Genomic DNA, 487,587 nt, shown 5'->3' with positions numbered 1-487,587 from the left:
AAAACTAAGACCCGTAGGTCCTATGTGCTGACGTCAGGCAGGAAGGCACCTACACCACAGCACTTGCATGCTACGGGCACTGTCTTTAAAAAATTTAAAGTGACAGTGCACTTGGTAGTTTACATACCGAATCCTATGGATGTGTTCACCCATATGTGAGAATATTATTGTTATTTATATTTAATAAGCGGAGCTCTCTACAATCATATACCATATCAGCTTCATTCTGGCAAAGTGGATTGTAGGAAACAGTGCTACTTTTAAAAAATAAATATTTCGGGTATGAGATAGCACACATGTTCACATTTGCGGGCTAACTGTGCTCTTTTCGATTTAAATTGCAGTTAACTTTATCTCTTCCTGCCCGGGGAACGGTCACGGGTCTCTTGAAAGCGAACGTGTTACCCGTCTTCTACCCGTAATTCTCTCCCCTCCCCCCTCGCAGAACGCAGCGGAGTTGGATGAACTTGTTGTCCTGGTGAAGACACTCCCCGGCTGTATTTTTTTTTTTTTTATGCCAATGGGAAGAGGCCACACAACAGAAAGCTCCCAAATAACCCACCAATCGCAACTTTTTCACCGTGTGTATAGTATTGGAAAAGAGAAGGGGAGCCGCCGCGTCCCAGCGTCGAAGCTTCTTTAACGGACACGAGCGAGGGGGGGGGGATTGGTGAAGCGGGGCGTCGCGAGACGGACCCTTCTGGCCCGCCCCTTTCCCCCGCGCCGACTGACTAAGGCTTAAGATGGCGGCGCATTCTGCAGCGCCGTTCTCCAGCTGCTGCCCCGAAGCGGCCCCCGACGAGGAAAAGCAAGCTCCGTCGCCCCCGGAAAACCTCGACGAACAGCCGCCGCCGCCGCCTGCGACAGAGGGGGACGAGACGGGCCACCGTGGCTCTAACGAGCTGGACCCTATGGAAATCGCCCGCAGGCTGGAAAAGACGCGGTGGGAGTTGAGCAACAGGCGGAAAATCCTGATCAAAAACCTGCCGCAGGATAGCAGTAGCCAGGTAAGAACCGCATGCTTCCTGGTGGCAACCCAGGCAAGAGGGCTTGCAGATAGTAAAGATACGGAGGAGGAGAGGGGGGTTAATGAAAGATACCGTGAGGGTGGTGGAGGGCGGGAGGAAAAAAAGTCGGAGAGAGGAAGCGGGACTCAGCGCGGGGGTAGCGGAGAGGAGTATAGGGAAGGCTGACGCACAGTTGCAGTGCAACTTTATCAAGACGCTCGATGCAGTGGGAAAATCCCGTTCCTACGGAGTTTAGTGTTCGCGCAGGTTCTGCTTAGTTACGTTTTAAGAAGTCGGTTCTTTTGGAGGAGGGGAGAACAGAGCGTGCGACGTAGAGCGCACCACTTGCCGAGTTCCAAGGTGACGTCCTTGCTGGTCTGTGACGTCACACGGCGTAGCAAGATGTGGCCTTTGCGAGCTGTTGCTGCCTGTTAACCTGTTGCTGCCGTTGCGCTCTTAGGTGACACTTTTGTAATATCGCACGGGCGGATGTTGTAGTAGTATTAATGCTCCTGGAATAGCGATATCTCGGGTCTGTGACCCCCCCCCCCCCCCCAGCCCAACAAATTCTTCTAAGGCTGTGGTGCCCAATCACTTTTTTTTTTCTCCTTTCTTTTATTTTTCTTGACGGTAGCTTTTTTTTCCCTCGTCTTCTTTTGGTGAATATAATAACCAACCACGCTTAATTTTTCCTAATGTTTTAAATTTGGAATATTTCCAGCATAAGAAAACAAAGTAATGTTTTTTTAATGTATTTACAACTTTGTTTATTAAATAGTTCATCTTATTATGGACTTGGTGAATATTCTATGTTCTTCCTCGGGGGGATGAGCATTGGCTCTTTGAAAGCAACTATCTTAACATCTTCTACCCTGATCTCCTTGTAAGGAGCAACACAGATTTGGATGAACTTGTTGTTTTGGTATAGACACCCCCCTCCCCCAAGTGGGCAAATATTTAGTAACAGATCTTCATGTTATCTTGCAGCAGAGCCCATAGGCAACATGGGATGGGATTTAATGTACCACCTTTTTGTGGCTACAAATTACAGGCAGTTCCTGTTTTACGAACATCCGACTTACGTCGGACTCATACTTACGAACAGGGGTCCTATTCTACCTTTGGTGTCTCAACATTCCCCTCCTAGCTGAGTTCCCAACATGTCCCTCTCCCTCCCTCCATTCTGTTCTCCCTTCTGTGTTTACCTTCTGGCTGGCTCCTTCAAGCTCCTCCTTCCAGCTCTTTCCGCACAAAGCTGCGGGCAGCGGCTCATACGCATGTTCTACAGCTGAGCTGGAAGCTTTCCTTCTGACGTGGGATGAGCTTCCTCCGATGTCAGAGGGAAGACTTCCAGCTCAGCCGCTGCCCGCAGCTTTGTTTAGAGAAATGATTGTGGCTGGAAGGAAGATGGAGCTGGCTAGAAGATAAACACCCGTTGGAGGGAGGCACATACTTGGGGCACAGAATGGAGGGAGAGAGAGAGGGGCGTGTTGGGACGGGAGAGAGGGAGTACAAACTTTGGACGAAGGAAGGACTTTGGACAAAGGAAGGAAGGAAGAAGCATGAATTTGGGACATAGAATGGAGGGAGGGGAACATGAGTAAAAAATGGAGGGAGTGAGGGAAAGAGATGCTGAGGTGAGAGAGAATAGGGTAAATTGGGTGTCGGAGGGAAAGAAATGGTGCACATGGGGAAATGAAGAAAACAAATTGAGCATTGGGAGGGAGAGAGAATTATTGGACATAGTGGTGGGAGAGGAGTGAGGTAGAGATTAATTGGGATGAGAGGGAGTAATGTTGGATATGGCGGTGGAGAGGTAACAGTGGCATGGATGGAAAGGGATGCAAGAGGGGCCTCAAGGAGGTGAAGAAGTTGGGAAGAATACTAGGATCTGATTTACATACAAATGCAACTTTAAAACAGTTAAAAAAATGGAACTTGTTCTTAACCCGGGGACTACTGGTACCTGTAGTTTATATCTTATATACAGGTGAGGTACTTATTTTGTACCTGAGACGATAGAGCAGTGATTCTTAACCTTTTTGAGTCATGGACCTCTTTAAGAATCTGATGAAAGCTATGGACCCCTTCCCCAGAAATATTCACATAAGCACAACTTTGCATATAATGAATATAATGTACTTTACAAAAATGTTTTATTTATAACCTTTTCCAATTTTCAAGCACTACAATCTTGAAAGAGGAAAAAAAAAGAAACATGTAATTACATAAAAGTGCATACGTGGAAATACAATCAGCTATTTAGTCCACCAATATTGGAATCTAGAAAGGAAAATAAATTCCAATAAACTAAACGCAACTAGTCAAATTAGAGTGACAGCAACGGTTATCCATCCTACAGCCGGTTAACTGGTCATTTATCAAATGAATATAATGTACTTTATTTATAGAGATTTGATTGTCTCATACATATGACAAATACAAAGTAGTATTAAACTTTAAACAATCAAAAAAACCTTCCTTTTTTTGCAAAAAGTAATGGCTGCTCATTATAATTATGAAATACAATCCTCTTGTGCAAAGAAAAACAGATCGACTACATTTTCTACTATTATATCTACTCTCTCGTTATCTGCGAGAAAAAATTAATACCCTGTTTCCCCGAAAATAAGACCTATCCCGAAAATAAGCCCTAGCATGATTTTTAAAGATGTTCCTAATATAAGCCCTATCCCAAAAATAAGCCCTAGCTAAGATTGACCCATGAAGCCTGTCCCCAACACTCCCTGACTCCATCCTTGACGCTAGTGCTGCCTGATTTGCTGAAAAAATCGGACTCATCAATTCAGCAACCCCTGCTGCTTTAGGGGGCCTCGGAGCGGAGGTATGTCAGTCTCACGGTGAGAGGGTCAGTGGGGTTGTGCTGCACAAGGGTATGGGAAGGAAGGAGAGATAGAAAGATGCTGCACAAAGGGATGGGTGAGAGGGGAGGAAAGATGCTGCACAGGGGTGGGGGAGAAAGGAAAGAGGAAGAATTGGGGTGGAGGAGAGAAAGGGAGAGATGATTGTTGCATGAAAAAAATAAGATATCCCTGAAAGTAAGCCCTAATGTGTTTTTTGGACCCAAAATTAATATGACACTGTCTTATTTTCGGGGAAACGTAATACGGGGCTGTATAACGAATATCAGTGTTAACTTTTATCTGACCCTCATGGACCCCAGATTAAGAACCCCTGCAATAGAGGGTTAAATGACTTGGCCAGAATCATATGGACTTGAAGTGCCTGGTTCTCAGGGCACTGCACTAATTAGGCTACGCCTCCACACAACATGCACTAATCTTCAGTAAAAGACCACTTAAAAGGAAGATTGATATTAATGTAATCTGATTTTCTTTTTTTTTTCTTTAGAGTAAACATAACAATAAAACAGATCTAAAGCAAATACAATTAACAAAATAATATATTAAGGGCCCTCTTACAAAGCCACTGCGACTTTGTAAAAAGTGGCCCTAAATTAGAATATCAGAAGTCATCAGTAAGAGCCAATTAAAAGGCTGAATTAAGAAATATTTCAACAATTTAGAAAATCTCAAATAATCCTTTACTAAATTGCATTCACACTCATTGTTCTCATTTACAAATTGTTTTCTAGCAATCATTAAAGCCTCTAGTCTGCAAAATTTAGAGTGCAACAATTTGTTTCTGACCCTATACTTATTTCTGTATAGTTTTTGCAGAATTGGCAAAACTGAAAATGATTTCTATTGTGTGGTTGTGTAGTGCTGCATCTTCTAGTGAAGAAATAAATTATTTTCACTCTAGTTTCAGATATTTTTTTTTTTTTTTTTTTTTTACATCTGGCAGCCCTTTAAGGCCTTGGGGCACTTTACTCCTGCAGAGCAGCACGTACTTGGTAGTCTGTAGGTTTTCTTGGCATGCTAAGCATTGACTCGTGCAGAAAATGACTGGGCTTTCTTTCCGAGTTTACACAGTATCATTATTCAACACTATTGAGGATCGTTTTAAATTTGTTAATCTTTTTTTTTCTTTTCTTTTCTTTTATTTAATAATTTAAGTTGAGATGCTTCAAGATACCCATTTAGTTACAATTGACTTTTATGAAGAAACATTTTAAATTTCAAGGTTCAGGTTTATTGGTACTTGATATACTGCCCATTGAGCCTTTCAGAGCGGTTAATGATAATAATATAGTTAATAGAGAACAGAAAAGAAATATATAGGAAAGGGGAGTTTGAGAAATGTTATCTGGCCTTGTTCACAATATGAGGTTATTTTGCATTTCATCTGTTGTCTGAGTTCTGAGCCTGGGAAAAATTACAATTTGATATAGAAATGTTATGGATTTTAGCATTGGGGTACTGGCATCAGGGCCGGTCTAGCCATTATGCAAGACTAGGTGGTCACCTAGGGCAGCAGCTTCTGGGAATCGGTAAAGAGCAACTGCTGTCAAAATAAAGCAATAGATTTGACAGTCAGATAGACACAAAGAGCCATCGGGTAGGGCTGTAAATAATCCATGATTATACTCGCCTAGCTTTAGAAGGACATTTTCTGGATGCCGTGTTTTCTTTAATCATTGGCATATGTATAATGTAATACAGAAATACATTTTTAAAGACTTTGCTCATACCATCGCGACACAAGTTCAGACTCCTGATGCAGGCCCGTTTAGGGCGAAACATAATCATGTCGAGTCTTTCTATTCAATAAATGAGATTGAACACCACTCAGTCACCTTTGTTGTTTTTTCTACACTTACCTAGGGGGTCATTCCATGTGAAGAAGGATATGGAGTTACTCGAGAGAGTTCAGAGGAGAGCGACACATCTGATTAAAGGGATGGAAAACCTTTCATACGCTGAGAGATTGGAGAAACTGGGTCTCTTTTCCCTGGAGAAGAGGAGTCTTAGAGGAGATATGATAGAGACTTTCAAGATCATGAAGGACATAGAGAGAGTAGAGAGGGACAGATTCTTCAAACTTTCAAATAATAAAAGAACAAGAGGGTATTCAGAAAAGTTGAAAGGGGACAGATTCTGATATTGACGAAACCTCTTTCCGCCTGCTAGTACAATCCTCCATCCTTAGCATCCTGGACTACTGCAATATCATTTACCTGAGTTCCACAAAGAAAACCATAAGGAGACTTAAAACGATCCAGAACACCGCTGTCCGCCTCATTTTCGGCCTGAATAAATGGGAACATGTAACCCCTTTTTACCACAAACTTGATTGGTTACCATTAGAATCCAGAGTCCTATTCAAATTCGCCTGCTTCTGTTACAAAACAGTATTTGGCTTATCCCCTAACTACATCAACCCTCACTTCTATCTGAACCATAACAACAAGCACTCCCGCAGAATCCATCTGTTCGCCTTCCCCTCACTAAAACTATGTCACTCCAAAAGATTCCTTGACAAAACCTTCGCCTTCCAGGCCGCCAAACTGAACACATGGCTAGCCCAAATGGTCCTCGAGGCCCCCACCTACCTCGGATTTAGAAAATTACTTAAAACTCATCTATTCAATGGACGCGACCCTTAAATCGCTCCCTCAACGAACCGAAACCTACAACTCCCCCTCTTCTGTACTCACCCAACCTACATTCCCCTTTTTCCCCCTCCTTGACCTACTCCTTCCCTCTCTAGCCAACCTCAACTACTTCGTTGCTTGCAACTCTGTTTAATTGTCATGAACCACTTGTAACTTGACTAACAAATGTGAACCGCCTAGAACTCCCTGGGTATGGCGGTATACAAAAATAAAGTTATTATTATTATTATTAGATTCAAAATGAATGCTAGGAAATTTTTCTTTACCCAACGTGTGGTGGACAGGGGCAGAGTAATAGGGCAGAGTACGGTACTAGGGTTTAAGAAAGGATTGGACAATTTCCTGCTGGAAAAGAGGATAGAAGGGTATAGATAGAGGATTACTGCACAGGTCCTGGACCTGTTGGGCAACTGCATGAGCGGGCTGCTGGGCATGATGGACCCCAGGTCTGACCCAGCGGAGGCATTGCTTATGTTCTTATGTTCAAGTGGACCAATACTGAAAACTGCCCACGCTCGACCCCCTTGAAATCCAACCAAATTTTACAGGGGTGTTGTCTAAGGTCTCAAATGAAACTCTGCAAAATTTTTTGGATTTACTGTATCTCAATTTGGTCAGGAGCTAGGGGTAGTTGAACAAAAGCAATTGATCCACTCCCATGCATTGTGTGACCTAAAACGCCAACTTTGCTTAAGCACTGCAGCAGAAGGAAACTACCTAGGAGTCTGAAATTTTGCATTTTGGTACAACACCTTGGGGCAAGTTTCTGTGCCAAGTTTGAAATTTTTGCGAATGTGCTTTCATTTCTACAAGTCAGCAAATACCGTATTTTTCACTCCATTAGACGCTCCTGACCATAAGACGCACCCTAGATTTAGAGGAGGAAAACAAGAAAAAAACCATTCTGAACCAAATTCTCTTTGCCAAGCTCTGCACCCTGTCCCCTCTCCCTGCCAGGCTCTGTACCTTGTCCCCCCCCCCTCTGGTGGTCTAGTGGTAGGCCGGGACAGGGTAGGCAGGAACAGGGCAAGTAGGCAGGTAGAGACGGGACAGGGCAGGTAGGTAGGTAGGCAGGCAGGCAGGCCTCCCCCAGGCAGGCAGGCCTCCCCCCCCCCCTCAGGCAGGAAGCAGGAAAGCCCCAGCCTCTCCCTCCTCCCTATTTTTAATAAGGCAGGCAGGTCCCAGCCTCTCCCTCCTCTCTCCCTACCCCCCAGGCAGCAGGCAGGCCCCAGCCTCTTCTTCCTCACCCCCCCAGGCAGGCCCTTGCCATCTTCCTCTTCCCTGATGCCTCCCTTGCATTTTGGTGTTTTTTAACTTCTGGACATGGCGCCTCGCTGAGAGCGCCGCACAAGGCTGGCTGCCTGGTTTCCGCTGCTTCCTCCAAGAACTGCCAGCTGCCTCCTCTTCCATTCTCTCGCATAGTGGCGCACCAGGTTGACTGCCTGGTCCCGTGCTGCTTCCCGCGAGAACTGGGTGAGAATGTCTATCTAAAAAGGTGGATGAATAATCTTGAAAGATCTTAATAGACACAGTTTCATAAAGCACATCTGTTGTACGGGCTCTATACACTCATCAAATCCACTTTGTGCATATAATTAAAGATCTTGGCAATAACCATGCAGGGCCAGACTGATCCTTCCTGTTTGCGGCCGAAATGATGGGTCTGCTCGATTTTGAAACAGTTCCGAGCGATTCTTTACGGGCTACGCCAACATTCCAAAACTCGAGAAAGTTGCTGATTTGGCATCGTTTCAGGAAAACCAACAAAGCGCAGATTGTTGCATCTCAACCTGTTCTCCAGGTCATCTGCATAGAAGGCACGGTGAGCCAGCATATCTGCATGCTGTTTCTCTACCGAAGGAACTGAGGCTTCCAGGGCAGACACCCTCCCTTCAAGTGTTGTGATTCTCTGAGGTTTCAAGACTCCAATGTGGTGAGTTGTCCAGAAAGCTTGTCCAATCTCGGTTTCAAGGCCTGAACCACAGCACCGGTAAGTTGAACAATGTGTGCCACAGCCAAAGGCATCATAGACTGTATGGCTTCCTCTGCGACAGAATCCTAATGCAGCCTCATCTTCTGTTTATCTTTTTTCTGTTTGGAAGCCATCCCAGCTACCGATTTTGTAAGAAATCTGTCCATATAGGTGTGCCCAAGAGCACCAAAGTTACAAATGCTGCTGATGGAAGAATTAAAAGAAGAAATTCAATAGATGGGGCAGGGAGCCCAGGAGACAGACAGAAAGCAACCTGCCTTGCTCAGCTTATCACATTAGCTCCCGCAACTGAATAATTATCATAGTTTGGAAATTAACTACTTCTACCTCTCCTGCTTTAGTTTTTTTTCTCGGCTAGTTCTTTTGTATTTTTCCTTTTCTTTATGTTAACTGAGTCGAGCTCCAAATTGGCTGATGACCGACCCGGCTTATAAAACTAAGTTTTAGTTTAGTTTATATAGGGAAGACGCATCTTTAATCTGTGATAAGGTGGATGCATTATGTAACATTACCTAGAGATTACCTATCTTTTTGGTTGCATGGGAAAGGGTCACCAAATGAGGTCTTCCTGCTGGATGACAGTGAAATTTAAATTCAAAGTAAAGTTCATATATTACTCATTTAGTTAAGCTTTTTATCCTTAGAATATGAACTGTCTTAAGCAGCAGCAAAACCCTGCAGGTTAGGGACAGTTTTAGCTGTAGTTCCTAATGCAGAAAAAATATCTCTAGTAGTATTCTTTACATTAGCCATCTGATTGTTTACAGAGCTGTGAACCTGTTTAAACCTCTAGGGAATATTTGCCTGTAAAGACCTATTGTAAAGAATGGTATTGCATTTTTATTCACTTGATATGTGATAGCTGTGTAACAAGAGAATGGCATGCTAACTAGGAATACACCTGGGCCTGCATAGAGAATGACACGGGGCCACATTTTCCCCTGTCACACGGGAACTAATTTTCCCGTCCCGTTTCCGCGAGTTCTTTTTCTGTCCCTGCTACATTCTTGCAAGCTCCATCCTCATCTGCACAAGTCTCAAACATTTTATGTTCAAATATGTTTTATTAAATTTCCAACAAAGTACTAGAAAAATATACAGAAATGTACATCAAAATCTCCCACATGTGCACAAATTATTCCCCCCCTAAGCCCCCTCCCCCACCTGTAGTGAAATAAAGTCCAGTAACATCTCAGGAAGCATGCGATCATCGTCACACGTTCAATAATCTACTTCGAGCATGGGGAGTAAAGTCCATCCAGAAACGTTCCCAAGTCTGACAGAAGCGGCGGCCCGGACCATGGTCCAGATCCCCAACCGGTCTCCTCTCTAAAGTGGTGTGTGTATGATCATCAAGGATCTCCATTGAGTATAAGAGGGCGGGTCCCGGGACAATCAGTTAGTCAATATAGCTTTTTTTCCCATAAAGGCTGTCATCCCTTTAGGTTTTGTCGACGCTATGTTATAATAGCCAAATAGTGCTCTTGGCATAGGAGACTATCGCCTACCCCAGATGGTTGTGGTATATTGTCCAAGTCTATGCCAGAACTGCAGAATATGGGGGCAAGTCCAGAGCATGTGTCCCAAGGAGGCATGTGCTTGATCACATTTCGGACAATTATGGTGAGGAGTGATTCCCATCCGGGATGCTCGCTCAGGTGATATATATAGTCTCAAAACAATCTTCAATTGTAATTCCCAGTGGGTAACATTAGAGGATATCGTCTTGATATTTTTTTAACACTCGTTACACCTGCTGTGCTGTCAAAGAGCATTGCAAATCTTCTGCCCAGGACGCTGCCAAAATGTCCAAATTTGGCCCCGGTTGGCAATCCCTGAGGCTGAGAAGGTGAAAGCGAAGCGGTATCCTCTGTTGCGCTGAGAGACTAAAAAGTTCAGAAAGTGTTTCAGTCTCTAAAATCATAAGTGTTTGAGACTTTTACAGTTAAGGCAGAGCTTAAGAGAATGGGGCAGGGACAGCGACTAAACTCGTGGGGATAGGATGGGAAAATTGAATTCCTGCAGGGACGGGGGCAAATTTGTTTCCGTGTCATTCTCTAGCCCAGCACATACACAGGCAGGAGGGAATTTTGCTCGCAAAGTTCTGAAAAGCTTCCCTCATAATCGGGAAGGGGGAAGGTTAAAGTATACCCTATGCAACCATTTATATTTTCTTTCTTGCTGCATGAGATTAAGGTTAAATCCCATTTGGGTCTTTATCTGCCGTCATCTACTATGTTACTTTGTATCCAGTTATTCTAATTTGGATTTACGTTGCCCAAGATTGTAGAGGCTACATTTTCCTGCTATACCACTGAACATGCTGCAAATAAAATGCATTACTTTTCTCACTGCTGGTAATCAAATGCAAGTAAGTATTTAGCCGCTATTGTAATGTTTGTTTTTTTTCAGGAGGTCCATGATCTGTTGAAGGACTATGAATTAAAATACTGTTATGTGGACAGAAATAAAAGAACAGGTAAGAATTTCTAAATTCTAATAGCTCTGACTAAAGTGAATTTTGATAGAGAAGTTATTTATGATTAGATTTTTATGAAAGGGCTCTTATGATTTTACACCAGCTAAGCAGTTAACTTAATTTTTTTTACATATTCTACTAGAGTATAGGAGATATGATTTCTGATTTAAGGCGTTAAACAATAAAGGCTGATACTACTATTAATTATTTCTTTAGCGCTACCAGAGGTACGCAGCACTGCAGAGTCGCAAAGAATAAGAAAATACACCGATACAAAAAAAAGTGTTTATTAAACACTGGAAAAGTACTATTCTGTAGTATTCTCTCACCAGACCTCCACTGGTTTATCTTGTATTCACTCAATCTGTGTTTCTTTTTCTAAGCTAACTCTTCATGAGTGACATGCATGTACATATTTTGGTGACGAGATAATCGCGCGCCAGACACCAAGCCAGCGCTGACAATTCGGCGCAAGAAAGAAGTGCGCCGCAGGAAAACTTCATTTTTAAAGAGCTCCGATGGGGTGTGAGTGGGGAACTCCCCCAACTTTACTGCATCGTGTTCGCATTGGGAGGGGGTGTGGGGGGTAAAACCCCCCACATTATAGAGAAAACTGAACTTTTCCCGAAAAAAATTGGAAAAAGTTCAGTTTTCTCTATAATGGAGGGTTCCAACCCCCCCAACAGCAACGCGAACACTATGCAGTAAAGTGTGTGTGTGTGTTTATACTAGTCCAAGCAAGTGGGTCGTGTCCATTCCCAGCCAGTACAGGATGGTAGAGAGGGGATTTAATCCCCCTTCCCCCACTGGTGAGCTTGCTGCAGTGTGCAAAGAAAAGGGTGATTAGCCTCTGTTCTTTTCCCTTTTGATTGGAGCTAGGAAATAGCTAACAATAAAATATAGATGTTCGCAGGGTGCCCTTGTGATACCTGGAGGTGACTAACTCCTTTAGATGGTTGGATCACCTTTTTGTCTTTGGCACAAAGGTCTGCAGAGGGTAGGCAGTTGGCCACTGCCTTCAAGGGAAGGATTTAAGTTATTGTAGAAGGCGCCTCCATTTTGTGGGATAAGTTTGTGTCAAGAGTTGCTTCCTGCACCTCTGTGGAGTAAGGTCTCATTTTAGGCAGCGGGCCAATTAGTTACTCTGGAGGGCATTTGCCAGGCAGTGAAGCAGTCCAGGTTACATTCCTTTCAGTGCTTTTCTAGAGTTGAAAGTGGTACTGGAGGACTGGAGAAGGACAGATGAGGTCCCTTGTCACAAAAGTGGAAGTAAGGGAGAAGTAAGTCTGACTTCTGTGGTAATAAAATTAATGGAAACACTTTTAAAATGGAGAATAATGCAGTTTCTGGAATCCAGTGGATTACTACTACTATTTCTTATAGGACCTAAGGTAACATGGATTCACTAGAGGCAGGTCTTGCCCAAATCTGATCAGTTTCTTAGACTGGATAACCACAAAACTGGACAGAAGGAGTGTGCTAGATGTGGTGTATTTAGCTTTTAGCAAAGCCTTTGACAGTGTTCCACACAAGCATTTAATAAATTGAGTGCCCTGGGTATGGACTCCAAAGTGAAAGACTGGATGAAAAACTGAATAAGTGGAAGGTGACAGAGGGTCGTGGTCAGTGAAGATTCCTCTGAGGAAAGGGATGTTACCAGTGGTGTGCCTCGAGGTTCAGTTTTTGTGCCTGTTCTTCTTTACATTTTTTGTTAGCGATATTTCTGAGGGACTGTCGTGGAAAATTTGCCTTTTTTGGATGATACCAAAATCCTCTAGAGTAGACACCCCTGATGGTGTGGATAACATGAGGATTTATCTAGTGAAGCTTGAAGTATGGTTTGAAATTTGGCAGCTAAAATTTAATGCTAAGAAATGTAAGGTCATGCATTTGGTCTGCAAAAACCCCAGGGAACAGTACAGTTAGGGGGTGAAGAACCTTTGGGCATGAAAGAGGAGTGGAACTTGGATGTGATGATCTTAAGGTGGGCAAACAGGTTGAAAACTCAATTGTGGAAGCTAGGGATACTTGGATGCATAGGGAAAGGTATGGCCAGTAGGAAAAAGGAGATATTAATGCCCCTGTGTAAGACTCTGAGACTTCATTTAGAATATTGTGTACAATTCTGAAGACCACACCTTCAAAAAGATATAAATAGGATGCAACTGATCCAGAAGAAGGCTACTAAAATGGTTGGTGGCCTTCATAAGGTGTATAGGGACAGACTTAAAGATCTCACTATGTATACTTTGGAGGAAACGCAGGAGAGGGGAATATGATAGACGCGAAAATACCTATGGGCATAAATAGGCATGGCCAGTCTCGGTTGAAAGGAAATTCCAGGGTGAGGGGGCATGGAATGAAGTTAGGTGATAAGCTCAGGTGTAATCCAAGGAAATACTTTTTATGTTTTAAATGATTTATTTATTGAGCCAACAGAAAGCACAGATACACATAGTCAGCTCAAAGAGAACAAATTTTCAATTATACAAACCTCCTTTCTTCTCCCCTTCTGGAGTCTCTCCCCCCCCCAATCATAAAGGCAAGTACACTGGAAGATGATAAAGGAACAGGAATAGCAGTACCATACAATCAGCAATTCAAGATGCGACTTCTGGCGAGGGCATCATAGTAGTCCAGAAAGGTTCCCATGTAGTGAACTTCAATCCCCGCAGAGTAAAGAGGTCAGACGTCCCGACGTTCCTAGGTCAGCAAAATAATCATCTGAGTCCTCCATCCTGCTCCAGCCATTTAAGTAAGATACATTTTAAACCAGTCAAAATGGACATGTGAATAAGAAAGCTGGGCACGATCATAAAAACGTTGAATTAGTCAAATATATTTAATCTCATCCCAACGTAGTAAGTACAAAGGAAGAACTTGAAACATAAAGCCAGGAGGGTATCACAAACATGTTAACGCAACTCTACCCAATAAAGAAAGAGGATAGACATGCCACAACCGCAATTTAGTTGACAAGGAACGTAGCAGCGAATCCACATTTAGAGCGTATAAGGTGGAAAGATCAAAGGAAATAACCACACCTAAATATTTAAAGGATGCCATCAACCCACTGGTGACAGATAGAAGGATGAGACAGCAAGGCAACTGATTTATCCAAGTTGATAGATAGATCTGAGTAAAACCCATATTCAGCGGTAAGATCCAGAGCTGTCGCAAGAGAGTGAGCCAGGTTAGTTAAGAAAAGCATTAAGTCATCTGCAAAAGCCAATGTTTTGAGTTCCTGACCTGCTATTCTCAACCCTGCCGAAGAGTGCACAGCAAGAGCTCTAAAGTCAGAATGAAAAGCTAAGGGGAACTGGCGCGTACCACGTCTAATTGGAAAGGTATCTGAAAGGCTCCCATTAACCAAAAGGGAGGCCATTGGATTGGCATAGAGAGTGCTAATGGCAGCACGATAAAATCCAGAAACACCGATATAATCCAATGTATGAAAGGCCACAAAACATTGTCAAATGACTTGGCCGCATCAAAGCTTGCCAACAAAGTCGGGATGTCGGCATATTGAACATGAGCAAAGTACAGTAATATTTTATGGACATTTAATACCGATTTCCTCCCACCTGATCCCCCATGGAGTAAAAAAGCTTGAGATCAACATTGATCAGTGAAATTGGGCGATAGGAGCCAGGTAAATCAGCCGGTTTACTTGGTTTAAGAAGCAAAGCTATTGAATCGTCGTTGACAAAATGCGGAAAGGCACCCTTCTACACAGCGATATTATAGTAGGCAAGCAGGGGACTGCACAATTGAGTATCTAGTAAATGGTAAAATTCCCCGGAAAACCCATCCGGGCCGGGAGCCTTGCCAGCCTTACTGGCTTTAATGGCCCTCTGCAGCTCAACCGCCTGTAAAGGCCTATTTAGGTGACAAATTTTATCAACCTCCTGCAAATGTGTCATCCCCGACAGAGCCAAATAATCATTTACCATAGCAGATGGGAAGTCAGGGGTATCACCATACTGAGAAGTAAAGTGATTTTTTAAAACATGAGCTATGTCTTCTGTTTTAGAGACCACCACACCCCCAAATGAGCATATGGCCAAAATAGTTTTCTTGCCTGCATGAGTATCTACCAATTTGGCTAACAGCCTACCTGGCTTATTGCCATAGCACTGATATTGATACTTGCGGTAAGAGGACCACCTTTGATTACGAGAATGCAGCAGTGAATTAAGTGCTGTCTGAGCAGATAAATACTGTTCCCTAGTAGCCGCCAATAGGCAGGCCATGTGCGCCCTCTTAGCTAACTTCAATGCCCGTTCTAAAGTAATAATTGCTTTATTAAGTTTCCGAATTCAGGTGCAGGTGTATGCTAATATATGGCCCCGTAGGATGGATTTGGCAGAACAGAAGTGGGTCATTCTGATACTGCGCATGGTGATGAACATAGTTTTCCCTCTGATCTAACAGGAATTTTTTAAAATCGGGATCCTGACTTAAATAAGCAGGAAAATGCCAATGACTTGAACAAACATAGCGGGCATCTAATTGAATATCAACCTACACAGGAGCATAGTCTGATATATGAACAGAACCCACCTGAGCTGCCTAACCTGCAAAAACCGTGAGGAAGACAAAAGCACCTAAGATGAGCCCATGAGCCTGGGACAAATGTGTATAATCTCATGCTTTGGGTTGTAGCAGCCGCCAAGGATCTATTGGATCTAGTGTAGAGCAGAAATTTTGAAGCAGAAGACCCTTGAGACCTAGGGAAGTCTTCAGGCATGAGGATTTATCAATGTCCAGGTACATGACCAAGTTAACATCCCCCAACAGTAGCAAGGGATCATTAGGATGTTGAGATCGAAGTGCAATCAAGCTTTGATAAAAGGGCAGTTCAGCCGAATTGGGCCCATACACCACTAAAAGTAAATAGCGCAAATCCCCCACCTGTAAACACAATAGCAAGTATCTGCCAGCTGTATCTTTATCCAAGATCTGAACTCTAATGGTTGGAAGACATACTAATGAGAGCCACAACTCCATCATGGCCACCTGTGGAGGACGAGAAAAAGACCTCTCCCACCCACGATCTCTGCAACTTAAGGTGCTCATCATCTGTCAGCCTGGTCTCCTAGAGACACGGAATATCGGCTTTGGTGTGCTGCAGTGCTATAAGAATTTTCTGCCTCTTTATAGGAGAGGTAATACCTCTCACATTCCAGGAGACCAACCTAAAGAAGGTGCCCAGCATTTGACCAAAGGAATGTACTCAGAAAAAGCAAAACAAGAACATGCCTTGGAAGCCCAGCCTCCCCCAGGGCAAAACAGTGACAAGTAACACAGAATACACAATACACCTTCCAGTAGTACAGAAAATACAAAGTAAATCTTTCCAGATTGACTATCCCAGCGCCTAGTAGGGACTCCGGAAGACCCATCCTCCTACACCCAAGAACCTCCCAACATTCCACCGGCAACAACAGATACGCTTCCCACCCAACTCCCCCACACCCCTCAACCAGTCCCTAATATCCCCTCAACAACTACACCCATCAGTAGGTCCCACATCCCATTGGATCCCATGGATCCACCCAACTCAAACTCCCCCCAGTTTCTATATCCACAAAGAGATACCACATCTTCGTGGAATCTTAGGAAATGGGCCCACACTAGTAACAGCAATGTGAATTCAAAAGATTAGTCAAAAAAAAAAAGAACAAAAGTTCAAAATATCACGAGAACACAGGAAATAATAGCAGATTAAGAAACCAGCAGCTCCAAGACTAGCACATGGGAGCTACTAAAAACCACCAGAGTCCAGCATTATTCAAACCAGGGATTATTCCCAACAAGCATGGCAGAGGTCACTTCATCAGGTAAGTTGCACCATAAAGGCCTGGGCAGTGTCCACCGTGTCAAAGGACTGTCATACCTCATTGGAAGGAAATACCGGTTTGTCCATAAATCAGTCCAAAACTGTGCAATGGTTGGACAAGTTAACCAACAATGCAGATATATTTTTTCCTCGGCACCATACTTCAAACAGGCTGTGTACCCACCCAGGTGCATATCTGTATAGCATCTTATAGTTTAGTTCACACATCATCCGCTTTCTTCCAAATCCTCTCCACCCCTCCCCCTCTCTAGAAATTCTCTTGGTTTATAAACTGATGCTAAACTGCAGTGAAAGAATGGAACCAAATAAACTTAGCTTTGCTAGGTACTTGGGATCTGGATGGTCTGGAGTGAGATTCTGAAAATGGCAAGGATCAAGTACATCATACCTTATGCTATGAGTGTATCTTGTTGGGCAGACTTGATGGATCATATGGATCTTTATCTGCCATCATCTACTATGTCTCTTCTCTTTAGCGGGTTAAAAAGGGGCCTTTTCTTACTTTTTTTTCTCCCTAATTTTTCATAATTCCATCCAATTAATCCCTTAAGTAGTTCATCTTGTGGCCAGTATTGAGCAGATTCTGATGTCAAATTTGTAGTTACTGCTCTAAATATGAAGAAGGTTATGGGATAATGTTAAGTCTCTTATGTTAGACATGATAGGAGACTGGAAGTCGGTGGTAGTTAAACAGAAATGGAGAAACGGGTCAAAACATTTTGTGTGTGAGAAGTCCTGAACTATTTGTAGTCTTTTCAGATGAGAAGTGGTAATGCCTTTGTAAGCAACACTATAATAGTTGATGCGAGTAACGCTGTATGAGCATCATCATCTTTGTAGTTTTTAACAATGGCTGGAACCCAGAACGGAGAACTCCCCTGCACACGACTGTCAGCTGTGCCAGTCCCCCAATCACGGAAAAGGAAGTTGACGTCAGAGGAGGCATTGCCAACTGAGCCAGTAGCTGGTCACAGGTGGACTGCAGACCACTCCAGCATCCCTGAGCTCCCTGTACTTGAGGTAGACCGCTACTGAGGGATGGAATGGACTAAGTACTTTATTGACTAGAAATGCTTATTTAGGGCAGTGGTAGGCAAATTCATTAGTCAAGAGCCAAAGATCAGCAGTACAACGATTAAAGATTTCTTTTGTGAGCCATATCCCGTACCTGCTTGTGCTACGATGGCTACGTCAACCCAATTGACACTCCACTCCCCCACACGTAATCAATCGATTCGTGGCAGAGCCTAGAGAATGACAATGGGGAAAAAATTTGGCTTAGTCCACATTCTGTCCCCGCGAGCTCAGTCTGCCTCCCCGCAATCCATCTGATCCCATCCACACAAGCCTCGAATAGTTTTATACTGAACTTATTATATTAAAATATAAAAAGATATAAAAAGAAACAATATTCTGTATAATTGTCAATTTATAAATCAGTGTCTTCTCCCCACTCTCTCTTCCCCATTTCCCTTCAGCGTCCTCAGCCCACTCTCTCTCCACTTCCCTTCAGTGCACACACATAAAAACAAGCAAGCAATTTTATATCCTTTTCATTCATAGAAATTAAAGTCTAAATAATGCCAGTCACATAACAAAACATGATTTTACAAAAATAATTCCCTGCACAGTCAAGCCTGCAAGGATTACTAGATGTCTTTCAGCATCTCTCTTCCCTCCTGTCCCCTTACCTTCGTGGCCAAGTCAAAATGATCTACCAACAATAAAATTTTAAAAAACACAAAGCACACTGTACGCAAAGAAAATGTTAATTATCATTTATATTCCGTGGGTTTTCAAAGAGGTCAAGGCAGATGACTTTATGCAATGTCACCTCAGTAACAATTATACAAAAATAGACAAATACACCCCCTACCTTTTTTATTAAACTGTGATAGCAGTTTTTAGCGCAGGGAGCTGTGCTGAATGCCCTGTGCTGCTCTTGATGCTCATAGGCTCCCTGTGCTAAAAGCCGCTATTGCGGTTTAGTAAAAGGGGGCCATAGTGCAAAATATAGACAGCAGATATAAATTCTCAAAACGGACATATTTTGATCACTAAATTGATGAAATTACCAGACAACAAAAGGTAGGAAAAATGATTTTATTTTCAGTCTCTGGTTGCACTTTATTCTTCTGACTGTGCATCCAATATTTCTTCCCTTCTTTCAGCCTCCTATATGCTTCCTCTCCTCCAGACCTCATTTCCTCCACCAACTTTTTCTTTCTTTCACCCTGCCCCTTTCCTTCTTTCTTCCTCTCTCCATGACCATGCCCCCTTTCTTTCTGTATGTCTGTCTTTCTGTCCCGTCTCCTTCCTTTCTTTCTTTCTCCCCCAAGCCACTGCCGAGTTCTGAGTTCTCCCTGCTTCCCTTCCCCGTAAAGAGGACGCTGAAGCGCCAGGCCGACCAACCTTTGCCACCCGACGTCAATTCTAACGTCGGAGAGGAAGTTCCAGGCCAGCCAGGCAACGATTGGCTGGCCCAGAACTTCCTCTCAGACGTCAAAATTGACGTTGTGTGGTGAAAGTTGGTTGGCCCGGCGCTTCAGCGTCCTCTTTACTGGGAAGGGAAGCAGGTTGGGCACCCCTGCTCTAGGCGAGCCACACTCAAGTGGCTAAAGAGCTGCGGTTTGCTGACCACTGTTCTAGGGCATAGGTGTCATTCTGGATGAACGGGTAATATCCCCTTGCTTGCAAACTGTGCAGAAAGAATCCACTCCAGATTTTGAATCCCTCCTTCACTAGAAGGCTCTGCCTTCAGATTTTCCTTCTACTTGCGAGCCAGAAGGAGTCTTTCTGATATGCTCTCTGTACTTATTTTTGGTGTTTTTCAATGGCTTTTTTGTGGTTTTCAGTGCTCCAGAGCGCCCCAGGTCGAGGGGAAAGTGCTGCCTCAGTGGAGAAGAAGCAGATTTGAGATCTGCAGTTGTTGGGCCAATCCCTCTGTAGTACCTGTTAGCTTGCCTGCAGAAACTGTTGTGGAGCTCGGGGTCTGAACCCCTAGAAGCTTTGCTTGCCTACTGGGTCGCAGGGGCTTAAATGCAGGATGTTGGTCACCTGCAGGGGGCTCAGCAGGGCTCTTCAGGGTGCTGGCTATGTTTTGCCCCTCCCCACACACTTTTGAATACATGGGTCTGACTGGCAGCCCAAAGATTTCAGCGCTGAAGGACAGTTCCAGTGAGGCAGTAATTTCTTCTACAGATCCAGCTGTTTAGGAGAGCTGAGGCAGACTGTAGCAGACCCCTATCTACAAAATTGGGGGTGGGGGGGCGTTGTCTCCAAATCTTGATTTTACAGGTTTCTGCCACTTCCTGTAGGATTCCCTGTCTCTAAAATCCTATTTTTGTTGTTTTTTAATTTTCTGCTAAGCCATTTTAGGGCCGTTTTTCTCCAAAGTTCTCCAGAACTTTCACATCACCTTTTTTTTGCCTCAGGCTCTGTTACCCCTAATTCATACCACATCTTTGCTCCTTGGATGCTGGTAGAGCGCCCTTGTGCCGTGTGTTGCGAGGCATGTGAAGAGTGTTGGAGCTTCTGGTTTAGCCTCCCCTCGGATCTGTGGGGCTGAGGAAGCATTGTAGGGCCTGTCTGCTGGGAGAAATTCCAGATACCCAGAACATTGGTTTACCTAAATTTAGGAGTGTGGAAGCCCTATAGCCAAAGAGACTTAAAATAGTCACCTAGAGAGGACTCTGCACTGCTCAGTACAGCAGTCTCTCTTGAATTTTTTAACTTGATGTGGCAAGCTTATTTGGAAGGACTAGATTCCTAGGGGAAGTCTGGCAGCACACCAGGGAGTGCTTGGGCTCCTAGGGTGCACCTAGCTCAGTTTCAGAGACTGGCCAGGATCCTGTGGGCCTTTCCGATGAAGACTCTGAGAAAGAGGGGTCAATCTGCATATCTTTACTTGACCAAAGCACAAGCCTCCGTGGCCCATGTTAGGTTGGACACAGACTTTGCAGGTCATCTGGGAAAAGTCATTCTCTTGGCACCAGGTTGGCCATGTGAATCTAGTGTGTCTTCAGAGGGTCTCAGGTCTTAGACTGACAGAGCAGCCGGACATTCTTTCTCGGGGGCCAGTGGTCATAGAAGATCCAGATTGCTTTGCTCTTATGATATGTCTTTTGACCACATGGTGTTAGCGCACAAAGGATACTCAGAAGTAGTGATTGCTACTCTAGAGAGGCAAAAAGCCTACAATGCTCTCTGCTTATACTAAGGCATGGGAAACTTTCCAGCACTTCTGCAATAGGGAGGAGGCAAAGCCTTTCTCTGTTCTGATCTCGGTGGTGGTAGCCTTCTTCCAGGTGGGCATTGATGAGGGTCTTACAGTAGCATCTCTGAGTCCAAGTAGTGGGACTCTTGTGCATCAGGGCCCAAAAGTGTAAAGTTTCCTTAGCGTCTCATCCAGACATAGCCAGATTTCTGAAGGGGGTGCTGCGGCTCAGGCCCCTGATAAAACCTGTTATTCCATCATTGAACCTCAATATAGTTTTACATGGACGCAGGCTCCATTCAAGTCGCTGTCTCTTTCCTGTAGAGTACCCTTCCTCAAGATCAGGGAGGCTGGAGCTTCTGTGCACACTGTTTATGCCTTTGCTGAAGATTGTTTTGGCTTTCCATGTCAATCAAGAGGTCAGATTGCTGGTGTTCCAGTCCACAGGTTCTAAGAAGGACTGGATTCTAAAAAAGTTGGATCGAGGAGAGTGTTTCTACGCTATCTTGCAATTACCAATGAGTTCTGACCATGTTTTTGTGCTTTCCACTAAGTCCCGACATGGAACACAGGTATCCAAGGCCATGATTTCCAGATGGATCTGCAGAACCATTTAGTCAGTGTACATATATTGCCTGTGGAAAACAGTCACCAGTCTTCATAAAGGTGCATTGAACTAAAAGTGTGGCTTCTTTTTGAATGGAAGCTCAGGTAGTCTCCCCCAAGGAGATTTGTAGGACAGTGACCTAGTCCAGTGGTTCCCAACCCTGATACCCTCACAGTGTGTCATTCTAGAGCCCCACCCTGTTAGTTATCTCCTGCATCTGCCTACTGTCTTAATAGATGGTTCGAGTCCAGATTGAAATTTGGGTGTCAGTCTGATTTGAAGGGTATAATCTTTTGCTATGAATGATCTATTGCTCCATAAATATTTCTGTTTGGCATGATTGTTTCGCTGTATAAATTGTTCAATGGCAATGTTTAATATGCATGTTTTATAATTTTGGAGCAGAACAGAGTTATAGTTCAGGGAGTTTCCCCATACCCCTCCTTCACATGTTTCTACACTGTGAACCGAAAAAAAAAAATCCACACAAATGTTTTTTGTTGTATCTTTCACAGAACTCAGCCAATTCTTATGAAATTTAGTGCATTGTGTCCTGAGTGAAATTGATGACTTTTGTACTAGAAGGGATGATTAGATTCTTACCTCAATAATTTTCTTTCTAGTAGAAAAGCATATGAGTCTTGAAGTCCTGTCAGATTTAAAATAGTCTGTTTACTGTCTCAGACATGCATGTATTGCATGATGTTTGCTTTTCACTGTCAAGCAGGTTTGAAGTGTAAGATGAAATTAAGCTACTAAGAAGCAAATGAGAGAGTGTAGAATCTCCATAGTTATTAGGGCAAGTTGTGCTTAGCTAGGTGGCTTGTTTGTGCCACCTTGGTTTCTGTTTCCACCTTGTTTTACCAATCATTTTTACATTGATGTATGCTTGTTCACTAATCTTTGCAAAGCAGATCAGAGTTGATTTAGATAGGGATATTCCCCATACCCCTCCTTATGTTCTTATAGAGTTTGGTATTGCTTTGGTATGAACTGAAGAGCTGGGATACAGCCCTCTGAGGAAGGAGGTACAGCTGAGAAAAGAATGTGGCTGATGCCTTCTGCAGGGTTTTGCGACCAGTGGAGGATAAAATCCAGTTGTTCAAAACTTGTATGCTTTTCTACTAGAAAGAAGGTTATCGAGGTAAGAACCTAATCTTCCCTTATGTTGGTGTTGACATATTTTATTTTTACTTGTGGAGATTTCCAGTACAGTTGCATAGTTTGGTTTTGAATTTGGTCAATGGAAGTTGAGAAATGGGTTGTCTCTTTCTCATTGTTTTCTCAGTTCCTGCCCTTATCATATTATCCTGTACTGGATTATTTTAGACTACCAAACATATCCCCCCTATTTTTTTTTAAACAAAGTCTCACGGCAACAGCCCCAAAGCTCTTTAAATCTCTATGGGCTTCAGGGCAGTTGCCACAGTGGCCTGTGCTAAACAGCTTTGTAAAAGAGGCCCATAGTGATTTAATACAAATTAGCCTTTTTGATGGACCAGTAATACAGTACTCTATAGTAATAAAAGCCATTCCCTCCTACTGATGTGAGGATGTAAGAAATGCTTCTGTTAGGAGTTTTGGTTTATAGTGGCGAGTAATGCAACATGATGTGCCTTTTGCAGCTTTTGTTACCCTGCTGGATGGAGAGCAGGCTCAAGATGCCATTCAAAAATTACACCAGTATTCACTTCGAGAAAAAGAAATTACCATCCAGCTGCAGCCAACAGATGCTTTGCTGTGCATCACCAACTTGGACCCCTCCTTCACGTTTGAAGAGTTTGAGGATCTTGTTCGTACTTATGGAAACATTGAGCGATGTTTTCTGGTTTACAGTGAAATCACTGGCCATTCAAAGGGCTATGGGTATGTAGAATACATGAAGAAAGACTCTGCGGCCAAGGCTAGACTAGAATTGCTGGGTCGCCCACTTGGAGAATCCACTCTGTTTGCACAGTGGATGGATGTTAATCAGTTGACCGCAGATCTTATTCATTCCAAGTGCCTTTGTGTGGATAAAATTCCCAAGGACTGTAATGATTCTGAAGAATTATTGCAATTATTTTCTTCTCTGCATAAACCAATTTTCTGTCAGGTAAGTGTTAGCATAATGCAAACATTTTATAGACATGGGAATCTACTATATCTGCATAATGCCTATTTAAGCTCTTATGTTGTGAGGTGGTAATGCTTCATCTTTTTGTTAGCATATTTGGAGTCTCATGATTATGCTTGATGATGCTAAATGAAATGGTTATTCCAGAGTTTTTGGAACAGTATCAAAAATCTTTTACTGTCCATGTTCTGCATTCCTGTGACTGCCCTCAGTTCATTTTGTCTGCTAAGACTGTTCAAAGAAATTTTTCTTAATTTTACTGTAGAGCACAGAAGAAGCTTTTCGGGCTCATTGCCTAAAATTATTCCTGGATCATCCTAATTATGATAGTGGTGTGCACCACATAAAATTTTTAAGGTGCCAAGGTAAAATTGTTGTTTTCCCCAGTAACTATTAATTTGTTTTGCCTTTAACTCTTTGCTATTTTCTTTTGTCTAATTTTATGGCCTGTTTTATTTTAAAATTGATATTTATCTTGCTTGTAGAAAGCAGGCAAAAAGTAAACTGTTTTATTTACCTTCCCTAGCATTTTCTTCTCCCTTGCTGCACTCTCAGGACTCCGAAGTTTATTCTTTAGTCTGAGCTGATGATGGTAGCAGGTACATAAGAATAACCTTACTGGGTCAGACCAATGGTCTATCAAGCCCAGTAGCCCGTTCTCATGGTGGCCAATCCAGGTCACTAGTACCTGGCCAAAACCCAAGGAGTAGCAATATTCCATGCTACCAATCTAGGGCAAGCAGTGGCTTCCCCCATTTCTTAATAACAGACTATGGACTTTTCCTACAGGAACTTGTCCAAATCTTTCTTAAAACCAGCTATTCTATCTGCTCTTACCACAACCCCTGGCAATGTATTCCAGAACTTAACTAAAAAACATAGAAACATGAGGGCAGATAAAGGCTAAATGGCCCATCCATTCTGCCCATCCACAGTAACCATTATCTCTTTCTCTCTGAGAGATCCCACATGCCTTCATCCCAGGCCCTCTTGAATTCAAACATAGTCTCTGTTTCCACTACCACCTCCGGGAGACTGTTCCAAGGGAGGAGCCTGAGGTGTATGAGCCAATCGGGGCCTTGGGCCCCTCCCCGTGCATCACATGATGCACCGGGGTGAGGCATAAGGCCTCAGAAGCGTCACGGGAGGCATTGGAGCAGGAGGGACTGAGCACCCCTCCTGCTCCTTTATGGGTGGGGGTGGGACCGGAATGGGGAGTTGGTGTCCCTTGGGTGGCAGGAAGGAGTTGGCATCCCTCCTGTTGTTTTTTTTGGGGGGGGGAATTCGGGTGTTTTACAGATGGCAGGAGGGAGTGGGAATCTTTCCGCCATAGAGGCAGACCGCGGCAGGCATTGGCGCGGGGGTGGGTGGGTTAAAACCATGGGCTGGCAATGCGTTTTGCAGAATATATTCTGCAAAAGCTTATTGCCAGCCCATGGTTTTAAAGGGCAGGAGAGTCGGTAAGAAGTCTAGCGACTGGTCCTCAGCAGTTGCTTCATTTCGGATCAGCAAGCCCAATCGGTCTTCCTTCTTCTGTTTAGTGAATCGCTGCCTTCCTACTTTGCATGCGGTTTCCCCTCATTTGCATGTGCGGATCGGGTCAGAGGATGATTGGCCAGGAGGTTAGTGAATCAGGTTGGGGAACGATCGGAAGCGTTAGTGAATCTAGCCCTTAATCCAGTATGGCCCATTCTCACGTGAGTTCCATTACCAACTGCTGGAACAGCTCTCCTTGTAGAGAATCCAATATCTCCTTACTTTTAGGAGACCCCAATCAACATCTAGCATATTAAAATTAACTATTAGTAATACTTTTCCTTTTACAGCTATATTTTGACTTCTGCATTGTCTAAATATAGCCCCCTGGTGGGATAGGTTTTGACTGTCCATGTTTCATAGCTTCTTTGAGAGCCTCATACATGTCTTCTAGTGTCCTTTTAATATTTATTTATTTTTTTTTTGTTTAAACAATGTTAAAGGAGTTTTCCTTACCAAAAACATCTCTCTAGTTTAGCTCTGTGGTTTTCATCTTTGAAGACACCCCTTTATTTAAGGACCCCTGTGTATGCGATGCGATGGTGGTGAATTGCTTGACTTCAGGAGAGGCTCCTTGCCTCCTTTCATCTTTTCTCCTCTTTGGCATGATCCCCACCAGCCCAGGATGTTATATGGAACTGAGAAGAAATGAAATGTCTCTGAAGTGTAGGAACTCTTTCTCTGCATGAACCTGAAAGGCTTGCATTTTTCTATAAAGCTCTGGAAGAATGTTTATTTGGCATCAAGTGTTGCTCATGACCCCATGTGTATGACTGAACTGCTGTCTTTGGAGAATTCTATTCACCATGTATTTCCATTTGGTACAGATTTCTTTTAATGATACTTTGATACACGATAAAGCTGGCATCTCCCAAGTACAGAAAGCATATGATATAGCATAGAGTAATATTACAATATAATGTGTTAAAAATAAAGTTTTGATCTATTCATATTAGTCCAATGACAGTTGTATGCTACAGTAAATCAGGTTGGTTAAATGCCACAGACGGCATCTCTAGCTCAGCCAGTCAGCAAGAGGGTATTGAATCCTGATAACACACGTACAACATGGGAGGTACCACTATGAATTGTGGCTTTAAATGGTAATAAGTAATGCTTAGTGTTTTTTTATGAATTTAAAGTAAGCTTTAGAGTACCTGTCTGCTCTGTAATGTTTTGTGAAATCTATCATTCCAGTTTGCTCAGGATGAAGGCAGTTATTTTGGTGGTTTTGCAGTGATTGAGTATGAAACGGCAGAACAAGCTGAAGCAGTAAAGGATAGCAGCAATGGAATATTGCTGAAGGACAATCCTTTACAGGTATCCTTCTGTGCACCTGGAGCATCGGGGCGAAGCACACTAGCTGCACTCATAGCAGCACAAGGAATGGTAAGAATTGCGTCACGCTCTTAACAGAAAATGCCTGAGGGTTTTTGGGTTTTTGTTTTTTTTTTTTTAAGTCCCCTGGTTCATTTGATGCATTATTGTTATCTATACCACGTGCACTTGACAGTCACAATGCACTTAGTATGTACTCATACTGTTCTTCCACAGTTGATTTATTTACCATATTTTTCATTCCATAAGACGCAGAAAAACCAAGAAAAAAAATTCAGAACCAAATGGGGTGCCGTGTCCCCTATCCCCCCTCTTGTGGTCTAGTGATAGGCCGGGACAGGGTACAGGGCACATCTAGTGGTGGGCACGTCTAATGGTAGGCAGCCCAGGCCAGCCAACCCCAAAGATAAGCCCCCCCATACCTTTTTTAATTCTGTCATCTGGCTTCGCTCCCTCCCTGCCTGCCGCGGCAACCTTCACTCTTCCGAGCTCCTCATTTCCTGGCCAGCGAAGAAATAAAGCAGCAGCGCGGCCGTCAGGAGCAAGCTTTACGCTCTCTTGCTTGTCCCCGCGCTGCTTTCCAAATGGCTGCCGTAAGTTCTCACTAGTCCCGTGAGAACCTACGGCAGCCATTCGGAAAGCAGCGTGGGACTGAGCGGGAGAGCATAAAGCTTGTTTCTGACGGCCGCGCAGCTGCTTTGTTTTGCTGCTGGTTGGGAAATGAGGAGCTGGCTGGACCACCAGGTGAAAAAGGGGGAACGGCGACAGCAGACAGACCCAGGGGAGGGTGGTGGTTAAAAAAGAGGTGTTGTGGCGGCAGCAGGTGAGTGGGTTTAAAAAGGAGGTGCGGTGGGTGGGTGGGTTTTGAAAAGGGGTGCGGGGGCAGGTTTTACAATGGTACGGGGGGAGGGGTAACAATTTGTACCTTCGCTTTATAAGATGCATCGAGATTTCCACCCACTTTTGAGTGGAAAAACAGTGCGTCTTATGGAGCGAAAAATATGGTGGTAGTTTCCCATTTCCATGTGTGGGTTTGTTACATGCAATATTCAGAAATAAACCTTAATGAACAAAACATACCAGCCGATATTCAAACCTACTTAACTGGATAGTAGTGCTGTTGCCTGGATAAGTGGCACTGACTGAGGCCATTCCTAGATTTTCAATAATACTATCCTGATTTTTGCTACCCTGGCACTACCTGTGGGCAGAGCAAGGGCAGCCCTATCAGTTATCTGGTTAGTGGCAATATTCATCCCATTAGTTGGAAAACTGTCTGAAAAAAATTAGATCAACAACAAAGTTTGTCTGGTTAACTATCCTGGTATGAGCCTGAGTATTGCTGATATGAAGACAGTACCAACGATCGGTGCTGAATCCAAATATTTAGCGCCGATCACTGTTCTAACAGCAACATTGAATATCTGGATTTAATTTTTCTTAGTGGCTGCTACATAATTCTGAACCAATGAGTGATTTCCCCTCTTTCTAGCAGGTGGAGGTAGAAAAAAATCTGAATTCTGCCAGTAACATCACCAGCATAAGCTATGATGTTCTCTAGAGCAGTGTTCTTCAACCTTTTTACACCTATGGACCGGCGGAAATAAAATTAATTATTTTGTGGACCGGCAAACTACTAAGACTGAAATTTTTTTTAAAAAACCATCGCCGCTCGGTCCCACAAACCATCTGATCCCATCCGCACAAGCCTCAAATAGTTATGATTTTATATTGAACATATTTTATTAAAGTATAAAAAGAAACAATATTCTATACAATTGTCATTTTATAAATACAAATAATATAGGGCAAAGATCAACAAAACCCCTGTCTCCCCTCCCCCTTCACATATATCCCCTCTACTATCAAGAAAACTGAATAAGCCAAATTATTACAGAATGCTACACAAATACCATGTAACAGAATACCACAGTCACACATGACAGGAATGGTGTTAGGGGAGTGGAACTAGGGCAACTGCCTCCTGGTCAGAGAGAGCCTTAAGCCAGCTGGAAGCTAAAGAAGCACTGGCTGGGCTTTGCACTCCCCAGTTATGTCTAGCAAGATACATATTTCAAATCTGATATATTTGAATCACGAGATAGAAATAAAATTATTTTTTTCTACTTTTTCTCGTCTCTGGTTTCTGCTTTCATTACCTTTTCACTCTCTTCCATCCAGCGTCTGCCCTAAGAACATAAGAATTGCCACTGCTGGGTCAGACCAGTGGTCCATCATGCCCAGCAGTCCGCTCACACGGCGGCCCTCTGGTCTAAGACCAGCACCCTAACTGAGACTAGCCCTACCAGCGCACGTTCTTGTTCAGCAGGAACTTGTCTAACTTTGTCTTGAATCCTTGGAGGGTGTTTTCCCCTATAACAGCCTCTGGAAGAGCGTTCCAGATTTCTACCACTCTCTGGGTGAAGAAAAACTTCCTTACGTTTGTACGGAATCTATCCCCTTTCAACTTTAGAGAGTGTCCTCTCGTTCTCCCTACCTTGGAGAGGGTGAATAGTGTCTTTCTCTACTAAGTCTATTCCCTTCAGTATCTTGAATGTTTCAATCATGTCCCCTCTTAATCTCCTTTGTTCGAGGGAGAAGAGGCCCAGTTTCTCTAATCTTTCACTGTACGGCAGCTTCTCCAACCCCTTAACCATCTTAGGCGCTCTTCTCTGGACCCTTTTGAGTAGTACCGTGTCCAGGTGAGGACGTACCATGGCCTGGTACAGCGGCATGATAACCTTCTCTGTCTCTTCAGTCCAGCATCTGCCCCTTCCATTCACTGTCTGTCTTTCCCTGCCATCTCTCATCCTACCCCCCCCCCCCCCAATTTGGTCTGGCATCCATCATCTTCCTTCTGTTCCCCTCATGGTCTGGCATCTCTGTCCTTCCCCCCCCCCCCCCCCTGTGGTTTTTAGCATCTCTCTCTTCTCATTTCCTCCACTCTGATATGATATCGTTCTCTGCTCTCTCTTCCCTTTTCTTCTCTGGTCTTCCTTCTCTATTTTCTGCCTCCATCTAAATTAAATTCTTTCTTACTATTTAGTCCTGTTTCCCTCTTTTCACTGTGTCTACCCACAGCTTGTCACCCCTTTCCCTCACCCCTCCATTATCTTACTATTTTCTTCCCCCTTTATTTATATCCTCCTTCCATCCAGTATGTGTTCTTTCCCAACTTCCATTCAGTATCTGCTCTCCTCTCTCAACTGACATCCATCTGCCTTCTGCTCTCTCTCCCTTCTCCTCTCTTCACTTCCATCATCGGTCCCCTTCTCTCTCTCATCTCCTCCATTCCATCATCTGTCCCCTTCTCTCTCTCCTCCCCCAACTTCCATCATCTGCCCCATTCCCCTCACCTTTGTGGGTCACTTTCTTTCCCCTGAGGGTGGCTCATGTCAGAGGGGAAGCTTTGGCCGAGCAGAACCGCTTGCAAGGAACAGTGGAACTTACTTGATGTCGATGCTGGGGCCCATTGCAGTTTTGAAGAAAAAAAAAAAAAGGGTGGAAAAAAGAGACCTGCAAAGGTGAGAGGAAGGGAAACCTCCAGGACAGCTGCTCTTTGCCCTCCTTCAGTGGCCCAAGAGTCTTTAGGCAAGCGGCAGCTCTGTGTGCTTTTAACTTCGGCATAGAGCTGCCCCCTAAGCAGTAGTTTAGCGCGGTTTCATGAGGCAGTCTCGGGACCTTTGCTAGGCTGGCCCACATCGCATCATCGAAGCGGGCCGGTCTAGCAAAGGCCCCGAGGCTGCCTCATGAAACCGCGCTAAACTACTGCTTAGGGGCAGCTCTGTGCCGAAGTTAAAAGCACACGGAGCTGGAGGTGCGGAGACAAGGCAGGAAGCATAAGCGGCAGTAGTCCCGGCACAGCGACAGCAACAGGAAGTTGCAAGTCAGCTGATGCCGGCACCATTCGTTGCAGCGGGGACCCGAATCCTTCGCGAACCGGCAAGATATTTTTGCGGACCGGCACCGATCCGGTTGAAGAACTGTGCTCTAGAGCAATCCAGTGTTTTTCTCTGCCTTCAGCAGGTGGTAGGTTGTGCTAATGTTGCTCCTGTCCTTGACCTAGCTCTCTGCTCTGCTGACCACAGCTGTTCGGTTGTCGGGGCCTAATGCTACGATAAATAAATGAGCAGGGAATTTCCCTTTAGGCATACCCAGAGAGAACCAGGGACAATAGAGATGCTGCTGAGGCAGGCCAGGGTAGTCGTAGGTCAGGGCAGTCGCAGGCCTGCATGTGTGCGCCATGTGGTAGGACATTCTGGTTGGCACACACTATGGCCTTCAGAACCAGCATTTGAGCGGGGATGACAAGATTATTTTTTTAGTGTTTAATATTGGACTCGTTTGGTCTGTCTGGGTGTTTTTTTTTTTCCTTTTAGTACAAGCAGTCCCCTGGTTAAGAATGAGTTGTGTTTTTAAAGCTGTTCTGAAGTCAGATTTGTATGTAACTCAGAACTTGTAGATTTTAAGATTCTTGCTGCTTACCTCTGCTCCCAGCTGATAAAAGGGCCAATTGACCCTACCAGTGTTTCCTCTAAGGTACACCACACACTGTTCTTAATGTGGCCATGCATCATTCCTGAATCTGCTACAGAAGTGTAGGAGTCTATGCCACTGAAAATACTGCTCAGTGAAGTGAAATGAAATGAAGCCACAACCGTGTGCTTAAGTTGAGCATCTGTAACTTGGGGACTGCCTGTATTTGACATATGCTGTTCCTTCCCCCCCCCCCCCCCCTTCCTTAGCTCAGATAGATACATTTCTCTTTCTGTGTGCCTACTAAGGCACATTGGCAGTTAGAGTTGCTTCTTCTTAATTTGCTCAGACTGGGAGGACAAATCCCTGGTCATTTGATGGGCTTTTTCATTCTTGTCCAGTGGGTCCATTGGAGCCATGGTGGGGTTTTTTTGGTGCCAGAGCTTGACCAGATGGTTAAGCAAGCTCTGTACAGATCTCTTGGGACTAATCCTAGCCCTTACCCTAACACAGGGGTAGGCAATTCCGGTCCTCGAGATCTGGAGCCAGGTATGAGATGGATTTGCGTGCACTGCCTCCTTGAGATGCAAATCTATCTCATGCATATTTATTGTGGATATCCTGAAAACATGACCTGCCTGTGGCTCTCGAGGCTGGAATTGCCTACCCCTGCCCTATCACATTCTCATGGAGTCCCCTGTTTTGGGGTCTCAGTGCTGTAGGACATATTTGGTTTGATTTATTTGGAGGGACCAGAGAAGGGCTCAGAGGTCCTCTTGGGCTCCCAAGACTCGTGGACTCCAATTCTGGGGACCCTCCCTATTGGTAGACTATGAAGTAGTGATCCCATGAGTTCTGGCCCTTTTGTGATGAGGAACTGTCTCATTTCTTAGACAGTCACATGAGGTCTTGGCTATGTATAAGCCTACCACAGGGGTCCCTTGGGGTTCCAAAGCATTTTCTGTTCCATAAAGCCCTCATCCGCTTGATGGCAGAGTGTGAGTCCCTCCCTAGATGGTCCCTCAAGGCTTACTGCGGTTCTTGTTCATCTCTTTTAAAACAGAAAATAATAAACCTGTAGATTACAGGACTCAAGGCAATATGGATTCACTAGAGGCAGGTCTTGTCAGACAAATCTAATCAATTTCTTTGACTGAGTGACCAGAGAATTGGATAGAGGGACATGGTGTATTTAGATTTTAGCAAAGCCTTTGACAGTGTTTCAGACAGGCGTCTAATAAATAAACTGGATGCCCTCAGGTACTTTTTTTTTTTAAAGAAAGTGTGGTAGATGTGTGGAATAGGTAGAGGTGTTGGAGACAGACTATGTCTGAATTCAAAGAAGCGTGGGACAGGCATATGGGAGCTCTTAGGGAGAGGAAGAGATAGTGTTTGCTGTGAAAGGGCAGACTGGATGAGCCATTTGTCCTTTATTTCTATGCCTTTGCTGAGGAGGTGAAGTGTTTGGCCTTCCTAAAGGTGGGCACTCTGGTTACAGTGATCATGAAGATGATCATTGAACCTGCTCAAGGGGGCTTGGCAATTAGAGAGCTCCATGAAAAGTATGTAGAGCAGCAGTTCCACCTGGCCTTTTCTGTTGGACCTGAGCTATTTGGGCAGTTACATAAGAACATAGAAAGTTGTCATACTGGGACAGACTGAAGGTCCATAAAGCCCAGTATCTTGTTTCCAACAGTGGCCAACCCAGGTCACAAGTACCTGGCAAGAGCCCATAGAGTAAAACAGATTTTTATGCTGCTTATTCTAGGAATGAGCAATGAATTTTCCTGAGTCCATTTTAATGGTTTATGGGCTTTTCTGCATCATGTAGATAATTTGGGTTCCTCTTTCCCACATGTATTACTTTGCACTTGCTCACATTAAATGTCATCTGCCATTTTGATGCCCAGTCTGGTATGGTTCTCTTGTAATTTTACAACTTTAATTATCTCACTAGTTATTCCAATCTCTAGATCATTGATAAATGTGTTTAAAAGCAGTGGTCCCAGTACAGACCCTTGGGCAACCCCACTATTTTACTCTTCTCCATTGAGAATACTGACCATTTAACCCTACTCAGTTTTTAATCTACAAAAGGACATCACCTCATATCCCATGACTTTCTAATTACCTCAGGAGTTGTCATGACCACAGCTGCAAAAGAAAACCCCTGTGGAGAGCAGTGTCATTGATCCATGCATGCTGATGGGATGCTGTAATTCATCCTTTGCAAGCTTGATGGGAGATGAAGCATGCAGTAGTGTTGTCAGATATCGCTGGCATGGAAAAAGGCCTGGGTGGAAAGAGATAAGGACGAGGTCATATGAATTTTTTACACTATTGGTGGCGATATGCAGCTCCCCTCTCATTCAAACTTTGCTGAAGTTAATGTATGCTTTATAAAATAGAGACTTTATACTGAGATTTATAAGATAAAATATGGAATCTTAAAGAACCGATGACAATTACAAGATGAATCAAGTTCCCCTTAAGAAGGGGTGGATAGTTCACCTCTGAAGGTCCTGTACCTGAGAAGAATTTGTATATGGAATAATGTTGCTAACAGTGGTGGTGTATTAAGAGACTATAAGGTTGAAGAGGAGATAAGATTGGGGGAGGGGGGAAGAGAGAGAGAAACATAACCAATCCTTCAAAAAATTAGCTAGTTTACTTATGTTGGATAAGTCAGATTTGTAGCATCCACTTTAACTTCTGTACACAGGTTAAAGAGCTTTCCAAAGAGTGACTGGTTTCTTGTTTCATACGCTTTACAAGAAGAAGTAAGGGGTGTGCTTCGAAACTTAGCCTGACGCTTCTAGTGGGGAAATTCCAGATTAAATGCTCTTCCAGTATATTAGTGCAGTGCCCCATAAAATATCTGAAAACAAATTAATTGACTAATAACTAAGGGTTTATTTATTTTTTTAAAGACCTGAGATGCTCTGTGTTCTGCTTTTGTTGAATCAAATTCTGAATATTTTTCTTTTCAGAAGACCTAGGTAAATAGCATTGCGTTGACGTAATCTAAATGTGTGGAATCCAAGGATTTCATAACTCTCTTAATTTCTTGGATAAAATTCTGTTCTCTTTCCTTTTCATTGGTAGTTCAAGATAGGTTACTTTGGTACAGTGGGTTTTTCCTTGTCTGCAGTGGGCTTACAATGTAAGTTTGTACCCAGAGCAGTGGAAGGTGAAGTGACTTGCAAAGGTCACAAGGAATATCTCCGGATTTCCTTCTCTACTATTAGGGTACCCTTCAACTCCAAATTTCAAAACCAAATTAATGATGGAGATGTAGAAGGTGAGAATACTGTACATAGTGAGTACATTTTTGTTCCAGGCATGTACGTTTTAGAGATGTTTTAGAAATCCCCGTTTATTTAGTATCTCTAAAAGTATAAAGTTCAATTGGAATTTACTTTTCTTTCAAATAAATTGAAATTATTTTAATATACCTCATTGGGTTGTTTTTTTTTTAGTCATTTTACAGCCAAGAGATCTTCTAAATCCTTATTTTTGACAACTCTTCCAATAACTTTAAATGTTTTTATACATTTATACTTTATTGTCTCCAAAAATAAATATCCTTTTTTTTTTTTTTTGCAAAAAAATAGTATACTATGTATTTGGAGAGAAATCTTAGATATTTTTAAATTACCGGTAGTCAAGTCTTCATAAAAGTTGTTCAACACAGCACAGATTTTATGCTTTTATGCAGATACGTTCATCTCTGTATTTAAAGCTGCAACTTATAATGGCAGTACAGCACAGGAGTTACCTCCACTGGCTGTGATTGGAATTATGTGGCAAGATGATCTTCCACTGGACAGGAGTTAGGGATGTGCAAGTAAAGGGGTGTATGAGTGAATCTACAGAGAGAGATGATGGGGGGAAAAAAGAATTGCTGGGGTAAGGTGAAGACGTTTAGTTGGGAAAGTAAGATGGGAAAAGAGAGGCGAAGCTTTGAAATGAGAGGGCAAAGAAAGGACATTGTCTCATAAACTTTTTTTTTAGCTCTGACACACCAAACTCGGGGCCTCTAAACACTAAAACATGTCTAGAGGGCCTTCGAGCATGCATGTGAATGCTAAAAACTCAATTGTATGTAGATGCCTTCCTATGATGCTATGTGGAAGAGAGATGCTTAAAGTGGAATCTGAACTATGAAACAATGCTCTTGAGTCATTAACGACTGATATGTAATCCTACTATAGTTCCCTGCTATTTTTAGTGGGTTAAATGTGTGTACTGAAAGTATCATTATGTTCTTTGAATCATTGTGAATGTTTTACGCTGTAAACCGCTTAGTTATAGGTGGTTAAGAAATTTTAGAAATAAGCAAATGTCGCACACATGTGCGTGACATTGCATGCTCAGAGGCCCTCCCAGATGCAGCCGTGAGCTCTGGGATCCTTCCAAAACCCAGACATATTGCTGGGTTTTGTAAATTCCTCCATCTGGTAACCCCCACGTACGCCAGGGGGCAGAGAGGAGGAGAGCGACACTCTCGTACACAACGTGTATCTTGGCAGTACACCCAGAATTTCTTCACAGCACTCAAGTTTGTGAGACACTGACTTAGGATGAAGTTAAGAGGTGATACTTTTGTATAGAAAGGGTGGTAGATGTGTAGAATAGTCTCGCGGTAGAGGTGGTGGAGACGGAAGAAAGCCTGGGACAGGCACATGATCTCTTTTGGAGAGGAGGAGATAGTGGATGTTGCGGATGGACAATGAGAAGGATTGGGTTGGTTTTGTTTGTCTACAATGTAGGTGGATGTGATGCACACACTTTTCCTCTTTAGTCCGAGAGCAGACCATTCAAGAAGCTGTTAGCAGGATGGAAAGCACCAAACATGTAAGGGCCACCAAAACTAGAGACCAGAGACATAAAGAGGTAATGGAGGAGGATTAATTCAGGCCCGGGGTTAGAGGATTAGCAGCTGGTGTGAGGGTATTTATTTATTTACAAGATTTGTATATCGCACTCTCTCTCTCTCAACCATTCTAGGCAATTCACATACATAATTCAGTACATAATACTAACACAACATAACATTACATAATTAGTAAAATCATTACGTGTACTGTCTGTATTAAAACTCTTGCTGCCACTCATTATCAGGAGTAAAATAAGTATATTCTTCAATGAGCAATATTTTTTACTCACTAGCTGCCAATATAACTTCCATGCTTGCTATTTCTGAGGGCAGAGTTGAGCAGTTAGGTTATCCATATAATGGCTGAATATACATTATTTTACAAGTAACTTTAAGCCCTGTCTCCAGCAATATTCTCGTAACTACATATGTCATTAGTAGAATTCTGGGCTGGGATTTTTTTTAAAACAGTTTGTGGCCAGAAGCTGATGTTAGTCACATAATCTTTTTAAATATCAGGTCCTGTGTTTAAGTTATGATCTCACAGATAATGCAACAGGCACAAGGGTATTTAACGTTTCTTTTTTTGTTGTTGTTGCATTAATTTCAACTTTAAAATTTGCTGCATTAGGGAAGGCAATAAATGTAAATAGAAAAGCAACCTTAAAAAAATGCCTTCCTTTCCATTTCTGTGCTTTTAGCAATGTATTACATATATATATTTTTTGATTCAAGATGCAGAACTGTAAGAAAGGCTTGCTTCCTGAGCCAAACGCAGTCCAGATCATGAAAAGCTTTAGTAATCCTGCCATGCTACAGATGTTGTTACAGACACAACTTCATATGCAAGGGGGGAAACCAGGTAAGGCTTGAAACCTCAAGAAACCCATTCAGTGGTTGAATGGCCTCTCACTCTTTCAGCTTCAATCTTTCAATATGAAAACTGCTTTTTTGGGGCAGTTTTCAGTTGCCCTGAGGGTCTCCCTCCTCCAGAAACCCCTTTCTAGCATTTTTGGAGTTTGGGCGTTTTCAGCTGTTTTTTGGCACCAACATGCTGCCGTGCTGGCTATCTTGGATTTCCCGATTTTATTTTAAAGTCCTCCATCTACCTCAAAAGCCATCACTTGGCCTTTAAAATCAATGGTAATGGACTTCTTGGACCTATTTTACACCCATATCATGCTAGTTTTGGCTGGATGGTCAACTGAGGAGTGTCCATGCGCCACGGAACATGTGAGGAGGTGTGGGAGCTTTGGGCTTAGCCCCCTTTGAGGTCTCTAGGGCTCAGGAGCTGCCTGGGGTCTCACGTCTTTGGGGAAAACCTCCCTCAGAACCTTGAGACTTGCAGCTTGGTGAATCGCAGGGGCATAGATGCCACAGAGCCCAAAAGAAGGAAGATGGAGTCCCCTAAGGGGGTCTTAGGACTGACTCGTCAGGGTTTCACTCCTGATTTTGTGAGTCTCATGTGGAAAGGTTATCTAAGCTGCCAAGATTCTCCTATGCTGCCTGGAGATTCCCTAGAGGCCACAGAAGAGGGTTTTTCCCTTGCTGAGCATGATCCCCATGAAATAGGATACTGTTCAGGATGGGATGGGCTTTCCAAAATTAGATTATTCTGTATCGCTTGGTAGACTGGTATAGTCCTTACAAATGGGTAATATGCCTCACTGCTACCAGCAGGTGGAGACTGAGATCAAACTTGTATATCAGTTTAACATGCCCCTCTTGCTATTCCAGTTTTCCTCAGTTTCCGGTAGCAGGTGGTAAGGCTTTTCAGCTCCCCTCTTAGCACTGTTGGAACTTTGTGGACTCCTGGTTCTTCTTTTTGTGCCAGATAGAGCTTGGGCGCCTTCTGTTTGGGGATCTGTCCAACCTTGGAGGTGTTAATCCGGTGGGTCTTGTGCTGGGTCCCTCCTCCCACCTCCCCATATTTTTGTAGTACACCTCAGCAGGTGGCCTGGCCCTTTGGTTGGTCAGCCCTTCAGCTTTGAGAGCCGTGGAGTCTGTTCTGACTAAGTAAAAAGAAATAACAAAAAAATCTTGAGGTATGCTTTTCTAAAGGGGTCATTTCCCTTTATGACTGCCTCTTTTTTTTTCTGTTTTTTCTCAACTAACCGACACTTTCTTTACAGCTAGGGCGGTTTTCAACACAATGAGCTCTTATAAAGGGAAAAAGAGCTCCTTGTGCTCCAAGCGCGAGGTATTCATGATCAGCCTGTGCAAGCGTTGTGCAGGCTGGAGTGGTGGGGAAGCCTCGTCGGCAGCGGATGCTGGCAACCATGGCATCCTGCCACATGTGCCTAGCGGTTCGGCTTCGGATCGTGGGGAAGCCCGGGCTTCCCCCGACGCCCATGCAGGGGGTTCCCCAGCCGCCAACATTCAGGGAGCACAGGATTCCCTTACCGCCGGTTCGACTGGGTGATTCCCTTTTCGCGTCAGTCGGTTCCTCGGCCTCAGCGTTGGAAAGTCCCTGGCTTTTCAGACACGACAGGCTTCAGGAGCTCAGATTTTGGCGAGAACCTCCTTATTTATTTCAGCTACCTCAGGTGACCTTTCCCCTGTTTTGGAAATTCAGGGTCAAGGTATGTTGGGGTCCCCTGCTGAGGCAAGGAGTCCCTTGGGGCCGCCGGGGGTCTTTCCCCCTGAATTATGTTAGCACTTTGTGAAGCTTATGTGCTGGCGGCAGAAGGTTCCGTGTCCACTCGGGTTGGGGGGGGGGGGGGGGGAGTGTTTCTCCTCGACATCTTCCCCCCTCGACGTCTTCCCCGGTGCGGCCCCACACAGCGGCGGTTTTGCCCTCTTCTGCTACTCTCTCATCCAAACCTCTGAGGGTCTCTTGGGATGAGGATTTTTTTTCCCCAGAGGAGTACAAGGTGATTGATAAGGACATGGACCCTTGGGGAGAATCCCAGGATCTTCTTGGGAGGCCGGATTCTGCTGGTGAGGGGTTCAAGCACCCCCCAGCCAGCGAAGATGCGTCTGTGGTGCGCATTTTTCAGCGGGAAGAGCTCCATGAGTTAATCCCTCGGGTCTCCTCGATTTTGTACTTTGAGGACCCCTTGTCAGAGCCCCTGCGTACGGTAGACCCTTTGCTTAAGAGGATTTGCTCTGCTTCCCGCTCTTTTACTATGCTTCAGGATATTTGGGACATCATTCTCACACAGTGGCAGGTGCCGGAAGCCCCTATTCACTTTGCGCGCTCAATGGCCCGCCTGTATCCCATTCCGGCATGGGATATGGATGCTCTGAAGTCACCTGTAGTGGATGTGGTGGTCTCGGCCATCTCTAAGCAGCATACCGTGCCTGTTGAGGGTGGTGCAGCCTTGAAGAACCCAGAAGAGCTTAAGTTGGAGTCCCTCCTTAAACAGAGTTTTGATGCGACGGCTCTATCAGTCCAGGCAGCTATGTGTGGCGGGCTGGTAGCTCGGGCATGTTTTCATTGGGCCCAGCATGTACTTGATGATAAATCTGAGAATTGGGACTTGCTAAGGCAAGCAGTTGCCAAAACTGAATTGGGTGCTTCTTATCTCTCGGATGCCATGTATGACCTCTTGCGAGCTTCTGCCAAGTCTCTGGCCTTAGGAGTGGCAGCATGCCGTACCTTGTGGCTTAGTGCTTGGTCGGTGGATTCGGCTAAGTTGCCGAAGTTTCCTTTTAAAGGATCTTTCTTGTTTGGTGAGGATCTGGACAAGTTGGTTCAGACTCACTGATTCTAAAGTGCCTCTTTGAAAACCTGCAGAATATAAATGATAATTAACATTTTCTCTGCGTACAGTGTACTTTGTGTTTTTAAAATTTTATTGTTGGTAGATCATTTTGACTTGGCCACGAAGGTAAGGGGGAGGGAGGGAGGGAGGGGAGCTGCTGAAAGACATCTAGTAATCCTTGCAGGCTTGACTGTGCAGGGAGTTATTTTTATAAAATCATATTTTCTTATCTGACTGGCATTATTTAGACTTTAATTTCTATGAATGAAAAGGATATAAAATTGCTTGCTTGTTTTTATGTGTGTGCGCTGAAAGACAGTGGAGAGAGAGTGGGCTGAGGACGCTGAAGGGAAATGGGGAAGAGAGTGGGGAGAAGACGCTGATTTATAAATTGACAATTGTACAGAATATTGTTTCTTTTTATACTTTAATAAGTTCAAGATAAAACAATTCAAGGCTTGTGTGGTTTGGAATCAGGTGGCTTGCGGGGATGGGGACCGAGCTTATGGGGATTAGTCCAATAAAATGGTATTTTCTTATTTCTCATTTGTTTTATTTTTATTAATTTGTAAAGTGGTGATTGTTATGTATCAGTTTTTTCAAATTTACATCTACTGTCTTTATATTTTGCACAGTATTAGAGGACAGGTATTACTGTTTTTGTGGTGTTGTAGTGCTGCATTGTATGCAGAGTCTGGTTTCTTGGCAGTTCAGTTTAACTTTTGTCTACACATTTCTATTTTTAGTTTGTGATTATTCCATATTGGGCGAGGGTGTATCTGTCTGTGTGTATGAAAGGGACATGGCTTTCTGATAGCATCGACTGTACAGGATCAATTGACTGTAAAGGATCTGGCTTGTTTAGTTTTACAATGTATGTATTGGTGTTCTAGTGCTCACTGAAGTGTTTAAGATGCTGCCTTTTTGTAGGTACACTCTCTTGTTGTGCGATATGTGGATTATTACTAAAAATCATATTTTTCATATAGATGGGCCCCGGGTGTCGCATATGCTAGGTACACCACTGGCTCAGGCCTCCCGTATGACCCTCTGTTCCATCTTGGGATCTGAATCTGGTTGTGTCTGTTCTGGTGCGCTCTCCTTTTGACCCATTGGGCAATTGCTCTTTAAAGGACATTACTCTTAAGGCGTTTTTCTTGGTGGCCATTACTTCATCTAGATGTGTTTCTAAGCTGCAGGCTTTCTCTTGTAGGGCTCCCTTCTTGGAATTTTCTAGGGAGAGGGTTGTCTTGAGGCCTATTCCTTCCTTTCTGCTAAGTGGCTTCTCCTTTTCATGCCAATCAATCTGTAGTCCTCCTGGTGTCGGGTTGTTGGGAGGGCTCTTCTGAGCAGAGACAGCTGCACAAGTTGGATGTCAGTCGGGTCCTTTGCTCTTATGTGCAGAGGACCCAGGAGATGAGGAAATCAGATCATCTCTTTGTCCTTCTAGCGGGTCCTCGTAAGGGGGATGGCGCTTCTAAGGCTACTATTGCACACTGGATCAAGGAGACTATTACTTCCACTTATCTTCTGAAGAAGAAGCCTGTTCCCGACTTTCTCAAGGCTCATTCCACTAGGGGTCAGGCAGCTTCTTGGGCTGAGTCTTCTCTAGTGCCTCCAGTGGATATTTGCAAGGCTGCAGTTTGGTCTTCTCTGCATTCCTTTGTCAGACACTACCGTTTGGATGTTCATGCGCATCGAGACGCGGTATTTGGTGAGTGAATGTGTTCTGGTGTCAGCCCTTCAAGGGTTCCACCCTTGCTGGGTACTGCTTTGGTACGTCCCATTCATAAGGACTATATCAGTCTATCAAGCGACACAGAAGGAGAAATTAGGTTCTTACCTGCTAATTTTCTTTCTGTTAGCTTGTAGACTGGTATAGTCTCCCACCCTGTCTGTCTTTGTGCGGTGTTTGCAGGTTCTAGCTCGCTTGCAGATTTCTAATTTTTCTGCAGGTTCTGCTGTTAGGGATGTTTTACTTCTAGGATCAAGTTAAATACATGTTCCAACAGTTGTTTACAGATGCTTGTTGTTTTCTTACACTCTGTTTGGAGTGTCATTTACTGTTTTTTTTTTGGTATGTGTGTTTTGTTTTGTTTTCCATTTAAGAAATTTCATAGGTTCTGCTTGGCTATTCGGCAAACTGGAGTAGCAAGAGGGGCATGCTATACTGATATAAAAGTTTGATCTCAGTCTTCACCTGCTGGTAGCAGTGAGGCATATTACCCATTCGTAAGGACTATACCAGTCTACAAGCTAACAGAAAGAAAATTAGCAGGTAAGAACCTAATTTCTCCTTTAGTAGTAAGCTATTGCATAGCTTAGGTTTACTTGGGAAGAATATGTCACAAATCTTTTTTTATTTTTTTATTTTTTTTTTTTTTAGAAAGTAGCAAACAAAATTGCAAACCCATAGAGTTGAAACTGTTCAGCCATGAACTCTAATATTTCATTTTTCTGGTTGTTTTCTGAGCATTAGGAAACAAGAGAGTTGTTAGTGTGTTCCTTAAAATAATAATGAAAAACAATTACCGCATTGCCTATGAAAATAATTATAATTGCACAATAAATGCATTATGTTTGTTTGGTGTTTAGCGAAAAGTGCTGTTTGTAACCCTCTGTTTCAGAAATCTTTGTTAGGAATTTAGTCTGATTTTTGATTTTGCATTGTATGTTTATTTTTGTGTGGTGATAATTCTATTTGTAACGCGCCTCAAACTCCACTTTCTGAGGATTTTGCGGGATAAAAGATTACATATAACTAATTTCTTGTTTGGCCCATTTCTAGCAGTGCCCCCGGGGATACCTCGCTTTTTAAATCCAGCTCTCAACCCTGCCATTTTACAACTGAATGATGTCCACCAGGTAAACAAGTGATTATTTGGAATTAATGGTGACTGATAGAAACATTGTATAGTACTTTTAATTCTGTATTCAACATTTTTTTTGGTTTTAAGAAATATATAGTTAAGCAGCTCACTAAAATCTTGCTTGTACCATGATCAAGGCATTGGGTCCTTTTTAAGTGCTTCATCCATGCAACTCCCCATTTAGAGCTGATCTCTTTTGAATGATGTGTGCAGAGTGCCTTGAGCTTGGTTATAGCCTTTTATTGGAGTAGGGTGCTGTGAACCACCTGCCTATAGTTCCTATAGAACCTTCATTCTTTCTTAAGCAGGTGACTGAGGAGGTGGGTCACAGCACCAAGATCTGTAAAGGCTACTGATTGTCCCAAAAGCAGCAAAGCCCAGGATCAGAGAATGATGTGGTGGGGGGGGGGGGGGGGGGTGAAAATTTGACCCCCCATCCCTGCAAACTGTCTGATCCTATCCGCACAAGCCTTGAATACAGTTCCCATCTCTAATTGACCAGACTAGGATGGCACCCAGCTAGGATCCATATATCAACGAAGTAATATCTTATAATGCATTTCCCTGAATTACACACACTCAGCCAAATGAGTTCCTTTTTAAAGCCCACTCCAAGGAATTATCTTGAGTATCATCCAGTATACCATCTTGCACCCTTTTTGGTTTAACTTGTGAGAAAAGAGCTTATCTGTATTTCTTCATAAAAGCAGCATAATATTTCCAAATGAGCCCTTTGTGAGGTTTTTTTTGTTGTTGTTTTTTTTTAATGTCGCCTTTACTGTCTGCATGAGCCAGTCAACACTAGGTCACTGACAGGAAAGGCTGCATTTTAGCACTGAGCTGCAGATTGCTGCTGAGATTTTAACTAAGCAGTAATGAACATGCTTCTTGCTTACAGCATGCCATGGTATTTTTGTAGCAGATTAGGCTCTACCATGAGGTTTTCTGCATGAGCCCTGAGTGAAGTAGGAGATAGTCCCATTATGTCTGTCTTAGTCTAAAGCGGGGATCTCAAAGTCCCTCCTTGAGGGCCGTAATCCAACCAGGTTTTCAGGATTTCCCCAATGAATATGCATTGAAAGCAGTGCATGCACATAGATCTCATGCATATTCATTGGGGAAATCCGACTGGATTGCGGCCCTCAAGGAAGGGACTTTGAGACCTCTGGTCTAAAGCAACTAAAGGTTAGAATAAATTACAGTACCAAAGGGAATAGAGTGAGAAAAGGGTGTGGAGCAAGGGATTATAAGCATAGTTAAAAATGACCTGTGTGTGTGTGTTTAGATAGGCTTTCCTGAAACTGAGATTCATGCTCTACTCTTGATCTAACAGGATTGTAGCAGTGGCATTCCTATGTAGGGAGCAATTCTTGGTCTCCCCCAACCCCTGTAGCAGTGGCTTCCCTATGTAGGGAGGGATTCGTGGTCTCCCACAATCCCCTATTTGGTCAACTATTTGCAGGGCAAATATGAATAGAAAAATTGTTAGCTGTATTCAACACTTTTCAGGCACGGGAACTGCAAGGATGATTTTGCTATATTTTTAGTAGAGTAATTTTTACATCTTCACTCTGTGGAGTATATGGGGAGTTCTTTTGTTTCCAGAAGGAAAAAAGGTTCTGCACTATTGAAGGAAAAGAAACATTCTGTACGACACAGATAGCAGTGTGGAATTCATATGGATAGAAATTCCTTGTGTGAAGGGAAATAATATAAAGGTCAGAATGAGCAGATAGATGAAGAAATGTTTTCAGAGATTAGGAAAGTTGGCAGATTGGGCAACAGTATAATAATGTGTGATTTCAACTACCCCAACATTGACTGGATTAATGTTACATCAGGGAGTGCTAGGGAGGTAAAATTCCTAGACATTATAAAAGACTGCTTCTTGCCTTTTTTTTGGTCAATTTGAGGAGGACGGCCTGTCTGTTTAGGCCAGGGGTAGGCAATTCTGGTCCTCGAGAGCCGGAGCCAGGTCAGGTTTTTAGGATATCCACAATGAATATGTATGAGATGGATTTGCGTGCACTCTCTCCTTGAGATGCAAATCTATCTCATGCATATTTATTGTGGGTATCCTGAAAACCTGACCTGGCTCCGGCTCTTGACGACTGAAATTGCCTACCACTGGTTTAGGCGTTGAATCAGGTGCTGTGCTTTCTCGCTCTGCCCAGGTCGTGGGAGCCATTATGTGCTCAATGGGCTCCGGAGTTGGGCCTGTGGCCAGTTGATTTAGATATGGTATGTCTTATTAAACTTATCCCGACCCTTTCTGTCTCGGGAGTGTCTGTTTCGGGTGCTACATCACGCATATCTTACACGGGTTCAATCATTTCACTCTGGTCTCGCAGAGTCAGCACAGTGTGAGAAATGTACTGGTGCTCCTAAGTCCTAATTCCATGCTTTTTGGAGTTGTCCAGCAGTCGGGGCTTTCTGGAGACGAGTGGTCCGCTATTTGGAGCTTCAGTTAGGCCGTTTTATACCTCTCACTCTGGTGGGGTTTCTTTTAGATAAATATGAGGCTTTTCGTGTTCCCCCTGGTGTTAGCCGGCTTTTTTTATTTATTTATTTTTGCAAAAGGCAGGGTTGGTGGCTAAGAGAATTATTTTGGGGGAGTGGGTTTCGCATCGCGCTCCTTATTGGGCTTGGCGTAACCATTTGCATGCTTTGATGTTGCTTGAGAGGGGTCGGGTGCATCGTTCCTTGTGACAGTCTAAGGTGTGTGTTTTGGTTTTTGTTTTTTTGCAGGTATGGGGTCTTTATATATACTCCTTGTCTCATAGAACCTGTAGTATGATCCATAACACCTGTTTAATTTGCCTTGAGCGGTGAGGGGTTGGTGGCCTTTGGATGGCCTTTCCCCAGCTTGGTATTTTATTTGTTTGCCTTGATTTGAGTCTTTGGCCATGCGAATTTTTTTTTTTTTTTTTTTGGGGGGGTGGGGGGAAGGTCCTATGCATTGTCTTATGGAGTCCAGGGCTTGCTCTTTAATGGCTACCTTATTGCTAGTTACTCCTTTTCATTGTGCCTGCAGCATGTTTCTTAATGTCATCTCTTCTGCTGGGTTCTTCTGGCAGCTACTTCCTTATTTGTATATTCTGGTTCATTGTTGTGAGGGGCAGGATATAGGGGTGGGGTGGGGGTGGGTTATTGGGACAGGGGTATCATTGCTGTATAGTGTGGTTTGTTTGTTTTTTGTTTTTGTTTTTGAACCAATGTATCTTCTATTGTATTCATTGTCTTCTTTTTGGCTTGTTCAATAAAAAATTGGTTCAACTAAATGACTGCTTCTTGGAGCAACTGGTCCAGGAACTGACAAGAGGGGGATCTATTTTAGATTTGGGCCTTAGTTACCTTCCATACTATATCCTGCATTCCATTGTGTTGGGTCTACTGGGAGACAGTGATCATAACATGATCAAATTTGAGTTGATAGTTGGAGTGACGTTACTAAAGAAATCTACTGTATTGGTATTTAATTTTCACAAGGGCAACTACGATAAAATGAGGAAAATGGTTAAAAGAAACAAAAAGGGTCTATGGCAAAGGTCAGAAGTGTAAACCAGGCATAGATGTTGTTTAAAAATACTATCATGGAAGCCCAGACCAGATGTGCTCCACATATTAAAAAAAAGTGGAAAAAGGAGAAAACGAGAGCTGATGTGGTTAAAATATGAAGTGAAAGAGGCTATTAACAGCCAAGAAAACATCCTTTAAAAAATGGAAAAAGGATCCCAATGAAGAAAATAAGAAGACATAAGCACTGGCAAATTAGATGCAAAACATTGATAAAGAAAGCTAAACAAGAATATGAAGAACTTGGCCAAAGGGGCAAAAAGCTCATAGTAACAATTTTTTTTAAGTATATCAAAAGCAGAAAACCTGCTAGGGAATCCGTGGGACTGTTGGATGGTCAAGGAGTAAAATGTGCCCTCAGAGAGGATAAGGCCATAGCAGAGAGACTGAATGAATTCTTTGCTTCAGTCTTTATTGAAGAAGGTGCAAGAAATCTTTTAGAACTGGAAATGGTTTTCAAGGGTGAAAAATCTTGGTGAACCTGGAAGATGTACTAAGCTAAGTCGACAAGTTAGAGTGATAAATCACTTGGACCGGATGGTATATATCCCAGGTTACTAAAGGATCTCAAACATGAAATTGCTGATTTGTTGTTGTTAAAATAGTCTGTCATACCTGAAGATTGAGGGTGGCCAGTGTTATGTTGATTTTTAGAAATTGTTCCAGGGGAGATCCAGGGACCAGCCTGACCTTAGTGCTGGGCAAAATAGTGGAAACAATTATAAAAAATAAAATTGTGGAACATGTAGACAAACATTATTTAATAACAGTCAGCATGGGTTCAGCTGAGGGAGGTCTTGCCTTACAAATTTGCTTGACTTCTTTGAAGGTGTGAATAAACATGTGGATAAAGGCGAGCCGGTTGATTTGTTTTTAGATTTCCAGAAAGCTTTTGATAAGTTCCTGAGAAAATTAGAGTCGTGGGTTAAGAGGCAATGTTCAATTGTGCATTAAGAATTGTTTGTCGTTAGGGTTAGATAATTTGGTACAATCCTGTGCGTTTAAGGATAAATGGCAGATTCTTCATTTTAATGATCAGGAATTTTCCTTCTGCTCCCAGGTTCACAAATCATTTTCGCAAATTTTGTATCGGATAAGTTAGTACAGCAGATAACAAAAGCCGTCATAGATCCAATTATTTTGTCAGATCATGGTGGAGTTTGGATTGAATTTAAGTTTGCTGATCAAGATTCCAGTAGACCTGTGTGGAGATTTAATAATACATTGCTTGCAGAGTCAAACGTTCTTGAAGAATTCCAATTAAAAATAAATGAATATTTTTTTCAAATTAATACCTCGGAGGAAATCTCATTAGAGACCTTGTGGGATGCTTTCAAAGCTGTCTGAGCCAAAAATCACCTCTAGAACTAGCCACCGAAGTGGTATATGTTTAACTATCAACTATCTAGAGGTGATTTTTGGCTCAGACATTTTTCAGCACACCTTTTTTGTATTTGATGCTTTCAAAGCTACCATGAGGGAGCAAATAATTTCCTATTTGGTACATATTAGGAAGCATCTTAAAAAGGAATTTATTGATCTGGAACAAAATATTAAAGACTTGGAGTCACAATTGGCCTCAAAATGGGAACAATCTACTTTATAGGCTCTTTTTTTAAAACTAAATATAAATACAGTGAGATTTCCTCTAGAGTTGCACGGGGACAGAAATCCCACCTGTCCCTGTGAGGAATCCCCTCCGTCCCTCCTGTCCCTATAAACTTCAGAAATAGTTATTTCATTTAATTATGCTACTGAATTAAAGGCTCTGGTAGAGACCCATTTACAAATAAGCAAAGAGACTTTATTAATGTGGAAATATTAATTGAGAAGAATACATACTTTGTAAATGGGTTTCTACCAGAGCCTCTAATGTAAATCTAAAATATAAATATTCAGCTGATGAGAACCCCCAAGCTGTCAGCTGAGGACTTCATTTGCAGTTGGCCGGGGGTCCCTTTTGCCAAGCTTGGCAGACAGCAGTAGCATCCCTGAGTCACAGATGCTGGCACCTCAGTTGCTCATGGATGCTGCCAGCGTCTGCTGCTTTTTGTGTAGGGGAGTTCTGGCCATCTCTGGAGGAGGTCCTCTGCTGGCGGTGCTTGGGGATCCCTACCAATCACAGCAAGGGTCAGCAAGTACTTCAATACTGTAGAAATAAAACCAGAAATGCATTTCCTTTTCTTTTGAAAACAATACAAAGACATGTTAACAGATGTTCCAGTAGAGAAATCCACTTAGCAATCCTTATGGCTAAACTCCAAGGTTCAAATAGGAGATCTGGGATCTTTTGGAAGCATTGGATGCAGGCAGGCATTTGTACATTAGATGAAGATATATCTAATGGGAAACTGCTGGATTTTTCACGACTGCAACAATCATTCAGTATTGTAAAGTCTCAAAATTATAAGTGGTTGCAGTTGAAGCAAGCCATTCAGAGTGGGTTCCCTTATTGGCAGAACCTCAAAAATCATTATGGCTTGCAGGTCCTGTGCTTCCAAACAGATTTGTTAGGGCATCAGGCTGCCCGGTGGTATCCCATCCAAGGGAGGAGTCCGAGGCGTCTGAGCCAATCGGGACCTTAAGACCCTACCCGTGCATCATATGATGCACCGGGGAGTGATCTAAGGCTCAGTGTCGTTGCAGAGGAGCAAGAGATGTTTTTCAGTACCTCCTGCTCCCAACGTCAAGGTACAGGGTCACAGGGGCCTAGACGGGGGGGGGGGGGGGAGGGCTCCAGTGGCAGGAGGGAGCAGGTGGGCGCCTTCGGGACAGGAGGGAGTGGGCATCCCTCCTGCCATCTTTTGGTGCCATCTTTTGGGAGTTCTAGCACGCTGGGGAGGGATTTTTAATTGGACAGATGGCACGCAAAACATCTATTCCATAAAAAACAAAGCAGAAACCCTAACATTAGTGACAGGGAAAGCAGCCTCCTGTCACTGCTGTTAGGGCTCTGTATTGTTAATCGCTCACTGAGCAATTGAGTTGGTGGGTTTGCATGCAAATGATTTGCACCTCTGTTCAAATCATTTGCATGCAAACTTACTAGTGAATAGATCGCTGTTGGTTAATCGGCCAGAGAATCGGCCAACAGCGTGAGTCGCTATCGTTAGTGAATCTAGCCCTTAGTTCTTGGAGACAAACTGTCTGATTTCTTTTGTTGTTCTTAAGCACTGATCTTAAAAAATGTAAACTAAGCCCAAAAGGTAAGAGTCATTCAGTCTTATCTACACTGATATCTACAATTATTCAAGGAGCAAACCGTATACTACAAAACAAAAATAAACCAAGCTAAAATGCAATATTATTCTGATAAAATATTTAAAGCCAAAAACCCATCGGTATTATACACAATATTAAATAGAATAACAATCTCAAATGACAAAGAGAAATTAAATGCGATTAGTAATACCATCACCGCCCAAGAACTAGCAGATCATTTCTCTGAGAAAATCAAAACTATTAGAAAAACTTTTATAGTAAATCAGCAAGTCACCTTTGATCAGGGGCAGACCAATTCAGATTCTTTAACTTCCAGATGCTCTAAATTTAAACTTCCAAGCCTAAAAGATATTGAGATGATTTTCAAATCCATTAATACTAAGAGTTCAAAAGCGGATTTAATTCCTCCCTTCATTTTAAAACACTATTTTCATATTTTTGGACCATTCATTCATACATTAATTACTGAGAGCCTGACCCAAAGTATAGTCCCAAAAGATTGGAAAAAATCAATAGTTCGTCCCATCATAAAAGATAAAAACACTAGTTATAATGATCCAACTAATTACAGACCTATAGCCAATATTCCCTTCTTGGCAAAATTAACTGAAAAGATAGTCTTTAATCAAATTTCTGATTTTGTGGAAAAAACCAATGTTCTTCATCCCAATCAAACGGGTTTCAGAGAACACCACAGTACTGAACTAGCATTGATAGGTATGACTACTTCCATCCAATATTTCCTTGACCACCATCAAACAACTTTACTAATCTCACTTGATCTCTCTACGGCTTTTGACACAATCGACTATCAACTTCTTATAGACAGACTTCAATCTATTGGGATCACTGATCAAATTCTTTCATGGTTTATTTCTTATTTTACAGATCGTTCTTCCTCTGTCCTCTTTAAGGACTCAAAATCTAAATTTACATCAACTACTTTCGGGGTTCCTCAAGGGTCTATTCTCTCTCCATTATTATTTAATATTTTTCTTGCTCCTTTAATTACCTTGTGTCAGTCTGTAGGTTTTCAAGTTTTCGCATACGCAGATGATATTCAACTCCTGCATCCAATAGACACTAACAAAATATCTGACATTCATGTGATCAGTGAGAAACTTGACCAGGTTCATCAATGGCTAAATACAAATAAATTGGCTCTTAATATTAAAAAAACAAACGTGATGCTATTTCCATGGAAAGAAACTCCCACACTCATTGCTCCTCTCACCATAAAAAATGTTCCATTACAAATAGTTAATAATACAAAAATTTTAGGGGTAATTTTCGATTCCAAACTGAATTTCCACGATCACATTAGTAATACCGTCAAAGGTGGCTTGGAGCGCGCACGATATGGCAGCTTAACCGCAGAGCTCCCGAGTCCCAGGCAACAACTGAATAAAATAAAACTATTTATTTACTTGTCCGACTTAAAAATAATAAAAATCAACGGCGGAAATGGCAGCGATAAGGCAAGGAAAAAATGAAAAACCTTGTACTTCGGGAGTGTCGGCAAAAAGGTCAAAGGTAACCCCTGTATCGCCGTCCAGCGTACCAATCCCGCTGGAAGCAGATGAAATTAATGAAAAAGCTGACATCATGGCGGAATTATTTAAAATCAAAATAATGCTGACTGATAATGCCAACAAATTATCAGAAGTGAAGGAAGAGTTGATTAACCTGAAACAAGAAATCCAAACTGACAGACAAAGAATGTCTGTGATGGAGGAAAGAATCTGTCAGTTGGAAACTTTCACACAAAAGTGTGAAGAGGAAAAGAAAAATGTAACAGCCTTAAAAAATCAACTAATTGATATGGAGAATCGAGGAAAAAGAAAGAATATTAGAATCCTTGGCTTAGCTGAAAATATTGAAGGAGAAAACCCTATACAGTTCTTGGAAAATCTTTTGCCTAAACTGCTGCAGCTGAATTCTAAATGGCCGTTGGAGATAGAACGTGCCCACAGAATCCCCACAAGAAAACAAACAAACCAGACAGCTCCTAGACCTCTGATCTTCAAAGTATTAAGATACCAACAAGCATTTGAGATCTTAAAAGTGGCAAAAGCAAATAAAAACCTAAACTATAAAGGATCTAAACTGATTTTTGTTCTTGACTTTGCTAAAGATACTGCAAATATAAGGAAACAATTCCTTACATTCAGACAACAATTAAAAGAAAAGGGCTACATGTATGGTCTTTACTATCCGTCTACAATGAGAATTTCTACAGGAAATAAATCTATGTATTTTCAAGATCCTGCTAAACTGAAAGAATTTTTGACACAAGAAGAACCAATGTCTACATAATAAAGCAGAATAAAGCAAATTTATCTAATGAAAATAGATGGAAATAAAGAAAGAAAAAAGAAGAGGAACTAATGTCTACATATAATCAGAATAAAATGGAAGTTTCATCTGAAGAAAGGATATAGAAAATGCAAGATAAAATAAGAATGACAATTTTTGATTCAAATTTTATTACAATATATTGAATTTTATGACTTAAATTAATTGATTTTATTCCATCCATTTAAAAAAAAAATATTTTATAATTTTTGATTCAATTATTATTAATATATTGGATGTTATGATAAATTTACATTATAATTGAATTGAATACTATTATAGAATTATTGCATATATATTTAATACTGCTATTATTAATTGGAAAAAAAAATTATTTTAGATTTGATTAAATGAGTGTGGAAATTATTATAACATAGATATTTAATTCCTATACATATTAGGTTATTATAAATGATGATGTTTAAAAATGTTATTATTACAATATGATATATGGAATTAGAATTATATTTTACATATATTAAATTTATTGTAGGGAGAATATATTATTTTTATCTAAGACTTGAAAATATTAAGATGATTTATCCAATTATAATTTATATGAATTACTACATCTATATTTAATTCTGCTAATATTAATGGAAAAATTTTTTTGGATTCGGTTAAATGAATGGGAAATTATTATAACATAGGTATTAATTATAAAATCTTTTTGATATAAATATTTATCTATACATATTACGATACTATAAATGATGATTTTCAAATATATAAAATGATTTACTAAAATATTTATTATTATATATATTATATATATAGGAATAGATATATCTAATTTGAATATATGAAATTAGAACTATATATGAAATATATTTAATTTATTGAAGGGGTAATATATTATTTATATCTAAGACTTGAAAAGATTAATATGATTTATCAAATTAAATTTGATATGAACTATAATATACAAGGGGATTTAATGAAGGTTTAAATGAATAATAAGGTGGATAAAGAAATATGAAATGTATTGAATTAGAGAATATTTTTATGAATGATTAGTTGCCTGGGGGAGGGGATTTAGGTTTTGCATGACCAATGTGTGTTCCAGGACAAACATTGATAGTGGGAGGGTCGGGAGGGAAAATAGAGGGTGGGAATGGGAATCAATATATATTAATTGTGCTGAGATCTAATCATGTATATTATCATAGAATATTGGTTAAAATTTAATGATAAATAAGATGGATATAAAAATTTATTCTATGAATGTCAATGGTTTAAATCATCCTATTAAGAAAAAGAAAATATTATCGTTCCTTAAAAATCAAAATGCGGATATCTACTTCATACAAGAGACCCATCTTTCTGAAACTGAATCTAAAAAATTATCTGGGGGTTGGATTTCTAAATGTTTATTTGCACCGGCTTTAAAGAAAAAAGCTGGAGTGGCTATTCTGATAAACAAAAAATGCAATGCGAATTTCAAATTAATAAATTATGACCCCTTAGGTAGATGGGTGCATGTCGAAATGGATCTGGGAAATACAACCATGAATTTATTCAATTTATATGCTCCTAATACGAATCAAATGGAGTTTTTCAAACAAATTCAACAATTACTTTTACCACTGGCTACATCTAATTTAATAGTAGCAGGAGATTTCAATGCTGTAATGGATCCAATTTTGGATAAAAAACCAAGTAGAATTATGAAATCATTAGGCTTAGATAATTTGATTCAATCTTGTGATTTAGTAGATATATGGCGTATTCTTCATTTTAATGATCAGGAATTTTCTTTTTGTTCTCAGGTCCACAAATCCTTTTCACGAATTGATTATATATTTGTTTCTAATAACCTAGCGCAGCGTGTGATAAAAGCAGTTATAGATCCTATTATAATTTCGGATCATGCTGGTGTGTGGATTAATCTTCAAAATTATGATATTGAACATTTAAATTCAATTTAGAGATTTAATAATATTTTTTTAGCGGATTCAAATTTTCTCGAAGAATTTAAATTAAAAATACAAGAATTTTTTCAAATTAATGATTCAGATAATATTAATGCTGAGATTTTATGGGACGCTTTTAAAGCAACAATGAGAGGGAATATTATTTCATACTCAGCATATATTAATAAACAACATAAAAAACAATTTTTTGAATTAGGAAAACAAATTAAATTATTAGAAAATAAATTAATTGAAAAATGGGAAAATAAAACATTACAAGATTTATTAAAATTAAAAGTTAAATATAATGAGATTTCTTCTCAATTTGTGAGAAAAGATTTATTTAATAGACAAGTTCAATTTTACGGAAATTCAAATAAAGCTGGAAAATTATTGGCAAATTTCCTTAAAGCAAAAAAAAGAAAATCCAAGATTATTGCAATTAAAGATATACAAGGTAATACACACACTAACAATAAAGACATTTTAAGACAATTTCTTGATTTTTATAAAGATTTATATTCTTCTGAATCTTATAAAAATAAAGAACAAGATGGACAAAAATTTTTAAATTCATTTATTGGACCAAATGTTCCAGATCATATAAAAAGAAGTTTAGAAGAACCTATATCTTTAAAAGAAATAGAATCAGCATTGAAGTCTCTTAGAGTTGGATCCGCTCCGGGTGGTGATGGTTATACGGTTGAATTTTATAAATCATTTCAAAACATTATTTTACCATATCTATTAAAATTGTATCAATATCAAATGAATAATGGAAATATATCAGGTACTATGGCTGATTCATTAATTATTGTCTTACCAAAACCAAACAAAGATCCTACCTTGGTTTCAAATTACAGGCCTATTTCCTTATTAAATGTAGATGGTAAATTAATTTCTAAAGTACTAGCAATAAGATTGGCAAAAGCTCTTCCTTTCATTATTGATGTACATCAAACAGGATTTATTGCTAAAAGACACTCATCACATAACACCAGATTAGCATTTCACTCTTTAAATTTAGCAAAAAATATGAATGATCCAACTTTTATGCTATCTTTGGATGCAGAAAAAGCATTTGATAGAGTAGAATGGAAATTTATGTATCAATCTCTAGAATGGTTTGGAATAGGACCCGGTTTTATTAAAATGATTCAGACATTGTATAGCTCTCCTGGTGCAAGATTATATATAAATAACAAATTATCAGATAAATTTAATTTGCAAAGGGGAGTTAGACAAGGATGTCCTTTGTCTCCCTTACTTTTTGATATTGTTCTAGAACCCTTGTTAATTGCAATTAATCAAACTAAGGAGATAAGGGGAATCCCATTTTCTTACTGGGAATATAAACTTTCTGCATATGCAGATGATATCTTATTATATTTGAGAGAACCGGGGATTACTATTCCAAATTTACTTAATCTTCTAGAGGAATTTGGAAAATTCTCTGGATATAAAATTAATTGGAGTAAATCAGAAATTCTTCCAATTAATGTTCACTGCACCAAAGGATTATTTGATTCATATTCATTTATTTGGAAAGAGGAAGGATTAAAATATTTAGGAATTATGATCAAAAATACAATTGATGATACAGTCAAAGAAAATGAAAAACTTTTATTGAAAAAAATTACAGAAATGTGTGAACAATGGAATCCTTTACATCTTTCATGGTGGGGAAGAATTCAAACAATTAAAATGATGATATTGCCTGTAGTTTGTTATCAAATGAGTATGATACCAATATTTTTTCAGGGGTCCTTTTATAAAAAATTAAACAATATTATTACAAAATTTGTTTGGTTTGGGAAAAGACCCAGAATTGCTTTAGTATCTTTACAAAGACCAATTATGGAGGGAGGGGTAAATTTTCCAAATTTTTATAGGTACCATCAAGCCTATATTCTAAGACAGGGTATGTATTGGATCCTCCCAGATCTCATGGAGAATGTACCAGATTGGCTATATTTAGAATGGCGGCTCCTGTTCCCATTACATTTAGATCATTTAATTAGTATAACAATGCCCAGAAGATACAAAGAAAACAGAATACTATTAGACACTTGGAAAACATTAAGATATATAAATAACCTATCACCAGATCCAATTTGTAAATCACTAAATCAATCTATTTGGGTAAACTCCAGGATCAAAATTGGCGGATTTAAGATCGTCTGGAAACAATGGATAAGTGCAGGTATACGAACATTAAATGATGTCATTTCAGAAGGTTCACTGCTTAGTTTTTCACAATTGCAAAATAAATTTGGTTTAAATAAATCACAATATTTTAAATGGATGCAATTGAAGCAGGCCATTCAGGTAGGGTTCCCTGAATGGAAAAATCTTAATACTCAATATAGTCTGCAGGTTTTATGTTTCCAGGCGGATTTCTTGGGTCACCAAGCCGCAAAATGGTACAAATTGATATATGGATTTTTAAATAAAAAAAAGAAAACTGGTCTTAAGGATATTTGGAGTATTGAGATTGGACAGACAATTTCTGCGTCTCAATGGCCATGATTTTGGTCCTGGAGATTAAGATCTACAAAGTCAGCATCTATGAGTCAAACATGGATGTTTTTATTACATAGAGTGTTATGGACCCCTACGCGCTTGCAAAAGATAGATAATACTAGATCCAATAGATGCTGGCATTGTAAAATAGAAATAGGGACGTTAGATCATCTAATTTTTTTTTGTCCCTGTGTAAATGCCTTTTGGAATATGATTTGGCCCCAAATTAACAAATTACTAGAAAATCATGTAGGACTCTCATATGACACTGTATTATTTGGAACTGCAATGAGAACTCAGAGTCCGATCTCAGTAAACAATAATAAACTACTATTAATATTGACAGGAGTCGCCATGCAACAAATAACTCAGAATTGGAAAGACTATACCAAATTAAATTATACGTTCTGGTGGAACTCTGTCTGTCATATATACAAAATGGAAAAAGTAATAGCATTACAACACGGGAACATTCATAATTTCAATAAAATTTGGCAACCATTGACTAATTATTCTAATGATTAGATTTCTTAGCACAATTATAATACTTATATAGAAAAGGGGAGGGACATGTATAATTTTTAGAATCATTAATTGGAAAAAGGGGAGGGATGTATAACTTTTGATTATATATAATATATACTGTTTATAAATTAAGTTGTATTAATGATAGATACAATGATATATAGTAATTAATTATATCACTTGAATTTCAAACATTGTAAAAATTGAAAAATTCAATAAATAAAATTAAAAAAAAAAAAGTAATACCGTCAAAACTACTTTCTACAGATTACGTAGGATTAGGTCAATTTCAAAATTTCTATGCCCAAAATCATTAAATATTCTCATTCATTCCTTAGTAATATCCAAATTAGATTACTGTAATGCTCTTTTTAAAGGCATATCATTAACTGAACTCAAACGTTTACAAATAATCCAAAATGTTTCCATAAAACTCATTACCAAATCCAGAAAATTCGACCATGTTACGCCTCTCTTAAAAAACGCACATTGGCTTCCTGTTATCCATAGGATAACATACAAACTTTGTTTGCTTACTTTCAAGTCTCTACTGTATAAGACTCCTGCATTCATATATAAATTACTAATACCATATCACCCAACCAGAACCTTAAGATCTATTGATCAGAACTTACTGACTGTTCCATCACTGAAAATTATAAACACCAGACGGCAGTTTATATTTTCAGTAACAGCACCACAGACCTGGAATGCTCTTCCAATTTTTTTACGAAACGAGCAAGACTTGGTAAAATTTAAAAGTAATTTAAAAACATTTCTTTTTAATGATGCTTTTAATACTTAATTTAATTATTACTTAATCAGTAATTTTAAAAGTTTACACCTTACTATTTAAATGTTTTCCCTATTATGTTTTTCCTTTGTGTCGCTTTTCCTTAACAAATGTATTTCAATACCCTTCTTACCTTATGTAATGCAAATATGTATTTCCCAACATAATTATTTATAGTTTGTACTGTTTGTTTTTTATTGACTATTGTTTTAATATGTACATCGCTTTGAATTTGATTAAGCGATTAATTAAGAAAAATAATAAACTTGAAACTTGTAATGGACCCTGAAACGTCAGCTAGGCTGTCTTTCAGGTTAGGCCCTGAACAGCACAATGTCTTGCTGACAGAAAACCTTACTGCAATTTAGTTTAAAAAAAAAAAAAAATGCCCCTTAGATTGTAAGCCCTCCAGGGACAGGGAAATGTACTTGAATATAATTCACATTGAGCTACTAGTGAAAAGGTATGAGCTAAATGATATAAATAACGAGCATTTATACACTTGCCCAGATATGCCATGTCAACGGCAGGCGTAAGTCGGAGTGCCTAAATGTAGGTGCATTGATGCAATTTGTGCTAGTATTCTGTAATAGAAATTTGGCACCCAAATGCTATTGTAGAACTAGTGCTCGGCTTGTAGAATCTAGGCACCTAATTTATGGCGCCCAGTTACAGAATGTCCTCCATAGTTTTATATTCCAGTTGTGGTGTTTTCGAAAACTGATGAAAACAAAATAATAAAATTTCACTACAAAATTTTTTTTTGAATTCTTTATTTATAATTTTAATAATTGACAATAATTACAAGTCAATAAAAGAAAACATGCAGTGCAAATTGAAATTAAATCAAAATTCCAAACAGCTAAGGAATATCAAAATATACATCGCATTATTAGTCCACAATTTTGGAGACGAGGCTAATGAAAAAGACTGAAATAAGTCATCAAGGCAATTAGTATAAGGCAAAAAGATAGGCGTTTTGAGTGCTCTTGAACCAATATGTTGAGCTTAACAAGAGAACAAGGCAGCTCATAAAGACTCTCTATCAGAAATAAATTTACATAAATGCTGTGGATCATAAAATACATATCTATTCCCCCCATATGTCAAAACGCATTTACAGGGATATCTTAGGACAAAGGTCGCCCCTAGCTGAACAGCCTGTGGTCTCAATATTAAGAATTGTTTTCTTCTTTTCTGGGTCGAGCGAGATACATCAGGGTACATCCTAATTATATTTGTCATGAATGGAACATCTCTATGCTTAAAAAACATTTTAAGCAGCCAATCCCTGTCTGAGTCAATTGCAAACTGTACTATTAAGGTAGCAGGGACCTGATTTTCCGTATCCGACCTCTCTAGAAAATGTGTTAAATCCAAACTATCAACAGATAAATTCTGTTGATTTGGATTTTGAGATTTAACTCTTGTTGGCAGGTAATATATTTTTGTGAGAGGTGGGTATGAAGTTTCTGGTACCTTCAAAATTTCTAACAAATATTTTTTAAACATAGCTAGGGCAGTTATTGTTTGTACTTTAGGAAAATTAATAATCCGAAGATTACATCTTCTAACAGAATTTTCCAACATTTCTTGTTTAAAGTGCAAACTAGCACTGTCCTTAATCCAAGTCTGGGCTTGTACTTCCAAAGTTTTTACTTTAGGTTCAATGTCACTCATTTTATTTTCCAGGCTTGTAACTTTATCCTTTAGTTCCAAATTTTCCGATATAACAGTATTGCAGCTCAAAGATAATTGCTGAATTTGACTCCCCAGTAAAGTTTGCATACTAGATATGGCCTCCCATATGGATTCCATCGTAATCACCTTGGGCCTTTGCAAGGGAACAATCTCAGTTCCAGGAATCCCTGCAATGCCCATTGAACTAGATACCACTTCATTTATCAAAAGAGTTTCTTGGGCTACTGAAATACCTGTAGCCATCAGTGAACTTGAAGAGTCTCCTCGGGCTTGCTGTGAACTCCTCACCGCTTGCTGTGATCTTGGAAGCTCCTCCTCCCCCCCTCCAGGGTTAGTCCTCCCAAACAGAGAGGACAGCAAGAGGGCATCTCGAGCCGGTGAGTCAACAATCGACTCCTCCGTCGCAGCGGGACAGCAAGGCGGTCTTCGCTCATCCGGGGACAGAATGACAGCCTCAAAGGAGAGATCCCACACCTCAGCCTGTGCAGTCTCTCCAGCCGTGGCACCCTCCGGTTGTAACGTTCGTGAGCCGCGTTCTACAAAGACATCCATCGGACCCAATGGTGCTGCTGCCTCAACGGGGAACACCCGAAGTTTAGACTTTCTTTTTACCATAACTCTAGGAAATCCACACGATGAGCACGACGGCGTCTCCGCAGCTACTCCCAATCCGCCATCTTAGGTAAGCTCCGCCTCCGGGTTCTTCACTACAAAATTTCACCACCTCCATATTCTAGAAAAAACAGGTCTTAAAGTTTCCTGACTACTAAATAAGCATAGTGCATTTGATTCCTGTAGATAAAACGTGCCAGAAAGGGGATCCTGCCACTGAAAAAAACAGTATTCCGGACAGTCAAAAGCTTGGTTGGCTTACAGGAGAGACAAACTAGTCTCCTGGTTTCCAAAGAATGAGATGTAAACAAAGGAACATTCATTTTCAACAAATATTCATTCATTCAGTTTTCTATACCGTTCTCCCGGGAGAGCTCAGAATGGTTTATGTGAATTTATTCAGGTATTAAAGCATTTTAACTTGTCTGTCCCAGCAGGCTCACAATCTATCTAATGTACCTGGGGCAATAGGGGGGGGATTAAGTGAACTGCCCGGAGTCGCAAGGAGCAGCGTGGATTTGAACCTCCGGGTGCTGGCCTAATGTACTGGTGCCCACCATTAGGACGCCTAAGTCAAGTTAGGTGCTGCTAGGTATGATTCTGTAAATCAAAGTTTATACTTAAAATTAGCATGTAGTCATAAATAAAGTCAAACATTTAATAACAAAACACAGCAAATGACTTACTAGAAACAGTTGGGTAAGCAGGGAGAACTACAATATTGCTTAGAAAAGAAACAATTAGGACAAAAACAATAGGTAGGATTTAAAAAAAAAAAAATGGCGCCTAGCAGTTGATTGACAACCATGCCCAACATGATACCATTTATAGAATCAGGCCTTAAATGCTAAACGACCTACACAGTGATTAAATTATAACTAAGAATGATGCCTAAAAAGGGGCAGATGAACATTTTTCTTGCCAAACCCTTCCAATTTGCTATTTTCGAAACCTGTTTTCTAAACTGATATGCATGCTGTTTATCCACAGTTTGTCTAAATCCCAAGGGGGTGTGTTAAGAGGTGAGGTGTGGTGTGGGCAGGACTGGGACAGACTTATGACCTGGACATTTTACTGCCATATTTGAACATTTAAGAGTACGGCCAGGGTACCTTTTTAACAATGAATAAGTGCCAAAAAGGTGCCCAAACTGATAAGATGACCACCACTGGAGAGATTTGGTTACTGACCTCCTTCCACCCCCCAAAGATGTGAATGAAACGGTATATATTTGCCTATATGCCAGCTTCAGATGTTATGGCCAGTCCTAGTAGAGCAGCCTGATAAGTGATGCAGTCCACCATAGAGGTAGGGACTCGGGCTCATACTCTACTCTAACCACTACCCTTATAGTGGAATATGTGAGCCTTCCAAACCCCATCCTAATTCCACTGTACCCATGTATAAGTGTCACCTGCAGATATAAGGGTTATTGTTGTGTGTACTGTGGATTTTGGGTGGGGTTTGGAGGACTCATCATAAGGGGGCTATAATGAAATGTGTACCTGTAATGTAGTTGCTTCCAGGGGCAGAGTGGAAGCATACATGTGAACGTTTACACGGTTTTATACCGATTTCGCAACATATAAATATGCGTAGGCATGCTATTGGGACTAGTTCTGGTACCAAGGCAACTGTTTTGCTTTCATAAAATAGGCACCTTTTCAAAAACCTTGAGCTCATAAGCTGACTGCTCCTTTGTCAGTTTGTCATTCCCTTTTCTTTGCATGTGAATGTTTTGATCTTTGGCAATGTTGTCCACCCTAGATTTAGAAAATGGTACGTAAAATTGTGCTGTCTTTTGAGTAACAGTTTAAAGACCATGCAGGATACTGCTTTCCTCTTTCTTATGCTCCTTAATGAAACATTTCTTCCTCTGAATTTTACAGAAGTTGGATCTGGGCAATGCATGTAACCACTTGCTGCAAAGTGTCACCCAGTTATATATGGCACAACAGCAGCTTCTGAAGATAAAGAGCAACCAGACCAACAGTGTAAGAAGAGCCAAGCAGCTTTTTTTTTTTTCCAGTTTTTATGAGAAATCAAGATAAACTGTTGAGAAATGCGAGGATGTAAGCACTCACGCACACTCTTCTTACTCTTCATTAGAAACCTGGCTTACTTGGGGAAGCCCCAGCAACCTTATTGGGATTAGCCGGTTCAGCACCTGCAGTGAATGCAGAGATGGCACACTGGACAGAGGCACAACAAGGTATTGGTGAAAATAGAATATCTTGGGGGGGCTTAAACATTTTGGCACCTAGTGCCCACTGCTGTGATTCAAGCTGCACCAAAGAAAAGATGGGATGACCAGTGTAAAGCATGACAAGGAAACGATTTGAGAGAGTAAACAAAAGCAAAGAAAAAAAATGTAGAAGGGGGAAGATTATAAGAAGTGAAATATCATTTCTTCAAGGACAAGCAGGCCTTGGTAATCTTACATGTGGGGTGACACATCCACTGAGCCCCGAGTGCCGATGCTTAGAAGCATACGTATAGCTTTAAATCTTGAAGTCAAGGAGTTCCACTGTGCATGCATGGATGCCTTTCCATTGCACTCACATGCACAATACCAGCAGTCTATTTTTATCCGCAACTGAGAGGCAGATTTTCATTGTGGGGTACCTTCCCTAAATATTGTTTTCTTCATTTCGTCTTCAGGCATTTCTTGTTTAACTCTTTCCTTCAAGGTTTGGGTGTTTTTTTGTTTTTGTTTTTTTTTTGTGGGGTGGTTGGTTTTTTTTGTTTGTTTGTTTTGTTTTCCTCAGCTCACAGGCCCTGTTAGGCCTAAGCGTCAGTCGGGACCTTCCCTTTTCTTCATTTTTACAATGTGTCCCTTTTTTCACCATCAAGTCGTTTGATTTAGCCACAGCTGATTTTCCTTCCATGTCATTGAAAGTTCCCAGTGGCTTCAAACATGCCCAATACAATCAGACCATCTCTGCTTCTGACACACATTCCTGGCATATTCAGTGTCGGGGGTCAAATCACAACCATTTAAACTGTCTTATTTGCTTGTGTATGCAGAAAAGAACACAGAAATCCAGTGAGACTCGGAAACAGAAAATTTTTGGAGCCATGTCTCGCTAGTTGATGTCTGCATCAGTAACGGCATCAGAGTTGCTCCTGCATTGACATCGATGTTTGCACCTAAATCATCGATGTTTGCACCTAAATCATCAGCAAGACCCTCATGGTGTAGAGACATATCTTCCACTGGGCTGCGCTGTGCATCAAGTGAGCTGCTGGCCCACAATATCATTGGCAGTCTCTTTCCACCCCCACCCCACCCCCCTCCAGCCCCTCCCCCCAGGTACCTTTTTTAAATTGCGCTTTATAGACAGAAGCTTTCTGTGCTCCTGCCCTTCCCTCCGTAAACCGCTGCCTCCTGATGTCTTCCTTCCTGCAGAGCGGTGCAGAAGGCAGGCACGAGCTTTTTGCGGCCTGCCTGGTCCCGCACTGTACTCTGAATAGCTTCTCATCCCGCGAGAACTGACAGAAGCTATTCTGAGAGCAGCGCGGGACCAGGCAGGCCACAAAAAGCTCGCACCTGCCTTCTGCACCACTCTGCAGCTGAAGAAAGCCATCAGGAGGCAGCGGTTTATGGCGGGAAGGACAGGAGAAAGGTAAGCTCCTGCTGATAAAGCGCAATTAAAAAAGGTACCGGGGGGAGGGGGGGTATATTTGCTCCATAAGACACACCCTAGATCTCGAGGAGGAAAACAAGAAGAAAAAATTCTGAACCAAATTCTCCCTGCCAGGCTCTGCACCCTGTCCCTCCTCTGGTTAGTACCAGCCGACTAACAATTTTTTACACCCCCTATATTTTTTTAATCCCTCTCCCCAAACTTTCATTTGTATTTATACATGCACAAACCGCAGTAGCCCAGTACTGCTCTCGCCCTTCATTTTACAAAACCCAGAACTCTGGGGTACTGGGAAACTCTGGCCTTGTGGAGCTATGCCTTTGCGTATGTGCTTCTTTTTTTTTTTTTTTTTTCATCTTTCCTCCTGCTCATGACTCTTGACACGGCAAATGAGGGGGAGGGGAGGTGGTAACTTGGGCGAGGGTCCCGAAGCAGAACAAGACACCTGCTGCTCATGCACCGGTGACTAAAGCTTTACTGCGCCTCGCGCTCGCAGAAGGCTGGCACGCAACATGCGCGGACTAGGACACAGCTCAAGGGTTGGGACGGCAACGCCATGACCCAGCACCTCAGGAACAGTTCACTTCTACCCGCCTCCATTGGCTGCAGAGACGAAAGGCACAGAGATGGGAGGTGGCTGAGCCTCCTCTATTTACCAAGCTTCTGGTCTGGAAAATGGTGATGCGAGGGGAGCCTGGTGCGAGGAGTGCAGATCAGGAAGGAAGAGAGCCGGGGGAAGCAGTGTACGAGCAGAAAGTGAAAAAGGAGTTTAGTAATGCAGTGTAGGCTGCCAGGGTAAGGGTGAAGAGTAGGTATTGGTCCTTTTGGGTTTATTACTAATATCGGCATAGTTTGCTTATTTTTCTTTGGGGGGGTGTTTTAAAAAGGTACAGGAGTGGTAAAAATTTGTATTTTCGCTGCATAAGACATTGTGACATTTCCACCCACTTTTTGGGGGAAAAAAATACATCTTATGGAACAAAAAATACAGTAACACTCCGTTGCGCCATGTAAACTGCTTTGATTGTGTAAACCACCTAGAAAAAGCTGTTTGAAGTCACATCCCCTCCACCCCTTTACCCTTCAGCTCAGAGTCGGTGAGCTTCAGGCCTTAGTAGTGGATCCACCTTACATTAATTCATCACAATAAACTACGCCTGCTTCAAGTAATTACCATTTTATTTTTTCCCTGGCTCCTAAAAATTAGGCTGCTGCTTAACAGTTCTATTAATAATTTTATTTTCCTGTTTATTTGAGCAAGCTGAGTATATTCTTTTTTTTTTGCCAAAACATAAACTGAATTGCAGTAGAGTTTACATAACCAGTTAGTTGGAAGAGTTCTTGCAGAAGTGGCCTGTTACTTGTCGGGAGTGGAGGACACATGGACTCTGCACAGCATTTTAGAAGCTAGCTGGGCTCTTGATAATACTGAGACCTGAGTAGGAGGATTTGCACTGCTGGAATAATTTCTCAACTTGGTCCTGGAGTACCCCCTTGCCTGTTGGGTTTTTAGGCTGTCCACAATGAATATGCATGGAAGAAATTTGCATATAATGGAGGCAGTGTATGCAAATCAAGTTTATACATATTCATTATAGATATCCTAAAAACCTGACAGGCAAGGGGGTACTCCAGGACCGAGTTGAGAAAAACACTGCTTTAAAGGGTCCAGTTTAAACAGAACACCTTCCTTTCTATACCTCAGTGAGTGGGTGGAGCAGAGAAGATTGAAGGATTGGACAAAATAAACATCTTCACATCCTCTGGTTTTCATTCTAGTGGATATTGACAAAATAATCATGTTCATTACATGCACTAAACAGACCTGTTGTACTGATACGTATTACAGTTATGTATTAGCTGGCCCATTGGTCAAAAGTGCAATTAGAGTATCAACAGCTGTTTTTATTGAGTAAATAGCTTATTTTTTCATCCTCTCATCTTAAAAAAACAATCCCTGCAACATTGTTCTGTACAGGTATGAGCATCTAGAGAAATCTTTTTTTTTTTTTTTTTTTCCAAATCTTTATTCATTTTAACATATTGTCTTTTGATTTTGCCAAGTGTGAAAAAGATCTACAAACCAGCTTGTAGGTAATAATACGGACTAGCGTTTGAGTTAACTTTTTCTTCAGGTCAGTAAACTCTCCCCCCCCCAAAAAAAAAAAAAAAGCAGTGCAGTTAAAAACTAGTGGGTTTAAATAGTACAGACATGGAGGCTAATGTATTTAACACATGAAAAATTTCACAGGTTGGTGACTATTTCTTACAAAATGTTGTTTTGGATGCAAGCGAAACCTGAATGACATCTTTAATTTGACACAGCTGAGAACTTTATGCATTCTCAGTTATGGCAATACATAAAGTGCCTTCTGTGTGGCAGTAGCTTTCACTTAAAGGGCTCCTGTCGTGGCGCTTTCAACATAAAATAGTGCAGAACTCCTTGGTGACTGGTGTTTTCACTCATTTACTCTGTCACTCTCACACGCTCGCTCACTCACTCATAAGATACAGTAGTATGTATAAGAAGGCATGGCTGAGGTTTGCTGCTACAGTATAATCTGTATATATAACGGAACCTCGCCTATAGCGGACGAGGCCCGCTGATCCCGGCCGTGCGCCATTATAAACATACAGAAAATCATCGCATATAACGGACTTTCGGATATAACGGACAACCAATTTGGTCCCCAGAGCCGCTTTTAGCTATAGTTTTCTTCGGCTGTAACGGAAATGCAGGCTCCGCCTACAAGACGCGTGGCATACCAGTGATATAGTATCAAAATACAACCCAGAAGAAAATGACAAGAGTATTTTTCTTTCCAGTACAGTATGACATAATACTTTAGAACATATTTTAGTTTTCTGGTTTTGTAATCATTTCGTGCCATACCAATGTTTTGCTGAGTTTTGTTCTTGATGTTGCTGATATGTTTGTGCAGTGACTGTTGTTCATTGATTGAGCGTTGTTTCAAGTTGACTGGAAGAGTGTCACCAGTGGGGTGCTGCAGGGCTCGGTGCTTGGACCCGTGCTCTTCAACATCTTTATAAACGATCTGGACATTGGTACGACGAGTGAGGTGATTAAATTTGCGGACAATACGAAGTTATTCAGAGTAGTGAAGACACAGGGGGATTGCGAAGAGCTACAAAGTGACATAAGCTCGAGAAATGGGCATCGACATGACAAATGAGGTTCAATGTGGATAAGTGTCTAATGCATGAATACAGGATGTCCAGGGCGATACTTGGAGAGACCTCCCAGGAAAGAGACTTGGGAGTTCTGATCGACAAGTCGATGAAGCCGTCTGCACAATGCGCTGTGGTGGCAAAAAGGGCAAACAGAATGCTAGGAATGATAAAGAAGGGGATGACGAACAGATCGGAGAAGGTTATCATGCTGCTGTACCAGGCCATGGTGCACTCTCACCTGGAGTGCTGCATCCTGCACTGGTCGCCGTACATAAAGAAGGACACAGTACTACTCGAAAGGGTCCAGAGAAGAGCGACTAAAATGGTTAAGGGGCTGGAGGAGTTGCCGTACAGTGAGATTAGAAAATCTGGGCTTGTTCTCTCTTGAAAAGAAGAGATTGAGAGGGGACATGATCGAAACATTCAAGGTACTGAAGGGAATAGACTTGGTAGATAAGGACATGTTGTTCACTCTCTCCAAGGTGGGGAGAACGAGAGAGCACTCTCTAAAGTTGAAAGGGGATAGATTCCGTGCAAATGTAAGGAAGTTCTTCTTCACCCAGAGAGTGGTGGAGAGCTGGAACGCTCTTCCGGAATCTGTTGTAGGGGAAAAAACCCTTCAGGGTTGCAAGACTAAGCTGGACAAGTTCCTGCTAAACTGGGATGTACGCAGGTGAGGCTGGACTCATTAAGAGCACTGGTCTTTGACTTGGGGGCCGCCGCGTGAGTGTACTGCTGGGCAGGATGGACCACTGGTCTGACCCAGTAGCGGCAATTCTTGTTCTTTAAAAAAATGCAGCTCTGGATATAACGGACTGTTTTTCCAGGTCCCTTGAAGTCCGTTATAACGAGATTAATACTGTACCTTATGCAGTCCTATACTTTGTATTAGGATGAGAGAAAGAAGGAACAGTTCCAATAAACTATAAGGCAGTTTTGGGTGTGGTTTAAAAAATATATATTTGTGAAAATTTGCCCTCTGATAGGAATTTACCATGAATGTCCAGGACACTGTACTACTACTACTACTGCTGCTGCTGCCGCCACTGTATTTTATGTACTTTATTTAGAAGTTTAAATGGAAATGTCTCCATAAAAAAATGTATTAAGAATTTACCACAGCAAACATACAGGCACTTGCACAACTTAAAACCAAATCATAATATCTGCTAGACCCTCTCTGATGTGAGCTGCAGCTTTAAACAGCAACTCCTAACTTGTGTCTTTGTATAGTAAGCTCGCAGTGTGTCTTTAAATAGATAATTTCCAGTTAACAGTTAAAATACTTCAAGTAAACTTTTCCAAGTACAATTTCCAGACAGACCTTACAATTTCCTTCATGGGATTCTTATCTTAGTTTATATGCCTTAACTTGTACAGCACTAAGGCACAATTTTGACTACGGTATTGCTTCACCTGGGTCCTCTGGTCTGCAATACATACCCAACCTTCTTACAGCTCTCTGGCAACACTGTAAACAAGTCATTTTCTTGTGGAGTTTTTATTTTTTTTTATGCCTGTGATATAGAAGTGAGCAGCTAAAAATCTGTGGTGTTTGCTGTCTCTTTGAAAGTTGTTATGAGGCTTTTTTTTTTTCTCTACTGTTTGTTAAATATTGCTCTCTATATAGTGAACCCACCTCTGGCTAGTAAGATTTTTGGTTAATTGGAAGATTGTACTGTTACTAAATATTTATTTCTCGTGTGACTTCTCTCTGGGACAGATGTTTAGATATAACCATAGTAATAGCTTCTGCCTGAGATAGTTTGATACTAGCTTATAAGAGGGTGAAATAATTTCTAAAACAGTGATTTAACAATTTTATGAATTATTTAGGGCAGGGTGGAACTATTAAGTTTTTGTTTCTTTCTATGCTGCACAAAGATACAGCTCTCTTTCTAAGATTATATGACTAATGTTGAATTAAAAGTAAATCCAGATGAGATTAATGAATTGTTTTTCTGCAAACCCATTACTGGCATTAGCAGCAAAACTCATTTTTACCAGTCCTGCTTTACTGGAAACCAGATCAAGAAAGACTAACCCTCTCTTCCACAAAGCCACGCTAGTGGTTGCCACATGGCAACATCCCCGAAGCCCTTTAAATCTCTATGGGCTTTGGGGCCATTACCACACGGCTTTGTAGAAGAGGGGAGTAAATCAGTGTCTTGCAAACTTTTCCAAGCTGCGGCACACTAAAGTCTGGGCCGATTCTGGAAGGCCTCCGGGTATGCATGGACATTGACGTGATGATGTCACATGCATATATGACATCACATCGATGCCTACGCATGTGCTGAGGCCCTCTAGATGGGGCCCTGCTATTACAAGAGGAGAAGAGATGCTGGTGCTGGCTGACTGCCTACAGGACGTGGCTCTTGCTGCGAGAGGCATGTCCTGTAGACGGTCAGCCTGCACCAGCCCCTCTCTTCACTGGCATCTCACAGCACACCCAGAATCTCACCACAGCACACAGTTTGTGATATACTGGATTAAATATTGTTTAACAGAAGGAATTTTTTCTTTTATGGTTTATTGTAGCAACTAGTCTGACATCTGCTTCAAATCCAGCAGCAGCAATGGATATGATGAACTTTTATCCCAGCCAGCCTGTGCCAGGACTGTCGCAGAATAAGCCATCAACAGCAGCAGAGGAAACTGTTCCAGGGTCACTGACTTACTTCCAGAGTTTCTCAAATTTTCCTGCTGGAGCCTTACCCTCTGGGCTTCCTCAGCCTCCAAGTCCGCCCAAAAGCGACAGCTTGAGTTCAGAGGTAAGGAAGAACTGGATATGCTGTTTCACCTGGAAATAAATAACTTCATAGAAACATGATAAAGGCCAAATGGTTCATCTAGTCTGCCCATCCGCAGTAACCATTATCTCTTTCTCTCCAAGAGATCCCATGTGCCTATCCCAGGCCCTTTTGAATTCAGACATAGTCTCTGTCTCCACCACCTCTTCACCATGCATCTACTACCCTTTCTGTAAAAAGTATTTCCTTAGATTACTCCAGAGCCTATCGCTTCTTAACTTCATCCTATGCCCTCTCATTGCAGAGTTTCTTTTCAAATGAGACTCGACTGATGAGCATTTACATTACGTAGGTATTTTTAAAACATCTTTATTATATCTCCCCTCTCCCGCCTTTCCTCCAAAGTATACAGATTGAGATCTTTTAAGTCTATTCCTATACGCCTTATGACAGTGGTCTCAAATTCAAATCCTTTGCAGGGCTACATTTTGGATTTGTAGGTACTTGGAGGGCCTCAGAAAAAATAGTTAATGTCTTATTTAAGAAATGACAGTTTTGCATGAGGTAAAACTCTGTCCTATATAATAAAACCCTAGCCGCGCATGCGCACTCAACCTGCGTGCTTCTGTGATCAGTAGGTCTGTGGCGGCAGAAGTGTGCATGCGCGCATACATCGCTCCTCTCTCCATGGCCGCCAGCGCTGGACTTTCTGCTCTCCACCTCCTCAAACAAGATTAAAAGCCATGGTGTGGGCTCCTCTCACGAGCCGCACCAGCGTCGGGGATCGTGAGAGGCAGGCGGCACTTTTAAACTTAAAAGAAAAACTGTGTGCTTGAATATCAGGTGGTCTGATTATATGGGAGCTGTGGGCAACTTGCATTCCAGTGGCAGCAACTGAGAATTTGTTGTAGTGGTGGAGAGCAGCCCCGCTCCACCCGTTGACCCTCCACAAACCTCGCAGCGTAGGCAGCACTTTAAACACGCTGCTTCGTGCCCTTCTATTGCCGATTTCCTCTGCCGCGTCTCTGATGACATCATCGGAGACAGACGCGGCAGAGGAAATTGGCAGTAGAAGGCCGCGAAGCAGCGTGTTTAAAGTGCTGCCTATGTTGCTGGAGCCGGGCGGTTTGTTGGCGGTGGGAGGGTTAGATGGGAGGGTCAGGAGCAGGCCAGATCGAGCAGGACAATGCAGTAAAAGAAGGGGGAGGGGCCGAAAGGGCAGGCCAGATTGCGGTAAGAGAAGGGAAAGGGGGGTGGGGGAAAATGTTGTTACTGCTGCACAGGGACCTGGAGGGGAAGGGAAATACCGCTGCTGCTTCTGCACAGGAAAGGGGGGGTGGGGATAAGAGGGAAATGCTGTTGCTGCTGCACAGGGAAGTGGGATGGAAATGCTGCTGCACAGGGAAATGGGAAAAGATGACAGACAGACACGGGAGGGAGGGAGACAGAAAGAAAGAAAGACACAGGGGCAGGGAGAGGGGCAGAAAGACAGACAGAGAAAGGGGGCCAGGGAGAGAGAGAGAGTCAGCGGGAGGGAGACAGACAGACATATATTCTAGCACCCGTTAATGTAACGGGTTTAATGACTAGTAGTTCATAAATCTTTCCTTTTGGCTAAATCTTAATAATATTGTAATTTATAGCTAAAGAGACATATGATCAAGAAACTGTTTATTTTACTTTTGTGGTTATGATAAACATACTGAGGGCCTCAAAATAGTACCTGGCAGGTTGCATGTGGCCCCTGGACCGCGAGTTTGAGACCACTGCCTTATGATGATCACATGCCATTTTAGTAGCCTTCCTCTGGACCGACTCCATCCTTTTTATATCTTTTTGAAGGTGCAGCCTCCAGAATTGTGCACAATATTCTAAATGAGGTCTGAGCAAAGTCTTATACAGGGGCATCAATACCACCTTTTTCCTACTGGCCATACTTCTCCCTATGCACCCTAGCATCCTTCTAGCTTTTGCCATTGCCTTTTCGACCTATTTAGCCACCTTTAGATCATAACATACTTTCACACTACAGTTACGCTCCTCTTTTGAGCACAAAAGTTTTCCACCCACTAAACTATACTGTTCCCTCGGGTTTTTGCAGCCAAATGCATGACCTTGCATTTCTTAGTATTCAATTTTAGCTGCCAAATTTCAGACCATTCTTCAAGCTTCGCTAGATCTTTCTTCATGTTGTTCACACCATCTGGGATGTTTACTGTATTGCTGATTTTTGGTATCATCCGCAAAAAGGCAAATCTTTCCCGACAGACCTTCAGCTATAAGATAAGGTTAAAAGAAGGAGGAGCAAAAGGAAAAGATCTGTTTTTGAAGTGAAAGTAGAGCATAAACTAAGAAACCCTGTTAAGCATACTATCATTCCTGTATTTGTCTTTTACCAGGGTAGTGGTCATGGAGAGAGATACAAATGCTGCTGATTGTTATAGAGCAGGGGTCTCAAAGTCCCTCCTTGAGGGCCGCAATCCAGTCAGGTTTTCAGGATTTCCCCAATGAATATGCATGAGATCTATGTGCATGCACTGGTTTCAATGCATATTCATTGGGGAAAACCCGATTGGATTGCGGCCCTCAAGGAGGGACTTTGATATCCCTATTATAGAGTAACTATTTTAATGGTAGCGAAAAAGGGACTGATAACTTTTTTTTTTTATTTTTTTTATTTTTTGCAGGCTATAGTTAATAACCAGACTTCACTTTTGGGAGAACCACCCAGAGATATCCAGCTTAGTACCAATCCGTACTTGAATCTGGCCAGTGTGCTGCCTGGTGCTTGTCTTCCAGGTAAGCAGTAGATTGGGGGATATTTCTGCTAAGCATTTTTATGCATGCTTTTGTCAGAGCAATGAAGTAGAAACAATGGTGTTATTTCCCTCCCTCCCTCCCCCAGCAGGATTCAGCCTTACTCTAAGTTGGACAAGAAGATGTACTATACAGTAAGGGTGTTGAACCACCAGCATTTTTTGTTTTAACATAGTTCGGGGTGAATCTCTTTTTATAAAGGTGGTTAATAAATCCAAATAAAATAAATAAACTAATTAACTGAAGTGATGTGAAGAGCTGCATTTCTCTCTCATTCTTGCAGATGAGATACTTCTGAAGAAGCCACTAAAGTACAACTTTGTGTAAAACAAACCCAGCCCTAGTGATTAGCTCCCTTATTATAAGATTTTTCTTCAAGCACTGCTGAAGTTGCTACTCTTCCTGGTTAGGTTAAAGATTTTGGTAATACTGGCCACAAGATTGTGGCTTTGCATATGGGATGCTGTGCGCCTAATGGTCATTCCTTAGACCTTCAGATCAGCCCAGACGAATGGGCACATACATATACATACCTACCAGCAAATGGAGAAAGAGAGCTAATGATCTGTGACATCATCATATAGGTATCCCATGCAATCATGTGCCAGGCAGTATTTCTTGGTCTCCAGCAGGTAATAGAAAGTGTATCCCATCCAGCCCAGTTGGTCTGGTAGGAGGGGAAAAAACCTACAATCCTGGGCCCACACTGTGCAAATGAAATTGAATGAGTCCAAAACAAGACTTCTTTGGCTTGGTCCAAAACTAGATCACCTACCCACCTCCATCCCACTACCCTCTGGCTCCTCTCTGCAGCTTGAGTTCTCGAGCAAGGTCTTGGGCATCATCATTGATTCCACATTGTCCTTCAATGACCACCTCCAATCCTTGGTAAAAAAATGCTTTTTCAGCCTTCACATGCTGAGGAAAGTTAGATCCTGCTTCCATCAAAAACATTTTTACCCTCCTTGTCCAATCCATCATCCTCTCCAGATTGGACTATTGCAACTCTCTCTACTTAAGCCTAACTAAGAAAAACCTCCACAGACTCCAACGGATTCAGAATGCCGCGGCCAAGCTCATCTTCGCTAAAAGTAAATTTGACCATGTCTCCCCGCTCCTGGCCAAGCTCCACTGGCTTCCGATAACCGCCAGGGTCCATTATAAATGCGCCTGTTTAACTTTCAAAATCCTATATGGTATCCTCCCTCCCTTTATCCCTCTTTCTTGGAATTCCTCAAACCCTAATACCACCAGATCCTCCCACAAATTAAAACTATCCTTCCCCTCGCTAAAAGGCATTTCCCACACAGGAAATCTAGGGACCTCCTTCCAATTCAAAATCACTGAGCTCTGGAACAACCTTACCTCCCCTCTTCGGAACTTGAGCTCTTTTCAAGTTTTCCGCAAACATCTGAAAACCTGGCTTTTCTCAAAAAATGTAAGTCTCCCTCCAATTTAGGAATCAAGGAAACTCTTATATCTTGGCATCCCAAGTCCTCTAAATTTTCTTCACACTTCTACCTCTAACCCTCTGTTGTAGTTCCTTCCTATTTCTCCTACTGTAAACCGCGTCGAGCTCTACGAACGTGGAGATGATGCGGTATACAAACCTAAGGATTAGATTAGATTAGATTAGATTAGATTGAGCAGCTCATCCTTATGAAATATCTGGATAATAGATGCATCCTCACCTGGAGGTGCTTCTTCCTTTGGAAAACCATCCTCAAATCCTCCTGAGACTTAGTACGTCCTTATGTGTCCCAAAATTCTGTAAAAGGAATATCTTCCTCTTCCCAATAAACTGGGATATTTTGCAGAAAACTTAGCATTTCCAGAAGAACTGGCAGCAACAGCAAGAGGATCAGGCACTGCTGCAGCATCACATTTCATAAGAACATAGGAATAGCCTTACTGGGTCAGACCGATAGTCCATCTAACACAGTATCCCACTTTGCGGAGGCCAAACCAAATCACAAATACCTGGCAACAATCCAAATAGTAGCAGCATTCCATGGACTTTTCCTCCAGGAACTTGTCCAAACCTTTTTTTAAAACCAGTAACATTAACAGCTCTAGCCACATCCTCTGGCAACACGTTCCAGGAAGATAGAGTAAATCATATTAAAGTAATCTCAAGTAACAGAACGATAAGGGAAGTAAAACCTATCGGAACCACTACATCTACCAAACCTATCACATCTGCTTCTGTTCCCTGTGCATATCTTAATACTAGATCTGTTAGGAATAAAGCTTTTTTCATTAAACATCGGATCATCAGGAAGCAAATAGCCTGTTTCTAACGGAAACATGACTATTGTCTGAAGAAGATCCAATAATAATCTTCTGCCAGATAGTTTTAAAATTCACATGCTAAATCGTGATGGAAGAAGAGGGGGAGGATTAGCAATTGTTTGTAAGGAAGGATTTGAATTTGAACTATTGGATTCCAAAATGACCAATCAGTTAGAAATATTAGCCTGTAAAATTAGCAATAAGGAACTAGAAGAATCCCTTTCTTGCATATTATCCACAATATCTCTAAGATCTGAATGCATGGGAAAGGAATGGGAAGCCGTCCAAATCCCCTTAAGGAGAGGATCCACCACCTGCAGAATCTCTTCAAAGTCCTCCTTAAAACGCAAGACAGAGGACACCTGAAGAATAAGCTCTTGGAGCTGTTCCTGGTGAAAAATTTGCACCACAGACGAATCTTCCCCTGTGGGCTGCTCCACCTGCTGGAGACTGAGAACAGACTGATTCTTTGAAGGACTGCACAGCCCACTTGTACTGTGAGAAATCATTGTGTTCTCAGTCTCCACCTGCTGGCAGAGGAGCGTAAACCCATCCGACTGTGGCGGTCTGGAGGGACGATAAAGAATAGAAAGTAGTCGGACATCACACAAAATTATATGAATACATGCATACTAATTTAAAACTGAGCGTTATTTTGATTTGATTTTGGATGTCAATGAAAAATATGGGACCCATATGTGGTATTTTCTAAAGGGCACCCTAGGGTGCTATCATGCGCGAAGAGACCCTAGAGAACACTTACAATTTTTTTTTTTATATAATTCTTTATTCATTTTCATATTTTACATGAAGTGTACAAAATATTGAGTTACAACTAATGAATACACAATATCACTTTTATATCTATTACATAATATTCTGAACAAATTTTTTTTATCCCCTCTCCCACCCCCCACCCTTCAAGTACTTTACAATCACCTTATACATATTGTATACCATATTATAACATGTTATGTAAAATTATTCCACTACCCCCCCTCCATGTGTGCCATAAAGAAGACAAAAAAAAGAAGAAAAGAAGATAAATCCTATTATTCATTCAGTACAATACTTTGTCAATGGCCCCCATATTTTTATAAATTTAGGATATGTCCCTCTTTGTATTGCTATTACTCTTTCCATTTTGAATATATGACAAATTGTATTCCACCAAAATGTATAATTAAGGTTACTATGATTCTTCCAGTTATTGGTTATATGCTGAATGGCAACCCCTGTCATGACTAGTAAAAGCTTGTTATTTTCTGGTGAAATTTGACTTTTTTTTCTCATCATCATTCCAAATAACACTGTATCATATGATATTGCTACATGATTTTCCATCAATTTATTAATTTGTGGCCAAATTGCATTCCAAAAACTTTTAATGTAGGGACAATGATATAGTAAATGATCCAACGTCCCAGGTTCCAGATTACAGTGCCAGCATTTATTGGACTTAGAACTATCTAATTTTTGCAAACGTGTAGGGGTCCAAAAAGCTCTATGTAATAAAAAGAACCAAGTTTGTCTCATAGATGCTGACACTGTACATCTCATTTTCCAAGACCAAATTAGTGGCCATTGAGATGCAGTAATTTGATGCTTAATCTCAATGCTCCAAATGTCTCTTAGACCATTTTTTGGTTTTTTATTCAAATATCCAGATATTAATTTATACCACAATGCGGCTTGATGCCCTAGGAAGTCTGCTTGGAAGCATAAGAACTCTAAACTATATTGATTATTCAATGTTTTCCATTCAGGGAACCCAACCTGAATGGCCTGCTTCAATTGCAACCATTTAAAACTTTGTGTTTTACTAAGACCAAATCTATGTTGCAATTGTGAAAATTCCAGCAGTTTACCTTCCGAAATAACATCATTCAGAGATCTAATGCCTGCAATAATCCATTCCTTCCAAAGGATTTGTGCTCTGCCAATTTTAATCTTGGAGTTTATCCATAAAGACCGATTAGTTGACTTGTTTATTGGGACAGGTGTTAATTTACTAATAAACCTCAACGTTTTCCAAGTATCCATTAATATCTTATTTTCTCTGTATCTTCTAGGCATGTTGATACTTGGAAGATGAACTAAATTTAGGGGAAACATAAGGCGCCATTCCAAATATAACCAATCCGGTGCATTACCTATCAGTTCTGGGAGGATCCAATACATACCCTGACGTAAAATATAGGCTTGATGGTACCTATAAAAATTTGGAAAATTTACCCCTCCCTCCTTAATTGATTTTTGCAAAGATACCAAAGCTATTCTATGCGTTTTACCAAGCCAAAGAAATTTCGTTAAAATGCTATTAAGCTTTTTATAAAAGGACCCCTGAAAATAAATAGGCATCATACTCATTTGGTAGCAAACTACAGGCAAGATCATCATTTTAATAGTTTGAACTCTCCCCCACCAAGAAAGATGTAACGGATTCCATTGCTCACATAACTCTAATTATCCCAGGACAAGCAGGCAGATATTCTTGACTGATGGGTGACTGATGGGTGACGGCACCGACGGAGCCCCGGTACGGACACTTTTAGAGTGATTGCACTCTAAGAACTTGGAAAGTTCTAGAGACCGCACCGCGCATGCGCGAGTGCCTTCCCGCCCGACCCCGACGCGCGGTCCCTCAGTTTCTTAGTTTCCGCGGAGCTAAGAAGTCGCATTTTCAACGGCTGTTGAAATATTTTTTCATTCGCCTTCCCGCTCGCGTAAACTTTTTCGGGTTCTTTTTGCCCTTCCGTTTTTCTTTCTTTTAAAAAAAAAAAAAAAAAATTTCTCTTGTTTTTGTCAAGTTTCTTTATTTGACCCGGCGGGGCCTACTGCCATCATCGAGGCCGAGGCCTTCGATTTGGCAGAAGCCGTTTTTACGTTCATGCCCCCCCAGCCCGGGTTCAAGAAGTGCCAGCGGTGTGCACGGCCTATTTCCCTTACAGACCCGCACAACTGGTGCCTTCAGTGTCTGGGTCCGGAACATCAGGCCTCTACCTGCACCCGCTGTGCCACTTTGAAAAAGCGGACTCTCAAAAATCGAGAGATACAGCAGAGACTGCTTTTCGGCACCGACATGTCCGACCCCGCGTCTTCGGCGCCGGTCTCGGTACCTGTTTCGTCGGCACCCACCTCATCGACGCCACGCGATACCGCGTCGGCGTCGCAGCATGCAGGTAAGCCGGCTAAGAAGCCTTCCCCGCTGGAACGTCCTCCGGTCTCCTTTGCAGAGAGTCCAATCCTGCCGACCGTGAGGCGCCAGCGGAAGCGCTCCGCCCCTATTGAGGTGAGTCCCTCGACATCGGGCTCCTCATCTCCGGGGCGTCGAGCGGCACCGCAGGTACCGCAGAAGAAAAAAGCGGTACCGGTGCCCTCCCTTGATGATCGCATTGCGGCCATCTTGCAGGTACAGCTGAAGGAACAGCTCAAACAACTCCTTCCAGCTCTCCTGACACCGAGCCCTCCGGTATCGGTCCCCACTGAGCATCCGGTACCGATCGTGGAACAGCCAGTATTGTCACCATCCACTCCTTCGGTACCGGTACACTTGACCTCATCGGCATCGATGCCTGTCCTCGCACCGGAGCCTAGGTCTCATCACCAATCGGTACAGACATCGGCTCCGGTGCGACCGATAACATCGCCCGGTACCGCGTCGGTGAGGTCGGGTAAGTCGGTACAGAAATCCCGACACCGAGAACCATCCACCCCTGAGTCTCGGGACCGTGGTCCCCATGTTCGAGACCCTGATCTGTGGGGCGACTCTGAAGAACCTCTTCAGTCAGAAGGGGAGTGTTCATCAGAGGAGGACGAGCCTGTTCTGCAGGATATTTCCTCCAAACCTGATTCCACCTCTTTCTCTTCTTTTTTAAGAGATATGTGTGAATCTCTTTCCATTCCATTGGAGGCTGAGTCTAAAAAGTCCAAAGCTTTCTTGGACGCTCTTGATTTTGACCAGCCTCCAAAGGAATTCTTGAAACTCCCTTTACATGACATCCTGAGGGAGACCTTTTACAAGAATCTGGAGACTCCTCTTACCATCCCGGGAGCCCCTCGCAAATTGGATTCCCTTTATAAAGTAATCCCTATTCCTGGTTTTGATAAACCACAGCTCTCTCATGAGTCTCTTCTTGTAGAATCCACCCTCAAGAAGTCCTTAGGAGCTAGTGTCTATGCTTCTGTCCCTCCTGGCAGAGAGGGTAAAGCCATGGACAAATTTGGTAAGCGACTTTACCAGAATGCGATGCTTGCTAATCGTTCTGGTAACTATGCTTTTCATTTTTCATTTTATTTAAAGCATCTCCTTACCACCATGGCTTCCTTTGAGCAGTACCTTCCTGTGGGGAATCGTGAGGCTTTCCATCAGTGCTCTTCAGCTCTTTTCCAGCTTCGGAAATTCATGGTAAGGTCTATATACGACACCTTTGAGCTTACCTCCAGAGCAACAGCCATTTCTGTGGCCATGCGCCGCTTGGCTTGGCTCAGAGTCTCTGAGCTTGATGTTAATCATCAAGACCGGTTGGCTAATGCCCCATGTTTAGGGGATGAGCTGTTCGGAGATTCTATGGACTCAACGACCCAGAAGCTCTCGGCTCATGAAACCCGCTGGGATACCCTTCTTAAGACCAAGAAGAAACCTCCACCTTCACGGCCATTCAGACAGCAAACGGCCTATCAGCGGCGTTTTGTGGCTCGCCCCTTGCAGCCTTCCACTCAGCAACCTAGGAGGCAGCGTCAACAGCAGCGGCAAACACCTAGACCTCAGCAGCAACAACCAGCTAAGCAGCCTCCTCCACAAAAATCGACTCAGCCCTTTTGACTTGATCCTAGAGGGCATAGCCAGCGTTCAACCATCTCCTCTCCTCCCTCAACCGATAGGAGGACGACTGTCTTTCTTTCTCAGCCGGTGGGAAGTTATCACTTCGGACCAGTGGGTCCTCAACATCATCCGCCACGGCTACTCTCTCAACTTTCACACCCTTCCGGGCCAAAGTCTACCAAAAGAGTCTGCTTTGCACACTCCTCAATCTGCCCTCCTTTGTCAGGAGGTTCAGTCCCTCCTACTTCTAAACGCTATAGAGGAAGTTCCTCTGGACCAAAGAGGGCAAGGATTCTACTCCCGGTATTTTCTAGTCCCCAAGAAAACAGGAGACCTCAGACCAATTCTAGATCTGCGAGATCTCAACAAATGTTTGGTCAAAGAAAAATTCAAGATGCTATCTCTAGCTACGCTTTATCCTCTCCTCGATCACAACGACTGGCTATGCTCTCTCGATCTCAAAGAGGCCTACACTCACATTCCAATTCATCCGGCCTCCAGACAGTACCTTCGCTTCATGATAAATCACTGTCATTACCAATACAGAGTGCTCCCCTTCGGTCTTGCCTCCTCTCCAAGAGTGTTCACAAAATGTCTGGTAGTGGTGGCAGCATTTCTACGCTCCCACCACCTTCAGGTTTTTCCCTACCTGGACGATTGGTTAATCAAGGCCATTTCATCTCAGACTGTTCTTCTGGCCACCAACCAGACCATCTTTTTTCTACAACTCCTGGGGTTCGAAATCAATCTACCCAAGTCTCACCTTCTTCCTACGCGGAGACTTCAATTCATTGGAGCGGTACTGGACACGGTCCAGATGAGAGCCTTCTTGCCGGACAACCGTCTTCACAACCTCCAATCGCTCTGTCAGCAGGTGCTGTCCCAGCACTCCATTTCTGCAAAGCAGATGATGATTCTCTTGGGTCACATGGCCTCCACAGTTCATGTCACACCCCTGGCACGGCTTCACCTGCGCACTCCTCAATGGACCCTGGCTCTCCAGTGGTCTCAAGCGACAGACTCTTGCTCACGACACATATCTGTGACATCGTCTCTTCGTCAGTCTCTGCAATGGTGGTTGATATCCTCAAATCTCTCCAGGGGCCTTCTGTTCCATCTGCCTCCTCATCATCTGGTCATCACCACCGACGCCTCCCCTTATGCATGGGGAGCCCATCTGAACGAGTTCCAAACTCAGGGCCTTTGGACTCCTCGGGAAAAGAAGCATCACATCAATTTCCTGGAAATCAGGGCAATGTTCTATGCCCTCAAGGCCTTCCAACACCTTCTATTTCCTCAAGTCCTTCTAATTTGCACAGACAACCAGGTGGCTATGTACTACATCAACAAGCAAGGGGGAACGGGCTCTCGCCTCTTATGCCAGGAAGCCCAGAGAATCTGGTCTTGGGCATCCTCGCGCCGCTTATTCCTGAAAGCAATTTATATTCAAGGGGAACAGAACTACTTAGCGGACAAGCTCAGCAGAGTTCTCCAACCCCACGAATGGACTCTCGACCCATCGACTCTACAGTCCATATTTGCACAATGGGGCACTCCTCAGGTGGACCTTTTTGCAGCTCCTCACAATCATCAGTTGCCCCAATTCTGCTCCAGACTTTACTCTCCTCACCGTCTGGCAGCGGATGCATTTCTTCTGGATTGGTCCAATCTGTTCCTTTATGCTTTCCCTCCTCTGCCTCTCATGCTTCGGACCTTGTTCAAACTGAAGAGGGAACGAGCCACCATGATCCTGATTGCACCACGGTGGCCCAGACAGCATTGGTTCTCCCTTCTACTTCAACTCAGTTCCAGGGATCCATTTCTACTTCCACTGTTTCCATCTCTGCTTACACAAGATCAGGAAACCCTCCTCCATCCCAACCTGCAATCTCTGCACCTGACAGCTTGGTATCTCTCGGGCTGACTTCAGCTGATTCTTTGTTATCTCAGCCTGTTCGCTCCATCCTGGACGCCTCCAGGAAACCAGCCACTCTACAATGTTACCATCAAAAGTGGACGAGGTTTTCTTCTTGGTGTCTCCTACATCATCATGACCCCAGGTCTCTTGCTGTGGAACCTCTATTGGATTATCTGCTTTCTCTGTCTACTTCTGGTCTCAAGTCTACTTCCATCAGAGTTCATCTCAGTGCCATTACGGCTTTTCATGAGCCAGTCCAGGGGAAACTCCTTTCAGCTCATCCCCTGGTCTCCAGATTCATGCGAGGTCTTTTCAATCTGAAACTCACTTGGAAGGTACTTTTTCTTATTGCTCTCACCTCTGCCAGGAGGGTCAGTGAGCTACATGCACTAGTTTCTGATCCACCTTTCACTGTCTTTCATCACGACAAGGTGGTTCTACGTACACATCCAAAGTTTCTCCCTAAGGTTGTTTCTGAGTTCCATCTCAACCAATCTATTGTACTACCTGTTTTTTTCCCTAAACCTCACTCTCATTCCGGGGAACAGGCTCTTCATACTTTGGACTGTAAGCGGGCTTTAGCTTACTATTTAGACCGTACTAAGCCCCACAGATCATCTCCCCAACTTTTTCTGTCCTTTGACCCGAATAAATTGGGACGTCCTGTTTCTAAGCGCACACTATCTAATTGGCTTGCTGCGTGCATTTCATTCTGCTATGCTCAGTCCGGACTGACACTGGAAGGTTCTGTCACGGCACATAGAATTAGAGCTATGGCAGCATCTGTAGCTTTCCTCCGTTCCACGCCCATTGAGGAAATCTGCAAAGCTGCTACGTGGTCCTCAGTCCATACTTTTACATCTCATTATTGTCTGGATGCTTTCTCCAGACGGGATGGACATTTCGGCCAATCTGTTTTACAAAATTTGTTTTCCTAATGGCCAACCTTCCCTCCATCCCTCTTTTTGTTAGCTTGGAGGTCACCCATCAGTCAAGAATATGCTGCCTGCTTGTCCTGGGATAAAGCACAGTTACTTACCGTAACAGGTGTTATCCAGGGACAGCAGGCAGATATTCTTGCGTCCCACCCACCTCCCCGGGTTGGCTTCTTAGCTGGCTTATCTTAACTGAGGGACCGCGCGTCGGGGTCGGGCGGGAAGGCACTCGCGCATGCGCGGTGCGGTCTCTAGAACTTTCCAAGTTCTTAGAGTGCAATCACTCTAAAAGTGTCCGTACCGGGGCTCCGTCGGTGCCGTCACCCATCAGTCACCCATCAGTCAAGAATATCTGCCTGCTGTCCCTGGATAACACCTGTTACGGTAAGTAACTGTGCTCTCTTTTCAATACAAATTTTTCATTTTCTTTTACTGTATCTTCAATTGTATTTTTAACTTGAATGCCAAGATATTTAAATCCTTCTTCTTTCCATATGGACGGAAAAGCGTCAAATAATCCTTTTACACAATGAACATTTAAAGGTATAAGTTCAGACTTACTCCAATTAATTTTATAACCTGAAAATTTGCCAAACATATCAATTAATTCCAATAGACAAGATAAGGTAGACTCTGGATTCCTCAAATAAAGTAAAATATCATCCGCATAAGCGGAAATTTTATATTCCATATCAGAATATAGAATACCCTGTATCCCCCTTGCTTGCTGTATTGCTAACAATAAGGGTTCTAATACAACATCAAATAACAAAGGAGATAAAGGACAACCTTGTCTAACTCCCCTCTGCAATTGAAAACCATCAGATATCATATTATTAATATTTAATCTTGCAATCGGGAAGCTATACAATGTTTTTACCATTTGTATAAATCCAGAACCTATACCAAACCATTCTAAAGCCTGATACATAAAATTCTATTTTACCCTATCAAACGCTTTTTCTGCATCCAAGGAAACTGTAAAAGCCGGTTCATCCATTTTTTTAAATAAATTTAACATATGAAACAATCTAGAGTTATTAGAGGAATGTCTTTTAGCAACGAAACCCGTCTGATGCGTGTCTATAATATGTGGGAGAGCTTTGGCTAATCTCAAAGCCAAAATTTTCGCCAAAAGTTTATTATCCACATTTATTAAAGATATAGGCCTGTAGTCTGAAACCAAAGTAGGATCTTTATTTGGCTTAGGCAAAACAATTACTATTGATTCAGCCATAGTACCTTTAATATCACCTTTTATAAGTTGTGTCTGATATAAATTTAGTAAATATGGGGAAAGGACATTTTGAAATGTTTTATAAAATTCTACTGTATAACCATCACCACCTGGAGCGGATCCAACTCTAAGAGATCTCAACGCTGTTTCTAATTCTTTTAATGATATAGGTTCATCTAAACTCCGTTTTATATGATCAGGAACCTTGGGTCCAATAATTAAATCTAAAAAATTTTTACCATCTTTTTGCCTCTCCAAATAAGGCTCGGAAGAATACAGGTCCTTATAAAATTTTAGAAATTGCTTTAAAATTATATCCGTTTGATTGGTTATTATACCATTATCATCTTTTATCCCATTAATGTTAGTTCTTCTTTTTTTTGCTTTAAGATAATTTGCCAATAATCTTCCCGCCTTATTAGAATTTCCATAATACATTGTCTGTTTGGAAAACAAGTCTCTTCTTATCATTTTTGAAGCTAATTCGTTATATTTACCTTTTGCTTTCAAAAGAGCTTGTAATACATCATGTTCCCATTTGCTTACCAATTTAGTTTCTAGTATTTTAATTTCTTTTTCTAACTCTATATACTGTTTTTTAATCTGTTTCCTAACAAAAGCCGAATATGATATAATATGACCTCTCATAGTCGCTTTAAAAGCGTCCCATACATTTTCAATAGATGTATCTTCCACTAAATTAATTTGAAAGAAATCACTAATTTGTGTTTTAAAATTTTCCAAAAATTTTTCATCCACAAGCAATGCATTATCAAATCTCCAAAGAGGTCTTCTATTTTCTAATTGATCTAATTGTAAATCTATCCATACTCCCGCATGATCCGAAATGATAATGGGATCAATGGAAGCCTTAATCACTTGCTACACCTTATGTGATAAAATAAAAATATAATCTATTCTTGAAAATGATTTATGAACCTGTGAACAAAATGAAAATTCCTGATCATTAAAATGAAGAATACGCCATATATCCTTCAAATCACATGATTGAACCAAATTATCTAAACCTAAAGATTTTATACTTTTACCTGGTTTTTTATCCATTAATGGATCCATTACAGCATTAAAATCTCCAGCCACCACTAAATTAGAAGCAGCCAGTGGTAACAACATACTCTGCAATTTTTTAAAGAATTCTGATTGATTCGAATTAGGGGCATATATATTGAACAACGTCAGGGCATTATTTCCCATACTTATATCAACATGTAGCCATCTTCCATGTGGGTCCGAATTTACTATCTTAAAATTGGCCATACACTTTTTATTTATAAGAACTGCTACTCCTGCTTTTTTACCCTCTGCTGGAACAAAAAAAACATTCTTTCACCCACCCACCCGTTAGTTTCTGTGATTCCTTTATATTAAGATGGGTCTCCTGCAGACAATAAACATCCGCGTTTTGCTTCTTTAAAAATGATAATACCTTTTTCCTTTTGATTACATGATTCAGGCCATTGACATTAATAGAAAATATCTTAAAAGACATAATATATTTTATACTCCTTATCGTAATCTTCCTCTTCCCTTCTTCCATAACTAAGATCTAAAAAACTTCTCCCCATGGCACACATTCTTACCTCCAAATTACCCAATCCCTTATTAATCTTTTCCTTAATCATCCTAGTAATATCTTTAATACCCACCTTCTTCCCACCCCTCCCCCCCAATATAATGACTGCTTAAGGACACACATTGGACAGTAATCCCAACTTCCCCCCTCCCCCCCAGGCAACCAATATTTATTAATAACCCCTTTATCCTTTATTGAGACAAACTCACTACCTCTCCACAATATATCTAATTATATCTCTCTTCTTTTTCCATTTTAAAGTAATTAATTTCTCTATCTATTATTTAACCTTTAGTCACATAACCATATTTATTTCCTAACATTCCATTAATGCATTTTTATCATTTCACCAATCTCTAATTCATTCCCCCAACATTTTATTTCATTCAAGAAAATTCTATCATAGTCATATATTTAATAAAAAGTATCATTTTCCTATATCTTATATTATCTAATCCATCTTCTCCTATCCTCCTTTAAATATCCAACAACAAATATCCATCTCTTCATATATTTCTGTTAAAAAAAAAACAAAACTTCAATTTTATAAGTTTTTATCCTCTATTTGTATTTAAACATTTGTATTTCATTTTCAAAATAATTTTTTTTCCCCCTTTTTATATTTCCTCTTCTCCAAATTAAATCCAATCTTTTTAAAACTATATTATTACAACATCAATCTTTACATTCCTTCAGCTACCAATAAATTTTTATGTATCTTTCTTTTATATTATTCATTTTCCTTTCCTTTACTTGCATTTAAATATCATATAACTTGTCCTTTCTATCATTAGTCCATTCTGCAGTCTTTTCCTTATTGTCCTTTCATTCTTTACTTTCTCCTTTTCTGACTTATTAAATAAACTGAACTTTCATATTTATTTCTTATCTCCATCCATCCACTCTTAAAGACTTTTGACTGCCAATTGTCATTCTTTTTTTTTTTTTATAATATCCTTTTAGTCTATCAGTCCTGCTTTCTTCTTCTTCACATCTATTTATTTTCCTATTCAGTCTTCACTTTTCCTTTTGTGTTAATTTGTCCAGTCCTTTAATCCTTCTTGTTCATTCTTTACTCCAACCATCCATCTTTCAGTCTCCTAAAAGTTCAGTCTAATATCTTCACTTTAATGTCTTTCCAGTCTATCCTTCTTTCTTCTTTACATTCTTTTATTTTCTTTTTCACTTGTCCATTTTTATTTCCTGTTCTTTGTTGCATATTCTTCTTTTTCCAACAAACAAAAGTCCCATAGTTCTTTATATTTAATTTTTTGTTCAATATCCACCAATCCAGTCTTAGTATTTATCCCTTCATTTCAACACCCATTGTGCTAAAATGACATAGGTTCTGATTTTGAAAGAAAGGTCTTTAGTTTTTCCGGATCAACAAAATTCAAAGATTTATCCCCACAAGATACCCTCATTTTTGCTGGGTAATATAACCCATACTTATATCCTTTTTCCTTTAATTGAGATCTCAGATCAAGGAATTTCTTCCTAATATTTGCTGTATTTTTAGCAAAGTCTGGTAAAAAACCATTTTGGATCCTTTATAGTTTAAGTTTTTATCTTTTTTGGCAGCATTTAAAATTTCTATTGCTTGCTGGTATCTTAACATCTTGAATATTAATGGTCTTGGTCTCCCTTGATTTTCCAGACTCTTTATTGGAATCCTGTGTGCCCGTTCTATTTCCAAAGGCTGTTTGAAATCCAACTGCAATAATCTGGAATTAAATTTTCTAAAAACTGTATTGCATTTTTCCCTTCCAAATTTTCCTGTATTCCAAAAAGTTTTATATTCTTTCTTCTTCCACGGTTTTCGTAATCTTCCAGCTGACTTTTCAATTGAATTATTTCCAAACTGTCATTTTTGCATCTTTTTCCTTCACATTCTAAGCTCTCCATTTTAACTTCTAACTCTGTTGTTCTTTTATTAGCTACTTCCATTTGTCTGTGTATATTCAGGATTTCTTCCTTCAGTTCTGCCATATTACTCACAGTCTCTGTCAGCATTTGTTTGATTTGCCTCAGTTCCCCCATAACTTCAGCTTTGCTTAACTCCTCTGATACATCAGCAGGAAGCGGAACCTTATTCGGGGTAATTTGATCCTGCTTCTGCCTTTTCACAGCCCCTCCGGTTTCACTCTTACTCTGTCGGGTGCTCGCCATGCTCCCGCTGTCCTCTCCAATGTTTTCAGCCGAAAACAGTTTAAAAGGAAATCTTTATTTATTCAACGATTGCCCAGGTAAGAGGAGCGCTGAGATCACACGACCATTTTGTGTGCACGCTAAGCCACGCCCCTCAACACTTACAATTTTTGAGAAGTTCCCATACACTGATTGAACAGCCCTAAGTAAAAGAATTTCAATCAAGGTTTTTTAAGAAACAACCTGAAAGCAACCCACAGTCCCAATTGCTCTGTTGAGAGTTGAGAGCTGGTCTTTTCTTACAGCATTTTGGTTCACTCTCTGGTTCTTCTAGTCCATAAAATGAAGTGAAAATACTTTGTCCTCTCATCCATTTTTAATCTCTGTGGTGTTCTTATTTGTATCTTGTGATTGATTAAAATATGGGCCTATCCTCCTTTCTCAGCAACAGTTGCCTGGGAGAGCCTGAAATTTAGATCTCAAAACTATGCATTGTCAGACCTGATTACTACCTCAGTGGGAATCACTTGGGAAGGCCTGGTTCTATGGGATGTAGTATTGTGTCAAGAAAAAAAGGTAATAGAACACTCCCCCCCCCCCCCCCCCGGAACAAAAGCTGTTTTGGGTTGTTGTTTTTTTTTCAAACTAAGCTAATGCATTTTTTTATAAGCTTTGTAAGACAGAGTGCTCTTTGGGTTGAATATGAGCAAATAATGGCAATATCAGAATATACATAGTGAAACATAAAAACATTTTGATGAGTCTCAAGGGAAAGGTAAGAACCTAATAACTGCTATACTGGGACAGACCAAAGGTCTATCGAGCCCAGTATCCTGTTTCCAACAATGGCCAACCCAGGTTACAAGTCCCTAGCAAGATCCCAAAGAGTAAAACATATTGTATGCTGCTTATTGTAGTTACAAGTCTATCTTAATAATGGCTTATGAACTTTTCTTTTAGGAAATTATTCAAATTTTATACTTTGCTAAGCTAACTGCTTTTACCATATTCTCTGGCAATGAATTCCAGAGTTTAATTATACATTGAGTGAAGAGAGATTTTCTCTGGTTTGTTTTAAATATACTACTTAGTAGCTTCATTGCATGCCCCTCCCTAGTCCTAATATTTTTGGAAAGAGTAAACAAGTGATTCACATCTACCCATTCTATTCCATTCAGCCTTTTATAGACTTCCATGGATGGGGGTGGGGGGATAGGGAAGGAGTGACGAGGAGAAACAGAGGTGGATGGGTAACGGAAGATGACAAGGTAGTATAAATTTATAGTTTGTAATGTGATAGGACACCCATATCCTTGTTAAGAAATCCTGTCTGCTGACTATCAAAATATTTCACCATTCCAAAGGATTCTGGATTGTTTTAAAGTTATTCAGACCATAAATAAATTTATGCAGTGTCCAGGTTATGAGAATTATTCACTAACAGAAGTGCCTTTAAAACAATCCAGAAACGAATAGCAGAGGAAAAATCAATAAAGTTAAGAACTGGTTTAGATGGGATGCCCCATCTGCTACAGCTACACTACTATGTTATGGGTTTTGCCCCAGACCAACCTACGGGGTCTTTTTACTAAGGCATCCTAACGAATTAGCATGTGTTAAGTACTATGCAACCTATAGGTTTACAATGGGCTGCGTGACATTTAGCGGTCCTTAGTTCAAAGACCCCTATAATTTTATGTTTTGGGCTTTGAGTTACAGAGCAAATGGCAGCTCTTCCATCCTGTATTTAAAAAAAAATTATTAAAAATAATTACAATGTCTTCAGAATTTATGAATACTGTATTTGGTACTGGGCTGTATTTCAGTATAATGTTCATATTTGAATGTGTAAATGAAATACCTCAACTTTGCTTTGCCAGCAGTCCCCCAGACTGGTGTTATAATGGACACTGCAGTCTCTCAGGAATCCTCATTGCAGCCCATGCTGGAAAACTATTTTAACTGGTTTCAGCAATATGGAGACTACACACAGGTACAGTACCCTATAGTATTCTGTTTAGTAGTTCTTTGTATGATTTGGAAATGAAAATATTATGCAGTACACCTGATTGCGAGGAAGTGCTGACACTGAATTAACAATCCAATCATATAAAAAGTGAAGGAAGAAAAACTCAGTAAAAAAAAAAAAAAAAGCTAGCCACCTGATTTTAGTCATGTATACTAGCTATATTTCCATCATATAGGAATGGGGAAAGGGCTTGGGACTTGTATATCACCTCTTTATAGTTTTAAAACCACACTCAAAGTGGTACTTCATGCATTTTCCCTATCTGTCCCAGTGGGCTCACAGAGTACCTGGGGCAGTGGAGGATTAAGTGACTTGCTCAGGGTCACAAGGAGCAACATGGGGTTTGAACCCATAACCTCAGGAGACTGTAGCTTTAACCACTACACCATACTCTCATCCGTAGGTTAAAAAAAAATCCACTACATATCAAATTACTGTATTATATTGTATGTTCAAAAAAACAAACAAAAGGAAAAAGAACATTGTTATCTCAATATTGAGCACACAAGTCTTATGGATGAAAATTAATCAGTCCAGTGACCAGCTATTAGCACAACTTTGACTGGTGAAAAGCTTTTCAGATGATATTGAGATGATTTTGGTCTGAGCAAATGTGTTAGTGACTGTCTTTCAGGGAAAGTTGAGCAACACTAAAAACGTCTGACTGATGACGGTGTGATAAAAGAACTTGAATAGGAAGGTGTATATAAATATCTAAGAGTGAAGAAACAACTGTCGAGCAGAAATTGCTGAGAGAAAAAAATAATAAAGAATATTATAGAAGACTAAAACAGGAATAAGCTAGATATTGCAGTACTGAGGCTTGTATGGATGCTGCGGGGATGGGGCAGGGACAGTGGTCACAGGGATAGGGCGGTGACGAGGACAAATTTTTTCCCCCGTGTCATTCTCTACCTGTGTGGAGTAACAAACAGATAAAACGAATACAATGGAGGGTAAGAAAAGGAGGATACTACATTTGAAATGTGAGCATGGAAAGATAAGGCATTATCCAACAATACTCCTAGAATCTTAGTTGATGTTTTACTCGTTGTAAAACAGAGTGGATTCTGGGGGTGGTGGGGGTACTGAAAGAAAAGATCATGACTTCTGTTTTCGATAGATTGATAATTAATCTGTTTTTATCTAGTTGGCAATTTTGTCTAATTTTTCTGAAATAGATGAGTAACTGGAGGGGTTATGTGAGTCAAGCACAAGAAGAAGCTTACTATCATCGGCATAAATGAAAAAAGTAAACACGAGGGATTGTAACAGAAAGTATGGGACCAAGGACTGATCCTTGGGGGACACCTTGGTTGAAGTGACTGAACCGGAATGATAGCATAGGAACATTCGGACATATAAGAATGGAACCATTGAAGAGCTGTCCCTGTGACTTGTAAATCCTTTAGAGGGGTTAGGAGAATAGCATGGCAGCAGATGTATTGAGTAGGAGTGGGGGATGATGTCTGTAGCATGGTGGAGTCGAGGTGAGACTGTAATTTGTCTACTTTGTCAGCGAAGTAGTATGAGCGTTTCGCTGTCAAGTTCAGTGTTAGGAACTGGTTGTCTCCTTGTGATGATGAATCTTTTTTGCTAGTTTATTTTCAATAAAAATATTTTTTTTTTAAAAAAAAAAAGCTTATCCTTGGACAAGTAGGCAGCAAATTCTCACATGTGGGGTGACGCCTTTTGAAAATGATGAGATAAATAGCCGGTTTTGAAAACTTCCTAATTGCCTGTAAATGAAGACTTGCAGTGACTGGACCGAAGGAATTGGGTGTGGATATAAAAAGGGGGGTAAGCTGTGCATATGAAGGTTCATGGTAGTATAGCCCAACAAAAGCCTGGCATCTGATGACATACATATCTATTGAAAAAATGCATGATAGTTCTGTTTAAACATTTTTTTCAGATTTTTGTTTGTGTATTTATTCAGACTGGAGATGCATTATGGTGTACCATTCACTGATTTGCGTTTTATATTTTATACTAGATACCAAACTAGGCAGCTAAAATAAGTAAAACTAAACTGGATTTTTACAGTAACGTAGAGCTTGTCTATAAAAACATGTAGTGCTATAGAAATAAGTAGTATGTATTCTACAAGTGTATTAAAAGGAAATCATTACCTTCTAGGAAGCAATCAGACAATGGTATGCATATTACAGTCAGGCATACAGCACAACTGAAGCTGGAAAACAAGGTGGCGGTGCTGAGGTAAGAAGCAGAATTATGATCATTTAATAGTTCCATGTACTGGGCATCTGTATTTTATATGGGTCTTGATTTTACTTTCTACTTTGGGCTGCTTACATCTGTATCTGGAATGGTATGTAATATGGTTTATTATGTATATTCTCCAAGGACAAGCACCTTGGGTCTATTCTCACATGTGGGTGATGTCATCCATGGAACCCAGTATGGACAGATACCAAGTATACTGTCACTTTAAATTTTAAGGTTATGCCTGTGCCTTCCTGCCGGATGTCAGCTCGTGGGGCCTTCATTTCTTCTTTTTTTTGCAGAGCTGAGAAGCTGTTTTCCTTAGTGAGTCAAACTTTTTTTTTATTTTTAGTGCTAACCTGTCAATTTTTCCTTTGGGGTTTTTTTGGGTCATTTGTTTTCTTCAAGTTTCTTCTTTTCTTTCAATTTTAGTTATTTGTAAATTTTCTCAAGTTTTCATTTTTGGACCTTTAGGCCAGTTTATTCCCTCTTCTCTTGTTGCAAGCATTGAGTCCATTCTACTTAAGCTCCCCAGGTAATTGAGCCCTTTGATTTAGCGTGGGCCATTTTCCCTCTGTCCAAAGTGGCACTGAGAGGTTTCAAGAAATACTCTTAATTCAATAGGACTGTCTCTGGTACTGACCACCCAACTGGTGTATTCAGTGCCTTGGTCCTGAGCATCGGGACATTGACTGTGTTCTCTGTTATCATACACAAAAGGATGTCACGCAAGCTTCAGTTTCAAAAACTTTTCTGTTATATGTACACAGGAGTCTGTATGATAGGTGATCAATCCCAAGCGCAAACTGGCTTTGCAGATGTGTCGCTCATAGCTTTCCGTACCTCGCTCATTCCCAGAGGAGTGTAGTGCACCCTTCTTCAGTTTTTCCCCATGTAAGCAAACTATGCAGAGTGTTCTAATCTGCTGTGTTTAATTTTTCTTATTTCGAGTTTTAAGTTTAGCTTTTGAGGAATGAATGGAAACTCGCTTTGATTCGTTCCATCCCCCCCACCCGAGGCTCCAATCCCCCCCTTGAGGCCACGGCCGCTGCTCCATACCCCCCTCTCGAGTCGTTTCCCCCCCCCCCCCTCTGGTGATCTTACATGCTCCCCCGAGCACCAAAACTATATCCCTTACCCCGATTGGGCACCAGCACCAACGCACAGGACATGCCGGTGCCTGAAGATCCTCCCTCTTCTGTGCTGGGCTGGGCAGTGCATCGGCGATCCTTCCTCTTGCTTGTGCTGGGCTGGACTGGGCCTTGAGCATTTGCGCATGCTCAAGGCCTTCTGGTCTCGCTCTCTCTGAGATTCTCCTAATCTGAGAATCTCAGAGAGAGTGAGATATTCTCACAACCTTCCCACCTCTCCTAATTGGCATCTTAGCTTTGTTACTGAACTGACAGTCCTGTGAGGTGGCCTTCAAGTTTAAAAACGACTATACATTTTTTGATTGTCTGTGCCAGGATGACATTACCCACGTGAGAATATCTGCCTGCTGTCCTCTGATAACACCTGCTACAGATAAGTAACTTTATCCCAGGTCCATTTCAGTGGCCCAGAAATGCTAGACAGTTAACCTTTGAAAGGGACTTTTTGTGTAGTTGCTTTATGAAATAACAAATAGGGGGTTTTCCGGATAGCAACACCAAAAGTGCTTTTTCATTTGGATTTTTTCAGCTCTGTAATACAAATCTTACTTTGTCTTGATATTTGTAATTCTCATTTCTTTTCCCTTTTTTTAAATATAGAAAATGGGCTTGGCAGAAGTCTATCAATCACTTCCCCCTGAGGATTACTACAACCAGGTAAGAATCGCAATTCAGAATGCCACATTAAGAGGCTCATTTCCAAAGCACTTAGACTTAGAGTTCCATAGGTTACTGTGTAACTTTAAGTGCTTTAAAAATATGCCTCTCAACCTGTTTCTTTGCTTTTTAAATAATTCTGTTTCACTCTGGTTGCTTCTGTTTAGGCTTCTGCTGTTGCGTATGGAGACTTTAATAGTTATCTACATGTAATGCCTTCATATTACACTGCTGCCGAAGGAGCACAACAGAGTCATATTAACAAGGTAAGGAGAAGTAAACATTTGTTCTCTATCGCTTGGTAGACTGGTATAGTGCTTACGAATGGGTAATATGCCTCACTGCTACCAGCAGGTGGAGACTGAGCTCAAACTTGTATATCAGTATAGCATGCCCCTCTTGCTATGCAAGTTTTCCTCAGTCTCCGATAGCAGGTGGTAAGGCTTTTCAGCTCCCCTCTTAGCACTGTTGGAACTTTGTGGACTCCGGGTTCCCCTTTTTGTGCCGGATAGAGCTTGGGCAGGGTTCTATTTGGGGGATCCATCCGACCTCGGGAGTGTTAAACCCAGCGGGTCTCGTGCTGGGTCCCTCCCTCCACCTCCCCATATTTTTGTAGTGGGCCTCAGCAGGCAGCCCTCCAGCTTTGAGAGCCATGGAGTCTGTTCTGACTAAGTAAAAAGAAATAACAAAAAGTTCCTGAGGTGTGCTGGTCTAAAGGGCTTATTTCCCTTTATAACTGCTTTTTTTTTTTTTTCTGTGTTTTTTCTCAACTAACCGGCACTTTCTTTACAGCTAGGGCAGTTTTCAGCTGGGCTCTTAACACGGGTTACCAGATTTTATGCTAGTAAAATCCAGACTCATGGTCACACGTTCTGCCCCTCAAGTGCTCAAAGCCATGACAGGAGGGCATCTGCACATGCGCAGGTGTTATATGATGACATATGCATGCGCAGATGCTCTCCTGACAATGTCCCAAGCTGGAAGCTTTTCAAAAACCGGACAAAGTGCCAGGTCTTGAAAAGCCATCTGGATGCCCAGACATGTCATCTAAAAAGAGGACATTTAGAGGTAAATCTGGATGGATGTCTGATTACCCTATCTACTAACCATTAGTAAATGTTGGTCCTAATTGCCTAACAGTTACAGTATTTCCTTCTATCCTTTTGTAGGGGCACTAGGAAGAGTTGCTGGTATAGATCTCAAATGTTAGCATTGTTTGTCAGATTCTTTACATATGTTTAAATGAAACTATTTTCTTTAAGATTATAATTGTTAAAGTATCACAGGCAGTGGCATTTGATGGTCTGTGAGATTTCCAGAGCCTGTGGTCTTTGTTTCATGCTCATATGTTTTGTTTTAGAGTCCCTGGAATAATGAGAAGCGAGGATCTTCATATCTTCTGTCTTCCCCAGAAACAAACTTGGTGGACTCTGGCAACCAGAATTCTCAGGATCCTGGAGAACATTATACTGATTCCTGTTTTAAAAGGAAACGTGTTTACTGAGATGTAATCAATGTGTCCAGTTTGGAAGCCTATGTTTTTGTACTACTGTTGTTTATTTCTACCTTAGATTAAACAACACAATCTATCTTTCAATAAGACAAAAACAAATGATGTATCATAGATATGCCAAATAATAAAAGATTATAAATACACCCATCCACCCACATACAGTGGTACCTTGGTTTACGAGCATAATTTGTTCCAGAAGCATGTTCGTAACCAAAGTACTCTTATATCAAAGCAACTTTCCCCATAGGCCATAATGGCAATGCTGACAATTCGTTCCAGAACCCAAAAGGTGGCGAGGGGTGGCCCAGGGATCTGTACCTGTCGGGTGCCGGGTCTCTAGTTAATGCCTCCTCTATCTGTCAGCTGCTGAAAAACCCCTGAGCCCACACATCGCCGCTTCAGGGGGATTCCTCTTCCGTCTGCCAGCCAGCCTTCCATGCTGGGTGCCTTCTGCATGATGGAGAGCCTATGAGAGCCCACACAGCCGAGTGCCATCCCACCTACACGTTGCATATGATCACGCACAACGTCGATGTGCGTGATCATATGCAGTGTGCAGGTGGGACGGCGCTCAGATAGAGGCTCTCACAACATGCGGAAGGCACCCAGCGTGGAAGGCTGGCCGGCGGACAAAAGAGGAATCCCCCTGAAGTGGCGCTTCCTGCAGCTATAAGTGCTCATTTATCAGGGCAGTGCTCGGTTTGCGAGACAAAAGTCTGCTGAGTGTTTTGCTTGTCTTGCAAAACGCTCGCAAACCGAGGTTCCACTGTACATATATATATACACACATACAAGGGCTAATTAAAAAGTAATGAGGCTGCCTCTCTTTTTCTTTCCAAAAAGTACATGTGGCAACTGCTGGTTCCTGTGAAGTTCATACATCAGTGTTTCTGAACCTATAGTTGGACTGCTGTAGTCTTCATTGTTTTGGGTCACAGCAAGAGGAAGAACTTCATGCTTTTCATCATGGCAGCTGAGGAAGACTTGTCTGAGAGTACACCACAGGTATGTGATTAAGCTTTTTGTTAAACTTAGAGCAGTAATGAAACTTCTTGAAATGTTACAGCAAGCATACGGTGGTAAAACAATTAGCTGTGCTGTGTACTCACAGACATGTCTTTATCTGCTATAATGAAATGTATGAAGTTCTTCCTCTCGCTGTGACCCAACAATGAAGACTACAGCAGTCCAACTGCAGTTTTAGAAATATCGATGAATGAGCTTTGCAAGAACCAGCACAGTATTGCCACGTCTATTTCTTTGAAAAGTAATGAAATGCCATTGTTTTTTGTTTTTCTTTCCATCAGCCCTCATAGGTATGTATATTATAAATATAGCAAAAAAAAAAAAGACATGGAAATTTTTCTATGTATGTCTTGCTATATGTCAACAGAGAAAACCCTTTAAAATTAGCAGACCTGTGTACAAATATAATTTTGTACTTCATTTGTAAATACATAAAGCAATAAATATGGCACTTGTACTTATTACAGTATTTTCTAATTCTTAGACAAAAATTGAAAGATATCATTGAATCAAAGTTTTTTTTAAAAAAATCTGTCCTACCTTCATACATATTTTCAGTATAATGTTCTAGTTTTTAGTAAATTGTGTGGCCATTTTGTGTACAAGTTTTTGTCAATTATAACACTCTTAAAATACAAATTTGTCCTTTTCTTTGGCCCTCGGTTTTAGGAATTTGGGACAGGCTCAAGATTTAGAAAGAGAATACCAACAGTGCTTTTTTTATCACCTTAGCATGCTTTTCTGTTGATCCCAGATTAAGATTTAAGTACAGAAAAATGTTGGTAAGCAAAATTGTTTCTCCAAGGATAAAAGATTGCCACAGATGGGGGATGTTACCGATGAAGCCCAGGCTCAGATGCTACCTAGTGTTTAGAAGCTTCTTGAAATCTTTGGCAGACTTGACTGAGCAGGCCTGCCTGCTTGATTCACACAGGACTCTGTTTCTTGTTTTCCACAGCACTACACATTTATTGTCAGGTCTCTTGACACATGATTTTTGTTGTCTGATTCTATTCTGAGAGTAGCGGAACCCTTAATGTATTTTGGGTTTTTTCAATACCCCTTAATACCTTTTATAAAAAATTTTGTGAGGAATGGGAGCAGTGCTCTCCATTCTCCCTTGGTTCAATCTCTAACCCATAGCTCCTCTTAATATAGTTTATATTTTATTATTTATATTCCACCTTTGTATAAAATAGAAACATAATGGACCATCCAGTCTGCCACTCCACAACATCCATTATCTCCATTTCTCCCTAAGAGATCCCATGTGCCTGTCTCATGCCTTCTTGAACTCAGACACAGTCTTTGTCTCCACCACCTCTACTGGGAGACTATTCCACACATCTACCACCCTTCTGTAAAAAAATTATTTCCTTAGATTTCTCTTAACTTCATCCTATGCCCTCTCATTTTGGAGCTTCCTTTCAAATAAAGATTTGCCTCATGCACATTATGCCATGTAGGTATTTAAATGTCTCTTATTTCCCCTCTCCCACCTTTCCTTCAAAGTATAATATTGAGATCTTTGTCTGTCCATATAGGCCTTATGATGTAGACCCACAACCATTTTAGTAGCCTTCCTTTGAACTGACTCCATCCTATTTATATCTTTTTGAAGGTACGGTCTCTGGAGTCTTATACAAGTGCATCAGTACCTCCTTTTTCCTATTGGACATACCTCTCTCTGCACCCAAGCATCCTTCTAGCTTTTGCCCTTGCCTTTTCAACCTGTTTGGCCAATTTATGATCATCACACCCAAGTCCCGTTCCTCTTTCATGCAAAACAGTTTTACACCCCTTAAAACTTACCATTCCCTCAGGCTTTTGCAGCACAAATGTATTTTGCATTAAATCTTAGCTGCTAAATTTCAGACCATTCTTCAAATTTCAGGCCAGTCTTTCTTGAGGTTGTTCACACCATCAGGGGTATCTACTCTTGCAGATTTTAGTACCATCCGCAAAGAGGCAAATCTTACCTGATAGCCCTTCAGTAATATTGCTTACAAAAATGTTAAAAAGAAAAGGCCCAAGAACTAAACCTTGAGGCACACCACTGGTAACATCCTTTTCCTCTGAGAGATCTCTATTGACCACTACCCTCGGTTGTCTTCCACTCAACCAGTTCCTGACCCAATCTCACTTTGGGCCCATCCTGAGGGCACTCAGTTTATTTGATGTCTGTATGGAACACTATCAAAGGCTTTGCTAAAATCTAAGTACACTGCATCTAGCATACTCCCTCTATCCAATTCTCTGGTTGCCTAGTCAAATAACTTGATCAGATTTGTCTGACAAGACCTGCCTCTAGTGAATCCATGTTGCCTCAGGTCCTGTAATCCACTGAATTCCAGAAACAACATAATCTGTTTTAATTGTTTTTATTAATTTACTTACCACAGAAGTCAGACCAGCCTGTAGTTTCTTACTTCTTCCTTACTTCCACTTTTGTGGAGATGGACCACATCTCCCCTTCGGGCACAACTCCCAATTGTAGAGAAGCATTGAAAAGGTCAGCTGATGGAGCAGCCATAACAAATCCTTCATTACCCTTGGATGTACATCATCCGCCCCCACTGCTTTATCTACCGTTAGTTTCACTAGCTCCTCAATGAACACAATCCTCTGAAAATCGATCAGGGTCTACCCCTATATGTGTTTGTCTTCTGCGGTCCCACTCCTAGTGCTTCAGCTCTGAACACAGAACAGAAATATTTGTTAAGCAATTCAGCCTTATCTTTATCAGCTTCTACATATTTCTCCCCTTAGCTTTGAATCTCACAATGCCACTTTTTCCTATCGCTAATATACCTAAAAATGTCTTGTCCCTCCGTTTTACTCTGTCAGCTGTTTTCTCTTCCATTTGCATCTTTGCTTTCTTGACTACTCAACCAGCTTCTCTTAACTTTTCCAGATATTTGAGCCTGTCTTCCTTGTTCTGCGATCTTAGGTAGTTTATGAAAGCTAATCTTTTTCCTTACCTTTTCAGCTACTACTTTTGAGAACCAAAACGGCCTTCTCCTACTTATACTTACTTTCCTTATAAAAGCTCTTTTCAGTTTGCCCACTACTTTTCATACTTTTTCCAGATGTTTGACGTAATCCTCCATCTGAACAAAGTTAGAACCTTTACTTTTGAATGAGCCCTCTTTACACCTGTCTAAATATTAAACTACATAGAAACCAATACAAAAGAAGTTAGAAATATACTATAATAACTAAACCACTTCTACTTATCAAAAACAAAACAGCTAGATACAAGCATCACAAACAACTAATATAGGTGGAATCCCCCCCATGGGAGTGAGTTTCTTACAGAGCTTAGTAAGAAGTGTTTGCTGGTTTCAAATCAACTGTACACAATTATCTGTTTATGTTAAAACTGAGAAGGGGTTTCTGTCTGCCAGTTAGCTGACTGGAGGAGGATTAAATCCAATTTATGTAAGTTACATGACTGAGTGTACAGAGGGGGTGGGTAACTATATGCAAATCATGCACTGAGGGAGGAACACTCAGATACTTGGGTGAAATGTTATACATTTTAAGAGGTTCTCTAATGAATGGGAATAAAACTTTTACACTCAAATGTGGGGGATGTGAGCTGAGCAGAGGTGGATATTTACTCCTCACAAGGGAGAAGGAATGGTGGGGGTCAACAGAACCAGCATGCTAAAAGAGAGAGTCTAGACTTGGAGTAAGCACTGCAGTCATATTTGTGCATTATTCTAAGCGCCCTAGATCGGAAACTCTGTCACTGGCTAACATAGTGCACCTTTTACAGCTGGAATGCTGTGTACCGGTGTACATGTACCACATGGCACTCTTGAAGAAACAGAGCAGCAGGGAGCTCAGGGCAGAAGCCTAGCAGCCCTTTGGAGCTGGGATCAATATAAGTACCCTTTGGGAACAGCTCAGCGCAGAAGGGCCTGCGGCAGCATTGTTAGAGGCTGAGAAAAGCAGAGATAGCTCTAGAGGGAGTCCTTTTTATTGACAGTCACTAAACCCTGTTGAGGGCTGGTAACCAGTACTCCAGCAATGAGCTACCCCCGAGGGTTCATCGCAAAGGAGAGGGGAAGGCTAACAGAGATGCCAGGCCACTGGGGTATAATCAGCACCAGCAGTCCACCAAGGGAGAAGGTTCCCTGGAGACTAGCAGTAGAGGTGGAGCCCTTGGAGCTAAGAGATAACCATAAGGAGGTGGCCACAGGGCCAGGCCCAACAGCCAGAAAGGATAGAACCCACCTACCCCCTAAGAGCTTCCATGTACTGGGTGAGGGTGGATTGGAAAAGAGAGATCTAGGTACACAGCCATGCCCACCTAGTGACTAAGCTAAAAAGCTTGGGAGAAGCCTAGAACTACAGTGTTGGCAGTCAACTGAAAGAGGCTCAAAGGTTTTTGGAACTGTTGAATTTAAATTGAGACTTAAAAGCTCAAGAGACTACAAACAGGATTTGAATATCTGAATAGCATATTAATGCTGTTGAATTAATTGCACTAGTATTGGTCTAAGTGTGGAGTATTGGAGTTGTTAAACTATTCTTGACAATTTGTTTCATGATTAGGCCTACATAGTTCAAATAAATCAGTTCAATTTATTCACCAACTTTGTTCACAGAAGCTTTTTTGGATTTTTCCTGGGTGGAGAAGAGGGTAAATCCACTTGGAGGAGATAACAAGTGCTTACTTAGTGACAGACCAGTCAGGTTGGTCCCTGGAACCAGAAATGCCCAGAAGGGGGAGTCACACAGGGGCACTTACAAATGCTTAGAGAAACAGAACAACCAATCAAATGAAAAATGAGGTGGGTTTTGAAGCAGCAAAAACAAACTGCAGCGAGTAAAATGTTTTCCAAAAGCTGGCTCTCATGTGCATGGGGACCAGACCATGTTCACATTGAGCATCAGCTACCCAGCAGTGTTTACACATTTTATTCTACATCATTGCAGTCCATATGGTTCTTAACTAGTGCAGCATAGGACAACTTCGACCCCTGAGGAAGGAGGGTTTCTCTGAAACACAGACAGTGTTGGGAATCTGGTCCCATGCACATAAGAGCCATCCTTTGGGAAACATTTTACTGACTTTTACTAAAGTTCCTGCAACTTGTACATTCCTCTCTGCAACTTGTTTTTGCTTTTGATTCTATCTGTTCACTGCAGATTTGCTGGATTTTTCCTTGTTTTTGCTTTGTGAAGCAGCAAGACATCACCTTGACAACACAGGTCAATGCAGCATGAATGTGAAATGCTGGCCATTGTCTGTGTGACAGACCTTTACCAAGTCAGACAAGCCTTTTATTTGTTAATTTTTGAAATTTCATTGCACAGGGCACTGATTTAATTTGTATATGAGGAGGTTTTTTTTACCCTGCTGTACCTGTGCTGTAGGGGGGATCTGAGGCACTTGCTGTAGTGTCCCTGTCTTAGTGTTTGTGGTACCTGTTTTGTTTTTTTGATGACTAGTTGAAGTGTGTTTAGTTAATATTAAACTACACCATGCAGTGATCACTGGATGTCAGATGATCACCCACTGTACCCTCAAACACTTTCTGCATTTGTAAGTACTAAGCCCAGTATGGCCCCCATGCTGTATGGATTCCATTACAAGCTGCTGAAACAGTTCTTGAAGAGAATCCAGGATCTTACTTCTAGAAGACCCTGCAATAGGGATACACTAATCAATGTCTGGCATGTTAAAATGACTTAGTAATATTTCCCCTTTTACATCTGCAATATATTCTGAATGTCTAATTTCTGTCCACTTCTGCCGGTGAAGGATCACACCAATATAAATACAGTTTCCATTCCCTCTTTCCTGACTGACCCAGAGTGCCTCTTCCTTACCTTGCAGATCCTGCAAATGTTTGGCCTTAATATGATCTTTAACAAATAATTCCACTCCCCACTTTTTTTCTTTCTACCCTGTCTTTCCTGAACAGATTATAGTCTAGTATAACTAGGCATTTACCTGTCATAAGTAGGTGCACCAATGTGACTTAGGTGTGTCAAGCCATTACAGAATTGGCACTAAGCACATTCCTTTGTGATACCTTAAAATAAGGCTCCAATTTATAGAACCATTGCCATAACTTTTAAAAATATACAGATAGCACAATTATGGACTGCTGCTGTTATACTTGCCAATTGTAAGTGCATCATTGTCCTATGGTGTGAATTTAGTTTCCACTGCTACTGTGATACTATTCAGACTGTCTTTGTACACGGCAGAAAGAGTAGCTGTGCTGTGCTTATGTGAGTCAGGGCTGCTGTCATCCACTTTGAAAAGGTTTCTGCAACAGACCTGACTTCTATAAGAATGAATGCATCCTTAGAAAAGTAAAATTACGTTTTATCTGACAATTTTCTTTCTTTTAGTTCTACCAGACCAGTCCAGAACCAGTGGATTTCTAAAGTGGTCCAGTATAGACAAAAGGGAAAATTATATAGACTTACTACACTCTATTGTACAATTAAATGAAAGAGTAGATTGTAGGTGCACACTAATAGAACAACTTTCATTACAATATTTATTTGTAAAAAGATTAACAAAATGCCAATAATGTAACATTTTAAAAAGGCACGAATTGCAGGATTAATTCAAATTTCAGGTTTAAAAAAACCTAAGATACTCTTCATAGCGGCACTCTTAATTCCCCAGAACCTCATTTCTTTTACTAAAAAATGAGTTCAGGAAGATATACTGTACAGTATGTTGATGTTGGGAAGGAACTAAATTGAAGGGGACAGACTGAAAACCAAAATAATGTATCTATACTTTAATATAAACAGTAACATATACAAAGCTGGCAGCAGTAAGCTATAATTGCAGGTTAGCAATCTGCTATCCCAAGCTTCAAGCTTTGAGATCAAAACTGCACACAGCATTTAGAGTCTCATTCAGGAATATTGGGAATTTCTATGCAGAAAGAAAACTTTCGGCTCAGTTTATGTTCCAATCTCCACTTAATGCACAGCTGTGGGGCTAGCTGACAAGTAATTTGTCTCTCCAGGTCTTGGCATTATACTTACTCTTCTTACAAGAGTTCACTGGTATAGTCTGCACAAAATAAAAAGTCTCAAGCACACACAATGCATAATGAAATGCTAGTCAAGAAATACAAAATATTTGATTCCATAATATTTACAGTTTAACAACTGGAAATGGACATAAGTGCAACATCCATATCCCCACTTCACTCAGCAAACACTGAGTGACTAAAGGGACAATTTCCAAGCTGTGCATTTTGGGGCAAACATTCAGTATTATACATCTGCATCTTGTTTCTCTATAGTTAGTATTTTCTTTCCCTGACCAAAATATGGAGGGGGTCCTTTTATTAAGGCACACTAGTCGTTTTAGCGCGTGCTAAATGCTAACGTGTCCATAGACTGTAACGGACACGTTAGTGTTTACATGCGCTAAAATGACTAGAGTGCCTTAATAAAAGGACCCCTATGTTAGCTACATTGAGGGAAACCACGTTGCAGATTGCTGATCCATGTGGTAACTTTTTATTTTTTTTTTTAACCTTTTAAAAGACTTGAAAAAATTGGCTTCTAAATTGAGTACTTTGGAATTTGGTAAACTTAAGTTTATTTCTTTATTCATATAATAATCAGACTTGCTGAATGTCTTCTCAGGAGGTAAGGTCCTACTGTTCATTTAAGAAAAACCACAACCGTGTGCAACTGAATTAGATGCTGAAAGTTCAGTAAAAAAATATATTCAACAGAAAAGGGCAGAAATTTTGGATTTAGCTCATGCCTTTTTCTCAAGACAAGTCACTTTTAGGTACAGCAGGTAATTTTCTGTCCCCAGAGGACTTACAATCTAAGTTTTATCTGAAGTAAAGGAGGGTTAAGTGACTTGCTTAAGATGAAAAGCAGCTGCAGGGATCGTTAGTTCTCAGCCTGCTACTCTAACCGTTCGGCTACTCCTCTAGTGTGTTCGGGGGGGGGGGGGGGGGGGGATGTCTCATCAGACATAGCTAAGGACATTGGCTGGGATTCACTAACCTGCCCAATCCAGGTCTGATCCAGGCAGGTCCGATGAATTCAGGAACAAAAAATATGCAGATGGGGGGCAATTGGAGGAACGGCCCCATCTGCCTACACAGATTGCTCTATAGCGATCCCCACGCATGCGCAGACCAGCTGTAGATGGTTTGTGCAAGCCCATCTGAGATGCAACTTTTTTTTTTTTTTTTTAACTTGAGAACTTTTTTTTGTTAGTTATTAGCCCTGCGAGCCAATGGTTTTAAACCGCTTTAAACCTGTGGGTTAAAACCACGGGCTCGCTGGGTGGGGAAAGGCAGAACGGCAATGCAGCAGGAGAGATTGCAGGGTAGAGAGCAGGGCTTCCAGTCGGAAAGACGTTTTCGACTGATCCCCAGCAGTCGCTTCTTCAGGTGATTGGCCAGCCCAGTCGGATTGGAAATTTGGTGTTGTGAATTGCGTCCCAGCCTACTTTGCATGCATTTTACCTCATTTACATGCATGGATTTGAAGCAGATTGCAGGAGAGGTAAGTGAATCAGGCCGGTTGGAAATTTGATAGTAAAGGGGGTCGCAAACCATTTGGTACACAATCGGTTTGCTTTCTGAATCTAGCCCTTAATCAAATTTAACACTAGGGCTGGTCTACTGCCATACTAGAGAGAGTTTAAAACTCATTATTGTCTCATCCCAACATGCTGATCATCATTAATGCCTACTATGGACATTCTGAAACCTTTGTTAACTCTTCTTTCAATGCTAATGAACAGTTAAGAGGATAAAAAAAATCCATAGCAAATGCAGCACCAGAACATAACAGCTTCATCCTTCTATTTTTAGCTGCATTTCATAGAACCATGTAAAAGTACTGACAGTCTATAAAACAAATATCTACAGTTTATTTATAAGGGTTTCAAATTGTGGAATAAGATTTTGGAAAGTGGTCCGGCTGCTCTGATTTTGTTCCCAACACTTTCTCATCAGCTGATAAACCTGTTAACATAAAAAGATCAAATAATTTTATCAGTATATTTTCAAAAAAACTTCCTCATCCTTATGCTGTTTATGTAAAGTTCAGTCATTCACAGTAAATGAGAATGTGCAAAAGAAAACAAAAAAGCAAGATAGACTAAAAAAAAAAAAAAGCCCATAAGAATTCGTATAGACCAGGTTATGCATTTATTAATGTGCATTCAAAATTATTTTAGTTGAAACAATTTTTATTGATTACAAAAACATACAATAAGAAAGGAAAACATGAAAACAAAGAATCAACCATTTTTTTACATCTGTATATCCAACTTCTCACATGACAAGATGATAAACAAGGAAATTGCCCCCCCCCACCCCCACCCCAACACTCATCCATCCCCCAAGGCCCTTGCCCCACCAGGCCTAATAGTTCCTATCCTACGTGTGGTATAAAGAAGGAAATGGCAGCCGAGGAGCAGTTAATATTGCATTGTAGAGTTTCCAAGCGTATTTAAGAAATAACTTTGTGTACGTATGGGCAGCAAGTGGATGTAAGGCCTCCAAATGGAGTGGAAATGTTTTGAACGTTTAATGGTAAGTCTCAAATCCCAAAATTCAAGGAGCAATAATCCATGTAAATGATTTTGCCAATACCAGAATGAAGGTACTACACCTCCATCCAAAACTGTAAAATACACTTTTTATCCAGAATACAAACTTTCAGAACCCAAAGCCCCTAACATTTGAATGCCGCAGTCTGACCCAAAAGTACACTACCCATTATGTAAGGGTATGTATGTTGTTGTAAAATAGCCCCAAGATACCCCAGGATCTCCTGCCAAATCTCTACAATCCTAGGCTAACTCCACAATCCAAAATTATTTTATGTGAAATCTGTTTTTATTAAGCAACAACCAAATCACAACGACACAGCAGGGCAAAAACATTTCAAACATAGAAAACAGAGCTCCCTACCCCCAAGAGGACTGGACTCTGATGTCCTCTTAGGTTACATAGTAGCCCAACCCCCCCCTACCCCCCCAAAAAACCCTGCCCATCACCCCCCCCCCAACCCCACCCCCCCACATCAGACAGGCGGAATAGAATATGCATGTAGGCTATTCAAGATACGACTGCGCATCCGGGGAGACAAACTGTCCAAATAAGGAGTCCAAATGTGCACAAAGTCTCTGCTCCGGCGGCGAGAGGAAGAAGCCAGGAGGGCCTCCCATCCAAAAAGGGCATGTAATTTATTCCGCCAATACCAAAAGGAGGGAGGAACCTCCGCCAGCCAAAAATTCAAGATACATTTTTTCCCCAAAATATAACATTTGCTCAAAAACAATTTCTCTGCAGATGTGTACACAGAAAACAAGGAAAAATGAGCAAATAACATATGATTAACAGAAACAGGAACAGAAACTCGCAAGAGACCCTGAAGAAAGGAAGCCAGGGCCCCCCAAAAGCTCTGAACACTCTCACATCCCCAAAGACCATGAAAATAAGAATTCACCTCCGAATGGCAGGTGAGACAATAAGGAGTATGGACACATCCCATATGGTAGGCCCGGCTCTGGGAAGCATAGGCTCTCAGCAAGGTCCGAAAATGGCATTCACGAAGTTCCGCACTGTGCACCAAAGCAGGGACCCCGCGAAGAGCCCGGAGCAAGAAGCCCGCTCCGAGTTCCCGCCCCAAATCCCTCTGCCAAGCCAACAGCACCAAGGAAAACTCCCGCGGTGGACCAAGCGCCCCAAGTTGTCTATGATACAAGGAAACCGAGATCCCAGATGCGGAATCCTCTCCCCCTTCCAAAAAATCTCGAAACCGAATCCCAAACTCCAAAGAAAGAGAGCTCCTAGGGAGAGACCGCACGTAATGGCTCAATTGACAATGAGCAAATGAAAGACCCAAGGGAGGCAGACCCCTACCCAACAATTCATCGCACGAAAAAAGCGTGCCGTCCTCCCGCATTAACTGAAAAAGATACTCAAACCCTTTAGCTCGCCAACGCCCAAAGAGAGAGGGGAAGAGACCCGGAGGGAAGGAGATATTGCCGGTCAAAGGCAGTAACACACTAACATGTGGATCCTGCCGCCAAAACGGTAGCAGCCGTCGCCAGACCTCCCAAAGGGGGTGAAACAAAATACTCCGCCGACAGAACACGGGCAGCAGCGCCAGCCTAGCATGCAATAATGAGAGAAGATGAAAAGGATAGTAATAATCGCGCTCCAGACCGAGATCAGTGTACAGATCCGTACCCATAACCCAGTCTCGGACGTGGCGCAACAAACACGCCTGGTTATAAAGAGCCATATCAGGCACCCCCAAGCCTCCCCGCCTCTAGGATCCCACCAAAAACTGCCACCGCAACTTAGGTCGCCGATCACCCCAAAAGAACTTGGATAATAAAGAAGACAGGGCCCGAATATCCTTACGCAAGAGATACAAAGGCAACGTTTGAAGTACATAAAGCCACTTAGGGAATAAAACCATCCGAAAAAGTTGCACCCTCCCCATCAAAGAAAGAGGCAAATTACGCCAGGCGGCCAACACAGAACCTGTAGTGGAAAGCAGACGAGCGATATTCAACCTATAAAGCTCCCGAACATCCATGGACAATTGAATTCCCAAATAGCGGAAGGAGGAATCCGCCCAATGCAGTGGAAAAGTCCCCCTCCAAGATTGCCGAAGATCCCCCGATGAAGCCAGGGCCTCCGATTTCCGCAAATTTAAGGTGAACCCGGAAAAATCCCCATATTCCCTAATACTCTCCAAAAGGGTGGACAGAGAGCGTTGTGGGTTGGTCAAAAAAACCAAAAGATCATCAGCAAAGGCCGCAATTTTAAAATGTGAAGCTCCCAACTGAAGGCCACTGATGTCCGCGTTGGCCTGAATCTCCCGAATCAGGGGATCTAAGGAAAGCACAAACAGCAGAGGCGACAGGGGACAGCCCTGACGGGTCCCCCTACAAATAGAAAAGGAGTCAGATGAGCCACCATTCACCGAAATCCGTGCCACCGGGTCACTATAGAGGGCCCAAAGAGCACCACGAAAAAAGGGGCCAAACCCGTATGCCCTCAGCGTATCAAAGAGGAACCCCCACCGTACCCGGTCAAAGGCCTTTTCGGCATCAAAGCTCACCAGCACCGCGGGGGTTCCATCCACTCCAGATTTCTCCAGAGCCAGCAAGATACGGCGAAGGTTCTTAGAAACAGGCCGATCCCGTACAAACCCCACCTGCTGTTCTGAGATTAGGGAAGGTAGCACACGGGCCAACCGATTCGCCAGCACCTTAGCCATTAGTTTAGTCTCAAAATTGAGCAGGGATATGGGTCTATAGGAGTCCGGCAAGGTCGGGTCCCGACCCGGCTTAGGAAGAACAACGATCTGCGCCGAGTTCAAATATCGGGGCAAAAACCCCTTAGCCACATTCAAATTAAAGATTTCCGACAACAACGGAGCTATCTCAGCCACCAACAACTTATAAAATTCGCCCCGGTAGCCATCCGGCCCCGGAGATTTGCCCAACGGGCTGGCATGGATCGCCCATTCCACCTCCTCCGCTCGCACAGGGCACTCCAACAGGTCGGAGTCAGCCGCACTGAGTTGAGGTAAATCCAAGCTATCCAAATAGACCCCCCCCTGCTAGAAAATCCGGGCCAGGCGAAGCATACAAGTCAGCGAAAAAGTCCTTCAGAATTCGACCAATGTCCTCAGTCTTATGGTGAAGCACTCCCCTCGCATCTCGCAGAGCGGTTACACCCGCGGATCCCCGATACGAGCGAGCTAAACTCGCCAACATCCTGCTACTCTTGTTGGCGAACCGAAAAAGTTGAAATTGATAATGCTCCCTATGCCGTTGAGCCCCCCTGTGCAGGAGCTCATTCAAAACCTGTTGTGCTTCCAAAAGCCGCTTTTTAAGCGTCAACGTAGCGGCACTGGCGAAGCGCCGCCGCAAAGCCTGAACCCTCGCTTCCCAAGTAAGAATCTCTCTCTGACGCGCCTTAGCCTCAAAAGAGACAAACGACATGATTTCTCCCCTCAGCACGGCCTTCGCAGCCTCCCAATAAAGAATCGGATCCTCCCTATGTTGCTTGTTGGCAGTCTGGAAATCCCCCCATTTAGCCAACAAAAAGTCATGAAAGCGAACATTACGATATAAATGACAGGGAAACCGCCAGGAGGCACCCCCCACCCTCGGTGAACCCCAAAGCCAACGCAGGCCCACCCAAGCGTGGTCCGAGATCTCAATGGGGCCCAACATGGCTTCCTGAACCGCCGGGAGAAGGTCCCTGGACAAAAGAATATAATCAATGCGAGAAAGCGTCCCATGGGCACGAGACAGATGGGAATAGTCCCGCTCCACCGGATGAAGAACCCTCCAAACATCCAACAAATTCAAAGAGGAAATCAGCATGCCAGCCCCCGTGCAAGCCCGCAGAGACTCTCGTCCCACGGAAGAAGACCGATCCAACCGCGGATCCGGGACCTCATTGAAGTCGCCCCCAAGGAGCACCGGAATATCACCAAACCGTAACAAAAGGTTACGCAACTTCCGAAAAAACCTGGCAGAGGGATTGTTAGGAGCATATAGATTACAAAGCAATAAGGGTTTATTGTTAAGAGAGACCGAGGCAATAAGATACCGCCCCTCAGGGTCCCGAAGTACCTTGTGAGTTTGTAGGCGCAGACCCTTGCGAAAAAGTATCACCACCCCACCCTTACCCCCCAGAGCCGGAGCCTCCAAATGCGTGCCCACCCACCAAGAGCAGAGCTTAGCATGCTCCACAGATGTCAACCGGGTCTCCTGGAGAAAAGCAATGGATGCCCTCCTGCGATTCAAGGCTTGCAATATTTTATACCGTTTAATCGGTGAATGTATCCCCCCCACATTCCAAGATATCAAATTATGTTCCAGGAAAGACTAGAAAAAGAGCCAAAAGCAGATACAGAATATCCCATCTAAAAAGGCCAGAGGAGCGTCCCAGCCACCACCCCTCTAACCACTCACTCAAAATGCACCACCTATCACCCACCTGTCCAACCCAAAAGAGATCCCCAGCTCCACCCAAACCCCCCACCCCCCCTGTTCCCTCCCCAACAGCCCCCTTCCCCCCCCAAAACCCACACCAAACCAAGTACCGCACCCCAATTGGTGCTACTTCCAGGAAGCAGGCACGCCCACTGCAGGTCCCACACTAATCCCTTCAGCCCCCATACCCACCCTGAAACTAACAAACCAAGGGCTGCCACCGAAGAAGAGCCAGAGTAGATAAACCCCCCTGACAAGGAATACCGCAGCCAGCACCCCAACCATCCAACAAGTAAACAGAACCCCCGACAACCCCCCCTCCAGACAAGCATCCATACTCACATCATCCACACCGCCATGACCAACCCAGACCCTCAGTCATACAAAGGAACCTCCCAAAGACGCCCCTTAGACAGACCCCCCACAATCCAAACCACAGCCACTCCAACCCCCCGCCTCTGCCTCAGGTCACAAAGCACGCAGACCTCCCCACACACACACACTCACACTCATAGCAAAGATGAACACACTCCGAGTGCAGGAAACCCAACACATGAAATAAAGGAAAAACAATAACAATGTTCAGGCCGAGGAGCAAAATCAGCAGAAGCCCTCCACATCCCTGGGGGAAGGCCCTCGATGAAATCTCCGCAGCTCTCTCCAAATCGAGATCCGCAGCATCCAGCTCCCAACCGGGACAGCTCCACCACAGACGCCCAGCCGCAGATCACGACGCCACCTCCGGGAACTTCTCCTCCACAAACTGCCGAGCCGCCTCTGGAGTATCAAAATGGTGCGGTCTACCGGAATGCAGCACCCGCAACCGAGCAGGATATTGAAGAGAGAAAGGAATACTGCGCCGGACTAGACTGGAACACAAAGGAGAAAACTTGCGTCGAGCCTGTGAAACCTCCGCCGAGTAGTCCTGGAAACAGAGGACCGGCTTGTTGTTATAGAGCAGCTTCTTCCCCTGTCGCAGGGCCCGGAGAACCGCAAGTTTAAGTCGATAGTTGAGCAGGCGGCAGATAACCACCCGCGGGCGCTCCACTCCATCTCGCCGGGATCCCAAACGATGCGCCCGCTCAATATAGAGGGGACCCAATTGCTGCGGAAGGGCCAAGGACTCCATCAGCCACTTCTCCAGGAAATCCCCCAGATCCGCGTCCCCCAGCGACTCCGGCAAGCCCACGAACCTCAAATTATTGCGGCGGGACCGGTTCTCAAGATCCTCCACCTTGGCCCGGAGCGCTGCCAGAGAGGTAGACTGACCCTCCTGTTCCTGGGAGATCCTCTGCACCGCGTCCTCAGTAGCACTGACTCTCTGCTGGGTCTCCCGAACCTCTGAAGTCAGTGCTGCAAATTTCTGATCCAGCGTATCCAGCTTGTCTAAAATGCGCTGGAGCTTAGCTCCCAGCGTGCCCTCCAGCGCGGCCTGCACCTCGGCAGTTACCTCCGCGACCCATAGAGAGCTGGGGGTCTCAGGCGCCTCCGGCGATGTAGGTGCTACGTGCGCCGCCATCTTAAGCTCCGGCGGCTTTCGGCGCTCACGGTCCGCCTTGCCCGAACGCGCGGCCATCCCACGGACCGCCTCCAGATCACACCCGAGACGCCCGATCTCACTCTCCTGCACGCCGACCCCGGGGCTGAGATTTTCAACGCCGTTTATTAAGTTTTCTGCAGCGGGCGCGCCGGAGCCACGAGCTTGTCCTGCTCACAGCCCCATGCTTCCGCCGGAAGTCCCCCAAAATTATTTTAATGCATGTTAACATACAAATGAATGTGCATTAAGTCAATCTGCATACATTACAAATTCCAATGCACATGAAATTTTTTAATAAAAAGTGTAAATCCTTTAACTCCTATTGTAAGCAAACCTGTTAACTAAAGGCTACATTCAGGAAATGGTAAAACTCTAAAACTACTCTCTATGTAAAGATCAATATCCAAGCAACCGAAATGCAAGGGACCTGGGGAGAGGAAGAAGCGATATGGATCGCTCTGAAAAGAGAAGATGGAACTTCTATCTACGTGGGTGTAGTCTACAGACCTCCGACTCAATCACAGCAAATTGATAAGGATCTGATTGTGGATGTCCAAACGTTTGGAAGGAAAGAGGAGGTTCTGCTGTTGGGAGATTTCAACCTGCCGGATGCGGACTGGAATGTTCCCGTCTGCGGAATTGGAAAGAAGTAGGGAGATTGTGGATGCCTTTCAAGAGGCTCTGCTCAGACAAATGGTGTCGGAACCCACAAGGGAAAAAGCGATATTGGATCTGGTCCTCACAAATGGAGAGAGTATCTCTAATGTTCGAGTGGGTGCTCACCTGGGAAGTGGCGATCATCAAACGGTTTGGTTTGATATAACGGCTAAAGTGGAGAGCGGCCGCACGATACTTAAAGTCCTAGATTTCAAACATACGGACTTTAATGCAATGGGAGAGTACCTGAAGAAAGAGCTGTTAGGATGGGAGGACATAAAAGAAATGGAAAGACAGTGGTCTAAGCTGAAAGGAGCGATAAAAATGGCAACAGACCTTTATGTAAAGAAAATTAATAAAAACAAGAGAAAAAGGAAGCCGATATGGTTTTCCAAACTAGTGGCGGAGAAAATAAAGGCAAAAGAGTTGGCGTTCGTTAAATATTTAAAAAAAACCCAAGAAGAGGAGTGCAGAAAGGACTACAGGGAGAAAATGAAAGAAGCCAAGAGGGAGATACGTCTGGTGAAAGCACAGGCGGAAGAACAAATGGCTAAAAATGTAAAAAAGGGAGACAAAAAATGTTTTCAGATATATTAGTGAAAGGAGGAAGATGAAAAATGGAATTGCTAAACTAAAAGATGCTGGGAACCAATATGTGGAGAGTGATGAGGAAAAAGCAAATGTGCTAAACAAATACTTCTGTTCTGTGTTCACAGAAGAAAATCCTGGAGAAGGACCGAGATTGTCTGGCAAAGTTACACGAGAAAATGGAGTAGATTCTTCGCTGTTCACGAAGGAGAGTGTTTATGAGCAAGTTGAAAAACTGAAGGTGGACAAAGCAATGAGACCAGACAGGATCCATCCCAGGATACTATGGGAGCTCAGAGAGGTTCTGGCGAGTCCTATTAAAGACTTGTTCAACAAATCTCTGGAGATGGGAGTGGTTCCTGGGGATTGGAGGAGAGCGGATGTGGTCCCTATTCACAAAAGTAGTCACAGGGATGAAGCAGGAAACTACAGGCCGGTGAGCCTCACTTTAGTTGTTGGAAAAATAATGGAAGTGTTGCTGAAAGAAAGGATAGTGTACTTCCTTGAATCTAATGGGTTACAGGATCCGAGGCAACATGGCTTTACAAAAGGTAAATCATGCCAAACGAACCTGATTGAACTTTTTGATTGGGTGACCATAGAGCTGGATCGAGGACATATGCTAGATGTAATTTACTTAGATTTCAGGAAAGCCTTTGACACAGTTCCTCATAAGAGGCTTTTGAACAAACTTGATGGGCTGACGTTAGGACCCAAAGTGGAGAACTGGATTAGAAACTGGTTAATGGATATATGCCAGAGGGTGGTGGTTAATGGAAGTCGCTTGGAGGAAGAAAAGGTGAGTAGTGGAGTCCCTCAGGGTTCGGTGCTGGGGCCGATCCTGTTCAATATTTTTTTTGAGTGACATTGCTGAAGGGTTAGAAGGAAAAGTGTGCCTTTTTGCAGATGATACCAAGATTTGTAACAGAGTAGACACCGAAGAGGGAGTGGAAAATATGAAAAAGGATCTGCAAAAGTTAGAGGAATGGTCTAATGCCTGGCAACTAAAATTCAATTCAAAGAAATGAAGAGTAATGCATTTGGGGATTAATAATCGAAAGGAACCGTATGTGCTGGGAGGTGAGAAGCTGATATGCACAGACGGGGAGAGGGACCTTGGGGTGATAGTGTCCGAAGATCTAAAGGTGAAAAAACAGTGTGATAAGGCAGTGGCTGCTGCCAGAAGGATGCTGGGCTGTATAAAGAGAGGCGTAGCCAGTAGAAAGAAGAAGGTGTTGATGCCCCTGTACAGGTCATTGGTAAGGCCCCACTTGGAGTATTGTGTTCAGTTTTGGAGACCGTATCTGGCGAAGGACGTAAGACGACTTGAAGTGGTCCAGAGGAGGGCGACGAAAATGATAGGAGGCTTGTGCCAGAAGACGTATGAGGAGAGACTGGAAGCCCTGAATATGTATGCCCTAGAGGAAAGGAGGGACAGGGGAGATATGATTCAGACGTTCAAATACTTGAAGGGTATTAACGTAGAACAAAATCTTTTCCAGAGAAAGGAAAATGGTAAAACCAGAGAACATAATTTGAAGTTGAGGGGTGGTAGATTCAAAGGCAATGTTAGGAAATTCTACTTTATGGCGAGGGTAGTGGATGCCTGGAATGCGCTTCCGAGAGAGGTGGTGGAGAGTAAAACTGTGACTGAGTTCAAAGAAGCGTGGGATGAACACAGTGGATCTAGAATCAGAAAATAATATTAAATATTGAACTAAGGCCAGTACTGGGCAGACTTGCACGGTCTGTGTCTGTGTATGGCCATTTGGTGGGGGATGGGCTGGGGAGGGCTTCAGTGGCTGGGAGGGTGTAGATGGGCTGGATTAGGTTTTAATGGAGATTTTGGCAGTTGGAACCCAAGCACAGTACCGGGTAGAGCTTTGTATTCTTGCCCAGAAATAGCTAAGAAAAAAAAAATTTAAAATTTAAATTGAATCAGGTTGGGCAGACTGGATGGACCATTCGGGTCTTTATCTGCTGTCATCTACTATGTTACTCCATCAATGTCTCGTGAACTTTGCGAGCTGGCAGCACACCAAATTGGGGGCCACAGCTCAAGGGCATCTGGAAGTATGTGAAGTTATCACAACATCCACGCACGCACGGAGGCCCTCCAGATGGGGCCAAGACGCTAGGGGGGGGTGGTGCTGAAAAAGAAAAGGCAGAGAAGAGGAGACACGCTGGCTGACTGCCTACAGGATGTGCCTCTCACTGCGGAACCCAAGCACAGTACCGGGTAAAGCTTTGGATTCTCGCCCAGAAATAGCTAAGAAGAAAAAAAAAAAAAAATTTAAATTGAATCAGGTTGGGCAGACTGGATGGACCATTCGGGTCTTTATCTGCCGTCATCTACTATGTTACTATGTTACTATGTTACTATGTCACATCTTATAGGCAGGCAGGCAGGTAGCCAGCGCTGGCGCCTCTCCTCCCTAGTGTCAGGCGGCACACAGTTTGCAATACTGTTCTAACTCAACAGATTCACTAATGTTTTCATACTTTTTTCATTCAAAACTGTATGCACAGATTTTAAAGCAGTCTTACACTTAAACACTATCTCAATCTATGTTTCTAAAACATCTTCAGTATTTCAATACATCCTCCTTTTGAGATACCAATAACTAACGGAACTATAGCTGTATTGCTAATCTGTTGAGTGTAACATTTGGCAAGAACTGATTACATCTTGGCAGGAAATAGGTTTTTTTTTCTCATTAAAATATTAAATGATGCTATGCCTGCTCTCTCAAATTAATCTTCTAAATCCATAGAAAATCATCACACCTCTTCAATTGTAGTTCAGCCAACTTCACTAGCATTTAGGCCTGGATGCACTAAAGATACCCAATGGATCGCTGTTGGCCGATTCTCCAGGAACGATCAATTTGCCATCAAGTTTGCATGCAAATGATTTGCATGTAAACCCGACATGACAATCGCTGAGTGAGCAATTTGACACATGCGCAGAGCTCTTTTAGGGCTTCTTTTTTTTTTTAATGGCACAGTTGTTGTGCATGTGTTATGCACACACAAACTGCCCCATTAAAAAAAGAAAGTCCCCTCCTGTGCTGATAGCCCTCCCCAACGACCCTTCCACAGCAGTGAAAATGGCAGCAGGGATGCCTACCATGCCCCCACCCTGTTCTGGCTCCCCCAGAACCAATCGACTCCCCCAAACCAATCCCTTCCCCCAAAATGGGCAAGAGGAATGCACTCCCTCCTACCATGCAGAACATCCCCGCGACATCACCCTCCACCCCGCCAGGCACCGCCGAGCTACTGCTCCCCAACCCCTACTCCAAAATGGCAGGTGGGATTGCCCACTGCCACCAGACACCTCCCCTACCCCCCAGTACCTTTTTTAAAAGTTAGAAGCAGAAGCCCACTCTGAGGCTCCTGCTTCACACTTCCCAGTCATAAATGATGGGCCTTCCCCTCCCCAGTGCATCATGTAATGCACGGGGAGGGGCCAAAGGCCCTGATTGGTTCCGTCGCCTAAGGCCAAGGGGAAGGGGCCTTAGGCATATGAATCAATCAGGCCTTAGGCACCTCCCTCTGTATCCAGGATACTGAGGGAGGAGCCTAAAGCTCTGAATAATCAAGCCAATTGGCTGTCTAATCACTAAAACCCCTTTTTTTTTATAATAGCCAAGCAATGTTAGTGCATCAATTGCTAGGCTACTTTGCAAGGGGTTTTAACTAATTTGCATATTCAGATTGGAAAATGGGTCATCGATGGGAAAAACACTCTGTGGGGGGGGGGGGGGCGTTTTGCAAATCAGATCGGTAAAAGCGATCATTGCTACAACTGTGAAAACAGGTTTAGGGACGATCGCTGACTTTAGTGCATCTAGCCCTTAGTGATTACGCTTCTAAATACATTAACACAGAGAAGTGAAAGGAATCTTCTTTAACCTGAGATATATCTCTCCTCCAGTAAAACTACCACATAAAGAGTATTTTCTTACCATTCTATATACAGTAAATTCGACTCTACTTAAGTGCACGTCGGATAAGCGCACGCTCCAGTTATTCGCACCTGACTACCACAGTCCCATTTTTTTTACATTATAGTCAATGGATATAAACTCCAGATATTTGCACTTCTGATAAGCACACAATCCACTTATGCGCACTGAAGTCGTAGGTCCCACCTCTATTCTTTTACGTTACATTGACTTCAGTTAAGTGCAATTATGGGTCCTATGTATTTATTGCACTGCATTTACTATCCCCCCCCATCCCCGGAACATCACAGCATCACGAGCCGTCCTAGGCAGCAAGTAGACGGGAGACTTACGCCAGCGCACAGAGCACTCACCAACTCCTTCCTCGCAGCACTGCTTGCTGTTGCCGCCATCACCCCAGGTAGCTACTGATACTGGCTAAACGACCGCCTGACTAAAAAGTGGTACTCCTATTAAGCACACACTCCGCTTAAGCACACATGGCATTCCGGTCCAGAGGCCTTGCACTTGAGCAGAGTCAACTGTATTCCCAATAAGGAACTAACTAATAATTTACTGAATTGGACTTCTACAGGTATTGGGGGTTGGAAAATGTATAATATACTGACTGTCTATTTTTAAAGGCAGTATATGGATAGTGTCAATGACTACTACCATAACCACTTTCTGTATAGTGACTTAGCAAAGTAATGCTTTTCAGCTATATGGTTTATTATAGGCCTGCTAATCTGAGGAAAAGAAGGTCGCTTTGGTTCTCAAAATAATAGCTGAAAAGGTAAGGAAAAAGAGATTAGCTTTCATAAACTACAAAAGATTGCAGAAAAAGGAAGACAGGCTAAAATATCTGAAAAAGTTAAGAGAGGCTGGTCGAGTAGTCAGGAAAGCAAAGATGCAAATGGAAGAAAAACAGCTGATATGGTAAAACAAGACATTATTTTAGGTATATTAACAATAGGAAGAAGGGCAAAAGTGGCATTGTGAGACTCAAAGGTGAAGGGAAGAAATATGTAGAAGCCAATAAAGATAAGGCTGAATTGCTTACAAATATTTCTGTTCTGTGTGCACAGCTGAAACGCTGGGTGTGGGACCATAGAAGACAAATGAATCCAATATTTGTGGACTAAATAGCTGATTGTATTTCTAATATACACTCAGGTGTATTTATATGTTAATTTTTTTTATTTTTGTATATTATGATCCTTTGTCAAGATTGTTATGCTTGATGAAAATATAAAAGGATATAAATTAAAAAGATTCACTAGAGGCATATTGAATCAGACAAATATGATCAAATGATATGACTGGGTGACCATAGAATTGGATAAAGGGACAGCGCTAGATGTGGTGAATTTCGATTTTAGCAAAGCCTTTGATAGTGTTTCACACAGACGTCTAATAAATCAAGTTTCATCTTCCTTTTTCACTTTTAGGTAGGGTTCATCTTTATAACATGCTGATTGTCCCCTGTTGGCTCTATGTGTTCCAGGTTCTTCCTCTTTATTTGACCTCTCGAGATGAATGTCGCCTCACGAGCTTGGTTCAGCGATTTCTTTGGGCTGGGAAGCGACCTCGCTTGCCCTATAAATGGGCGGCAGCACCGTGGTACAAGGGGGGCTTGGGGTTATTGAACATTCGATACCTGACTATTGGATGTGGCATGCGCCATGTTAATGACTTCTTCAGGGGTACTTCAATGTTTACTAATACTTCTTTGGAGCTTTCCTGTTTCCGCTCTATTCATTTTAGTGCATATCTTCATTCTCTTCCTTCTCTCTTGCCTGAATCTCTCCCTATGAAGGTGCTTCACTGTCCTTTGCGGAAGGTTTGGCGCAGGGTCTGTAAATACTATGCTCTATCTGCTTGTTACTCCTTTTCTGCCTATCCATTTTAATAGTTCCTTTTTGCCTGGGATTGATGGCCTCAGTTTTGCTCAGTGGGAAGCAAGGGGTATTCATTATATATTTCAAGTGGTCGCTGATTATGGTGCCCTGAAGCTTTTTGCACAGTTGCGTGATGAGTTTGATCTCCCCTCCACTGACTATTTTGCTTATATGCAACTTCATCATTATATTTCCTCTTTACCCTCTTCTTCTTTGCAAGCCTCGTGTCATGAAATGCTGTCTACAGCTTTTACCATCGGCTCCTAACTTCCTGTTCCCCTCAAATTCCATCATCACCACTTGAAGGATGAATCCCCCTTGTTTGAACATTCTAAACTGCGAGATGCTTGGGCTTGTGATCTTGCTGTGGAATTGTCTGATGATGTGCTTTTACAGGCAGTACATAGGCTGCCTACATTTCGCAAATATACTACTTTTTGGGAGCAACACTATAAGTTGGTCTTCCGTTTGTACATCTCTCCTAGGAGGGCTTATTTGTCAGGATTGCATGAGACTGCTGCCTGTCCTCGCTGTCAAGCTCCGGAAGCGGGCTTGGGACATATGTTTTGGACTTGCCCTAATGTTCAAGCTTTTTGGACTGCTGTCTGTTTTTGTGGAGAGCATTTGGAAAATTACCATTCGTCGCTCCCCTTTGCTCTTATTTGGAGTCGTTCCTCACTATTTCCCTCGTACAAAGGGAGTAGCAGCTTTCCTCAAGTGGACTGTCCTCGTTGCCCTGAAATGCATCTTGTTGCAATGGCTTGAAGCTGATGCTCCGGACTATTCCCTTTGGCTCAGTAGAATGATTACTCTCCTGATGTGGGAAAGGAGAGATGTGACGGACCTTTCTTCTCTCTCAGGCCGCATCTTTCAGCGCACTTGGGAACCGTTTTGGACAACCATGACTCCACTGGCTCGCAGTCGTTTGCTTAACTGTTGAATCCTTGTTTCTATTCCATTTTGTTGCACTTGGCATAACTGTCTATTTTTGTGTTTTTCATTGGTAATTTTATGCTTGGAAGGAGGACCCGGGGGATGGGTTTTTTTGGGGGGAGGGTTGGTTTGGGGATGGGGAGGTTATTGGGTTTTGTAATTTGAAAATGTTGAGCTTGTCTGCTCTTTTGTTATCCTGTTGGTGTTTTTATTAGCTCAATAAAATACATTTGACTAAAAATCAAGTTTCAAGTTTTATTAAAATTTGATAAAACGCTAATCATAAATACTAAGTGTTTGACAATTAAAATTAAAATGGGGAACAATCAATGGACTTACTAAGACACATAAGCACATAAGCATTGCCTCTGCCGAGTCAGACCATCGGTCCATCATGCCCAGCAGTCCGCTCCCGCGGTGGCCCCCCAGGTCAATGACCTGTAGTGATCTATTACTCTAGAGCAGGGGTCTCAAAGTCCCTCCTTGAGGGCCACAATCCAGTCGGGTTTTCAGGATTTCCCCAATGAATATGCATGAGATCTATGTAAGATCCCTGCTCTAGAGCATTTTGTACTGTATAGTAACCCTCTAATTGTATCCCTGGATCCCCTTTTCCTTCAGGAACTCGTCCAGTCCCTATTTGAAACCCAAAGTTGTACTCTGCTCTACCACCTCCTCTGGAAGCGCATTCCAGGTGTCCACCACCCTCTGAGTGAAGAAGAACTTCCTTCTGAACCTATCTCCCTTCAATTTTTTAGAGTGCCCTCTAGTTCTTGTTGCCCCCGCCAGTCTGAAGAATCTGTCCCTCTCTACCTTCGCTATACCCTTCATGATCTTATAAGTTTCTATCATATCCCCTCTAAGTCTCCGCTTTTCCAGGGAAAAGAGCACCAGCTTCTTCAGCCTCTCAGCATATGAGAGGTTTTCCATGCCCTTTATCATTTTTGTTGCTCTTCTCTGGACCCTCTCGAGTATCGCCATATCCTTCTTAAGGTATGGCGACCAGTACTGAACGCAGTATTCCAGATGTGGTCGCACCATCGCCCTATACAGCGGGAGGATAACTTCCTTGGTTCTGGTAGTGATACCTTTTTTGATAATGCCCAACATTCTGTTTGCCTTTTTTGAGGCCGCAGCACATTGTGCCACCAGTTTCATTGTTTTATCCACCAAAACCCCCAAGTCCTTTTTTAGGTTGCCTTTCCCCAATATTATCCCCCCCCATCATGTAACTGTACATTGGGTTCCCTTTCCCTATGTGTATAACTTTACATTTCTCTAGCTCATCTGTCATTTATTTGCCCACTCACTCAGTTTGTTCAGGTCCCTTTGAAGTTCTTTGCATTCTTCTACAGATCTAACCTTGCCAGAGAGTTTTGTGTCATCCGCGAATTTTATAACTTCGCACGTTATCCCTGTTTCCAAGTCATTAATAAATATATTGAATAGCAGTGGTCCCAGCACTGACCCTTGTGGGATGCCACTCGTGACCTCTTTACAGTCAGAATAGTGTCCCTTTATTCCTACCCTCTGTTTCCTGTTTGCCAGCCAGTTTCTGATCCATCGGTGTATGTCCCCTTCCACCCCGTGGTTCCACAGTTTCCTTAGTAGGCGCTCGTGAGGTACCTTGTCGAAGGCTTTCTGGAAGTCCAAGTATACTATGTCTATGGGGTCACCTTTGTCCAAATGTTCGCTTATCCCTTCGAAGAAGTGCAGCAGATTCGTTTGGCAAGATCTTCCAGTACAGAAACCATGTTGGCTTGTTCTCATCAGCTTATTTTTTTCTATATGCTCATTGATACTTTCCTTAATTAATGATTCGGCCATCTTCCCCGGAACTGAGGTTAAGCTGACCAGTCTATAATTCCCCGGGTCGCCTTTGGATCCCTTCTTGAAGATAGGTGTAACATTTGCTATCCTCCAGTCTTCCGGTATTACCCCTGTTTTCAAGGATAGGTTGCAAATATGCTGCAGTAATTCCGCTATTTCGTCTCTAAGTTCTTTTAGTATTCTTGGGTGGATTCTGTCCGGGCCCGGAGATTTGTCAGTTTTTAGCCTATCTATCTGCTTGAGTACGTCTTCGTGGCTTACCTCCATGCATGATAATTTTTCCTCTTGGTCCCCCTTGAAGAATTTTTCTGGTTCCGGAACACTGGATGTGTTCTCTTTCGTGAAGACCGATGAGAACGTGTTTAATCTGTCCGCTACTTCCTTTTCCTCCGTTACCACTCCTTTCTTGTCACCCTCATCCAGGGGTCCCACCTCCTCCCTCGCCGGCTGCTTTCCCTTCACATATCGAAAGAAGGGTTTAAAGTTCCGTGCCTCCTTCGCAAGTCTCTCTTCATACTCTCTCTTTGCTGTTCTGACCACGCGGTGACATTCTTTTTGGTGCTTCCTGTGCTCTTTCCAATTTTCTTCGGTTTTATCCTTCTTCCACGTCCTGAAGGATTTTTTCTTATCCCTTACCACATTCTTTACTTCTTTGGTTAACTTATTTTGCTTGATTCTTTCTGCACCCTTTTCTAAATCTGGGTATATACCGGTTTTGCGCCTCGTTCACTGTGTCCTTGAATAAGGTCCAGGCTTGGTTCACCATCTGTGCCTTTCTGGAGCTGTTCTTGAGTTTTCTCTTTACCATTTGTCTCATGGCATCATAGTTCCCTTTCCTGAAGTTGAACGTTGTTACAATGGTTCTCCTCCCCTTTGACATACTTAGTTCCACTTTGAATTGGATCGTGTTGTGGTCACTGTTCCCTAAAGGTCCCATTACTTCCACTTCTTGGGCAGGTCCTCTCAGCCCGTTGAGGATTAAATCCAGAATAGCTGTCCCTCTCGTTGGTTCCTTGACAAGCTGTTCCAAGTAGCAGTCCCATACAGCCTCTAGGAACTCCGATTCCTTTGAAAATTTTGAGACTCCATGGTTCCAATCTATCCCTGGGTAGTTGAAATCTTCTATAACTATGGTGTTTGCGTTTTTACATTCTCGCCTCAACTCGGCTCTCAGTTCTTCATCCATTGCTTCTGTTTGCCCGGGTGGGCGGTAGTACAGTCCCATCTTTATCTCGGTCCCCTTTCTTCCTGGAATTTTAACCCATATTGATTCCAGTTGGCCATTTGTTGTTGCTGTGTCCAAACCGGTCAATGGAATGGTATCCCTTACGTAAAGTGCTATTCCTCCTCCTTTCTGATGTGTCCTGTCTCTTCGGTAAAGCTTGTACCCTGGTAGTGCTGTGTCCCATTTGTTATCCTCATTCCACCAAGTTTCCGTGATTGCTATGATGTCTAGATTCTCATCTTTGGCCCTGATTTCCAGTTCCGAATCATCAACACCTGGTCGACTGTCGGCTTTCCCCTTCCTGTCAGTTTAAAGCTTGCTCTATTCCTCTCCTGACGTTGTTTGCTAGTATTCTAGTTCCCGCCGTGCTCAGGTGAAGTCCATCTCTCCTGTAGAGCTTGTTCTTGCCCCAGAACGTTGTCCAGTTCCTCACGAAGAGAAATCCCTCTTTTTCACACCATCTCCTCAGCCACGCATTTATTGATTGTAGTTCCGTCTGCCTCTTCACATCAGCCCTCGGTACTGGTAGGATCTCCGAGAATGCTATCCTCCGAGTCCTCATCTTCAGCTTCCTTCCCAAGATTTTGAACTGTTCGGTGAGTGCCTTCCTGCTGTAGTCTCTCCTGGCGACATTATTTGTCCCGACGTGGACTATCACTGCCGTCTCTTCCGTCTCTGCTCCTTCCAGGATCCTTTCAATTCTGTTGATGATGTCCTTGGTTCTTGCTCCTGGGAGATAGGTCACCAGCCGATCCTCTCTCCCTCCTGCTATGTGACTGTCCACCTGTCTCAAGATGGAGTCTCCCACCAGGATTGCAGATTTCCCTTCTTTCAGTCTCCGCTGCGGTCGCAGATCAGTGTCCTTGGTGGTTCTCATTTCTTCTCCCTCTAGGTGCTGGTAGGATCCTGCCTCTTCCTCCTGCGAGTACCCTCCATGGGATCCTTCTTCCTTGGTGTCAGTCCGTGTCCTCCGCTCAGTGCATCCTCCTTGTACGTGTGCTGCTCGGGTTCTTGTTCTTCTACTCTCCTATAGGCGTCCTCGATGAACTTCTCAAGTTCCCTGACCTGTTCCTCGACGTGTCTCTCTCTTGTGGGGTAATCAGCTGTCAGGAATGGGTCTTCTGAGATGAAGAGTCCCTCTAGTTCCTGGATCCTGTGCTTCAGATGACTGACTTCACTCTTCAAGCTCTTCAGTTCCTGACATCGTCCGCACATATACAGGAAAGTGGGGAGAAATACAATTTTTAAAAGGAAAGAATACAATTAAGGTTAAAACAAAAGGGAAATAAACTGAGGGCCCCAAAGTGACAGACTGGATCAGGAATAGTTGAGTGGAAGGGGACAGAGGGTAGTGGTCAATGGAGATTTCTGAGGAAAGGGATGTTGCCAGTGGTATGCCTCAAGGTTCTGTTCTTGGGCCTGTTCTTTTTAACATTTTTGTAAGCAATATTGCTAAAAGGCTGTCAGGTGAGATTTCCCTCTTTGCGGATGATACCAAAATCTGCAATAAAGTAGACACCCCTGATGGTGTGAACAACATGAGGAAGGACCTAGTGAAGCTTGAAAAATGGTCTGAAGTTGGCAGCTAAGATTTAATGCTAAAAAATGAAGGTCATACATTTGGGGTGCAAAAACCCAGGGAACAAAACAGTTTAGGAGGTGAAAAACTTTTGTGCTCAAAAGAGGAGCGTAACTGTAGTGTGAAAGTATGTTATGATCTAAAGGTGGCTAAACAGGTCGAAAAGGCAATGGCGAAAGCTAGAAGGATGCTAGGGTGCATAGGGAGAGGTATGGCCAGTAGGAAAAAGTAGGTATTGCTACCCCTGTATAAGATTCTGGAGACTGCACCTTCAAAAAGATATAAACAGCATGGAGTCAGTCCATAGGAAGGCTACTAAAACGGTCGGTGGTCTTCATCATAAGACATATGGGGACAGACCTAAAGATCTCAATATGTATACTTGGAGGATAGGCAGGAGAGGGGAGATATGAAACAAATGTTTAATTACCTACATGGTATAAATGCACATGAGGCAAAGCTCTTCCATTTGAAAGAAGCTCTGGAATGAGAGTGCATAGGATGAAGTTAAGATGTGATAGGGTCAGGAATAATCTAAGGAAATACTTTTTATAGAAAGGGTAGTAGATGCATGGAATAGTCTCCCGATAGAGATGGTGGAAACAAAGACTGTGTTTGAATTCATGAAAGCTTTGAGAAGGCTCGTGGAATCTCTTTGGCAGAGGATGAAATAGTGGATGCTGGGAATGGGCAGACTGGATGGGTCATTTGGCTTTTATCTGCCTTCATGTTTCTATGTGTCTATTACTAGTACTCGCATAAACATCCCCATTTTATCCTGCTTTGCATCTATTTTATTACAATATCCATCTAGCATAAATTGTTTCCAAATGTTACCAGGTTCTTGAAGCATACTAAAAATGTGAAATAGATTATTCATATAGGACGGTAAGCACTAGTGCATTCTTACTGTATGTTAATCATGGAACGTGTACTGGCATCCTGTGGTAAATTTGCCATTTTTTAATTTTCTTCTAAAGGGGCAAGTTAAAGGTGGAAAGTGGGCATGACAGCACTAATCAGTGTGCGACGCATTGCCACATGCTAATTAATTAGTGCATGGGCCCTTAATTAGTGGGAGGGGCTCATGCAGTAAGTTTTTTGTTGGTTTTTTTTAATAGCTGTGAGCTAATGGCAAAATTAGCACATAGCCATTTCCCGGCTCTGGCACCAGTGGCCTTAGTGTGCTGGAAAGACCTGCATAAGGGGGTGCACTAAGGATACTTTTGCTATGACTTTAGAAAAAGTTCCCATGGAGAATGACAGATTTGCAGGCATTTAGATTCTCATATATAGCCAAATGAAAGAAAACCAACATCACACCATGACTTTCTTCCATAACCAAACTCTTAACATGAATGAAATTCCTCAGCTACTTTACATGCGACAGTTACTATTTTTTGCATTTTGTACCTCATCTGGGCAATTTGCAGGACATGGTAAACGATTCCCATCTTCTAGCACTCTTATCAGCCGTGTTACTGTCATCTGGCCTTGGGTTGGGCCAATCATTTTCAAAAACATCTAGTAACAAAACAAAATAGTACTCTTAATTCTTATGCAGAAACTATACAAAAATGAACAATTTAGTTGAGGGTAGGCACAAATGAAACACTATTGGAAGATTAGGTTCTTACATGAGCCCTGAACCTGTGGGTAATGCATCTTCACCCGCGAGGGATGCAGATGGTATCATTTTACATTTTCAGCTCTGCATCCCTGCTCACTAGGCACTGCCTTCTCTCCTTGGTTTGTACCTAAGCAGAGAGAAACCCTGAAAGAGGAGAAACAACAAGGAAGGGCATGCGGAAACTCCCCAATAACATACTTTTGATCTACTCTGCAAGAAAACAGAGCTCATTAGCAAATGCAACATAGCATTAACAAGACAGAACAAAGAAAACCACCTGAGTGCAACCAGCACTAACACTTGTTCTGCTGTGATCTTACCCAGGGTAAACCTGTATAGACACTCCTGTCTCTCTGAAGTTGGAGCTTCATATTGCTTCATCTTGCTTGAGTGTCATTAGACAAGCCTCTGCAGCAACTTACCCAAACACGAAGTCCTTTTGTGCTGCTACATCCACTCTATAAAACTTAGTAAAGGTATTTAGAGTGGGCCATGTAGCTGCTCTAGAAACCTTGTCGGGCGGTACCATTTTGCACTCTGCCCATGAAGCTGCTACACTGCTGGTGGAATGTGCTTTTAAGAAAATGGGATGACATTTGCCACATCTGATGTAAGCAGAAGAAATAGCCACCTGTATACATCTGGAAATCAAGGCCTTAGAGGCCAGTCTTCCTCTTCAATTTGGACTCGTTAGGACAGAGATATCTGAAAGTCAGAAGTCATTTGTTGCTTCCAGGTAAAGGAGTACCCTTCTGATATCTAGCTGTGCTAGTATTTTGTCCTGCTTCTTTATGCTTGTGGTCTGAAATGCGGTAGTCGGATTTCCTGATTCACATGGAATGCCAACACCACCTTCAAGGGGAAGGAGAGAACCGGACATACGAACACTCTCGCGTCCATGATTACGAGGAATGGCTCCCTGCAAGACAAGACATAGAGTTTCGAGATCCTTTCTGCTGAAACTTTGGCCACCTGAAAAAACATCTTTACAGTGAGATCCGACAGTGTAGTCTCCTGTAATGGCTTGTATGGGGCTTTAGGGCCCTCAACACGACATTAAGGTTCCAAGAAAGGACAAATTTAATGCACAGGCGGATGCAACCGCACTGCTCCCTTCATAAACCTGAAAATATCCATGTGAGAGGCCATGAGACCTCTCTCCACCTGGACATGGACCTTTAAGGAACTAACTGCCAAGTCCTTCTCCAGACATTCCTGAAGGAATGAAAGGATTGCCTCTATTGGGGCCCTCACTGGCTATATCTGTTGTTCCAAACACAAGTGCTGAAATACTTTCCAGACTTTCACATAAACTGCATCTGTCGCTGGTTTCTCGGAGCGAAGGAGTATGGCTCTGACCACCTCTCTGAGTACCCTTTTTGAACTAAAGCCGTGTGCTCAACAGCCATGCCGCAAGCCCAAAGTGTTCTGGATTCTCTAGGGTAATTGGACCCTGCAAAAGCAGAATTGGATGGAAAGGGAGTCTCAGACTCTGATCTCTTTGTAGCTGGACTAGATCCACATACCACAAGTGACACAGCCCATCTGTAGCCATGAGGATCACTAACCCTCAATGCGTCGCTATTCTTCAAATGACTTGGTCTATCATTGGCTAGGAGATCCCCGGCAGGCCAAGGTTCTACTAGAGCATCTATACCAACACTTTCCTGCTTGCTCTTTCAACTGAAGTATCATGCGGTATTGCGACTGTGGGCTCACGCCATCAGGTTGAATGTCCGATGCCCCCAGTGCTGAACAATCCTATCAAATGCTACTTGGGATAAAGACCAATCCCCTGAATTCAGCGTCTGCTGTCAAAGCCAGCCTGGACACTATTCACTGCTGCTACATGCGCTACTGAGATGGCTATTAGATGGTTCTCTGACCAGTGAAACAACAGCTGAGCCTCTAGTTTTAATGACGCACTCTTGGTGCCTTCCGTGCCTGTTGATATAAGCCACTGCTGTGGCATTGTTTGAGAAGACTCTGACCACTTTCCCTTCCAAGGTCTCCTGGAAGGCCCTTAACACCATTCAAATGGCTCTCACCTCTAGTCTATTGATGGACCATGATCTCTTTAAAGGATCCCAGTGGCCCTGGGCCAGATGGCCGTTGCAATGATCTCTCAGCCATAAAGGCTGGCATGTGTGGTCAGGATCATCCATGTTGCTATGTGGAGAGGCAATCCTTTGGACAGTGTCTTTGCCCTTACCACCATCGCAAACTGATAGGCTTCACTCCAAAGGCATCTGAAGGGAGCCTGTCTGCAGCAACCAATGTCAGAGATAAGCTTTTGCCTATTGTGCCACCTCTACTGTTGCCACCATAGACCTCAATAACTCTAGATAATGTCACACCATGGGGGCTGGCATTGCCAGAATCTCTAGTATCTGCCATCTCAACTTTTGTTTGCGCATCTCTGGAAGAAAGACACTGTCCTCTGCCATATTGAATACAATCCCCAAGTAATCCAGGATTGCGAGAGAACCAGATGACTCTTGAAAATTGATGATCCACCCCAGTTCTTGTAAGAGGTGGACTATTTGTGTCACTATCTTGCAGTCCTCTTCCAGGGATGCAGCCCTGATGAGTCAGTCATCAAGTATGAATGAACCTGAATCCCAGCTCTGCGTAAATAGTCTGCCGCCGCCATCATTACCTTGGTAAACATGTGTGGCCCCACTGCCAGTCCAAATGGGAGTGCTAAGAACTGAAAATGTTTCTCCAGCACATGGAATCTGAGAAACCTTCTGTGGGCTGGAAAAATGGGGATATGCAAGTAAGCATCTGTTAGATCCAGAGAAGCTAGATAGTCCACCAGAGCAACTGAGGCAATAACTTACTCATATGAAACTTGGGTATTTTTAAAGCTGCATCAACCGCTTTTAGATCCAAAAATTGGTCTCCAGTCGTCTGAATCTTTCTTTGGCATACATATATAGAGTATCTGCCCAAGCCTGATTCGGTTTCCAGGACTTCTTCCACCGCCTGGATCTGCAGCAGCCACCGCACTGTTGCTCATACTCTGGCTGCTTTCTTTGACCTTCCCACTGGAAAGTCTATGAAAAAAATCTCAAGGTGGTTGAAAAAATTTGAGCTTGTATCCCTCTCAAATGAGGTCCAGCACCCACTGGTCTGTGCAAATTCATTTCTAGGCCTCCCAATACTCTGCAAGTCTCTCCCCTATACAGTAAAGATTGGAGAGGAATCTGGCATCATTGGCACTATTTGGGATTGGATGCCGAAAGTGTGCCTAGACTCTTGAAATGACCTCTGTGAACAGAAGTTCATCGAAGGCTGTCGAGGCCTCCTGTAGCCTCAAAAGGAGCCATGACTTGACCTTCTAGGTGCTATCCAGGAGAGTGGATGGACAGGAATGACAGGAATAGTCAAGTGGACATTCTATGGAGTTTGGTTCGATCCAGGTAGCAAGCAAAAGTATGTTTACAGTCCAATGTGTGGAGTGCAGCTTCATCAGGATAGGTATGTGGTTTTGGGAAGAAGTAGAAAAAAACTAAACAAATTGCCGCATATAAAAATAATCCTCAAAAGAATCGGCAAAAATGCGGGGAACTGCAGTGAAATTAGGTGCCCTGTAGCAGTATCCCCCCTGGCCAAATGATTCATGGAGGCTATAAAAGCCCAAGTTGATTCACCCGATACATCATATTATCTCTTGAGTGCTCAAATAATACTTCCAAAAAAAAAAAAAAATACACCACTTAATAGAGAAAAAAGTGAAAAAAGAAAAACTGTTTGTGACTCATTTATTCCCTCTTTCGACAAGTCCTCAAAGTTCAAAATTATCTAATAATAAAGGGAGTGCCATCAATGAGAACTACAACTATAATGAAGATTCAGTAGAAAAAGTCCAACTTATCTGAGTTCATAAAAGCTGTATCTGGCTGAGGTAAGTCTGAAATATACTCGACAGAGCTCTGTTTCGCTGTCTTCTTCAGGAGCTGAACTTGCTTCAAATGGAATCTTTCACAAAAAACATTTGCACTCTAAGTTATTCCTAGTGTGAAGTAGGAGATAAACGCTCAAAAATATTTATTATCTCCACAGCCCGCCCACTGAAAAGCATTTAATGGCGACTGAACAAGGAGGCTCAGTTATAAAGCCCCACGAAAAGGCAGCGCACTCTTTGTGGCATAATGACATCATCAATACAATTTTATTGAACCAAACGTGATTCAAAAAACAACATAAGAAAAAGGGCGACATAAAAAAGGAAGGGGAATTGAGAAAAAGTAAAATAGCCACAAAAAATTAAGTTACAAAGCACCGATCTACATTTTCGTTGTGCCCCAAAGGGAAAAATGCTTTTAAGTGAAAAAACCAAAAGTTTTCATGTAAAAGTAGGCGGGAGTGCTTGTCCCCGTTAAAATTGACAGGGATTTGTTCTAACACACACCATTGAAGTTGAGAAAAGGAATGATTATGAGAAACATTATGAGATACCTTAGGAGCTGACATTTTCTGAGTGTTAAGGCAACTTCGATGTTCAATCATTCTTTTTCTGATGTGTCTGGTGGTACATCCTACTTATATTTGACTGCAGGGGCATATGATAACAAACTACAAAGGTAGAAGAACATGAAGTATTGGATTTCAATTTATAAGTATTGCCTGTATTAGGATGCATCCATTGGTTCCCCTCATATGAGCAATGGTCACACGGTCCATGGTGGCCTGAATAAATAGAATGAATGTCAGTATTTTCCGGGAATTCAGTACTGGTCCTGTAATCAGAAGTGACTAAATCTGATAAATTTCTCCCTCGGGTATATGCAATGCACAGATTGTCCTGAAAAATTTGATGGAGTTGTAAGATGTGCCAATGTCTGTGGATACTATTGGCTATCTGGAAGGACTGGGTAGAATGAGTAAGTACACAAACTTGACCCCCCCTTAGTTTCCTTGGGGCGATCACATAATAACAACTCCCGATTTGCATAGAGAGCTCTGTGGTACACTTGACGTATTACTTTTTTTGGATAATCTCTGAGGAGAAATTTATCCTGAAGACGTCTTGCTTCTTTCTTAAACTCCACCAAAGTCGAACATATTGTCCTAGCCCTCAAAAATTGGCCTATAGGAATAGCTGGTATATGTCAAATAAATGTTTTTTTCTGTGGGTTTATGATGTACCGTAGTCTGTAAAATTCCCCCTTGAAGGGTGACAGTAGTGTCCATAAATGCAATCTGATAATTATGCCAGGTAGCAGTAAATTTCAAACATGATGTAAGAGAGTTAATCCATCTAATGAAGTCCTCCAAATGCTGTTCAGAGGTTGTCCAAATCAAAAAGATGTAATCTATGAAGCGGAACTAGCATCGCATGGATTGATAATGGAAAGCAGGATATATATGTTGATCTTCAAATTTGGTCATAACCTTTTGTTATTAAGGCAAGATCTTATATTAAAGACACCACTGATTTTCTTAGACATTTACAAACCATTTTTGCCTATGACAATGACATTCAACTTTTACATCCTTTAAACTTCAATGTTCCTGGAGAAATTCAAGAAATAAATCTCAAACTTGAACAAATTAGCCAATGGCTAAATGACAATATGCTTGTATTAAACATCTCAAAAACCAAAGGTGTTCTTTTTCCATGCAATAAGGAAGATTTAATCATTCCTATCTGAATAAGATCTTCACCAATATATATGAACACCAGTATAAAACTATTGGGTGTAATTCTAAATAATAAACTTAATTACCATGAACAAATAAATTCAGTAGTCCAAAAATGTTTCTACAAATTAAAGATGATACAATTCATTTCAACTCTCCTAGAACCTACTTCTCAACATTCTTATGCATTCTCTAGTCATTTCTCAGCTTGGTTACTGTAACTCTATATCAAGGTATAACAGAAGGAAATCAGAAGACTACAAATTCTACAAAACACAGCAGTAAAAATCATATATAAAGCGAAAAATTTCTCATCGCACAATTAAAATCTTACTTCTCACTCTTGAAACAAGACTAGAACATTCTTCAGCTTTCATTGATAAAATACTTGTTCCATATACCACACCGAGATCATACGATCCAACAACCAAAATCTCCTGTCAATCCCCTCAATACATCAAATCATTTATGACAACACCTAAATCAATTTTTTCTGTTACTGCCCCCTCCTTATGTAATGCTACGCCTCAACATCTTAGACACAAATTCTCTATAACAAAGTTCAAATCAAATCTTAAAATCATTCTTGTTTAAAGACACATTCAACATGAGAAAAATGTCTCAACTGAATAAAATCTTCACTTTCCCCTACCATTTGTATTTTCCATTTTCCTCTTCTTTTTTTTTCTAAATACAATGTATATCCCTCCCTTTTACCCTCATGGTCTTGTGACAGTTGAATAGTATTTTCCCTGTAACTTTTATTGTTTTGTTATCTTGTTTTTATATAACTAATTTTACTGTAAACCGTTTAGATGTTTCTGATAGACGGTATATCAAGAAATAAATAAAGTTGAAAGGGTAGCTTTAGGTAATCCTTTGGTGTCTGTTCATAGTCAAGGTATTGAAGAGTTCTGCTCTGGGTTCAGACTCCGATTCCATTTTTATTGGAAGATCTTGACCCATTTGTCATATGAATTTTGTGAATGACAGACTTTCAGGAGGTAATCTGCATGGTGGTGGTGGAGATGGGTCAGAGAAAAGGCCATAGAATTATTTTGCCAAGAGGTCTGGTAGAATAGATCTGTTATAGTCTTCGATACCACATGGAAGCGATGAAAACTTTCTGGATGGTCTGTGCTGGGATGAGCACTGATGTGAAGAAGAACACTGGCTATGACGATGGTCTCAGCTCCTAGAAGCACTCTTGAAATGTCAAGCTCCGATGAGCTTCAAAGCCTCAATGCTCTAGTTCTTGATTAGCGGTGGGGAGTGTGTGAACTAGTTCTCAAGGCCCTAGATAAGCGATGCTCAGGCTGGGCAAGTACTGGTGGTGTCACAGTGGTGGCATGAGCTGCCTGTGTCTGCAGCATAGAAGCCAACTCCCTCTGCACTAACTCTTGAATATGGTCCTGGATCGACGGTACCAGTACCGTTGTGGACATCAGTACAGTAGGTGCTGAAGAGTGTTCTAGGCACTGGTGACCTTGATGAAGAGGCATAGTTTTGCAGGGACACCACTTGTAGGGAAGGAAAGTGAATCTCTTAGCATTGCTGTGTAAAATGCGAAGTAATGGATGCCTGAGAAGATTCTGATGCTCGTCAGGGAGGGGCAGCATGCTTATGCTTCTTAGCTTTCTTACTAGGCATCCACAAAGTAGGCAAAGGAGATGTGGGGTGTCAGTGCTGGCTTTGATGCCAATGTAAGTCCAGCCTCAGTATCAAAAATGGCGGACATCCTCAATGCTGATGACGAACCAAAGAGTTTTTCATACTGGAGCTGTCGAGCCTTTAGGGATCGTTTCTGTAACTGGTGGCAGTACTTGCAAAACTCCATCCAGTGGTCAGGGCCTAGACACTGAAGGCTAGTGCCAGAAATGGTCCTGTTGCACTGAGTGCAGCACTTAAAACCCTTGGAAGGCTTGGACATCGAGGGAAAACTGCTGATGTGAAGTTGAAGTACTCAACAGTCCAGCAGGGGTTGAGTAGAATGTATATTGAAAAAGACTCGATGCCTCTGTCCTGAAATCAGGCTCTAAAGGGCCAGAAGGCCCAAAAACCACAAAGGGAAAAATTTTAAATTAAAATTTAATATTAAAAGTGAGAAAAACGAAATACTGAAGAAAATAAACTTGGGAAGGCACAAAAAGTAAACAGTTTGACGTACTGTGGAGAGAATTAAAAAACATGGCTTCTCAAGCTCCACAGAAAACTGTGAACTGATGGTCCTGTAAGCAGACGTCAGGGGGGAAGGCACAGTACATGTGTGATATGGGAAGTCTCAAGACTTTTGAGGAAGTTTAATGTCACCTATCTGTGAGAATATACTGCCTACTTCTCCTGGGATAAATGTAAAGAAATATAAATTAAGATATGCAAATTAAGATGGGATAAAATAAAGAAATACAAATTAAGAACTTATCTAAAAAAATGTTGTTCATCAAAAACAAAAATGAAAAAGCAAGTCCAATTCACTCAGTGGCCAGCATTTCCCTCTGATGCATCAGGGAATATCTGATCTCATTGTTAGTATTTTATATGCAGTCTAGTGGTTAGAGCACTTGGTTGACAATCATAGAAATTCAGTTCAAAACCCACTGCCACTCCTTGTGATCTTTGGTAAGTCACTTAACCCTCATATATTGTAAGCTGAGACAGGGGAATACCCCATGTATCTAAAAGTAACTCACTTTGAACTACTACTGAAAAAGATGTCAGTCAAATAAATCAAGGACAATGAGCTCAGGACCTTGCATATGGTCCGAACAACAAAACTATCCCCAAATCCAATCTTCCAGGGGATAAATATTCCAGTGCCTTTCTAAAGGAAATTGTCCAAACCTTTCTTAAAACCAGTTATATTATCTGCTCTTACCACAACCTCTGGCAATATGTTCCAGAGCTTAACTAATCCCTGAGTGAAAAAATATTTCCTCCTATTGGTTTTAAAAGTATTTCCCTGCAACTGCATTGAGTGTCCCTTAGTCTTTGTAATTTTTGACAGAATAAAAAAAACAATCCACTTGTACCCATTGTACTTCACTCAGGAGTTTATAGACTTCAATCATATCTCCCCTCAGTCATCTCTTTTCCAAGCTGAAGAGCCCTAAACTTTTTAGTCTTTCCTCATACAAAAGGAGTTTCATCCCCTTTATCATCTTGGTCGATCTTCTTTGAACCTTTTCTAATTCTGCTATATCTTTCTTGAGATAAGGTGACCAGAATTGAACACAATATTCCAGATGAGGTCGCACCATGGCGGGATACAGAGGCATTATAATATTCTTAGTCTTGTTAACCATCCCTTTTTTAATAATTTCTAGCACAGTGTTCTCCCCAGAAATTTTTTCCAGCCGGGTTGCATGAAAAAGTAGCTGGGCGGGGTGAGGAAATTTGGTAGTGGGGAAAATTAAGGGCTCCTTTTACCAAGGTGTGTTAGGGCCTTAACGTGCGGAATAGCATGCGCTACAATTCCCCGTGTGCTAGCCGCTACTGCCTCCTCTTGAGCAGGTGGTAGTTTTTCAGGTAGCGCACGCTAATCCGGTGCGTGTTTTCCAATGCTCAATATGACTTCCTTTTTTAAGGTTTGACAGTTGTGCCAGAATATTTTTACTAAATTTAAGAAGTATCCAATTCTAGAAATGAATAATTAGATATGCGCCCTCTTTCAAATGGTATAGAGGTTTAAAAAAGGGAAATGCGTTAATGAAGTCATTGGGTTCAATCTAGTCATTTATTTCTGCATGAATTTAAACAACTAAGAAAAAAAGATAAATATAGCTCATCCAGTCATACAAGAAACGGCTCTACAGCAACTCTAATAATGTTTTGATCACTAGGTTCCTTCCTGAAGTCTCACTGAGGATATGAAATAGATGCAATCCCTACTTCCAGACCTCTTCCACATAATTTATGGAGAGGTGTTACTAAGCCTTGAAGGAGACCTGTGTGATTGCACTACAGCAAAATAATAAAGTAGCAGATTAAGATCAAAGTGAAAGCTAGGGCAAAACAGTTTAGGTAAAGATGCAGGTAATAATTAGCAATGTATTAAAAATATTTTATTTTTATTTGTTTATAAAGTCATTTGAAAGTTGCTTGATGTTAATACAACTTTAATTTAATTCTTTATAGTGGGTGTGTGTGTTGTGGTAGTGGGGGGACAACGCCTACGTCAACAGTAAAGTAAGAATAGGGTCATTAAATCCTGTGGCGTACCTAGTATATATGACAGCCAGTGCTGATCATTTTTTTAAAACCCTCCTCTATATAAAAAATATATTTTTAGTAATAATCCATGAGTCGCACAACAAGGGTGCACCTAGGAAAAGGTAGCATCTTAAACACTGCAGTGAGCACTAGAACACCAACACATGCATTGTAAAACTAAAGCCAGATCCTGCACAGTCAATTGATCCTGTACAGTCATTGCTAACAGAAAGCCATGTCCTTTTTATACACACAGAACCACAGATACACCCTCGCCCAATATGAAATAATCACAAACTAAAAATAGAAATATGTAGACAAAAGTTAAATTGAACCAAGAAACCAGACTGCATACAATGCAACACCACAGAAACTCTATTACTATGCAAAATATAAAGACAGTAGATGTAAATTTGAAAAAAACCTGATATATAACAATCACCACTTTACAAATTAACAAATAGAAATAAAACAAATAATGAGAAATAAGAAAATACCATTTTATTGGACTAACCCATTTTTCAATTAGCTTCCAGAGGCCAAATCTTTCTTCAAGGCTGTACAATATACAGCTGTTATGGTATCCTGTGCTGACCTGAGAAAAGGGGTTTAGTCCAAAAAAATTGCCTTATTTCCATTTCCTATGTATAAACTTTAATCAATAGTTACAATACTACTTGATTCTATGTAAAGCAACAACATTTTTTGTCATTTCTGCTTTAATCATCTCTTCTTTCTATTCAGTGTTTGTCCTCACTCCCTTCCATGCAACATCTATCATCTCTTTTTGCCCCTTCCACCCTGCCTCTGCCCTTTCGTTCTCTACCCCTTCCATCTACTGTCCACCCTCTCTCTGACCCTTGCATCCACTGTCCACCCTCTCTCTGACCCTTGCATCCACTGTCCACCCTCTCTCTGACCCTTGCATCCACTGTCCACCCTCTCTGCCCTTCCTTTCCTATGACAGTCCATCCCTGGTGTTTCCATCTAGGGCAAGAACATGTACAGGAAAAAGATCCTTAAGGAACAACTTTGTTTGATACCAAAAAAAGACCCAAGAAAAATATAATTAGTCACTTGTGTCCCCCAAAACACCACAAAAAATATGTATTTTGTGCATGACATGCATAGTGACAACACACAAACCTAGAGGACTGGGTAAAACGAGGATCTTGCAGGCCCCATGAACCTCGCGGATCTCTACCTCACATCCTTAAAAATTTGCTTACCTCAAGGGTGAGCGGGAACCGTGAGGTCTGCGGGTGTTAAAATGCCCTGCAGACCCCATGCCACAAAGATGTGCGAGGTCTGTGGGAACCGGGCAATCCTTATTTTACCCAGTCCCCAAACTTAGGAAAGTCTATGCATTGAAAGCAATTTTTTAAGCTATTTACCCAGATGCTGTTTCCAGAAAAGGAAGGTTTAAATCTATGGGAATACTTATTTTCTTGGATGACTTTTTCAAAGAGAAAGTGCTCAGTGCTCTTAGTTTCTTGATAGATGTGATGTACCAGTTATCAAAGAGAAAGCATCCACAAACTTTTCACTGGCCTGAAGTTTTGAAAATAGCCTAGAGAAAACTCGATTTCTGCCATAGAACTACAACTCTACCTTCTTGCAGGACTTGGAAACAGCAGCCATGCACATAGTCCCGTTTGCGCGATCATTAATTCAAACCAACATCTGTGCACAATGCACAGCATGAAAATCCCTGCACTTCAAAATCATACCATGTAGAAGCTTCAAGCAGCAGCTCTCATCTGATAATTTGCCAAGATTTTTTCCCTGTATTGTAAGGGATAGGATTTTTTTTTTTCTAAACACACACAAAAAAAAAACACCTCTCTTCTGAGCTGCACACGTTAAGCACTGCAGTTCAAATAGCAAACAGCACTGGAACCCAGTGAGAAAACTCTCTTTGCTACCCATAGATGCATACAACTGATTAATAATGACTTGCCATCCTGCCTCTTTTGGGGGTCAATGGGCATTTGCTGTGACTTAGGAAAGATCAGAGCAACTGACCTCCTTCCTTCGCCAGGAAATTCAAGTGGCAGAGACACAACTCGGATTTTGCTCCCTCTCAAGAAAAAAATGATGTTACAAACCGTGTAACAATCCAAGAGACCAAAAACTAAACTTTCAAGGCAGAAACCCCCCACGTGATCTTGATCACCCTGCTTGCTGGAACTGAAGGGAACTTGATACTTTTTTTCTCCCAGAGGAGTCCTAGATTCACTGCAGCCACACGCATCAGCAGCTTTGTGGAAGGTGTTGTTTACACTCAATGCAGCAGGGTTATTCTGCTTTCTGGAGACAGGGAAACATACCCAATCAGAGGACAGAGCCTGGTTAAAGAAACAGCAAAATAACTCAGTAACCCTCCCAAGCAAAACTGGAGGCAACCTGAGGACTGTCCTTCAGATCGGCTTCTGATATGCCGTCCCGTGCTTATAAATCGGCAGTGATTTATATTTATTTCACAGGCAGCTGCCTTAGCCCGTAGCGAACTCATGCTTCTGGGCTCTAAGGTGTGCGTGCCGGCTTCCCTTCTCTTTCCCCCCCCCCCGGGACGTAACTTCCGGTTTCAGAGGGAAGAGAAGGGAAGCTGGCACGCACACTTTAAAGCCCCGAAGCATGAGTTCGCTACGGGCTAAGGCAGCTGCCTGTGAAATAAATACAAATCACTGCCACGTCTCCAATACAAATAAATACAAATCACTGAGTTTGCGTCTCCAAGCCGGTGAGATGTGTTTTTTTTTGTTTTGTTTTGTTTTTTTATGTTGAGCGGCGGCAGCAGCAGCAGGATTTGCGATAGATGACAGCCGGACGATCATCTAAATTAGCCGGGTGTAGCGCCCGGCTGAAAGGCCCTGGGGAAACACTGTAGCATATTGTTTGCTTTTTTGGCCACCTCCACATATTGGGCAGAACATTTCATGGTATCGTATTGTCTACAATGACACCCAGATCTTTTTCTTGGACGCTAACCCCCAAGGTGGACCCTAGCATCTGGTAACTAAGATTTGGGTTATTCTTCTTCCCAATTTGCATCACTTTGCATTTGCCCACATTCAATTTCATCTGCTATTTGGACTCCCAGTCTTCCAATTTCCTAAGGTCTACCTGCGTTTTAACAACTTTAAACAGTTTAGTGTCATCTGCAAATTTAATCACCTCACTTGTCAGGCTTACCAGCCTGTAATTTACCAGATCTCCCCTTTTTTGAAAATTGGTGTAACATTGGCCATCCTCCAATCTTCTTCTACTGCAGACGATTTAGTGACAGGTTACAGATCACACTAACAGCAGGTCAGCAATTTCAAGTTTGAGTTCTTTCAGTACCTTGGGATGTATACCATCCAGTCCACATGATTTATCACTTTTTAACTTGTAAATTTGGCTAAGATTTCACTGAGATTTGGCAGAGATTTCACCGAGATTTCTTTCAATTCCTCCACATCATTACCCTGGTAAATCATTAACTGTTCAGGTAGATCTCTTGCATCTTCTTCTGTAAAGACCTAAGCAAAGAATTCATAAGACCATAGCAGAAGATTGTCTTGGTTAAGAATCAGGCAGGTGGTAGCAAGTGGGCCGAGGAACAGATTGAAAAGTAGGGTACAAGAACCTTGAGGTACAACAAAAGCCAAGGGATAAGCAAGTAAGAAAGCTGAATGAACAGATACCGAGAAGGATCAGTCATGGAGAAAAGAGGTAACTGATTTTAAGACAATGTGAATGTCAACTGTAAACCGTCCTGTATTTAACTGTGAATGTCAATTGTAATACGTTCTGTGCTCCCAGGAGAACGGGCTAGAAATCCAAATAAATAAATAAATGTCAGACAGCTCAGAATCAGCAAGTCTTTGAATGCGATTATGGCTGACAAGAGCAAATTCAGAGAATAGACTGAGTAAACTTGCTATATAATCCTGCCCATCAAGAAGTTAAGGTGCATTCAGTACTGGTCAAAACAGTTCAGGTATTCAAACATAGCTTCCAGACAGCTGCAAAAGAACTAAAGCATCATTTGAAGAAAAGAATATGTAGATCTTGAGACATGAAATGAATTCTATTTGAATGATAAATATAATTACCGCCATTGGACTGCACTCTGCATCACAGTAAGTGAGCAATTCGTACAAGGTGACTCCGAATGACCAGACATCAGAGGCGATGTAGAACTTACAATGAAGTAAACATTCTGGAGCATACCTAAAAGAACAAATCATCCAATTATTGTTTTTGAAATGCAGCCCTGCACAGAGAAGCAGTTACTTGGCTGAGTTGTAGCTGCTCAGCCTATCTTAAATGCGAGTTAGATGAGAATTTTTATTGATCTGTAAACTGTAATTTGAAAATGTGTGCTATACAATATTTTGGGTATTTGAATATTTAAAAAGACTTCATTTAACAAGAAACATTAAGGGCTAAATTTATGAAAATATAATATCCATTGCAAGTCCCATTTTATACAATGGGAGCTATCTACCATAAATGAGCTAATAGTGTTAAGGTGTACACTTTAGCCCAAACTGTGGCAACGTACAAATTTGTGTCCCCAAAGGTTATGCCAGAGGAAACAGGCACCTTTAAAAACATTCCATGGGTACCATTTATTTCTAGCTCTAGTTCAGTGTAACAACGAGGTCTGTGCAAATGCATTAAATAAGAGAGACTTTAGAAAAGAGTAAGTGTGTGTGAGAGTGAGTATACACATATAGAAAAATATATAGACACACACATACACCAGAGTTCACTGCAAAAATCTGAATATCAGCTAGTAGAACAAGACCAGATAAAGTTTGTTTTATTAATGCTCTGTGCTTTCTGTTTACCATAGAATTTAAGATTACAGGGCAACCTCTTCAAAACTGGAGCATGGACTGTACAGAAAGCACAGTTATTTACTGTAACAAGTGTTATCCAGGGACAGCAGGCAGATATTCTCACATGTGGGTGACATCATTCATGAAGCCCCGGTACGAACAGGTTAAAAGTGCATCGTCACTTTAAGAACTTGAGAAAGTTCACAAACTGCCCACACCGTGCATGCATGAGTGCCTTCCAACACCTGTTATAGTAAGTAACTGTGCTTTATCCCAGGACAAGCAGGCAGCATATTTTCACATGTGGAACTCCCTAGCTTACTAGAATGGGATGGAGGGAGTGTTGGCCATTAAGAAAACAAATTTTGTAATACTGCTTGGCTGAAGTGACTATCCCGTCTGGAATAAGATTCCAGACAGTAGTGAGATGTGAATGTATGAACTGAGGACCAAGTAGCAGCTTTACAAATTTCATCAATAGGAGTTGAGCGTAGGAAAGCAACTGAAGCTGCCATAGCTCGGACTTTATGGGCTGTGATGCGACTCCCCAGTTGCAGCCCAGCTTGAGCATAACAGAAAGCGATACAAGCCGCTAACCATGTAGCTATAGTTCTTTTAGATACAGGACATCCCAACTTGTTAGAATCAAAGGAAATGAAAAGTTGAGGAGATGCTCTATGTGGCTGAGTTCTCTGTAAGTAGTAAGCAAAAGCTCGTTTGCAGTCGAGAGTATGAAGAGCCATTTCTCCAGGATGAGAATGAGGTTAGGAAAGAAGTACGATAGATTGATTTGGATGAAATTCAGTGACATCTTTTGGAAGGAACTTTGGATGGATGCGAAGCACAACTCTGTCATGATGAAACAATGTGAATGGTGGCTCCGCCACCAGTGCTTGAAGTTCACTTACTCTTTGAGCAGAAGTAAGGGAGATGAGAAAAACCACTTTCCAAGTGAGGTATTTTAGATGAGTCGAAGCCATTGGTTCAAAAAGAGGCTTCATAAGTCTAGAGAGAACAACATTGAGATCCCAAACTACTGCAGGTGGTTTGAGAGGTAGTTTGACATTGAAAAGTTTTTTCATGAATCTGGACACCAGAGAATGAGCACTTAGAAGTTTACCATCAACTGAACTGTGAAAAGCATTGATAGCACTGAGATGAACTCAAATCAAAGTGGTCTTGAGGTCTGAATTGGATAAATGTAGAAGATAATCTAATACTGTAAAGATAGAGGTGTATATAGCATCATGATGATGAAGAGTACACCAAGTGGCAAACCATGTCCATTTCAGCTGGTAACACTGCTGTGGTTTTCTTGACGCTTCTTAAAATAAGTCTGACAGGATGAGAAAGATGCTTCCCAACCAATGTCAGCCCAAGTGGTATCAAGCTGTCAGGTGTAACAACTGAAGATTGGGATGCAGAAGAGATCCATGACTCTGCGTGAGAAGAGATGGAGAAACTGGAAGAGTGATTGGTTCCTTGATACTGAGTTGAAGTAGAAGGGAGAACCAGGGTTGCCTGGGCCACCGAGAAGCTATCAGAATCATGGTGGTTGATTCTTGTTTGAGCTTGACAAGCATCTTGAAGATGAGAGGGATTGGAGGAAACGTATAAAGAAACTTGTGTGTCCAATCCAGAAGAAATGCATCCGGTTCCAGACGTTGGGGAGAATACTGCTTGGAGCAAAACTGGGGCACCTTGTGATTTGGGGGGGGGGGGATGCAAACAGTTTTATCTGAGGAGTCCCCAGAGAGAGAATATATAATCAAAACTGCAGAGTTGAACATCCACTCGTGTGGAAGAAACCTGCTGAATCTGTCTGTAAGAGAATTGTGTTCCCCTTGGATGTATACTGCTTTCAAAAATATGTTGCGAGAAATCGCCCATTTCCAAATCTTCTGAGCCTAAACTAAACTAAACTTTAAGTTTGTATACCGCATCATCTCCATAAAGATAGAGCTCGGCATGGTTTACAGGTAATTAAAAAAATGAGGGAAAGACATAATAAGAAATTAGAAGTTATGAAGAGGATAGCTAGCTTTACATTTTAAATAGATAGCTTTACGTTTTGGAGAAAAGCAAGGTTTTCAGATGCTTTCGGAATAATTGGAATGAGCCTAGGTTCCGCAGCGGGGCAGGGAGGTTATTCCAAAGATTGATGGAAGATGGTAAGTCTGATTGCAAAGCTGAATCAAATTCTCTTGTCTTTGATGAGGGAGAAATGCTATGGTTTTAGCAGAGTTCCGATAAATTGGAGATTCTGATAGGGTTGAAGTTGATATTTGTGTAAATTGATTTTGAACCCCAACTGCTGAAGGAAGAGAATTGTCAACCGAGTTGCTGCCATCACCCATTGCGAGGTTGGGTCCTTAATCAGCCAATCATCCAGATAAGGAAACACCTGGAGACCATGAGCTCTCAACTCTGCCACTACAACCAGGCACTTGGTGAATACTCTGGGAGAGGATGCAAGGCCAAAGGGTAGGACTCTGTATTGGTAATGGTGCTGTGCCACCAGAAATCCAAGGAATTTCTGGGAGAACAGATGCACTGGAATACGAGTGTAAGCTTCTTTCAGATCTAAAGAACAGAGCCAATCATTGCGATCTAAGAGGGGATATAAAGTTGCTAGGGACAACATCCGAAACAATTCCTTCACTAAAAATTTGTTCAGGTTCCTGAGGTCTAAGATTGGACGTAGACCTCCTGTCTTCTTTGGAACTAAGAGCATAAGAATTGCCGCTGATGGGTCAGACCAGTGGTCCATCGTGCCCAGAAGTCCGCTCATGAGGCGGCCCTTAGGTCAAAGACCAGTGCCTTAACTGAGACTAGCCTTACCTGCGTACGTTCTGGTTCAGCAGGAACTTATCTAACTTTGTCTTGAATCCCTGGAGGGTGTTTTCCCCTATAACTGTCTCCGGAAGAGTATTCCAGTTTTCTACCATTCTCTGGGTGAAATACCGGGAGTAAAATCCCCAATTCCTCTGGAGAAGTGGAACCTCTTCTATTGCACTGAGAAGAGGAGATTCTATCTCTTGAAGAAGAAGAAGGGATGTTTGTTGAGGTTGGAAGAGGACTCTCTTGGAGAATGATCTGAAGTCATAATGACAGTGAAGAGAGTATCCCTCTTGAATGACTTTTAGAACCCAGAGCTCAGTAGTTATTCCTTTTCAATGGTAACAATACAATTGGATCAGACCTACGATTGGTTGAAGCAGAGGCTGGAAAAGAGGAACAGCTGCTATGCTCTCTAGAAGCTCATCAAAATGACTGAGCAGGCTTTGAAGGAGCTGCTGATTGAGCTTTCTGAGGGCACTGTTGCTTCTGCTTTTTCTGCTGCGGTCAAGGAGAAGCATTTGGTTTTGAAGAAAAACGCCTTTGATATGATGAAGAAGGATTAAAAGATTTAGAAATTGAAGGCTTAGGCTTGGATTTAACCAAAGCATCCCAATGTTTCTCATGTCAGTGAGCCTTTGTGTAGCATTTTCAGTAGAGTCACCAAAGAGCTCATCTCCTAAGTAGGGAATGTTAGCTAATCTGTCTTGAAGATTGATATCTATATTTGAGACTCTTAGCTATGCGAGACGTCTCATGGCCATTGACATAGCTGAGGCTCTGGATGTTAAATTCAAAAGCATCATAAGCCAATCTCATCATATACTTTCTAGCTATGGTAAGGGTGTGAAATATATAATGAAATTCCCACAGATGTTGAGAAAGAATGTATCAAAAGAAGACAATTTTCGAACTAGATGCTTGATATAGCAGGAGAAATAGAAATTGTAGAGAGACAAAATGGCGTTGTAGTGGAAGGATACTCTAAGTTATTCTCCTGCCAGAGAAAGCTTTTTCTTGTGGTACAGCTCTTTGAGCAATAATTTGTTATGCCTAAGAGACGAGGCAGGTAGTACTTACGGGTTTCTTCATATCCTCGCCCCGGGGCGTTCTTGCTGAGCCAGATGCAAAGGAAGCGTCGGCACTAGGAAGCAAGATTTCACTTAGTCCCACAGGACCAGCACCTCACTTGCAGCAGCAAGAGAGGGGAATTTCGGCAGCAATGTCAGCAGTGGATTCTTCGCTACTTCTGGCGCTATCGGGCTCGCTGGCTTCACCGGAACTCGTGGCTAGAAGATCTTTGGTCAATGGAGCTCCAGCAGAGAGAGGGGAATTACCAGCATTACAGTCCCTTGTTAGACCTGCTGAGATTACTTTGGACACTATTTGGACTGCGCTAGACTCTCTTTACAAGGTATGTCTGGGAATCTTTCCTCTTGTTCAGGCTCAAACTTTGAGGTTGGAAAAATTTGAAGAGGACTTGACGTCCCAGGGAGAAAAAGTTAATTCCTTAGAACAGTTGGTGCAGGGAATAAAATCTTCTACTGGAACCATTCTGCAGGACAAACTTCTGATGTCGAGAAAAATAGAAAATCTTGAGAATTATACCAAAAAATTGAATTTAAGTTTATTAAAATTCCCTAAGACACCGACTATGACACCTAAAAAAACTTTTAATAAGTTTCTGAAAGAAGTTTTTAAATATCCCGATAATGGACTACCTCCTCTACATAAAATTTATTTTTTGCTAGTTTCTCAAAAAAAGCCTTACTCTTCTGATCCTGAGGCTTTCCCTCAGGCAACGACAGCAGTCCATTGGATATCTCAAATATACTGGAGAATTCTCAAGAGGAAGTCATTTTGTGTTCAATACTCATAATATTTGTATTTCATCAAGACAAGGAAACACTTCTTCGCCTTTTTTTTAGGTTGAAAGAAGTCGTCTTTTTCAATAGTAAAATTTCGATGTTTGCAGATGTTTCAAGAACTATACAAACAAGAAGAAAAAGATTCCTGGAGATGAAAGATAGCATGAAAGCATTGGGAGAAAAATTCCAACTATGATACCCTTGTAAATGTATGATCTATTTGGATCAGAATTCTTGTGTATTGTATGAGCCCTCCCAATTACAATTCTTTTTAGAGGGGAAAGGGGTAATATCACAGATTGCCAAGAGTGAGCCTTAGTATGCAAGTCCATATTATAAATGGGGATGTGTCACTAGTTTTTTTTAGAAATTGTTTCATTATAGTATCATTCCTTCTGATTGTGAAATTGTCTCTCTCCATAATGAGAACTATACAAGAGTCTTGATATTGTGAAAGAAATTGTTGATTTGTTTATAATTTCTTTTTATTTCAATGTGATAAGACTCTTGTATCTGATCAATATGTATTGTATTGAAATATGAATAAAATGATAAATATATAAATATATAAAAAAAAGAAAAAATAGAAATTGTAATTTAGTACTCTGTTCACTAACATGGAGTTTTGGTACAGACGGCATCCAAATTTGTCCATAGTGCGCCATTCATGCCCTGGTGACACTGAGGCACAGATTTTTGACATAGTAGATTTTTTCAAAGTGGACTCCACCACTAAAGACTGGTACTGAAGCTGTGGTTTGTCAAAACCTGGTGAAGGAATGATCTTATACAGAGAGTTTAATTTTCTAGGAGCCACTGTAATGGTGAGGGGCGTTTCCCAATTCTTGTGAAGAGTCTCTTTAAGAATGCCATGTAAAGGTAATATGAGAAGTTCTTTAGGAGGCTCATCATAATCTAAGGCCTCCAAGTATTCAACAGAATCAGCTTCTAACTTGACTGGTAGCTCTTTTCTCAAATGCCTAATAAATTTAGTGAAAGGAAGTCTTTCAGTAGGAGATTTAGCCCTTGATTGAGACTTCTGTAGAGACTTTTCCAAGGGAGTGTCATAAGCCTCCATTGCAGGCTCAGACAAATTCTTAACTGAATCAGACTGTAAGTCAGAGTCATAACAGGGCTTTGGCGAAGGAGTGCGATAAGAAGATCGATGCTTACGCCAGTGCCAGTCTAATGACAATGATGAGGTATGACGCGAAGCTCTTTTTCTCTTTGAAGAATGTGAGGGAGAGCGATGTTTTCTTTTGGAAGAACAATGCTTACTGCATCAAGAGGAGGAAGAGGAATAACGATGTCTTGATAAACTGGATCAATGCCTAGATGGAGAATTGGGCCTACGATGTTTAGGTGTGGAGTATCGATGCCGTTCCAGAGAACCAGTTGCGGTACCACTAGATCTAATAGGCTGATGCTGGGCCAGTACCGAAAGAGTCAATACTGGGATAAGCAATTTGAAACCATCTCCCAACTCCACTTGGAAAAGCACATTGAGCTTTTCACGAAAGGAAAGCACCTGTATTTCTGGCTTATCTGCCGGTACCATCGGTGTCGTGGCTTGCCTAGGAGAGGGTGACCTTGATTAGGATGCACACCTCGATGTTGAGGCAAGCCGTAATGGTGGTCGTCACTGTTTGGTCGGCATCAAGGGACTCGATGCTAGATTGACTTGCGACGCCAGTTGGGAAGCTGATGGCTTTTTAGCTGGCTTACCAGATGGGAGTGAGGTCTCCCGACGCTGGTGTTGATATCACTGACGTGTCACTTCCGACAAGGTAGAGGAAAGGCCCTGCCGGGGCTGGCCGTGAGCAGCCTGTTTTCATTACTGCCTCTGCTGACTGACGCTTCTTCGGTGAGGAAGGTCCAGGAGACCAGACCTACATGGAGGGCGGGCAGACCACCCGGTGTGGGGGAGGTGGACCAGAAGGGGGAAAGGTCCAGCACGGTGCAGGAGATAGATGGATTCTGGATCAGAAGGGAGAGAGAGAGAAAGTGACCCAGAAAGAAGGGGAGAACATATGTTGGACCTACAAGTGGGTGGGAGGATGATAGAGCAAGGTGAAAGGGGAGACAAAACTATTTTTTTAAAGTTAACTCTCAAGCAACCAGAAACTACAGATATCCAGCATCCATCAATCCCCATGGGTGCTGGATAACAGAGTTTACTCTATGCAAGATACTCATTGTAGATTTAAATGGATATCAACAGCAAATTACCAGAAGACAGGACTGTCAAGATCATCTTTAACAGTATAATACTCCTTATCATTTTCAATTGTTTTGGTCAGCCCAAAATCTCCAATTTTCACTCTGTTCTCATTCTCAACAAGAACATTTCTTGCCGCCAAGTCCCGATGTACATACTGACGAGAACCCAAGTAATCCATTCCCTAATGAAATTAAGAAAAAAATGAGTTTGCAATTTTTCTTATTTGATATTCTACATATACAGCTTTCCTCATGTGCATTGCATCAAACTGATAACTTTTCAAATATAAATAAGAATCACTTGAAATCCAAGGCACCCTTTTCCTGCAGTGCTCTATCATCCCACTGAATCCATATAAGTGCTATGGGATTCCACCGTGCCTATCTGCTTCACCTTTCTTGGTTCTGTGAAAGTTTTGTTTAATATGGACATTTATATTTCACTGCTCTTGGAAAGTTCAAGGTAGATTAAAAAAAAATTACTACATAAAACTTACATCTCAATCCTAAAATACATTAAAGAATATAAAATAGACATTAGTAGTTAATCTAATTCAGTATGAATTATTGAAATAATCATATCTTGAAGGCAAGCCCACATTCCTTATTATTAGAGCTGCATTTTGATTAATCAAAATTAAAATAAGCATAAGAACACAAAAATAGCCTTACTGGGTGAGACCAATGGTCCATCAAGCCCAGTAGCCCATTCTCACGGTGGCCAATCCAAGTCACACAAGGAGTAGCAATATTCAATGCTACTGATACAGGGCAAGCAATGGCTTCCCCCTATGTCTCTCTCAGTAACAGACTATGGACTTTTCCTCCAGGAATTTGTCCAACCTTTCTTAAAAGCAGCTAAAGGTATGTTATCACCCCTCTCTTCCCCCCATTATAGCTCCTTGTGAATCTGGGCAAGTCACTTAACCCTTCGTTACCCAGAGTCACAAGGAGCTACAGTGGGAGAAAAATACCTTTAATTGCACGTTCACAATTACACATTTTAATTAACATGCAGCCTAAAAAATTTAAAGAACAAAAAGTAATGAAAGATAATAAATACAAAATACAAACTGAAAAATAAGAAATTAAAGAATCTAAAACAGCATGCAGAATTAGATATAAACAACATTACAGTTTGCACAGCCTACTTCAGAAAAGCAAGCCTACTTATTAGGAAAAAAAATCTTGATTTAAAGGCAAGGCATTCCAGGCTTCTGAACCCCATCCTAGGATAGTTTTATATCTAGTTTCCTGTAATCTAAAATGCTTAGCAATGGGGAAGCAAATGTATTTCTTCCGCTGAACATGAATGCCTTTTCTGTATATATATTGTGATATGTAAGTATCAATACAACCTGAAGCCATTTCATACAATATTTTAAATACAGATAGTAACAATTTAAACATTTTGGCCCAGATTCTATAAAAGATGCCTAAAGGTAGTCACCTAGGGCAGGATTCACTAAACCTCCAAACTGTGCATGATCTGTTTCCTATTGCATGCCGGCCGACTGATTCAGTAAAGGCCTTCATGCAAATGGAGACAATCTTTAGCACGCCCCCTACCTACGGCCAGAGCGATCCCTACTCATGCGCACACCCTGACATTAGTGAAAGGAGAAGCAGCCTACTGTCACTGCTGTCAGGGCTCAGCCCAGTACAGATCTCTCTTGCCTGCTCCCAGACTCTCCTGCTCTCTGCCGCTGTTTCCTGCAGTGCAAGCCCATGGTTTTAAAGCGGGCCTGCACTGCGGAGAACAGCGGCAGAGAGCAGGAGAGTCCGGCAAGCAGGCAAGAGAGATCGGGCTGCCTCGAAGCTGTGCCCCGAATCTTCCTGCCCCGACTCTCCCTCTCTCGCCCCAAATCTCTCCTGCCCTTCCTCTGAAGGGAGTCTGTGGTTTTAACGTCAGAGAAGGGGCAGGACCGTGGCAGAGAGAAGACAACTCGGACAAACTATGGCAGCTTACAAAGATCGCTAGAGCCAGCAATCTTCTTCTGCAGGGCAGGCTGCTGAATTTTGATAAATTAAACACGCAGTCCTTCATGGGGGGGTGCAGGCCTTCCGGGGGGAGGGGTGTGTAGTCCTTCATGAGGGGGTGCAGGCCTTCCGGGGGGAGGGGAGGTGTAGTCCTTCATGGGGGGATGCAGGCCTTCTGGGGGGTACAGACCTTCAGAAGGGACAGGCAGGCCTTCCGGGGGGGGGGGGGGGTTGTACATGCTTTCAGGGGAGGATGCAGCCTTCCAGAGAGGGTGCAGGCTGGTCTTCAGGGGTGGGGTGTAGGCCTTCAGAGGGGGTGGGGTGTAAGCATTTAGGGGGGGGACATGCAGGCCTTCAGGGGTGGGGTGTAGGCCTTCAGGAGGGGTGGTACATGCCTTCCTGGGGGGTGCAGGCCTTCAGGGGGGACAGGCTGGTCTTCAAGGGTGGGGTGTAGGCCTTCAGGGGTGGGGTGAGGAGGGGTGGTACATGCCTTCCTGGGGGGTGCAGGCCTTCCTGGGGGACAGGCTGGTCTTCAAGGGTGGGGTGTAGGCCTTCAGGGGGGTGCAGACGTTCAGGGGAGGGGGCCCTGGTGTAGAAGTACATGAAGGGAGGGAGGGAGGGAGGAAACGTAGGGTTCAAAGAGACGTGCATATGCCGGACTTTAGGGGGAAGAAATAATGGGTCTAAAACAGAGGAGAGGGAGAGAGATGGTGGACAATGGGATTTAGGGATGAAAGGAACAGAAAGGGAGAGATGGTGGACCCTGGGTTGGTGGGGAAGGAGGGAGCAATGCTAGATGAAAGGGTAGTTGAGAGAAGGTGGATCTGTGGATGGAGATGAAAAAAAGGAAAGATGCCAGACCTCTGGGAGAGGGAAGGGAAACAGAAGGGGAGGACAGAGATGGAAGATTGATGGTTAGCACAGAGAAAGAAGAAGGAAGGAGATCCTGGCAAGCAAGTTATCAGAAGACAACCAGAGCCTGGGACCAACAAGATTTGAATAATGACCAGACAACAAAAGGTAGAAAAACTAATTTTATTTTCTGTTTTGTGATTACAATGTGTCAGATTTGAAACGTGTATCCTGCCAGAGCTGGTGTTAGACCGCGAATGTGAGTTAGGATTTAACAGAGAGAGGAAAAGTCTTTTTTGTTTGTTTATTTTATTTACACCACAGCACCAATGTGGTTAGGAGGGGGCAAAGGGGGTGAAGAGGCTATAAAAGGGGTGAAGAGGCTATAAAATAAACCCAACAGGATGTTTTAAAAAAAACACCCAATTGGGCAGGAAAATCGAATCGAATCGAAAAATCGATTCAATAGGCTGAATCGAATTGAAATTTTTTTTCCTGAATCGGGCAGCACTACAAAAGAGGTAGGATAGTTGGTAAAAATATCATCCAGAATTTTTCTCTTTTGAGGCAGGCATTTAGAGGTCTGAGGTCCAGAATGGGTCATAGACTTGAGTCTTTTTTGGAAATGAGGAAGAAATGGGAGTAAAATCCCCGATTTTGCAGACTTAGAGGTACCTCTTCAATGGCATTGTTGTTTAGTAGAAGAGTGACTTCTGCTGCAAGTTGCAAAATGTGCTGATGAGGAACCACAGAAGGTGGAGGAGGTTGAGAGGGTGTTACCTTGGGAAAGAAATTGAGAAAGTAACCCTGTGCCACAATGGAGAGAACCCACTGATCTGTCATGATAGCTTGCCAGGTAGAAAGTAATTGAATTAGCCGCCGCCACTCCTCCCCCCAGGGCAAATGGTTAAAAACCAGGCGAAGGCTTTATAGCCGGAAGCTGAGGAATAGATGGCTGCTTCCTGTCTCTTGGACACTGTTTAGGTAGAAAGAATGCAGATGATTGGTTTCTTTGTGGACTAGGATGGTTGTATGGTGCAAATCTACGTTATGGGTAATATTGTTGAAAAAACTGTTGATAAGGCGGTCGGAAAGTAAAAGAAGACAAGGGTCGTTGAAATTGGTGAGACTGCTCAGAAGAACGTGCTGAGAGTTCCCTACTAGTAGAAGAATCTTCTTTCAGCTGGGAAACCATTACTTTGACCTCTTCACCGAAAAGACTATCACCCAAGCAGGGAGCATCTGCTAATCTTTCATGCAGGTCTTCCCGGAGATCAGACACCTGCAACCATGCTGAGCGTCTGGATGCTATAGTGACTGCTGCAGTTCTAGATAGACATCGTAATTAGTCTTGATGAGGTGATATGTAGATTCCTGCAGGGCAACTAGAAGATTTGGGAAGTCTTCAGGGGTTGCAGAATCCAAATGCTGCAAAATAAGAGTGTTGAAAATGTAGAATTTGCAGCTGATGGGCACTTATTTTTAAAGACAGCATAGAACCTTGATACACCTTGCGACCCATGGAATCAAGAAATTGAAGGTCTCTACCCGGGGGTGCAGATAAAGGTCCCCTTGAGACTTTAGCTTTTTTGCTAGCTGACTGACACCACTGATTGATGAGGCAATTAAGGCATGTCGTGACCAGGAGAGTTATGAACTTTATATTTAGTCTCCAAACGTTTTGACGCTGCGGACACCAAAAAAGGTTTTTGCCAATTTTCTAGTTGAAGGTCCTGCAAAACATGATGTACTGGTAAGGCGACAAACCTTTTTGCTAGAGTCTTACAAGATTGTAGAATAGCTTGAAATTCCTTGCTACCAGTAGGAATAGCCGCCTCATTCAGGCTGTGTAAGGAAGAAACTTTTTGTATAAACTTTGGATAGGCATACTCTTCAGAGGAGCTCGGCTGAATAGGCTGCTCCGGCTGAATAGACTTTGGTAGGATGCTGGATTCTGACCAGGCAGGAGGAGAGTGAAGTTCCTGTCTTGGAGAAGAGCATACAGGTGTACCCGGAGCACATGACAGAAGAGGTGAAGGTAGCACTGAAATGGAGAGTAAAGGTTCCTCAGGGGTGACCTGCTGAATTAAATGTGAAGCTGGTTGAGCTGGCTGAACAGAAGGAAGCTGGTGAGAAGGATGTAAAAAAGAAGCACTATCCAGCATAAGCTTTTGACACAAAGAGAAAAAAAACAGACATAGCCTGGAAAGACTATTCCATGTGAAGGCGTTTCTATTTGCACAGTAGGCAGAGAAACCCTTTTTGGGGGACTAGTCTCCAGTTCTAGCATAGGATAAGGCTCCCCTTTCTTTTAACACTTTTAAAAGACTTTAAAGCAGTACCTGTATTCTTTGAAAGAGCAGGCTGCAGCACAGGATAGGACTGCGAGGCTGAGGCTGCGGGAGCTTTTAAATGTTTTGAAGTGGAAGATGCTTTTGAAGAGGAGCTCCATGATAAGGTTGACTCAAATGGAAGAGAAGAAGTTAAATTTCAGTCCCGCGTCAGGAGCTTCTTCTTCTATCTCCCTGACAATATTGCCGTTTTTTTGTTTTCATGTGGCTTAGGTTGGCTGCCCTCCCGTTGCAGTACCGAAACAGGGTCTTGAGGGGAGGGAGCAAACGGCAATGTTGGCGTTTGTTGCCGACTTGCCTGAGGAGAAGTTCCGGCACCAATTAATTGCAAGCTGCTGTTCATCGCGGCTCTGAAGAGGAAGTGAGAAAAAGAGGCTTCGTGGTCCTAGCGCCCTCCCATTAAAACAGCAGCGCTAAAATTGAAAAGGTTTAACAGCTAAAAAAAAAGAGTTGTATGCTATGAAGCAGGCTCCTCAGTCAATCTGATTTTTTTTTTTTAAACGCTTGGTCAAGACTCACCATTTCTCTCTATTTTAGTTGTTGTTAGTTTTTATTATTATTAATTAATTTTTTTAAAATTTCTTTCCTGTCAGTGAAGAAAATTTGAGGAGAGAACAGGGGAGAGCTGCGACTTGTCAGGAGAAAAAAAACTGGCATTCCAAGGGGAGGGGCGATGGGAATACTGACTCCCGCACATGCCCAGTAAGCGTAAAGCTTACTTAGCTAGGGGAGAGCACCGGCACATAGGCTTCGTCAGCGGACTTCACCTACAAGTGTCTCTGATATCCCCTGCTTGTCTCCAGAGAAATTCTTTTTCATAAGAGAGTAGTGGATGCCTGGAATGCCCTCTTGAGGGAGGTGGTGGAGATGAAGACAGTGACAGGATTCAAAAAAGCATGGGATGAACATAAAAGGATCTCTAATTAGAAAACAAATTGTATAAAATGAACTAAGGCTTGTACTGGACAGACTTGCATCATCTGTGTCCCATATATGACAATTCGGTTTAGGATGGGTTGGGGAGGGCTTCGATGGAAACTCCAGTAATTTGGAACAGTGCTGGGCAGACTTTTATGGGCAGTATTCCACAAATGTCAAGATGGTTTTGATAGGCTAGAGTGAGCTTTGTCAGCAACTCCAACAGCTGGAGCTAAAGATAGTTAAAGGTTTATGTCTCAAAAATACCAAAGAGAACAAGACAATGTAACCGTGAATGTATAATGCGTGTGGCTATTGGCCAGACTAGATGGACCATTTGGGTCTTTATCTGCTATTATTTACTGTTACTATGTTTTTATACCATGAAAACCTTTTGGCTGAAATCAGACAGCACTAACCCTGACCCTTGGAGTAGTACTATGAGATTACCACTACAGGTTGAAGCTGTCATTTTGAAGTTTGAGCTGACACAAGCAAGAGGATTCTTCAAGGTAGACCTGAGGGAAAGCTACATCAGGGGTGGCATCTCTGGGAGGGGGAGGATGCTCTTAGAGAGCCTTTGAAAGGAGGGTTCTTCAGGAGAAAGGATGCTTTTGGAATGGAGCTTTGGAAAGGGGTGAATGCTCTTGGAGAGGGACTTTGGAAGGTATCAGCAAAATTTATTCCCCCTCCTCGATATTCAGCCCACTACCCGTTTTGCTAATCAGATCAATTTAGACCATGGCAGTTAGAAGGTATTATCCAGGTTGCAATGAAAATGCTATTAACTGTGATCAGAATTTTTAAATTGGGCGATAAATCACATTTAAAATTTTTGATTGAATAGCAGATATAATTTTTAATAGTATTTTTCTCCTTATACTTTAATACTGCATATTGTGGATATTTCAACAGTCATACTTTGACTCAGTCTATTTCAAATGACATGCTGATAAAGAACCAGTTTTACCTTGATATTATAAAGAAGGTCTCAGGCTGCAAATATAAATTTTATTTGATACACTGGTGTTCCTTTGTGCATTCTCAAAAGTTTAGTTACACAGAGTTAGCAAAAACATGATGCGAGAGCCAGTGTTAGAGTAAATTATGTGATATGGAGAAAAGAACTTATAATGTAAAATGTTATGTAACCTCAATGAGACCAATTCAAGAGCTCACCTCTCAGCCATAATTCAGATCTAATAAAGGATAAAATTAAAAGCATAATTTGAAAAAGAAATGGTATGGCACAATTTGCTAACTACTAAGTTTATAAACTCACCTTGCTTATCTGCACAGCATATTTTAGTTGTTGTTTTAAGCTTATTTTGCTCTTATTCCGGGGTAGATATTCTTTCAGACTTCCAAGAGGAAGAAACTCCATGATCAGTTTAATTCCGCTACCACCTAAAAATATATATTTACTTAGTTAATTTGTTAATAAAGGTAAATGAAACCCTACCATGCATTACCTGCAAACATTACAGGGTGATAAGGACAGGTTGTTCACCCTCTCCAAGGTTAAGAGAATGAGAGGGCACTCTCTAAAGTTGAAAGGGGATAGATTCCGTACAAACGTAAGAAAGTTCTTCTTCACCACCCAGAGAGTGGTAGAAGACTGGAACGCTCTTCTGGAGTCTGTCATAGAGGAAAACACTCTCCAGGGATTCAAGGCAAAGTTAGACAAGTTCCTGCTAAATAAGGGTGTACGCTGGTAGGGCTAGTCTCAGTTAGGTTGCTGGTCTTTGACAGGAGGGCCGCTGCGTGAGCGGACTGCTGGGCATGATGGACCACTGGTCTGACCCAGCAGCAGCAACTCTTATGTTCTTATCTACAGAGCATAAGGTAGCAAACTTCTTTACAAGAAGCAGCACAAAGGAATCTATTTCTGATGTTTGATAAAGGCATTTCAACTGCAAATCCAGGAAATATATGTGTGTTTATGTTTATTACAATCATTTGTTATACTGCTTGTCTTTTTCAATTTTAAAAAGGAAAAAGGAATGCCATAAACTTGACAGGACAGAAATTGGTCATACAGAGACTCTTAACTACCTAAAATCAAAACTATTGATCTCACCGACATTTTTGTGTATATAAATTTGCATGCAAAAGTGGCTCTTAATAAATCTTGACAAAATAAATAAATATTTACCATCTTCAGTGCATATTCCTTTGTACTTTACAATATTTTCATGGTACAGATTCCTCAAAATTTCAATTTCTTTCTTCAGGTCTGCTATGTGATTACCACCACTCTCAGGCTTCAGTGATTTCACTGCAACCAGTTCTCCCGTGTTATCCCCTTCTGGGTCATATCTGCATAGCTCAACTTTTCCAAAATGGCCCTGATTTGAAATGAAGGATAAATATGTATTCTCTCATTAGAACCTTTCCAAAATACTGCAGAATGCAAAATGCCGTTGATAACAAAGACAAGTGCAGGGCATTGCAGGTTGCTCAAAATGCAGCAGCAAGATTGATAATGAGATTATTGAAATATGATCACATGTCACCTTACCTCCAACAATTGCATTGTCTACCAGTTGTTTTCAGAATACAATATAAAGAGTAATGATTTGTCATCAATTCTTGTTTGGAACCATCCCTGAATTATTTAAGAGTAATATGTCAAATTATTTACCAAACAGATCATTACGTTCCGAAAAGTTAGCTTTACTGAAAACAAATGCTAACCCAAAGTATGCTGAGGTTAGTAAAATGACCTTTTGTTGTGCAAGAGTTAAACTATGGAATTCCCTTGTAAGCCAAATACGAAAATGCTGTGAAAAAGGAAATTTTAGAAAACTGCTTAAGACATAATTATTTGTAGATGCTAATACTGAGTATTGTTATTGATTCATTTCTTACATTTAAGGATCAGCTAAATTCTCTTGTTAAAAAGTGTTGGTATTTTTTAGCCTCTGTATCCCGAGAAGAGTGAGAGCGCTCTTTCATCAGCAACAGTTCTCTGTATTGGTTCAGTCAATTATCTTGTCAAGGTTGGATTATTGCAACTCAATGTACCTAGGTCTCTCAAAGGTCAGTCTGCAGAGACTTCAACCGATACAGAGCACTGCTGCCAAGCTCATTTTTGGTAAGAATAAATTCGATCATGTAACACCATTGCTCAAGGAATTACAGTGTATCTTAGAATTCAATTTAAGTGTATTGCATTTAAAATTCTCTTTGGCATTTTTATTATTTTGGTCCCTTTAGATTGGAATGTACATAGATCTCATCTCGCTAGGAGTTCAAATAAATTTAAACTTACATTTCCTTCCTTTAGGGGTTAAAGCAGAACTTTCAAGAGATTCAGCCACTCTTTCATTTTCAAACTAAATGAGCTCTGGAATGAGTTACCGCTTTCACTTAGAAGTCTAGGACCCTTTGTTTTATTTCGGAAAGCTCTGAAAACTTTCTTGTTTACTAAACACAAAACTAAGCCATTCTAGATTACATTCTTCTTCTATATTTATGTATTATACTTACATTACTGTAAACCAAGTCTATAAAATTAAGTTTTAGTTTAGTTTCTAGACAATAACTCTTTCAGTTGTTGGTTGAAGAACTTTGTGACCCTTTGTATAAACCTTTTGTGTGATTTTGTAGATGGTTCTTGGAAAATTATTTATCTGTTTGTTTGATTAAGTTTTAACAATTTTATATAAGTAAAATTATGTAAACTGTTTAGTTTTAAACGGTATATAAATTTTAAAAATTTTAAATTTAAGAATTTTAAAAATAAATAAATACATTTATTTTAATTGCACACAAGGCTCATTACCAGTTCAGTATGAGTAGTGGCAACAAAATAGTAAAAAAATTGTTTAACAGAAGAAAAACTGGATTTATTTATTTTTTATTGTAAACCTGTGGTCTGTTAACGCTCACACTAGTATATACTGGACTATATGCTATTGTAGGATGTGACACTATTAGTACACTATTGACTTTTTGCAGTCTCTTGAGGCTTTCAATGTCATTACAGACACAGTGGTAGATGCTTGGAACAGTCTCCCGGAAGTAGTGAATTCAAGAAGGCGTGGGATACGCACGTGGGATCTCTGAGAGAGAAAGAGATAATTGTTACTGCGGACGGGCAAACTAGATGGAACATTTGCCTTTATCTGCCATCATGTTTCTATTAGCAATTCTATGGTGACCCATTTTAGCAGCAGGTATTTCGCTAGGACCAAATTTTTGATGGCACCAGAACTTACATCCCCACCCATGGCTATGGCTTAGTTGAGAGAACCTTCCCAGCATTAAGAAATTTAAGAGGGCTTTTGGTTTCCAGCAATGGTGGTCAGACATTCAATGCCAACTCAACTTCAATGCCAAAAAATGCAAAGTTATGCACCTGGGCAGCCAGAATCCATGCAAGTCTTATACCCTTAATGGCGAGATCCTAGCAAAAACGGTAGCAGAACGAGACTTGGGGGTAATCGTCAGTGAGGACATGAAGTCTGCCAATCAAGTGGAGCAGGCTTCGTCCAAGGCAAGACAAATCATGGGCTGCATACGAAGGGGTTTCGTCAGTCGTAAGGCGGAAGTCATTATGCCATTGTATAGATCCATGGTGAGGCCCCACTTGGAATACTGTGTGCAATTCTGGAGGCCGCATTATCGCAAGGATGTGCTGAGACTGGAGTCGGTGCAAAGAATGGCCACCCGGATGGTCTCGGGACTCAAGGATCTACCATACGAAAAACGGCTTGACAAATTACAGCTATACTCGCTCGAGGAGCGCAGAGAGAGGGGGGACATGATCGAGACGTTCAAGTATCTTACGGGCCGCATCGAGGCGGAGGAAGATATCTTCTTTTTCAAGGGTCCCACGACAACAAGAGGGCATCCGTTGAAAATCAGGGGTGGGAAACTACGAGGTGACACCAGGAAATTCTTTTTCACTGAAAGAGTGGTTGATCGCTGGAATAGTCTTCCACTACAGGTGATTGAGGCCAGCGGCGTGCCTGATTTTAAGGCCAAATGGGATCGGCACATGGGATCTCTTCACAGGGCAAAGGTAGGGGAGGGACATTAAGGTGGACAGACTAGATGGGCCGTGGGCCCTTATCTGCCGTCTATTTCTATGTTTCTATGACATATTTGAGAGCAGCTCTGTGGCTCTACCCCCAAGAAGAGTGTACTACCCTTTCCCTGAGGTGTTCATTTGATTGTGGATTGATCTAATGAGTGACAGAGGGGTTCCAGAGAGACTCTGGAGAGATGCTGAAGCAACTAAAATCGCAAATTGGCCCCCTCCAAAAAAGATACAGTATGTATGCATGCAGCAAGGCTGCCAGAGCAGGCAAAAGTTGGCGCAAAAGGGAGTGTGAGTTCACTACTGGCTATGGTCTGAAGGAACATGCAAGCGGTATCTGGAAACTTGGAGGTGGACAGTGACCCAGTATGCATGAAGTTTTTAAAAGAGTTTCACAAGGCAGAGAAGGAAATAGCAGACCTGATCACAGCAAGGCTGAAGGACAAGTTTGAAGCCTTCTCAGCTTGGTTAGAGGAGTTGGAAGCCAAAGTAACAGAGTTGGAGGAGGACTAGGCAAAAGACAAGCAGAAGAGAGTGCTTAATGGTATTTAGAGTTTGGAGGAGCTGCAAGGCAAGCTTGAAGACCAGGAGAATAGAAGTCAATGCTCCAACCTATGTATAATTACTCTTCTGAAAAGTTATGAAGGTAGCAACCTTATGTCCAGAAATTATGATAATCTTGCTTTCCTTACACAGTCGTTACACCACCCTATAAAATCGAGCGGATGCTAGGGAACTCAGGCCTAAGCCAGATCCTTCTATGCCACTGATGGCACCTAGTGGTAAAACTAGTATGATACTGAGCTCATTTTGAAAAAAGCAAAGTGTGACAAATCCTGTAAATTCAATATGGACTTATGTATTTTCCCCAATATAAGCCTGGTTACTGAATATAAAAGGAATCCAGGGAAAAGGAGTTCAAGTAGGAATGTGGTTCCCTACACAGCTACTTGTGACATGTGGAGATAAGACTTTCTGTACACACCAAAGGAGGCAAAGGCCTACCTCAAAAGCCAAATGACCTAGTACCAAACAAATAAATCATGGGAAAGAGCGAGATGTTGGGGTCTGTGTTGGAGAAAAAAGGCCTTACTTCTGTACTGCGACGATGGATTCTAGATGGATATCTCTGCTGTTCATCTAAATCTCAAGGGGGTATTTTAGAGGCGTGGTTTGGGTGGAACTAGAGCAGACTTATGACTTAGAAGGTTTTCTGCCAAAATCAAACATTTTAGAATAGGTCCAGAGAACAATTTGGATGTATGGGGCTAGACCTATGTTTTAACAACAAATAAGTGCCAAAAAAGGGGCACAAACTGACCAGATGACCGCTGGAGGAATACAAAATCCTCCCCCCACTCCCCGGTGGTCATTGACCATGTACATAAGTACATAAGTACATAAGTAGTCGCCTCCGCCGGGGCAGACCAGAGGTCCATCCAGCCCAGCGGTCCGCTCACGCGGCGGCCCATCAGGCATATTGCCTGGTCAGCGGTCCCTGACTAATTTTATTGCCTACCTCTACAGTTATCTCTAAACCTTCCACTGCTCTTATCTGTACCCCTCAATCCCTTTGTCTTCCAGGAACCTATCCAGGTCATCCTTGAAACCCTGTACTGTGCTATTCCTTATCACGGCCTCCGGAAGGGTGTTCCATGTGTCCACCACCCTCTGTGTGAAAAAGTACTTCCTTGCGTTTGTTTTAAACCTGTCCCCCTTCAATTTCATCGAGTGACCCCTTGTTCTTGTGGTTTCTTTCAAATTGAAAAATCTGTCTTTGTCAACCTTTTCGATGCCCCTCAGGATCTTGAAGGTCTCTATCATATCTCCTCTGAGTCTCCGCTTTTCCAGGGAGAACAGCCCCAGCTTCTTCAGTCTGTCAGTGTATGTAAGGTTTTCCATACCCTTAATCAGTTTAGTTGCTCTTCTCTGGACTCCCTCAAGCATTGCCATGTCCTTTTTGAGGTACGGTGACCAGTACTGTACACAGTATTCCAGATGCGGGCGCACCATAGCCCGGTACAGTGGCAGGATGACTTCCTTCGTTCTGGTCGAGATACCCTTCTTAATGATACCTAACATTTGGTTTGCTTTCCTGGAGGCTGTGGCGCATTGTGCCGACGCCTTCAATGTCGTGTCTACCATCACTCCCAAGTCTCTTTCCAGATTACTGACCCCTAGCATTGATCCCCCCATTTTGTAAGTGAACATCGGGTTCCTTCTCCCTATATGCATGACCTTGCATTTCCCTACATTGAAGCTCATTTGCCACTTTTTCGCCCATTCTTCCAATGTCGTAAGATCCCTTTGGAGATTTTCGCAGTCAACCGTGGTTTCAACCTTGCTGAATAGTTTGGTGTCATCTGCAAATTTGATGACCTCGCATTTTGTTCCCGCCTCCAGGTCGTCAATGAATATGTTAAACAGGAGCGGTCCCAGCACCGATCCTTGAGGAACCCCGCTCGTGACCCCTTGCCAGTCCGAGTAATGGCCCTTTACACCAACCCTCTGCTTCCTGTCTGCCAGCCAGTTTTTGATCCATCGGTGGACCTCCCCGTGTACCCCATGGTTCCATAGCTTCCTGAGCAACCGCTCATGTGGTACCTTATCGAAGGCTTTCTGGAAGTCTAGGTAAATTATGTCTATGGGTTCTCCTTTGTCCACCTGGTTGTTTACCCCCTCAAAGAAGTACAACAGGTTTGTGAGGCACGACCTACCCTTGCAGAACCCATGCTGGCTCGACCTTAGCTGTCCATTTTTTTCGATATGGTCACAGATGCTGTCCTTAATCAGTGCCTCCATCATCTTTCCCGGGACCGATGTGAGGCTTACCGGCCTATAGTTTCCCGGGTCGCCCCTCGAACCCTTCTTGAAGATGGGCGTGACATTAGCTATTTTCCAGTCCTCCGGGATCTCTCCAGTTTTTAGGGATAGGTTGCATATTTGCTGGAGTGTCTCTGCTATTTCATTCCTTAATTCCTTGAGCACCCTTGGGTGAATGCTATCCGGACCTGGCGACTTGTCGCTCTTTAGCTTGTCTATCTGCCTGAGGACATCCTCCTGGCTCACCTCTAATTTGACCAGCTTGTTATCTTGATCTCCATTTTCTATTTCCTCTGGTTCCGGAATGTTGGATGTGTCCTCCCTCGTGAAGACCGACGTAAAGAAGTCATTTAACTTGTCAGCTATTTCTTTTTCCTCCCTCACTACTCCCTTTCTATCCCCATCATCCAAGGGCCCCACTTCCTCCCTCGCTGGTTGCTTCCCCTTTACGTACCTGAAGAATGATTTGAAATTTTTTGCCTCTCCCGCTAGTCTCTCTTCATATTCCCTCTTTGCTCTCCTAACCACTCGGTGGCACTCCTTCTGGCTTTCCTTGTGTTCCTTTTGGTTGGCCTGCGTTTGATCCTGTTTCCATTTTTTGAACGATGCTTTCTTGTTACTGATCGCCTTTTTTACAGCTGCCGTTATCCATGCTGGGTTCTTTATTCGATTTTTCTTGCACTCTTTTCTGAACCTGGGGACGTACAGGTTCTGTGCTTCGTGCACCGTACGCTTGAGCAGGGTCCAGGCGCTTTCTACGGACTCTACCTTCCTTGTGCTGCCGTTGAGTTTCTTCCCCACCATTTTCCTCATTGCATCATAATTCCCTTTTCTGAAGTTGAGCGCTGTTGTTGTGGTTCTTTTCACCCTGGATGATCCCAGTTCTAGTCTGCACTGGATCATGTTGTGATCGCTGTTTCCCAGTGGGTCTAATACCGCTACTTCCTTTGCAGGTCCCTCCAGTCCACTGAAGATTAGATCAAGAGTAGCTTCTCCTCGTGTAGGTTCCATGACCAGCTGTTCCAGGAAGCAGTCCCTCGTGGCTTCCAGGAATTTGGTCTCTCTCTCGCAACTTGAGTGCCCGATACTCCAGTCTATCCCAGGGTAGTTGAAGTCTCCCATCACCACCACACTTCCATTCTTGCATACCTGCCGCATGTCCCAAAGAAACATGTACCAAAGAAACATTGACCATGTCCCAAAGACCCGTCCCAAAGAAATGAATGAAACAGTACAAACCTGCTTGTATGACAACTTCAGATGTTCTGGCCAGTCCTATAAGAGCAGAACGCAGGTCTCTAGAGAAGGGGACCCAGGCTCATATCCCATTCTCACTGCTACACTCACTGGACCATCAAATGGATGCCTCCTGCAGGCATAAGGGCTATTGTTGTGGTATACAGTTGGGTCCAGTAGGTTTTGGAGGACTCACCACACAACATAAGGGGGCTATGGTGAGATGTGTACTTTAGATCTGTTATGTGAAGTTCACTGCAGTGTCCCCTCAGGTGCCCCACTTCTCTGCTAGGATGTTTATGTGGCCAGTCTACTAAGAATGCTGGCCTTACTGGAGATGCAGTTAATCTAATCTAATCTAATCTAAATCTTGGGTTTATATACCGCATCATCTCCGCAGATGGAGCTCGACACGGTTTACATGGTTAGGGAAGGAACGGAACTCCAGTGGAATTATATAAGTATGAGAGAAGAGAGGTTGGTGTGAGAGTGCCAGGAGCGGGACGGGGTTACGTTCTGGAGAAGAGCCAGTTGCCTTTAGAGCTAGAGCCTGTTTTCCAAACCACAGGCCACAGTAATAATCAAGGAGGACAACAGCAACAAAAGTTCAGACTCAACTAGCTGTAGTGCTTTGTTTGACAGAAAAGAATCTACAGCTGCAGATCTTCTGGAAGAAGGAAATAACACATAAGGGAAGATTAGGTTCTTACCTCAATAATCTTCTTTCTAGTAGAAAGGCATGTGAATCTTGAACCAGTGGGTTATTTACCTCTAGTCACAAGCTGTATAGAAGGAATCCTCTACATTTTTTTCTCTCCCAGCTCTGCCTCCTGCCTCACTGGGCTGTGTTGTAGTTCCTCAGTTGTACCAAAGCAGTTGGCAATCACTGTAAGAGGAAAAATAAGGAGGTGAAGCACAAAGAACTTCAAGAACAACCACTTCTGTTCAGCTCTGCAATCATTAAAGTGCAACAAATTAATGCAAATAGGAACAAACTAAATAAGGTGGAAACAACCAAGCTATCTGCCTGAGTACAACCAGCACAAACACTTAATGTAGTTCTCAAAGTCTCTCATTTGCCTCTTTGCAACAGAGAGATATCTTATCTCTCTTCGGACCTGTCTGACAGGAGAAAACCCAACATCTGAAAATTCATATATATCTGAGACAGGAAGCAGGCTAAATGAAATCTGACAGGGTGGGCCTTCAGGACTCGCATGCCTTTCTACTAGAATGAAGATTATTGAGGTAAAAACCTAATCTTCCCTTCTAGTAGGATGTACCAAAGCAGTCCCCCAAGATTAGGGCAGGGCAGATGAGCTTGCTGCCAGCACCAAGGATCCAAAAGCAGTGTCCACTCATGCTGCCACATCCACTCTGCAATATTTTGTGAATGTATAGAAGGTTGACCAAGTGGCCACCTTACTATCTCCTCAGGCAGAACTGCCTGGAACTCCACCCATGAAGATGCCACTTTTCTGGTAATGTGTGCTCTTAAACCAGTCGGTTGTGTCTTACCACACCCAATGTACTCAGAAGAAATGGCCATGCACATCCATCTTGAAATGGAAGTTTTATAAGCTGGCCTCCCCAGGCGGTTAGGACTTGTTAGAACAAAGAGATGATCCAAAATACGAAAATCATTTGTCACCTCAAGATATTGGAGGAAGACTTTCCTCACATCCAACAATGTCAAAACTGTGTCTTTATTCTTCAAGCTGGTGATGTCAGCAGGAGTTATAGAAAAGAATTGTCTTTCTCTTTGAGAAAACCCTGAATGGGTGAAACTCTATAATCTGAGGCTTGTTCCCGTTTATATAATTATATAAGAATAAAAGAAAAAAGAAAACAGATCACTCTCAGTGTCATTTTGGCTTATATCGGCAGTTTCACACGTTGTATTTAATTGATAGGTAACCACCAAGTTTTCTTTATTTTACTGTTGAATATCCAGTAGCCATTGAACCATTACTCAGATTCTGATCGTTTCTCTGACCATCCGGTTGGAGAGATCACAAATAAGTCCAATAGAGGATGATAAAATTTGAGCTTGTAACCTTCTTGAATAATGTCCAGCACCCAGTGGTCCGAGCAAATCCTTTCCCAGGCCTCCCAGTAAGCAAACAACCTCCCCCCTATCCAAAGGGTCCGGGGTTACTGTTCTGGTGTCAATGGGATTTCTTAGAAGGTGCTGCAGGGTGCTAACCAGAGGATTGAGCTCTTCTGGAGCAGCCAAATCTCTGCCAAGAGCTTTGAAATGACCTCTGTGCAGAGGACCCCGCTGAAGATTGTCGAAACCATCATGAGCCATGAAAATTATGACTTGACCCCCCAATGGGCACATGGTGTACTGTTTGGCAAAGACTTAAGGGGTATAATCTGTCACAGTGGGTCATGAGACCATCCATCCCCTTTTCAAATGTGTGGACAAGTCTGATCTTCATTTGGAGTGTTATTTCCTTGCCTCTGAATACTTTGTCAAGAGACTTCTTTGAAGAGTGACCAAGTGCTATTCTGCTGAGTATTTCTTCCCTGCTAGTTGCTTCTTGGTTTAAAAAAAAAAGTTCAGGAGATTGAAATCCTTCACAACTTCTATTCTATCACCTTCAGGCTCAAAATCTTCATCATTTTCCAAGTTCATGATCTTCGTCTTGTTGTTCAGTTCTTATCCCATATTATGATTTTCAGCTTTGACTTTTCTCAGCATGTCTTCTTTGCTACTGGTGATAAGCGTTATATTATCTCCATAGCCACCAACTTTGAAACCAATTCTCGCTTCTTCCAAATTTGCTTTTCTGAAGATGACTTCACATTAAAGGCTGAACAGGAAAGGTGACAAGATGTACCCTTGCCTGTCAAAATGTTTTATTGGAAACCAATCAGTGTTGGCATCTTCAGTTCTCACTGCAGCTTCTTGATTTTCATAGAGGCTCTCTATCAGCTGAGTTATGTGTTTGGGTATTCCCACTTGTGTTAGAGTTCTCCATAGTTTATCATGATTCACACGGTCAAAAGCTTTGCTATAGTTGATAAAGCAAAGGTATAGGGGTTTTTGGTATTCTTTGCTATTCTCCAATATCCATCTAACACTGGCTATAATCTCTCTTGTTCCTTGATCTTGGCTTTCTTTCTCTTCTGGAGTGTTTAAGCTGCATCACTAATTACGGTTTTGATGTCATTCCATAACTCCTTGGGCCATCTCCTGTATCAGACAGACAAATCTGTTGTTTAGTTTTATCCAATAGTCTGATGAAATATTTTCAGTCATATTTTGGGAGGTTTCTAATGATCTTGTGAAGCTTTACTTTGATCTTGCACGTTAAAAGCTCGTGGTCGCTTCCACAATCAGCTCCTGGTTTAGTCCTTGCAGTCAAAACTGCAGATTTCCATCTCTGCCCTATGTAGATGTAGTCAATTTCAATAAATGCCATTTGGAGAGGTCTATGTGTACTGGTGACGTTTGTGGTGTTGGAAATGCATATTCATGATTGACAGTTGGTTCATTTTGCAAAACTGTACTAAGTTATCACCAGATTCATTTCTTTCTCCTATGCTGTGCTTTACAACCACTGCATCTTCAGGTGTACTTACTTCCTAATCTTCTGCATCTGTTATTGGAGAATATACTTGGATCAAGGTGACATTGATAGAGTAATGTCAATCTGTCTACAGGGAAAACCTATTACTTTTAGTATATGTAAACCCCTTTGATTGTCCCCACAGAAAGGTTGTATATCAAAAATCCTTACCCATGTTCCTAAACCCATGAATGTTACCCTAGACTCTTTATTACATTACATTACTGGCTTATATTCCGCCTGTACCTTTCAGTTCTAAGCGGATTACATCAGAACGATAACTGGACATTTCCAGGAAGAGAAATACAAATTACAATTAAGGCGTAAGGTCTAAAGCAATTTTGATGAGTAGATTCTAAGAGGGGGAGAGAGGGAAAAGGAAGGGATTAGGACGTTTGGGTGAATTTCTTGAATAGTAGGGTCTTGATTTCTTTGCGGAAAGCCTTGAGGTCAGTTGATGCTGTCAGTAGGTTGGTGATGGAGGGGTCCAATTTAGCTGCATGTGTTGCAAGTAAGTTGTCATACATCTTTTTGCGTTTAGTTCCTTTAAAAGGGGGGAAGGAGAAAGGGGATTGGGTTCTCCTCTGTCTGGTTGAGAGGTTCCTGTTTAGACGGTTGTTTAGGTGGGTGGGTGCCGTTCCGTTTAAGGTTTTGAATAACATACAGTATAGTTTGAATTGGATGCGGGCTTGTATTGGAAGCCAGTGTGAGTCTAGGAAGGCGTTGGTGATGTGGTCAAATTTTCCAAGGGAATAGATCATTCTGAGGGCAGTGTTCTGCACGGTCTGTAGTTGTTTTATTAGGTAGGTAGGACAAGAAAGGTAGAGGATATTGCAGTAATCCAATAGACTTAGGACTAGGTATTGAACTACGAGTCTGAATTGTTCTTTTTCAAAGAATTTTCTGATTTTGCGAAGGTTGCGCATGGTGAAGAAAGCTTTTTGTGTGATTTTGTTGATTTGCACCTGAAGAGTGCAACCTCTGTCTACTGTTACTCCAAGGAGTTTGAGAGTGGGTTGTAGGGGATATTTGGTGGTTTTTATTTCTAGCTCAGTTATAGAAGGGGTTTTGTCCTTTTCAAGCAGTAGAAATTTAGTTTTATCTGGGTTGAGCTTCAGTTTATGTTCTGTCATCCATTTTTCCACTGCTTCTAGAGTTTTTTCCAGGGTGCCTGATTTGGTGGGGTCTTGTATGTCAAAGGGGGGGGAGTATGGTGATATCGTCTGCATAGCTGAATGAAGTTACTTTGAGTTTGTCTAAAAGGGTACCGAGGGAGGAAATATAAAGATTGAAGAGCATGGGTGACAGTGGGGAACCTTGGGGTACTCCGCAGGGGTTGGTCCAAGGCTCCGATATAAGATCCTTTGTTTTTACTCTGTATGTTCTTGTTTTAAGGAATCCTTGAAACCAGTTGTATACTTCGCCTGAGATCCCTATTGCTTCTAATATCTGAAGACGTATGGTGTGGTCGACCAGGTCGAATGCGGCAGAGAGGTCGAGTTGAATTATCAGCATCCTTCTTCCTTTGCTAAGGTGCTGTCTGGCTATATCTAGAAGGGAAGCTAGCAGTGTCTCGGTGCTGTGGTTAGATCTGAACCCCGATTGAGTTGGGTGGAGTAGGTTGTGGTCTTCAAGGTAGTTGGTGAGGTATTTGGCAACCAGACCTTCTATTAGTTTAACATATAATGGAATTGAGGTGATGGGTCTGTAGTTGGAGGGGGTGTCTATTGGTCCTTTGGGATCTTTCAGTATTGGGGTGATTATGATTTCCCCTAGGTCTTGTGGGAATTGGCCTTCCGTGAGAGTTGTTTGGATCCATTGCAAGAGGCAAGCTCTAAATTTGGGGGATGCGTTTGTCAGTAGATATGACGGGCAGTTGTGCAGGTCGCATGACGCTCGACTGTATTTTCTGTAGAGTCTGTTCATGTCCAGCCATTGCACCTTTGTAAAGTTGGACCAGTGCCTGTCAGCTGCAGTGGCTTCATCTGTTGTAGGGTTTATTATGATCTTGTCTAGGAGGGACGGTGAGTTGTTGAAGGAGGCTCTAATATTGGCGATCTTATTCTTGAAATGGTCCGCTAGTTGGGTGGCCGTTGGAGGGTGGATTCCTTGAGTGGTTAGGAATGGTTGAGTGTCGGTGAGGTTCTTCACAAGTTGGAAGAGTTTCTTTGTGTCTAAGGATTCTGTGCCTATTAGTTTGGAGTAATAAGCTCTTCGTTTTTCCTTAAGTTTGATCTTGTATTGTTTTATTAGGTTTCTCCAAGCTACTTTGGTTGGTTCTTGGTTCTTTTTTTGCCATGCTCTTTCTAGTTGTCTGCAGTGTCTCTTTAGTTGAAGAAGTTCTGTGTCGAACCATTTGTCTGAAGATCTGCAGAGTTTGTGTTTTGTCTTTTCTGGGGCTAGACCGTTCAAGGTTGTTTCACTCAGCGAGCGCCACTGGTGAATGAATACATCGTGGTCTATGGAGATGATTAATGGGTCTACTGTGGTCCAGAATGTAGAAGGGTAGATTTTTGGTCGGGTTTTGAAGGAGGTTTTGTGGGTTTCGTGCTTGTTTGTGCTTTGAGTCCAGTTGATGTTGAAGGTGAATTTGAAGTGGTCAGACCAGAGGGAGGGGTGCCAGGCCCCATTGGAGATATGAATGTTCGGTGCGTGGGGGTGTTATGATATGTAGGCTGCAATATCAAGTTGGTGGCCTTTTTCATGTGTGGGTTGAGGATATAGAATTTGGTAAGAGAGTGCGTTGAGGTATGAAATTATGCCAGAAGCTTGTTTGGAGGAGGTGTCTTCTAGGTGGAGATTTATGTCTCCGAGGAGCAGGTTGTGTGTTGAGGTTAATGAGTTCCGGAAGATGAAATCTTCGAGATAGTGTTTTGTGGTGTTCCATTTTCCTGGAGCTATGTAGCAGAGGATGCAGGTAAGGGTGTCTTTGAGTGAGTTACTGGAAATTTGGACGGCAAGCAGGTCTGATTGTGGGGTGGAGTGTTTGTCTAGGACAGTGATGGTAAGGTTGTTTTTTACTAGGATGGCCAAACCGCCCCCTCGCTTTTTTTCTCGGCAGACTAATTCAAGTTTGTATCCCTTGGGGCAAAATTCTGTAATGCTTGGGTCCGAGTAGGAGGATAGCCAGGTTTCGGATAGGAAAAGGCAGCCTAGCTGTTCATTAACTATCCAGTCTTTTATTAGGTCTGCCTTTGGGCTGATTGATCTTATGTTCATGTATGCACAGGGGATTGAGAAAAGATGTTTGTGGTAGTTGGGGCTAATCTGTGGGTGCAGGAGGTTCTTGGGTGTATGGGGGAGTTTATGACCCGACTTCTTTGTGTTGGGGGGTGGTTTTTGTCCCCAAGTGGGTGGGATGCTTTCTTGTGAGGCTGTTGTGCATTCTATTAGGTTTCTTGTCTGGTGAAGTTTCTTGGGTGATAGTAATGTAATGTAATTTATTTCTTATATACTGCTACATCCGTTAGGTTCTAAGCGGTTTTCAGAAAATATACATTAAAATTATAAGTAAGAAAGGTACTTAGAAGTTCCCTAACTGTCCCGAAGGCTCACAATCTAACTAAAGTACCTAGAGAGTAGTAATGAAGTGCAAAGTAAGGAAAGAGAAAAAATGAGAAAATAAACAATCTAACAGAACTGTGTGCTTTGAAAGATAGAAGAGAAGAGATATAGAGGAGGAACTGTTGAAAAAAGAATTCTGGAGAAATTTAAAAGATAGAAATAGAACAAAATGGTAAAGCAATGAATAAGATTACAAATAATTCATAAAACTGGAAAAAAATTAAAAGTAAAAAATATTGACTTCAATCCACAATTTCAGCATCCAGATAAAGGACTTCTACAGGTAAGAGATTTGGTTGATAGTTCTGTGCTGTCCATGTCTCCTCCTCTGCGATGGTCTCCTCAATGCAATCCTTTCCTCTGTGAAAGTGATAGTGTCTGCTTGTATGTTGTTGTCACTATTGGTATTGGTGAAAAGTGGTGGCCTGCTGTTCTCCAGTTTGTTGTGAGTAGGGAGAGAAGTAATAGTGTGCATAGGAGTTTGGTAGTGGGGGGTGACATGTTGTTGGTTAGCGGCTGGAAAGTGGCTGTAAGGTTCAATGCAGGAGCAAAAGAAGAGAGCTGTGGGAGAGCTGGGACTGAGGGCGGTTGAAAACTGGCCAGTAGCCCTTCTCTGGTTGAGATCCGCGTGCTTTCAGTGATCTGGGGGGGGGGGGTAGAACTGGGTCACAACACCCAGTTAAAGTTGGGCAGAGGCAGCCAGATAAGTAACCTGCACTGGTAGGAGGCTTTCAGCGATCCCCGGTGACTGGAGGAAGCAGGGGCTCTAAGGGCATCGGGCGGAGGAAGGAGGGACAAGATGGCAGAAACTTCCTCCTTCCTCTGCCTAGGAAGTCGCTGGGGGGAGAGGCTTTCGGTGGCCCTCAAGGGCTGAAGAAAAAAATCCGACTCAAAAGTCGGGCTGCGTCGGCGATCCCCGGTGGCTGGAGAGGCAGGGGCTCTAAGAGAGAGCAGAGTCCTCCTGCTTGCACGGCGTCGGGCGGAGGAAGGAGGGACAAGATGGCAGAAACTTCTTCCTTTCTCTGCCTAGGAAGTCGCTGGGGGGAGAGGCTTTCGGTGGCCCTCAAGGGCTGAAGAAAAAAATCTGACTCAAAAGTCGGGCTGCGTCGGCGATCCCCGGTGGCTGGAGAGGCAGGGGCTCTAAGAGAGAGCAGAGTCCTCCTGCTTGCACGGCGTCGGGCGGAGGAAGGAGGGACAAGATGGCAGAAACTTCCTCCTTTCTCTGCCTAGGAAGTCGCTGGGGGGAGAGGCTTTCGGTGGCCCTCAAGGGCTGAAGAAAAAAATCCGACTCAAAAGTCAGGCTGCGCCAGCGATCCCCGGTGGCTGGAGAGGCAGGGGCTCTAAGAGAGAGCAGAGTCCTCCTGCTTGCATGGCGTCGGGCGGAGGAAGGAGGGACAAGATGGCAGAAACTTCCTCCTTCCTCTGCCTAGGAAGTCGCTGGGGGGAAGAGGCTTTCGGTGGCCCTCAAGGGCTGAAGAAAAAAATCTGACTCAAAAGTCGGGCTGCGTCGGCGATCCCCGGTGGCTGGAGAGGCAGGGGCTCTAAGAGAGAGCAGAGTCCTCCTGCTTGCACGGCGTCGGGCGGAGGAAGGAGGGACCTGGTAATTACTCTCAGACAAACATTGTCACCACAATTCAAAGTATTAGAAGAGAAATTCTTAGAACAAAGAAATGAAATAAATGAACTTAAACAGGAAAATATATCGGTGAAAAATAATGTGGAAAAAATAGATAAAAAGATAAGTGAAATAAATCAGATACAAACGACATTGATTAAAGATAATCTCAACCTTAGGAGAAAGGTGGAAATAATGGAAAACAATATCCGTTTGAATAATCTTAGATTTTTGAACTTCCCAAAGATTCCTTCTTTATCAGCAAAAGAAGTTTTGAAAAAGTACTTTTGTGAGGTTCTTAATGTTCCTAATGATGCCTTTCCTCCTTTTTCCAAAATATATTATTTGCCAATATCAAAAAATCTGGAAGAACAACATCTATTAGAACAACAAGACCAGGGTGAACAGATGGACATAATAACATCATTATTGGAATCTTCAATGAGGGAGGTAGCTATTCCAGCTACCCTATTAGCTACGGTGGTTTTATCATCAGATAAAAATTGGATTTTACAGCTCTATTTTAAGAATAGACATAAAGAATTTCTTGGATATAAAGTTCAAATATTTCCGGACGTGACAAGGGAAACTCAGAAACGAAGGAAGGAATTTTTGCTTCTTAAGCCTGGGGTCGCTGCAATGGGGGCATCATTTCTTTTACAATATCCTTGCAAATGTATTGTAAAGTATAAATCTTGCAATTATATTTTCTTTGAACCCTCTCAGTTGACAGGATTTCCCTCCAAGAGTCGCCTTGAAGGGGAAAAAGAAAAACTTAATGTATAAATTTACTCTTGGTCCATTCTCATCTGACCGCCTAATTTGTAACTTGAATTTCTCTTTTTTCTTTTAAATAGTTTTCTCACTCAGGAACATCCTGGATCTTTAATTTTGGGACTTTAATTTGATTGAGTAAAATTATAAATTTTGTTATATAAATGTTACTTCTTTTGTTTTTATAACATGTTGACTTAATCATATTCTGTACAAGAAGTTTATTCTTGATAATATGTTTAAAATATAAATAAAGAAATTAAAAAAAAAAAATCCTTACCCATAAGTAGTGCAAGTTTATAGAAATATTATAACACACCATTCTGCTATGAACAAACATGCTTAACCATAAGGGCAAATAAATTGTCAGATACATATTATTCATACTGAATGCCTTTTGACTTACCTCACCCAAATCTCTGATACGTTTCAAAAATCTTTTTTCAAAAAGAGTTGGATCAATTTCTCCAGATGGTGTTTTTTCTGAAACAATGTCTGGATCTGATATTTGGGAGCCAGTGAGGTGAAGGATGTGAACAAAACAAAATGATAAACAAAAATTCTGAGTCAGTTTCTTAATACTGTATTTTGCAAATTAATGGCAATCATTTTTCTTATACACAACAACAAATGTAATTTATTTAGAGGATGCATGCCTAATTCTGTACATGTTATATTGCTTCTCAGAAGATAGGTAATGAGAAAGCAAACGGGATAGGTTAATTCAAATGAACCATACACATATGAGGGGGTACTGAAAAGTTTTTGGTCCAACCAAGAAAGGAATGATGCAGAGTTATGAAACTTACAAGTTATTCCACATATTCACCCCTAAGTTCAGCACACTTGGCAAATTGTATCTGAAAGTTCTGTAATCCTTCCAAAAAAATACACTGATGTTTGGTCACTGAAATACTGCTCCGCTGCTGCAATCACCTTCAAATCATTCAAAATTTGTCACCCTTTAAAAAACTCTTTTTAAGGTTTGGAATCAGAAAATAATCAGATGGAGCAAGATCTGGTGAGTAGGATGGATGGTCTATGCATTGAAACCCTAAATGCATCAAGACATCCATCGTTTTGCCAGCTTTGTGAGCAGGTGCATTGTTCTTTAGTCTTCACAGGTTGAGAAAAGTGAGATCCTGCTTCCACCAACAACAGTTTGCTGTCCTTGTACAATCTATCATTCTTTCCAGACTGGACTACTGTAACTCCATCTATCTAAATCTAACCAAGAAAAGTCTTCAAAGACTTTAGCAGATCCAGAGCACTGTGGCTAGGTTGATCTTCGCAAAAAGTCAATTTGATCATGTTTCCCCACTTCTGTCAAAACTTCACTGGCTTCCAGTAATTTCTAGGGTACACTTTAAATGTGCCTGCTTGCCTAACATTCAAGATCCTACATGGCACTGTTCCTCCCCTAATTCCACTATCCTGGAATTCTTCAACACCTGACACTACCAGATCCACCCAAAAACTTGAACTATCTTTCCCCTCGCTAAAAAGCGTCATCTATCCAGGAAAATTAGGGAAATCTCTTTTCTTCAAATTCACTGAACTTTGGAATAACCTTCCTCCCTGCAGTGGAATCTGGGCTTCCTCCAATTATTCCGAAAGCATCTGAAAACTTGGCTATTCTCAAAAATGTAAATCTCTCTACCCTCTTTATAATCACTAATTCTTATTATGTTTTTCTTTCCTTATTTTAAAGTTCCTGTAAACCGTGCTTAGCTCTGTCTCTATGGAGAGGATGCGGTATATAACTTGCAAAAAGAGAAATCCTTTCCGCAGCTTCCCTCTCTTTTTTTCTTTCAATGCTTCCTTTAATATGCAAAGCAAGTTACAGTAGTATTCTGCATTACCGTATTTTCACGTAGATAACGCGCACCCATGTAAAACACGCACATGGTTATAGCGCGCGGGAAACCGAAATATATGTTAAAAACAATTTTTATACCGCGCAAACCCGTATACCGCGCATGCTGCCCCGACTCTCCCATCGCCGCCCGACTCTCCTTTCGCTCACCCCGACTCTCCTCTGGCCACCCCGACTCTCCTTTTGCCCGCCCCGACTCTCCTCTCCCCCTTGAAGTCCTGTCCCCACCCTGAAAGCCTGATGCCCCCCCCCGACGTCCGATTCACCCCCCCCCGCAATACCGCTCGCACCCCCACCCCGAAGGACCGCTTGCACGCACCCGCACCCCCACCCCGAAGGACCGCTCGCACGCACCCGCACCCCCACCCCCACCCTGAAGGACCGCTCGCACCCCCACAGCCTCCCGACCCCCCCCATCATGTAGAAGCTCCTACCGGTGTCCTGCTGCTTCCTCTTGGCGGTCCCGACCCCTTCTGTGAGCCCTGCGCCTGCGCTGCTTCCTCTTCCGGCAGTCCCGCCCTTTCTCTGACATGCTGAGACAACTCAGATATCTAGGGAACATGTTGGGTATATAATCCACAAGCAGCTGGATATGCAGAAACTGTCAGCCAAGTGGGTACCCATGCACCAGTCTATGCAATGTCAATACTCAGGTTCTCCAAGGCCAAGAAAATTCAAGACATAAAAGTCAGCAAGAAAGGTCATAGCCATAGTGTTCTGGGATCAGAAAGGTGTTGTAATGACTATCTTCCAAGAGACCAAAGAGTTACCGTATTTTCACGCATATAATGCGCGCGTTATACAAGATTTTACAAACCGTGCATAACCTTGCGCGTTATACGTGTGAGCGCATTGTACAAATTTTTTTTTACATAGAACCCCCACCCCGAAGGACCGCTCGCACGCACCCGCACCCCCACCCCGAAGGACCGCTCGCACGCACTCCCACCCGCACCCCCACCCTGAAGGACCGCTCGCACCCCCACAGCCTCCCGACCCCTCCCCCATCATGTAGAAGCTCCTACCGGTGACCTGCTGCTTCCTCTTGGCGGTCCCGGCCCTTCTGTGAGCCCTGCGCCTGCGTTGCTTCCTCTTCCGGTGGTCCCGCCCAGAGATGGGGGGGGGGTCGGGAGGCTGTGGGGGTGCGAGCGGTCCTTCAGGGTGGGGGTGCGGGTGGGAGTGCGTGCGAGCGGTCCTTCGGGGTGGGGGTGCGGGTGCGTGCGAGCGGTCCTTCGGGGTGGGGGTTCTATGTAAAAAAAAATTTGTACAACGCGCTCACACGTATAACGCGCACGGTTTGTAAAATCTTGTATAACGCGCGCATTATATGCGTGAAAATACGGTAACTCTTTGGTCTCTTGGAAGATAGTCATTACAACACCTTTCTGATCCCAGAACACTATGGCTATGACCTTTCTTGCTGACTTTTATGTCTTGAATTTTCTTGGCCTTGGAGAACCTGAGTATTGACATTGCATAGACTGGTGCATGGGTACCCACTTGGCTGACAGTTTCTGCATACCCAGCTGCTTGTGGATTATATACCCAACATGTTCCCTAGATATCTGAGGTGTCTCAGCAATTGTTTTAGCCGATATTCACTGCCAAAACAGGTCATGGACATGGTCAACTATTTCAGGAGCTGACACCATTCGAGGCCTCCCAGTCCTTGTATATCTTCATGCAGAAAGTTTGCACACCACTTCTTCACTGTGGAATATGATGGGCATTTTCCACTCAATGTTTGCATAATACATTCATGGATTTCCTTTGGAGTTTTCTTCTGTAGGAACAGGATCATGATGTCTTGGAGTTCCACATTTGAAAATTCCACACTTTTCGTTGACATGATTCAATCAATGATCTGAAACAATGTCAAAACATAGCATTACAATTCTGCACATTGGCACTATGCAAAATAAAATAACAATATTTTCAGCTACAGTGGCAAAATAACACTCAGAATTTCGAGCTGAGAACTTTTCAACACTCCCTTGTACAGCTGGATTTAGTTCAATGATTCAGGCAGAAGTTAACAGATTACAGGGATCATTTTATAATGGTATGCATAAATTTGCTTCTCTACCTGTACATATTTATGACTGTATACCTACCCGTGCAATACAAGATCCTTGCTCCTCAACAATTATTAGACAAATGGTTAATAAGGTAACTCCGGTAATTACTAAAATTGTAAACAAATCACTGGAAAATGGAATTTTTCCAGGGGTTTGCAAGCGTAAAAACCTGGAAATAAGTGTTATGAAAAATTTTCGACCTATTTCTATTGTGCCATTTATTGGAAAGGTTTTAGAAAAGATTGTTCTCTCTCAGTTAGATAATTTTGTTCATGAGACTGATTTTTTGGATTGCAATCAATTTGGTTTTCGGAAATATCATAGTGTAGAATTATTACTGATCTCCTTAATTGATACTCTGCGCCAAGGGATGAATCAACATAAAACATATTGTCTTGTGTCTTTAGATATATCTGGAGCATTTGATTCGGTTGATCTCAACAAATTGTTGGATAGATTGTATAATTTTGGAATGAAGGATGTTGTTTTCAATTGGTTTAAAACATCTCTCTTAGGACGCCCTTTCCAAGTGAGAAATGGATGTAAGATTTCAGGAGCATATTCAGCTAGGACTGGAGTACCACAAGGCTTTCTGCCATATTATTTAACATCTATATGGCTGCTATAGGCAAACTATTTGAATCTTTAGGAGTTGAATATCAAATATATGCAGACAATATTATTTTTTTTCTTCCCAGTAGGAGGATGGGATAAGAATTTTCGAAAATCATTGAGTAAATACATCTGTAAAATTGAGGAGTGTATGGGAGAACAAGGTTTGAAATTAAATGTAGATAAAACTGAAATAATGTTGGTAGGAAAACCGGATCATCAGTGGCCTACAGAAGTGAAAGTTATTGATGATGTTCTTTCAGTATATGAGTCTATGACCATCTTAGATGTAAGGCTTGATTCTGGCCTAACAATGAAATTGCAAATAACCAAGACCGTATAAGTATGTTTTGCACAAATGAATTTGTTGCACCGATTAAAACCAATATTAGCGCATATGATTTTCATAATATAGTCCAGGCTATGGTTTTGTCGAGACTTGACTACTTAATGCCCTGTACCATGGAATAACAAAAGCAAGATGTAGAGCATTGCAGGTTATACAAAATGCAGCATCAAGATTGATAATGGGATTGCCTAAATATGATCATATTTCACCACATTTCCAAAAATTGCATTGGCTACCAGTCGCCTTCCGAGTACAGTACAAAGCAATAATGATTTGTCATCAATTTTTGTATGGAAATATCCCAGAATTGTTTAAAAATAATATACTTAGCTATATACCAAAAAGATAATTGCGCTCTGAGATTGAGTTAGTATTTATTGCTATTATATTTTGTCCTGTCATTATAATTAATCATCTGATAATATTCTGCCATTCTATGTTAGAAAATAGCTTGTCACCCTGTTTTACCATAGCCTTTAAATGTTATATAAACTAAATTAAACTAAACCTTAAGTTTGTATACCGCATCATCTCCATAAAGAAAGAGTTGGCACGGTTTAGAGGTAATTCAATAAATGAGGGAAGGACATAATAAGAAATTAGAGGTTATGAAGAGGATAGCTAGCTTTACGTTTTGGAGAAAAGCCGAGTTTTCAGATGCTTTCGGAATAATTGGAATAAGCCTCAAACAAGTAGCAAAACTGATTCTCACTTTGTTCTTCCAGTTTATTTATGTCCCTCATAATTGCTCTGAAAAATGGTCTCTGGTTGGGATCATAATTCATACACTGCTTCATCAGGTCTGCCAGTTCTTTGCAGGATGGAGTTGCTAGCATGAAGTGCCCTTCATAGAATCTTTCTTTCTGTAAAACAGGATTGACAGCAGCTGTATTACATGCTTAATTAACATTGATTGTCTAGAAAGAATGATTGCTCACAATTATAGATGTATTAAGGACATCAATAATTTGTGTGCAAGATCATTTTTTAACTGCAACATTAGCATTTATTCATTTATGAGCTCTTTCACCATTCTACATTATAGATTTGATTCAACATTTCTCATCTAGAACAATTTCCAACAGAAAATTATTTCCTGACTTTTTAAGAAAACAGAGAAAAATTGCCAACTTCTCTATATCAATTCTTCTCCTCTCTGACCATCATCTCAATCTTCACAACTCATCACCCTCCCCCCACAGACATGACTGATCCTCATCAATACTTTCAGGAATCTTCAGACTATTGACCCGTACACTATCTTCGCCCTTCTCTCAAACTCTACGCTATGTAAATCTGTCAATGAGAAGTCTCTTCCTATAATACTATTCTCTCCTCTGTTCTTGATACCCTCACTTCTTCCATGTCATGATCTATAAAGTGTGCCAAATCCCAACCCTGGCTGACCTCTAAGATCTGCTACTTATGTTCTACAGATCTACAGAACGTCATTGGTTGAAATCCTGTGTGCTCATGCTGACTTTGTGCACCTTAAATACCTTCTGACCTCTTCCCAATCTGCTCTTTCGCTTGCAAGACAAGACTACTACACCTGCTTGACCGATTCTCTTGGATCCAACTCTCGTCATCTCTTTGCCATACCCAACTCTCTATTTAAAGTGCCCTCATCTCAGACTCCACTTTCGCCCCAGACTATGGCTCAGTACAACATCACTAAAATCCAGCCTTTCCTTTCTGAGCACACTACCAAAACCCTCATCTACACTTTTGTCATCTCTTGCCTGGATTACTACATCTTGCTTCTTGCAGGTCTTCCCGTTAAGCCACCTCTATCCCCTTCAATCTGTTCAGAACTCTTCTGCATACCTCGTACTCTGCCAGTGTCATTATGCTCACGTTACCCCCTCCTCAAGTCGCTTCATTGGCTTCCTGCAATTTCCTCACAGTTCAAACTCTTTATTGACTACTATTACTACTATTATTTCTTTAGCGCTGCCAGACATATGCAGAGCTATACAGAGTCACAAAGAAGACAGTCCCTGCTCGAAAGAGCATATAATCTAAACAGAAAAGACAAACAGTATGCCAGGGTGGGGGATACAGTTAGGTAGGGTGGTGAGCAGCGGGCAGTAAGATTATGAATTGAAGGCTATATCAAAAAGGTGGGTTTTCAGTCTGCTTTTAAACAAGGTTAGGGAACGGGTGTGATAGAAAAACTCAAGTAGTTTATTCCAGCATACAGGGCAGCTAGATAAAAGAAACAAAGTCTGAAATTGGGACGGGAGGAGAAGGGTACAGATAAAAGCAGCTTATGAGGAATGGAGTTCTCGGGGAGGCATATAAGGAGATATAAGAGAGAAGAGATACTGAGGGGCTGCGGCATGAACACACCTGTAGGTTAGTAATAGGAATTTGAACTGTATGCAGAGGTGGATGGGGAGTCCGTGAAGTGATTTGAAGAGCGAGACCCTATCTAGCTTCTTTCAAAACAAAATCAACACTATCCACAACAAACTGGACAACACCCCCAGCAATGGTCCCCATCCGACCTGCTCTCCTCAAGGTCTGACTAACTCAGCATCCAGATCACTATCCCAACTCTCCCCAGCCACACACAATGAACTTCTCAAAACTCTGAAGGAGCTCAAACCCTCCAGCACTATCTTAGACCCCTTCTCTTCCAGCCTCCTCCTATCCACTGCCGATGCCTTAGCTGAATCCCTCCTCTCCATCATAAACACCTCCCTAGCAACTGGTAAGGTCCCACTCAGTTGGAAAACGGCTATTATCAAACCCACTCTCGGCCCAAACAACCTGAACAACTACCGCCCAGTCTCCAACCTCCCATTTGTATCCAAAATCCTGGAAAGAACAGTACTCCACCAGCTACTCTCACTCAAAGAATAACAAAACACCCTCTCCCCTTTTCAATCTGGCTTCCGAGCTGGACACAGCACAGAAGAAGTTCTTCTAGACATCATCGATGACAGTTGGTCAATACTAGACAAAGGTAGCGATGCCCTGCTAGTACTCCTAGACCTAAGTACTGCCTTTGACCACCAACTCCTACTGCACAGGCTTGCCAACCTAGGAATCAAGAACTCTGCACTTCAATGGTTCACTTCCTTCCTTCAACAGAGAACTCAATCAGTACTACTAGGCCCAAACAAATCAGAATCCAAACCCATCAAATATGGAGTCTCCCAGGGTGTCCTGCTGTCCCCACTCCTCTTCAACCTATACATCAGACCAGTTATCGATATTGCCCAAAAATACAACATTAAAATCCACTACTATGTGAACGACATTCAGCTTCTTCTCCCGCTAGGTAAAGACCGATCTACCCAACTCACCAACCTTCAACACCGCCTCACTGACATGAAGAATTGGATGACATACAACAAACTCCAGCTGAATGCTGCCTAAACTGAACTTCTATGGAACATAAAGAAGAACACAAATTTTACCTGCCCAATACTATCTTGGATACCACACACTTGTCAGCAAAAGACCAAGTGCACAGCCTTGTGATGGTAATGGATGGCCACCTGTCCCTCTCAGCCCATATTTCACAAGTGGTCTCTTATCTCCTTCTACTATCTGCGTCAGCTAAAAAGGATCAAACCATATATCACTAAACCTGACCTAGCCCAACTCCTCTACACCTATGGTAACTCCATCTTCAATGGAATCACCATCAAAGAACTCAAGCACCTACAGCGAGTCCAGAACTCTGCAATCCGCCTCCTACACGACCTGGATTACTACGATCCCATCTCCCCAGCCCTCCATGAAGAACACTGGCATCCAGTTAACAAATGCTGTGTGTCCAAAGCCCTTGTAATGGCCTACAAGAGATTCCACCTCATCACCTCTGCCTACATCACATCCAAACTCCCTCAATACACTCCCACCCGCCCACTCAGCTCTCAAGCAGAGAAACGACTATACATCCCTCCAGGAAGATCCCTCCAAATGGAAACAGCTCATAAACGCTCATACAGCCACTTCATCCCCCGCCTTTGTCACCAATTGCCTGCCCAGGTAAGATCACAAGACTCGCTGATGACCTTTTGAAAAACGCTGGAGACCCATCTCTTCAATTGAACAGTATTAATGGACTACCTCCTCCTAACTCCCCTTCCTTTCTCCTCTCTCCTTCTCTCCTCCCTCTCCTGTTCCCTGCTCCCCTTCCTCTGAACATATTCTCCACCTATTCTCCCCCTCTCTGAACATAAGAATTGCCGCTGCTGGGTCCGACCAGTGGTCCATCATGCCCAGCAGTCCGCTCACGTGGCAGCCCTCTGGTCAAAGACCAGTGCCCTAACTGAGACTAGCTATACCTGTGTACATTCTAGTTCAGCAGGAGCTTGTCTAACTTTGTCTTGAATCCCTGGAGGGTGTTTTTCCCTATAACAGACTCCAGAAGAACGTTCCAGTTTTTTACCACTCTCTGGGTGAAGAAGAACTTCCTTACATTTGTACGGAATCTATCTCCTTTTAACTTTAAAGAGTGCCCTTTCATTCTCTCTACCTTGGAGAGGGTGAACAACCTGTCTTTATCTACTAAGTATTCCCTTCATTATCTTGAATGTTTCGATCATGTCCCCTCTCAGTCTCCTCTTTTCAAGGGAGAAGAGGCCCAGTTTTTCTAATCTCTCACTGTACGGCAACTCCTCCAGCCCCTTAACCATTTTAGTCGCTCTACTCTGGACCCTTTCGAGTAGTACCGTGTCCTTCTTCATGTACGGTGACCAGTGTTATTTGCTGTTTCACCATATTCACGACGGTTTTTAATAGAAAACAGCGAATAACATGAAAAAGTTATTTCTGTATTTGCATTTCTGTTAATCCACTCCATCAAAGCGAATATGGAGGGAGAAGTGTACTATTATTTCTCTGCATACAGTGTGCATTGAGTTTTTAAAAAAATGCTGTGGTTACTATTGTGAATTAATAAGATTATATTGTGTGTACATGAAAAATGAATGGAAGAAATTGCATTATAATTAGTACTTTTATAAATGGGGGTGGGGTAAGGGGCAGAGCTTGGGCTGGGGTACTTGGTTGGTATTTGTTAGACTTAGGGGATACTTGACTTGAAAAAGTTGAGAAACACTGGTCTAGGTGACTATGGAGTTCACGCAGTAAGAGCCCCTTTTACAAGGCCACAGTAGCGATTCTCCCATGGCAAATGCACCATAATCCATTCAATTCCTATGGGCTTCAGTGCATTTGCTGTGGCAGAATTGCTATCGCAGCTTTGTATAAGGAGCCCTAAGGCAGGAACTACTGTCTCTGTGCTATGTCTTAAACAAAAACCAGATTGCCGGGGATGCAAAGCATTAACTGATTCAACATGAGTTTGAAGTTGGTTGAATACCACTCTCTCAAGTACGGTAGTTTTGAAAGAAATGGAAGGTTCGATATAGGCCAGTAGATATTCAGAATAAGAGGATCTGCATTACTTTTTTACAAGGTTGGCTTAAATGCTCCTGAAACACTGCCTAAGTGTCAACCCTTAAAAAATGGAGTCATATTGTGCATTGGAAAATAATAATAATAATTAATAAAAATAGTGCACATTTAATTTTCCCCACCACCAAATTTCCCCATCCCGCCCCACCCTGCAACTTTTTCATGCCACCCGGCTGGAAAAAATTTCTGGGGAGAACACTGATGCTGTTCAAAAGATCATCCAGACCTTTCCCAAAGAGTAAATTTATTTATTCAATTTTCTATATCATTCCCCCAGGGGAGCTCAGAATGGTTTACATTAATTTATTCATGTACTCAAGCATTTTTCTCTGTCTATCCCAGCAGGCTCACAATCTATCTAATGTACCTGGGGCAATGGGGAAATTAGGTAACTTGCCAGGGTCATAAGGAGTAGTGTGGGTTTGAATCCACAACCTCAAGGTGTTGAGGCTGTAGCTTTAACCACTGCACCACACTCTCCCCTTGTGCCACACGCGTCCCTTAAATGGTAATTTACTCAAGGTCACCTTAGAAGAGGAATCTCCCGCTGTCTGATCTATAGCATCTTATAGGAGGAAATGAAATAAGCAGATAGTTTGCTCACGACTTTGAAAAGGTCATACAGAGCATCAGCTACATAATCTACTCCAGACATTAAAAACTGGAGATCACTCCTGACAATAGTCTGTGGATCATGGTGCAATTTGGAGAGGCAAGCTTGGGCAACAAAAGATATTGCCGCAGCCGATTTCAAATCTGAGGCCACGGACTCAAAGAGCTTCTTTTGAACAAAATTCAGTCTGCAGTCCTGGGCATCCTTTAATACCATGCTGCCTTCCCAGGGAAGGGAGAAACACTTTGTAACCTGCCGCCCCAGTGAATCCACTTTCAGAAACACAAAAAGCTGGTTAAATTCAGCATACATCGGAGGGAGCTTTGCCATCACTTTGGCCACCCAAAAGGGTCTCTCTGGGACCTCCCGATGGTCTGTGAGAATTTTGGCAATGTCTTGATAAGAGGGAAAACAGATCTGTGCCTTTGTGCTGCACATAAGTGAGCACTATGTAGCAGAGGACTGTAGAGTCTTATCTTTAATTCTTGGAGGGATTTCGTGATCACCTCCAAAGGCACTGAAGGCTTAAAACTGCCTGTGCACTGTTGGGTCAGCCCCGAGATCAGGGGCCTCAACTAAATCAGGATCCGGCCCCTTCTAGAGATGAAGCAGCATCGCCTGCTACTGGGGACCCTGACTGGGAGAGTAAAGGCATTGAAATAGAGCCCATTTTGTCCCCAGTCCTCCTTCGACTGAACTTCCCCATCGTGCGCATGGCACTGTTGCTGGGGAATTGTGCTCTTGGGGGGGAATCCCCAGCACCAGCAGGGCCATGATCCCCAAAGGTTTCATGCAGCCCTTGTTAATCATATAAGCCTCAATCATCATATTGATGAATTCAGGGGGGAAACTTCTGACCAGGATGTCCAGATGGCCCTACGGATGCTCACGACTTCCTTTCTGGGGTTTTGTGGCGATTTTAGAAGTGGAGGAACCTAACTAACCCCAGAACTTAAAAAAAAAAAAAAAAAAAAAAAAGATTTTAAAGAACTCCTGAATTTGTTTCCCAGGCTGTCAGCCTGTTACTCCTTGTGCCATGCTGTGTGCTGGGAGCTTCATATGTGGAAGCTCCAAACAGCTTACAGGGCAAACTTCTGCCTCAAGAAGCCTTGAACCCCCAAACTAGTAGTGTAGGCTGTCCAAGTGGGTACACTGCAAAGCCGTCTGCCCCCTGAAAGCAGACCCTCGACCTCAGAGTCTGCGCTCTCCCACAGCCAGAGCTGTCCCAAAAGAGGGAACCTCTGCAGCACCAAAAAGCCTCACAACCATTTAGCAAAGACCAAATTTAAGTGAAAAGAAACACGAGCAGAAGAGACAAGCTCCCACCATCTCACTTGTAGAGAGGCAACTGAGGAATTGGAGGACAGCCCAGAAGGATGGAAAGCTGAGCAAAAGAAAGCTCTTCTACAAGAATTCTCATGAGAAAAGATTAACTACCCACATGTTCAGGAATGGAGTGAGTCACTAGAAACGTGATTTATTCAGGGGAAATCACCAGACAAGTAAGATTAAAGAGACAGCAAGAGAGAGAGAGACACACACACAGAGACAGAGAGCAGTAACTATATGGATCATGATTGAATCAGAGTCCTAAATTAATGTACTAGTACTACTACTATTTATTATTTCTATAGCGCTGAAAGGTGTACGCAGCGTTGTACATTTTAACATACAATAGACAGTCCCTGCTCAGAAGAACTTACAATCTAATTTAGACAGGACATTTCAGAGTTGGGGAGGTTATAGTGGGTATAGGTATCTGACAGCAGCAGGGTTGGGGAGATTATAGCGGGTATAGGTATCTGACAGCATGCATGGTAGAGAGGACCTTGATAAGGCCTGTTACTGCTGGACCTTGATAAGGCCTGGTGGCTGGTATACTACACTTCCCCCTCTGTATTCACGGTTTCTGTATCTACGAATTCACTTATTTGCGATTTTAAACCTAAAATTCCTTTTTCTTTTTTCGGGCTATTTTAAGCCCTCACTCGAGGAACATAGGGAGAGAGGAGACATGATCGAGACGTTTAAGTATATTACCGGCCGACCATCAGCCACAAGAGGGCATCCACTCAAACTCAGGGGTGGGAAATTTCATGGCGACACCAGGAAACAGGCGACACCAGTGGACTGCTGGGCATGATGGACCACTGGTCAGACTCAGCAGTGGCAATTCTTATGCACCGAGAGAGTGGTTGATCCTAGGAACGAGCTCCCGGTGCAGGTGATCGAGGCAAACAGCGTGCAAGAATTTAAGAGCAAATGGGATGCCCATGTGGGATCCCTAGGATAGTAGACTTGGGGGTGGGTCAGTAGAATGGGCAGACCTGATGGGCTATGGCCCTTATCTGCCGTCATCTTCTATGTTTCTATGTTAAGCCTTACCTGGTGGTCTAGCGGGTTTTCGGGGCAGGAGAAATCTTGCTACTCCCCTGCCCCTTGCAGATCGCTCACAGGAAATGGCTCGAGAGACTACGGGAGCTCAAGGAAGCCATTTCCTGTGAGCGATCTGCACAGGGCAGGAGCGTGGGAATATCGTTCCTGCCTGAAAACCTGCTAGACCACCAGGTAAGACTTAAGGGGGGGGGGCTTTCAGGGTTTAAAATAGCTGGGGGTTAGAGGCAGAATCGGCCCGAATATTATTTGTGTTTTTTTTAATATTCGCGGGCTGGCTCTGCCTCTAACCACCGCAAATACGGAGGGGGAAGTGTACTGTGGAATGTCACACCAGGGGAAGGAATGAAGCTCAGTAGCAGAGTATCTGTTTGACATATAAGTGGTCTTGGGTTCAATTCCTAGCAGTTTCAGTTAGGGCAGGGAAAGAATCCTGTGAACATGTTGCCAGCCAACATTTTTTCTATTCATTTTTCTCTCTCACACCTTCCGTAACTGAACTGCAGAGCCTTGTGTGTTAGCCTTTCCCTTCTAGTCTCTAGATTCCTTTCCTTTCCTTCTAAGTGAATCAGTAATGCAGGAAGTTGTCTCTGCTGTCCCTCCTTCCTCTTCATGTTATTATCTAATTCGCCTCTGTTTACAAAGCTCTCTCTCCTGCACTGCCCTCCATTGTGGCAGACTCTCCCTTGTTAAGAAGTACAGGGTATCTGTCCCTGATTATTCTGTCCCACTCTAGATGGAGTATTCACTGCTTGGCCCTTGATACTTCCTTCCATACCAGATCAAAGGTATGTTACCATGAGACCTTGCTTTGGATGGATGTGTGTACACAGTAAGAGTTCTCAGCTATCTTGGGGCATCATTTATTTTCTCTTATTTATATTTTGCCTGTTACAAGGTAGATCACAATCAAATATTCACAAAATGGTGTTGAAAGTATGACCGTAAGGGAAAGAGAATACATAAAAATAAAATTACTATACTGTATAGCCAATTTATGGGAATTAGGGAAATGCTATTAGAGTATCATAGAATTAATATGGAAAAAAAAAAGAATCTTTAGGCACTGGTTATGAGCAATGTTTTCCAGGACATTAAATTTTTTCAGATTACCTCTGCTAATGTCTTATCCTTCAGAGGCACATCACCATTGTAACAAATTTCCCACAAAGTTGTACCAAAGCTCCACTTATCTGCTGCAACGCTGAGGTTTTTGGAATCCTGAAAACATTCAGGGGCAATCCAAGGAATGCGTTCCACACATTCTAAAAAAAGCACATTGTTTACAATTATAACTAGAAACATTACATGAAATATTACAATCTGTAAGGAGTCACTATAAAATCTAGGCTGCAAATTAATAATTGATAAAATGGTATAAATCGTTATAAGATACCTTCAAAGAGAATCAGCAGTTAATACCCTGTGTGGAGACACTGAAAGCCCAAGGCACAAGAATGTAATTTCATCCAGACAATGCAACTAGTAGTATATGCTTCCACCACATATGACAGCAGCACTTGATATTATTAAGTAATGAAAATGGACTTTTCTAAATTAAAAACACCCTACTTTTCATTCAATCAAACTGTTCAGAATTTAACTCAATATTATGCCACATTTACCCCTTCCCTTTTTGCAAAACTGCGCTAGCGCTTTTAGCGCTGGTTGCGGCACTAACAGCTCTGACGCTCATAGTGCAAACGACGCCAAAAAACATGCTACGGTTTTGTAAAAGGGGGGGGGGGGAGAGTTAGTGACTATGCAGAGGTAAATATTCTATGTGCCCTGCACACAAATAAATCTCTATCAAATCTGACAGTACACTAAACTAATAACTTTAGAGGGAATTAAAAAAGGATCCAATACTTCTAAGTGCTATCTGCACAAATACAACAGCAATTACAAAGAGATATGGTGAAGCAAATGAGAATGTTGTTAGAATCCTAAGGATAATTTCTCTTATTATTTATTATCAAAATATTTCTATACTGCACCATCTAAAACTCTGGACGATGTACAATGAACATACAAATCCATAAAACAAAAACTTAAGCAGCCTGCTATCTTCAGTCTCAAATCAATAAATTATAACTCTAAGGCTTCATCATAAAGTTACAGTAATTGCCATTTATTACTCATTCCCCCAATGCAAATTAATCACATATCTCTCAAGCAAAAATCACAGGGGAATAGAAAGACTGGGAAAATAAAAAAAATTTAACAGCTTCTTAAACTTTTGCAAGGTAGAACAAAATCTAAGATAGCCTTTCAACTTGTTCCATAAAATAGGCCCTGCAATAGAAAAATCACAAGCTATGCATCCACATAATGAACCGTGTTAAGAGATGGCACCACCAGAATTGTGGCTGTATTATGTGTATATCATCTGTAAGTGGTAATTTTTGTATATCTGTTTAGATGCTAGCTAGTGAAAAATGAGTTTACACCATATCTAGAGGCCTACTCAGTAAGCCACAATAGCTCATGCTACCTGTTGCAATAACAGCTATTAATATCCATCCTAATTGCCTAACAAGGAGGGGGCAGGGAACCGACAGAGAAAGCAAAGTTGCTTACTTGTAACAGATGTTCTCCTTAGACAGCAGGGAAATGCAGCCACACTTGATGAAGTCTTTGACTGAGCCTGGTGTGTCGGCGCATTAGGCTCAGAGACTTCACCAAGTGGGGCTGCATATCCCCTGCCTGTCTCCAGAGAACGCACCTTACAGTTAATACACAGTAATTACTTCATGTTATCTGTGGCACAGTAAACTCCACCTAAATAGATGCAGCTAACTGCAGTATGTCATTTGCTATTCAGTTAATGCACAATAAAGAACATTTTTCTTTATTAACTGAATGGCAGTTGCAGTGTGTTAATTTTGGCCATTAACCAGTGATAAATGTAAAATCTTACTACAATCATAGTGAAATAATTATGCAGATAAAAATAATTTAAATAATCTAAACATGAAATTTAAGTGCTTAATTCTGTTAAATCAACAACTGTGGGCGAACGTTCACATTTTTTCTTTTAAAAAGATTAAAGGGCAATTCTATAAGCTGCAGCCTAGAGGTAAGTGCTAGAAAATGACATGATGAACAAACACTGTGGCGAGCCGCAGTGAGCCAGTTTGCCTATGGCTACAGAGATGCCAAAGCCTGACTCGCCACAGACACAGGAACAAAAGTTTTCACCGCCCGCAAGAACAGCAAAAACTTTGTCTCCACCCCCCCTCTTCGTTCCTTACCACCATTAACCATGGCGTCGTGGCCCCTCCAAGTTCCAGCGGCCATGTTGTCGTTGTCATCATCATTCTCCTGCTCTTGACTCCTCCCTCTAGAGTGCAACGCTGAGCCGGTAGGGCTCCCAATCGGATGTTCACTCCTCTCTTCCCCTTAAGCTGTGATGTAAACCTGCGTTTCTCAACATACGGTATGTGTACCCCTAGGGGTATGTGAGCACTTTTGGGGGGTACGAACACTGCAAGGGTTTCCTGCCCCCTTCCTCCCCAATGTGGAGCCACTGTAGTTCACCACCGCAGGAGATCCCATTTGTAAACAGGCCTCCATTCTGCTCTCCAGCTGCATGCCCCCTCCACTGAAGCAGACCCAGAAGACTTCCCTCTGATGTCAGAGCTGACGTCGGAGGGAAGCCTTCTGGGTCAGCCGGGGATCCCAGTTACCTCAACAGTCCTCATTCCAAGTGGGCTGCTACTTCCTGCCTTCAGCCAAACTTTTTCTTTGTAGGGACGTGGGCAGTGGCTCTTGCACGTTGCACGTGGCTGACCCAGAAGCCTTCCCTCATGCAACGTAAGATGAATATATCAAAGAAGTATATAGACAATTAGAAGTCTTAAGATGTAGATCCAACACTACAATTACAGTCAAAGATTGAAGAGTGGGCTTGAAAAAGGTTATTTAACCAAATCAGAGTTCAAATATTTAAACCTCAAAATATCTAAATGAAAAGTTGATGAAGAGTGGGCTTGAAAAAGGTTATTTAACCAAATCAGAGTTCAAATATTTAAACCTCAAAATATCTAAATGCTCGGCATTTTACACACTTCCAAAGGTACATAAGCGATTAGATCAGCACCAGGGTAGACCGACAGTCTCCAGCAAAGGTTTCCTATTAGAATCCCTGTCTAATTTCATAGACTACTTCCTACAACCATTCGTAAAGAAGACTTTTTGGGGAAAAAAAAATCAACAATCTGAGATTTTCGGAATTGAATGAAGGATGGATAGTAACACTTGATGTGTAATCACTGTATACAATAATTCCACAAGAAGAAGCACTATGAACAATAAGGGATTACCTAGACCAGAGAGATGGAACACCTAGAATACCCACTGATTTTTTAATAGATCTGGCCAAAATAGCAATGTGTGAAAATTTTTTTGTATTCCAGGAGAAATATTATAAACAAACAACAGGCGTTGCAATGGGAGCAGCAATGGCTTTGTTCATTGCCAACCTATTTATGTCCAGTTTTGAGGACAAATGGATTTTGGATAACCCCTTTAAGGATGAGTTCGTTTACTGGTCAAGATTTATTGACGATATCTTCTTTGTATGGAAAAGTGACCATAGTACATAGATTTCTAGATTGGTTGAATAGTCGCCACCCTAATATTCATTTTGTAATGCAGTGTGACTTGAAGAAAATAACCTTTCTGGATATAATTTTGTTATGAGTGAATGATGAATTATTCACCACAGTACAAAGAAAGGAAACTGATAAAAATACTTTTTTACATCATGACAGTTTTCACCCTGCACATCTAAAGAAAAATTAGCGGGCCTCTCAATTTTTAAGATACCGGTGTTTATGTTCCACAATATAAGAGTATAAGATACAAGCTCAGCACTTAAAATTGAAATTGAGACAACAAGGGTACCCAGAGAAAATAATATGGAAAGCCTATAAAAGAGCATTATATGTCAACAGAGATTTAATGCTGGCAGAAAGACCTGTTCAACAGGCAGAGACAGCGATTACGTGTTGTGGTATTCAGCCTATGCCTGCTAGATCTGTCCCCAGAGCAGTGCAGAAACCTAGAGCAAAGGCACTACAACAGCTTATTTAAAAGCCCGAACTATCCATTTTGGGGACTTTTCTTCTTTGGCCTCTAGAGGGAGCAGGAGAACAGATTTGCCTGTTCCACAACCCTCACACAGCTCTAGTTTAGTTCACAGCAGTCAGGTGCAGGCAGGAAGCAGAACCAGCTGGAAAGCCTTTTCACCTGAGAGTTTGGGGCATGGCTGCAGGCTATTACATCAGAGAGCAGAACTGCTAAAGAGGCAGAAGGAAAAACAGGAGCAACAGAGAACGCAGGGAGGCTCAGGGTTGAGAGCTCTGGATGGCAGTGAACAGCCGGAATGTATGGAACTGACAGAAGCTGGTCCGGAGCCACCAAACTTAATGCCTCAGGATTTTCAGACCATGGAGCTGGAGCCATATGCTGAACCACGGAATGGAGCCCTGCCAATGGAAGTTTGCTGGACTGAAGGCAAGTAAATTAAACTGCCTAAATGTTTAACCTGGATACTGTTTGGCTAAGCTTACTAAAGGCCTTTTGCTGAGTAACCCTGAAGAAGGCATGGTGCTTGGGGCACCTGTAAGAACTTTAATGCACTGTTTTTTTTAAAAAAAATTTTGGGGGGAGGGGTTTCCTTCCTCTGGGTGGGGGAAGGGCTGTTACCAGTCCCAGGAGTGGGGACTGCTCTGTGTCCTCTGTGGTGGGTTTGAGGGCATATTATTTGCAAATTGTGACCACACAAGTCAGGTGCTGGGGCCTAGTGCCATAGCACTAGTGTAGGCTGAGGTAGTAAGTGATATCAGCTTATAAGACTGTTTTTTGAAATATTTGAAAGTTTTGAACCATTAATCGGCTGGAGAGCCAGTGGCAGCTTGGAAAAGCCTGAATTAGACTTTATTGGTTAGCACTAATCCAGAGACTGTTTGGAATTACAGTTTGTTTGCTTTGGACTATACTTTATATTTTTGAACATCCTGACAAGATTGATTTTCTTTCTTCCAATGTAAAACTGTTGAACTCTAGGCAAGCTGGTTGGTTTGAATGGGTTTTGTTTGTGAATAAACCCAGACCTTGCTTGAGGCTATACACTTACCTGGTGTTGCAGTGTTCTCTTTTGGTGGCCTATGTCTTTCCTTGTGCAGCCCGTAGCGGCTCACAAGAGTTTTCTTTTGTTACTGGTGCCCTAGGACCCATTGCTCTGAGGCTGCCGGTGACAAAGTATAGTGAAATTTGATCCTAGATCACAACAGTTAAGTAGAATCCTACATAAACACTGGCCTTTGGTAACAATGCTTCCTCCTTTTAAAGATCATGAACTACGACTAGCATACAAGAGGGGTATAAATCTGAAAGAAGTATTGAGCCCAGCAGTATTGCGTGAAAGTTCTACAGAAAGCTTTTTATAACCTATGCATACAGCATGTGGACATTGTAAAAATGGCACAATTATGGCAAACAGCATCAGAATTCATAAATCCAGTTAATCAGAAGAAATATCTACTCAAATTTGAAACCAGTTTTGTAGTATATTGTATCATCTGTACCTGCTTGAAGGTATATGTCGGTCAAACATCTAGGCAATTGCGATTGAATGAACACAGAAGTGCGCTGAATAGGCAGGTCCTACATGCCCCGATCGTGCAGGACTGCCTGGACTTTAAACATGATTTTTTTCCAATTAAAGTGTTATGAACTGGATCATATACGACAAGTACCGCGTGGAGAAAATAAACAACTACACCTCCAACAGAGAGAACAATGCTGGATCTACAAATTAGATATTGTCATTCCGAAAGGGTTAGATACAAGTATAGATTGGCTTTATTTTTATTAATCTGCAGTCTCCTTTTACCCCTTTTTAAATTTTAGATTTAGGAATTTCTAATTTCACCGCTAGTAGGGAGATTGTGCCCATGCTGCAATGACTGTGCCTGTCATCCAATGAGGAGAGACCAACACTTCTCCTGACTTTGACATGGAGGTGCCGGATTGATCATTCTTCCTTTGAAAATGGAGACACTGAGGTTACAGTGTTTAGGAAACTGGTGAGACCGTGAACACAACGATGTAGTAAGTAAAGCTTTTTACATTTGATATCGTAGAAGCACAAGAGGATAGGAAAGTGATATACACTATATAATTATTTTTACAGACCTGTGTGAATTGAAGTGAAGTCGATAAGCCCTGAAGAAACGGCCTAGTGCCGTGAAACATCGGCAATATATTGGACTCCTCTATATATTTTTAACACAACACAGTTGTTTCAGTTGTTTAAAAATATCTGCCCTCAATAATAACCTCAATAGCAGATTGTCACTTTTTGGAAGTTTTTGCCAATGATGTGGTGATGGTGGTTAGAGCTTGAGCTCTGCCGAAAAAACCTGATAAAACCATCTGAGTTGACTCTCAGCTTCAAACGAATGGAGTTGTTTGCAATAGTATATTTATAATTTCCCACTTCACCTATTTGCAGAAATTTAGTCTTCACAGTTACACACATACTTTATACAATACTATAGCTTACACTCATTATCTAATGTATACAGACTCACCAACTTATGCCTGCTATTAACTTGGCATGCCTGAACATGGGCATGCCAATGCTGACTTAACTTGGTGTTAAGAATCCGTTACAGAATTGGCACTAAACATATGGCACTAGGGTGCCTAGACTGAGGCTCCAATTTATAGAATTGTTGCCTTTCTATCTCTGTCCCTGTGTGTCAAAGGACAGTGTAATCATCACTGTAAGTAAACACTGCTTAAACAGCAGAAAGACAGACAATGCTGTGAGCTTCAATAAAGCTTTTTCTTACTTGCAATGCTTGGGCAGAAATCCCTTTATAAATCAGATTTGTTAAGAGCTATTTAGTAAACATTTATTACAAATTATATACATATATATATATATATATATATATATATATATATATATATATATTTTGTCCACTAAATCTGGGAGAATTAACATAATATAAGACTTCCTACCTTGCCTGGATAACACTGTGATGGGAATCCCTGGATCACTGAGTTTTATAAATGGACCATACTCATTGTCAATTCCCTCTCTTGCAAGCAAGATATTTTTAGTACATACATTTCCATGCACTAAATCTTTATCTTCCTACAATTGAAAGAGATTATAGAGGTTAATATGGGAACAACAAAGTTGCTTAACAGAAACAGATTTCTATGTACAAGAGCTGATTGAAAAGTAATGAGACTGCTTCTGGTTTTCTTTCCAAGAAGCAGATGTGGCAACGCTGTGATGGTTCTTGTGATACATCAATGTTTATGAACCTGAAGTTGGACTACCGTAGTCTTCATTGTTGAGTTACAGGAAGAGGAGAAACTTCGTACGTTTCATCATGGCAGATGAGGAAGACGTGTTTGCGAGAGTACACAGCACGGCTAATTGTTTTACCACTGTATGCTTGCCATAATATTTCAAGAGTTCCAAAACCACTCTTTCCAAGTTTAACACAAAATTCAATCACATACCTCTGGCATACTCTCACAGATATGTCTTCCTCATCTGCCATGATGAAACTTACGAAGTTCTTCCTCTTGCTGTGACCCAACAATGAAGACTATGGCAGTACAACTTCAGGTTCAGAAATGTCGATGTGTGAGTCTTACAAAAACCAGCACATAATTGTCACATCTATTCTTAGAATGAAAAATAATAACACTGCCTCTGCTCTTCTATCAGTCCCCGTAGATAGCAAAATTAAGCAGGTATACAAGCGATCAACATCACGACAACCAGGATGTTAGATTGTATAGAGAGTAGCATATCCAGCAGAAAAAAGGATGCATTAATGCCCCTGTACAAGTCATTGGTAAGGCCTTACTTGTGTTCAGTTTTTGAGACTGTATTTAGCTAAGGACAAAACAGAAATAAACAGGCCAGAGAAAAAGTGACAAAAATGGTATGGGGTTTGTGCCAAAACACATTTGAGAAGAGACTTGATAAACTGAATAATGTATACCCTAGAGCACATGTGTCAAATCCGGCCCGCCCAGCCTTTTAATGTGGCCAGAGGCAACATTCCCAATCTTCCTCTTTGAGCCCAGCGTGTCCTTCCCCTCCGCGCCGGTCCGATGCCATCTCCGCCAAGCCGGAAAGTCCGCCGGTCTCAGCAGCGACTCAGCAGTGCTGTTCGTGGCTCCTACTCCTGCCCTTCATCTGCCGCAGTCCACTCGGGCGGAAACAGGAAGTTGCGCATCATGGGAGACAGATCGCGGCAGGCAAAAAGCAGGAGGAGAAGCCACGCATACCACTCCCAAATCACCGAGGTCAGCAGATTCCCAGGCCCGGCAGCAACATTGGACCAGCGCTGGAGGGAAAGGCATGACAGGCTGTGAAGAGAGCGATATGAAGGGAGAGAGGTTGGACCTGGGGTAGTGTGGAGAAAGAGGGAAAAAGTTAATTGAAGGGAGAACCATTGGGAAGAGAAAGGGAGAAATGGTGGACCTGGGGAAGGGAGGCAAGCAGACAGGGGAGAGATGGGATGGGGGCAGTTGGGAAGAGAAAGGGAGAGAAGTTGAATCTGGAGATGGAAGGGGATGGAGAAGTGTTAGGTCTGGGGTGGAAGGGAGAGGGAGATGCAGCATCTTTTTTTTTTCTCCTTCCATCTCATTGTTCAGCATCAAGGGGGAGGGAAGAACGAAATAGGAGGCTGGGAAAGGAGTGAGCTGGGAAAGGAGTGAGATGGGAAATGGGAGAGCTACAGAATAAGAGAAGATGGAAAATTGATAGGTAGCTGAAAATTTAAAAAGGAGAAGGATGAGAAAGAGGGCACGATTTGAGTGGACAGAGGCAGAAAAGAAAAAAAGAAAAGTTGAAAGGGAAAAATCAATATGTTGGAGACAGGGACTGGAGCAAGAGAGAAGAGGCGAAAAAAATGGATAGCAGACACTGGAAAGAGAATTAGAAGATAAACAAAATCAGAAAGAGAAACTGGGACCAAAAGCAAAACGACCAGACAACAAAAAGTAGAAAAAATAATTTTATTTTCTATTTTGTGATTACAATATGTCAGATTTGAAATATGTATCCTGCCAGAGCTGGTGTTAGACAGCAAGTGTGAACTAGGACCTTTATATACCTCGATCCCATTAGATCAGTGGTCTCAAACTCAAACCCTTTGCAGGGCCACATTTTGGATTTGTAGGTACTTGGAGGGCCTCAGAAAAAAACAGTTAATGTCAATTTTGCACGACAATTTTGCATGAGGTAAAACTCTTTATAATTTACAAATCTTTCCTTTTGGTAAGTTTTAATACTAATATTGTAATTTATAGCTAAAGAGACATATGATCAAGAAATTGTTTTATTTTACTTTTGTGATTATGATAAATATACCGAGGGCCTCAAAATAGTACCTGGCGGGCCGCATGTGGCCCCCGGGCCTCATGTTTGAGACCACTGCATTAGATGAAGCCTATACAACAGTAGAGGCAGCTCTTGAAAATCATATGCGCCCTATGACAGTAGCTACGGAATTTTTGAATGGGGAAACACCACTAGGTGGAGGAAAGGAGGAGGGGCCCCAGCTCACAACCCGCCAGGTGTGACACCCCCAAGGTCAGATGAACCCCCAAAACAGGGTCCACCCAAACTCAGTCTGACAACAAAAAGGGACAAAAAGTCCTAAACAAATTCCAATAGCCCTACCAAGGGAGATGGGTACAGCTCACCACACCTGCTGAAGACTGAAGTAATTAGGGAGGGGGTCACATGATATGTACAGTTCCAAAGTTTTGTCTCAGCTCCACCTGCTGGTCATGATGAGATATAACTCACTCGTAAGATTAACCTATGCCGGTCTGGAGAGTTGCTAAAGAACAAGTATTTTTTTAAAATTATTTTCAAAATTGAAAATTAATTTGTTACTTACCAAGTAACTAAGGGCACTTGCCAGCTGCTTTGCTACCTTGAATTTCCAAAGAGTTGTAAGGATATCATTTTTATGATGCATGAAGAGATCAAGAGGCCCAAAGTCTACAAACTCTTCAACCATAATATCTATAAAAGAATATTACCTGATTAAACAATGAGTCATGAAACAGTTTAGGCACTACTTGATATCGCATGGCACAGTGCCTTCAATTACCCTAGAAATATTGATATCCCGACTGAAGTGTAAACCTTTTTTAGATATCTTATTGTGATTACAATATAATATTAAAACATTTACAGTGTTTGGATTTAATATTAAACATTTCAGAACAGGCAACTACAAAAGAAGAGATTCCTTCTAACATTAAATAATTTGGAAATTAACTGAAAATAATTCATTTTATTCTTTATTCAAATAGAAAAATATAATTCTGCTTTTTTAAATACAGTACTCCTAGGATATTCGCAGAGGTTCCATTCCAGGAACCCCCGCAAATATAAAAAACCCCGCGAATACGGTTTCTCGCCTTGGGAGGCAGGAGAGGGCAGCTGGAGAGCTGGCGAGTGAAGGAAATCACTCGCAGTATGCTCCAACTTTAGTACAGGAAGAGGCGGTCAGAGAATACTGAGAATAAGTGAAACCGTGAACCACGAATTCGCGGGAGAACACTGTAACATTCTTAAATGTTTTCTAAATATCTTGTATTATTTCATGCTAATTACACTAAATAAATCAGAAGGTAAAAAAGATAATAAAGACTATACCACAATAGTATCAAAAAATATTATGGCCTAATAAGATAAGGTAGTCTATCTGGATTACATTATTAAGGCCCTCTTTTACTAAGCCGTGGTAGAGGTTTCTATCACGGCCTGGGGTGCTAAATGTTCCGAAGCTGCTCCAACGTTCATAGAATTCTATAAGCGTCGGAGCAGTGTTGGATCATTTAGCACTCCAAGTTGCGGTAGAAACCTCTACCGCAGCTTAGTTAAAGGGGAGGTGGAGTAAATTCTTGATATATTGCCTTCTATAACAGACATTGTTTTATATAAAAAATATTATAAGATTACATTATGCTATATGCTATAATTTTATCTTATTTTATTAAATTCGGTATACCACCACTCTGAAAGCTGAAAAACTAGAGTGATTCTAATTTCTTTCAAGCTTAAGTGAAACCCTGCCCAAATTAATAGAACAAAAAGAACATTATGGACACTGGATTGCTCAATAAAACTAGCTCAAGTTTACATTGCCTTTGAAACCTGTAGAACACTAATTCAAAGCCAGTTTTGGTTAGAAATGACTGAAAATTGCCACTTGAAAATCATTTGGGGCCTATAAGAAATGGCTGCTGATAGTTCAGTACACAGTGAACCAATATCCATATTATAGAATCACTACCACTGTCCTTTAGCACAAATTGGCAGTCTTATATAGTGACATCTTTTCAAACTTGATTTAATTTATTTCCTTTCCCTATATACCTCAAAGTGAGTTACAATTAAAATTAGTTCAATACAAGTAAAATATTAAAATGGAAAACATCACAGAACATCCACCCCATACAAGAAAAAACTCAACAACTAGTACTATTGGCCCAAGTTCTTACTGCTAACAGGCTTGTTTAAATAGCCAAATGACTATTATTCTACAGTAATGTTGAAGCTCAAGAGAAATACTGTTCTAGAGTAGTAGTTTCCTGTTTAGTGCAGGACAGTGATGAGGGTTGACTCCTGGTTTTTTTATTATAATTGTAAGACTGCATTAAGATGCAGCAAGGGTTGTGATATCACTGTTCAGAAACACTGAAAAACATGGACAGGACCTTGACCTTCAAAAGAAATTCAACAGTCAGCCAATGCAGCTTTTCATGAGACCTGGCACTTCTCAGAAATCTAGATGTTGTATTTCAGAGTTGCCTTAAGTGTTTCAAAGATGAAAGATAAAGGCCACGATATAAAGAATCACAGTAATCTTAATGACTTCTAACCACTGAATAAAATAATCATAGCCAAATGCCTTTTTATTTTCACTTATGGTTGAATTTAGCAGATCTAACATGAATAGAAAATTAAAACATACATCCTACCAAAGAATCCTGGCTTGAATAAATAGCTGGAAATCTAAGTCGACCTTGTCACAACCCGACTCCATCTGCTAATCCACAAGGCTTCCGATTTCCTGAATAAGTTGAAATGGGTCAAGCTGCTCTGCTATTGCCCCAGATGACTTTTCATAGTAACAGATAAAGACCTGAATGGTCCATCGAGTCTGCCCAGTGGTTACATGCATTATAAATTCATGATTAAATTGTCTTATATTTCTGGGCCATAGACTGTAGAAGTCTGCTTAGTACAGTTCTACAAAACAGGTACTGGCTATCTGAATACTGTCAACAAACCCAGAACAACTCTAAGAAGTGGTACCTCAAAAAAGGACTAATTAATATTATCAGGGCAGTATGTGGCCTGTGCTGTAGCTGTGAAGAAACGGAGGATTTCAGTCTGGCACATTTCACAAGCACCAAAGAAAGCAATCATCACATTCTAACACTAATAATTGTATGACACAAATACTGAAAAGAACAGTTCAGTGTCAACATGAATGTTATGAAGTCTGTTTCTATCGGATGTATGATCTGCAAGTCTATCATAATTGCGGTTGCTGAAGTCAAGTAGGAGTGAAATCCCAGAGACATGCACCTGCAGAATAAATGCAATTCCTTAGTTATAGCTACAGGATATTATCATAAAGCTTAAAATATAGCATTTGGCTTATAGCTGTAGTTCAAACCTCTGCTAATCAAAAATATTTATGATAACCATAAAGTTCAGTAACTTCTCTCTTTACTAGAGGCAATAAACAGAAAAAGAGACTAAGTTGAAGGACATGTAAAAACAATTTTCATTTTTTTGATGAAAGTGATAAATGTGAGCATACTTTCCAAATCACGAACACAGACTCCATGAAGCAGGACTATGTGCTTGTGGGAAACTTGCCTCATCATGCTGGCAGTTTCAAAAAATGCCTGGTAGGAAATCAAAAAAGTTAAAGTTAAAAAACAAGGAAATTCTGAGGTGCACATTATTCTCTAATAGTTAATGATCTTATTATGAAAACTATGGATCGTTACACCTCTCCATAACACAGAGTATGGAAATCCAGTGGCTCCAATATACATTTCAGTCATTATCCATGCACAATCAGATAGTAAGACATATTTTCTTTAATTACCAGTACCAGTTAGGCTTGAGGTTGCTCCTAAGAATGGAAGTGAATTTATCCAATAAATATTGTAAGGCAGGTGTGATAAAAAAAAAAAAAAAAAGATTATTCTTGCATTATTTTAGTAATAAGGATAATTTTCAAAGCCATTTCACAGGTAAAATAGTGCTTTATCTGTAGATTTAAATAAATAAATAAATAAAATGGGCTTTTACATAATCACCAGCCTAATGTGTGACATATCTTGGAGATGGTGTAGGGGTAAGATTGTATTTATGCAACTAAAATGTAACTAAAATGTGGGAAAAGTGTGCACCCCAAATATCAAGTGTAAATAAAAGCATTGTTTTCTTGGGGTTATTTTCAAAGCAAAGTACACATACGTTCACATTTAAAATCCAGCCAAGTATGCACAGTGGAAGTATTTTCTCTCTTTGTGGGGAGTATCTCTTACCTCAATAGATTAATGTACACTTCTCTATCTGATTGTAACAGGATTTTACTCTGTTTGATCCAACACTTACCTATTATAACCAATGCTCTTCCTAGCTGGGCCCCTCCCTGCACCCCTTATTTCAGCATTTAAAAGGTTCACAAACTTTATATCTGATTTCAGTCTTTTCTCTCTTTGTGGGGAATATCTCTTACCTCAATAGATTAATGTAACCTCTACATTCCAATATAAAGTGACTTTCAAAGATAGTTTTTCACAGCTTAGGATGCATCCAACTCTGCTGCGGCCTAGGCCCTCCCACCCTGCCCCTCATTCCATCCACCCCTAGGCTCACATTATATTTATACAACTAAGCATTAATCTCAAACCTCCAGCTTTTCTTAAGAAAAATTGAGTCTCCTACCTCCAAACCACCCTTAACCCCACTTAAATATTACAAACTCACTCTTACCCCTATAAAGACCAACCTACAATTTACAACAGTACAACTATTCTACAAACTCAAAGTAATCTTTTCAGCACATCGATCTTCCCTACAAGAGAGACTTTACATTCCACCTGCAGAATCCTTCCCAGCTTGCTCATGGTGACCCCTAATCAGCCCTTACCAACATCTCAAGTGCCATTTCCAACTGATGTCACTTGTGGCACCCACTCAAACACAATTACAGCAATTAATCAAACACACAAACTATAAGTAACTAACCTCTGAACATGAGCCAACTCAATTACAGCATTTATTTATTTTATTTATTTCTAAAATTTATAGACCACTTATTCCTAAGCAATTAGCAGTTAACAGTAAAAACATTCACAATAGTTCCAGACAAAATACATAAATACATTAAAAAATCTTCAATTACAACTCAATCATTAACAGTGTCCCACAAAAACCAGGGAAACAGTATATTAGCAAGAAATGTTACAACAAATTATCACAATCATAATTTGAGACATCCAGACTTAACTGGCAGAGCAAGATCAGAGAAATGCCTCAACATATAACTCAGTCTTTAACTTTTTTCTAAATCTTGACCAGTCAGAACAGGTCCTCAGGATACCAGGAAGATGATTCCTCAACTTCACTTTAACCATACTTACCTGCTATAAGGCACTAATCTCTGAATACAAGTTCATTAAAAAATATCTACAACACCCACCAAATCTTCTACTTTGAAATTTCCAAAATGAGTTGGTATCTCATAACAATTCTCCAATTACTGATCAACACCATACAAACCAAACACTACTCCACCCCTCCAAACAGCAGACCATATATCCTCTCAGAACACACAGCCCCATCATGGAGTCACCCTATGATTAACTGCGCCAACCACATACAATGGGTAATATCAACACTGGTTGGATCGCACAGACACTGAAAACCATGCCACAATCACATTACTAAATCAAACTAATAAAAATCTCACCATTTATACTAACGAAGTCATACTTGCTTCAATCCCATGTGGATATATTAGCACAAGATCAGTGGTCAACAAGACAGACTATAAAAGATCTGCTCAATGAATTACAACCTGGCTTTCTATTCCTAACCAAAACATGGACACCAATGCAAGATAGCCCCAGATTTTAACTTCTATGCCCACTAAACTACTAAATCACCCACCTATAAAGAATTGGTTGCAGGGGCAGCAATACTGCACAAACCATCTTTTCACATCAAAATCATGGAATCTATAACTCTCACTTCACTAGAACTACTAATAGTAGAAATAAACAGCGACTCTTGCCAAAGCCCCATCTTCTGCATACTATTGTGCATCCCCCTTGGAAATTAGCTAGAAGCTGAACCAGTTCTCAGACATCATCTCAAGAACCACAGTACAATATGATTTCACTTTCATCATAGGAGACCTAAACCTCAAACCCCGATTCCTCAACCTCTAAAATGAGCTAGACCCTCAAACACCCCCCCTACACAAAAAAGCCACCAGTTAGATCTATTTGCCTCTTTAACTTCATCAAAAAACACAAGCTACCTATAATTTTATTCCCTATCCAAAGTACCCTGGTCAGACCACCTAATCTTAAGATTTACCATATTCTGGAAAGAGATATCAACAATCAAACTGGCTCCCCTCCCCCCCCCCCCCCCGAGCAGCCTCTTATTAGAGAAACAAAAACTCCTGAATCATACTGGAATGAAATAGATAACTTATTATTATCCCTCCCAATCCCTGACCAAGGCTTCTTTGACCATTGGAAAACAATCAATAAACAAACCCTAAACAAACTAGCCCTGTTCAAATGCAGAAAAAGAATCCAAAGATCATCGGAGATGTGATTCAACTCATCACTTATGTCCCTAAAAAGAGCTTGCTAACAAGCCAAGCGCTACTGGCATAAATACCCATCCCTGGAAAACAAGACTAAGTGGTGCCAGAAAATCCTACACTATAAATCACTATTGATGCAAAAGAAGAAAGAGTACTACTCTAAACAGATCAACACAAGATAATCTTAAAATAAACAAACTGTTCTCAATATTAGATAACCTTACCAATATGAACAAGATCACAAATAGCAACAACCCTCTATTCTGACAGCCCCAGAACTAGTCAATTATTTTAAAACAAAGATTCAATCCAGCCAGACCTGCTGCAACAAAACCACCTATGATAATACTAGCAGACATCTCATGGAATTATTTTGAAGAGATTACATTCAATGACACAAAATGGCTTCTCCTTAAATACTCCAAAGCATAATGCAACCTTGACACCTGTACGCCTTACGTAATCAAAACAGCCACCCCGACAATCATAGGAAAAATAACCCAATGGCTCAACTACCACCTAAAAACTGTCCTTTTTCCTAAATCAGGAGGAATTAACACCTATTCCCAAGAACCCAATTCAGTCTCTCTGATGTGACTAATTATAGGCCAGTAGCTTCCATCCCTCTATTCACCAAAATGATGAAGGGATATGTAACAGAACAACTCGAATGCTACTTATAACACTTCAGTATCCTCCACCCTTCAAAATCGGTATTCAGAAAAAATCATAGCACCGAGATGGTGGTTGTGGCACTGCTAACATACGGAAAAGAACTACTAAGCAAGGGTCACAGCACAATCATAATCCAATTTGGCCTAAGCAGCACATTGGACCTAGTAGATATCGATCAAATGTCTGAGATCTTCAGCGATTTTGGATTCAAAGGTTCAGTCCTTTCCTAGTTCTAAGGCTTCCTAACCACTCAGCACTATGCGGTACATAAGGATGGAGACTTTCTGATAGCTGGCACCCTCCAAGTGGAGTCTCCTAAGGATCCCCACTTTCATCAACAATGTTTATTTCATTTTTCATTTCATTTCTTTGATTACTTCACATAGTCCAAATCCAATGCGATTTACGTAAGTTCAAAAATTTAATAAAATTTTAAAAACCGACAAACATAACATTCACTACTAATACATTAATACATGTAAGGAGGGAAGCGGTTGACAGCAATTGACATAAATACAATTCTAAAAAAAATAAAAGTAAAAATAAAACCAGGGGAGGGGTAAGACACAGAAGGTTGGGGAACAGGTACCCGCTATTAGATCGTCTTCCCGAAGTTATTATAGGTTGTAACATATCTATTGGAAATCTTCTAATGCGATCCTTGGGAGTTGACCTAAATCTTGCGTGAATAAAACATTTCACTTATACAGACGACAATCATATTATCTGTAACAGCCGCATTAGTCAATACTCTCACCACTGTCAAAAAAATGTGTCCACATCATAGAAAACTGGACCTTGACCCACCACCTCAAACTAAATAAGAAAAACAAACCCAACAAATTCCTTTGGCTAGGATTTTTGACTGACCCACTTTACGCTCCAAGGATTACAGTAGATGACGCAGACTTTCCATTAGAACTACAATCCAAAATTTTAGTAGAAATAGATAACCACCTACCCATGAAAAGCCATGTACAATCGGTAACAAAACAATCTTTCCGTGTAATGAGAAAGCTAAGATCTGTCAGAAAATACAGTACCTTGGATTACAAGCATAATCCGTTCCAGGAGCATGCTCGTAATCCAAAATGCTCGTTTATCAAAGTGAGTTTCGCCATAGAAAATAATGGCAACTCGCTTTGATACGTTCCCCCCCCCCCGATAAACGGCATCTCTCCCCCCCCGCTCGCAAAGGCCCCCTCGCTCCAACCGGCACCCCCGCCCGAACAGCTTAAACTTAAACACCCCCCCCCCCGCCGTCTGGCACTGGCACGCAGGCACAGATCGTGCCGGTGCCTAGAAGATCTTCCGGCTTCTGCCTGCCTTGAGCATGCATCTTCGAGAGGGAGAATTAGAAGTCCTTGAGCATGCGCAGATGCATGCTCAAGGCAGGCAGAAGCCGGAAGATCTTCTAGGCACCGGCACGATCTGTGCCTGCGTGCCGGTGCCAGATAGGGGGGGTTAAGTTTAAGTTGTTCGGGCGGGGGGGCTGGTTCGCGCAAGGGGGCCTTTGCGAGCGGGGAGGAGCGATGCCGGTTATTGGGTGGGGCGGGGGAGGTGCTCGCAAATCGAGTCAACACTCGGTTTGCGAGTCAAAAGTTTGCTGAGTGTTTTGCTCGTCTTGCAAAACACTCGCAAACCGAGGTTTGACTGTACTTGGAAATAGAGGCTTTCTGAATTTTAGTGCAATCCCTAGTCCTATCTCTATTAGACTACTGTAACATAATGCTCGTTCTTTGCTCTAAAACATTACTATTGTGTTTATAACTAGCTCAAAAAGCAGCAGTAAGATTCATATATGGACTATGGAAATCAAACACCTACAGACCTACTATATGAAATTACACTGGCTGCCAATAACCGCAAGGATCAAGTTTAAATTGGGTATCACTGCCTTTAATATCCTAAGAGGGAATGTCCCCGACTACCTAACAGAGTTGGCTGTGCAAATCCAGGGTGCCTTAAACAGATATTCCAGCAGAAATTTTTTCCAATTAAAATTTCCAGCATATAACAATATAAAGTCTACTAGGCAAATTACCCTATCCATCCAATATTAATAAACAAAATACTAGAACCAACTACCATATATACTATGATCTTGTGACCACTACCTCAGATTCAGAAAACTTCAAAAAGCTTTTCTGTACCAAGACAGGCAGCTTACCCTGAAGTAAATGAAACAGTAATTGTAAAAGCACATACCTAAAGGGCCTGATTCTACATAGACCGCCGGTCTTAGCAGACCTGCCTAAGCGGCAGCTGAGAATTACATACCAGAAAGATAGTTATGAAGATATAGGAAGGCAACTACGGATCCTTCACTCTTACTGACCAATTGGCACCTGACCAGAAAAAACTTTTTGATACTTTAATCGCATTGTCCATTCAAATGATACTCTCAAATTGAAAATCTGCTAATCTCCTTAACTCTACATTTTGGTGTGCTACTATAATGTTAACCCATAGATATGAATATCTGGCAACCTCCTGCTCGCCTAAGAGATCCAAAATTGAAAAAAGATTTGGCTATCCGTAGCAGAGGGCTTCCCATAAACATAATAAGATTTAATTATATAATTATCTCCACAGTTCTGTCATGGGGTGAAGTCACATTCCTACACTTGCTATAAATCTAATATTTCTCTTCTTTCTCCTCCACTTTCCACTTCCTCCTGCTGCAGAGGTGTAATCTACAATCTATATAAGCAAGACTCTACTTTCTGGTTATTATGTTATATGTTTTACTGCACTTGCTAGAAGGAATGATTTATTGTTCTGGCTCATGCCTCTTCATGACAGTTCTTGTTCGGTCACTATTACCATGTTCATCCAATTATGTATGTATAACCCTCAAGACCTGTTATTTCTTTTCCTGCTTCTATGGTTTTATGAAAACTTTTAATAAAAAAGTTTTAAAAATGAAATGAGAATTGCACACCAGTGTTCTATACAGAATCACATCTGTCCTAAAGGACAGACACCTAACCCTGCCTAACCTGCCCAATTCTGTAACTGGCACCCATGTCACAGGCGCCAGTTAGAGAACTGCGCTACCGCTGAGCTGATCATGGCAAGGAAATCCCCCTGCCGCGATCAGCTCAGCAGCTGTGCTGGAGAACCCTGCCCCCGTGAGCATCCCCAGCAGGAGGAATGCCTAATCCCTCCTGCTGCCACCCTTGAAACAATCCCTGGTAGGATGGATGCCCGATCCCTTCTGCCACCCCTCCCGAATTAATTCATGGCTGGAGGGATGCTCGATCCCTCCTGCCACCACCCTCCCAACATTCTCAGCAGGAGGGATGTCCAATCCCTCTTACCCCCCTCCCTGAACACATGATCCCCCTCAAACTCTTCGAAGGCAGAATAGAAAACCTGATTAACATTAACATATATGCAGACTTTATAACTGTGTGAGGATATAGAAAATATTACTCCCATAGAAGCATTCTAAGCATTTGCAGAATAGGCATGAATGATTAAATGCAAAGTTTTAGAATTGCTAGCACTGAGCCCTCTTCTTGCTGACCCACTTCTTGTTGGAAAGTAGCACAAATAATTTTTTAATTTGTACAGTATATATTTACTGCTCTACCAAAAGTGGTCTAGGCTAAATAATTAATACTGTATCTGATTTTACACATCATACACAATGTACATTCCTTATGGATTGAAAATAAGAGTTGAGGGTCTATATAGTATGGCCATTTCTTCAGAGATGGTTCAATAGTCTTCTGCAGTGTCCTGTCAGGATATATTAACTGCTTTTTGATAGAATCTTAAAGGATAACAAAAGGCAGCTTATGATTTAGTGATCATCAAAAGACCAAAAATGTAAAAAGAGTCTTTGCTTATAACGCTATTTGCCTTCTCTGTTTACAGAATTATAAAATAGAATTTTCCCAGGTCAAAAAAGACACTACACATATGGGTGACATTTGATAGAGATCTATTAGGAGAAATGTAAAAAAGCTCTCAGCAATAGAGTGATGTGCCACGCATATGTGGAATTTCTTGCAACTGCCTAATCAAGTGGTGCCACCTCAGTTCCAGTTTTTCTGTAGAGCCCACAATCTGTTATTGAGAAAGACATGGGGGAAGCTACTGCTTGCCTTGGATCAGTAGCATGGAATGTTGCTACTCTTTGGTTTTTTTGCCAGGTACTAATGACCTGGACTGGCCACTGTGAGGATGGGCTACTGGGCTTGATAGAACATTGGTCTGACCCAGTAAGGCTATTCTTATGTTTGTTTGTTTTTCCATTCCTACAGCCTTCCTTTCACTAAGGTGAGGTTAACTTTTTCCATCTCTAAATATGATAGAATTACACCATGTTTCATTAAATTGCATTGGTTGCCAGTAAATGCAAGGATTTATTTTAAGCTTTGTATTATGATTAATATTCTTTATGACCAGGTGCCATATTATTTAGTGGAACTGATTTCATTATTAGCAGGAAGACCAGGTCATATTGTAAGGAAGTAATTCTATCTTCAATTTCCCTCAAAGACAATTAGATAATTTGTTCATTGGAAGGCATTCTTCTTTTATCAGGCTTCTTTAATTTAGAATGATCTCCCTATTTTAGTACGATAAGTAGGTCAATATACTGTTTTTTAGAAGACTCTACATAATACATAATACATTTTTATCTTGAAATTTATCATCTTCTACTGTTAATGTTCCATTTGAATATTTGTCATTGCGTTATGTTTAAGCATTATGTTTAACTGTGTTTGTTCCCAGTAATAGAAATATATTGTTACCCACCATGAACTCGAAAGGGCTTTGGCGGAATATAATGTAAAGTAAGGTTTGAGTGAAAAGTGTTTTTCAAATCCGATCTCCATTTCATACCTCCTTCTTTTAAAAGCCCTTGAAGTTGTAGTTTATGGTTATTTTAGTTTCCTTAGTTTTTGGCACAGGCAAAGCTGAAAGCTGCACTGGAATTGGTACATTGAGTGAAACTGCTTTATTTGTGTATTGTTTTGCTTTTAAATACCACGCAGCCATTTAAGTTTGGTTAGGGGGATATTCACTAAAGTACAGTAAGATTATGCACTTATCACACCTTAAGTACAATACTTAAGGTGTGGTAAGTGCAAATATCATGTGGTAAATCTAGGGTATGTGACCAGCATCTACCTTCCACTAACCAAATAGGGCAGACACTGATAGGCTTGCACACAACTTGATAGTGAGAAATATGATGTAGATACAGATGCTTTTTTAGAAAGTCAGCTGCCATGTTGAGCACCCAAATCCTCTCCCCAAATAGCATCTCCTCTTCAACAATACTCCCTCCCCCCTCCATGGTGAGCTTCTCACTGTAACCTCCCCTCAAAATAGAAGTCCCCCTCAGCAATCCCTGACCCTCTTCAAGAACGCACTTGGGTTCTCTCTGGCAGTCTAATAGAAAAGGCAAAAGAGTCACCAGAGGGGAGTGCTTGGGGCTTGAGAGGAGACGATGATGCACAGAGCACAAGTATGGGAGCTGATTTTGAGCTCCCTTTGGAGTCCGAAGGCACTGTGGGTGGTGCACAGCCCCGACAGGATGCCAGGTCTGTGAAACATGGTCAGTAGCAGAATACTATGTCTCCTATGCTAAAACCTGCTCATGTCACTCTTGATTCCATCCGGGATGCTGTTGTGCGCTTGGAGAAGATTTTCATTGGTAACAAAGTTTTGATAGATAATTCTTTGCAATATATTAAAACCAGAATTACCACCCAGGAAGTGAAACATTCTGAGTTAGAGAAAAAAATGGAGGACATCCAGCAAGATCTTAAAGAATGTAAGACTAACACACTGACGTTTAGTCAGGGGTTAGTGGGATTGAGAAATAAAGTTGAAAAAATGGAGAATTATACCCACTGGTTAAATCTGCATTTTGTTAACTTTCCTCAATTCAAGAATATAGCTCCCATTGTTTAAGCAATATCTGATGGAAGTTCTTGGGGTTCCTAAGGAAGCAGTGCCTCCATTCTCCAGAGTTTAATTTGTTCCAGCGAAAAAACAACAAGCTCAGGACCAGGGACAGTTTGAAAGTCACTCAGTTATTGGAAACATTTTTAGAGGAAGAGTGCATGAGATCTACGCTCCTGGTGACATTTGTTTTTGAATCAGATAAAGACTGAGTGATGAGGCTGTATTCTGTAATAATGATAAACTGTTTTGGGGAGGAAAAGTGTAGGTATTTCCCAATGTCTGTGTAGATACACAAGAAAAAAAAGAAAGCAGTTTTTTTTGTTGCACCCTCAGGTGTTATCCCTAGGAGCCCATTTATTCTTACGTTTCCCTGCAAATGTTTAATTTTGTATGAATCAAATAGGTATCTTTTTTTTGATCCCAAACAATTAAAGGCTTTTCTTGAAAATAAGTGCAAGATACAGGTCCAGGTTAGGGATCCAGGGGAAGAAATAGGAGATTAATCAAAAGAGGAAGGATGTTTAATTTTTAGTCCTATCTGAGATGCCAATCAATTGTTTAGTATTTCTTAATTTTGTTGTGCCTCTTTTCCCTAATAATTTTCTCCCCTTCTATTTGAGGACTTATAGGGGATTTAGCTATATGACTATTCTTGATACATGTTTTTCATGATTCTGAGGCATGAAATATGTTATAATTCAATTAAAAATTGAATAAATAAAGAATGAAAAAAAAAAGAAAAGAAAATGCAAAAGCATTTACTCGTATATCAAGTTACTCGTATATCAAGTTACTCTGCTCTTGCTCCAAAGCTTCTCCAGGTTCAAAAGGGCAGCTCTGACTCCTAATGGTAGTCTCATAGTATCAGTGCTATGCTAAAAAAGATGCAATTACCCTTATAATGGCATATTGAATGGTGTATCCCAGGTTCTCAGCCATTAAGCTAGTCACCGATGTCTCATAGTAGTCTGCACCAAAGCTTTACTATATTTTCTTATATAATTTCAAGGAGAAGTTATAATTAATACTTGCCAGGGATATGTCTCTGTGGCTAGGATCTAAGACTTTGAGGATAACTTTGATCTCTTTCTCTGTAACACAGCTCTCATCATCATCATCTTTGTAGTTCAGCTTTCCAGCATAAATCTGTGTTCTTGTTCCTCTTCCAAGGTGATCCAACTATCAAATAAAAAAAGGCTATATTTTCAAGCTATAGTGTTAAGCCAGGAAAGATGTTTTCCCCATTCCTGCCAACTTCCTGGAGTTACCAGAATATGATTTACTATATTTTTGTGTCACGTAGAAGTGGGAGAAGAAAAATTATCATTAAAATTATCATTAAAAAAAATTGTGTGACTTTGCATTTTAGTTTTGCACAACCCATGCTTTACTGGGGAAAAATTAAATTTATCAGGATTTATTAACCATCACTATGAAGACATTCAGTCAAGATAGTGTTTTGAGACACACAGACTTAATTTAAATAAATTAATAGCTTTGTTTTGCTTCTCTAATTCTAGGCCCAGTTATAAGAACCTGTTTGTGAAGGGCAGTAATGTAAGATAGCACACTAGGAGTAATGTCTATTGCTATCTGTACTTCCCACCCACAGTTCTTCAGATGCTCCAGGTGTTATGTATAATGTACTTTCTTAAAGTGCACTTTTAAAATGGAGGTTTTTCCAGTACTCTAAATTTTTCACAAGGGCAAGACTAACTACTGAATAAAAGATTATTTTGTTATCTGTAATTCCTAAAAACTCTCCTCTTTTTAAAATTGCGAACTGTATGTGTGATTTAAAGAATGTTTATCACAACACATTTTCATCAATAGTTCAAGGCAAATTGCATTCAAGTACAGTCAGTTTCTATGTCCCCAGAGGGCTTACAATCTAAGGCCCTATTTAAGCTGTTATAGCAATAATGCATTTTAATTAATATAATGTTTTCTTTGCTAATAATGTAGTTTAACATGGGGGTTGTTTTTTTATTGCAATGCTTGTTTTGTAATAATGAGAAGCAAATCATTACATACTAAATGTAGTTTGCAGTAAACTTCATAAGCTGCATTATTCAATGAATATTTACACCTCAACTCTTCATGTAAACCACTTAGGTTATAAGTGGCATATAAATACAGTGGAACCTTGGTTTACGAGCATAATTCGTTCCAGAAGCATGCTCGTAAATCAAGTTACTCGTATATCAAAGCGAGTTTCCCCATAGGAATGAATGGAAACTCGCTTTGATTCGTTCTACCTCCTCCTCCTCCCCCCCCCCGAGGCTACCGGTGCTGCTCCATCACCCCCTCCCCCCCGCTCTAACCGGCATCGCACCCCCCGAACCAGCATCACGCCCCCCCCGCGCGAGAACCACATCGCACCCTTGTGCTGAAAGCGGCATCCGCCCGCCCTTTCTCCCAAACATGCTCCTTACCCCATCTGCCGGTTGTGCGACTGAAAGAAATCTCCCGCCTCTTGCCTGGGCTGGGCCTTGAGCAACTGCGCATGCTCAAGTCCCAGCCCAGACAAGAGGCAGGAGATTTCTTTCAGTCGCACAACCGGCAGATGGGGTAAGGAGCATGTTTGTGAGGAAGGGCGGACGGATACCGCTTTCAGCATGGTGGTGCGATGCGTTTCTCGCGGGGGGGGGGGCGTTTGCAGGGGGGTGCGATGCCGGTTAGATTGGGGGGGAGGTGCTCGTGTAGCAGAACATGCTCGGTTTGCGAGACAAAAGATTGCTAAGTGTTTTGCTCGTCTTGCAAAACACTCGCAAACAAAACATGTTTCTCAAAATTTTTTAGTATGTGCAACAATCCCAGAGATTAATTGAAACAACTATACATTTTGAACAGCGTCTTCCCTAAATCAGCAACTACCTCCCAGAGACCTTCAAGAGAAATATTTTTAGGTTTTGACAAAATGGTTTGAATTCTTTCACACTTAATTGAAGAACTGAAGGTTCAGCAAGCCACATAAAGCTTAATGGAAGATTCTTATAAATTTTTAAATAAATAAAATAATAAATGCATCTCTTCCTGCATACTGAAGACCTCTTGTTGTTTGATATCCCTCAGATACATTGACTTTTGCAACTCTGAAACTACAGCATCTCCAGATCCCTGAGCATTTCTTGAACTGATCCACTGATGCCATCTGTCAATGGCTATCAGTTATTCTTGCTGGGCATTTGGTCAAACCAGAGGTAAGTGTTCTACTGGGCTAAACAGAGCTTCTAAATGAAAGGAGGAGTGAGCAAGCTTTCACTCACCTCATCTCCCATCACAACCTGCTCCAAAGTCTCAACAGCAGTCTACAAGTCTATTGGGCCACAAGAAATGGAGTCACTGATGTCATGGAGTAGGTAAGGTTCTTCACCTTTCCTTTCCCCATAGCATCTCAGAATAGGGCTCACATCCATCACTAGTGCGTTGGAACCAATTTAATTCCTAATTCAAGATATTGTGTATTCATTAAATCAAAAAGTTTCACATTTTGGATTTCATTCTGTACATTCATCAAAGTGCAACAGTAGACCAATTAAAATCATGACACTAAATTTTGGTTTCCTATCACTGTCAAAAACAAAGACTTCCAGATGTGCCTAAAAGGACCAAACTATAAATGGCGCCAAAAGATCAGCACTGATAAAGATAACGCTTAGTGCTATTTTATAAACAGGACTCAAAGGTAAGTGCTGTTTATAGTAGCATTTCATGCTAGGATCCACAACTACCTTGAGATGTATTGCACCAACTAAAACCTGGTGTAAATCCTCACGCTAAATTAGGTGCAGATTCCCCTTATTCCATAACAGCACGCATAAATTTTTAGTGCCATTTATAAAATTAGGTGAAGGTGTGTATGTCTCAAAGTCCATCATCATCAGTTTTCATAACTGCAAAAAAACCAGTTACTTACCGTAATAGGTGTTATCCAGGGACAGCAGGCAGATATTCTCACTGATGGGTGATATCACCGATGGAGCCCCGGTAATAGAGAGTTGCGCGGGGACAGAAATCCCACCCGTCCCCACCCGTCCCCGCCAAAATCCCACCCATCCCCACCCGTCCCCGTGAGGAATCCCTCCGTCCCCACCCGTCCCCGTGAGGAATCCCTCCGTCCCCACCCGTCCCCGCGAGGAATCCCCTCCGTCCCCACCCGTCCCCGCGAGGAATCCCCTCCGTCCCCACCCGTCCCCGCGAGGAATCCCCTCCGTCACCATCCTTCCCTATAAACTTCAGAAATAGTTATTTTATTTAATTATGCTACTGAATTAAAGGCTCTGGTAGAGACCCATTTACAAATAAGCAAAGAGACTATTAATTTGGAAATATTAATTGGGAAGAATACATACTTTGTAAATGGGTTTCTACCAGAACCTCTAATGTAAATATAAAATATAAATACTCAGCTGATGAGAACCCACAAACTGTCAGCTGAGGACTTCCTTTGCAGTTGGCCTGGGGTCCCTTTTGCCAAGCTTGGCAGGCAGCAGTAGCGTCCCTGAGTCACAGATGCTGGCACCTCAGTGGCTCATGGATGCTGCCAGCGACTGCTGCGCTTGGTGGAGGGGAGTTCTGACCATCTCTAGAGGAGGTCCTCTGCTGGCGGTGCTTGGGGATCCCCACCAGTCACAGCAAGGGCCAACAAGTACTTCAACACTGTAGAAATAAAACCAGAAATGCATTTCCTTTTCTTTTGAACACAAAACAAAGATATCTGCCATATACATTTCCCAAGGCAGATGACTCTATGCAATGTCACCTCGGTAACAAAATACAAAAATAGACAAATACACCCCCTCCCTTTTTACTAAACCACAATAGTAGGTTTTAGCACAGGGAGTTACGCTGAATGCCTCGCGCTGCTCTCAATGCTCATAGGCTCCCTGCGCTAAAAAACAATATTGCGGTTTAGTAAAAGGGAGCCATAGTGCAAAATATAGACAGCAGATATAAATTCTCAAAACAGACACATTTTGATCACTAAATTGAAAATAAAATCATTTTTCCTACCTTTGCTGTTTGGTGATTTCATGAGTCTCTGGTTGCACTTTCTTCTTCTGACTGTGCATCCAATCTTTCTTCCTTTCTTTCAGCCTCCTGTATGTTTCCTCTCCTCCAGACCTCATTCTCTCCCCCAACTTTTTCTTTCTGTCTCCCTGTTCCCCCTTCTTTCTGTCTCTCTGTCTGCCCCCTTTCTTTCTTTCTCCGTGCCCTCCCCCAAGCCACTCGGTTTGCTGCCACCGCCATCGGGGAATAGTCCCCAAGCCACCGCTGTCCCAAGCTTTCCCTGCAGAAGCGTCGCGCTGACCAGCATTCCGCTCCCTGACGTCAATTCTGACGTAGGAGAGGAAGTTCCGGGCCAACAAGGCATTTCTCCTCATTCCATCCAGCCTGAGCCCCATCTCTCCTTGATCCAGCATTTCCCTTCTGTGTCTGTCAGAATTACCATTCCACCTATTTTCCAGCATCACCCTTCTTTGTGTCCATCTCACCTATATCCCTATCTCACCACTTTTTCAGAATCTTCATTTGTCTCTGTCCTTGTCTTTACCCCATATTCACCATTTGCCCTTTCAATGTCTTTATCTCCCCCCCCCCCCACACACACTTTTTCAGCATTACTTCTATGTCTCTATTTCACCTCCTCTTCATGTCCCCTCTGTATCTCTATCCTTATTCAGAAGGTCCTGCTTACCCTTTCTCTTCTTTGTGTCACTATCTCCATTTTCAGCTTTCCCCCTTTTTCCTTTGTTAATGCACCCTGTAGCCAGAATATTTCCACCCTCTCTCCACTCCGGCCCAGCCCAGTATGAAATATTTCCTTTTGTTTCTCTCCCCTCTCTCTTCTCCTCCCTCACCCACGAGTCCTGCATCTGGCCCTCTCCCTTCTACCTGCACCTGGCAACACCCCCCTGCTCCGCGGCTCTCTTAAGCAACTCGTCAGCAGCGGTGATCAAGACAAGCTGCCGACATCGAGGCCTTCCCTCTACGAGTCCCACCTTTGTGGAAAAAGGAAGTTGAAACAAGCGGGACTCGCAGAGGGTAGGCCCCGACGCCAGAAGCTTGTGTCGATCGTTGCTGCTAAGTTGCCGAAGAGAGCCGCAGGTAGAAGGGAGAGGGAGATAGGAAGGCTGTAGAAGCTCCGGAGCATGACACCGAACCCGGCCAGGATGATTTCTTTTTCAGGCTGCTGCTGCCGCTGCCATCCCCCACCCGAAATGACAAAAAACAGCCTAATGCCCGCGTCGGGAAATAGCCATGCTGAGCAGTGAGCTCAGCACGTACACAGATGAAAGCCTTGCTTGCTGATTGGTCCGGCGGCACGGTGGGGCGGGGCCGCCGGACCAATCAGCAAGCAAGGCTTTCATCTGTGTACGTGCTGAGCTCACTGCTCAACATGGCTATTTCCCGACGCGACGCCAGACTTGCATCGCCAGAATTTAGGTAGGTTGTTTTCATCCCCGTGGGAGTCCCGTGGGCAAGGGGGCGTCCCCGTGGGAGTCCCGTGGGTCAGGGGGGCATCCCCGTGGGAGTCCCGTGGGCCAGGGGGCGTCCCCGTGGGAGTCCCGTGGGCCAGGGGGGGAACCCGCGGGATCCCCGCGGGACCCGCGGGATCCCCGCGATCCCCGTTCCCGTGCAGACCTCTACCCGGTAAGGACCACTTTGAAAGTGCATCACCACTTTAAGTCTTTAGAAAGTTTGCGATAGCCCACACCGCGAATGCACGAGTCCCTTCCCGCCTGACGTAGACGCATGGTCCCTTCAGTTAAGATAAGCCAGCTAAGAAGCCAACCTGGGGAGGTGGATGGGTTGTGAGAATATCTGCCTGCTGTCCCTGGATAACACCTGTTTCAGTAAGTTAACTGTGCTTTATACCAGGACAAACAGGCAGCATATTCTCACTGATAGGTGACCTCCAAGCTAACAAGAATAGGATGGTGGGAGTGTTGGCCTTTAGGAAAATAAATTTTGTAATACAGATTGGTCGAAGTGCCAATCCTGTCTGGATAAAGACTCTAGACAATAGTGAGAAGTGAAGCTATGAACTGAGGACCAGGTGGCAGCTTTACAGATTTCCTCAATGGGAGTAGATCTAAGAAAAGCAACAGAAGCTGCCATAGCTCTGATTTTGTGGGCTGTGACATGACTCTCCAGTGTCAGTTCAGTCTGAGCATAACAGAATGAGATACAGACAGACAGCCAGTTGGAAATCATTCTCTTGGAAATAGGATGCTCCAACTTGTTAGGATCAAATGAAACAAAGAGTTGGGGAGAAGTACGATGAGGCTTTGTCCTGTCGATGTAATAGGCCAAATCTGGACATTTGTAGTCCAGAGTGTGGAAAGCGGTTTGTCCTGCATGAGAATGAGGCTTAGGAAAAAACACTGGTAGAATAATCGACTGATTGAGATGAAACTCCGTGACAACTTTCGGTAGAAACTTTGGATGTGTGCGTAGAACCACTATCATAGTGAAAAACTGTGAAGGGTGGATCTGCTACCAATGCTTGTAACTCATTGACCCTTCTGCACAGGTGAGAGCAATAAGGAAGACAACTTTCCAGGTAAGAAACTTGAGATGAGCTGAGGCCATTGGTTCAAATGAAGGTTTCATTAAACAGGAAAGAACCACATTAAGGTCCTAGACAACAGGCTGAAGCTCAAGAGGTGATTTGACATTGAAAAGCCCTTTAATGAATCTGGAGACCAGAGGGTGAGCAGTGAGAGGCTTTCCCTCCACTGGCATGTGAAAAGCTGTAATAGCGCTGAGATGAACTCTGATAGACATAGATTTGAGTCCAGAGTTAGACAGATGAAGAAGACAGTCCAGCACTAAATCCACTGATAAGGCAGTAGGATTGTGATGATGAAGAAGACACCAGGAAGAAAACCTAGTCCACTTTTGTTGGTAACATTGTTAAGTGGCTGGTTTTCTAGAGGCGTCAATAATATTGCAGACAGGCTGAGAAAATTGTATTTCAGATGAATTCAGCCTGAGAGAAACCAAGCTGTCAGGTGCAGTGATTGCAGGTTGGGATGTAGAAGTGATCCTTGATGTTGAGTAAGCAGAGTAGGAAAAATTGGAAGAGGTATGGGCTCCCTGGAGCTGAGCTGAAGTAGAAGGGAGAACCAATGTTGTCTGGGCCACCGAGGAGCGATGAGAATCATGGTGGCTGACTGTTTTGAGCTTGAACAGAGTTTTAACAGATGGGGAAATGGAGGGAACGCATAAAGAAACATGCCCATCCAATCCAGGAGGAACGCATATAGAAACATGCCCATCCAATCCAAGAGGAACGCATCGGCTTCCAGATGGAGAGAAGTATGGAGCAAAACTGGGGAAACTAGTGATTGTGGGGAGCTGCACACAAGTCCACTTGTGGAGTGCTCCATAGAGCAAAAATGGACTGAAGAGTTGCAGAGTTGAGAGGTTGAAGAATTTTGCTGAGGTTTTCTGCTAGGGAATTCTCCCCTTGAATGTATATAGCTTTCAAGAAAAGGTTGCGAGCAGTCACCCAAGTCCAGATTTTCTGGGCCTCCTGCTTGTTTATGTAGTACATAGCTACTTGATTGTCTGTGCAGAGGAAGACTTGAGGGCAAAGAAGATGATGGAAAGCCTTGAGGGCATAATACATTGCTCTGAGCTCTAGGAAATTGATGTGAAATTTCCATTCCCTGGCATCCAAAGACCCTGGGTCTGAAGATCATCCATATGTGCCCCCCAAGCATAAGGATAAGCATCTGTTGTGAGTACCTTGTGTTGAGGGGGCAAGTGAAAAAGGAGACCTCTGGATAGATTTAACGAGGTCATCCACTATTGAAGCGACTGCAGAAGAGATGATGTTACAGATATGTGCTGTGAGAGACGATCTGTAACTTGAGACCACTGAGACGCGAGGGTCCACTGAGGAGTGCAAAGCTGAAGCCTTGCCAGTGGCGTTACATGCATAGTGGAAGCCATGTGGCCCAGAAGAACCATCATGCGTCACGCAGAGATGGAGTGAAGAGAGTGCATTTGTTGACAGAGGTGGACGAGAGTATTCAGTTGATCTGGAGGAAGAAATGCTCTCATGAGAGTGGTGTCTAGGATGGCTCCAATGAACTGAAGATGTTGAGTCGAAATGAGATGTGATTTGGGGGAAGTTGACTTTGAATCCTAGAGCCTGGAGAAATGATCTGTGATGTTGCTTGGACCACTTCCTGAGAAGACCGTGGAAAGACTTGAAAGACCGTGCGATCTGATAGATGCGGCCACTACAATCAGGCACTTCGTGAAGACTCTGGGAGAATTTGTCAGGCCAAAGGGAAGGACCTTGTACTGGCAGTGACATTGATGTAGCTGAAAATGGAGATATTTCTTAGAAGCCAGATGAATTGGGATATGTGTGTAGGTTTCCTTGAGATCTAGGGAGCATAGCCAGTTGTTCTGATTGAGAAGTGGATAAAGCAGGGAGAGTGATAGCATTCTGAATTTCTCCTTGACTAGAAATTTGTTGAGATCTCTGAGATCCAGAATGGGTTGCAGTCCTCCCATCTTCTTTGGAACTAAGAAGTAGCGGGAGTAGAATTCCTGGTTCTGCTGGGAAAGAGGAACTTCCTCGATGGCATTCAGCAGGAGAAGGGATTGAACCTCCTGGAGAAGAGAGGACTGTGCAGGGTCCAAAACAGACTCTCTTGGCAGAGTGTGAAAATGGAGAGTGTAACCCTGATGAATGATGTTTAAGACCCAGAGATCTGATGTTATGAGTTCTCAACGAGTGATGAACAATTTGAGACGGCCTTCGATGGGCTGAGGTAGAGGATGTGAAATGTCGACTGTGACTATGCCCTGAAGAAACATGCCAGAAAGGCTGCGTAGGTTTTTGGGGTGCAGCCTGTTGCTTAGGTTGTTGACGAGGTTGTTGCTTCTGCCTTCTAGGTTGAGGCTGAGCAGGAGTAGTAGCCTTAGCAGCAAACCTGCATTGGTAAGAAGGAGTCTGTTGGAAAGAACGAGGAGGAGGAGGCTTCTTTTTAGTCTCATGAGCAGCCAACTTCTGTGTTGCCATGTCCATGAATGAACCAAAAGGTTCATCTCCTAGACACGGGGCATTCACTATTCTATCCTGGTGGTTCACATCAAACTCTGAAACATGAAGCCAGGCCAGGCATCTCATGGCCAGAGACATAGCTGCAGTGGAGGTAAGTTCAAATGTGTCATAGGTAGAACGAACCATATATTTTCTTAATTGAAAAAGATCAAAAATATGTTGTTGATAAGCAGGAAGCTTGCGTTCTGGTATATATTTCTGAAAGTGTGAAATCTGTTTGAGATGCTTGAGAAAAAACGAAAAATGGAAATTATAATTTCCAGAACAGCTGGTCAACATGGCATTCTGATAAAGTCGTTTGCCAAATTTGTCCATGGATTTGCCCTCTCTGCCAGGGGGTACTGATGCTAGACATTAGCCCCTGTAGACTTTTTAAAAAGTTGACTCCACTACTAGAGACTCATGGAGTAACTGAGGTTTGTCAAAACCAGGAATAGGAATTCGGAACCACTCTGTACAAAGATTCTAATTTCCGAGGAGCCACAGGGATAGAAAGTGGCGTCTCTAGATTTTTGTAGAAAGTTTCTCGCAAAATGTTATGAAGAGGAAGCTTGAGTAGTTCCTTAGAGGGCTGTTCATGGTCTAAAGCCTCTAGGAACTGCATGCTATGTTTTAGAGTCTGCCTCCAGTGGAATAGAAAGTGCTTCAGACATTTTGCAAAGAAATCTTGAAAAGGTGGACTTTCAAAAAAAAAACCAGGAGGTTCCTGAGAAGAATGTTGAGGTGAATCAGCATCAGAAGAATCCTCATCATCAGTGGTTCGAACAAGTCTGAATCCTGGATGGAATATGGACAGTACCGAAGATTCGGTGTCAAAGGCCCGAGATGTTTCAGCTTCCGTAATGCCTTTTGGGACCGCACTGGAGTTGCCTCTGGACATGTTTGCATCAAGGATGACTGGTGTCTTGGAGCTGAGGGTATCAACTCCTGAGTCAAAGATCTCCACACTGATGGAGCATGAAAAGGTAGTCATGGGCTCAGACCAGACTAGCACCAAGAGAGTCTGTGTCAACATGGGCATAATTTGGGTTGGCACCAGCATCTGAAAATGCTCACCCAGTTTCTCCCTAAGCAAGTTGTCAATTTTTTGCTTGAGGGAGAGCACCGGTACCGCTGGCTTTTTTTTCAGATAGACAATTTATGCAGGTAAAAATGTTGTGAAAATTGTCATTTTTACTAGAAGTGAACTAATGCTATCCTTCTTAGTAGCAAAGCTTATGATTACATTCTAATCCATCACTGTGATTAAATTAAAGAATTGTTTATTAAAACAGAAAGAAATTCAGTAAGGACTTACTTGAATAATCTCCTCTTTGAGGATTCGATGGAAACTCAGTTGACTGAGAGAGTAAACAGGCTGCCATTCCTGGGCTTTCTTTGTTGCCACTAACAAATTGGAGATTTCTGTAAGAACACATATCTTGCTGTTAATTTTAATCTCCAAAGTCTTGCTGACATCTTAACCATACTTAGGCACTCATAGGGGGTAATTTTTGAGACATAGAGGGGCATTTTTTATATTACATCCAAGTCTGATTTTGGATGTTTTGCTAAAAATGTCCAAAAATCAAGTAGCAAACATAGGGTGTTCAGAAAAACATTACCTTTTTATTTTGAAATTCACTGTTTTCTATACCAGTAGTTCTTAAACCTGTCCTGTGAGATTTGCATGAGGCAAATATGCAAGGTGACAGGCATGCAAATCTGCCTCATGCATATTCATTAGGAATATCTTGAAAACCTGACTTGCTGGGGGCCCCTCAGGTCAGGATTAACAACTGTTCTAGTTGTTTGTGCTCAGTGTCTTATCTCTCTTAAGTATCATGTTCGAGAAAAAAAAGGTCTTGGGGAAAAAATGCACAAAAGCCCAACACTGGGATTGCTGGGAGCCAGGATTCTTAGTAGACTGGCCACACAGATCCAGCAGAGCAGTGGGGAAGCCTTGGGGTATTAGCAGTAGACTTCATATACAAGGTCTCAGGTACATATCTCACCATAACCCTCTTATATTGTATAGTGAGCCCTCTAGGAATAGCAAAAATTTTACTGTACCCAACTGTACAGCACTACAATAGTGCTTAAGCCTGCAGGTGTCACCTATATATAGGTAGAGTACTCATAGAAACATGATGGCAGATAAAGGCTAAATGGCCCATCTAGTCTGCCCATCTGCAGTAACCATTATCTCTTTCTCTCTCCAAGAGATCCTACGTGCCTATCCCAGGCCCTTTTGAATTCGGACATAGTCTCTGTCTCCACTACCTCTTCTGGGAAACTGTTCCATGCATCTACCACCCTTTCCATAAAAAAGTATTTCCTTAGATTACTCCAGAGCCTATCACCTCTTAACTTCATCCTATGCCCTCTCATTGCAGAGTTTCCTTTCAAATTAAAGAGACCTGACTCATGCACATTTATATTCCGTAGGTATTTAAACATCTATCATATTTCCCCTCTCCTGCCTTTCTTCCAAAGTATTCAGATTGAGATCTTTAAGTCTGTCCCCATACGCCTTATGATGAAGACCACATACCATTTTAGTAGCCTTCCTCTGGACCGACTCCATCCTTTTTATATCTTTTTGAAGGTGTGGTCTCCAGAATTGTACACAATATTCTAAATAAGGTCTCACTAAAGTCTTATACAGGGGCATCAATACCTCCTTTTTCCTACTAGCTATGCCTCTCCCTATGCAACCTAGCATCCTTCTAGCTTTCAACATCACCATTTCAACCGGTTTGGCCACCTTAAGATCATCACATTCAATCACACCCAAGTCCCGCTCTTCTGTCGTGCACATAAGCTCTTCACTCCATAATCTGTACCGTTCCCTCGGGATTTTGCAGCCCAAATGCATGACCTTGCATTTCTTAGCATTAAATTTTAGCTGCCAAATTTTAGACCATTCTTCAAGCTTTGCCAGGTCTTTCTTCATGTTATTCACACCATCCAGCATGTCTACTCTATTGCAAATTTTCATATCATCCGCAAAAAGGCAAATCTTACCGGATAACCCTTCAGCAATATCGTTTATAAAAATGTTAAAAAGAACAGGCCCAAGAACAGAACCACTGATAACATCCCTTTCCTCAAAGTGATCTCTATTGATCACTACCCTCTTGTCGCCTCCCACTCAACCAGTTCTTAACCCAGCCCGTCACTTTAAGACCCATCCCGAGGGCACTCAGTTTATTTATTAGATGTTTGTGGAACACTGTCAAAGGCTTTGCTAAAATCTAAATACACCACATCTAGTGCACATCCTCTATCCAATTCTTTGGTCACCCAGTCAAAGAAATTGATCAGATTTGTCTGACAAGACCTACCTCTAGTGAATCCATGTTGCCTCCAGTCCTGTAATCCACAAGATTCCAGAAACTTGACCATTCTCTGTTTTAAAAGTGTTTCCATTAATTTGCTTACCACAGAAGTTAGACTTACTGGCCTGTAATTCCCTACTTTTTCTTTACTTCCACTTTTGTGGAGAGGGACCACATCCACCCTTCGCCAGTCCTCCAGTACCACTCCTGACTATAGAGACTCGTTGAAAAGGTCAGTCAGCGGAGCTACCAGAACTTCCCTAAGTTCCTTTAGCACCCTAGGATGTAAACCATCCGGCCCCATTGCTTTGTTTACCTTTATTTTAGCTAGCTCCTCACAAACACAACCCTTTGAAAATCTATCAGGGACTATTACTCCTCCATCCCTATTCATGTTTGTCTTCTGCGGTCCCGGCTTCAGCCATGAACACAGAACAGACATATCTGTTATGCAATTCGGTCTTTTCTTTATCAACTCCTACATATTCCTCCCCTTCACCTTTGAGTCTCACAATGCCACTTTTGCACTTCTTCCTATCACTAATATATCTAAAAAATGTCTTGTCTTCCCTTTTAACAGTGTCAGCTATTTTTTCTTCCATTTGCATATTTGCTTTCCTGACTACAAGACCAGCCTCTCTTAACTTTTCCAGATATTTTTGCCTGTCTTCTGCTTTCTGCGATCGTAAGTATTTTGTAGTTTTTGGAGGGCTCACATGTTCCACCACAAGTGTGCCAGTTAGTGTGGGATATGGGGCCTAGATGCCCTTGTCTACAAGTTCACTGCACCAACCACTAGGCTACTCAAGGAAACTGCTTGCTGCTCTAATAGGAATGCCATACAGCCTGGTATGTACTGACCTGGTCAAATCTTTGGGAGGAGGGGGGTTAGGAGGGGATCAATAATCACCAGGAGATTAAGGAGGGGTCATGCCTTAATCTTTCCAGTGATCATCTGGTCAATTAGGGCACCTTTTTGTAACTTAGTTGTCTTTGAACCAGGTCCAGTCAGAAAATCTCAATTTTTGCCCTAGTCATTTTGGTTTTGTTCCATTATATCAGGGGAAAAAAAAAAATCTAACTTTTGGGAACATCCAAGTCATGCCCACAACATGCCCCTAACACGCTCACTTGAAATGTGGATGAACTTCAGAGACAAATGTCTCAAATCCAAGTTTCAAAAAAAATGCAACTTAGATGTTTTTGCAAGAAAAATGTCCTTCTGCCACTTTATGAGTTTTGGGGGTGTTATTTTTTTTTTAGAAGTTTTTCTCTTTTGAAAATGAGCCGCTTGAACATGTATAACAGTGTTTTTATATGCTTTTGAATACTCTTATAATAAAACTGGCACTTTTAATGGAATGGGATGATTCATTGTGAGATATTTCATATCAGCCGCACTGAAACAGCCGTGATGAATCATCCCATTCTGGCAACTGTCCTCTGGCCAGGGTGCTGCATCTTGAATACTCAAGTAAAATTCTGGGAGTCATCATTGACTCTACACTTTCCTTCAACGATCACCTCAACTCCCTAATAAAAAAATGTTTCTTCAGCCTTCACATGCTAAGGAAAGTGAGAACCTGTTTCCATCAAAAACACTTTGCCGTCCTTGTCCAATCCACCATCCTATTGCAACTCTATCTACCTAAGCCTAACAAAGAAAAACCTTCAAAGACTCCAGCGGATTCAAAATGCCGCTGCTAAGCTTATCTTCGCAAAAAGCAAATTCGACCACGTCTCACCACTTTTGTCCAAGCTCCACTGGCTCCCGATAATCTCCAGAGTCCACTTCAAATGTGCCTGCCTTACTTTCAAGATCCTACACGGCATTCTCCCCCCTTTTATTCCTCTTTCTTGGAATTCCTCTAACCCCAATTCCACCAGATCTACCCAAAAACTGAAACTTTCCTTTCCCTCTCGAAAAGGCTTTTCCCTTGTAGGAAAACTAGGTTCCTCCCTCCCTTTCAGAATCACTGAGCTCTGGAACAATCTTACCTCCCCTCTTAGGAATCTGAGCTCCCTCCAAATCTTTCGTAAACATCTGAAAACATTTTCAAAAATGTAACTCTTCCTCTCTCTGGTTACTCTGTCCTAAATTTTCTCTTTATTTTGTCTTTTCCTTTCACTGGAGTTCCTTTCTACCCTAACCCTTGTTAACCGTGTCGAGCTTTGCGAATGTAGAGATGATGCGGTATACAAACCCAAGGTTTAGTTTAGTTTAGCAGATTACAAACACCAGACCATAGTTACGGGCTCAGCCTGTCTTAATCGCAGTACCGGCATATGTTGTTTCCATGTCTATGTCCCTGTTCTCTGGCTCCTTCTGCTATGGAGTCTCTTGTCACCTTCCATCTCCTGAAACAGTGGTTTAGGAAGAGGGTTTGTTTGGTCCTGGCCTTGTGAAATTCCAAGAGCTGCGACAGGGAGGAGAGGGGGAGAGAAGAATTTTGAGGAGGGTTGGGAGGGCATTGAACCCCAAGAATCAACGATTTTGTTTGGGGGGAGGGAGGAAGGGGGTTTGGTCCTATCGTCTCCCGATGATTCATCATGGCTGTTAGTTTCATGGGATGATTTAGTGCTGAAAACGGCCACACTGAACTGACAGCAATAAAACTGCTGCGATAAATTGTCCTAGACCCTAATTTTAAATTGCTCAGCCCAAGGTATGTGTGCATAAAAACAGGCCACAGAGAATGCTTTTATGTAGTATATGTATAGGCATAACCAGGAGGGAAGAATAAGCAGAACAAAGGTGGAATCCAAACTGTGGGATCCATGCAGAAAGCATTGTTGCGGTTTTACTGGCTAAGCAATGCAGCAATTGTTTTGGTGCAGGTATTAACTTGTGTAGAAACCATTACTGCAGATCGCATTTAGATATATATTAAAGCGGTCATTAAGAATTTCAAGGCCTTAAGATTTTCATACACATTTAGCATGTAAATCTTTTCACTAAGTTCAGCACCTTATCCAAAATGAAAAAGTAGAACTGAAGTGGCCCTGTGCAATGATGTACACATGCAAACTCTCACACATTTGTAATAGAGCTCTCTAAAAAGTTCTACAGCTCTGCAAACCTTAATTCTGACTTTGCATTTGGATGGATAATGTTGCCCACTTGTTGGAACTGCTATTTTCCTTGGCCTCAGAAAACTATTCAAATCTAGGAATAGCTTTTGTTAATTAAGATTATTGTTAGTGGTGTGAATTTAAATTGGTTATATGCAACCAGGTGTTGCATGAAACCTCAATTTCACATCATGGCAAATATACAGTAGATCTTCATTAAAATGCTTGAGTACCTGAATAAATTCATGTAAACTGCTCTGAGCTCCTTTAGGAGAACAGTATAGAAAATTGAAGGAATCAATGAATAAATAAATTGAAGCTTTTTTTTTTTATAAGCATACCTTATTTTAATGTTTTCATTAGTCTTTGCAATTAGAGGAATTGGAGAATGTATATATACAGAAGGCTCCCCTCTGTCTTACTGGATAAGTAAATATGTCTTTCCTATATCCAGACAGATGTCTTTAAGCCTTACAAAAACAATAAGGTGATTATGTTTCACCTTTGCTCTACAAGAAACTGACAAATCAACAGAAAACCACAATTCTATGCTTCTTTTTCATATGAAGTTAAACTATTTTTCATATATACTTCCTGAAGAAAAGGTAGCAAAATGCCATATTTCAAACTAAACTTTAGAAAAACATTCTATAAACGTGATGTCCACTTTTACACCTTCTTTAAATTACAAAACTTCAGCCTAATATTAAGAATACAGCTATTTGTAAATTATAGGTCATTTTTTTTTGCACCATAACAAGATAATATTGTAGATTGCTATCATCCTTGTTGAGTAGTGGTTTTGATCACATCCTAAAGTTTAAAAATTAAACTCAGAAGAAGGTTAGTTGACTAATATCAAATAAGCTTCTCCTTGCATAAACTTTCCTTCTGTTCCGACACCTTAGAAAAATATAAATATATAGTATTACTTATTACTTATATAGTATATAGTATTACTTATTACTTATAGTAAACCATTTAAAAAACTTATTATGCAGTCTTGGTTGATTTTTAAATATTATCCCTCTACATAAGTTCAGATCAGTTTTAAGAAATGCTCCTAATCTGTTCTTGACCAGTGTGAGGCAATGGCGATTGTGCTTGGTTCACACTCATTAGCTGGGGGTTGGAACTTTCTTCTTTACTTTTGGAGACAAGAACGAAAGAGCCCACCTCTAGGAAAACATGGTATCAATATTCCTCCTTTGGAGTTCAAAGGAGAAAGAATTAACTCGGGTGCAAACTGGAAGGCTGCCTAGAAAGACCACACCATCAAGCTAAGAAGCACAAACATATCTTCTCTTCAAAGCATTGAGAGTGGGATAAAGAATGCCAAGAATTTGGTGTGTTCTGCTCCCTAGAAGATGATACATGTGCTGTGCGTCTCTTCAATGCAAAAACAACGTTGAGGTGTCCAAGATCGATGCCTTGATGTACTGCATGGGCAAACCTTGGAATGGGCTGAAGCCGGAAGAAATGATGCAGGAGGTTGTACCAGGTGTGACTGCAATAACCCAAGCTAATTCGTGCTCCAACAGTACTAGAAGCTGTTCCTGCAGCAATGGCACTGATACTGATATCGTCAAGGGTATATATTAGGTGCTTATTGACCAAGGTGTTGAAGTGTTGGGGACCTCTATGTCAGGGCATATCTCTGAGGAGGCACCAACTGCAGAGATGGCGACAGGGAATCGGGGTATCTATGCTTGGAGTGCATTGATGCTGATGCATGCTTCGAAGAGGAAACATGTTTGTGCTTCTTAGCTCACTTACAAGGATCCCGTGAAGCCAGTAGCAGTTGGTGCTGGAGTCTATGGTTGAGCATCAGAGTCTCCAGCCACGTTCGATTTTGCTGAAATTGTACTAAAATATTTCTCAAATTGCAACTTTCTGGATTTAAGCGACCTATTCAGCATACAAAAGCAAAGCATGCATGAAATATCTCAATGGTCAGGACTGCACATACTAGTTATGCAGGTTGGCACCCGATATGGCCCTTTGACATCAAGTGCATCACTTGGTGCCTTGGACATCGATGGAAAAACCACAGACATGACGTCTGAGGGCTCAATGGCCTAGGGAGGTTGAGCAGATGTCAAACTGAAAAAGACAATCACAAATACAACGAACTTGTGAGACTTGGCTAAACAACTTTCCCAAGTCGAGTACTAGGTTAATATGAAACCCTCAGATTCCTGCGCTGCTCAGTATAATTACTGTAACAGCTGATGGCAGGTGGGCAGTTTTCTTTCATTGGGTGTTCATATTTTTCTTTTTATATTTTTTATAAGTTATGCATTAAAAACTCATCTTTAGCGTACTTTAGTCAATATGTGACTCAATAACTGAAATGACTAGCGGCACTTATCTTTTTGTAGGCCGCTTGTGCTTCAGATATGCTCTGTCGGTGCATGTAGAGCCCGACGGGACCCGTTTCGCTGATTAAGGCTTTGTCAAGGGTCTAAACTGTTCTGGTGTGCACAGCTGCACCTGTGTATGACAGGTCTAGAAAATGACGCCAGAACAGTTTAGACCCTTGACAAAGCCTTAATCGGCGAAACGGGTCCCGTCGGGCTCTACATGCACCGGCAGAGCGTATCTGAAGCACAAGCGGCCTACAAAAAGATAAGTGCCACTAGTCATTTCAGTTATTGAGTCACATATTGACTAAAGTACGCTAAAGATGAGTTTTTAATGCATAACTTATAAAAAATATAAAAAGAAAAATATGAACACCCAATGAAAGAAAACTGCCCACCTGCCATCAGCTGTTATAGTAATTATACTGAGCAGCGCAGGAATCTGAGGGTTTCATATTAACCTAGTACTCGACTTGGGAAAGTTGTTTAGCCAAGTCTCACAAGTTCGTTGTATTTGTGATTGCTTCTAGTTGGAACTTGAGACCATTGTATTGGTAAAACTGAAAAAGAGTCAATGCTCTTGGCATGGGAGCAGGCTGAAATGAGCCTGAAGGCCCAAAAACTCATTGAGAAAAAAGTGAAATTTTTGGAAAAACTGAAAGAATATAAAAGAAAACAAAATATTACAACAAAAACAAATGAAAAAAGGATTGGGAAAGTCCAAAAAAGACTAAAGTTTGACACACAGAGAAATCTCAGTTTCTCAGCTCTGCAGAAAACTAAGAACTGCAGGTCCCATGAGCCAACATCGGGCAAGAAGTTACATGATATGGGCGATCTTCAAATATTTAAAAGTGACAGTATACTTTTTGACTGTCTGTGCTGGGACCAGATGTGAGAATATGATGCCTGCTTGCCCTCAGAGAAAGCATACTTACTGTAATAGGTGTTATTCAGGGACAGCATGCAGATATTTTCATATGTGGGTGACGTCATCCATGGAGCCCCGGTACGGACAGCTTTAAAAGTGCATCATCGGGCAGGAAAGCCCTCGCACATGCGCGGTGCGGGTAGTTCATGAACTTTCTCAAGCTCTTAAAGTGGTGATGCACTTTTAACGCTGTCCGTACTGGGGCTCCTTGGATGGCGTCACCCACATGTAAGAATATGCTGCCTGCTTGTCTTGGGATAATATATTTTTCTATTTTTCTCCTAGAAGACGTTGTATGTCATTCTCTAGCATGAGGTACAGATGCATGGGGAAGAGAGAGCCGAGAGGGAGGTTGTGGTAAGAATAGCTAGCTGATTTTAAGAAAGGTTTAGACAATTTCTTGAAGGAAAAATCCATAGTCTGTTATTGAGAAAGACATGGGGGAAACCACTGCTTACTATGGATCGGTAGCATGGAATATTGCTACTCCTTGGGTTTTGGCCAGGTACTAGTGACCTGGATTGGCCTCTATGAGAACGGGCTACTGGGCTTGATGGACCATTGGTCTCACCCAGTAAGGCTATTCTTATGTTTTTATGTTCTTAAGAGTTTAGATTCTCTCCTGAAAGTTCAGGTCACATTTGACCCTGTCTATACTTTTAAGGTGTTATTAAATGAAGTAATTTTATGGAGGATTTCATTTGGGTGTATGCTTTGCAAATGCTATTAATGTGGAATCTAAGGAGCTCAGCCAGGGCTCCTGAGAAACAAGGAAGAAAGAATTATCATTCAAGCTCAGAAGAATGTATGAGTAAGATGAGATGCAAGGAATCTGCTTCAAAGTTCAAGGACTGGTGATAAAGACAGTTGGGGATTTGTGAGAACTTTATTGCACTATCTTCTTTACCTTGTTTTTGCCTTGTATATACTTTATTTTGGGGAGCTATCAAGTAAGGTGGTTTAATTTAATCAGACATCAGACATCTGGACCTGATATTTGACTTTTAACTATTCTATCCATTTTCACTCCAACTTAGGCCTTGAAGTTTGTTCCTTCCCCAATTTACCCAGATTCTTTATTTCCTGAGCACAGATCATTTCTGATGTCTTTCCCACTGTTTTTCCCAGCACATGTAGTGTCTCTATGTTGCTTTCGCTCCTATAGTGAGAGGCACGCCTATACTTAACATGTTCAGCCACATGCAAACAAAACAAAAAACAACTTGGTGATTGATATTCATTGGGATTTAGCCCACTAGAAACAGCTTCTGCCTGGATAAATTCTGTTTCCTACCTGGATTTTCTTCGACATTATCCAAATAATAAAGTTGAATAGCCAGTCAACGCACCTTGCCACTATCCAGGTAGTGCCAGAGTTTGGGCAGATCTGTAAGCTACCCAGTTAGCAGTGCTATTCAGTTGCACAATCAGGAAACTGCCTAAATAAAGTTAAGCAAAAAGAGGTCTGTCCTAATTTTATCTGGTTACCTATCCAGGTACTGATCTGAATATTACCAAGAACTAGATAAGCAGCACCAGCCAATATGCATATAAGCCCAAGGCAGACTGTGTTTAAAAAATACCAATCACCAAATGCTGAATAATTGGAGGGGTTAGTAACAGTGCAATACCTTTCAGGCAAGTTTTTTTTTTTATTTATTTAAACACAGAACTTATTTGAGAAATACCTCTTGGCTTTGGTGGGCAGCATTTTCTCAAGGTAAAGCTCACATTGTCTGTCCGAAGAATCTGTACTTTTAGATGGTCCATCAGTGCTTTTAAAGATGAAAAATCCCTTTCTGAACCATTCAGGCAGTATCCATCTTCCTTTACTTCAACCTGAAAGTTTTTATACTGTTTTGAACTTTTGAATGTATTCTACAAAAAATAAAATATGAAATAAAATAAACACACACATTAATATTGTATACAAAATTTTGCAAACTTAGAAATGAAATTCATGCTGATATATTTCTCCCGATTTCTCTCTTAAGTGGGGGTCATTTATTAATAGGTGGTGCATACTAATTGGAATGGGCCATGCAATAAATGTGTATAAATGGTGTTAATAAATTACTCCCTAAATTAGGGTGGTTCATTGAGTATTAGTTGACCCTAACAAACAAACATGCTTTTTCGTATCTGTGTGTGGGGAAGGGAGCAGCAGAGAAGACATGCTGGCTGTGGTGGGATGTGAGTGAGGTAGGGAGAAGGTTCTATCTGTGTGTATGTGCACCATTCTTTTCTTTGTTTGTAGCCTCAACTTTACGCAGATCATGCCAATTTTAACTATTTTTAGTCTCAAAGCTACCCTCGACTTATCCATGAGATCGACTTTCAGTCTAGTACATATGGTAGCTGCAACTAGTTATTTAAGTTGGAAATTATATGGAGTAAAGCTTATTATTGCTGATTTACAAGTCCAAAGAAAACTCCCACAGGAGGCATATCCCTCATCTATAGTGCTAAGAAAAAGTTTGTGATCCCCTAGTATGGTCTGTATATTAGCACACTTTAGGACCTAATCATATGTTGAATATAATCTAAACCATGATGAGAGAGAAATGCACACCACTAAATAAACACACACAAAATGATATATTAAACAAAAATATTCAGAATTCATGGGAGAAAAAGTATATGATTCCTTCAATCAGTTAACTTGTGGCTTCTCTGATCAACAACTACTTTAACAGGATCTCTGTAATTATTGATCAGTCTTTAATGTCATCCTTGAGGAATTTTGATTCATCCTTCCATACATAGGGCAGGATTCATTAAACCTCCAAACCGTGTGAGATCCATTTCCGTTTGCATGCAGGTCGACCAATTCAGTAAAGGCCTGCACGCACGATCGTTAACATGCCCCCTATACGCCCCCTACCCACAGCCAGAGCAATCCATGCTATGCGCACACCCTGACAATAGTGACAGGAGAAGCTCAGCCCAGCCCAGATCTCTTTTGTCTGCTCCTGGACTCTCCTGCTCTCTGCCGCCGTTCCCTACAGTGCAAGCCCGTGGTTTTAAAATGGGCCTGCACTGTGGGGAATGGCGGCAGAGAGCAGGAGAGTCCAGGAGCAGTGAAGATAGATCGGGCACCGCAGCCTCTGCTGCCCCGAAGCCGTGCCCCGAATCTGCCTGCCCCAACTCTCCCGCTTTCACCCTGAATCTCTCCTGCCACCCCACCCTCGCCCCAAATCTCTCCTGCCCTCCCGCACTGGGAGCCCATGGTTTTAACCTCCTTGGGACCTCAGTGGTCGCTTTGGGAAGTAGATTTGTAGTTTAGTTTTCATGTAGTACGGAATTGGAGGAGGAGGAGGAGTGTGTGGCGCAGTGGTTGGATCTACAGCCTCAGCACCCTGGGGTTGTGGGTTCAAACCCCGCGCTGCTCCTTGTGACCCTGGGCAAGTCACTTAATCCTCCATAGCTCCAGGTACATTAGATAGATTGTGAGCCCACCGGGACAGAGAGGGAAAATGCTTGAGTACCTGATTGTAAAAACCGCTTAGATAACTTTGATAGGCAGTATATAAAATCCTAATAAACTTGAAACTTGAATTGTTACATGGAAGGTTTTGAAAGCGAGGAGCAGGGACTTGAAGGTGCAGTGTTTTTGAATGGGCAGCCAATGCATGGAAACTAATGCAGGGGTAACATGGTCACGGATGCCTAGGTTTTTCAGAAGGCGGATTGCAGCATTTTGCACCCTTTGGAGTTGGGACTGACTTTTGGTAGGCAGGCCCACCAGTAGAGTGTTACAATAGTCTAAGCAGGATAGTACAAAAGCATATAGAGTAGTTGGGCAAATTTGGGTTCTGAGAAGTATGCACTATGGTTTTTAGCTGGTGGAGGTAGTAGAAGGAGGATGATTCTAGTTTGGATACATGATCTGTCATTGATAAGTTAGAGTCTAGAGTTACTCCTAGGCTGCAGATGTCTTTGGGTGTAAGGGTTTTTGTACCCCAGGAAACGGACGGACGGACAGGTGTATACGCATAGATCTTTGTGGATCCAGAGAAGTTCTGTCTTGGATTCATTTAATGGTAACTTGTTCCCAGTCATCCAGGTCTTATTTCAGTTAAACAAGATTGGAGGTTATAGATTTGTGTGTTTCGGTGACAGCCTAGGGGAAGATAGAGTTGTAGGTCGTCAGCGAAAGAGTGGATTCTGATTCAGTATTTTTCCGCTATGTCCAGTACTGGTTTGACATAGAGGTTGAAGAGGAGAGGTGATAGTAAGGCTTCCTGAGGCACTCCATAGTGGAATGGTTTGGGTTCAGATAAGGATTTTCCTAGTAGAACTCTCTGCAATCTGTCGGTCAGGAATGAAGAGAACCATTGAAGTACATTGTCATGGATTCAGATGGACTTTAGCCTGGACAAGAGGAGAAAATGGTCGATGGTGTCAAAGGCGGCACTGAGGTCTAATAGTACCAGCAATGCGTCATTTCCGTTGTCTAGGATTTTCCATAAGTCATCTAGGATGTCCAAAAGAACTGCTTCTGTGCTGTGGTGTTTCCTGAAGCCCAATTGGAAGTTGGAGAGGGTGATGTTTGTCTCCATGAAGTCTGGCAATTGCTTGAGTATTGTCTTTTCCAATATTTTTGAGATGAATGGGAGGTTTGAGACAGGTCTGAAGCTGCTTGGGTTGTCTGGGCCCATGGTTGTTTTTTTCAGGAGTGGTTTTACTATGGCAGATTTCCGGCTCAGTGGAACTACTCCTAATCTATCTAATCTAATCTTCCATTTGTGAGTTGCACAAATCTATTCAAGCTCAAGGTAACAGATCAAAGAGGAAGTGGGAAAGCAGTAGGAAGGGGGGGGGCATGGAGAAGCCAGGGGAGGGGCCTAGAAGTAGAGGGTGCTATACAGAAGATTAAACAGTTAATTGTCAAAGAGATGGGTCTTCAAGTTTTTCTTGAATGCAGTGTAGTTTGTCTCTTTCCCGATTGCTTCTGGTAGGTCATTCCAGGTTTTTACACCCAGATAAGTTATAATAGAGTGGTAAATTTGCTTGTAGTGAAGGTATTTTGTGGATGGTAGGTTTAGTTGAATTCTGTTAAGGATTCTTCTTGATATCGACCAAACCGTGGAGAATAGCTGGATGAGTGGGGTTGCTGAGTTTCCGTACAGAATCTGGTGTATGATACATGAAGTTTTGAAAATTATTCAGGATGCTATTGGAAGCCAGTGTAATTGCCTGATGAAGGTTGTGATTGAGTCATATTTCTTTAATTTGTTGATTAGTCTAACAGCTGTGTTCTGGATGAGCTGCAGCTTGTGGATAAGAGTGGTGTTGATGCCAAGCTAGGCAGAATTGCAATAGTCCAGTTGAAGTAAGACCATCATCTGAACGATCAGAGCAAAGTGATGTGGGTGGAAACATGGTCTTGTGAGTCGCAGTTGATGCATTGTGTAAATGATCTTTTTCCGAAGGTTAGAGATTTGTGGTTCCATTGTGAGAGTGTTGTCTAAGATGCAGCCAAGTACCTTGGTGGATTTTTCCATTGTGAGAGTGATGCCTGATGAAAGAGTGAGGTTAGATATGACATTCTGTTGTGCGGTGCAGAAACCAATGGCTTTGGTCTTGGTGGTGTTAAGTTTCAACTTGTGTTCGTTGCCCAGGTTTGGATTTTATCTATATTGTTTGAGATTTTTTCAGCAATAATAGGTTGATTATAGGTTATGGGGATGAGGAGGAGGAAGTCATCGGCATAGGATAGTACAGTTTCATCTTCCATTTTGATGTGACCCAGCGAGCTCATGAATAAATTGAATAGGATTGGAGATAATGAGGAGCCTTGTGGGATGCCACAGAACGCCTTCCAAGGGTTGGCTTTTTGACCATGTATTCACAATTTTGTAGGAAGTTGGTGAACCATTTCAGTACAGTCCCTGTTATTCCAATTTCTGAGTTTGGTTAGGAGTAGTTGGTGGTTCACTGAGTCGAAGGCTGCAGAGATATCAAATTGGAGTAGTATTGCCTGATGACCCGAGCTTAGCAACTGTTTGATTTTAGTGATTAATGTGATGATGAGGAGCTCGGTGCTGTGCTTTTTTTTCGGAAACCGTACTGGGATGTATGAAGGCAGGAGTGTTGCTCTATGTATGAGGCTAGCTACTTGCTGACATGGGTTTAAAGGATTTTAGTAAGGTGGCTCCATCGTTGTCTTTGAGCCATGGTCTTTGAGCCATCGTTGTCTTTGAGCCATCACAAGTAGAAGGTCCCAGTTGTACTCTGTGATGGCATCTGTGAGAACGAGGTCTTTGTTGTTTATGGATCTGGCATTCACTAGGGCTGCTGCGACATTGTGTGCAATAGGGGTGTATGTGTCAGTTTTGATCTTTATGAGTTTGTGGGTATTGATTGTTTTGGGCTTTGCGCGGAAGCAGCTTCTTAGGTCTCCATATCGGCCCTGGCCAGTGATGGTGGGTATCACGGGGAGAATAAGTGTGATGGCTAGAAGGGGGCACGGTGTATTAGCTTGATTGTGAGTGACACAGTCAAGTCTGAGCATAGTTTTTGGGCCATCTGTGTGGAAAACATTAGGGCCACACAGATGGCCTTTGGGAGAGATTCACTTGCTTGACTGCCCTTTATAGGGCTGAAGGGGATAACATTGTGAGCTCTAGGGAAGAAGCGGAGAGAAGGAGCTGGGAGATGGATGTCAGAGAGATGGAATCTAGGTGCAGTGAGGGGGATGACTGGCTTCCTTCCCCTCAATGTGTTGAAGAAGGTGACTGCATGCTGCAACAGGAGCCCCTAAGGGCTGAAGAGGAATGTACTATGAGCTCTGGGGAGAAGGGGTGGGGCTTCCCACCAAAGAGGATCAAGCAGAGAGATGGAGTCTAATTGTGCTGAAGCGAGAAGTTGAACTGCTGGGACTTCGAGCCCTTTACAGGGCTGAAATGAAGCAGGGCAGGCTCCGGGGAAGAAGGAGACGTGGCTTCCCGCTGAAGGGAGCTTGTCAGAAGGTGGAAAATCGGTGCAGTGAGGGGGACAATTTGGCCTTCCTTCCCCTCACTGTGCTGAGTTTCAAAGATGAGCCGTTGGAGCCCTATGCATGTTTGCATTTGCTGACGTAGATTATTCCTCATTGCTCCTTTCAGACCGTTTCTTTTTTAAATTTCATATCAATTGGGAGTTTTTGTTTTTTGATTCTGCATGGCACGATATACTCAGGTTTTTTTCATAATACAAGTAGGAAGGCATCAGTAAATGATATAGTTGGTGAGTTTTTTCCCCTTCTAGGATTTTTCCTTCTGATGATAGGTGTTTCAGCACCATCTTTTGGGTATGTTATGTATAACAGTGTTTCTTTCAACATTCCTTATTCACAGGTGTCAGTTTTACATTCATTACATGTATGGTTGAGTTAGAATCATTCCATTATCATTTTATTATGTATGTGCTTGTAGATTATATCATATTCCCACAAATTTGGTTTAATTATATTTAACTGCAATTTTCTATCATGTGGCTCCTTTATGCCTTTTGTTTACAAGATTTTATTATTGTACTTTAAGGTGATTAGAAGTTATGTTGATATTTATGATTCAATAGCATTTTCTTGTTTTGCTGCTTATTAGTTTTTAAATTGTGTATGCATTTTATTTGTCTCTGTTGGGAGATTTTTCATAAATGTTTTTCAGCCCTAAATTTTAGTGTGTTAGTGAGTGTAAGAGTGTGAGTGTGTGTATATATATATATATATATATATATATATACACACACTCACACTCTTACACTTTTATGAAACATTTATGAAAAATATATATATATATATATATATATATATATATATATACACACACACACACACACAATTTTCTTTGTATCTTTTAGATCAGGGGTTTCCAACCTGCGGCCCCGTGAAGTATTTTCTGAGGCCCTGGTCGAGGCAATGCAGTGTTTTCTTCTGCTGCCCCTGGTTGTTTACCATCTTGCCGGCTCCCTCCTCTGTCTTGCTGCAGTGTTTGTGCATTTGTGCGGCCCTAGAAACATTTTTTTGGGCCAATGCGGCCCAGGGAAGCAAAAAGGTTAGACACCCCTGTTTTAGATCTTCCTCTACACTCCTGACGCAGGCTTCATTTCCGAAGCTGAAACACAGACCGTGTTGGGTCTGGAAGGATATCAAGGAAAGACTGATTATTATATATGTTCTATGTCTCAACAGATGATAGTACTTAATAAACTCGCTTTTTATCTCAGGTTGATGTATACAGTCCTTTCCCCCACTTTTCTTCCTTAGTATATTTATTGTGGGGTGTTTGCCTTGTTTTTTGGATTCCATGATATAGGAGTAAAAAGGCCTGAGGAGTCTATCCCTGTTGATTTTAAGCAAAATCGAGGGGTTTTTGAGGCAGATGGAAGCTAAAAAAAAAAAAAAAGATAGTTTAAAATCCAAGATGGCCGCCACCAGAAAAATTGCACCAAAAACAGCCCATGGACCATGAAGGAAAAACAAAGAAACAAACACAGGGAGAGGTGTTTTAGAGGTGAGGGACCTAGGCTCTGTGGTCAGAAACCTTTAAATTCAACTCCACAGCCCCCCCTCCCGATTTTTCATCATGGGCTGCAATAGCCTTACTCACTGTACAATGTGGTACCTGCCTGCTTCAGCATAGGATTTTAGCTGGAAACAATGGAGAAGAAATCTGCTTCACAGATTTACTTGACAAACCTGGTCTTCTGGCTGCCAGTTGGACTCAACCCTTGAAAGACCGCACCGTGAAGGGGGGTAAGGCCTCAAAGCCAGCCCACAGTTAATCCTAGCAGAATCGGGAAGTAGCCAAACAGCCTGCATTCAAGCTCCTGAGTAAATCAGAAATGCAAGCAGTTTGCAGGGGTGGCTCCTGAGCTAAAAAAAAATATCAAAACTGGCTGGCTAGGTAGGTGTCCCCAAGGGTTAATCCTGCTCGCAGCAGATCTCTGCTGCTGTGTCTTCTCCCAGGCAAAGACCACAACAAGTGGGAACTCTGGGCACAGAGTCTCCAAATGAACACTGAGGAAAAAATATCCGAAAATAATAAAACCGGAGAGCAGAGCAGAAATACTTCTGAGCAACTTACTTGCAGAAAATAAACTCAAAAAGGAGGCAGAAGCAGTTCCCTGTGAAGGAGGTGGAGTTCAAAATATGATTGACAGCTTGCTGAAAGCAACTTGCGAGTCGAGATACAGCACCCTATTATTTCAGGACCACTAGACACATTGTACTAGAAGTATAAATTAGATAAAAAGAAGGGGAGGTTTTTATGCCAATGACTGGAAGAGTGGGAAAATTCATAAGTATGGTGCTTGCACCAATTTAAAGTTCCTTTGAATCAATTCTGAGGCTTTTTCTACCCCTGACTAGTATGATTAATAATTAACAGATTGAGAATAATGGTGGAAACTGGTTTTAAGTTATAGCTTTTAACAAGTGAAACAAGCTCACTTATCTGAACTTAAAAGCTAAATCCTTGCCCTACATCTATGGTGCAAAGGACTGAACTAATTGTTTAATGATAAAATCAAACTATCAGCTTATTCCACTGTTAACAGCATAAATTTCTCCCATTTACTCTTTTATTGCCTATTTAACTTGCCTTTACATCTGAATTTGATCTTCAATTTTTGGCAAACACCATATATTAATGTGAAATAAGATCATATCTAGAGTCTATATTTTTCAAACTATAATAGACTCTCAGTTAACCGGCACCCATGGGGATTGATAGTTGCTGGATAAATTTAGGGGTCCTTTTAATAAGGTGTGCTAACCAATTTAGCATACCGGCACAAATGGGGAATATTGATGCAACTGCAGATAGGCAAAATTGCACTGTACAACCTTAAAGTAAACACTTACTTCCCTATATACCTCTGATGGTTCTTCACATGTTACTGTCATGAGAATATGACTGAAGTCCGTACAGCTCCATCGCAACACATATGTCCCTTCTTCATTTCCTTCTTGCTTTAACTTATTGACAGCATACTCATTGCTGCAATGCATGAAAGTATAGATGTGAGAACATCAAATGCTGTTACAAAGCACCTACAAGGTTAACTCTATAAAAAAGGCACCAATGTTTACCGTTATACATGCACATGTTTATAATACTAACATACAAGCATGTGTGTGTGCACTTGCACGTATATATGCCAGAAGTGCCTATGAGCACCATTCTGTAACTGCACACATTATTTGATAGCGGACATACACATGGGTAGTGTGCCAAAATATTATATTTTGACCAGGTGGAAAATTTAGATTATCTACAATTGGGAGTAAGGAGCTCACAGAGGGATCCTGCTGCTAACAGCGCAACAAGAATTGCCAAGCTCCTCGAAGGGGGGCCAACAATAGGTTCTTCTGATAGGTCAGTACTAATTGAGATCGCAGTGCATGTAACAAGGAGTTAAAATGCCAAGGGTGAAAGTATTCCTGCTTAAATTGTACATCTGTAAAGTTGGATGTGTGTAAAATCCAATCTTTGAGATGTCTTGGTAAACATGCTTGGTTATACAGTTGCATATTAGGGAACTCCTAAACTTCCTTCTGCCCAACTGCCTTGTAAGTAAGTCAATTTTAATTTTGCCTTTTTTCCTCTTCCAAAGAAGCAACTCAAAAACTTATTCAAGGCCTAAAGATCTTTACTCAAAACATTCAATGGTAGTGTTTGCATCACATGGAAAGATTAGGTTCTTACCTTGATAATCATCTTTCTAGTAGACAGACACTCCATTCCTGAACATGTGGGTAGACAACCCTTTCTTGTGAGAACTCTCGTAGGGAGCTTCATTAGCATTCTTTTTCTCTGCCTCCCATCCATCTGGGCTGTCCTTCAATTCCTCAGTTCATATCAAAGCAGATGATCAGCCCTGGAGAAGAAATAGAATAGGGAGGGCTACAGGGACACTCCCCGAGAAGCACATCTGTTCTGCTCATAACATTAAACATATAACAGATAAGCAAACTTAATCATTTTGCAATACATAACAAGGTGAAGAATAAACAAGTCATTAACTTGAGCACAACCTGCATTAAGAGTATGGAAAATTTTATTGATACCCCCCCTGGCTTCTTCAACCCAGCAGTCGTTTCTTCTATTCTTGTCAAAGCTGGACAAAGGAAAGAAACAAGATGTCTGAAATTCCCCAACACCTCTGAGGGGCAGCCTTCAGGAATGGCATGTTTGTTTACTAGAGAGATTATTGAAGTAAGAACCTAATCTTTCCTTCTAGTCCAATGGACACTCCATTCCTGAACCTGTGGGATGTATCAAAGCAGTTCCCCGAGTCCAGATGAGCCTGATGATAGAACTGAAGATCCGAATGCGGAATCCTATCTGGCTGCCGTGTCCATCCTGTAAAACTTCGTGAACAAATGGAGAGACGACCAAGTGGCAGCTTTACAGATTTCTTCTGGGGACACCGTCAAAGATTCCGCCCATGAGGAAGCTATGCTTCTAGTAGAGTATGTCTTTAAAGATGTACAGTCATGTAAAAAAAATTAGGACAACTCATGAAATATTCAGTTCTTTCTTAAGAAATATTCACATATCAATCTCAAATCTTTTTTTTATTTATCTCTGGAAAAGAAAGTGATGTAATTGCAGGTAAACAACAAAGATTTCCCCATGAAAAAAGATATCCACAAAAATGTATATTCGAGAAATAAATTAGGACACCCCTACATATCAGATCACTTAAAGTGGCTCAAATCACACACAGGTATATCACATTAGGTGCACATTATTAGAACATCGTTACTCAGCATTTTGAAATAGGGTTGCCCTAATTAAACCTCAGACATTTAGTTTGGTGTGCACATGACTGCTGCGGTGAGAGTGAACACCAAGGTGAGATCAAAAGAGCTGTCTGAGGCCTTCAAAAAGAAGATTGTAGCAGCTTATAAGTCTGGTAAGGGATTTTTTAAAATCTCAAAAGAATTTGACATTAGCCATTCCATGGTCCGGAAAATAGTGTACAAGTGGAGGACTTTCCAAACAACTGCCAACATGCCCAGGTCTGGCTGTCCAAACAAGTTGACCCCCAGAGCAGACTTCAAGATGCTAAAAGAAGTCTCCAAAAATCCTAAAATGTCATCATGGAACCTACAACAGGCTCTTCCTACTTTTGATGTGAAAGTGCATGCCTCTACAATCAGAAAGAGACTGCACAAATTTAACTTACATGGGAGGTGTGCAAGAAAGAAACCTTTGCTCTCTAAGAAATAAATCAAGGCCAGACTGAAGTTTGCCAGAGAGAACATAGCCAAACATCAGGACTTCTGGAATAGATTTCTATGGACAGATGAATCTAAAATTGAATTATTTGGATATCAGAAAAGAGGACATGTTTGCCGTACACGAAATACAGCATTCCAGGAAAAGAACCTCATATGAACTGTGAAGCATGGAGGTGGAAATGTCATGGTTTGGGGATGCTTTGCTGCAGCAGACCTGGCCAGCTCACCATCACAGAATCCACCATGAATTCCACCATATATCAGAGGGTGCTTGAGGAACATGTGAGGCCATCTATAAGAAAATTAAAGCAGAACTGGACCCTGCAACATGACAATGACCTAAAACATACCAGTAAATCCACCAAGGACTGGCAGAAAGCTAAGAAATGGAGAATCCTGGAGTGGCCGAGTCAAAGCCCTGATCTTAATCCCATTGAGATGCTGTGAGGTGATTTGAAACAGGCTATACATGCAAGAAACCCCTCAAACATCTCACAGCTGAAAGGATTATGTACTGAGGAGTGGGCTCTTCAATCTTTCCCTAAGCACGGGAAAAGTCCCATTGGACTGGAAAACAGCTGACGTCATTCCGCTCCACAAAAAGGGTTGCAGGTCAGAGACTGCAAATTACAGACCGGTAAGTCTCACATCAATAGTGTGTAAACTTATGGAAACGTTGATTAAACACAAATTAGATACGATTCTAAACGACAGGAGGCTGAAGGATCCCCACAAAGGGAAGGTCCTACCAATCCAATCTAATCAGATTCTTTGACTGGGTAACGAAAAAGCTAGATAAGGGAGAGTCCCTGGATGTCGTGCATTTGGACTTCAGTAAGGCTTTTGATAGTGTCCCACACCATAGGTTATTGAACAAGATGAGTTTGTTGGGATTAAGAGAAACATTGACTGCATGGGATTAGGAGAAACATTGACTGGCTCAGTGGCAGACTTCAAAGGGTGGTGGTAAATGGTACTCCCTCCAAAATGTCAGAAGTGATCAGTGGAGTGCCGCAGGGCTCGGTCTTAGGTCCAATCCTATTTAATATCTTTGTATGGGACCTGCCTCAGGGTCTTCGAGGTAAAATTGCATTATTTGCCGATGATGCTAAACTGTGCAACGTAGTGAGCAGAATAACCGTGCCCAACACTATGACGCAGGACCTATTTTTACTGGAAAAATGTTCTAATATTTATCAACTGAGTTTTAATGCCAAAAAGTGCAAAGTTATGCACCTTGGTAGTGGAAACCCATGCAGAACTTACACCCTAAATGGTGAGACCTTAAAAAGAACTGTTGCAAAACAGGACCTGAGAGTAATCATTAGTGAAGATATGAAGGCTGCCAATCAAGTGGAGAAAGCTTCATCCAAGGCTAGACAAATGCTGGGTTGCATCCAAAGAAGTTTTGTCAGCCGAAAGCCTGAAGTTATAATGCCGTTGTACAAGTCCATGGTGAGACCCCATCTGAAATCGAGTTGGCTCAGTATAAGGGATTGTACCAGAATTCTGAACGATGAAGCATCAAAATATGCTCTAATGGACCGAAGCTTCCAGAGAGTAAAGAAACTCTTTCTAACCAAAGAGTCCACCTGGTCTTTCATGGTTAGGCCCTGGTCCAGTATTACACTAGAGAGTTGCGCGGGGACAGAAATCCCACCCGTCCCCGCCAAAGTCCCACCCATCCCCACCCGTCCCCGTGAGGACTCCCACCCGTCCCCGCGAGGAATCCCTCCGTCCCCGCGAGGAATCCCCTCCGTCCCCGCGAGGAATCCCCTACGTCCCCGCCCGTCCCTATAAACTACAGAAATAGTTATTTCATTTAATTATGCTACTGAATTAAAGGCTCTGGTAGAAACCCATTTAAAAATAAGCAAAAAGACTTTATTAATTTGGAAATATTAATTGGGAAGAATACATACTTTGTAAACGGGTTTCTACCAGAGCCTCTAATGTTTATAAATTTTTATCAACACAACTAATATACTACTTTATCCTTAAGCAAAAAAAAAAAAAAAAAAAAAGAATTTTTTTCCTACCTTTATTGCCCGGTTTCTGCTTTCTTCATGTTCTCATTCAATTCCTTCCATCCACTGCCTCTCTTCTCTCTGTGTCTTCCATTTGCTCTGTTACTGTGCCTCTCCCTTTCTCCCCCTCCCAAATTGGTCTGGCACCCATCTTTTTCCCTCCGCTCCCCCCATAGTCTGGCACCTCTGTCTTCTTCCCTGCCAGCGTCTTCTTCCCATTCCCTCTTCCCCATGTCCTTTCAGCGTCCTTCTCCCCCCCTCTGTCTTCCCCGTGTCCTTTCAGTGGCATTCTCCACCCCTTTGTCTTCCCCAGTGCTTTCAGCGGCCTTCTCCCCCCTTAAGCGTCTTTTCTTCTCCACTCCACCTTTCCTCCCTCCCTGCCTCCACCTTTGTGGCGCTTTTGCACCCGACCGACAACAGAACAGGCCCGGTCGGACAAATCTCCCTGTCCTGTAGCCGCGAATCTAAATTACCTTCTTACAGCAGCTGGAGTAGTGAAGCTGCTGTAAGAGGTAATTTAGATTTGCGGCTACAGGGCAGGGAGATTTGTCGGCCGGGCCTGTTGTCGGTCGATCGGGGGACCTGACCGGCTGTGCACATTCTCAGGGGCGGACTGCCCCCTCCCCCCAATTTCGTACGCCATTGCCTTCTTCCTACCTGCCCTGCCACACACAGCCGACCGGAAGTTTTCCTGATGTCAGCGCTGACGTCGGAGGAAGGGAGGGCTTTGCTTAAGCCCTCCCTCCGACGTCAGCGCTGACATCGGGAAGATTTCCGTTCGGCTGTATGCTGCGACAGGGCAGGTAAGGAGAAGGAGACTACCCTCGCGGCTCGAGTGCACTGCGATCCAACCCCGCAGGATCCCCGCGACCCTCGAAGGCGTCCCCACGGGATCCCCACGACCCTAGGGGGCGTCCCCACGGGATCCCCGCGACCCTAGGGGGCGTCCCCATGGGATCCCCGTGACCCAAAGGGGGAACCCGCGGGATCCCCGCAGGTCCCGCGGGATTCCCGTCATCCCCGTTCCCGTGCAGCTCTCTATATTACACCCAAAACCTTCATAGTAGATTGAATAGGGTAACTAAGTTTGTTATTGCACAGTGATGTTTTAGTATCAAGTGGGCGAGAAGAAGCTATAAAGAAATTTTTTTTTTCTGAGTTAAGCTTCAGTCTAAAGTCTTCAGTTAAATGCCGCATGCGTCTGAGCGTCACCTTTTGCTATGTCTTGATGAGAGGGAAAACAGGAAGTTTGTGGGAGCATTGTGTAGCAGAGGTCTATGGAGTCTCTCTCTTTAATTCCTGGAGGGATTCTGTGGTCCCTCCAAAAGTGCTAAGGGCTTAATCAACCTGCACAGTCGGGTCCTCCCCGAGATCATGGGCCTCCACCAGATCCAGATCCAGAGACGAAGGTGCATCATTTGCTACAGAGAACCCTGACTGGGAGAGTAAAGGCATTGATATAGAATCTATTTCATTCATCTTGTGCATGGCACTGTTGCTGAGGGATTGTGCTCTTGGGAGGGGGAGAGGGGGAGAAACCTCTGGCGCTAGCAAAGCCACGATCCCTGAGGGTTTCATGGGGCCCTTGTTAATCATGTAAGCTTCAAACATCATACTGATGAATTCAGGGAGAAACCCCTGACCAAGACATCCAGACGGCTCCTGCAGATGCTCACAAGCTCCTTCCTGGGGGTTTGCAGCTGCATCATGGCTGCGCTTCGCTGGGGACAGGCTTTTGGTGCCTCCTAGTTCAAATCCAGACTTTTTCCCCAGCCCTCAGACCAATTGGGCACTAGTACCCCCCGAGGGACCACAGGAGGCTAAGCTAGTGGCTCCTGCCCCCCTCATGTGGCACTTAGAACATGAACGATCCTCAGCCAGCCAGCCATCCACCACAAACTTGGCATGAAACCAAAATATCTTGGCCTGAGGAGTCCATTGCACTGTTTTTAAGCAAAATCAAGATGTTTTGAGGCACATAGAGGCTTTTACTTTCAAACTTGGAAATCCAAGAATGCCACAGTGGCAGCAATTTTAGAGCCAGAGGAGCTACATTGAGGAGTAACTCCAGAATCTTAAAGAAAAAAAATTAATTTTAAAGACTCTCTCGATTTGGTTTCCAGGCATGTTACTGCACCCTGCTAGGTACTGGGAGTTGCAAGTGTAGAAGCTGCAAACAGCTTACTGGGAGAACCTTTGCCCCAACAAGCCTGGAATCTGGACTGCTTGTGCCTTCTAACTGCCTCTCGGGCCCAACGGAACTGGCCCGGAGACCTCAACCCACACCAGATTCTGTACATGCAAATGGGGGAAGGGAGGAAAGCAGTTGGTCCCAAAACCGGAAAGAAACACCACAGAGCCACTCAGCCTGCACTCAAGCCCACTGTGGACGAACCTGGGGCGAGCCTTTCTCCCAAGGGAACAGTCCCTGAGCCCTCAAAGTGTAGCACAGGCAGTTCAAGTGGGTGCACTGTAAAGCAGTCTGCCCCTTGGAAACAGACCCTCGACCTCAGAGTCTGCACATTCCCACACCGAGCCGTCTCAAAAGAGGGATCCTCTGCATCACCGAAAAGCCTCGCAAATGGTTAACAAAAGATTGAATGTAAATGAAATGAAACACGAGCAGAAAAGAAAAGCTCTTACCAGTCTCACCTGTAGAAAGACAACCGAGGAATTGGAGGACAGCCAATCTGAAAGGCAGAGCAAAAGAATGCTAATGAAGTTCACTGCAAGAGTTCTCGTGAGAAGGGGTTGACTACCCACAGGTTCAGGAATAAAGTGTCTTGTCACACTAGAAATAGCCAGCAGTGGAAAAAAAAACATTAAAAAAAAAAAAAATTCTACCCATTAAAGAAAGTTAATTGCAGTTTGGTGTCCTGAAGCAGTTTATCTACATTAATTCTATATAATGCTCAGCTCTTGGGCGCATGAGCCAGGCATGTTCTTTCTCCTTACCAACAAATAATTTCCCGATGCTCATCACTAATAGCATGCATATGATTTGTATGCTAGTAGCAATGATCATTGGGAAGTTATTTTTTGTCACTGTTCCCTGTGGTATTCTCCTAAACTACAGAGGACAGATCAGTTCTGAGCCTTGGTCTAAGTGCTTTGAAAATGAGCCCCTAAATATCCCAATAAGCATATTAGCAAGAGATCTCACTTTCATCCAATCTTCTAAAGATATTTTTTTGTTCACATCCTGGCAAAGACCACTCACTGATCCACTGATCTGGTAAAAGCTAAGAAGAAACTTGGGTATACTCTCCCAAAATAAGTGCATGACATCTAAGGATCCAAATAATTCACATCCTAATTGTATACTGAAATATTTGTTGCCCTGCTGGAACAAGAAAAACAGGCCACATTAGAGATTGTGGCATTTTTGTCTAAGGGTCACTGAATGCCAGTTGGGACAACATAAATCTCTAATATCTAAAACAAAGAAACACTCACGATATTGGTCCATGACAGTTATTCTTTATGTTGTGTACTATCAAAGGAGGAGCTACATCAGTGCACAGGTAATGATGGGCATCTGCCGTGAGTCTGAAATAGCCATCTATCAAGGATACAAATGATAAGGCGTGCTCATGTGATGAGAGTTTTAATTCCTAAAACAACAACAAAAAATCTATTTTAGTCAAAACATGCTGAAACATTCAAACTAAAAACTTCTTGCTAAAATGCCAGCACTTGCCAAAAAACTCAGAGGATAGCTATGGAATAAAATTTGCATTTTTTGTTAACATAAGAATGTAAAGAAAAGAGGCTACTTTAGAAGGCTTGAGGGGCATTTGCATGGGTAAATGACATGCTCAATGCATTCAAGCAATAAATTTTAAAAAGCCATTACCGTACTTACATACGTACATCTACAGTATACCATGTTCAAAGGAGCATGTTCTGGGCAAGGTTTGGATAGTATGCATGTATTTCTTATTTGCAACAGAAATACGAATCTGCTTCATAAAATCTAAAAAGTATTTATACTGTGTCAGATGTGCTTGTTTAGATCTAGGGTCTAAAGAAGTGAGAGGGGTAAGAAGAGAAAGGTGTGGATTCTGCATTTAACTCAGCCTTTTTTGCATAATAGCTAAAGACACGTTACATTAAATTACAGTAGATATTCTTCTGTCCCTGAAAGCTTATAATCTTAAGTTTGCACCTGAGGCAATGGAAGCAATGTTCTCTCTAAGCTGCATGGCCGCGCACCTTTTAGCAGGAGGCCATGCAGCCGGTGGGGTCGGAACCAGCACCTTCTCACTCCCTTACCACTCTCCCATACTCTCTTATCTTCTGCCATTGCTTTCCCAAAGCAGCAATGGCAAACTGAAACAGACCGGCTGTGGGACCTTCCCATATATACCCATGGCTGACAGCCCGCCCTCTCTGATGTCACTTCTACCGGGGCAGATCCAGCAACCGTGGATATGTATGAGAAGGTCCCGCAGCCAGTCTGTGTCAGTTTGCTCCCTGCTTCGGGAAAGCAGCAGAAGCAGTAGTGGGGATACTAGGGGACAGACACTGGTGGAAGATGGGAGAAGAAAGAGAGGAAGCTGGATGGAAGCAGAGAGGAGAGAAAGGAGCAGACGCTGGATGAAGTGAGCAGGAAAGGGGGCAGACGCTGGATGGAAGGGGGTATAGAAAGAGAGCATATGCTGGATGAAAGGAGGGGATAAAGTAAAAGGGCAGATGGGGAAGAGAATAGAGTTAGTGAGATACTGGGGGAATAAGAGGAAGTGAAATAGGAGAGCAGGCATAATAATAATAATAATTTTATTCTTATATACCGCCAAAGCCGTAGTAGTTCGAGGCAGTTTACAACAAAGAAGAGCTGGATAATCAGCGAATATAGGTACAATGTAAAGTCATCAAAATACAGGTGAGCAGGATACAGAGGTAAGGCATAAAAGATCTTGGGAAACAATTCGGTTAGAGTATTGAAGAGATAATGCTTAAGAGGTCTTAGGTTACAAATCAGTAAACAAATTTGTTTTTACTAATTTTCTGAAACTTAGGTAGGATGAGGAGTGCATGATAATGTTACCCAGCCAATCGTTCAGTTGACCTACTTGGAAAGTAAGTATTCTGTTCAGGTATCTTTTGTAACGGCAGGCCTTTATTGTTGGATGGTTAAACAGATGTACTATGTGTGTTGGTCTAGTTGAACAATCTAAGTTAAAATGGGGAACCAAGTACATGGGGGCCGAACCAAGAATGGATTTGAAACAGAGACAGGAAAAGAGGTGTCAACTATAGGTAGACACAGTGAAAAGAAGGTATGGGTGGTAAAAAAAGAACTTAATCTAGACAGAAACAGAAAAAAAAGAAAGCTGAAAGGAGAAGGAAAAGGAAGAGAGAAACAACAGACAGGAATCCTGGAAAGAGAGTTAAAACGAGGAAAGCAGAAACCAGAGACTGGGACCAACACAATTGGAAAAAAAGCAAAGATAGAAACAAGAATTTTATGTTCTATTTAATATAAAATAGGATTCCTTTTACAAAGCCACATTAGGCTTTTTTATTGCCAGCTGTGGCAGTATTAACTCCTATACTCACAGAATTCCTATGCGTGTCGAAGCTAATATCGCAGTGGCCAGCGATAAAAAAAGCCTAATGTGACTCCATAAAAGGGAGGGATAGTGTGGTAGCTGTGTTAATAAACATTAATAAATAAAAAGAGAACATGTAAATAAGGTATTAACTTTCTATTGACAAACTTTCAGAGACCAAAACCTCCTTCCTCAGGTCAGGATACCATAACAGCAATATACTGGTCTTTGAAAGCTAATTGAAAAATGTATTTAGCCCAATAAAATGGTATCCATCTTATTTTCCTTTTTGGTTTGTTTTTGTTTTGTTAGTTGTAATGTAATGATTTGAATGTCAATTCTGAAATACACATCTGCTATCTGGATGTGCTAGTCCAGTGTCTCAAACTTTTTTTTTTAGCTCTGGCACACTAAATGGAGCAAATGTTTTTCATGCCACATTATAACTGAAATTATAAAATTGCAAAACCAAAAAAAAAAAATTAAATTTGAGAGTTATCTATTTAAAGTTCTTTAACCTATGTATGGGTAACTGTAACAGTAAAACTAAAGTAGATAGAATAGAATTGCTAATCAATGCAACAGATGCATTTGTTTTGTGTGCAAATTAACTTAAAACACGGCTCAATAGTCGACAAGCAAACACACATTTCATCATCCACCATTAGTTTCAAGGACCAATCACGTCAAAGAATGATGCCTATCTGTGCAGTTGTATCCTTACGCACACAAACGCTCATAACACTGATAGACTCTTGCATATGTAAAGTACATGTCATCTATTCTTGGGCATACTTATGAAGGGCATTTTTAAAAATAAAGTAAAATTCTGGAATCTCTCATGTCACACCCAGAATCTTTTGGGGGGCACACCACTGTGCTGTGGCACACAGTTTGAGACACACTGCTAGTCAAAGTGAATGAAGATCAATTTTTGACAACTGTATAGTATATTTTAAGGACAGAAATTCACTTCAGCAGTATGCATCCATTTTCAATGAAAGTTAGTATTCCATATGCCCGGTTTTTGCGCTATCACTGAATTTGTAGTAGTACTCAAAGTTGTTGGACTGAAGAGAAAATTTGAGCAACTGGGTTACCCGAGAACTTTAGTTTCTAGGGCAGCCAAACAGGCTTTTTTTAACCCCCACAGAGGAATTATTGAAGTACCGGGAACAGAACCAGCAGGAAGATGTTCTCCCTTTTGTATCAAAGTACACCTGTTTGTCTAAACAAATTCAGCAGGTGATCAGCTCTCATGGGACCCTGCTAAAGATACATCCATATTTGGCTGACATGTGGATATTATTTGCCTATGGGCAGAATAATAACTTGTGTGACTTGTTATGCCCAAATGTTTTAAAGAGAAGAAATCCCTAGGGCAGAGCAAAGATCTATGATGGGTCATATGAGATGTAGAAAATGTGTTATGTGCCCCATTATGATGCAGACACATGAATTTGTGCATCCTACACTTCAGAAGTCATTTTGTCTGCAAGTTGGTGGGGGTGATTTATGTGGTCCAATGCCCCTGTCCGCTTGTATATGTGGGGCAAACATCTTGTATGCTAAAACTATGCTGTTGGAGCATCAGTTGTGTTTGAACACATGGTGTTTAGAGGAACCTTTGGTCTCTCATTGTTTGGAATATCATCATAAAATTTTCAGTGCTCCAATGTGTGGTTTTGGAACAATGCCCATAATCTGTTAGAAGAGGAGATTGGAGGGATTCTTAGACAGAAAGAACAACATTGGATTTACCTTCTGGACTCCTTATATCCGAAGGGTTTGAACACTCATCTAATTTTCTAAGGCAGGAAGCAAAATTGTAGCTAATTGGTGGATATCCTGCAATGGGAGGAGTTTTGCCTCATTATTAACCAGACCTTCTGGTGGCGTCTGTAACTGTCAACGCCATGTTCTGTGGAACACATTGTGGATTGCAAGAGTGAGAACGAACACCTGATGTAGCCTGTGGCGAAACAGGAATTTCCCTATCAGGTCTGAAAGACATTGTGACACTCCTGTGGTACAAATCTGAAGACAGCAGTCTGGCAATTTTTGTGAATGCAGAGTGCAGCTAAATCTCTCTTTTATTTTTACTTTCCTTTAGTGACACATGAACTGTGAATTATGTTGGACTATATCTTAATTATTATATTGTGGAGCCAATTCTCTCTATGAAAGTCAAAGTATCCTGAAGTGGCAATAATTGTATTTTCAGCATAAGCTTTATTATTGTACAAAACAGATGAAGATTTTGGATTTGGATGTAGTGTTTTTTTAACCCATGAAGACTGAGGTTTTTCTCCACTTCATTATATTTTGTTCGGAGCTTAGGCTTTGGCTTGGCAGAAGATAGTTTGGATTGTGCACTGGACTTTTGAGAGGAGTTCTAGATTTTGAATAAAGATGTGAAATCCCCATGAGTGAAAGACTGCAGCTACCACCATAAGACATTTCATGGAAACTATCAATGCTAATGCTAGGACAAGAGTCAATTTGAAAGTGTAGATATTTCCTGTGAGCATATAGTATATGAATAGATAAGCGAGTGTAAGCTTCTTTTGAGGTCTAAAGAGCAAAGCCAATCATCCTTCTCCAATAGGGGCAATAGGGTTTCCAGAAAGATCATGTGAAACAAGGATATGAAAGATCCGGCTTTCTCTGTTTCTTTAGATGCAGAGAAAGCATTTGATCGGGTAGAATGGACTTTTATGTATCAAGCAATGGATTGGTTTGGTATTGGTTCTCGATTTATACAAATGATTCAATCCCTGTATAGCTCCCCATCTGCTAGATTATATATAAATAATACTTTTTCAGAAAGGTTCTTTTTAGAAAGGGGAGTTAGACAGGGTTGTCCATTATCTCCTTTGTTATTTGATATTGTTTTGGAACCTCTACTTTTAGCTATTCAACAATCAAAGGAGATAGAAGGTATTCCTTATGCAGGTCGGGAATATAAAATTTCTGCTTATGCAGATGATATTTTGATTCATTTGAGAAATCCGGAGTCAACCATTCCACATTTATTGGATTTGATTGATAAATTTGGAAAATTTTCAGGTTATAAAATAAATTGGAATAAATCAGAAATTCTTCCACTAAATGTACATTATATAAAAGGCTTATTTGATTCGTTTCAGTTTAGTTGGAAGAAAGATGGAATAAAATATTTAGGAATTTGGATAAAAAGTACATTGGAAGAAACAATGAAGGTAAATGAAAAATCCTTATTACTAAAAGTTACAGAATTGTGTGAGAAATGGAATCCTTTGCATATTTCTTGGTGGGGGAGTGTGCAAACAGTAAAGATAATGATTTTGCCTATAGTTTGTTACCAAATGAGTATGTTACCAGTTTATTTTCAAGCGTCCTTTTACAAAAAATTAAATAATATTTTGACAAAATTAGTTTGGCTTGGGAAAAAACCAAGAATTGTTTTAGTATCGTTGCAAAAATCAATTGTGGAGGGTGGGGTAAATTTTCCAAACTTTTATAGGTACCATCAAGCCTATATATTGCGTCAAGGTATGTATTGGATCCTCCCTGAGCTTATTGATCATCAACCAGATTGGTTATATTTGGAACGGAATTTGGTGTCCCCTATGAGACTTCCACATGTATTAAGTATCAGATTTCATAAATATGCTAAGGACAATATAATTTTATTGGATACTTGGAAAACTATTAAATTTATTGATAAATTAACAGAGGTACCAATAATGAAATCTACTTTACAGTCCTTATGGTTAAACTCCAAGATTCAAATAGGCGGTGCTGGAATCGCTTGGAAGAATTGGATGCAGGCAAATATTAGGACATTAGATGATCTTATTTCTAATGGTAATCTGCTTGAGTTTTCACAACTGCAGCATTCATTTGGTATTTCAAACACTCAACAATATAGGTGCTTGCAATTGAAGCAGGCTATTCAGATGGGGTTCCCTGAATGGAAAAATTTGAAAACTTATTTTAGCTTGCAAATCCTTTGCTACCAAACAGATTTAATAGGACATCAGGCTGCCCAGTGGTATAAATTGATTTCTGGATTTTTAAATAAAAAATCAAAAAATAGTCTTAGAGATATTTGGAGTATCGAGTTAAAACAGCATATTTCTGTTTCTCGTTGGCCACGAATCTGGACTTGGAGATTAAGATGTACAATGTCAGCATCTATGAGACAAACATGGTTGTTTTTATTACATAGAATTTTTTGGACTCCAGTTAGGTTGAATAAAGTAGATAGTTCTAAATCTAATAGATGTTGGCATTGTCATATTGATATTGGGACTTTGGATCATCTTTTATTTTTTTGTCCATTGATATTTGGCTTTTGGAAGTCGATTTGGGGGCAAATTAATAATATTCTTCAATCCTCTATTCCTTTTGACATATGAAGCAATAATTTTTGGAACGATTCTGCATGATAAACCCACTTTGGATAGAAATAAGTCGCCTTTTCATGATCTTATCAGGAATAGGAGTTCAAATGATCACATCTAATTGGAAAAATCATGATAGGATTAATTTTAGTTTATGGTGGGCAACTGTATGTGCAACATATAAATATGAAAAGATTATGGCAGAGCGTTTAGGGTTTGTTAAATCCTTTAAGGGGATTTGGGGTCCATTAACTAATTTTGTCACATTATAATTAAAGTGATTCCTTTTTCTTTATGTTAGATTCCTTTGCACATCCAGGGTGGGTGGGGGGGTGTATTATTTATTTAGAGGTATAAATTTCATAATATTCTATAATATTGATGAGTATAATATAATATCATTACTGTTATAGGTTAAGAAGGGATTTAAAATTTTTATTGTAATACTAGCAGATGACCCGGCGTTGCACGGGTATTTAATTGTAGCAATAACACTGTAAATGGATTCAAATAAAGATACTTTATAGTGGTGAATGAAATTATTGTTTTACAGCTTAATAAAAAGTACAATATTCAAATAATAATGTGAAATATTTGACAAAATGAATACAATACAACTAACGCAAAACGTGATTATAAACAACATTTTTAGTTTCACCTCCAGGAGCAAGAACATATAAATTGTTGGGTGAACCCACCCTTGAGCAAGCAACATAGAGTTGTGGGCCGAGAGACCCCCAGAACATATCACCCCAGGTAGTGAGGGATCTGCATATCAAGTTTCGTTCAAATCGGTCAAGCCGTTTTTGAATTACTGTGAGAATGGCAGCTGTTTACATTTTTTCCATTGACATGAATGGGTGATATCTGATTTTCTGTTTGTAGCTCCGCCCACGTGTGCAGGTGGGCCGCGAGACCCCCAGAACATATCAGCCCAGGTAGTGAGGGACCTGCATACAAAGTTTCGTTCAAATCGGTCAAGCCGTATTTGAATGACAGTGAGAATGGCAGCTTTTTACATTTTTTCCATTGACATGAATGGGTGAAAGCTGATTTTCTGTTTGTAGCTCCGCCCACGTGTGCAGGTGGGCCGCGAGACCCCCAGAACATATCACCCCAGGTAGTGAGGGATCAGCATACCAAGGTTCGTTCAAATCGGTCAAGCCGTTTTTGAAATACTGTGAGAATGGCAGCTTTTTACATTTTTTCCATTGACATGAATGGGTGAAAGCTGATTTTCTGTTTGTAGCTCCGCCCACGTGTGCAGGTGGGCCGCGAGACCCCCAGAACATATCACCCCAGGTAGTGAGGGATCAGCATACCAAGGTTCGTTCAAATCGGTCAAGCCGTTTTTGAAATACTGTGAGAATGGCAGCTTTTTACATTTTTTCCATTGACATGAATGGGTGAAATCTGATTTTCTGTTTGTAGCTCCGCCCACGTGTGCAGGTGGGCCGCGAGACCCCCAGAACATATCACCCCAGGTAGTGAGGGATCTGCATACCAAGTTTCGTTCAAATCGGTCAAGCCGTTTTTGAATTACTGTGAGAATGGCAGCTGTTTACATTTTTTCCATTGACATGAATGGGTGATATCTGATTTTCTGTTTGTAGCTCCGCCCACGTGTGCAGGTGGGCCGCGAGACCCCCAGAACATATCAGCCCAGGTAGTGAGGGACCTGCATACAAAGTTTCGTTCAAATCGGTCAAGCCGTTTTTGAATGACAGTGAGAATGGCAGCTTTTTACATTTTTTCCATTGACATGAATGGGTGAAATCTGATTTTCTGTTTGTAGCTCCGCCCACGTGTGCAGGTGGGCCGCGAGACCCCCAGAACATATCACCCCAGATAGTGAGGGATCCGCATACCAAGTTTCGTTCAAATCGGTCAAGCCGTTTTTGAATTACTGTGAGAATGGCAGCTTTTTACATTTTTTCAATTGACATAAATGGGTGAAATCTGATGGTCTGTGTGTAGCTCCGCCCACGTGTGCAGGTGGGCCGCGAGACCCCCAGAACATAGCACCCCAGGTAGTTGGAATTACTGTGAGAATGGCAGCTTTTTACATAGACATGAATGGGTGATATCTGATTTTCTGTTTGTAGCTCTGCCCACGTGTGCAGGTGGGCCGCGAGACCCCCAGAACATATCACTCCAGGTAGTGAGGGATCTGCATACCAAGTTTCGTTCAAATCGGTCAAGCCGTTTTAGAATTACTGTGAGAATGGCAGCATTTTACTTTTATTCCATTGACATGAATGGGTGAAATCTGATGTTCTCTTTGTAGCTCCGCCCACGTGTGCAAGTGGGCCGCGAGACCCCCAGAACATATCACCCCAGGTAGTTGGAATTAATGTGAGAATGGCAGCTTTATACATTTTTTTCATTGACATGAATGGGTGAAATCTGATTTTATGTTTGTAGCTCCGCCCACGTGTGCAGGTGGGCCGCGAGACCCCCAGAACATATCACCCCAGGTAGTGAGGGATCCGCATACCAAGTTTCATTCAAATCGGTCAAGCCGTTTTTTGAATTACTGTGAGAATGGCAGCTTTTTACATTTTTTCAATTGACATGAATGGGTGAAATCTGATGGTCTGTGTGTAGCTCCGCCCACGTGTGCAGGTGGGCCGCGAGACCCCCAGAACATAGCACCCCAGGTAGTTGGAATTACTGTGAGAATGGCAGCTTTTTACATTTTTTCCATAGACATGAATGGGTGAAATATGATTTTCGGTTTGTAGCTCCGCCCACGTGTGCAGGTGGGCCGCGAGACCCCCAGAACATATCACCCCAGGTAGTGAGGGATCTGCATACCAAGTTTAGTTCAAATCGGTCAAGCCGTTTTTGAATTACTGTGAGAATGGCAGCTTTTTCCATTTTTTCCATTGACATGAATGGGTGAAATCTGATGTTCTGTTTGTAGCTCCGCCCACGTGTGCAGGTGGGCCGTGAGACCCCCTGAACATATCACCCTAGGTAGTGAGGGATCTGCATACCAAGTTTCGTTCAAATCGGTCAAGCCGTTTTTGTGTGATCGCGGCACATACACACACACACACATACATACACACATACATTCCTCCGATTTTATATATATAGATTTCTGATGTTAATAGTGTATTTTCATATAGTTGTTGTTTTTTTTCTTCGATTTTTCAAATGTATACATTGTCAAGTTCAAAATATCAATAAAGAAATTAAAAAAAAAAAAAAGAAGTTTTGAGATCAGAAACTCTAAGCCAAGCCATTCTGCACATTGCAATAACCATGGCAAATTATCTGGAGGATACATCAAAGGCATTGTAAGGTGCTCTGGACATGAACTTTATAGTAGCTAACAAGTTCTTGATTATCTGCTGAAATAACTTAAATTGATCTGAAGGAGATGCCGCTCAAAATCTGGTAATTTGTTTATTAAAGACTTAAGTCCCGGGTGTACTTTAATCATTCAACAAAAGAATCCTTGTTTCGTCTTCTAGTTGCTGTGTCAGAAGAAAAGACCTCTCTGTTAACAACTAAGTGTGGGTGAGGCGGGACGTCATAAAAGCCACCAGTGACATCATTAGAGGTGTGAAAATTCAAAAGGCAGAAATTTAAAGGGAGACGTGCTCAATTAAACAGCGGCCAAAAAGGTGGCCGGACATCCAGAAAAATAGCTCATATCAAAAAGAATAAAGATATTTTTTATTTATATTTTAAGTTTTTTAATTTTTAAAGTTTCTATTTTATAGATTTTAAAAAAATAAATAAATAAAATCCAACCCACCCACCCCAAAGATTATTTGAAAAAAATTCAAAAGGTATTTGAAAAAATCCAAAAAAGTCTTTGAAGGAATTCCATTTATTTTTAAAATGCCCTCCATTCCACTGTCGTATTAAGGCCATACGGTTCTGTAGTTTGTAACTCAAAAATCAGCCTTTGTTTCTACATCTTGGCTATGGATTACTAATTAGTACAGGTGTCTTGCTCTAATTCCTGTATATTGACATATTTTCTAAGAGCAATGGCATAGGTGTGGGAAAGCGGATTACCCTTTTCAGCTGACCACGTTCATCCATTTTACAAGCCCCAACTCTCTCACAGATTGATGGAGGGCTAGTAGATAACCCTGACAGGATATCCCTACAAGAAGATTTTCAATCTATGATTAAGTGAGAATTACATAGCACAGCATTAGCAGAATACTATAAAAATGAATTCATTCCATGGGGACTGAGGGTTCGAATTGCCCTTAAATTATTCTCAGAAGAAACAGTTTGTTAATAAATTGAATTGTATTCTAAATCAGTGTTTGCTAGATCTAATACTACTGCTTATCCAGTCTTTACAAAGTAAATTGGAAACAAAAAAACCTAAGTTAGAATAGAGAAAGAAAGATCTATGCGAGATGGTGTATAACGACTAATGTAAAAATGTTTGATGATCACCTAGACAAATTCCGTAGAGAAATACACTCTGCCAAACATAAAAAGTTTCAAAGTTTCAGAGAGATGTTAAAGATTATGATAGTGGTTACTTCTATGTTTGGATGAAACCTAAAGAAATGACTAACCAATCTAATAAGAAAAAGGTGGATTTTGGATTTACATCAGAATCATCCAGTGGAGATGGTGGTGATAATGAAAAATCGGGGGAACGGTCGTCAGTGGAAGCTCAAACTCGAGGAGGATGGAAAAAGAGGACACGGATGATCACAGAGAGGATGTCGAGGAATACTTCGAACCAGGTCTAGGAGCAGACAGGACTCGCTGTAATCAATTTAACACCTTGTCAATTTTCTTCTGTAGGGTTAGCAGTGTTGGAAAAGGGATTATCTTTTGTGCCCATAAGAAGCCAAGATGCTTTCCAATTTCGAATTGACCTGGAAAAATTCATTAGAAAGATTCAACTACTTTTGTTTTTTGGTAAAGATGAAAAGAAAGGGAATATATCTGGCATTTAAGAAAACATAAGAACATAAGAATTGCCGCTGCTGAGTCAGACTAGTGGTCCATCATGCCCAGCAGTCCGCTCACACGGCGGCCCTGAGACTAGCCCTACCTGCGTACATTTCGGTTCAGCAGAAACTTGTCCAACTTTGCCTTGAATCCCTGGAGGGTGTGTTCCCCTATGACAGACTCCAGAAGAGCATTCCAGTTTTCTACCACTCTCTGGGTGAAGAAGATTCGTATGGAATCTATCCCCTTTCAATTTTAGAGAGTGCCCTCTCGTTTTCCCTACCTTGGAGAGGCTGAACAACCTGTCCTTATCTACTAAGTCTATTCACCTTTAAACAATAGTCTTGCATGATGTCGCAAATCTTGAAAAGAAGAAACCTCGACTTCACAGTAAACTAACCCTGAATGAAAAATATGTGCTCCGGGAGTTAGAAAAAGATGAGACTATCGTGGTTCGTAGAGCCAATAAAGGCGGCGCTATAGTGATTCAAGATACACAAAAATATATAATGGAAATTCAACATCAACTTTCAGAAACATCTACCTATAGACTGCTTATAAATAATCATCATGATCAACTTTTGCTACAAATTAACAACTTGATTGTTGCAGCGTAAAAGTCAGGATACTTAACTAAAAATAAGGTTTTCTTTTTGAATTACCATGTAGCTAAATTTCCAATTTTCTATACGCTTCCGAAAATTCACAAGAACCTTGAATCCCCTCCAGGTCGCCCCAATGTCTCAGCATGAGATTCCCTCCTAGAACGAGTCTGTAAGTATGTTGATATGTTTATTCTCCCTTTAACAAGCTCAATCCCTTCTCTAATCAAAAACACCACTCACTTTCTGAAACTGTTAAAAACACATCAAAAGATTTCAAAGCAAATTATACTTGCTACTTTGGACATCCACTCATTATACACCTCCATCCCACAAAATGAAGCATTAGATGTTGTTAAAGAAGCCCTAAAAACTCGCCCAAGACCTTGGCAAGTCCCTTCTGAGTTTTTGAAAGCACTTATGGAGTTGGCTTTAAAAAACAACCACTTCATTTTTCAAGATAAAATGTTTGCTCAGATTTCAGGAGTGGCTATGGTGGCATCATTTCCCCCTCGATTGCCTTGTTTATGGTAGACTTTGAAAAGAAATGGGTATATTCTTCTAGGAGGTACCAACATGTCGACTGTTGGTACCATTACATCGACGATGTCTTCCTGATTTGGACAGGGACGATGGATGAGTTGGACTCCTTTGTTGATGAGTTGAACACCTATCACATGAACATAAAATTTGATAAAGTCTGTAACTCTTGTTGAAGATTCCTGGAATTTACAGGTGTGACAGTTGTTACCGATGATATGAAAACTGAGATTGTGAATGAATCAAACTTAAATGAATAAATTAAAATACAGTATCTGCACATTGCATTGGAAACAGGACACAGGGAGGCGAACCTGTAGTTGTTCCTCCTGGGCATGATGTTATGCTGAGCCCCGGTGTAAGGGCACCGCCCCCCCCCAACCTAAAGTTACCAGCTCTCCCAGGGGAGGGGAAACCCCGGACTACGTGGTATTCTCTCCTCCAGAGACAAGATTGGATTCAGTGGAGGGCTTGGAGGATGGGGCTCACATTCAAGGAGCCCCAATGGATATACCTGGGTATAATTCATCCTTACAAGGGGGCGATGGCCAGGAAGCAAGCCCTGAAGAACATCCACAGAATGGTGAGCACTCTACTACATTACAAGCTTCAATTTCTTTGGTTAAACCCGCTGAAGTGATCTTAAGATTCCTTATGGGACCTTATTGCTGGCTTTGCGAAGTTTATTACTCCTAAATTTCAATATTTGGAAGGGAAAATTACAGAACATATTAAAGAACTGAATGATTTAAGAAAGGAAATGACTAACTAATACATCTATACAGAAATTTGAAAAGGAAATGTGCATGTCTAAACAACTCCAAGAGACTTTAATTAACGATAATACCAACTTGAGAAGGAAAATTGAAATGCTTGAGAACAATTCCCGTAGTAACAATTTAAGGTTAATTAATTTTCCCAGGCTTGAGATGGTAACTTCTAGAGATATGCTTAAGAGATATTTAGTGGAAATTTTAGAAGTATCTGAGGAAATGTTACCACCATTTTCACGTGTTTACTATCTACCTGATAAAGCTCGTGAAGAACAGCAAAAAAATTTAGACCAGCAAACTTTAAATGTTTCAGAATTATTAGAAACCTTTGACAAAGACTTATGGCCTCTTTTACAAAACCGCACTAGCGGCTGCACTGTGCTATCAGCCCCAAAGTATCACCAGCAACTTTGACTATAACTGTAGCGCTTCCGTTAGATAAAACATGGCTGTTGAGACTTTTCTTTAAAAATAGACAAAAAAATTTTCTTGGTTGTAAAATACATGTAAAATACATATTTGGTTGTAAAATAGATGTTTCCTGACTTTGCACGGGTGACGTAGAGGCGCTGCCGTGAATTTCTTCTTTTGAAACCTGGGGTGATATCTTTGGGGGCTACTTTTTATTTGAGACATCCATGTAAGTGTATTGTGTGTTACCGTTCTGTTAAGTATGTATTCTTTGAACCATCTCAATTGACAACTTTTGTGGCAATGTCTCATCTAGATGGAAGACAATCTTGAACCCTATGATATGATTAAATATGGGACCTCATTTTCAATGCTATAGCTTTCAGCATCTTGCTATAACACATTGTATTTTTTCGTATTTTTTCGCTGTGTCTAAAACCTTAGATCTAGAAAGATGATTTGAGAGGACTTGAGCATAAATAGTTAATTAATGTCTTCTTTAATGGATGTATAATCAATTATACTTCACTATTATTGCTTTCTGTACAAGTGTAATACTTGAATTTTAAATTGAAAATCAATAAATATTTAATTATAAAAAAAAATTACTTCTAAATACTATATATAAGTTTGAGAACATTGGAAATACTGTATTTCTCATATCTGTATAAATTTTACTCAACCCCAAATGTAAGTCCAAACTGGTTCACAGTTTTATTTTTGCATTGCAAAGTTCTGCAAGGAGCAAATCTGGTTACTGTCAAATTAAAGTGGCCACAGTTTTAAATATGAATCGAACGGCCTTTTACAAAGCTGCGCTAATGGCCCCGAAGCCCATAGAGATTTAAAGGGCTTCGGGGCTATTGCTGCGTGGCTTTGTAAAAAAGAGGCAGTAAATGATTGGTCATGAAAACATTAAGACTAGCATCTCTATAGCCATAACAGAAACAATTTCTGCTCCGACTTAGTGCATCCAAAACACATTCTCTAGTTTTTTTCATATAGGAAAGCATCCACTTACCAACCCTTTGTTATCCTGCTTGTTAATCCTGACTGAGGCTTCTCTTATGACAATGTGTGTGATTTCAGGGAAATAAGAAAAATTGCTCCATCCCTCCAGGGCTTTATTATTCTCTTTAATCTTTATATTTTCAGATTTTTTCCTTTTCACCTTATTCTTTTCTTTTTCATTTAGTAGAACCTAAACATAAAAGCAAATATGAAGGACAGCAAAATTATGCTCATTCATTCTGAAAGGCAGCTGAGCTCAAGAAGAATCATGCTTTAAAATTTCTCAAAGGAAGTTATATGTTTATTGATGTTCAGTAAACATAACTTCCTTATCCAAAGATATCCAAAGCCTATATGGATAGTGCTAGATAAAAACAACCACGTTAACTTACCTGTAGGCAGATGTATCCTCCAGTCCACATAGAATAAGTTCTCATAGATGGATGACATCATCCAACAAAACCAACATGGAGAAGCTTCTCCAACTTATATAAAATCTGCATGGATTCACACATGTGAATTCCCAATCCTCACTACTGTACAGAATCGCCTTAGCTTTTGATAGCGTCCCACACCGCAGGTTATTGAGCAAGATGAATTCGATGGGATTAGGTGAAACATTAACTGCATGGGTCAAAGACTGGCTAAGCGGTAGACTTCAGAGGGTGGTAGTTAACGGTACCCTCTCTGAAACATCGGAGGTGATCAGTGGAGTGCCGCAGGGCTCGGTCTTGGGCCCGATCCTATTTAACATTTTCGTAAGGGATCTGGCTCAGGGGCTTCAAGGTAAAATAACATTATTCGCCGATGATGCCAAATTATGCAACATAGTAGGCAAAAGCACATTGCCCGACAGTATGATGCGGGACCTACTCTTACTGGAACATTGGTCCTCGACTTGGCAACTAAGCTTCAATGCCAAAAAGTGTAAGATCATGCACCTAGGCAGCAGAAATCCATGCACAACTTACACCCTAAATGGTGAGACCTTAGCTAGGACTGCAGCAGAACGAGACTTAGGAATGATCATTAGTGAAGACATGAAAACTGCTAATCAAGTGGAGAAAGCTTCATCCAAGGCTAGAAAAAAAGATGGGTTGTAGAAGTTTCATCAGCCGGAAGCCCGAAGTCATAATGCCGTTGTACAGATCCATGGTGAGACCTCATCTGGAATATTGTGTACAATTCTGGAGGCCACATTACCAAAAAGATGTGCTGAGAGCTGAATCGGTTCAGCGAATGGCCACCAGGATGGTCTCAGGACTCAAGGATCTCCCATATGAGGAAAGCTGAGTAAATTGCAGCTATACTCACTCAAGGAACGTAGAGAGAGGGGAGACATGATTGAGACATTCAAATACATCACAGGCCGTATCGAGGAGGAAGATATCTTTTTTCTTAAAGGACCCACAGCCACAAGAGGGCATCCGCTGAAAATCAGGGGTGGGAAATTTCATGGCAATACCAGGAAGTATTTCTTCAACGAAAGGATGGTTGATCATTGGAATGATCTTCCACTGCAGGAAAATTGAGGCCAGCAGCATGCCAGATTTTAAGAGAAAGTGGGATAGGCATGTGGGATCTCTTGGGGGAAGAAGTTAAGGGTATTTAGAGTGGGCAGACTTGATGGGCCGTGGCCCCTTTCTGCCATCATTTTCTATGTTTCTATGATGTGGCCAAGCAGGCACAATCTGGGATGATCTAGTTCCTACAGCTTAAGCCTAGGGTTTTAGCTGTGAGAGCTACTTTCTTCCTTAGATTTCCATGTAAGTGTTTAGTATCCTATGGGAATAATAAGTACAGATTTGTGGATCCATCCCAACTAGAGTTATTTCTTAAAGATAAACATTTGCTTGAGAAAGAGTTAGAAACTAATGTTCTGGCTGAAGATATGAAGTGATTTAAAGAAAAAATTTTGTATGCGTATCACGATTGTAAAACTTGATATTTGTTCCTAAGAGGGCAAAGGAAAATATATCCATGGAAAACAGACAGCCCCAATAATGTGGACTATATGGATGAGTTTGTTTTCTTCTTTTTTTAAAAAATAATTTTCTTGGAATTTGTTATCAATATAACAAATAGAAATTAATAAAAATAAACGGAGTGTCCTTGGGATGGGTCCCAAAGTGACGGGCTGGGTCAAGAACTGGTTGAGTGAAAGACGACAAGAGGGTAGTGATCAATGGAGATCGCTCTGAGAAAAGGGATGTTACCAGTGATGTGCCTCAAGGGCCTGTTCTTTATAACATTTTTATAAACGATATAGCTGAAGTGCTGTCAGGTAAAATTTGCCTCTCTGCGGATGATGCCAAAATCTGTAATAGAGTAGACACCCAGGATGTTATGAATAACATGAAGAAAGACCAGGCGAAGCTTGAAGAATGGTCTGAAATTTGGCAGCTAAAATTTAATGCTAAGAAATGCAAGGTCATGCATTTGGGCTGCAAAAACCTGAGGGAATGTTACAGTTTAGAGGGTGAAGAACTTATATGCATGACAGAAAAGCAGGACTTGGGTGTGATTGTATGTTATGATCTTAAAGTGGCAAAACAGGTTGAAAAGGTGACGGCAAAAGCTAGAAGAATGCTAGGGTGCATAGGGAGAGGTATGGCCAGTAGGAAAAAGGAGGTACTGATGTCTTTGTACGAGACTTTGGTGAGACCTAATTTAGAATATTGTGTACAATTCTGGAGGTCGCACCTTCAAAAAGATATAAGGAAGGAAAGGGTCAATTAAAGAGGACAAACAGGTTGCCGATAGGTTAAATTCATTCTTTGCCTCAGTCTTCACAAATGAGGACATTTCAACAATGCCAGCCACAGGGAAGATATTCACCGAGGGCATAGAGGAAAGTCTCACAACAGTAAATGTGACGTTGGACATGATATACTTTCAGATTGACAAACTAAAAAGCGACAAATCCCCTGGACCGGATGGAATTCACCCGAGAGTATTAAAGGAACTTAAGGAGGAAATTGGCGAACTATTCCAATCCGTAGCTAACATATCAATTAGAACTGGGCAAATACCAGACGACTGGAGGATAGCAAATGTCATCCCAATTTTCAAAAAAGTCAAGAGGGGATCCAGGAAACTACCGACCTGTGAGCCTCACATCGGTTCCAGGGAAGATAATTGAAACACTAATTAAAGATAACATTGTACAACACTTGGAGGATCACAATCTAATAAGGGCTAGTCAACACGGCTTCAGGAAAGGGAAGTCATGTTTGACAAATTTACTACAATTCTTTGAGAAAGTAAACAAACAAATGGATAGTGGAGATCCAGTGGATATAATTTACTTGGACTTCCAGAAAGCGTTTGACAAGGTCCCACATGCAAGGCTTATGAAGAAACTACTAAGCCATGGAATAGGAGGTGAAGTGCACAGATGGCTCGGCAAATGGCTAGAAAACAGAAGGCAGAGGGTTAGCATAAATGGCAAATTCTCGGACTGGGAGAAAGTTACTAGCGGCGTGCCCCAGGGCTTGGTTCTTGGGCCTATCTTGTTCAATATTTTTATAAATGACCTGGAAGAGGAAACAACATGCAATATAATAAAGTTTGCAGATGATACAAAACTATGCCGGGCGGTTGGCTCTCAAAGGGACTGCGAGGACCTCCAGAAAGATCTGAACCAACTGGAAACGTGGGCGACAAAGTGGCAGATGAACTTTAATATAAACAAATGCAAGGTGATGCATCTAGGAAAGAAAAACAAAGAACACGAGTATAAGATGTTGGGGGTGACGTTAGCAAAATGCAAACAAGAAAGGGATTTGGGGGTACTGATTGACAGTACCCTAAAGCCATCGGTACAATGTGCGGCGGCGGCGAAGAAAGCAAACAGGATGTTCTGCATAATTAAGAAGGGGATCACGAGTAGATCGGAAGATGTCATAATGCCACTTTATAGAACAATGGTCAGGCCGCACTTGGAATACAGTGTCCAACATTGGTCTCCATACCTTAAGAAGGATGTAACTCTGCTGGAGAAAGTGCAGAGGCGAGCCACGAAACTTGTCAAAGGACTGGAGCATTTGAGCTACAAAGATCGACTCAGGAAACTGGGACTGTTTACCCTCGAGAAGAGAAGACTGAGAGGGGACTTGATAGAGACTTAAAATATTAAAAGGATTTGATAAAATAGATCAAGAAGCAGCATTACTAACATTTTCAGATGTGACACAGACAAGAGGTCATAGCCTGAAACTGAGTGGCGGCAGGTTCAGGACAAATGTCAGGAAGTTCTGTTTCACACAGCGCGTGGTGGGTGCTTGGAATGCACTCCCGGAGGAGGTTGTGGAGGAGACTACTGTATTGGGATTCAAGCGCAAGTTGGATGCACACCTTCTTGCATATCATATTGAGGGATACGGTAAATCCGGGTCTCTAAAAAGGAGTACCTAAATGGGCCGCCGCGTGTGCAGATCACCGGACTGGATGGACCTCGGTCTGATCCGGTGAAGGCGTTTCTTATGTTCTTATGTTATGTTCTTATTGTAGTAACTGACCACACCATTGAAGCTAGTAAAAAAAATTAAACAGTTGAGAGTTCTGCCTGGAACTCAGATCGGCACCTAGCAACATCTAATATACAGATGCCTACCTCTAGAACACCTAGCAACTCATATGTTTGCTTAGGGGCTGCTAGATGCAATTCTATAAGTAGCACCTAGCGCAGAGTGATACCTACAATATAGGTGTACTTATGTGCCGTTTATACAGTCTGGCCCTCTGACTTTTCCCAGCATAGAAGGTAGGACCTTGTTCCTCCCCTTTTTCTAATATAATGCATAGCAACTCAATAGTCTGTTGGCAATAAAGTTTGCTAGCTGACATTTGAAAGCCATTAGAGCATCCTTTATTAAAAATAGGAAGTTTTTCCCAGTGAAACCAATCTTAATGCACTCCTAGCACAATCTGGATACAAATGTAGCAAGGACAATTTACACTGGACAAATTTAGAAGGGGGATGCTCTCACCAGATTTATTCATAAAAATGCATATACAGCCTCCCTGTTCCAAACCACCAGAAGTGAGCATAACATTCTGAAGAAAATTAAAACTTGCTCTCAAACCTATATTCAAGCCTTCCTTCTAGAAGCACTGAAAAGTAAGATTTCAAATATTTTGGCTTTTTGGAGATCAGAACTGATAGCCTGAGAACATGGATGATTCTCAAATCTAAGAGTCTTGTAAATTCTATACACAGATTCAATCTTCTTGTTCATAGGATGTACAGAGGTTGTTTCCCACATTTTTATTTGAACATCTGTCACAGCTTCCTTGGAAGAGCTGAGATATTTGAAAATATCTAATGGTTCTGATCTAGATTCTTCCTCCATCTTCTGACAATTCCAAAACAAAATAAATTGGAGAATTCTTCCTTTCATGGATCTAATGCAGGGATCTCAAAGTCCCTCCTTGAGGGCCACAATCCAGTTGGGTTTTCAGGATTTCCCCAATGAATATGCATTGAAAGCAGTGCATGCACATAGAACTCATGCATATTCATTGGGGAAATCCTGAAAACCCAACTGGATTGCAGCCTTCAAGGAGGGACTTTGAGATCCCTGATCTAATGGAAAGCTAGTTGATCCCTTCTTTTTACAGAACCAAGTAGGCTCAAAGACCAAGAAGTGCTCAAACCATTCCAGAGGAGAACTCCAGCGGAAAAGTTTAGCTCTGTGCATAACTTAAACCTCTGAAACCCAGAGGAAGTCATACTCGAGTGAGGGATATCTAGACACCGATATTCTTCTCGACCTCTGTGAAGCTTCCTCTCCAGATGCACTGAACACTTGACACTGGTGTGATAGACATCAAGTCCAAGGCCCTTCGAGGTGTCAACTTTCATGAATCTCCTCCAGACAGTACACAAGTCTCAAGTATGCGCTGAATATTTTTTGAACTAACATCAACTATGTTGAAGCCAAAGTACTGTATCAAGAAAGGAGATGTTCTAGATGCTCATCTATCTTCTTATTGCGCTCCTCTTTGAAGCCTAGACATTCCAAATGCACAGAAGGATTAGTAGGAGTAGTCATATTCTCCTGAGTTGATTGTGGAGTATCAGTTGCCTGGTATCTAGTTCTTATAAGCTGATGCAACTCCATCATCATTAAACAGGACAAATCCTTTATAAGGAATCACTTTGAGAGCACCAGAGAATCGATGTGCTCACAATGTTCAAACATCCCCTATATCCTGTACCCTTCAAAACCAATGCATCTGATGCAGATGATGCTGAATACAGCTGGAAACACCAAAGATCCATTCATGCTGTTTTTCGCAGCCAAAGAGCACCTTTATTTGTCATCTCAGCACAGAGGTGACATCGAGAGGGCTCTTTATCAGCCCTAAAGCACTGCAAATACCATTTGTGGGTATCTACTCTTGCCACTTGTATTTTTATAACGTTACTGAAAGCTTTATTTTTACTGGGATATATCGCTGAAAAAAAAAAACAACCTCCAGCCACAGTAAAATAGTTGATTTTATTTTTGAATATTAAGCTTGACTGGGTCACTTTTATGCCTGCAAGGAGGTCCCCTAGTGGCAAACACGCAAAAAGTGAAGCAAGCTTGTAACAGCATGAAAAGCTACCAAGATGAAAATGGACAAGTTCTGCAAAAAAATAAATTGATAAAAATTATTAGAACAGTTCTTCCAAAACACACTGGGTATGCATCTTTCAGCTCTGTGGAAGAAAAAAGACTGAGGAAGGTCCCAACTAATAGTGATGAATGGGAATTTGTACACATGCACAGTAGGGTTTCTCAAAAGCTTTCACATTTATTTAAGCTAGAGACATCACCCATCTGTTGGGACTTACTATCCACATAGTAAAGGGGTGGAGAAGCTCAGCGCAAGGGTGGCAGCCTAATCTACTGAGTTAATATTCAGCTATAGTGGTCAACAGGTTGGGGGTTTTTTATGCTCATACCAGTTATTTTTTTTGTCAATTCTTTTTATTAAAGCCAATACAAAAATACAATAAAATGAATAACACATTTTCAAAATATAATCTGTAAACATGTTTACACCCCCCTTGTCCTCCTTACCTAATAACCCAGCTGGTCATAAATTTATACCCTCACCCATTTAGATCAATTTTTAAAACATCAGATCACTCCATGTGGCCTTGACTCTTATAGGGCTCCTTTTGCAAAGCCACAGTAGCAATTTTCCTGTGGCAAATGCCCATTCAATTTCTATCGGTTTCGCTGTTGCAGAAGAATCACTACTGTGGCTTTGTAAATGGGGCCCTTAGCCATATGGGAATCTATGTTCTAGAACCAACCCTCTTAAAACTATGCATCTCTTCTTTCCCTGCCCACTCCTATAACTTCCCACATTTCTGTAGACTCAGCACTATCCTTGTGGATGGACTATCACAGAGCATACTAGATCAGTCAGATTTCCCTTGGTATTGAAGATAAGACTCCTAACTTTTGGGGGTAGTTTCTAAATATAATGTCCCAGATTGGCAAAAAAACAAAGAGGCTTTTTTTTCTCTTGAAAGTATGTTTAACTTGGTATTACTGGTGTAATTGCAATAAATGTAATTTGTTTCTCCAATACAAAAACAGTAGCAGAATTGATTCCAACCAGTAATTAAAGATGCATTTAATATAGAGTAACTTAGTGATTAGAACTGCTGCCTCAGCACCCTGAGATGGTGAGTTCAATCCCAACCTGCTCCTTGGGACTCTGGGCAAGTCACTTAACACTCCTTTGCCCCAGGTACCACAGTTAGATTGTGAGCCAGATGGGACAGATAGGGGAAATACTCAAGAGTACCTGATTACTATTCAATGAATTATAAACTGCTTTGGGTAAATCTCTTTATGAAAAGGCAGTTAATATATCTAATAAATACATATATCTAATAAATACATAAATAAATAAATACATACATACCCACAACTGTAAGCTTTATTAATAAACCATCTGTTCCCTAGCCCTTGAATTTCCAGTGTATTCATGTTAAATAAAAGAACCCCCAAAGGGTTTGAATCTATTCTACAACAACTGATCCCAAAAACTGGACAATCTCTGCCCAATATGATTGTATTTCTGAACACCCCCATAATGCATGGAAAAAAGGTGTTATCCTCTATGTGACATTTATGACACTGTGGTGTAGTAGCAATCCCTGCCCAGAACATCTGAGTCTACAAGAAATAGGCTCTATGGAGTAGCTCAATGTATTGCAAACTGTGTGCCGCAGCACACCAGTGTGCCTCCTGAGATTTCAAGTTTGCCACAACACGCTGGCGAGGAGGAGAGTCATCCACGCCAGATGGGAATCCAGCTTTGGCTATCCCAAAAGTGCCAGGGAAAGGTCGCAAATTGCAAGTACACACTGCAAAACCAGGGAGAAGACCTAGAAGTGGAAGTAGTGGGCTGGGCGTTCAAGCTCAATTCCTGCAAAGATTCAGCAATAAGATCAGGTAGTGCCGCACACTTAAACAAGTGCACAACAGCCAGATCATCTCCAGGATCTGGAGCTCCCAAGAGATCTGTGGATCTAGCTCCCAGGTCCTGATCCCCCAATACGGGAATTGCTGCACTATCAAACAAATGATCAGCGAGGTCCGGATCAGTCGCAGGATCCCCCTGAAAAGGGTGGAGGCAAAGAGAACCCTGAGGCACCCTGCCACCCAGAGACGTAGCAGGGGGAACAGAAGAGCACCAAGCAGCTGGACCCCTGGTTTGAAATTCAGAGCACAAAAATCTCATGAACTCTGAAAAGGTATCTGGTCCCACTAAAGGAAAATGGTTATGGGTGGAGGTGGTGTAACTGAGGCCTTGAATAATATATGAGTACATTACGGTAAGCTTTAAGAGTTGGAAAGTAACTCAGAGCATACTTTACATGAACCAATTGAGCATTTTATAAAAATACACATAGGTACATACCTGCTACCTACATGTTTGTAAAATAGTTCTTAAGTAAGCATCTACTTGCCCTCTTAAACTAGGTGTCCTATTATGAAATTATCAGCATAGTCGGTAATTTCATAATGGTTTTTCCATATGTAAAACCTACTTGTGTGTACCAACTTGTACATGATCTATATATAAGGATTTCCAGGGGCATAGTCTGGGTGGATCAGAGGCGGATTTGAAATGTTCATTTGTATTTTATAAATTATGCAAGTACAAGTTCAGAATACCAGAGCACATATAAATGTATATGTTAGCATTTGCATGTTATTGGGAAGACCTTTTTGTAAAAGGAACATACAGTAGGTGTCTAGATTATTTTATAAAATAAGTGCCTTTGTGGACCTTACCTAAATTAGGTGTTATAAAACCAGACCTCTAAAGAGCAAATCTTGAAAGAAAAGATCTTGCTCTCATTAGCCCTCCCTCTTCCCAAAAAAGAAAAGACTCCAGTAAGAATTTTCAAAATTAAAAATTTTCAACCAATGTATCCCAACGTATCAAGACCTAAACCATTCTAAAAAGACTAATTTTATCAGGTACTGACATTTGTTTTCCGTCTCCACTGTATTCCAGAATTTCCAGTCACCATTACTTCATATTGTGGTATAATCTCGTTACCCGGCACACTGCAGCCATTTCTCTCATTCTCCGAAGAAATCTGTAATGATGAGGTTTCAAAAATTTCTGCACCAAAGTGCTTAGTCAAAGTTTCCAGAGTTGATAGGTATTTAACTTTCAGGTCATGTGAAGACACACTGCCGTCGCAAATGGTCTTATTGTTAAATTCCTTCAGAAATTTCTTGAAAACATTATTGATCCGAATCCTAGTTAAAATGTTTCGCTGTCTGATAGTCTTGTTCAGAGTTTCAGGAATATGTCGTTTATAGCTTGAAAAACAAAAGAAAAAGTAGATATTATGATCTCACTTTCCTTTTAGTACACAAACTTGAAAAATCTCATAACAAGAGACACAAAGCATACATACAAATTCCAAAACTTTGAGTGAAAACAACTTATTTAATTGCTGAGTCAAGAGAGATTTAATGTTAGCAGAACTTAGAAAAAGGTACCACATAATAGCCTTTTTTCAAATGGTTGTACATTTTTAACAGTACTACAGACAAAATCTTTCCACCAATATAACATCCGAAAAGAAAGTAAGTTTTTTTCTTATGTTTTTTTTAAATTATTTTGTTTTTCTGAACCATTATCTTACATTATAAGCAAATATTCTCCAAAGATGTGAAACTTTTCTTTGGTATTAAATTAGGGCTGCATTTCAATTAAATGTGTTAATTACGTGATTAGAGGCAGCATGGAGGAGTAGAAGGTGGGGCTATGCATTTCTTCTTCCTCTCCACATTAGGTATCATACCTTTGCTAGAGGGGATGCCAAAGCCCCACCAGTCAAAGATATCCATTCCCAAAGCTGCCTCCCTTCCTCCATGTGCTGCCTGAAGACTGAGGAAGTCAGCAGGGCGTCTCCAGCTGCAGATGTCAGTACTCCCTAAGCATGCTCACTTCATGGACAAACTCAGCATGCTTGGGGAGTGCAAGTCTCAGTGGCTGAGAACATGTCACTCACTGACTTCTCGGCTCTTGAGGCAGTATGAGGAGGAAAGGAGTAATTCAAGCAGCATAATTCTTTGGCTGACGGAGCTTCAACTATCCCACTGAACACATTCTTCAACTTGGGAGGGAGGCAGGGAGCTCAATATCTTCCTTTCTCTTGGCCCCAGGACCAACATTCTCCCTCCCCCACCCCTGGTCCAACTCCCTCTCTTTCTCCTCACCCCCCCCCCAGGTCCAAATCTTTCTCTCTCTCTTTCTTTCCCCCTCCCCAGTACAGCATCTGTCCCACCTAGATTCAGACCCCAACCATTACCCCCCCCCCTCACAGCAGCATCTCTCCTTCCCCTCCCAAAGCTCACTGGCCTCGTGCTGGCACTTAGCTTAACCCTTTCAGGACCATAAGGATCGTAGGCCAATTTTTGTGGTTTTGACGACATTTTTATGGTAAAAAGGGCTTGCAGATGCCAAAAAATTGATTTTTTTTGTGAAATATCATTATTTTTTTTAAAAAAAAAATCACACTTCTGGCTTATGGACAGTGTGGCAAGTGAATCTTCTCGTCAATCTGGCAACGACGCTAATGAATGAATGTCGGAACCAGTTTGTTTACATAAAGGCAGTATCCTATGGAATCCGTACATATCAAATTTAGAACTGTAGACTATCCCAATCAAAATTTATAGGATTTTAAAGTTATGGGACAAATATGTCCCTTGGTCCTGAAAGGGCTACGAACATAAGAAGTACTTCTGCTGGGTCAGACCAGAGATCCATCGTGCCCAGCAGTCCACTCACGCGGCGGCCCAACAGATCCAGGACCTGTGTAGTGTCCTCTATCTATACCACTCTATCCCCTTTTCCTTCAGAAAATTGTCTAATCCCTTCTTGAACCCTAATACCGTACTCTGTCCTATCACGCCCTCTGGAAGTGCATTCCAGGTGTCCACCACCCGTTGGGTGAAGAAAAACTTCCTAGCATTGGTTTTGAATCTGTCCCCTTTCAACTTTTCCAAATGCCCTCTCGTTCTTGTAGTTTTCGAAAGTTTGAAGAATCTGTCCCTCTCCACTTTCTCTATGCCCTTCATGATCTTGTAAGTCTCTATCATATCCCCTCTAATTCTCCTCTTCTCCAGGGAAAAGAGCCCCAGTTTCTCCAGTCTCTCAGTGTATGAAAGGTTTTCCATATCTTTTATCAAACGTGTCGCTCTCCTCTGAATCCTCTTGAGTATCGCCATATCCTTCTTAAGGTACGGCGACCAATATTGGACGCAGTACTTCAGCTGCGGACTTACCATCGCCCGATACAACGGCAGGATAACTTCTTTCATTTTGGTTGTAATACCCTTCTTGATTATACCTAGCATTCTATTCGCTCTCTTAGCGGCAGCTGCGCACTGTGCCGTCGGCTTCATTGTTTTGTCCACAATTACCCCCATGTCCCTTTCTTGGGTACTCTTAGTCAATAACATCCCTCCCATCGTATAGTTGTACCTCAGGTTTCTGCTTCCTACATGCAATAATTTTCATTTCTCTACATTGAACTTCATCTGCCATCTCATCGCCTACTCCCCTAGTTTGTTCAGGTCCCTTTGTAATTCTTCGCAGTCCGCTTTAGTCCGAGCACCACTAAATAGTTTGGTGTCGTCTGCAAATTTTATTATTTCGCACTTCGTCCCTGTTTCTAAATCATTAATAAATATATTGAATAGCAGCGGTCTGAGCACCGACCCCTGCGGAACACCACTCATGACCCTCCTCCAGTCCGAGTAGTGGCCCTTCACGCCTACCCTCTGCTTCCTTTCCGCCAACCAATTCCTGATCCATCTATGTACGTCTCCTTCCACCCCATGGTTCTTCAATTTCCGAAGTAGGCGTTCATGGGGTACCTTGTCAAAGGCTTTTTGGAAATCTAAATATACGATGTCTATGGAGTCCCCTTTGTCCATCCGTGTGTTAATTCCTTCGAAGAAGTGCAGTAAGTTTGTTAGGCACGATCTCCCCTTGCAGAAGCCATGTTGGTTTGTGATTAAAAGTTTATTTCTTTCAAAATGCTCATCAATGCTGTCTTTTATCAGCGCTTTCGCCATTTTCCCCAGAACCGAGGTAAGACTCACCGGTCTGTAGTTCCCCGGGTCACCTCTTGATCCCTTTTTAAAGATGGGCGTAACATTGGCTATCTTCCAATCCTTCGGGATCACGCCTCTTTTCAGGGATAGATTGCAAACTTGCTATAATGGTTCCACTATTTCCTCCTTTAGTTCTTTCAGAACCCTTGGGTGGATTCCGTCCGGGCCCGGCGATTTGTCAGTTTTTAATTTTTCTAACTGCCTGCGTACGTCTTCAAGGCTTACTTCCATGGATGTTAGTTTATCTATTTGGTCTCCTTTGAAGATTTACTCAGGTTCCGGTATGTTGGATGTGTTCTCTTCTGTAAATACAGACAAAAAGAACATGTTTAGTCTTTCCGCCACTTCTTTCTTCTCCTTCACCACTCCCTTCCCGTCTCCATCATCCAGCGGTCCCACCTCCTCCCTAGCTGGCTGCTTACCTTTAAAATATCCGAAGAACGGTTTGAAATTTCGTGCTTCCTTGGCTAGCCTTTCTTCATATTCTCTTTTGGCTTTTCTAACCACATGATGACATTCTTTTTGATACTTCCTGTGCTCTTTCCAGTTCTCCTCAGTTTTGCCCTTTTTCCATTTCCTGAATGAATTCTTCTTATCACTTATCGCTTTCTTCACTTCTTTAGTTATCCACGCCAGGTCTTTTGTTCTATTCTTTTTGCACCCCTTTCTGAATCTTGGGATATGCAGATATTGTGCCTCGATCACTGTGTCCTTGAATAAAGACCAGGCTTGCTCTAAAGTCTGCCATTTCTTTGAGGTGTTCCTAAGTTTCTTCCTTACCATTACTCTTATCGCTTCATAGTTTCCTTCGCGACGAACCTCAATTACTCAAATTCAAGACTGAGCTTAAAACTTTCCTATTTCAAGATGCCTATGATAAATCATAATTTAACTATAATTTAACCATAATTTTTTTTTTTTTTCTTTCTACATCACTCTTAGCCTTATTCTCATCAACCATGCACCCCTACCCTTCTCGTTCCATCCCTTCCCCTCTATCTCATTTCTTCTAAATTATGTAATTTTTCCCATCCCCCCCCATTTTATCCTCACTTTCCAGTATGTCTGTATATGTTATTTACATTTAATTTATACACTTTCGTGCACTTACTATTATCTCTTTCTAGTTTCTCCTTTTTTTTTTAAATTCTACTGTTAACCGGTCAGATATTTGTTTTATGATCGGGATATTAAAAACTAATAAACTTGGAAACTTTCTTGAATTTAAAAGTTGTTGCTATGGTTCTCTTTCCTTTCAGTATTCCTACTTCAACTTTGAACTTACCTTTGCAAACTACTCTTCAGTCTTGCAGCCAGTGGCAGCCCTACTGAAAAACTAGAAAGATACATCGAGGAAGTACACCAGCAGCATGTGGAGAACTGTACCCGAACAACTCAGGAAGAAGTCCTGGACGAGAGAAGAGAAGACATCCCTGCAAATTCTGGAGAGAAGGAAGTGGAGACAAGGGGCGATCACACACCACAGTGTTCTCCCCAGAAATTTTTTCTAGCCGGGTGGCACAAAAAAATAGCCGGGTGGGGCGGGACGGGGAAATATGTTGGTGCAAATTAACCCTCCCTGCTTACAGTGAAGGAGTAGGAGTGGGGAAGAGGGTTGGCCCATGACCTGGAACGCTATGAAAGTTACCCCTCCCTGCTCACGGTTAAGGAGTAGGGTAGGGGTGTCCAACCTTTTGGCTTCCCTGGGCCACATTGGACAAAAAAATTTTCTGGGGCCGCACAAACACCAACACTAACACTAGCTGATGAGCAAAAAAAAAGGCTGAGCAGGTCCCAAATTTGCAATCACTAATATAGAAGATGTACGTATCTAATAATAAACCTTCATTAAAGGGACACTGTGGAGAAGAACCCAAAAAAGCAGTACCGTATTTTCACGCATATAACGCGCGCGTTATACGTGTTTTTACAAACCGTGCATACCCTTGCGCGGTATACGCGTGAGTGTGTTGTACAAAATTTTTTTACATAGTTCCCCCCCCAACGTCCGATTCACCCCCCGCAGGACCGCTCGCACGCACCCGCACCCCCACCCCGAAGGACCGCCAACTCCCCGACATGATCGGGGCAAGAGGGAGCTCAAGCCCTCTTGCCCCCCCGACTCCCCGACACGATCGGGGCAAAAAGGAGCCCAAGCCCTCTTGCCCCGCCGATTCCCCAACTCCCCGACAATATCGGGCCAGGAGGGAGCCCAAGTCCTCCTGGCCCTGGCAACCCCCCCCCCCCCGCTAGTTTTTCGGGCCAGGAGGGAGCCCAAACCCTCCTGGCCACGGCGACCCCCTAACCCCATCCCGCACTACATTACGGGCAGGAGGGATCCCAGGCCCTCCTGCCCTCGACGCAAACCCCCCTCCCCCCAACGACCGCCCCCCCCCAAGAACCTCCGACCACCCCCCCAGCCGTCCCGCGACCCCCCTGGCCGACCCCCACGACACCCGCACCCCCCTTCCCTGTACCTTTCTGTAGTTGGCCAGACAGACGGGAGCCAAACCCGCCTGTCCGGCAGGCAGCCAATGACGGAATGAGGCCGGATTGGCCCATCCGTCCCAAAGCTCCGCCTACTGGTGGGGCCTAAGGTGCCTGGGACAATCAGAATAGGCCCGGGAGCCTTAGGTCCCACCTGGGGGCGGGGCCTGAGGCATATGGGCCCTGAGGGGCGAAACGTAGTCTACGTCGGAGTGCGTACCCCCACCCGCGTAGCTAAAGATAAGTAATACGTTTTTGAAATATAAATTTAAAACAAAATTATCTCTAAAAATGTTAAAAAATACAAGGGACCAATGACGATTAGGGGTGCCATTGATTCTGCATGTTCAAAAAATTTAGTGGCATGTAGACGGTACCACTGAGGTCCGTGAGATATAAGCTACTGTTTATTTTGAAAATGTTTTGAGACCTTCCGCACTTTTGTATGCTGAACAAGATATTACAAGGGAAGGCTTGAAGAGTATTTATAGCCACAGTTGAAAAATGGGTATCAGGATTATGCAGGTAAGATGAACTAGACCATTTCTAGAATGCTTTTGAAGAGTTATCAAATGTATCTACAATTGATCTGGATCTCTAGAGCAGTGTTACTCAACCTTTTGACACCTATGGACCGGCGGAAATAAAATAATTATTTGGGTACCGGCACCAGTCCACGGACCGGCAGTTGAAGAACACTTGGATAAGTCATGCCCATCTCCACTCAATCTCTGCCCCAAACCCCGCCCCCATAATAGTACTAATTGTAACACCATTTGTTCCATTCATTTTTCATATAAACACACAATATAATTGTATTAACAACACATAATGCTTAACCACAAAATTAAAATACACAAAGCACACCGTATGCTTTTTAACATTCATTCCTACCATAAAACAGATAACCCCATGCAAATGCAGGACCAAAAATTAAAAGTACTAATATTTACAAACCCTAAGATGCAAGGCTCTGCAAGCAGTACAACCTCAGAGGAAAAGAAACAAATGCATTTCTTCCTGAACAGACAAATCAATCACTAAATTAAAAAAAATAAAAGCATTTCCCCTACCGTTGTTGTCTCTCTCCCTCCATGTGCCTTGCCTTCTGGCCTGCCCCCCGGTGTTATCTTTGGGCCGGTCTACTTTGCAATCAATGCAGCACCTTCGGGCCGGCTCCCTGAGTGCTGCATTGCACAAAGCTGTGAGCAGCAGCTCCTCGCATGCGTCCCGCGCCTCAACTGGAAGCCTTCCCTCTGACGTTGCAATGTCAGAGAGAAGGCTTCCGGTTCAAGCGCAGGCCGCGTGGAGAAGCCTTTTCCCATGGCTTTGTGCACTGCAGCACTCAGGAAGCTGGCCCGAAGACGCCGCATTGATCACACCGTGGACTGGAGGCTGAAGAACGCTGTCTAGGGCCCAATGGCTGCGGGTGGCGTCTGCTCCTTGTGCGCGATTCATGGCTGATTCGGTAGCCTTCTCTCTGACATCGTGACATCAGAGGGAATGCTTCTGACACAGCTACAGATCGCGCGCGAGGAGCTGACACCACCCACAGTCGACTGCAGAAGGGAGCCGGCCAGAAAACTACCCGCCGGAGGGAGAGAGAAGCTGGGGCGCACAAAACTTCTTATCGGGCCGCGGGTTGGACACCCCTGGAGTAAGGACAGGGAAGAGGATTGGAGCGCGGCTTTGATGCTGGTGGTGCGGTTGCAAAATGACAGCCGGGCGCTCACCTAAATTAGCTGGGCGCAGCGCCCGGCTAAAACACGCTAGGGAGAACACTGCACCAGCTACACCGCAGGAGGGAGAAAGGATAGAATCGTCACCTGCCTGTCAGGAGCAAGAGTGAAGGATGTGGCTAACAGGATCTCCAGGATCATAGACAGTGCAGGGGGAAGAGGATACTGCTGTGCTTATCCACGTGGGAACCAATGATGTGAACGGACGGAAGTATGACAGGGAAGAAATGAAGGGCCAGCTCCGCTCACTCGGAAGAATACTGAAGATCAGGGAGGTGAAGGTGGCCTTCTCCGAGATCCTCCTGGTACCAAGAACGGATGGAAGGAGACAAGGGGAACTGCAAGCGATCAACGCCTTGATGAGACGATGGTGCGAAGAGGAAGGTTTTGACTTCATGCGCAACTGGACAACGTTTTGGGGAAGAAGCAAGTATTATAGGAAGGATGGACTGCACTTCAACGAGGAAGGAGCAAGAGCATTGGCAGGCAACTTGAAGAAGGCCATCAAGAAGGCTTTAAACTAAAGGACAGGGGAAAGCCGACAGTCGACCACCAGTCGATGGTCCAGGCGACCAGATGTCCTAAAGAAGGAACTACGGTCAACTACTCAGACACAGGAAGGGACGACCACAAAGCATATAAGAGAGACAACACAGGAGCAGACAAGGATACCGTGAAAGAACCAGGGGAGACTGCTAAGCTTAAAGAGTCCAAGAAGGTAACACAAAAAGAACTCAAATGTATGTATACGAATGCTAGAAGTTTGAGAAACAAAATGGGAGAATTAGAAGCAATAGCAAAAACGACGAACTGGAAATCATTGGCACAACAGAAACCTGTTGGAATGACGAAAACAAATGGGACACAGTACTACAGGGATACAAACTGTACAGAAGAGATAGGGTGGGGCAGAAAGGTGGAGGTATTTCCCTATATGTTCGTGAAGGAATAGAATCTGTGAGAGAGACTATGACGGAAGAGAAAGAGAAACTGGAATCCCTCTGGATAAAGATTCCCAGACACAATGGTGCTGACACAAAGATTGATCTTTACTATCGACCGCCAGAACAGGGGGAGGAAACAGACTCGGAAATGATAGAGGAAATTAAACACGAATGTTAGACAGGTAATGTCGTAATCTTGGGGGATTTCAATTTTCCGGGGATAGACTGGGACCTGGGAACCTCAAATTGTGGCAAGGAGGCAATGTTCCTGGAAGTTCCAGGGGACTGCTTCCTGGAACAATTGGTGGGAGAGCTGACAAGAGAAAACGTCACCTTCGACTTGGTCCTAAACGGCATTACGGGGCCAGCAAAGGAAGTAGAAGTCATGGTCCCGCTGGGGACGAGCGATCACAACATGATCAACTTCAAACTCGATGTCGGGAAGGGGAAAGGTACTAAAACCTCAACCACGACTTTAAATTTTAAAAGTGGAAGATACGATAGCATGAAAGCCATGGTGAAACAACGGATCAAGAAAAAAAATGAGCAAAGTCAAAATGGTAGAACAGGCATGGTCCCTTCTGAAAAATACTATCACGGAAGAACTAAGCCTCTATATTCCGCGGATGTCCAAAGCAAAGAAAATCAAAGGCAAAAGAGAGCCGGCATGGCTTACTAAAGAGGTGAAGGAAGCCATAAAAGAAAAGAAGGACTCCTTTAAAGCATGGAAACGCACGAAAACAACCAAAACTTGGAACAAACACAAGGATGATCAGAAGAAGTGTCACAGGGCGGTGAGGGATGCCAAAAAAGACTATGAGGAGAAAATAGTGCAGGAGGCAAAAAACTTCAAGCCCTTCTTCAGGTACGTGAAAAGGAGAAAACCCGCAAAAGAGGCAGTGGGACCGCTGGACGACCAGGGAAGTAAAGGGTACATCAAGGAAGACAAACAAAATCGCAAACAGACTAAATTCCTTCTTTGCGTCTGTCTTTACAAAGGAAGACACTGCAACAATTCCAGAAGCAGTGAAAGTGTTTAAAGGAGTAACAGAGGACAGCCTTGCCACAGTAGAAGTGGACTTGGACCAGATTTACCACCAGATCGACAAACTCAAAAGTGAAAAATCTCCTGGACTCGATGGAATTCATCCGAGAGTCTTGAAAGAGCTAAAAGTGGAAAATCGGAGAAAAATTGCACAAACTTGCCAACCTGTCAATCAAAACAGGACAGATACCGGACGACTGGAAGATAGCAAATGTCACGCCGATATTTAAAAAAGGATCAAGAGGAGTACCGGGCAACTATAGACCTGCGAGTCTCACGTCGGTCCCTGGGAAGATGGTTGAGGCGCTGATCAAGGATAGCATAACCCGGCACTTAGACACACACGACCTGATGAGAGCCAGCCAACATGGATTCAGGAAAGGAAAATCATGTTTGACGAAACTACTTCAATTTTTTGAGACAGTAAACAGACAAACTGATAGTGAATATTATATACTTGGATATTCAGAAAACGTTCAACAAGGTTCCACATGTAAGACTCCTCAGGAAACTGCAAGGCCATGGAATAGAAGGAGATATACTAAGATGGAAAGTCAAATGGATGGAGAACAGAAAGCAGAGAGTGGGCATAAATGGGAAGTTCTCAGACTGGGAGAATGTGACTAGCGGGCTCGGTACCCAGGGCTCGGTACTTGGGTCCATCTTATTTAATATTTTCATCAACAACCTAGAGGATGGAACATCCAGTAAGATCATCAAGTTTGCAGATGACACAAAGCTATGCCGAGCAATCAAATCACAGAGTGAGGAACTCCAGAGCGACTTGAGCCGATTGGAGAATTGGGCAGATAAATGGCAGATGAAGTTTAATGTGGAAAAATGCAAAGTGATGCACTTAGGCAGAAAAAACCGAACAGGAAAGGGACCTGGGCATATTAATCGATAGGACCCTGAAGTCGTTGGCGCAATGCGCAGCGGCAGCGAAGAACGCGAATAGAATGCTAAGCATGATAAAGAAAGGAATCACGAGTAGATCGGAGAAAGTAATAATGCCGCTTTATAGAGCGATGGTCAGACCATACTTGGAATACTGCGTCCAACATTGGTCTCCATACCTAAAGGAGGATATAAAAATGCTCGAGAGGGTGCAGAGACGAGCAACGAAGCTAATAAAGGGCATGGAGAACTTGGAAAACAAGGAACGACTTAAGAGACTGGGATTGTTCTCCCTTGAGAAGAGGAGACTGTGAGGGGATATGATAGAGACTTTCAAAATACTGAAAGGAATCGACAAAATAGAGTAGGAAAAAAATTATTTACAATGTCCAATGTGACACGGACAAGAGGACATGGACTGAAACTAAGGGGGGACAAGTTCAGGACAAATATCAGGAAGTTCTGCTTCACGCAACGAGTGGTGGACACCCGGAATGCTCTCCCAGAAGAGGTAATTGCGGAATCCACCGTTCTAGGATTTAAGGGTAAGTTAGATGTACATCTCCTTATGAGTGGCATAAAGTGACATAGGTAATGGTAAGCTAGATGCACATCTCCTTATGAGAAGCTTAGAGTGATATGGGGACTAAAACTATGCCAGGGTACACCTGGCGGGGCCTCTGCGTGTGCGGATCACTGGACTTGATGGACCTAGGGTCTGTTCCAGAGATGGCACTTCTTATGTTCTTATGCCTGCAGCCTGTATCAGGCTATTCCCTCTGATCCAGCCCGCCCACTTCTGATCTAACTTCCTGTTTTGAAAAGGGGGAGCGGGGGGGGGGGAAGATCAGAGGGAAAGGCACGGTGCAAGTTGCCACTAACTGCAGGGCCAAAAAGTAGGTTACAAAAATTAAGCTGAGTGCCAGCACAAGGACAGCGAGTCACAATTGGGCATGGGAGGAAAGCAGGCAAAAGAGCAATAAAAAAAATTAATCGCGCTTAAATTTTTACATTGAGATTAACTTGCAGCCCTAGTATTAGTCTCTTGTTTGCTACCAAATGCAGAAGTCCTTTACTAAACTGCGGTAAAATTTGTGGTTACCAAAGCATAATGCAGAAATATACGGTGTGGTGAATGCAAATTTTATGCAGCACCCAATGGAAATAGAACCAGCATGTTCTTATGCTGGTCCTATATTAAAATGGCAATTTGCGCACAGAATCAGCCACAGTTAATGCAGGAGCACTTAGTGCTACCTAAATATAAGGTGGTAAAAGTTCCTGTATTAATTCTGCATAAGCCAAATAAGTGTAACATGCTAACTGGTTAACATTTCCATGCCCACTCTCCACCCATGCCATACCCCTGACAGAAAAATTCAGTAACGCATAATTTAATGTGTGGAAACAAGAAAGTTACTGCAAAACCCCTTGAATCAGTCCTGTTTCCATGCATTAAATGCTTAAAGAGCCTTAGTAAAACAGTCTTCAGATTTTAGACAGCATTCCAATCAGGGCCTTTTCAAATGAGAACGAGGGAAAGACAGAGGGTGAGGGTTTAATAACCAGAATAGGCAAGATGGAAAAGAAGAGAATAAGAGAGACTTCCAATCTTTGAAAAGGCTACATTTTCCCTAAATTGATTAAAAAGGCCAACACCCAAAAGATTTGTCCTGGTTACTTCAGGAATTACACAGACAAATCATATTTTTTCAATTTTCTGTCCCATAGATTGCTTAACTTTAGATCGGACTCTTGTCTAAATCAAATTGGCTAAATAGGAAACTCCAGTCAAGGTACATGGGCTTGTCATACCACTGGGGCTTGTGCACATCTGAGATGCTGAAAGCTATGCCGTTGATAAGTTTCACTACCAGCGGGGCTTCCCAAGGCAGACAAGTTTCAGCGGAGATGTCAGACTAAAGATGTACTACCCATCTGGGCAGCATCAGATTGACAGTGTTGGAGGCGGATGACTGTATTTGATGCAACAATGGTAACGATATTGAATTTATACTGTGCAGACGAAAGGCCAAGCAATCTACTTCTGTATTCTACCAAGAAACTTGATGATAAAGACATTAAAAAATTGACATATATAGTGCTGGAAGATGTTCCCCTAAGTCAGAAGGCACTCACCATGCTACTAGGGAAAAGCCGATTTGTCACCCAGAATATGCCCAGTGTTTGTGGAGCAGATGGATTAAGGCCGCCAGGACGTCCTGATGCTGATGGTGCTGGACATAAGGGAGATCAGAAGCTCTAAAGATATTCTCAACATAGGAACATACAAAGCATGAATCAAGGAAAACTGGAAATTGTTAAAGATCAAATGGAAAAAACAAAATTGATTTAAGAGGGATCAGTGAACTCTAAATGGTTAGGACAGGGCTATTTTCAATCAAATGAACATTGGATCTGCTACTCTGGTCATGAAACATACAGGAAAAATGGCATGGCATTCATCCTCAACAATCAGCTTTCAAAGATGGTAAAAGAGTAACAGTGTTGACAATGATAAGAGTCATGTCAATCTGTCTACAGGGAAAACTGATCGTCACCTTGATCCAGGTAATATAGTAACATAGTAAATGACAGCAGATAAAGACCCATTAGTTATTCTCATTAAAAATACATGTCTCTGATATTTCTGGGCCACAGACTAAAGTCCACCTAATATTTTTCTAGGTTCCAACTGCTGAAGTTGCCATCTAAGCTCACTCAAGTCTATTCAACCATCCCGTTGATTGAAGGATATCTACCATAAGTCTGGCCAGTAAAATCCTCATGCTCCAAGTTAGTGGAGTTCCCATTGATGTCCTCCTCAGCTCATCCTATACCGAATCACCATAAACCATACAAGTCTGTCCAAGTATATGCTCCAACGAGAGATGCGAAAGATGAGGAAGTAGAACTGGTCTATGAATAACTTCGAAATGTAATAGATCAAAAGCCAAAAAAAGATCTACTGATCATTATGGGGGACTTCAATGCAAAAGTAGGAAGCACACCTGAAGATACAATGGTTGGAAAGCACAGCATAGGAGCAGTGGCATAGTGAAGGTAGTAAAGTCAGTACTCAAGCATAGAGAGACACATCTGTGAAGTAGAGGCACCTGTAACAACAGACTGAACTATTGTTCTGCTCAAACAACTAAATAGCATCGTTAACCTCCAACAGAGGCGTCAAAGGAGTTCAGAACTACTCCCACAACAATTATACATACGTACAAACTCTTGTTAACCCCAAAGGGTTGACCAGTCTCCAAGAAGCAGATTGGATAAGCAGAAGGAGACTGAAATCTGAGATCAGAATCTGAAATAGGCACAGCAAGGACAGGGTGGGTGTCTAGAATGTCTCACCTATCTACTGGAAAAGATCTTACCAGGGTAAGTACATAATCTCCTTTTCCAGTGCAATAGGTGAGACATTCTAGACCACAAAAGCAGTCCCCCAAGAAAGCTGCGCCGGTCTTTAAAACCAAGGACCCAAATGGCAGAGTCCTGTCTGGCAGCAAAATCCACTCTGCGTAAATTGGCAAATTTGTGAAATAAAGACCATGTCGCAGCCCTGCAAAGCTCCTCAGGAGAAACAGATCTAACTTCGATCCATGAAGAAGCTACACATCTGTCAGAAAATGCCTTAACATAAATAGGGGATAGTAGCCCTGCAAGAATGTAACTTGACTAAATGGCTCTATGGATCCATATAGAGACCATAGCCTTAGAAGCGGGAGAAGCGGTCAGAAAGCAAAACTCATGAGAGACTCGCCAATAATGCAGGAGCACCCTGTGCCCATCCAAGTACTGTAGCAGACGATCCCGAGATTGGAACCTGTCAGCTGAAAAACCATGAAACATTTCAGGATGGACATTGAAAGCTGAATCCACCTTCAGCAAAAAGAAAGAAGGAACTGTCTGATACACCTGAATTTGCATCAAAACTGTGCCAAAAACGACATTTCTCAAACTTTAAAAATTACAAAAACAACTTATTTCAAGTTGGGGAGCATAGAGGAACACAAGGAAACCTTCAAAACCCCTCGAAATTAACTTTTAAAAGATCGATTTTGGAGCTTGTCAGCTCCTCTTTACTCACAGTTACCTGACACAGACAGCCTACAACTGCTCCCAGCCTTTTCAATGGTCAGTTTAGAATTCATTGCCACACTGCTGGAAATCCATCCTTCAAGCTGGTCTTCGGGCTGCTAGTCAAACTCCCCTGTCTGACTATGCCTCCACCCCTGCAGATCACTGGATGCACACCAGGATGGGCGGAGGCACAGAAACATAGCCAAGATGCTGTGTAACACCGCTGAGCCCCCTAAGCATGCTACAATCTGCACTTGCCCCCCCTCTCCTCCCCCCCTGCTTAACAGGGAGTGAGACTAGGTCAGGGACAGCCCTGAACTCCAAGGAAGACTAAGCAGACTGGCTAACAGGTACCCCAAAGGGATCGGCCTGTCAGCTACAGACCGAAGTCTGTTGAGTTCAAGTAGGCAGAGCTTCAAATCCATTTCAAAAGTGAAAATACCCGCAAAAGGGACAAACTTACGTCGAATTAAAATAATAAAATGGGGCGAGCAGAATCTACATAGCTGCAACCATGCATGCAGAAGAAAAGACTGCTAGAGGGCGCTAAACTAGCCTGTGAAGTACACTAGAGGCAGAGGGAAAAACCTGTAATGAATTTCTTCTGCAGACCATGTGAGTAGTGGGAAACAACCCTATGGTCTAGAACAGTGGTCTCAAACTCCCGGCCCGCCAGGTACTATTTTGAGGCCCTCGGTATGTTTTATCAAAATCACAAAAGTAAAATAAAACAGTTTCTTGATCATAAGTCTCTTTAGCTATAAATGACAATATTATTAAGACTTAGCCAAAAGGAAAGATTTATAAACTATAAAGAGTTTTACCTCATGCAAAACTGTCATTTCTTTAATAAGACATTAACTATTTTTTTTCTGTGGCTCTCCAAGTACCTACAAATCTAAAATGTGGCCCTGCAAAGGGTTTGAGTTTGAGACCACTGGTCTAGAATGTCTCACATATTGCACTGGAAAATCTGTTAGCACAATTTAGTAAAAGGGCCCCAAAGTTTGTTTTATTTTTTTAATATCTAGCTAAAATTAACCTGATGTGTCATAGCTGAATATTGTTCCAATTACTTATTAAACTGAATAGTCCAGCAAATCTAGTCCTCATTGACCAAAAGAGGCTACTCAGCTGTATATTTTCTAAAACCAGATACAAACTCTCAAAGCTAGTAAATGTCTCATCTGTTGGGTATTCTTTCTTAGTAATTAAATTACCAAACAACTTCCTAATTTGAAGTTTATCAACCAATTAAAGGTCATTTACAAAAACATCTACTGCTTCTACAGGTAAGAGAGGTGAACACATGCAAGAGCCATATTGCAGTGCTGCTAGATACATAAAAGAGGGCACGCTCTAGGCACAGTTTTGAAAAGTCTAAAAACACATATACCCTTCATTCTTTACAATGGGAATATAATCATTTTACAAACTGTTTCTGTTGGCATCTAAACCCGCTTGGAGGCAGGGAAGCTTGTGTATTCAAATTCCACACTGCTCCTTGTGACCTGGGCAAGTCACTTAATCCTCCACTGCCCAAAGTACACTAGATCAGAGTTTCTCAACTTCAAGACAAGTACCCCCTAAGTCTAACAAATATCAATCAAATACTCCCTCCCCAGACCTACCCAAGCTCCACCCGACCCCACCCCCATAAAGCACAGTTACTTACCGTAACAGGTGTTATCCAGGGACAGCAGGCAGATATTCTTGACTGATGGGTGACGGCACCGACGGAGCCCCGGTACGGACAATTTTAGAGTGATTGCACTCTAAGAACTTGGAAAGTTCTAGTAGGCCGCACCGCGCACGCGCGAGTGCCTTCCCGCCCGACAGAGGCGCGCGGTCCCCAGTTAGGATAAGCCAGCTAAGAAGCCAACCCGGGGAGGTGGGTGGGACGCAAGAATATCTGCCTGCTGTCCCTGGATAACACCTGTTACGGTAAGTAACTGTGCTTTATCCCAGGACAAGCAGGTAGCATATTCTTGACTGATGGGTGACCTCCAAGCTAACAAAAAGAGGGATGGAGGGAAGGTTGGCCATTAGGAAAACAAATTTTGCAAAACAGATTGGCCGAAGTGTCCATCCCGTCTGGAGAATGCATCCAGACAATAATGAGATGTAAAAGTATGAACTGAGGACCAAGTGGCAGCCTTGCAGATTTCCTCAATAGGAGTGGAACGGAGGAAAGCTACAGATGCTGCCATAGCTCGGACTCTATGGGCCGTGACAGAATCAGTCCGGTCTGAGCATAACAGAATGAAATGCACACTGCCAGCCAATTAGACAACATACGTTTAGAAACAGGACATCCCAATTTATTCGGATCAAAGGACAGAAAGAGTTGGGGAGCTGATCTGTGGGGTTTCGTACGCTCTAAATAGTAAGCTAGAGCCCTCTTACAGTCCAAAGTATGCAGAGCCTGTTCTCCAGAATGAGAGTGAGGTTTCGGAAAGAAGACAGGCAGAACAATGGATTGGTTGAGATGGAACTCAGAGACAACTTTAGGGAGAAACTTTGGATGTGTACGTAGAACTACCTTATCATGATGAAAGACTGTGAAAGGTGGGTCAGAAACTAGTGCATGGAGCTCACTGACCCTCCTGGCAGAGGTGAGCGCAATAAGGAAAAGTACCTTCCAAGTGAGAAACTTGAAAGTGGCAGTAGCCAAAGGTTCAAATGGAGGCTTTATTAAAGCGGAGAGAACCACATTAAGATCCCAGATCACAGGAGGTGCTTTAAGAGGTGGTTTTACATTGAAAAGACCTCGCATGAATCTGGTGACCAGGGGATGAGCTGAAAGGAGTTTTCCATGGACTGGCTCATGAAAAGCAGCAATAGCACTGAGATGGACTCTGATGGATGTAGATTTGAGGCCAGAGTCAGACAGAGAAAGTAGATAATCCAACAATGTCTCCACTGCAAGGGACGTGGGATCATGATGATGAAGAAGACACCAAGAAGAAAACCGTGTCCACTTCTGATGATAACATTGCAGAGTGGCTGGTTTCCTGGAAGCATCCAGAATAGAACGAACGGGCTGAGACAGAAGAGAATCATATGAAGTCAGCCCGAGAGATACCAAGCTGTCAGGTGTAGAGACTGGAGGTTGGGATGTAGAAGGGTCTCTTGATGCTGCGTAAGCAGAGAAGGAAATAGTGGAAGCAGAAAGGGTTCTCTGGAACTGAGTTGAAGTAGAAGGGAGAACCAATGTTGTCTGGGCCACCGTGGAGCAATCAGAATCATGGTGGCTCGTTCCCTCTTGAGCTTGAACAAGGTTCGTAACATGAGCGGCAGAGGAGGGAAAGCATACAGGAACAGATTGGACCAATCCAGAAGAAAAGCGTCCGCTGCCAGACGGTGAGGTAAGTAGAGTCTGGAGCAGAATAGGGGCAGCTGGTGATTGTGAGGAGCTGCAAAGAGGTCTATCTGAGGAGTGCCCCACTGAGCGAAGATGGACTGTAGAGTTACAGGATCGAGTGTCCACTCGTGAGGTTGGAGAATTCTGCTGAGCTTGTCTGCTAAGGAATTCTGTTCTCCCTGAATGTAGATAGCTTTCAGGAATAGTTGGTGATCTGTGGCCCAAGCCCAAATCTTCTGGGCTTCCTGGCACAAGAGGCGAGAGCCTGTCCCACCCTGCTTGTTGATGTAGTACATCGCAACTTGATTGTCTGTGCACAGCAGGAGGACCTGAGGAAAGAGAAGATGTTGGAAGGCTTTGAGGGCATAAAACATCGCTCTGAGTTCCAGGAAATTGATGTGATGTTTCATTTCCTGGGCTGTCCAAAGCCCTTGAGTTTGGAATTCGTTCAAATGAGCTCCGCAGGCATAAGGGGAGGCGTCGGTGGTAATGACAAGTTGATGAGGAGGTAGATGAAACAGAAGACCTCTGGAGAGATTTGAGGATATCAACCACCATTGTAGAGACTGACGAAGAGATGATGTCACAGATATGTGTCGTGAGCAAGGATCCGTCGCTTGGGACCACTGGGTAGCAAGGGTCCATTGAGGAGTGCGCAGGTGAAGACGTGCGAGGGGTGTGACATGAACTGTGGAGGCCATGTGTCCCAAGAGTATCATCATTTGCTTGGCAGAGATGGAACGTTGTGGAAGCACCTGCTGACATAGAGATTGAAGAGTTTGAAGACGGTTGGATGGCAGGAATGCTCTCATGAGGACTGTGTCCAGTACCGCTCCAATGAATTGAAGTCTCTGAGTGGGGATGAGATGAGATTTGGGTAGATTGATCTCGAACCCCAGAAGCTGTAGAAACAGGATGGTTTGGTTGGTAGCCAGGAGCACTGTTTGAGATGAATTGGCCTTGATTAACCAATCGTCCAGATAAGGAAAGACTTGAAGGTGGTGAGAGCGTAGAAAGGCAGCCACCACAATGAGACATTTGGTGAACACCCTTGGAGAGGAGGCAAGACCGAATGGTAGCACCTTGTATTGATAATGACAGCGATTGATCATGAAGCGGAGATACTGTCTGGAGGTCAGATTGACCGGTATGTGAGTGTATGCTTCTTTGAGATCGAGGGAGCATAGCCAGTCATCTAGATTGAGAAGAGGGTAAAGAGTGGCCAGAGAAAGCATCTTGAATTTTTCCTTGACTAAACATTTGTTGAGATCGCGAAGATCTAGGATTGGTCTGAGATCTCCTGTTTTTTTGGGAACTAGAAAGTAACGGGAGTAGAATCCCTGTCCCTGCTGATCTAGAGGAACTTCCTCTATAGCGTTTAGAAGGAGGAGGGATTGAACCTCCTGAAGAAGGAGGGCAGACTGAGGAGTGTTCAAAGCAGACTCTTTTGGCAGGCTTTGAGCTGGAAGGGTCTGAAAGTTGAGAGAGTAGCCGTGGTGGATGATGTTGAGGACCCATTGGTCCGAAGTGATAACCTCCCACCGGCTGAGGAAAAGAGAGAGACGACCACCTATAGGTTGAGGTAGGTGGGTAGAAATTGGAACACTGGCTATGCTTTGGAGAATGCAGTCAAAAGGGCTGTGTCGATTTTTGTTGTGGAGGTGGCTTCACAGGTTGCTGCTGCTGTGGCCTGGGAGGCTGACGTTGCTGTTGACGTTGACGCCTGGGTTGCTGGGGAGCTGCTGGCAATGGGCGAGCTGCATAGCGTCGTTGATAAGCCGATTGCTGTCTGAAAGGCCGAGTCTGAGGAGGCTTTTTCTTAGTCTTGAGCAGGGTATCCCAGCGTGTTTCGTGGGCAGAGAGCTTTTGAGTGGTTGAGTCCATGGATTCCCCAAAGAGCTCATCCCCCAGGCATGGGACATTGGCTAACCGATCTTGATGATTAACATCGAGCTCGGATACTCGAAGCCAGGCAAGGCGACGCATGGCCACAGACATCACAGTTGCTCTGGAGGTAAGTTCGAAAGTGTCATAAATTGACCGAACCATGAACTTACGTAGTTGAAACAGAGAAGACGAGCAATGATGAAAAGCTTGCTGTTTGCGCTGAGGAAGGTACTTTTCAAATGAAGCCATGGTGGTAAGAAGATGCTTAAGATAAAACGAAAAATGAAAAGCATAGTTACCAGATCTGTTAGCCAACACTGCATTTTGGTAGAGCCTCTTACCAAATTTATCCATGGCTTTGCCCTCTCTGCCAGGAGGTACAGAAGCATAGACACTAGCCCCTGTGGACTTTTTAAGAGTAGATTCCACAAGCAGAGATTCATGAGGAAGCTGGGGCTTATCGAAACCAGGAATAGGAATTACTTTATACAATGAATCTAACTTACGGGGAGCTCCTGGAATCGTTAAGGGAGTTTCTAGATTCTTGTAGAAAGTTTCCCTCAAGATGTCATGAAGAGGGAGTTTCAAAAATTCCTTTGGAGGCTGATCAAAGTCAAGGGCATCTAAAAAGGCTTTAGACTTTTTAGATTCAGCCTCCAAAGGAATGGATAGAGAGTCACACATGTCTTTCAAAAAAGAAGTGAAAGATGTGGATTCATGTTGAGAGGATGGGTCAGGCACAGCAGGCTCATCCTCATCTGAGGAACATTCACCCTCAGATAGAAAGGGCTCTTCAGAGTCACCCCACAGATCAGGGTCCCTGATATGAGAACTACGGTCTCGGGACTCTGGGGTGGATGGTTCCAAGTGCCGGGATTTGCACACCGACTTACCCGACCTCATCGATATGGTACCGGGAGACGTTACCGGTTGCACCGGTGCCGAAGTCTGTACAGACTGATGCTGGGCTCTCGGTTCCGGAGCAAGAACAGGCATCGATGTCGATGAGGCCGAGTGGACCGGTACCGAAGCGGATGCTGCAGATAATAGGGGTTGGTCTACTACCGGTACCGGTGGTTCAGTGCCAATAGAGCAGGAAGGAGTTGTTGTAACTGCTCCTTTAGCTGCACTTGGAGGACGGCGGCAATACGCTCATCCAAAGAAGGCATCGGTACCGCCTTTTTCTTTTGCGGTACCTGCAGTGCCGCTCGACGCCCCGAAGATGAAGAGCCCGAGGTCGAAGGACTCACTTCAATCGGGGCGGAGCGCTTCCACTGGCGTTTCACGGTCGGCAGGACTGGGCTCGCTGCAATAGAGACCGGAGGACGCTCCAGCGGGGAAGGCTTCTTAGCCGGCTTACCTGGATGCGACGTCGGTGTGGTATCGCACGGCGTCGAAGAAGTAGGTGCCGACTGTGAAGGTGTCGATGCCGGTGTCGATGGTATGGGATCAGACATATCGGCACCGAAAAGTAATCGCTGTTGTATCTGGCGATTTTTCAAAGTACGTTTTTTCAACGTGGCACAGCGGGTGCAGGTGGAAGCCTGATGCTCAGGACCCAAACACTGTAGGTACCAGTTGTGCGGGTCCGTGAGAGATATAGGCCGAGCACACCACTGGCACTTTTTAAAACCTGGCTGAGGGGGCATGAAAGTAAAATCGGCTTCCGCCAAATCGAAGGCCGAGGCCTCGATGGTGGCAGTAGGCCCCGCCGGGGAAAAACCGAATTGAAGAAAAAAATAAGGTTTTTTTTTTAACAAAAATAAAAGAAAAGAAAAAAAGGCAATAGAGCCAAAAGGGTTTACGCGAGCGGGAAGGCGTAGAGAAAAAATTTCAACGGCCGTTGAAAAACGCGTCTTCTTAGCTCCACGGAAACTAAGAAACTAGGGACCACGCGCCTCTGTCGGGCGGGAAGGCACTCGCGCGTGCGCAGTGCGGCCTACTAGAACTTTCCAAGTTCTTAGAGTGCAATCACTCTAAAATTGTCGGTGCCGTCACCCATCAGTCAAGAATATGCTGCCTGCTTGTCCTGGGATAATAATAGTACCAATTGTAATGCAATTTCTTCCATCCATTTTTCATATACTCTTAATACATAATACTAACCACAAAATTTTAAAAAAACACAAAGCGCACTGTATGCAGAGAAAATATTATCATTTATATTCGGGGGGGTTCAAAGAGGTCAAGGCAGATGACTTTAAAATATGCAATGTAACCTCAGTAAAAACTATAGAAAAATAGACAAATATAGTGCAAAATATAGACAGCACATATAAATTCTCAAAACTGACACATTTCGATCACTAAATTGAAAATAAAATCATTTTTCCTACCTTTGTCTGGTGATTTCATGAGTCTCTGGTTGTACTTCCTTTTGACTGTGCATCCAATATTTCTTCTTTTCTGCCTCCTGCACGCTTCCTCTCCTCCAGTCTTCATTCTCCCCCCAACAAACATCTTTCTCTCTCCCTCCATGGTTCCAACTTTTTCACTCTCTACCCTCTTCCCCCTTCTCATTTCCTCCCTTGCTGCAAAGGGAATGGGGAAAGAGATCCACGATGCATCTCTCACTCTCTCTACTGCCACATCCAACATTTCTCCATCTTTTCCACCAGTCCAACATTTTTTTTCTGCCTCCTGCACCCTTTCTCTTCTCCAGTCCTCATTCCCTCCCCCCCAACCAACATCTTTCTCCCTCCATGAGTCCAACTTTTTTACTCTCTATCCTCTCCCCCTTCCTGTGACATTTCTCCTTCCCTTTCTGCCCTCCCCATCCATCTCTCCCGTCATGAGTCCAACACTTTCTGTCTCCTGCACGCTTTCTCTCTTTCTCCTCGCCCCTTCCCTCAAGTGTGACATCCCTCCTTCCCAACACCACTCACATGCTCTCTCTCCATACCACTTCTTCAGGTCCTCCATATCATGTCCATTTCTCCCTCTCACAACTAATATGCTCTCCCCCATGCAACATCTCATCCTCCCCTCCAGCATGCAGCACCTTTCCTTTCCCTCTCCTTCAAGTCCAGCAGTACCTTTCTCTTCTCCTCCCCTTCTACCAGGTGAAGCAGCATCTCTTCTTCCTTCCCTTCCCCCCTCGCTCTCCCCATGTCCAGCATACCCCTTCTCCGTTCCCCCGGCCCTTCCCCATCTCCAGCAGTACCTCTCTTCTCCCTAGCAGCAGCTCACTGTGTGCTTTTAACTTCCTCACACAGCTGCCGCTAGTGTTAGTTTAGCCGCAGTTCCATCAAGCAGCCTCGGGACCTTTGCTAAGCCAGCCCACCTCCAATGATGCAACTTCCTCTTTCATCAGAGATGGGTCAGCCTAGCAAAGGCCCGAGGCTGCCAGCTATACTACCACTAGAAGCAGCTGTCTGGGGAAGTTAAAAACACACAGTGAGCTGCTGCTGGTCCTGGGGGGGAAAGGAGGAGCAGGAGGGAGGCTGGGGAGAAAAGATGAGGGAAGTGGGAGATATGCAACGGCAGAAGGAAGTTGGGAAACATACAGTGCCGGCACCATGTACCCCCTGACAATGGTACACTTACCCCCTGGGGTATGCGTACTGCATATTGAGATCCTCTGCATTAGATAAACTGCCCACTGGGATAGATAGGGAAAATGCCTGAGTACTTGATTTGTAACTCGTTCTGAGCTCCTTTGGGAAGAGGTGCTAAAAAATTGAATGAATAAATAAATAAAATAAAAATTCAGCTACCTGCTTATTTGGACCTGGGGTCTCCACCAATGACTGAGGCGGCAATTGTGCTTTTTTCTGCAGTATCTAAAACCATTTCAAAAACAAGAGAGTGATGTTGGGTGGCTCCTCGACACCTCTTGTATGTCTAGTTTTGCAACATTGGTATTTACACATGAAAGTGCTGGCAAACATACATATATGTTGCAAGAGTGAAACTTAACACGTGTAAAAGCACTTCCTCTTTAAAATACATTTTTCTAACATAGTTGTTGCTACTGGATGTGCTGTCAAGTATACTTATGTTTTCCGGTAATCTTATATTTTGGGGGAATTGTGAATTTCCCAACCTGGCTCTCATTTCCTACCTAGACAACATATCCAAATCAGGCTCCATGTGTTGCAAAATTCATTCTAACCTGATGTCCTTGAGAAGTTCTGGAAGTTGCATATTCTTTTCAACTGCATGATGAGATATGGCAAGTACTGCCATACCAAGGCATTCATTCTCAATTTCATGGGCCTCCTGATCACTTTTAGTGTCTCGAACAGGTGCTAAGCATTTCACCAAGTCATACTGGCCCTGAAGAAAAAGAAATGGCAGATCAGTTTACCAATAAAAAATGAATCCATTTTACTACCCCCACCCCCATTTTACAAAACCGTATCGTGATTTTTAGCGCCAGCCGCAGCGATAACAGCTCCGACACTCATATAATTCCTATGAGCATCAGAGTTGTTACCGCCACAGCTGGCGCTAAAAGCCGCACTACAGTTTTGTAAATAGGGGGTGGGGGGTTAAATTTGCTTAAAAAAAAGAAAAGAAAAAAACGCCTTGCAAATTTTCCAAAGTAGATATCAGCCTACTCACTTCATAGTATCAAAACACATAGATACTCTTTATTAATAGTTGCTCATGGAAAAAGAACGCAGGTTGGAATGGCTTCATGTGTGCCCTTGATCATGTAATTATTTTCACAAGTGACTACCATACCATAGAGCTAATCTAAAGCTCCTAGTGCTTTATTCAGAATTAGAAATAAGAAACCAAAAATGTCTCGACTGCATAAGTCTGCACACTCCTTGACTTGATGGAAATCTCTTCCGAGTTGTTTATGACAAAAGGTCTACCAACTTTGCACAGTGGGATGGTGTAGCTCAAGCTCACTCAGATTGGCTATGGCCATCTATAGACTAAAGCAGGGGTGTCGAACTCAATCAGAGAAGGGGCCAAAATCTAAAATCCAGCCTAAATCGCGGGCTGAATGGTTTACTGAACAGTCATAAACTGACAATGTTAACCAGAAATGTGAATTTAAAATGAGTGGAACAATCTTTTCCTTAACAGTGCTGTTAACCAACTCACATGCTATCAAGCAAAACAGTAATATTGGTATCAAGCAAAACAGTAATATTGGAATGTACCTAAAATGCTCATTGTTTTGTTTTCTGGCTAGATGTCTGACACCGTTTTCCCCGTATCAATGAGTCAATGTTCGGTTTTATTTCTTGGGCTGTAGCAACCCGCAAAACAGCATGGAGGTTGTCATCGGTAATGCGTGATCTGTGCTTGTTTTTGTTCAGATTCATTATTGAAAACATCTGTTCACAAAGATAGGTGCTCCCGAACATGGATAGAATACGGGCAGCATGAAGTCGGAGCTCTGGCATTGAGTCAGGGGGCAGTAGAGGGTAGAAGTCCTCAATTTCAACATCCTGAAACCTTGATTTCAGGCCACTGTCAGACTGAAGCTCGATTATCTCCATCTGAAGGTGATGGGGCACATTGTTGACATCAACTGTAAAAGGATTGGCAAAGATGTCAAAGCCCGAGTGCTGTGTTCTAAAGTCAGAGAAGCGCCGCTCAAATTCACTTAGTAAACGGCTAACTTTGGTAGCCAGCCGACTGCAAGGAAAAGTACCAGAAATAGTGGTTGAGATACTCAAACAAACGGGAAAGTGGGCAAGATTGTCCTGTTCCAGTTGGGACTTCCATAGTTGAAGTTTACGCTGGAATGCTGTGATCATGTCAGACATCTTCGTGATGACTTGTTTGCGTCTCTGCAGCTTCAGATTCAATTGGGCGAGATGCTCGCATATGTCACACATCATAGCAAAATCACATAGCCAGGCGGGATCCGACAGTTCAGGCAAGGGCTTTCCTTTACTTTCCATGAAAAGAGCAATTTGTTCTCTGAGCTCAAAAAATCTTTTGAGGACTGCGCTCTTGCTCAGCCATCTTACTTCTGTGTGGTATGACACGTCTCCATGCTCTGCACCCACCTCCTGTAAAAACTGCTGGAACTGGCGATGATTCAGGCCACATGCCCTTATAAAGTTAATAGTTTTAATGACTGTGGTCATTATGTCATTCATGTTCAGAACTTTTCCACACATAGCCTCTTGGTGGATAATGCAATGATAAGTAATCAAGGGTGTGTGGCAGTGACTTTTTTGCATTCTTTCCTTCATTAGTCCAACCAAGCCTTTCTTTTCTCCGCACATTGAAGGTGCGCCATCGGTAGTTAGCCCCACCAACTTTTCCCAGGGTAATTTAAAATTATTTATAGATTTCTCCACAGCCTCAAATATATCTCTACCAGTCGTCGTCCCATGCATGGCAGCTACATCCAAAAGTTCCTCAGTGACAGAGAGGTCGATCTTCGTAGCACATATAAAGATGGACAGCTGCGCTGTATCAGTGTTGTCTGTGCTTTCATCGATAGCAAGTGAAAAAGCGAGATAACTGCATGCCTGTTCGGCCAGCTGTGATGATAGATTTCCTGAGAGTTCTTGAACTCTGTCTGCAATGGTGTTTCTTGACAAACTGACAGTTTGAAAACTCTGTATCTGGTCTGGGCATACTTTCTCACACACTTTTAGCATGCATTGCTTCAAAAAGGCACCCTCTGAAAAACACCTTGAAGTACGGGCAATTTCTTCAGCCACTATAAAGCTGTAGCCTTTGTAAACATTTGCTGCTGTGATTGTAGTTTGCCTTTTAGTTCTTTAACAATTTTATGCTTTTCTTCCAAAGTATATTTGCCATACTTAACATTATGTTTGGTGTCAAAATGACGACGTATATTGTACTCTTTCATCACCGACACTGTCTCATAACACAATATACACACTGGTTTGCCCTCACTAAGCACAAACATGTATTCATTTTCCCATTTGTCATTAAATTGTCTGCCTTCACCGTCAACTTTTCTTTTCCTGGACATTTTGGGATCAATATTGGCAGTAAAAGATGTAGTTTATTGGAAATCTGCGTTAGAATGAAAAAGTCAGTCAATAAATGCCTGGCTGGGTACAGATAGCAGATTCTGTTGCGATTTTTATGCCTACACTTTATGCCAGGAACTGGCAGCTTCTGCTGTTTTTTTTTTTTACATAGTTCCCCCCCCCCCCCACGTCCGATTCACCCCAAGCAGGACAGCTCGCACGCACCTGCACCCCCACCCCGAAGGACCGCCGACTCCATGACTCCCAACACGATCGGGGCAAGAGGGAGCTCAAGCCCTCTTGCCCCCCCGACTCCCCGACACGATCGGGGCAAAAAGGAGCCCAAGCCCTCTTGCCCCGCCGATTCCCCAACTCCCCGACAATATCGGGCCAGGAGGGAGCCCAAGTCCTCCTGGCCCTGGCGACCCCCCCCCCCCGCTAGTTGTTCGGGCCAGGAGGGAGCCCAAACCCTCCTGCCCTCGACGCAAACCCCCCCTCCCCCCATCGACCGCCCCCCCCAAGAACCTCCGACCCCCCTGGCCGACCCCCACAACACCCCCACCCCCCTTCCCCGTACCTTTCTGTAGTTGGCCGGACAGACCGGAGCCAAACCCGCCTGTCCGGCAGGCAGCCAACAACGGAATGAGGCCGGATTGGCCCATCCGTCTCAAAGCTCCGCCTACTGGTGGGACCTAAGGCTCCCAGGTCTATTCTGATTGGCCCAGGCGCCTTAGGCCCCACCAGTAGGCGGAGCTTTGAGACGGATGGGCCAATCCGGCCTCATTCCGTCGTTGACTGCCTGCCGGACAGGCGGGTTTGACTCCCGTCTGACCGGCCAACTACAGAAAGGTACGGGGAAGGGGGGTGGGGGTGTCGTGGGGGTTGGCCAGGGGGGTCGCGGGTCGGCTGGGGGGGCGGTCGGAGGTTCTTGGGGGGGCGGTCGATGGGGGGAGATAGATAGCAAGTACGACCGGCGAGATCACAAGCCTTCTATGTCACCGCGCGTCATTGTGATGGAACGCAGCGGCGTGCAGTGATGACAGCGCGGTGCGGGCCACATTGCAAGGCCTGGCGGGCCGGATTTGGCCTGCGGGCCTTGTGTTTGACACATGTGGACTAAAGTCTTCAAAGTCTTACCATAGATGTTCTACTGGATTCAGATTCTGGATTGACTGCATCCCTGAAAGACATTCATTTTCTTCTGCTAAGCCACTCCATTGTTGCTTTTGTTTTGTGTTTAGAACCAGTGCCTTGCTGAAAGGTTAATCTTCTCCCTGGTCCCAGATATATGACAGATGTAGTTTGTACCACCCATCTTTCCCTCAATCTTTCTCTAATGCCTGCAAAGCATCCCCCACAATTGTTTACTTTATGCTATTAATTATATATATACACACTAGTCTTTAATCCCGTTACATTAACAGGTGATAGAATAGATGTGAACATAAGAACATAAGCAGTGCCTCCGCTGGGTCAGACCAGAGGTCCATCGTGCCCAGCAGTCCGCACACGCGGTGGCCCAACAGGTCCAGGACCTGTGCAGTAATCCTCTATCTATATCCCTCTATCCCCTTTTCCAGCAGGAAATTGTCCAATCCTTTCTTGAACCCCAGTACTGTACTCTGCCCTATTACGTCCTCTGGAAGCGCATTCCAGGTGTCCACCACACGTTGGGTAAATGTGTGTCTGTCTTTCTTTATTTCTTTCTCTCTCTCTCTCCTTGGCCCGCTGTATGTCTGTCTGTCTTCCTTTCTGTCTGTCTCTCTGTCCCCCTGTCTGTCTGTCATTCTTTCTGTCTGTGTCTCTCCCTAGCCCCTTTCTGTGTCATTCCCCTTTCCCTCTCCCCCTAGCCCCTTGTTGTGCCATGCCTGTCTGCTCCGTGGCCCCCTTCTTACCCCCCTCACAGAGGAAAGCATGATTGCTGTCTTTCTTTGTTCAAACTGATTTCACAGAACAGAACTAGATCAAATCTTCATCCACAAGTATTCAAAGTCATCTTAATTACTGATGGACACAGATACACTCAAACTCTTAAATTATTATGGGCTTTATCAAGGCAATTTCTGGACTTGCTACAACAAAGAGTACAAAGACTTATGAAACAAAAAAAAAAGTTGACTGCATATTCTTAATTACTTCTGACAATTTCTATAACTTGTTTTTCATGATGAAAGTGTACTATAAGTATGCAATATAGATTAGTTAAAGAAACTTGTGCCAGTTTAATGCATTTTGAATTACATTTTTTAGAGTAGAATATGAAAAACATACAAGGATATAGAAACTTTTACAAGGTATTGTATATATCTATGGCTAAATGAAAAAATAGCAATTTGAAATTTCCTTTCAACTTGTGTCAAAAGCTTATAACCTTAGCATTCATCCTTTAATTACTCCAAGACTTGCACTTATACTGTGCATTATTATTACAAAAGAAAAGCTTTTTAATTGCCTAGACTTACCTGTGCAAACAAATATTCCAGTGAATTAGCATCTAGAAGTGGAGTCCCTTCTTGTACTCTCTTTTTGTCAAAATCATTTCTCTGTCTTTTGGCACAATGCCTCCAAACAGATGGTTCATTTTCATTAGTGCCATGCCAGTTTATAAAATAAAATCTGAAAAGTAAGTTTAAAGAAAAGTAAGCATGGCAGCTGTGATCGACTGTCAGTAGTTTCCCTGGACAGTGTGGGCTGATATTTTGTCAATTTAGATCAATAGTTATGCCTTTAATATTTACCATTTATTCTGATTTGGCTTACTGTATTGTATTATGTTTTATTGTACTTCACCTTGTGCCATCTGTCAAGACAGTTAAGCAAGTATAAACAAGAAACAGTTTTAAGATGTTAATATATTTTAAAGGAGTACTAGAAAGTAGGTATATGCGCTTCATTAGCACGCATTTGGTTTCAAGTTTATTAAAAAATTTGTTATACCGCTTAATCAAATTTCTAGGCGGTGTACAGTAATAAAAGAATATCTTAAAAGAAACAAAACAAGTTGGAGTTAAAATACTATACAGAACCGGGTTAGGTTAGTATACACATACAAAAACATAAAATACTAACTGCGCACAATTAGGGAAGCAGGGTAAAATTACAATCTTTGAGAGAAAGCACACTTAGGGTAAAACAATAGGAGAGGGTAGAAGTTTTAGTCCTTAAAAGGACAGTTTTTATCCAAAAGCATCTTGGAATAAAAATGGTTTTAGTTTTGCTTTAAATTGCTTTATCGTGGATTCGATCCGTAAGTGATTGGGCAGCGAATTCCAAAGAGAGGGTGCAGTGACAGCGAAGTTGTTGGATCTCAACATGTTAATTAGTTTTAATGATGGTACAACAAGAAGATTCTGTGACGTAGAACAAAGAGATTTAGTAGGATAATAGGGAATTAGGAGTCTATCAATAAATTATGGTTGATTGTTTAAGAGAGTTGTAAAAGTTAATAGTAAAATTTTATAACTAATTCTATGTTCAACGGGTAGCCAATGTTTATTGAGTAGAAGAAGAGAAACATGGTCATATTTCTTTGCGCCATAAATAATCTTGATAGCAGTATTCTGCATTATCTGAAGGCGTCTTATTTCCTTTTTTGTAATGCCCTTATAAAAAGCATTACAATAATCTATACAAGAAATTACCAAAGAGTGGATTAGTGTATTCAGAGATGCTGTATCTAGTAGTTTAGAAAGGGAATGTTTCATTCTAAGGCGGTGGAAGCATTTCTGGACCACCGTACTAATATGATTGTGATAAGAAAATTTACAGTCAAGAGTGCAGCACTCCACTGTTTACTCTCCTCCATTGAGAAAAATGACCATTTAACCCTACCCTCTGATTTCGGTCCAATAACCAGTTCTTAATCCACAATTGAACATTGCCTCCTTTCCCATGACTTTTCTCAGGAGCCTCTCATGAGGAACTTAGTCAAAAGCCTTCTGGTAATCTAAATATAGAAACATAGAAACATAGAAAATGACGGCAGAAAAGGGCTATAGCCCATCAAGTCTGCCCACTCTATTAACCCTCCCTAACTACCCTCCTAGAGATCACACTCAGGTGGTAATACCTTTACACTGCCCTCGTAGAGATCCGACGTGGGCATCCCACTTATTCTTGAAATCAGGTACGCTGTTACTAAACTACTAAACTAAACCTTAAGTTTATATACCGCATCATCTCCACGGAAGTAGAGCTCGGCACGGTTTACAAGAACTTAAAAATGAGAAAGGGTAGGAAAAGGTTTACATAAGTTTATAAATTGAGTGGAAAAGTAAGGGAAAAGAAATTACATGTTAGAGAAGAGCCAGGTTTTTAGTTGAGGCTGTTGGCCATGTTCACCTGCTCTGGGAGCTTGTTCCAATGGTCAACCACTCTCTCACTGAAGAAATACTTCCTGGTGTCGCCATGAAATTTCCCGCCCCTGAATTTCAGCGAATGCCCTCTTGTGGCCGAGGTTCCTTTAAGAAAGAAAATATCTTCCACCTCTACACGACCAGTGATATACTTAAATGTCTCGATCATGTCTCCCCTCTCCCTGAGTTCTTCGAGAGAGTATAGCCGCAATCTGTTCAGCCTTTCCTCGTACGTGAGATCCTTGAGCCCCAAGACCATCCCGGTGGCCATTCTCTGAACCGACTCAACTCTCAGTACTTCCTTACGGTAGTGTGGCCTCCAGAATTGTACACAGTACTCCAGGTGAGGTCTCACCGTGGCTCTGTACAACGGTATAATGATCTCGGGCTTCCGGCTAACGAAGCTTCTACGGATACAACCCAGCATTTGTCTGGCCTTGGATGAAGCTTTCTCTACTTGATTGGAAGTTTTCATGTCTTCTCTGATGATCACCCCTAAATCTCATTCTGCCACAGTCCTAGCCAAGGTCTCCCCATTCAGTGTGTACGATCTGCATGGGTTATTGTTGCCTAGGTGCATGACCTTGCATTTCTTGGTGTTGAAGTTCAGCTGCCAGGTCGAGGACCAGTGTTCCAATAAAAGCAGGTCCTGCACTGATACACTGCATCAACCGGCTCGCCTTTATCCACATGTTTATTTGCACGTTCAAAGAAGTCAATTAAATTGGTGAGGCAAGACTTCCCTCGACTAAACCCATGCTGACTCTCTCATTAAATCATGTTTGTCTACATGTTCCACAATTTAATTTTTTATAATTGTTTCCACTATTTTGCCCGGCACCGAGGTCACCCATTGAACCCTTTTTAAAAACTGGCATAACATTAGCCACCCTCCAATCTTCAGGTACTGTAGACTATTTTAAACAGAAGATGTTTGAGTTCTTTCAGTACCCTGGGATGTATACCATTCGGTCCAGGTGATTTATCACTCTTTAACTTGTCGATTTGTCTTCCATGTTCACCAAGATTTCTTTCAATATCTCCGCCTCAACACCATTGAAAACCATTTCCAGTTCAGGTAGATTTCTTACATCTTTTTCTGTAAAGACCGGGAAAGGGACATACAACCAGAGGGGAACAAAGTGGAACAGTGCAAAACAATCAAACAAGCGTCTCAGCAAGAAGCATAGCGGGCCAACATGAAGAGAGAGAACAACATATCCACAGTCAGATACCCATCACAATTGACATTTTAGGAAAGAAGAAACCCCCATCCATAAACACCCAAACCACAGGCAGCCATCCGCAAGTCACAACAAACACCCACCAGGCACTCATACCCCCCATGCAACCATGCATCTACCTACAAAGAAGAAACACCACCAGCCCCGTAAGGGAGGCAATGCATAGGAGCTGCAGCAACAGCCGCCAGAGAGCTAGGTAACACCGGTGTGCTAGGTGCCCCGACTGAGGAGTACGCTGCAGTTCATAGCGGCCCACCTCAGCCAAGCGAGCAAGCCACTGCGGGAAAGAGGCCACTGAGTCAGCCACCCAATATTTCAAAAGAAGCTTTTTCTCCACCAAGACAGCCATGTAGATAACTTTCCACTGAGGCAACGTGAGCCCCACCTCAAGCGAGCCACGCAGATCCCCCAGCAGCAATAAACCATAATCTCAGGGCACAGAGCGTTGAACAAGGCCCTCCAAAAATGGAAGTACTTGCAGCCAGAGTTCAGAGGCAGGACATTCCAAAAAGTGGTGGGTGAGGGTACTCAAATAGCGGTGACATTTAGTACAAACCTCCCCCTCCCACAGGCACCCTGGGGATATTAGCTTGGTGCAGTATTTTAAACTGCATCTCCTGAAAATCCAGGGAGCCCCCCAGGGCATTTACCATGGCAAAAAGATCAAGAAAGGTCTTCTGATCATAGGTGATAGCAAGATCTGATTGCCACCGGGAGGCCAAGGTGTCAATGGTACCAAGGGCCAAGGCATTCTTTAAAATACAGTACCAGGTGGCCAACTTGTTCAAGTCGGGAGTCACCTGAAAAAATTGGGTATCCAGGGGACCACAGAGCCAAGCATCCCCCCAGTGAAGACCAAGGGACTGGTAGTAGTGGTGAGCTTGAAGGTAAGCCCAGAAATGGGTTCGGGACAGGTGTCAATGGGACTGGAGCTGGGCAAAGGTAGGAAACTGGCCACCCTCCACACTGAGAAGATCCTGAAGTGATCTACACCCCCGCAGCTCCCACTGCCGAAACCAAGAGTGTCCCACTCCCAGAGGAAAGTTAACATTACCACACAGCTGTAACAAGGGGGAAGCCGCCGGTGTCTTCCCCTGGCAACGCTGCCACCAGCGCCATGCACGACGCCAGGGTTGTAAAAAAAGCAAGTTTAGCCCCCCCCCTCGGAATCACAGACATTGGCGCATGAAGAAGGGACAGAACGAAGTGAGGGGAACACCAGGAATCCACCCAGCCCCGAGGAGAGTACCTAGAACAACCCGACCAGCCTTCATGAATAAACTGGAACAAAGCGGCCACATTGTAAAGGCGATGATCAGGGAAATAGAGCCCAAGCTCCAAAAAAAAAAATTTCCACAAGCTGGCCAACAGGTACCACAGAGAGATTGGCCTGTCAGCTACAGACTCCAGTCTGCTTCTCCTCCATGTAAGCAGAGCTGAATCCTCAAAAAGAGGAGCTCTGAGCACCAAAACCAATCAAAAAGTCACAAAAAGAAGAAGAAAAATATATACATTTTTTTCCTGTTCTTACATACACTCTGGTGAGGTTCGATAGAGGAGCCGTGGCAGGGGCTTTGAACAAAAAAATGAACTTTGTGTGGCCTGAGCCGGCAAGCCCGCTGCGAGACAGAGAGATGCGTGGTAAGCGCACATGTGCACTCTGCCGGCCACGGAACTACAGATCAGGCAACACGGCATTAAGAGTGCGCATGCGCGCATAGCGTTTTATTATTATAGATGAAGAAATCTGGTCAATAAGAACTCAAACACCAATAGAGTTGGTACTTATGAATCTGAAGGTTGCAGAGTTCAGCCTTTCTGTCCATAACAATATCCTCTAACGATCTGCAATGAAGAGATCGTGCTCAACTCATTACTGAAGATTCTCAAATCTGAGCAACACTGTGCCTTAAGTTTTTATATCTAGCCAGAACATGAGTAAACATCAACAAACAAACTTTCAGCCCACAGTCAAACCCACTCATGCAAAGCTGAAACAAAGTAAGTGCACAAACCTGCCTGGCTGCATACAGCACTGTAGACTCCCCAACACTAAAACACTGCAGATGTAGTCAGTGTTTAATTTCAAGTTCATGCCTTTATAAGGAAAGGAAAAAAAAATGCCGCTTACAAATCCCCCAGGAGAATTGATAATACAGTACTTCGACTCAGGTTACTTCTGCTCTTGGATACAGGACACGTTAAAAGAGAGGAGCACGTGATTCGCGCTGACCTAGTTTGATTCCTCTGACGGCCCGTAGAAGAGCATCTTTAAACCTGGAAGTGAGCTGACGAATGTTTCGTCGGCTCATGACCGCTGTAGTGCTGGTGGGAGGTTTGGACTCGTGAGAGAGATGAGGGTTCATGGGTCGCTGGGGTGACTTGCTGCATGCTATTGCAGGCAGTTGCTGTAGCGCTGTTCCTTCAAGGCTTTTTCCCTGCACCCGTGCACTCTTTTGAATCACCTAGCCGAGACCCTGGTGGAGCCCAATGCAGGTAGTCAGGGACGCTGGGTGGCAGTGCTTCTGCATCTCGATTGTGTTGCTGCTTAGAAACATTCCTGAGTAATGGTGCTACTGCTATAGAAAAGCCGATACTGCGTCTCCTCTCTCGATCCCCGCCAGAATCGGAAGTCTTCTCCGACTCTGTTGAGGTTCAATAGAGGAGCCGTGGCGGGGGCTTTGAACAAAAAAATGACCTTTCTGTGGCCGGAGCCCGTGCATGCGCACTCTGCCGGCCACGGAACTACAGATCAGGCAACACGCATGAGCGCTTAGCGTTTTATTATTATAGATACAGAGCAGATCAGAAAGATTCCTTCCAACGTGTGCACAAAGAAAAACTGAAGGTGTAGCAGAGCCCTCTAGTGAAGGAGGAGGAATTCAAAAGCTGGAAGGGATTCCTTCTGCACCGCTCACGAGTATGGGGATATTACTAGCCCATCCAGAATGGCACACCTATTACACTAGAAAAGTTAATAGTATGAAATAACCACCGTGGATATCTAAGGAATCCTATAAAACCAAGATAGGATCAAAGTGTCGAAAGTGAACACAGATCAGTGACTTTATAATCCTTGAAAACAGATTCCCCCAATGGTCTAAGAAGCCCCTTTATTTATTTAGATTTTTATCCCGTCCTCCCAGTAGCTCAGAACGGTTTACAAGTAAACATTCACAATGGAGTGAATTGGACATACAAGATTATACAGTAGATTTAAATACTTGGACATACGAGGCTTTGCAGCAGTGTAAATATAGGGACTATACAGCAAATTAAGAACAGTAGTTTAAATATAAGTAGTTTAGTTTAGATACTAGTTATTTGAGTATAGGCTGAGAGTGGACTATACAGAAATTTAGGCAGAAGATTAGAATGGAGAAAGAAGGGTAGAGGTGGGGTTTAAGGAGTTGGGTGTAGACTGAGGGTGACCTTTAGTTAAGAGGAGGGTCTTTACCATTTTCTGGAATGTCATTAGTGAGTTCTGTAGTCTGAGTTGAGGGGGGAGTTGGTTCTAGAGTTGGGGAACGAAGTGGCTGTAGGAGCGTTTGCGGGCGGTTTCTGAGAGGAGGGACCTTCCGGGGGGAATGCATAGGCGTATCTCCTTTTCTGAGCGAAGGGTGCGGGTGGGGATGTAGATGGGTAGGTTGGATTTTATGTAGGAGGGGATGGTGGCGCGGAGTGCTGGGGAGATGGGATCATGGTAGTTGAGGCTGTGTAGGAGGCGGATAGCTGCATTTTGGACCCGTTGGAGGCGCTTGAGATCTTTTTTGGTTATTCCATTAAATAGGGAGTTGCAGTAATCCATTCTGGAGAGGACATATGTGTAGAGGAGTTGGGCTAGGTCATGTGTGGAGATGTAGGGTTTGATCCTTTTCAGTTGGCGGAGGTAGTAGAAGGAGGTAGACACTACTTGGGATATGTGGGTGGATAGGGATAGGTGTCCGTCTAAGGATACTCCTAGGCTGCGTACTTGATCTGTTGCCGTTAGTAGAGTGGAGTTCCATGATAGTGTTGGGTGTGTGTATTTGGTGTTTTTGTTCCTGATCCATAAGAGTTCGGTCTTAGAGGCGTTAAGTTGTAGTTTGTTGTTTGTCATCCAGTTTTTCATGTCAGAGAGGCAGTGTTGGAGGTTAGCAATTTGGGACAATCGGTTTTCGCCTAGTGGGAGGAGCAGCTGGATGTCATCGGCATAGGAGTGGATTTTAATGTTGTACTTTTGCGCTATATCAATGACAGGTCTGATGTAGAAGTTGAATAGGAGGGGGGATAGAAGGGCGCCTTGGGGAACGCCATATTTGATAGGCTTGGGGTTAGATTTGTGCGTCCCTAGTAGGACAGTTTGGGTCCTTTGGTGGAGGAACGAGGTGAACCATTGGAGGGCATAGTCCTTGATTCCAAGGTCATAGAGTCTGGATATGAGGAGGTGGTGGTCGACCGTGTCAAAGGCAGCACTGAGGTCAAGTAGGACTAGTAGGGCATCGCTGCCTTTGTCGAGTATTGACCAGTTGTCATCAATGATATCTAGGAGTACTGACTCTGTGCTGTGGCCTGTTCGGAAGCTGGATTGAGCAGGGGATAGAGCAGCTTGTTCTTCTATGAAAGGGTGTAGTCGGCGGAGCACAATTTGTTCTAGGAGTTTGGAGACAAATGGAAGGTTGGAGACCGGGCGATAGTTGCTGGGTTCGTTAGGGTCAAGGGTGGGTTTTTTGAGAGTGGGTTTAATAGCTGATTTCCAGCTGAGGGGAACTGTCCCTGTGGAGAGGGAGGTGTTAATGATGGGGAGGATGGATTCTGCCATGGACAGCAGGAGGCTGGATGGGCAGGGATCGAGGATGGTGTTGGAGGGTTTGAGTTCTCTCAAGGTTTCGAGAACCTCAGCATGGGTGGCCATATCAAATTGGGGGAGAGTGGTAGAGGATAGGGTATTTGGGTTAGGCTGGGGGTGTGCAGGAGTGGGGTTGGTGTTGGTGTCAAGATTATTGCGGATGGTTTGTACTTTGGACTGGAAGAAGTTCGAGAAAGTCTCACTATCAAGTTCTGTTTGGTTGGTGTGGCTTTTTCCTTGGGCGCTGGTGAAGAGTTGGTTTGTGAGGGTGAATAGTTGTTTGGATCTAGCAGGGGCTAATTGTAGGAGGTGAAAGTAATAGGCTTTCTTCGCTTCTAGGATGGCAGCTTTGTAGGTGATGGATGTGCTTTTCCAGTGGGCTTTGGTTTCTGAATTTGGGTGTTTGATCCAATTCCTTTCGTTTTATGGATCAGAGGTTACTGGTGTACCAGGGAGCAGGTGTTTTATTTGTGGTTATTAGAATTGTTTTTGTCTGGGCAAGGCTGTTATAGAGGGATTGGATGTTGGAGTGCCACATGGAGGCTGCTAGGTCGATGGAGTGGGGATGTTGGGTGCAGGTTTCATTCAGGGTGCGAATGCCTGCGGCCATGGCTGGAGGGCTGACTGAGTTAGGGAGTTGGCGTAGGGTGGGAGGGTTAGGGTCTTTATGCGGGGCTAGGGTAGTTTCGAGTGGGAGTTGGAATTCAATGAGGCGGTGGTCTGACCATGGGACAGTGCAGTACGTTTTTGCACTTATTGTACCTTAACTGCAAAACTTAAAGTGTGGTAAATACTAGGTTCTTTTTGAGGTGATAACTGAAGTTGATATCATCTAGCACATAGCACCAATCCAAATACTGTCACTGGAAGCCATGCTCTGTCACTACTCATATCATGTTTATGACCTGCCCCTACCCATTTAAAGCAACTAGCATAGGGTTTCATGGGTCTACACCAGTAGTCTCAAACTCAAACCCTTTGCAGGGCCACATTTTGGATTTGTAGGTACTTGGAGGGCCAAAAAAAAAAAAAAAATAGTTGATGTCTTATTAAAGAAAAGACAATTTTGCATGAGGTAAAACTCTTTATAGTTTAAAAATCTTTCCTTTTGGCCAAGTCTTAATAATAATATTGTAATTTATAGCCAACAATACATATGATCAAGAAACTGTTTTACTTTTGTGATTATGATAAACATACCAAGAGCCTCAAAATAGTACCTGGCGGGCCGCGAGTTTGAGACCACTGGTCTACACTAATGGCTAATGTGTACGAGGGCTGATTGAAAAGTAAAGAGACTGTCTGTTCTTTCCAAGAAATAGATGCGACAACGCTGTGCTGGTTCTTTTGAAGCTAACACATCGACGATTCTGAACCTGCATTTGGACTGCCATAGTCTTTTTTGGTGGGTCACAGCAAGAGGAAGAACTTTGTATGTTTCATCATGGCAGATGAGGAAGACATGTCTGTGAGAGTATACCAGAGATGTGTAATTGAATTTTGTGTTAAACTTGAAAATAGCAGTAATGAATCTTTTGAAATGTTTTGGCAAGCATAAAAAATTCAATCACACACCTCTGGCGTACTATCATAGGCATGTCTTCCTCATCTGCCAAGATGAAATGTACAAAGTTCTTCCTCTTGCTATGACCCAGCAATGAAGACTATGGCAGTCCAGGTTCAGAAACATCAATGTATGTGTTTCACAAGAACCAGCACAGCATTTCCACATCTACTTCTTGGAAAGAAAAACAGAGGCAGTCGCATTACTTTTCAATCAGCCCTCGTAGTAAACTCCATGGAATTTGTTAAAGGGCCCCAACAAAGAATGCTTAAATGGTAAATATTTCTTTAAAAAATTTTATGCAATGGAAAATAGATGAAAATATTTGAAAAACTACTTACACATTTTAATTCTCTAACTTCCTTCTTTCATAGTCTCCCAATTTTAAATTTTTATATAGCATAGATTCTTGTACAAGGTGAATTTTTGGGTAGTAGTTGGTGAAAACTGTGTAGCAAATGTAAGTCATCATTGTGTCCTACAGTTGCTAAAGATTCAGTGGACATCTATCATTGCATCAAAATATTTCACAATAAAATTCTAGGACAGCTTAGCAGAACCTTTGTTTTCTAGATGCATAAAAGACTTTCTTACATACCTCATACGATAATGCAGTCTGAGTGAAACGTTATCTATTTTAAAGATGTGATTTGGTGCATACCACAGATTATTGCCTTCTTCATACAAGGCAAACAAGTTGTGGCATAATGGAGATATACCTATTAAAATGAGAGGAAAAAAAAAAATCAGTCTGAGTGTAGATAACTTTTCACTGTTGAGGAGCAACTCACTAAGACGAAAATTAGAGAATGACATGGGGAAAAAATTTGTCTCCATCACCACCCCATCCCCGTGACCACCGACCCTGTCCCCTCCCCGCGACAAATGTCCCCACCCCATCCCCGTAACCATTGTCCCACCCCATCCCTGCGACCACTGTCCCTGCAGCATCCATACAAGCCTCAGTGCTGTAATATTTAGCTTATTCCTTCCTTATAAATCAAAGTTCTGGCTGCTGAACTAGAGAAAGATATGTTCAGCTAGCAAGGATTTGCTTATAAATTTTTTATCAACACAACTAATATACTATAAATAAATAAAATAAACAGAAATTTTTTTTCTACCTTTGTTGTCTGGTTTCTGCTGTCCTCATCTTCTCCTCATTCATTTCCTTCCATCCACTGTCTGCCTTCTCTGTCTCTTCCATATGCTCCGTTACTGTGCCTCTCCGTTCCATCTCTCCCCTCCACCTCCCCCCCCAAATTGGTCTAGCACACATCTTCTTCCCTCCGCTCTCCCCATAGTCTGGAATCTCTCTCTTCCCCATTTTTCTTCAGCATCTGTTCCTTTCCACCCCACCGTCCCTCTCTCTCTCCCTTCCCCAGTTCCTTTCAGCGTCTGTTCCTCCCCACCTCACCTTCCCCAGTTCCCTTCAGCGTCCAGTTGCGTCAGAGATGACCTTTACAGCAGCTACACACAATTTCAACGCTCCGGCTGCTTGCAGAAAAAAAAAAAATTTAGAAATCGCCTGCCACGAGAGGAAGAGAGATGCTCCGACAGGGCAGTGGCGATCAGGCGGCAGCAGCAGCAGTGATCAGGAGGGAGGGAGATGCTTGGACGGGGTGATGGCAATCAGGCAGCAGCAATGATCAGTAAGGAGGGAGGAAGCGAGCATGATCGGTGACATTCCCTCCCTTAACTGCGGAGACAAGACCATTCACCACTCCACAGGGTGGTGAATGGCCTTGTCCCCATAGCACAGATTTGCTACTGCACATGTGCAGTAAGGGTTTTATTATATTAGATAAAACACTCACATATTAACCAATGATAATACAGTACAGTAAAGTAATGTTTAGTACAGTAATATAAAGTAACCAATGATAACAAATCATGATGTGGAACCTGGCAGAGACAGCAAGATTGGGCCCCCACCAGCAGAGACAGCAAGATCAGGCTCCCCTGGCAGAGACAGCAGGGCTCACCTGGCAGAGACAGCAAGATCGGGCCCCCACCAGCAAAGACAGCAAGATCGGGCAACCCAACTGGCACAGACAGCAAGATCAGGCCCCCGCGAGCATAGACAGCAAGATCGGCAACGACAACTGCAAGCGGTGCTCAGCCCAGAGCTTTCCCTTTGATGCAGCTTCCTGTTTCCACCTGGTCAGTTCAAATCAGAGGGAAGCTCTGGGCTGAGCAACGCTTGCAGTTCCCATAAGTTCGGATTCCAGGGGCAAAATTTAATTTAAAAAATAGTTTGGATTCCAAGTTGTTCGAGTTCTGGGGCGCCACTGTACATGATTAAGTTAACTAGTCTCTTCTTTAATATTTCTGGTCCTCACCAGTCACTAGTTTTTTGATCAGCCAGCCAGTCGGTAAGTTTAGTGAATCACGTCCTTCTTGCTTTGCATGCCAATTCCCCTTATTTGCATGCACGGATCGGGATCGGATCGGATCGGAGGAGAGGTTAGTGAATCGGGTCGGAGGGAAATCGGGTCGCAAGGGCTCGCAAACCAATTGGTACACGATCGGTTTGTTTAGTGAATCTAGCCTTTTGAGTTTTGAGTGGCTACCCTAGCCTTTAGCTGTTTATATCGAACCAAACTGTTTGATCGCTACTTCCCAGTTTGGCACCCACTTGAACATTAGAGATACTCTCTCCATTTGTGAGTACCACATCCAGTATTGCTTTTTCCCTCGTGGGTTCCGTCACCATTTGTCTGAGCAGAGCCTTTTGAAAGGCATCCACAATCTCCCTACTTCTTTCCAATTCCGTAGACAGAATTTTCTAGTCAGCATCCAGCAGATTGAAATCACCCGAACAGCAGCACTTCCTCTTTCTTCCCAAGCTTTAGGATATCTGCAATCAGATCTTTATCAATTTGTTGCATTTGAATTGGAGGTCTGTAGACTAGACCCACTTAGATAGAAGTTTCATCTTCTCTTTTCAGAGTGATCCATATTACTTCTTCCTCTCCCCAGGTCCCCTGCATGTCAATCACTTGGATATCAATCTTTACCATAGAGAGCTACCCCTCCACCTTTTTGACCATCTCTGTCTTTCCTAAAAAGATTATATCCCGGTATGTTTGCATTCCATCCATGGGATTCACTGAACCATGTCTCTGTGATAGCAATAATATCCAGGTCTGCCTCTAACATCTGGGCTTGCAGATCATGCAGGATATATAGAAAGTGTAATTAAAGGACCCTGTTCGCCAACATGGAATTTTGATAGAGGTGACATCCAAATTTATCCATAATTTGGCCTTTACGCCCTGGTGGTATTGAGGCATAGACCTTTGAAACAAATGACTTTTTTAAAGTTGATTCTACAACCATTGATTGATGCTGAAGCTGTGGTTTATCAAACCCAGAGAAGAAATGATTCTATAAATAGAATCCAGTTTTCTGGGAGCCACTGTGATAGTCAATGGCATTTCCCGATTCTTGTGAAGAGTCTCTCTGTGAATACCATGCAATGGTAATTTGAGAAGCTCCTTTGGAGGCTCATCATAGTCCAAAGCCTCTAGATATTCAGCAATGAAGGCAGAGTCAGCTTCCAGCTTAACAGGTAGGTCTTTGCTTAGCTGCCTAATAAATTTTGTGAAAGACAGTCTTGACTTTGGTGGGGATTTCTAAGGAGAAGGTTCTGAAGGAGTATCATAAGCCTCAGTTACAGATTCTGATCTCTCTGGTTCTGCAAGTCAGAGTCATAAAGAACACACACCGTCACCAAAGCTTAAGAGGATCGACGCTTACGACGACTCCAGTACCAATCCGAAGAAGAAGAAGAGGTACAATAGGAAGATTTCTTTCATTTGGAAGTATGTGATGAAGAACGGTGCTTCCTTGATTTCGAACGTTGAGAGGAAGAACGTTGATGTCTCAATGGACAGCTTGACCGTCAATGTGATAATCAATGTGGAGGAGTAGTGTCAAGAAGATTGATGGTGACTGGATGAGGATCCATGCTGACGCTCTACATGAGAGCTGACTGCAGCACCATGGGGCCTGGTGGCAGTATGCTCAGACTGGACCGGTACAGCACAGTTACTTACTGTAACGAGTGTTATCCGGAGACAGATGGCAAATATTCTCACATAAGGGCAACGTCAGAGTGTCCATACCGGGCTCTGTGGATGACAAGTGAACTGTTACTTTAAGTTTGAAAAAAATTTTGCAACTGCCCGCACCGCACATGCGCAAGTGCCTTCCCATCCGAGGTGCGAGGCTCCCCAGTACTGTAAGCAAGCTAAGAAGCCAACTAGGAGAGGTGGGTGGGATGTGAAAATATCTGCCTGCTGTCTCCAGATAACACCTGTTACAGTAACTGTGCTTTATCCTAGGAGAAGCAGGCAGCATATTCTCACATATGGGACTCCCTAGCTTACTGAAATGGGAATGAGGGAGAGTTGGCCAATTAAGAAAATAAATTTTGTAAAACCGCTTGGCTAACCTTGCTATATATTGTCTAGTTTGTTTCAGAGTAGATATAATCTGCTGATAGTGTGCAAGGTGTTGAGAAGGAATAAACTGGCCAAAATTAGGCAAATAACAGGAAAAATAAAAATTGTAATTGGATATCCTGTTAGCCAGCATGGTATTTTAGTAGATTCTATGACCAAATTTGTCCATAATATTTGGCCCTCACGTCCTGGAGGGGTCGAAGCATAAATCTTGGTAGTAGAAGATTTCTTAAGGGTTGATTCCATCACTAATAACTGATGCTGAAGCTGTGGTCTATCAAAACCAGGAGAAGAAACAATTCTGTACAAAGAATCAAGCTTCTTTGGAGCCACCACAATAGATAAAGTTTTTTCCCAATTCTTAACCAGAATCTCTTTGAGAATGCCATGAAGCGGTACCTTGAGGAGCTCTTTAGAAGGTTCATCATAATCCAAGGCCTCTATATTCTCTGCACTATGGGCAGTATCGGCGTCGAGGAGGTGATTGCTGTGGAGAAAGATCACATGAGTCAGGATCAGACAAAGTAGGTTTGGAGATGGAGGACGACGAGGACAATGGAGAACGACAAGGACAATGATCATGAGAAGTCTTCTGAAGCTGTCGGTACCGATCCTTTGAAGAAGGCCTGGTTTGGCGCAAACTGCGCAGAAGCATTAGCAGGGTGTGACAGAGACCTTTCTAGTCCTGATCAGAGGGTCTTATATACATGCAAACACATTTAAAACTTTGAAAAAGGTCAGGATAATAAACAAAAGACCAGGAAACTGATATATAGCATAGGAAAAGGGGAATTCACTATTTGTGTGAGGTATTAGGTGGGGCAGGACCATATGGAAATCAGGTAATGCGTAACATACTTCTAGAGGTATTAATAATAATAATAATAATAACAGTTTATATACCGCAATACCGTTAAGTTCTATGCGGTTTTCAATAGATTAAGCAAGGTACAAATTGATTGAATTTAAGAGGGGAGAAGAGGAGAATTAATAGGACCGGAAATGTGTTGTTGAGGAGAAAGAGATTAACAGGACAGAGGAAACACTATGGAGGAGAAAGAAGATGAGTGGGTCAGTTGTCTAGATACTTTAGGAACAGTTGAGTTTTTAGACGTTTTCTGAATTCCTCATAAGTAGTGGGCGAAAGCAGTTGATCTAGGTCTTTACCCCACAATGCTGTTTGATGTGAAAGAAGGTGTTCATGGTGTTTTTTCAGTTTACAACCTCTAACTGGGGGGGAAACGAAAAATATTAACAGATGGTCCAGACATATCAATGCTGGGTATAGGAAAAAATCTTTCATGAATAAGCTATGAACGCAGTATTGATTAGGAATGAAATATGAGTGTTGCATGTGGGAATGAGTGAAGGGATCCCTATGAATGATGTGAGAAAGAATGATTTGTATTTAATTTCAAATGTTTTACATATATAAGATTCAAGAAACTTTAAGGGAGTCTGAGAGGCAACATCTGGAAATAGTTAAGTTAAAGCCAGGGACACTGTTACCATGAGAATACCAGTCTTTGAGAGGCCCAGAGCAAGAATGGACAGCTAGTTTGACCTCCAGCATAGGAAGGGGGGTCTGGGTCTTTTGTGTTTGTGTGTTAGTGAAAACTGTCAGTTTTTTCTAAAGCAAACTTTCGTCCGACACAGACAAGCTGTTTGATTTCAACTTTTTGAGAATGACAGTGTTCTTTGTGTTTTATGCATATTCAGATATTAATGTAAACATAAATATGATTTTTAAAACTTGTTCCTATGTAAAGGAATTTCTTTGTTCAAACCTAAAGGACAGCCTCTGTTGGCTGATTGGTTGACGAGTGTGATGTCATACTGGTCAGTATGAAAGTATAAAAGGAATGTACCAGTATAGACTCTGAGAGACCATCAGGAGAGGTACAAATTTCACGCCAGATGGGACTCCATCACACATATGCCTTCTGAGACAAGAATGTAAGATTAAAATTAATAAATAATAATATTGGACTGGTAATATATGTGTGATTGCCACTATTCCTAAGCACCTAGGAGCGAGGTTAGCGTAGTGCACAGTGCGTGCGCTAATCACCCTCGAAGATGATGACAAGAATCAGTGTATATCTCATTTGCGCTTCGATGCATGAGATTGACAAGAAGACCTTGAAGAGAACATCAATGTCCCAAAAATGATGTTCGATGCCTCAAAGATGAACATTGATGCAATGAACGATGACTGGATGGTGAGCAGCGTCGAAAAGAGGAATGACAATGCCTCGTAGGATATGATCAATGCTCCAAACAGCTGGCATTGGTACCTTCAGGTCTTATAATGCTATGCTCAAGCTGGGCTGGTACCAAGAGAGTAGGCTGTGTCATCAGTAGCAGCTTGAACACACTACCCAGCTTCCTCTGGAAAAAACTTGTCGAGTCTTTCCCAAAACGATGGCACCAGTACTGAAGGCTGAACAGCTGGTACCAATGGTGCAGCAGGTTGCCTCGGTGTGAGTGACCGACAAGGAAGCACACCTTGGAGATAAGACAAACTGTGAAGCTGGGGAGCGGTGGCTTCGTTGTTTGGTCTGCATCAACTGACTCGATGCTGTAGAGACCTGTGATGCTTGTTGGGAAGCGGAAGGCTTCTTAGCAGGCTTCCCTGATGCTGGTATGTCCTGCGATGCCTTTGACATGTGCGAAGACTTGGCACCTTCCATGAACGCACTGTAAAAACTGCTCTAGAGAAAAGAAAAGCGTAAATGAAGAAAAAGAAAACGATGTGAACCAAAAAGCTATCAACCTGAAGAAAAGTTGATAACCCAACATAACACTATGAGCCCCCTGCCGCTAAGACAGGTGAGTACTTTGATGGAAAGGTGGGGGTTTTTTAAACCCCGAACAGAATTAAAAGAAAAAGAAAATATATATAGAAAAAAAAAAAAAGATGCGAAACAGGAAGACAAGTAAAAAATTGAATAGAGTTCAGCAGAAAACGAACTTCTTCACTCCACAGAAAATGAAGAACTGGGGAGCCTCGCACCTCGACAGGAGGGAAGGCACTCGCTCATGAGCTGTGCGAGCAGTCACAAAGTTTTCAAACTTAAAGACAATTCACTTGTCAGACTATCGCTACAAAGCTCCATAGATGATGTCACCCATATACTGCCTGCTTGTCCTAGGATAACTCTGTTCCCCAGATAAACTGCTCTTAGCTGTACCCTTCTCCTCCAATGCCAATTCCAGACTTTGTTCCTTTCATCTAGCTGCCCCCTATAGCTGGAATAAATTACCTGAGTGTGTCCACTAAGCCCCTTCCCTTACCTTGTTTAAAAACAGACTGAAAACCCACCTTTTTGATATAGCCTTCAATCCATAATCCTACTCCCCACTGCCCAACAACCCAGCCAGCAGATTAACCGTTCTACTTAACTGTATCCATGACACCCTGTTTGTCTGTCTTGTCTGTTTATATTATAAGCTCTTTCAAGCAGGGACTGTCTTTTTTTTGAGACTCTGTACAGTGCTGCGTACATCTGGTAGCACTATAGAATTAATAGTAGTAGTATCGTGTTTCCCCCAAAATAAGCCCTAGCATGATTTTCGGGATAAGTCTTAATATAAGCCCTACCCCAAAAATAAGCCCTAGTCGCCGGCAGCAGCACTTCCCACTGTGCAGCCAAACCCCCGCTGACACTTCCATCTCTCCCTCCCATTAGATTGCCGCCGACCGCGAGACCGATATACCTTGCAAATGGCAGCATTGACAAAAATCTAATCATGGCCTTCTCCCTCCTGGGCATTCCATGTGCCGCTTTGCTGATGACATCAGTGATGCGGCAGAAGTACACCGGGAGGGAGAAGGCCCCGAAGCAACCCGATTAGATTTTTGCCAACACTGCTGTATGCAAGGTATATCAGTCTTGCAGTCGGCAGCATTCTAATGGGAGGGAGAGATGGAAGTGTCAGTGGGGGTTCGGCTGCGCAAGGGGGGCTAGAAAGATGCTGCATGGGGGGATGGAATGAAGGGAGCGATTGAAGCTGTGCAAGGATTCTGCTGCACAAGGGATGGGATGGGAGGGAGGGAAGGCACAAGGGAATGGGTAAGAGGGGAGGAAAGATGCTGCACATGTGGGGAAGAGAAAGGAAAGAGGAAGAATTGGGGTGGAGAAGAAGGGAGAGATGATAACTGTACATGAAAAAAAAGACCTACCCCGAAAAGAAGACCTAGTATGTTTTTTTGGGCCTAAAATTAATATAAGACAGGGTCTTATTTTCAGGGAAACACTTTAGTAGTGGCTGAATCAATTCAAATCAGTTTGTTTAGGAAAAAAATCAGGTTCACCAATTCAGGAGTGCTGGGGTGCTCCTGAGGTTGGCATCATGCTCCAGGAACTCCTTTCTCTTCTGGCAGCTTTCACATCTGGCTCTTTCCCTTGTACCTGCATCCCCTTCGCCCTTCCCACAGCCCTCTTTGGCGACTCAGCAGCGATTAAGCTGCTGGTATCAGGGCCTTATCGCTACAAGTCCCACCTGCTTTGTTTCAACTTCCTGTTTCTGCAAAATCAATCAAAATCTTTTCTCCTTAATCGGACGGCTCTACAAGCAGGCACCTACTTACCCTCTAAGCCAAAGTACCCTGTTTAAGAAATATAGGAGGCCTACACGGAAAATATTTTAGAGATGGCATATTTTAGAGATGGCATATTTGAAAGATGTGGTATCTTGCTCATTTAATCATGAATTAAAAATGAAAAGCTCATTAATACTTGGGGCTAGATGAATTACAGTGCACTACTGATTTATCATGAACTAATTAATAATACAATAGTTATCATTATCCTAGGTACCATAGCCCAGTGGGACAGATGGGAAAACATTGAGAGTACCTGATCACCATTCAATGTAAACCATTTATATACCCCAAGAGGATCCTAAGTGATATATAAATAATAAAAAAATAATATTCAACACCACTTTATTTACTGAAGTGGGATTTTTCTAACAATGCATACTAACACATTTGTGTACTTTACTAAGCCTACCCTTGATATTTTCACATTTATAAATTTCATATAAAGAATCAGAATCCAATTTACAATATGTTTGAATCTGATTCTGTTGCAAATATACTCTATGGAAATACAAAAAAATGTAAAAATGTAACAGTACATTTGACTAGCTTTCAGGAATTAGGTCAAGTGCCAGCTCCCAAAAGCGTGTCAAGAAATGTATTTCATCAGTCCTATACAAAGGTATCTTAACTTTGATTATGACCTTTCTTTATTTTCAAGCTGTCAAGTGGAACAACATTGTAATTACACTAAACATTTTTAAAAATCAACAAAAACTTGATACTCACTGCACTTAAGAGCAGCCTGGATGCACAAGTCTTCTGCAGTGTACTCTCCACTGGTGTGGTGAATAGGATAGAATTCAGCTAAGTAAAACACTATCTCCAGTCCTTGTTGTGGAGCTTCTGCTTTTAGTTCACTTTTTTTTGAAGTTCTCATTTTTGCACAAAAAGCCATTGCATTGCAAATTCTTCAAGCACAGACACTATTTAGAAAAAAAGAAAAACACAATAAAAAAGTTTGTTAAAAAGTTTTTGGTTTTTTTTAAACTCCACCTGCATACTAAAACTTAAATGATACTGCAATAAAGAGTGCAACAAGAGTAAGAGCAATTCTGCTAAATTACAGAGCTTTACTACTCTCATATACTATTAACTATATAATAAGGTCCCTGCAACATTCCCAAGCTGAAACAAAACTCTATATAGTATATACCACATATACTTGAATATAAACAAAGATTTTTGGGCCAAAAAAAAGACCAGAAAGTGGGGGGTCTCTGTTTATATTTGAGTCTATCACCATAGTTTTAAAAATATCCAAATTTAAGCCTACCGAGCTGGGGGAAATGTAGTCATGGGTCAGGGGCAGGTCCGACATGCGAGGCAGGCAGCTGATTCCTCCCACCAGCGGCTGCAGCAATCCTCCATGCTGTTTGCCGGCTGCCGGGAGGAGGGGGGAGTGAGAAGTCAGCGGTGAATCTGCATTGTAAACAACCCTGCCTTTGGTCCTGTCCTGGTCCTGCTAAACCAGCTTGCAATAACGAAACCAGATGCCACGGGGGCCTTCCCTCTTGCCAAATTGCTAAAGGCTCTGCTGGTCTCTATCCTGCTCCCTGAGGTTACTTCCTGATTTTGAAGGGCGGGATCGAGACCGACAGCGCCTATAGTGATTTTTCAACCTGTTTGGCCACCTTAAGATCATCACATACAGTCACACAAAGTCCCACTCTTCTGTTGTGCACATAAGTTCTTCACCCCTGGCTTAGACTGTACTGTTCCCTCAGGTTTTTGCAGCCCAAATGCATGAGCTTGCATTTCTTAGTATTACATTTTAGCTGCCAAATTTCAGACCATGCAATGTATTTGATTAGATTGGGAGAGTTCTAGTGGGGCGTGTATGGGATTATGTATTGAGAAAGATAAAGGAAGTGTGTCTGAGTAGTGTACCATATGGACCAAGGAAAGGATTTTGAAAGAGATCCAATGAGAAATGGGAAGTGTTCTGCCCTGAGGAAGGGGTTCACATGGTCATATTTCTTGGTGCCCATCAATTTGATAGCTGAATTTTGTACTAACTGAAGTTGACGTTGTTCTTTTAGTTATGTTATGCAGTAAACTATTGCAGTAATCTATCCGAGTGATAAGGGCCTGTGTAGTAAAGAGATGGCGGACGGAAGAAATAATTTTGAGTTTATGGAAGTGTTGTCTAATAACCAGAAAAATATGGGTTTTTTAAGAAAAAGGAGGAGTCAAAGGTGACTCCGAGAATTTTTAATGTTGGCACAAAAGGAACTCGGGCTCCTGGTATAACTATAGGTAAATCCGTGACTATTTAATAAATAGTAATGCCCTAGATTTATCTGGATTCAATTTTAGTTTCCGAGACATGAATCAAAAGGAAATTAAATCTAGTTTGTGGTTAAGGTCAGCAATGATGGATGGTGAGAAGTCTTCCAGAGTTACTACTATCTGAATGTCATCTGTGGAAACGAAAGTGATCAAACCAAATGACTGTACAAGGATTAAGAATGGAACCAGGAATATTTTGAATAAGGTGGGAGTTAGGAGTGATCCTGGTGGGATTCCACAAGTAAGTCTGTGGTGGTGAGAAGTAGTGTTATTCCACTGGACATAGAAGTGTCTATTATTGAAGCAATCTTGGAACCACTGTAAAGCAGTGCCAGTGATTCCTAACTAAGGCAATTTAACATAAGGGTGCAGTTGAGGAGTAAGTTTATTTTGGTCTAAAGAATGCAAGATAATTGCCATGAGTCCCAGAAGAGTGGTTTCTGTTCTATGTAAGCTTCTGAACCTTGTTTGACTGGGATGAAGAGCATTAGTTTTATCTAAGAAGTCATTAAGTTTACGTAAAATTATAGATTTGGCTACTTTGGAAACAAATGGTAGTTGAGATATTGGTCGATAATTGAATGGGAGAAAGATTAGATATTTGATCTTTAATTTTTGGGAAGATACATGCAGTTTTCCATAGTGTGGCATGATGCCCAGTTTCAGATTATTGGTGACCATGGCGTGTAAGATGGGGGACAGAGAATCTGAGAATTTCTTACTATACGAGTAGTTTGATGAAGTGGGTCAAGTGAAGAAGTTATCAGCCATGTGCCTAATTTGCCTATGCATTTATTCTTTGCCCTGTCACCATTTTTCCTCTAGCCCCATAAGAATACAAAGAATAATAACCTAGTAACCTGTTTCTAATAGTGGCTAATCCAGGGCAGAATCGCAAGATTCCATGCTACCAATCCCAGGGATAGGTAAAGGCTTTCTCTATGTCTATCACTCTCTATTCCTTCAGCCCTTCTCCTCTCATCCCCAAAATCCTATCTACCATGCAAATCACCCTTCCTTCCTTTCCTGCACTAATCACTTTAATCTACTGTCCTATTCCTTATGTAACATTTCACTTCTTGCAATCTTTAATTCACTGATTGTCCAGCCTTCTTTCAATGTGAACCACCTAGAAGTCTTTCGACTATGGCGGTATAAAAAATAAAGTTGTTATTATTATTATTATTATATATTATACTGCTCCACCCAAATACTTTAAAAAAAGAAAAAATAGATTATATGGACACATTAAAGTCAGAAAACAGCATTTTCTTACAAAGTTTTGCGTATTAAATGCAATTTTAAAAATCTATGCAGATGTGCTACAGAATTTCATAACTTTTCACAGAATGTCCAATTATCTCATAAATCTATTCTAGAACAGCTCCAGGAAATTATGGTTGTAAAAATATACAGTACATATTAGCACAAGGGAATATTAGAGCTACAAACTAATATCTTCTCAGGTACACAGCATTATGTTGTTACTAGAAAGTTCAGATTTTCTTTATTCCAGGCAATATCCTAAGCACAACAAACATTCACAGCATTTCTGATTACATCGCCCACAAAATGCATCTTCCAACTTATGCTGAGCAATAGTTCAGGTTTTATAAAATCTAACTAGCACAAATTACAAGCATTTGAAATCTGGGAACTCTCAGGTTTAGTGGTGCTAAATCAAATTTAATAATGGCACGACAACTGCATTGGCAATATATGAGAATCTGTAATCACCACACTTACAAGGATGATATATTACCTATTTGTAGAGTACGGTAATTAAATTCTCTAGCCTTAAAAAGGATTCATTAATAGACTTACAAGCTATTGTCTTACAAACAACTGGGCCCTCTCCTGGAATGCAAGGTCACTAGAGTATTAACCATATTAATAGTTATTGCTAAGTGATCCATCCAGCAATGCTTTACATTCCTGCAACGCAGATCTTCTCTCATTATGACTTTTCAGAAAACATCTATTTAACAGCTACATAAAGCGAATCAATCCAACAGCATCAACCATTTAATAGTCCAAACATATCAGTCCACAGTCCTCAATGCTTTGCTGTTCCCTCTTTCCCAAAGGGATTTTCAAGTTTAATATTTTCTAAATTAAAGTCCAATGATTTTTTTTTAGCTGTTGGGCAACTGTTATCTGCTATGCTCTACTTTGACAGTACTGCATTAGATAAACCACAGGCAAATACATACCTTTCCCAGAACAGGTCAAGTTTAGCAAGGTCCAAAAACTTAAAGGAGCACTGCTATGTATTCATTGCAAAATTTCAATTATCAGAAAAGTTCAAAACTATTGCTTGTACAGTAAAAATACTTTCTGCAGTCCATTTTTACATATCAGCACTGAGAACAAGTAGCAACAGAAGAGTATGAAGAGAGGATATTTCTAGTCCATCTACATATTCCTTCCAGCACTTCTCAGGAGACTCCCAGTCCATCCCTGACTTGCCCTGCTACCTTGTGCTCCATCTTGTAGCACACCAAGCACATAACGTATCTCCACAAGTTTATATTTCTCTTCTTCTATTTCCTATGGCTCCATTACCTTTTCTCTTCCCAAGGCTCTCTCCCCTCAATCTTATTCCTAATCTCTAGCCACTATGCATCTCAAGACCACACTATTTACTACTTTTGTCATCTTACCAGCCAATTTATGTCCTAAACTCTCCTCCACTCGAGCTTCTACATTTTCTTGTATTCAGCTATCTTCATTGTCTTGTCTTTGTCACTGTTGCCATGCCTCCCCTACTCTTCTTCATATACTCTTTTGCATCTTCTCCACTTAGCTGGGGATATTAATCTCAATCCTAGACAAGGCAACTCTCAACTGTCCTTTTCTCCCATATGCCTTGCCGGTTAGTCATGGCAGTAGTATCAGGCTGCTATTCTCTCCTATGTGTAGGTTTCCACACCTTCTTCCAATCTCACTCCTTTTCTTAGTTTGAAGTACACTCCATCTGCCTAGTTATCCAGGGGGTTGATAAATGATAGCTAAGTCCCTCTATTCCTTATTCACCAACTAACTTGGACTCTTGTCTTTCCTTTTTCTTGAACCATCTTCCCCCTTCCCTCAGAGAGACCTTAACATTTATGTCAATGGTCCCTCTGACTCTTATACCTCAAAGTTTCTTGGTTTGACTTCTTTATTTGACCTTTTACTATGCTCCAAAACTCCCAGCAAGGGCACCACCTCAATCTTGCCTTTTTCTCCAACTTCTCCACCTCAGTTCTTCCTCTATTCTGACCATTCTAAAAACATAGTTGCTGTACATAACATAAGCACTGCCAAACTGGAACAGACCCAAAGTCCATCAAGCCCAGTGTCCCACTTCCAACAGTAGCCAATCCAGATCACATGGCAAGATCCCAAAAGAGTAAAGCATATTTTATGCTGGTTATCCTAGAAAGACGGTGGATTTTCTTAAGGCTATAGGCTGATTGGTATAAAAAGCCATAATGGACATGAGAATAAAGCATTCATAGAGAATGACACAGGGAATTTGACCCGTCCCAACAGTTAACCATGGGAAATCAAAAAGCCATAATGGACATGAGAATAAAGCATTCATAGAGAATGACACAGGGAATTTGACCCGTCCCAACAGTTAACCATGGGAAATCAAAAAGCCATAATGGACATGAGAATAAAGCATTCATAGAGAATGACACAGGGAATTTGACCCGTCCCAACAGTTAACCATGGGAAATCAAAAAGCCATAATGGACATGAGAATAAAGCATTCATAGAAAATGACATAGGAAATTTGTCCCTAACCCCACAGTTAATCATGGGAAACCACCCCATGTCATTCTTTAAGGAGAGAGTGAAGAATCAGAGTGTGAATGGGCACAGCTACCGACCTTCAAGCTTTGCATTGAAGAATGCTGGTATAGAAGGACCAAGGTCGAGATAGACACTTTCGCGGTTATCCGCAGGAACAGATAAGAGGACAAATTTTGTCTCCATATTCTCTACATAAGCAAATAAATTAAGTGACTTTTTAAATTACAAAGTACTGTACTAAAAATTGCAGTGCTAAGACAATGTGCCACTAGAACAATGATTTAAAAAAAAAAAAAAAAAAAAAAAATTAAGCACAAGCATACAACATTCAAATGAAAAATTAAGAAACTGAATCCTACATTACTGAAGCTTCAAGCTCCAATGTGGGACAGTACCTGAAGAGACAGCTATTAGGCTGGGAGGACATAAAAGAAGTGGAAAAACAGTGGTCTAAGCTGAAAGGAGCTATAAAAATGGCTAAAGAACTTTATGTAAAGAAAATAAATAAATAAAAAGAAGAGAAAAAGGAAACCAACATGATTCTCCAAACTAGTGGCGCAGAAAATAAAGGCAAAAGAATTGGCGTTTCTGAAATATAAAAATACCCAAGAAGAAGAGTACAGAAAGGACTACCGGGTGAAACTGAAAGAAGCCAAGAGGGAGATATGTCCAGCGAAAGCGCAGGCAGAAGAGCAAATGGCTAAAAATGTAAAACAGGGAGACAAAATTTTTTTCAGATACATCAGTGAAAGGAGGAAGATGAAAAATAGAATTGCTAACTAAAAGATGCTGTGGAGAGTGATAAGGAAAAAGCTGTGAAAATGAGGAAAAAGCTAACATGCTAAACAAATACTTCTGCTCTGTGTTCACGGAAGAAAATCCTGGAGAAGGACCAGATTGTCAGGCAAAGTTACACAGGAAAATGTAGTAGATTCTGCTCCGTTCACAGAGGAAAGTGTTTATGAACAACTTGAAAAACTGAAGGTAGACAAAGCAATGGGACAGGACGGGATCCATCCCAGGATATTGAGGGAGCTCAGAGAGGTTCTGGCGGGTCCTATTGTAATGTTCAACAAATCTCTGCAGATGGGAGTGGTTCCTGGGGATTGGAGAAGAGCAGATGTGGTCCCTATTCACAAAAGTGGTCACAGGGATGAAGCGGGAAACTACACGTTGGTAAGCCTCACTTCGGTTGTTGGAAAAATAATGGAAGTGTTGCTGAAAGAAAGGATAGTGAACGTCCTAGAATCAAATGGGTTACAGGATCCGAGGCAACATGGCTTTACTAAATGTAAATCTTGTCAAATGAACCTGATTAATTTTTTTAATGGGGTAACCACTGGTATCAGGGATGAGGTGCTGAATTGGTTCCGTGGCTTCCTTATGTCCCGCACTTATCAAGTACGTTTTAATTATGAACTTTCAGATACCTGGAGCAATCCATCCGGTGTGCCACAAGGGTCTCCGCTATCTCCATTGCTCTTCAACATCTACATGTCCTCACTAGGCATGCAGCTAACCCAGTTAGGGATAAAACTATTTAGTTATGCAGATGATTTTACGATCATCATCCCATTCGTTAATTCTATCTCTGAAACTATTCCTAAAGCTTCAGAAGCCATAAACGTGATGGAGCACTGGATGACAACCTTTAGGCTCAAACTTAATTCAGAAAAGACAACTTTCTTCATTGCTTCGCCACATCCGCTTGACACCAAATCACCACTATGTATCAATAATCTTAATTACCCTATCCAACCTACCATAAAGATACTAGGTGTAACTTTGGATCAGTGCCTAATCATGAGAGACCAGGTGGACTCCTTGATCAGAAAGGGATTTTTCACTCTCTGGAAACTCAGATCCATTAAAGCTTATTTCGATACAGCGGCATTCAGAACCCTAGTCCAATCCCTCATACTGAGTCTACTTGACTACTGTAACATCGCCTATTTAGCAATTTCCCAAAAGAACATGCAGCGTTTACAATTGATGCAAAATGCAGCGGTCAAACTGATCTTTGGACTGAGGAAGTTTGACCACGTGACACCCTACTACCGGCAGCTGCATTGGCTGCCAATGGAGGCGTGCGTAAAGTTTAAATTTGCCTGCTTCTGCTTCAAAGCACTACACGGACTTGCCCCTAAATATATAACTGACCTTTTCGTCTTCTCAGCCAACAGACACAAGAGAAGCTCACATTCCAACTTCGTTTCCCCCCCAGTGAGAGGTTGTAAACTGAAAAAACACCATGAACATCTTCTCTCGCACCAAGCAGCATCATGGGGTAACGACCTAGAACAATTGCTTTTGCCCACTACTTATGAGGAATTTAGGAAAAGTCTGAAAACACACCTGTTCCTAAAGTATCTAGACAACTGATCCTCTCTTCTCTCTCCCCTCTATAGCGATTAACTTGTTCTATTGATCACTCTCTCCTCAAAAATGGATTTCCTGTCCTATTAACCCTCTTTCTTCCTCCCCTCTTAAAGTCAATCAATTTGTACCTTTGCTTAATCTTTGTAAACCGCATAGAACTTCATGGTATTGCGGTATATAAGCTGTTATTATTATTATTATTAACCAGAGAGCTGGATCGAGGACATATGTTAGATGTAATTTACTTAGATTTCAGCAAAGCCTTTGACACGGTTCCTCATAAGAGGCTTTTGAACAAACTTGATGGGCTGACATTAGGACCCGAAGTGGAGAACTGGATTAGAAACTGGTTAACGGACATATGCCAGAGGGTGGTGGTTAATGAAAGTCGCTCAGAGGAAGGAAAGGTGAGTAGTGGAGTCCCTCAGGGTTCGGTGCTGGGGCCGATCCTGTTCAATGTGTTTGAGAGTGACATTGCTGAAGGGTTAGAAGGAAACATTTGCCTTTTTGCAGATGATACCAAGATTTGTAACAGAATAGACACCGAGGAAGGAGTGGAAAACATGAAAAAGGATCTACAAAAGTTAGAGGAATGGTCTAATATCTGGCAACTAAAATTCAATGGAAAGAAATGCAGAATAATGCATTTGGGGATTAATAAATCGGAAGGAGACGTATATGCTGGGAGGTGAGAGGCTGATATGCATGGATGGGGAGAGGGACCTTGGGGTGATAGTGTCTGAAGATCTAAAGGTGAAAAAATAGTGCGACAAGGGGGTGGCTGCTGCCAGAAGTATGCTGGGCTGTATAAAGAGCGACGTAACCAGTAGAAGGATGAAGGTGTTGATGATGCCCCTGTACAGGTTGTTGGTGAGACCCCACTTGGAGTATTGTGTTCAGTTTTGGAGACCGTATCTGGTGAAGTACACAAAAAGGCTTGAAGCAGTCCAGAGGAGGGTGACGAAAATGATAGGAGGTTTGTGCCAAAAGACGTATGAGAGACTGGAAGCCCTGAATATGTATACCTTAGAGGAAAGGAGGGACAGGGGAGAAATGATTCAGATGTTCAAATACTTGAAAGGTATTAACGTAGAACAAAATATGTTCCAGAGACAGGAAAATGGTAAACCAGGACATAAATTTGAGGTTGAAGGGTGGTAGACTCAAAAGCAATGTAAGGAGAAGGTGGTGGATGCCTGGAATGCACTCCTGAGAAAGGTGGTGGAAATGAAAACAGTGACGTAGTTCAAAAAAGCAAGGGATGAACACAGAGGATCTAGAATAAGAAAATAATAGTAAATATTGAAGAACTAAGGCCAGCACTGGGCAGACTTGCACGGTCTGTGTCTGTATATGGCCGTTTGGTGGAGGATGGGCTGGGGAGGGCTTCAATGGCTGGGAGGGTGTAGATGAACTGTAGTGATCTTTGATGGAGACTTTAGTAGTTGGAACCTAAGAACAGTAATGGGCAGAGCTTTGGATTCTTGCCCAGAAACAGCTAAGAAGAAGAACAAGAAAAAAAAAAACAACCAAATTTTTAGATTGAATCAGGTTGAGCAGACTAGATGGTCCATTCGGGTCTTTATCTGCCGTCATCTACTATGTTACTAATAAAAGTCATGGAGGGGAGAAAAACAGAACATGAACTTTAGCACCTATCTACCAGCTGGCAGATCCACAGACATGCTAATGTGCTGCAGTGTAAAATTTTTACATTCAAAAAGGAATCTTGACATGGTAAAATACACAGAGCCATCTCAAAACTAAAGAAGGTTCTAATGTATCATTGCTCAAATATACCCTTTTGTGACAAAGTTACCCAAGATCGGGCTGTTTTATAATACCAATAGTCTGTTAAGTTGGAGAGCACAGCAAGTATTAAGGCATATACCGTAGAGACCTCAGACCTGGCTTTGGAAATGGTTTCATACACAGTTTTGCACAAAGAGTATCTATATGAATGTGATGGTGTTTGAGTATGAGGTGAATTGTATGGGGTTAGCATGTGGACGAAGTAGATGTGTGAGGGATGTGTTTATGAACAGTAGGGAGTTGGATGGATAAAATGATTTTGTGTAAAAGTTAACTATATGAAGCCTATGAATTTGAGGGGTATAGCAAGTTTGTTAGGGAATATGTGAAGTGATGAAGCAAGACTGAAGGAGAATGGAAGAAATCATCAGGATTGGAAAGTAATAGCAAAGAAAAAAGAGGTACCAAAAGAAAATTAAGCTCAAGGCCTTTTTCGCAGATGCATTTGTTTATTTATCAAGACCTGCAATAACCCCTTTAACTAATACTGTAGTGGAGGAGTGGCCTAGTGGTTAGGGCTGAAGCTTCAGCACCCTGAGGTTGCAGGTTCAAATCCAGCACTGCTCCATGTAACCCTGGGCAAGACACTTAACCCTCCATTGCCCCAGGTACATTAGTCAGATTGTGCGCCCACCGTGACAGATAGGGAGAAATACTTGAGTACCTGAATGTAAACCGCTTAGGTCAGTGGTCTTCATTATAAGGCCCGTGAGCCAATGGTGGACCTCAAAGACCTCTGAGGCGGTCCGCAGAGCCTATCCAGAATTTCATCCCCTCTGACAAAATCTGGCTTTTTTTTTCTTTGTAGCAAAGGGAAAGCTTCCAGAGCCGTCAAAGGCAGCCGTTTACTTTACTCATGCTGCCTGTGGCCTGAAGAGTTCAGCGCTAGGGGAAAAAAAGTGCTGGATCCTGCTGGGGGAGGGAGAGGATACTACAAAGATGCTGGGCTGTGGAGATGGGAAGGAAAGGTTAAGAAGATGCCAGACCTCTGGGAAGAAAGAAGGAAAGGGGAGGACATCGATGCCAGATCACAGGAGGGGGAAGGGAAGGAGACAGAGATGCAGATCAGGAAGGGAAGGAGGGGAAGGGAGACTATGGAGGAGAGGACAGAAATAACAGACCATAGGAAGCGGGGAACAGAAAGAGACAGAGAGAGAGACACACAGAGATGTGTCAGGGAAGGGAAAGAGGAGAAAATGCTAGACCACTGTAAGGGGGAGAAGGGAAGAGATGCCAGACTGCAAGAAGAGAGAAAGATAACAGACCATGGGGAAAGGAGAGAGATGTCTGATCACTGGAAGGGGAAGGAGAGAGAAAAACCCTCTTAGATTGCATATTATTCAAAATATTGCTGTTCGGTTGATCTTTAATTTAAGAAGATCCGATCATGTTACACATTACCATCATAAAGTGCATTGGCTTCTAGTCAAGGCAAGAGTGATATTTAAATTTGGCTGTTTCTGTTAAAGTGTTGCATGGTCTTGGACCAAATTATTTATTGAAACGCTTTGAATTTACTAATTTAAGACGCTCTCAGCGTATTTGTTCTTTGTTTGCTTTTCCATCAGTAAAGAACTGTTTATATAAAAGAGATACTTTCATCAGCTTCTCTCTTTTTAGGCAGCATCCTGGGACAAAGAATTAAAATTTTTGATAGTTCTGTCTCTTATCAACATTTCAGAAAATTGCTAAAAACCTATTTGTAAAAAGTGTGGAAGTTTATTGATTGTATTTTGCTGTGTGTTCAGCTTTTTCTCTTATTGTTAACAGAATAAAGCTTCAAGGTACTATAGTATATAAATAAAATTTTATGTTATGGTTTATGCGAGAGAGAGGGCGGAGAGAGGAAGAGAGAAAGAAAGAGAGAGAGAAAGAACGAGAGACAGAGAGAGAGAGAACATAAGAACATAAGAAGTTGCCTCTGCCAGGTCAGACCAGAGGTTATTCACGCCCAGCAGTCCGCTCCCACGGCGGCCCATCAGGTCCATGACCTGTAAGGTGGTTGGCGTCTAAGCCCTTTTAGTCCCCTTATCCTTCTATGTAAGCCCTCTTTCATAACCTATCTCTACCTCTATCTGTGCCCCTCAACCCCCGTGTCCTTCAGGAATTTAACCAATCCTTCCTTGAAGCCCGGTAGGGTACTCTGTCTTATTACAACCTCAGGAAGCGCATTCCAGTTGTCTACCACCCTCTGAGTGAAAAAGAATTTCCTAGCATTGGTTCTAAACCTGTCCCCTTTCAATTTCTCTGAGTGCTCCCTTGTTCTTGTGGTCCCTAATAGGCTGAAGAATCTGTCCCTTTCTACCTTCTCTATACCTTTCATGATCTTGAAGGTCTCTATCATGTCTCCTCTGAGTCTCCGCTTTTCCATGGAGAAGAGCTCAAGCCTTTCTAACCTGTCTGTGTAAGAAAGATTCTCCATCCCTTTTACCATTTTCGTCGCTCTCCTCTGAACCCTCTCTAGTATCGCCATGTCCTTCTTGAGGTATGGTGGCCAAAATTGGACACAGTACTCCAGATGCGGGCCCACCATCGCGCGATACAGTGGCATGATGACTTCCTTCGTCCTGGTCGTAATACTCTTCTTAATAAGAGACAAAGAGAGAGAGAGATGCCAGAGAAGGGAAGGAGAAAAGAGATGCCAGACCACAGTAGGAGAGCAAGGAGGGAAGGGAAGGAGGGGATAGAGATGTTAGACTATGGGAAGGAGAGAAGAAAGATGCCAGAACACAGAAGGGGAAGAGAGAGGGAAGACATGGTGCACAGGGATGGGAAGAGTGGGGAATGGAAGAGAGATGGAAGAAAGAAATGCTGTTTAGGATTCATGGGAATAGGGGTGAAAAAAGGAGGAAATTGTGCACATGGATGGAAAGGAGGGGGAGACATAAAAAATAGATCGAGAAGGAAGCAGAAAAAAGGAAGAAAGTTGAATTTTATAGATTAATGTCAAAGATGAATTTAGGGAAGAAAGTGAAGGAGAGAAAAACAGCAATGGATAAGGTGGTCCTGGAAACAGAGAAGAGCACAGACAGAAAGAAGTGCAGCCAGATACTGGGAAAAGATGATTAAAAAATAAAATCACCAGACAACAAAAGGTAGAAAAATATTTTATTTTCAATTCAGTGACCTGGTAAAACCAGCCGGTAGTCGTTACGAGATCTAAGTATGCGAGTGTGTAAATAGGGAATTTTAAGAGATGACAAATAAGCAGGAGTAGCCAACTGGTAAGCCTTAAAAGTTAGCAACAGAACCTTGAATGTAATGCATTTTTTGATTAAGATGTTGGTATGGGCTTCAAGTGTCAACTGTTGGTCGAGGGTGAATCCTAGGATTTTTATAGTGGGGTTGAGGGAGCATTTTGTTCCATTTAGGTCAATTGAAGATTCAATGGATTTGTTTGGTGGGAAGGCCATGAAGAATTTGGTTTTTTCTGGGTTTAGTTTGAAATTTTTTGTCCAATGTGTTATCTGGTCTATGACTGAAGAAGTGAAGAGTTTGGATTTGGTCGAAAGGATAGAGTTGGGGATAATGATTGTGATGTCATCTACATAGATGTAGGATTTGAGGTTCAGTTTAGATAGTGTATGGCCTAGTGAGGACATGTATAGATTGAAAAGTGTTGAGGAGAGCGGGGAACCCTGGGGGATGCCATAGGGGTTGGTCCATGATTGTGAGTGGGTTTGCTCGCTGATGACTTAGTAGGATCTGTTTTTCAGGAAGCCTTTGAACCAGTTAAGTGCATGGCCTGAGATACCGATGGCATCTAGGAAGTTGAGAAGTATATCGTGGCCCACCAGGTCAAAGGCGCTGCTCAGGTCGAATTGGAGTAATTATAATAAACTTCAGAGCTAAGGGAGAACCATTCAAGAAATATATGTTTTCCAATGGTGATTTAAAGAAAAGTTGCATCTGATGTTTGTTTTAGTGCAATAATATAAATATAAATTCATTCCAAAACAAGTTCGACTCCCTCAACACGAGTCATGTATATGTATCCCAAGTTTGACAAGTGTTACTATTGAGCAATAGCTAGTTTATAGTTTATTCATTTATAGCCCTCTTATCAAAGTGGGTTACAGAAATACAAAATATTAATCATTACAAACATTCATAAATAACAGACAGTTACAAAACCTCCCTATAGTCACATTATTCAAATATTAAGATAAATATAAATGCTCAACGCTCATATTTCATTTTACAAAATAGATATACTGTATTTTCAAATGTTTCTTAAAATTAGTCAAATCTCCCTGTTGCCCAATGTATAGTAGGACTACTTCCCTATTCCTAGAGGGCTGTAAATATTACTTCCATCATAAGCACCCCCAATATTTTTGTAGCACTGTTCAGAGCTTTAATCTTCGCAATGTAGAGCTGCAGGTAGAGAATGAAACAGGGCAAAGTTTACGAAAAAAAATAAATAAATGGAGAAATACCTCTACGAAATATCAACAAAAGTAGAGATGAAAGAGATGCTTCAACTGGGACTTTCTACACACCGTACTGGACGGATTTATAATTGATGTTTTTGAACATGATTTTGAACACGTGATTATTGCACTTGCACTTTTCTTGGATGTTTGCACAAATTGGGACCTGGATGCACATAAACTTTTGAATACAAGTATTCCTCAGATGGTTAAGGACAAACATTCTGCTCTTCAATACCTTTTCAGACAAAAAATAATAGTCTGAATCTCATCTTGACTGCTTTTCAAGCTAAGTGACTATTTATTTGCTATTTATGACTGTCTGAAAGCAGGTTTGTAAACGCTGTGAAATGCTATGAAATTTTTCTGTTCCTTCCTCTGAATTGTTCTCTTTTATTGTTACAGCTTTATATTATGATATTATGAATTTATTAAATTATTGTTTGAATTAAATGATATGATTATATTTGAATAGTGGATTCTCTTATGATTGAAACATATACAGCATAACAGGTCCTAGAGATAATCCTAGTCTGTGGCAAAGTGATGAATTTGTTTCAGGAATGAACTCAAACCAATGGTGTATCTAGTATATTTGACACCTGGAACCAATTTTTTTTTTTTTTTTTATATCCCCCTCCTCTATATTAAATAAATATTTTTAGTACTGTAATAATCTACTTGTCACACATTAAGGGTGTACCCAGGAAAAGGGAGCATCTTAAACACTGAAGTGAGCACTAGAATATTAATACACCCACTGCACAACTGAACAAGCCAGATTAGTACAAATTAATCCTGCAGAGTCAATGCTAACAGAAACCATGGGCTCCTTTTACGAAGCCGCGTTAGCAGCTTTATCGCACTCAACTTTTTAGCGTGCGCTAACCCCCGTGCTAGCCAAAAAACTACCGCCTGCTCAAGAGGAAGTGGTAGCGGCTAGCGCAGCCAGCAAATTGGCACGCACTATTATGTGCGTTAAACCGCTAATGCAGCTTCATAAAAGGAGCCCCATGTCATTTTCATTGCCCAGTATAGAATAAGCAAATAAAGCTAAAAATAGAAATATGTAGACCAAAGTTAAACTGAACTACCAAGAAGCCAGACTCTGTGTATCATACAACACCACAAAACAGTGAAGCTTGACTCCTAATACTATGTAGAATATAAATATACAGATAAATTGAAGAAACTGACAAATTATCACTAACTGACCTGAGGAAAGGAGTTTTGGTCTCAGAAAATTAGTCAAAAATGTATTAAAATTAGTCCAATAAAAATATTCCATTTTCTATTTATAAACATTTATCAACAGAACTATAATACTGCTTTATCCTACAGCAAAAAAAAAAAAAAAAAAGTATTTTTTTCTACCTTTGTCATCTCTGGTTTCTGCTTCCCTCATCTTCACTTTACTCTCTTACTTCCATCCAACATCTGTCCTCTTTCTCTGCCCCTTCCATAAATTGTCTGCCCTCTCTCCCTTCCATCCAGTACCTGCCCCCTTCTCTCCTTTTTATATGATTCATTTCAGCTTCACCCCTATACATTTTTTAATCTTATTTCTCTCTGCCTCCCCCTTCCACCTCCCTCCCATGTTCTGGCATCTCTCTCCTCCCCTTTCTTTCCTCCCTACCCCATGGTCTGGTATCTGTCTCATCCCTTTCCATCTCTCCCTCCCTGCCTATACTCTGGCATCTCTTTCCTTCCCTTCCCTCCCTCATGGTCTGGCATCTTTCCTCTACATTCCCTTCTTTCTCCCTCCCCAAATTTGGCAGCGTTGTCCCTTAACCATCCCTTCCACCAATTTGGTGTGGCATATCTCTCTTCTCTGCCCTCTGGGATGGGTACCTCTCTCTCTCCTCTCTGCAGGCTGCCACTTGCAATCTTTGGACTAGCAGCAGCATCAGCCAGCTGAACATGCTGCCTTCAGTGACCCCAGAAGCTTTCCCTCTGCTTCAACTTCCTGTCCCCACAGAGGGAGGATGCTACAAAGGGAAGGCTTCCAAACTACCAAAGGCAGCGTGTTTAGCCTACTAACACTACCGTCTGCCTAAAGATTTCAGGCTGCAGTGTGGGGAAGGGACCAAAGTACCCCTTTATAATCTGCACCCAGGGAGAACCTCCCAGCTCTTGATACACCACTGACCCAAGCTATAGCTACATGACACAAGGTTTCATATTAGGAGTGAACACCCAGGAAAAGGATCTAGGCACCATCATTGATATGTTGAAACACTCTGGACCTGTTTTACAAAGCACTAGCGGCTACCGCGTGGCAACAGTCCCAAAGCCCTTTAAATCTGTATGGGCTTCGGGGCCGTTACCACGCAGCAGCCGCTAACACAGCATTGTAAAACAGGCCCTCTGTTCAGAACTTAGTTTTATTAAAAACAAATGCTAACCCAAAATATGTTGACACCAGTAAAATGGTCTATTGCTGTGCGGGGGTCAAATTGTGAAACTCACTTCTCAGCCAGTTATGAAAATGTTATGATAAGGGTAGCTTCAGAAAACTACTTAAAAAGCAGTTATTTGTAAATGCATTTTTTTTTAGAAATTGATTTTTGTGATTGTTCTTCTGCTGGGCATTTTACGATTTGCTGATGATTATTTGTACGTTTGATCTTATTTGTTTTTATTGAATTATGTATGTAAAGATATGTAAACTGTTTAGGTTTAAACAGTATAGAAATTTTTAAAATAAAAATAAATAAGCAAACAGAATGTAAGGAATTATCAGGAAAGGAATGAAAAACAAAAATGAGAATGTTATAATTCCTTTGCTCCATGATGAGACCGAACCTCAAATACTGTGTGCAATTCTGGTCAACGCATCTCAAAAAAGATATAGCGGAATTAGAAAAGGTACAGAGAGAGGGGCGTGGCTTGCCTGCAGACAAGATGATCGGGTGATTCCACAGTTCCTCCTCCATCTGCACCATTAAGCTGTTTTAACAGTATAAAAGGCAAAATGTTTCCTCTAAAAGTAAATCTCTTTCATAAACATACTTGGTACAAGAATGGCTACTGGAAGGCAATCAAAATTAGAAGCAGCATTTTCGGCAGGGGAAATGCTAAGCAGGCCAAGACTGACCCACCAACCTCCTCTAAACCATCTGAGTTTGAACAGCTGATGGCAGAATTTAAATCTCTCAAAGACATGCTTACTGAAAACACCATTGGGCTAAAGCTTGTAAAAGAGGAGGTTCATACCTTATCAAATCAATTAAAGGTATGTGAAAAGAAGACAGAACTTTTGGAACATCGAGTTACAGAGCTTGAAAACCGTTTGAATAAAGTTCAAACTGAACACAAAGATCTAACTCGTATTTCAAGGGAGCTGGAGAATGCTAACAACAGGAGCCGTAGAAGTAATATCAGGATTTTGGGGATTATTTGCCAAAACTACTCTCTCTCAATTTAAAATATCCTTTAGAGATAGAGGGCTCACAGGATTCCATCAAGAGCCTCCAATGGACAAAACGGTCCAAGACCTATGATTTGTAAAATACTCAGATTTCAGCATGCTCTAGATATTTTAAACACAGCCAGGCAGTCAAAATCACTGAAGTGGAAAGAACATAACATTCACATTGTACCAGCTTTTGCAAAAGAAACTGCAAATCGAAGGAAGCAATTTTTATTGATGAGACCTCAATTACGGCAGATGGGAGTAAGATACGGGCTTCTTTATCCAGGGGTTATGAAAGTTACTTTCAATAATAAAACTATGCATTTTGAGGAGCCGGCTAAATTAGAGGAGTTTATCAGCTAATACCTGGATCCAATGTCTTAAGTGTGCTTGGTAGACTGCATGATTTAAACACTATCTTTAATTATTTTTATTAATTTTTCAAATGACATATCAATATTCACTTGTACAGAAAGTGAGTTAGTAAGGATATGACTTATATCCAATATAAATCATATACAATCCAATAAAAAAAATTAAATACAAGAAAATCTTCCATCTAAGTCAACTCAAGTCCTCAAAATGTAGATCCAAGATTTCATTGGAGCGAACAAAGAAATATTATTAAAAAATAGAATAATACAGACTAAACTGGGAGATAGGCAGATATATAATTATGGAGCTGTTTTCTCTTTATCCAGTCGAGACGTAGCCAGAAAAGCTGTTAATTGTTGTGGTTCAAAGAAAACATATTTAAATGAACGGTAGCAAATAATACACTTGCAAGGATGTCTCAAGTAAAAAGTTGCGCCCAGTGACGTGACTCCAGGTTTCAACAACAAAAATTCTCTACGTCATTTTTGAGTTTCTCTAGAAAGGTCAGGAAACATTTGTATTTTACAACCAAGGAACTCTTTATGTCTATTTTTAAAGAAAAGTCTCAATAACCATGTTTTATCAATAGCAAGAGCTACAGTCAAAATCAATGTGGAGGGTACAACTGTTTCTCTATCTGAGGTTTCTAGCAACTCACATTCAATAGTGCTTGATTCGATACTTTAACTTGCATTTGGGCCCCTTCTTTATTTGGCAAGTAGTACACTTGGACAAACGGTGGTAAAGTTTCTTCTGACACTTCTAATATTTCTATCAAATATCTCCTAAGCATTTCCCTAGGAGTAGTCTAAGTTAATCTAGGAAAATTAATTAATCTCAAATTATTATTCCGGGAATTATTTTCAAGTGTCTCTAATTTTCTTCTTAAATTGATATTGTCTTTAATTAGGGACTCCTGTACTTGTTTGGTCATAGAAATTTCTTGATCAAGCTTTTGAGTCGTGGTTTTTGAAACAGTCATATCCGCTGATAAATCTTTCAGCTCTCTAGAATGTTGAATCAATTTCCCCTAAATATATTAGAAATTGGGGCTAATAGTCCTAGTGAAATTTGTAATCAAGTCCCATAATGAATCTAAAGTCACTTCTGCTGGTTTTTCAAAAGTTGGAAAACTTTGCTGGGTGTAAAAATGCTCACTGTCAAAAGAAGAAAAGTTTCCCTGGTTAGGTACTGGCTGGGATCTTTCACCTCCGATTGCTTGTCCTGCCCCAGTTTCTTCTGCAGCTACTCTCTGATCAGAGAGTACTGCCTCCTCAGTCTCCCTTGGTGACTCTGCTGCCTCAAGAGGAAGTATAGTTTATAGTTTATTCAAAGCGTTGTACAGAATAAAAATAACTTTACAGAAAAAAGTAAATAAAACATTTAATACAAACTTTTAAGATCAACATGACTGACGTATTAGGTAATTATAGACAGGCATGCAATAGACACAATTGGTAAAGGGGGTAAGAAATACAATTGATAAAATAAAAATAAGAAACATTTAAGGTAAACACAAAAGGAATTAGGGGGAAGGGTATAAATTAAAAACAAGTATTAATTATTTAATCTCTGAAATGTGCCTCTTTTTATTTTTATTTTTTTTTTTCAGTTAAAAGCTTCGTTAAAAAGGAAACATTTTAAGTTACTTTTAAATTTTTTTAAGTTTTTTTCCATTTTTAAATATAGTGGAAGAGTGTTCCAGATTGTAGGGGCTGTAACTGAAAAAATTGAGGTACGGCGTGTGCTTCCCCTATCTCCGGGGTTTCCTCCACCCCTGGAGAGCTGGCTGACCGGGGACACGGAGGTGGAGCTCTCAAGTCGGGGCTTAAGGTGGTCTCCAGCCCTGAAGAGCCTACCCCGGTCTCACCCCCTTCCGGTGCTCTCAACGGGCTTGCTCCAGACATTGAAGGGACTACCTCCTCCAACCGCCGCAATATCTCGTCGATTCTGCCGAAGGAGGGCACCTCGGGGCGCCGCGAGACGCCAGCTGCGCTCCTGCCCCTTCTCTTTGGCATCTAAGATAAGTAAATAGCTAAGCTGATTGACAGAAAAAGAGAAACGAGTGGAGCGGTCAGAAGCGTCGCTCTCAGAGCGTCTGCACCATGGCCATCTTGGATCTTAAACACTATAACTATTTTACTATATATTTACTATATATTTTACTTTATATGGTGGTGGTGTGCCACAATACATGTATGACCTTTCTGATTCTCTTAATCACAAAATTTCAGAGATTGAGTTCAGACTATAGGCCTTCCTCAATATTTGCGGGTTTAGGACTCGCAACTTTGGTTATTTGTGAATTTCTAAACCCTGACCCACCCCCTTATCCTTCCCACCCCTCGGATCTCTCCACACCTTACCTGGTGGTCTAGCGGTGAAGCGGGGCAGGAGCGATCTTCCTATACTCCTGCCCTGTGCAGAATTGCAAACAAAAATGGCTGCCATGCATTTTACTTTTGATGGCTAGTGAAAGTGCTACTGTTAAAATTTACTGTGGGTTTTTTTGGCCAGGGGAGCAGGAGATCGTAATGGTGGGGCAGGACTTTGTTGTTATGTTATGAATCAAGAGACAGGCAGCAGTTCTGTGACTGATCGCTGAGAAGATCAATTAAATTTTTAATGCAATCAAGAGTTGTTGTATGCGAATGGGAGAACACAATACAAGGTGGAACATTCAGTTTCAATTCATCTGTCAATGTACCAGCTGAAGAGTTCCATTTTTAGGAAGATAAGTTTGGAAGTTAGGAACAGTGCAGCAATAAGTGGTTTGATCCATCAAGCTTGGCTCATGGGATCTGCTGCTGCATTAAATTGGAAAAGAAATGTGCAGATTTCATTTGGAATCAGAGAAAAGCCCAAATGAAGTCAAGACTGCGAGTGGGTGCAAATGAGAGTAAGTGGCAAATGTAACGATAAACTTCAATGAATGCTTATTTAGATTGTTCAGAGAAAAAAAAAAGAGCTAAAGGTCAAGGTCTTCAGTGCCTGAGAAGGCACACTGACTTGCTAGTGTAACTGGTGAAAAAAATGCAGTACTATCATCAAGCCTTCTAAGCTAAACAGAAAATAGGATTCCCATATAAGTCCAAGGAGAATGAGCCCAAGCCTTGCTATATGAAGCACTGTGTGAATGGACAACAGTGAATGAATGTCTGGACTCAATGCTGTGGAGCCAGGCTGATCTTTCAAAACCAGGCTCCTTCAGTCTCGAAGCAGACTCCTTGTCCTGCTGTGGCGTATGTACAAACAAGAGTATGGGTATGGTGCTGTATGTGAAGCACGCAAGCTTGATTCACCTTCAGGGGCCAATACTAAACCTAGTAAATCATCAAAAATGAGGTCAGCAGTGCTACCTTACACTGGACATGAAAACAAAGACAGGTTTAGCAGCAGTTTGTGGTTAACTCCAGCCTGTGTGTTATTTTTTTCTCTTAGTTTTAGTTATTTTTAATTTTTCTTGTAAGGTTTATTTTTAGTTGCTTTAAAAGTTGAATAAAACTTCATGAAGGCTTCCCAATGCATTTGCACCAATATTTATTACGAAAAGCTTTCCATATCAGAAAAATTTATGTAGAATTTTGCATGAATTCATAAATTTCCCTCAAAATTGACCGTTTTCAGTACAAGAGTTGTCATATGGAATAGTAGAAAACTGTAAAATGTGCTGAGCGTCATCCTTTTCATTTTCAGAGATGACAGTAGAGATCTTTGCATGTGGTAATCTACAGCATAGTTCATTTTTAGATAGATTTTGTTGAGTCCTGTACAATTGTTTCAGTTGTGATAGAATATTGTGCTGTGTTTCAGCGTTAACTTGTTTTCAGGCTTTGTTTTCTATGAAAAAGATATGATATGGAAACTTCTTTAAAAAAAGTTTTGGTGCATATGTACTGCTGAATAAAGAAAGAAAGAAAGAGGGCATGGAGAGAGAAAGACAGAAAGAAAGGGAACAGGGAGACAAAGAAAGAACGGAAACAGAAAGAAAGGGAGGGGACAGGGAAACAGAAAGAAAGGGGGGACAGGGAGACAGACAGAAAGAAAGATCCTGTTGCAGTCTCGTGAGACCACGGGAACTCAGTAGCACGGCTCTGCAGGAGTGTAGGAAGATCACTTCTTCCCCGCGTCACCACTACCCACTAGACCACCAGGTAAGGTCCAGGGATGGGTCAGAGCCAGCCAAAAGTTATTCATGATTTTTCCCTATTCGCGGGCCGGCTCTGCCCCTAACCCCCGCGAATAGGGAGGGAGAAGTATAGTGTCATCTGCCTTGACCTCTTTGAAAAAACCCCAGAATATAAATGATAATTAACATTTTCTCTGCGTACAGTGTGCTTTGTGTTTTTAAAAATTTTATTGTTGGTAGATCATTTTGACTTGGTCATTTTAAAAGTAGCTCACAAGCTCAAAATGTATGGGCACCCCTGCTCTATACCATTCCCTGCTTTAACACCAAGCTTCTTGAACTGAATTTCTTTCTTGACCATGGATAATAGCCCCCCCCCTTTACCAATTCATGGAGTGGAGAGGCCCATGTATCCATTCACACAAAGCTGATTCAAGAACACTTGATCTGAATCCAATAACTACGATTTGGTAATGAACAATCTTCCTCCAGAATGCCTGTAATAATCTCTACTTTGTTATATTACATTAATGATTTTTATTCTGCCATTACATAAGAACATAAGAAGTTGCCTCCGCTGAGGCAGACCAGAGGTCCATCTCGCCCAGCGGTCCGCTCCCGCGGCAGCCCATCAGGCCCTTTTGCCTGAGCAGTGGTCCCTGACTAGCTTTATAAACCTATCTCTACTCCTATTACCTTGTGGTTCAAGGCGGATTACAGAAGAGGATTTCTGGACATGTCCCGAGGTGTTACAGAGTAGAGCGGGTTGCTTCAGAGGATTGAAATGTTTCATATGGTGTTAGTTAGTCTTCATGGATTTCTTGAATAGCAGGGTTTTTATTTCTTTTCTGAAAGTTTTGTAGTCTGGATTCACGATTAGTATATTGGAGAGTTGGTGGTCTAGTTTTGCTGCCTGTGTGGCTAGAAGGCCATCATACAGTTTTTTTTCCATTTGATGTCTCTGATTGGAAGGTATGTGAATGGTGTCTGGTTTCTCCTGTGTCTGGTTGTAGTAGTTTGGATTAGGCGGTTGTTCAAGTAGGCTGGGATGTCACCATTTATGGATTTAAATAATAGACAGTACAATTTAAATAGTATTCTTGCTTGAATTGGGAGCCAGTGTGAGTCGAGGTATGCCTCAGTGATGTATGTGGTCATGTTTTCTTAGTGAATAGATTAGTCTCAGGGCTGTGTTTTGTACTGTTTGTAGTTGTTTTATCATTGTTGTGGGACAGGGGAGATATAGGATGTTGCAGTAGTCAAGGAGACCTAGGACTAGGGACTGGACCATGAGCTGGAATTGTTTTCTGTCAAAGAATTTTTGAACTTACTTTAGGTTTCTCATGACCGCGAATGATTTCTGTATTGTTTTATTGATCTGTGGTTGCAATGGTGCAGCATCCAGTGATCAGAGAAAGTATTACAGACCCCCAATACATCAATTTTTCTCAAGTACGAAATTTCCTTTTTTTTTTTTTTATACTTTTGAATACATTTACAATATCCAATTATTTCAAGGAAAAAAAAGAAAACATCTCTCAAAACAATTCCATAATCATTCATTCTTACAAAATTCTTTTAAAGCCCACATTATTGGGGAAACATGTTACAAATTCTAAACAAACAAATTTAAAGGAAAAGATTAAGGATAACAATTCTCCGTTCTTCCCAACGAACCTTGAATCATTCCTTACTAATAGGGATTCTAATATCTCCTCTTATTCTCTACTGATGAAACAAAAATCATTTCTGTTCTCTTGCTATTAAAAATTGTTGTAATTGTACGGGGTCCCAGAAAACATACTCAATGTCTTGTAACTTAACTATACATTTACAAGGAAATTTCAGGTAAAAGGATGCCTCTAGAGCCAAAACTCTAACTTTTAACTTCAAAAATTATTTTCTTCTAAGTTGAGTTGTTCTAGAGACATCCGGAAATATCTTAACTAAATCACCAAATTTCTTTTCAATCAACTCTTTTTTTTAAATTATTATTATTACTATCCCATAAATCCCATGACCCATACATACTCTAATACATAACCCATTTTCCACTTTACTAAGGATCATCAGTCTACCAAAAAGTTGCTACCTTAGTTACAGTCCTACAAAGGAGCACACAAAGGATCTCCTTTGTCAATACGCTGCCACCGTTGCTGCCTGTCTCAATTTAAACCTCACGCCACACCTGTGACATCACAGGTGTGCGGGGCCAAGCTTTGCTCCATGAGGTAGGCAGGCAAAGTGCAGGAGACATACAGCACCAGTACAACAGCATCTAAAAGTTCAACAGCAGCCAAAAACCAGCAATAGCAACAGCAAAGTGCCATGCCATGAATTCCCACTGTAGTCTTATGAGACCACGGGAATGCATGGCAGCCATTTTTGTTTGTAATTCTGCACAGGGCAGGAGTATAGGAAGATCGCTCCTGCCCCGCTTCACTGCTAGACCACCAGGTAAGGTGTGGAGAGATCCGAGGGGTGGGAAGGATAAGGGGGTGGGTCAAGGTTTAGAAATTCACAAATAACCAAAGTTGCGAGTCCTAAACCCGCAAATATTGAGGGAGGCCTATAGTCTGAACTCAATCTCTGAAATTTTGTGATTAAGAGAATCAGAAAGGTCATACATGTATTGTGGCACACCACCACCATATAAAATCTTAAACAAAACGCAATAAAACTTAAAACTCTAGCCTCAAATGGTAGCCAATGGAGATGGATTAAATAAAGTATAATTCTATCTGTCTAAGGGCAGCACAGACCTGTTATTGCTCAATCTTGTATGGCTGAACGCCACTTGTCCCTTATCAGCTAATTCCTATGCCTAACTAGCCTTACATCCCCTAAAGCAGTGTCGCTAATTTTTAAGCAAGGGCCATTTTGGGTCCAAAAGGGGTGAAGGAGAGCCAACAAATATGCCCCTACTTTAGGCCATTACACTAATAATGCTTCTTGACATTCACTTCTACCAGAACACCTGGCCTTGATCATCACAGAACACAGACAAACGCTATGCAAATACAGGATTACAAACTAATCAATTTGAAGAAATCAATAGCGAAACTGACTGGTTTTATAGGTTTTTAATTGCTTTTAATGAACTCATTTTTTTCATCCCAGGTTGATGTGTATGTTTCCTTCCCCACTTTTCTCTTCTCATTCCAATTACATCGAGAGCATCAATACCATCTTTGACATAGAAGGAGAAATAGCCAACACTAAATCAAAAGGCTCAATGGCCCAGGGAGTTTGAGTAAAAAGTATCCCAAAAACAATCAATGCTCTAGGGAAGAAAAGAGGACTAAATGTGACCCGAAGGTGAAAAGCTGACAAAAATAAACCAAAGTTTGGTTAAATACTGGAACACTATAAAAATAAAGAATTATGAAAAAGCTACGAAAAAGGTCAGTAAGGCACCAAAAAAAAATTAGAAAATTTGGACATGCTGAAAACTAGAAACACAGCTTCTCAGCTCCATGGGAAATGAAGAACTGATGGTCCCGAGAGCTGACAGATGAGAAGGCACAATATGGGCACTGTCTAAAATGTGACAGTACACTTGGTAGTGTCCGTACTGGGTTCCATGCATGATGTTACCCACATATGAGAATATTATGCTTGCTTGTCCTCAAACAACCAAGCATTATACAGTTCAAAAACACATACACACACACACAAAAAAAAAATCCCCCAATCCCTCTAGGGTAAAGAAAAAAATTTTCCCCGACATATTAATAATTAGCAGCTAAAAATGCCCCAAGGAAAAAAAAATCCCCTACTGAAATGTACATAGTGCGTTAAAAACACAGGATGCTCCTCCCTGTTATAAACAGGATGTCAAGCCATACCACTTCATAAAACAACCAACAATTTTTGTGCTCCAATTCTTCTGTTCACCTATCTGTCTTCTTCATCCCCCAACACTTACACATTTGCTGTGTACAGTTTTATATTTCATAATGTTCAAATTACATTCATCTGCGTGATGTCATGGTATGTACCTCTCCCAGATTTCATAGTCCAGTATCATAACCAGGAGGCAAGTGAACTGCCAGCAGAAGTTCTTCCACAAAGAGACCGAGTTTATTTATAAAATATGCTTAAACGTCCTCAGGCAACCGCGCTATGAACAAAAGCCGCTTAAGGCAGAATAGAGTTCGGTAAAGTAATTGTTTAGGCAAAATTAATCAACAAAGAGCCTACGTAGGTTTATGAATCGTGCGAGTACAGAAAGGCTGCATAATTGGCCCAGCAGCTAAGGCTGGGTCTGTTGCGCCCCGACTGCTGCGATACCAGACTTAGGCAGAACCGCAGACAACACCGACAAGACGGTCCCCGCTCCACGGAGCTTACAAAACCAGTCGACGCCGCTCGTTCCCTGCGCTATATGCCTGGCGGTAAGTCTACATTTCACGCCTACGTCTCCCACGCGCACACGAGACGGGTTTCTCTCACACTCGGGACGTTGTCTTGTTTTTTTGTCACTCACCACTTCCGTATGCCGCGCGAGATCGCTCCAGACAGCCCGAGCGCGAGACTTTTGTCACCGGCCGCCTTCCCTCGCCAGTCAGTCGGCCGGGGTCGCTGCGCTACCCGCGCGCCCCACCCCCGGCCGCAGCCGAACGACCGTTCTGGTAAACGCGCGTCTGGAGCGCTCGCGGGCCGCTCTGCTCGCGCTTCCCGTCACCTCAGTTTGCCGAGCTGGGCGGCTGCTGACGTCAGGGGGAGGGGCAGCGAGAGAGATGACTGGAAGCGGGGCTGCTTTTAAGGTGGAACCGAAGCTTTTCGCTGCCGACGGCCGCCTCGGGACACTTCAGAGCGCTTGATCTTGTTTACCGGGTGTAGGGCAGGGAGAGCCTCCCTCCAGCCCCGTCCTAGATTATATGTAAAGCTCGGGGGGAGAGCATTTTGCTGGAGAGGTGAGGGGGGGGGTTCTGTTGAGAAATCAAGCCTCTTATTTTGTAAAATTGCACTTTTCTGGTTTAAGAGTTGTGTAGCCATTATAGGGAGTGCCAGTTATCTAGTATCCATTCCAAATAACTAACTGGATATCTTCTCCCCCCCCCCCCTCCCTCCCTTTGCAAAACCGTAGCGCGGTTTTTAGCGCACGCCGCGGCGATAACAACTCTGAAGCTCATAGGAATTCTCTCTGGGCGTCGGAGCTATTACTGCCGCTGCTAAAACCCTCGCTACGCGTTAGTAAAGGAGGGCGTAAGATACACGGTATAGCAATCAAGTATTTAATAAACGAATATGCTGTGACGGGAGTTCTTACCGCATTGCCACTGGCCCTAGAGGAATGGATTATAGATATTGTACAGTAAGAAACTAAATTCTGTTCATTCCTAATTGCAGCCCCTCTTCTGTCATATAATTTAGAGTAAAAACAGTATTTCCACTGCCGATTTTACAGGCCTGCTTGGCTGTTCATAAGCCAGCCAACCCTGTAAAAGTCTGTCCTAATAGTTCTGACGCTATTTCCATTATAGGACTAACGCTTTGGAACAAATTAACTTGATCGCAAATCTGATATTCAGAAGTAAAAAAAAAAGCAAAAAGCTTAAAACTACACTTTTTATAGGTTTTGCTCAATGCTGGTTTTAGGATGAGTGTAATGTGAGGATCTGTGAACCCACTGCTTACATGGAATTGTTTGTTCCATTCTGTGAATCTTACTTTTGTAATGCCGCCTTGGATAGATAAATTTTTTAAATAAATAAAATTGTCCAGATAATACCACTGTAATTCCAGGTATAGGCCTGGTAAGCAAGACTCACTCCTACCTGGAAAAGTCCTGCTGAACATCTACATTAGATTCTTGACTGTTGAAAATTTTCAGAAACTTTGAACAAGGTGGTGGGATGTTCAATGACTGTACTAAAGTAAGTTGGAAGGGAAAAAAAAAATAGGTGAGAAAATCCCCAGATAGTTTTGAATGAAAGGCCAGACACTAGATCCTACTACTGGTTCTACGGGTATTTAAGCTGGAAATCCAAAGGAGCTGAAAGAAACTGCCAAGTCAAAAAAAGAAAAAAGCTTTGAGCATTGACATTTTCTCAGGAATTAAAATAAATCTCAAAAGGGAACAAAAAGGCAAGTTTTAAGTTCTTTTAACAGCCAGTAAATCAGGAATGCCCATGCCTGTCTTGAGGGCTCCATAGCCAATCAATATGCATGAGATGAATTTGCATATACTGGATTCCAATGTATATACATTTATGTCAAACCACAAATACAAAAGGGCCTCCATTTCTATATGCGGAGTATAATTTCCTTTATTAACTTCTACCCAACACAGAAAGATTTAAAGAAGGAAAAAAGGCCTCAGAAGCAATGAAGAGCAAACCTCTTCTGTGGCTATGAAGGGAAGAGTTCCCCTAAAAACTTCTATCATTAGCCATTTAAAAAAACCTCCTTTTTACTCAACTCCAAAAATTGCTATTATGCAGATTAAATAAAAACATGCTTATCTGGACGTCTTGCTAATCTTATCTTCAATGAAACAGTGGTCTTGATCCAGATGAATTTTGCCATCAGTGCTTTCAATTCATATGGGTTTTGCTGATACCGTTACCAACAGTGGCCATCATGGGGATGGAACATTGATTGAGATAGATCCTACAGGGACAAATTTGTCCCAGTATATTTCTCTGTACTAAAGACCATATTGGTCTATGTGCACAATCAGGAATTGCTCCTGATGTTAAAAAAAAAAAAAAAAAAAATTATGCTGAAGTTTGGTGCAGGTTTGTTGTTGTTTTTTTTAACTTTTCTTGTAGCAAAGGATCAGCTAAAGTAGCCTACAGAGGAGCAGCAGTGTTATCTGAGATGAAATGCAGCACTTCATCTCATGGACATGGTAACTGATCCACCCACCCTGGGTTTATCTGGTTCAGGGCACTCAGGCCCTGGAGTAGACATTCTTTGATTAGCTAGACTACCCCCCCCCAAAAAAAAAAAACAAAAAAAAAAACCACCCCAAAACCCAAGAAAAAAGCAACTTATACTTTTCCTGTTCTAGGAATGTATCTGGTAGCGTCTTTCTCACTGCTGCCATCTTGTAAAATGATGGTACAGTACTTAGTCCTAGTGGTGCCTTTGAAGCGTTACCTTATTTGGCAGACTGACCCCTAGTGGTGCATTAGGGCACTGCTGTTTTTCAATATAATTACTTTGAGAGGGGGGTTACGTTTTGGCTTGGAGGGTGTGATGCAACCCTTTATCAGTCATGCTATGGCATTCTGAATTAGAGCTGGAGGAAACTCTTTGTAGTCAGACCACTGCACAGAGCATTGCATTAGTATAGGCATGAGATTATCACAGCGTGGATTACTGTGATCAATCTCATTTTCTTGGTATATGGAGAGAGATTTTGTAGTTGCCACAAGGGACTGATGAAGTCAGAGTAAGTGAATAGTCTAATAGTATCCCAAGATACTTGACCTGTGATTTTAGAGGGAGTTCATAGTTCCCCTAAAGGGATTTTGATATATCAAATGCCTCATGCTATGAAACCACAGAATCTTTGTTTTACTAATGTTCAGACAGAATTTGATTATCTTTTGGGTGCCCTTTCTTAAGTAGCTTTTAGGCAGTCAGTCAGTTTACTCAAATCTGTAGGTAGATGTGTCTCAACAGGCATGAGTAACTGCACATCGCTGGCATAGATGTAGAATTTTGAGTCCATCAACCAAAACAGCTCTGCTGGAGGTTTGAGTTAGATATTAAATAAAATAGGTCAGTGTTAATGTGATATTGCTGAACAGAAATCACTCTTGGTTTTCTAATAGGATTTGAACCACACAAATAGTGTGCCAGTTAAGCAAGCGTGTCATTGGGGGTCGACAGTGGCGATACAAGATTTGTCTGTTCAAAACCCAGGTCTAAAGCCAGATTGACATGGATCTAACCAATTTTTTTCCTTTAGCAAGTCCTTTAAATTTTCCCAGAAAAGGAATGCCACATGGCCCATCTAGTCTGCCCATCCGCAGTCACCATTATATCTCTTTCTCTCTCCATGAGATCCCACGTGCTTTTCCCGGGCCCTCTTGAATTCAGACACTGTCTCTGTCTCCACCACCTGTTCCGGGAGACTGTTCCACGCATCTACCACCCTTTCTGTAAAAAAGTACTTCCTTAGATTACTCCGGAGCCTATCGCCTCTTAACTTCATCCTATGCCCTCTCATTGCAGCGTTTCCTTTCAAATGAAAGAGACTCGATTCATGCGCATTTATATTACATAGGTATTTAAACATCTCTATCGTATCTCCCCTCTCCCGCCTTTCCTCCAAAGTATATAGATTGAGATCTTTAAGTCTGTCCCCATACGCCTTATGATGAAGACCACATACCATATTTTTTTTTTTTTAAATATATTTTTATTAGAAGAAAGGGTACAACAAGGCAATGGGCCATACAAAGGAAAACCCAAGGTTCATTTACAAAGAGGTAAGAAAACTACAATAGTACAGAAAATCATATAGCCACAGCTGCAGTCCTCTGGACCGACTTCATCCTTTTTATATCTTTTTGAAGGTGTAGCCTCCAGAATTGTACACAATTTCCTAAATGAGGTCTCACCAGAGTCTTCTACAGGGGCATCAATACCTCCTTTTTCCTACGAGCCATACCTCTCCTTATGTAACCTAGCATCCTTCTAGCTTTCGCCGTCACCTTTTCAACCTGTTTGGCCACCTTAAGATCATCACATACAATCACACCCAAGTCCTGCTCTCCCATCGTGCACATAAGTTCTTCACCCCCTAAACTGTACCGTTCCCTCGGGTTTTTGCAGCTCAAATGCAAGACCTTGCATTTCTTGACATTAAATTTTAGCTGCCAAATTTCAGGCCATTCTTCAAGCTTTGCTAGCCCTTAGTCTTCCATATAGAAGGCTGATCCCTAGCTGTAGTATTGTGAGACTGCTGCCAGGGATCAGCATCATCATTTTGAGACCTAGAACATATAGACAGGAGCAGAAAGGAGGCCACTCCTGCCCCATCTCTGTGGACACCAGGGATCTCGCAAGGGTAAAGGAAAGCTTCCAGGGATGAAGACTGGTCCAAGGGGATGTGGGAGGGGTGGTTTGTTTGTTTTTTATTTGTGGGTGAAGCTTCCATTTTGGGAAGGGAATGGGGGTCGGCTCCAAGGAGTGTCTGGGGATTGGAAGGAGGGCAGGTCAAGGGAGCTTACTATAGTGGTGGTGTAGGGTGATCTGAGTATGTGGGGGAAACAGTGAAATCTGAAAGGAGGCAAGGAGAAGAAGGGAGCATTCTATGCAGATTGAAGGGGGCTGGGAAAGGAGGGAATTGAAATATTAGACTCATTAGTCTGGCACTTTCCCTTATGAGAGTTTCAGCTGATATTCAGACTTGAACGTGGCTTGACATTGACTATCTGGGTCTAGTGTAGCCAGCGACAACAGCACTTAAAAAAACAAACACTGACCACCACTGACTGAAAATTGACTGGAACAGTTCTAACCTAATATTAGGGCTGCACATTAATCAGAATTAATCTATTAATTAATCATGATTAAATAATTGTGTGCACTGCAGCCCTCTGCCTGACCACCTTCCTCCTATTACTTCCCCCAGCATGGTCAGGCATCTCTCCCTCCCGGACCTGGCAGCCCCCCTCCACACCCTTTACCTTGCCAAATCAATCTTTGGACCTGCAGCCAGCAGCAACCCAATTGAAAGGCTGCCTCTGGCCTGCACCACGCCTTCTCTTTGAACCAGCCCACCCCCTTTCCAAGAAAGTACATTGCTTCATAAGAGTGTAGGCCAGGTCAGAAGAAAGGTCCAGGGCAGGCCTCAGGCAGCCTTTCAATAGGGCTGCCACTGGCGAAGGACTGAAGATTGATTTGGCAAGGTTAAAGGTGCTGGTCCTATATACATGGATTACTAAATGTGCTGCTCAATGGTCTAATGGCAAAGAACATACATTGTCTCCAGTGTGTACAAAACACAGCGCTCAAACTTCTAAAAAAACCTCCATGCCATGACTCTATCTCTCAAGCTCTAGTGCCAGCTCACTGGCTACCCGTGGCTAAACGCTGTGTCTTTAAGGTCCTGATGCTGGCATTCAGATCCTTGCATGACATGGCTCCAGGCTACGTGACGGCCAAACTTCCACCGTATGTGCCAAACAGGTCCCTCTGTTCACAGGATGAAATTTGCCGTGAAACGCCCCCTGGCCGTGCCCTACAACTGGAAACTGCCAAACGATGTGCCTACTCCCACTTCATACCGAGCCACTGGAATCGACTGCTCCCGCAGATCAGATCCCTTGAAGGTCTCCTCAACTTTAGGAAAGCAATTAAAACATACCCCTTCACCTAACTCCACTGACCATGACCAAGGGATTACAAAGAAATGTATATGGGTACTAGATCCCGGGTAAACATTTGAATTGAAATTCTTTCATGGTAACTGGAAACTTAACCTGCAAACTACAGTATAGTATGTATACTAGTGTTATATTCCTAGTGTGTGTCAAGCTAGAATAATAACATGTATTGAAAAATTTGCACTGTAAAGATGACTGTGACAAACTTGGTATTAGACCCCTAAGGGGAGGGGAAAACCTCGTATTATAAATTGTACTGTAATTATAGCAAATCATAACCTGTTAACTGTCTTTTATGTATGTTCAACTTGTAACTCGTTCTGAGCTCTTTGGGGACAATGGAATAGAAAATGAAATAAATAATTAAAGGATGAAAATGCTTGCCACAAAGCGTGTTAAAGCGTTTTATGGCAAGTAACATGTTTTGCAGGTGCTAATTTTTTATTTTTCAAAATGTTATTTTCTGGAAGGGGCATGTCAGGGGTGGAGAATGGGCGTGAACATGCTGTCTGGCTAGTGGTTTCCGATTACTGCATTGGTTAGCCCATCCTTAGCGCTTCCCAAATAGGAGGCAGCAAGTGCTTCCCCCATCCATTTTTCTCAAGCTATGTGCACTAATGCGAACAGCACCACGAACTGTAAAAGAAATACTGGAAATCGGTTGACTCCTAGGCATGCTAGAAATGGGCTTAGCACGTGGGAAAGGTCCACACTAACACGCATTAAGGGGCTTATTTTTGAAACACTAAGATGTCCAAAAAAAAATGGCATAAATCAGCACTTGGACTTTTGTTCTCACCAAAACATCCAAGGGCTGATTTTTTTAAAACCGACTTTCTGGACGTCTTGCTGGGCTTCATAGCCGCTGTGCATCCAGAGTTCGAGGGGGCATGTTGGAGGCGGATTTTGTACGTGCTTAGCACTTGGATGTCTTGTACTTGGACAGGATGGAACTTAGATGTCTGGAGCTAGACCTGTTTTAAAAGTGTCTAAGTGCCAAAAAGGTCCCCATACTGACCAGATGACCACTGGAGGGATTAAGTCAGTGGTCCCCAGCCCTGTCCTGGAGGACCACTAGGCCAATCATGTTTTCAGGCTAGCCCTAATGAATATACATGAGAGAAATTTGCATATAATGGAAGTAACAGTCAGGCAAATCTGCTCCATGCATATTCATTAGGGCTATCCTGAAAACCCGATTGGCCTGGTGGTCCTCCAGGACAGGGTGAGGACCACTGGATTAAGTAATGACTCCCTCATGCTCTTCCATTGGTCACTGACCCCCCCTCCCACCCTACAATGGTCTGAATGAAATAGTACATACCTGTCTATAACAGCAGCACCTGGTAAGGGAAAGCCTAATAGATCAGCACACATATGTCTTAAGAATATAAGATTTACCGCTGCTGGGTCAGACCAGTGGTCCATCATGCCCAGCAGTCCGCTCATGTGGCTGCCCTTAGGTCAAAGACCAGTGCCCTATTTGAGTCTAGCCTTACTTGCGTATGTTCTCTTCCAGTAGGAACTTATCCAACCTTTTCTTGAATCCCTGAAAGGTGTTTCCCCTATAACTAAGGTGACCACACGCCCCGTTTTGAATTGGGTAATGGGGGGGGGAATTAAGTGGCTTGCCCAGGGTCACAAGGAGCAGTGTGGGTCTGAACCCACAACCTCAGGGTGCTAAGGCTGTAGCTTTAACCACTGTGCCATATGCATAAATGCCAAATTTAGGTATAAGTGTATACACCAGCCATAGATCTGGTGTAAGTAAGCATGCCTATATTTGGGTTCACCAATGAATGTATAAGTCTTCTTGCAGAATAGTCTCACTGTGTGTATAAATATGATGTCTAAATGTTGTTGACCTATTGCAGAATTGCCCCAGAGAGATTTGCTGAAGCCAGAGCAGTTCCCAGGCCATTGTTCTGAATAATTAGGGTTACCATTTGGCTCCAGAAAAAGGAGGACGGATTGAGACATCCGGATTTTACTTCCATTGGATTCAATAGAAGTAAAACCCGGATGTCCCAATCCATCCTCCTTTTTCTGGAGCCATATGGTAACCCTATCAAATAACGGAAATATTACCTCACTCCTATGAAACATCTGTAAACTGTGCTTTAAAAATAAAATGTATACAGTTGGCGGGGAGTGAAAAGTTATCAAGTCTGGGGGGTGCTCAAGTCAGTGCAAGTTATGCCCCACTGCATGCTGTATGATTAGATCTAATTTTTCTAATTAAAACTGTATTACATCCCGTCACATGCAAGAGAGAAGAAGCAGGACTGGCTCAGTCTGGAGCTGGTAACATTGTAGGCATCTACTAACAGTTTCTGCCTATTTGTAGGAACATGAGTCCAATTCACATAGTTAGTAAGTTCAGCCTGTGTTGCTGCAAGCAGAGAGACAGGAAAACCCCTTCCTGTTTCAGGCCTCTGTCATAGAAACAGCAGTTGTTGGCAGACAAAGACATCTAAGCCTGACTTGTAAATCCCCTGTTTACTGTTTTGCAACTTACTCTTTTTCATTCTCACTGGGCTCTCTTCTTTACTACAACTTATATCCCTCTCACTTCTGCATCCAGTATTAATGGAAATAATGGTAATGGAAACGCATGAATTTGTTCTTGCTAGATCCTTTAATAGAAAGAAACTGTATTTCAGACATCCAACACACTGTTGGTAAAGAACTATCTCTTCAAAATTTCTCTGAGCTTCCCTTCATATAGCTGTACAGCATGAATCCTTAACATATCGGCCAGGGACTTTTTTTGGTCATAAATTTATTCATTTGTAACAACTTATAACAACTTCAGGCAATTCCCCCAAAAAATATATAAGAAAAAAATACACCAAAGTAAAAAATATTAATCAAGTCCACATTATAGGGGCTGATTATCTCCTGAGGGAATCACATCAATAAAAGAAGAAAAAAGAAAAAAATATATATATATATCAATCCTCTAATGTCACGCAAAACTAAACTATTCTACATACTTCACTCATTCTCAACCTCTGCATTGGTTACAGGCAATATATCTAATTTAGGTTTATCATGAAGAAAAATTTCTAATTGAGCTGGATAAAAAAAATATGTACTTACTAGTGTTTAAGTCCGTTACATTAACGGGTGCTAGAATATATGCCTGTCTGTCTTTGTTTATTTATGTCTCTCTCCTTGCTCCTGTCTCTTTCTTCCTTTCTTTCTGTCTCTCTCCCTCCTTGCTCCTGTCTCTTTCTTCCTTTCTTTCTGTCTCTCTCCCTCTTGCTATTTTTCTCTCTCTCTCCCTGGCACCCTTTGTCTGTCTGTCTTTCTTTCTGTCTGTCTCTCTGGTCCCCTGTCTGTCTTTATTTCTGTCTGTCTCTCTCCCTGGCCTCCTTTGTCTGTCTGTATTTCTTTCTGTCTCTCGCTGATGCAGGCTCGTGAGAGGAGCCGACACCGCAGCTTGAGAGGTGGAGAGCAGGGAGTCCAGCGCTGCCGGCCAGTTTGACGAAGTGAGGACGGGAGAGGGGAGTCGCTGCCGAGACCGCTATGTTAGACGGAGTGAGGGGAATAGGGGGGAGTCACTGGCGTGTTCCCTGCCTCCGTGTTGCAAACGTCGGCCGTGAAGTGTAAGGGAGACGGAGCCAGCAAGACCGCACATCACCTGCGAGAGAGGGACCGTTGTATGCGCGCATGCGCACTCTGCCGACCATGGAATTACAGATCAGACAACATGGTGGTAGAGTGCGCATGCGCGCTTAGTGTTTTATTATATTTGATTTTTCTGATAAGTCACTAACCATTTACATGGGAACTTAAGGGAAAATAAGGTCTTGAAACTGTTTCCTCCTGTACTGTGTCTGTTTTGAGACATCTGGAAAGATATTTCACTGTTGCCCACAAAGTAGATAATTTTTATTAGTAAAATATAGTTTGAGGATAGGTTGTTTTTCTATTTCGGTTCTAAAGGTAACCAACAGCCAGGGACTTCAAGTATAGATGCGTGCATATGTGTTGGATAAGTGTATGTGGTCAGGGTGCATTCCATGTGTTTAGACTTGGGGCTCCTTTTACGAAGCCGCGTTAGCGGTTTAACGCGCGCTAATTTGCTGGCCGCACTAGCCGCTACTGCCTCCTCTTGAGCAGGCGGTAGTTTTTCGGCTAGCGCGGGGGTTAGAGCGCGCTAAAAATGAGCGGTGGTGAGGGTTCATGTGTGTTAGACATAGGGTTACTGTATGGCTCTAGAAAAAGGAGGACATTGAGACATCCAGGTTTTACTTCCATTCCTTTCAATGGAAGTAAAACCCAGATGTCTCCATCTGTCCTCCTTACTTCCATTGTTCTTAATGGAAGTAAAACCCGGATACAGTGACTGGTGGGGGGCGGTCCACCCTGGGCACCATCTGGGGACGCCAGCTCCCCTCCCCCACCCCCACTACCGTGTGTGAACATACCTCTTTAACGTTTGCGGCGCGAGCAACAACCCCCCCACCCTGCTGCTCGTTCCAGCATCAGCTCTTCATCCGACATCACTTCCTGGACCTGCGCCTATGAAGTGACATCGGAGGAAGAGCCGACGCAGGCACGCACAGCAGGTTGGGGGTTGCTGCTCGTGTCGCAAACGTTAAAGAGGTACAGGGAAGGGGAGGGATGCACATGTGGCAGGAGGGGGCGGGGAAGGGGCACCTCCACCCTGGTCGCCTTTCACCCTCATTACAGCACTGCCCGGATGTCTCAATCTGGAGTCATATGGTAACCCTAGTTAGGAAGAGAGCAAATGTGTGTGTGTGTGTACTAAGATCTGATTTGTTTGACAATGAATGATAAAACTGGATGAATGAACTATTTTTGGCTCGTTCCTGTTTAAATGAACCAACATGCATTCATTTCCATTCTTTATCTGCGCCATTATGGTTGCATTGTTTTTCAGCCCATGCCTCTGGACACAACCAGCCTGCTAGTGGCATTGCATTCCATGTGGACGGTGGCAAGTCAAATGCGCGCAGACATTTCAGCGCATGACAATTGCACGCAGCGACAACTGAGCGCACGACAATTGCGTGAACGACAACCACAAAAGGCTAGGTATGCCTCGCAGACTGGGTTGAAACCACAGATTTGGGGGGGGGCAGGATACAGAGGAAACACATGAAAAGGGACACCAATTAGACATAGGGGTCCTTTTATCAAGCCGCGCTAGCAGGGTTAGTGCGTCGGACATTTCATCACGCACTAACCCCCGCGGCCGGCTAAAAAATGAACGCCTGCTCAATGCAGTATTAGCAGCTAGCACGACAGACGGTTTAACGCGCGGTATTACGTGCATTAAACCCCTACCGCAGCTTGATAAAAGGACCCCACAGTTACTTTTTCACAAAAAGAAATTTCTGACCCAAAGATTCAATATTGTATAGGGGCCTGGGAGAAATGCATTTGGTCAGATCACTATATCTGTAACTTTGATTTATGTTGGCAAAAGAAGTTATTCTTGCCAAAATATAAAAGCAAAAACACAAAGGCAAAAACAATTACCGGTAGAGGTATTATAAATCCAATTGAATTTTGGCTCATTACGAATTATAGCCCAAAATTGAGGAAGTACAGGACTTCCCTATAAGATAGGGAAAGTTTAGCAAGGAAGTGTTAGATCAAATAGCACCATTCCAAACTTGCAAAAAGAAAGAAAGGGTGTTAAATGAATGGTTTGACTCAGAACTACTAGTTCTTAAACACGAACTGAGAAAACTAGAGAGAATTTGGCATAAAACAAACAAAGTGGAAGACAAAATAAACTGGAAATTAAAAATGAAAAAATATAAAATTCTGATTAAAGAGAAGCGTTTAAAACACTACGCACAGAAAATAGGTACATCTAAAATAAATAGCAAAGAACTGTTTAATTTGGTAAATAGGTTAATAGATACTACCCGGACCTGCAAATGGATAATGGGTGAATTCCATCGGCTGAAATCCTTGCCAATTTTTTCAATAATAAAATTTCACACTTAAGAGCAGCTATACCTTTGTCTATGTCTGACTTTGAATTCCAACTTGGATTTCATGAAAAGGAGCCCAGTGTGGACATGCTCCGGATTCATTTCGAGTTTCCAAATTGGCATCAATTTTTAATTTTGTTTAATAAATATACTAAATCAAACTGCTTGCTGGACGAATGTCCTTCCAAGATCTTGAAAGTTGCAATACTCGATTTTAAAAGGGATTTATTTAATTGGTTAACAACTACTCTTACTAGAGGGATATTTTATGAAGAAATGGGACACATATTGATTACACCTATCCCTAAAGACCAGAAGAACTCAATAGCCCTGAAGTCCAACTACAGGCCCATAGTGAGTATCCCCTTATTCGCTAAACTACTGGAAGGATTGGTCAACTTGGAATTAGTGAATTATTTAGACAAATTTAACATTCTTAGTGAACATCAATCAGGATTTAGGAAAGGTTTTAGCACTGAAACAGTTTTAGCTTCATTTCTTAATCACCTTTACGGTCTTTTTAGTAAAGGTACAAGTGCTCTGATTTTGCAACTAGACTTTAGTAGTGCTTTTGATCTAGTTGATCCCGAAATAATGTTAAACTGCTTAGATGCAATGGGGCTTGCGGGAAGAGTTAGGAATTGTTTTCAGGGTTTTCTAACAAAAAGATCAAACCAAGTGGTTAGTGATGGGAATTACTCTAGCTCCTGGAAAAACCCTTTGGGGGTACCCCAAGGTTCCCCGCTATCACCCACATTATTCAACATTTACATCTCATCCTTAGGACATCTATTGCAAAAGTTAAATCTAAACTTATATATGCTGATGATATTTCTATTTTAATTCCTTTGAATAGCATAACTAATGAAACTTTAGAACACATTTCTTATATTATGACTGAAATAGAACATTGGACAATCAATTTTAAATTGAAATTAAATACAGAAAAGACAAAAGTTTTCTTAGCAAGCCCAAAGGATAAAATTACTAGAACATCGTTACATCTAAATGATCATGATTACCCGATTTCTAAAACTATAAAAATATTAGGAGTCACATTAGACACACATCTGACTATGGTTGAACACACAAATATAGTGGTGAAGAAGTGCTTTTTTGCACTATGGAAATTAAAGACCATTAAAAAATATTTTGACCCTTTATCTTTTAGATTATTGGTGCAGTCTTTGGTTCTATCTATATTGGACTACTGCAATATCGTTTATTTGGGTGTACCTAAAAAAACAGTGAGCAAATTAAGAATAGTACAGAACATGGCTGTCCGTCTGATATTTGGATTAAAAAAAGCGACCATGTTAGTCCCTACTATAGACTACTGTACTGGTTGTCAATGGAGGCACGAATAATGTTTAAGTTTTCTTGCATTTGTTTTAAGCTGGTTTGGGGATTAGTTCCTACCTATCTTTTACCTCATTTCGTGCTATATAGCCCTACAAGGATAATCAGAAATTGTAATTTATTTGCATACCCAAGGATCACTGGCTGTAAATACAAGTCCTTTTTGGATAGGACTTTCATGTTTCAAGCAAGTAAACAGCAGTCTTGGTTAGGTAACTACATCAATGGAGCCAGGCTGATCTACGACATCTTTCAGAAAGAAATTAAAACTGTATTATTGTTTGATAGATTTATCTCTTAAACAGAAGTCACACCAAATTTAATAATATTATTCTGTCTATTCTTGAGTAATATGTTGTACTTTTATTATTTGCATTTTTTAATTCGCTGATTGTCCAGTTCTCTTCAGTGTGAACCGCCTAGAAGTCGTCTGATCATGGCGGTATAGAAGAATAAAGTTTTGTTATGTTATGTTTAAAAAAAAAAAAGCCAGGCACACCAGAGCCACCTTGGGAAGGGAGAAAGAAGAAGCAGGAATACCTAGAGGTATCATGTTGAATCTGAGGGCCAAGCGGCTAAACAATGGTTAGAGCAGTGGGCTGAGAATCGGGGAAGCCAAGTTCAAATGCCTCTGCCACTTCCTGTGATCTTGGGCAAGTCACTTAATCCTACATTGCTTTGCTACACAGAGTGCTGGTTATTCTATAATTCCTCTGGAAATGGCCAGATAGATCCTTTATGTAATCCGCCTTGAACCGCAAGGTAACGGCGGAATAGAAATCACTAATGTGATGTAATGTAATTCTCTGGTGCAAGAAAAGCAAGCTGCTAGAATGGTCAAGAACTGGTGTTGTGTGATATCGACATTGTGGAGAGAACAGATAATCATGTTCATTTCAAGTGCACCTGTGAAGAGTTAGCAACAATGAAAACCTTGAGGGAGAATATATCGATAATAATCAGATAAGCCGACATTAAAAAGGCTACACTGGTTACTGATCAAACAGAGGATTCATTTTAAAGTATTATCTCTGGTGCATCAAACAGTACCATACTGGTTCCAATGCCTTTGGGAGATGCATAGACCTAGTAAAGCCCTGTGATCTGCTGCTAGTATGAAACTCGTATGTCAATCATCTAAGAACATAAAATATGTGTCTACAGAAATGAAAATGTTTACAATTGTTGGGATGTCTTTATGGAATAGTTTATCTGGTCAACTAAGATTATGGGCTCCTTTTACTAAGCTGTGGTAGCGTTTTTACTGCACGCTGCAGATTAGCGCACGCTGTCCCCCGCGCTATGCGGAAAAACTAATGCCAGCTCAATGGAGGTGTTAGCGTCTAGTGTGCAGGGCATTGCAGCGCGCTCTTAGCACGTGCTAAAACCGCTAGCGCAGCTTAGTAAAAGGAGCCCTATGTGTGGAGCATTCCATTTTTTTTAAAAAAAATTGCTTAAGACCAAGCTATTTGTTGATGCTTATTTCTAATTATGGATTGATAATGACTCCTTGGAAACTATTTTGTCTTTCCTTAACTACAGTTGATGAGTATTTGATGATAGTATTGCTAAGGGAATTTTCTTGTGTCAATAGCTATATGTGTGATGCTTTTGGATTGTTATGTTTTAGTGTATATGTGCTTTGTGCTTTCATGTATGTGAATTATGCATTTATGTATGTGAATTATGCTTTTATGTATGTGAATTTGTAAACCGCTGAGATTTTTGGCGATATAGACATTTTTAAAAATAAATAAAGGAGTCATTGTGATATTGAACATAGAAGAGTACATTGCAGAAGTAGTGAGACAATTGTCAAATCACAATGACTATCTTCCTTTGGTTACAGATCCCATAAAGCAACTTCAAATTGGAGCCGATAAAAGTTTGTTTAACCTCTATAGTAGTGTCTCAAACTGTGTGTCATGGTACAGTTGGTGTGCCCTGAAGAGATTCCAGATTTGCCACGAGAGATTCCAGATTTTTACTTTATTTTTTAAAATTCCGTTCACAAGTATACACTAGAATAGATGACTTGTACGTCGCATACGCAAGAGCAGGGGTGCCCAACACGTCGATTGCGATCGACCAGTAGCTCAGGAAGGCAACGCGAGTCGATCGCGGAGCCCATCCCGGGCTCCGTGATAGACTCGTGTTGCCGTCCTGATCTACCGGGCCGATCAGCCTTCCTCTCCAGTGTTCTCTCTAGGGCCTTTTAGCTGGGCGGACCGCCCAGGTGTCATCTGCTGCTGCCGCCGCCGCCGCTGAACATTAAAAAAAAACCCAAAAAAACCGGCTTGGAGATTTCAGCCCGTAGCGAACTTATGCTCCGTGGCTCTAACGTGTGCGTGCCAGCTTCCCTTCTCTTCCCTCCGAAACCGGAAGTTATGTCCGTGGGGGGGCAGAGAAGGGAAGCCGGCGCGCACATGTTGAGAGCCCTGAAGCAAGCGTTCGCTACGGGCTAAGGTGGGAGACAGGTTAATGAAGCATTTCCTCTTCTTGCTGCCGGGTCCTGCCTACTTTCTGTTTCCGCGAAGGCAGGACCCGGCAGCATTTCCCCCAACAGCTCGATAGCTGATGCTGGTCGGCCGAAGCAGGGAGAGGTTGGGGTGGCGTCGGCTTTCGAGCCTGTTATTGGTGGCGGTTTGGGTCCTGGTCCCCGATGGAAGTGGCTTGGGGGAGGGCAGGGAGAAAGAAAAAAGGGCAGGCAGGGAGACAGAAGGAAAGAAGAGAAACAGAAAAAAAAGAAAGGGAGGCAGAGAGAAAGAAAGGGCAGGGAGAGAGGAAGGAAAAGTTGGGGGAGGGAACGAGGTCTGGAGGAGAGGAAGCATACAGGCTAAAAGAAGGGAAGAAAGATTGGATGCACAGTCAGAAGAAGAAAGTGCAACCAGAGACTCATGAAATCACCAGACAAGGTAGGAAAAATGATTTTATTTTAAATTTAGTGATCAAAATGTGTCTGAATTTATATCTGCTGTCTATATTTTACACTAAGGTCCCCTTTTACTAAACCGCAATAGAGGTTTTTAGCGCAGGGAGCCTATGAGCGTCGAGAGCAGCGCTGGGCATTCAGCGCAGCTCCCTGCACTAAAAACTGCTATCGTGGTTTAGTAAAAAGGGAGGGGGGTATATTTGTCTATTTTTGTATGGTTGTTACTGAGGTGATAGTGCATAGAGTCATCTGCTTTGACCTCTTTGAAAAACCCTGGAATAGGAATGATAATTAACATTTTCTATGCGTACAGTGTGCGTTGTGTTTTATTTTTAATTTTATTGTTGGTAGATCATTTTGACTTGGTCATTTTAAAAGTAGCTCGCAAGCCCAAAAAGTGTGGGCACCCCTGCGCAAGAGTCTGTTAATGTTATGAATGTCTTGTGTGCGACTGTGCGTAAGGACACAACCACCCAGACAAGCATCATTCTTTGATGTGACTGGTCCTTGAAAACTGTTGGCAAGTAATTTTATTTTTTTCATGCAGTAATTATTCTAACTTGAGCAACAAAGCAATCAAGGCTTTGCTACCATTTAGTTCTTCTTATCTTTGTGAACTTGGATTTTCAGCTCTGACAGAAATTAAATCGAAAGAAAGAGAACCACTGCAGATGGTGGATGATGAACTGTGTCTTTGCTTGTCGACTATCAAGCTGCATTTTGAGTTAAGCACATCTATCGCATTGATTAGCAATTTTATTCATCTGCTTTAGTCTCATCATTGTTACAGTTACTAATACATAGCTTAAATAATTTTAATACATAACTCTCAAATTTAATTTTTTGTTGGTTTTCCAATTTTATCATTTCAATTATAGCGTGCCACGAAAAACATTTGCTCTGTTTAGTGTGCCAGAGCTAAAAAAGTTTGAGAGACACTGCTCTATAGGGTCAAAAAACCTTCATTGGTTTCAAAATTTCATCTGCTTCTAAAAACACTGGATAAGCCAGTAGTTTCCAGTAAAGGATTATTATTGGAATTCCTGTCAATTTTCTGTAGACACATTTTTGCAATGTTTAGTAATGGCTATACAATCACATAGAAACATAGAAATATGATGGCAGATAAAGGCCAAATGGCCCATCCAGTCTGCTAGTAACCATTATCTCTTCCTCTCTCATGCTTATCCCACACTTTCTTGAATTCAGACACTTTAATGTGGTGTGCAGTCAGGGTTTCTGTACAAGTTAAAACTCCTGCACCAAAACACTTTTCTGCATTGCTATGCAGTGGTACAACTGTGTAAAACCGGTGGTATCCGTGCAGAAAGCTTTCTACATGGGCTCCACAGTAGGCAGGATCTGGAATGCTCTGTTACTAAGACAGTGGCCTGAAACAGGAAGGGGTTTTCCTGTCTCACTACACACATACCGACTTAATAATGACTTGAGTTTGGCTCATTTTCCAACACATACACAGAGGGGTAAATTCTCTATAATACGTCTAACCTTAGGCGTGCTTTAGACGTCCATAGTAATTGAATAATTACGGCGTTAAGGGTCTTAATAAGCGTTAATCTACAGGTTCCCACCTTCCATACTGATAATGTAAGTTCAACACCCACTCGGTACGTTTCATCTTCTAGTTCTCCTTTCAAACATAACATATTTTTTTACTTTGTATTAATGGTAAACTGTACAATTCTGATATCATAGAGGAAAAAGATACAACACAGCAGTGTTCTCTGTCTGCCATTCCCTACCTCACTGATATTCCCAGATCAACTCCCACTAAAACTAATATATTACAGAAAATATATAGTTTACAAAATGGTATACTGTGTTTTGATTATCCTTTTCATCATCCTATATTTTGGGTTAATTATGTGAAAGCTTACAATGCTGAATGACTGATAATAAATCAGTAAAGAGTATAAAAAAATCAGTATAATTAAAAAAAAAAAAAAAAACATCGTACAGACGTCTATCTGGCGTCTAAGCGCTGTCATTTGGAGACGTCTAGATGACGTTTCAGAAACCTGCGTCTATCCTGCGCTCAGCGTCTGTACAGACGTCTACCAGACGCCTAAGTACCGTTTGATTGACACTTGCGTTTTCTGGACGTCTAAAGCACGCCTAAGTTAGACGTATTATAGAGAATTTACCCCAGAGAGCATTACCAGATGCTTCCATGTTATGAACACCAGACTTATGTCAGTCCTGCTTTCCTATTTATTGTACATTGCTTAGAATTGTATTTTCCTTTTAAATTGAACTCTTCACTGTATGACTAGTTATTATTTGTTGTAAACTGCCTAGAACCACTTTTTGGTTAGGTGGTATATAAAAAATAAAATTATTATTATTATTCTTTTGCCTAGCGCAGTGATTCTTAAACCTGTCCAGGGGGACCCGCAGCCAGTCGGGTTTTCATGATATCTCTAATGAATACGCATGGGCGAGATTTGCCTATAAAGTAGGTAGTAGGCATGCAAATTGCTCTAATGCGTATTTATTATGGATATCTTGAACACCCGACTGGCTGGGGGGGGGGTCCCCCAGGACAAGTTTAAGAACCACTGGCCTAGCAGATGGTTAGAGTGAGAGAGTGTCCTTTTTGAACTTTCAGGTGTTAATGGGCTATGTATATGTGACTTTTTGCTGACATTTTTGAGAATTGGGGAGCTCTGACTGTAGTTTCACATTAGTCAGACCAGGAGTCCTTTGTGCACACATTAAAATTCGAAACCTTCCTCTTCAAACTGACCTTCCCTAATGCCTAATTGTAGCTTTTTGTCATGTTCTTCCTTCATTTAGCTCTTTATTCTGTACCATTGTCCAGAATGTTGCAGGGTGTTCTGGATGTAGCACACTGAAAAATAGAAAACCAATCTATTTCTAGCGTTTTCTGTAAACTGTCACAGGGTTTCGGTGTTATGAGTTTAAAGTGAAGCGCCTCTTTCCCCCCCCCCCCCTCGTGGGGCTGTATATTGTGACATTCTTTTCTGTTATTTCAGGCAATTGTAAGCAGCTTTCAAAATGTACTTCCATTTAACATGTTTATATTATGGACACCACAAAGGCAGTTCTGCAAGATTGGTGTTCATTAAAAATGCAGGAGTTCCTACTTCCTTCCTTCCTCCCTCCCTCCCTATTCCCATCCCTCCAAACATAAGAAGCCCTGTCCCACTGCCCCTACCCACCCCACCCCCAGCCTACCTTACTACCCTGGTAGTCTAGTGGCTAGTCAGAGTAGTCTTGTTGCTAAATTTTAAATTCTTTAAAAAATAAATAAATATATATATATATTTTAGAATAGTTTTTGTCACCAACTTGATTGAGACTTGTATGGATAAGACTGAATTGTTTTTTTCTATTTATGGTGTTCTATTTCCTATTATGATATTATTTTTATAAACCACTTATTTATTGTTTTAGCTTTGTTAATTGCCTGTTCACAATTCATTGAATAGTAATCAAATACTCTTAAGTATTGAACAGGGTAGCCTACCAAACCCGGCCCTTAGTTGCCTGGGAATAATGATAATTGCACAAATGTTTCCGAGCCAATATTATTTTTATTTAAAATTAACAGCAAATCTCGATTCATTAGGCCATTCATTTGCACAATGGGATCCATATATAGTCAGGCATGTCAAAGTACATCTTTCCTGACAAAATATGAACTCCAAGGATCAACGCCCCAAAGTTCACCTATATACTTTTGCAGTGCTTAGTATGACATCACACCTGTCAACCAATCGGTCAACATTGGCCATCCTTAGGTTTTTGAACAAAGAAAATTCATTTTAACATACTTACCAGGCTTAAGATAAGTTCTACAAATTATACACAGCAATTTTTTTGAATGCATAACACATTAGAGGAAAGTTTGAATTCAAAATCAACTCTCTGTCAGGTGGAGAAAACTGACAGTCTGGGATTTCACAGACACTAAAAGAAAAAAAACAACATAAAACCCCTCCTAACGAGAACTCTCAATGTGGGCTAAAAGAGCCCTCCCTTCACAAGTTTCTATGGTAGGCTAGCTTAAAGGTCAAATAGGTCAAACTGCAGATGTGTTACTTCTCAGGATTTCTTCAGATTTAAAATATTGAAAAATATGTTTTCAAAACCAATTCTCATGTTTAAACATACATTCACACACATAATCAAACATATTCTCACACACATTGGGGGCCCCAAAACATTAATAAACCACATGACATATTTCCTTCATATATGATACTTCTTTTTTCTTCTATACCCAGCATTGGAATGCCAGGACCATCTGTTAATACTTAAGCCATGAGGTTTCATGACAATCCAGACAAAGAACACTAGAAACCCAGGCCTTTTTTAAGCGGAAAAACTTCAGTATTTTAGACAAAGAAAGAAAGATAGCAAAATGGAATCAGATTAATACCTCTATAAGTGTGTTATGTATATCTACCTGATTTCCTCTATGATCTGGCTTAATAGCAAAATACATATACTTTTTCCCTCCTAGCAACCCCTAGTGTTTTCCTGTTATCTCTAATGTCATTTTTCTGGCCTTTGCCACAATCCATATTCAGATTTTTATTTTTGTATTTATGCACCAACTTTTCATAAGTTTCTATTGGGCGTGGCCTTAACTATCACATATGCAACTAACTAGATTTACCCAGAACCATATGAAAGGCAGGTGTCATATGTAGAAAAATCTACATCATACTCCACAAACATGTCTTGCACACTATCCATTCCATTACTGCATTATAGAGCCCCCTACCAGCCAGCCAGCGCCACTACTCAGTATTTTCTCTATCTGTCCTGGTAGGCTCACAATCTAACTGTGGTATCTGGGGCAACGGAGGGTTAAATGACTTACTCAGAATCACAAGGAATAGGCTGGACTCAAACTCACAACCTTAGGGTGCTGAGGCAACAAGCTCTAACCAATCTTCCACCTCCTGCACTCTGGATCCTTAGATAATTGGTATAGAAAAGTTTTTAATAAACATAAACATGTCCTTGGCTATGCTGCTAAGGCGGAAAACAAGGATGCAATTGTACATATGATTATGAATGTTGATTACCAGGCTAAATTTAGTATTTCGGTGCCCATAGGCAAGACCAGAGAATGGCAAGGAGAGGAGCTTTTCACCCAGAGATCAGACAGCATGACTAAAGGAACAGAAGTCAATTCCTATTTACCCAAGGGATTTGGTGCTTTCAAAATTCAACACCAGTGTGTAAATTGTGCCCAAGCTGCAGTCCTTGCAGTGCATGGAGGTACAGAGATCCACTTCTAGATCTTTGGAGAAGAACACCACACCTCTGGGTAATCTTTCTGAAATTATCTTTACGGGATCCTAAATGTAGGTCTTGGTTGTAACTATATATAGCCGAGGGGTCGAAATCATATAAATTGGAGGTTATTTTCCAGATCCAGCTGTGCCTTCAAGTTCAACTGGATCCTAGTTACCCTTGTATTTGTCTTGGCATGAGACAGGAGTGGCATGCCATTGCTTTCTCTGAAGGCATGGAGGAATCCTTGTCACACCCAATCCAAAAGGAGATGCTGTGGGATTTGAACCTAGGCTAGCTGGCCCCTAGCCTACTGCTTTAATCCCTAGGATTTTGCTTTGCTTGAAAAGCTGTCTTAAATCAAATCACATCCAAGTTTCCAAGTTTATTTAAAATTTGTTATTCCGCTTATTGAATTTCTAAGCGGAGTACATTTATATAAAATCAGAGGTCGTACATAAGTGTTGGCATAGACCAGGGGTGAACAACTCCAGTCCTCGAGGGCCGGAATCTAGTCAGGTTTTCCCCAATGAATATGCCTGCACTGCTTTCAATGCATATTCTTTGGGGAAATCCTGAAAACCCGACTGGACTGGAGTTGCCCACCCCTGGCTTAGACTGACGTACAACACGAGAAACAGAAGGGTAGGGGGAGAACTCCATTTGTAATTAGAATAGCGAGATGATTAAGGCTAGTATAATAGGGGAAGGGTCCTGTCTTGAGGCATCTATGAATACAAAGGACTTCAACTTTGATTTAAAGTGGTCTAGTAGGGGTTATTCTCTAATATGGCTTGGGATAGAATTCCAAAGTTGGGGGGCAGTGACATCTGTCACTCTATGTATTACAAGTTATTCTGAGAAATCTTGCCCATGTTAATGGAGTGCCCACTCATGCTGGCAGACCGAGCTATTAGACCAGGGGTGTCAAAGTCCATCCTCAAGGGCCGCAATCCAGTCGGGTTTTCAGGATTTCCCCAATGAATATGCATGAGCTCTATTAGCATACAATGAAAGCAGTGCATGCAAATAGATCTCATGCATATTCATTGGGGAAATCCTGAAAACCCGACTGGATTGTGGTCTTCGAGGAGGGATTTTGACACTCCTGGGTTAGACTGACTCTACTTTCTCCTCTAAGGACCAGATGTCTTCTGTTATCAAAGACATTTTCTTTTCTTTCTGCCAGTTGTGTCCTGTTCATTCTTGTCTAGACAAGGGAGCACTGATGGCTCTGGTACACTCTTTGGTTATTAGCCAGCTGGACTATGGTAACATTCTTTGTTGTGAGCTTAAACTTGTTACCTTGAAAAGATTGCAAGATATTAAAAAAGCAAAATATTCAAAGCACAGCAGTTAAATTACTACATGTGGCCAAAAAATTACTATCATGTCAGTTACTCCTCTGCTTATTGCTGAACACTGGTTTCCAGTTCTTTACTGTATTCATTGTAAGGATCTATTTCTTGCTGAAAAAGGGTTTTATACTGGACAACCTTTCTATTTGGTAAATCACCCGATTCCTCTATTCACTTGGCCCTGCTGGGTTTTTATTTTTTTTTTAAAATCTCACTCCATCACTTTGTGACTCATTGCCTATGTATCTACAATCCAAACCCTCCTACCTTAAATTTGAGGGCCTTAAGAACTTTTATTTCATCAAAGCTTTTAGAGCAACTAGCCCAGGGGTGGGCAAACTTTGTGACTCGTGGACCAGAATGGGTTCTTAAATTTGACAGAGGGGCCGGACCAAGATGAGACATTTACTACCTGAAGTGTAAGAGACGCTTGGAGTCCATGGGGTAAGGACTAACGTGACGCCCCAGCGTCTATTTGAACGCTATGCCTCGAGCCAATCATGTCATCACTCACACATCATAGGCTCACTTGGATCCTCAAATTTTAAAGAGCTACTACCAAGAGTGCATGAACTGCGAGCCTCTTCTTCGCATCCCATAGGACAAGAGATTCTAGTGTCGCGCGGCCATTGGCTGCTGCGAAGTGAACTCATCCTACCTTTTCTCTGCACCTCTTTGGCGGCGGAGTCGCCCTTTTGTGGCATCACAAAGGAGTTGCTATGGGAATGGAGGTGGTGGGGCGAAAGGGGATGGCACCCTGTCACCAGTTAATGACGTAGGCAGGAGGGAAAATGGCGGCTGTGGCCACATGTGGTGTGGGAGCAGCTGGTGGAAAGCGTATCCGGTCTCCTTCGCCGCAGGGACTGGCCTGGCGCTCCAACCCCGGCTCCCTTGCTCCTGCTGCCAAGGTTAGTGCTGCCAGGGTTAGACAAATTCGGCAGCTCAGATTAAAAAACTAAACAGGCCATAGTTGGCCCGTGTCTGAACTAGCCAATAGTACTCCTTTTCCTTACGTTCTCTCTCTTGTAACTACATTTGTTAGTATCTGTCCTGTTATTGTGCTCTGAGCTCACTTTTTTTTTACATTTTCTATCCCAAATTATACAAAAGGGGTCGTGAAATGTCTGAGTAGCAAAATAACTCTTCGAAAATGTAACAAAATGTAATGAAACTTGGCATGTGAGAAAAAAAAATCACGTTAAAAGACACTGACCATCTCTTATTCAGACTGGTGGTATATCTGGCCACCAGCACTGAATTTCTGATTTGTTGAGATGAATAAAATCTTATTTTTCTGAACGTCAAGTTTCAAGTTTATTGTATTTGATATACCACTTAAGTACCTAGGTGGTTTACGTAAAATGAAAACATTTGTACAAATGCTTCAAAGGTAAAAACATAATATAAAAATCAAAAGGGAGTACAAATAAAAAGGACATACTAAAGGGTAAGGATTGATACATAAGGAAGAGCGGTAAAAGGATACATCATTTAAATTTGGGGAGGGAGAAGGACAAACCAAAAGGGTAGGAAAGGAACTAGAAGGGGCAGAGGGTACAGCAAGAGGCCTGCTGACAGAGTTAATCATGGGCTGAAAACATACTTTAAATAATGAATGCGACTTGGAACAGAAAAGTTTTTAGGCCTGATTTGAATGTAGACAGACAGTGTTCTTGTCTCCGATTGATAGGAAGGGAGTTCCATAGTGCGCAGCATGCAACACTTTGCATCGGTAGTATTATCACAACTCGACTATTGTAATTTTTTGTATTTGAACTTTTAAACTCAAAAATGGTAAAATAAAATTGCAGCTGATTTAAAATACTGCAGTGAGGTTGATATATGGCCTGAGGAGATATAATAGTGTTTCCATATTACATAGGAAACTGCCTATAGAGAAATGCATAGAGTTTAAAACTGTTTTTCTGATTCATCATATTACAGAGATAGAGGCTTCCAATCATCTCACTTTGTTCTTTTCATGTTTCCATTATTCATCTAATAGATTGAGTACCGTAAATACATTTTTATTGCAGTTTCAGAACTGCCTCTATCACTTCAGAACTAACTCCCCCCCTCCCCCCCCCCCCACTACAACTGGTGTGGCTCACTGGTAGAGCTGCTGCCTCTGCACCTGTGAGATCAGTTCCCAGTACTGCTCCTTGTGACCCTCAGCAAGTCACTTAATCCTCTAGTACCCATCACTTTGAATGTCACCTTTGAATGCCAAAGCCACAAAAAAGGCAGTATGCAAGTCCCCTTCCCCTCACCCCCCAAACTACCCTCATAAGTACACTGCCACACTGCAAACTGTTCAGTCCTCAAAACTACTGCCTAACTGCCCCACTCCCAAAAACTACCCCTTCAGCTTCTCTACCACCTTGCATACTGCCCTCATCCCCTGCAACTGTCTCCATTCTGAAATACTACCCTCCTTGATTACCCCATTCCTATTATCTTGCTTTGTGATGGTTTGACTGTTTATTTGTTTTAAAGACTGTAAATTACTTTGTCTTACCTGGTATGAATAGTGGTATATATATAAACTTAACACAACTACATTATAATTATAAAATATTTGGAGGATTTTTTTTTTATTTTTAGAAACAATTCCTCCTCCAGCCCACATGTAGAAACCCACATGTAATCAAACCTTTGTGCATCTTCTGTGAATTAGAAAGAAAAACATTCTTCAGGAACTAGTGAGCCCTGAGGGTCTCTGAAGTTGCTTTCTTTTGTTCAGTGCTTTGAAGTAGGTATAAACAACAGCGCTTTTTTTCCTTCCTGAACAAACCCCAAGACAGGAAGGATGTTGCTCACTTCAGTCTCAAGACCTGTGTGGCTCTCTGCTACTTTTTTGTGGCCTACAAAGGTGGATATTTCTGTCACCCTCTCATCAGACAATGGTTGTAGCTCTTAATTTACTCAGTTTTCTAAAACTGATGGGCAAAGTATAGGATTTTTGATGTGGGTTCTAATGAAAGTGGTCTAGACTAGAGAAATGCTATCATAAGAACATAAGAATAGCCTTACTGGGTCAGACCAATGGTCCATCAAGCTCGTGCTGGCGTTGCCTTTCCTTCTGACATCATTTCCTAGCCTCTTGACCCGGAGGTGATTTCAGAGGCGAACCAGGCCGGTGCAAGTAGCAGGCCAGGGAAGTTGCTCGAGCTGGCGAAGATCTAAAGAGTTACCAGGGAAGGAGGGCACGATCACAGCATTGGGGGGAGGGGCGGCGGAGAGGTGCTGTGCCCCCACCAAGTTAGTGCCCAGGGTTGTCTGCCCCCCCCCCACTACACCACTGGACAACCCAAATCTGGGCACAAAGGACAGATGTGCGCGCAAATTAAGTAGTGAGTTGATAACAATTATTGATGTTAATTGACACTATTTTAGACTTACATACACATATGCCTACGTGCTAGTCTATAACGCTGCATGCCCAAAGGACTCAAATCCATAATTGGCATCTAGCAGCGCAGTTGTCAATCAACCGCTAGGTACTGTTTATAGAATCCTGCCTAGTGACACCTTGGCATGCATAGACATCACTAGGTGTCCTGGAGGTGGGCACCGGTATATTAGGCCAGGTTTTACTGGGCCTAATTTTCCGGCATCTCACTTGGACAATTTTCCGGCATCTCACTTGGACACCTAGCAACGCCTAAGTCAACCATGCCTGCTTTTCAGGTGGATGTCGTTAGGCATCAGAAGGTTCTTTCACTTAGGCGTCGCTAGGCACTGTGCAGAAGTCCATGGCAAACTTTTAATTTAAGTTTTTTAAATTAATTATTCAATTAACTTCAATGGTGTGGTCAATTGCCACACCATTTAAGCCGATTGATTTAATTTAAGGTAGGCGTGAATATTATTTAAGCATCACTAGGTGGTCTCAATTATGGTGCATAGCAGCACCTAACTAGGCCACCGTTTATAGAATCTGGCCTAAAGTATCTTGCCTATAACCCAAAAGGAGAAGTGACTGTGGGAGAGACATGGGTGGGTCAGGGAGGGGGGGGTGAGGAATTACAAAAGGTCAGGTGCTATGTTATACAATACAAGAATATTTATGCACCAGGATTTACATCAGGTGTAAGTTCCAAGACCCAAAATTAGGCATGGGAATCCACATTAAACTCTGTTCTATACAAGATGCTCAGACTAACACACTGTATAGAATAACGCTTGGCATGCATTTTTCTTGGCACCTATATTTGAGCACCATTTACTGAATTCAACACTTGTGCATATGGAGGAGTGGCCTAGTGCTTAAAGCTGCTGTCTCAGCGCCCTGAGGTTGTACGTTTGATCCCAAAAAGAGGTATAATAGCACGATATCATAGCTAGGATTGCCATATTTCCTCTATGAAAAAAAGAGGACACCTGGTCCCATCCTGTTCTGCCTCTGGCTCTGCCTTGTTCTGTCCTCCCAACATGAACCTCCCCGAGCTCAGGGGATGCTGACGCGATGATGTCACACACATGTGCGCATGCCTATGACATCACCACGTCGACGTCCATGCCTGTGGCAGCCCTGGACAATCAGCTGGGTTTTGGAAATCCCTCTGGGCACCCGGACAGTCCTCTAAAAAGAGGACATGGCTGGGTTCTCCCAGACGTCTGGTAACCCTAATCATAGCGGGCCTATTTAATTTTTCAAGGCCTACCTAATGTTTCGCAGCACTATCTCTGCTACAACTTATTTTATTTTTCAATCCAGTGGCGGAAGAATTAGGCACAGAATTGACACTACTTGGCTATTGGAGGCCGAGCTATTTGGAGAAGGGAAAGCGTCGCTTGCAACAAGGAAAGGGATTGGGCATTGAACCAAGATTTGTGAGGAAAACACACAGGCCTTGTTCTTTTCTGGTTTTCTTCTCTCCTCTTTGAAGCTTGGTCCCGACTCTTAACTCTTATTTCTCTTTGTAATTATCTGCTTATAATAAATAAGACTACCTTAGACTTTCTGACTATCTCCCTTTCAGTTCTCATTTGTTCTTTTCTGAGAAGACACTATAAACCAGTGTTATTATTAGCTGGCAGGATACTGTGCCTCAATTTGGGCCTCATTCTGCAAGTTTCTCAACATTTGGTTTCACACTAAGTGAGTTTATGGGTAGGATAAAACTAGACAGCTGGAACGTAATATAATAAGCTAGATATCTTTAGTGACCAAACTCCTCTGCTTACTTGTCACTAGATAAGGCACTAAAATAAGCCATTACTGTATTAGCTTGCGAGAGGCCCAGTATAACTCCCTAAAAAAAGTCCCAGCATCTTATTTCTGTTTTGTTTACATAGTAACTAGTAAATGAGAGAGAAGTCCATCCAGTCTGCTCAAGCATACATGCTCCATAAATTAATTTAGTTTAAATGGTCCTTTTTCTTAGATATTTCTGGGCCAGAAACCTGCCCGGTAGTGTGCTTAGGTTCCATCTACTGGAGTCTCCATCAATGCTCACTCCAGCCATCGAAACCCTCCCCAGCCTGTCCGCAACTGAATGTCCATATACAGGACACAGGCCATACAAGCCTGTCCAGTACTGGCCTTAGTTCCTTCAATGTATACCCACTATTTTCTGATTAAAGATCCGCTGTGTTCATCCCACGCTTGTTTGAACTCTGTCACCGTTTTCTTCTCCACCACCTCCCTCGTGAGTTTGTGTTCCTTCCTGATAAGATGCATGATGGGGTCATGGAAAAAGTAAGGGGCAACCTGGACAATAAGGTGATGTGAATAGCCAAAAGTCAATCATTGCTTTCCAATTAGGAGGCCCAGTTCACATTTGCTGGCAGTGACATAATTCAGTTAAGCAAATGAGACAGCAAAGACATGAGAGAAACATGAAAAAGATTAGGCAAAACAAAGGGAAGATTTATTTTTTATTTTATTTTTAAAATTTCTATACCATCTAACCTTAGGCGGTTTACATAAAATCAAACATACATAATGCTTAAAACAATAAAAGAAACGTACAAACCATCAGGATTTAAATTCACAATAAATCTTCGATCAAGGTGAGTCAGACCCTACAAAAAAGCAGTAATGAACAATTGTGTTTTTAAGAATTTTCTCAAGGTCTCTTTGTCAGCACATTTCCTTAACTGGCCTACCAGCAAATTCCATAACTTTACCCCAGCACAACAAAAGGTCAAGTTACACAAGTTTCTACATATGATCTGATCCTGAGGTCATATAATATAATGAATATGCAACAGAATACTATAAAGACTGGGCGGTACTCTGTTCCTATTCTGGTTTCAGGGGGACAGACTCCCAAATGTTCTCCCTGTCTGTCTCTTTGTTAGTGTCTTTATATAGCAGAAGTGTGTGATATTTTGTGCTAGCTTTCATTAGTGCTTTGTGTGGGAATTTGGGCTATAAGAATGTTTTAGTGTGTAACCTTCTTTCTTTCTTTGAGTGCAAGAGTTTATAATCTGTCCTAAATAAACAAGATAAAGAGAAAGAAATGGATTCCTGTACAGAAGTTTATGAGTATCTATATGCTTTGGGTACTGTCGTGATTGTCTGGGAATAGGTGTTGGACACAAGACAAATTTTAGGGGCCCCATTGTGGCCCCTGGACCTTGCTTGGGGACCAACAAGATCAAGCAAGTCACCAGAAAAAATAAAGAACTTAAAAAGATCATAAATAAACTACAACATACTGCAATAATATAATAGTAACTTAACTCTATGACTAATTTGATATATTTTAATTGACAAGACCATATTTATCTATGTAGAGCATGGATTCTCAACTCTAGTCCTCAGAACACACCTAGCCAGTCAGATGTTTATAATATCCATAATGAATATCCACAAAAAGAGAAGCAACAACTCGTGCACCAAGCCAAGATGGATACAAGAAGGAGCAGAGAAGACTAGATCTTCAAGCAGATATACTTTAATGACAATCATGTAAAGTAGAACATAAAACTGGAGCCAACACAGACCATGTTTTGGCTACAGATCCTGCATCAGGAGGCCTCACAAGAAGCCACTCAACAGATGGCCAGAGTATACAATGGAGCTTATATGGCATCGGCGGCATAGCGAGGGTGAGAGGTGCCCCCTCCCCCACCATCATCTCTGTCCCCCTGCTCCTTCCCCGCCCCCTGCCCTGCGTGCACCCCCTCCCCCGTACCTCTAGTTCACCGCACGAGCAACTTCAACGAGATCCTCGTGACCACGTCAGCTCTCCCTCTGGTGTCACTTCCAATGTGCTGCACCTGGAAGCGATGTCAGCGGGAGCTGATGTGGTCACAAGGAGCAAGTTGAAGTTGCTGCAGTGGCGAACAATTTGAGGTATGGGGGAAGGGAAGGGGAGCACCTGCATGGCGGTGAGGGGGGGGAGAAGTAGGGAGAGGAGGGGGTGCTGGTGCCCACACCCTCCTCCCGTTACTACACCACTGTATGGCGTCTTGACGACTCTTCCTGTCAGCTTTGTTCTAGTTGTGCATGTCGGGTCCGGTTTCATATTCTACTTTACAGGATTGTCATTAAAGTATAAAACAAGGAAAATAACCTCATGGAATACAAATAGAAAACACCAAAATGGAGATGGAATTGTACACATCAACCGGAGAATAAATTATTAAGAATCAATCAAACAGTCTTGGTCATATATTGGATTGAACTATGTTGTAGACCTGACATGGTCCGTGTTTCGGCATTGGTGCCTGCCTCAGGGGTGCAAAAACATCCAGTAGATGATAGTCTCGTAACATCAGTGATTGCTCATCACAAATAAATCGGTTCAATGCTAAAGGATTATATCCTGAAAATCCGCCAGGAGAACATATAGCGATTCAAACTCCATTTGAAAAATGAATCGCTATATGTTCTCCTGGCGGATTTTCAGGATATAATCCTCTAGCATTGCACCCGATTTATTTGTGATGAGCAATCACTGATGGTCTTAATAAATATTTATTCATTGGTTTTATCTCTGGTTCTGTCATTAAAGTATATCTTTCTATTTGAAGGTCCGCTCTTCTTTACTCCTTTTTGTATCCGTTCAGAATGAATATGCATGAGAGGGATTTGCATGCACTGCCTCCATTGTATCTCATGCATATTCATTGTAGATATCACGAAAACTTGAATGGCTAGGTATGTCCCGAGGAATGGGTTGAGAATCCCTGATGAGGAACAATGTATTCATATTTTTTATACTTAGCTATAAACAACCATTCCTTATTTATTTATTCCTGCCTAGTCATGATTTTATGGATCACTGTTATATCAACTATTTCTTCTCCAAGCTGAAAGCCCTACCTAGTTTAGCCCTTCATAGGGGAGCCATTCTATCTCCTTTATCATCTTGGTGGGCCTTCTGTATACTTTTATTAGTGTATTCAGTACATGGGGAGGATTGATAGATGCTGGATAAATGTAGTTTCTGGTTGCTTGAGAGTTACTATTAAAAATACTCCATATTATGCCAATCCATAAACTGTTCCAGATAAACTACTGGGCATGTGGTAGGCAAAGAATGGGCGTATTCAGCTGTGACGTGCTGAGTTTACACTTAAATATCCACCAGAAATTGATTTTATTTAAAGTATTACAGTATTTCTTTGATTTTTTTTTACTGGTTGCTTGAGTTCTGGTTAACAAAGAATCTACTGTACTTGTACAGGGATGGAGTTTTGGCAGAGTCAATGATTTATACACATCTTTTATAAAATATATTGTGATCAAATATATTTTATAGGCACATTACACATTATGGCCCTGATTATGTATAGGATGCCCAGTCTCAGAAGCCAACAGGCGTGCTATATAGAATTGGGCCTAAGGCCGCATAAGGTAAACCCGATTCTCTAACCCACATCCATGTTGCAGACGCCAGTTAGAGAATCGGGTTATTGTAGACACAGCCACTAAGCTTATCGTGGCAAGAGATCTCCCTGCTGCGATAAGTTTAGTGGCCGCAACTGCGGCCGCCAGTCCCCCCCCCCTCAAATGAATGTGGCAGGAGGGATGCCCAATCCCTCCTGCTCGGAACACCCCCCACCCACCCGAACAAATGCGGCAGAATAGATGCCCAACCCCTGCTAACCTTGACATCATCAGTAACGCGGCAGAGTGACAAACAAGGCCAAGCAGCCTGTTTAGAGTGCTGCCGGCCCGATGCTGCTTCGGATGAAGGTAGGGCTTGCTCACGGTTGGCGGGGAGGGAAGGATGGAGGGTCAGCAGGGGATCGGCTGCGCAGTGGGGGTGCTCAAGGGTTCTGCTTCACAAGGGATGGGAAGGATAGAAGCTGGGTAAACTTCTGCACAGGGGGATGGGAGGGAGGAGAGGAAAGATGCTGCACAAGTGGGGGAGAGAAAAGAAAGAGGAAGAATTGGGGTGAAGGAGAGGAAGGGAGAGATGATCATGTCTCTACCCCGAAAATAAGACCTAGTGCCTTTTTTGGGCCCCAAATGAATATAAGACACTGTCTTATTTTCGGGGAAACATGATAGTAATGTATGAGCGTGCAATGTTTCTCCACAACCTGGCATAATCTCTGCGTAAAATACAGTTACAGTTATTTTTATTTGATATACTGCAATTATTAACAGGAAATGTTAAACCAGTGATTTATAATAATAAAAGCCACAAAAATGAAAACCAGTAAAATAAAATAAAAAGTTAAAAAAACCACAAAAAAACAGTTAAAAAAATTTTAAAAAAACAAACTGACAGGGTAGTTAGACCATGACTAGGAAAGAAACTGGACACAAATAGGTTAACAAAGGAGGGGAAGTTTTACAATATATCATGGGGAAGAACATAAAGGGAAACAGCAAAAGGTAAAAGAAAGACTTGGTTTATACCAGGGGTGTCAAAGTCCCTCCTCGAGGGCCGCAATCCAGTCGGGTTTTCAGGATTTCCCCAATGAATATGCATGAGATCTATTTGCATGCACTGCTTTCACTATATGCTAATAGAGCTCTTGCATATTCATTGGGGAAATCCTGAAAACCTGACTGGATTGCGGCCCTCAAGGAGGGACTTTGACACCCCTGGTCTATAAGGAAGGTGTTACAAATGCCTTTGTAAAATAGTAGGCTTTTAACTGAAGTTCTTAAAAGATTTTTCTGACCTCAAATATAGCGGTAAGAGTCCCTCCTCGAGGGCCGGAATCCAGTCGGGTTTTCTGGATTTCCCCAATGAATATGCATTGAAAGCAGTGCATGCAAATAGATCTCATGCAGATTCATTGGGGAAATCCTGAAAACCCGACTGGATTCTGGCCCTCGAGGACCGACTTTGACACCTGTGCGGTAAGGAGTTCCACAGAATAGGAGCCCTAACTGAGAAACTAGAATCTCGGTTAATGTCAAGAAACATCTGTTGAAAAGAAGGCACAGACAACAAGTGTTGACGAGAGGAACAAAGGTTTCTATTGGATGGATAGGGGGTCAGAAAAAGGACCGATTGTGCTGCGAATGCATACTCAATGCACTAGAATGTGCTCATGTTTCTATGGTGCTCAGCATGCTCTGCCATACTTGTGCCTATTTTTTGTGTTCGCGGACTTACATATCAGTCATTGGGAAAGGGTGGGAGTGTCCTACATTACATTAGCAGGGAAGAATAGCTCTGGGGAGGGGATATGCTGGACCACAAGTAGGTTAGGAAGGGGAAAGGGAAATACTGGATTGGAAAGAGTCAGTGGTGTATTTATTTATTCAATTTCTATACCGTTGTCCCAGGGGAGCTCAGAACGGTTTACATGAATTTATTCAGGTAGTCAAGCATTTTCCCCTATCTGTCTAGGGCAGGGGTAGGCAATTCTGGTCCTCGAGAGCCGGAGCCAGGTCAGGTTTTCAGGATATCCACAATGAATATGTATGAGATGGATTTGCATGCACTGCCTTCTTGAGATGCAAATCTATCTCATGCATATTTATTGTGGATATCCTGAAAACCTGACCTGGCTCTGACTCTCGAGGACCGGAATTGCCTACCCCTAGTCTAAGGTATGTGACACCCGGGGCATATAATTTTAACCTCCACCCCCCCCCCCCCCAATATAAAAAATATTTTTAGTAATTTTGTTTTGTTTAGTTACATATCCTGTCCTCCCCAGAGAGCTCTGCACGGGGTTACAGTTTAACATTCACAGTTACAATATAATATTACATAGGGTTACAACCACGCCAATCCCACACAGGTGCTGAGGTGTAAAGAAAATAAACAAAAAAGACTTTTCCTCTCTCTTTCAGGTCCTACCTCATGTTAACTGTAACACCAGCTCTGGCAAGATACACATTTCAAATCTGACATATTGTAATCACAAAACAGAAAATACAATTATTTTTTCTACCTTTTGTTGTCTGGTCACTTTATTATTCAAATCATGTTGGTCCCAGGGTCTGGTTTCTGTTTGTCTTCTGTTCACTTGCTTGCCAGGGTCTCCTACCCATTTGATGTTTGTCTTTCTCTTAGTGTTCACCATCCATCTTCCATCTCTGTACCTTCCCTTCCATATCCAACATTTCTGTTTATTTCCCACTGTCTATCATCTCTCTGCTTTGTGCTGGGTCAAACCTCTCTATTCCCCTCCATGCATCTCTCTCTTCCTTCCATTATCATGTACAACATTTCTTTCTCTCTCCCCATGCACAATCTCTCCCTGCCCTCCACCCTATGTCCAACATTTTCCTTCTCTCTTCTCCATGCATGTCTCCCTCCCCTCCACCATATGCAGAATTCCTTCCTCTCACCCCTTCTACCTCTTAGTTGCATCTCCCTTTCTTTTCTCCAGCCCATGTCCAACAATTCTTCCTCTCCCTCCCCCCTCCCCACCATTACTGTGCAGCAGGTTTCCATCCCTCCCATCCCCCTGTACAGCACCTCTGGACCCGACTGACCCCCCACCCCACCTCACCGTGAGATTTTTTTGTGGCCTACTCCACCTGGGCTTCTTTCTTGTGTCATCAGTGACACAGCAGAGGGAAGGCCCCAGCAGGCTGTAAAAAGCCTGTTTAGAGCATTCTCTCATTGTTGGCAGCCTTAACTCGCTGCTCTGCCGGCGTCGGGCCTTCCTCTCTGCCGGGTCCTGCCTTCACGGAAGCAGGAGGAAGACCCGATACCGAAAGAGCAGTGAAGTTCCCAGATCATGATGCAGACCCTGGAGCACCCCCTTATGATCTGTACCTGGGGCAGATTGCCTCCCCCTTGGTGTGCCACTGGGAAGAGAAGACGCTGGCCACCTGAGCAGAGGAGAAGGTGATTTTTGGCCACTTGAGGATGGGGTAGAGAAGGGAAAGTGGGTTGCTGACTACTTGGCTGGAGGAGGGGTGAGAAGGGCAAATGCTGGACTATAGGTCTTTGAGCCTTCCCCTGGTTGAGAAGCACATGCTGAGGGTTTGCCTAGGGGCTCAGATACCCTTGGTCAGGCCCTTGCCTTGCATCCTTTGGGTTCTAAAAGGTGTACAATTCAGTGTAAAATTAAAGCCAAGTCAGTAGTGTAGGGAGGACTTTCTCAAAGGGGGGGGAAGAGGGGACAACGTTTTTTGGTTTTTTTTTTTGCATTACCCAATAAAATGCTCGACTGGCGAAGAACAGCAAGTAGCAGGCAAAAAAGAGTGGCTATGAAATCTCTGGGGGGAGGGGTGCTCCCCTCTCTAGTCAAGTACCTGCAGTGGCAAGAGAGTCTGTGAAGCCCCCCGGCAGCAGGTGCACAATCAGCACGGGCTCTGTTTCGTGCCCCTGTTTTGGCTCTGCTGAATCGAAATCACTGCCTCTCGCAAATAGCTGCTTTGGGGGGCGTGGGGGGGGAGGGGAGGCAAACATGTATCAGAAACTGTGATTGCCACCTGTTGTTTGGAACCGTATTTCACTGTGATTTGGTGCCCATACCACATAGTTGCAGAAGCCCAAGTCGGCTCCGAGACAAACCCGTTGGCACACGGCCGGCGCTAGGACCGGGCGGCTGGGTCCGAGCTGCAGGGCAGGACGACGGCGCGGGAGAGAGAGAGAGGCACGTAACTGCCAGAAACTCCAGCGTGGGCCGGGAAGAACCTTTATTTACCGAAAGTGGAATCCTCCTGGCTGCCTTCTAGCTCTAATTGGCTGGAATTCCCGTCACGCATCGATCCGATCCGGATCGATGCGAGGATCACGTTGCAGGCGCGGCCAGAGCTGGCTCTTTTGTCAGCAGCCTCGCGATCAAACGCCTCGCGGAAGAAAGACCGGGGAGGGGGAGGGGGAGGGGGTGGTCTACGTCGTTTTCGGGCTCCGGGAAGACCGGCTTGGAAAAGTCAGAAGGAACCCCCCCCCCGTGGCCGCGTTCAGGCTCTTTAGTTCTCAGCGGTGGGCCGGAGACGGAGCTTTAATGGCCCCGTCGGGCCCACGAAATGCTTCTACGCATAAGCGAGAGCCGCCTCGAGCGCAGTTTCGTGACTCACAGGGTTATATCATATCTTGTTAAAAAAAAACAAAAAACAACTGCGCCACTCACGCCGCAGTGCTGACGCCATTACGCAACACCTTGGCCGTAAGGATTTGGCATTCCTGTGCAGAGTGATAGTTATGGTAACGTCGTAACCACCTCATACTGGAAGCGCAACATCTGGTTTTCCGGAAATCTGCACTGGACAGCCAAGAGATTGATTGCATACACTGGGAAATTCCGTCTATGCAAAACGCCTGCCTATTCATTGGGGCAAGCCTAGAAATCCCATTGGCTATGTGTGGCTTCAGAAGGAGCTGCCAAACTCCCAGTTAAGGGATCTCTGTAGCTTTGTGTAAATACAAAATATCTGTTTCTCACTCTCTCTATACCTCATTCCTTTATATTTCACTTCAGGAGCAACATACAGTACTGTATATCATTTCACCCTTTGTCCTGTGTGCCTGCCATAATTAGATTGTAAGTTCTTTTGAGCAGGGACCGGCTCTTGCGTGTTTAATGTACGCCGCGTGCATCTGGTAGAGCTATAGAAATAATAAACAGTAGTAGCAGAGAGCCCTGTTAGAGCAAGGGTTCTCAGTTATACCCACCCAAGCAGTTCAGTTTTCAGAATACCCGCTTAGTGGGGGAGGGGATAGTCCGCCCTGGGCAGTCTTGGTATGGACGCCAGCACCCGTCCTTATCTCCACCCCCCTACCATATGCAAGCATCCTTCCCTCATACCTTTTTTTAATTCTCTCTGTGTGAGCAGCATTAATAATAATAATATATTCTTATATACCACCAAAGCAATAATAGTTTGAGGCGGTTTACAATAAGAAGTGCTGGACAATCAGAGGAAAAGCACAATATAAAATCATCAGAAATAGCCCATCATCATAATCAGCCCAACCCCTCCTGCCAAGACGCACCCGCGACCCCCCTACTCCCCTTAAAATACGGGCAGGAGGGAGGCCAACTTCTCCTGCAATGGTGAATCCCCCTAAAATATGGGCAGGAGGGAGACCAGGCCCTCCTGCCCACGGCGCACCCCCCTGTGAACCCCCAATTGACCCCCAACCTCCGATTGCCCCCCCGAACCCCAACACTGCTGACCACCCCCCACCCCTGACACACCCCTTCACTTACGGAAGGTAGCCAGACAAATGAATCCCAAGCCCGTCTGCCCTGCAGGCCCGCCATCCTCCGATGGCAAGCCTTAGGGCCTGATTTGGACAGGCGCCTAAGGCCCCACTCACAGGAGGGGCCTTAGGCAACTGGGCCAATTCCGGTTGGCCCAGGCACCTAAGGCCTCTCCTGTGGGCGGAGCCTTAGGTGCCTGAACCAATAAGGCCCGCCATTCGGAGGATGGTGGGCCTGCTGGGCAGACGGGCTTGGGACCTGTCTGTCCGGCCATCTTACCGTAAGTGAAGGGAGGGTGGTTGCGGGGTTCAGGGTGGCCGATCGGGAGGAGCGATCACAGGGGGGTGCGCTGTGGGCAGGAGGTGTTAGGCTCCCTCCTGCCCATATTTTAGGGGAGTGTATCTCGGCAGGAAGGGTTGGGCTCCCTTCTGCCGATATTGATTCAGGAGTGGGGGGGGGGTTCACGGGTGCATCTCGGCAGGAGGGGTTGGGCTTCCTCCTGCAGGTATTGTTTCGGGGGTCGATCGCAGCAGAAGAGATTGGCCATCTTTCCTGCCATGATCGTGATCCCACTACTCCCCGAACTGCCATGAACCGCGGCAGGAGAGATTGGGCATCTCTCCTGCCACGGGTCGCCGCAGTTCGGGGGGGGGGGATCGCAATCGCAGCAGCGGAGCTGAGCCATCTCTCCTGCCGCAATTGTTTTGGTGGGCAGGTTGCCGGGGCCGTTGAGCTGATTGTGGTAGCCGCGATCAGCTCAGCGGCCCCTATTCGGAACTTATACCTGTTTTGACTTGGTTTAAGTCAAAACGTATAAGTTCCGACTAGGCAACCTATTAAAGGTTTTGGTTATACTTCCTGTACGATTAAATCTAGGTCGGCCCACCTCCCGCCCTTTCCCCTCCTCTAAAAACACCTCTTTTCGCTCTAGGCGTTTAGAGGCAGGGGAAAGGCCTACACTGGTTTTAAATACATCTAAAACCTGCTTTGATTATCGGTACTTAGACGATCTGGCTTTTTGATCATCCAAGTACCGATGTAGGCCATATTTTGGACCTTTTTTTATTATGAGCTCCATATTGTATAGATGTATTTAAAGTACGTATGAATTATGTTATTCTATATAGAGTTATGAGTGCATTTCTCTTCTTTTTTTTTCTGTTTCCTATTTTTAATGGAGTTCCATTTATTATTTTAATTGGATTATTTTGTTAACCACTTTGATCCTATTTGGCAGTTTAAGCGGTATATAAAGAATTTTAGTAAACATAAACAATCAAAGTGCATTATATATAAGCTAATTACAGTATTACATATATAATGTAAATGTAATTATTACATTTTATATTATGCACTTTATTTCTATTATTATTACATTATAATATATACAATATATTAACACATAGATGGTTTTTTTGATTATGCAACCATCTAAGTCCCCTTTTGGCCTAAGGCCTTAAATGTTGAAAGTAGAAGCAGGGAAAATGTCCATAATCAAAAAAAACGTCCAAATGGAGGGTTTTTTTTGATAATGGCCTGCCTCTACATTCAGCTGTTTAAACGCCCAGACCACCACTACGTCTACACTTATACCCCCACGACGTCTACACTTATACCCCATAATGAACAAAAAAAACGCCTAAGCCCCAAACGTCCAACACAAGGGCTTTTAGGCGAAGGAGGAGCCAGTCCTTTGCCTAAAAGCTGGATTCTGTAACTGGTGTCTGTCAAAAACAACACCGGTTACAGAATCCACCTCCCCCCCCTCCCCGACATCGTGGCAGGAGGGAACCCAAGCCCTCTTGCCCCGCGGCACCCCGACGACATCGGGGCAAGAGGGAGCCCAAGCCCTCTTGCCCCGTGGCACCGACCCTCCCCCCCCCAATTACATTCGGGGCAAGAGGGAGCTCAAGCCCTCCTAGCCTCTCGTCCCCCACCCCCCTACACGATCGGGCAGGAGGGAGCCCAACCCCTCCTGCCCAGGCGGACCCCCCACCCCCCACTACAATACAGGCAGGAGGGATCCCAGGCTCTCCTGCCCTCGAAACAACCCCCCCCCAACGACCGCCACCCCCGATCAGCGACCCTGCGGCCGACCCCATGACCCCCCCACCCCCAATCCCACCCCCATACCTGTAAAATGTTGGATGGACGGACAGGTGCTAAACCCATCCGGCAGGCCAGCTGGCTGCAGAATGGGGCCAGATTGGCCCAGGCATCTGAAACCCGGACACTTTTTAGACGTTTTTTTTTTATTATGAACCCCATACTGTTCTGCCTCCACTTTATGTGGGCATTTGCTCAGTTTCTTGTATAAGAACAAGTTTAAGTGTTTATGTTAAGATGTGCTCTGTGGACTTAAATCCCCAGAGGGCTTTGCTTCTCCAAATGCATCCACAGAGCTTAAGCCCGCTCTTCTGTGTGTGAGAAAACAGTTGGGGCATGAATCATCAGAAAAGATAAAAAGACTGAAAGATGCATTCCAGCATGATTCAGGTTTCATTTTCAAGTTTATTTTATAATTTGATTAATCGCCTATTCCAAATTCTAAGCGATGTACAAGTCAGCAAAATACATAGTTAAAATAAACATACATAACTAACAAAGAGACTAAATCTACAACATAATAAAAAACACATTTTCAAATACAACGAGACAATAGGCATGTAAGGAAAAAAATACAATCTAATTAATATAGGAGCAAACAATTAGGGGTTGAGAACAGCAGGAAGGGAAGGTCAAAACTACTCGGGGCCTGAAAGATGTGTGGGAGAGGCTTGAGCAGCAGTATGGCAACCCAGATGCCATCCAGCAAGCATTAATGAATAGAATAGATAACTTTCCAAAACTTGCCAGCAAAAACTATGTATGACAAGCTGCTGGATTTGGGACCTCCTCCAAGAACTGGAAGCACTTAAAGCCGATCCGAGTCTTCCAGGCCTGAGCTACCTAGACACATCCTGTGGCATAAAGAAGTTCATGGCAAAGCTGCCATATGATATCAAAGAAAAATGGTCAGCTCTAGGTATGCAATATAAGGAGGATAATCAAGGGAGGTTCCCTCCATTTACTGTCTTTACAGACATCATTAGAAAGCTGGCAAAAAGAAGAAATGATCCCAGTTTCCGGGATGATATGCCTGAGCACTGGAAGGCAGGTTACTTCCAGAATGAAGTCAGTCAAAAGGTATGGCAACTCTACTAGAAAGTCTGTAACAGTGCACAAGACGGACGTGCTACCCACCGCAGCTCAACCAACAGACTGTCCTCCTACTATAGAAAAAACAGAGGACCCAAAAAGACAGTGTCCAATACATAAGAAACCATATCCTCTTGAAATGTCGAGAGTTCAAGGAGAAGACCTTGAGCGAGAGAAAGGAGCTGCTGAGAAAATACAGAATATGCTATAAGTGTTGCTCTTCAAGAACATAGCTAAAGACTGTAAAGTGCACAGTGTGTGATAGTGACCAATACGTCAGTACCTTACATCCTGTCCAAAGACCCCTGCCCCAGAGTTAGGCCTTGGTGGGGAGAAGGGGACAGAGCAAACAACTTCACAGAACGTCACTATGAAATGCACAGAGGTATGTGGAGAAGGCCTCAGTGAAAGGTCATGCACCAAGATATGTGTGGCAAATGTATACCCTAGAAAGCAACCAGAAAAGGCAGTGAAAATGTACATTGTCATCGATGAACAAAGCTACCAGTTCCTGGCATGGACAGTACACTTTGATATGTTTAACATCCAGGGAAACTGCTACCTCTACCACCTTAGAACCTGTTCAGGGAGGACCAGGAAGATGGGGAGAAAAGTAAGTGGTTACATTATAGAATCAATGGATGGTAGCATCAAGAAAGATTTACCAACTCTAATTGACTGCAGCCAGATGCCAGACATCAGGGAAGATATCCCTACAGAAGAAGTTGCACAAAAGTACTCTCATCGGTAACCAATAGCAGAACACCTGCAGCCAGTGGATCCAAAAGCCAAGATCCTGCTCTTACTAGGAAGAGACACACCAGCTTTGGTCAGAGCTCTCGAGTTGAAGCTGGGACCAGCTGATGTTCCATATGCTTACCGACTTGCCCTTGGATGGGTGATAGTAGGTGACATCTGCCTCAATGAGCTGAGCAAACCAAGTGTAGATGTGTACAAGACATGTGTCTTGGCCAATGGGCGCACCACCTTATTCAAGCCTTGTCAGAACCATCTGCAAGTAAAGGAAGTCTACAGTTGGAAAGAACCAGAACCTAGTTCAATCATCTACCAGAATGCTTCACCACCAGATCAAGCAGATCATCTGGGTGATACAGTGTTCCAAGTCACCAAGGATGATGACAAACCAACTCTTTCAGTTGAGGATAGAGTTCCTCAAGATCATGAACCAGGAATTCTCTAAAGATGAGTCTTAACAGTTGGGTGGCTCTTCTACATTTTTGGACACCCAGAATACAACTTCCAAACAATAGAGAGCAAGCTCTATCACAACTCACTTCACTGCAGAGAATTCTGTGAAGGAAACCAGAGACAAAACAGCACTTCATAACATCCATGCAGAACCAGCTCCACCATTGAAAAATAATGAGGAATGCTGGTACTTATCTATCTTTGGCATATATCATCCACAAAAGCCAAGCCAGATCAGGATTGTATTTGACTCCAGGAGTCTCCCTCAACAATGTGCTGTTTTCTGGAACTGATATAATCAATAGCTTACTCGGAGTTCTGATTCACTTCAGAAAGGAACCTATTGCCATAAGAGCAGATATCCAGCAAATGTTCTACTGCTTCTTAGTGCATCCAGACTACAGAAATTATTTAATATTCCTGTGATAGAGTTTGGCACAGATGCCAGCTTTTTCTTCTTCTCTACCCACTATTTTAAGTTCTTGTAAACCGTGTCGAGCTCCATTCTCATGGAGATGATGCGGTATATAAGGTTTAGATTAGATTAATTGAAAAATACTTTTATGTAGATGACGGCTTGACATCCTTGCCCACAGCCAGAGAGGCAATTGATCTACTAAAAAGAACACAATGTTGGCAGAAGCCAATCTTAGACTTCACAAAATTGTTTCTAACAGTCCAGAAGTAATGACAGCATTTCCTCAACAGGATCATGCCAAAGACCTAAAAGTCCTAGATTTCAGAGTAGACAGACACCCCTCCACTACAGAGACATCTTTGGTCTGCATTGGGACATAAAGAAAGACATTTTTATATTTCAAGTGTCTCTGTGATTCTGTGGATTTTTACATATCAAGTATGCTCTGTGGACTTAAATCCCCAGAGGGCTTTGCTTCTCCAAGAGAGTAGGCTGCATCCAAGAAAAGCCATATACACGCAGTGGTGTGTTATTGACAATTAATAGTCTGTATGATCCACTGAGGTTTGTGGCTCCAGTCACCATCCAAGGGAGAACCATATTAAGAAAGTTGCCTCAAATTACTAATGAGTGGGATGTTCTATTGCCACCAGAAATGTGACAAGAGTAGGAGAGAGGGAAAGATTCCTTAAAGACTCTTGAACAACAGTATATTCCATGTACTTATGTGTCTACAGCACTTAGTACAGACTGTCAAAAATAAATTTGCATCTTCTTGGATGCTTCAGAGAATGTCATGGCAGTGGTGGCCCACTTGTGAACAAAGGATATAAATGGAGTTCCCCAGATTGGATTCATTTTGGGAAAAGCCAAGTTGACACCAGAAGGAAGTCATACCATTTCACGTATGGAGTTATGTGGCATAGTACTAGCTATAGAAACAGCAGATTTAGTACTAAAAGAACTTGACAATCAATTGAACGCAGTCAACTTCTACACCAACAGTAAAGTTGTCCTGGGATACATCCACAACCAAACGAGGAGATTTTACGTGTACGTTAGCAATAGAGTTGAACGAATAAGAAAGTCAACATGACCAAAGCAATGGCATTATGTGCCAACAAACCAGAATCCAGCAGATTGGGCAACCAGAGCCATGTTAGCATCCCAACTAATAGAAACTACCTGGCTAACAGGGCTAGAATTTCTCTTGAAACCTGGTCATCCAATGTCAACTAAAGAGAACCCTTTTAAACTCATAGACCCTGAATCTGATGCAGAGATTTGTCCAAGACTGTTCTTGCCACAAGGATTACAACTGAAAGCAATTTAGGAGCTTAACGGTTTCTTGTTTTTCAAGCTGGTCATCACTTAGAAGGGCCATAGCTTGTTTGATCCACGTTGCAACTTCAATGTATCAGCCAGGTGAGAAAAAATCCTGATAAGTGTCACCTCTGGCACATTTGCACAAAACCTCTTATCAGTAAATGAGATCATTTGAGCAGAGAGCACCATCATACAATGTGTACAGCAAGAAACGTATGCAAAAGAGATCACTTGCATCAGGAAGGGGATGAACCTCCCAAGAAACGGCCTCCTTCTGAAACTGAACCCTTTCATTGCTGAAGAAGGACTTCTGAGAGTTGCCTCATCCAAGCAAAGATAGAAAGGGGTGAAAAGAATCCACTTATTGTTCCAGGTCGACACCACATTGAAACCTTGCTTGTTCAACGCCATCACGAGCAAGTTAAACACCAAAGCAGACACTTTACAAAAGGAGCTGTGTGAAAGCAGCAGGATTGTGGATCGTGTAATCAAAAACATTGCCGTTCTATAGAGTAAACATTTATTATAAAGTCTGAGACTCCTTAGCCCGCTGTAAGGATTTGGGCAGTTTGTTCCAATCATATGGCGCAGCAAGATAGAAGGAGTCGAATTGGCAAAGGAGGAGAATGGCAGATAGGAGGGACTTACCAGCTGAGTGGAGTTTGTGTGTGTGTGGACATAAGGGGAGTTAAGTGAGGAAAGATGGTGGGGGGCAGCTGAGTGAATGCATTTGTAGGTCACCTACACCTATTCCAAATAGTAAAAGAGGAAAAAAGAAAATCTTTTCTTCCTCTTCCCTTTATATTTTGGAACAGTGAATATACTTTTTTATTTTATTTTTTTATTTAAGTAAACACTATCAATTAATGATACATGTATCTTTATAATACCAGCCAGTCCTTGATTTTGTGCCCTTTAAAAATGTTGCCATATATTATATCTTAACCCTTCTGGAAAGGAAAGCCCACACACCATGGATGCTGAAAAAAATGTAAGTTGAACTATACATTTTGGTAGGAGTCTCTCTGTCACGTTTTTAAAAAGGAACGTATTATGGCTATACAATAGGGACATTACAAAAAGCTTCTGAAGATTTGGGAGCCATTGACAAAGTTTTGCAAAGAGTGGTTGTTGATTTTGCTCTTTGGTCATATACGTCCAGGGTGGGTTGGAACATATTTTTAATTTCTTAATTTGAGTGTACTTTTTGAATATAATTATGGGGGGTGATATATCTATTTGTCATAGATTACAATTTTAATTGTATTTAAGTGCTTTTATAGTGTAATATGATTGTATTATAAGAACATAAGAACATAAGAACTGCCATCTCCGGATCAGACCTTCGGTCCATCAAGTCCGGCGATCCGCACACGCGGAGGCCCTGCCAGGTGTACACCTGGCGTAATTTATAGTCCACCATATCTTTATATGCCTCTCTTAAGGAGATATGCATCTAGTTTGCTCTTGAAGCTTAGGACGGTCGATTCCTCAATAATCTCCTCTGGGAGGGCATTCCAGGCGTCAACCACCCTCTGAGTGAAGCAGAACATCCTGATATTAGTCCTGAACTTGCCCCCCCTTAGCTTCATTACATGTCCTCTAGTCCGTGTCAAATTGGACAGTGTAAATAATCTTCTCTGCTCTATTTTGTCGATTCCTTTCAGTATTTTGAAGGTCTCGATCATATCCCCACGCAGTCTCCTTTTCTCAAGGGAGAACAATCCTAGTGTTATAAGTCTATCCTCATATTCCAGTCTCTCCATACCCTTCACCAGTTTTGTCGCTCGTCTCTGCACCCTCTCCAGCAGTTTTATATCCTTCTTTAGGTAGGGAGACCAATGTTGGACGCAGTATTCCAAGTGTGGTCTGACCATTGCCCTATAAAGCGGCATTATATGTTGCACTTAATTATGGCTTCAAAATGAATAAATATATTTTAAAAAATCTTATGTTTACAAATTAAATGTTGTATTAAGAACATAAGAACATAAGAAGTTGCCTCCGCTGAGGCAGACCATAGGTCCATCCTGCTCAGCGGTTCGCACCCGCGGCGGCCCATCAGGCCCATTGCCTGAGCAATGGTCTATACCTATCTATACCCCCGAATCCCTTTTTCTTCTAGGAATCTATCCAAACCTTCTTTGAAACCATTTAATGTTTTCTTGTCTACAACAGCCTCTGGAAGCGCGTTCCATGTATCCACCACCCTCTGAGTGAAAAAGAACTTCCTAGCGTTTGTTCTAAACCTGTCCCCTTTCAATTTCTCCGAGTGCCCCCTTGTACTTGTGGCGCCCCTTAATTTGAAAAATCTGCCCCTGTCTATTTTTTCTATGCCCTTCAGGATCTTGAAGGTTTCTATCATGTCTCCTCTAAGTCTTCGCTTCTCCAGGGAGAAAAGTCCCAACTGCTTCAATCTGTCGGTATATGGGAGATTTTCCATTCCCTTTATCAGTTTGGTTGCTCTTCTTTGTACTCCCTCAAGTACCGCCATGTCTTTCTTGAGGTACGGCGACCAGTACTGGACACAGTACTCCAGATGCGGCCGTACCATTGCACGATACAGCGGCATGATGACTTCCTTCGTCCTGGTCGTAATACCCTTCTTAATGATACCCAGCATTCTGTTTGCTTTCCTAGAGGCTGTGGCGCATTGCGCCGATGCCTTCAGTGTTGCGTCTACCATCACTCCCAGGTCTCTCTCCAGGTTACTAACCCCTAGTGGTGTTCCCCCCATTTTGTATGTGAACATCGGGTTCTTTTTCCCCACGTGCATGACCTTGCATTTCCCCACGTTGAAGCTCATCTGCCACTTTTCGGCCCACTTTTCCAGCTGCGTTAGATCCTTTTGGAGATCCTCGCAGTCTTCCTTGGTTTGAGCCCTGCTGTATAGTTTGGTGTCATCTGCAAATTTAATGACTTCACACTTAGTTCCCGCCTCTAGATCATTTATGTAGATATTGAACAAGAGCGGTCCCAGCACCGACCCTTGCGGAACTCCGCTCGTGACCCCTTTCCAGTCTGAGTAGTGGCCCTTTACGCCAACCCTCTGCTTCCTGTTTGCCAGCCAGTTTTTGATCCATCGGTGGACCTCCCCTTGTACCCCGTGGTTCCATATCTTTTTAAGCAGTCTCTCGTGTGGCACCTTGTCGAAGGCTTTTTGGAAGTCAAGGTAAATGATGTTTATAGATTCCCCTTTATCCACCTGGCTGTTCACTCCCTCAAAGAAGTACAATAAGTTTGTGAGGCATGACCTACCCTTACAGAAGCCATGTTGACTCGGTTTTAGCTGCCCATTTTTTTCAATGTGTTCACAGATGCTGTCTTTAATCAGTGCCTCCATCATCTTTCCCGGGACTGAGGTCAGGCTCACCGGCCTGTAGTTTCCTGGGTCCCCCCTTGCGCCCTTCTTGAAGATGGGCGTGACATTTGCTATTTTCCAATCCTCCGGGATCTCTCCGGTTTTTAAGGATAGGTTGCATATCTGTCGAAGTGGCTCCGCTATTACGTCTTTTAGTTCCTTGAGTACCCTTGGGTGAATGCCATCTGGACCCGGCGATTTGTCGCTCTTTAGTCTGTCAATCTGCTTGAGTACATCTTCTTGGCTTACCTCTAAATCGACCAGCTTATCGTCTTGTTCTCCTATTACGATCTCCTCGGGTTCTTCAATTAGATTATTGCAATGTGTTGTATATGGACTGCCAGAAAAAGTGTACAAAACTCCAGACATTGTAAAATACAGGAGTTCTAATAGCAAAAATGTCAGGTTGAATTGCCTTCTACTTTGTCAAACTACATTGGTTGCCGATAGGAGCTTGGGCAATTTTTAAATTATGTCTGATGTTTTAATAGTGCATAGGCAAGCCCCATTCTACAACAAATTTGATAGTATCCCAAACTGTGTATAGTCGGTTATTGACCAGATGCCAGTTGGATGAAAACATTTGGTTTGATCTAATTTGAGATCACCAGTCTCTGAAGGTTTTAAACGCTTCACCTCTGGCGTGAATACCAACTAGCACCCTCTGGTGGTCAGTATTCACAACAAAAGGGGAGCAAATGTTCTAGTTTTGCTATTTGCTTGAAAGCTAGTGTGCAGTCAGAGTGGAAAAGCAAAAGTATAAAATCACATCATTTTTGCTTTCAGTTCTCCTTTTTGCTGAAGGAAGATACTCTTCTGGTGCATCAGTACAAGATGGGTTTTATAACTTAATACGCCTGCTCTCATTTCCTCACAGCTGGTTACACTTCCTCACCCCCTCCAGCAAGCCTTCATTTTATATTGGTTATAGATTCACAATGGCCTCTATTCTGTGAAATTCAGCTGGCTTGGAGCCAGGACTGGCCCAACCAATGCCAGTCTAATAGCCTTGCTCAGTCAGACCTTCCTTCAAACCCCCTACCTCTGTCCTCTACTTGTTTTGGAGTCATTAGCTGGCAGGCAGTAGCGATTGAGAGAATATTTCTTTCTGCCTCCTATGAAGTAACTTCCTGTTTACACATAGATAGGATGTGGCAGGAAAAAGGGCCAGTATCTGGTAGAGCAGTATCTCTCAATTGCTGCTGGCTCGGGCACTGCCAGGGCATGAAATTTATTATAATTATTTAGGGCTGAAGCAGGTAGCCTAGCAGAAGACTGAGCCAACCTTCTGCCTGCCACAGAAGCCACCGTTCACATCCCCCCACCCCCGATGACAACAAGATCAGGCGGAGATGACAGTAAGATTAGCCACAGCACCTAAAAGCGGTGCTCAGCCCAAAGCTTCCCCTCTGGTGCAGCTTCCTGTTTCTGCCTGGGGGAAACTTTCTGCCAGAGGGAAGCTTTGAGCTGAGCACCGTTGCAGGTGTTGTGGCTGATCTTGCTGTCGATGCCAAAGGGGCCCCGATCTTGTTGCCCGCTGGCTTACAAGCGTTCTTCGCCATGCTGCGTCTATGGGCTGGAAGCAGGAGCCTCCACAGCAGGTGAGCGCCGTGGAAGGGGTGGCTCTGGGCACTGGGATGCGTGAAGAGGGAGTTCCAGGGTGGGGGGGTTGCTGCAGGTGTTGGATGCAGTGGGGAAGGAGGAAGTGGAGTAGCTGGTGGCGTGAAGGGTACCACCAACTGCAGCCCCTTATTGGAGTCCGTAGAGGGGGTGCATGGCCTGGACACAGTGGGGAAGAAGGAGCTGGAGAGGAGTGCGGGCTGCAAGCACTCCGAGGAGCTAAGGGGGAGAAGTGGAGGAGCAGAGGTCAGAAACCCTTGGACAAACACGAGAAGGTGGTAGTGGGAGGGTTACAGGCCGCAAACCCTCCAAAGAATAATGAATAATGTGAATAAGTGGTGACCCGCGCGAAGGTGAGGGGAAGGGAGGAAGATGGGCTTGGGGTGGAGACTCAGAGTGGGAGAGAGAAAGGGGCAGTTGGGCAGATGATGGAAGTGGGGAGAAGGAATAGAGAGAAGAGGGCAGACGGATGTCAGTTGAGAGGGGAGAGCAGATACTGAATGGAAGTGGAGAAAGAGAACACATACTGGATGGAAGGAGGGGATAAAGAAAAAGGGCATATGCTGGATGGGGGAAGAAGAGAGTTAGTGAGATAGTGGAGGGGTGAAGGAAAGGGGTGGCAATCTGTGGGTAGACACAGTGAAAAGAGGGAAACTGAGGACTGAATAGCAAGAGAGAATTTAATTTAGACAGAAGCAGAAAATAGAGAAGAGAGAGATGCCAGAGCATGGGGGGAAAGGGGGAAGGAGACAGAAATATCAGATCTGAGTGGAGGAAATGAGAAGAGAGAGGGAAATGGAAGGATAGAGATGCCAGATCATGAGGGGACCAGAGGGAAGAAAATGAATGCCAGACCAAGGGGGCAGGGGGAGGGCAGGAGGAGAAATGGAAAGATGGAAGGGGGTTGGCAGACAGTTTCTGGAAGGGGCAGACAGTCGATGGAAGGAAGAAAATGACAAGATGAGGAAAGCAGAAACTGGGAGACCAAGGTTGTTAGGTGCCATCAACTCGTGCTCAAGTCCTAGTCCAAAGTTAGATAAATATTTGAGAAGAGCAAAGAACACCAAAACCCTCTATACCTTTGTTTCATCGACTACAGCAAAGCTTTTGACTGTGTGAATTACAATAAACCATGGAGAACTCTAGTACAAATGGGAATACTCAAACACATAATTCAGCTGATAGAGAGCCTATATGAAAATCAAGACAAAGGTAGAAAAAAAATAATATTTTTTAATTTTTTGTTATAGATTAAAGTAGTATTGTAGTTGTGTTGATAAATGTTTATAAATATAAAATGGAAATACAGTGATCATTTTATTGGACTAATTTTAATACATTTTTGACTAACTTTTAGAGGCCACATTCTCCTTCCTCAAGTCAGGACAGGATACTGTAACAGCAATATACTTTACTGACCTAAGGAAAGAGGGTTTGACCTCTGAAACCTAATTAAAAAATGTATTAGTCCAATAAAATAATATCTTATTTTCCATTTTTTGTTTTATTTGTTAATTTGTAAAGTGATTTGTTATTTCTCTTTTTTCAAATTTATATCTTCTATATTTATATTTTGTTCAGTATTGGGGGGGATATGCACCACTGTTTCTTCACCCCCCTAAACTGTACCGTTCCTTCGGTTTGTAGCACAAGCCAGCATGCTGAATACTCTGCACTGCGCCGATGGGCACAGAATTCCTATGATCGTCAGAATAGCGCAGAACATTCAGCCCGCCAGCCAGTGCTAAAAACCTCTTCCGTGCTTTTGCATAAATGGGGGAGGGGGTTAGTTTGTGATTACTTATTTCATACTGGGTGAAGGTGGTTCTGTGTCCTGTGTGTATGAAAGACATGGTTTTCTGTTAGCATTGACCAGCCTTGTTTGGCGAAATGGATCAAGGCATGGTTCCTGGGAGCACCTTGAATAAACCTGATTTGAATCTCCTTATTGTCTGCCGATCTTCTTTTGTTCTACGTTGGATTCTTTGGTGGACCACTTGCCTTATTGTTTTGTTACAAATTAGCATACATGGAGTGGAACGTACCAGAGGAGTTACAGATTTAGTTGTTTATACATATGGGTTAAAGTTGGACGACAGAGTGAGGCAGTTGAGAGGAGTTGCAAACTTGGTTATTAATATAGACTTATGTTTTGGATAGTATTACTGCTTTATAATGTATTTGAACACTTTTATATACGTATGGAAAGGGTTCAGAGTTAAAAGTCCTGGGCAAGTAGATGGGAAGGGAAGGAAGTGGGGATTTGTTCAGAGATATTTGGGGCTTGCATAGAACTAACTATACACTGGCACTGGTATGGTAATCTTTGTTGTGTTTTTTTTAATTTTATAATAAAAGAAATACAAGTGGAAATAAAGAAGTAAATAAATGGGGGCGGGGCGAGGGCAGGGCTAGAGGGCCTAGTATACTTGTGTGCCTAGGGGCCCTTGAAGAATTAATCCTGCCCTGGGGGGGGGGTCTGTTTTCTACTAAATGGGGTGAGTGGACTGATGGTTACATTCTTCTGCTAAGAGGGGGGGGGAGGAATTGAGTGTTGAATTTCAGCCACAGATTTGGTTTTGACTGAAACCAAAACCCGCTGTTTCTTTCACCCTCTACTGTAGTCCCCTTCTTCCATTTGAAATCATCTGTAAAATACATCAAGGGGAAATAAAAGAAATGCAGAATCCTATAAATGTGGCTCCCTGCTGTCGTTCTTGTAAGCCTGCTTATTGCTCTGTGGGCGAGAATTTTCTGTTCTTAACAAATCAGGTCTTGATGCAGACTGTGGCTGCCCGAGTGCTACTAAAAAAATACCTACGTACACCAGACAAAATACAGGAAGAAGGGCCTCAAGGGGTGAGCAGAAGTTGCACAGCTGAAAAGCAGAACTGTGTGTTATGTAAAGAAAGTGTCAAGTGCAAAACAAGAATAAAAATGTGGGAAAAGGAGCTTTTGTGGATTTGGAAGTTCCACAGGGCTCTCTCATTTTAGGTCACAGAAACCACTCTGTTAAATTCATCATTTACTTGGGTTTCTGGCTCTTAATGCATGTGTTTCCTGCAAAAAAAAAAAAAGGTACACGATTGTATGTGAAAAAATGGCATAATTATTGATGATAAAATCATAAACACATTCAGTAGAGTCAATTGTGGTCACAGCTAAACTAATTTTGGTCAGACTGTGGCACTGGGGTCTCAGAGGTAATCTGCATTTCTCCATGGGACCAACCATAAAAAAAGGACTAAGCACACTTTCAGGATGCTCCCTCCACCTCGAGAATGCCCTCTCTAGAGTTAAAAGGGGATCGATTCCGTACAAACGTAAGGAAGTTCTTCTTCACCCAGAGAGTGGTGGAAAACTGGAACGCTCTTCCGGAGGCTTTTATAGGGGAAATCACCCTCCAGGGATTCAAGACAAAGTTGGGACGGGTTCCTGTTGAACCGGAACGTATGCAGGTAGGACTGGTCTTGACCTGGGGGCCACCGCGGGAGCGGACTGCTGGGCACGATGGACCACTGGTCTGACCCAGCAGCCGCAAATTCTTATGTTCCTGCTACCTACCACGCCTCTGGAACCAACTGACACCTCACCTCAGATCACTAGAAGGACTACTGAACTTCAGGAAGGCAATAAAATCTCACCTCATCTTCTAAATAGCTCCAGTCTAAGTACCACTATCCACAAAACAAGATCAGCCATCACCGATACTACCGTGCCCTTCCATACATTCCATACCATGTCGTACCAAACACATATTAGCATGCGCTGTTATGTACTACCTTGCCATGCCATGTACTGTCATTGCCAATACTGCCACACATTCCATGCTATACCTCACCTAGCATATATTATCATTCACAGGTATGTATTGCCTGCCATACCATGTATTGTCATGCATCTTAATGCACTGCCTTACCACGCTTCATACTGTCAGGCACCATAAAGTACTGTCAAGCTCTATTAGTTACCACAGTGTCATACCTTAAGAACATAAGAATAGCCATACTGGATCAGACCAATGGTCCATCGAGCCCAGTAGCCCATTCTCATGGTGGCCAATCCAGCTCCCTAGTACCTTGCCAAAATCCAAGGAGTAGCAACATTCCAGCATCTCAAAGAATACCAAGATTCCGGAACTCCAATGATAGCAACATTCCAGTGTACTCTATAAATATTCCAGTGTATTCTATAAATATATAGATATTCAAGAAATAAAACTTTGAAACCCTAAATCCCTCATTTAGCTTTATCAGGGTAATAGAGAAGTCCAGAAACTTGGGGCTTCCAGTTGATTCGGCGTTTAGAGGGGGAATCCTTGAAAAAGCCGCTGTTATCAGGTGAAACATGTCGGATTCACTCCCCTTGACCAATGGGCAGAATGCATTTTGAATATCCTAAGATAAGTAAATGTTTCTATTACCCTGATAAAGATAAATGAGGGATTTAGGGTTTTAAAGCTTTATTTCTTGAATATTTATATGTTTATAGAATACACTTTAAAGTTTAAAAAGTAAAATAAGTAAAAAAACTAGATAGTTGTTCCAAACTAATGAAGAGGTTGGTGCATAAAACTCCTTGCAATGAGAAGTTAACTGAGCTTGGAGTGGCACCTCTGAAGTTTTGATAAGATTGGTTCTATTTATTGAAGGAGGATGAACTTCTTAGAATGAATGTTTTGTGGGAAAGTGAGTTGAGTCTTTAATTATTTTTTTGAGGGGGTTTATTTTCCTGAGAGTGTTTTGATTTATCGTTGAATTTTCTCGAGCTAAAGATTTATTTTTGCCATTAGATAGCGATCTCTTTGCACATTACATTACATTATTGTGATCTGCCGAGAATTCGCAAGCGCTATGGCGAAGTATTTCGCCATAGCGCTTGCGAATTCTCGGCAGATCACAATAAATTCAGCTACTGGAAACGGATCCAGTTAAACATAGTATACTACCAAATTCCCTTAAAACCCAATAAACACACATTGTAATCAATTTCAAGATAAAAATATTTTTATTTAAGAAATTTCTAAAAGCTTCCTAAAAACAGTACAACAAACATAAGACCATAAGAAGTAAGAACATAAGAAGTTGCCTCCGCTGAGGCAGACCAGAGGTCCATCCTGCCCAGTGGTCCTCTGATCTAATTAAAAAGAAAGCATTCCAGATTAGAGGAACCTTTTTTTATTTTATTTTATTTTTTTTTTAATCATTTTTATTGAGAAGGGAACAACAAGGTAACAAATACAACAAGTACGCCAAAGGCGCAAATACCAAAAAGTGCCAATACAAAAAGGCAAGTACAAAGAACAAGGTAGAAATCCAAAACTGCACCTTAGAGATTGTCACAAAGATGGTACAATGACAGAAGAATTGCCGAGGAGGATGTCTTCCTACATACCAAAACAGGGAGAAAATTAATAGCAAATACAGAGGGTATGGAAGCAGACTCATCCCGTCCCTGCAGTAAGAGGAAAAGATACCAGAATCCCCCCAGGGTCCCCCCATAGGAGGGAAGAGACACAAAAAAGGTGTCCAAAGGTACCCCGTTGGCCCCCTACAATTTATAATAAAGAAAGCAACAACAAAGACCAGCCATCCAGAGCAGCTCCCCCTTCCAGGGGGCCACTCACCACAACAGTCAACACCAACCGTTCAGAGCTAGAGGAACCTGATAATAAAAAGATACATTCCATTATGTAAATATATCTAACTTGTTTTAGGGAGGGAAATTGAAGGTAAAACTGCCCCTTAAAGCATTTCCTGATCTACCTGCTAATAAGGAGACTAATTCGAGCCGATACGATGGTACTTGACCATATAAAATATTGAAGACCGTCACACAAAGTTTAAAATTGATCCTCGCTTGTATTGGCCATGCCCCCATTTGAACTGCAGGCTAAAAGATTCATGCACCCATCTTCACAGACTAGCAACTGGCAAGAGGTGTGTCTAAATTCATTTGTTGGTGCCTAATTGCTTCATTACTCAATTAAACTGCGCAGTGTCCCACTATGCATGAGCAACTGAACACTACATATATTTTTTTTTAGTATTTATATACCACTTATAGCCTACGTGGTTTACATTCAGGTACTCAAGAATTTTTCCCTAACTGTCCTGGTGGATTCACACTCTCCTCAATGTACCGCAGGGCAAGAGGATTAGAAGTCGCAAGATAATGGCGGTATAGAAAAAATAAAGTTGTTATTATTATTATTATTATAAGTGACTTGCCCAGGGTCACAAGGAGGGCAGGGCAAGAGGATTAGAAGTCGCAAGATAATGGCGGTATAGAAAAAATAAAGTTATTATTATTATTATAAATGACTTGCCCAGGGTCACAAGGAGTAGTGTGGGATTTGAACCCATAACCTCAGGGTGCTGAGGCTGTAGCTCTAACTGTACCACACTCCAGGAGCATGTGCATATAGCCCATATATGTGAAAAATAGCACGCTGAGAGGCATTCCTAAGGGTGAGTTTTGTATTTGCATGCATACTTTTTGTAAACGAGGGTTTGTGCATAATTTTACCTAGGCAAATTGTGTGTCCCAGGGAGCAGGTAAACATATAGTTCTTCTGGAGTAATTTTCAAAGTGGCCATTTGCAAGTTTGTTTTGAAAATCCAAATTTATATAGTTAGCCCCTTGTTGTTAGGTGCCATTGACTTGAGCTCGAGTCTTTCGACATGATGACTTGCTGATCTAAAAAGAAATCTGTTTTGTGCTAGTCCATAAAGGTCCTCCAGCGTCATCCCTATGGTTGTTTTCAACGTGTCCAGCCATCTGATTGCAGGTCGCCTTCTTTGCCTGGGTTCCTTCGATCTTCCCAAACATGATGTCCTTCTCCAGTGATCTCTCTCTTCTGATGACAGTCGTAACTTCATCATTTGGGCTTCGAGTGACGTAGCCAGAAGAACTAACAAATTGATTCTGGACGAGATCAAACCGACTTTGTCACTCGAAGCTCAAAATGATAAAGTTAGCCCCTTAGGGCCAGATTTATTACAGTGTGCCACTGTGTGAACGCAGGTTCTATCTTACGCAGTTATGGTTACAGTTTATTTCATTTGTTATACCACCCTATCAATCAAGGTCAAAGCGGTTCACACATTTTCTTTGTCAGGTACTCTAAGGGCCTAATTATAAATATGGCGTCCTGATTGTAGGTAGCAGTAAGCATCCTTTTAACATCTAATGGAGCAATCGGGATGCACATAAAAAAAAAAAAATTGAGAGGGCCAAGACATCTACAATATAGGCATTGTTCGCACATGTGCAGAGACATCCAGGCACACCTAAGGATGCCTAAGGGTGGCAAAGGCATGGTTTATGTTGGAAGTGGCCTTAAGACATCTATAGGTATGTCTTTGCACTTCCTGTACACATGAGTCAGATGCCTTAAATGTAGGCCTGTAAAATGCTGGCCTACATTTAAGGCGTCTGTAGAGGACGAGAGACACAATTCTGGAAATAGTGCCTACTGGAGATTGATATGCAGTAGGTGCCTGCAGTGGCACAGTAAAGGGGGTGCAGACTGCCCCGAGTGCCAGCACCTCTCCGCTCTCTCCTTCCATGTCACGCCCTCCTTCCCTGCCCCCCCCAGTACCTATTTAAAATCATCACCAGTGCGAGCAATTACTTCTAGCCTGCTGGTTGCACTGGCCTGGCTCCCTCTGAAATCACTTCTGGGTCGCGGGGCCAGGAAGTGATGTCAGAGGGAAAGCCAGCGCGAATAGCAGGCTGGAGAAGTTCTGGTGAAAATTTTAAGAGGTACGGGGGTTGGGAAGGGAGGTCACGAGTATGGTGCATAAGGAGCAGGGTGGCAGTGGCGTACCAAGGGGGGGGCGGGAGGGGTGGTCCGCCCCGGGTGCCAGCCCTGAGGGGGTGCTCCGGGCCTTGCCGTTCAGTCCCCCCTCCACCCCCAAAGGACCGCTCGCCCCACTGACCTTCCTGCACCACCTGTGAAGCAGCCGGCAGCAGGATCGCGACGTCAGCGATCCCTGAGCTGCTTGGGCGCTGCTTCCTGCACCGCGGTCCCGCCCCTCCTCTGACGTCAGAGGAGGGTCGGAACCGCGGCGCAGGAAGCAGCGCCTAAGCAGCGCAGGGATCGCTGACGTCGCGATCCTGCTGCGGCTGCTTCATAGGTGGTGCGGGAGGCCAGGGGGGCGAGCGGTCCTTCGGGGTGGGTTGGGGCATCAGGCCTTCAGGGTGGGGCGGGCGGGCAGGCAGACAGGCTTTCAAGGGGGAGGGGGGTGACAGGCAGGCAGGCAGACCTTCAAGGGGGGACAGGCAGGCCTTCAAGGGGGGGACAGGCAGGCAGGCCTTCAAGGGGGGGACAGGCCTACAAGGGGGGGGACAGGCCTTCAAGGGGGACCCTGGTTTAGAAGTACACGGAGGGAAGGGGTGTTCAAACAGACGTGCATATGCCAAACTTTGGGGGGGGGGGAAGAAATAATGGGTCTGAAAATAGAGTAGAGGGAGTGAGATGATGGACCATGGGATTTAGGGAGGGAAGGAACAGAAAGGGAGAGAAATTGGACACAAGGGATGGTGTGGAGGAGGGATAGAGATACTGGATAGGAGGGTAATTGGGAAAAGAAAGGGAGAGATGGTGGACTCTGGGGTGGTGGGGAAGGAGGGAAAGATGCCGGATGAAAGGGTAGTTAAGAAAAGGTGGATCTGTGGAGGGAGATGAAAAAAAGGAAAGATACCAGACTTCCTGGGGAAGGAAGGGAAAGGGAGGACAGAGTTGGCAGATGGATGGTTAGCATGCAGAAAGAAGAAAGAAGGAGACCCTGGCAAGCAAGTTATCAGAAGAAAACCAGAGCCTTGGACCAACAAGATTTGAAATATAACCAGACAACAAAAGGTAGAAAAATTAATTTTATTTTCTGTTTTGTGATTATAATATGTCAGATTTGAAATGTATATCCTGCCAGAGCTGGTGTTGGACTGCAAATGTGAGCTAGGATTTAACAGAGAGAGGAAAAGTCCTTTTTGTTTCTTTATTTTATTTACACCACAGCACCAGTGTGGTTAGGAGAAGCCAAAGGGGGTGAAAAAGCTATAAAACCCACGAGGAGTTTTGAAAAAAATCACCCAACTGGGCAGGAAAATCGAATTGAAAAACCAATTCAATAGGCTGAATCGAATCAAAATTTTTTTTCCTGAATCTGGCAGCATTAGTTTGCGCTACTGTCTTAGACTTTAGGACCTGGGATTGGGGAGAGATGGCATCCTCAGTACTTTATAATGCAAGTGAAACGAGGATTTGGTCAGACTTTTGAAGGGTCTGCAGAAAAAAAATATTGTATAGGCCGGGGACATGAGACAGCAGGAAATGGGAACTTTTCTTCCTTCTATTTTTGTGAATGGAAAGGCTGAGGATGTCAGAGAGTTCAGTTAAAATATGTGCTTTATAAGAAAATATAATAATGTGTTTTATAAAGTTTATAGCATAGCTGGCCTACCCAGTGAGGTGTTCCTAGTGGTGGTGGTGGTGGCAGCGTGTCAATGTGTTGAGAGGAAGAGGTGGTCTGGGAAATTCTGCTGAGCAAACTCTGGGCCCATTTCCACCCCCCAGTTAGTCCACTCCACTCAATTGGTTCACACACTGAGTGGGTCTTTGGGTGTTGTTTGGGATCTCTTCCAGTGGTTTATCAGTATCTCCTTCTGGTCCAAGGAAGGAAACTTTGTTATCCTTAGCATTGACCTACAGAATATGTTTATAACAGTGCTGCTTGTGTGGCATTAGGCTATGTAGTGATCGAAAGAAAAAAACAGACCTTTGCACATTTTTGCACTATATGGTGGGTGTATGAGGAGATTCACATTTCCTGCACAGCTAAGTCCATGTGAAGTTACCTTGTGCTGTATTTGACATCTAGCAAGGTCTCTGTTTGAAAGGAAAGATCTAAACTTAAAAATGAAGTGGCCAGAAGTTATGGTAAAAGCAGATAGTGTAGCTGGTTTTAAGAAAGATTTGGACAAATTCCTGGAGGAAAAGTCCATAATCTGTTATTAAGACATGGGGGAAGTGTCTGCTTGCCCTGGATCGGTAGCATGGAATGTTGCTACTCTTTGGGTTTTGACCAGGTATTAGTGTCCTGGATTGGCTACCATGAGAATGGGCTACTGGGCATGATGGACCATTGGTCTGACCCAGTTAGGCTATTCTTATGTTATGTTCTCATCTGTAGGGGCCTTTGTTTTCACTTCTTATTTTAATGTATTTTTTTTCTGGGAACTTATCAGTGTTTTTTATAATGGGAACAAAAATGGAAGAGAATTAATGTGTGTGGGATGAGGGGGTAACTAATTTCTTCAGCTAAATAATTCAATCCACTTCAAACAGACATAGGAGAACTCACGCACCATTCACACACCCTCCAACCAAAAACGTCAAAAGAAAAAAACTGTTCGACAACCTCCTAGCCATTCGAGCTGCAACACTCGACCCCCAACTCTACAACCAATTGACATCGACCACAGACTGCAAAACCTTCAAAAAGAAATAAAAACCCTTCTATTCAAAAAACACATAAAACCGAACTAACACAATCAGAACTGTCCCAAGCATCACCTGCAACTACTCCATATGTACTTCTGATGTCATGACAATTCAGACATAATTTATGTTATGTTATGTTATGTTTGGAATATAAGAAAATTTTCACTGCCTGTTTCTATTCTGACCATTTATTCCGTTTCATGGTCATTACAAAAAATATTTTTTTACATGGGGGGGGGGTGTCAAAAAAATGATGGGCCCCGGGTGCCACATACCCTAGGTACGCCACTGCAGGGTGGGGGGATGTTTTGCAGGTGCCTACCGCAGCAGGCCCCATTTCCAGTATTTTTCCTTATCCTGGCAGGCTCACAATCTAACTATGGTATCTGGGGGCAATGGAGGGTTAAGTGACTTGCTCAGGGTCACAAGGAGCGGTGCTGAGGCCACGCCTCCTCTTCCACATTGCTGGACAATGGCTATGGTGGATTGAGTTTCTCCTGATGTTTTCAGGCTCACAGCCTAGCTGCTTCTAGAGCAGCTGCAAAAGCCTAAGTGAAAGCCGCTTTCCTTAGCTCTAACCAAAGTGCCGATGAAGCACAAGCACACCGCTATCAGTAGGGTGACCAGATTTTCCCGAAGGAAAATCCTGACCCATAGCATGCCCGCCCTGTTCCGCCCACCCCAACCCCCTTCACCTGTTCATGGATCCTTGAAGCATAAGCTTGTGCATTCGCTTCTTCCATCTAATCTAGAGGGCTTTTTAGATTCCTTTCACATTCAGCTTCCCTCTCCAGGCAGTGAAGACGAAGGATCTACAGGAATGCCATCTAACCTTTCTCCTTCACCACTGAGGAACAATTTTCTATATGAGGACATTTAATAACAAAGTTTGTAAACAAGATGGCTAAAGAAGTCCCTTTTCTGTTTCCACAGGAAACAGAACAGAGATCTGACATCTTTGGCTTTCTAAAATATTTAGAAGCCCTCAAAACAAATGTTTACAACATGTTTAAGGCCCAGCAATTCCAAATGTGGCAACCTGTTTCCAAAAGAATGGACACAAAGTGTAAAATCCAATCATTAGAGGCTGACTGAAACCGGGTTTGTTTGTTTTTTTTATTTTTGGATGAAATCAAAAATCCTGCTGAAATTGTCTGAAAGCTTTTGGTTGAAAACGAAAGAGTATCACCTGATTTTCACTAAAACTGAAACCAAAACTGAAATGTCAAATTTGATTGTATCATTTTGAACCAGTGAGGGCCACTGGGGATTATCAGAGTATTTCATCTGCATCCCTCTATTATATCCACAGTACCAAGTTTCAAGTTTATTAGGTTTTTATATACCGCCTATCAAGCTTATCCAAGCGGTTTTACAATCAGGTACTCAAGCATTTTTCCCTATCTGTCCCGGTGGGCTCACAATTTATCTAACGTACCTGGGGTTATGGAGGATTAAGTGACTTGTCCAGGGTCACAAGGAGCAGCGTGGGATTTGAACTCACAACCCCAGGGTGCAGAGGCTGTAGCTTCAACCACCTCCAAGTAAAGTTGCCTCCACACACATGGACTGCAACTAAATGAAAACTGAACATAAAAGCCACAGTGTTTTTAACAATGGCTAACTTTCTGCTATAATCGGAGTGACAGCTGGTGTCATCTATTCATTAAAATGATGGAAGGATATGTCACAGAACAATGTGAATGCTATTTACAACATTGGAATATCCTTCACAATCAGGATTCAGGAAAAAAATCACAGCACCAAGACGGTCGCGGCACTAGTAACATACGGCTAAGAACTACAAAGCAAGGGTGACAGCACGATCATAATCCAATTTGACCTAAGCAGTGCATTCGATCTAGTAGACTTCGATTAAATGTCCGAGATCTTCAGTTATTTGGGATTTTCTCCTGGTTCCAAGGTTTCCTAACCAAGCAGCACTATGCGATATATACAGATGGCAAACTTTCTGATAGCTGGCACCCTTCCAGCAGAGTCCCTCGAGGATCCCCACTTTCACCATCAGTGTTCAACCTCCTAATGCAATTCTTGGGAGCTGACCTAGATCTCATACGTACAACACATTTCACCTATGCGGATGACATATCAATCATGCTACCTGTAATGGATGCAATTGTCAATACCCTCACCGTTATCAAAAAAATGTGTCCACATTATAGAAAACTAGACCTTGACCCACCGCTTCAAACTAAACAAAAACAAAAATAAACTCCTTTGGCTAGGTCCCTTGATTGTCCCAAGCTACGGTCCGAGGATCACAATAGACAATTCAGACTATCCATTAGAACTACAATCCGAAATCTTAGGCGTAGAAATTGATAACCACCTATCCATGAAGAACCACTTACAATCAATAACAAAACAATCTTTCCTTGCGATGAGAAAGCTAAGATTCGTCAGGAAATACTTTGAAACAGAAGCTTTCTGAATTTTAGTGCAATCCCTAATCCTATCTTGACTGGACTACTGCAATGTAACAAAAACGTTGATATCACATCTACAAGCAGTTCAAAATACAGCAGTGACTCATGTACGGAATATGGAAATCGGAACTGTAACCCTACTATTTGAAACTACATTGGCTGCCCATAACTGCAAGGCTCAAGTGTAAAATCTTAAGAGGGAAAGCCCCTGACTACCTAACAGAGTTGGCTGTCCTATTCCAGGGTGCCTTCAACAGATATTCCACCAGAAATCTTTTCCACTTAAAATTCCAAGCATGCAATAATATAAAGTCTACCAGGTAAATCATCTTATCCATCCAAAATCAATTAGCAAAATGCTGGAATCAACTTCCACTTCCACTATGATCTTGTGACCAATATCTCAGGTTCAGAAAACTTCTAAAAGCATTTCTATACTAAGACTGGGAGCCAACCCTGAAGTAAGTGAAATGTTAAATGTAAAACCTCATCCCTAAACTGCCTAATGCAATTCCTGAGACAAAACAAAGAATCAACAATGACCTACTTATACTAGTAACTATGTATTTATAACCATGACCCAACTGTATTAATAGTTGTAATGATCTACCTGTACTAGCAACCTTATTGAATGTCCGTGTTTAACTGTTCATTGTAACTCCTTGGGTAACTGACCCAGCCTCCTGTAATGTAATCTGACCTTGAACTGAATAGGTAAAGGCGAAATAGAAAACGTTATTAACATACCTTATATCTCCACAGAGAGGCTAATTCCTAAGGAGGCCAACTTGGTTGTTAGCACCCAATTATTCCTAGTTAAAGGCTTGTTGATCAATTAAATTGACAAGCAACTTGGACTTGAGTCCAAATTTTGATGTGTGACTTTGGGCACCATATATAGAATTCCCCCCTAATTGTGCTAAAAAAATTCCTGATTGATTTATGTTGCAGTACAGCATGTCTCTGTGCTTGTGTTCAAAAGGTGTTTGTTAATTTATTCCGAACCTTTCTTTCTTGTTATATTTGTTTATTCATTCCTGTCCACCTCTACCTGCAAATCCTTAAAAGTAAATAAAATTATTAAATTGGGAACAAAAACCACGAGTTTTCCATTACCCCATTATTAATCCAGCATTGCCATCTACTGGCAGAACTGAATATTGCAATTGGATAAGATTTCTTTGGTACAGTATGTGGATCTGGTGTGGTGAAGATAGGTTTGTTGAAATTCATTAAGCATAACCCCCCAACCCCACCAAATTTTATAAAAGGCACTAAAAATTGCATGCACAAATTTGGGTGTATACTAATGTGTATGTGCAATTTAATTATTAGGTGCTAATAATTATTGGTGCTAATTGGTAAGAATTTGAGTTTATGTGCGCATCATACTAGGTGGTATTCTATAAATATGCACACACAAATTTTTTAGTATATTGCAACTATCATGATGAGCCTGCATCACCAGGGTTCTCACATGGTCAATGACGATCTCATTTCTGGATGTTGAGGGCCTGCCAGAACATGCTTCACTCTCCACTGATGTGTGGCCATCTCTGAAGCGGTTTTACCACTCCTTTATCTGTGTGGTGCCCATTGCTTTGTCCCCGAAGGCCTGTTGAATCTTGCGGATTGTTTCCACTTGGGAATTGCCAAGCTTTACACAAAATTTAATGCAGTAGCGTTATTCAACTTTTTCTGTCATTTTGTCAAAAATGAAAATCCAACAGCGCTCACTTACACTTCCTCACTCATCGGTGGTCTGCTGGCGACTGACAGCTTCTGTAGGCGGGAAAAAAATTCAAGCATGTACATTAGGGTCGCCTACATACATGCCCCAAACCACACCTCCCTAGCTTTATTTGTTTATGCAAGAAAAATTAAGATCTGATACTTTTTGAACAGCCCTCATGTAGTATATCTCCGTATCTCATGCATTTTCATTGGGGAAATCCTGGAAATCTGGCTGGGTTGTGGCCTTCAAGGACTAAGGTTGCCCAGCCTTGCTGTAGGCTAATGCTCAGAGGCAGGGAGGAAAATTTCCTCTGTACTCAACCTGGGTAGGATCCATCAATTGAACCCTATCAACATCAGCTACAGAATTTGGCTTTTATGTCACTGGCCATAGTCTGCAACTGAAGGAATCAAGCTTGAATGAATAAATCCTGCTGCACCAATTCAACCTGTACCTCTACAAGGGCAGAGGAATTCTGATAAGATCCAGCCTGCACTACTCTTTATACTAATGATAACACTAGATGAGTTCAGCTTCTCTGTCTCCATCTGCTGGTAGGGAAACATAGCTGTTAATCTGGAGTAGGCTGGTATAATGAAAAGGAAATAGAAATTAATAAAATCAACCTGCAGCCATCTTGCTCTTCCCCCTCCCTTTGGATAAACACTTATTGTGCTTTCTTTCTATCTATCCTGTTAAGACTATGCTTGCAATCTAATTTTGATCATTGTAGTTCCTTTCTTTTATTGAAGACTTATTTGTAAACCTCTCAGATAAACTGCTTGTGAGTGGCCTATCAAGAAATAAATAAACTTGAAACTTTGACTTGGTGGCATAGTAAGGGGTGGAGGGACCACTCCAGGCGCCATCTTAACAGGGAATGCCAGCACCTATTTCCACACACCCCTTCCCACCTACCTCTTGCAATGCCCGCTGACACAAGCCGTATCTTCCACTTGCTGCTTGTACCGGCCTCAGCTATCTTTTGACATCATTTCCTGGTCATGGGACAAGGATGTGATGTAAGAAGGGTTCCAAGGCTGGTGCAAGCAGCGAGTGGAAGATGCTGCTCGCGCTGGTGAACATTGCAAGAGGTGCGAGGGAGGGCACTCAAGAAGCAGGGAGGTGTATGGCCCGGTGATGCCAGGTGCCCCCAAACCAGGCGTCAACCTCTTTCACTATGCCACTGCGTCTACTAGAGATACACAGAAGCAAATGAACCAATCATGATCACAGGTATATATATGGGGCTACCCGCAAATGCTCAGATGAGGCTCCCAAAAGCCTCACCTGAGCTCTGGGAGAGCAATTCCGAATTGGAAATGTTAAATGACATCACCAAAGTGTGGCTGACTTAAGCCCCCTTGTCCATGGAGAAACAAATTAATAAGAAAGATAGGTTAGACTTACTTCCCTGCAATGCAGAAACACCCTTCTAGAGCTAGGGTAAGGCAAAGGCAGCTCCTTTTGGAGGAGGAATTTTAAAAATGCTTGAGGGTGGGGGTAGGTTGGAGATAAGTAGCAATGGACCTGGTACTTAAACAAATATGAGGATATCTATTCTGCCTCCCACCCTTCCTGTATAAGCCCCTAATCATTAATCCTATCCTACCTCCTCCTATAGGACCCTAGCATTTTATCCCTTCTGTCACCCTCCAAATCTAGATCTACTATATTTTTACCCTTCAAATTCACCCTAAGCTCCCACAAAGACACCTCATTGCACCACCCAAATCCCTAACAGAACCTATAATGCTCTAAAGGCCCCCCTTTATTTTTTTTCCCAATTCTTTATTCATTTTTCCATCTTCTACCAAGTATACAATATTACATAAATTGAATCATACACATCACTTGAAATTCTTTATAATATCATCTAAATACATAAATTTACCCTCTACCCCACCCTCCCTTTAAAAAGCAGCATAGGGGTGGGGATGGGCTTAGTTTTCTGTCAACAGTGTGATCATGATTTGAAGAGTAAGGTGGGTTGGGGATATGTAAGTTAATTTAGGCCCCTATGAGCATCTGAGCTTTGACCATAACGGCTGGCAATAAAAGAAAACCCTAACGCAGCTTAATAAAAGGGGGCCTAAATTAACTTACATATCCCCCAACCCAACTTACTCTGCAAATCATGATCACACTTCTGACAGAAAACTAAGCCCACCCCCACCCCTATGCTGCTTTTTAAAAAATTATTGTACCTGGCTGGACTATCGCTGTGATCTTTCTAAACACACAATTGCTATTTGGGGAATACACGAATTAGGTCAACAAATTAAAAGACTGGCTGAGTTTACTTTAACATCGTAGAGCTAAACAAAAATAAATTTTAGTTGTCCATAAAGCAATAGCATTCACTCTCAGTCCCTCGCTCAGCAAAGCAAAGACCTGGCGGGACCTTTGCCAGGCAGTCAGTCCCACTGATCAAAAGCCCATAGGCCAGAAATAGGCAACCTCAGTCCTCAAGGTTTTCACGATATCCCTAATGAACACTTATAGCAGATTTGTGTGTCTACTATCTCCACTGTATGCAAATCTTTAATGCATATTCACTAGGGGTATCATGAAAACCTAACTTGTTGGCTGCCCTTGAGGACTGAGTCTAGGACCAGAGGCTTTCAACCCAGTCCTTGGCACACAGCCAGCCTGTTAGATTTTCAGGATAACCACAATGAATAGGCACGAGACAAATTTGCAAACAATGGAGGTACTGCATGTCAATGTACCTCATGTCCATTCATGATAAGTGTCAGATACGTATTCTTAACTTATTCAGTAAATTCAATATTATATTATGAGATGCGAAACACTCTTCACCATACCACCTGCCGTGTGGTATCCTACAGGGCTCAGTATTGGCACCTATACATATTGTTTAAGATATTTCTGTCCCTTCTAGCCTTGCTCATTCAAACCCCTGAACCTCACATCCTTTATTTATGCAAACATCCAATTGTTAAGTGCTTTGCATTCTACAGATGAGCAGGATGTCATCCATATAAATTTTAAGCTTAATATCTCAAGCTGGCTCAGGGAACATAAACTTATCTTAAATCCTATCAAAAGCAAAGCTATTATTGATTTCCTATACTGCAGCTACTTCTTTCATTAGGCCTCTTAGCAAAGTTGATACTAGCACAGAACTAGTGAAATCCCTAGAAGGCTTTTTTCCCTTTTTTTTTTTTTTTTTGGGGGGGGAGGGTACTCTTGATTGCTTAAGTGGAGACTAATTCAATCCATATGTTCTCTTTTCGACTGTATGTCTGCACATATCGATTCATTTATGGTTAATAAGTCAGTTGTATTGTTATAATTCCCTTTACCAAGGTCTAGATCTCCTGGAGCTGAGACATCTACAACTCATTCAAAATACTGCAGTAAAAATTATAATTATATTGGGTGCCAAAAAGTGAAACCATGTGACCCCCCTACGGCTCAGCAGCTAGCCAGCTATCTGCAAAATTTAAAGCACTAGGCAGCTAAGCTTAGCAGTCAAAAATAAACGGGATACTTAATGCCGATGACTGCAAACAGCCTGGCATTGAATATCTGGGCTCGGTACCGACAGCAGGAGACTGCCTGGCTAACTTCCGTGGTCTGAATAATCGGGCCTACAGTTCCTTAGAAAGACCTGAAACCCTCTCTCTCTTCTTTTTTACTTCCTGCCTCTTTTACTAAGCCAAAGTAGAGGTTTCTACCATGGACCATGGAGCTAGATGTATGGACGCTTAAATAATTCTACGAGTGTTGGAGCATTTAGTGCCCCAGGCCACGGTAGAAACCTCTACCACGACTTAGTAAGAGGGCCTTTGACTGTAAAGTTCTCTATTTTCTCCTATTTTACTCGATTTGTTATTATAAACTGCTTAGCTGGTAGTGTGATAGGTGATATATGAAGAATAAAGTGAACTTGAAAACCTGACTGGCTAGGTGAAGCCTGAGGACTGGGTTGAGAGGCACTGGTCTGTCAAATTTTGAATCCACTTTGAAGTTCTTGTGTTGGTATTTAAGGTTATTCATTATAACATTCCTTGGTATCTAACAAGTAATGACACTCTATCTGCCTTCTAGATCGGAAGGGGTGATACGATTGTCGTTAAATGAGTTTTCATAAATACATTACGAAAACACAAGGGTATCTGCAATCTTAATTATGGAACAAATTGACAGGATCATTGAGAGCACTTCCAGATTTACAAAAATTTAAGAAAGTACTGAAAACTACTTTGTTTGTGGAGGCATTTAAATGAATGGATATGAATATTTTATGCAGACATTGGCCTCATTGTATGTGGAAGTGTTTAAGTGAATGAATATTATTTTATCGAGATTCGCTTTTTGTATGCTATTGTATGTATGTCCTAATGACTGTTGTATGCATGCTATTGTATGTTGTATGTATGTTCTGATTGTTTCTTGTAAGCCACTAAGGTATAAGCGGGTAAGACATTTTTTTTAAATAAATAAAAGGAATTGATCAATTAAGTCATCATCCCATAAATTCTATAAATGGCACTAAAACTTGCGAACACACCCTATTTCTGCATGCAATTTAATTGAATAAGCTAGTTAGCAATCATCGGTGCTGAAATAAAATTAAAAGCTACATATCCATATTTACATACCCAGACCCACATGTAAATTTTACACACAACTCCAAAAAGGGGGAATGGCCATGGAAGGGTCATAGGTGAACGCCTGTAATTTATGTGCACTAGAGAATGACACGGGGACAAAATTTTTCCTGTCCCCGTGGGAACTCATTTTCCTGTCGCTGCCCCATCTGCACAAACCTCAAACACTCTAAAAATCATAAGTGTTCGAGGTTTGTGCAGTTAAGGCAGAGCTTACGGGGATGGGGCAAGGACAGGACGGGGAAACTGAGCTCCTGTGGGGACGGGGGGGACAAATTTGTCCATGTGTCATTCTCTAATGTGCACTGTTTTAGTATAAGGGAGATCCATGCCGGATTTAGACACAACAATTTACATCAGGGTTTAGATGGGGAAAATGTCATACCTAAAGTTAGTTGTAGCTCCTGCTGCTTAATTCTCAGTGCTAGTGCTGCCCAATTTCAGATTTGAATCGATTCACCGATTCATTTTGGGTGAATCGATTTGTGTTTTTGTTGTTTTTTTTTTAAATCGGCCTTGCCGACCTTCCTCCTGGGACAAAATGTTTGTTGAGCAATTACGTCCGCTAACCCATCAACCAAATCCCCCTTCCCTGTATCACTCCCACTCACCCGAGCCTCCACTCCATCTCTCTCCCTCATCCTGTCTCACCTTCAAACTTGGCCATCCACACTCAAGCACCAAACCCCTTCCAGTGCAACCTGCCTCCTCTGATGAGGCTTCCTATTTCCGGCGGGGAAAGATGCGGGAGAGGAAAATAAAGTTGAATTACAGGGGGTGGGAAGCCATGGGAGGAAAGCTTTGTGGCAGGTTGTAGATCATTGTAGGACGCGGAGATGAGACTGAGGGGTATACAATGGACTGTGGGTAGGGTAGGAGAGTGGAAAAAGAGATGCCGGCCTGTGGGAGAAGGAAAACATGCCACCCACTAAGCCCCCAAATCCATTGGCAGACCCTAACACTACTCCCTAACCCAGGGGTCTTCAAAGTCCCTCCTTGAGGGCCGCAATCCAGTCGGGTTTTCAGGATTTCCCTAATATGCATTGAAAGCAGTGCATGCACATAGATCTCATGCATATTCATTGGGGAAATCCTGAAAACCCGACTGGATTGCGGCCCTCAAGGAGGGACTTTGAAGACCCCTGCCCTAACCTAATAAATCCCACTACTGCCCCACCCAGTCAAGCTCTCCACCATGCCTCGCCCAAAAATAACCTCCCAACATCCCCTAACACTTACATATTACTAGTGTTACATTTGGCTTTATATAGCTTTATTCTGCAGTTTGTAACTTGATTGAATGCTTTGATTTGGGGGCAGGAAACATACTGTATTTACATAAACATGAAAACTCACTTATGGACCCCACCTTCAAATCATCAGCATACCCTTGGTTCCTGAAATAGACAACTGTATTTTCACCTCACTAATTCCCTCAACCCATTAATGCACCTTACTAACACCAGAACCCATCATGGCACCCCAGTGGCACATTTAACCCATCAATGTACCAAGAAGCCAAGTGTGGAGGAGCAGTCGGGGATAGGAAAGCTAGAATGAAGGGGCTGTGAGGCTCTATCTGGTCTGGGCCTTTGGTACATGGGCCTCCGATGCAAGCTGCCAAGGAAAAGGGTAGGCAATTCCACTCTTTGAGAGCCGGAGCCAGGTCAGGTTTTCAGGATATCCACAATAAATATGCACGAGATAGATTTGCATCTCAAGGAGGCAGTGCATGCAAATCCATCTCATATATATTCATTGTAGATATCCTGAAAACCTGACCTGGCTACGGCTCTCGAGGACCAGAATTGCCTACCCCTGGCCTAGGGGAGCCCTTAATTTGGACTTCTCAGACCCAAAACACTCTTTTTATAATCATCTCTAACCACTGGCATTAAAACTTCAAATTTACATAGAAACACAGATGAAGGCAGTTTAAAGACCTTAGAGCAGGGGTAGGGAACTCCGGTCCTCGAGAGCCGTATTCCAGTCGGGTTTTCAGGATTTCCCCAATGAATATGCATTGAAAGCAGTGCATGCAAATCCTGAAAACCCGACTGGAATACGGCTCTCGAGGACCGGAGTTCTTAGAGCAGACATGGGCAACTCCAGTCTTCGAGGGCCGGAATCCAATCGGTTTTCAGGTTTTCCCCAATGAATATGCATGAGATCTATGTGCATGCACTGCTTTCAATGCATATTCATTGGGGAAATCCTGAAAACCCGACTGGATTGCGGCCCTCAAGGACTTTGAGACCTCTGGTATAGATTATGCACAAAAGAAAATCTTTCAATGGGAGTGTTTTTAGAGGAGTAAACCACCAAATATTTTTTTTTCTCAAATCCATAACTCAGAAACAGAATGTCAGATTTAATAGAGAGTTTCTCTCCTTATACAGGCCAGTTGGGAAATTACTTCATAAATCTGGTTCAGTGTCTTACGACAAGTGGCACACAATGCGATGTGGATTTGTTTCCAACATGAATACCTTTTATAAGTTCCATTCTTCTCTTAAATAGCAGTGAAAACGATCAGATGTCAACTCCCAAACCTTAAATACAGTTCCTCGTTTCCAATCTCAATGGCATGGGTTTGTTTTTTTTGACGCTAAGATGGCTACCATCCTTCAGTTATCACAGTACTGTACCTTTACAGTGGACAGCATCAGCACTGTGATAACTGAGCCAGGGCAGCCTGTCATCCAGTGGATCCCACTTTTGATATCTTGTTCGTTTCCTTCTGCAGTACAGTGTCAGCCTGGCGCTTGCGGGATGAAGAGCAGCGACATATCATTCCAATGTCTGCTGCTACAGACGAGTCAACAATTTAGCTCCTTGTGACCTTGGGAAAGTCACTTAATCCCCTCATTGCCCCAGGTACACTAGATAGAGTTTGAGCCCACCGGGACAGATAGGGAAATATGATAAAATACCTGAATCTTTAAAAACTATCAACTAAAAAAAAAATGTTGGAAGAGTGGTTTCAAAATTTTTCAAACAAAACCCCGAGGTGATAAACAAGATCTTATTTGAAAAGGTAGGCCAATCGCAGATAGTAAGTAGGGGAAAAAATGAACAATTTTGCTGGCAGATCTAATACTTTTTACAGAGGGAAAAGAAACTTTATCTATCTATCTATCTATATCTGAATGGTTCTATAATCTGAAGATCTTGAGGAGTTTAAAGATAGAGAAATCAAGGAATCAAAAAGTCCATAAATAATTTTTAAAACTATGCAGGCATATTTAAACTGAACTCTCAATTGAAAAAGGAGCCAATGTAAACTCCTCAGCAAAGGTGACATATGATCAAATTTCCAAAGATCAACCTTGTGGCGGTATTTTGAATTAAGTGGAGTCTTTTCTCATTTCCATTTCTTAACCCTCTGGCAATGAGTTCCAGAGCTCAACTATTCTTTGAGTGAATAAAAATAAAAAATAAAATTTCTCCCGTTTTCAAAAGTATTTCCATGTAATTTCACCAAGTTTTCCCTAGACTTTGTACTTTTTGAAAGAGTGAAAGATCAATTTATTTTTACCTTTTCTACACCACTCAGGATTTTATAATTCTCAATCATATTCTCCCTCAGCCATCTCTTTTCCAAGCTGAAGATCCCTAAACTCTTCATACGAGAGGAGTTTCATCCCCTTTATCATTTTGATTGCTCTTTGAACCTTTTCTACATAATTCCGTTATATCTTTTTTGGAGATGTGGTAACCAGAACTGGGTGTAATACTCAAGGTGAGGTCACACCATGGAGCGATAGAGAGACATAATAATATTCTTGGTTTTGTTCACAATCCTTTTCCTGATAATTCCTAGCATCACGTTTATCTTTTTGGCCAACGCCACCGCCACACACTAGACAGAAGATTTCAGTGTAGTATCTACAATGACACCCAGATCTTTTTCTTGGGTGCCGAATCCTAAGGTGGATCCCATCATCAGGTAGCTATAATTTGGATTATTCTTTCCAATGTGCATCACTTTGCATTTGTCTAAATTAAATTTCAATTTCCTAAGGTCTTGCTGCAATTTTTCAAAATCTGCATGTGCTTTGATAAAACATTGTAAAACAAAAGAGCAGAACATTCAAAACTTTACAAACAAGTTTATTTTAAAACACTCAACATGGCCTTGTTTTGCCCACAAGCTTCATCAGAGGTGGCGTGTTCTATAGTATATACAGTGAGAAAATTTGATTACCTATTATCTTCTCCCCAATAGGTCATATAATTCACTTTTTTCTTCCAAACAAACATATTCCCATGGAATGTCAACTGGCAGAGTCTCGAACACAAGCTCAAATCAATGCAGTCTAGTGTGGGAAGGTGGGGATGGGAGTAGTAGCAGATGGTGTTCAAAAGGGTGCCGCCTATGACCCCATAGAGGTAGTCTCATAGTAGTAGGCTAATTCAGCCTTATAATTTATCTATTAGGACTTGGATCATGCCTTTTTCAGCTGTAACGCAAAATGATTTGCATTCAAGTATGGTAGGTATATGAATAATTTCCCTTATATGGTTAAATGACTCCTAGAAGTAATATTACAAGACTAGCACTAGGGGGTCATAAGCACCCTTTTGAACCCCAGCAGGGTGAAAAGGAGGAAGATCAGTCCTATTCCTCCTGGGGGAAGAGGTCTGGGTATTGATATGAGGGGACTGCAACATTGCCAAAAAAATTAACAGTTTCAATCTGTAGCTCTGTTGAAAAGGGATTTGGGCTCCAGTTCTATGTCAAATCAGTGGCGTATATATTCACAATCTCTCCTGCTAACTCCCTCCCCCCGAAAGTTCACCCAAAGGTAGCCCACCCGGACCCCCAAGCCCACCCCAATTTAGCAAAACAGTCTTGTGACGATGACATTATTAATTAGAACTTGTTAGTCACACACAAGAAGTGGGTAAATATAGCAGCATAGGTTTACCCACTCCTACCCTAGCTAAGATGATTTTCAAGCATCATTCTGACCTCACGTGCAACTTTCTTTAAATTAGTCCCCTTATTTTCTTACCCCCATTATTCTAACTTATCTTTATATTGCATCTTTACTTAAAGCCTGTGTTATTTAACCCCCACCCCCTTTTATTAACCACAGCAAAGGTATCTACCGCAGCCCGTTGCACTAAATCATGGATCTCAAAGTCCCTCCTCGAGGGCCGCAATCCAGTCGGGTTTTCAGGATTTCCCCAATGAATATGCATGAGATCTATGTGCCTGCACTGCTTTCAATGCATATTCATTGGGGATCCCTGCACTAAATGCTCCAATGCTGCTTCGACACTCGCAAAAGAATTCCAATGAGCACTGGAGCAGCATCAGTGCATTTAGCGCCCTGGGCCTAAATATTTTATTGTATATTGTGTTGACATTGTAATATACCATACTATACCATACTTTGTATTGTTATTTGAATATCTTTACCGCTGTAATGGTCTATTGCTTATGTTTGATTCATTCTTGCTGTACAGCACCTTGAGTGAATTTTTTTCAAAAAAAGTCAGTAAATAAATCCAAATAAAGAAAATACAGCGATCATTGATGCTCAGTGAGCTCCTATAATTTGAGCCCTCATTTTTTTCTTTTGATTTTTTAAACTTATTGTTATAATAGTCTCTTTATATTATGTTCTGATTCTCCAAGAGAGCCAATAGGTATTTGACACACGTTTTGTTTTTTCCCTGAAGAGCCTGGCATATGTGGAAATCCTGAATCCTACCTTGTCACTCTTCTATAATGGCTGGGATTTCCTCCCCCTGGGAGTTAGAAATAGAGAAAAAATATAGGCAGATATAAAGACCATGTGACATCCAGTAAGCCCATCCATACCACCTACTATCTGTTCTCCCTTAGAGATCCTATGTACTTGTCAATCTTCATCTCCATCACCTTCACCAGCAGGCTGTTCCACAAATTTATCACCCTTTGAAGAAGTTTTTCCTTTGGTAACTCTGAGTCTGGGGGGGAAGGGGTGTTGAATATATCAGGGCACGCATGTGGTCATTTGTATACCGTCTGAACCATTAATTCTAAATTGTTCACAAATAATTCATTTTATGGGATTATACAATATAAATTCACTGACTGACTAAACAATGAAATAGCGTACATCATTTCAGTACGTTTTAGCACATAATTAGAGAATAGTGCTTAGGTGTGCCACTGCTATTTATACACTAACAATTATAGCAAGCTAACTCATGGGCAAACTGCTTAGCAAGCTTTAGGGAAAGGGCTCAATTTATTTCATAAATGTCCTTTTATTCATCCAGAAATTCAATGACAACTTTTTTTTTTTTTATCATGAACGCCACGGATACCTTTTGGCATCTGTTATTATCGTCATAAGGAATGTATTCCATTTGATCAGCCACAGTACTGTACCAGCAACTTGGAAGTTAGTACATTAGATGACACCAGTGGCATACCACGGGAGGAGGCAGTCCGCCCCGGATGCCAGCCATGAGGGAGGTGTTCCTGGCCTGGGACTCATGGTCCGGGAACTTCACTTCTCATGGCCCGGTGCCAAGGCTCTGGATAGTCCCCGTGGCCCAGCATGTTCCCAGCCTTCTCTCCCTTTACCTTCTGTGAAGCTGAAAAAACTGCCCGCCCCCCCCCCCCCCCGGTAGTGATTCAGCTACGTCGCCCGCGGCTCCCCTTCCTGCTTTCCGTATATGCCTCTGGGAGAGAGGATCGACTGGTGAGCTGTCTCTCAGGAGCGAGAATCATGGACATCGTGGCCAAAATTGGAAAGATCCTGGAAGGAGCGGAGATGGAAGAGACCACAGTAATGATCCACATCGGGACGAATGATGTCAGCAGGAAAGATTACAGAAGAAGCACACTGATAGAACAGTTCAAGATTCTGGGAAGGAAGCTGAAGATGAGGCCCAGAAGATAGCGTTCTCAGAGATTCTACCGGTACCAAGGGCAGATGTGAAAAGGCAGAAGGAACTACAATAAATAAAATGCGTGGATGAGGAAATGGTGTGAGGAAGAAGGATTCCACTTCATGAGGAACTGGACAACGTTCTGGGGCAAGAGCAAGCTCTACAGGAGAGATGGACTGCACCTGAGCGCGGCGGGAACTAGACTTCTAGCAAACAACGTCAAGAGAGGAATAGAACAGACTTTAAACTAAAAGGAAGGGGAAAGCCGACCAAGTGTCGATGATTCGGAAGAAGGTATCCCATGAAGATACTAAGGGGAATAAAGGCTGGGAAGAAACAAGGGACAAATTACAGGAGTCAACTAACCAAGAAGAAGAGGTAACAAAAGAGAAGAAACTAAAGACCAAAGCACAGGGAAAGGAAATGAAGACACCACAATACCAGGATCTAAATTGCATATATACTAATGCAAGGAGCCTAAGAAACAAAATGGGGGAATTAAAGCCATTGCCAATGCAGAGGACATAGACATCATTGGAGTCTCTGAAACATGGTGGAATGAGGAAAGCAAATGGGATACAGCACTGCCGGGGTACAAGCTCTATCGCCAGGATAGGTCAGGACAGAAAGGAGGTGGAATAGCCCTCTACATAAAAGAAAACATACAATCGACAAGAATCGACACAGCAGAGATGACCAACAAGCTTGAATCGCTATGGGTTAAAATACCTGGAAGCAAAGGCCTGAAATAAAGATGGGCTTATACTATCGTCCACCCGGGCAAACCGGAGATATCGATGAAGAAATGGAATCCGAGATGAAGCGAGAGTGCAAAAGCGGTAACACAGTCATTATGGGAGACTTCAACTACCCCAGGATAGACTGGAGTCTTGGAAGCTCAAACTGCACTAGGGAGACAGAATTCCTGGAGGCTACACAAGATTGCTTCATGGAGCAGCTGGTTAGAAAACAGACGAGAGGAAACGCCACTCTGGATCTAATCCTAAATGGTTAAGGGGGCCTGCAAAAGAAGTGGAAGTAGTGGGACCGTTGGGAAACAGCGATCATAATATGATCAAGTTCAAGGTTGAGGTAGGAATACCGAAAGAAAAGAGAACCATAGCGACAACTTTTAACTTCAAGAAAGGAAACTACAAAGCAATGAGGGAAATGGTAAGGAAGAATCTTAGGAACACTTCCAAAAAATGGCAAATGGTAGAACATGCCTGGTCTTTTTTCAAGGACACGGTGAACGAGGCGCAAAATCTGTATATCCCCAGATTCAGAAAGGGGTGCAAAAAGAGTCGAACAAAAGACCCGGCGTGGATAACTAAAATAGTGAAGGAAGCGATAGGCATTAAGAAAAATTAATTCAAGAAATAGACAAAACTGAGGGGAACTGGAAAGAGCACAGGAAGTATCAGAAAGAATGTCACCATGTGGTTCGAAAAGCCAAAAGAGAGTATGAAGAGAGGCTAGCCAGGGAAGCACGAAATTTCAAACCATTTTTTAGATATGTTAAAGGGAAGCAGCCAGCAAGGGAGGAGGTGGGACCGCTGTACGACAGAGACAGGAAGGGAGTGGTGAAGGAGGAGAAAGAAGTCGCAGAAAGACTTAACATGTTCTTTTCGTCTGTATTTGCAAACGAAGACACAACCAACATACCGGAACCTGAGCAATTCTACAATGGAAATCAAGCAGGAAAATTAACATCCATGGAAGTGAGCTTAAAGATGTGCGCAAGCAGATAGAAAAATTAAAAACTGACAAATCCCCGGGTCCGGACGGAATCCATCCAAGGGTTCTGAAGGAATTAAATGAGGAGATAGCGGGCCTACTGCAGCAAATTTGCAACCTATCCCTGAAAACAGGCGTGATCCCGGAGGATTGGAAGATAGCCAACGTTACGCCCATCTTTAAAAAGGGATCAAAAGGTGACCCGGGAACTACAGACCAGTGAGTCTGACCTCAGTTCCGGGGTAAATGGCAGAAGCACTGATAAAAGAAAACATCGATGAACATTTTGAAAGAAACGAACTTCTGATAACCAGCCAACATGGTTTCTGCAAGGGGAGATCATGCCTAATGAACTTATTACACTTCTTCGAAGGAATTAACAAAGGGATGGACAAAGAAGACCCCATAGACATCATATACCTAGATTTCCAAAAAGCCTTTGACAAGGTGCCTCATGAATATCTACTCCAGAAGCTGAAGAGCCATGGGGTGGAAGGAGATGTACATAGATGGATCAGAAACTGGTTGGTGGATAGGAAACAGAGGGTAGGAGTGAAGGGCCACTACTCAAACTGGAGGAGGGTCATGAGTGGTGTTCCGCAGGGCTCGGTGCTCAGGCCGCTGCTATTTAATATATTCATAAATGATCTAGAAGCAGGGACGAAGAGTGAGATAATAAAATTTGCGAACGACACCAAACTATTTAGTGGAGCTTGGACTAAAGAGGACTACGAAGAATTGCAAAGGGACTTGAACAAACTAGAGGAATGGGTGACGAGATGGCAGATGAAGTTCAACGTTGAGAAATGTAAAGTATTACATGTGGGAAGCAGAAACCCGAGGCACAACTACACGATGGGAGAGATCTTATTGAATGAGAGTACCCAAGAAAGGGACTTGGGGGTAATGTTGGACATGACAATGAAGCAGACGGCACAGTGCGCAGTGGCCGCTAAGAGAGCGAATAAAATGCTAGGTATAATCAAGAAGGGTATTACAACCAGAATGAAAGAAGTTATCCTGTCGTTGTATCGGGGGATGGTGCGCCCGCATCTGGAGTACTGCGTCCAGTACTGGTCGCCGTACCTTAAGAAGGATATGGCGCTACTTGAGAGGGTTCAGAGGAGAGCGACACGTCTGATAAAAGGGATGGAAAATCTTTCATACGCTGAGAGATTGGAGAAACTGGGTCTCTTTTCCCTGGAGAAGAAGAGACTTAGAGGGGATATGATAGAGACTTACAAGATCATGAAGGGCAAAGAGAGAGTAGAGAAGGACCGATTCTTCAAACTTTCAAATAATAAAAGAACAAGAGGGCATTCGGAAAAGTTGAAAGGGGACAGTTTCAAAATGAATGCTAGGAAGTTCTTCTTTACCCAACGTGTGGTGGACACCTGGAATGCGCTTCCAGAGGACGTAATAGGGCAGAGTATGATACTGGGGTTTAAGAAAGGATTGGACAATTTCCTGCTGGAAAAGGGGATAGAGGGGTATAGATAGAAGATTACTGCACAGGTCCTGAACCTGTTGGGCCACCGCGTGAGCAGACTGCTGGGCACGATAGACCTCAGGTCTGACCCAGCGGAGGCATTGCTTATGTTGCTTATGTTCTCTGCAATCCACCCAGGCGGAAACAGGAAGTTGCGTCATTGGCAGACGGGGAAAGCAGGAAGGGGAACCGCGGGTGATGTAGCTGAATTACTGCCGAGGCCGGCAGTTTTTTCAGCTTCACGGAAGGTAAAGGGAGAGAAGGCTGGGAACATGCTGGGCCACGGGGACTATCCAGAACCTTTGCACCGGGCTGTGAGAAGGGAAGTTCCCAGACCATGACTCCTGGGCCGGGAACACTCCCTCGTGGTTGGCACCTGGGGGGAACATTACCAATAATATTTTTTTTACATGGGGGGGTTTGTCAAAAATGATGGCAGGGGGTGTAAAAAAACAATGGGCCCCGGGTGTCACATATGCCTAGGTACGCCTCTGGATCACACATCAATTTATATCATTTTGAACACTCCTAAGATGCCTGAAGCAGGCCACTTTGGCCGAAACATGTAGATGTTGAGTCATTGAGTTTCTGGATGAATAAAAGGACCTTTATGAAATAGATCGAGTCCACCAGTCTATATAGGACATTTCCACTCCTTGACTTTTGAGTTTGTGGATTGGGTTCTCCAGTATTATATCTTAGCAAAAGGGCCCCCATAATCTTCTAATACAGCTAAAATGAAGATTTATACAGGTCACATCTGAGTTATTCTGTGTCACAGGCCTTTACCAGTTAACATGCTCTAACAGTGGGACACTGCATTTACCTGTTAGTTTCAAGTTCAAGTTTCATTAAAATTTTGATGTCTCGCAATTTCATTAATTCAAAGCGATTTACAATTAATACAGGGTCTTAATTATTAACTAAAACCAAAACACACGGACATGATGTACCAATGGAAGTAGGGAGAACTACAATAAGTATAGTAAAGGATACATAAAAGGAAAATACAAATGGAGGGTAAGAAATTTTAAAAGTATTGATAAAAATATAATAGAAAATTAAGAACTTTAAAAAAAAAAAAAAAAAATTTAATTCAAGTTCTCAGTGCCTAAGACAGAGGACATGTGAGTTTAAGCAACGAATGATTAGGTCTCAAAAGCATCCTTGTACAACCAGCATTTTAACAGTCTTTTAAATTTACTTAGTGATTTTTCTTCCTTAATAAACGAAGGTAAGGAATTCCATGTTCCACTTGCCACCTGCTGCAGAAAACAGCTGAAGTGACCTGGAACAGGCAGGCAACGCTTATGGTTAATGTGGAGGCATTTACTGGTACTCCACATTTAACTTAAGACTGCAGATAAGCAGAGCAGTTTGTGCCACTACAAGAGGTGGAACTAAGTATGAGGGGATGCTGAAAGGTTCTCAGCCCAACCAACCGACTTCCTAAATTCTGAGCATTATGTTATCTTATTTGGTTAAGTGCCAATTTCCAGAAACAAAACTCCTATGTTTTGACATCGTGGTTCAAATCAATGATCTGAAACATCCACATCATTCTCTTCTTGGTTGGGCTGAGAACTTTTCAGCACCCCTTGGTATATACAGTAAAACCTCGGATTGCAAGTAACTTGGTTTGCAAGTGTTTTGCAAGACAAGCAAAACATTTGATTAAATTTTAACTTGATATACAAGCAAGGTCTTGCAATACAAATACATGCAGTATACGCGCGTCACAACTGAGCCGATGGTTCTTCTCTCTCTTGACGCTGCAGGAGTGTAGTGACTGTTCTAAATGAGCAACGTCTTACAATACAAGTACGTATAGTATTTTGTATTAAAGTTTTTGGGTTGTGGAATGAATTGTCTATTATTTCTTTGGATTACAAGTATGCTTCTGGAACGAATTATGCTTGTAAACCAAGGTTTTACTGTTTATATGTATTGTGTTATCTGTCATTCAATGTAACAACATTTTTTTCCTGCTCCAATTGACTAACTATATAATCTCTTTACTGTTAATTTTTTCTTTTTTGGTTTATCTTCACTTTTTCTTTTTAGTTTTAATTTTTTTAAATCTTATTATTGGTGGTCCACCTCATGACTGTTAACCGAGTCGAACTTCATTTTTATGACAATGACCTGGTCTATAAATTTAAGGTTTAGTTTAGTTTTAAAGAGAAAAAGTGTCTTCCTTGCGCTCCTTTTTTCTGTATTAAGCTAATAAAGTAATTAGTTTAGCTTAAGAACTTGTTAGACTGTATTGAGTACGGTAATCAAAGCAATCATTATTTAGAAAACATTCTTACACACTTGATTCATCTGCATCTTGACCACAAAAACCTAAAAACTTGTTGGCACAGAACATTAGAATACATTTATATTTTCTGGGGGAAAAAAAAACCTTTTAATCTCATTGTGAAGGAGAAGAGTTACATACAGGGAAACATGCTAGTACCTGAATAAATTAATGTAAACCGTTCTGAACTCCCTTGGGAGAATGGTATAGAAAACTGAATAAATAAATAAATACATTGCAAGAATATAAACAGTTAGAAATAGCGTTTAAAAGATTTCCATACTTGAAATACTATATCCATTGGCCCAGCTGTCTCTCTCTGTCCTATATCACCCTTCTTGGATCCATGATTGCACAAAGGCTTGAACAATACTTGGATTTGAATAATGCCGTAAGCCACCTTGAGCACTAGGAGAGAAAAGAGGCTAGTTGGCAAATTCAAAGGCTTATTCTTAAGCATACCAAAGCCCCTCCCCCCCCCCCGTTATCCAGAATGTTTTTGATTTCACAGGTGTGGAGCTGTACCTGCCCACTACTTCTAAAGAAGGGGACCCACGAGTAGAGAGATCTGCGGATCTGGACAGCTTTCCATGATCATTTAATCATCAAGGGTTAATCTAGCCTCATGCAGACGCAAGAGCAGAGAGGCACCACCATTACTACCACAGATCTCAGTCATCATGGCACTCGCACGAATAAGAAACGGAAAACGTTATTTGGAGACATCTGCAGGACGAAGAGCACGGCACGCTGCAGCACCTTGACAGACAGCTGTCAAGAGAGCAGCCAGCCCTTGCTACTGCTTCTCCCGCAGACTGCCACGCCTCAGCCCAACCTCCCCGGCTCCTCCCGCTGGATCCTTCATGTAAACAACTTCCAGCTCTATTTACAATCACTTGACTGCAAGGGACCAATGCCAATATTCTCAAAGAAAATAAGAGTGCGCCACAGGAAAAAAAAAAAAATAATTATATATATATATATAAACAGATCCCCCAAAGTGTATGAGTCCCCTGTCGATGCACATAGAGAAGTCGAAAATGCGTTCACCAACTAGCCACCACGGTCCGCCTAGCATGGGATAGCAACCAAAGCCAGCCTGCAGGGGAATTCCCGGGGTAGTGGCTGAGGGCCGCGCGACGGTGGTAGCTGTTAGAATGTGTCTGGGGCGAAGCGCGCGCAAGAGCCCGGGCCTCCCCGTAGAAACAAAAGCGACGAACGCACCTAACAAGGGGGGGGGGGCGTGTGCGCACGAGTCACACTGCTCTCAATTTAACAGGAAAACGCATTCCCCGCGTTGAAAAAAAAAAAAAATACAATGGAAAGGTAATGAGCGGTTTCCCCGGCACAACGCGCTGCTGCAGCTGAGCTATCCAAGCTCGTCTAACTGTGAAGAAGGCATGAGCTGGCGGGAGGGCAGCCAGGTCTTCGGGTACCCAGATTCCGACGCCCCAGCAACAATCAGCGACATGCATACGCGCCAAACTCACCGCTGCACACCCACCCCGGCTCCAGAGCCTCGAGGCACGCGCGCGCCCCTCCCGCTCTCCCCATTGTTCTGCTTTCTCGGGTTCCGCGGGGAGACCGTCTCGTGACGCGACGGCAGCAGCTGCAATCGAAGCACCGCGGCTGGCGCCATTTTTCTGTTTTTAATAAATCTCTCTGCCATGTGATAGAAATAAAAAAAAAAAAAAAAAAAAACTTCCGGGTCTCATGACCGAAATGAGAAAAACAAAGGAGACTCGGCAGCGCTGCCAAAAAAAAAAAATGAGGGGATGACAGAAATGAAAGCCGAGGCGTGTGCGTTTTTGCATCGAGGTGGATGTCTTAATTTGAAAGGATGTTAAGCTTTAATTGATAATAGCACGGTGCGGGGAGTCAACACCAACTCAAAAGAGTTTTTAGAATGAATATTTTGAAAGGGCTGTAGATTTCCACAGTTTTAATGGTGACCTGTTTGTAATTGTTGATAAGCATGTCCCTTTCCTTTGAAATCAGTAGCCAGAGTTTTATAAAGTTTACTGTGGCAACATATAAAAACAAATTATCATTATTTGGGGTTTTTTTTATGTCTCAAGAAGAATTTAGGAATAGTGTTGCCACATCTTTCTGACTTTATGAGATCATTACTGAGTTTTTTAAAATTTAAAACCATAGATATCTGATTCATCATTTAGGTTCTGTCTAAAGAACAAAATGACTCCATTTTAATTATGTTCCAATGGAAGGAAAGTGACAGAAAACATATTTTTGTCATACTGGCCTGGTATAACCCACTGCTGGACATGGATAGAATATTGTCTGTTCCATGATGAATCATCCCATGCACTGGAGAAGGAAAGCTGTGGTAGAGTGCCATTCCTAGAGGGAACAAGGAACAGGACGCAGGGAGGAGAGGGTGAGGATTCAATTTTAGGGGTGGGGGCATTGTCCCCCCCCCAAATGTTGAATCTTGTGGAATGGCAGGAGAGGGGAGGGTTGAGTGCTTGCAATTCAGGGCATGTTTGTCTGCAATTCGTGGGAGAGAAGTCAAGCTGCGGGATTGGTGATGGCCGACCGGGGACAGTGGAAGAGAGAGGCACAGATGACATGGACCATGCATCATGGCCAATTGCACAGACTGTTCAAGCCGTCAGCACTAATACAGTTGATACTGGAATCCCTTCAGGAGTTACAGGACTCTGAAATGCAGTGCTCCATAATGAGCAGCTGTACACCGCAGCCCTCCTGTTTTCTAGAGCATTCAGACATCACAAGGATGCTTATGGATCACTGGGAAGTGCCGGAAGGACCCCCTGCGGGTGGCAGAGGCTATGACTAAGCTCTATCTGATGGTTGCTACATTTAACCATCTTTTTGTTCCCCCAAAGATGGATTCTTTGGTGGCACAGGTGACCAAGCTCACATCTCATCTCAGTAAAGGCGGTGTGGTGTGGAAGGACACCCAAGGCTGCAGAATAGATTTTGTACTCAAACAGCTTTTCAACTCTGCGGCCTCTGGTTTGAAAGCGGCCGCGGTGGTATCCTTTGTCACTAGAGCCTCTCATTCTAAGTTGCGACGTGATCCGGACACTATTGTAGACAAGGTTCTACCATTTTTGATTTCGAGAGTGGATTACGTGGCTGATGTTCTCTATGATCTTTTCAGAGTTGTGACTAAGCTATTGGCTTACTCTTTCCACACACAGAATGCTGTAGAATAGTGGTCGGGCGATTTTTCTTCCAAGGTGACCCTAAGTAAGCTGCCATTTAAGGGGCAGTTACTTTTTGATAAGGGCCTGTGGCCAGTGTGCAGGACTGCAAACCAAAATCCTTACCAGACAGCAGGCCTCGGTCCTCTAAAGCAGCGGTTCTCAACCCTATCCTGGAGGACTACCAGGCCAATCGGGTTTTCAGGATAGCCCTAATGAATATGCATGGAGCAGATTTGCATGCCTGGCACCTCCATTATATGCAGATCTCTCTCATACATATTCATTAGGGCTATCCTGAAAACCCGACTGGCCTAGTGGTCCTCCAGGAGAGGGTTGGGAACCACTGCTCTAAAGGAACAGGACATGGTACCTTTCGTACCTCCAGATAATATCGCCAATATTCTGGCAGTTCCTCAGGCCAGAGACCATTTCAGAATGCCAGACAAAGGTTTGGAGGGCCTAGTCAACCACAATAATTGAGAGCCTGCTCTGTCTCCACCTCCAAAAAAGCAATTATGATGTCAGGCTGGTGGCTGTACCTCCACACATTGGAGGGAGACATGTGGCATTTTTAGAGGAATGGTCAGAGATAAACACAGATCACTGGGTCCTGAACATTCTCTGGGAGGGGTACAAGCTTGAGTTCTATCGTCCCCTTCCAGATCTTTTCTTGGACTCTCCAACAAGAAGACTAGACAAAGTCGCAAAAGTCAGAGCAACACTCCAGAGATGGCTGGATATAGAAGCCATAGAGCCCATTCTGGAGTCAGACTCAGGCACTGGCAGATACTTTATATAATTTATTGTGCCAAAAAGAGGCTTTGAGGATTGGAGACTGATCCTGGATCTCCAATCAATGTGGCTCTCAAAATCCCGTTCTTCTATATGGAAAAAATGGATAGCATAGCTGGTTTTAAGAAAGGTTTGGACAATTTCCTGGAGAAAAAGTCCATAGTCTGTTATTGAGAAAGACATGGGGGAAGCCCTGCTTGCCCTGGATCGGTAGCATGGAATGTTGCTACTTTTGGGGGGTTTGCCGATTGGCCTGGTGGTCCTCCAGGACCTGGATTGGCCACCGAGAGAACGGGCTACTGGGCTTGATGGACCATGGGTCTGACCCAGTAAGGCTATTCTTATGTTTTTAAATGGTGAGAGCAGTGATTGCATCAGTCACTCCAGGGGAGTCTTTAGCTTCTCTTGATTTAACAGAGGCTTATCTGCATATTCCCATTCTTCCGGAGCACAGGAGATACTTGAAATTCTACATATTGGAACAGCACTTCTGGTACACGACCTGGCTACAGCACTTCGGACCATTACCTCCACCCGGTGAGTGTCTGAGCTTCAGGCTTTGTCCTGTAGGGATCCTTTTCTTAGTATTACAGACTCCAGCGTGAGTTGTACCATAAGGAAAGATTAGGTTCTTACCTCGTCAGTCTTCTTTCTTACAAACCCATACTCTGTTCCTGAAGCCCACCCTGGGAGCTACTGATTCAATTGATATTTGCATCAGTAAGTACTGGTAAGTTGGACTTCTTGTTTGTTTGACCAACCTTATCAAGAATACCATCTGCGTATGTCGCGTTCTTCACTCCAGGGAGGTTTTGGTCATGTGCCCCCATGCTGTTAGTGCAGGCTGTGTCTCATTGTTCGATTGTTCTGTTGTTTATTCCATTTTTAAAATGTTTGATTGTTTACTGTGATGTTTGATAATGAGCAGATTAGACTTGTTTTTTGGGGCATTTCCCTGTACCCTCTTCTGTGTCCTCTACAATGACTGTCTGATTTGTAAGTCAGGTCCCCCACAAGATGCGGTGGTAGGGGTTATGTGAGAGGCGCCCTTACAAACGCCAGGTCCCAGGTTCAGTTCCCTCACAGATGATTCACCAGGAAGTAGAATCAAAGAGGCACAGCCAGAGGTGATTGCATAAAGAATATATTATAGAAATAGTCTTACAGAAAAGCAATATTCATAAGCATTACAATTAAGCATTGCAATTAATGAGAGAGCAAAGCAGTTTCCCTGCCTTACAGAGTCCAGAAAGAAGCGTGAAGTTCCAGGGAGAGGCAGAGAGAGAGAAAAAATGGGGATGGGGGTCATGATCTAAGCTTCGGGTTCCCAAGATAGAGAGAAGGGATAGAGAGATAGATAGAGAAAGATAGATTTATATGTGTTGCAGAGAGGAGGCTTTTATAGCTTGGAACCTTATTCTGAATATAGAAACTATTGTATTTCCCAGTATCTTTCTGTTTATAATTTGTAAACTGTTTGAAACAATGGTTAGTTTAATTGATAAGGAAGGTGTGATACTTGCAGGCATGGTAGATGGGATTCGTTTCTGGCTTCTTTGTCTCATTCAAGCAGCCTATCTTCATGATAAACAATCCAGTCTGGCTGGATGATTAATGTATGTGAATTCTGTGCAGGAGCCCAGAATTCTGCATCAACATTCCAGAGTCAGATTGATATAATGTCCCATAGGCCTTTGCTGACATTGGTTAGGGCAACCAAAAATGCTGATTGCTAGCAATAGCTATGCTGACAAAGTGCAGGTTGTTTCAGTGCTAATAGTGTACCTTCGGGCCACTCATGGTGCTGGCTGCTTTTGTCTCCCCCCCTTTTTTTTCATGAGGTCCGGGTGGGGGGTTGAGGGTCAGCCTGGGAAGGTCCGACTGGCAGCCTGAAGATCCCAGCAAAACGGCTGAGTGACTGGAAGCAGAGGGCCTCTCCTAGAAGAGCTAAAGCAGACAGCAGCAGCACCATTCTAGCCTGTGGGAAAAATTGGAGGGGGAGACTTTAAAAGCTGCTTTGAATTGTTTCTATAGCTAGGGCCTTGGTCCCCCTCCGCAGAGAAGGTGGTGTGGATGGTAGGCCATATGATCTTTATCTACTGTCAGGACCTGTGCTTATATGTCTCGGGGTTAGAAGGGCAAGAACATCTGTCCTGTGTCTGGTTTGCCAGGTTAAGGCAAAAAAACTGCAAACGTCTTTAAATTACTATGGAAACTACCAAAGTGAAAATAGCTAAGATGTAAATTAGATAGCAGAGATCTAAATACAGTATAAGGGTTCCATTTCATGAGGTCTATTGTGGCATATCTGATTTTCTCTGTGTCAAGTTGTTTGCAATATTCAATTTATTGTAATTTAAAGTTTTGTAAATGGATGTTTTTTTGGAGTTATAGGTGCTGCATACAAACATCTTTAGAGCAACTTGGCATGATACAGGTACCGACAAGTCATCACTTGAAAACCTTTTAGAATGTAGACTCAGTGAGAAAAATAAGTAGATGTCTTAATCCCTCATTGAAATGGAATACTGATAGCAGAACACTCACACTCTCAGCCAGACAGCAAGGAGTTAACTCATTCTCTGCGTCTTTGTAGCTTATTGAGGGGAGGTGGAATATTGGTACATAACTTATGACCTGCATTTTGTAGTTCCCGAACATTTCCTCCCTGGTAATAAAGGAACACTGTCATTGAGCAGTATAGTGTAACTGTGGATATGTTTATTATATATTTTCTAGCCCAATTTCTCCCAAGTTTTCTTGTGTGTGTAACCCCTTCTTTGAGGGAACACTTCCATATGTCTTGAGGGTTATGCACAAGATCATATTTCTATACCCCGGTACTCTTTCTTTCATTCAGCAGCACAAATTTGCATCTCCAAGGGTAGATTATTAATGAAGGGCGTGGATTTCCCTTTAAATCCCAAAATTTATCTCCTAGACTAGACTCACCAGTAAGGCACAGAGCTTTTACTTTGGAGTACTTAATCCAGACTTCTACAAATAGTTACTTCGAGGTGGACAATTTCTTTAGTTGAACAGCATTAGTTAAATGCTGTGTTGTCTTCTTCATAATGAAAATTAACGTCAGTTCTCAATTTGTTTCTGTGATCTCTTTCTCCTGACAATTCTGTAGTGAGGAGGATTTCTTCACGATGGAAAATATAATCAATTGAACTGGGCTTCCAAATTTACTACCACAGGGGCTTGGAATTTTCCATAAAACTGTACTTCTCTCCTTATGTTCAGCCCTGCTTGGGTGCCAAATCAGAATCTCCACACTCCCCATTGCTGACCTCTATGTTCACAGGAAAACAAAAGGGATGGGTCAAATTTCCTCTCACAAAATAAAGCAGGGATGATCCAGGGGATAAAACTGAGAAGACCAGAGTTCCAACACAAACAATAGTTTAATGAAGTATCCAAAGATAATAATAATAATAATAACTTTATTCTTCTATACCGCCACAATCTTGCGACTTCTAGGCGGTTTACAATCAAGAGTGCTGGACATTTAGCGAAATACAATAAGTAGCTATTCAGAGGAAATACAGAGATCAGAGACCTCAGGAGGCAATAGTATAGAAATACAATTTGCTGAGCGAAAATGTAATATGTACATTTTAGTAGGTAATGTCCGACAGGACCTGTTGGGGATAAATAGCAACGTAAAGTTACGATAAGATGAAGATAACAGATTATATTTATAACAGTGCTGTAAGTTCAGGTGGAATAGGGAGGGGGGAGGGAGAGGGAGAGCGGGTCAATTGTTTAGGTATTTCTGGAACAGGTATGTTTTTAGGCATTTCCTGAATTCCCCGTATGTAGTGGGCGAAAGCAGTTGGTCTAGGTCTTTGCCTCATAGGACTGCTTGGTGAGAGAGAAGGTGTTCGTGGTGTTTTTTCATTTTGCACCCTCTAACATGCGCAGATGCATGCTCAAGGCAGGAAGAAGCCGGAAGATCTTCTAGGCACCAGCACGATCTGTGCCTGCGTGCCGGTGCCGGTGCTAGACGGGTGGGGGTAAGTTTAAATTGTTTGGGCGGAGGGGCCGGTTCGCGCAGGGGGGGTTGCCGGTTGGAGCGAGGGGGCCTTTGCGAGCGGGGGGAGTGATGCCGGTTATCGGGGGGGGGAGGGGGGAACGTATCAAAACGAGTTTCCATTATTTCCTATGAGGAACGGATTATGCTCGTAATCCAAGGTACCACTTGTATTGTATTTCTTATGATTTTTCCATTGCCTCCTCTTCCAACGATGCTGGGGACTTAAAAATGAATATGGTATTGTTTTTCTAATGTATTGGTAGATTTCCTTTTCCTTTATATTACCATATTTCTGTACAAGTGAAATAGTCCTTGGATTATTATAAAAGTAAAATGTAAAAAAAACCCACATTATTGTATGGCTGCTACTTTCTGAGTGCATTAGCTGTTTCTTTGCTGTCCAAAGGGTTGTCATTTGTACCAGCACAGAAGTTTGATTTTTTTTTTTTTTTCCCCTGTTTCAACAAGATTTGAAAAGATTTATTAGAACTTTGCAGCTTTGGATATATTGCAATGATCAACCTGATTTCTCTGACAGCTCAAGAGTGCAGCTAAGTTCTCTTGGTCTCCCCCGATTCCCATTGATCCCGTTGTAGGTGCCTTTAAGGCTTTAGATTTCAGAGATGTAAAGAGCTTGGTCAAAGGTCTTGCAAACACAAATGCAGATGAACACAGTGGCATAGCAAGGGTGAGAGGCACTGGGTGGGGGGGGGGGTGCCCCTCCCCACCCTCATCTCTGCCCCACAGCTCCTTACCCCTGCCCCCTTCCCTTCTCCCTTATGTCTAGTCGTTCACTTACACGAGCAACAACTTACAACTTGCTCCTCACGGCCCGCGTCAGCCTAAATTGCTTCACAGATAATTTGTTTAGAGACTGTTTGACATTGCCTGGCCTTGAAATAAAGATTGTTCTGTTTGATTTGGATGTTTTTTCCCCTCCTTGATAGAAACCAGTTCTGCCTACCCCCTCTTCCCCTTTTTACGAAGCCACATTAGGCTTTCTTGTCACCAGCCATGGCGGTATTAGCTCCGACGCTCAAAGAAGTCTGATTAGACGGTATAACACATTTTTAATAAATTAGAAACTAGAATTCCTATGAGCGTCGGAGCTAATAGCGCCGTGGCTGGCGATAAAAAAAAAAAAAGCCTAAAGTGGCTTTGTAAAAGAGGGGTTAGTGTTTGCAGTTCAGTTATCATACCTTGCACGCTGGGTATGTTTCAACTTCCACCATTTCTACATTTTAGTTGTTTGTTTCTCCTATATATATATATTTAGTATTAATACAAAAAGGCCATTTTTATGGCTGTGGTAAAAATGGCCTTAGCTCTTGGGAAAAACTCATAGGCATGCTAAGGCCACTTGTTGCTGCAGATTATTATTTATTGACTTGGTATACCGCCTGTACCACTCAAGGGTCTAAGCAGTGAACATAAGAATAGCCTTACTGGGTCAGACCAATGGTCCATCAAGCCCAATAGCCCGTTCCCACTGTGGCCAATCCAGGTCACTAGTACCTGGCCAAAACCCAAAGAGTAGCAACTTTCCACCCAGGGCAAGCAGAGGCTTCCCCCATGTCTTAATAACAGACTATGGACTTTTCCTCCAGGAATTTGTCAAAATTTTTCTTAAAACCCGCTGCGCTATCCGCTTTTACCACAACCTCTGGCAATGTGTTCCAGAGCTTAACTATTCTCTGAGTGAAAAAAATATTTCCTTCTCATTGGTTTTAAAAGTATTTCCCTGCAGTTTCATTGAGTGTCTCCTAGTCTTTTTGTAATTTTTGACAGAGTGAAAAATCGATCCACTTGTACCCGTTCTACTCCACTCAGGATTTTGTAGACATCAATCATATCTCCCCTCAGTCATCTCTTTTCCAAGCTAAAGAGCCCTAACCTTTTTAGTTTTTCCTCATACGAGAGGAGCTCCATCCACTTTATCATCTTGGGCGCTCTTCTTTGAACCTATATCTTTCTTGAGATAAGGAGACCAGAATTGAACACAATACTCCAGGTGAGGTCGTACTATGGAGGGATACAGATGCATTATAACATTCTTACTCTTGTTAACCATCCCTTTTTTAATAATTCCTAACATCTTGTTTGCTTTTTTGGCTGCCGCACATTGGGCAGAAGGTTTCATTGTATTGCTTACAATGACACCCAGATCTCTTTCTTGGGCACTAACCCCCAAAGTGGACCCTAGCATCCTGTAACTGTGATTTGGGTTAATATGCATTTGTCCACATAATAAAACAAATTCATCGTGAAAGGAAAGGAATGTCAGAATTTATAAAGGAAAGAAATACCATATATCTGAGTATATACACACAATATGAGGGGCTGCTGAAAAGTTCTCAGCCCAACCAAGAAGAGAATGATATGGAGCCACGAAACTTCTGTTATTCCACACTTTTCTTGACACTTTTCAATGATATGAAATGAAAAAAAAAAGTGTCAAGAAAAGTGTGGAATAACTTGTAAGTTTCATGGCTCCCCATCATTCTTTCAAACAATCTGCATAAAGACTACAACCAGTCTTAAAAACTTCTTCTTAAAGCTGTTAAAATCACTCCCCACCACACTTTTTACAAAACCATGTAAGAGGTTTTTAGTGCCAGCCGGTGAATGCTCTGTGATGCTCCGACACTCATAGGAGCTCTATGACCACTGGAACAGCACAAAGCATTCAGCGCACCGTCTGGTACTAAAAACCTCGTGCACGGTTTTATAAAAGGGGGAGGGGGTAAGTAATAGATTCCTTCATATTTGCCCTACTGGATTTTGAATATTAAAAAAAAACTAACAATATAAAATCGCCGACTAATAAAAATGCTAATCAGCATTCAAAACCAAAATGATGAGAAAAATAAATAATGCCTCCATTGTGTAAATGGAAAGCTAAAGATGCAGTCAGAGCTATTGGACTGCCGAGATCTCTTTTGTCTGCCATTGCCATTAGAGGTAGTCCTGAAAGGCGGCCTCTTTAAACATTTGTTCTGTCAGTGTGTGATTTCTGCCCAATCACTTTGTTGGCTCTTTTTTAACCAATTTAAATGTCGGCAGGCTAACAGGGTACTTCATTTCTTCTTTGTAGAAAGTTAGGAAACACATTTGTTAAAGGAAATGCTGCAATCACAGTGGAACAAGAAACCAAAAGTACTTCTTAATGAAGCAAATAGAACCCCCCCCCCCACACACACACACACAAAACAATAAACCAGTGCCTTGGGGATGACGTCTCCATCTCTAGGGCAGGATTAAGTATATTTTTGAATCTTAAAAGTAGGTCACTCAGAAGCAGTGGCATACCTAGCATATGTAACACCCGGGGCCCATCATTTTTTGTCACCCCCCCATCTGTACGAAAAACATGATTTTTAGTAACAAGCCATACGTCACACATGAGTACCTAGGAAAAGGCAGCATCTTACATATTGCAGTGAGCACCCAATACATCAATACACCCATTGTAAAACTAAACAAGCCAGACCAGTACAGATCAATCCTACACCGTCAATCCTAACAGAAAACCATGTCTTTCGAACACACAGAACACAGAAAACACCTTCGCCTAGTATGGAATATGTCATCACAAACTAACCCCTCCCCCTTTTACAAAACTGTAGTGTGGATTTTAGCCACGGTGGTAACAGCCCTGACGCTCATAGAATTCTGAGCATCAGAGCTGCTACCACCATGGCTGGCGCTAAAAAACGCTCCACAGTTTTGTAAAAGGGGGGATAAAATAGAAATACACAGCTTCAACGCTCTAGCTCAGGGGTGCCCAAACTTTTTGGGCTTGCGAACTACTTTAAAATAACCAAGTCAAAATGATCTACCAACAATAAAATTTTTAAAAAACACAAAGCACACTATACGCTGAGAAAATATTAATTATCATTCCTATTCTGGGTTTTTTTTTCAAAGAGGTCAAGGCAGATGACTCTATGCATTGTCACCTCAGTAACAACCATACAAAAATAGACAAATATACCCCCCTTCCTTTTTATTAAACCACAATAGCAGTTTTTAGCACAGGGAACTGCGCTAAATGCCCAGCGCTGCTCTCGACGCTCATAGGCTCCCTGCACTAAAAAACACTATTTCAGTTTAGTAAAAGGGGGCCATAGTGCAAAATATAGTCAGCATATATAAATTCAGACACATTTTGATCACTAAATTTAAAATAAAATCATTTTTCCTACCTTGTCCTACCCTTCTTTCAGCCTGTATGCTTCCTCTCCTCCAGACCTCATTCCCTCCCCTAACTTTTTCTTCCTCTCTCCCTGCCCTTTCTTGCTTTTTTCTCTCTTGATGCCCCCTTTCTTTTTTTCTGTTTCCCTTCTGTCTCCCTGCCTGCCCCCTTTCTTTCTTTCTTTCTTTCTTTCTTTCTCCCTACCCTCCACAAAGCCACTGCTACCACCATCGGGGGAAACAAGCCCCAAAGCCACCGCCGCGGCTGCCCCAAGCTCTCTCTGCTTCCCACCGTCGGGCCGACCAGCATTCCCCCGACGTCAATTCTGCCGTCTGAGAGGAAGTTCTGCCCAGCCAGGCAGCAATTGGCTGGCCCAAACTTCCTCTCCGACGGCAAACTTAAGGGGGGTGCACAGCCGGCCAGATCTGGACCTGGCCGGCTGTGCACCCCCCCTAAGGCTGCACCCGGGGCGGACCTCCCCCTCCCCCCCCCTTGGTACGCCACTGCTCAGAAGTCAGATATACCAAGGGAGAATCATTCCAAAGAGAGATTTTTTAGACAGGTTATCTAGGGTAGACATCTGGGAAAGTTTAAATGTCATATCACTTTGCAACATAAAATTATGTTTCTCTTTCACTAACACTTCTGAGAGGATATAGACAGAGTGGAGGTAATATGAGGACAGTTTTCAGAAGAATTTGCCCAGGTTGCCAGGGGATGACAGACTAATAGCATAGTTTCTTTTAATATGAGCGACCACTGAAAAGTTCTCAGCCCAGCCATGAAGAGAATGTTGGTATCTTATATGGCCGCCATTTTGAAGAATTGAGATCATTGGAATGTTGAGAGTGACGAGGAACTTTGTGAATGTTACAAGCCAGTATAAGAAATTCTGGTTGGAGGAAAAGGAAGATATCAATTATCTGTTCTGTGTTTCCAGGATGTTATGGTATCTGGAGAAATATTGGCAATGCCTTGATTCAAGAGCACAATGTTTATTGTTGACAAGACTACAGGCAATAAATGTAACTCCTGATGAAGCCACAGTCTGAAATGGGTGGCCTTTGTTGGATGCAACTAAATCAACTTATTGATTTGATATAACAGTATTTGAATGTAAGCACATATTTAAAATAAATATTTTAAAAAATGGAGGTTTTTCATCAGTGAAAGAGATCAAGCCAAAACTGTGACACTATTCTTCAGATATCCACTTCTAAGATCGTTCCCTCCTAGATAAATAATTCTTGACATTGTTTTTGGGTTGTACTGTAATAACATTAACACATGTCCCTTAATGGAAAAAAAGAAAAAAAAGGCATTTTTACATCAGTGCTAAAAATGGCCTTACAGAACAGAAATGACCCACTTAAGGGCACACTAAAAAGCCATCTTTTACTGCAGCTTAGTGAAAAGACCCTTAAACGAGTTAAGATCAAACCAGTACTGGTTCAACATATTTCTTTTTTAAAAATTTTATATTTATTAAATTTCACAAATTTAGGGGTCCTTTTACTTAGGTGTGCTAACGATTAGCGCTCACTAACCCCCCTCTTCTACAAAACTGCGCTAGCGGTTTTTAGCGCAGAGAGCTGCGCTGAATGGCCCGTGCTGCTCCCAATGCTCATAGGAACTCTGAGCATTGGGAGTAGTGCAAGCCATTCAGCGCAACTCTCTGCGCTAAAAACCGCTAGTGCAGTTTTGTAGAAAGGGGGGGGGGGGGTAAATGCTAAGAAACCTATTCTATACCTATGAGTTTCTTAGTATTTAGTGTGCACTAATCATTAAGGTGTGCTATATCTGTTAATGCACCTTAGTAAAAGTAGAAACACCATATTGAAACCTAATAGGACTACCATGAAACAGTATAAAAATATACACATTTAATAGCACAGAAATATGATAAATATCAGTACAATACAAACAATACTATAAGACATAGCAAGGAAGAACATTAAAATAACAAAGATATAATATGTTAGAATATTCCAGTAAAACACCTAATAAGCACAGATTAGAACATTCATGATTAAGAAGGGGATTACGAACAGATCTGAAAAAATTTATCATGCCTTTATACTAGGCCATGGTACACACCCACCTGGAATACTGTATCCAATACTGGTCGCCGTACATGAAAAAGGACATAGTACTATTCGAAAGGGTCCAGAGAAGGGCGACAAAAATGGTTAAAGAACTGGGGGGAATTGCCGTACAATGAGAGCCTAGAGAAACTGGGCCTCTTCTCCCTTGAAAAGAGGAGACTGAGAGGGGACATAATCGAAACATTAAAGATATTGAAGGGAATTGACTTAGAGATTGTTCACTCTCTCCAAGGTGAAGAGAACGAGAGGGCACTCGCTAAAGTTAGAAGGGAAAAGAGTCTGTACAAACGTAAGGAGGTTCTTCACCCAGAGAGTGGTAGAAATCTGGAACGCTCTTCCGGAGGCTTTTATAGGGTAAGCACCTTTCAGGGATTCAAGAAAAGGTTGGATAAATTCCTATTGGAACAGAACATACACAGGTAAGGCTAGACTCAAATAGGGCACTGGTCTTTGACCTAAAGGCTGCCGTGTGAGCGGACTGCTGGGCAAGATGAACCACTGGTCTGACCCAGCAGCGGCAAATCTTATGTTCATGTAACAGATATGATGCCCTTGCTTTTCTATGATGCAACTTATCATGTAGAAACATACAAACATGGAAAAATGAAGGCATATAAAGACCATATAACCTGCTTCACTCCCTTAGAGATCTTAGGCACTTATCCCAAGCTTTCTTGAATTCAGATACAATTTTTGTCTTTACCACCTCCACTTGGAGGCCATTCCACAAATTCGCTATCCTTTCCGTGAAGGAGTATTTCCTCGGATTACTTCTGAATCTATCCTCTTTCACTTTTGTCCTATGCCCCTTTATTCCAGAACTTTATTTCAATTGAAAGAGACTTGACTTCTGTGCATTTATTCCACTTAAGTATTTAAACATCTATATCATATCTCCCCTCTTCTGCCTTTCTTTCCAAAGTATACATATTAAGATCTTGAAATCTGTCCCCATACACTTTATGACGAAGACAATTGACCATTTTAGTAGCCGCCCTCTGGAATGACTCCATCCTGTTTATATGTTTTTGAAGGTGTGATCTCCAGAATTGTACACAATATTCTGAATGAGATCTCACCAGCCTGTATTATTAAAAGAGGTTATATGAGTCTTCACCAGCAGGTGGCAGACTGACCTTCATGTAATACAAGACAGATGACTATTATAACAAGGTCAACTGGAGATCAAATCTACTACTTCTACAACTGCTACTATTTATCATTTCTATAGTGTTGAAACATGTGTGCAGTGCTGTACATTTAACATGTAACATACGACCCCTATTCAGAAGAGCTTACAATCTAATTAGGACAGACAGGACAAATGGGACAGATAGAGGTTGGGGAGTTTCTTGCAGAGAGAATGATAGGATGGACATAGGTATCTTATGATGAGTGGGAGTTAGGAGTTGAAAGCAGCCTAAAAAAGTGGGCTTTTTAGCTTGGTATTGAATACAGCTAGAGACAGAGCTTGATATATTGACTCGGGCAGTCTGTTCCAGGCACACAGTGCAGCAAGATAAAAGGGATGGAGTTAGCAGTGGATGAGAAGAGTATGGATAGGAGAGACACCCAATGAATGGAGTTCATGGAGGGGGAGCAGAGAGAGAGAGATAAATGAGAAGAGATATTGAGGGGCTGCAGAGTGAATGCACTTGTAAGTCAGTAGGAGGAGTTTGAACTGTATTTGGAAATGGATGGAGAGCCAATTAAATGACTCGAGGAGAGGGGTAATATGAATAAGGCGGCTGTCTTAGAATATAAGAGAATATACATTTTGAATGGATTGAAGGGGAGAGAGATAGCTGAGAAGAAGACCTGAGAGAAGCAAGTTGCAGTAATCTAAGCAGGAAAAGAGAGTGTGGATAAGGGTTTTGGTAGTGTGCTTGGAAAGGAGAGGTTGTATTTTAGTAATCCGCGATAGACTCACATTGCCTTTGTGTTCTGTTCCCCCTGCTGCCTCGACGCCAGGCCAGGTGCGTACAAGCACCGGGCCCACAGCCTTCCTCCCCAACATCAATTCTGATGTCAGAGAGGAAGTTCCAGGCCAGCCAATCACTGCCTGGCTGGCCCTTGAGGTCGGGGGGGGGGGGAGGCTTGTTGGCCCAGTGCTTTTACGTGCCTGGCCTGGTGTCAGGGAAGCATGGAGAAATCGGTGGCGGTGGCTTGGGGGGAGGACAGGGAGAGAGAAAGAAAGAAAGGGGGGCAGGGAGAGTGAAAGAAAGAAAGGGGGGCAGGGAGAGTGAAAGAAAGAAAGGGGGCAGGGAGAGAGAAAGAAACAGAAAAAGAAAGGGGGCAGGGAGAGAGGAAGAAAAAGTTGGACTCATGGAGGGACAGAGCGAGATGTTGGTTGAGGAATGAAATGAGGTCTGAAGGAGAGGAAGCATGCAGGAGGCAGAAAGAAAGAAATATTGGATTTACAGTCAGAAGAAGGAAGTGCAACCAGAGACTCATGAAATCATCAGACAGCAAAGGTAGGAAAAATGATTTTATTTTAAATTTAGTAATCAAAATGTGTCCGAATTTATATCTGCTGTCTATATTTTGCACTATGGCCCAAATCGCGATAGTGGTTTGTAGCGCAGGGAGCCTACGAGCATCAGGAGCAGCAAGGGGCATTCAGCGCAGCTCCCTGTGCTAAAAACCGCTATTGCAGTTTAATAAAAGGGGAGGGGGTATATTTGTCTATTTTTGTATAGTTGTTACTGAAGTGACGTTGCATATTTTAAAGTCATCTGCCTTGACCTCTTTGAATCCCCCCCCCCCCGAATATAAATGATAATTAACATTTTCTCTGCGTACAGTGTGCTTTGTGTTTTTTAAAATTTTATTGTTGGTAGATCATTTTGACCTGGTCATTTTAAAAGTAGCTCACTTGCCAAAAAAGTGTGGGCACCCCTGCTGTAGAGGTAGATCAGGGCATCATCAGCATAGAAGTGATAATGAAAACCATGAGAGGAGATCAGTGCACCAAGGGACTGGGTATACTGTAGATCAGGGGTGTCAAAGTCCCTCCTCGAGGGCCAAAATCCAGTCGGGTTTCCAGGATTTCCCCAATGAATATGCATGAGATCTATTAGCATACAATGAAAGCAGTGCATGCAAATAGATCTCCACAATCTAAGGAGGGAGGTGTAATACCCCTGAGCTTTAATATTTAGTTATGGATTGGGATTTAACTGCCTTTACGAAGAGATTCACCCAAGGTGGTGTACAGCAAGTACAACTTCTCATAAAACTTATGATTTTGTTAACAGCTGAACAATAGTGAAATGATCAAATATAAGCACAGCCATAATCAATGAGGTAAACTTGGGAGATGGGAAATTGAATCCTAGAAATATGAGCAGCATGATATAAATTCAGAAATATACACATTAAACAGCTTAGTAAAACAATCGTTTAGTAGAAATATGATAAATTTTAGTAGGGTTACAAATCATATCATAATAGGTACCATGGAAGGAACATCCCTATAACGTAATTATGATATTCATGATGTCAGCACAATACAAACGAATCATCTGAGTAGGCAGCCTTTGTAAAGATATTCACCCAAAGTGGTACACAGCAAACACAGAATCACATGAAACTTATCTTTGCTGCAGTGACCAGAGTTGCACACAATACTCAAGGAGCGGTTACACGTCGTGGAACACTACAGAGGCATTATGATGTTTTCTGTTTTATTCTCTATTCCTTTCCTAATAATTCCAAACATTCCATTTGCTTTTTAAACCACTACCACTCCCTGAGCTAAGAATTAGAGAATGACACGGTGGCGGTTTACCCGCGGCCACCGCATTTTAGCCGCGGGTCACCCGCCGAAAACGGGGAAGAAAACTAGCAGTCGCTGCGGCGACGGGGACAAGGCCATTCACCGCCCGCGGGGCGGTGAATGGTCTTGTCCCCCGCAGTGAGGCATGAAGGATCGCGCGGTCCCCGCAGCTCACACCCGCCCGCCCAATCGATTCCAGTGTCCAGCCAGCTCTCTCCCCTCTCCTCACCCCAGTCCGCAGATCCTCCTCCTCGGCGACCCGCACGCTACCAGAGAGCCGCGCACACCCGCCGCTGCTCAGCCTCGATCTTCTGCTCTGACGCAACCGGAAACAGGAAGTTGCAGCAGAGCAGAAGATCGAACACTGAGCAGCCGCGCGTGTGCGGCTCCCTGGGAAAGCGCGCAGGTTGCCGAAAAAGAAAACCCACAAACCAAGGTGAGGAGAAGGGAGAGAGCCGGCCAAACACCAGGATCGACCGGGCAGGCAGGTAGTGGCCGCGGGGACCGTGCGATCGCTAGTGTTCCCGGCTCAAATTGGAAGGAGGGAGTGAAAGGAAAAAGGCTTATATGGATGCAGCGGGGACGGTGACGGGGCGGTGAATGGGATGGCGGTGACGGGGCGGTGAAAGGGATGGCGGTGACGGTGACGGGGCGGTGAAGGGATCGGCGGTGACGGGGCGGTGCAGAGGATGGTGGGCCGGTGACGGGGCGGTGACGGGGACAGATTTTTTTCCCCGTGTCATTCTCTACTAAGAATTTCAATGAATTGTCCACAATGATGCCTATGGTTGGAGTGATCCTCCCTGAGTTCATCACTTTGCACATTCCATTTCATTTGCCATTGTAGATGCCCCAGTCAGCCAGTGCTACAAGGTCCTCCTTCAACTTCTTGCAATCTGCCGTGACTTTCTCCTGGAACAAAGAAATACCTGAATTTATAAGACACCTGCAGACTTGTTGGCTATTGCAGTGCTGTGGCTTTAGCTACAGTAGATTTTTCTCTGTTCCTGGAGGGCTCACATATAAAGGAATAAAGGTGGGATTAATACCTGGCTCCTGTTGTTTAAAGTCCACTACACTGACCTCTAGGCTACTCCTTACACTTGCGGCTCTTTTAGAAATGGTCATAATATCTGAAACTATCATAGAGCCTGGTATCAACAATCATTTTCAATTCTTAGGGGGGTGGGTGGGAGGGGGCCAGTAACCACTGCAGCTCATTCAAAATACGGCAATTAAACTCATCTTTAAAGTAGGAAAATATGATTGCATTACCCCTCTTCTGCGAGAAGCATTGCAAGGCTGTTCCTTGGCTCTGCAGAGAGGCCTGTGTGTACAAATGATGCCAGACAAATGGTTTTATACCTGCTCTTTGATGTCCATATTTTAGATGTTTCATGTTGGAAAATAGCTGTTCATTTTGGACATTTTCAGCACAAGAACATCCTTCTCAAGTATTTTTGAACAGGAAATCCTGATATTTTATCTGTTCGAAAATGGGTGCGACATGGACTTTGTTTTTGGATGTTATGAGCAAGACATCCTAATTCTGGCTTTGACATTCTTTCAAAAATGTCCCTCTGTCAACTGGCTCATCTTTATCCACATGTTTATTCACACCTTCAAAAAAATATACCTTTGGTTAAATACATGTCAGCTTTGTTAATTAAACCATGGTTGTCTATATTTCTTGTAATGTTGTCATTTACAATAGCTTCTACCATTTTGCCTGACACCGTCAGCTTCACTGGTATGGTATATAGTTTTCTGGAGTGCTCTGGAACTCTTTAATAATTGGTTTTATGTTGCTAACTTCCAATTTCAGGTACCATAGTGCCTTAGCGTTTAGGGGGGTATTGGGTGGCACTCTCTGAATAGTACCATAGAGGTTAGAGGGATATTCTATGACAGTATCTGAATAGTACCATGGAGATTGGAAAGGTATTGAGTAGCACTATTTGAATAGTATCATAGAGGTTAAAGGGTTGCACTGTCTGTACCATAGAGGATAGAGGAGTATTGGATAGCACTAACTGGATAATGCCACTGAAAAGCCACAGATAGGGGAAATGATGTCTTTTGGGGGGCCAATAGAGTGCACTTGCATACCTCACCATGCCTACTCCCTCTTGCTCTGGGTGCCATCATCAAAATGGTATCTTGGGATGCACTGGGCAAGGCCTAACTACCATATAAGGGATTTTCTCCCTTATATGGAAGTTAGACCCCACCAAGTGCATCCTAAATGGACCGGGCGAAGTGGGGCATATGATGATGGCTCCCAGAAAAGGAGGGAATAGACGTTCCTTCTTTCTCCTAAAGAGATATGAAGGGGTCTGTAGGGGTGGGTCACCACTAGGCCACCAAGGTTGACTTTGAGAGGGGGTCCAGAGGTCCCACTGGACCACCAGGGTTTTTTCTAAGTTTAGAGGGTACCATGGGAGACGGGGATTGAGATCCCACTGGATCACCAGGGCTCTTTCAAAAGATTTTGGGGGGGGAGTCAGGGGTCCATTGGACTACCAGGGCTGTTTTTTTTAAAGTTTGGTGGAGGAAGGAAGTAGGGTTGATGCTTGGGGGGGAGGGGGTGTGAGGGCGTGAATCACGGCTCGGTGGAATTGTTGGGAAGCCCATCCAGACAGCATGCTGGGTTGGTGGTTTTCTAACAACACACCTCACAACCAATCCTAATGCTGCCCGAGACTTGCATTTTTTCCAGCCCTAAATGTACCTGAGATATTTTTTTTTAAGAATTCATGCGGGGTATTAAATAACCACATTTAAATTCATTTTAATGAGGTTTGTGCTAATGGTTTCAGTACCTATGCTGAAATCTGATCATTCGGGGCACAAAGGTATGCCAAAGGTAATGCCAAAGGTAGTCTGACTCTAATCATCATTAGTGCTGGCGTTAGGTTCTGAACATTGCTTGAAAGATTGGCCCCCCTTGGTTGCTCTGCTGCGGGCCTAGATAAGGCTAGCCCTATATGAAACAGCCTCTCAGCAGAAGTGGTGGAAATATGGATTATATCTGAATTCAGGACAGCATAGGACAAGCATTTTTAAGGGAATGTTAGGCTATTGTAGAGCTTACTAGTGGTCGGGACTGGGTAAAACACAGACCCCGCAGAGATCCTTGTTTTAACTCCCAAGGTGAGCAGATTTTTAAGGGTGTGGGGTCCATGTTTAACCCCCTCCCAGTTCCAACCACAAAGAGAAAAGAAATCAGCAAGTGTAGAAGTTAAAATATGGACCCCCACGGTATTGTGTATGACCTTAGAAAGTGGCCGTAGTGTGGGGTACCCAGTGATCCTCATTTTTTAACTCCTGAGGACGTCACGGATCCCGCTGGAGGGAGTAAGATGAGGATAAATGGGGTGAGAAGGATGTGTAAGGTCCGCGGGAGTTAAAACAAGGATCCCTGCAAACCCCATGCCACGGCCACTTTCTTTTTAAGGTCGTGTGGTAGACATTCACAAGGTCCTGTGTTAATCTTGTCTGTCAGAGATAAGCTGAAATTACAAAACATGAGGTAAACAGGTTTTTAAGGGCTTGCAGTTAAAATGAGCAATCTATTCTTAAGGTGGTCTGCCCTACAGCCTGGAGATCCTGCAAATCCTGGTTTTACCGTGTTCCAGATCTGACGGAGGTCCGTGTTTTACCCACGTCTATTATCATTTTCTCCGTGTGTGACAGCTAGTTAATGCAAAAATTCTTAAATTTTAATACTGAAAATAAAAACCCAACTAGAGTCAGCAATGGTAAATTTTGTAACAAATAGGTTTATGTCAGATTCAAAACGGCAAAAAAATGTGCGTGATCCGTTGCACCCATTCAGAGCAGATAATGTGTTTCAGTCTCCATTGATGGTTATCATTAAAGCCTTTTATTTACAGTTTCCTTTGATGATTCATTGAAAAGGATCACCGCTTTCAGCAACCCTTCAAAACCCAGAAGGCCTCAGTCAAAAGTGGACTAGGCAACGGCTCCACCACGTACCCGATTCACTCTAGGCACGCTTTTGTGGTTTTTTTTCCCCCCAGCTCTGCGCGCTAGCAGGGCCAATGAACTATAACTCCCAGGGTGCTCTGGGGCGGGGGCGGGGCTATCGGCTACGTAATCCGCGTACTTTACAGTGGGCGGAGAAATGGGTAGCATCGGGCGCTGTTGCTGTCCCCCGCCCTCCTTTTTCTGAGCTGCAGAAGAGACGCTCGATTTCTTTTAGAGGCGAAGAGAAGGCTGGCCAGTGGTTCTCTGGAATATGTAGGGACACAATTGCTTGATCCTTTTTAAAAAACGCCATATTGCGAACATTTGCAGGACCAAAAGGCGGTGGTGAGTTGGCTTATTTTTTTTTTTGCAAACTAAGGCGTGCATCAGTGTGGTGGTGCCTGACAAAACGCCCAGCCTACGCTTCCGTAAATGAGGTTCTAAGACGTGGTTTTGCCTTTCAAGCGAGCGGTGAACATAGGTGAAAGCAGTGCGATGTCAAATGTTTGGAAGTTGGGGTGGGGGGCGATGACTGGGAAAAACTTGCACACGTGTGATGTCTTTAGATTGCTGCTTAACCATTCCAACTCCTATCATTTTGGCTTGCGTTTAATGGCTATTGTTGATCTCCGATTTTTTTTTTTTTTTTTTTTTCGGTTTAAACATGCTGGCACGCGAGTGCAGCTTTCTTCGTAAATGTGCGCGCGCATTGAGCTGCGCGCCTATCGCTAGTTTCAGTCAGCAATGTTGGTTAATGTGTGGATTGGGAAACGTCAAAGTTCTTTAACTTTTTTTTTTTTTTTTTTTACACTGTTAATTGCAGTACATTTACAGGTAACGTAGCTTGGAACGGGCTGAACCCCTTCCACTTAAATCTTGTTTAAAAACAAACAAGCCCTTGGGATGGCTTCCAAGCTACTGCGAGCCGTTATTCTGGGTCCCCCGGGGTCCGGCAAAGGGACTGTGTGCGAGAGAATCGCCAAAACCTTCGGGCTGAAGCATCTGTCCAGCGGAAACTTCCTGAGAGAGAATATCAAATCGAATACTGGTGAGTGATTGCGAGGCCCGGCTCAAATGCCCACCCCACCCCGTGAAGTGCTTTAGTCACGGTTAACACATTAGATGCTGAGATGATAAATTCTGGGATTAGGAGGCAGGATGCTTGAGAGAACATTACATTACATTACGTCAGTGATTTCTATTCCGCCTTTACCTTGCGGTTCAAGGTGGATTACATAACAATTGCTATGATCTTAAGAAGTACATATTGAAATTAAGAAGTACTTAGGAATAGACTGAACTTTTTCTAATTTGCTAAGGAGTAGTTGGTAATGTAGGTGGGATTCGGAACCTGGTACCGATCAGCTGTCAGTAAAAAAAAAAAAAAAGACAGTAACAAGTGTGTCGGTGTGTGTTAGCAAAGCGAATGCTAGAGATTTGGGACCGATGAAACGCTTTCCTCTGTTCCCAGCCGCCGGTGTGGCTTTCACCACCACCGCCGTGCCTTTATTCCAACGTAGCAGCTGCAGATGAAGACGAGACTCCCGTAGAAAAGTACAGTCAAGTTACCCCACCCCATTTTGCTATATGGAAAAAAGCTTTAAATATTCATTAAGGCTGGAAACCGTTCGCTTTAAGGGAGAACGAAAAAAATAATAATCTAAATAAGGAGCGCTCAAACACGAATGAAGAATAAAATGGTCCGTGGAGCAACATCCCGGTGGAAAATTGCAGATTGGAGAAAGGGGAAGGGCTGGGCTGTGGGGCGGATCCTGATTGGAGGGAGGGAGGCAGTGGCAGACACTTTTTTTTTTTTCTCTTAAGTGGAATGACCAGTCTGTGCCAAAACAGAAAATGCAGCCTTTTCCAAAAAGGAGAACAGGCTGTAGCTCAGGGCCTTGCTAAAGAACATTTCACTTTTAAACAGTTTTGTAAAACATCATCTAAGGGTTTGATGTCCAGGCAGAGCTTGTGTATTGGGTGCCATAGACAAACCTGCAGCCCCCTCTCTCCAAGTCTTTGAAAATTATACTCCAGAGTCTTGGTCATCACACTATAAAAAAGTAGGTTGAAATATGTGCTGCTGGCTCTGAGTTTCTGTGCTTTTAGGATCTACCGTTTTGTGGTGAGGGCAGCTGCTTTTTTGCTGACCTAGGCAATTGCCTAAAGCTTGAACTAACCCAGATATGAGGAAGGAAATGCTAGTATAACGAGGGTTGAGAGTGGGATCAGTCTGCCTTGGGTGCAGACAATAAGAGGTTGCATGAACTAAGTGTGCACCGGTAGTGCTGGCATCTTCAGCTGGAAGCGTACTGCCAACTCCTCTGCTGCTTAGGTGGCATGGGGGCAATGTTCCCTCTAAGGACCAAATTCATGTGGGCAAAAATTTTCCATTACATTACCATGATGGTATTATACACACTGTAGGTTGCAAATTAAGAAATATATATATATATATAAAAGAAATTGAAATACAGTAAGATTTTTTTTATTGAAAGGACTAGAACTATTTATTAACCTTTATAAACATGGGTACCGCACTACTTTATCCTGAAGTAAAAATATTTAAAAAAAAAAAAAATCTTTTATCTGGCCATTCGCTTCTCTGATTTCTGCTTTCCTCAGTCTTAAGTCTCTTTCCAGGATTTTTCTCTCCTTTTCCCTTTGGCTGTCTTCAATTTATTTTTCTACCTCTACATCCAGATTTAACTCATTCTTACTATCTAGTTTTCAAGTTCCCTCTTTTTTTTTTTTGCGGTCTACCTGCAGCTTTCCATTTCTTTCTCTCACACTGGCTCTCCTATTTTACTTCCCCTTATTCCTAGTCTTTCACTAACTCTGCCATCTTTCTCTACCCCTTATATACAGTATTTACACCTTATATTTGTTCTTTCTTTCCCCATCTCCCTCATTTCTGTCTCCTCCCTCCAAATATCTGCTCATTTCTCTCCCTTCTTCCATCCAGCCTCTGCCCCCTTCTATACAGCATCTGCCTCCTTTCTTCCCTTCTATCAGTATCTCCCTCCTCTGTCTTTCCCCCCTTCTATACAGTCTATCCCCCTCCTTTTTCACTTTCCATTATCTCCCTACTGTCTTCCCCTCTTCCATCCAGGCTTCTGTCTTCCTCCTTCTATACAGCTTATTCCCTCCTCCCCTTTCCATCCAGCTTATCTCCTCTCTCCCCTACCATCAATATTTCCATCCTCTGTGTATCTCTCCCCTTCCATATGTCTACCCCCCTCTCTCCCCTCACCTTCCTTCCAGCATCTCCCCTTTCACTTCCTCTGTTCATCATCTCCGACCTCTCTGTACCCTACCCCCAACATCTGCCCCTCTCTCCCCTGTTCTTTCTAGAATTCGTCTTCCCACTTCTGTACAAAATCTACTCCCCAACCCCAAACCATTTCCACCAGCGTTCGCCCCTACCATACTAAGCACTGCTGCTGATTTCCTGAAACAATGTGGCGGTGGGACCTTCCCTTACATATCCACGGCTGCCTGCTTTGCCCTGGAAGAAGAGGTGTTGTCGGAGAGGGCAGGCATTGGTGTAGTAAAGGAGGGGGGTCTTCTCAGGGCGGCAGCACCCCTCCTCCTCTCTGCCCCCTTCCCACCCCTCCCCCTGCTGTGTGCGCGTACCCATGCCCTTTCCCCGTACCTTTTTCACTTCAGCGTGAGCAGCTATGAACTTGCTGCCTGCGCCAGCTTCGGTGCTTTCTCTGATATCACTTCCAGAAGGAAGTGATGTCATAGAGCGCTCCGAAGCTGCCGCGGGGAGCAAGTTCATAGCTGATCGCGCTGAAGTGAAAACCCTAGTTTTTTTTTTAAATATTTAGATTTGATTGATAGTGGCACAGATCAATTTGCTGATGCATCACTGCTTATTTTTTACTTGAGAATTAATATTGCTTAAATTGCATATGGTCCTACATTCGTGTGCAGGATGTCGGCATGCTAGATTGAAACGCTATTTTAAAGTGCTCCAAAGGAGGGGGGGAAACCACCCCACTTTACTTAGAACTGTTGGCACTCCGGAGGTGTTGTAGGGGGAACACCCCCATTATAGAGGAAACAGCCTTTTTCCCTCTTTCTTAGGGAAAAATTACAGCCCCCTCGGAGCACTTTAAAATAGTGTTTCAATCCAGTGCGCTGATGTCCTGCATGCGATTGTATTGTGTGGTTTTGACTCGTCACCGTCCTCCTGCATATGGAGGTGCTGCAGCAATTAGTCTTTGGTTTCTATTGATCTTTCTGGAAGTCCATTTTCTATCATTGCCTCGTTGACATTTTAAACATATGTTGAGCAGTATGTATAGACGTTGGCTGTGAGTAGTGTCCTATTTCATACTCTTGATTTTTACATTAAGGCCCAGATTCTATACACTGTACCGGCAGCAGCGGCCACCTTAAAAGCGGCCGTTGATCGCTTGTCAAATTGCGCAATGGTGCTGTGTATAGAACTGCGGCTTTGAGGAAAGGTAAGGCCAGGGTTTTTAAGGCCTACATTTTGGGCGCCCACCTTTCACATGAATTGCGCAAACAAAGGCGCTTTGACGCCTAACGCCATTTCTGACATTAGCCACGCCTACAGTGGCATTAAGTGTTGTATAGCACCTCCATAGGCACAATGTAGATATTGGGGGGGGGTTTAGTTGCTGGTAGGCACCTTCAATTAAAAAAAACAAACACTTTTTAATGGCATATTGAACTTAGGTGCCAGTAGGCAGTGGCATAGTAAGGTGGGGTGGGGGCAGTTCGCCCCGGGTGCCGTCTTGCTAAGGGCATGGCATCCCTCCTCCTCTCTGCCCCCCCCACCCGCTCTTCTCTTTGTCACATGCCCCTTGCCTTTCCTCCATACTTTTTTTTTTTTTTTTTCTTTCCCGGTGAGAGGTTGCTGCCTGCGTCGGAATCGGTGCTGTCTCTGATGTCACTTCGGGGATCCGCACCTAGGGGGGTCCCGACACCGACGTGGGCATGCTGCTCACGCCGGAGAAGTTAAAAAGGTACGGGGGAAGGGAAGGGGGTGCGTGCAGGGGAGGGGCGCCACTGCCACTAGGGCACCTACAAGACGCCATTGATAGAATATGGGCCTAAATGTCTCCTCTAAGAAAAGAGAAGATTACGAGTGTCTTGTTTTTGTTTTCACCTCCTTGTCTGCAGTGTGTGCCAGTGTCATTTCCAGCATTTGCATCCTGCTGGAAGCAATGCGTTTGTTTTTGTTGTGCATGCACGTGCTTTAGCCCTGGAGCAGCTGCAGGACTTTGCGTGCTATATATATATGTATGTATGTACTGAGTCACACGTGGGAAACAAAGCTAGCCACCTCCTTTTGAAGATGTCCTTTGCAAAGGCAGGGGAGGTCAATTGTAAGGGGAGTAAGAACTTGAAGGGGGTGGGGGTGAGTGGGCCGTGGATTTGAGGGGTTGGATCTGCTTAAAAATAGACTAATCCTTGCAACTGCTCTCGGGACTTCCCCTGCTTGTCTTGGGGACGATAGACTGCCTGAGTCAACAGGTCAAGCTCTGTCTTTAGCAGTCTTCAAATCCCAGCTTAAAGCCCACTTTTTTTTTTTTTTTTTTTTTTTTTGAGGCTGCTTTCAACTCCTAACTCTCGCACATTGTACGATGCCTATCATTTTCTCTGCAAGAAATTCCCCAACCCCTGTCTGACCCAGTTTGGACTGTCTGTCTGTCCTAATTAGATTGTAAGCTCTTCTGAGCAGGGACCATCTATTACATGTTGAATGTACAGCACTGGGTACATCTTTCAATGTTATAGAAATGATAAATAGTAGTAGTAATAGTAATTTGGGATGACAGGGTGGCCACAGTGAATATGCAGGACAAATTTGCAATTTATTTTATTCAGTTTTCTCTACCGTTCTCCCAAGGGAGCTCAGAATGGTTTACATTAATTTATTCAGGTACTCAAACATTTTCCATGATGGTCTCCAGGGTGAATAAATATCAGCGGTTAAAAAAACAAAAAGCCAAAACACCCAGATTTAATCTAAATTGGAATATTTAAATAAAATGCTTTTTTGAGGAAAAATCTATTTAAGATTCATTATAGTTCAAAAGATATTCATCTTGAAATAAGGATTAGTTTTTAATTATGAAGCATGAGGCTGTATGTTCATGCAATATTTAAATTTTTTTTTTAGTAAATGAATTCCATTCATAATGTCACGGGCCTGATTTAAATGAAGTCTTTCTGACTAGTGATTTAAATCCGATCCACCCTGGTGGTCTCCAGAGCATATGTACAGTGTTGTAGTAAGGGGGGAGGGAGGGTCCACCCCGGGCACTGTTGGTGAGGGCGCAGGCAGCCATCTTCCTCTCCATGCCCTGGCTCCTTCCCTGCCTCCCCACTGCATGCGTGCTGCTTCCCTTCCCCCGTACCTCTGTAACGTTCCTAGTGCGAGCAGCAACCCCCCTCCCCCAATCTGCTGTTGCGCCAGCGTCTGCTCTTCCTCTAGTCACTTTCTGGATCTGTACCTAGGAAGTGATGTCGGAGGAAGAGCCGACAGCAGCTTGGCGGTTGCCGCTTGCACCAGGAACGTTAAGGGGGAAGGGAAGGAGCATGTTGGGGAGGGGGGGAGAGGGGCCCCACCGCTCCAGGCGCCCCTCACCCTCGCTCCGCCACTGGCTGTGCAGGATTACCGTAGTAGGATAAGTTGGTACAAATGTTCTTACAATGCTAAGTGCATTGGGATTTATTTATTTTGGGATGTAACTGAGCACTCTTTTGATCGGTGGCTCAGGGGCAGCTAGCTGCATTTAGGAACAGTAGAAATTCCCTGGGCTTAATCTAAGACAGCGGAATTCAAATTGATTTGCTGAAGGTCACAAAATGGCATGATTTGGTCACATGCTTCCCTGTTACTGGCCTGCTATTCTGATCAAACAATACAATACAATTGTTATTTGTATACCGCCAATGGTGTCAGGTCAAAAGCGCGCCAGGACAAAGGCGCGCACAGACAATTGAGCGCAGCGCGGAGGTGCGCACCGCAGAAAATTACTGTTTTTAGGGCTCCGACGGGGGGGCGTGGGGGGGGAACCCTCACTTTACTTAATAGAGATCGCGCCGCGTTGTGGGGGGTTATAACCCCCCACATTTTACTGAAAACTTCACTTTTTCCCTGTTTTTAGGGAAAAAGTTAAGTTCACAGTAAAATGTGGAGGGTTACAACCCCCCACAACGCCGGTGCGATCTCTATTAAGTAAACTGGGGGGGGGGGGGGGCTCCCCAACAAAAATCCCCATCGGAGCCCCTAAAAACTGTAATTTTCTTCGGCGCACGCCTCCGTCTTGCGCTCAGTTGTCGGCGCGCACCTTTGTCTTTCGCGGGGTTGTCTATGAACCACCGCCAATGCCTCCATGAAGTTTTTTGCACCTGTGCAACTTGTAGCTCTTTAGAAATGATAATCAGTATAGTAGTTCCTGGCCCCTATGTAGAAAGCTTTCAGTCTGTTTACTCATGCCGATGCTGTGTTGTGAAGGGGGAAATGACACCTTTGTCTTTTGATTTCCTAGAGTTGTAGCCGATGGTGTTACACAGCCGACTCTTGACATCTGTGACCCATCTGCTGTTGGATCATGCTGTACCTTTTCCTGTGGTGGTCATTTACCCCTTATAAACGCACAGTGGGAGAAGTGCAAAGGGTCGAGCGTAAAAAAAAACACCTAAAAAAGGGAAAAAAAGAATCCAGAAATATTGAGAGGCATTCTGGGTAAAGTGCAGGGCTTTTCTGGAAGAACAGCCTGGGGTGCAGTTGAACCACTTTTCAGTCTTCAGAGCAGCCAGGGGTGTTTTGCTTTAGCCCCTCCCTTCAGGCAGATTACAGGGAAGAAGGGGTGGGGTGAACCTGGAGCAGAGCAGTCACTCTAAATCAGGGGTGTCAAAGTCCCTCCTTGAGGGCCGAATCCATTCGGGTTTTCAGGATTTCCCCAATGAGTATGCATGAGATCTATTAGCATACAATGAAAGCAGTGCATGCAAGTAGATCTCATGCAGATTCATTGGGGAAATCCTGAAAACCCAACTGGATTGTGTAGCCCTCGGGGAGGGACTTTTGACGCCCTGCTTTAAATAATCAAGCTTCTCTTCTGTTGTTCTGCCCAGGCTCACCCGCCCCCTTCCACCATTCAGGTTCATTTTCCTTTTATCTACAAACTAGCACGCTGATGCAGGGAGCTGCAGGTAGAGCTGTGCGCAGATGTCCACTTTTATTTCAAGCGTAATACAATGTCATGCAGGAAGCTAATTTATATGCAAATTCTGTGTGTGCAGAATTTGCATGGAAATCGGGGAGAGCCTGCCAGACACATGTGCTCAGGTTTTGTTGCAAGTGTGGCCACCTTGTGCACACACAGAACAAAAACAAAAGCGTTGGCCCACGTATGAAGAAAGACTAAAGAAATTGCGGCTGTACTCACTTGAGGAAAGAAGAGAACGGGGAGATATGATTGAAACGTATAAGTACATCACGGGACGCATCGAGTCAGAAGATGATATCTTCTGGCTCATGGGACCCTCGACCACCAGAGGGCATCCGCTGAAGATCAGGGGAGGGAAGTTTCATGGCGACTCCAGGAAGTACTTTTTCACCGAAAGAGTGGTGGATCATTGGAACAGACTCCCACTCCAGGTGATAAAGGCCAGCAGCATGACGGATTTTAAGAGAAAATGGGATACTCACGTGGGATCTTTAAGGGAGTAAATTCAGGGGGGGGATACTTGGAATGGGCAGACTTGGTGGCTTATAGCCCTTTTCTGCCGCTTTTTTCTATGTTTCTATTAGCACATGTTCCTCTGTACATATCAGCTTTGCAAAAGTTTCTTGCACATAACATTTTTGTGAGGCTGCTATTTATGCACAGGAGAATGTGTGTTGATACTTAACATTTCTGTTCCTGCATGCTCACAAGCTCTGTCTGTCACCTCCTGTTTGTCTTTTAAAACTTGGAGGCACTTCTGATTGCAGAAGATAAAAACTACATTAAATCTTTTCCACTAACCCTTTCTATGCTGCCCTAGACCTGGTGAGAATTTTCTCATATTGTACACCTGTCAAAAGCCATTATTTTGGTTTTTAATTGCAGGGGAATAAGTAATTGCCTCATTACTGTTCATTTTACTGTGGCGTTGAGTTTACACCTGTGCTTGGCCCCTTTCTGCATTACTAGGGCCAGTAACCTGCACATGTGGTTTGACTTGTGGTAGTTTTCTGTATTGTCCCCTAACTCCAGTTGAAAACAGCTTAACATTAAACAAGTAGAAAACTCTTTCAGCATTGAACTTAGAGATAGCAGACTCTTTTCAGTGTATTCGGACCTTTTCAGCTTTGTATTTAAAATGGATGGTAGGCAAAGCACCACATGCACTCCTAGTTTGTATTAAAGTCACACACTTTCTGAGAAACTTGCACACACACATACTTGGATTTAAAAAAAAGAGGCCTGCCTTGAGTCCTTCTGTCTCCCAGGCAATATGTTTTATGAGAGACTTGAGCTTGTAGAATGGTGTTTCACATGTAAAGATGGTGCTATCTAATTTCCCAAGGATATACTGTACAAGTCCAAAAATCTGGATGCCAGAAATCCAGACCACCTGAGAATCCAGACCCTTTAAAATTACAATCTGGGATCTTTGGGGTAAGAGAGGGAGAGAGACGGTGGTGCTGGAGGTTTTAAAGTAAATGTTACAAACCAGGAGAAATGAACATTATAACCCAATTTAACAGTAAAATACCTGTTTTCTATGACTTTTGCCAGTGTATTGAAAACTGTGTGCCTCCTGAGATTTCAGGTGTGCTGCAACACACTGGCGAGGAAGAGAGTCATCCGTGCCGGCTGACTGCCTACAGGATGTGCCTCTTGCAGTGCCGCTGTCTGGAAAGTTTGTGAGACACTGACTTATGCTAATATGGTCTAATTTAATGAGACATGGAGGCATATTTTCAAAGCACTTAGACTTACAAAGTTCCATAGTAATCTGTGGAACTTTGTAAGTAAGTGTTAAGCATTTTGAAAATGAGCTCAATAGTATTTAAGTTTCTTTGTGTGCTTTCCCATTTTGGTAAATGAAGCAATCTGTATTTTTTAGTGAATAAATCAACAAAATTGTCTTGTTCATCTCTTCTTTATGCCTTACATTTGAATTTTAAAAGTACAGTGGTACCTCGGTTTACGAGTGCACCGATTTGCGAGTTTTTTGCAAGACGAGCAAAACATTTGCAAAATCGGCGCCTCAGAAACCGAGCGTGGCTCGATTTAGGAGTACCCCCCGCCGCGATTGGGCACCCCCCCCCCGCCGCTTCTTACCGTCATCTGGGCACCGGCACCAGCATGTCCTGTGCTTGGTGCCGGTGCCCGAAGATCGGCCTCCTCTTCTGCTGGGCCTTGAGCATCTACGCATGCTCAAGACCTGCGAGTTCACATTCAGACATGAACTCGCAGGCCTTGAGCATGCGCAGTTGCTCAAGGCCCAGCAGAAGAGGAGGCCGATCTTCGGGCACCAAGCACAGGACATGCCGGTACCCAGATGACGTTATGAAGCGGCGAGGGGGTGCCGCATCGCAGGGGGGGGCCTTTGTGGGGAGCAATGCCGGTTCTTGTGGGGGGGGGGGGGAATGTATGAAAGCGAGTTTCCATTATTTCCTATGGGGAAACTCGCTTTGATAAACAAGCATTTTGGATTACGAGCATGCTTCTGGAATGGATTATGCTCGTAATCCAAGGTACCACTGTACTGCCTGAGAATCTGGAAAATCCAGAAAGCCAGACTGATTCAATCCCTGAACAGTCTGGAGTTTTGGACTTGTACTGTAACTCCCAAATTCTGTAAATGGTGCCTAAAGTGTGCATACATCAGTGAGTGTTGGTGATGTGTGTGCACAATTTTTATTTTTTTATTAAATTTTCTACCCCGTCCTCCCAAAAGAGCCCAGAACAGATTACAGGTTTACATTACATAATAAAGGTTAGCAACGAGGTTACAAGTTGACATACATAATGGCACACGGACATGTCCGTGCACAACAAATGTGCCTCGACAATTGTGCGCACAGGACAATGCTGCCCCGTGAAATGCGAAGGTATACACATACATTGAAGGCCCTGATTTGCTCTAACTCCTCAGGCCCCCTCCCTTGGGAGGGGCTTGAGGCACCTCAAGCCCCTCCTAGAGGACAGGGCCTAGAGAGTCTGAGCAAATCAGGGCCTTCCAGATATCCAGTTATGTAAAGGGTTCCGTTAATCGTGTAACCCTAACACTAGATAGGAAGTGAATGTTTTAAGTGTAGTGGACCCACCCCCCAAAAGAGGGTTACTTTGTAACCCTCAAAAAGACAAAATAGTATCCATTCAGGGCCACATTTGTCTTGCATGCATTTGACGAGTCATCAGATGATGGACAAGTTCGGTCGTCGGCTCTATCAGAACTCTTTGATAGCGAACTGTGTCCTGAATTATAATTTTACTTTCTCCTCTTATCTCAAGTACTGCCTGAAAGTTTTGCATTCTTTCCTTTCTGATGTGCCCTCTCGCCGGCGTTCCGGCACCTTCTGGAGACGCTGTCCCAATTCCGTCTCTATATGCTCCAGGCCGCGTACGACGCTTTTGAGCTATCGTCCAGGGTCACGGCCTTTGCGGTAGCCATGCAGCGATTGGCATGGCTGTGAATCGTGGACATGGACCCCAGTTTGCAGGATCGCCTGGCGAATCTTCCCTGTGTGGGGGTCCAAGCTCTTTGACGACTCGATCGAGGCGGCTACGAAACGCCTTTCGGAGCACGAGAGATAATAGCGGTTAGCGACATGGTAGACACAGTCTTCATATAACAGTGAGACGTAGGTGTGCTCAGAAGAGGCTAGATGCTAGGTTAGCGACTAGATGGGCTCAATCCTCATATAGTAGTGAGACAACTTATTGATTAATGGGCCTAATTGGTACCGATAATTGGCAATTAACACCTTGTAATTGATGCTAATTGGGGCTAATTAAATTATATGCATAAATCGGAAAGTGCGATTCTATTTAACAAAAAAAAAAGTGTACGCTAGTTTCAGTGTCTGAATTTAAAATGGGGGGGGGGACATGGCTGAGGTGATATGGGGCAGATCTAAACGTTAGGCACATTTGTTATAGAATATGCCTGAAGCGCACACAACTTAGGGGCAGGCATTTAAGTCTGGTTTTAGTTGGCCTAAATCCCCACACCTAAGTTGAGTCGCACACAGCACTAAGCATGATTCTATAAAAGGTATGGGCATCTTGTAGAATTGTGCTGTGCGCTGGGTTTTTTTTTTTTTTTTTTTTTTCAAGGCGATATATAGAATATGTCCTTAAGTGCATAAACGTAAGTCCTTACAAAACAGTATCTGCGGTTAATGTGAGACATCCAAACGTGTGTTTTAGCGGGGCTCTGTTTGACTGCGGACTGCCGGCGTTGTGGTGCTCCGGACGCTGGTCTCGGCCACAGGTTTTGGTCTTGTTCATCCACACAGCTCTTTTGGGACGCTGTTTTTCTTTTTGTGGATGACATCTGGAACATTACAGTTCAGAGATCAGCCCTGGTGTCATTTGGAGCCTCTTTACATTTTCATCCCCGTAGACCTGGGGGCCTCTGCATGTCTTCGTTGGGTGGCTGTGGTTGCTATCAAGTGCATCTTGATTAAGTGGATGGAAGCGGAGGCTCCCGACTATTCCCTTTGGCGTAGTCACATGATTACGTTGCTTTCTTGGGAGCGGAGAGGTGTTCAGGACATTTCTTCCTTGCCTGGACGGGCCTTTCAATGAATTTGGGAGCCCTTTTGGTCTACATTATCTCCGGTGGCTCGTAGCCGCCTTTTGAACTGCTAGGGTATTATTCTCTTATTTACCTCACTTTGTTTAGCATCAGTGAGAGGGGGAGAGTGGGGGGATGGGTTGGGTTGGTAGGGTGAGTTTGATGGTTTTTGTATGCAATTTTGAGCTACATTGTTGTTCTTTGTTCTTGATTTTGATTGTATTTGCTCAATAAAATATATTTAATGATAAAATGCTTGCTTATGCAAATTCTTTCCAGTGTATACGTGAACGGTTACTTGCGGGCGCTTTCTCCAGGTGAGGTTAGTGTTGACGGGAATGAACCTCACTCTTAAGGCGGGGCATGTGGAGTATGATTTCATTCTCTCAAATATACTGCTAATGAGCATAACAGCCATACTGGGCCAGACCAATGGCTCATCTAGCCCAGTATCCTGCTTTCAACAGTGGCCAAGCCAGGTCACAGGTACCTGGCAGAGACCCAAATAGTAGTAACATTCCATGCTATTGATCCCAAGGCAAGCAGTGGCTTCCCTCATGTCTTGTCTCAATAGCAGACTTTTGGCTGTTCCTCCAGGAATTTGTCCAAACCTTTTTTAAACCCAGATATACTAACCGCTGTTACAACATCTTCTGGCAACAAGTTCCAGAGCTTAAGTATTCTAATTGCTTTTCATAGTATTGCGCTGTGCCAAAGAGAATTTATTTCTGTAGTTCATAAGATGTAACATGTATAGGCAACGTAGTTCTTTATAATTTGGTATTGGATTTTTTTTTTTTTGGAGGAAGGCAGTTTCTTAAAGGCATCTTTCTATAAGATGGCCCTTTTAGTTTGGAAAGGGAATGGGATTTGATATGCCACCTTTCTGTAATTACAATCGGAGTGATAGTGGAGGGTTGGGTGCATTGCCTTGAGTCATAAAGAGCTGCAGTGGAAATCAAACATGGTTCCCCTGGTTCTTGGCCCACCCGCGGCCCATTGGGCTACTCTTTGGAAAGTAAGATAATTAAAGACAGAATGCTTCCTTGCATGATGTACATTTTCTGCACTGTAAAACTGTTGCCTGGCTGGCTGCAGGGTGTCTTGGGATCTTTCTCCAGTGTTCGTAGCCAGACTTTGGATGCACGGGGAGCATGGCCCAGTAGAGCTGGACGCACCAAAGAGCAGAGTAAGTGAGCTTGAGGTCTGTTCACTTCTCACCACAATTTTAGATAGCATGGCATGACAACACCTGTTTTGTCACATATACATATCCTCATTGTATTTTCAATAATTTTTATATTGTATCTGTATTTATTAGGACCCCTGACGAAGGTTTGTCCGAAACACGGACCGTGTCGGGTCCCTTTATTGGTAAAAGGGTTTTATATATTGTGTTCTTGTCATATTAAAATTTGCCTGCATCTTGTACACAGTCTGCAGTTTTGTTTTGGTTGCTCCTGGCTGATTTTTTCTGCAGATCTTTTTTGGATCCCCTTTTTTTGTTGTTCTGTTCATGTGCAAAACATGCTTTTGATTTCCTGGCTCTGAGCTTTAAAAAAAGACCGTGCCTGACAGGGGGTGTGCACTGTGTTTACTGCCTTATGCTGCAAATTCAGTTTTTGCCATGAGCAGAGAGGGTGGGGGGGGGGGGGGGGAACAGCTGCTTTTATAGGCTTCTGTTACGGAAATATGTTCATACATGTGTACCTTTCCATCACTTGTGTACTGTCTTCATAACGTAGCTGGTTACAAACGCAGTGCTCTTCTACTGAGCCATCCAAATTTTCAACATCAAAGAAACCTTTTTATTCTGTTTGGCATGGGTATCCAACCTTGTTACCCCCTGGTTATGAATTGGATCAGTTCTTGCTGGCAATATTAATTTACTTGCGGAATCTTCTTTGAAGTGAGAATGTTGTGAGCATCTTGTAGAGTTTTCACGGTATTTTTAGAAGCTGAATTGTTAGCATTGTGATTAATTTAAAACAAGATTAGTATGCAGAAGTTAGGCTTCAACATGTATAAAGTATCCTTTAATCTAGCTCTGAGTTATTGAATAAACAGCCTTGGAGGAAAGAACACATTGAATTTTGTTTTTATTACTTTGCTCTTGTCTGACCTGCTTGTCTAGCTGACCTTGTCATCAATCTAAAAGGAATGGAGTACAAGCCACAGATGATGATATCTTCTTTAATTTCTAGGTTACCTACAAAGATATAGTAGCACTAGAAAAGGTTCAAAGAAGAGTGATCAAGATGATAAGGGGGATGGAACTCCTCTCGTATAAGGAAAGATTAAAAAGGTTAGAGCTATTCAGCTTGGAAAAAAGATAGCTGAGGGGATATATGACTGACGTCTACAAAATCCTGAGTGGAGTAGAACGGGTACAAGTAGATCGGGTTTGTTTTTTTTACTCTGTCAAAAATTACAAAGACTAGGGGACACTCGATGAAGTTACAGGGAAATACTTTTAAAACCAATAGGAGGAAATATTTTTTAACTCTGAGAATAGTTAAGCTGTGGAATGCATTACCAGAGGTTGTGGTAAAAGTATATAGCGTAGCTGGTTATAAGAAAGGTTTGGACAAATTCCTGGAGGAAAAGTCCATGGTCTGTTATTGAGAAAGACATGGGGGAAGCCACTGCTTGCCCTGGATCAGTAGTTTTAGCCAGGTACTAGTGACCTAGATTGGCCACCGTGAGAACGGGCTACTCGGCTTGTTGGACCATTGGTCTGACCCAGTAAGGCTATTCTTATGTGTGGCAAGTTGCTCAGCAGTTGGAGTGGTGGCGCAGTGGTTGGATCTACAGCCTCAGCACCCTGGGGTTGTGGGTTCAAACCCCGTGCTGCTCCTTGTGACCCCGGGCAAGTCACTTAATCCTCCATAGCCCCAGGTACGTTAGCTAGATTGTGAGCCCACCGGGACAGATAGGGAAAATGCTTGAGTACCTGATTGTAAAACCGCTTAGATAACCTTGATAGGCGGTATATAAAAATCCTAATAAACTTGAAACTAATGGTAGGATTAATTAAAATCAGGTGAAGATTTGCTTAAAAAGTATGCTATCATGCTTTGTCATCCTTCCCATCAGGAGCACGTTATGTAAAGCTCCAAAGATTGGACAATATTCTCTCTTCCCAAGGCTTCTGTATGCAAGGCCTAAATTTATAGTTTCCATTGTTGAGTTTCAAGTTTCAAGTTTATTTACATTTGATGGATCGCTTATTACAATATCTAAGCGATGTACAAATTAAAAACCAACAGATTTTGGTATTACATTTAATATGGTGGGACAAGACATTAGACAGAGGATTTGGACATACATGAATGAGTAGGTAAGAGGGGAAAAAGTTACAATTGTAATATTTAGTGAAATTACATAAAACGGGAAGCACATTAGGTAAAAAATGGAATAGATATATTAGAAATTTTAGTTGATTATTATAAGAATGCAGGAAATTGGAATATGTTTATCATAAATCAAATGCATCTTGAAATAAATATGTTTTTAAAATTTTTTTAAAAGAAGTGATATCTTTTTCAAGTTTAATAAAATTTGGAAGGGCATTCCACAAGGAAGGTGCCACTACTGAGAACATATCATTTCGTCTTGTGCCGATAACCCTCAAAGACGGGATTGAAAGCAGATTTAATGAAGACGATCGTAGAGAGCGAGAAGAATTATATGGGACAATCATTTTTGATATGAATTGAGGCTCATTAAAGATTAATGTTTTATAAACCAAGAATATAACTTTAAAGGTGATTCGATGAGAGATAGGGAGCCAGTGTGATTTAATAAAAAGTGGGGTTACATGATCATATTTTTTTGCTTTATGAATTAGTTTGATTGTGGTGTTTTGGATTATTTGAAGCCGTCTCTTTTCTTTTTGGGTTATGTTGATCAAAAGAGAGTTACAATAGTCTAATTTTGAGATAATTAGTGAGTGAACTAGAATATTGATTGATTTGGAATCTAAAAAGGAGGAAATAGATCGAAGAAGCCGCAATCTATAAAAGCAAGATTTAACTATTTCACTTATATGACTTGAGAGGACAGGATGGAACGCTTATTGGTGCAGCTGGGCTCCTTAGTGCTGAGGAGAGGAGGACACTTCTGAATCAGCGACAGATTGGGTTCTGGCTAGTTCACGCAGGACTGGGACATCTCTCCCTTTTACAGCTTTGGCCTGAAAGTGGTGGAACTTCATACGTGGATTCTAAATAACGGACAAAGTCCAAAATTGTTCGTGCTTTTAAAATTTTTAGCAATATCAATGTGCGTTTATATTGGAATACCATTATCTGAACAAAATCAAAGCCCTTTCTCATTTCTGTTGCAGCTTCTACTGCTTGTGCTTCTGCCTACCATTAACATATTATATTGGGATTATTATCGGAAAAGGACTTGCCATCTTCAGCAGCCAACAAACCACTTATTTCACTGTTCAGGATTTCTGCATAAAATATGTCCGTTACTGCTCCAGAGTTTCATTATCGTGACTGAGCTAAACTTATCATGCAGTGTGTGGCCCTTGATTCATCCTGTCCTGTGTATGTTGAGGAATCCCTGAATCAGATTCTTGCAGGGCATTCTTTAAATGTGTGTATTTTTCTCTCATTTTAATTCCAAAGTGAACATTCCTAGTGCTTTTAATGTCTTAAGGGTCCCGATGCCGTTAGTGTGTGTTACAGCTGTGCACTAAAACTCTGTGTAATACTAAACCTTATCTCCCAATGCTTTATGCAAATAGGCCAAATGGAAGTGTCGTGACCTATGTTCTCTCTAAGCAGAGCACGTGAGCAATCGCTCATATATTCTACATGGCTGCTCAAAAACTACTGACCTGATTTGACTTTCAAAACAAAATTAAACTGTAAAAAAAAAAAATTAACTAAATTAATTGCCATATGTGTGGCAGATTTTTGTGCTATATACAGAAATGCATTGCTAATGTTTTTTCGAATTTGTTGCTTAGATGGGGGAAAAAAAATTTGCATACACCTGACCACTCCTTAGAAGGGAGCATTGGTCCATGCCAAAGCAAACTAGAGACGCGGGCACCCAGAACTGCATGAGCTAAAAAAAGCCTTACCCACACAAATTGTATTGGCAGTTATATTGAATGCACATTCACGTGCGCAGATGAAGGCATGCTAAGTTTACCATTATTTGTGCACCTAAGAGCATAGACATCTGATGAGAGTCGATACCCATAGCAGCCCAGCCTCTTAGACATGCTCTTCATAAGAGGCAGAAAAGAGTAGTTGTTGGTCCTTATGCTCGCAGTAGTAATGAGAAGAAACCGACATGGATGCTTAGCTTTTTACCAACACGGACATCATATTAAAGCCCCAGCGTTGTACAGAGTCAACCTGTCTTCTGCAGAATTTTCTGCGTATGGTAGGCTGACTGATGGCTTCATTTTTATGGATTTAAATGTGCTCTGTACTAATGTCTGCCAAACACTTTGTGCTGCAGCTCTTGGGTAAAACTTATTTCTCAATAGGGTGACACTAAACTGTGAGCATAAAGCTGGACTAACCTGTATGCAAAGCCTAGTGAAGTTTACTGCATCGGCCCTAAGTTTGCCATGTAATTGCTTCCTAGAAAACCTTTGATCTTTCTAGATTTTCAAAAAAAAATCTTTGACGTTTGAAGTCTTCTTAGTGTAAGAAACTATATCAAAGGCTTGCTATTCCCTCATTCCCTCTGCTGTTTGTGCTGAAATTCTACAGAGCTGACCGAAATTTGTCTTTGGTTTGAAACATCTTTCAGGCTTGGGGGTGGAGGGTGCACTCTATTGGTGGTCTGTGCACTCTATTGAAGGCCAAGTGAAAGTATCTATATAATAAAACCGTAGGCGGTGCATGCGCATTCTTATCGGCGTGTTTCCATGATCCGTATGTCCGTGGCCGCCAAGAGTGCAGCATGCCCCATGCTTACTACGGCCCCACGCGCAGCTGAGTTCGGCACGGCGGTTTCCCCAGATAGGGGAAGTCGAACATCTCACTCCCGACGCACAGCTTGAGTTCGGCACGGCGGTTTCCCCAAATAGGGGAAGTCGAAAAACTCACTCCCGCCTCTCCTCAGCACGGCGGTTTCCCCAGATAGGGGAAGTCGAACAGCTCACTCCCGCCTCATGGTCCTGCCGCCGCTCCTGTTCACAGCGGCCTGCACGTCAACGACTCCCCCCCCCCATCCTCCCGCAACAGCCGCTACCGCTCATGTTCAAAGCGGCCTGCTGAGGTTCGCGGCCGGCTGTAGCGAACCTCTCGGGCCGCTCTCCACATGGTAGCACGTTCCCTCTGACGCGATCGCGTCAGAGGGAACATGCTACTGAGGTGGACAGCGGCCTGCGAGGTTCGCTACAGCCGGCCGCGAACCTCAGCAGGCTGCTTTAAATAGGAGTGGCAGCGGTGGCAGAAACCATGGATGCACAGGCACAACTAAGCGCCAGCTCCTCCCGAACTCACACACACACCTAATTGTCAGCTCATTTGAAGAGCCCGAACTCACAGCCACACCTAAACATGCAGACCGGGATCGTGGGAGGATGTGCCCTGGCAAGTGGTGCACAGGGACTTGAGAGGGAGGGAAATTGGCTGGGGAGAAATACAGGCAGACAGCTTTGTGATGTTCCCAGAACAAATGTGGCAGCTCAACCTAACCTGAATGGAAGTAAAGAGGTATGTACGTTAGACACTCACAGAAGGACAGGAACACTGGACAAGGAGAGAGAGACACACAGACACTCACAGAAGGACAGGGGGCTAAAGAGACAGATTGAAAAAAAAATACAGTGGACAAGGAGAGAGAGAGACAAAGACACTCAGAATTTCTGGACAGGGATCTAAAGAGACATTGAAAAAAACCCCACAAGAAACACTGGACAAGGAAAGAGAGACACATAGACACTCAGACTTATACAGATTTGCAGAAAAAATTGACAAAAAAAACAATTTATTAAGCACAAAGTATGCAACAAATAGGAAAAATATAAAAACTTTAAATAAATCAACCATACGATGGATATTAAAGCTCTCACATTAAGTTTCAGTAATTTTCACATATATTCTAGCACCCGTTAATCTAACGGACTTAAACACTAGTATAGAAATATGATGGCAGATAAAGGCCAAGTGGCCCATCCAGTCTGCCCATCCACAGCATCCACTATCTCCTCTTCTCCCTATTGGCCAAGGCTCTTTACACCTGTATTGTGAGGTCATAGAGCTTTATGGTAAACATGATGGCAGATAAAGGCCCATCCAGTCTGCCCATCCACAGCATCCATGATCTCTTCCTCTCCTTAAAAGAGAGACTTTCACTTTCTATGTTTCTGTATCTTGCGTGAATGGTGAGTTTTAGGCTTGTGTGAATAGTGAGCTGCCTGTTCCAGGAGCAGCAGAGTCTACTACACGAATGTATCTATCTGTTGTAAGAAGGGTAGTGATACAAGCAAGTCGTGCCTGTAGGAAATAAGGTACTTCTGCTTTAAGTTCAAGTTTCAAGTTTATTATAAAATTTGATTGATCGCTTATTCAAAATTCTAAGCGATGAACACATCAGTAAAATTACAAAATTAAGGGAGCAACAAAAACAAACAGAGAACCAAACTTTACAAACATAATAAAACACGAGGAAAGGATGGGAAAAGAAATACAAATTGACTGATAGAAGAGAAGACAATTATGGTAAAAAAACAATAGGAAGGGAAAGAACAATGAACCTCAGAGAGGTTATGGGATTAGAATGAAACTCCTGGTCAGGCTTTCTAATTATTAAATGCATCTTTTAGAAGAAAGCTTTTTAGTTTGCTCTTAAATTTATCCAAATTGTTTTCTTCCCTTAAGTAAATAGAGAGGGAATTCCATGTTTGAGGAGCTGTAGCAAAAAAGATGAAATGCCGCCGTGTGTTAATAATTTTAAGTGAGGGAATAACTAGTAAATGTTGATCATTGGACCCCAGTAGTCTAGTTGAGGTATAGGGAATCAATGATTTGTAAATGAAGGCCGGAGTTTTGTATAGCGAAGATTTGAAGGTAAGCAGACTTAATTTATACGTTATACGGTGCGCGACTGGGAGCCAGTGCGCTTTCTTAAGAAGGGGAGTCACGTGATCGAATTTCTTACCAGGGATAAGCAGTGATGCTAATGGCTTTAAACTAAACTAAAGCTTAACTTTGTATACCGAGTCATCATTCTGAGAAGGCTCGACTCGGTTTACAGCAATTAAATAAACAGGGAATGATTTACAAATAGAAGATAATAGCAAAATTTCAAAAGAATTAATTTTCAAAATGTTTGACAAATAGAGTAGTTTTTAAAGATTTACGGAAAAATTGAATGAACTGGAACTCCTTTAAAAAAAAAAAAAAAGGGTTGAGAAAATTTTAAAACCAAAGATTGACTGAAGATCTTGACTCCATTAATCCCTTTTTTAGAAGGAAGGGAGAATTTAAATTGTTGGATACCTCTTGCAAAGGAGAATTGGTAAACATTCCAAAATAAAGGAATAAGAGGTTAAAGATACCGTGTAGAATTTTAAAAGAAATACAAGCGCATTTAAATTGAATTCTAAAATAAACCTGGAGCCAATGAAGACTCTGAAGTAAAGGGGTCACATGGTCAAATTTGTTTTCCAAAGATCAGCTTTGCAGCAGTATTTTGAATTAATTGTAATCTATGAAGACAAATTTTTGTAATGCCGAGGTAGATAGCGTTACAGTAATCAAGACGAGATAATATAATTGATTGAACTAAGATAGAAAAATGACGGTGATGAAAAAGATGTCTAACCTTCCTCAGCATTCACAAACTAAAGAAGCATTTCTTGACCAAGGAATTTATTTGGACCTTAAAGGAAAGAGAGGAATCAAAAAGGACTCCCAATATCTTAGCAGAGAACTCAATTGGTAAGGAGGACCCAGATACCAGAGCTACAGTAGGAGGAAGACAGTCCAATCTTGGACCTAACCACAAAAGCTTAGTTTTAGTTGTATTAAGCTTCATCTGGACAGATAAAGCCTAGGCTTGAAGTTTGGAAATGCAAAAATTTACTTTGGAAACTAGATTGGTAATATCCGGATCAATATCAATCAATATAAAGATATCATCCGCATAAGTGAATAACGTTTCCCAAGCTGACAGTTTAAAGGTGTTCAGTGTGGTCATATAGAGATTGAATAAAATTGGAGAGAGTGGGGAGCCTTGAGGAACCCCACAGGGAGGCTGCCAGGAATTGGAGATATCGCCTTCAATATTTACTGAATAGGAACGGTACAGAAGAAATTTAGAAAACCAATCCAAAACAACCTAATGGAGACCTATATCTGAAAGTAGCTGAAGTAAAATATCATGATGTACTACATCAAACATCAATTCCCAACGAGGCCATCAGTAGAACACTGTTATGTAGGGAAACTTGAATTTTTGCCCACAGTGGTGTCTATGGCTGTGCATTTTGTTTAAGCAGTAGATTTTGGTCATCTTGTTTACATTGCTGACTGACTCTAGAGTAGTTCAACAGGTTGATCAAGTCCTGGGATTATCTCATTGCATGTAGGGTCTTGTAATCTTAGAGGGTTTTTTTTTTTTTCCAGAGAATGTAATGTTGGCATCAGAACTACAACTGCCTGCATTCAATGGGATAAATCTGGGACTAGATTTACGGGGTTAATCTAGAGCCAGTTGGTGATCCTACTTCTTGATATATTTTGAACTAACACTTATTGGGCTTTTGATGTGATGGACAGGGACTTGAGAGGGAGGGAAATTGGCTGGGGAGAAATACAGGCAGACAGCTTTGTGATGTTCCCAGAACAAATGTGGCAGCTCAACCTAACCTGAATGGAAGTAAAGAGGTATGTACGTTATATATATATATATGTGTGTGTGTGTGTGTGTACAATTTCTTTACTGTATTAGTGGTAATTTTATTTTTTTGTTTTGGTGCATGCATTAGTACCAAGTGCTGTATTCCAGCACAGCTTCCTAATGCACAGCTTATTACAGGGGTCCTCAAACTACGGCCTCCCAAGGCCATGGGCGGTGCTGCATCCAGCGTCCCGGGGGGGGGGGGGAGGGAGGATGCAGTGATGTGGTGCGCTGGGGCCGAGGATTTACCGAGCCACCATCATTATGCTGAGGCAGATAGGTAGTAGCCAGGCCTAGCACACAACAGCAGGCCAGCAATGCCCCTAGTCAGGCCCTGAGCTCAGGTCAGGCCAGCTGGCTAAAATCAGTCAGTTGCCCACACCCTGGGACTGACCGGAGCCCTACAGCACCAACAAAAAGTATGTGAATTCATTAGAAGATCCAGACTAACTAATGCACACCTGCATTACTTGTTACGACTTGCAGTGACAAACATGGAACCGAATATTGACTATTTCATTAGCCAAAAGCAGGCCCACACTTCCCATTGAAATACTGGTAAGTTTTTATGTTGGTTAAAATTGTTCTTTATTTTAAATATTGTATTGTTTGTTCTTTTTTGCACTACAAATAAGATATGTGCGATGTGCATGGGAATTCGTTCATGGGTGGTTGTTTTTTGTTTTTTTTTAAACTATAGTCCTGCCCCCAACAGTCAGGGACTGCGAACTGGCCCCCTGTTTAAAATGTTTGAGGGCCCCTGAGTAAGTTAGTAATTGATTGGATGGTTAGATGTTGCCTCTGCAAAGTGCTGCCTAAGGCTGCAATGCGGGAGAACACAGAAAGCTGTGAGCAATAAATGAATTAATGATAAAGAAACATTATTTCCATGATACTTAGGCATGCAGGGGAGGATCTCCAGGCCCCAAATGACTAGTGTGCTCTGATTAAGCATAGACCTAATACACGTGGGTGGTTTTTAACAGAAGTTGCTTTCCCTTGCATTTACACCTAGGTGATGGAATTTTCTTTGCTGTGTGTGTGTGTGTGTGGGGGGGGGGGGGCAGAGTGTTTTATTTGGTAGAACAGTTCTCAGAGGCTGGCAAGCAGAGAGGAGCTGCAAAATCAGTCTTGAGGCTCCTTTTATGAAGGTGCGCTAGCGGTTTTATCGCATGCACCGGATTAGCGCGTGCTAGAGTGCGCGCTAGCCGAAAAGGAGGCGGTAGCGGCTAGTGTGCGCGGCAATTTAACGCGTGCTATTCCACGCATTAAGGCCCTAGCACACCTTCGTGAAAGGAGCCCTTAGATCATGGCCCGATACCCATCAGTCTGAATTTTTACCGTAGAGCTCTCGGCGATGGAAGCAAGATCTGTTTGATTTAAAAGATGAGTCAGAAAAGTCTGGGATATGTAATGAAAATCCTAAAATGAATGTGCTTTGCTTCTGAAGGATTACTGTGATGGCATTTGAGGCAGTGGTAAATACAGTATGTGCTTTGAAAGGCAGGGCTTGGACTCTGATCTATAATTAGATTTTAGAAAAAAAAATTTCTCCCAGTTTATCTAGACCAGTGGTCTCAAACTCAAACCCTTTTCAGGGCCACATTTTGAATTTGTCGTACTTGGAAGGCCTCAGAAAAAAAACAGTTAATGTCTTATTAAAGAAATGACAATTTTGCATGAGGTAAAACTCTTTATAGTTTATAAATCTTTCCTTTTGGCCAAGTCTTAATAATAATATTGTCATTTATAGCTAAAGAGACATATGATCAAGAAACTGTTTTATTTTACTTTTGTGATTATGATAAACATACAGAAGGCCTTAAAATAGTACCTGGCGGGCTGCATTTGTCCCCGGGCCGCGAGTTTGAGACCACTGATCTAGACTATAATATGTAGCTAATGAGAATTTTATGATGGTATATACAGTATAGAGGAGCATTGTAGTCCCTGATTGATAATATTTGGTTACTTGGGGAGAAGGGATTTTCCTCCTTTTTAAAATCTTTCATACGCCTGTTGGAAGGGCTGGTTGGTGTTTGAGCAAATTATTTAATGCAATTGGCATTTTTTCGATGCTGTCATAAGATAATGGATAACTGTGCAAAGCAGAGTGGAAGAGTAGCCTAACGGGTTCGAATAGCCGCTTGCAAGGCATCTCAGTTGAAATCGTGCTGTTGCTCCTTATGATTTGGGGCAAGCCACTTAACCCTCGATCTCCCCAGGTTCAGACTTAAGGGGGTGGATTCAGCAACCATGTGCCGATGGCCGAGTGCACGGCTTCTACAGCAAACATACCACAAAAGATTTTGCTTGCTGATGTAGTAAGCTAATCTTATGCAAAGTGGAAGCATGCAGAACCTGTATGCTAATGAGCGTAAACCTGTCAAACGCATGCAAGGCCAGAGGGCAGCAGCTGTGGGTGTGCATGTCTAAAGTAAAATGAAAGTGTTTGTACGCATCTGCGCATGTCCTGGAGTGTTTTATCTGTGGCTAAATTATCGGCTCTGCAAAAACTTGTTGCACATAACATAAGAATAGCTTTACTGGTCCATCTAGCCCAGTAGTCCATCCTTAAGGTCACTGGTACCTGGCTAAAACCCAAATAGTAGCAGCATTCCAGAGCTGAGATTGTGACATCATAATGCCTTATTCCACCAATGCCTAAGAGCCAACCTTATCAGTGATGTCACAATGGCTTGATTGTCCTATACTTGGCTCATATGGCAATTCTTATGTTATACTGGAACAGACCAAAGGTCCATCAAGCCCAGTAGCCCCTTCTAACTGGCCAATCCAGGTCACTAGTACCTGGCCAGAACCCAAGGAGTAGCAACATTCCATGCTACTGATCCGGGGCAAACAGTGGCTTCCCCCATATCTGTCTCGATAACAGGCTATTGCTCTAGGAAATTGTCCAGATCTTTCTTACAACCAGCTACGTTAATGGCTCTGCTGATATGTGCAGTATGTGCACATAGTTTTATTTCTGCTTGCACCTACATAGAAACATAGAAAGATGACGGCAGATAAGGGCTATATAGCCCATCAAGTCTGCCCACACTATTTACCCACCCTCTTAAGTCTACTGGCCCCCTAAAGTATAATTGTAATTATACTGTCACTCTACTGACCCGCTCATTCAAGTCCTAGTGACCCTATCCCTTGGCATGACCTCGTAGGGATCCCACATAGGTATCCCATTTGTTCTTGAAGTCTGGGATGCTGCGACATGTGCAACTGTCACCTCCTGTTCCGTCTTAAAAGTTTCAGGCACTGTTATGTTCACAGTAAAAATATGTGGCTGGGTTTTTGATTTTTAACTTTCCTTAGTTTCTTTCACTCTGTTTTACTACTATGTTTCAAATTTACCCCTTCTGCCCTTGAGGTTACACTGCTTTTGTCATTTTCACTGCATCATCCCTTTCATATATGTTTCTTCCTTTTTGTTTGTTTTAATCTATTTATGTTTTTATTTCTGTTCTTTCCAAGGACCCCTGAAGAAGGCAGTTTCATTGCCGAAACACGGTGTAGGGTCTAGGTTCCAGTTTTGTATGCTTTTATGATTGTTTGCTCAACAGAGTTTGTTGGACTTTTTTGAATAAACATTTATACTTTTAAATCTCACTCCTAGGCCCAAGATCTGTTTCTACTTTGCTTTTGGACACTCTTGCTTGTGTCGTGGGATCTTGGTCCTTCTCCTTTGGATTTTGGGCTCGCTGTCCACGCTGTGTGCCCTACCAGAGGATTTGAGGATTGTGCTTCACAGGAAAAAGATCTACAGAACAGGAGAATCGCCTCCGTGAGTCAATCACAAATGAACAAACTGGAGATGTTCAAAGAAAGCAGGCGAGCTGGTGTGTCTCACGACTCTGCTTTAGTCACTCAATGACGTGACATGTACGTGTTTCCACCCAACCGGCCTGCATCAGGAGTCATACGCGCAGGAGAAACATTTGGCTCACGACCACTGAGGATTCCAGTTTGAGTTCCTTCATTGGAGTGCTGCATGAGCTTATCACATGCTTGTTACATAGTGTGGGCCAAATGTTTGCTGTTTCTACTGAGCATAAGATTCCTGATGCAGGCCATTCGAAACATGTACATGTCAAGTCATTGAGTGAATAACGTGGTTCATAGACAGTGGCGCACAAGACGCCAGCGCGCTGACAATCCAGCGCCGACAATTCGGTGCAAGACAGAAGCGTGCGGGGGAAAAAGTAATTTTTAAAGAGGTCCGACGGGGGGGTTTGGGGTGGCACTTTATTGGTTAGTGTTCGCGCTGCTGTTGGAGGGAGGTTTGGGGGGTTGGAAACCTCCATTATAGCGAAAACGGAACTTTTTTGGACTTTTCGAGAAAAGTTCTGTTTTCTCTATAATGTGGGGGGTTTTACCCCCCACATCGGCAGCTGCGAACACTAACCAATAAAGTGGGGGGGGGGGTTGCCACCCCAAACCCCCAGTCGGAGCGCTTTAAAAATTACTTTTTCTCCCGTGCGCTTCTGTCTTGCGTCGAATTGTCGGTGCTGGATTGTCGGCACGCTGGCGTCTGGCATGCGATTATCCCATCACCGAATAAAGCAGAGTCGTGAGACACACCGGCTTGCCTGTTTTCTTTAGTTCATTTGTCACAGAAAAAAGAGGGCATTAAATGCTCTCAAACTCTTTTGCAGAAGAATGAGTTGATCCTTCTGTACCTTCTGAGATCTTGTGTTCAAATTCTGATGCTGTGCTCACCTTTGGTCTTCTGCTTGCTTCTCTGTATTGAAGCCAAACAGCTTCATTGCTGTTCATATTAATTTGCCAAGTACCATTGTTCTATGTATGTATTTTGTGTAGCGTTCTCTGTACAACTTCTCTGCACTGTGTCAATACTGTATTAGCAATAGGAAGTTTAGGTTGTAAGTTTTCTGGGGACAGGCGGGTACACTCTAGTACAGACTGAGAGAACCCGCCTTGAACTACCCAAAAAAGTGAGCTAAGTCTAAAGTAAATAATGGTAACATAGTACCAGACTAAAGCTGGCAGGGGAGGTGAGTTGCACAGAATGTAATTACTATCTCGGTGTGATTCTGCATCTAATAATCCTATCGATCCCGTAATTTTTTCCTTTTATGCCTCTTTTATGTCTTTTTTTTTTAATTTATAAGGAAAACCTCTTAAGTACAAAATAAAAGTACAAAGACTGATCTGACTGTGAATCAAAAGCGTGAAAGATGTGTAGAGAAGGGGCATGGACTGCATGCATACAGTGATGTGAAAGTTATTGCAAACCTCTCCTGAGATCCCCCTATTATTATTAAAACAAAATGTAATATGTTATCTTTGTCAGGCTTTAAAATTATAATTTAAGGAATAAAGTTATCCAACTCCTGTATCTCACAGGTGAAAAAGTAACTGCCTCTTTAGTTACTCAACCAATTGACCGTATTTGGATTTAACTGATTAAACACAGCCAGGCTTGATTGCTATCAGCCCTGTTGATTCTACGTCTCATTATTTTTCTTGTACAAGGTTTGTACAAGAATGCTATACTGCAGTCAAAAGAAATTCTAGACCAATTTTTATAAATCACATTATTTCCAAATCAAGAAGACTTGAACCGGTGGTGAATCTTTCCAGAAGTGGTCCACCTGCCAAAATTTATTCTTAAGGATGCAACTCCTCTGGAAAGTCACAAAACAAACCAGAAGAGCATTCTAAGAACTGCAGGCTTCCTTAGCCTTAGCTAAGGTCCATGTTCATAGCTCCATAATAAGAAGGACACTAGGCAAAATGTGATTATGGAATAGTAGCTTGGAGGAAACTGCTGCTATCCAAGAGTAATATCAATGCTTGTCTCGCACTTGCAAAAATGCACCTGGATGATCCCCAAGGCTTTTGGGATAATGTTCTATGGACAGATGAGTGAAAAGCAGAATTCTTTGGACCACACAAGTCTTATTATGTCTAGCATAAAGCAAATGCATCATTCCACAACAGTCAGACAGGGGAAGGGGATGATGGTGGTGGTAGGGGGTTGATGTGGGGATGTTTTGCTGTCTCAGGATCTGGAAAACTTTATCATTGAAGGTAACATGAATTCTGCAACGGTAACAGAAAATTCTTAAGGGGAATGTCTGAGTATCTGTTCATGAGCTGGAGCTAAAGCTTGAGTGTAATTGGGTTATGCAGCAAGACAAGAATCCAAAAAGCAAGTCTACACATCTGAATGGCTGAGGAGAAACAAAGTTTTGGATTTGCCTAGTCAAAGTTCTGCCTTGAATCCAATAGAGATGTTGTGACAGGACCTGAAAGGAACAGTCCATGCACAAAAACCTTCAAATGTGTCTGAAATAAAGCAGGTCTCCAAAGACGAGTGGGCTAAGATCATTAAAAAATTGGAAAGACTAATGCCAAATTATAGGAAATGCTTGTTTGCAGTTGGTTATTACCATAGAAAATGGTGCAACCAGTTATTATGTTTAAGGGGCAGTTAACTTTTTACTTGGGTGTTGGTGAGTCCCGGTGTGCCAAAAGGCTTCGTCACATTTGCTGCATGGGAATTGCTACTGTGGCTTTGTAAAAGAGGCCCTTTTATCCTTAAATAAATAATAATTTTAAAAAAATCCTGTGCTATCTGTTTGTTCTAATTGTGAAAAATTTCAAGAGACTGGGCCTCAAAATGGCAGATGATGTGGGAAATTTTTATCACAGTATTTTTACTTTTTTAATTGAATTTTCATGGTTTTATATGCCAGTACATAATAAATTATCTCCAGAACATCTGTATCCACAGTTTTTTGTTACATCAGAAACCATTGCGTGTGGCGTCAGGAAGGGGATGAATTTTTTTCACATTGCTGTATCTGTACGTGGAAGGCTTTTCCTCTTGTATCTGTGGGGAAAATGTTTAGTACGTCTGCTCTTAAAGAGAAACAGGAAGCTTAGTATGTGGACTCGGATCCATATGCAAGGCCGTCTGTGGGAGAGGAGTGGATAAATCGAGCAATTAAAAACATAGGACCTACAAGTTTTTCTTCACCCAAAAGGTCGTGGACAAATGGAATGCGCTCCCGGAGGAAGTGATCCGGCAGAGTACAGTACAGGGATTGGACAGATTCCTGAGGGAAAAGGGGATCGTGGGGTACTGAGGGAGGTGCTGGGGTGTTGCATAAGTATAGACAGCTCACCAGGTCGTGCAGGTGCAAGGCCGTAGGGTTAGGACATTGATGGGAAGATAGGACTTCGATAAGAAACCTAGGGGGCAAGGGGGCCCCTTCTGGTGATTAAGGCAGGTCATTACCTGTTGGGCCGCCGCGGGGGCGGACTGCTGGGCGGGATGGACCTCTGGTCTGACCTGGCAGAGGCACTGCTTATGTTCTTATGTTCTTACTATTGAAAGTATTTATGTTCTGGACTGAGAATTATGCAAATTGGACTCTGAAAATGTATTAGGGCTCAGCAGATAATTTTATATTCAAAATGTCACTAAGGGCTGGATTCTCTAAGTGGCGCCGCTAGCAACGGCCACGTGGAAAAGCAGTGTCAGTCACGTGTTAATCACGTGATGGCGCTGTTCAGAGAATCATGGTCACATCTAAAGTAGGTGCTGGAAATATAGGCCAGGGTTATACATGCCTGCATTTCTGGCATCTACGTCGACTTCTGGCGTAAACCACACCTATTTTAGATGTAAGCTCTTGTAGGCGCCTCCATGGATAGGAATTAGCATCCAACATTTGTAGGCACTTGCAAACGCCTACATTTTTTTAAAAGTAGGTTTTAAACTACGCAATCAATTTACCGCATCATTTATCACCAATTAAACCACTGAAGTTAGGCAGCATTTGAGTGCCTTCCACCATCTAACTTATGGCAAAGCTGTGAGAATTTGGGCCTAAATTCCTAAATATAGGAGCTTAAGAAATGGGTGGCAACAGGGGTGGATTTAGGCTGGGGGAGGGGAAGTTAGATGCTTAGCACTGATTGTCAGCACTGGGCTCACAAAGTAGGCCAATAAAGGAATGCCAGGCCTACATTTATAAGCGCAGCTTCTAAAACTCCTTTAAGATGAGTTTTCAGCTGGCCCTGTGTAGCATCTTTCACCCCTGCCCACCAGCCCCATGCCTAATTTAGGACTCAGTGGTGAACTGGATTGGAAACTGGTTGACTGACAAGCGTCAGAGGGTGGTGGTAAATGGAATTCGCATGGAGGAAAGGAAGGCAAGTAGTGCATGCCTCAGGGATTGGCACTGAGGCCAATTTCTGTTTAATATCTTTGAGAGACATTGCTGAAGAGTTAGAAGAAAAAGTTTGCCTTTTTGCAGATGACATGAAGATAGCCAATAGAGTGGATGTCTTGGATGGAGTAGAAATGAGAAGAGATCTTTGAAAATTAGTTTATTTATGGCTTGATGTACCGACCATCACATGTATCTAGATGGTTTACAATATTAAAAATTAAAAAAAATCTAATAAGATTTAATTAAAATAAGAGGAGGGTAAAACTATGACAAATTAAGACTTATTAGAAACGAAAGGTACTGGGGGATAGGAAAGTTTTTTAAGTACAATATGTAAATAAAAATAAAAAGGAAGGATAGAGGGATAGGGAATGACGAGAGGAAGACGGGGATGGCGCTTCTTAAAAACTTCCCCTCCCCCCACTTATTGATAGGCATCTTTAAAGAGAAATGTTTTAAGATTTGTTTTAAATTTATTTAGGGAATTTGCGTTGCATAGATAAAGTGGCATTGAATTCCAGAGCAAGGGTACGACTACAGAAAAAATGGAATTTCTAGTGTAGTATAGGTCCTTGATTGAGGGTACTGCCAATAAGTTTTGATTCGTAGATCTAAGGACCCTAGGGGTATGTGGAATGAGATATTTATCTAGGAAAACAGGGAGGTGGGAGGTCTTAATTTTAAAAGTTAAAGGAAGAATTTTGTTTGTAGTTCGGTGAGAGACTGGTAACCAGTGTAACTCTCGAAGAAGCGGGGTAACGTGATCATATTTTTTGGCCTTTATAGATAAGTTTGATTGCGGTATTTTGGATTAGTTGTAGTCTGCGGGTTTCTTTTTGAGTTATGCCATGGTAGAGAGAGTTGCAATAATCTATGTATGAAATGATTAAAGAGTGAATTAGGATTTGGATTGAAGTGGGTTCTAGAACAGAAGTTATGGAACGAATTAAGTGGAGTTTGTAGAAACAATTTTTGGTCAGGGAACTGATTTGATCGTGATAGGTAAGATCTTTGTCAAAGATGACTCCTAGTAGCAGATTACTCCTAGTAGAAGAATGGTCAAAGATCTGTTGGTTAAAATTTAATGCAGGGGTGTCAAAGTCCCTCCTCGAGGGCCGCAATCCAGTCTGGTTTTCAGGATTTCCCCAGTGAATATGCATGACATCTATTTGCATGCACTGCTTTCATTGTATGCTAATAGATCTCGTGCATATTCATTGGGGAAATCCTGAAAACACGATGGGATTGCGGCCCTTCAGGAGGGATTTTGACACCCCTGATTTAATGTGAAGAAATGCAGAGTGATGTATATGGAGTGCAGAAATCCAAAGGAGTTGTATGGATAGAGTTACCAGGCATTCGGATTTCCTCGGGGGGGTGGGGGGGGTGGAGTCCGGAAGGTTTTTCAAAACCTGGGGGGGCAGGGCTACGGGGGTCCAGATTTTCCAAAATGAAAATCTGGCAACCCTATGTATGAGATAATTAATTTAATAAAGCGCAGCTCAGGAGAGGGACCTTGGGGTGATGGTATCTGAGGATCTCAAGTTGATGAAACAATATGACAAGGTGTGGTGGCTGTGACCAGAAGAATGCTGGGCTGTGTAGAGAGGGGTATAACCAGCAGAAGAAAGGAGGTGTTGATGCCCCTGTACAAGTCATTGTGAGGCTCCACTTGTGTTCAGTTTAAGAGGCCGCATCTCACTAAGGCTGTAAAGAGCCGTGAAGCAGTTCAGAGAAAAGCAATAACAATTTTGTTTGATACACAGGGGTGGAACTTAAATGGCACCAACTCCAGCTGGGGGGGGGGAGGCAATGTAGCCCATGCCAGACAGACTTCTATGATCTGTATCCCGTGTGTAGGAAGACAAAACCTACTCCAGCCCCTTCTGATATAACAGTAGCTGGGGAAGTAGGGCCTGTGCAAGGCAGACTTTTTATTTTTATAGACTGAACCCTGAAAATGGCAAGGATGGATCAGGAACTAGAGAATGACACGGTGACAAAATTCATCCCCGTTCCCGTCCCCGCGGATACCGCGGGAAATAATCCCATGTCATTTTCTAGTGTCTATTTCAACCTCAGTCCTTCTACACCAGCATTCTTCAAAGCAAAGCTTGAGGGTCAGTGGTTGTGGCCATTCATATTCTGATTCTTCCCTCTCTCCTTAACCTTTTCCTATCGTGTGTCCCGGATGACGGGACATTCCAAAAAAGTCTTTGCCATCGTATGTCCCATGGCATGGGACATACAGTACACCTTCTACCTATCATTTGTTCCATCTGTTGGGCCATTGTGTTTACAATAGCCGTAAATGATAACGGTGAATAATACAAAACTTTGCTAAAATAATTACGATTGGAACCAGTGTAACGTAAAATTTATTACGATAGGAAAAGGTTAAAGAATGACATGAAGATGGTTTCCCATGGTTATCCGTGGGGACGGGAAAGGTGATGAATTTTGTCACCGTGCCATTCTCTATCAGGAACAAGTATTGTCCGAGTACAGATCTTGCAAATTTCGTGGGGAAGGGAAGACATAGTAGAACTTAGCAAGTAAAATGTAGTAATGAATCAACAATCTAGTATATCATTGCATTGATAACAAATATTACTGTTGGTCAGATTGGATGGACCGTGCAGGTCTTTTATCTGCTATCATTTACTATGATTTGTCCCAGGTTCCTCATCCCCCTAGTGTAGCTCTATGGCATGTGAGATGTAAAGATTTTTGTATTTGTTATGAACAAGAGAACTTCATATAGTGCAGAAAGTGAAATGCAAAGCTGTGACGTTATACAGGTCCAAGAGGGAGATTGTAGGCTGGTCCTTGCTTTTCTCAAAGTCCTAGCCTAGTGCATTATTGGGTTCAAGTTCAAAACCAGGATTACTTACTTGGAGCCATGCATCATACGTTTAGAGAATGATTTTGTCCCCTTCCCCGCGGGCCCTGTCCTCATTTGCACAAGCCTCGAACACTTAGAATATCTTTAAATCTTTTAATTAAAGGATTAAAAGGGACAATATTCTGTACAACTGTTTTATAAATCACAAATGGAGCCTTCTATTTCGATCTGGTTTTGGTACAACCTTCCCATAGATTCAGTTGCCTATGTTTTTGCATCATCTGGAAAGGTAACTGGATTGCCTTTCGGACACGGGTTTAGAAGAGAACTTTAAACTGTGTAGCGGATGAATGGAAAAATAAGTGTCTATTAAATGTAGGAAATGTTTCTTGATACCAGCAATGATGGATGAATCTGTTGCTATAACAGCAAGATGCTTGAGCAGCTGGGCACACGATGGAAGGATGTTGCAGATGGTAGGAGTCTGATCAGCAAACAAGACTCTTGTTGCCACATCAAAGATAAACAAGACACAAATGATGACATTTTAAATTCAAAAGCAGCTTCTACAGTTTTTTGATTTTGGTTTGTTTTTTTTAAATCATTGAATTCAGTTGTCAGTTGTCTAAGATGTGTTAAATTTTTACAAATTTATACTAGTCTCAAGTTTTTAGAGAATGACAGAGGGACAAAGTTGGTCCCTGTCCTGTAGTTAACCATGCATACCCATCCCTGTGTCATTCTGTAGAAGGTAGAAACATAAAGTCCAGCATGTAAATCCTGGTCCTCGCCTCCTTTTGTGTGCTGAGAGCTGGCCACCTGCTATCAGCTGATTTTAATAATTAACGTGTGTGTGTATTTTTTCTCTGTTGGCCCATTCCTATGTTATTTAGGCTACAGCTCTCTGGTCGGCTGTAGTTGGGGCTTGGGTTTTTCGTCTGAGTGGTCAGGGCGGGTGGTGTGCGGCCTCTTGGCCGTGGCTGAGGAGCACTGGATGGGCAAGCGACCTAGTGCTGGATAAATGACTGGACCAGTGTGACTTTTTGGTGATACCAGGGGGTGGCAAAGTGGTGAATGGGTCAGTGGCCAAATGCCTGCGGATGCACCCCTGCTTGGGGGTCTGGTGTGATGCAGTCTAAACCTTAACCTGGTTATTCACTTGATAGGTGCTCATATTCATGCAGGTGTAGCTGATGCCTTATTTCCTTTCCTATGCTTCCTGCTTTTTGGCGCAGGCGGCCCTGGAAGGAGGATGGGAGATGCTGGATTGTTAGTGGGGGTAGAATCATAGCAGTCCAGGAGACGCTGGGTCATTAGGGAGTCCTGCTACCTGATCTCACTATGGAGTGGGTTTTAGGAGCATGGCAGTTTCTGTGAGAGATGGGTCGGTCACCTGTGTCAGTGCCGGATGCCCTGTTGGCGTAAGATAAATTGCATTTAGTAGTGCTGTGGTTTCTGAGCGTGGAATGAGTTTAGTCTGATATTATTCCTTGACACAGGTGGCAAGGTTCCATGAGGTGGACCAGGAGTCGTACACAGGTTGATCAGCAGGCAGGGTTGGGATCGTCCGGCTCTTTGGGTTGCAGGTGTGTCCCAGGTGGATGGCTGTTTCTTGTTTGGGACTTTCAGCTTAGGATCTGGTGCATGTTCTGATGTGGGAGGATCTGTTTCAGGCAGGATGTGCTGTTTCTGTTGGGCCCTGGGCGCAGCTCTGTTGATTTGGGGGGAGGGCTGTAATTCTATTACAGGCCTGTGGCGGTGATCCCGAGCTACCAGGTATTGGGCTCATCTGGCAATAAACGGCTGGCTGGCAATAGCTCGTGCAGTTGATGCCATTGGGTCAGGTGACCCGGAAATGGGGCATGGAGGTCCATGCCACCCCCAGGTCCTAGCTGGCAAGGCAGGGCAGGGGACTATTTTTTGTTTCTTATGGCACATATGTTGTAGCTTGGGAGTTATTATTCTGCTGTTAATGTTCACACCATATTTGGTTTCCAATAAACAGAACAGCGGCCTAGCTTTTACCCAACAGAAAGCACCTGTGTCTTGATTACAGCATATATGTTGTCAAGTGATACATATGTTTATCATATTGGGATACCATTGGTCTGACACAGTAAGGCTATTCTTATGTGAGCCCAGTATAGTACAATCAAGCCATTGTGTCATCACTGACGAGGTTGGCTCTTAGGCATTGGTGGAATGAGGCATTATGACATCACAATCTCAGCTTTGGAATGTTGCTCCTATTTGGGTTTCTGTCAGGTACTTGTGACTTGGATTGGACTCCGTGAAGACGGGCTAGATGGACCATTGGTGTGACCCAGTAAGGGTAATCTTATGTTCTTACTGTGGCATATCCTGAAAACCTGGACTGGATATGTGCCTCCGGGACAGAAGGGATAGAGGATCCTGTTTGCAATTGTTGTTTTATTTGTAGTAAGGTTGTTCATACTGTAGATTTGAGAGTGACGTAATTATGATGGAATGTAAAAGTAACTGAAGATAAATGATAATGCCTCATCCAGGCAAGAGTCTAGTACACACTTGCCTTTTTGGAAACATTTCAACATTTTTTTGAATGGATGAGATTACTGGTACTAGGCACAAGATTATTTAATTCTGGACTGCCATCTGCTTAAAGCAACAGTAGTTGCCAGGCTGTGTACGTAGAACGTGGGTCTGTTGCCTCTGCTTTTTCCCTTGTGTCTAGAATTTTTATTTTTATGCATTTTATGCATATAAGACATAATTTTTTGGGGGGGGGCAATTCTGTAAGCTGCTGCCTAGTTTTAGGTGGCCAGAACGCATGTAAATTACCTCTTAAGGTTAAGGGTAAAATGAATGCATCTGATAAAACTGCATTTCAGTGGTGCAGCCAAAGTGGTTTACATATTTATTTATTCATTCAGTTTTCTATACCATTCTTCCAAGGAATTTATTCAGGTACTTGAGCATTTTTCCCTGTCCTGGTGGGCTCACAAGCTGTCTAATGTACCTGGGGCAGTGGTGGGATTAAGTGACTTGCCCAGGGTCACAAGGAGCAGCGTGGGTTTGAACCCATGACCTTAGGGTGCTGAGGCCACTGTGCCACATTCCTATAGAATGTTCACTGCAGGAAACAATGTGCCACAATGGGCATTTGCTTGGGCAGAGTACCCATGATTCAGCAGATTCTACATATAGCACTCAAAATTGGGTGCTCAAATTTGGGTGCACATGCAGTTTGAGTAATGAGCTAATTGTTAGCACCAGTTATTGGTGATAATTGGCAGATGGAGTCCTGGATATCAAGCCATACTTTTCACCCTACCCCCACCTTTCTTCTTTGGCTCTCCACCCTTCCCATCTTCCCAGGCTGAATGGGCTGCCATAGCTTACCTTCGCACAGTCCCACTATAAAATGGATTTTATATATTGTACTGTCTTTCTGTGGTACATTCAAAGCCAGGTATGAGCAATCGCGGTCCTCGAGGGTCACAGCCCAGTTAGGTTTTCAAGATTTCCACAATGAATATGTATGAGATTGATATGCAAATTAATCTTGTACATATTCATTGTAGAAGTCTTAAAAAAAAAAAAAAAAAAAAAGACAGGGTTGTGGCCCTCAAGAAAAGTGATTGACCGCTCCTGCAAAGCGCTTTACGTTTTATATACAGGTACTTTCTCTGTCCCTGGTTGGCTCACATCTAGGTTTGTATACCTTTTGCAATGGAGGGTTAAATGCAGTGGGAATCATCAACCCAGCTCCACAGGTTCTCAGCCTACTGAACTAAACCACTGGGCAACTCCTCCACTCCTGTATATCCATATAATACAGGCCAGTGACAGGAGACACATTTAATCTGACTTATGTCATGAACTGCTATGCCTTGCAACTCTCCCTCCACTCTCACAATTAATGCAAGCTCAAAATTTTAAAAAATCTCCCAAAAACCAAAAGCGTGTGCGACTCTGAATGCCTGTCCCACATGAAGAAAAACTTGTCCTGGCTCTGTGTACAACCACCTATATAAACCAGCTGGGGGGAGGGGGTCATAGAACATGGCTGCCTCCAGAGTCCAGTAGTCATACACCCTAAGTCTGATTGGCACATGTCACTGCTGAGCAGCGGTGAAGGGTTTTGAACCCTCATGCGGTTGCAAAACTTAGGAGCCCTTTGACTAATCTAGGTTGGGCTCTTACGCTTGGTTAATGCAGGAAAAATGCCCTAATACGGGACACGTTTAAGATGTTCTGTGCTAGTTTTATCATCTGCATGAACTAATAACACAGTATCTAATTTTTTTTGGGGAGGAGGGGACATGGAGCGGAGAATAGACCTGGATGCACTAATCACCTAGTGCACAGACATTACCATCGTGCTAACTAGTTAGCGTCTCCAAAACTCAGGAGCCCTTAGCACTTTCTAAATACGAGGGGTAAGTGCTCCTATATTTAGCATTAATGTATGGCCAGAAAATTATATAAAAGTAAAAGGTAGAATTGATGATGGCGCTAGAAATGGTCTTTGTACATGGGAAAGACCCGCATAAGGGTGTGCTAAGCCCATTTCTTAGCACATCTTAGTAAAAGGCTGAGACTGTGAGCCCGCTAGGGACAGAGAAAGTGTCTATATTATGTGTAAGATGTTTTGATCATTCCACAGAATGGCAGTACAGTACTCCCCCCCTGAAATTCTCAGGGGTTCGTTCCAGGAACCCCCGTGAATCTTGAAAAACCGCGAATACAATTTTTCATGGGGGAGTCTGAAGAGGGTAACGGGAGAGGGCAGCAGGAGAGCAGTCGGAGCGCCGCGAGTGCAGGAAATCACTCTACTCAAGTGCTATACAAATACAATCATAAAACCACTAGTCTCTCTTCCCTATCATCCCATTCGTAATTTTATCCTCCTCCAATTGCTATAATGTAGCACATATCTTATGTAATTCCTATATTGTAAGTCACCTTGAACCTGTTTAGGTACAGCGTAACTCAGAAATACTAGATTAGATACCTGTAGGAATCGATGCTGTTGCTTGCAGCACTCGGTTCCTCCAAACCCCAGCAGCTGCCCACAGGTTTTTTTTGGGCTGTATTTGCCACTCGACCAATGAGTGTTCCAAGTCTCAGTCTGGTATTCGGCTGTCCCTCTAGGCCGGGGTGTCAAAGTCCCTCCTTGAGGGCCACAATCCAGTCTGGTTTTCAGGATTTCCCCAATGCGCCCGCACCTGGAGTACTGTGTTCAATACTGGTCGCCGTACCTCAAGAAGGACATGGCGGTACTCGAGGGAGTGCAGAGGAGGGCGACTAAGCTGATAAAAGGTATGGAAAATTTTCCATACGCTGACAGGTTAAAAATGCTGGGGCTGTTCTCCTTGGAGAAGAGGAGACTTAGCGGGGACATGATAGAAACCTTCAAAATCCTTAAGGGCATAGAGAGAGTAAATAAGGACAGATTCTTCAAACTGAGGGGAGCCACAAGCACTAGGGGTCAGAGAAATTGAAAGGGGACAGGTTTAGAACAAATGCTAGAAAATTCTTTTTTACGCAGAGGGTGGTGGACACATGGAACGCGCTTCCGGAGGAAGTGATAGGCCAGAACTCTGTACAGGGGTTCAAGAAGGGTTTGGATAGGTTCCTGGAGGATAAAGGGATAGAGGGGTACAGATAGAACTTGAGGTAGGTTATACAAGTGGTCAGAAACCACTTCACAGGTCGCAGACCTGATGGGCCGCCGCGGGAGCGGACCGCTGGGCGAGATGGACCTCGGTCTGACCCAGTGGAGGCAACTTCTTATGTTCTTATGTTCTAATATGCATGAGATCTATTTGCATGCACTGCTTTCATGGTATGCTAATAGATCTCATGCATATTCATTGGGCCGACTTTGACACCTGTGCTCTAGGCATTCCAAGTCTCATTCTGGCACTCTAATTTTCTCTCTGTGCATTCAAAGCCTTATTCTGGCATTTTCAGGGGTTTTGATTACACCCTACAAGAATCTTTTGTTGTTCTTCCATCTCCACAGGATTCTTACAAGAGTAATAATGCTTGTTTCTCCATTTTATTAAAAAAATGTTTATTAGTGCCACTTCTAGGGCCTTTTTCTTTTTTTTAAACAAAAACATGGCATCAATTTCTGCATGGCAAATTCCAAGCAGCCCATTCAG

At 42.4% G+C, this 487,587-nt stretch overlaps 3 protein-coding genes across 10 annotated transcripts in view; 2 read left to right on the top strand and 1 right to left on the bottom strand.

The window, feature by feature from the left end:
* Positions 1–544: 544 nt before the first annotated feature.
* RAVER2 (ribonucleoprotein, PTB binding 2) lies at positions 545–96,267 on the top strand. Of its 3 annotated transcripts, none has more exons than XM_033916287.1 (15): positions 545–1,007; positions 10,952–11,018; positions 23,330–23,799; positions 26,554–26,745; positions 36,785–36,911; positions 42,545–42,621; positions 61,736–61,840; positions 61,956–62,058; positions 69,227–69,459; positions 72,126–72,237; positions 89,088–89,197; positions 91,373–91,453; positions 93,211–93,267; positions 93,435–93,533; positions 94,628–96,267. In XM_033916287.1, exons 1-15 carry the CDS (start codon positions 744–746, stop codon positions 94,769–94,771), a joined length of 2,241 nt encoding a protein of 746 aa, XP_033772178.1. In that variant the 5' UTR covers positions 545–743; the 3' UTR covers positions 94,772–96,267. The 3 variants fall into 3 exon arrangements, with proteins under 3 accessions (XP_033772178.1, XP_033772177.1, XP_033772176.1); XM_033916286.1 differs by having other exon boundaries at positions 546–1,007; positions 42,548–42,621; positions 89,085–89,197; XM_033916285.1 differs by having other exon boundaries at positions 548–1,007; positions 89,085–89,197.
* An 8,221-nt stretch (positions 96,268–104,488) lies between these two features.
* Positions 104,489–345,649, bottom strand: JAK1 (Janus kinase 1). 5 transcript variants are annotated; one of them, XM_033915500.1, is made up of 25 exons: positions 345,393–345,649; positions 318,994–319,190; positions 309,788–309,908; positions 299,661–299,814; positions 294,390–294,553; positions 293,992–294,057; positions 270,667–271,009; positions 261,169–261,348; positions 246,394–246,551; positions 238,538–238,661; positions 230,364–230,553; positions 220,287–220,393; positions 209,929–210,075; positions 199,252–199,339; positions 196,306–196,433; positions 193,391–193,526; positions 186,467–186,618; positions 177,620–177,770; positions 172,399–172,493; positions 155,511–155,703; positions 154,638–154,762; positions 147,264–147,436; positions 139,597–139,714; positions 125,422–125,532; positions 104,489–104,793 (listed from the first exon to the last, which is right to left on the bottom strand). In XM_033915500.1, the coding sequence occupies exons 2-25, from the start codon at positions 319,160–319,162 to the stop codon at positions 104,692–104,694; spliced, it is 3,495 nt and encodes a 1,164-aa protein (XP_033771391.1). In that variant the 5' UTR covers positions 319,163–319,190; positions 345,393–345,649; the 3' UTR covers positions 104,489–104,691. The 5 variants fall into 5 exon arrangements, with proteins under 5 accessions (XP_033771391.1, XP_033771389.1, XP_033771390.1 ...); XM_033915498.1 differs by having other exon boundaries at positions 238,526–238,661; positions 345,393–345,648; XM_033915499.1 differs by lacking the exon at positions 345,393–345,649 and adding an exon at positions 344,905–345,354 and having other exon boundaries at positions 238,526–238,661.
* A 102,191-nt stretch (positions 345,650–447,840) lies between these two features.
* Positions 447,841–487,587, top strand: part of AK4 (adenylate kinase 4) — an 84,605-nt gene continuing 44,858 nt past the window's right edge. The window contains exons 1-2 of one of the 2 annotated variants that reach the window (XM_033916505.1): positions 447,841–448,036; positions 448,515–448,739. In XM_033916505.1, the coding sequence (XP_033772396.1) occupies positions 448,595–448,739 (145 nt within the window). In that variant the 5' untranslated portion in view covers positions 447,841–448,036; positions 448,515–448,594. The remainder of the gene's footprint in view (positions 448,037–448,514; positions 448,740–487,587) is intronic. The other variant, XM_033916504.1, reaches the window with a different exon arrangement.

The sequence above is a fragment of the Geotrypetes seraphini genome, chromosome 12, assembly GCF_902459505.1.
Source record: "Geotrypetes seraphini chromosome 12, aGeoSer1.1, whole genome shotgun sequence".
NCBI classification, from domain to species: domain Eukaryota; kingdom Metazoa; phylum Chordata; class Amphibia; order Gymnophiona; family Dermophiidae; genus Geotrypetes; species Geotrypetes seraphini.
Note: the sequence above shows the minus strand (reverse complement) of the source record. Positions and strands in the feature narration are given on the sequence as shown.

Excerpts from the sequence above, each read along its gene's own strand:
- RAVER2 (XM_033916285.1), top strand. The coding sequence starts at position 744 with ATGGCGGCGCATTCTGCAGCGCCGTTCTCCAGCTGCTGCCCCGAAGCG. Across the intron at positions 62,059-69,226 it reads CTGGACAGAGGCACAACAAG|CAACTAGTCTGACATCTGCT; the intron begins GTATTGGTGAAA and ends GGTTTATTGTAG. Across the intron at positions 69,460-72,125 it reads GCGACAGCTTGAGTTCAGAG|GCTATAGTTAATAACCAGAC; the intron begins GTAAGGAAGAAC and ends TATTTTTTGCAG.
- JAK1 (XM_033915498.1), bottom strand. The coding sequence starts at position 319,162 with ATGGCTTTTTGTGCAAAAATGAGAACTTCAAAAAAAAGTGAACTAAAA. Across the intron at positions 186,619-193,390 it reads CACAGTGTTATCCAGGCAAG|AATGTGTGGAACGCATTCCT; the intron begins GTAGGAAGTCTT and ends TGCTTTTTTTAG. Across the intron at positions 155,704-172,398 it reads GTATCAGAGATTTGGGTGAG|GGCCATTTTGGAAAAGTTGA; the intron begins GTAAGTCAAAAG and ends ATTTCAAATCAG.